The following is a 576,716-nucleotide window of genomic DNA, read 5'->3' as shown; positions in this document are numbered from 1 at the left end:
ACTGTGACCCAGCCCAGTGTGGGGGAGGTCTGCAATGCTTGAGACTCCCATCCCCAAAAGTCTCCCCCCATCCCACCCAGGAGTGAGAGGGGCAGGCTGTTTAGGACGTTCAACTAGAAATTTTTGCGCTTTCAAGACTGCTCTATGCCCTAGAGGACATGAAGACAGGAAGTAGGTTTGGAGCAGCTGAGAGAAGAGCCCAGGGAGTGCCCTCAACACCTGTGTACGTGATTCTAAAGGTCAATGAAGATGTGGGCAAAGCAGTAGCATCTCTGGCACGTGGGAGGTGCGTGGTCAATGGCCACTGTTCCTATGATATTAATGCTCCATTATAATCTGCATTATATCAGCAACACGGGGGCCTGCTGGCATAAGATGAGAGAAGATGGATGAGAAACACCTGGTCACTGAGGGTTTGAGCAGGGATGGACGTGATGAAAAAACTGTCAACAGCTTTAGCTCTAAGGTTCCCACCAATTTTCCCTGCCTCTTTGGGGGATGCAGTTTCTCCTTCTGACTCACTGGATCAAAAGACCAGAGGAGGAGAAGTTCTTGTTGTTCTGGTTGCTGTTCTTATGTTTTCTTGTTTTCATCCTTCCAGTTCACTCTCCCTCTATTTTCCTTTGCATTGTTTTTCTCCAGCAAACTTCCTCTCGTCTTCTCTTTTCCCTTTCTTCTCTCCCCACCAGGTCTCCACAGCATTGCTTAACTGGAACGTGTCACCACTATGGCCTCAGCAATGCCCCTGGCAATGATGTGGGAGGAGGTCACCTGCCCTATTTGCCTGGATCCCTTCGTGGATCCTGTGAGCATCGACTGTGGCCACAGCTTCTGCCAGGAATGCATCTCTGAGGTTGGGAGAGACGGGCGCAGCGTCTGTCCTGTGTGTCGGCAACGCTTTCTGCTCAGGAACCTCCGGCCCAACCGACAGGTAGCCAACATGATGGAAAACCTTAGAAAAATCAGCCAGGATGCCAAGAACATATCGGGGGTGCAGTGTGCAGTGCATGGAGAGAAACTTCACCTGTTCTGTGAGGACGATGGGAAGATCCTTTGCTGGGTGTGCACCCAATCTCGTAAACACCGTGACCACTGCATGGTCCCTATCGAGGAGGCTGCTCAGGAGTACCAGGTGAGGCCTTAACACAGAGACACCAACAGGAGGAAAGAAGATGGGCCCTGACAAGTACTTTGTTCCACAGAGGTGGGGATGGGAAAGAGTCACCTCTGGAGTTGAGGGGATGGGGAAAGGAGGGGCATTCTTCCTTCCATGCCTAATGTAAGGGGATAATTGCAGGCTAAACACAACCTTCTCATTCCCTAGGAGCAGGGGCTGTACTATGGGACAGTGCTTCAAGGATCACCCCACACTACTACTCGGTCTGGTTTGGGACTAATCTGTTATCTTTCTCTGCAGGAGAAGCTCCAGGTGGCATTGGAAAAACTGAGAATAAAACAAGAGTTGGCTGAGCATTTGGAAGTGGAAGTTGCAAGGCAGAGAGCAGACTGGAAGGCAAGAGTCATGTCCTGAAGGCTGGGCAGGGCCCGGGGTCCTGGACTCACAGCCTTAACCGTAGCCATCTCTGTCTGAGGAATGAGACATACCAACTGCCCTCTAGGTCTCCAGATAGAGGGGATAAAAAGAATGGAGGCTCAAAGGAGAGCTTCCCATAAAGGCAGAAAGATCAAGAATCATGGAAGAAGGTTCTGAGAGGGTTGAGCTGTATCCTAAAGCTCCCCACTCCTCTGAGCCCAGTCTCAGGGACTGACAGCATCATTACCTTGTTGTCTGGGACAGAAGTACCGAAGGAGAGAAGCCCAACTGCTAGGTCTTTCAGGAAATAACAAGTGCTGTGAGGAATAGACTTCAGGGAACCATCAAGGCCTGAGGCAGAAAAACTCATCTGACTAGTTGGTTGTTTGCGTCCAGGCCGCTGGTCCAAAATAATAATGGAAAATCAAAGTTCATTCCACACTGGTGATTTGTTAGTAGAGGTGGGACATGTCCGGCATTAGAGAGAAGTGGAATGGACAGTGTATTCCACAAGAGGAAGATTTGAGATTGAGGAAGGATGAGTCAGGTTGTGATGGCAAAAGGGATGATCCTGTGTCACTGGGTAGTTTTCCAGCTCCTGGCAGGAAAGGGAGAGCAAAGAATGTCCCAAAGCCACCCTTTCCCAGGACTTAGGGATGGTAGATAATATTGTGAACCTGACTTTGTGAGGTTATTGGGAGTAAGAACAGGTGTTCCTCTCTTGGTAACTCACTGAGACATGAAGACAAAGCAACACATTCGAGTGGTCACTGGGTTTTGGAAGAGAGGTTGAAAAAAGTCTCTGATGCAACAGGTTTGTGCAGCTATGGTTGTAGGCCAGCTACAATGTGCTCCCTACCAATCCCATTCCCCTCTCAGTCCCAGAAGCCTCACCCACCTACCTCCCCAGCAAAAGTGAGTGAGAGTGTGTGTGTGCGTGTGTGTGTGCGCGTGCATTTATTCCCAGACAGCATGGGCAGACTGGTGAGTCTATAGGGGCTAGAGATAGGTACTGATACCCCCATTTCCAAAGCCTGGGAGATTTTAATAAAAACCACCTCTCTCTTTCCCTTGACACCAAAGAGGAAGGTTGAGACACAAAAATCTACAATTCATGCGGAGTTTGCAAAGCAAAAAAACTTCCTGGCTAAAGAGGAAAAGAGGCAGCTGCAAGAGCTTGAGAAGGATGAGACAGAACAGCTGAGACGTCTGGGGGAGAAAGAGGCTGAGCTGGCCCAGCAGAGCCAGGCCCTGCAGGAGCTGATCTCACAGCTGGAGCGGAGGAGCCGTGGCTCAGCGCTGGAGCTGCTGCAGGTGAGAGGACGGAGGCCCCCTCAGATGCAAGGAGAACCAAAAAATGCCAGAGCTGTCTGGAGCTACCGTTAGAACAAACAGAAACTTGGTCCCTGGGGTATTCTTTTTTTTTTTTTTTTTTATTTCATCTTATTATGGGGGTATAAAAGTTCAGGTTACATACGTTGCCCATGTACCGCCTATCCCGCCGAGTCAGAACTCCAAGCGCGCCCATTCCCCAGACAGTGCACATTGCACTCATCATGTAGGTATACACCCATCCCCTCCTCCCACCCCCCCTCCCTGAGTCAGCACCTTCAAGCGTGACCATTCCCCAGACGGTGCGCAACGCACTCATCATGTAGGCATACACCCATCCCCTCCCCCTACCCTCCACCTCAGTCTGATATCCAATTGGCATCATTCCCAAATGTGCATGTAGGTGATGATCAGGGAAACCAATTTTCTGGTGAGTACATGTGATGCTTGTTTTTCCATTCTTGGGATACTTCACTTAATAGAATGGGTTCCAACTCTCTCCAGGAGAACCAAAGAGATGTCGTATCACTGTTATTTCTTATAGCTGAGTAATACTCCATGGTATACATACTCCATAATTTACTAATCCATTCATGAATTGATGGGCATTTGGGTTGTTTCCACATCTTTGCGATTGTGAATTGTGCTGCTATAAACATTCGGGTACAGGGTCTTTGTTATAGAATGACTTTTGTTCCTTTGGGTAGATGCCCAATAATGGGATTGCTGGATCGAATGGTAGGTCTATTTGAATCTGTTTAAGGTATCTCCATAATGCTTTCCACAGGGGTTGCACTAGTTTGCAGTCCCACCAGCAGTGTATGAGTATTCCTGTCTCTCCGCATCCACACCAACATGTGTTGTTTTGGGACTTTTTGATAAAGACCATTCTCATTGGGGTTAAGTGATATCTCATTGTGGTTTTGATTTGCATTTCTCTGATGATTAGGGATGTTGAGCATTTTTTCATATGTTTGTTAGCCATTCTTATATCTTCTTTTGAAACATTTCTATTCATGTCCTTTGCCCACTTTTTGATAGGGTTGTTTGATTTTTTCTTGCTGATTTTCCTGAGTTCTAAATAGATTCTTGTTATCAGTCCTTTATCTGATGTGTAGTATGCAAAAATTTTTTCCCATTCTGTAGGTGGTCTGTTTACTCTCGTGACTGTTTCTTTGGCTGTGCAGAAGCTTTTTAATTTAATCAGGTCCCATTCATTTATTTTTGTTGCTGCTGTGATTGCCTTAGGGGTCTTCTTCATAAATTCTTTGCCTAGGCCAATGTCTGTGAGAGTCTTTCCTACATTTTCTTCTAGAATTCTAATAGTTTCCCACCTAAGGTTTAAGTCTGTTATCCACCGTGATTTGATTTTTGTGAGAGGTGAAAGCTGTGGGTCCTGTTTCAGTCTTCTACATGTGGCTATCCAATTTTCCCAGCACCATTTATTGAATAGGGATTCTTGTCCCCAGAGTATATTCTTTCCTGCTTTGTCAAAAATTAGGTGTCTATATAAGGATGGTTTTATATTTGGATTTTCTGTTGTGTTCCAGTGGTCTGTGTCCCTGTACTTATGCCAGTACCAGGCTGTTTTAAGAACCACAGCCTTGTAGTATAGTTTGAAGTCTGGCAAATTAATAACTCTTATTTTGTTTTTATTGCTTAAAATTGCTTTTGCTATATGGGGTCTTCTCTGATTCCATACAAAGTGTATAATTATTTTCTCTACGTCTGTGAAGAATGATGCAGATGTAGAGAAAATAATTACACACTTTGTATGGATAGACAACCTAATGAATAGACTCAAAGAGCTGGAGAAAGAAGAACAGAATGACCCCAAACCCAGCAGAAGGTGAGAAGTTACTAAGATCAAATCAGAATTAAATGAAAAGGACAACAAAGAAACTATAAGGGAAATTAATAAAACAAAAAGTTGGTTCTTTGAAAAGATAAACAAAATAGACACACCTCTGGCTAGACTAGCTAAGAGCACAAAAGTAAAATCTCTAATAACCTCCATTAGGAACATGAAAGGAGAAATCACAACCGATGCCACAGAGATACAAGGTATCATTTGTGAATTCTACAAAAATCTTTATGCACACAAACTGGAGAATGCAGAGGAAATGGACAAATTTTTAGATACACATAGCCTTCCCAGGCTCAACCAGGAAGAAATAGAGTACCTGAACAGACCAATATCAAGAATTGAAATCGAAACAGCAATAAAAAACCTTCCCAAAAAGAAAAGCCCTGGTCCAGATGGGTTCACACCTGAATTTTACCATACATACAAAGAAGAACTGGTGCCCATCCTACATAAACTATTCTCCAATATTGAGAAGTATGGAATTCTCCCCAACACGTTCTACCAAGCCAATATAACATTGATACCAAAACCAGGAAAGAATGCAACAAAAATAGAGAACTACAGACCAATTTCTCTCATGAATATAGATGCAAAAATTCTCAATAAAATACTAGCAAATCGAATCCAAGTGCTTATCAAAAAAATAATCCACCTTGACCAAGTGGGCTTCATCCCAGAGATGCAGGGGTGGTTCAACATACGTAAATCTATAAATGTAATTCACCACATAAATAGAAGCAAAAACAAAAACCATATGATCCTCTCAATAGATGCAGAAAAAGCATTTGACAAAATTCAACACCCTTTTATGATAAGAACACTTAACAAAATAGGCATAGATGGAACCTACCTAAAAATGATACAAGCCATATATGACAAACCCACAGCCAACATCATTCTGAATGGGGAAAAATTGAAAGCACTCCCACTTAGAACTGGAACCAGACAGGGCTGTCCACTGTCCCCATTACTTTTCAACATAGTATTGGAAGTCCTTGTGAGAGCTATCAGGCAAGAGAGCAGAATCAAGGGAATCCAAATAGGGAAAGAAGAGATCAAACTCTCACTTTTTGCTGATGATATGATGTTATATCTGGAAAACCCCCAGGATTCAACCATGAGACTCCTGGAATTGATTAACGAATATAGCAAAGTCTCAGGCTACAAAATTAATATACACAAATCAGAGGCATTTATATATGCCAATAACAGTCAATCGGAAAACCAAATTAAAGACTCAATGCCCTTCAAAATAGCAACAAAGAAAATAAAATATCTAGGAATATACCTAACTAAAGAGGTAAAGGACCTCTATAAGGAAAACTATGAAACACTGAGAAAAGAAATAGCAGAACTTGCAAATAGGTGGAAAACTATACCATGCTCGTGGATCAGAAGAATCAACATTGTTAAAATGTCTATACTACCCAAAGTGATCTACAGATTCAATGCAATCCCTATTAAACTACCAACATCATTCTTCCCTGGGGTATTCTTAAACAAACTGGAATTCAGAACCATGAGTGGTTTGCATTCAAGCCATAGAAGGGTACAGATTTAGGAGGGAATATTCCATTGAGCAATTAGCAGAAATGGCCATCCCTGGTAAGTGTTGCTCTAACACATACCCGGTGTGGGACCTTGAGAACATTCCTTAATCTTTCTGAGCACCCAGTTTCTCACATGGTAAATTGATATTATAATGTTACATATCTCAAAGGATTTTATGAGGATTAAATGAGAAAATCCACTAAGGCTCTTAGATGAGTGGCCATGAAAAGATTTTTAAAGTAAATGTAACATAACTAAAAACACTGAACTGAAAATTAAGAGGCAGTAAGTAGCCAAGCCCCAGCCCTGCCATCAGGTTTCTCCATAACTCTAGGTTAAGTCATTTTCCTTTCCTGGACCTAATTTGTGCATTTGTGAAACAAGATGGGGGGGGTGGACTAAATAACAAGGATTGCCCAAACTTTAGTCATCAATGTATCATCTTTACACTTTCTGCTACTTATGTGAACTATCTATATGATTTTAACAGGTTATTTTTCTGTCAATTGTCTTACCCTTTTCCCTGAATGAATTTAGTTTAAAAGGAAATTTTTCCAAAGCAGTAGGAGCTGGGAAGTCATGTGTTTATATGTTACTGATGTTTCTTGTAGTTTATTTCATAACAATAATATTAACTGCAAATTCTTAAATAGCCCATATTACCTGCCAGGCATTCAGGTGGGTGCTGCTATTCTCTCTGTTTCGTAGATGAGAAGACCAAGATGCAGAGATGTTGAAACTTAGTGAGAGACTAAAGCTAAATAACTTGAGCAGGTTTACCCAAACAGTAAGATGTAAAGTGAAGATTAAAATAAATATATAACTGTTTTATACAAATCATCACTATATGTTCTACTTACAATCACCTCACTTCCATCAGTGATATGTTTGCCTGACTTTGGGAAACTATGAACTAGATAGTCTCAGAAGTCCCTTCTGCTCTAATATCCTACAGTTCTTCTTTTTCCCATACCTTTTCACTGTCTCTGTCAGATGTGGTCATGAAGCCATTTTCTTTCTGGTTTGTGCAAAAAAAGCTAATTGCATTGGGCTTTCTTCAGCCCAACCTTGAACCAGGCTTTCTAAAGCACTTTGGACTGGGCCCTAGAGCCTGCCAGCTCTCATGTGAGGGCCCCCAGCCCCTGCAACAGAATATTCTCAGATGATTGATCTCCTATACAGGAGGGGGCAACATTAACTATAGCACAGAACAGAGCTCTGACTAGCCAACCCTTCCTCCCCAAACAACTCAAGCCCTCAAGTGAGATAGAGCAGGTTCTGAGCATCCTTCTTGGCCATTCTCTCCCTGTGACTGTCTCTGGACTTCAGCCAGGCTGGACTCTTTGCCCTCTTCCGCCCTCCTCCCTCCCTTCCCCTGCCCCAAGAACCTGGTCTTTCTGACTCAGAGTCTTTAAACTGATGATCTTTCCCTAGCTACAGGTGACACCCATGCTGGGTTTCTGGTGATTCCACAAACATCCACATGTCCTTTCTGCTCCAAGCTGATCAAAATCATCTTTTGGGCCTTGGTCCAGAGGAAGGAGAAGGGTAGCATCCCAGGGACCACAGGGAGGTGTCACATCACCCACAGGGCCGAAGTCTCAGTGGTGAACCAGAAACTCCAGAACTTACTCTCTGTCTCTTTTCTCCTCAGGAGGTGAAAGCTGTCCTGGAAAGGTAAGGAGAAGTTTTCTTTGTTAGAAGAGGGGATGGCAGGAAGCATATATCCCTATGAAAAAGGTTATCAAGTTATAAATACCTGCACTGATGTTTTCTTGATCCACCTCCCTATTTTCCAAGATTTGATCCTCTATAAAACAGTTTCTGGCCTCAGAAGGCTAACACATGGACATCTCAGTTGGTGAATTGCCCAAAGTAATTGGATTATAATATCTCCACACAGTAAAGCCCTGCCAAACAGAGAAATTCTGGGAAGTTCTAGGTCTACAGATTGCTGGGATTTCCTCTTTAAATGGAATATAACCAGTTACAAACCTCTCAGAAAGGACCATGATAAGACCCACAGCATGGGCGAGATGCTTTGAGTTTCCCTACAAAAGTAATTCAGCCTGTATTGGATGCTTTGCCTGTAAAATGAAATAGGAGGTGTGATGCATGGTGACCTCGGGCTTGGAGAAGAGATAGACTGTCCACATGCTACAGAGCCTCATATGACCCTGTGTGGGAACTAAATCATACATTTTGGCCTCTCACTTCCTCCCCCCAGAGACCTGAACACAAGAGGTGTTTGTGAACTTGAGTTGAATTATATTATCAAAGGTTATAGCTTTAGGGATTGAGTTAGGAGATACGAGTGGAAGAAAGGAGTCTCATACTCTCTTTTCCCCAGGAGTGAGTCCTGGAACCTGAAGGAGCTGGACATTGTCTCCCCAAACCTGAGTAGTGTGTGCTTTGTGCCGGGGCTGAAGGAGACGCTGAGGATGTGTGGAGGTGAGGCGAGCTCCAGGAGCTGCGGGGCTGGAGCTACAGGGGATGCCGAGGGTGCAGAGTGGGTCTCGGGGGTTAGGGAGAGTAAGAATGGATGGCAGCTCAGAGGCAGGCCGGAGCAGGTGGGGCAGAGACAGAGGTAGGGGAGATGGTTTTCTCAAAAGCCGGACTGGCAAAGGGTCACTTCCTCACATGTTGAGGTTCAGGATCACTCCCTCATCCTCACTCTGGAGTTTACACAAATCCCCCACCACAGGCACAGGTTCCTGATTTCCCCCACACAGGACCTGACGGTGGTCCTCTCTCTGCAGTGCACGTCACTCTGGATCCAGACACAGCCAACCCCTGGCTCATCCTGTCAGCGGATCGGAGACAAGTGAGGCTTGGAATCTCTCGGCAGCAGGTGCCTGAGAATGAAGAGAGATTTGATAATTATCCCATGGTCCTGGGTGCTCAGCGCTTCAACTCTGGAAAACTTTACTGGGAGGTAGATGTAACAGGAAAGGAGGCCTGGGACCTGGGGGTTTGTAGGGACTCGGTACAGAGGAAGGGTTTTTTTTCACCCAGCTCCAGTAATGGCTTCTGGACAATTTGGTTGTGGAGTAAACAAAAATATGAGGCTAGCACCTGCCCCCAGACTTCCCTCCACCTTCAGGTGCCTCCACGCCAAGTTGGGATTTTCCTAGACTATGAGGCTGGCACTGTCTCCTTTTACAACATTACTGACCACGGCTCCCTCATCTACGTCTTCTCTGAATGTGACTTCGCTGGACCTCTGCGGCCCTTCTTCAGTCCTGGTTTCAATGACACAGGAGGAAACACAGCCCCCCTGACCCTTTGTCTGCTGAAGACGAGACAGTAGAGACCCCGCTGACTGTTGATGGTGCTCTCTGGGCTCTGCCACCCTCCCTGTTGGCACCGCTTCCCAGCCACAGACCCTGCCTCTTTTCTCATGAACTCTGTGCCACCTCTGTCTCCACAGAGGCATCAGGATCCCAGCCAGCAGGCTTTAGCGGCAAGGTCTCTTCAACACCAATATTCCTGCGCTAGATGGCTTTATGATTCCCTCCAGGGAAGCAAACTCCTTATATTTGGCCCAAACTCATCTGGATCAACAAAAATGTGATTCTGCCTCCTTTATGTGACTTAAGTTTTGTTTTCGCCTCTCTGTCTCTAGGTTGTTGCCTTTGGTCAGATCTCTATTAAACATCTTGCATGGTTTGCAAAAGGGCTTTCAAAAAAAAAAAAATTGTACCTTAATCTATCCCATTCAATCCTTCTTCCTTAATCTTGAGATACTTGACAGCTCTGAATGTAATTAATAATGATGTGTCTATAACATTGCTCATGTTTTTACTGCCTGGAGTGCCCCCACCCCCCACGTTTGGAATATTTGGCTTGGACTGAAGACTCAGGGCAGGAGTGTCTGTGTAACTCCCCATAGCAGCCACTGTGGTGCTAGAAGACCATGTGAGGCTCTGATCGCTGCCTGAGGGGGTGCTGCCTCCTCACTATGAGAGAGCTCCTGGTTCTGAAAGACAAAGTTCTGGGGCCGGTAGAGCTCTCTGGATCTCTGACCCTTACAGACCTAAAACACCTTCTGACCATGTTCTTAGTGCTAGGGTGTGGAGAGCTAGTGCACGTGGGTTTTGAGAAAGATTTCTCCAAAGATTAGGATAGAAGAAGTTTCTTTACTTTTCCCTGGGTGGAAAAAAGGCCAACATAGAAGTAAAGGAATGTTGGCAGAGAGAGCCACGTACTTAGGCTTTTTATTTCGGGGCAGAAGGGGTTTTATGGCTATAGCCAAATTAATAGGGTGCTGCTGCATCCACTCCGTCCTTTCCTCCTGGCGGCAAGCTGATAAAAGAAACTGAAACTGCAGCAGGATGCCAAAGTCCAAGAGTTGACTCTCCTGCCCTTCCTTGGAGAAGGGATTATTGCAGGAGATGTGACTCTGCCCTCAGGATATGGCTGAGGCCTGAATCTCATACCCTGCTGCTCACTCAGGAACTCTAAAAACAGATCCTCAAAAGCAATTTTAAGAAAGATTTATATCTCTCTTCCATCTGTTCAGCTCTTTTCAGAAGTTGTGCAAAACAGAACTCCTGCAGGGTGCCTGTTAGTGAGAGAACTCATAGGATTGATCTTTAACTGTTTACTAGGAAATTGCAGGATTAGATATTTTCCTGTTAATTTTGGAAGGCCGCCCCTTTCACTTAATAGTTGAGCAGTGACAATCCAACTCCCTGGAGCTCCCTGCCCCTGGAGGGTCAAGGCTGGGGTGCCCCCTGCTCTCAGTGTTCTCCTTGACAACTGGCAAATTCCTATGCCCCTTGAAACACCTAATTTTAGTATCATTCCTCTCTGAAATGCTTGCTCTTGGGCAAATTTTTCTGACTTCTCGAGAAGAATAAATGCTGTATTCGCTAAGGGATCCCAGAGAAGAGGTGTGTATACAGTGGATGTGACCACATCCCCATTATAAGGAAGGGACTTGGAGCCTGGAGAAATGTGTGTCTGTCAGCATGTGTTCCAAGGTAGCAGTTAAAGCCATGAGTACTAGGAAGAAAGGGCCCAATTTGTCCTCCACAAGCTTCCACTGCAGAGGACGAAGTATCCTGTCAGCCAAGGTGAGGAGAGAACATGGGAGAAAGCGTGATAGTGAAGGTGGTTTCATCTCCTTCCTGTCTGGGTGACCAGGTGAACCTCCTCTTGCCCTTGGTGCCATGGCTCCTACTTGAATGATTGGTGGTGGAAAGAAGAGTTGTAAATAGATATAAAAAAGCAGCCAAACAAAAAAACCATCTAAGTCCCAGGGCTCAGCCATTAATGAGCCCTCTCAGACATCTGCAGCTCAGACTGTGCCTCAGGGCCAGGGGCCTCCAGATGGAGGACAGAGAAGAGGGGCAGGGACAGACACTGACAGCTTCTGCAGACAGAGACCCAGGAGAGTGGTGTGGTCTCTGGGGTCAGAAGTAAAGGGTGGGACATGGACTCCCTCTGGAGTGTCCCCATAAGTGGGTTGTGGCAACTTCCTTCCCTTCCTTCTGCCTTGTCAAACCCTAAGTACCCCTCACTGTTTCCACCTCCTCCTCAGTTCTCTTAGATGGAAGAAACCATTCTTCCTGTTCTCACCCCTTCCCTTTCCTTCCAGATTCAGACCCCTCAGCCCTGGATGGTTCTGCCTCATTCCACCCACACCCACCCCCTCCTCCTCTGAAGAGATCTCCAGCCAGTGCATCGTTTGAGCTCCTCCCCAACACACACACACGGTTCTCACCCACCTGGTTCTTGGCCTCACCTTTGACCTGGACCTCTGATGGCTGCCACAGAGTAAAGGCCAGAGCCTGGAAACCTGTGGGGCTGGTCTCCCTGGGTCTCCTGCAGGACTTGCCCCAGCCGGCTGAAGGATTGCAGGTGGGGAAGGTTAAGTTATGGAAGGAGCTGGAGGGAATTAGTGTCTGCCCTGGGGAACGTGAGTCACTGTAGCATGAGGCTCTGGGTGCTTTGTTGATGAAATTCCCTCCCTACTACAGTTCCTAAAACCCAGGGTTTGGGGCTGAAGCTCTCCCCACCCACACCCTGATTATAATGGGGTTGATGAAAGAGCATTTCAGATACCACAGGCCTGTCTTAGTGTGAAGCACACTTGCCCAGAGATATAGAATGTGGCCACATCCTCTCTCAGCCTCCTGATTCTGCCTTGGGAACTGTTTCGACAGAAGTATTGAGCCCACAGCCTTCTCCAGGCTGCTCTGTCTGTAGGGACAGCCCAACAACAAGGAGCAGCAGCTGCGGGTAGAGCCATTCGGCCCTAGGGAGACAAAAGAAGGGATCCCAAGTCCTGTGGTAATGTCTGAGGAGGGTGTGGCTGCTGGAGCTTGGCCATCACATGCTCTGTCCCTAACACAGTGCCAGGGACAAAGCAAGTTCTCAGGAAATAGTTGCTGTAATGCATCCTGGGAGTCCAGCTGAAAATTACACTCGGGTTGAAGATAAGAGAGTATCTTACCTGAGATTGCATAAGACTAAAATATTTACCCTTCCAGGTTGAGGGACTAATATAGTAGGCTGGTCAAAAAGGCATTTCTCACTGTTTACAAAATGTGCTGGTCCTCCCCTCCCTTGCTACTTTTGAACTCTAGAAACCCTCAAGTTTCTTTGGAAATTCAAGAGAAAGTAGGAGCTCTGAGAGGGAGCCCCAGTGGTGCTGTACTGGTTTTCTTGATGATCTAGCATATGTTTGGTTTTTTTATATTTTTTATTGACATAAATGTGCATTCAAAAAGTACACATACTGTGCAAATCAATGATTTTTTGTAACAAAATAAATATACCCCTGTAATAGAATCCATATCCAGGACGTTACCCGCACCCCAGCAGATCCAACTAAGCTCCCTCCAAGTCACAGCCCACAAGGGCAATCACCATCCTCACATACACAGCATGGATGTATTTCATCTTTTGAATCATATATGAATGTAATTATACAGTACCCATTCTTTCATGCCTAGCTTCAGTTTAGCTTCATAATGTTCATAACATTACATGTGTAAGATTCATCCTTATTTCTTGTAATTGTGATCCATTCATTACCATTGCTGTTTCATATTTCATTGTTTGGATATACCACAATTTATTGTTATTGATATTTAGGTAATTTCCAGTATGAGGCTATTAAAATATAATTGTTTCATGAATATATATATAAATAATATCAAATGTAGAGGTGGCTGTTATACTACCTCAAAGATCATGGTGAACATTATCAGAGCTTCTGTGAACTCTTACAAAATGTGTTCCCAGTGAAGCAACATTACCTGACAGTCTGGATCACACATACGTTCTGTATGCAATGAATATGAATATTCTTATATGTCTGTTGGTGAATATATATGTATGTGTATGTGTTCTACATGTGTATTTTGGAGGATAGGTCTCTAGGAGTATAATTGTTTTAGTCTATTATACCTTTGAACAAGTTTTCATTGGAGATGGAACATAAAAGAAATGACTACATTTCAATCTACTCTGTGGAAGATCCCGCTGGTTGCTTGACCCTTATATCTTCTTATTCTCACTCAACATCCCCCATACCTGCTGTGTCATATTTATTTAATACCAACTTTTTTCTAGCATCCCTAAAGGTAAGAGAAAGGTCATCCTCTTATTCTTTCCAAAAAGAACATAATGATATGGAACTAGAAGCAGAGGATAGGGAATCTAGAGAAGTTTTCAACTACCTTAATTTTGTGGGATTTATTTTTAATATATAAGATATTTATACCAATTATTCTGGTATTCAGTTCTTTTTTGGAAACTCATATGAAGTCAGCAGATGATTAGTAAAAATGTATGGAGTGAATTGGGGAGACACCTTGGTAGTGTGCACAAGGTAGTCAAAAAGTTCTTAAATAAAGAAGTTTTGCTTGAAATGAGTTAAAGACTTAAATGTAAGACCTGAAACCATACTACAAATCCTAGAAAGCATGGGAGAAAAGCTCCTTGGCATTGGTCTCAGCATTAACTTTTTGGATATGACACCAAAAGCATAAGCAACAAAAGCAAAAATAAGTGGGATTTTTAGCAAACTGAAAATCTTCTGCATGGCAAAAGAAACATCAACATCAAAAGAAACAATCAACAGAATGAAAAGGCAACCTAAAGAATGGAAGAAAATATTTGCAAACTATGTATCTGATAAAAGGCTAATATTGAAAATGTGTAAGAAACCCATACAACTCAGTATCAAGAGAGCATATAAGCCAATTTAAAAATGGGAAAAGGATCTACATAGACATTTTTCTAAAGAAGACATAGAAATGGCCAACAGGTAGATGAAAAGGTGCTCAACATCACTCATCATCAGGAAAACATGAATCAAAATCATGATGAAATATCACCTTACACCTATCAGAATAGCTAGTATCAAAAAGATGAAACATAAGATGAAACTGAAGCATTGGAGAAGAGGAAACCCTTGTACACTGTTAGTGGGAATGTAAACTGATAAAGCCATTATGGAAAACAGGATGGAGGTTCCTCAATAAACCAAAAATAGAACTACCATATGATCTAGCAATCTCACTTTTCAGTATATACATCCAAAATGAGGATCTCGAAGAGATAACTGCACTCCCATGTTTTTTGCAGTATTATTCACAATAATCAAGACATGGAAACAATCTGTTTGTCAATGGACGGATGGTTAACATATTTTGGAATATTATTCAGACATAAAAAAGAAAGAAATCCTGCCATTTGCAACAACATGGATGACCCTTGTGGGCATTATGCTAAGTGAAATAAATCAAACAAAGTACAAATAACTCTGTTCCCTTTCTAACAGTAAAGAAAAATAAAAATAGTCACCTCCTTCTGAACTAATCAGAAAAAAACTAAGTCTTGAATCATTCAACTTTAACATATTTGCTTTTTCCACTTTTCCCCCACTGTAAAGTAGAAAAAGAATATATTCTAACAAACATGGTATTCTAAATTTAGTTTGCACTTAACTGTGGGAAGAAGGGTTAGAAAAGAACTAATGTGCCCTTACATTATTGAGTCATGCAAGAGGCACTTTATACGTATTTAATCCTTCCAACAATAAAATCAAAAGGCATTAATTACCTGAAGTTTAAGAAAAGGACCACTGATTTCTAGATTTGAAAATAAATATCTTAATTGTAAAATTTCATGTTTTAAAAATTCTATTTTCATAAGTTTTGTAACTTTTTAAAAGAGGAAATGAGTGTTCAATTTTTCCTGTTAAATTATAACACTAGTATTAGGAATATCAATCTAAATAGAAAGTGGTCTTTTGACGTTTCAGCTTAGCTAGTCTATAAGCCCCCAGTTAGTCAATCAAATCCCAGAGATGCAGGAGTGGGTCAACATATGTAAATCTATAAATGTAATTCACCACATAAATAGAAGCAAAAATAAAAACCATATGATCCTCTCAATAGATGCAGAAAAAGCATTTGACAAAATTCAACACCCTTTTATGATAAGAACACTTAACAAAATAGGCATAGATGGAACCTACCTAAAAGTGATACAAGCCATATATGACAAGCCCACAGCCAACATCATACTAAATGGGGAAAAATTGAAAGCATTCCCACTTAGAACTGGAACCAGACAAGGCTGCCCACTGTCCCCATTAACTTTTCAACATAGTATTGGAAGTCCTTGCGAGAGCTATCAGGCAAGAGAGCAGAATCAAGGGAATCCAAATAGGGAAAGAAGAGATCAAACTCTCACTCTTTGCTGATGATGTGATGTTATATCTGGAAAACCCCATGGATTCAACCAAGAGACTCCTGGAATTGATTAATGAATACAGTAAAGTCTCAGGCTACAAAATCAATACACACAAATCAGAGGCATTCATATATGCCAATAACAGTCAATTGGAGAACCAAATTAAAGACTCAATATGCTTCAAAATAGCAACAAAGAAAATAAAATATCTAGGAATATATTTAACTAAAGAGGTAAAGGAACTCTATAGGGAGAACTATGAAACACTGAGGAAGGAAATAGCAGAACATGTAAATAGGTGGAAAACCATACCATGCTCGTGGATCAGAGGAATCAACATTGTTAAAATGTCTATACTACCCAAAGTGATCTACAGATTCAATACAATCCCTATTAAATTACCAACATCATTTTTCACAGATATACAAAAAATAATTATACACTTTGTATGGAATCAGAGAAGACCCTGTATAGCAAAAGCAATTTTAAGCAATAAAAACAAAATCAGAGTTATTAATTTGCCAGACTTCAAACTATACTACAAGGCTGTGATTCTTAAAACTGCCTGGTATTGGCACAAATGCAGGGACACAGACCACTGGAACACAACAGAAAATCCAAATATAAAACCATCCTTATATATACATCTAATCTTTGACAAAGGAGACAAAAACATACTCTGGGGACAAGAATCCCTATTCAATAAATGGTGCTGGGAAAATTGGATAGCCACATGTAGAAGACTGAAACAGGACCCACAGCTTTCACCTCTCACAAAAATCAAATCTCGGTGGATAACAGACTTAAACCTTAGGTGGGAAACTATTAGAATTCTAGAAGAAAATGTAGGAAAGACTCTTACAGACATTGGCCTAGGCAAAGAATTTATGAACAAGACCCCAAAGGCAACCACAGCAACAACAAAAATAAATGAATGGGACCTGATTAAATTAAAAAGCTTCTGCACAGCCAAAGAAACAGTCACGAGAGTAAACAGACCACCTACAGAATGGGAAAAAATTTTCACATACTACACATCAGATAAAGGACTGATAACAAGAATCTATTTAGAAATCAGGAAAATCAGCAAGAAAAAATCAAACAACCCTATCAAAAAGTGGGCAAATGACATGAATAGAAATGTTTCAAAAGAAGATATAAGAATGGCTAACAAACATTTGAAAAAATGCTCAACATCCCTAATCATCAGAGAAATGCAAATCAAAACCACAATGAGATATCACTTAACTCCTGTGAGAATGGCCTTTATCAAAAAGTCCCAAAACAACACATGTTGGTGTGGATGCGGAGAGACAGGAACACTCATACACTGCTGGTGGGACTGCAAACTAGTGCAACCCCTGTGGAAAGCATTATGGAGATACCTTAAACAGATTCAAATAGACCTACCATTCGATCCAGCAATCCCATTATTGGGCATCTACCCAAAGGAACAAAAGTCATTCTATAACAAAGACACCTGTACCCGAATGTTTATAGCAGCACAATTCACAATAGCAAAGATGTGGAAACAACCCAAATGCCCATCAATTCATGAATCGATTAGTAAATTATGGAGTATGTATACCATGGAGTATTACTCAGCTATAAGAAATAACAGTGATACGACATCTCTTTGGTTCTCCTGGAGAGAGTTGGAACCCATTCTATTAAGTGAAGTATCCCAAGAACGGAAAAACAAGCATCACATGTACTCACCAGAAAATTGGTTTCCCTGATCATCACCTAAATGCACATTTGGGAATGATACCAATTGGATATCAGACTGAGGTGGGGAGTAGGGGGAGGGGATGGGTGTATGCCTGCATGATGAGTGCGTTGCGCACCGTCTGGGGAATGGTCACGCTTGAAGGTGCTGACTCGGGGAGAGGGGTTGGGAGGAGGGGATGGGTGTATACCTACATGATGAGTGCAATGTGCACTGTCTGGGGAATGGGCACGCTTGGAGTTCTGACTCGGCGGGATAGGCGGTACATGGGCAACGTATGTAACCTGAACTTTTGTACCCCCATAATAAGCTGAAATTAAAAAAATAAATAAATAAATAAATAAAAGCAAATCTAGATTTTGTTGTGAAGGTATTTTGTAGATGTGATTAAAATGCATAATCATTTGACTTAAAGGAGATTATCCAGTGTCATCTTGCTGGGCCTAATTCAATCAGGTGAAAGACTTTAAGAGAAGAACTGAAGTTTCCCTGAAGAATCTGATATTCCACCTTGAATAGCAACTTAGCTGATGCCTGAGAGCACTAGCCTGCCTTTCTTAACTGCCTGCCCGATGGATATAGGACTTGTCTTGATGGCCCCCACGTTTATGTAAGCTAATTCTTTGCAATGAATCTCTTAATATATATCTACTGCTGTTTCTGTTTCTCTGGTTGAACCTTGACTGAGATGAAGGCCAGGACTGAGCTAACAGCATCCCCTGGTGACAACATACTTGCTTTAGTTAAAGTTTTTAAGGTTAGAAGAATGAAGCTCTGCGCCTGAATCACAGTATATCGTGAGAGATCCCTAGCTTTTCAGGAACTCTGATTTCTTATCCAAAATAGAATCTTGGATTGCCCTCAGCACATCTGCTAAATATTTCATGAAAAATTTCGATACTCTACAAAGATGTCAGTGACTTTGAAAAGAGTTTATTGATCAAAAAGTTGTTTCTAAGGATCAGTACTGCTCTACTTTAACACTAGGCAGAAGGGAAGTCCTATGAAGAAAAGATAAAAAGAACAGAAGAGACCCAGCTCATAAATCCTCAGGCAAGATGACAACATTGCAGAGCTAAATCAAGACAAATTGGCAATATCAACCAATGCTGTGGTTGAGAAAGTAGAGTAGGCATATGGAGGAGAATTCATGCTTATGCAAATGGGGATGTATTGGGAAATGGCTGGCTTGTGTATGTCAGGTTCACAGAGAAATACAAAAAAAATCATTTCTGTTTCTATGTGTTTCTGCTTTGAAATTAACCGTGTAAATGATGATTTGCTCCCTTAGTTGATATACTGGTGGGAGGAGACTATCATAATGATATAAACTTAAATAATCTCATTTCTCAAAATCTAAATACCTTGGCATATCAAGTTACATTGATACTTGGAGACACACATTACACAGATGACACACTCCCCTTGGCCTTCACCAAAAGAAATCAAGTCGTAGAGATTTCATAGCATCTCAACTCTTACCTCCACAAGGTAACAAGTCTGTAGCAAGTGATCCAGGTGCACTCTTGCTTGTCACATAAAAATTCTCTTGAGAAATAAGGGAAGACTCTACCAGCACTAATTCCAATTCTGTTTAATATTTAATATTGTCCTTTAAAATTCAAAGCCTGTTGAATTTTTTTTATCTCCTTTGATTCTACAGCTTTCTTTTGAATTAGGAGAGGCAGAAATTATTATACCAAATTTTTAAACATGGTAAGATGGCAAGGAAAGAAAAATTAAAAATGTATCCACTATTTACTCTGTATCATGTATATTCAAGGTCCTGTTTATACTTCATTTCTATCACAGCCCTATTATAAAGGTATAATCAAGACATAAGAAATGTAAAGATTATGGCATCCTGCCATATCTAATTCAAAATAAAATGTATTTTGAATGATATCAAATGTAGGTATATTATTACATTAAGATAGATTCTGTCAGATGTTTTTATTGTAATGCCCTAGGTAAGTTTACTGTAGATAAAGTTTTCTCATTGTTTAATTCAGTTACCATGGTTTTGATATTTCTCTTTTTATGATACTTATTCTCTGAGAGAATAAGTAACTTATCCAAGGTCAAACACATTGTCAGTAAAGCTAAGGATTCACACCTAATTCTGATCCAAAAGCTCATACTCTTTCCTAAATATTACCCTTCTCAAGGTCATATGCCAATCTGACTTTCAAAGTCATAAACAAGTCACTTTGTTCACAGTCAGTGAAACTCTTAATTCATAAGTCTCTACAAAGTAGGCAAAAAAAAAAAAAAGTGAAGCCCTATATTGGTAAACATACCACTTGATCAGTCAAACTCAGCATTGTTTCCATGATGAAGACAAAGTACTGAGCACACGTTCTCGAATCTGTCTGGTCTTGATACCATAAATGATAGGGTTCAGCATGGGAGGAGCCAACATGCAGACATTAGCCAACAGAATGTGTGTATGGAAAGGCACATGGTGCCCAAACCGCTGGGTAATTATGGTAAAAATGCCAGGCAAGTAGAACATGGAAATGACCCCAAGGTGGGAGCCACATGTGCCCAGAGTCTTTTGCCGAGCTCCTTGGGAGGGGAGGTGGAAGACTGCATAGAGGATGAGGCTGTAGGAAACTAAGATGAATAAGGCATCTAGCACTACAGTAGAGAGAAGGACAGACAAGCCATACCAGACATTGACACGAATATCAGCACAAGCAAACTTGGCCACAGCCATGTGCTCACAGTAGGTGTGTGGCAGCAGATTGCTATGGCAGAAAGGCAGTCGCTTCACCAGAAACACATCTGGGAGTATCACACAGAAGCTTCTCAGGACCACAGCCAAGCCAACCCTTATGATTACCGAACGATTGAGCACTATGGTATAGTGCAGTGGGTCACAGATGGCCACATAGCGGTCAAATGCCATTGCCAACAGAATTCCTGATTCAGCGATGAAGGTAGCATGGATAAAGAAGATTTGGGTGACACAGCCATCAAGGGAGATCATCCCAGCATGGAACCAGAATATGGCTAGGGCCTTGGGCACAGTGGTAGTGGACAAGATGAGGTCAGCCACAGCCAGCATGCAGAGGAAGAGGTACATGGGTTCATGGAGGCTGCGTTCGGTGATGATGATGAAGATGAGGAGGCTATTCCCAAGGAGAGCGATAAGGTAGGAAATAAAGAAGGGGAGAGAGATCCATGTGTGCTGGTCTTCCAAGCCAGGGATGCCCAGCAGAATGAAGAATGAGTGGCTGGTAACAGTGTAGTTGGGAGTCGCCATGCCCAGGGCAGGTCACCTGTGTGTTGGTGTGCAGGATTTGGCAGTCATCTCTTCTCTCTTCCTAAAAAGATGAATGGAGTTGGAGTAGGGTGGGAGGGAACAGATCATTTTTCATTGGTTGGAGCAGTGAAAAGGGTCCTAGTCAGGAAGTTAGGAGATGTGGGCTAACTTTGCCATTCTATTCACTAGCTATGTGGTCTCAATAAAATTATTCCCCTGCTCTGGGTCTCTCTTTATCACCTTAAAACCAAAGTTGGGGAAAGAATTGATTACATCTTGTGTAACAGTGGCCCTCCAGCTCTAGAATCCCATAGATCTTAGTCTCAAGTTGTTATAGTTAAGAGCTATGAATAACAAATACTTCAGTTTCCAGTTTGAACACCAGAATGTGACAAGCATCTCAAAAAGAAAATGGTAACTGAGTTGCCTATCAATTAAATAAACCTCTCTGAGTACCTACTGTGTTCCAGCATGGCTTCTTGAGGACCTATGTAGGGGGAAGACGAACAATCAAGCAAAATATCCCTGTCTATAATGTGGACACTGTAAAGGAAAAGCTAAACACAGGGAGCTGTGGGGACGTGGAGAACTCCCTAGAAGTTCAGAAAAGGCTTTCAAAAGGTGCCACCTTGTTGAAGAATAAGTAAGATCTTGCCAAGGAAAGGAATGTGATGAGGGAAGAATTTGAATGAAGTCATGGAGATCTGAAAGAACATGGAGTTTGAAGGAAATTGGAATGATTCAAGGTTAACAGCAAAGAGGACATGGTAGAGATAATAAAAATTATAAAAAAAAATAATGCAGAGGAGTGAGGTAGGGGCCAAGTCACTAAGAGATTTGAGACTTTAGATTTATGTCGAAGTGGTAAGAGCCAGTGAAGGCTTTGTAGTGACAGAATGGCGTGGTAAGGTCTGCATTTTAGGCAGCTCACTGACTTACAGGATTGTGTAAGATGGATGGGGAAGGGAGGAGGCTGCAGAATGAGACAGAGGTCCGTTAGGAAGGGCGCTGTGTTGAGTCACCATGGCCTGAGGTAACTGTAGGCATTTCCCCATTTTACTGATAGGGGAGCACAGAAAGCCTAGAGAATGAATTTAAGCAGCACCCCCACCCAAGGTCACCTAGCTTGCAAATGGTGGAGCTGGAATTTGGCTTCCCAGACTGGCTTCAGTCACTTCACGTCTCCCCTACTCCACCTTGCTTCTGTTCATCAGGCGATTGTGATTTCCTGACTGCTGATTCAAGGAGAAAAACAAAGTCATCCATTGTTAATTCCCTTAAACTCCCACACCCTCACTCTGCCACCTACAAATGTATTTATATTCACGTTGTCTTTTCCCTCTTCCTCCTGTTTAAGGCTAAGCCTTCCATCCATGCACTGGACCCCAACACTTTCTTTTCTTTAAGTACCTCTCCCCATTGATGTGTCACTCTCCAGTAATTTCAACCTCTCCCTCTCTGTTGGCTCCTTCTCCTTACTGTATAAATATGTTCGAGTGTCTCATCTCCCCTTCACCTGGGTTTCCCAAAAGAAGGGATGTGCTCTCTCTTCATCAGTTCTCTCACCTCCTTCTTGATCTTCATGTATTGCCAAGTTGCTTGTAACCCCAGCATGCCACTAACGATTCCTTCTCAAAAATGATCTATCACATCATGATTGCCAAATCTAATGTCACTTTTTGCTTCTTATTCATAATCTCCAATTTCCATTATTAATACTTCTTAGTTTTATAATAGCAACTAAAATGTTAAATATCCACTGAGTGTTAGATATAGTTATTATTTCTAATCCTCACACCAAACCTATGTAATTGAAATTATCACTAGTTTATGCACTAAAAAACTGACACTCAGGCCCGGCGCGGTGGCTCACGCCTGTAATCCTAGCACTCTGGGAGGCCGAAGTGGGCGGATCGTTTGAGCTCAGGAGTTCGAGACCAGCCTGAGCAAGAGCAAGACCCCATCTCTACTAAAAATAGAGAGAAATTATATGGACAGCTAAAAAATATATATATAGAAAAAATTAGCCGGGCATGGTGGTGCATGCCTGTAGTCCCAACTACTTGGGAGGCTGAGACAGGAGGATCTCTTGAGCTCAGGAGTTTGAGGTTGCTGTGAGCTAGGCTGATGCCACGGCACTCACTCTAGCCTGGGCAACAAAGTGAGACTCTGTCTCAAAAAAAAAAAAAAAGTAAAAAAAAAAAAAAAAACTGACACTCAAATAATTTGTCCAAAGACAAACAACTTGTTAGTAGCTCGCCTACTTGAATCAAGACTTTCTAGGGCCAAAGCTCCCCTTAGTTTTAAAAACTTCCATTTTGTTATGTTGACTACCTAAACTACCTTTCTTGGGTTTCCACCCTGCTCCCTTCCAATTCTCCTATTTATGCCACAACTTCTAAAACATGTAAGACAATTTAATACAGGAAAAATGATATGGGCTCTAGAGTCAGACCTACCTTTGTTCAATACTAGCTCTGCCAGCTACAAATACACAGACACACACACACACACACACACACACGCACACTTCCATTCAGACACATATTTTCACACACACTCATTTATACAGCCATCATCACACATATTTACTTATGCAAATACTGATGAAAACTTATACGCTGACACATTTTCACAGTTCACGCAAATAGCTCTTCACTATGACACTTCACACACACATACTTTTAAACTTTCCCAAGCACGTGTAGCCCCACAAATTCACACAGTCATTAATTACTCAAACTCACTGTAACATAGATAATTTATGACTTATATAAGTCATCTTATTATGACTCCCTCTTACCCCTGCCTCCAGCGTCATTGTCCTCTTACCAATGCCAGAAGAGGGGACTCTCACAGAAATGCAATTCACAGGGCAACACACCTGCTTCACCAGTTCCAGTCTTGAACTGCCTAACCCTGAGTGAGAGATATAAAATATAAGTGCTGATTGAGATTTAATTCCAGTGATCATCAAACTGCAGCCTGTGGGCCAAATCCTGCCTACCACCTGCTTTTGTAAATAAAGTTTTATTGGGACACAGCCATTCCCATTTGTTTACTTATCGTCTATGGCTGCTTTTATGGAACAGAATTGAATAGACCATATTTGAAGCCTAAAATATTTACTCTGGCCCTCTACTGAAAATGTTTCCCAACTCCTGTTTTAATCCTCACACCAAACCTCGAATAATCTTGCCATGTAACTTACTGTTTACAAGGGCCCCAGAAGGGAAGGCAATTTTCCCAACGTAGCAGAGGAAATGAGTTAAGAAAGTCTACAAACAAGTCCTCTTGCCTCTCATTTCACTAATATGTCCACAATGCCACAATGCTTCTGCAGAAACACTTTGGTCTGTCTTCCCTGACTCTGCTCTCAGGGAATAAAGAATTCCAAATAAAACCTCTATAGAGTGGCAAAATCATGAAGGCAATCCATCATTGTTTCTTATCAATAAATTCAATGTTTCTCCCACCTCCTTTATCCCCATGCTCAGTCATACCCCACAGTTCTTACCCCTGGGCAGAAGGGCTTCTGTGGGCCCACAGAAGCACCAGCCTACACCTCTCCTCACCCTAAAGTGTCTGTCACAGTCATCAGGAACTGCCAGCTGGAGCCATGCCCCTGCCTTGATCTCAGGTGTCCCCACACCACAGACTGTGTGCAGTGGCCAGGGGAGCAAGCTGAGGGAGGATTTGAAGGACAAATTATTCTTCCTGTGAGTGTCTTCAGGGACCAGGGACTTATCTCTCCTAGGATCCCCTCTATTGTCAGTGACATAACTGTAAAGCTCTTAACTCTTTCCCTGCATGGATGCTGGAAGTCCACAATGAGAAGCATGCTTGAGAGGCTCCCTGAGCTTGGGAGAGAGAACTTAGTGGGAGAGCAGATGCAGAGGGGAGAGGTCAGGGCAGAGGGTGGGAATGTGAGTGGAGACCTTCAGCAAGGCCCCAAACCTTGTTCCATATATCCTCTTCAATCCAGACTTCCAAAAGACACAGAAGCACCTTACGAGCTAGAATCCTATAGTTTCTCTCCAGCATTCTTTTATTCATTTTCCACCCACTCAACAAATATGAGTTAAGTGCTAAGTATATTGACAGCACCATAATAAAATGTTGAACAAAATCAGGTCCATTTAAACTGTATTTATATTATTTTGTCTATAGAACTAATGCTTTGATTATATCATCCAGTTATTATCGTGGAACATTTTTGTTGAAACCTACAAGCTTTTTTCTCCCCTATTTTTGGATATTTATATTTTTGAGATCATACTGTACATTTGGCATGCTCTTTTATTTAATTTCATAATATACAAATTTTCCATGGTAATAAATGTTCTGTAAAACACATAGCTCCTTTATTTTTTCCCATTTCAAGAAATTGTGTTTTAAAAAAAAAAACAAATTTTGTTGTGTATATTTAAGGCATACAACATGTTTTGGGGCACATATATAGATAGTAAAATTGTTACTATAGTGGTATATCCACCATCTCACATAGTTACCCATTTTTTTGTTTGTTTTTGTGGCAAGAGCTGCTAAAATATACTCATTTAGCAGGAATCCAAAAGACAGCATAATTTTATTACTACATAGCTCCATTAATACAGCTGCATTTGTGTAGCACAACAACACACACATAGTACTTTATGAATATTTCTTGAAAAAAATGAGGACTAAATATTTCACATTAGTGATATACCACCATATGTACTGTTCCCCTATTGTTGAACATTTATATAACTTCCATTTTTCTCTATTAAAAATGTGCTGTGATGAAAATTTTTATATATAAACTTTTATGGGTATTCTGGGTTATTTTATTTAAATATTGAAAAAAAGAAAATTATTATGGCAATGTTTCAATTTCCATGTAGTATATTTTATTATTAATGGAAATTTTTATATTTTAATAATTATTTGTAAATTTTTTTTGCAAAGAAGTCAATTTTTTTCAATTGGAAACTTATTCTATACCAGGCACTTCATAATACAGTAGTGAAAACAGGTGACTGTGAGATTTACAGCACAAAGTGAAAAAAAGACAATAAAGAAAAAATGAAAAGCAAAGTATTAAGTATTTTTGTCCATTACTATTTTGGTGCTATTTATTTAGAACTTGTGGAAGTCCTTGATATTTTAATGATACCAACCCAGTGGCAGGGGGGCACATTTTTACTGCAAAACATATCCCAGGCTTTGTTCCAGACTAATGCCCATTGACTTTCTTGTAGAAACTACTGCTGCTTTGAAACTCATATTACCTGCCCTCTCCACTCCACCATGCAATTTGTATGTCTTCTTGACTCCCTCACAAACAAATGTATGCAAGGCTTTGGTACTGGTCTCACAGACACTTCGATGTCCATGTAGAAAACTAATTCTTCACCCTGAGCTCTTTTATTTGTCCAGCTTTACTGGTTTATAATTGACAAACAAAAATTATACATATTTAAGGTATACAATGTTTTGATATGTATATACATTGTGGAAATAATCACCATAATCAAGCTAACTAGAATATCTATCACTTGCATAATTACCTTGTTTTGTAATAAGAACATTTAAGATCTAAAGCAAATTCAAGCATACAATACAGTACTGTTAACTATAATCCCATTGCTGTATAGTAGATCCCCAGAACTCTTTCATCTTGCATAACTGAAACTTTGTACATTTTGACCAACATCTGTCTCCCCACTTCCCTCTCCCCCGGGGGCCCTGGCAACCACAATTCTACTTTCTGCTTCTATGAGTTTGACTACTTTAGATTCCACATATAAATATTTGTCCCACTGTATTTTTCTTTCTGTGTCTGGCCTATTTCACTGAGCATAATATCCTTTAGGTTCATCCATATTGTCACTAACTACAGGACTTGTTTCTTATTTAAGACTGTGTAATATTCCATTATGTGGGTATGCACACACACTCCCCACATTTTCTTTATCCATTTGTCTTTACCCTGTGCTCTTGATTCCATTTCCTCTTTAGTTCCAATTGCATTTCCCTTCTTGATTTTAGAAAACAAGATGGCAGACCAGAGACACCACCAACCAGAGTGTCTCTGTAAGAAGGAGAAGTTTTAGATGAAAGAGAAAAAACAAAACAGACAAACATAGATTAGATGAGGGTCTGAAGGAAGCATGCCTGCACCTACAGGAAACTCCGTAGGAGGTTGTGGAGCAGAACTGGAAGGAGAAAGGCATCAGTGGGGATTAAGCCCAGAGAGGCTTGGAGACCAGCGAGAAGGGTGGGTGGAGCAGTTAACATTCCCCTCCCTCACATCTCAGACTGCTGGGGGCTCCTGAGCTGCTGGAGAGACCATCTGCCCACACGAGCCCAGAGACTGCTGCCACCAGTGAGCAGAGAGCTTCTTGAGGACAGGGCACCAGGCTCCCAGCTGCCCCCCGACCCCCAGAGAACCCCCTACCTCATAGACCCAAGCCAGAAGGCAGGTGCCATATTGTTTCTCTACCCACCAGGTGTCTTTGTCCTCCCTGGGGGGCCTCAACCCCTCAGGTTCTGTCTTGCTCATCCCCACACTGACATTTCCCAACTCTGGCCCAGATGCAGGAGCCACAGGGGTCCATTGGGTCTTGGGTGATCTATGTGACTTCAAAGCCCAGTCATTCTGGGTGGACCACCTCCTAGGGGAAGAGTTGACAGCCAGAGAGTGGACTTTCCTCTACCTAGACTCTTATTCTTCCCTTCTCCTCCCCCACCCACAGCTGCTGAGAGAAATAATTGAGCCACCACACGGAGGCTTCCACAGGGAATGGGCTCAGAGCTTGCCTTTTGGGGTCTTGTAGAAGACTGAGGGGTGTTTAGTCTGTGAGCTCCCTGCCCACTGGCCCTCCCTGGTGCTGCTTGCCCAGCAACTTTAGCAGAGTGGGGCAAACCCCAAGGTGGAGGGACATTGAATCAATTTGGGCACACCCTGGGTGACTTGGGACCAGCATCATTCTCCCTGGTATGGTCAGGGATTGATCTGCAGGGCCCAGGGAACAACCTGCAGGCCAGATCCCACACCCCCACATCTCAATCGCGTAGCCTGGGGTCACAGAGGGGATATTTGTGAATTACTCTCTCGAGGTGTGGGAGCCTGCAGGGGCAGATGTGGGGAGAGTGCACTGTGGGTCCTAGCTGCAGCATGCTTGCAGTATCCACCACCCACAGGAGGGCAAAGCTCCCAGCCCAGGCAGGGATCCTGGGCAGGAAACCTCCCGGCCCACATCACAGTCCTGGGGGAGCTCAGCTGGCTTGGGGCCCTGCCTGCTAGCAGAGGCCTGGGAGAAAACATGGAATAGGGGAGGGTGGAAAAGAGTGAGGCCTGCTACAGACTGCCAGACTTCAGGTCTCAGACAACCCCGCCTCCACAGGAATACTTTCTGGTTGAGTGGGGCAACTTCAGCCCCTCCCTGGCAGATTTTCCAAGAGGCAGGGAACAGATACTTGACCCCTGCTAAGAGCTTGAGGGCAGGCTTACTCAACCCAGCCATGCCCAGCCTCACTCCCCCACCCGCCCCTGCTGAGGTGGAGAATAAGTACACACCTGGAAGTCCCAGGGCCACCCACTACCTGGGGCATTAGAGTGTTTCTCCTGAGGAACTAGAGATGGTGACTGGACCCAAAATCAACACAGCAGCTTGTGCCTTCTGGCACGCACCACCTACTAACAGGGAGGTCAATCTGCACGCCTTTTTACTGCATTTACTGACTCATCACACCGGGTGTGGTCGATTCCCACCCACAAGCACCACCTACTGGCTCAGAGATTAAACTGGGCATGTCAACATCTAAACAAAAGAAAATCCAAAAGTAAGAAATAACAGCTGCTCCAGATGAAAAGGAATCAGCAAAAGAATTCTGGAAGTGTGAAGAATCAAAGTGAAAGGACACCCCAAAAAGGGAACACCAGCTCTCTAGCAAAGGATACCAACCAAAATCAGAATATTGAAACGACAGATGAAAAAATTTAAACATGGTGAAATGCAAGATAAAATGGAAAACCAATGCAAAGAAACCACAAAAACAATGCAGGAAATGAATGAAAAAATCACTGAAGAAACTGAAATATTAAAGAAAAATCACATTGGCACCAGATTCTGACTAGAATCTGACTACTGTAAACATTTGAGGCATTTAAAGGGGTTTATTCATGCCTCCTATCATGATCCTTTCTACCTCCCATACCATAGTCATCATTATTGTGGAATTACATTGTGCTTCAGTGTGCTGGATTGTGGGAATGCACAAACAAAAGAAAGACCATTCTCAGACTCCAGAAAGAACATGATGAATCGGGGAATGACCTGTGGGATGGGTCAGTCAGGCACATTCCTGACATCCTGGCCGACTGTGAGAGTATCCTGAGTTTGGGACAGTTAGCTCAGCAGCACAAATCAGGGGGACAGAGGAGACTTCTCCAGGGGGCTGAAGGTGCCTGGATCAAGGCTACCGAAACCTTCCTGAGGCCTTTGAGAACATGATTAAAGTGACCTTTGAGTTACAGAAGCAGTCATTCTAGTTCATGCAACTTCACTCAGCGAATAGCCCCCAACTGGCAAGCTCTTCAGTCTGTGTTCTCTTTCTCCCCAAAGAAAAACCCTCTTTCCTACTCCCAAAGTATCCAATGTCCATCAACATCTGCAAACTGGTCCTCTCCAGGTTTTCTTTTAAGTTCTTTGCTTTGTCTTGATCTCCTTTTCCTGCTATTACTTCGTCAGTATAGTGGTGCACACATCTAGCTATCACCCTCTGAGGGCATTTTCATATTTACTTTTATTTCTTCTACATCCTTCAGGAGGGTGGCTTTCCTCAGGGAATTATATATTCTCATTCTGGTGGTGTAGTCACAGACTGACTCAGTGATAGTTACTGTCCACTGCAGGCACATCCTCACAAGCCTCTGCTGGGCTCTGTCCACATGACTTTATTCTCAATACAGTTTCAGTCATTTCTTAAGGGTAGTATAAAAACAGAAGTGGATTTTCCTGGAAAATTAAATTTTCTGAAAATTAAAATTAAAGTTGCAGAGAATAAAACCTGTCAGGCAAGAGAATAGATGATCATTTGTACTTAGTACTACATGCTAGACGCTGAGCCAGGCACTGAATAAATGCAAAGATGCAGACAATAGTTCAGTGCTTCTCCATCCATTAGATCTCTGAACTTCTCACTACCTATGTTCTGCACCAAGCTCATCTCCCGCAAATAGATATCAGGTTCAAAAACCAACAGAAGAGAGTGTGAGAGAGGGGAGAACTCACTGTTTAGACCTAAGGGTAAAAAAATAATCCTTTTATGGAGTATTTATACTTCTTTGAACGAATAATGAGTTCTCTGGCATTAAATTGTCTGCATTTCTTCCAGAATCTGAAGCAGTTTAACTTTTGATTCTGTCGTCTCCACCAGTCCTTAGTGTTTAGGCGCACTTGCCCTCTTTCCATGTTAGCACCAGACTCTTTGCTGTGTAGCCACCAGCCCCCAGTTGACAAGCTCCTTAGACAACAGAGCCATTTCTCACCTAGCTGGCGCGGACACTGTGTGCACAGTGTGTTAAGTCTTTACCAGAATTTTACCTTTATAGACTAAAGAAACATTGATAAAGAACCAAATATCAAGAATGTTGGAGTTTCAACTGCAAAGAATTATAAAACTTCTATAGAATTATTCATGCCATCTCCTTTGTGGTAAAGGGGATTGGGCATGGCTACCTGCTCAGGGGCTGCCTTCATTGGACTTGCCCCTCAAAGCTCACCCTCAACTCCAGTCAGAAGAGCTCATCCATATCATTAGTTCAGAAAGGTCTCTTTCCTTTGACCCATTTTACAGATTTTAATTTATGTGTGCTTAATTTAGAAAAGACTCAATTCTTTTTTTTTTTCTTTTTTTTTGAGACAGAGTCTCACTCTGTTGCCCAGGCTAGAGTGAGTGCCGTGGCGTCAGCCTAGCTCACAGCAACCTCAAACTCCTGAGCTCAAGCGATCCTCCTGTCTCAGCCTCCCGAGTAGCTGGGACTACAGGCATGCACCACCATGCCCGGCTAATTTTTTCTATATATATTTTTAGCTGTCCATATAATTTCTTTTCTATTTTTAGTAGAGATGGGGTCTCGCTCTTGCTCAGGCTGGTCTCGAACTCCTGAGCTCAAACGATCCGCCCACCTCAGCCTCCCAGAGTGCTAGGATTACAGGCATGAGCCACTGCGCCCGGCCTAAGACTCAATTCTTAGGTGTCCTTTAGAGAGAGTAAAAAGATTGTTAAGCCTCAAATTCCTGTTCTAGAGTATAATAGCATTCTGAACTAACATCTACTGCCTTTGTTGTTCCATAAATAACATTTTTATATCAATGACTTACATTGAGAAGGCAATTGAATCGGTTGCTTTCTTGATCCTATTTCACTTTGACAGTAATGCATCAATATATCAATTCCTCCTACTAGGGAAAAAAACTTAACTGTTTAGATGGATTCCGATATTTACCATCTTTTCACTTGTTATATATCCTCCACTCAGCTGCAAACTTAATGTGTCCAAAAGACTTTCCATTTCCTAATATTTCATCTGAAAACACAGAACTTTTTTAGATGTAACATCCTTCCATTCATGTTGTAAACACAATCGCTGGATCCAAATTTCTTGTGATGACATTAAGTAAATATCGAACACAGTTTTTTATCCTAATGCCACACTGCTCTTAGATATTATAGTAATTTTTATTTCTTGCTTGCTAATTAAATGTACTGTCTTCTGCAATCTTTCTCAAGACACTCATCACAAAGCTCTCAATACTTATGGCTGCCATGTCTGTGTCCTCACTTTCTTCTGTGGGCCAGGGATCTTCACAACCACTACTCAGCCGTTTAGATGTAACATCTCACCTCATATCCATGTCCTGCTTGCCAGTGTCTATGTTCTGGCCCCACCTATGCTTAATCCCATTATTTATGGGATCAAGACCAAACAGATACGTGACAAAATGGTTCATGTGTTCTTTATAAAACAGAAATGACTTTAATGATGGAAAGTAACACTCTACATTTCTTTCAAAAATCTATCTATGCTTGCCATGAGCTTTACCATCAGCATTTGAGCAGAAGCAACTCACAAATCAGTTAAATGACTCCATGTATTGGTGTCTCTAAAGGAATTGCATCAGGAAGGCTTTGGTGCATGTTTCTTCCAAAACCTTTAATCAGTCATTAAATATTGGTGTGTTTAAGGGCTTAGTTTCTTATCCGCAAAGATAAGAATTAGGACAGTTCACCCCTCTAAGTCTCTCTTACCTCTCTATAACCCCAGACTGGAGAATTGAACGGGATGAACCTCTGACAGGTGGCCATACTTGTTAATTATTGAACTATTCATTTTTAGTTTGTTTGATACTTTAAATGACTTTACTTGTTCTATTCCTTTCATCAAGCTTAGGATATTTCTCCAGCCATTCTCCCCTATCTACTCTGTATCTTCAACTTTGATCTTTACCAGATCATTTCCATTGTTTATATCATTATTTCTCCAATATAAAAACATAGCAAAACAAAAACAAATTTAAGAATAACCCTTCAATCCACATTAACCTATAGCTACCACTTCATTTCTCTTCTTCATCTTGGACAAAAGCACCAAAAACTATTTGTCCACTTACGGACAAGAGATTCAAGAATCTCTCTCTTGACCCCAATCCACTTTGGCTTTTCCTCATCCCTCTTTCACTTCTCAAGGTCATAATTGATCTACAAACTCAATAATCAAATCCATCCTCACCTTATTCAATGTAATATCAGCATTTTGATACATTCAACCATCCACTCTCCTTTGAAAATCTTTCCTCATCACACCCTCCTTGTGTTCCCACAATCTTCATGACTGCTCCTGAGACTCTTGTGATAAGTTTCCCTCATCTCGACTTCTTAACACTGGAATTCCCAGGGCTTGGTACTTGAACCCCTACTCTTCACTACCTTTAATTACTCTTCAAGCTCATCCATTACAAAAGCTTTAGATGCATTGATATGTTGATAGAACTTCTAAATGTATATACTCATTCTCTGATTCATTCTTCAGATTTATGCTTCTAATTTTCTGCTTAACATAACTACTTTTATGTCTAATAGGCAATTCAAATGTAATACATCCAAAATGTAACTTCTTTTACTACCAAACCTCTTCCTCTAGCAGCCTTCCTTTTAGCATTTGAAGACAATTTTCTTCTTCCAATCATTCAGGCCCATCCTCAGGACTTACCTTTCTCTCACAAACTGCAACACTCACTGTCTTCCGACCAGGGTCCCTCATTCTACCTTTATACCACAACATGCATATTTTATACTATTATTTTATTTTATAGTAGTTGTATTGAGATATAATTCACCCTTTTAAAGATTACAATGCAGTGGTTTTTATTATATTCACAAATTTGCAACCATCAGCCCCATCTAATTCAAATTCATCACCCAAAAATCATACTGCTATTTTGGAGTGATACTATCAAAATACAAATCAGAAATTCTCAATTTTCTGGTCACAGTACCTCAGTGGCCCTCCAGTGTAAGGGCATAGCTCTTCCAAGAATGTAAAGGTTCTACTTGGTCTTGCCTCTGGCTTCAGATCATAATTGTTTCTTTTTTCCTCATTCTGCTTTAACTGTTTTTGCCTGGTTATTACTCTAGTACTCCAGGGAGTCTTCTTCTCAGGCTCTTTGCACGTGCTATTTCCTTAGCTTAGATCCTTCTTTGCCAAGATTTCTGCATGACTTGGTCGCTTGCCTCCTTTGGGTTCTTTCTCAATTAAAACTTTCTCAATGATGCCTTCTGCAGCCCTCCTAAAGTTACTTGTCCTGTGTCACCTCATTCTTATACTCTAAGCTGTTTCCATTCATTATTTTTCTCTATAACATGTAATGTTGATGATGATTATGGCAACAGCAAACCATTACACAGAGCTGACTGGATGTCAGCATTGCTTATTTATTTTATTTCACATACTCTTTCAAGTAATATAATCTTGATACAGGAAAGGAATTTTTGTGTGGTTTCTTCACTGCTTTATCTGCAGTACCTACAACGGTTATTGTCACATATTAGGACTTCATTAAATATTAAATATTGTTGAATGAATAAATGAATGAAGGAGAGGATGAATTAATGTCATACGGGAGTAATTGCTGGTAGAAATTCTCAAGGATCTGAATATCCTGAGGCTGGTGATTCCAAAGTCAAGAAAAGACTGTCTGTGTTGGGAATGATACTGTGGGAATTGGGAGTCTCTTCCTGTTTGCTATCTGGAAAACGTATCTCAAGAAGCTTTCACCTCTCACAAAAATCAAATCACGGTGGATAACAGACTTAAACCTTAGGCATGATACAATCAGAATTCTAGAAGAAAATGTAGGAAAGACTCTTACAGACATTGGCCTAGGCAAAGAATTTATGAAGAAGACCCCTAAGGCCATCACAGCAGCAACAAAAATAAATGAATGGGACATGATTAAATTAAAAAGCTTCTGCACAGCCAAAGAAACAGTCCAGAGAATAAACAGACCACCTACAGAATAGGAAAAAATTTTTGCATACTACACATCAGATAAAGGACTGATAACAAGAATCTATTAGAACTCAGGAAAATCAGCAAGAAAAAATCAAGCAACCCTATCAAAAAGTGGGCAAATGACATGAATAGAAACTTCTCGAAAGAAGATATAAGAATGGCTAACAAACATATGAAAAAATGCTCAACATCCCTAATCATCAGAGAAATGCAAATCAAAACCACAATGAGATATCACTTAACCCCAGTGAGAATGGCCTTTATCAAAAAAACCCAAAACAACACATGTTGGTGTGGGTGTGGAGAGACAGGAACACTAGTACACTGCTGGTGGGACTGCAAACTAGTGCAACCCCTGTGGAAAGCATTATGGAGGTATCTTAAACAGATTCAAGTAGACCTGCCATTTGACCCAGCAATCCCATTACTGGGCATATACCCAAAGGAAAAAAGGTCATTCTGTAACAAAGACACATGTACCCGAATGTTTATAGCAGCACAATTCACAATAGCAAAGATGTGGAAACAACTCAAATGCCCATCAATACATGATTGGATTAGTAAGCTGTGGTATATGTATACCATGGAATATTACTCAGCTATAAGGAATAATGAAGATACGACATCTCTATGGTTCTCCTGGAGAGAGTTGGAACCCATTATATTAAGTGAAGTATCCCAAGAATGGAAAAACAAGCATCACATGTACTCACCAGAAAATTGGTTTCCCTGAACATCACCTAAATACACATCTCGGAACGACACCAATCGGATATCAGACTGAGGTGGGGGGTGGGGGAGGGGATGGGGGTATGCCTACACAATGAGTGCATTGCACACCGTTTGGGGAATGGTAACACTTGAAGGTGCTGACTCGGGAAGAGGGGGTGGGGGGGGAGGGACATATACCTACATGATGGGTGCAACGCACACTACCTGGGGAACGGACACGCCTGGAGCTCTGACTTGGGGGGAAAGGCGGTACATGGGCAACGTATGTAACCTGCAATTCTGTATCCCCCATAACAATAAGATGAAATAAAAAAAAAAAAAAAAAAAGAATTCCCACCTCCACATGCCAAACAAGCCTACAAGGCATGTAGCTAGACGCTCGCTCCGTTTGCATAACACCTTGTTTTTCACCTTTCATAAGATCTGTTCCTCAAACAGAGCACATTATTTAGCCACCCTACACCTCCCTTTGGCCTCCATGATCCTCCACACCTCTGGCCTTGCTGATGCATCTTCCAAAAGTAACTCCTTTTCCTTGGTTCATTGCTCAGCCTTCAAGGTCATGTTTATTCTTCCTTCCCTTCTAGAGCCTGTTACACAACACCCAAGAAAATTTACATTACCATATACACATTGACTAAATTTTTTTTTTTTTTTTTTTTTTTTTTGTTGAGACAGAGTCTCACTTTGTTGCCCAGGCTAGAGTGAGTGCCGTGGCGTCAGCTTAGCTCACAGCAACCTCAGACTCCTGGGCTTAAGCGATCCTACTGCCTCAGCCTCCCGAGTAGCTGGGACTACAGGCATGCGCCACTATGCCCGGCTAATTTTTTCTATATAGATTTTTAGTTGTCCGTATAATGTCTTTCTATTTTTAGTAGAGACGGGGTCTCGCTCAGGCTGGTCTCGAACTCCTGACCTTGAGCAATCCACCCGCCTCGGCCTCCCAGAGTGCTAGGATTACAGGCGTGAGCCACCGCGCCCGGCCCACATTGACTAAATTTTTATTTGAAAACAGCATTTACATGTTGGTGCATAAAAAATAACATGGATTGATGGATAGATGCAGATAATGATACTTATACAATGGTTTGACTTAAAATTTTTTACTTTATGATGGTGCAAAAGCAATGTGCATTTAGTAGAAACTATACTACAAGTACCCATATAACCATTCTGTTTTTCACATCAGTATATTATTCAATAAATTACATGAGGTATTCAGGCTTTATTATAAAATAGACATTGTATTAGATTATTTTGTCCAACTGTAGACTAATGTAAGGGTTCTAAGAATGTTTAAAGTAGGCTAGACTAAGCTATGATATTTGATAGATTATGTCTATTAAATGCATTTTTTACTTTAAATATCTTTGACTTACAATGGGTTTATTGGGATATAACCCCATGTAAGTAAAGGAGAATTTATATGATAAAGCAATTTAATGGACGAATCTAGGTGGTTGGCATACAGTTATAGAATTCTTTCATGTTTTCTTGATATGTAAACATTTTTATAATAAAATAATATGAAATGCATTTGTTTACTTGGATAAATCATGGTCACCCTTTTAGACTAGCCAATACAGACTAATGGAAATGAAATGATTATAAAAGTTACCAATTTCTTGAGGTTCTGAGATTTTAATTGTTAATAAATTTTAATGTATATTGTTATATATCGTGCATGTGTATGAGCATTTGTGTGTATTTATGTGTGTGCACGTGTTTATTGTTTCTCTGCTAGTACTTACTATAGCTACTAGCACTACTAACATAATAGTTACCACAAGAAAATAATTTTTTACTTTAAAGAGCAAAAATATGAAATGCTCATTGTAAACTATTTGAAAAATATTTAAATGCATAAAGAAGTTCCTTTTATGACTCTTATGTTTATAGTATAATTTTGTTTGTCTCTTTCTTGAACTTTTTATGTATTTGAAATCAAACAGTATGCAAAGTCTATTATGTTTGCACAGATTTCCAACAAGTATTTTATTATATTTGAAACATATTTTAACTAATGTTCACTAGCTGCAAATTATAACAATTTAAATATTTTCCATGATGTAACTAATTATTTCATATTTAACATTTTATAGACTGAGGAGAAAAAGGCCTTCTGGGGTCTGAATAAAAATCTCTGAAGGATTTTTCTCCAAGCATAAAAGTATATAAGACAAAGACTGATTTGACTAAAACTGAAACTGTGCTCAACTCAGCCCAAGTCCTATTTGGAGAAAAGTGATTATCTGCTCTCCTTAACTGGATAACATAAAACAGGGAAAATATTTCTGATAAGATAATATCATCTGCAGCCTCTGGAGATTTCTTATTAGAATATAAAGCATAGGCCGGGCGCGGTGGCTCACGCCTGTAATCCTAGCACTCTGGGAGGCCGAGGTGGGCGGATCGTTTGAGCTCAGGAGTTCGAGACCAGCCTGAGCAAGAGCGAGACCCCATCTCCACTAAAAATAGAAAGAAATTATATAGACAGCTAAATATGTATATAGAAAAAATTAGCCGGGCATGGTGGCGCATGCCTGTAGTCCCAGCTACTCGGGAGGCTGAGACAGGAGGATCCCTTGAGCTCAGGAGTTTGAGGTTGCTGTGAGCTAGGCTGACGCCAAGGCACTCACTCTAGCCTGGGCAACAAAGTGAGACTCTGTCTCAAAAAAAAAAAAAAAAAAAGAATATAAAGCATAAAATAAAAACCTACACATAAAAAGGAAAATATTTATGACCAGTGATCAATACAAAAACTGAAAAGTAGAATGGCAGATGACCCAGTAATCAGAGTTATTAAGTGAGGATTATAGAATTTTAACGAACATTTTCTCGAAAAGTACAAAATATGCTGAAGGTACTTGCAAGTATGAAAAACTTATCCAGAGAGTTAGGATCTGAAAAATTTAGAACTAAATATTATGGGTGTTATAGAACGAAAAGGCATAATTATGTGATAATACATGTTCAATGGATGAGTTACACACAAGACGTTGAAGAGCAGAAGAGGATTAGTGAACTGGAAAATAGGTTGATACACATAACAAATGAAAGTGAGAAAGAAGGAAACATAATGCCAAAAATAATAAATTATCATAAGAATTATAATACACACACCCAAACTATCTAATACCAGGAGAGGAGAGAGAAAATGGAGTAAAAATTATATTCAAGGAGATAATAGCTGAAATATTTCCAAAACTAACAAAACTCACATATTCAAGAAGCTTAGAAAATCCCAGACAGGATACATTCAAAGCAAGCCATACATAGACACAAGATAATAAACCTCCTGAAAATAAACAAAAGACAAAAGAAAATCTGAAAAGAGCCACAGATAAAGGCATGATAAATTTAAAGGAGCAACAATGAAACTTTCACGTGAATTCTCAAAAGATTGGAAAAAGATAGCAATAGAAGGGAATTTTTAAAGTTCTGAAAAAATCCTTGCCAACAAAAACATTCTATACTTGCAAAATTATCTTTTTAAAAATTAAGACAAAATTAAAATATTTTCAGATAAGCAAAACCTGAGATAATTCATCTTTTGCATTCTTATACTAACAGAAATAGTAGTGAATGGTGTTTGACAATACTTTATTTTTTTAAAGTTTTTATTTATTCTTTTTTGTGTAAATCATGTTCACTGAATAAATGTTAGATAATTAACATTGAAATTATTACAAAAATACCCTTATCTTATGATTAATATATTAATATATTCAATATTAATATAATTTTGCTAAAGATTGGTGCATACATCTGTGGGAAAATATATTTTAATGCATCATTTTTAACTTTCTGAACTGGTTTGTACTTCTCTCTCGTACAAATACATTGAGAGCATCATTCTATTACCAAAGACATAGACCCATATTATTATTTCTCAGTGCTCGATTATATTCCAAATTTTATGTATGTATGTGTTGTCATTAATTTAGCTAGTGTTACTCTTTAGAAATTGTTTCTGATATTCACCATAATTTTGTTTAATAGTTGCTTAACATATTATTATGTGTGTACTGTGTTTTAGCCAGCATTGGACTATTGTTAAATATTTATTTCTAAACAATTAACAATATGAATAAAAATGCCATGAACATAAGAAATATCACCAGCAAATTGGTTTCCCTGATCATCACCTAAGTGCACATTTGGGAATAACACCAATTGGGTTTCAGACTGAGGTGGGGGGTGGGGGGAGGGGATGGGTGTATACCTACATGATGAATGCATTGCGCACTGTCTGGGGAATGGACATGCTTGAATGTTCTGACTCGGAGGGATGGGCAGGACATGGACAATACACATAACCTGAACTTTTGTACCCCCATGATAAGCTGAAATAAAAAAAAAAAAGAAATAATAAACTTCTATGCTTTATGTTCCAAGAGACAGAAGTAAAATATACATACACATACACATATCAATTTATACTAAAATTATAAAATACAGGTGACTTTTATAATCACTTCTGTGAAAGGCAAAAATTTGAATATTTAGGGTACATTTGGAACAATGTCAGAAGAAATGTCTGTGAGAAGAATAAAACAACTGCAAGTATTCAAAGTTAAAACACATCAGAAAATAATATTTCAGCAATTATACAGAAGGAACTAATGTCTCCAGCTCGTATGCAATATCCAGTCTAAGGTTAGAGTGGTATAAGTGACTTCAAGAAGTAAACTAATCTAGTTCTCAACTTTGTGAATGAGAAAACTAAGCACCCAAAAACACTCATATCTAATGACTGATTAGAGTTTTTGGATGAAACATGAACCAAAACTGCCCTAATGCAATTGCTCTAGAGACACCAATAGATGAAGTCATTTGACTAGTTTCTCAGGTATACTTTCCGATATCCCGATGACAAAGCTCACCTCTCATGCATGGAGAAAATTATGAAGAAAAGTACGTTAGTTTACATCATCACATTCATTTCTGCTTTGTAAAGAACACATGAATCACCTGGTCCCGGATCTGTTTGGTCTTGATCCCATAAATGATGGGATTCAGCATAGGTGGAGCCAAAATGTAGACATTGGCCAGCAGGACATGGATATAAGGTAAGATGTGATGTCCAAATCGCTGTGTGAGGACTGAGAAGATGCCAGGCCCATAAAAAAGGATGATGACACAGACATGAGAACCACATGTATTGAGAGCTTTGCGGCGAGCATCTTGGGAAGGGATGCGGAACACAGCACAAAGAATCAGCACATAAGAAGTAAAAATTAGCAAAACGTCCAAGACCAAGGTTGACATTAGCACAAAAACACCATACCAGATGTTTACTCGGATGTCATCACAGGAAACATGGGCCAAGACAATGTCCTTACAGGCAGTGTTTGGGAGGATGTTACTTTTGCAGAAAGTCAATCTTTTCAGAAGAAATATTATGGGGAAAATTGTACTATAACTTCTCAGAAATACAATCACACCAATTTTTCCAACAAGGGTACGTGTAAGAATAGTGGTGTACCTCAGCGGGTAGCATATGGCAATGTAGCGGTCAAACGCCATCACCAGCAAGATCCCTGATTCATAGATGAAAGTAGAAGAGAGGAAGAAGACCTGAGTGATGCAGCGATCCAGGGAGATCTCCCCAGCTTGGAACCAGAACAGGGCCAAGGCCTGAGGGACTATGCACGTGGAGAGGACAAGGTCTGTTGTTGCCAGCATGCAGAGGAACAGGTACATGGGCTCATGGAGGCTGCGCTTTGTGAGGATAATGAAGATGAGCAGACTGTTCCCAAGCAGGGCAGTGACATAGGAAATGAAGAAGGGGATGGAAATCCACATGTGCTGGTCCTCTAGGCCGGGGATGCCCAGCAAACGGAAGACTGTGTGGCTAACACCAGTGTGGTTTGCGGTAGTCATGCCTGGGGAAAACTTTCAGGACCTCACCTCCTATTCAGAGATAGCAGAAAATTCAGATTACACTCAAATATTTCCTCTGATGTCACATAGTGCTTTTGGCACCTACCTGATCCCATTCCATTATGAGGATGCCAGGAGCTATATTATAGAAAGACGAACAAGTCATGGCTTATTCTACTAATGAAATCTTAATCACAAAAACAAGACACACATAATGAAAGAAAATAAAATGATTAAGTTAATATCTTAATTGTACAAAATAAAACTCATACAATAACATAGGAGGAGAAGTAACGCACTCTGTATTTGTGAAGTGTTTAACAATGAGTACACATCTGAAGTTACCCCTGAAGATAGTATAATATCAATAGTGGAAGAAGCGGCAAAAAACATTTTTCTTACGAGAATCAGAGAATAGATCTAAGGAGCTCAGGGATTAAGATCTGGTCCATAGGTGAACTTGTATGTACTAGAGTCGATGACTGTCTAATCCAAGATCACTCTAAGAAACCTCTCAAATGCCCCAAGAAGGTTTTCACAGCCTTGATCCAGATGACTTCAGCATCCTGGAAAAGTCATTGCAAACTTCCTGTTTTGTGCTATTTAAAGAATCACCCCACTCAAAGCACTTCGCACTTGCCTGCATGACACATCTCCTCATTAGTTACTCTGTTCCTTGCTTTCACAAAAAGTATATCAGAGTGCTGATCTGATGGCTGAGACCATATCTGATTACCTGTCAATGATACCCCAATTGATTGTGAACTTTCTGTAGTTTGAGTAGTGTCTTTCTGTGTGTGAATTTCCAGAACCTAGCACACTGAATCACAGTGTAAGTCCTCCAAATATTTAACAACACAACCCAGTGACAAATATTGGATGGGTGCAATGAAGAATCAGTGCAAGGAAGTTATGAATAAGCCCCTGTAAATTCCATAATTTTGTTTAATAGTTGCTTAACATATTATTATGTGTGTACTGTGTTTTAGCCAGCTCTGGACTATTGTTAAATATTTATTTCCAAACAATTAACAGTATGAACAAAAATGCCATGAACATAAGAAATAATAAACTGCTATACTTTATGTTCCAAGAGACAGAAGTCATAGTAGTCAGGGTCCAGGGCCAATGTGGAACCTCATCTGTAAGAACTCAGGATCCGTCAGCACAAAGAGCTAAAGATGCCCTCAAGCCCAGCACCTCCCCATTCTCCCCTCCATGACAGCCCTTTCCATTCTCCTAGGATAGTTGATAATTGTGACTCTGGTCCAGTACTATGCTGGTAAACTGGCTCACCAAAAAAATAAATATAAATAAAATAAAACAAAGCCTGATGTAATGTTTGCAAACTTCCAAGATAGATATACTCCCACCAGGGCCCATTTCCAGCAACCAACATGACGTCACTGAATATGAATCTGAAATATGCACAATTGACTCTCATGAACCTGTATTAATGGCTTCAACACACAACTGCTCTATTCTCTCCAACTGGGTCTATTTCACTCCAAAAAAAGATTTAATATTTTCAGCCACTTATTATATTTTAGGGCCCATAACATCTAGTGGAGAGCAGGTCTTCCCTCCCTGAAATTTCATCCCACAGCAATAAAAATTCATTCACCTGCTTCAAATGGAGTTCTCGTGGGCTAAAACGGGATTAGTCATCATAGGACTCTCAGAGTGATGTGGGCCAGAGAACTGAGATTTTTGTGCATTTGTCTGAGGCCCTTGGAGACAGCCAGTACCCCAGGGAGTGCAGACTTAGAGCTGTCTTTTTAGCAACTCCCTTCCTGACATATACTTTTGGGTCATATCATTATGGCTGTCCGCTGCCCACACCACCCTTTCCTCCACAATACTATCTCAGGATTAGATGAACACGTACACTTTTATCAATTAATAAACTGATAGCATTTCTGCACAAATATTCTTGTTTCCATTTAATGAGAATTAGCAAATATTAATTGCATTCCAGTCAGCATAAGTAATTGAAAATTAATATATAAATTATTTTAAAACACCGAATCTTAGTTGATAAAGCTGCAGCAAGATTTCAGAGAATTGACTCCAATTTTGAAAGAAGTTTTAATGAAGTAAAGTGCTATCAAACAGTATCACATGCTACAGAGAAATCTTTTGTGAAACGAGGAGTCAATTGATGCAGCAAACCTCATTGTTATCTTATTTTAAGGTAATTGCCACAGCCATCCCAACCTTCATCAACCACCACTCTGATCAGACAGCAGCCATCAACATTGAGGCAAGACCCTCCACCAGCAAAAAGATTATGACTCAGTGAAGTTAGCATTTTTTAGCAATAAAGTGTTTTTTATTAAGGTATGCACATTTTTTAGACATAATGCTGTTGAACACTTAGTAGATTACAGTATACTGTAAACATAATTTTCAAATGCACTGGGAAACCAAAAAATTCTTGTGATCCTCTTTATTGTGATATTCACTTTACTGCAATTGTTTAGAAACGAACCTGTACTATTTCTGAGGTATGTCTGTATATACATAAGTGTGTATAGTACAAGTTTGACTTTTGAAGCTATGTTAACTATTTACAATTCAAAAAATAAAAATAAATACACAAGGATAAGCAAAAGCCTAAGTCTTTATAAGTGAAAACATTAACAACATATCAAATAGATAAAATAACATGCAGGGGAGGAAAAAAAGCAAAGTAACTTTGAACACAGTACCTAAACACTATACTCTTTATCAAAAGACAAAAGAGAACTTCAAACAAATGTTGAGGATTATTTTGTAGTTTAAGATGGGTATTGAGATGAATATAGCAATTCTGAAACTAATTGGTATATATTATACCGCTAAGAAATGAGTAAATGTATTGACATCAGAGCCAAAAAGGTACAAGTGTATAGACAGAAGACAGATAAAAGATACAGATGTGAAATGTTGGAAGACAAAGAAGAAATCTGTGATGTTGGATTGGAATTAAAGCTATCAGCATAATGATTCAGGAGGAAAAAACTCTGTTCTCCCCTGACTCTAATAAATAAAAGAGCCTAGAAGGAATGACACAGAAATAGCAATAAAAACACATAGTGCTCAAACTTATTTTCTAAATATATTCATCATTAAAAGAATCAATGGGATCTTGAAGAAATAGTCTATTCCAAGGCTGAGGTAGCAATTGCAAGATGATTCCGGAAAGTCTTGTGCTAAAATGTAAGAAAGTGCTCAAAAAAAAAAATAGGGAGATGGCAAAGGTTATAAGATCCAGTTTGATGCAACTCTCACTAGTCAAATCTGGGAGAGTTTAACATCAAAATGAAAAATGGTAGCACTGGATTACATAAATTTTTGAATTAAAAATAATCCATGACTATTTGCTAACACTAAACAAACAAGCAGTAAACAAAAATCCTCTTATTTGCAGTAGAATGCCAACTAATAAGTGCAAAGGAAAACATTGAATTAGAAAACTACTATTTTGGTTATTAGCCCTTTATTGGATATACAGCATGCTAATATTTTCTCCCATTCTGTAGTGTCTATTTGCTCTGTTGATTGTTTTCTTGGCTGTGCAGAAGCTTTTTAATTTAATCAAATCCCATTTATTTATTTATTTATTTTTCTTGTTGCTCTGATTACCCCTGGGGCCTTCTTCATAAATTTTTTGCCTAGGCCAATATCGAGAAGAGTTTTTCCAGCATTTTCTTCTAGAATTCTTATGCTTTCATGTCTTAGGTTTCAGTCTCTTACCCATCTTGAATTAATTTTTGTGAGTGGTGAGAGATATGGATCCTGTTTCAATCTTCTACAGGTGGCTATGTAATTTTCCTAGCACCGCTTATTGAATAGCGATTCTTTTTCCCTAGTGTATATTGCTGTCTGCTTTGTCAAAGAGCAGATGGCAATATGGGGATAGTTTTATCTGGGTTCTCTGTTCTGTTCCATTGATCTGTGTCTCTATTTTTGTGCCAGTACCATGCGGTTTTTCTTACTGTAGCCTTGCATGTTATACATCCGATAAAGGGCTAATAACCAGAATCTACAAAGAGCTAAAGCAAATCAGTAAGAAAAAAATCAAACAACCCCATTAAAAAGTGGGCAAAAGACATAAACAGAAACTTTTCAAAAGAAGGTAGACTGATGGCCAATAAACATATGAAAAATGTTCAACATCACTAATCATCAGAGAAATGCAAATCAAAACTACAATGAGATATCACCTAACCCCAGTGAGAATGGCTTTTATCAAAAAGTCCCAAAACAATAGATACTGATGTGGATGAGGAGAGAAAGGAACACTTATACATTGTTGGTGGGACTGCAAACTAGTGCAGCCTCTTTGGAAAATAGTGTGGCGTTTCCTCAAAAAACTAAAAGTAGATCTACACAGCTAATGGAGACAGGGTCCACTGTATGGGGGAAGGACACGCTTGTGGCCCTGGCTTGAGTGAGGCAAATGCATTTGATGTAACCAAAATGTTTATACCCCCATAATATCCTGACTATAAAAATAAAAATCAATAAATAAAAGTAGATCTATCATTGGATCCTGCAGTCTCAATACTTTGTATTTACCCAGAGGAAAATAAATCATTTTATCAAAAAAGACACTTGCACTTGAATGTTTATTGAAGCATAATTCACAATTGCAAAGATGTGGAATTAACCCAAGTGCCCATCAATTCGTGAGTGGACCAATAAAATGTGGTATATGTATACCATGGAGCACTAATCAGCCACAAAAAAAACGAATTAATACCTTTTGCAACAATCAGGATCAAACAGGAGACCAGTCTCCTAAGTGAAGGATTGCAAGAATGGGAAAACAAACACCACATGTACTCACTATTAAATTGGAACTAACCGATCAGCATTCATGTGCACAGATGGAAGCAAAACTCAACAGAAATCATGTAGGAGGGAAAGGGGACGAGGGGGTGAGTGAAATCATACCTAGCAGGTACAATGTACACTATCTGGATGATGCACACACTTATAACTTAGACTCAAGCAGTACAAAAGCAATCCATGTAACCAAAACATTTGTACCTCTGTAATATTCTGAAATTTTTACAAAAGTGAATTTCTAGCATGTGAAAAATATAACAATTAAAAAAAAGAACATGGTAAATGGAATTTTAAACATGATAGTTATAGGCAAAGAAAGAATTAATGAATTGGAAGTTCAGTCTTCATTGTGGTCTATTCCCATAATGAATGTACAAACAAAATCATCAACACAGCTATCACCACAAAATATGAATAAGGAATGTAGTGTATTATTCACACCATTGCAATTTTTGTGAATTTGAGCAAACTACTTAAGTGCTAAACATTTGGTGGTCTTCATCTAAAAAAAAATATTATGTTACTTTAAAGTTTTTAACTGTCAAAATTATACAATACTAGATGATAAGACTACATTATTACATACTACTCCAGTGTAATACCACATTAGTACATAAGGCTACATAAATAATGAAATAAGCAAGTATGTCTAAAGAAATTAGGAATGGACCAGAGGGAAAAAGAATTTCTAGGACAGTAAATTTTGTATGCCTTTCTTATCAAGATGCAAACATATTCTTTACAAAGACAGTGAGTAATAATCATGGCCTGTGGCTTATAAAATAATTTTATGTTTCATATATTACCTTGCATATTCAAAATTTATTCAATTTTTAAAAATAAATAAATGTTAGTTTCTTAGGTCACAATTTTAGATGTCAATTAAATAGCAAGCTGTGTTTTCCATAAAAAAAAGCATAATATATAAGGGAAACGTTCTCCATTAACAGTAAATAGTTGTGCGCACAATAAAAATATAGCACTGGGAGAGCTGTTGGGCCTTCCTAAAGAACTTTTTTATCCTCTCCCTCTGTTCTTTTGATAATTCTACTACCAAAAATAAAATAAATTCTTTTAGTTTTTTAAAAAAAGGAAAATGCTATTTTGCAACCATCAAAATAAAAATTTTCTTTACTATAACCTGATTTATGTAAGTACATTAGAGACATTAAAATATTTAAGTTTTAGGCCGGGCGCGGTGGCTCACGCCTGTAATCCTAGCACTCTGGGAGGCCGAGGTGGGAGGATCGTTTGAGCTCAGGAGTTCGAGACCAGCCTGAGCAAGAGCGAGACCCCATCTCTACTAAAAATAGAAAGAAATTATATGGACAGCTAAAAATATATATAGAAAAAATTAGCCGGGCATGGTGGCACATGCCTGTAGTCCCAGCTACTCGGGAGGCTGAGACAGGAGGATCCCTTGAGCTCAGGAGTTTGAGGTTGCTGTGAGCTAGGCTGACGCCACGGCACTCACTCTAGCCTGGGCAACAGAGTGAGACTCTGTCTCAAAAAAAAAAAAAAAAAAATATTTAAGTTTTAAAGAGGATATTAAAATTTTATGACACTGGCAATGAAAATTCATTATTTCAGTGTCCAGAATATGAAATGACATGACAAATATGGTATAAATTTCATCTTAAATTTGTCTATATTACGAAGATAACCTTGGTGGAATAAGTGTCTCAAAAATAATCTGCATATTGGATAGTTTATTTGTGATGATTTAAAATAGGATTAATATTTACAAATTCTCATTAAAATGGGACCAATAATATTTGCTGTAGTAACACTAACATTTCATTTATTGCAGATAATATGTGTACACATTTAATCCAGGGATGGAATCATGGAGGGGAAGGTGGTATGGGCATGCTAAAAACTATTAATATAATCACTTGTGTGTATGGGAAGGAGGCGGTGTTTTTGAAAATACCACTCTAAATCTGAGTTCTCTGGGGTAGTAGCTTCCCCTGGGATTTTGAGACAAATGCACAAAAATCTCTGCTCCCTCCAAAGCTCAGAGTCCTCCTGTGACACATCCCATTCTAGGCTATGAAAACGGCACTTAAAGCAGGTGAGTAAGTTATGTATTGGTGTGGGATAAACTTTTACGTGAGGGATGGAGAGTATCCCATTCAGACTATAGTGTTATGGGGACTAAGGTAAGTGTTTGAGAACATTAGGACTTTAGTCTGGAGTTAAATAGACAGAGTAAAGAAAACCAGAGTTACAAAGACGGGTGATGCCAGTAGAATGGAAAACTGTGTGGGAGGGGAGAACAAGGCACCAGGGAAGCCTTTCTAGCCCTAGTGTCCCAAGGACCCCTGTGCCCCTCCAGCAAGGTTTGCTTAGGCCCCAGGTCCTGATTACTGTAAATATTCTGCTGCTTCTTTACTCTCATCCAGTATCTTTGCGTGCTAGATTCTCAAAATGAACAGAAGTTTCAGAATTCAACAAGCTCACAATAAATGAAACAGGAATTCTAATGATGAAACTGCTTGCAAAAGCAGAGGACAGGAGCGACTTTTGGGGAGATGGGCCTGCCGGTCACATTCCTGACGTGGTGAATGTGTGGGAGATGGTAAGTGTGCCCTGAATAGGACCAGCTCATGGAAACGACTTCTCTGGGATGCTGAAGGTACCTGGATCTCACCATCCTTTTTTTCCAGCTTCCGAGGCATCCATAAGTTTCTTCAGGATGACCCTAAGTTAGACAAGAGGCCATGACAATTCAGGCAACTTCTCCCATAAACCCACCCCTGAACTCTCAGCTCCCTGGCTTACCCTATCTGCTTCCCGAAAGAAAATTCCCCCTTGTCATCCATAAGGAATTCATCATCCGTTGACATCTGGAAGCTTGTCCTCTTCCAGCTCCTCCTTTTATTTACTTAAGAATTATTTTTGCTTTATCTGCATCTCCTTTCCTGCCATTTCTTTTGAGGAATATGGCGTGTATAGTTGACCTTCAGCCCCCTCTGGCATTTTCACACCTGTTTTAATTTCTTCCACCTCCTCCAGGAGAAGGGCTTTCCTCAGGGGAGCATCTATTCTCATAGTGTTTGCGAGGCCACAGAATGACCTTGTGGCAGTGTCCACAGCAGGACTTATCCACACTCTTGAGCAACTAGTCCCCATCCCAAAACCTATGTCTCAGCACAAGCCTCTCCTGGCTCTCCTGCCATGTAATGTTATTGTAAATACAATTTCTGCCATTACTCAAAGGGACAGACAGAGGTGAATGAATTTCCTATTTCAACAATTAAGGTTCAGAAAAAGGCAAAAAAGCAGAATTGAACCTGTAGGGGAAGGAACTAATGATTTCGTGTACTTGCTACACACTAGGGCCTGCGTCCGGCACTGACTGACTAAACAGACTGGTAGATGCTTACCTGTGCTTCTTCATCCCTCGGATCCCTGAACTTCTTATTACCTCTAAATCTCTCATTACCTGGTCCTACACCAAGTTCATCTCCTGAGAATGGAGATGGAAATATCAAGCCTAACACCAAGCCTCAGAGAGTGTGGGAACCAGCAGGACCTAGAGTAGAATTTCTCGACCTTGACACTACAGACATTGGGGGCCAGACAATTGTTTGTTGTGGGGCTGTCCTGTGCATTGCAGGATGTTTAGCAGCATCCCTGCCACTAGATGCCAGGAGCAACCACTCCCCACTTGTGACAACCACAGTGTCTCCAGGCATTGCCAAATGTCCTTTGGGGAGCAAACCACCCGCGTCTGAAAGCCACTAACCTAGAGTTTGGCCTCGAGAGTGAAAGAGCATTTATTTCATATGTAATGTATGTTACTTGTGTTTCCATAGGAATAATGAGCCCTCTGGCCTCTTAATCACCTGGCTTTCTTCTAGATTATCTAAATCTGACTCAACTTGACTTACTTTTCTCCATCACTTATTTGTTTGGGGTCCATTTGCCCTTTTTTTTTTTTTTTTTTTTGTAAGCACCTGAGCCTCTCTCTTTGTGTAGCACTTTGGAAAGGACAGCCTTTTCTCAGTCTTTTCAGCCTTCAGCTTGAAGGTGCACAAGCTTTTACAGCTTTACCAGAAGGTGTTTACTACTGGTGGCTAAAGCGACATATACAAGGGAACAAACTAGCAAACACTACTGGAATTTTGATTATAAATTATTTCAAAACCCTTGTAGTATTAAATATGCTCTACGCACGGAGGATAGGACACAGCAGACTGCTCAGGGGCTCTCCACACTCCCTCTTGCCCCCAACCACAAGCCTTGTCAATTTTCCTCAGATCAGCATGGTTTCCTGCCCCTTGACTCCTTTCACAGGTCAGAAAAGGATATATTCTACAGTTAGAGAAACTTCAAATCCGAGCTCTACTCCTTACCAACTGTGCCAAGTTCAATGACGCTTCTTATTCTGAAAAATTGGAGATGATAAAATAATATCTATACTTCCCAGTATCGTTACAAGTAACAAACAAGGTACTATGAGTAATGTTTTTACATCAGTGCCTGACATAATATAGGTAATTTTAAAAGTTTTTTGTTAATTCCATTTTATTATAAAAAACATTATGTCAATACATCATTTTCTTCTAGTAAGGAAATAGCTATACTTTCCTTCTAGATTATTTCTCCCTTCTAATCCATTCTCCAATTGCATCCAGATAAATACACCTAATGCTCTCCAATTTAAAAACCCATAGTAGACTCCACATGTCCTCACCATCAAATTGGCACTAACTGATCAACACTATGGTGCTCACATGGTAGTAATATTCTCCAGGGATGAGGGGGGTGTGGGGTAACACTCATAACTAATGGACACGGTGAGCATTGCAGAGGGGAAGGGCATGCCTCTTGCTTGGGTGAGGCAAAGACATAAAATGTAACCAAAACGTCTGTACCCTCATAATATCTTGAAATTTAAAAAATATATATATAAAAACCCATGGTGGCTGACCATCTCCTCTCAGGATAGTGTCCCAAACCCATTAATTTATAATCAGAGCTACTATACTTTTGTTTCTATCTTTCTACCACTGCATAATAATGTGTGATCACACCAACCACACAGGACTACAAACCGTTTTAAATGTATTAAATATTTGTATGACAACAATCTTTCCTTAAATTCTCAAGTGACGTCATCCCATTCTCCCCCTAAGTCACCTCCACCCAATGACATCCTACAGCCAAATAGACCAAATCACTTTTTCCATTGTATTCCCATAGCAGTTTTATGAGCCATTCATATGTTCACTTAGCATATTATTTTGGTTAGCAGTGCAAATGTCTATCTTGTCTGGAAGATTATTACCTCATTAATGAAACAGATGGTATCTTATTCATCTGTTCATCCTATATAGTTTCTAGCACGCCAACTATGGAACAGAATCAGGCAGGTGCCATAACCCTGTGGTGACATCAAAAAAAACATCGTTGAGTGCAACGTGAAACTTCAACTCTTTCTATAAATAAGAAGTGAGATCCCAGGTCATCTGCTTCAGATATGGTTACCGTAAACCACACTGGTATTAGCCACACAGTCTTCCGTTTGCTGGGCATCCCTGGCCTAGAGGACCAGCACATGTGGATTTCCATCCCCTTCTTCATTTCCTATGTCACTGCCCTGCTTGGGAACAGCCTGCTCATCTTCATTATCCTCACAAAGCGCAGCCTCCACAAACCCATGTACCTCTTCCTCTGCATGCTGGCCGGAGCAGACATTGTCCTCTCCACGTGCACAGTACCACAGGCCTTGGCCATCTTCTGGTTCCATGCTGGGGAGATCTCCCTGGATCGCTGCATCACTCAGCTCTTCTTCATCCATTCCACCTTCATCTCTGAGTCAGGGATCTTGTTGGTGATGGCCTTTGACCGCTACATTGCCATATGCTACCCGCTGAGGTACACCACTATTCTTACAAACTCCTTGATTGGAAAAATTGGAGTGACTATCTTTCTGAGAAGTTATGGTACAATATTCCCCATAATATTTCTTCTGAAAAGATTGACTTTTTGCAGAAGTAACATTCTTCCACATACTAGTTGTGAGCACATTGGTTTGGCCCATGTTTCCTGTGATGACATCCGAGTAAACATCTGGTATGGTTTTTTTGTCTTAATGTCTACAGTGACTTTAGATGTCATGCTAATTTTTATTTCCTATATGCTTATTCTCCATGCTGTTTTCCATATCCCATCCCAAGAGGCTCGCCACAAAGCTCTCAATACTTGTGGCTCCCATGTCTGTGTCATCATCCTCTTTTATGGGCCTGGGATCTTCTCAGTCCTCACTCAGCGGTTTGGACACCACATCTCACCCCACATCCATGTCCTACTGGCCAATGTCTGCATTCTGGCTCCTCCTATGCTGAATCCCATCATTTATGGGGTCAAGACCAAACAGATCCGGGACCAGGTGACTCATGTCTTGTTTCCAAAAGTGGCATGACTTTAGGAATGAAAACCATTTCATTTAGGAATGCAAACCAATCTACTGTTTTCTCAACATTTCTAGCCATATATGACGTGAACTTCAGCAGTCCTAGGAGGTGAGGGACAGTGAGACTAGACAAATAGCTCAATGAGTCTATGTTTCTGGAGTAAGTCCACTAGCGATGTTTTGGCATCTGCTTTTCAAGGTCTCTGATCAACGATAAGAGATCAATCTCTTTGTGACTCAATGGGTTTTCTTATTCAGAGTCTTAGAAATAAACCAGTTCACCTTTTAATTCACTATTAGTCTATAGCCCTCAATAGGGATTTTGAAAGAGCAAACTATGGATAATTGCTGGAATATTCTTTCCTAGTTTGTTTCATGCCTTGATGTGGGGAACTAGTTTCCATTCCTTATCTACCTTAGGCATTGTTCTGTGTATTCTTCCCTCTGACCTCTCTATCACAAATTTATTTTTTATAGGCTCATTTCTATCTGTGTACATTTTATTATTCCTCTTATTGGAAGAAAGGAAGAAAGAGAGGGAGGGATAAAGGAGGGGAAAGCCTCTGGCACACACATTTGTCTGTCTCTCTCTGTCACTGTGAAACATCTTGAAAGAGTTGTATATACATTCAAGATTCATATCTTTCTCCCTATTTTTCTTTTTTTTTCCTCTCTCTGTTTTTCTTTATCTCACTCCAGTGAGACTTTATTCCTACATCATTGACACTGCACATCACAGATATCTATTCAATCTACGCTTACATGACACATCAGTAGCATTGGACACAGTCAAGCGTTTTCTCATTCTTGAAACTCCTCACTCATCCCATCTTAGATTAGTAGAAATAAAATCTGTACAAAAATCATCTACTTTTTAAACATAGAGATATTTGCTAACATCATTTCATGGATCGCTATATATTGTTTACTATTTATGTGTGTGTAGGTAAATATATTTTGTAAACTGGATTATATTCCACTCATTCTTCCAGAATGTACATTTCTCACTTATCAAAGTAATGTGGATTTATTCCCATGCCCCAAATATAGACCTTTGCAGGCATTTTTAATGGCTCTCTATTATACTCAGTGCAAAACTGTGCCATACATAATTTAGCCAAGTATACTGTTTTGAAAAAATAGTTCTTACTATTTATGTATTTATGTATTTAGTGTTAATTTGCCAATTAAGATCTATTGCTTCCCTGGTGTCTATTACATCATCTCAAAGAGTAGGCATTAAATCAATATGTTTAAAATGCACTCCTTTGTAAACTGTAAAACTGTGAAATTATCACATTAAAGTAATCGGAGATAATGATATGCAGAAATGAGATATATATATATTATTTTATTAGTATTATTTACTTTCTTTTTTCTTTGTTCTCTTATAGTCTACATATATAAAACCATTATTTTCACATAGATTTATAAGTATTTATTATAGTTCAACATAAATTTTGCTGACTATAAATTATGCCAATTTATGAAAGAACCATAATTTACCTACCCATTTCATTATTATTAACATGTAGTACATTTCAAACTTTCTGGTTGTCCAAGAAAGCAGTATTTGTTAAAACATTTCCTCATTTTGTCTGTCCATTTATTTTAGATATACATGAGTTCTTTTTTTTTTTTTTTTGTGGGTACTTTATTACATTTTGTCCTTATTGGTTTATAAGATGAGAGGAAAATGTAAAAACAAAAGTGCAAATACTATCCAGATACAAAACTAGATAGGAAGCACAATTCTTGTAAACTTAATATAACTAGTACAAAGTTGGAAATCACTAGGTTCACTGGAAACAGTGAATCTTTAGGCTCACTTAGAAGCTAGTTGGACTAAAGCCACATGCCTGGATCTTCAACTGCGAAGCCAAATAAGAAAATTAAAGAACATGCATAAAATTCTGGCACTGAAAAATGAAAGATAATGTCTACGAAGTGCAATGAAATTAGAGATTTTATATATTTTAACTGTTCAATAAAACAGTGGCAGCCGTAGTGGTTGTAGTAGTACCTATCATTAATATATGCCAAGTTCTTTTTTTTTTTTTTTTTTTAAAAACAATAGTTTCATATTTTTTCCCCACCCCCCCTTTCCCGAGTCAGCACCTTCAAGTGTTACCACTCCCCAAACGGTGCGCAATGCACTCATTGTGTAGGCATACCCCCATCCCCTCCCCCACCCCCCACCTCAGTCTGATGTCCAATTGGTGTCGTTCCCAGATTTGTATTTAGGTGATGATCAGGGAAACCAATTTTCTGGTGAGTACATGTGATGCTTGTTTTTCCATTCTTGGGATACTTCACTTAATATAATGGGTTCCAATTCTCTCCAGGAGAACCATAGAGATGTCGTATCTTCATCATTCCTTATAGCTGAGTAATATTCCATGGTATACATATACCACAGTTTACTAATCCAATCATGTATTGATGGGCATTTGGGTTGTTTCCACATCTTTGCTATTGTGAATTGTGCTGCTATAAACATTCGGGTACATGTGCCTTTGTTACAGAATGACCTTTTTTCCTTTGGGTATATGCCCAGTAATGGGATTGCTGGGTCAAATGGCAGGTCTACTTGAATCTGTTTAAGATACCTCCATAATGCTTTCCACAGGGGTTGCACTAGTTTGCAGTCCCACCAGCAGTGTATTAGTGTTCCTGTCTCTCCACACCCACGCCAACATGTGTTGTTTTGGGTTTTTTTGATAAAGGCCATTCTCACTGGGGTTAAGTGATATCTCATTGTGGTTTTGATTTGCATTTCCCTGATGATTAGAGATGTTGAACACTTTTTCATATGTTTGTTAACCATTTTTATATCTTCTTTTGAAAAATTTCTATTCATGTCCTTTGCCCACTTTTTGATAGGGTTGCTTGATTTTTTCTTGCTGATTTTCCTGAGTTCTAAATAGATTCTTGTTATCAGTCCTTTATCTGATGTGTAGTATGCAAAAATTTTTTTCCATTCTGTAGGTGGTCTGTTTATTCTCTGGACTGTTTCTTTGGCTGTGCAGAAGCTTTTTAATTTAATCATGTCCCATTCATTTATTTTTGTTGCTGCTGTGATTGCCTTGGGGGTCTTCTTCATAAATTCTTTGCCTAGGCCAATGTCTGTAAGCGTCTTTCCTACATTTTCTTCTAGAATTCTGATTGTATCACGCCTAAGGTTTAAGTCTGTTATCCACCGTGATTTGATTTTTGTGAGAGGTGAAAGCTGTGGGTCCTGTTTCAGTCTTCTACAAGTGGCTAACCAATTCTCCCAGCACCATTTGTTGAATAGGGATTCTTGTCCCCAGGGTATATTCTTTCCCGCTTTGTCAAAAATTAGGTGACTATATGAGGATGGTTCTATATTTGGATTTTCTGTTGTGTTCCACTGGTCTGTGTCCCTGCACTTGTGCCAATACCAGGCTGTTTTAAGAACCACGGCCTTGTAGTATTGTTTGAGGTCTGGCAAATTAATACCTCCCATTTTGTTTTTGTTGCTTAAAATTGCTTTTGCTATACGGGGTCTTCTTTGATTCCATACAAAGTGTATAATTATTTTCTCTATGTCTGTAAAGAATGATGTTGGTAATTTAATAGGGATTGCATTGAATCTGTAGATCACTTTGGGTAGTATAGACATTTTAACAATGTTGATTCTTCCGATCCACGAGCATGGTATATTTTTCCATCTATTTGCAAGTTCTGCTATTTCTTTTCTCAGTGTTTCATAGTTTTCCTTATAGAGGTCCTTTACCTCTTTAGTTAGATATATACCTAGATATTTTATTTTCTTTGTTGCTATTTTGAAGGGTATTGTGTCTTTAATTTGGTTTTCCGATTGACTGTTATTGGCATATATAAATGCCTCTGATTTGTGTATATTAATTTTGTAGCCTGAGACTTTGCTGTATTCGTTAATCAATTCCAGGAGTCTCTTGGTTGAATCCTGGGGGTTTTCCAGATATAACATCATATCATCAGCAAAAAGTGAGAGTTTGATCTCTTCCTTCCCTATTTGGACTCCCTTGATTCTGCTCTCTTGCCTGATAGCTCTCGCAAGGACTTCCAATACTATGTTGAAAAGTAATGGAGACAATGGGCAGCCCTGTCTGGTTCCAGTTCTAAGTGGGAGTGCTTTCAGTTTTTCCCCATTCAGTATGATGTTGGCTGTGGGTTTGTCATATATGGCTTGTATCATTTTTAGGTAGGTTCCATCAATGCCTATTTTGTTAAGCGTTTTTATCATAAAAGGGTGTTGAATTTTGTCAAATGCTTTTTCTGCATCTAATGAGAGTATCATATGGTTTTTGTTTTTGCTTCTATTTATGTGGTGAATTACATTTATAGATTTACGTATGTTGAACCACCCCTGCATCTCTGGGATGAAGCCCACTTCGTCGGGGTGGATTACTTTTTTGATAAGTACTTGGATTCGATTTGCTAGTATTTTATTGAAAATTTTTGCATCTATATTCATGAGGGAAATTGGTCTGTAGTTCTCTATTTTTGTTGTGTCCTTTCCAAGTTTTGGTATTAATGTTATATTGGCTTGGTAGAACGTGTTGGGGAGAACTCCATCCTTCTCAATATTGGAGAATAGTTTATGTAGGATGGGCACCAGTTCTTCTTTGTATGTATGGTAAAATTCAGGTGTGAACCCATCTGGACCAGGGCTTTTCTTTTTGGGAAGGTTTTTTATTGCTGTTTCGATTTCAGTTCTTGATATTGGTCTGTTCAGGTACTCTATTTCTTCCTGGTTGAGCCTGGGAAGGCTATGTGTATCTAAAAATTTGTCCATTTCCTCCACGTTCTCCAGTTTGTGTGCATAAAGATTTTTGTAGAATTCATAGATGATATCTTGTATCTCTGTAGCATCAGTTGTGATTTCTCCTTTCATGTTCCTAATGGAGGTTATTAGAGATTTTACTTTTGTGCTCTTGGTTAGTCTAGCCAGAGGTGTGTCTATTTTGTTTATCTTTTCAAAGAACCAACTTTTTGTTTTATTAATTTCCCTTATAGTTTCTTTGTTGTCCTTTTCATTTAGTTCTGATTTGATCTTAGTAATTTCTCGCCTTCTGCTGGGTTTGGGATCATTCTGTTCTTCTTTCTCCAGTTCTTTGAGTCTATTCGTTAGGTTGTCTATTTGCATGTTTTCTGTCTTTTTGATATAGGCATTTATGGATATGAATTTTCCTCTCAGGACTGCTTTAGCTGCATCCCATAGATTTTGATAAGTTGTATCTCCATTGTCATTTAATTCAAAGAAATTTTTGATTTCCATCTTGATTTCTTCTTTTATAGAATAATTATTCAGGAGAAGGTTATTTAGCTTCCATGACTTTGAGTAAGAGTGAGGGTTTCTGTTTGTGATCATTGTTACTTTTATTCCGCTGTGATCTGAGAAGATGCATGGTATAATTTCTATTTTTTTGAATTTTTGAAGACATGATTTATGTCCTAGGACATGGTCAATCTTAGAGAATGTCCCGTGAGCTGATGAGAAGAATGTATATTCTGTGGACTTTGGGTAGAATGTCCTATAGATGTCAGCCATGCCCATTTGTTCTAGCATTCTATTTAGGTCCATTATGTCTTTGTTTATTTTCTGTTTAGAGGATCTGTCCTGTACTGTCAGTGGGGTGTTAAAGTCTCCAGCTATTACAGTATTGTTATCTATCATTTGGTTGAGATCTAGTAGGGTTTGCTTTATGAATCTAGGTGCACCTAGGTTGGGTGCATATATATTGAGTATAGTTATGGCTTCTTGATGAATTGTGCCTTTAATCAGTATGTAGTAGCCATCTTTGTCTTTTATTATTTTTGTTGGTTTGAAAGCTAAGTTATTGGAAATTAAGATTGCCACACCAGCTTTCTTTTGGTTACCATTTGCTTGAAATATCGATTTCCATCCTTTTATTTTCAGTCTAAATGCATCTTTGCAGGTTAGGTGAGTTTCTTGAAGACAGCAGATACTTGGATTGTATTTTTTTATCCATTGGGCCAGTCTATGTCTCTTGAGCGGGGAGTTCAAGCCATTCACATTTATTGAGAAAACTGATAAGTGAGACAGTTTTTTGTTCAGCTTGTTGGGTAGAACTTCATTGTGATGTTTTCTCTCCTGGGCCATTGTGGTATCTGGAATTTGATCTTTAGCTCTTGAGTAGTTTTACATTTGTGGATCTTTCTTGTGCTGATCCGTGTGTAATTCTCTTCCTCGCTTTCGCTCGCTGCTCACCACGCTGCTCTTGATGTGGTTGTCATACTCTTGGAAGAGCTGGTGATAGGCCACCTGCAACTGGGCCAGCTTCCGCTTCTCCTCCGAGGCGGCCTGGCGCTCCATGCGCAGCGCGGCCTCCATACTCTGGTTCTGCATGCGCAGCTGGTCCACCTGCACGCTGTGCTGCTGCAGCGCCTCGCGCTCGCTCTCCAGCTGCCTGGCCTGCTCGCTGGCTGCCCGGGCCCTGCCCTCCAAAGCCTGCTGTTCCTTAGTGGCAGCCTCCAGGCAACTCTGGCTCTCTTGGAGCTCCCCGAGCAAGGATGTCACCTGGGCTTTCACGGAAGCCTTGTCCTCAGCCATCTGCTGCTGGCATCTCTTCAGGTGCTCCACCTCCTGCAGGGCCTGCTCCCTCTGCCTCCTCAGGTCGAGCTTCTCCAGGCTGAGTCTCTCCACCAGTTTCTTGGCCTCCTGGAATTTGTGCATGAGGAACTCCTTCTCCTTCCTCTGGCTGACTTGGAAATGCAGCAGCTCCTCACAGCGCTCTTGCAGCATCTGGTTGCTCTGCCGGATGGCATCTCGGAGCTCTTGATTCTCCTCCAGACAGCGCTGGAGGGTTTCAGAACTGCCCTGCTCTGAAGGCAGATGCAGCATGGCTGGCTTCCCCAGAGAAGACTCTTCACACAGCACGTCCTGGTCCCCTGCCGGGCCACCACTGGGCTGTACCATCTCACACAGCTGATTCTTCCAGAGGTGCCTGCTCATCCAACAAGTCACGGTCTGTCAGCAGAGTCGGTCAGACGTGAGGAGGGTGGGAGCGGCGGGCTGCTAGCGCTCCTAGGGCCCCAGCGCTCTAAGAAAGTCCCAGTTCTGCGGTCGCCCTTTCTCCCCCGTCGAAATCCCCGCTACCGGCTTCCCTATTTTAGATATACATGAGTTCTTACATGTTGTTTAGCCAAATTACCAGTCTTTGCCATTGTTTCCTTTGTGTTCCTCAGGAGTTTGTCAAAATCAACAAAGATTATATTATTTTAATTTTTGTTTCTAATTAATTTAGCATTTGAATATTTATGGTCAATATTTCAAAAATATCCATGGATATAAAAATACAAAATAACAAATCAGCATTTTAATGGCTAATAAACACAACCACTAAACAAAATTGTTCACAAATACAAAATATTTTGTATTTCAGCATATTTTCACTTATTATGGATTGTGTATTTTATGTTTTACTTTTTTACATAATGTTATAGAACAAGTGTTTTCCTTTCACATAAAAAATACTACATAATTATTAAGTTTAATAAGTATGTAATATACTATTATGTGGGTATATTGTATTTTAGTCAACTAGTAGATTTTTCTTCAATATTTACTGCCAAGTTATTGACAGAATAAATAAAATTGCCATGAATATAAGCATTAATAAACTTTTGCTGTACTTTATGTACTTGTGGTATACTATAAGAAAGGTTCTTGAAAAATTGTATCCTATATATGTGTGACTAAGTCCTGGCCAAGTTGAATATGTACTTTTACAAGAAGAAAGGTTTTTTTTGTTGTTTTTGTTTGTTTAATTTTTATTTATTTCTATAACTGACAAAAAATTGCATATATGATTCGTGTAAAACATGATGTTTTAAAATATATATACATTATGGAATGACTAAATCAAGCTAATTAACATTTGCATTACCTCACATCCTTAACATGATTTGTGGTAAGAGCACTATTTTTAAGAGTTCGATACTTTGTTATTAACTATAGTCACCATGATGTACAATAAATAGATCTCTTGAACTTATTCCTCCTGTCTAAATAAAATTTTGTATCTTGACCAACATCGTCGAAACCCACCAGGGTTTTTTCAACATTTTCTTCCAGAATTCTTAAGGTTTCCCACCTTAGGTTTAAATCTGTTATCCATCGTGAGTTGAATTTTGTGAGAGGTGAGAGGTAGGAATCTAGTTTCCCAAAACTTAGAAACAACCAAGATGTCCTTCAGTAGGTGAATGCATAAGTAAATTGTGTTTTAAAAACCGCCTAAATAAATGAGATTCAGGTTGGAAAGAATGATGTAAACACATGACACGATTGTGTATGTAAAAAATCTTTAAGACTCAACACAACACAAGATTAATAAATGGATTTGGCAAGGTCATGAGATATAGACTTAAAATACAAAAATAAATTATATTTTATATACTAGCAGCAAATGATCTAAAATAAAATTGTAAACAATTTCATTGTAGCACCAAAACAAAACAGAAAATATCTAAAATTTAGTACAGCTTAATATCTGGGTGTGGTCAGAGAAAGAGACATGCCCCAGCAAGTAGGGTGGTTAGTTGAACACAATGCAGCTCTGGGTCTCATGGAGTGCTAGCAAATGTTCACGAGAACTCTTCAGTTCCAAGAGAGACCATCCTTCTCTGTAGCCCTCAACTGAGATCACTTGGTGGGTCAAGTTAAAAATCCAACAGCGTACTCTAAAAGAGCTTTACAAAAGACAGTTCACTAGCCATAGCTCACAGTGCTCCAACATAACCAGAGATGGTCAGAAGCCCCACTAGATAAATTACACCCAATAACTATTATTAACACTAAACAAGTCCCTGGCACTGCTAAATACCCTGTGACATACACAAAGAAATTTCTTAAACATAAAACTCATTCTCAGCCGGGCGCATTGGCTCACACCTGTAATCCTAGCACTCTGGAAGGCCGAGGTGGGAGGATCACTTGAAGTCAGGAGTTCGAGACCAGCCTGAGCAAGAGTGAGACCCCGTCTCTACTAAAAATAGAAAGAAATTATATGGACAGCTAAAAATATATATAGAAAAAATTAGCTGGGCCTGGTGGCACATGCCTGTAGTCCCAGCTACTCGGGAGGCTGAGGCAGAAGGATCGCTTGAGCCCAGGAGTTTGAGGTTGCTGTGAGCTAGGCTGACGCCACGGCACTCTAACCCGGGCAACAGAGCGAGACTCTGTCTCAAACAAAAAAAAAAACCTGATTCTCCTTTACACATATATACATATGTATATATCTGCTTATTTGGACTAATTTAATAAAAATATGAAAATAACATATAAAGAAAGAGATAAGTTTATGAACAAGATAAGTTTATCTTATGTATTGAATAAGATAAATGAAAATCAAATGTAGATTGTTTGGTAGCCAAAGGAAAGCGGATGCGGCATGTTTTTCATAGTTGATCTTGACTCACACAAATAGGGCAAATAGATTTTTAAGAAGAAATTCAAGTATTCTCTTGTAAAAATTTAAAATATTACTATAACAAATCCCAAAATTTGAATGACTTCATGAAATGTTATAAATTTAATTCAAGTTTATCTAGATGTAATACTTTTGTTTTACTATGTTTTTGATAATTTTCAAATTGTGCTGATTGAAAATGGGATTAATATTTACCAAATCCTGCAAAATGAAAACAGGAATAATTGGTATGGTAATGTTAACAATTTATTTATTAGAAATAAGTACATGAGCATGCCTAATGAAAGGAAGATGTTTAGAGGAAAGGGTGGATGAGGCAGGCTTTGAAAGCCATAACAATTTGACAAACACCTATGGAATAGAGGAGGTGTTATTGAAAAAACAGCTCTACATCTGGGCTCCCTGAGGTAATAGCTGCCCTGAAGGCTTTCAGGCACATACATAAATCTCAGTTCCCTGGCACCCATCACTCTGACAGCCTTATAGTCACTCATCCCATTCTAGCCCATGAGAACTCCATTTACAGCAGGTGAGTGATTTTTTTAATTGCTGTGAGTGAAATTTCAGACAGAAAGCCCTATCTAGATTAGCTGTTCAGGGAACTAAAGTAGGTGGTCAGAAATACTAGGGCCAGTGTCTGGAGTTGAGTAGACAGAGTTGGAGAGTCGGCAGCAGTTGTGAGGGGGAGACACTAGTACTGGTTCACTTGTGCACATTCCTTTCTAATTCCACATTCAGTGATGTCATGTAAGTACCTTAACAATGACCATGATTGGAGTATATACACTGCCAAAATCGGCAATTATTACTATCAGGACTTGGATTGATGGACTGATCTTTGTGTGTGCATTTGGGCTGGGTTGCCAGCACAACACTGAACCACAGTCACAAATATGGGCTAGCCCAGTAGAATGCAAAACGCTGTCTGGAAAGGAAGAACGAGGAGACCCTGGGTATGAGGATGCTTTTTAGCTCTTAGTGTTCCAAGGAGCTCTAAGCCCCTCCAGAAAAAGTTATACCTGGCCCCAGAGCCTGACTACTGTAAATATCCAAGGCCTTAAAGGGGCTTATTCATGGCTACCCTGCCCTGATCCTTCACACCCACCCAATATTTGTCATTTGGTTCTTTTGTTGAACACTTTGAGAAGTTACACTGTACCTTAGTGTGATGGGGTCTGGAAAAATACAAGGAAAAAAGACATCTCTCAGACCTGAGAAGGTTTAAAATCACTTGGGAGAACATTGCCAGGTAACTAACATCCTCCAATTCTTGAGTTAGGTGTTCTGATAATTGGAGTTCTTGTGAAGTCAGAGGGAAGAAATGACTTATGGGGAGAAGGTTCTCACAGGCATGTTGCTGACCTACTGGACAGAAACACCCTGAATAAGGATAACTATGTCAGGAACACAAAGCAGGGAGATGGAACTTAATTCTCTAGGATACTGAAGGTACCTGGGTTGAGACTGGGAAAGCATTCATGAAGCTTTTGAGACGTTGTCTTAGGTTAAATTGAGTAGACAACCAACTACTCAAGTACCAGCAACTCCACCCATAGACCAGATCCCAATCACTGAGCTCCTTAACCTCTCTTCTCTGCCTTCCAGAAGAAAAATCCTCTTTAGTCCCAAAGTATCCAATGGCCGTCCTTATTTGTAAGCAGGTCCTCTTCAGCCTCAGCTTTTCAGTTATCTAAGATTTACGTTGCTTCATTTTGATCTTCTTTTCTGGCTATTATATTCTCAACATAGTTGTGCACACACTTGGTCCGGGAGGGCAGGGAACAAATCACTGTGTGTCCTTATTAGGTGCCAGATCCCCAGTCAGGCACCGAGTAACTACAGAGATGCCGAAAGTTGTTTACATGTCTACGTCTTCATTTCCTGCATCCCTGAACTTCTACACCAAGCTCATCTCATGAGAATAGAAATAGAGATGTCAAGTTCAACACACACTCAGAGAAGCCATGGGATAGGGTAAGCCCTGGAGTTTGGCCTTGATAGTGTAAAATTATGTCTCTTACAAATTATGGTACCGACTGCTTTAGAGGAATAAGGAGCCCTCTGGCCACTAAATCACCTGTGTTCTTTCTAGAATCTAAAGAAGTTTAACTTTTTTTGTGTCTTCTCCACCAATCCCGAGAATTTGGGTCGACTTGCCCTCTTTCGGTGTTAGCACCCAGCACCATCTGTTCTGTGGTATGATGGAAACCAGAACTGGCCTGAGGATATGGCACACAAGTGTTTTAGGTCTTTACTAGAATTTTATCCCTGTTGCCTAAAGAGATATTGACAGGGAACACATCAAATATTGGTGGGGTTTCAAACATAAATAATTTCACAGTCCATATTGTATTACCCCTATTCCCCATTCTGTAGTAAAAATATAGGACATAGCCCCTAATTCATAGTGGCTGAACATTTCTTCACAGTTTAAGTCCAGGATCCTTTATTTGTATTCTGAGCAAATCTTTGGCTGCCATCTTTTCTCCAATTGCCCAAATTTACAAAGCCACAACCACAAAGAACTGAGAGGTTCCAAACACTCTTGGGATTTGCATATCAAACATTTCTTCTTAAACTCCCACATGACTTGGTTCCATCCTCTACTTGGTGTCCTTCCAATTGTTGACATTCTAAAATATATTTAAAGGTAAGTTCAAAAATAAACTTATTCTTAAAACCAACACGAATACAAAGTGAATTACTCCTTCCATTGTGTTTCTGTGTTTTCTTTTGCACCACTTACATGCAGGCTTAATCATCTAATGTTCTTTAATTGTGTAAAGGTCTATCTTATTTATGAGATAAAGGCTTCATTCAAAAAAACAAAGGATATGTGATGTGTCTTTACATGCATCATAGCTCCTGGCACTCTCAGGATGGAATGGGATCAGGTAGGGGCCAAAAGCAATAGGTGACATCAAAGGAAATATTTGAATGTAATCTGAATTTTCTTCTGTCTCTGTGAATAGGAGGTGAGGTCCTGAAAGTTTTCCCCAGGCATGACTACCGCAAACCACACTGGTGTTAGCCACACAGTCTTCCGTTTGCTGGGCATCCCTGGCCTAGAGGACCAACACATGTGGATTTCCATCCCCTTCTTCATTTCCTATGTCACTGCCCTGCTTGGGAACAGCCTGCTCATCTTCATTATCCTCACAAAGCGCAGCCTCCATGAGCCCATGTACCTGTTCCTCTGCATGCTGGCAACAACAGACCTTGTCCTCTCCACGTGCATAGTCCCTCAGGCCTTGGCCCTGTTCTGGTTCCAAGCTGGGGAGATCTCCCTGGATCGCTGCATCACTCAAGTCTTCTTCCTCTCTTCCACTTTCATGTCTGAGTCAGGGATCTTGCTGGTGATGGCGTTTGACCGCTACATTGCCATCTGCTACCCACTGAGGTACACCACTATTCTTACACGTACACTGATTGGAAGAATTGGCCTTTTCATCTTTCTGAGAAGTTATATTACAGTTTTTCCTGTAATATTTCTTCTGAAAAGATTGACTTTCTGCAAAAGTAATAAACTCCCAAACACTGCCTGTAAACATATTGTCCTGGCCAAAATTTCCTGTGATGACATCCGAGTGAACATCTGGTATGGGTTTTTTGTGCTAATGTCAACCTTGGTCTTGGATGTTTTGCTAATTTTTATTTCCTACGTGCTGATTCTCCATGCTGTCTTCCACATGCCTTCGCAAGAGGCTCGCCACAAAGCTCTCAATACTTGTGGCTCCCATGTCTGTGTCATCGTCCTCTTTTATGGGCCTGGGATCTTCTCAGTTCTCACTCAGCGGTTTGGACGCCACATCGCACTCTATGTCCACGTGCTGCTGGCCAATGTCTATGTTCTCATTCCACCTATGTTAAATCCTATTATTTATGGAATTAAGACTAAACAGATCCAGGACCAGGTGGTTCACATGTTGTTTCCGAAGCAGAAGTGACTATAACAATGGCAACTAGTATTGTATTTTTCTTAGGAATTCCCTCCACACTTGAGTTGAACTTTTGTATTAGGACGTGGAAGGAAGGGTACAGTGGAGATACTAGTGACAGGACTGCTATGTCTTGGTGTCTTAGAGCAATTGTATCAGAAATGTTTTGGTGAATGTTTCTTCCAAAGCCTTTAAGAAAAAATCATTAGATATCAATGTCATTGGGGGCTTAGCTAGCTCTCTGCTTCATAGAATTCAGGACTATAGTAGTTGACCTCTGTACCCCTAGCACAGAGGTTCAAATGCAATAAACTGGAATCAGCGATCTTTCATGGGTAATCACTAAATCTTTTTTTATTAGTGCATTCTATGCTGTGAATGGATGTACTTATTTTATTCCTCTTGTTAGGACATTTCTCTAGCCATTCACTCTCATGTCATATCTATCTTCAAATTTTTGCTTTTTAGACAAATTATAACAGCATTCATCTATATCTTATGACTTAAAATATGTTCACCATTAATATAATTTTAGCATAAATTAATGAATGGATATGTACATGTATTTTACTTCTCTCTTTATTACACATAAAACATAGCAAAGATTATTAATGCTTATGTTCATGACATTTTAATTATGTTGTCAATTATTTAGATGGAAACATTCAACATGAGATCAAATATAGTACACTTACATAAATGCATACTAAGCAAGTATTAAATAAAAATACATTGATACATAAGACATGATTCTAAAGAGCATATGTGGTTAAATTAATCATGGCATATCTATAACCTGCAATATAAAAGAACAGTGATAACAATATGGGCCTTTGTCTTTGGGAATGGAATTATACTATCAGTATAATTATAACCATATCATAACTATTTTGATTTCTTCCACCTCCTTCAGAAGATGGAAGAAATCAAAAGTGAAAGAAGTTCCAGATCAGTCAGTTAAATATGATGTAATTTTTAAAAAAAATGTATTTATCTAAACATCACTTCAATGTATACTAAAATCCTATGAATGGTGAATATACTTGAATTATAAGATATAGGTGATTTCCATAATAATTTTACTCTGAATTGTCTAATATTTAGACAGTGAACATATTTACTCAAAGAAGAATAAGTGAAAGGTTTTTTAAAGAAGTATGAACACACATCAACAATTAATATTTCCTTTAGCATAAGAATGCAAAAGGTGAATTATTTCAGGTTTTGCCTACTGAAAATATTTTTATTTTGTATTCATTTTTTAAAAGATAGTTTTATAAGTATAGAATTTTAAGTTGGCAGGGATTTTTCAGCACTTCAAAATTTTCCATCTAGTGCTTTTTTGCTTCTATCTTTTGTATTAACAATTGATGTGAAAGGTTTATTGTTGCTCCTCTGAATGTAATCTGCTTCTCCTGTCTGGATCCTTTTAAGATTATCTTTTGATGTTTTATTTTTTCAGGACATGTATTATCATGTATCTCGGTATGGTTTGCTTTGCATACATCATAATATTTTTCTGACCTTCTTAATTATGAGTTCATAACTTTTATCAGCTTGGGAAATTTTTGCATCTTATCTGAATTGAGACCATACACAAAATAAAGGGGCCAATTTTCCTTAGCATTTTTAAGTGAAGATTATATTCCTGGCCCCAAAATTCTCTCTGCCCAAATTTCTATGTATTACTATTTAACAAATAAGACTTAGCTCAAATGCCCTCTTGTCAGTGAGAACTTCTCTGACAATCCATCCTTAATTATTTATACATGAATCGGTAATTAAAGATTTTCAAACCAAAATTTATAAAGGCGCTTCATCAAAGACCAATTGGGGCAGCTCAGCCACTTGTTCTCAGCTCAGGCAGTTGGGTTCTAGAACAAGATTCAAGACCTGATGTTGACCCCTTTATGCATACCTCTGATTTGCTTTGAGCCTGTGCAAACTCTTATTCATTTACGTTTTTTCTAAAACCAACCAGACCCCTAAGTCCTCTAACAACTCTATCTTTTCATCTGTTTGGTAAGACAGCCCACTATTCTTCTAGTGTGCAGTTTCCTTCATTAAAATGAGTAAAAGAAAACCTGAATTTGTTAGGCTACGGCTCATTGCTAGGGGCCTTAAACTGATTGGGCTAGGACTGAGTCATTGTTCTCCTATCAACCACCTCAGGCTCCTACCTTTATTGAATTATTTTTGACAGCTAAGCATTCCCATGGACACTCCGGTCATGAAATTCCAGCTATAGGAGGAAAAACCATCATTGTTGGTGAAATAAAATTTATAATTTTTTGCTAAAGATTCACGATTTAAATTTTAATTTAATTCACACTATCATTCTAATTTACCAAAATTTTTATTTGTTTTTTTCAGTATACTTAAAAATATAAACAATGTACTTTCTTATCACTTTGCACATATTCAACCTGGCCACGGACAAGTTAAATATAAATTAACATTTCAAAATCTCTCATATGTGAAAAAAGTAACAGAACACAAACAAAAGTTTAGGGATAATTATGTTTATAAAAACTTGGTTGATACTGACAACTATTTGAAAAACATTCAAGAAGAATCTACTGGTGAACTAAAATACAAGATGTTTATATTTCGGAATATGTTGTTCACCTGAAAAGAAATCATGTAATATCAAATGAAAATGTATCTGTGAATTATTTTGCATACCAAAGAAAATTCTTGTCATATAACATTAAATAAAAATGCAAGACATGAAAATCATTATATAATATATTAATATGTGAAAATATGCTTAAATAACAAAATATATTCTAAATATTAATGACTGTTTCATAGGTGTGGTTACTGGGAGTTACAAGCTTCTTCATAAAGTATTTTTTTAAACAGATATGGTTGAAAAATTAGAAATAAAATTTTAACTTCAAAACAAATGGAATAAAAAATAGTAAGCAATGGGCTTATCTTAAAATGAAAAAAATTGATATGAAAATCAAAAAGGGAACAATCAAAGAAAAAGACTAGTAATTTGACCACATGGAAATCAGGAGGCATGAAGGTGCACAGCTTCCTAAGAGTTTCTACCAGGAACTATTATCCTATGATTCATTCATTTATCCTCTCATTTATTCATTCATTCATTCATTCCACAAATATTTAATGAGTTCCGAAAATATGTCAGAAACTATTGTAGCTACTGTAGATAAAGCAGTCCACATATCACCCAAAGTGCTTTCCTTCATCAAACTTGAAGAAATAGAGAAATAAAGAAAGTACATAAGGAAAGCTGACATATAGTCAACTCGATATAATGGTTTCCTATTACCAACAGCAGTAGTGTTATATGTTGTAGACAAAAATTATGTATGTATGTACGTGTGTACGTATGTAAGCTGGTGGTAAGACGTCACAGGGATTACAATCTTAAATAGGATGGTGTGATGGTTAATTTTGTGTTTCAACATGGTTAGACTGGTGTTTGCTCAAATTAGTTGAGGTATTTATTTTTTTTTTTTTTTTTTTTTTTTTTTTGAGACAGAGTCTCACTCTGTTGCCCAGGCTAGAGTGAGTGCCGTGGCGTCAGCCTAGCTCACAGCAACCTCAAACTCCTGAGCTCAAGCGATCCTCCTGTCTCAGCCTCCCAAGTAGCTGGGATTACAGGCATGAGCCACCATGCCCGGCTAATTTTTTCTATATATATTTTTAGCTGTCTATATAATTTCTTTCTATTTTTAGTAGAGATGGGGTCTCGCTCTTGCTCAGGCTGGTCTCGAACTCCTGAGCTCAAACGATCCGCCCACCTCGGCCTCCCAGAGTGCTAGGATTACAGGCGTGAGCCACCACGCCCGGCCTTAGTTGAGGTATTTAAGTGCAAAGACTGAGGTCCTCAAGGAGTAAGGAATTGTACCATAGCAATTCTTGAGTTTCCAGGCTTCAGACTCAAGACTGTAACATCAACTATTTCTTGAGTTTCTAGCCTGGTAGTTTCCAACCTCCACAATCACATGAACCAGTCCCTTAAAATAAAACTCTCTCTCCCTCGGTGTGTGTCTATGTATCCCTTTCTCTCTCCATGTATATGTACTATATGTATATGCATAATACAGATGGTTAGAGATAGTATTCTTGAGAATATTTTAATTGAACAAGTACCTTAAGGAGGCAAGAGACCTAGTCATGCAGCTATCTTGGCAAGGAAGGATCTAAGCAGAGGAAATAGCACAGTCAAAGAACCTGAGGAGAATGACTGGAATGTTTGAGGAATAACCAAGAGGTAAAGATAGTAAAAGCAGAATGAGGAAAGAAGCAACATTAAGAATATGAAGCCACATGCAAAATTAAGTGGGGCCTTTAAATCCCTGGAAGGACTATCTGGCCCTTGCTCTACAGTGCCACTAGGGCTCAATGACCAGAACATTGAGAAGCTTCTTTTTCTATTTTGATTTCTATTCTATCACCCTAAAATAACAGGACGATGGGAGGGAGTGATGAAACTGATCTTGATCTGGAATTAGATAGTAGTGATGTTTGTACAATGTTGTGATGTACTAAAAAACACTGAATTGTACACTTTAAAAGTGTGAATTTTATTGTATGTGAGGTATATCTCAATACAGCTATTAAAATAAAATAAAATAATAGAATAAAAATATGCATTGTGTGTGAAAAGTGTAAAGGCATAAGCAGGGAGCCCAGTAAGAAGATATTGAGTGACAGCGTGTATGAGAGAGACAAGAACTGAGGGTGGGCCTGAAGAATTTAAAGAATAAAATTTTCTTTAAATTATAAGAGGAAGGGTACGAGGTTTGCTGGTAAGAAAAAAGTTTTGTTTCAGACATATTACATTTGAGATGCCTATCAGACATACAAGTAGATATGTTAAGCACAAATTAGAAATATACCTCTGTGGAACAAATTATAGATTGGAAATATAAATTTAGAAGGACTCAGCATATTGATGCATTGACGCCCATGAGAATGGATGAGATTAGGGACCAAATGTAGATAGAGAAGAGTAGGAGTTCAAGCACCAAGCACTAGAAATTCAAGTTAAGAAAAGAGATGAGGAAGACACACCAAAGGAGACTAAGAAGACATCAGGAAGGTCATTAGAACACAGGGAGAGTGGATTAAGGAAATATTTTCAAGGAAGAAATATAAAAATGCTGCCATTACATTGAATAAGGTGAGGATAAATTTGATTATTACTTTAGCAATGTGAAAATCATTACTCAATTAAAATATATAACTTTTTTCCAAAAAAATGACAAGAAAGCTACTTCAGAAAATGCCATTTAAAGTCATCCCAATCTGATCTTGTTTATGTACCTCAAGAAAGCTCATAGAGCTTATATACCTCAAAAAGGAAAAAAAGAAAGAGAGCTTTCTTCTCAGCTTCTATATTTCATATGCAAATTGGAATAAGCACAGATAATTTCAAAAGAAAAAGGATCATTGTGACCCTGTCACGTGAAGTCTCAATGACATGGCGGAGGTGAAAGTGAAAGTGGAGTAAGGCCAAGAGAAAAGTGAGGGCCGAGACTCAAGCTCGCAAGAGGACAAACCATTCAAGGTGATTCCTCTAAGATGGAGAAGAGAAATGAAGTAGTAGCTGAAGGTGAATGTGAATTCAAGGGTCATTATTAAATTTTTATTTTATACTGTTACACTTTTACACTGGAGAAATAACAATGGGAATGAACTGTAAAGAGTAAAAATTTGGCTGGGCGTGGTGGCTCATGCCTGTAATCCTAGCATGTTGGGAGGCTGAGTGGGGAGGATTGCTTGAGGCCAGGAGTTTAAGACCAGCCTGAGCAACATAGCAAAACCCCATCTCTACAAAAATAAAAATTAAACAATTGGCTAGGCATGGTGGCACGCATCTATGCTCCTAGCTGCTTGGGAGGCTGAGGCAGGAATATCACCTGAGCCCAGGAGTTTGAGGTTACAGTGATCATACCACTGCATTCCAACATGGATAACACATCAGGACCTTGTCTCTAAAAAAAAAAAAAAAAAAAAAAAAACAGAAATGTGAAGACACAGAGCACATACAACACAAAGTTCTAAGCTCTAAGCTTGTTGAGACCAAAGCTGTCCAACTATAAAAAAAAAAAAAAGTTGAATGTGAATTCAAGGGTCACTATTTCAGCAACTGCCAGGAAAACCACTGACATAGATTTATCATGCACAATTCTCCAGGGTTATACAGGTAAGAAAGACTTAGAAAGGTGATTGGATCTACTTCTCAATTATGTGGGTGAGAAAGTGAATTAAGTCCCCAAGGACACTGATCTTAAAGTTTTGGAAGAAATATGTACCAAAATCTAACTGATGCAATTGCTCTAGGATATCACCACCTGGAGTCATTTAATTAATAACTCACCTGCTGCCATATAGTGATGCTGAAGTTCTCCTCACACATGAAGAAAATTGCTAAGGAAAAAGAATGTCAGCTTCTAACATCAAAATTACTTCTGCTTTGTAAACAACACATGAATCACTTGCTCCCAGATCTGTTTGGTCTTGACCCCACAAATGATGGGATTCAGCATAGGAGGAGCCAGAATGCAGACACTGGCCAGCAGGACATGGATATGGGGTGAGATGTGGTGTCCAAATCACTGAGCAAGGCTGGTAAAGATCCCAGGCCCATAAAAGAGGAGGATGACACAAACATGGGAACCACATGTGTTGAGAGTTTTATGGTGAGCATCTTGGGAAGGGATGCGGAAGACAGCACGAAGAATCAACACATAAGAAATAAAAATCAGCACAATATCTAAGACCACTGTTGACATAAGGGGAAAAAAAAAAATACCAGATATTTACACTGGTATCATCACAGGAAATTTTGGCCAAGACAATGTGCTTACAATCTGTGTTCTGGAGAATATTGCCTTTGCAGAATGTCAGTCTTTTCAGCAAAAATATTAGAGGAAAAATTGTACCATAACTTCTGAGAAAGATGGTTACACCAATTTTCCCAATCAGGGAATTTGTAAGAATAGTGGGGTACCTCAGCGGGTAGCATATGGCAATGTAGCGGTCAAACGCCATCACCAACAAGATCCCTGACTTAGAGACGAAGACGGAATGGATGAAGAAGAGCTGGGTGATGCAGCAATCCAGGGAGATCTCCCCAGCACGGAACCAGAAGATGGCCAGGGCCTGTGGTACTGTGCATGTGGAGAGGACAAACTCTGCTCCGGCCAGCATGCAGAGGAAGAGGTACATGGGCTCATGCAGGCTGCACTTTGTGAGGATAATGAAGATGAGCAGGCTGTTCCCAAGCAGGGCAGTGACATAGGAAATGAAGAAGGGGATGGAAATCCACATGTGCTGGTCCTCTAGGCCAGGGATGCCCAGCAAACGGAAGACTGTGTGGCTAACACCAGTGTGGTTTGCGGTAGTCATGCCTGGAACTTCACTTCCTCTCCACAGAGAAGAAAATTCAGGTTACATTCAGGTTACACTTTCATGTTACCAGGGGATTTGGGCACCTACATGATTCTATTCCATTCTAAGTGTGCTAAGAACTATGATATATAAAGATGAAGAAGATACGGTTTGTTTTCTGAATGAGATCTTAATCTTCTAAATAAGATAGATATTTATATAACTAACAAGTATAAAATCATGAAGTTAACACATTAGTGATACAAGGATATTTTAATCTGGAAACACAACAGAAGGAGTAATTCTCACTGTTCATATTTGCAATGAACTTAAGAATGACTGCATATCTGAATAAGGTAGGCAAAGAAAAACAAATACTGCATGATCTCACTTATGTATGGAATTTTAAAAAGTCAAACTCATAGAAACAGGGAGCAGAATGGTGGTTACAGAGGCTGGAGGGGGAGGGAGGAATGAGGAGAAGTTTATTAAGGAGTACTAAGTTTCAGTCTGACAGGAGGAATGATATCCTCAGAACTATTGCACAACACGGTGACTATAGTTACTAATAATGTAATAATGTTTCAATATTGCTAAGAAAGTAGATTTTAAATGTTTTCATCATTTAAAAAAAGTATATGAGGTTATGGATATGTTAATTAGCTGGATTTAATCATTCCATATGTATAAATTTATTAAAACATCACATTATACCCCATAAATACATATAATTATCACTTGCCAAGTAAAAATAAAATTTTTAAAAGAGCCAATTCAAAAAAATAAAAGTAACAGCCATTTGTCAAGTTTTGGAGTTTTTATCAAAGAATATCCACAATTAAAGGTATTAAATACTCCTCCCTTTTCCAGCTACGACAGCAACAGCAAAAAAGAATGGGTTCATATCTGAACTTAGCCTTGAAAATAGAGTCGATGTACCATATAGTGAATAGAATAAAGTGGTTTGGGAATTTAAAGAGAACTGTTTGGCACAAAAATGCAAAGTATATTTAAAGCAGCTTTCAGCTTTGTGAGGTTGTGGTGTTGCAAATTTGCAGCAATTGGAAGAAAAGAGGACAACAAAATAGATTGGCTCCAAATACACTAGAGTCTAGACTTCATCCTGTGGGGGAGAGGCGGGGAATGGTCAGCCAAGATGAGTTTTGAGATTGGAAAGCATTTTGGATACGTTTATCTTGCAGCTAAGTGGAGAATAGAAAGGATGGGAAAAGATGGTAAAGACTAGAATTCAATGAGAGAGTGAAGTGTTTACCTTACTAAAAAAAATGATGTATTGATGGGTTATTCTCACATGAAATAAGAACAAGAAAGCAACCTTTTTACATTACCTACTCAATGTTAGACATGGATGTAAAAATGTTACTTGTGTCACCTCATCAATCACTTCTGCCAGCACAGACCAAGAGGTACTGTGGTCATCAACTTTCCAAAATAGGAATTTAAAGATCAAGAATATTACTACCACTCAAAGAAAAGAGCTGGAACTTGAAGCTTTTCTAAATTTACTAGACATAATTTTCTCATTTTGAAATGGGTCAATAAAAGATATCTCGCTCAACTAATGAAATTGAGAAGCCTTCCTGACAGGGGTTGAGGGTGAGGTCAGGGGAAGGGTGAGAGTAGGGGAACAAAGGAAGCCGCTTAACAGATAGCTATGTTTTACCTCCTTTACCACAAAATAAAGAACAGGGATAATACTACAAAGGTCTTAGGACTATTTATGATTAAAATTCCATCAGCTTTGGTATTTGTTTACTTGATGTTTCTAAAAGGAACAAGGGTTTATTCTGATAAAGCTATAAAACACTTGTGCATCCTATATCTAAGCCACCTGAAGGCTCAGAACTTTAATAATGGCTCAAGGTACTACAGAATGAGGAGCCAGGTGTTAACAAGAAAAGACAGCAAATGAGCACAAGCTACATGAAGTGGTAGAGAAGAGAGAAAATGAAGAGTTAAACTGTTTCAGGTTCTAGAAGAAATGCAGTGGATTTTGTGGACAGGTAAGAGAAATAAACTCACAGCACATAAGTGCCCTTTAAAGAGAAAACTCCCAGCGCAACTGCCCCCTTTGTTCCATTTGATTAAACACCTGGGGCTCATTTCATGAAATACCTGTTTTCTTTAAGCCTAACTCATTATCTCTAAGAGTTCATTTTCACAGCCTTTAAGAGCCCTATGTGAACAGTAGGGGTATGAACCCTCACTCCAGCTCTTGCCAGACCACATATCCAGGACCATAATAAGCCAGCCTCACAGAGAAGAACAAAATAAATAAAAAGCAGACACATCAGCTTTACAGCTGTTTTTGCTATAGCTGACAACATCACTTTTTTTTCTTTCTCTTTTCCCCCAAACCCTTTACCCTGTCTGTGCTGGTATTGTTCCTTTCTTTGTTTCACGCCATGCCCTTCCCACCTTTGGGGAGTAAAACAAACTTTCTTTGTTTAAAACTATTCTAATCTTTAAAAGAAAATAAACTTTTACTTCTTTCTATCTGAATCTTTGTGTGAGGAATCTTTCTCCTCCCACCCTAACATGTATTTTTCCTTTCTTGTCATACATCTTTACGAGTTTGGTACTAGAGTAATGCTGAAATAATACAATGAGTTAGAAAGTATTCCCTCTGCTTTTGTTTTCTAGAAGAGATTGTGCAGTATTGGTATGATTTCCTCCTTAAATGTTTGTTAGAATTCACCTGTGAACTCATCTGAGCCTAGTGCTTTCTTTTTTAGAAGGATACTAATTACTTATTAAATTTCTCTAATTGATGTAGGCCTATTAAGATTACTATTTCTCCTTAGGTGAATTTTGGTAGTTTGTATCCTTAAGGAATTTATCCTTCTATCTGTATTATATTTGTGGGCATATACATGTTTTCCCTATTATTTGTTATTATTTTAATGTCCATAGGATTAGTATTGATGCCCTTTCTTTCACTTCTGATATTGGAAATTTGTGTCTTCTTTTTTTCCTTATTTGTCTAGCTTAAGTTTTATCAATTTACTGATCTGTTCAAAGAAGCAGCCTTTGGTTTTGATGATATTCTCTATTGTTTTCCTGCTTTTAATTGCATTGATTTCTGCTGTTTTATTATTTCTTTTCTTCTACTTGATTTAGACATTGATTACTTTTCTTTGTCTGGTTTCCTAATGTGGAAGCTGGGGCTTTGTTTACGGATCCTTCTTCTTTTCTAATATGTGCACTTAATGTTGTAAAATTTCCTCTATCGCTTTTGCTACATCATACAAATTTTGAAAAGTTATATTCATTTTCATGCAATTCAAAATATTTTTAAATATTTCTTGAGACTTCTTTAATCCATGTGTGTTATTTAATTTCCAAGTATTTGGATATTTTCTAGCTATTTTTCTGTTATTGATTTCTAGTTTAATTTCATCATGGTCTGAGAACACACATAATAGGGTTTCTAAATTTTTTTAATTTGTTAAGCTGTGTTTTATGTCCTAGAATGTGGTCTACTTTGGTGAATTTTCCATGTGAGCTTGAAAAAAAAATCTTAATGTAGCTGTGATCAGAAAGAGTATCCCATTAATGTCAGTTAAATCAAGTTGAATCATAATGTTCTCAGGTCAACAGTATCCTTCCAGATTTTTCCTGCTTGATCCATCAATTACTAAAAGAGGGGTGATAATGTCTCCAATCATAATAGTGAATTTATCTCTTTCTCCTTGCAATTCTATGCAATTTTGTCTTATATATTTTGACTCTTTGTTTTTAGGGGTATACATATCTCAATCATTAAGTCTTCTTGGAGAATTGACCACTTTACCACTATATACTGCACTTCTTTATCCTTCATAATTTTCCTTGTCCTGAAGCCTGCTTTCTCAGAAATTCACAAAGATACTTCAGTTGCTTTTTTTCAGCTGCTTTTTGATTAGTGTAAGCACGGTTTATCTTTCTCCATCCCTTTATTATTTTTTAACCTATCTGAATTTTTGTTTAAAATAGGTTTCTTTTAGACAATATACACTCAGAGTTTTTTTCTGGGGGGGGAGGTTTAAGAAAAAACACATGAGATCTACCCCTCAACAAAATTTTAAGTGTACTATACAATTTTGTTAACTACAGATGCTCCTTGATTTATGATGGGGTCACATCCCAATAAAAACATGTAAATATCATAAGTCAAAAATGTACTGAATATCCTGATAAACCCATCATAAAGTCAAAAAATCATAAGTCGAACCACTGTAAGTCATGGACCATCTGTATAAGCACAACATTGTACAGCAGATTGCTAGAAATTTTTCATTTTGCATGACTGAAACTCTGTACCCATTGAACAGAAACTCCCTATTTCCCCCTCCCCCAGCTCCCTAGCAACCATCATTCTACTGTTGTCTTCTATGAGTTTCACCACATTAAATACTTCATATAAATGAAATCATGCAGTATTAGTCCTCCTGTGACTGGCTTATTTCATTTAGTAGTGTCCTCAAGGTTTGTTCATGTTGCAGTATATGATAGGATTTCCTTCTTTTTATGGCTAAATAATATTGCATTGTATGAATATGCCACATTTTTATCCATTCATCTGCCATGGACATTTGTTATTTCCCTTTCTTGGATATTATGAATAATGCTTCAATGAACATGGGGCTGCAAATATCTCTTCAGGATCTTTATTTCAATTCTTTTGAAAAAATACCCAGAAGAAGCATAGCTGGAGCTCTATTATTAATTTTTTGAGAAACTTTCATACTGTTTTCCATAACAGCTGCACCATTTTACATTCCCACCAACAGTGCATGAGGGTTCCAATTATGCCACATCTTCACCAAAATTTGTGATTTTCTGGTTGTGGGGTTTTTTTTAATATAAATAATGGCCATCCTAACAGCTGTGAGTCTATAGCTCACTGAGGCTTTGATCTGCATTTCCCTGATGATTAGGAATGTTGAGAATCTTTCTATATACTAGTTGACTATTTGTATGTCTTCTTTGGAGAAATGTCTATTTCAGTTCCATTGTCCACTTTTTCATTAGGTTATTTGTGGTTGTTTTGTTTTTATTAATGAATTATGTTTCTTATATATTTTGCATTAACCCCTTTTAAGATATATGGCTTGCAAATATTTTCTTCCATTTTATAAGTTGCCTCTTCACTCTGTTAATTGTTTCTTCACTGTGCAGAAGTTTTTTAGTTTGATATAGTCCCACTTTCTATTATTGCTTTTGTTGCCTGTGTTTTTGGTGTCATATTTAAGAAATCATTTCTAAGACCAATGTCACCACTTTCTATTATTGCTTTTGTTGCCTGTGTTTTTGGTGTCATATTTAAGAAATCATTTCTAAGACCAATGTCATCAAGCTTTTCCCCGATGTTCTCTTCTAAGACTTGGTTGGATTATTTCTACATCCGCTATGACAATTGCTGTCTTTAAATACTGTATATTTTGATCATTTGTATTTACAATGATTATTTATATATTTATATTGGTATCTCTCATTTGTTAACTATGTCATATTCACTGTATGTCATTTTTCCTCTTATTTTTCTAGCTTTTCTGGTTTAAACTGAGCATTGTATATTATTTCATTTTACTCCCTCTCTCAGCATATCAACTATACTTCTTTTTTTAAAAAAATTTTAGTGGTTCCCCTAGAGTTTGCAATATACATTTTAACTAATCTAAATTCACCTTTAAATAACACTGTAATACTTCATGTGAACTCCAGGTAATTCATAACAAAGTGTTCCCAATATCTCTCACCCAACCCTTATGACATTGCTGTCATTCATTTCACATATCCATGTGCTATCATCACCCAATACATTGTCCCTGTTATTATTCTAAACACTTATCTTTTATATCAAGAATAAAAAATTCAAGATTTTGTTTTACCTATATTTTATTCCTCCTCTGATGCTCTTTGCTTTTGTGTGTGTGTGTGTGTGTGTGTGTGTATCTGAGTTCCTGAATTATAACATTTTTTCCTCCCTTTAGAATGTCTTTTAATAATTTTTCAGGGTAAATCTACTTACAATGAATTCCCTCAGTTTATACTGGTTGTATTTATTGAGAAAGTCATTATTTCTCCTTCATTTTTTGAAGTATAATTTTGCCAGATGTATAATTCCACATTGGTGGGTTTCTTTTTTTCAATACTTTAAATATTTCACTACACTTTGTTCTTGCATGGTTTCTGATGATTAGCACACTGATATTCTTACCTTTGGAGGAGGAGGAAGAATAAGAGGAAGAAGGAAGAGGGGGATGAGGAAGAAGAAGATGGAGGAGGAGGAGGAGACAACAAATACAGAAAAACAAGCAAAATAAAGGAATGACTTAATAAATAAGTCAGTCACCCAATTAAGAAATAAAAATTTGTCAGACACACCTGAAGCAAGGTTCATTTGCCCAGTCCCAATCACAATATCCTTCTTCCTGGCATAACTTTTATTGTTAACATTTATATTCAAATCTTCCTGCAATTTGCATCCAAATGCTGTTAATTTTTATCTTCAATAACCATGTAAACACCCTTTGTCTTAACTGAAAGTCTGGCTATTTCCTCAAGAAAACACTATTTCCAATACAGCAAATCTACATTTTTATTTCCCACTCTGCACAGGAGATAGCAAGATATTGGGGATCACTATTACAACTTCCAATTGTAACTTCCCCTCCCTCTACTCCCCCCCCCCAAAAAAAGACAACACCACTACTGGTGTTCATACCACCTAGAAGCTCTTCTCTCACCACACCTGCCCAACACATAATCATGCCCCACAGTCCATGGTAATAATTTTAGCTCTCGCTTCAGGCTTCCTCACACAGAACTACTGCCACAATTCTTAGCAATTCCAGCATCTGCACAGATTACCCACCCAACACCCTCTGCTCTCTCCTCATCACATGCACTCATCTCAGCTCTAACATCTCCCCCCTACCAGTCCACTACTTTGCCTTTTCAGACACTTCCCTACCCCAAGCCAGAGACCTCTCCTGCATGAACTACTGTACCAGGTGAGGGTCCTTCTCTTCCAACCTTGCTTTGTCCTACTTACCCTCCAAGGAGCAAGAGTATTCTCTTAAAATGGTGAAAGGTGCTGATACCAAGATGTAGTCACTCTTCTCAGACCCAGACCAAGTGAAGCTGGGAGACCATGAAGGAGGGGAGCTCATGCTTGTATGTCTGAGACAAGAACTGTCACAAGTACTTTCCAAAACCCAGAAGAGATTCCTACATGTCCTACTCGCCTTACACAACCAGCATGTCTTACATGCTTCCCTTGTTCTGCACATATGAACATATTTCTTGTTAAAGTATACCCCAGCAGATGAAATAGACTCTCTGTGGCTAAAATGAGAAAAACCAAAAAAAAAAAAAAAAAGAACAGAATCTCATTGCTGACAGGATGAGGGAATTGGTCATGTACCCCAAGTGTTATCAATTGCCATAAACTTTCTTTCCTGTAATTAAGCAGAAACCACCTCCTGCAAAAGAATTGCCAAAGCAACTACACCTGGAAAATTTCCCAACAGACCCTGATAGATAAGCCAGACACCAGCCAACAACCCCGATCCCCCAGCCAACAACCCCCATACCCCCTTGCAGTCCTGCCACAACTCTGATTAGACAGAGGACTGATCTGATATACATTCTTTCTTGATAAATGGCCACAGACCTTAGGCCAGTTTCAGCCAGCTTGTGGAGACCGCACAAATTGTCTTTGTGCCCTATAGCTCACCTATTGGCATAAAGAACCAACCCAATTCCAACTCATTTTAATGCTAAACGCCCCCCCCCAAAAGTGAACATAAGATGTATGTGGCGATATATTTACCCAGTGCATAAATTCCCGCTGCTCCGCCTTATGCAGAGCCTGCACTTTCAGATTTCCCTCAAAGCTACATTTCCTGTTCATAGGGTTGTTTCTCCCTCTGAAAATAAAATCTTCTTTCCTTAATCCATGGATCTCCTGGTCTTTTGCTAACATTCTAACAGGGCATTATCTTCAAGACTGCAGCATTCCAGGTAAGGTGCTCTCACAAGAACACTTGCCCAGCAACAGCCGTCTCTGCCCAGTGAGCCACATCAACTCCTGCAACGAGTTTCTGTGACCAACAAACTTTCTTTCAAAGGAGTTTACCTGGCCTCCTCCCTTTTGCCTTGAAAAGTTTCCCTTTTCCTCAACCTTTCTGGATATACCTGTGACTTGTCATAGCATGTACTTCCCACATTGCCATTCTTTATTCCCAAATGAACGCATTCCCTTTTGAAAGCCAATTTCTGTTGTTATTTTAAGTTGACGGAATAAATCTACTTCCACAAGTATCATGTATATTAATTCATCTATGACCAACTACTTCTGATCTATTTTTCTCCTATTAGAAAACATTGTTTAGAGCCACTACCAAGGATGTTTCCTCTTGAAAACATCATTAGGCTTATGACCTGATTTTCTCAATATTCAAACAAACATTTTAAGTTTTCATGAAATTTCGTTATGAAAAAAAAGTTTTTTCTCAGTGTAATTCATAAGCTTTAAACAAAAGTGTGTGGCATAGTGGTATGAATCTATCCCAAAAACATAAATAAGAATATCCCTTTTATTTAAATTATATTTTTAAAATTTCATTTTATTTCACTTGGTGAGCTATTTGAACAGAAAATTTCAAGTCTTACAATAATATGCACTACATTATCCACCTTGAGTTTTATCTACTAAAGTCAGCGTGAGTTAAAAAGGTATAATCTACATGTAAAAACATTACTATGTTAAATTTGCAAATATAATGCCCTCATTAAAGAAATAAATATTTCAATTAATATACCACTCAAACAGAGAAGGATGTTTGTTTAAAAGGTGATTATCTGTACAACATTATTTACTTGCCGCATAGTCTTAAGCAAATTTTGTCCAGTAATTCCATTAAAAGCTTTGGTTTCCTCTTCTGTAAAATGCAGTCAGAGAAGTAACTTCTTTGCAAAGGGATGTAAGCATTATTACTTCTTCTATACAAAGCATCTAGAACAATGTTCAGAACGTTTGGAGTGCTTTTATGACTGGTAGTAGTCCTCACCATTTCCCATTAAATAGTGCTACTCCTCATAGTCTTTTCCATGGTGGTATATCTAAAAATAATACAAACAGTACTTAGTGTAAAGGTCTCTGAAGATGCTTCTCACAGCAAATATGGAGGAGTCCAAAGCTCCACGCCTACATCCTTATGGAGGAAGAAGCCAGAACCAGCCAAGATCTTCAGTAGAAGCAGACGGTGTGAAGAAAAGTCTTTCCCGTTTTCTCCTCCGCTTGCCGGAGCAGCCCAGCCATTTTGTCCATGTCGGCCGCCTCCTGGAGGCGCTGGCACAGCTCACAGATGAGGAACGCTCCGAGGGTGGCACCTTCCGGGTCGTCTGCCATGTCCACGTTGATCACATGCACGGGCTGGGAGGTCTCCTGTTTTCTGGAAGACAGTTGTTTTACCACCCTGTCATAGACATGCTCCTCACAGGTGAAGATGACATCAAAGGACTCGGTGCACTCCTGAAATCTTTCGGGACCGGGCTTGATCCTCTCATTTCTTCCCAAGATGTGTAAGATGCCATTCTGGGTGTAGCATTCCCTGTCTTTCCTTAGGAGGTCGTCGTGCATCTGTCGATATGTTGTGGCAAAATCATAAACCGCGGGAAGATCGGGTCTCCGTCCTGGGAGCCTCACACGAGATCCAGCCCCAAAGGAACGGACGCTGATCCCTTTCCTCGCGAGGAGGCTGTGGGCTTCCATGCTCCTGTTGACGTTGCTCATGCACACCACGGCGACCCTGAGCTCGGATAAGGGCATCGTGGCGGGCGCTGGGCACTTCAGGGAGACCTGGGGGCCGCAGTGGCTGCAGGGACCCTAAAGCCTGGAGATACCTTCTACGTGCAGCTCTTCCAAATAAGCAAAGAGTCAAACGGCGGGAAAGAGGTTTATATTAAGTCATCTTAACAAGGTGGGTGGGGACTTCACACCTTCTTGATTGATTCAATTATGATAATGAGCCGCAATCTCAGAGCCTAATCTAATCATGAGAACAATCAAGGTGATTGGATCACCTAAAACACTAATTCCCAACAGGCCTGTCTCCACCCAGTGAGGAGCACCTTGACATCTGGAGGTTGCCTGGTTGGTTCTTTGCTGACTTTGTGCTCCATTAAATTGCTGCTGCTTACTGTTGATTTGCATTAATTTGTTTCCCATTTCAGAATGTTTCACCAGGGAGGATTATGGAAATTCTAGTAAAAGATATTAGGTCAAATTTCCCCCAACAGAGTGTCTCAATAAAAAATAGAAGTACCCCTAGGAAATGAGTTGTATTATTCCATTTCCTAAAATACTAGATTTGTTTAAATTGCATGTGTGGTATTTTTCCATGTTTTGTAGGAAGAACCCATGTTATCTAAAGTGTACACTTTCAGTTAATTAATTCAGTAAGTGTTTTTAAGATGATCGAGTATGTTTGTTGGTGAGATACAAGCATAAACTCTAATAAATCCTGTATTTGTGTGACTTTAAGTAGCTAAATTAAAATAGCCCTGCTCTCAGGATTACAATATTAGTAGAGGGAGAAAGACAGACATCAAGTAATCACACATGAATGAGTTATTGAGACTCTGGGGAGCTTTTAGGAGGAGACATCGTTTTAGACCAAAAGTGGGAACGTGCTTTCCTCCAGGCGTGAGCATTAGCCTGTGATTTGGAGGGGCTGTGGGAATTTACAGCGTGAGCGTCTAGGCAGAGGACTGGGACCTGAGGAGAAGACATTGACGGCATACAGCTCAGCTGTGCAAAGGCCCTTCAGGTGGACTCAGAATGGTACATTTTTGAAAGGGAGTGAAAAGGAGGCTGCAAACATTGGAGCCCAAATTGCTGTTTTGACAAGGGTTAGAATCCTGTTCTTTAGCCAAACACACCACCACCAAATAACAGTTTTTAAAGATCGGGTTTGCATTTTGAAAGCATTACTTTCTCTGCTCTTTCTCTTCAGAGTGGAGTGAATTTAGGAAGACCAGTCAGAAAATGTTTATATAATCAAGAGGTGACATCATGATAGATTGGACATGGGAAGTAAGAGAGGGGAAATAAAAATAAAAGTAATTCCAAATAAGGCTATTAACATCCTTCTAATGTCAGGGTTTTGTGGGGGGTTTTTTTGTTGTTGTTTGTTTTCTTTATGGACTACAAAGTGTTTCCTCTGTGAAGCAGGTTCACTGTGCACTGGTATCCATCCCAGAGGAGAATTCCAAACACTGGGCCTGCTGCAGCTTGGGTGGGCCAATTTCTATCACTTGCAAGAGTTCCATGAGACAGACACTGGCACACAGGAAGTTACATGAAGCAGGTTTATTGCCTACACATAGGCAGCAAGGGACAGCAGAAGCCTGGGGCTCGTGGCAAGCCAGACACCAAGGCTCAGGAAAGCTCCACAGTGTAGATGGAGTCTCATCTGCACCTGCCCCACTTGCATCCCAGCTGAGGGACACCCAAAAAGCAACCTGCCCTGGGTTTTATACCCCAGGGACAGTGTGACACCCTATGCTAAAGTGTTGTAGGACATCCTGTTCTAGGAGAGATGGGAACAGAGTTCGGGCCGTTCCTGCCATTTACTCCCTATCTTATATGTTGTATGTCTAGCACATTCTACATTTCTTCTTGAAAACTACAAATGAGAAAAAGGAGAGAACTTGGTCAGTCCAAGGCCACCCAGAGAACTTTCCTACCACCACCACCCCTTTATTTAAGTGTTTCTCTGAAACCTTTTCGCAGTTTAAAAAACACACAAAGAAGAAACCAATGACACAGATGAATGGCTTAATGAATCATTATAAGATAAACACCACCCAGGTAAACCAATAAAAATGTGTGAACTACATCTATGGTGATGTCCATGTGTCCTGTCCGGGTCACAACCCCAATCTTCCTGGCATAACTAGCATTAACAGTTAACATTTATATTCAATTGTTTTTTGTTATCTTGCGTTAAAATGCAAGATAACATTTTTCCTGTTTTTCTCCTGTCAAATAGATTTCTTGTTTGTTTGCATTTATTTTATATATTTTATGCCATGAATGACATTGCTCATTATGAATTCTGTCATACTCATTTATATATAGGAATCCAGTGATTTTTTTTATATATCCTTTATCCACTCTAACAAACTTCAAATTAATCCAATCATTTCCATTTTATTCCCATAAATTTGATCATTATACAATCCATCATCTGCAAATACAGAAACTTTTGTCCATTTCCTTGACAAAATCTGCTGAAATTATATAAATGTGGTAAATTACATTGATTAGATTTTGAATGTCAAATCATTCTTTCATTCCTTGTCATGATACATAATCCTTTCACATAATTAAATTTGATTTGCTCGTGTTTTGTTAGATTTTAACATTGATTCATGAGATGTTGGCATATGCATTTTCTTTCTTGTTATGTCTTTGTCTAGTTTTTGATATCAAGAGTATGCTAACCTCACAAAATAAATTGGGAAGACTTACCTCTTCTGTTCTCTATGAGAGTTTGTGAAAGATTTGTATATTAGTTTCCTATTACTACTATAACAAATTATCACAAATTTTGTGGTTTAAAACAATACTAATTTACTACCTTAAAGTTCTAAAGGTCAGAAGTACAAGATAGGTCTTACAGGCTAAAATAAAGTGGTGAGCAGAACTGTGCTTCTTCTGGACGCTCTAGGAGAGAATCTGTTCCTTGACCCGCCTGACCCTTGTGATTATAGTACATTGGGCTCACCTGGATAACCCAGGCTCATCTCCCCATTTCAAGGTTCTTAACTTAATCTCATCTGCAAAGTCCCTTTTCTCAGGTGAGGTAACATATTAACAGGTTCTGGGGATTAGGACATGGATAACTTTGGGTGTTTATTATTTTGTCTACCACAGTTGATTTTATTTCTTCATGAAGGATTTGGAAAGATTTGTGGAAGACATCTGGCCTGGTGCTTTCTTTGTGCAATGGTTTTTAATTACAGATTCAATTTCTTTAATGGATATAGGATTGTTCACACTTTCTATTTCTTCTTGAATCAGTTGTGGTAAAGCTGTGTTTTCAATCAATTAGTCTGTTCATCTAAATTTTCAAATTACTCATGTAAATTTGTTCTCAATGCCTAGTTATTATGTTTTTAAGACGGGCAGGATATGCAGTGATAACCCTTTCCATTTCTGTTATTGGTAATTTATGTGTTTTACTAATTTTTTATCAGTAGAAATTTATCTGTTTTACTATTTTTTTATCAGCATTGTTAGTGGTTTGTAACTTTTATTAATCTTTATGATGAACAAACACTGGCTTTGTTCCTTTTCTCTATTTTGCATCTGATTTCAGTTTCATGGATTTACACCCCTACCTTTATTATTTCCTTTCTTTATTTTATTTGGATTCGATTTGCTTTTCTTTTTCCAGCTTCTTGAAATAGAAGTTTAGATAGTTGCTTTTCAACTATTCTCCGTTTCTAAAGTATGTTTCTTGAGCTATAGATTTTTCTCTAAGCACTGCTTTTGCTACATGCAGCAGGTTTTGATGTTATATTTACACTGTAAGGCAGTTCACAATTTCTTCTAATTTCTACTGTGATTTCTTATGTTAAAAGAAAAACTTAAGACAAATTAAACTCAACAAGATTTAATTGAGCAAAGAACAATTTGCTAATAGAACAGCCCTCAGAACCAAAATGGGCTCAGAGTTACTCAGGGCTGACACATGGTGAGATCATTTATGAACTAAAAAAGAAAATGACGTACGGAAAACAGAAGTGAGGTACAGAAACAGCTGGATTAGTTACATTTCAGTATTTGACTTAATTTGAACATAGTTTGAACAGTTGGCCGCCTATGATTAGCTGAAACTCTGTGGTCGGTATAAGAGTAGGTTACAGTCTGTTTAAACATCCAGTGAAGTTACAATTCACTATGTCCAGAAAAACCTTTAGGCTGAACTTAAAATATATAAGGAGGCCGTTTTAACTTAATTTAACACTTATTTAATTTAGGGATTATTTAGACGTCTATGACTTAATTTTCAAACATTTGGAGATTTTTAAAAGATACCTTTCCCCTATTGAGTACTAGTTGATTCTACTCAGTCAAGAAACATAACACGTAAGATTTCAATATATGTCAATTAGGTCAGGTTCCTTACTCCTGTTGTTCAGATCTTCTATCACCTGACTACTGTATTTTACCTTGTTATATCAGTTATGAAGAAAGGTTCATTAAAGTTTCCAAGTTACATTTGCGAATCTGTATATTTCTTCTTTAGTTTTATCAATGTTTGCTGTATATATTTTGAAGCTATCATTTAGTGCACAGAAACTTAGGATTGTTTTCTCTTTGGTTGCATGACTCGTTTATTGTCATGAAATGTTCTTTGTTATCTTTAATAATAGTTTTGTTTTAAAGTCTACATTGTCTGATATCACCAAATTTAAACCAGCTTTTTATAAAATTAGTGTTTGCATGAAACATCTTTTTCCATTGTTTTCCTTTTTACTTTTCTGGATCCTGATATTTAAAGTGTGTCTTTTGGAAACAGCCTGTATTTGGTTTTTTCTTATAATTTTTCCCTTTTGACCTTTGAATTTTATTGAAAAGGTTATTTGCATTTATTGTAATTACTCATCATGGTTATTGATATTGCTGGGCTTCAGTCTACCATCATGTTGTTTTTATTTTCTATTTCTTTCATCTCTACTATGTTTCTTTATTTCTTCTTTCTTGATTTACTTTAGATTCATCAAATATTTTTTGTTCAATTTCTCTCCTCTATTAGTTTTTGAATTATATATTCATGTATTCTTTAATAACTATCCTAGAGATCATATTTTACATCCCTGATTTATTATAATATACTATCAATCAGTAATCTCATGACTTCCTGAACAAGGAAAGAACTTTACAACTGTTTAATTCTATTTATTCCTCTACTGACTTTTGTGCTATTGTTGTCACATATTTTACCTCCACAAAGCTTAATAAATCTTACAGGACATTAATATATTGTTTTAAAGAATTAATTTTGGGTGGTTTTTTATTGTCTTTTTTTTATTTCAGCATATAATGGGGGTACAAAAGTTTAGGTTACATATATTGCCCTTGCTTCCCCTTCCCCCCCCCCAAATCAAAGCTTCAAGCGTGTCCATCCCCTAGACGGTGTGCATCACACTTATTATGTATGTATACAGCCATCCCCTCCCCAGCCCCCACATCTGCCCGACACCCAATTAATGTTATTCCTAAATGTGCTCTTAGGTGATGATCAGTGAAACCAATTTGATGGTGAGTACATGTGGTGTTTATTTTTCCATTCTTGTGATACTTCACTTAGTGGAATGGGTTCCAGCTCTCTCCAGGAAAATACAAGAGATGCTATATGACCATTATTTCTTATAGCTGAGTAGTACTCCATGGTATACATATACCACATTTTATTTATCCACTCATGTATTGATGGGCACTTGGGTTGTTTCCACATCTTTGCAATTGTGAATTGTGCTGCTATAAACATTCGGGTGCAGATATCTTTGTTATAGAATGTCTTTTGTTCTTTTGGGTAGATGCCAATAATGGGATTGCTGGATCAAATGGTAGGCCTACTTGTATCTGTTGAAGGTATCTCCATATTGCTTTCCACAGAGGTTGCACTAGTTTGCAGTCCCACCAGCAGTGTATGAGTGTTCCTGTCTCTCTGTGTCCACGCCAACATTTATTGTTTTGGGAGTTTTTGATAAAGGCCATTCTCACTGGAATTAAGTGATATCTCATTGTGGTTTTGATTTGCATTTCTCTGATGATTAGAGATGTTGAGCATTTTTTCATATGTTTGTTGGCCATTCTTCTGTCTTCTTTTGAAAAGTTTCTATTCATGTCCTTTGCCCCCACATATTTACCTTTTCCAATACTCTTTACTCATTTCTGAAGTTCCGTACTTCAATCTGGGGTTATTTTACCTCAGACTGAAGAACTTCGTTTAGTATTTCCAGTAGTGTAGGTTGTTTGATGATTGCTTCTCTAATCTGAAAACCACCATTTTTCACTCACATTTGAAGGTTATTTTCAATAGGTATGAAATTCTAAGTTGGCAGGGGGTATTAGACATGTCATTCCATTGTCATCTTTTTTCCAGCATTTAGCTTGAAAAACCAACTGCCACAATTACTGAGACAGAACTGGCAGGTATTGCATTGGACATTGCTTTGGGCATTGCTGCAGCATTACCTAACCAAGTCAGGAAGTCTCAAAATGAAGTTTCAAATTACTCTGATCAAAACAGGATTGAAGCAGTGCAAGTTCCAATGGGTTAGAACCAAAATGGTGAAAAACCACCCCTTCCATGAATACTCCTCCCCTTGTTTGGCCTTTAATTAAGCTGTTGCTTAAATAGAAAAGCAATAAAACCCGGGGGCCAGTTCTCCTCTCCTCTGTGGAGTAGACTTTCTATTGTTTCTGAATAAATCTCACTTTCACTTTATACTGTCAGCTCACTCCTAAATTCTTTCTTGCATAAAGCCAAGGACCAACTTGGACCTCAAGAGGCTCCCAGCATTGGGAGTTGCTTTCCTGTGTCATTACTGTTGCTCCTTCAAAAGTAATATGTCTTTTATCTCCTGTTGCTTTTAAGATTTTCTCTTATCTTTGGTGTTTGAAAGTTTTCCTATACATGCCCTTGTATGATTTTCAATTTATTAACTAGTTAATGAATTTGCTAGCTTCTTAAATCTGTAGGCTCCTGGTTTCCACAAATTTTAGAAAAATATCACGCCATTTTTTTCTTTAAGATAACAAGAGAAATTTCTATTCATGTCGTTTGCCCACTTTTTGATAGGGTTGTTTGAGTTTGCCTTACTGATTTTCCTGAGTCCTAAATAGATTCTTGTTATCAGTCCTTTATATGATGTGTAGTATGCAAAAATTTTTTCCCATTCTGTAGGTTGTCTGTTTATTCCCATGACTGTTTCTTTGGCTGTGCAGAAGCACCGTCTGGGGAATGGTCACGCTTGAATGTTCTGACTCGGGGGGATCGGGGGGACATGGGTAATATGTATAACCTGAACTTTTGTACCCCCATAATAAGCTGAAATTAAAAAAAAAAGATAGCAAGAGAGATAATTTATTTTATACATGTTACACTTGGCCACAACCAGAATTTTGCAGGTCTAGCACAAAAAACCAACAGACAATGTGTTGGTATGAGCTAAGTGGGTCTTTTGCAAGGAGATGGCCCTGGTGATCAGACAGGGATGAAAGTTCTAAATTCATTGAGAGATATGTTCTAGACAGTAACATGCAGTCCAACAACTCATAACAGCATTCTCGGCCTTAGACATCCCACATTTCTGCTCCTGTGGCTTCCATGAACTTCCATGAACAAAGTAATATTTTACTTGGACCTCTGCATTATATTTCTTCTTTTGCTCTTCACCCTGCATATTTGCTTCTCCCTTCAAGTGCCTCTCCTAGAGCAAGGGTTTCTAAGAAGATGGTGCTAAGGCTGAGAGTGCCATTATCTGTTCAATATAGCCTCTTTTCCATATTTCTGGCTTCTCTTTCTGGGGTCTAAAAATATGTTTTAAACTATTTTAAGCATATTTCTTATGCTCTGTTCTATTTTCATGTTCTATAGTTTTTCTTTCTGTGCTGCAATTAGCATATGTTCTACTTATATATATTTGTGTTCTCTAACCTCTTCTTTCTAATGAGTTATTAATTTGAGGTTTTTCAGATATTGCATTTTTCAATATTAGAATGTCTGTTTAAAAATTTTAAATATGTTCTAATTCTCTTGAATAGAGAGAATAGTCTATCTTCTTATCCATTTTGTTTATTTTTTTCTCTGTTTCCTTTAACATATTAATCACAGTTATTTTAAAGTCCTTGTTTGCTAACTGCAATATATGGATTATTTGAGGATCTTCTTCAATTATTAGTTTTCCTCTCAATTATTGATCATATTTTCCTGCCACTTTCCATATCTAGTACTTTCTGATAATATGTCAGACAAATTTATAAAAGGACTGTGGAGAGTACAGTTGATACCTTTCAACAGGGAGCACTTCCTTTCCTCTCTTATGTGGATAAGATGGGGAAATGATTTGCTTGAATAAATCATGGTCACCCTTTTAAGACTAGCCAATACAGACTAATAGAAAAAGATGCTTGTAAAAGTCATCAACTTCTTAATGTTCTGAGATTTTCACTGTTAATAAATTTTAATGTATATTGTTATATATCATGCATATGTATGAGCATTTGTGTCTGCTTATGTTTGCACATGTGTTTATTGTTTCCCTGCTAGTATCTACTGTATCTGCTAACACTACTAACATAATAGTTATTACAAAAAAATAATTTTTCACTTTAAAAAGCAAAAGTATGAAATGATCGTTATAAACTATTTGAAAAATATTTAAATGCATAAAGAAGTTCCATTTATGACTCTTGTATTTATGCTATAATTCTGTGTATCCCTTTCTTGAACTTTTTACATATTTGAAATCAAACTGTATACAAAATCATATATCCTATTATCTTTGCACAGATTTCTAACAAGTATATAATTATATTTGAGACATTTTAACTAATGTTTACTAACTGCAAATTATAACACTTTAAGTTTTTTCCATAATATAACTAATTACTTCATATTTAATGTATTTCACATTTTACAAACTGAGGAGAAAAAGGCCTTCCACGGTCTAAATAAAAATCTGTGAAGGATTTTTCTCTAGGCATAAGAGCGTATAAGACAAAGACTGATTTGGTTAAAACTGAAACTGGCCTCACGTCAGCCCAAGTCCTGTTTGGAAAAAAGTGATTATCTGCTCCTTTTATCTGGACATAAAAGAGAGATAATATTTGTGATAAAATAACATTATTTACAGCCTCTGTATGTTTCTTATTAGAATATAAAGCATAAAATAAAAATCTACTTGACTTAAAAAGGAAAATCTTTATGGCCAGTGATCAAAACAAAAACTGAAAGAAAAGGAGAGTGGCAAATGACACCGTAATCAGAGTTATCAAACAAGGATTATAGAATTTTAAAAGTAAAAACTTAAAAGTACAAAAATATGCTGAAGGTCCTTGAAAGTATGAAGAATTTATCTGGACAATTAGGATCTGGAAAAAAATTTGAAACTGAATATTATAGATATTATAGAACCAAAAGACATGATAAAAACCCTCAACAAACAAGGAATAGAAGGAACATATCTCAAAATTATAGGAGCCATATATGACAACCCCACAGCCAACATCATACTGAATAGGGAAAAGTTGAAAGCATTCCCACTAAGAACTGGAATAAGACAAGAGGCCCCACTGTCACCACTTCTATTCAACATAGTGCTGGGATTCCTAGCCAGAGCAATCAGGCAAGAGAAAGAAATAAAGAGTATCCAAATCAGGAAAGAGGAGGCCAAACTATTACTTTTTGCTGACAATATGATCTTATATCTAGAAAAGCCCAAAGACTCCACCAAGAGACTTCTGGAATTGACAAATAAATTCAGCAAAGTCTCAGGTTACAAAATCAATGTACAGTAGCATTTCTATACACCAGTAACAGTCAGGAGGAGAGTCAATCAAAGACTCCATACTATTCACAATAACTACAAAGAAAATGTGGCTGGGCGCGGTGGCTCACACCTGTAATCCTTGCACTCTGGGAGGCTGAGGCGGGAGGATTGCTCGAGGTCAGGAGTTCGAGACCAGCCTAAGCAAGAGTGAGACCCCCATCTCTACTAAAATATAGAAAGAAATGATTTGGACAGCTAAAAATATATATAGAAAAAATTAGCTTGGCATGGTGGCACATGCCTGTAGTCCCAGCTACCTGGAAGGCTGAGGCAGGAGGATTGCTTGAGCCCAGGAGTTTAAGGTTATTGTGAGCTGGGCTGATGCCACGGCACTCTAGCCCGGGCAACAGAGCGAGACTCTGTCTCAAAAAAAAAAAAGAAAGAAAGAAAATACCTAGGAATATGTTTAACCAAGGAGGTAAAAGATCTATACAAAAAGAACTGCAAAACACTGAGGAAAGAAATCACAGGCAACACAAACAAATGGAAAAACATATCATGCTCATGGACTGGTAGAATCAACATTGTTAAAATGCCCATAGTACCCAAACTAATTTACAGATTAAATGCAATCCCCATCAAAATACCAATGTCATATTTCACAGGTCTAGAAAACTAATTCTATGCTTCATTTGGAATCAGAAAAGAGCCCCAATAGCCAAAGCAATCCTAAGCAAAAAGAACGAAGCTGGAGGCATCACATTCCCAAACTTCAAACTATACTGCAAGGCTATAGTACCCAAAACAGCACGGTATTGGTACAAAAAACAGAGAAATAAATCAATGGAAAAGAATAGAGAACCCAGATATAAAACCATCTACCTACAGCCAATTGATCTTTGACAAAGCAGGCAACATACACTGGGGAAAAGAAGCCCTATTCAATAAATGGTGCTGGGAAAATTGGAGAGGCACATGCAGAAAAATGAAACAGGACCCCTATCTCTCACCACTCACAAAAATTAATTCAAGATGGATAAAGACTTAAATAAATGGCATAAAACCATAAGAATTCTAGAAGAAAATGTAAGGAAAACTCTTCTAGATATTGGCTTAGGCAAATAATTTATGACTAGGAACCCAATGGCAATTATAGCAACAACAAAAATAAATAAATGGAATTTGATTAAATTAAAAAGCTTATGCACAGCTAAAGAAATAATCAGCAGATCAAATAGACAATCTACAGAATGGAGGAAAATATTCCCAAGCTATACATCTGATAAAGGACTAATAACCAAAATCTACAAAGAACTCAAGTAAATAAGCACGAAAAAAACAAACAAACCCATTAAAAAGTGGCAAAAGACCTGAGAAGAAGCTTTCCAAAAGAAGATAGTCAAATGGCCAATAAACATATGAAAAAATGCTCAACATCACTAATCATCAGGGAAATGAAAAATAAAACCACAATGAGGTATCACCTTACCACAGTTAGAATGCCTTTTATTAAAAAGTCCAAAAACAACAGATGCTTCATGGATGCAGAAAGAAAAACTTTTACACTGTTGGTGGGACTGAAAATTAGTACAACCTCTATGGCAAACCATATGGAGATTCCTCATAAATCTAAAAGTAGACCTACCATTTGATCCAGCAATCCCACTACTGGGTATTTACCCAAAGGAAAAGAAGGCTTTTCATCAAAAAGACACCTGAACTAGAATGTTTATTGCAGCACAATTCACAATTGCAAAGATGTGGAATCAAGCCAAGTGCCCATCAATTCATGAGTGGATTAACAAAATGTGGTATATGTATACCACAGAATACTACTCAGTCATAAAAAAAGGATGAATTCATGCCTTTTGCAACAATTTGGATGGAACTGGAGGCCATTGTACTAAATGAAGTATCTCAAGAATGGAAAAATAAACACTACTATTAAATTGGAACTAAATGATGAGCACACATGTACACAGAGGGAAGTAAAACTAAGTGGAAATCAACCAGGAGGAGAGGGGGGAAGACGGAATGGCTGAAAACCTTCCTAACAGATACAGTCAACACTATCTGGGTGATGAGCACACTATATAGTCCTGACTCAATCATTACAAAAGAGACCCATGGAAGCAAAACATTTGTACCCCTGTATATTTTGATATTAAAAAATTAATGTAGACATAGTCCTTCTATACTTCACAAAAATTAACTTAAAATAGATCATAGACCTAAAAATAAAATGCAAAACTATAAAACTCCTAGAAGATAACTGGAGAAAATCCAGATGACCTTGGCTGTGATGATGACTTTTTCAGTAAACACCAAAGGCATAATTCATAAAAGAAATTATTGATAAACTGGACTTAACTAAAATTAAAAACTTCTGCTCTACAAAATTAACTATCAAGAGAATGAAAAGACAAACCACAAACCAGAAAAAAAATATTTGCAAAGACATATCTGATAAATAATTCTTATCCAAAATATACAAAGAACTCTTAAAACTCAACAATAAGAAAATGAATAACCCAATTTAAAAATGGACAAAGGTCTGAACAGATAACTCATAAGAGAAGATACACAGGTGTCAAATAAGCATATGAACATATGCTCAACATATGTGATTGAAGAATTGCAAATTAAAATGAGATACTACTACATACCTATTAGAATGGTAACAATCATTGACAACACTAAATGCTGGGAAGAATGTGGTGCAACAGGAACTCTCATTCATTGTGGTAGGAATGCAATATAGTACAGCCACTTAGGAAGACAGCTTGGCAGTTTCTTGAAAAACTAAAAATAAACCTACCATTTGATCCAGCAATCCTACTACTGGGTATATACCCAAAAGAAAAGAAGTCTTTTTATCAAAAAGACACCTGAACTCCAATGTTTAGTGCAGCAAACTTATAAAGATGAGGAATCAACCCAGGCAAAACTAAATATTCTCTCTTACCTTATAATCCAGCGATTGTGCTCCTTGGTATTTACCCAAATGAGCTAAAAATGAATGGCCACACAAAAACCTGCACACAGATATTTATAGCAGTTTTATTCATAATTACCGAAACTTAGAAACAACCAGGATGTCCTTCAGTAGGTGAATGCATAAGTAAACTGTTTTTAAAAAGCCACCTAAATAAACAATATTCAGGTTGGAAAGGAAAATGTAAACAGATGATATAGTTGTGTATGTAAAAAATCTTAAGACAGGATTAATAAATGGATTTAGCTAGGTCATGGGATACAAGTTTAAAATACAAAAATAAATTATATTTTCTATACTAACAGCAAATAATTCAAAATAAAATTGTAAACAATTTCATTGTAGCACCAAAACAAAACAGAAAATATCTAAAAAGAGTACAGAATGTTTTTCATAGCTGATCTTGACTCACACAAGTAGGACAAATAGAATTTTAAGAAGACATTCGGCCAGGCGCGGTGGCTCACGCCTGTAATCCTAGCACTCTGGGAGGCCGAGGCGGGTGGATTGCTCGAGGTCAGGAGTTCGAGACCAGCCTGAGCAAGAGCGAGACCCCCGTCTCTACTAAAAATAGAAAGAAATTATATGGACAACTAAAAATCTATATGGAAAAAATTAGCCGGGCATGGTGGCGCATGCCTGTAGTCCCAGCTACTCGGGAGGCTGAGGCAGGAGGATCGTTTAAGCCGAGGAGTCTGAGGTTGCTGTGAGCTAAGCTGACGCCACGGCACTCACTCTAGCCTGGGCAACAGAGTGAGACTCTGTCTCAACAAAAAAATAAATAAATAAATAAATAAATAAATAAATTTTTTTTTTTTTTTTGAGACAGAGTCTCACTCTGTTGCCCGGGCTAGAGTGAGTGCCGTGGCGTCAGCCTAGCTCACAGCAACCTCAGACTCCTGGGCTCAAGCGATCCTCCTGCCTCAGCCTCCCGAGTAGCTGGGACTACAGGCATGCACCACCATGCCCGGCTAATTTTTTGTATATATATATTTTAGTTGTCCATATAATTTCTTTCTATTTTTAGTAGAGACGGGGTCTCACTCTTGCTCAGGCTGGTCTCGAACTCCTGACCTCGAGCAATCCACCCGCCTCGGCCTCCCAGAGTGCTAGGATTACAGGCGTGAGCCACCTCGCCCGGCCGAGCTTCATCTTCTGAACGAGAATGCCAAATTAGTCTCTCTTCATAAAAAGCAATTCCAATTTGAGGACACTTCATATTTGCCAGCACCAAGTCTGCCTGATCTGAATCTTTCTGTGTCACAAGAAACATTAACTCTCCACTGCTGTCTGTGGCACCAAGTATTCTTTCAGGATCGAGACCTCCAGCAAAGCCTCTTGGTTTGTCAGCAGCATCTCTTCTCTTCTTTGATTTGCTATCATCAGATTCACTGTCAGATAAAGGTTTTCTTTTTGTGCCAGGTTTTTCTTTGCCAGCTTTTTGAGAATTAAGAAATGCTTCAGGCCGGGCGCGGTGGCTCACGCCTGTAATCCTAGCACTCTGGGAGGCCGAGGTGGGCGGATCGTTTGAGCTCAGGAGTTCGAGACCAGCCTGAGCAAGAGCGAGACCCCATCTCCACTAAAAATAGAAAGAAATTATATGGACAGCTAAAAATATATATAGAAAAAATTAGCCGGGCATGGTGGTGCATGCCTGTAGTCCCAGCTACTCGGGAGGCTGAGACAGGAGGATCCCTTGAGCCCAGGAGTTTGAGGTTGCTGTGAGCTAGGCTGACGCCACGGCACTCACTCTAGCCCGGGCAACAGAGTGAGACTCTGTCTCAAAAAAAAAAAAGAAAGAAAGAAATGCTTCAATTAACTCTGCACAATCTAAATTTTCTTCAGGTTCCCAAGTATTTTCAGCATATGTAAATCCCTTCCACTTCAGGAAATACTCCACTTTCCCATTTACTACACATCAATCCAGTACTTTTTCCACCACAAATTCTTCAGGCTCCGCCTCTTCAACCTTTTTACTCTTCCTATTCTGTTTCTTTCCCATTTTTTTGCCATGTAGTTTTATTGGAGGCCACTTTTTATTGCAGACTTGAAGAGCTATGATTCACCGCCTCTCAGCTGCTCTGGATCATGGGTCTATGGCAACTCTCTAAACATTCTTTCTTGATAAATGGCCACAGACCTTAAGCCAGTTTCAGCCAGTTTGTAGAGACTGCACAAATTGTCTTTATGCCCTATAGCTCACCTTTTGACATAAACAGTCAAACCAATTACACCTCATTTTAAAGCTAACCCCACCCCCCCGCAAAGTGAACATAAGATGTATTTTGCAGATATGTCTACCCAGTATATAAGCTCCTCCCTGCCTTACGCAGAGCATGCACATTCAGATTTCCCTAAAAGCTGCATTTCTCCATCATAGGATTTTTTTTCTCCCTCTGAAAATGAAGTCTTCTACTTTCTTTTCTCCATGGATCTCATGGTCTTTTGCTAACATTCTAACAGGGCATTGTCTTCAAGACTGCAGCATTCCAAGTAAGGTGCTCTCACAAGAACACTTCCCTAGCAACAGCTGTCTCCGCCCACTGGGCTACATCAACTCCTGCAACGAGTTTCTGTGACCAACAAACTTTATTTCAAAGGAGTTTACCTGGCCTCCTCCCTTTTGCCTTGAAAAGTTTCCCCTTTCCTCAACTTATCTGTATGCACCTATGACTTCTCATAGCAAGTAATTCTCAGGTGCCATCCTTTAAACCCAAATAAACTCATTGCCTTTTGAAAGCCAATCTCTCTGTTGTTATCTTAAGTTGACAAAATAAATCTGCTTCCATAGATATCATGTAAATTAATTCAACTATGACCAACTACCTCTAATCTATTTTTCTACTATTAGTAAACATGGCTTGGAGCCACTACAAAGGACATTCCCTCTTGGAAACATCATTAGGCTTATGACCTGATTTTCTCAATGTTGAAACAAATAAACACTTTAGTTTTCAGGAAATTACAACAAAATGATCTGCTTTCTCACTGTTATTCATAAGGCTTAAACAAAAGTAGGTGTCATAGTGATATGAAACTATGCCACAAACATAATTTAGAGTGTAAAATTCATTTACATTCTATTTTTAAAATTCCATTTTACTTTACTTGGAGATTATTTGAACAGATAATTTCAACTTTTATAATAGCATTCAGCCCATTATCTCCCTTGCAATTTATCAGAGTGAGCATTAATAAAAAAGTTATAACCTACACATAAAAAGATTACTATGTTCAAATAGGCAATATAATTCCCTAAGAAAAGAAATAAATATTTCAGGTACTATACCACCCAAACAGCAGAAAAGAATATGTGTTTAAAAGGTTATTGTCTGTACAATGTTATTGACTTCCCAGCTATCCTTAAGTAAATTTGGCCGACTAATTTGACCAAAAGCTTTGCTTTCCTACTTTGTAAAATAGAGACACAGTAGAAACTTCAATACAAACGGATTATTACTTCTTTCATGCAAAGCACCTAGAAAAATGTCCAGCATATTTTCAGTAATTTTATGATTATCAATCCTTCTCATCATTTCAAAATAAATAGTACTATTCCTACTAACCTCTTCCACTGGAAAAAAAGACATAATACAACAATACTTAGTGAAAAGCTCTTTCAAAATGCTTCCGACTGCAAATATGGAAGAGTCACAAATTCCACACGTATGTCCTTAGGGAGGAGGAAGCCAGAACCAGCCAAGATTTTCAATAGAAGCAGATGGTGTGAAGAAAACTCATTCCCGTGTTCTCAGCGTCAGTGAGAATGGGTGTGTGTGACCACCCCCTGCTGTGGAATGGCGTCCTACCCGGGCTTGATTCCCGCCTTGAGCTCTGAGCTGCTGGGATACGCTCAGAGTCAGCTTAGCTCACAGCAACCTCAAACTCCTGCGCTCAAGCGATCCTCCTGCCTCAGCCTCCCGAGTAGCTGGGACTACCGGCATGCGCCACCATGCCTGGCTAATTTTTTCTATATATATTTTTAGCTGTCCATATAATTTCTTTCTATTTTTAGTAGAGACGGGGTCTCGCTCTTGCTCAGGCTGGTCTTGAACTCCTGAGCTCAAACGATCCGCCCACCTCGGCCTCCCAGAGTGCTAGGATTACAGGCGTGAGCCACCCCGCCCAGCTGTTATCATTGGATTTTGAACTGGGTGGCAGTGGGAGGCGCTCTATACAATTTTTGCTTTGCGCGCATTTATTCCTTGATTTAAGGCACCACCAAAATGGCTGCTGTGGCCCACTGATCCACCGGAAGTTGCACAAATAATGATCTTGTTTTTATTAACCTCTCTGAAAACTAGGTATAGCACAGATTTATTTCAAAGTGTAATGTTCACAAGTGTTTTGGGTCTTTACAGACGAGTCTAGAGAGGTTTCCGTGGCCAGAAATACGTCATAGGAACTTAACTCTTGCTCACATCACTTGGCCTGTGCTAAAACAGGTTTTGTTACACATCGTTTCACTTACGGGCACACTTTCCAGGGACCTATCCACCACATTAAGTGGGGACTTAGTGCATCTCTAAACCAGTGAACACCTGAAAGCTCCTCAAAGTGTGTACTCAGACTAGCGGCACTAGCATCACTTGGGAACTTGTAGAAAATGCAAATTTGGGTCCCAAACCACTGAATCAGAAACTCTAGTGGAAGCGCCCAGAGATCTGTTGTTTCAGAGGAGCCATCCAAATAATTCTGTTGCACACCGAGGCTTTGAAACAAGGGCCCTGGCAGAGCACAGTGGCTCACGCCCATAATCCTGCCACCCTGGGGGCATGAGGTGGGAGGACTGCTTGAGGCAAGGAGTTAGAGGCCAGCCTGGGCAACATGGCAAGGCCCTCCTTCTACAAAAATAAAAAATTCCGACATTAGTTGGGCATGGTGCTGGGTGTCTGTCGTCTGAGCTACTTGGGTGGCTGAGGCAGGAGGATCACTCCAGCCAAAGAGGCCGAGGTTGCAGTGAGCTGTGGTGGCGCCACTGCCCTCTAGCCCTGGCAACAGAAAGAGATGCTGTCTCAAAACATAGAAGGAAAGGAAAGAAAAGAAAAGAAAACAAGAGAAAGGACAAGAAGAGGAAAGAAAAGAGTGCCTTTCTTCGTGTGATCAACAAGGTTTAACCTTTAATAAAAAAGCATACGGCTCAGTGGTTTAAAATCCATCCCCCGCCCCCAAAAAGAAAGAACAAAACTTTCATTTAAATGATATTTTTTATTTTATTTCATTTCATTGATGTGCTGGTACTTGAAACATAATTCCAAGATGTTTGCCATGATATGCAGTCTGTTCTCCACCTCCGCTTTCATCAAACAAAATCAGCCTCTAAAGAAAGAAAACTATATATATACATATACATAAAAACCTACAAGTGACAAAACATTTAACAAGGTCCAAAGGGCAAGGAGAACTCTGTCCTTAAAGGAAACACAACATTTACATTCATTTATCAATTACCCCGAGTCAAGAGAAATTTCTCTAAAACTATTGCCAACTCCATGTTATCACTTGCTGGATATTCTTATAAAATTCACTCATCGCTCACGACCTTAGCAGCAGCTATGGTTTATGGTTTGCCCTTCCCGGAAAGGCAGGCACGGTGGTAACTTCCCCACCAACGGATAGGTGCATTAAATTACTTCTTCAGACCGGTTTCCCTACGATAATCCCAGGCACTTTCTGAGTGCCCCTAGGACTCTTAGTGGTCCTCCTCATCTTGTCCTGTAAAACACTCTTCTTGGTCATGTCCCCTATTCCTCTGAGGTGCCCCAAAATCACACAAAGGGCCCTTAGGGGAAAGGTCTTTAAAGGTGCTTCTCACAGCAAATATGGAGGAGTCCAAAGCACCACGCCTACGTCCTTAACGGAGGAAGAAGCCAGAACCAGCCAAGATCTTCAGTAGAAGCAGACGGTGTGAAGAAAAGTCTTTCCCGTTTTCTCCTCCGCTTGCCGGAGCAGCCCAGCCATTTTGTCCTCCATGTCGGCGGCCTCCTGGAGGCGCTGGCACAGCTCACAGATGAGGAACGCTCCGAGGGTGGCACCTTCCTGGTTGTCTTTCACGTCCACGTTGATCACATGCACGGGCTGCAAGGTCTCCTCTCCTCTGGAAAACAGGTATTCCACCACCCTGTCATAGACACGCTCCTCACAAGTGAAGATGACATCAAAGGACTCGGTGCACTCCTGAAATCTTTCGGGACCGGGCTTGATCCTCTCATTTCTTCCCAAGATGTGTAAGATGCCATTCTGGGTGTAGCATTCCCTGTCTTTCCTTAGGAGGTCGTCGTGCATCTGTCGATATGTTGTGGCAAAATCATAAACCGCGGGAAGATCGGGTCTCCGTCCTGGGAGCCTCACACGAGATCCAGCCCCAAAGGAACGGACGCTGAACCCTTTCCTCGCGAGGAGGCTGTGGGCTTCCATGCTCCTGTTGATGTTGCTCATGCACACCACGGCGACCCTGAGCTCGGATAAGGGCATCGTGGCGGGCGCTGGGCACTTCAGGGAGACTTGGGGGCCGCAGTGGCTGCAGGGACCCTAAAGCCTGGACTTGCCCTCCTACGTGCAGCTCTTCCCACCGAGTGAATGGTGAAGAGCAGGAAACAGGCTGGTGATATTGAGTCCCCTTCGTGCAGTGGGCGGAGACTTCAGGACTTCCTCTCTCATTGGATTATGATAAGGGACTCTCACCCGCAGCCTAAACTCATCAGAAGACCAGTCAAAGTGATTACATCAACCAAGCCTCCAGTCCTCTGGGCAAGGGCGGTACCACCCTGTCGGGGTTGATTCCAAATCTGGAGTTTGCTCTGTGGAGCAAACTGGCATTTGCATAGTGAATGGGTACTGCTGTTCCTAGTGGCCAAGACAATTATGCTACCTTTAGGCATGTCATATGGCTCACCGATGACCTTGGGACATTAACATCACTGACAAATCTTCTGAAAGCTCCCAAGCCTTTGCCCAATTTAATTATCAATTACAAGCATTTTGCTTATTTTAATATCTCTAATTTTCTATACTAAAATTAAACTGTGCAAGTCATAGGAAGATTGTAACTAGTCCTAGGTGGGGGAGGGTGTACCTTGGCCATCCAGCAGCTCTTCCCTGGCTACATTATCCCTGGGCTACTGATACAAACCGCTGCCTGCATAACTGAGCATCAGCAGTCTCCACACATACAGAACAGCCCTCTATATATGCTTCTCTGCCACCATAGTCCCTTGGGCCAGCTGGGAATCTGTAGCTGAGCCTGAGCCCAGTGCTCTGCCCCTTTAGTTCCAGGGCCACCTCCAGGCCTGCAACACCACCTCTGAGTTTCCAGAGTTATGTCTTGGCCCCAGAGCCCAGCACTGAGTCTCCACCACTGCCACTGAGTTGGTGGAACCTCCCCACATTCCAACACTTCACCCAGGATCCCCAGCCCTGAGCACCCATTACTCCTGGACCTGGTTCATGCAAATGCCAAAACCCTGGTCATCCATGACCACTACCTAAATAGACTTACCCAGGTGCCACTATCACCCTCACTCAGTAACCCAGCCTGAGCAATCCTCTACAATGACAGCTGCCATAGATAGTGTCTCATTTAGTCCCCAACTCAAACTTCCAGCAGCAAGCTGGCGAATTACACTCCACCCAACACAAAGATCATCCAGCACTGGGTGTAACTGTAGCAATCACAGGGTAACAGGTTAACATGAAACACCTGTTCTATAGGCTCTCAGTGCACCCGTCCCTCCCCTGATGGGTCAAAATTCCAGAGTGGGACATAAAAGCTTCATCTAGCATCCTCCACTTCCCCTAACTAAACAGAAGTGTTCCCAGCAAAGGAGTACAGGTGGCCTGCAATCCTATTATCCCACAGCTGAGACAAGAGGAGCCATATGAAAAGAATCCAGAAGAACTCTGGCGACATGAAAAAACAAAACAGTTCAACACCCACAAGGGATCACAATGTAGCTACAGGAGTGGACTCCATCCACAAGAAAATTGCTGAAATGACAGAAATAGAATTCAGAATATGGATGGGAAATAAGATGTGTAGAATAGAAAATAAAGTTGAAAGGCAACAAAAAGAAGCCAAAAAAATACTTCAGAAAATCAATGAAGAAGTTGCTGAAGTGCTAGACAACATAAAAAAGGATATAATAGAACTTGAAGAAACGAAAGAATCATTCAAGGAATTTCTAAACACAGCAGAAAGCTTCAGCAACAGACTAAACCAAGAAGAAGAAAGAACCTCAGACTTGAAGATGAGGCTCTGAAGATAACCCAGGAATTTAAAGAGGCAGAGAAGAGAATAAAAAGTCTGAGCAATCACTAAGAGAGATATGGGACAATGCAAAGTGAACTAACATTTGAATTATAGATACCCCTGAGGGAGAATAAGAAAGAGCTAAAAGCATGGAAAACCTGTTGGGGGAATTATTCAAGAAAATATCTCTGGTATCACCAGTGATTCAGACATACAGATACAAGAGAGTAATGAAGACTAGGAAGATTCATAGCAAATAGGATATTTCCAAGACACATAGTAATCAACATGGCCAAAATCAAACTCAAGGAGAAAATTCTACAAGCAACAAGATGAAAGCAACAAATAACCTACAAAGGAAAACCAATCAGACTCACTGCAGACTTCTCAGCAGAATCCTTACAAGCCAGAAGAGATTGAGGACCTATCTTCAATCTTCTTAAAAAGAACAACTTCTAGCCTTGAATTTTGTATTCTGCAAAACTAAGGTTCACAACTGATGGAGAAATTAAGTCTTTTCTAGACAATCAAACACTGAGGGAATTTGCCACGACTAGATCTGCCCTGCAGGAAATACTCAGAACTGCATTATACACAAATCAGCACAACATATCCCCACCGGTGTAAAATCACACCAAAAAACACAAAAACTCACAACTTTTATAAAACAATAGCACAAGAGAGAAAACAAAGCAATAAGGTACTACCAGACATAATGAACAGATCAACATCCTTCATCTCAATTCTATCACTCAATGTGAATGGCCTAAGTGCTTTTCTGAAAAGACGTAGGCTGGGTAAATGGAGAAAAAACATAACCCAATTATCTTTTCTCTCCAAAAAACACATCTAAGCCACAAGGACACACAGAGACTCAATGTGAAAGGATGGAAGAAAACATTTGACACAAATGAAAATTAGAGGACAGCATGTGTAGCCATTCTCATATCAGATAAAATTGACTTTAAACCAACAAAGGTAAAGAAAGAGGGTCATCATATAATGGTAAAGGGAGTAAATCAACAAGAAGACATAACAGTCCTAAATATATATGCGCCTACCACAGGAACTCCCAAAAACATAAAGCAAATTTTACTAGATCTAAGCAAATAAATAAATAGCACCACTGTAATTTCCAGGGACTTCAACACTCCAATGTAAGAGCTGGATAAATCATCAAAGCAGAAAATAAATAAACAATGGGCTTAAATCAGACCCTAAATCAAATAGACCTAACAGGCATTTACAGAACATTCTACCCAAAAACTACTGAATATAAATTCTTCACAGCAGCACATTGGACATTCTCCAAGATTGATCATATCTTAGGCCACAAAACAGGTCTCAACAAATTCAAAAAATCAAAATCATACCATGTATCTTCTCAGACCACAGTGGAATAAAACTAGAAATCAATTACAAGAGAAACATTCAAACCTACACAAAGTCATGGAAATTAAACAACCTGCTCCTGAATGATTATTGGGTGAAAAATAAAATTAAAATGGAAATCAAAAGATTCTTTTTTTTTATTTCAGCTTATTATGGGGGTACAAAAGTTCAGGTTACATACGTTGCCCATGTACCGCCCATCCCCCCGAGTCAGAGCTTCAAGTGCGTCCATTCCCCAGACAGTGCGCATTGCACTCATCATGTAGTTATACCCCCATCCCCTCCCCCCACCCCTATCTCCCCGAGTCAGCACATTCAAGCGTGACCATTCTTTGAATTGAACAAACAAAAGGGACAAAAGCTATCAAAATCTAGGAGACTCAGCAAAAGCACTCCTCAGGGGAAAATTCAGAACCGTAAATGACTACATCAAAAAGACAGAAAGATCACAAATTAACAACTAATATCACATCTCAAGAGGAAGTAGAAAAGGAAGAGCAAACCAAACCTAAAGCCAGCAGAAGAAAACAAATAACAAAGGTCAGAGCAGAACTAAACAAAATGGAAAATAAAAAAACAAATACAAAGGAACAACAAAACAAAAGGTTGGCTATTCCAAAAAATAAACAAAATTGACAAACCTCTTGAAAGATTAACCAAGAATAGAAGAGATAGGACCCAGATAATTTTAGTCAGAAATGAAAAAAGAGACTTTAAAACCAATACTACAGAAATACAAACATCATCCATAAATACTACAAAAATCTCTGTGCACATAAACAAGAGAATACAGAGGAAATAGACAAATTCCTAGAAACACACAACCTCCAAAGACTCAATCAGGAAGAAATAGAACTTGTGAACACACCGATAATAAGCAGTAAGATCAAAGCAGTAATAAAAAATTTTCCAACAACAAAAAAAAAAGCCCTGGACCACATAGATTCACAGCTGAATTCCACCAGACCTACAAAGAAGAGCTGGTACCCATATTTCAGAAATTATCCCATAATATTGAGAAGGAGGGAATTCTCCCCAACTAATTCTATGAAACCAGTATCACCTTGATACCAAATCCAGGAAAGGACACAAGAAAAAAAGAAAAGTACAGACCGATATCCTTTATGAATATAGATGCAAAAATCCTCAATAAAATACTAGTAAGGGGGGGGAGAAAAAAATACTAGTAAGCCAAATTCAAAAGCACCTCAAAAAAAAAAATCCATCGTGACCAAGTGGGCTTCATCCCATCGATGCAAGGATGGTTCAACATACAAAAATCAATACGATTCACCACACAAACAGAAGCAAAAACAAAGACCATAGGATCATCTCTATAAATGCAGAAAAAGCATTTGATAAAATCCAGCATCCTTTTCTGATAAAAATCCTCAACAAACTAGGCCTAGAAGGAACATGTCTCAAAATTATAAAAGCCATATATGACAAACCCACGGTCAACATCATGCTCAATGTGGAAAAGTTGAAAACATTCCCCCAAAACTGGAAAAAGACAAGGGTGCTGTTACCCTACTATTCAACATAGTGGTGGAAGTCCTTGCCAGGTCAATCAGGTAAGAGAAAGAAATAAAGGGTGTCCTTATCAGGAAAGAGGAGGTTAAACTATCAGTTTTCACTGAAAATAAGATCCTATATCTAGAAAATCCCAAAGACTCCACCAAGAGACTTCTGGAATTGATAAGTTCAGCAAAGTCTCAGGTTAAAATGAGACTAAATCAGTAGCATAATGTAAATCAATGTAAATAAATCAGTAGCATATCTATATACCAATAACAGTCAAGATGAGAGTCAAATCGAAGACTCAATACCATTCACAATAGCTACCAAAAAAAATGCCTAGGAATATACTTTACCAAGGAGGTGAAAGATCTCTACAGGGAGAACTATGAAACACTAAGGAAACAAATCACAAAGGACACAAACAAATGGAAAAACATGTCATGTTCATGGATCGATCAGTAGAGTCAACATTGTTAACCATACTACCCAAAGTGATTTACAGATTTAGTCCAATCCCCAACAAAATCTCAGCATCATATTTCACAGATCTAGAAAAAATAATTCTACACTTCATTTAGAACCAGAAAAGAGCCCAAATAGCCAAAGCAATCTTACACAAAAAGAACAAATCTGGAAGCATAACATTACCAGACTTCAAACTATACTACAAGGCTATAGCAACCAAAACACCTTGACATTGGTACAAAATTAGAGACAGAACAGAATAGAGAACCCAGATATAAAATCATCTACCTACAACCAATTGATCTTTGACAAAGCAGGCAACAATGCACACTGGGGAAAAGAAGCCCTATTCAATAAATAGTGCTGGGAAAATTGGATAGCCACATGCATAAGAATGAAACATGACCCCTATCTCTCACCACTCACAGAAATTAATTCAAGATGGATAAAAGACTTAAATGTAAGGCATGAAACTATAAGGATTCTGCAAGAAAATGTAGGAAAACTCTTCTAGATATCTGCCTAGGCAAAGAATTTATGACTAAGATCCCAATGGCAATACAGCAACAACAAAAATAAATAAATGGAATTTGATTAAACTAAGAAGCTTCTGCACAGCTAAGGAAATAATCAACAGAGCAAATAGATGACCTACAGAATGGGAGAAAATATTCACAAGCTATAGATCTGATGAAGGGCTAATATCCATAATCTACAAAGAACTCAAGCAAATAAGCAAGAAAAAAACCGAACAACCCCATTAAAAAGTGGGCAAAAGACATGAACAGAAGTTTTTCAAAAGAAGATAGACAAATGGCCAATAAACATATGAAAAATGCTAAACATCACTAATCATCAGGGAAATACAAAATAAAACCACAATGAGGTATCACCTTACTCCTGTTAGAATGGCTTTTACTAAAAAGTTCAAAAACAATAGATGCTGTCATTGATGCAGAGAGAAAGAAACACTTATACACTGTTGGTGGTACTGCAAATTAGTACAACCTCTATGGAAAACTGTATGGAGATTCCTCAAAGAACTAAAAGTGGACCTAACATTTGATCCAGCAATCCCACTAATGGGTATCTACCCCAAAGAAAAGAAATCATTTTATCAAAAAGACACCTGCACTTGAATGTTTATTGCAGCACAATTCACAATTGCAAAGATGTGAAATCAACCTAAGCACCCATCAGTTCATGAGTAAATTTAAAAAATGTGGTATATGTATACCATGGAGTACTACTCAGCCTTAAAAAAGGATAAATTTATGCCTTTTACAACAATTTAAATAAAACTGGAGATCATTCTCCTAAGTGAAGTATCTCAAGATTTCCAAAACAAATGCCACATGTACTCGCTATTAAATTGAAACTAACCAATGAGCACATATGTGCACAGAGGGAAGTAAAACTCAGTGGAAATCAAGCAGGGAGCATGGGGGAGTAGGGGAGGGGTGAAAACCTACCTGAGGGGTACATTGAACACTATTTGGGTGATGGACACACTTATTGCCATGACTCAAGCATTATAAAAGCGATCCATGTAACTGAAAACATTTGTACCACCTTAATATTTTGATATTAATAAAATAAATTAATATCACCAAAAATAAAAAATGAAATAAAATAAATGTAAAAAAAAAGAAGAAAAAAAGAGCTGTCCAAATAATCCTGATGCACACCAAAGTTTTAAAAGAACTTCCCTAGAGACTTCTGAAACGTAACTGTACATTAGAAACACCTGAAGAGTTTTTAAAAGCTCTGCTTTAGTAATAATGAAGGAACAGGATTTTCTTAAATGAAAAATCATTTTAGACGAAATATCAGATGTAAATGAAAAGCTAGTCACACCTTAAATATATTGTGAAATTTATTATTAGAGCCCATGACGGAGACCTAAAAAACTCTATCAAATGGAGATAAGGAAAATCTCAGAGACCAGTCTGTAATCATTACCCAAGAGGAAGATTATGTCCCAAAAGAACTGAGAAACACTGAGTTAAGCCAACCCTTGAAGACTAGCACACAAAATGGTTCCATATAATCTCAACAGCAGTACAGGGATAATACTGGAAGGATCAGTATAAAATAGTAAATGTATTACATAAGAAAATTTCTATCTGAAACACTTATCAGAGGTAGTGTTTCAGGTATCGCCTATGTCCTCAGGGAGGATGTCAAGGAAGTTTATTATGTTTCACCTCCAAGTGAAGGCACAGTCAAAGCAACACAAACAAAGAGATCCAGGGAGACAATACCTGCATGATTGGATTAGATATTGATCTGATGGGAGAATACCAACTCCAGGAGGTAAAGATAGACGCAATTTATTTGAACATTAATTGCTTTTCAGAGAACCAGAACTTCTTGATTCATATGCTTAAGATTAGGGAAACACACACAAGACAAAACCTAGAGAAGTATATTAGAAAAACAAATGCCTGACCCTGAAATATAGAAAATAGAAATACAGAAAAAGGGAAGGAAGCATTCAATTACAGGAAAAAGTGCTATCTTTATAACTAAAAGAAAGCAATCAGTTTAGGAATTAGGTTAAGATTTTTTAAATTCAGCTGACTTGCCTAAAAATAGGAGGGGAGCGATGAAGGGAAATGCAACAGTTGAGGTACATGCTAATACTACAAAATAGGATGGGACAGAGAAAAATGTTTCTGCTCTTATTGAGATATCATAAGTTATTCAGCATCTGAAAAAAAATTAAATTTGATGAAAAGAAAGATTATGGTGGAAAAGAACATGGTGAACGTACGAGGCCTCCTCAGCCCCTCAAGACACAGGTTTCAATAGTAATCCCACTTCAGGAATATGATAAGAGTGATTTTCTGGTTCAGTGATTGTCGATTCAATCACCTTCCTACTAAACTTTTAAAAGATGCTAATGCCTGCACTTCATCCCAGGTCAAAGGAATCAGAATCTCTGGGTATGGAATATATTATCACCCTGATTTTATTTGCTTATTCCAGTTATTCCTCCACCCACTCTCACATTTCAAATTTTATTTAACGCTAGAATTTAATCCATACACATTTGGTGTAATGACTTTTACTGCACATTCCTTGCATCTTGTTTCTGCCCTTGGTTTTCTTTATTTTTGGAATTTTTATCAAGGTGTTATACATTCCACTTTGTCCTTAATTTGAAACTTCTACTTTGATTATCCATTCCACTTAAATGTTACCTGTACTTTCCCTGCCTTGCTAATCAGACCACATTTCCCACTATTATTTTAAAAGAAGAGTTTTAGAATGCTCCTAATTCTCTTTTTTACTGACTCCTATTCCTAACTGCCAGGTTTTGCTAGGATATTTTGTTAATTTTAGTTCAATAGTCTTATTCATAAATTTATGTCGTAGTTCTTTTGATTTCTGAATCCTTATTTATAACTTAGAATGGACTTTACCTGAAGTCTAACCTTCTTTTTCTGTTAGACTTCATAAGAAATTATTGAAATATGTAGTCCAAGCTTCAGTACCTGCCTGTTTTTCTTCACATCCCCTACCCCGCACCCTCCACGCCACCCTCCCCCATATTTTTGTTCTGGTTCAAGTGATAATATTTGGAAAGTCTCTCTAAGTACTTTTCCCTGCAGGGAACATGGACAGAAACTCTGAATTGCTGTCTATCTTTCTTTCACCCTGACAGACAAGCCGCATCTCAGCTGAGTACAGGATTGTCGGGCCGTAGTCCCTTCTCTCTGTAGTCAATTGCCATTTTTCAGGTTAAGAAGGCCCCAGTGTGTGGCTTTACCTTTAATTAGTGGAAAGGGGTAGCCCCACCCACAGGGACCTGACCCGTGACTCAGTTTCCGGTTCCGGTTCTCACCACTTGGATTTTCCCCAGTGCTGCCGCTGGCTGTGGAGTCCGGAGCCCGCGGGGTGTAGTTTTTTCTTTAATCAGACGCGGTCTGCCAGCACTGATTAAAGAGGCCATGCCCCCACGACAGAGCTTCTGGTGCTCACCTTCTCCCCCTCCGCTAAGGCAGAGGCAGGGCAAGACCTATGCCACCGGTCCCCTTCTCACACTTTGCCTCGGAGGTGTCCGCGGAGTCGCGGGGCGTTCCTGGCTAGACCCGTCCCTCGTGGAGGAAGGTCCCCAGGAGAGCGAGAGGCTGGACCCCTACCTGCCCGAGGCCCCACCCTGTCCCGTCGGCTGCGTCTCTTCCTTAGCCGACCCTAGGAGAGGACAAAGTTGAAGAGCGGCAGGTGAGGCTGGCGGAGCCCACGGGGAGAAGCGGGAGGACGCGCGGGGCTGTGGGGCAAGGGAGAGAAAGTTGAGAACTAGAAGAGGTCTCCTGAAGACCACGAGCCGAGGGGTCACCTGGGTTAGATGCCACTGAGATGCCTTGCGGAGTAACAGGAAAACCCAAAAGAGGGTATTGGATTTGGCCATTAGTAGTTAGGAGTAGGTAGGGGCCAGGCTCGGTGGCTCATGCTGTAATCCTAGCACTATGGGAGGCTGAGGAGGGAGGATCGCTTGAATTCAGGAGTTCGACACCAGCCTAAGCAAGAAGCGCGAGACCCATCCCCCTCACCCCCGTCTCTACTAAAAATAGAAAAAATTAGCCAGGTGCAGTAGCGAGTGCCTGTAGTCCCAGCTACTGGGGAGGCTGAGGCAGGAGGATCACTTGAGCCCAGGAGTGTGAGGTTACAGTGAGCTATGATGACACCACAGCACTCTACCCGGGGCGACAGAGGGAGAATCTGTCTCAAAAAAAAAAAATTACATGTATAGTTTTTAGGTACAAGTAATGTACAATAAAATGTGCAGATTGTAAGTGTGTAGTTAGTTACATGGGTTTTGTTTGACTTTTATATACAGCCTCATTTCCACTAACCAAAACAAGAGATAGGACATTTCCATAACCCCAGAAAACTCCCTCATGCTCATTTCCAAACAGATTCTCAACCCCACACAGCTGCTTTCTGAATCACTACAGACTCATCTGTTACTAAATTTCTTACAAAAGTAATCATATAGTAAGTATTCTTTTATGTTTGCTTTCTTTCACTTAACGTTATGTTTTTGAAATTCACTCATCCGTCAGTAGTTCATTTTATTACTCAGTAGTAGTCTATTGTATGAATACACCGCAATTTGTTCACTCACCTGATGGACATTTGAGTTGTTTCCAGTTTTGGGCTATTATGAATAACACTGCTTTAAACATTCTTGTGCAAGTCTTTCTGTGAACATATGTTTTAATTACTCTTGGGTAAATACCTATGAATGAAATTTCTGGGTTATAGGTTAACCTAAAAATTGCCAAATCTTTTTTTCCAAAGTGGTTTTACCATTTCACATTTCCAACATCAGTGTCTCCATTCCTCCACATCCTCAGCAACATTCATTCTTTTTCACCTTTTTTATTTTAGCCATTTAGTGTTCCAAGAGGTTGAGAATCTTTTCCTGTGTTTATTGACCATTTGTATATATTGTTTTGTGAAGTGTATTAGTCTTATTTATAATAATTTATAATAAAATGTTTGTTAATTTCCTATTTTGGAGGTTGTAATTCTTATTTCTCATTTTATGTATTCTGTTCTTCTCCCTTTAAAAAAATCATTTTGTTATTGTTTTTCTATTTTGTTAATGTGTTTCAAACAATCTGGTATGTTATTGCCTGGCAGACTTGTCTCCTAATAGAACTGCAAACCCTTTTAGGGCAAATGGTAGACTTCTCGTTTATCTGCCTTTCTATATCAGCTAGAACATAGTAAACGCTGAGTAAATGTTTCTTGTGTCAGTATTGGCAGAGGATGATTTCCTGTTATAGCTCACTGCTTACTCTAGCCCAGCAAGGGGATTGTACTAAGTGGGCCCATGCCATTTCTGGGCTTTTACAGTGTCAGGGGCTTGGTTCTATCATAACAAATACAACTTTGAGGTTATTTCTTCCACAGTATATTATAACATCTTCCACATTATATTAGACTCAATGATAAGAACTGTGCATATTCATCTTGGCTCATTTGTTGCCATATACAGCACCTGGACATTTTAGGAACTCAGTTCTTAATTTTTGAACCACTTGTACAGCACTGTATGTAGAGAGGGGAAGCCAAAAGCCATAGTTTAATTATCTGAGAAATGTATAATATAAGAAATTTTGGAAGAATCCATCAGAGATGTCATTTTCCATAGTTAGCATGAATTGGAAGAAGAAGCCTAGAGGCAAAGACCAGTTAAAAGTCTGGTGTGGTGTTCCAGGTGACAGGATGAAACCTAAACCAGCACCCTCGGGCTTTAGGACATTTGTAGATGAGCAGAAACTACATTAAACTTCCACATCTGACCATAATGGAGAGTTTTTATCATACTAATCCTCCTATCAGTAGTAAACATAGAAACTGGATAAAATACATAAAGCAACCACGGTATCAAAAAACAATCCAGGTAGGACTTGAAGGGAAAATTGCTGGAGACAATGTACCTTAGTGCACCAAGGCAAGCCTCACATTTGCTTCTGCTTTTTTCCTCAGAGCATTTGCTAAGTCCTGACATGGGGAACAAAGACCAAGCTTAAAAGTAGCTGGAGCTTGTGGTATTCCCAGTAGTCTGGGAAGAAAGAAGTTGGAGTTCAAGGATGTCATGGAGTCTGAGACTTGAGATAGAATAGGCAACCTTAGAAAAATTAGCCCAAAATTCAGTGTGCATTGTGCTATTTTCCCTTGAGGTGTTTGCCAGTTCCTAAGCTGTGCATGTTCAGGGCAGGATTCCCAGCATCTAAATTGAAAGCAGCAGTTACGAGGCTAAACAGTTATGCAAAGACTTTAGTAGTCTCATGGTGCTAGGGAGTTAGAGGTTGGAGGTCAGGGCCTGGGAAGGTATACTCTCCCTGGGCTTTGAGACACTAGAAAGGCTGTGCTCTAGGAGTAAGGGAAACCCAGAAGAACATCAGCACTAGCAAACATTAAATTCTCCTCCTAAAACCTCTGTGGAAAGCAATATGGAGATACCTTAAAGAGATGCAGGTAGATCTACCATTGACCCAGCAATCCCATTACTGGGCATCTACCAAAAAGAACAAAAGACATTCTATAAAAAAGACATCTGCACTCCAATGTTTATAGCAGCACAATTCACAATGGCAAAGATGTGGAAACAACCCAAGTGCCCATCAATACATGAGTGGATTAATAAAATGTGGTATATGTATAACATGGAGTACTATTCAGCCTTAAGAAACAATGGTGATATAGTACCTCTTGTATTTTCCTGGATAGAGCTGGAACCCATTCTACTAAGTGAAATATCCCAAGAATGGAAAAATAGGCACCTCATGTACTCACCATCAAATTGGTTTCACTAATCAATACCTAAGTGCACATATAGGAATAACATTTATCAGGTGTCAGGCAGATGGGAGGGGGGAGGAGGGATGGGTATATACACACAGAATGAGTGCGATGCTCACGGTCTGGGGAATGGACACGCTTGAAGCTCTGACTCGGGGAGTAGGGAGGCAAGGGCAATATACGTAACCTAAACATTTGTACCCCCATAATATGCTGTAATTAAAAAAAAATTCTCCTCTTAAGTGGATCAAGATCTGCCAGTACTCTAATCTGCCTGAATCGTTTTTGGAGAAAGAACACTTTTAGAGGCCAGAGCCTCTAAATTTTTCATATACAATCATCATTATCCATTCAAACCCAATGAGATATTACCAAGCATGGAAGAAACAGTACCAAATGAGGAAAAAAACATAATAGAACTACAGGTGATCTAAGTATTGGAACTATCCAGGATTTTCAAGTGAAATAATTATCCAGGTCCTACTGGAAAATAGTGTCTTCAAGATGAAAAAGAAGTCCACATCCACAATCTCCAGGAGGTTGCCACCACAGGCTCAGTAAGAAGATACACGGACATTTCTGCTCAGCACAATTTTTGGTACTAGCTTTGTGTTGGTCCAAACTTTAATGTCATGAACTAAGCTACCAGCTGTGAGCTGGGAACATTCATGTGTATCTCAGACGTGAAGCCTCTATTAAACAGACCTCTGTGACCCTTTCCCTGTGGCCTTCATCCAAATATTTGTCCTCTAGAGCTTGCCATTCGAAAGAGAAAGAAAATTTTACCCCATAGAAAGGTGGACCAAGGAAGAAAAAGAACATTTGTTCTCAGTATGTATTTGCTTACCCTCTTTCCATAAAGCTTACCTCTAGAACCAGAAGCCAATTGCTCTGCATCCTTGGACAGCCTCACTTGAATTCTTTTTTCTCTGCAAAAAGAGTGTTAAGAGGGATTCTTTGAACTTGAACTAGAAGTTAGAGTATACCATAACCTTAGTGATGGAAAGGAGAAAACGTTTCAGAAACATTTAGGAAGTTATCTTGTTAAAACTTCGTGACTAATTGGATGAAAGAAATGCCAGGATGTCTCCCAGGTTTTTAAATAGGGTGACTGCACATCAAGTGTCACAACTAACCAAAATAGATAATTGAGGCAAAGTAGGAAGTTTTGCTTTTGCCAAGTTCAACTTGAGCCGTAAAAAAAAAAAAAAAAAAAAGGTATCCTGATGCTATTTAGAAATTCCTCCATCCTGAAACTTGGGGAAGAAGACTTGGATGGAACTTTAGATTTCAGTTGCCTTAGCATATATAGGTACAAGTTGAAACCATGAGAGCAGATAAAATGACCCAAAGAAAAAAGCTTGTATCTCATCATGTGTTTATATCCCATCTCATTTCAAAAACAGATCTGAGTCAGCAGGAGAGCATGTAGAATGCAAGTAAAAAATTAGAGGATAGTTGCCTAGCAGACTCTAAATAGGGTAATGAAGAGGGACTCTTCCCAGAATCAACAGGAGAACTCAAATATTTATTTCACTGAAGCAAAGAATCAAAAAATTTCAAGCAGCCCAGAGACTGATCAAAAAACTTGAATTCAGTAGGGAGTTCCAGAATGGGAAGAATTAGGTTTTAATTTGGCTGTGAAAAGCCCTCATAGAATTCTGCATGAACAATGTCTTTCTAGTGCTCAGGTATAAGCCAGATAGCACGGGGCTATAGAACAAGTAGGGGGACTATCTCAACAGAAAGTAGGCTAGTGAGGGGGGAGGATAGATGAGGTTTAGACTTGAATCAGGGCCTAATGTGTGGGAGGTTGTATTGTTTGTTTTGAAAATAGGTATTTAACTGTGTTTGTTGTCTTGAGATTTAGACAATGATATAGGAGATAAAGATATTTAATGTAGCAAAATCCTACATGGAATGAAAAATGATTTGGAGGACAGCAGGGGATGATCTTGAATCACAGGAACACTGTCCCATAGCCTTGAGTAAAATAGTAATTACTATGGTTTACTGAGCTAGCACTCTTAGCTGGTAAGCATAAGACTTTAGGTATTTTATCCCCTTTAACCTTCAGAGCAACACCATGAGATAGGTAGAATTACTCACTGAGGCACTGAAAAAGGAAGACAACTCCTAAGGTCATTACCACTTGGAACCCTTAGCCAGTAGGTCTCGCTGCTTTTGTGGAGAATGTAAGTGTTGAGTTGGAATGTGGGATATTTGGAGGCTGAGGGGAGCATACCTGGGGCCTGATGAGAGAATAATTTCAGAAGGGAAGAGTGAGCAATGTGAATGGTGAAGATGACACTAAGTGAGAAGCAGCCATGGGGTGGGAGGAAGGACAGAATTATCAATGCTGATCAGTGTTGAGGAGGGACACATTCTTGGTGAAGAGAGGAAGCAGTGAGATGGAGACAACACAAGTCACCTGTTGATTAATGGTTCATCCATTCAACATTTTTTGAGCACCTTACTGTGTACTCCATACTATTCTCAGTGTTGGACGCAAGTAGTAAGACACACTCTGATCCCTCAAGCTGCTCACAGTCTAATCAACACAGTGTGGTAAATACTAGCATGGGGACATCTGGGAATGTTAGAACGTACAAGGAGGAACCATCCTAATCTCTGGGAATCAGAAAAGACTTTCTGGAGGAGATAATGTCTAACCTGGGGTCTAAGGTATGAGTAGGGGTTCATAAAGGAAGGGGAAAGATTCAGAGATATGGAAGAACAGCTTGTGGAAATTCAGACAGGAAGAGAGAGAAGGACCTCTTAGGTTGTTCCAGGAGGGTGAAACATGGAAGGGAGGTGATGGCAATGAGGCTGGGTGGGTCACCTGAGGTGAAGTTATCAGAGCCTGGTAAATTTTGCTGAGAAGTTGGGATTTTATCCTGAGATGTTGAAGGATTTTAAGAAGTAAAGTGAAATGAGTAGAGGTGCATTTCAGAAAGTGTACTCTAGCCACAATATAAAGCATTCCTTGCCGGGGCACCAGTCTGGAGGCTGCTCTGGTAACCCAAGTGGGGTAGGGAAAATGGCAGAGGGTGTGGAGAGAAGGAGGCCACAGAGCTGATTCTGGGAGCCCCCCTCTGACCAGAGAAAGGGTGACTTCTCTACTAAAGCATTCTGCTTTTGCCCCCGTTCCCTCTAGACTCCAGCACCTAGGACCAGCCTCAGAAAGGCATGGCCAAAGCATTTGCATGAACTGCTGCTGTAGAACCTGGAGGAGCTGGCAGGCAAAGAGAAGAAATCCAGGTTTCTCCTGAAGGACCCTGACAGGCCCCGAGGACACCGGGGAAGCAAGTGAGGAGAAAGGCCCGCGTGTCTGGTAAGCGTGGTGAGAATTTGAGGTTGAGGCAGCCGCCCTCTTCTGTTCCTCCTTTTCTTCCTGCTGCCTTTAGTACTATTCTCACTTTTAGGTTCTCTCTTTCCTTCCACCTCCTCCTCACCCACACCTTCGCTTCCCCTCCGGTTTCTCCACCGTGCTTTTTCCTCTCCTGTTTCTGAGCAGCCTGTGTGTCCTTGATAACCTCCCACTCCATCCTTTCCATCTTCCTAGCTCAAAGGTGGAATCTCCTCTTCTCACTCTGGGAGATAACGTAGCTCCTGACTGAACAGAAACCTGGTGTATTTTCACATGCTCATGACATTGCCTGGGAAGAAAGTAAAAGTCAGTTGACCCCAAACAACTCACCACGACCACCTCAAGACCAAACTTTGGGGGCCACGCTCTGGGTCAGTGAGTGAAGCTGAGGGGGGCCAAGAAGATGTGCGAGCAATCTGGGGAGAGTCCGTAGTAGAGTTCTGAGGAGGGCTGGGAAGCACTTTAACCCCCTCGGCCAGAGCAGTGCACTGCACAGACGGCTGAGGGAAAGGTCTCCAGCATCGCTTTCCTGGGGAGCAAGGGGCACACCTCACACCCACCTCAGTTCCCTGCCCACTGTTTCCTGGGTCAGATTTTAGTCTGTTGTGCAGCTTCATTAATAAGAGGGAAATGTTCCTTTGGCTGGCAGAGGCCCACTCCTTTCCAGGTGATATGAATCCAGGTGGGACTGAAGTGGTTTCCTTTATGGCCACTGACTGTGTGTGAGCCCCACAGTTAGGTGGGAGGAGGCAGGACAGGATAGAGTCACCCAAGGATACCACTCTGAGCTTTCTGGAGGGTCAGGACACAGACACCTGTGCCCTGCCATTTAGGAAATTCTGGGTTATTGACAGGAAATGCGATAGGGTACATGAGGAAATAGCTCTTGAAATTAAGTGATAGTTTCAAATATGCCACTCGCCTCTAGAGAATTCTCTCAGAGCCATATCTCAGATATGACAGGACTTCCTGTCATCAGATAGTGAACAGTACTCTACTTTAAAAGCCAGTATTTCTGGCTGGGCGTGGTGGCTCACATTTGTAATCCTAGCACTTTGGGAGGACAGGTAGGAGGATCACTTGAGGTCAGGAGTTCGAGACCAGCCTGAGCAAGAGTGAGACACCCCCCATCTCTGCTAAAAATAGAAAAATTAGCCAGGCATGGTGGTACACACCTGTAATCCCAGCTATTCGGGGGGCTGAGGCAGGAGAATCACTTGAGCCCAGGAGTTTGAGGTTGCTGTGAGCTAGGCTGATGCCAGGGTACTCTAGCCCAGGTGACAGAGCAAGGCTCGGTCTCAAAAAAAAAAAAAAAATCCAGTATTTCTAGTGTCATGGTCCTTCATGTGTTTTTCTTCGTTTATCCCCAAGCCTCAGGGAGGTCTTGTTAGCACATACCAGCACTGTGATAGCTGATGGATGGGGCACTAACAGCTAGGGGAAGTGGAGACCAGTCACTCCATAGGTCTTCCTGATGTCTGCAGTGCTTGCAGGGAACACCCACCTACAGGGCAGGTACGACTTAAATGCACTCCAGCTCTGACCGCAGTTTAACTCCTCACCATCTCTGATTTTTCATTTTTGGGCTAACTGGGAATGTTTCAGTTTTTATTAAAATGGTTTTTCCTTATTGTCAGGTTTGGGTGTTTTTTTTTTTTTTTTTTCAATATTATGAACAACTTTTTTATTATTACTACTTTTTTTTTCCGTGTTTAAGCGTATCCTAGAAAAAAATTTTGTTGCCCTCAAAGTTATCTGATGTCTTTCTGTAATTACCTTTGAGAAGGCCCATCATCTCCAAACACGTTTTCATCTGAAATCAGTAGACATTCAATCTTATATTTCTGTGACCGAACACAAGTTTATTTCATCCAAACTACTTCAAAACTCCAAGTGACAACATATACCTAGCATACTTTAGGACATCAGTGAGGTCCTTTAAAAAGCGAACTCTTTTTAAGCTATAGTTGTTCATGTACATTCTTGGAGGTTCTTACAGATAGTTTTGCAGTACAGTTGTTTGCCCTTTTTAAAGTCAACTGTTGAATCGGTAACAACACATACTAAGAAACCTTGTTATTCCTTATATTTTTAAGTTCAATTTGCAAAACTGTTCATTCTATTTATAAAACTAAAAAGCATTAGCAATCACTTTTTAAGGAGCCATTACAACCTAGTTAATAAAATCTTCATAAAAATTTTAGACTATGTTTGTAAATTTCCTTAAGTACGCGTAAATCACTTTTCACCTTAAAAATGTCTTACTGAGTTCCTAACTAGCTTTTATAATCTAATAAAATAAATTTAGAATTATGATAAATGTGAGGTTCTTTTACAACTTATTGTTAACTTACTAAAATATACATTTCAATTTAAAATTATAGTAATTATTCATGAACACATTTAAAAGTTGAAATCTGTTAAGCACTATATGTGGTAGGTACTCTAATATACCAAATTCTCTGAAGTATTACAAGATCATAAAGTAACAAATATGTAAGATTTTTCCTGTGCTTGACCCGAAAATATAAGTATGGTGGCTTTCATTTACATAATCATCTCTCCACTAAGCTTTAAATCTTGCTAGAGATTTTTTTGAAAGCGGGAGAAACACCCACTATGAAGCAGTTTTCTTATTCCAGCAAGCTGGAGTGTCTGTCCTCATACACTGAGAGTCCTCATCCACCAGAGAGAGCCCTGGCCCGGATACAGCATCAGGTCCTTCTCTGTGACCAACCTGAGGTTTTATTTGCAAAATTCTTGCAAGGAAGAAACTATGAATTTAAAAAAAACAAAACTTTTCTCACTAAAAACATAATATACAGCACTTATAGGCTAGCTGGATTGAGTTTAACAAGATCAAAGAAATGATCAAAACAAAAAAATGTATAAGACTGATAAGCAAGTTCTGTTTTCTAGGACAGTTTATATTCTCTAACATCCATTATAAATAAATGTAGTTTACTACTACAAACATACAGACAGGGTTTGAATCCTGAGATGAAGGGTTACACTTCACAACAGATACGATTTCTTTTAATTTAGTGAAATATTTCAGAAAAACTTCTTGTAGAAAAATTAATCTGGAAATAAATTTTATGATGACAAAGAAGAGCATATGCATATATCCAATATAAATAGGACCTTTGTCCCACCTCAGTAATGTTGTAGTTATTGTTATGATTTTTTAATTAATCTATAGCTTCCTTACTGTCACAACAAAGGATGATGTTAGCCCAGAGTATTGCATTTTAAAACTTTATATTTACTACTTCTCCTTTTTAGGTTTTTCATGATGATTTTTTTTTTTTTTTTGTATCCTTTGTTTTCAACTAAATTTTTAACCAAGAATATAGTGAAGTGTTTGGGGCTTGTAAGTTTTGCAGCATCCAGTTGGTACCTTGATGGGGGAAACTTGAGAGGAATGAAAATGGGGGGTGGTGTGTGCTGCTCTCCCTCTGCAGCCCCTCTCGTGAGGGTGAGCCTCCCAGACACTGGGAAAGGCCCCACGTGCAGTGGGGGCCTATGCTTTGAGAAGGCACTGACTGTCACAGTTGCGGCCTTGGGACAGGAGAGGCTGTCAGTAGAGTTCTACCTTAACAGCCTATTCTGTCCTGTTGCTCCCCTCCTTCAAAGTGTTCTCATAAATGTACCTTTGAGGATGATGCTTTACTGCCCCCACCCTTCTGAGGCTAGAGGACTGCTTGGAGACAGGTCATTCCACGGGTCATTGTGGGGGCTGCAGAGGTTATAGGGAGGGATACAGGGGAAGGTGCAGGTGAGCGACTGTTTCTGCTCCCCTTAGCTGGAGATGGCCTGAGCTAGTCTCCCACTGTCCTTCGTGTTCTCTTCACAGCCTACAAAAGCCCATTCATCTCTAAATCTGAATGATCCCCAGTTTAGAGAAGGCGCTACAATGTGGAAAGAGCCCTGAACTGAAATTTTTACTATCTGGATGACCTTACAAAAGAATAGGGGGTCCTTGGACCACATGAGATGGACACAGTTTCTAAGAAGAGATGTTTATTGAGCTTTTAAATGTAATAGGAACAATGCCTTACATAGTCCTCATTTAATTCTCCCAATATTAGTTCTGTTAGCCCCATTTTATAGAACTAGAGACTGAAGCTTAGCAGGTGAGGTAAATTACCCCCCATCACATTGGCAGAGCCAGGATTCCATCCCCAGTCTGTCCGTGCTGGAAACTCATGCTCTTATCTCTGTTTGTCTTGCTACCTCTCGAGTACTCCATTCTCTCCAGCAGAAAAAGGTTCAGCATCCCCAGGGATAGGTTACCTCTTGGGGAGAGAGATGTAATATTTTATTATAACTCAAACATCTTCTACTTCGGAAAGGTGTTTGAGGCAACAGCCAAAAAAAAAAAAAAAATAGGATATATAAGACAAAAAAGCAAACTATAAATCTGGTACTACATATAGGAAGGCAGGAATAGAAGAAATAATTTTTCTATAATAGAAAAGTCATCTGCTGTGATTATGCATAATATTGAACTCTGAGCTACCAGGCGTCCATGACAACAGTAGGAATACAAAATAAATCTAAAGGTTTTGCTCCGTAGGGGAAAGAGCTTTACCAGATAATTCATTCTAACAGAAATTTGCCACATGGATCTGTATGTGAAGCTGGAAAACCCTGCACTGCTGCTCCCATGGTGCACCTGAGCTTGAGGAGCTTGGCACACCCGCAGAGCGCTCAAGAGCCCCTCCTTGGACGCCTTGTGGACAATTTGCTTATGTTACCCCTTGCATATGTTTATTTGATTTCCACCAGTACCTGTTCTAATCTCTTTATAAATGTTGATTCATTCATTCAACAAAAATTAATTCAGCCCATACTATGGTCCAAACACTGTTCTAGGCATTTGGGATGCATTGTGAAAATGTTTCAGGTTATGCATTTTTGGCAGAAATGCTACAAATGTGACATTGTGTCTTCCTCGGTGTATCATGTCAAGAGACACATGATGTTGATTTGTCCCATTGCTAGAGATAATCCTTTGGTTACTTGGATAAAGTGGTGTCTGTCAGGTTTTTTCTGCCACTGCAAAGTTAATATTTTTGCTTGGTAAACTGTGGGAAATACTTTGAGATAATATAAATATTCTATTTCTCATAAGACTTTTACCAACTAGTTTTAGCATTCTTGGTTGATTACTGCTGGAACTATTAATGTAATGGTTGTAAAATGGTGATTTTCTGCTTCTGTTATTTCTTCTACTTTTATTAGTTGGTATTCTAAGGTAGAGAGGAGTTTTCTTCCCTCCTTCTTTCCTTCCCCATCTATCCATCCACCCACCCACCCACCCATCCATTCAATCATTTGGACTCACAGATATTTATTTTATTTAGTGGGTTATACTCCATTACTAGCATCAGTGATTTCAGTGATTAAATTATTCCAGATTAGGCATTTCTGCCAAAAATGTGTAACCTGAATCCAATCATGAGGAAACATAAAACGAACCCAAATAAAGTCATTCTACAAAATAATTGGCCTGTGCTCTTCAAAAAAATAAAAGCAGAAGAAAGACCAGGGAAGATCAGCTTAAAGAAGATTGGACACATGACAGTTAAATGCAACATGTGATGCTGGCCTAGATGTTGGACAAAAAAATATTTGTTTTTCCTTCTTTGACTATAAAGACATTATCAAGGTACTTGGTGAAATTTGAATAAGGTGTGTAGATTAGATTACAATATTGTATTATCTTAGTTACCTACTTTTGAGAATCGTGTGATGATTATGTAAGAGAGCGTGTTTGTTTTTTGTTTTTTAGGAAATACACAGGGATGTATTTAGGCAAAACAGCATCATGTCTGCATCTTATTCTCAAACAGTTCAGAAAAAAGTTACGTTGGGGAAGAGAAAGAATTACAAGGCTTATGTAGTAAAATGTTAATATATATAATATATATGGAATCTGAAAGAGGGATATATGGAAATACTGTCTACTAATTTGTACAAATTTTCTATAATTCTGACATTATAAATAAAATAGAGTTTGAAGAAGAATAGCATGTAAGGCAGGAGGAAAGTAAAATGAAGTTAAGATGACCCAAGTTCCTTAAGTGGTCCAAGAAGGAGTAAAGATAAATATTCCACTCAGCTAAGTCAAAGAAAAATATGGGAAACTGTAGGATAACCACCAAAGGAATGGAGTAAGAGAGTATATGTTCCGAAGAATAGAGAAAAGAACTAGCCCGAGGAGCTCTTGAAATCTGGGCAGGAGGACAGCTTGGGTGCCAGCTTGAGGATGGCTGGCAGCTGCAGCCACAGTCTAGTTTGTGGGGGGACACACGCCAGTTGTCTCCAGCCCGTCCCTCACCCACTACTCCTTGTCCTCAGGACTGACCCAGGAGTTCGTCCCTTTCAATCAGCCAAGAAAGACTGGCTCTGATGTAGTCCTGCCCAAGGGCCCAGAACAAAGCAGAGGAGGGAGGCCTCCCAACACAGTGGGCAGTGCTGTTCCATGTCCCCCACGCTGTGCCTGGCCCCGCAGCGATCAGGGAGGACCTAGCCCAGGGCCTTCAAATCAGGCAGCAGAGGGGCTCGTGTGGGGGAAGCCTCCTCACACTCAGGAGGAAGAACTGAGTAGATTGTTGGCAGGGGTGGGAGGGGTCCTGGCTAATCAAATGTGACATTTAAAAAAACTGCCCTCCCCCATCTCACTTTCCCACTATTGGTAGTGGCACTTCTGCAGACAGCTGCCCATGGAGCTGTGTGGAGGGAGTACGAGGGGAGAGGTGCCTGCCTTCTCTGCCCCCAGGCTGGCGGTGGTGGGAGGCAGCCCCAGATTCAGACTGGGGATGTCAGTATTGAAAGGAAAAAGAAGATCATAATCCTAGGAACAAAAACAACAAGCAGAAAGGCTTTATAACAAGAAAGTTCTGGTCAATCTGAAGGACTCTCAACTCCAGGCCAGCAGGCCATGCCCATTGTCCTCTCTAAGCTCACAGCAAAGCCGCCCTGCCCCTGCTGATGGGAACCACTGCCCGTGTCTTCCTGGATGCTGGGTGTGGCGTGAAGAGATGGGACCAGAGTTCCTCCAGATGTTTGCATGAGCAGCAAATCACCTACACACACACCCCTAGGAGCCCTCTGAATCATGGGCCTGGGATGGGCATTTTTATTCCTTTGTTTAGGTACAGCAGTAAGGGCGGAAAAGCAGAGAGTTTTGATTACGCTCCACTGCAGCCACAACAGGGCCTGGCACACAGCTGGCTTCAGAGGAAGCAGCGCCCTCTACCAGGTTTGGACCTCACCTTCCTGGACAGCCCTTAGACGCAGAAACAGCCAAGACTCCTTTGCGTTCTATCCCCAATTCAGGTCCCAAACCTCCCTGTCATCTCATCAACCTGCCAGGCAAGGGTTGAAAATCTGACCTTTTTTGCTGGAAGATTTAGGCTGTCAGTATCAACAGAAATACTGTGGCATGACCAGAGTGAACGCAACTGCCCCGTGGCTCCCGCTGTCGTGAGGCAGGCCTGCCCCAAAGCTACACACATACAGAGAGGGACACCAGGGGCACGGGAACGTCTGTAGCTGAAGGCCAACCCACAGTGGCTTCGGGGCAGCAGTGCAGCAGCATGAGGGCAGCTCTGGCAGAGCGACTCTGAGCCGCGGCAAAGGCAGACTCAGGCCTCCTCGCCATGACAGAAAGAGGCAGCCAGGCGTCAGGAAGGCGGTCTTGAGAGCACCCCAGTGGGGGTTCTGCCCAAGGGTCTCGCTTGGACTCACCTTCCCCATGGAGAGGAAGTCTTCCAGCAAAGAGCTGCTTCCCGACAATCCCGTCTTCTCCCTGAGCTGTCACCCTCACCACACTCAGTTCCCAGTCACCTTCATGAGCCTTCTCTGGACACGGCGTCTTTCCCTCAGCCTGGACACCAGCACCTGCCAGGGCCACACCTGTCCGCCTCTCGGCAGCTAACCCCAGGCCACAGGATGCTGTTCCCCTTCCGGATTGGGAACATCAGTTGACCCAGAAGAAATTCCTCCCAGGTCCCTTGCTTAAGGGAACACAAGCGAGCCTGAGGCAGGAGCAAAGAGAAAGGAGGAAGAGAACCATCCCCCAGAAGTCCTCCCCAGACTCCCAGACTCCACAGAGGGCTCCACTGGCCCCAGTCCCATCCTAGGGAGGTCCAGTGGCAGGGGAAGGCCAAAGCCCAAGGACACGCTGGCCGCAGCCCTGACACCAGGCAGACCCACTGACGGGAACGGGCAGGCCAAGCTCAGGGAGCCGAGGTGACTCCCAAGTTGTCACCAAGTCTGGTTGAAATGGCCTGGGCTGCAAACTGCTAAGCCACCAAGAAGGAACAACTGGTTCACCGGCTCCTATAAACTTCAATTTGCCTCCATTTTCGGAAAACAGCTTTTCTCCAATTTTAACACCCAGGGTATCATGCAGACCTCACAGATCAGCTGATTCCAGCCCCATCCCCTGCACCCACATTTCTGCCTAGGGGGCTCCCCTTCATCATGAAGCTCCTATGCCCACTCTAAGCCAAGAATGTCTCCATGTGGCCTGGTTATGCTGGGGAACCAACCTCCCCTTCTCACTGTCCCTACAGATTAACCCCAAAACCCCAAAGCTGTTTTTCTTCCAGGAGAATTCCCCTGTTGGTTTCAGATCAGGCCACCAGGGGGCCACAGGAAAATCCAGATTCTCCTTACCCTGTCTGACACCCTCCCAGGAAGAAGAGGCCTGAGGCCACCTCCTACTGAGTTCCCACATACCCGCCCCACCTGGACCCTGAGGACGCCGCTCCCACAAAGGCCTCTCATGCCCAGAGGCAAAGGCAGAGGAAAGGCAGAGCAAATGCAGGAAATCTGCCCACGCAGGGCCCCACAAGGCCCAGCAGTCTCAAGGGCACCGCTTGCTCTTCCAGGGGCCGCTGAGCAACTGCCGAGAGCAAATGTGAACGTGCCTGACGCTCTGGAACGCGCCCTGCACACCCCAGGGGAATTTAAGGGGAAAATCCAGGGACATGACAGGGTGCCAGAGCAAGGGAGGCTCCCAGGGATTCAGCCACCCAGGAGGAATCAGGGCATGGCGATGGAAGCAGGCCTGCCTGGCGGACACCCCACGTGCAGCCTGCTCTGCCAGGGAGGGCTCAGTGCCAGGAACAGGCCACAGGGAGGAAGTGAGCTTTGGCAGCAGCTGGCCAAGGGAAGCAGGGACCTCAGCCTGCCAAGTACCCACAAGGGTGGAGGCAGAAATGGCTTCCGGCCTTTGGCAGGTGCTGGCTCCCAGCTGGACTCAGCTCCCAGGAGTGAAGAAACCGGTGGTGGCTGCACGCCACACTCACCGCCCATCTGTGGGAGGAGGCGCCAGTCTCCTCCGGGAGCCCCCTGTGGGCTGGATTTGTTGCTCATGGCCCTCTGCACCACAGCTGAGGGAGACAGTAGCCTGCCAAGTTTGCCCCTCTGGCCTCCCGCTATCGAGGGTGACTGTCAACATATGTAACAACTGATACAGTCCACGGTGGAGGCAGGAGCTCCCACAGCTGCCACGTGGGAGCTGCTCTGGGGAAGCGGCATCCGGCAGCTACAGCCTCAGGGTACCAGAGTTGTATGTGGGGACCCCCAAGTTGTCTTCCCACCAGGGACCGGGTGTACACCCTGGTCAAGAGGACACATAGAGATGGAGTCAGAGCCCAGGGACTCTGGCAGGCTGACTACATGGGCCAGTGAGCACAGGGCCCTGACCCCCGATGGCGCCCACCCAGAGGTACTGGGGCCAGTGTGGCTGGGGGCATTCAGAGAGCCTGAGGCCTTAGCCATTTCCCAGTGGTACCCCCTGATGCAATATTTAGTAACTGGTCCTGCCGTACCTGGCACACAGCCTAAATGTCAAGCCTGCCCTTCCCCACCTCAAGCTCTTCCTGACATGCCACCACCTGTCTCCCACATGAGGGGCTCCCAGGACAAAGGACTGTAGTGTGCGCCATCCAACCTCCCCATGACCCGCTTCCCACACATTAACCACACTCCAGCCTTGGCTGTGACCACATGGCTCTCCCTTGTGTTTCTGCCTTGCGTTTCACTTTCATGGCCACGAGTTCACATGAGCCTCACAACAAGAGTTGAGTTGGGTACCAAACAAGTATTCCCTTTTGGCAGGGGTACCATAGGCAACCCACCCACAGCCCAGCTCCCACCACCATGAAGCCTTGAAAGAACCCAAGAGTCATTGGGTCACCGTCCCGCCCAACATATGCTGTCTGTTCTGTCCCACCCCCAGGTATATTACTCAGTCCTTCTTAGCCAAGGCCTTTCTCCTGCCGGCCGAGCCGTGAGGCATACCACGCAGTCTGCACCAAGACTGCCTTCTCCTTCCTGCCTCACTTAGGCCTGGTTGTGGAAGGAGGGGACTCAAGAGTTGAAAGGTCCCTTAAGGCTTATTCTCCCCAAGATACTGCTAAGGATAGAGAACTGAATTGTCCAAGGCCACGGGGAATTAGAGACTGATCAAAGAAGCAGAGTTCACATCTGACACCTGTCTAGTTCATTTCCTCTAACAGCACAGAAGAGACCCAGTTCTGCAGACCAGGGAGACCCTCCTCCCCTGAGCAGGAAGAAAGCCTCTGTCTCAGCTCCTGCCAAGGAGTGGGCCCTTAGCAAGCATTAGACCAGCTTAAGGCCTTGGGAAACAATACAGGCAAAGAGAGCATCACCATTGGCAGTCCTGAGGATGGGTCTACCTGGAGGGTCTTTGTTTTGTTGGAGGGAGGTGTCAGAGGACAGTACCACCGAGGCTGACTCCTAGCCTACAGACAACAACGTGGCTCCAGTGCCACCTCCGTACCTTCAGGAACAGAGCAGCCATGATTGCCACCCAATGTGGCCAAGTTTATTCCATTGCAATGTGTCAGAAGTTACAATGATGGTTGCAATTTTAGAGGGCAGACCAAATGCAGAATGGGACAAAGGACAAATGAAATTGTCACCCCCTCCCCCTACAAAAATCTCTACCTGGGAGCCACAAAAGTGCTGCCAGCCATTCTAACACACTGCATTCCCTAACCCCACAATGGCTATCAAGCTTCCGTGCCAGGCCTTTCCTAAGAACACACCCTTTCATAGTTATCATCCTAGTACCAGACTCAGAAGAGGCCCTCAAAGCAGCCAACCTTGGCTTTAAATGACAATACGGATACTTTTCTAAAAAGCAAAAAGGAATTCAAGCTTCATTGTAATCCAAGCAACCCGTACCTTGAGGTTGGCCTGCACATTTGAAATGGAAATAGAAAACACTTTATAAAATTTAGCATTTGGAAGGGCCAGAGAGGTCATTTGAAAGAGGGGTCACAAATTTCATTTTTAGCCAAGACTTGACTTCTTGCCCCTTTCTGCACAGCAAGGAAGTTTTCCCCACACCACTCCAGTCTAGTGCGACCCCGACTAAGAACACTCAGGGGTGGAGGGAAGGGGTTACTACCGTCAGGAATCCATCTGTTATGTACTAAATGTTTCTGTGCCCCCCAAATTCCTATGCTGAAGCCCTAACCCCCAAAGTCATATTAGGAAGGGGGGCCTTTGGGAGGTTTGGATTAGGTCATGCGGGTGGGACCCTCATGATGGGATTAACGGGGTGTGCATGGGCCGGGCACGGTGGCTCACGCCTGTAATCCTAGCACTCTGGGAGGCCGAGGCGGGTGGATTGTTTAAGCTCAGGAGTTCGAGACCAGCCTGAGCAAGCGAGATCCCGTCTCTACTAAAAAAATATAAAAAAATTATATGGACAACTAAAAATATATATAGAAAAAATTAGCCAGGCATGGTGGCGCATGCCTGTAGTCCCAGCTACTTGGGAGGCTGAGGCAGGAGGATCACTTGAACCCAGGAGTTTGAGGTTGCTGTGAGCTGGGCTGACACCACAGCACTCACTCTAGCCTGGGCAACAGAGTGAGACTCTGTCTCAAAAAAAAAAGTGGGGGGGGGGGGTGCACGCACTCTCTCTTGCTTTCTCTCTCGCTCTCTCGCTCTCTGTCTTGTGAGCAGAACTATGAGAACTGAACTTCAGTCTGTGGCTTCAGCTGCCCAGTCTATGGAGTTTTGTTATAGCAGCCAGAGCTGACTACACAGTACCATCCTCAGACAGACACCGTCACTTGCCACCCGGCAGCGCAGGCAGCAGGCACCACAGTCCATATGGGAGCAAGGTATAAAGGGGTGAGGACTCAGTATTTAGGAAAGATTAGCTACTTCCAGACGGGTAGCATTGTAGCTTTCTGGACCAAGGGGACAGTGATACAATGAAAAGCTATGACCAGCAGCAGTAGATCCACGCCTGGGCAACTGAGCCCAAAGGCGCATCACAAACACAGCCCTGGTCTCTTAAGCAGTGAGCACCTGCTCCTACAGGCCAGGCTGGCCCAGAAGCCGAGAGGCTCCGTTTCTCAGGAAAGTGCGGCTATCGAGAGAGTTAATGCACATCCTGAGACCCCCGGCTGCTTTCACTGATGTGGCTAACAAGTGCAGACTTTAGGATGGTGCTTAGACACCCCAGGTTTGTTTGGTTTTGGTTTTGGTTTTGGTAAGGGGAGAAAAATTAGCTGGGTTTAAGAAGGCTAGAACAGGAATTGGTCATTAAGAAAAACAGGCTGTTGCCAGATAGTAAAGTTGAAAAATAAAAATGAAGCATCCAAAACTCTGAACACCCATGATCTCCTACAGCTCTGCCAGCCTGGAAGCACCGCGTCAAGCTTTCGGCGTTGCTATGAAAATAGCCGAGTGAGCAAGAATCAGGCCAGCGCTTCCGCTCGAAGGGCAGCCCCCCGTCCCACGGTCCCCCCATGCTGGCTCCCTGCCCGCTAACTGGGCAGGCCAACACGCGCCCGCCTCGATGGCGCCGCCCGCGACCCCCTCAGGGCCGGGCGAAGGGCGGCGCTGGGTCCGCGCTCGCTGCGTTCCTGCCGTCGGCCCCGCGCAACTCATTCCACGGACTCGGGCGCCCCCGCGCGGCCGCGGGGCCTGCGTCGGGCGCCCGGGTCGGCGACATCCCTGGCGCGCCTGGCGCAGGCTGTCCCCGCGGCTGCCCGCCTCCCCCGGGCCTCGCCAGCGCGGGCGGATCGGCTGTGCGCCAGGTCGCCGGGCTCCCCGGGGCCGTGCGGCGGCGGCGGCCGGCGGCGGAGCTAACGAGCCCCGCGGGAGCGCGGCGGCGGGAGGCCTGGCCGCGGCGACCCGGCGCGCGGGCTCCCAGCGCCGCAGAGGGCGGTTGCCCTGCTCGCCTCCCCGCCGCGCGCCAGCCGGGGCCCCGCGAGCTGGACGCAGACGCCTCCCCGCGCGGCCCTGCGGGCAGAGGGGACACTGGCCTCCTCGGGCTCAGATGAAAGGGGGGATATGGAAGTCCTTGTGCACTGAAAGTGCTGTAGAGCTCTGAGGGCAGGTTTTATTATTGCTATTGTTGTCATCATCATCATCATTATTTTTAGGAATTCTGCCCTTGGCTTTCTGGGGCTCTGGCGGTGAATAATAATAATAATAACTGACATTTACTGAGCATTTCCTACGTGCCAGGCACTATTCCAAGTGCTTCCTGTGTATTAACTAGTTTATTCCTTAAAAGCACCCAGATATTATCCCCACTGAAAAGAAAAGACATAAGATCTGAGAATTAAATGAGTAATAAATGTGAAACCCTTAGAAGAAAAGTACTATATGTGTTTGCTATTGCTCTTATTCCCATTTTACTGAGGAGGAAACTGAGGCACAGAGCGATTAAGTGACTTGCTCTAGTTGGCACTGATAAATAAGTGGGTTGGAACCCTAGCAGCCAGGGCAGGATCTATGCTGGTAACCACTGTGGTATCAGCTCAATGCCATAGGCACAAGGTGGGGGGGACCCCGAGTCTGGGCCCCCAGCAGCAAAGCCAGAATCTCCGTGAGAGTCTCTCTCCTCTGCCTAGAACCCCTGTCTGTCCATCATTCCTACCACCACAAACACCCTCATCGGAGAAGGAAGGGGACAAGATTTGGGGTTAGACAGCCCTGGGTTGGACCCTGGCCCCACAATTTCTGGCTGGGTGATCTTAGTCAAGTAACTTAACTGTCAGTTTGTCTTCAGTAAAAATAGAACATTGCCTCCCTCACAGGTCTGTGAGGATGGGCTGACATAGCACACACAGATCTGTTAGCACAGGGCCCAGCCCATCTTAAGCGCTCAGTAAACCATGGCCCAGTGCCCACCCACACTTCCACCTCCTCTGGGAAGCCTTCCCTGGCTGTGCCTCCCTCACTCTCAGGTGGGGTCAAGGCCCCTCTGCTGTGTCCCCTGGCTTATCCCCATCTCAGCCTGCTACACCCTTGGTCTTGAAATTATGACTTAATGTATCGGTCTCCCCCCCATTCACTGGTGTACCCCCAGGTCCTAGCACCACCAAGCTCAGCCCATAATAGGAGCTCAACAAATGTTTGCTGATGGAATGACTGAATCATAATAATCAGAAAGATAGCTAGTATGAATTACTGAGAGCCTGCACTAAGCCCAGTTCCAAACATTTTACGTGGATTCTAACTCATTTAATACAACAATCATATGAGTACTAGTGTTTTCCCATTTCAGGAAACTGAGGCACAGAGATGTGCCCAGTCAACAGTGGGGACAGGGTGTGCACCCGGTCAGTCTGGCTTTGGAGTCTGCGGGCTCAGCCATAAGAATTGAGTGGACATATGGACGCCTGCCAGCCTCCCCTCACAGGGCCGTGCAGAAGGCCAAAGACACTAAAGCGCCACACACGCACAAAGGCCATTGTAACTGAGCCCCAGAGAAGGCAGGAGTTCCAGCTCAGGCCCTGCTTCTCCCCGGGAAGAACTCATCTATGCAGTAAGGGTTGAACTTGATAATATCGGGGCTCTTACACTCTCGGGGTGCCTGTGAGCAGGCCTAGGGAACAGAGCAGGAGAGAGGGAAAAGGAAGCTGGGCCAGGAGAGACCTAGAAATAGCGTGGGCGCTTGGCCCAGCCCGGAGCAGAGAAGGGAGGGCCACCCTGCTGCCTCTGAGCACTCAGGTCGGAGGTGGCTCTAATTCAGCGAGGACTGCGGGTCAGAGTCAAGGTCCTGACCAAGTTAATATAATACAATAATTAAGGACAATATGAATGTTCAAGGACAATAATGATTGTTCAAAAGTAACCAGCACTTTACAGTTTGTGTTATTTCATCTGAGCCTCACACCAAGCTTGTGGCGTGAATCCCTGAGAACCGGAGCCTAGAGAGGCCTGGGGCTCGGTCCCAGGTCACACAGTGGGTCAGCGTCTAGATCCCGTGTGACCCACTGTTGATTGACTGATCAGTTTACACTGCAGCAAGTCATACTCTAGAAATTGCTCTGGCTCTTTAAGGAGAGAGCAGGCAGGACCCAGGTGGCATCCCTGGGCAACCAGCAAGCGAGAAAAATCACCATTTCCACTCATTAAAAGTTTGGCCAGGCAAAATGGGCACCTGGGGCGGGCAGATCTCCTTGGGGCTCAGGCCGCAGCTGGACCCGGCGTCCGGCCCAGGCTGCTGTAATTGGGCCCCAGGTGTCCTGCTGAGCCCGCGTCCCCCCAGGAGCCTCGCAGGCCACCAAGGTCCAGCTCATTATGGCCTAATTGGAGGCAATCACTCAGCCGGCCTCAGGGACACAGAGCGATGAGCTCAGAGTGAGAAAAGTTTGAGCAGCCACAACTTTCTCCCCTGCGGCCCACAACTTTCTCCGCAGTGGCCCAAACTTTTCCCAGCCCTGAGGGGCACAGAGGTTTCTCCAGGTTGCCCGAGCCCAGGTGCACCATGGATCCGCTGCTGTCACCGCTGGGGCTGGCACAGCCCTCAGTTGCAGCCTGGCGGTGTGAGGCGATGCTGGGCTACCCAGAGCCTCAAGGGTGCCCCCTACCTGGCAGGGCCCGCCCCGGCTCTATCCTCCACTCCCCACCCCATCCTGCGACACTTTTGGGGGCCTGGACATGCCCAGGGCCAAACACTACATCCCTGCAGGGGCAAAGGTGTCTGGTTGTCAACATGACAATGGGCCCAAGCACTCACCTGAGCCCATTTCCTCCTCATGCAGCCTCAGGAGGGAGGGAGGGTGATGTAAAGATGGTGACAGGGACAAACAGCTGCTAAAGGTCTTATGTGTAGCAGCCCATGTACTCACCTGAGAAGCCCTGTGAGGTGGTAACTATTACCCCTATTTCACAGACAAATAAACTGAGACCAAGACATTGTGCTTGCCCACCTCATGCAAGAGAATACTAGCTAGAAATACTAGCTTTGAAGTGAGACACATTTGAGCTCAAATCCCAGCTCTGCCACTTAACTAGCGGCATGAACTTATGCAAGTTATTTATTTCATTCTTCTTAGTCTTTGTTTCTTCACCTGTAAATTGGGGCTGTTAATCATATCTGCTTCATAAGATTGTGTATATAGAATGCCTACCATAAGCCTCGCCCAGAGGAAACATTCATTAAATGACTGTAGTTAATACTGTTTAATGTCTTGATGGAATAAACAAAGCACGGAATTTGGAGCCAGCAACTCTAAAAATATTTTTGCTCCCTGAATCCGTGGCAGGTTCTGTGCCAGGCCCTGGAATTTCAAGTCAGTTAGATGCTCTTCCTGCCCCACGGTGGGAGGATGAGACAAGGAAATAGACGCAGCAGCGTGGCTGATGCTGGGGGCAGGGGCGTCTGTCTGAGACGTCACTTACTCCCCCGGAACTCAGCGTCACGTCTATAGAATGGCGTTGCAGTGCGGGCCTCGCAGGGTGATCGTGAGAACTGGGTGTGGTGATGTAGGTAAACGTGGCCCGCGACTTTGGAGCCTCAGAGCGGAAGCTCTCACTGCTACACAGGAGAGGAAGCTGAGCCTCAGAAACCTGGAGTCAGAGCCCAGCTGGTGGGAAGCCAGGCCCAGGGAGAATCCCACGCTTGAGCACCTCAGCAGGAGCGGGCAGACTTCCCCCTGCCCTGCCCCGTCACTGTTTCACCCTGCAGGGTCGCTGACGCTCGCTGGGGCTCGACACCCCAGCCACGTGCGCTCCTCCCGGGGAGCTCAGGACAGCAGGTTAGCAGGAGATACTCAAATTCCCAGAAAGGGAATCACAGGCCAGGGGACAACCAGAGGGAGGGGGTGCTGGCAGACCCCCTCCGTGCCTCTCCCTGTTCAGAGGTACAACCTGTGAGCTCCAGGGACCCTCTCTCTGCTGCTTCCTTCACCCCCAAATAAGCCCACCACCTAAACGGAAACAGAGAGCTTGCTGGGGAAACACAACTTCAAGACATATCCCGCGGCTCCCTTCCAGTCAATCTCTCCTCTCCTGATTCTCAGCTGTTCTGCCCCTCCCTCCTCACAGACCCTTAGGAAAGGTCTGAGCTCAGTAGTCCCAGATCAGCATGACCGGTGTTCACGATGGGGCTGGGGCTGGGGCTGGGGCAGGGTGGCTCTGGCCTCCATTCCCAGGCAGGCCTCGACCCCAGGTGGTAGCAGAAGGGAGCTGGGCCCGGGACCTCCTTAGGGCCTCTGAATCACTGGTGGCCTCTTGGTGACCATTGACTTTCCCAGCAGGTCCCTGGCAAGACCACACTTGCAGGAGGAGTCGGAGACTCGGGGGAAGGAGGAGGCTGAGGATCTGGATGGGGAAGGTCTGGGGAAGTGACCCAGGTTGGTCCAAGGGCCCCTAAGGAATACTGGAGGGAGCCCAGTGGAGCCACACACACCCCTCAAGTTACACGTGGGAACCAGCAGCGGTGGGGTCTAGAGTCAGATTCAAGTCCCAGCTCTGCTACTTCCTGGCTGTGTGGCCATGGGAAACGCCTTTACCTGTTTCCTCCTCCATAAGAGAGGATCATAATAGAACCAACCACACAGAGTTGGTGCAGGGATTAGAAATCAAGTTTTTGCTAATATTTATAAAGTCCATACTGTATGTTAGTAACTGTGCTAAATAAGTTATAGACATTACTTCAGTGAATCCTCAGAACACCCCTGTGAGGCTTTGCTTGTTCGTAGCTGTATACCCACCACACCCAGCCTAGTAGGTGCTCAAACACACGCACTGAATGAATGAATGATTGAATGAAGATGTGGTTAGTGCCATTATTATGCCCATTTTTCAGAAGAGCACTCTCAGGTTCAGAGAGAGGAACTTGCCAGGACCGCACAGAGACAAAACTAGATCCCAGATCCCCTAACACCTGGCCCTGACACCAGCGTGGCCCAACAGGCCGTCCTGTGGGGGGTACAGGGGGGCGTATCAGGGATTTCTGAAGAGAAGGCGCCTCAAACTAACTAGCCTTGCCAGGCACAGACTGCACCTGCCCCACACAGTCCCTCCAGCGCAGGCGTGAGCCCCGGCGGCCCGGACCCAGTGTGGTGCTTGGGTGCCACCTTGTGGCTTCTGTAAGAAGTGCAGGCTGCGCCTGGCCAGGCCTCCAGCTGCTGGGGAAGGACCGTCCCACAGCCAGGAGAGGCCAGAGGGCCCCAGATCCTTGGCAAGACCCCAGCCCATATATGGATGGGAAATTCCAAAAGCTTTGCTCAGAGGCCAAAGAGCCTCGAGAGCCAAATAATTTGTTTATGGGTTGGGGAGGAGCTAGGATTATACTACTGGGGTCGCTTCTGTGTCCAACAGGGGCCTGAGGCCTCTCGGCTTTCTGCGGTGCCCATCCCAGCTGGCCTCTCACCTGCTCTTCCCACACGACACACACACAGGCGCCATATCGTGCCTCTTGTCCATTTCCCACTGCCCACAGCCTGAGGCCTTTGGGTCTGCAGCCTAGTTTCTTAGGGCCAGGATGTTCGGCCTGAGGGCATCTGAATGACTAGTTCCCATCCCTTCTGTATGTATGTGAGGCCCATGCGGGTGGGCTCTGCCCTGAGTCACACAGCAAGGCTCTGGCCGGCGGGCCCAGCACCCAGGCCCCGAGACTGTCAGGACAGTAGATTCTCAGTAAGGCCCCTCTACCTCCTGAAAATGAAACCGAGTAAGTCCTGTAATTCAGCCACGCATTCATTCAGCCTGAAACCTGCCCACATGCACTCTGGAGAGAGGATCTCTTCCCATTTCCCATTCCCCATTCCCGCAGGGGGCTGGGGGCTGCCACCAGCCTGTGCCCAAGCCAAGCGTCTTACAGGAAAGTTTAAGGACCAGGCCCAGACTTGATGTCAAGCTCCAACCCTGCCACTTACTAGTGCTGAGCCTTGGCCAAGTCCAACCTCTCTGGGCCTCAGCTTCGCATCTGTAAAATGGGTTTGATGATTACTACCTTGCAAGGAGTTTTGAGGTCTAAATGAGATATGGCATGTAACACCCCAAATGCAGGACCTGGCCAGGGCAGGAGCCGGTTAAATGGGCTATTCCTTCCCTGTAGCCCCTGGCCAGCCGGGGGAGGGGCTCACTGCGAGAGACTGGAGGAGGCTGAAGCCCACCCATCACAAATAATAATAGGGGCCTCGTGCCCAGAACCTTTCAAAGTCAGACCCCAGGCTCAGGCAAATCAGGGCAGGCCCTTTGGAATAAGGCAGTTGGTGCCTCATCTTCCTCAGGGCCCTGAGGTTTCTCCCCTTTGGGCTCAAAGAATGGACCCACAGGCAAGTCCACTAAGGGGGAGGAGGAGGCGCCTGGCGCTGGGAAGCACACTGGCTGGAGTCCGGTGTCGGGGTCCGACCAAGCTCTGCTCCGCACCTCCCACTGAAAGACCTTCTAGACAGGCCCCTTCCTCTAACCCAGGCAGGGCTGAGTCCCTGAAGCTTGTCCAAAGGCTTCTGTCCCCTGCCTGTATGGGAAGAGGTTTGAGAGCTGCCCCACCAAAAAAGGGAAGCCCCCTCACCTGGGCAGGGGGCCCCCTTGCCCGCTGCCTCGTGGAATGTGTCTCAGGCAGTTTTGTGCTGCTATAACAGAATACCTAAGACTGGATAATTTATAAAGAAAAGAAATTTTCTGGGCATGGTGGCTCACATCTGTAATGCCAGCACTTGGGAGGCTGAGGCAAGAGGATCACTTGAGGCCAGGAGTTCAAGACCAGCCTGGGGGCCGGGCGCGGTGGCTCACACCTGTAATCCTAGCACACTGGGAGGCCGATGCGGGTGGATTGTTTGAGCTCAGTAGTTCGAGACCAGCCTGAGCAGGAACGAGACCCTGTCTCTACTAAAAACAGAAAGAAATTATGTGGCCAACTAAAAAATATATATAGAAAAAAAAATTAGCCAGGCATGGTGGCGCATGCCTGTAGTCCCAGCTACTTGGGAGGCTGAGGCAGTAGGATCGCTTGAGCCCAGGAGTTTGAGGTTGCTGTGAGCTAGGCTGACACCACGGCACTCTAGCCCCGGGCAACAGAATGAGACTCTGTCTCAAAAAAAAAAAAAAAAAAGACCAGCCTGGGCAACATAGCGAGACCCTGTCTCTACAAGAAATATGATAAATTGGCTGGATGTGGTGGCATGAACCTATAGTCCCAGCCACTTGGGAGGCTGAGGCAGGAGGACTGCTTGAGCCCAGGAACCTGCACTGAGCTGTGACTGTACCACTGCACTCCAGCAGGGTAACAGAGCAAGGGGGGGGGAGGGGGGGAGGGGCAGCCAAGTTGCCCTTGGGACGCCTGTGCCCACCTCATGCCGCCCCTCCCCAGTTGTCCCTGGCATGGAGTCCTGGTGAGGCCTCCCCTCTCTGCTCTGCAGCCACGACACCTTACCCTGTCACTGGGCACTGTCCCCGCAGGAGGGTCTCCCAGGCTAGGGGGAGGCTCATTCCTGCCTAGGAAAGCCCGGACTTGAGAAGAGGCACAGCTGGGCTCTCTCAGTGTGATGAAGACTCTGTACCACTCGGCTGCTCTCTCTTTCCCAAGGCAAGGCTTGACACTCACCGCCTCCAGGAAGCCTTTCTGGCTTAGCCCTGCCCACAGGCAGGGCTGAGCTGCCACCCATCAGAGCTGAGCCCCTGGAGTCAAGGACTATATGACCAGAGCAGATGGAGAGCAGCACCCTTGCTTCCCGCATCATGACTGTCACACACACACGCCCCTACTACAGCCCCCTGCCCCCAAGCCGGCCCAGGCCAAGGGCACCCTCCCTGCCCCGCCCTCTCTCACTCATCCACACAGGAAGCTGTAGTGCTGAATGGTGGCCCCCCCAAAGATAGGCCAGGTCCCAACCTCTGGAGCCTGGGAGTGTGACCTTCATTGGGAAATGGGTCCTTGCATGTGGAACTAAGGATCTTCAGGTGAGATCATCCTGGATTACCCAGATGAACCCTAAATCCAATGACACATGTCCTTTTCACAGAAAGAAAAGAAGGCCACACGAAGACGGTGGCAGAGATTGAAATGATGCGGCACAAGCTGGGGGATGCCTGGGGCTGGGAGAGGCGAGGAGCGGGTTCTCCCCTGGAGCCCTCAGAGGAGTGTGGCCCCGCACTACGTGATTTTGGACCTCCAGCCACCAGAGCGAGGGGAGGAAAAATTTCTGTTGTTCTAAGCAGTTTGTTATCGCAGGCCAAGGAACTAATACAGAGCCATGAGGAGAGCAGTCAAACAATTCTCAGGGGTCTGAGCTGGCTCGGTGTGAGCTGACGGAGTGGCGTGTCCAGTGAGAGCCGCCACAGTCCTGGGGCAGCAGGGGGCCAGTGGCAGGTCCAGCAGGTGGGGGCCGCCTTTGCCTACGGAAGGGTCAAGGGCAAAGTGGAGGGGTGCACGGAGCCCAGAGAGAACACGTGCCAGGGCCCAGGGAGTAGGGGACAGTGGAACCCACAGAGGGGTCACCTGAGGTGTGCTCTGCCCAGTGTGAGGAAGTCCCTCCTCTTGGCAAACCCTGCGCCTGGGCCCAGGAGTGACAGGATCTGGAGAGAGCCCAGTGCGTCTGAGGCCCTCCTGTCCCAGGCTGCCCACTGGGCCTCTCACTGCCACCTCGGCCAGCAAGGCTTGAAGTGCACCCAGCCAGCTGCCCTGGGAGGGCCTCCCGGGCTCCAAACCCCACACCTTGTTTGGCTTCTGTCCTCCCCACACCCCAGGCTTTGGGACCAACCTGACAGCCCCACACCCACCGCACTGCAGGCGCTGCCCCTCGTGTTGAGCTCAGCCTTGGCCACCACGGGCCCTCACCCTCCCTGCCTGTGGCTGCTTTCGAGCTGTCCAGGCCTGGCCCAAACTCCCCTCCTCCAGGGAGCCATGCCTGAACCCCATCTGTTTCTCCCCTGGGCCCAGGACAGAGACCAGACAGGGGGTGAGTGGACACAGTGAGATTTGGGTCAGATGACCCATCCGAGCATTGCCCCAGATCTGCTGCATGACCTTTGCCTAAAATCTCTAACCCTAGATGCCATGACTCTAAATGGGATGATAATATCCTCCCTTCAACAGGCCCTCCCACAGCCTCGTTCTCCTGCTTCCAGCTCCCCCCTTCTCCCATAAATGTCATAGAAGCACCACTGGTCCTTCAAAACTCCCCACATAATCGGTGCTCAATAAAAGTTGTACCTCCTTGGAACTCTTGGCTCCTGGTTACTGACATTTAGAACCTACCTGCTGGACTGACCAGGATCCTTCAGTCCAATCCCTGACCCTGTTTGGGCAGAGCCTCCTTGGAGGAGGCTGCACGCTGGGCTGTACAAGGTCTGAATTCCCCCATCTGTGTTGAGTCCCTAGCTCCAGAGCAGGGACCTTGGGCAGCATAGACCAGTAGGAAGGGATATAAAACAAGGCTTGAAAACTTACAATGCCATACTTTGTACTACGTGGAAAGACAGAACATTGTCAAGATGTCGATGCTCCACAGATTATTTCATAGGTTTAATGAAATACCGATTTTCTAAATTACAATGGAATCATTTTTTAAAATTGGCAAAATGACTCTAAAGATTGGAAAAATAAAACTTGAGAATAACAAAAAAAAGTTTTTTTAAACAAAAGTACTTGTGGAGGTAAGTTTTATTTGAAACCAAAATAAATTATGACACTATAGCGATTAAAACAGTGCATTGGCCGGGCGCAGTGGCTCACGCTTGTAATCCTAGCACTTGGGAGGCTGAGGCGGGCGGATCATTTGAGCTCAGAAGTTCAAGACCAGCTTGAGCAAGAGCAAGACCCTGTCTCTACTAAAAAAAAAAAAAAGAAAGAAAGAAAAGAAAAGAAATTAGCTGGACAACTAAAAAATATATATAAAAAATTAGCCGGGCATGGTGGCCCATGCCTGTAGTCCCAGCTACTCAGGTGGCTGAGACAGGAGGATTGCTTGAGCCCAGGAGTCTGAGGTTGCTGTGAGCTAGGCTGATGTCACGGCACTCACTCTAGCCTGGGCAACAGAGCAAGACTCTGTCTCAAACACAAACAAACAAACAAACAACAGTGCATTACTCTCTTACAACTCAATTAAAAATGGGCCCCAATTGATTTACAAATTCAATACAATTCCCATCAAAATAACAACATCATTTTTCACAAAATTAAAGAAAACAATCCTGAGTTTCATATGGAATCTAAAAAGAGCCTGAATAGCCAAAGCAATGCTAAGCAAATAGAGCAAATCTGGAGGCATCACATTACCCAGCTTCAAATTATACTACAAGTCTATAGTAACCAAAAAAGCATAGTACTGGAATTAAAGTATACACATATATCAATGGAACAGAATAAAGAACCTAGAAATAAAAGCATACACCTACAACCAACTGATTGTTGACAAAGAGAACAAAAACATACCCTGGGGAAAGGACACAGTACAGTATTCAATAAATGGTGCTGGGAAAATTGGAGAGCCACATGCAGAAGAGTAAAACTGGATTTCCATCTCTCACTATATATAAAAATTAACTCAAGATGAATTAAAGACTTAAATGTAAGGCCTGAAGCCATAAAAATTCTAGAAGAAAACATAGGAAAAACTCTTCTGGACATTGGTGTCGGCAAAGAATTTGTGACTAAGACCTTAAAAGCAAATAGAGCAACAACAAAAATAAATAAATGGGACTGAATTAAAATAAAAGGTTCTGCTCAGCAAAGGAAATAATCAACAGAGTAATTAGGCAATATACAGAGTGGGAGAAAATATTCACAAACTATACATCAAACAAAGGACTAATATCCAGAATCTACAAGGAATTCTTACAAATCATCAGGAAAAAACAAGTAACTCCATTAACAAGTGGGCAAAAGATATGAACAGATTTTTTGCAAAAGATGATATACAAATGGCCAATAACTATTATGAAAAATGCTCAACATCACTAATCATCAGGGAAATGAAAATTAAAACCACAATGAGATACCACCTTACTCCTGTCAGAATGGCTGTTATTAAAAAGTCAAAAAACAATAGATGCTGGTGCCGGTGCAGTGCAAAGGGAACACTTATACGCTGCTGGTAGGAATGTAAATTTCTATAGAAAATAGTATGGCGATCCTTAAAGAACTAAAAGTAGACCTACCATTCTATCCAGCAATCCCACTTCTGGGGGTCTACCCAAAGGACAAAAAGTCATTATATCGAGAAGACACCTGCACCTGAATGTTTATCAAGCAGAATTCACAATTCCAAATATGGAATCAACCTAAGTGCCTATCAACTGATGAGTGGGCAAAGAAAATATATAACATGGAATGTTAGCCATAAAAAAGAATGAAATGTCTTTTGCAGTAAGTTGGATGGAGTGGAGACCATTATCCTAAGTGAAGTATCTCAGAAATGGAAAAAAAAATGTTCTCTCTTACAAGTGGGAGCTAAATGATGGGTATATATGGCCATAAAGTGGTGTAATAGACATTGGAAACTAAGAACGGGGAGGCTGGCAGAGGGGTGAGGGATCAAAAGTTACCTATTGAGTACAATGTACACTATTCCGGTGACAGATACACTAAAAGCCCTGACTTCACCACCATACAATTAATCTATGTAACAAAAACCATCTGTACCCCTAAATCTATTGAAATAAATTTTACAAAAGAGAAAGAATAAAATTAAACATGACTTCAGAAAAAAATGACAGGGAGAAAACATGTTCATGTGAAGACATGAATTTGGCTTGGGGCATTTTAAGTTTGAGGTTTCTCTGGGGCATAGGGTTCCTCTGACGGCTATTGGATACGTGGTTCTGGAACGCAGGGGCAACGTCTGACCTATAGGTGGAGGTATGTTCGTCACAGGTGCCCAGGAAAAGGTGAAAACCATGAAGAGGGTGAGGTCACCCAGAAAAGTGTAGGGTAAGGGAGCAAAGGGTCAAGGAGGAATGCTAGAGGAAAAAACCCTCTTCTCCCCTAAACAAGACCCCTCATTACTGGTCGCCTCACATGCCCACCTCAAGGCCCCATTTCTGCTCATACTGTTCCTCCAGCCTACAGGGCCCTGAGGGGATGTGTTCCCATTCTGGCCGCCCCTGGGACCCTGCTGACTGGCTAAGTCAGAGCCTGGGAGGGAGCTCTAGGGAGTTCCCCAGGGAGGAATGGGATAGATTTAACAGCATTCCAGGAACTCAGGCCTAGACCGAACTGGTATTACTACTCTCAGTCTGTGTAAGTCCTGGTGAGTAACAAAGTTAGTGCTTGCTGGGCAGGAGGCTGCGGAGAGGCTCTCACCTGAGTAATGTAGGGGCAGAGGTGGGCACAGGGACTGAAGGCTCCCAAAATGCTTTCACCGCCTGTAAATTCTCCTTGTAATTATACACAGTAAGCTACCCCACACAGTAGCTTAACCTAGGAAAGTGCTTTTTGTGGCTTTATAGATGGGGAGAAGGAATTCTTGCTTCCTCCCTCTCTCCCTCCCCACATCCTATCATGTTAGGCTTGCATTGTAAATTTTTCTTCTAGATGGCTCTTGGATTCTCTGAGTCTTGGGTCTCTCTGTGTTCTTGGTTCTCTAATTCTATGATCCCAGTGGGGACCAGGGAAGAACAAAGACAACCAAATTTCCTGTTTCCTATTGTTGTGGTTGTCCACCACCAAGTATTTGTTGAGATCCAGGCAGTTCCTGCCTTCCTTTTGGCCCTCCATATTTGCCTAGACTAGGGACCCTTGGGTACAGGGTCCCCGCTTCATCACCCTCCTCTCTTGCCCCCACTGGGGCAGCTTCAGAAGGCCTGTGGGGAGGGTTGGCCACATGCAAGCCACAACTCTGAAGCCTGGAAGTCTGGGTGGGTCAGAATGGGGTCTTCAGTCAGCTCTTGGAGTGGAGGGAAAAGGCAAAAAGAGAAGGGCTCTGTAGATCTTGGGCAGGTGAGCAATATTAAGAAAGAACAACACATAACCTAAATTTTTGTACCCCCATAATATGCTGAAATAAGAAAGGGGAAAAAAAAAAGAAAGAAAGAACAAAGACATTGCTTATCTTCCATTTTATTTCTATCCTCATATCGTAAGAAAATAGCTTGAAACCAGAAAAGGCAGAATAAAGATGTCTGAAAGAACTAAAGCCCATGCCCTATCATGGCAAGAGACCATAAGAGAGCATCTGAGGATGCCAGTAAAATTCAAATCTCTTGCTTAGACAGAGTACTTAATGCTCACTGAACAAATCTGAGCATGTGTTTGGGATTTCCCTCCAGTACATCCATGAGAAATCTTTGAAAAACTATGAATATTGGGAAAATGGGAGGGAAAGAGGTCAACATCAATTACAGATTGTTAAACTTAAAAGTTGATCCTTGTCAAACATCTAAAATAGATTTTGTGTAAGCAGTGAAAAAAGAAAAAAGGTGATCTCTAAATATCTGCATATCAGTTCCATTCTTATACATTTGCTAAAACTGGGAGAACCTAATGTACTTGAACTGAGTAAACCATTTACCAGCCTTGGCTTTCCTCAATAAATCTTTCCCTCATCCCTCCCAACCTACACCAGGCATAGTCAGACTTCCATCCACCGTGCTTCTGAATCTCTTTGTACAAAACTATTCTATAGCTCCGCTTATACTTGTACCATTACATTGGAAGAGCAACACTCCAAAGGGGACACTGGGAAACAGCCTTTTCTCTGCCTATTCTCCATTCATATGTGATCTGTGTTGCTCGTTGGATGAAATTGCAAAAAGTTTCTATTATGACTTTGTTAATTCCTAAATAATCTTAAAGCGTCCTTAGTTCACTTTTAATTTCAAAAACAACTTAATATAAGTTATCCAAATAGCCACTCCCACCTAATAATAAAAGCCCTAAACTTTGAAATTAGATTTTGCCCCACCGCCGCCTCCCCCACCGTACCTCCTTCAGACTGGATATCCAGGCTGGGAAATGGAAGCTGGTCAGCTTTGCCCCTAAATTTTTCTCCTATGCTTTCTTTCCTCTCCCTGGTTTTCAACCTGTGGCTTTTCATCTCACCAGATCAGAAAAAAGGAGAACAGATTCAGAATAGAAATGGCCTCAATGGAGCTGGCACCGGTCCATCCCGGGTTTGCTGTAGGTTAAAACAGATAGTATTTCAGAATCCATTTCTTGAGCATACTGTTACACACTTTATTTTGGCCATTGCTTGTCATTACTAGCCTAGAATGCAGACTCACTCAGGGAACAAAAATGATACTCCTTGTACTCCATGCACCCAACATATGGCCTAGCACAAAGCAGGTGCTCAGCAAAGATGTGAAGGAAGGAATAATCTGTAGCTTTATAGAAACAAGGAAGCAAAATGGACAAATGAGACTATGGAATGATGTTATTTCTTGAAGCATCTCATTAAATGATTAAAAATAACTTTTTCTTCTCTCTCTAGGAACATCAGAGACTCATGGAGGTCAAAGCCCCCAGGGCATCCTGGTGAGGCTGGGGCTGGCCAGGGCTGGTACAGAAACCAGACCTCCTGCCCTGCCCTCTCCCCAGAGCTGTCCTGCGCCCCCAGGGAAGATGTCAGGGTGGAGCAACGGAAGCTCCAACGCCTCCTACACCAGCTTCCTCCTGGTGGGCTTCCCAGGGCTGCAGGAGTCCCGCGCCCTCCTGGTGCTGCCCTTCCTCGGCCTCTACCTGGTGATCGTCTCCGCCAATGCCCTGGTCATCCACACGGTGGTGGCCCAGCGCAGCCTGCACCAGCCCATGTACCTGCTCATAGCCCTGCTCCTGGCTGTCAACCTCTGTGCCGCCTCCACCGTGGTGCCCGCCATGCTCTTCAGCTTCTCCGCACACTTCAACCGCATCTCCCTGACTCGCTGCCTGGTCCAGATGTTCTGCATCTACTTCTTCATTGTCTTTGACTGCAACATTCTCCTGGTCATGGCCCTGGACCGCTATGTTGCCGTCTGCTACCCTCTCCGCTACCCAGAGATAGTGACCGGCCAGTTGCTGGCTGGCCTGGTGGGGGCGGCAGCTGCCAGGAGCACGGGCATTGTTGCCCCAGTGGTGCTTCTGGCCTCCCGGGTCCGCTTCTGCCGCTCAGATGTGATCCACCACTTTGCCTGTGAGCACATGGCCCTGATGAAGCTCTCCTGTGGGGACGTTTCCCTGAACAAGACCGTGGGGCTGACCGTCCGCATCTTCAACAGAGTCCTGGACATGCTCCTACTGGGAGCCTCCTACTCCCGTATCATCCATGCCGCCTTCAGGATTTCGTCGGGCGGGGCACGTTCCAAGGCCCTGAACACCTGCGGCTCCCACCTGCTGGTCATCTTCACTGTCTACTCATCGACAATGTCCTCGTCCATCGTCTACCGTGTGGCCCGCACTGCCTCCCAGGACGTGCACAACCTGCTCAGTGCCTTCTACCTGCTGCTGCCGTGTCTGGTCAACCCCATCGTCTATGGGGCCAGGACCAGGGAAATCAGGCAGCAGCTGACAAGTCTGTTCCCAAGAACACAGCTGCCGGCCCCCACTGAGAAGCCCCAGTCCCTGTCCCCACACAGGCAGCTTCCCGGCTGATTCTCTAGGACCCGTGTGTCCTGAAATCATTCTCACTATCCGGCGAGGGGAGGGTAATTCTGTGAGTCATCCTTGCTGTATTTTGGCTTGGCTATTTGCACTTATGTTTGAGACTCACATTCATTTTCTGGAAATAGCCACTCATCCAGAGTTACATAATAATCAGCTGTAAAACAAGCTTCTGTCTCTGGCTTCTAAGTTTTCTCCCTTTCCTTCTGCATATGAGTTTTGTTCATTCATTCACTTATTTATTCATCAGATGTTTATTATACATACATCCTACTAAGCCTATGATTGCAGATAAAGAAAAAAAAAAATCCCAGTCTCTTCCCTGAAGGAGGTTCCAATCTAGCAAGCTGTAAAGAGATGTAATGTTCGTTTACAGCTCTCTGTGCAAGATTCTGTGGCAACACAGAGGAGGGGACACTCACTAAAATGAGACCCACCTCACAGAGAAGGTGAATTGGAGCTGGATTTGAAGAATAATAAAGTGTTCTCTGGGGAGGAAGGAGAAGGAGAAAAGAAAACCCATTCCAGGCAAAGCGACTGGCACGGACAAAGGCGGAGAAGCATGGATAAACGCAGCAGACATGGGAGCTCACTGGTTGACCCACGTTTCCATAGACAGAGTAGCCGGTATGGAGGCAATGAGGCAGGAAGGGTAAGCAGACGCCAGATGACGAAAGGCATTATATGTCATGACAAGGAGTTTGAGTTTTTACTCTGGACAGTATATAACCATTTAAGAGTCCAAAGTAGGGACTTGGCAAGATCGTGTTTGTGTTCCGGGATGATCACTCTGCAGTCACAGTAGAGTGTGGATTAGAAAGAGACAGGCCTGTAGGCCAAGAGACCCAACAGGAAGCTGTTACACTGATCCAGATGAAAGACTACAGTGGCCTGAACCCGACTAGTGACCGCAGCGATGAAGGGAGGTAGATTGATGTAAAAGAAATCAGAAGGCTGAATTTGTATGTAAGGACCAAAGAGGCAGAAGGGAAGTGAGGAGAGAGTGGCTTCCCCAAAGGTAGGGGAGGGGACTGTGTGACGGAGGTTGGAGTGGTCAGCAATGCTAAATCCTCTGGGGGGTGAAGGAGGACCCAAGGGTCCTTTGATGCAGTAATACACAGGTTGCTGGTGACTGCTTTGAGAGGACAGGTCCTTTCTTTAGGCCCTGGAGATACAGTGACAAGCATGATATGGCCTTGCCTTCGTGGGATTTAAAGTTTAAAGGATCCATAGGCATTAGTCAACCAATTTCAATGCAGTGGAATGGTGGGGACTGGAAGAAAACCACCATGATTCTAAGTGGATCAGGATGGAGAGATGTTTGTAGGGGGAAATAGGGAGGAGCAGATGAAAGGGAAAGTAGAGGAGAGGATACTGGTAAACTTTGCTGAGTAGAAAGAATGTGGGGCTTGGAGAGGGAGAGACTTGAGTTTGATTCTTGGCTCAGCCACTTATACATGTGAGACCATGAGGCAACCTTGGAATTCTTCTAAATATTAGTTTTCTTGTCTGCAAAACAGATATAGTAATATTACCTGCCTAATAGGCAGAGGAGGGGCCAGTTAAGACGAAAGCCAAGGGATGTTCCATTAAGTGAGGTACCACATGGGAACTAGAAGAAAGCTGAATGTCGAGAGAAGGGACCCCCCCTTCTGATGTGCAGTTGACCCTTGAACAACAATGACCCCCCATGTAGTTGAAAATTCACATATAACTTGTGATTCCCCAAAAACTTAACTACTAATAGCCTACAGCTGACCAGAAGCCTTACTGATACTGTAAATAATTAACACTTATTTTGTATGTTACACGAATTATATATTGTATTCTTATACTAAAGTAAACTAGAGAAAAGAAAATGTTATTAATAAAATCATAGGGAAGATAAAACATATTTATTATTCATTAAGTGGAAGTGGAACATCATAAAGGTCTTCGTCTTTATTGTCTGCATGTTGAATAGGCTGAGGAAGAGGAGGGGTTGGTCTTGCTGTCTCACGGGTAGCAGAGGAGAAAGAAAATCCATGTATAAGTGGACCCATGCTGTTCAAACCCATGTTGTTCAAGGGTTAAAAGCAGAAAGAAAGGAGTGCAAAGGAATGCAGAGCTTCACAGTTGTGCTCTTTCTCCAGAGACCCTTAGCAACCGAGGAACAGTTTTCATCCGATTATTGGAAGGATACAGCAGAGCAACGGGAGTGCCGGGAGTGCTGGAGGGGGGTGACCGTGCTGCCCGACACCCAAGTGTGAGAAAGGCAGAGAAGACAGGCGGGCTCTGAACAATTAAAGAAATATTAGGCCGGGCGCGGTGGCTCACGCCTGTAATCCTAGCACTCTGGGAGGCCGAGGCGGGCATATCGTTTGACCTCAGGAGTTCGAGACCAGCCTGAGCAAAAGCGAGACCCCGTCTCTACTAAAAATAGAAAGAAATTATCTGGACAGCTAAAAATATATATAGAAAAAATGAGCCGGGCATGGTGGCGCATGCCTGTAGTCCCAGCTACTTGGGAGGCTGAGGCAGGAGGATTGCTTGAGCCCAGGAGTCTGAGGTTGCTGTGAGCTAGGCTGACGCCACGGCACTCTAGCCCCGGCAATAGAGTAAGACTCTGTCTCAGAAAAAATAAAATAAAATAAAATAATAAATACATGTACTATAAACCCTAAAGCAACCACTAAAATAATACAACAAAGGAACAGCTAATAAACCAACAAAGGAGATAAAATAGAATCATAAAAATAATCCAAAGGAGGCAGGAAAAGAGGGAAAAAGGAGCTTTTTCAGTCCTGCTCTTTCCAAATTTCAGAGGACAAATTGGCGGTGTCCCCTGGAGGAGCCAGCCCTCGCCTCTGTGGTCCCAGGTTTTCACAGTAGAGCGCACACCGCACTCACCTCCTGCCCTGGCTGCTGAGCCGCCCAGACTAGGGAAGTAAACACCTCACCAACCTTGGCGCGCAGGTACATGCGTGGGCACACATAACACGTGCATACACAGACTCTCTCTCTCTCACACACACACACATTGCCCCTAAATCAGGTCCCTGTCTTGATCCCTGGGCTCTCTCAGTGTCACCCAAGTGTCCTTTCCTGACTTTGGGTAACCCCTCAGCGTCCATGTAACCCCCACACGCAAGAGCCCTTCCAGCCGAGCCCCAGGTCATCCAGTGAGTGACGCCAGTTTATGCCTGTCTGTGCCCCTGTTTGAGCCTGACCGAAAACCTGATTTGCTCTCTCTGAGCCTCTAATGGCTCATCTGTAAAATGAAGGAAATCCCTTCGTAGAGGTGACTGCTCTGTGAGGATTACCAAGGGCCACAAAGATGAAAATGTAAGTACACTGTCACCTCCACCCAGCCCTCTCCCTGGGGCCCTCTCTAAGGGAAAGGCAAGTTCTTCTGAGCTTCTCTTTGTTTCTCCTGAGTCCCTAGAAATGACTCCCATCTGGGAATCTTCTCAGGCTCTTCCCGTGGAGCCGCAGGTCTAATTATCCGTCCTTCTCCCTCAGCCTCATAAATCAGTGCCTCGGAGCTGGGCACTGACCCCTGGCCTCACGTCTTCAGAGGGGAAACCAAAGCCACTGCAGGCTGCAACCCAGTCGGAGACCACTCCAGGCTGCCACGGTGAGGAGACAAGAGGTTTATGGGGGATTTGGAGGCAGGTAAACCTGATGTTGGAACTGAACTCCGCCTTTCACCATTGACAAACCCTAGTTCATATCCTAGCCCTATCGTTTCATACCTATAACATTTTAAGAACATTAGTTAACTTCTCTAAATCTGCGTGCCCCATTCTATAAACTGGGTTACAAAATAGCACATTCAGCCCTCTGTATCTGTGACTCCCGCACCTGTGGATTCAACCAACTGCAGATCAAAAATACTCAAAAAAGATAAAAAATAATATAAGGGCCAGGTGAGGTGGCTTATGTCTGTAATCCTAGCACTCTGGGAGGCTGAGGTGGGAAGATTGCTTGTGCTCAGGAGTTCAACACCAGCCTAAGTAAGAGCGAGGCCCCATCTCTACTAAAAATAAAAAAATTAGTCAGACGTCATGGTACCTGCCTGTAGTCCCAGCTACTCAGGAGGCTGAGGCAGGAGGATCACTTGAGCCCAGGAGTCTGACATTGCAGTGAGCCATTATGAGGCCACTGTACTCTACCCAGGGCAACAGAGTAAGACTCTGTCTGGAAAATAAATAAATAAATAAATAATACAAATTTTAAAAGTACGGTGTAACAACTACTCACAAAGCATTTACATTGTATTAGATATTATAAGTAATCTAAAGATGATTTAAAGTATACAGGAAGATGTATGTAGGTTTATGTAAAGTCTATGCCTTTTTATTGATACATAACAATTATACATATTTATGGGGTATATGGTGATATTTCAATATATAAAATGTATAGTGATCAGATATGGTAATTAGTATATCCATCATTTCAAACATTTATCATTTCTTTGTGCTGAGAACATCCAATATCCTTCTAGCTATTTGAAACTATATAATGTATTATTGTTAACTATATTCATCCTGCAATGCTATAGAACACCAGAATTTATTCCTCCTACCTGGTTGTAATTTTGTATCCTTTAACAAATTTCTCCCTATCCCTCCCTTCCTCCTACCCTTCTCAGCCTCTAGTATCTTCTATTTTACTTTTTACTTCTGTGAGATCAACTTTTCTTTAGCTTCTATATATGAAAGAGAACATGCAGTGTCTAACTTTCTGTTCCTGGCTTATTTCACTTATATTGTCCTCCAGTTCCATCCATGTTGCCATGAACAACAGGATTTCATTCTTTTTATGACTGACTAGTATTCCGTTGTGTATATATACCACATTTTATTTATCCATTCATCTGTTGCTAGATAATTGGGTTGATTCCATATATTGACTATTTTGAAAAGTGCTGCAATATACATGGGGGTGAAGATGCCTCATCGATATACTGATTTCCTTTCCTTTGGGTAAATGCCCAGTAATGGGATTCCTGGATTACGTGGTAGTTTTTTGTAGTTTTTTGAGAAACCTCCATACCATTCTCCATAGTGGCTGTACTAGTTTACATTCCCCTTTTCTCTGCATCCTCACTTGCATTTATTATTTTTTGGTTTTTTGATAATAACCATCCTATCTAGGGGGATATGATACCTCATTGTGGCTTTAATTTGTATTTCTCTGATGATTAGGGACGTTGAACATTTTTTCATACTTTTTTTTTTTGGCCATTTGTATGTCTTCTTTTGAGAAATGTCTGTTCAGAGATAATTTGCCTACTTTTTAATAATATTGTATGGGGTTTTTTTGCTTTTGAGATGTGTCAGTTCCTTCTATATTCTGAATATTAACCTCCTGGCAGATCAATAGTTTGCAAATATTTTTCCCATTCTGTAGGTTGTCTTTTCACTCTGCAGATTGTTTCCTTTACTCTGCAGAAGCTTTTTAGTTTGACATAATCCCATTTGTTTATTTTTGCTTTTGTTGCCTGTGCTTTTGAGGTCTTATTCATAAAATCTTTATCCAGATCAACGTCCTTAAAGCATATCCCCTATGTTTTCTTCTGGTAGTCTTATAGTTTCTTACATTTAGGTCTGTAATCCATCTTGAGTTGATTTTTGTATAGAGTGAGAGGTAGGGGCCTAGTTCCATTCTTCTGTATGTGGTTATCTAGTTTTCCCAGCACCATTTTCTATAAGGGACTTGACATCTGCAGATTTTGTTATTCATGGAGGGTCCCGGAAGCAATCCTCCACAATCCTGAGGAACAACTACATTTCTCTCTTAGGGTTGCTGTGAGTATTAAAGAGATACCACATGGAACACACTTAGAACCATGTCTGGCATGTAGTAAGTACTTAGTAAGTGCTAACTCAACATTGCTGCTAAGATTAAGAATACCTGAAGCCTGTCCAATGCTGCCTCACTTGTGGGGGATGAGGGATGTAGAGGGAAAAGTCCTAGAAGAGCTACAACTTGGTCATCCTGAAGTTGTTATAAGAACGTACTCTGGGCCAGGACTGGTCACTCACACCCGTAATCCCAGCACTTCCAAGGACCAAGGCAAGAGGGTCACTTGAGGCCAGGAGTTCAAGAACAGTCCAGGCAACATAGCAAGACCCCGTCCTTACAAAAAAAGTTTTACAAATTTAGCCAGACATGGTGATGCATGCCTTGTAGTCCTAGCTACTTGGGGAGGCTGAGGTGGGAGGATTGCTTGAGCCCAGGAGTTAGAGATAACAATGAGCTGTGGTCATATGCCACTGCACTCCAGCCTGGGCGACAGAGTAAGACCGTATCTCAAAAATTAGTATGTAAATAAATAAATAATTTAAAAAAAAAAAGTAAAAGAATAAAATAATGCACTCTAGAGTGATTTCCTGGGTTGAAATGCAACTCTGCCATTTACTAGCTGTGTGACCTTGAATTAGACTTACCCTCTCTGTGCCTCAGTTTCTTCATCAGTAAAATTACAATCTTTTTAAAAGTCAACACATTAAAACATTTAGAACACTGCCTGACAGACAATGTCCAGTAGATGACACCTATTTTTATGTATATCAGTATTAGTTCTTTTTATCATCACACCCACCACCACCACTACCAAATTGTACTCCCTAAAAATATAGGTAAGATGTGGTCCCATTAATCATGTATCTGTTAATATGTACTCCCTTAATTATACAAAAATCTGGCCAAAGCTTGAAATTACTGCTCCAAGAGTGCAACTAAATATTTAGCCTCCTCCCATCTTCTTCCTATTCCTCATTCACCTATTCCACAAGCAATGCCTAAACATCTCCTGCGTATCTATGGTGGCTCTGTGCTTGGAACTCCAGTGAGCACACTGGAAGTATGCTGCCCTCCTGGAACTTACATTCTGAAAGCAAGGTCATCATCCACGACACTGAGGACAAGACCAGGCAGGAGGGAGGCACCACAGCCACTCTACAGGGGCTTAGGAAGACTGCAGTCTCTGCAGCCTGTTGCTTGTGGTCGAGGAAGACCAGAAGTCTTCCTCAGCAACTTTCCTCTGTCCTTGCCACAGTGCGCTGGAAGCGCACAAGTGAGACCATCGTTCCTGGCTGGTTCCTATCTCCCCAGTAAGCTCCACCTGGTCCTTCCCAGGCTCCTTGGATCAAGGATTCTTCATATAATTTCTCTTCCTCCAAATCAAGGGTTTTCTTTAATCTTTCTTTTTTTTTATTTCTTCCATAGCTTTTATTTATTTATTCCTTTACATTTTAATCTAATTTTCTATGTCTTTTTTTAAATTTTTTATTTTTAATTATTATTGATACATAATAGTTGTACATATTTATGTGGTACATGTGATATTTTGATATAAGCATACAATGTGTAATGATCAAATCAGGGTAATCGGAGTATCCATTACCGCAAGCACTGATCAGTTTTGTAAGGAACATACCCATGCCACTCTTTTAGTTATTTTGAAATGTACTATAAATTTAGTTATTTTGAAATGTGTTATAAATTATTATTAACTATAGTTGCCCTTTTGTGCTACCAAACACTAGATCTTATTTCTTCTGTTATTTTTATACCCATCCCATTTTATTCTCCCCTCCCCACCATCATTCTACTCCTATCTCCATGAGTTCAAAAAAATCTTTCACTCCCACATATTAGTGAGAACGTGTAATATTTGTCTTTCTCTGCCTGGCTTATTTCACTTAACATGTGGCCTTCAGTTCCACCCATGTTGTTGCAAATGACAGTATTTCATTCTTTTTTATGGCTGAATAATATTTCATAGTGTATATGTACCACATTTTCTTTACCCATTCATCTGTTGATGGACACTTAGGTTGATTCTATATCTTGGCTATTGTGAATAGTGCTTCAATAAATGTGAGAGAGCAGATAGCTCTTCGATATATTAATTTCCTTTCTTTTGGATATATAACCAGCAGTGGGATTTCTGGATCATATGATAGTTCTATTTTTAGTTTTTCAGTTTTTTGAGGAATCTCCATAGTGGCCGTAATAGTTTACATTCCCACTAACAGTGTAAAAGAGTTCCACTTTCTCCACATCCTCTCCAGCATTTGTTATTTTTTGTCTTTTGGATAAAAGCCATTTTAACTGGGGTAAGATGGTATCTCAATATAGCTTTAATTTGCATTACTCTGATGATTAGTGATGTTGAGCATTTTTTTAAACCTGTTTAATTCTGAAAGTTCTAATAAGATGTGTTCAGGTGGGAAATGAAAAACTTCCTTATAAGGGTATAAAAGATTGAAAGCAGGAAGCGGCTTTGACAAAGCCAAGGAAGTTGCATCGCGCTTGCTCACTGAGGGACCTTTTTGAGGCTAGAGAAGTAACACATGACATATTTTTCACTCGAATTAAAATGTGACTTGGTTCACTGGTAAAAACGAAGAGGGAGATGGAAATGACTGAGAGTCAAAAAGAGAAGGTGGGTGGTCAAATGAAAGCCCCACTCTGGGTTCCCATTTTCAGATGGGATTCCAATTCTTCCCTTTCCACACCCACACCCTGGGCAGTGTTGTCATAGCAATCTTGCAAAACCTACAAGGAGCACTTCTCTTTTCTCGCTCCTGTGCCAGGCCAGTCTCTGCGCTCATCCCCTCGGTCCCCAAGCCCATGGGCAGAATGGGGTGCAGAGGAAAAAGCAAGCTGAGTCAGTCAGGCACAGCGACCACCTCCATGGCAACCTGGGTCCTGGGGAAGGTGACCGTCCCACTTCTCTTTGGGTTGCAGTGCCAACCGCAGTTGAGCATTTTTTAAAATATACCTGTTGGCCATTTGTAAGTCTTCTTTAGAGAAATAGCTATTCAGATATTTTGCCCATTTTGAAATTAGATTATTTCGGTTTTTGGTTTTTTTTTTTTCTATTGAGTTGTTTGAGCTCCTTACATATTCTAGTTACTAATCCCTTGTTAGATGGGTAGTTTGCAAATATTTTCTCCCATTTTGTGGGTTGTCTCTTTACTTTGTTGATTGTTTCCTTTGCTGTGCAGAAGCTTTTTAGCTTGATATGCTACCATTTGTCTATTTTTGCTTTTGTTGCCTGAGCTTTTGAGGTCTTGCTCAAGTAACCTTTGCCAAGACCAATGACATGGAGTATTTCCCCAATGTTTTCTTCTAGTAGTTTCATAGTTTCAGGTCTTAGATTTAAGTCTTTAATCCATTTTGATTTGATTTTTGTATATGATGAGAGATAGGTGTATAGCTTCAGTATTCTGCATGTGGATACCCAGTTTTCCCAGCACTATTTGTTGACAAAACTGTCTTTTCCCCAATGTATGTTCTTGGCACCTTTGTCAAAAATTAGTTGGCTGGGCATAGTGGCTCATGCCTCTAATCCTTTAGAAGGCTGAGGTGAGAGGATCACTTGAGGCCAGGAGTTCAAGACCAGCCTGAGCAAGAGCAAGACCCTGTCTCTACAAAAAAATAGAAAAATTAGCCAGGTGGGTAGCATGCTCCTGTATTCCTAGCTACTTGGGAGGATGAGGCAGGAGGACTGCTTTAGCCCAAGAGTTTCAGGTTGCAGTGAGCTATGATGATGCCAGTGTACTCTAGCCTGAGCAATAGAGCAAATCAAATGAGTTGACTGTAAATGCATGGATTTGTATCTGGGTTATATATTCTATTCCATTGCTTTATGTATCTGTTTTTATGCTAGTACCATGCTATTTTGGTTACTATAACTCTGTAGTATAATTTGAAGTCAGGTAATGGGAAGCCTCCAGCTTTGTTCTTTTCGCTCAGGATGGCTTTGGCTATTAAGGGTCTTTTGTAGTTCCATATAAAATTTAGAATTATTTTTTTCTCTTTCTGTGAAGAATGTTATTGGTGCTTTGATAGGGACTGTATTGAATCTGTGGATTCTTTGGGTAGTATAGACATTTTAATAATATTGATTCTTCCAATCTGTGAACATAGAATACCTTTCCATTTTTTTGTGTCCTCTTCAATTCTTTCATCAATATTTTATAGTTTTAATCATAGAGATTTTTAATTTCTTTGGTTTATTACTAGGTATTTTCTTTTGTTTATAGATATTGTAAATGAGGTTACTTTCTCAGTTTCTTTTTAAGTGTTCACTGTTGGCCTCTAGAAATGCTACTGAATTTCATGTTGTTTATATCCTGCAATTTTACTGAATTTGTTTATCAGTTCCAATAGTTTTTTAGTACAGTCTTTAGCTTTCTCTAAATATAAGATCACATTGTCTGCAAACAAAGACGATTTGACTTCTTCCTTTCCAATTTGGATGCTCTTAATTTCTTTCTCTTGTCTAATTGCTCTGGCTAGGACTTCTAGTACTATACTGAATAAAAGTGATGAAAGTAGGCATCCTAGTCTTTTTCCAGATTTTAGAGGAAAGGCTTTCAGTTTTTCCCCATTCAATATGGTACTAGCTATGGTTTGTCATATATGGCTTTTATTGTGTTGAGGTGAGTTCCTTCTATGCCCAGTTTTTTGTAAGTTTTTACCATGAAAAGATGTTGAATTTTATTGAATGTTTTTTTCAGCATCTGTTGAAATGATCATGTGGTTTTTGTCTTTCATTCTATTGATATGATGTAGCACACTTGTCCATTTGTGTATGTCAGACCATCCTTGCATCCCTGGGATGAATCTCACTTGGTCATGATAAATGATCTTTTTAATGTGTTGTTATATTGGGATTGCTAGTATTTTGTTGAGGATTTTTGCATCTATGATCATCAGAGATAATGGCCTGTAGTTTTTTATTGTTGTATCTTTGTCTGGTTTTGGTATCAGGGCAATACTAGCCTTGGAGAATGAGTTTGGAAGTATTTCCTCCTCCTTAATTTATTGAAATAGTTTGAGTAGGATTGGTATTAGTTCTTCTTTACATGCTTGGTCAAATTCAGCAGTGAATCCATCAAGTCCCAGGCTTTTCTTTAATGGGAGACTTTTTATTACTGCTTCTATCTTGTTACTTGTTATTCAGGTTTTGGATTTATTCATGGTTCAATCTTGGTAGGTTGTACGTGTCCAGGAATTTATCTATTTATTCTAGGTTTCCAAATTTATTGGTATATATTTGCTCATAATAGTTTCTAATGATCTTTTGAATTTCCATAGTATCAGTTATAATGTCTCCTTTTTCATCTCTGATTTTATTTATTCGGCTCTTCTCTCTTGTCTTTGGCTAAAGGTTTTGTTGGATTTTGTTTATATTTTCAAAAAACCAACTCTCCTTTCATTTTTATTTTTTTAGTCTCAATTTCACTTATTGTTTATCTTTGTTATTTCTTTTCTTCTAATCTTTAGTTTTGTTTTCTCTTGGCTTTTTTAGTTCTTTAAAATGCATCATTAGGATGTTTATTTGAAAATTTTCTACTTTTTTGAAGTAAGCATTCATTGCTATAAACAACCCTCTTAGACTACTTTTACTTAGGTTTTAGTATGCTATGTTTCCATTTTTATGTTTCAAGAAATTTAATTCTCTTTTTAATTTCTTCATAGGCCGGGCGTGGTGGCTCACGCCTGTAATCCTAGCACTCTGGGAGGCCGAGGCGGGTGGATCGCTCGAGGTCAGGAGTTCAAGACCAGCCTGAGCAAGAGCGAGACCCCGTCTCTACTAAAAAAAATAGAAATTATATGGACAACTAAAATATATATACACAAAAAAATTAGCCAGGCATGGTGGCGCATGCCTGTAGTCCCAGGTACTCGGGAGGCTGAGGCAGTAGGATCGCTTAAGCCCAGGAGTTTGAGGTTGCTGTGAGCTAGGCTGACGCCACGGCACTCACTCTAGCCCGGGCAACAGAGCGAGACTCTGTCTCAAAAAAAAAAAAAAAAAAAAAATTTCTTCATTGACCCAATAATTATTCAGAAGCATATTGTTTAATTTGCATGTGTTTGAATAGTTTCCAAAGTTCCTCTTGTTGTTGATTTCTAATTTTATTCCATTGTGGTCAAGAAAGATACTTGATATGATTTCAATTTTTTTAAATTTTTGAGACTTTTTTCTGGCCTAACATACGGTTTATCCTAGAAAATGCTTCATGTGCTTAGGAGAAGAATGTGTATTCTATATCTGTTGGATAAAATGTTCTGTAAATGTCTATGAGGTCTATTTGGTCTATATTGCAGATTAAGTCCAATGTTTCTTTGTTGATATTCTGTCCAGAATGATTTGCCCTATGCTGAAAGTGGCATGTTGAAGTCCCTGACTGTTATTGTATTGGGGGCTATTTCTCTCTTTAGCTCTAATAATATTTGCTTTATATATCTGGATGCTGCAGTGTTGAGTGCATATATATTTATAATTTTTATATCTTCTTGCTTAATTGATCCCTTTATCAGTATATAATGACCTTTTTCCTCTCTTTTTAGAGTTCTGTCTTAAAAATCTATTTTATCTGATATAAGTATAGCTACTTCTGCTCTATTTTGGTTTCCATTTGCATGAAATATCTTTTTCCATTCCTTTATTTTCAGTCTATATGTGTCTTTACAGGTGAAGTGAGTTTCTTGTAGGCAGCATATGGTTGGGTCTTATTTCTTTATCCATTCAGCTACTCTATGTATTTTGATTAGAGAATTTGATCCATTTATATTCCATGTTATTATTTATAGGTAAGAACTTTACTACTGCCATTTTGCTAATTATTTCTTGGTTGTCTTGTTGGTCCTCTTATCCTTTCTTACCTCCTTCCTGTCTTACTTTGTATAAAAGTGACTTTCTCTGGTAGTATGTTTTAATTTCTTGCTTTTTATTTTTTGTGTATCTATTATAGGTTTTTGTTTGCAAATAAGATCTTATAACCAATTATTTTAAACTGATGACAACTTGACTTTGACTACAAAGAAAAGGAAAACACCAAACAAACAAGCAAAGAGAAAACTAAAAAACTCTAACTCTATCCCCCATGCTTTTTGACTTTTTGTTGTCTCTATTTATATATTTTTATATTGTCTATCTCTTAAAAAGTTGTTGTAGTTATTATTTTTGATAAATGTCTTTTAGTCTTCCTACTAGAGATATGAGTAGTTTACACACTGCAATTACAGTGTTGGAGCATTCTGTATTTGTCTGTGTACTTACTATTACAGTGAGTTTTATACTTACCCTTTGTCTACCCCAATCTCTCTCTCTACATTGTCATTAAGGCCAATAACTCTTAGATTTGCCCTTTTGATCTATTTTCTAGATCTGGTAGGTGTGCTTCATTCTTTTTAACTCTTTATTACTTTTTCTTATCTGATTGTGTATTTTCATATTGTCTATCTTTAAACTCACTAATTCTTTCTTCTGCTTGATCAATTCTGCTGTTAAGAGACTCTAATGCATTTTCAGCTTGTCAACTGAATTTTTCAGCTCCAGAGTTTCTGCTTGACTTTTTTTATTATTCAATCTCTTTGTTAAATTTCTCTGATAGGATTCTGATCCTTTGGTATTACAATGGAATTCATTAAGCATCCTCAAGACAGATTATTTTAAATTCCCTTGTCTGAAAGGTTGCATATCTCTATCACTCCAGGATTGGTCACTGGTACCTTAAGTAGTCTGTTTGGTGAGGTCATGTTTCCCTGGATGTTCTTGGTGTTTGTGGACATTCATCAATGTCTGCACATTGAAGAGTTAGGTATTTATTCCAATCTTCACAGTCTGGGATTGTTTGTAGCCATTCTTCTTGAGAGGGCTTTCCATGAATTCAAGGGGGATTCAGTGTTGTGACCTAAGTCTGCAGCTATTTCAGTACAGAGGATGCCGTAAGCCCAGGAACTCTGTGACTCTTGCAGACTCTTAGATACACAGACTTGGTGGACTTGGGTAAGTTAAGGGAGAATTCCATAGGTTACTAGGGAAAGTCTCCCACTATCTTGCCTCTCTTTCCCCAATCAGGAGTCACCATCCATACTGGGCTGCCTGGAGTTGGGGGAGGGGTGATGTGGGCACTCTTATGGTCACCACAGCTGGCACTGCAGAGGGTTGCACCTGAAGCCATGAAAATCAGCACAGCACTGGGGCTTGCCTAAGGCCCATCGCCACTACTTCCTGACTGCCACTGATGTTTATTCAAGGTCCAAGATCACTGTAGTCAGCGGGTGGTGAATCCTGCTGGGACTGGGTCCATCCCATCAGGACAGCAGATTCTCTTTTGGACCAGGGTGGGTATAGAAATGCCATTCAGTAGAAAAGACCTGGAGTGAGGGGCTTTAGGAATCTGCTGGTGCCTATTATTTACTGTGGATGTAGTACCCAGATTGCAAGACATAGTTCTCTGAACTCTCCCTTTCCTTCCCCCAAACAGAAGAAATCGTTCCTGGATCTGCTTTTCTCAGAGTTGACACAGGCATTCCCCTTAGCCACCACAGCTGGTGTTTCACTGTGTCACACCCCAGGTCCGCTGCCTCCAAGACCAGTGCAGCACCAGGGCTTGCACTACAACTGCAGTCCTTGTGGGCTGACTGCCACTCAAATTTATTCCGGGCCTCAGCCACTTTAGTTAGCTGATGGTGAAGCAGGTTTTGACTTGGGTTCCTCCAGCTGGGGTGGGAATTCTCCTCTGGCCCAGGGCTGGTCTAAATGCTCCTTCTGTGGCACTGGCAGAATTCTGCCCTGGGTGTCTTCCTCTGTGACAGGGCAGCACTGAGTTCTAACGCAAAGTTCCACATTCGCTTTTCTCTCCCTTCCACAAGCACAGATTCTCTCTCCACGTTCCATTACCTAGGGTTGGCATCAGCAATGCCTCTTTCCTTGATGTTATGTTCAAACCAGATATTGTGACTGATCACCTGATTTTTTGTTCTTATGAAGGTGCTTTCTTACATGGATAGTTGTTCAATTTGGTGTTCCTACAGATGGATAATTGCTGGAGGGTTCTAATAGGCCATCTTGCTCCACCTCCTCTGACCTCTTCCCTCTTTCATCTTCCTTATTTCTCCTCTGGCCACCGCTCATTTTTCCCCCTCATATACCACACCTACTTTTCATCATAATCTTTTACTCAGCAATCAAATATCTAGAATAACAAGTATCTTTTAAGTTCACATTTCACACACATAAGGCCAAGAGCTCCTGAGGTCAAGGAATGTCTTGTTCATCTTTGTAGCTCCCACAACACCTGGCATAGTACCTGTCTATGCCCCAAAGGAATACATACATGAAGAGGTGGATTTTCATCACAAACTCCTCAGGTCCTAAAATAGAAATGGGCTTTTTTTTTTTCATTTTGTTCTAACGGCCTCTAATCTCCACTCCTGGTGCCAGCTCAGGGACAAAGCTAATGGGTGAGGATGGAAATACCAGCATCTTCAACATTTCCTACACCAACTTCTTCCTGGTGGGTTTCCCTGGATTGCAAGAGTGGAGGCCCCTCCTGGTCCTGCCTATTACCTTCCTCTATGTGAGCATCATCTGTGCCAATGCCCTGGTCATCCACACAGTAGTTGCCCAGCGAAACCTGCATCAGCCCATGTATGTGCTCATTGCTCTGCTCCTGGCTGTCAACATTTGTGCTGCCACAGCTGTGATGCCTAAAATGCTGGAGGGCTTTGTGCATTATGCTAACCCCATATCACTGCATGGCTGCCTGGCCCAGATGTTCTTTATCTACTTCACCATTCTTCTGGACTACAATCTCCTTCTGGCCATGGCCCTGGACCGTTATGTGGCCATTTGCCACCCACTCCGCTATACTGACCTGATGACCTCCCGCCTGCTGGGCCTGCTGGCCATTCTTGCCCTCACACGGAGCCTAGGAGTGGCAGTGCCCTTGGTGGTGCTAACCGCACAAGCTCAATTCTGCCGGACGGGAGTGATTCAACACTTCACCTGTGAGTACATTGCACTACTGAGCATAGCTTGTGGAGACCTGATTTTCAACAACCGCTTGGGGCTGGTTATGCGGTTGGTCACTGTGACCTTTGATCTAACCCTACTGGGGACCTCCTACACTCGCATCATTTATGCTGCCTTTCAGATCTCTTCTGGGGGAGCCCGAGCCAAGGCCTTGCATACATGTGGCTCCCACTTGCTGGTCATCCTCACCATCTACCTCTCTGGTCTTTCCACTTCCATTGTATTCCGAGTAGCCAGAACTGTGTCTCAGGATGTCCAGAATCTTCTCAGTGCCATATACTTGTTGCTCCCAGGAGCCTTGAATCCTATCATTTATGGGGTGAGGACTAAGGAGATCCGGCAACATGTAGAAAAGCTGCTCTGTGGAAAAGAATCAGCCCAGAATGTTAGGGAGAAACCAAAGAGGCTGCAGAACATGAGAGTGGAAAGGAAATTGCCAGGGTAAGAGAACTTAATCGACATGAGAAATTGGGGATGTGACTTCTGCGAACAAGAGATAGCAGGCAGTACTCAGGGACAGGCCAGAATTTCCTGAGCAGACTAGGCTCAACAGCAGGCCCATTGTTGGTCTATTATTGCTTATTGAATTCTTAGAATGTTCTGTTTTCACCCCAGTAATAAAATTGCTTTTACCTATTTATCCTTCTTAGTTTTTTCTGTCCTTTTTCCCTCAACCCTTGTGAAAGCCCCGTTAATGTCTGGATATATGGAGCTTCACTAGGAAGCAGGTCCTGCACAGGTGATCCCAGTCTGGTAGACACCCAGACCAGGTCTTCTCCTGGGTCCCAGCTTACTGGCCCAAAGACCAGACTAGGCCCTACCTTGGGGAGCCCAAACTGAGCAAAATACACAGGTCAGACCCTGAAGTCTCCATGCTGACTTCAGGCATAAAGACAGGGTCCTTCCCTGGAGCCCAAGTCTGACCCAAAGACTAGACTAGTACCTGATCTGGGACCCAGACCCAAATCAGGACCAAACCCATAGGTCAGGCCATTCTTCCCATGGCAGCCAGTGTGATCTATCTATCTAAAAGTTATCTCCTGCCTAAAAGACTTCCACAGCTCTCTATCATCTGTAGAAGGCAGTGTCCTTCAGGGATGTCCCATAAAGGGGCTGTGGCATATGCATACAGAATCATCTGTAAACCAAGCCTGAATTTTCTCTTCCTCTGTCAACTGATCACTGGGGGGCTGGGAGTGGTGGCTCATGCCTGTAATCCTAGCACTGTGGGAGGCTGAGGCGGGAGGATCACTTGAGCTCAGGAGTTTGAGGATGTAGTGAGCTATGATGACACCACTGCACTCTACCCAGGGTGACAGAGCAAGACTCTATCTCAAAAAGAAAAAAAGAAAAAAACAAAAAACCCCTGATCATTGGGACTCCCCATGAGGCCATGGATGCAAGCTGGGAGAGAGAAGACAATGTAGCTAGAGTGTGGACTATGGCTTTTGAGCCACTTCTTCATGTAACTAACTTACTTGTGCCTTCAGGGCATGTTTGAGCCTGATCTTATACAAACCACTTCCATTGATAATAGAGTACTGTTGTGCATGTTCAATTTCATGGTGGCATCAGACAACAGCCAGTTCATGGACAGCTCAAGTCACATGGTAATTTGGTGGCCCATGGTTAAGTGCTCAGGCTCTACTAAGGCCAAGTAGCAAGTCAAATCTATTTCTCAAAAGGAGAGTAGTTATCTGCAGAGGATGGCAGGGCTTTGCTCCAAAATCCTAAGGGCCTGTGCTCGAATTCACCTATAGGGGCCTGCCAAAGGCTCCAAAGAGCATCTCTAACTCCCACTGACACTCAAAGCACCATTGGATCTGATGGATCATGTGGCCCACGTAGCAGAGCAGCTTGCATAGCAGCCTGCACCCGTGGCACTGATTTCTCTTGTTCTGGGACCCACTCACAACCGGCAGCTTTTCAGGTCACATGGTAAATTAGTTGGAGCAGTACACCCAAATGTGCTACTCCAAATGAAACCTAAATTCAATGGGATAACTGGATACCAAAGTGGCAGGTGGTGACACTTAATTGCTAAAGATAAGGTGGGAATGGTTACAATAATGATTTTTTGCCTCCAAAATCCAAAAAGGCCTACTAGGTGTTGTCCCTATTTCATGGTTGTAGGAGTGGCCAGATGCAACAATTTATCCTTCACCTTAGAGTGGATATCTCAACAGGCCTCACATGGCTAGATGCTTAGAAATTTCAATGACATAGAAAGCCTCTAAATTTTACTAAGATTTATTTCCTACCCTCTGACATGCAAATGTCTTACCAATAAATCTAGAATAGTTGCTAATTGCTTGCTCACAAAGTCCAATCAGTATGTCATCAATGTATTGGACCAGTGTGATGTCTTGTAAAAGGGAAACTGATCAAAATCCTATGGACTAACGAATGGTTCCAACATAAAGAAAATACAAATATTCAAGGTGATGGATTTGAACTTTACAAACAATTTAAATGCATTAAATTATCACATGTACCCTGAAATGATATACATCTATTATGCATCAATAAAAGAATTTTTAAATCCTGTGAACTAAATTATGATGTAGGGCTGGAGAGGTGATAAACCCCTGAGGCAGGACAGTGAAGGTGTATTGCTGGCCTTGCCAGCTAAAAGCAAACTGCATCTGGTGATCTTTACTAAGGGGTATCAGAAAAAAGCATTTGCCAGATCAATAGCTGCATACCAGGTACCAGAGGATATGTTAATTTGCTCAAGTAATCAAACTGCATCTCATTAGACTCACCACATAGTTAAGCTTATGCTAATTCATTGTTATTCTCCAAGATCCATCTGTTTTCCGCACAGGCCAAATAGGTGAGTTGAATGGGGAAGGTATGGGAATCACCTTTCCTGCATACTTCAAGTCCTTGATGGTGGCATTAATTTCTGCCATCCTTCCAGGAATGCAATATTGATTTTGGTTTACCATTTTCCTAGGTAGAGGAAGATTTAGTAGTTTCCGGTTGGCCATTCCCACTATAATAGACCATATCCTTCAGGTCAGAGAACCAATGTGGGGATTCTGCCAGTTGCTGAGTATGTCTGTTTCAATTATGCATTCCCAAACTGTAGAAATCCCCACAGGATGGCTTTGGGGACCCACTCTTAGATAGACTGGAGCTAAAAGTCCATAGATCACCTGATCTCCATAAGATCCTACTCTGACTGGTAAACCTAAGTGATATTTTTGGTTTCTTGGAATTAGTGTCAGTTTAGAGCCTGGGCCCAGTAATCCCCCAAAGGTTCACTATTTCCTTTCCCCCAATGTAGTGACTCTAGTATAAACTGCCATAGGTCCTTTTGGGAAAGGCTGGAAGACTTATAAATATACATCTTTGGTAGTGTAGTAGGATCCTCCCTCAAGGTGAACCTAGTCTCCCCTTTGTTCAGGGCGTTCTGGGTCTATAAACTGGCTCAAATCTGGAAGTTGATTGAGGGGCCAAGATTCCATTTTTGTGATTCAAATTAGACTTTTGTTCACTTGAACTAAAACTCTTCTGCTCATACAGATCAAGTAAGAATTTAACAGACTTCCCACGTATTTCATATCTAGGAACTCCATGATCAACTATCCAACCACAGGTCTCTGTATTGCTTTGACTCTGCTGCCCACTATGGTAACCATTCCCACCTTGCCTTTGGCAATGAAGTGGTGCTACCTGCCACCACAGTATCCAATTATTCCCATTGAATTTAAGTTTCCCAATTCAGTGGCAGCAGTTCACATTGTAATTTCAGACCTACGGAAAAGAGCAATCATAGAAGTCTTCAAGGATGCTGGAGCTTCCCTCATAAATTTATTTTTCACAGTCATGGTGAAAAGTTTGTCTTCCAGAACCCCATCAGTGTGCATGAGAAGTCTTAAATGATAAATCCACTTTAACATTTTAATCTCTCTAAGCCTTTGGATCTCTTACTCTACTGTATATCAATGTAGGCCTGGCATTTCAATTTCATTTACTATAGGCCACCTTTTTGTCCATGTTTCAACCAACCAACCAATCAACCAACCAGTTAGAGCACTTTCTAATCCCCCAAGCTGCAACATTAAATCCAGAATCTGTTTTGTGGGCCCATATCAATAAATTGAGCTTGATCCAACTTTATGTTTCTTCCATCATTATCCCATACCTTTAATATCCATTTCTGCACATACTCCCAAAGGAGAAAAATTATGTAGTTCTTTTGGAGTGTAGCACACCTCCTCATGGATCATACTTTGTACCTTACCTTTAGGGGCCTGCTGAGACTTTAGTCTATTTATAGGTTTAGAAGCAAAGAGGGGTGGTGGGGGTGGCTCCTAATGACAATTAGCAGTGTCTTACAAGGCAATCACCTCAGAGAAAGCCATTAGTTTCCTCAGACAAAGTTGATCTCAGATTGGGTAGAATATCTGCTTATACTGGCAACAAAGACTCAACAGAATTTAGGATTCAATGTTTCCAGTTTCATCAGGATTTTCCCGTATATCCCCATTCCAATTTTCAGGATCACATTCATTCCCAATCAATGTCTTCACTTTACTCAAGTCAATTTTACTTAAAGTCTAAGATTTAAATGTTAATCTCATCTAAAAAAAAATACCTTCACAGCAATATCTAAACTGGTGCTTGACCAAATATCTGGGTACCATGCCCTAGTCAGCTGTCAAATAAAATTAACCAACACAGATCCCTAGGCTCAGAGCAAGCCTACCTAAGCATGCAGGGAGTGCCCCAGAACAGAGCAAAGACTGGGAGAGCTCCAGAAATTCAAAGAAATCTCTTGTCAAAACATTAACGTGCACCAAAGGAACAAAGACTTGAGCAATCACACATGACAAGGAATAGTATCTGTAAAAAAATAGCTTGGAAACATTTCAAATAGAATACTATAGCCTTCAGCAAAAAACAAACAAACAAACAAAAAACCCTCACAAAAACAAAAGAAAAGGAAATAAATAAATAAAAAAACCCAACAACAAGAAAACCCCAGTAAAGTCTGGAGAAGAATCTGATTTCCAGAGTTACCTCATTATAATAATCAAATACCCAATTTTCAACAACAAAAAAACCACAAAGCATACAAAGAAAGAGGAAAACTTGGCCCACTCAAAGGAATAAGATAAAGTGACAGAAACTATTCCTGAGGAAGCCAACATCTTGGACTTACCACACAAAGACAGTAAAGCAACTGTCTTAAATATATTCAGAGAGCTAAAGGAAAACATGGACAGATAAGTAAAGATAGTGAGGAAAATAATTACTAAAAAAAAATCAGAATATCAACAAAAGAATTAAAAAGGATCAAAATCTGGAGTTGAAAATAATAACTGAAATGAAAAGTTCACTAGAAGAGCTCAACAAATTTGAGAAGGAAAAGAGAATCAGCAAATGTGAAGATAGAAGAATTGAAATTATTGAGTTTGAGGTGCAGAAAGAAAAAAAAAAAATAAAGTGGACAAAGCCTAAGGGACCTGTGGGACACCATTAAGTGGACCAATAGATGCATTATGGGACTCCTATAAGAGACAGAAGAGGGCAGAAAGATTATCTGAAGAAACAATGGCCAAAAAATTTCCCCAATTTAATGAAAGCCATGAATCTCCACATCCAATAAGCCCAATAAGTGGGATAAACTCATAGACCCACACCAAGACACATAACAAAACTGTCAAGAGCCATTAGGATGGCTATTATCAAAAATATGAAAAATAACAAATTAGTGAGGATATGGGAAAACTGGAACCCATGTGTATTGCTAGAGGAAATGTATAATAAAATGGTTTAGCCTCTGTGGAAAAGTTTGATAGTTCCTCAAAAAGTTAAACACAGAATTACCATATTTTCCAGCAATTCCACTCCTATATATATATATATATATATATATATAGAATTGAAGGCAGGAATTCAATAGATACTTGTATACCAATGGTCATAGCAGCATTATTCACTATTGCTTAAAAGGAGGAAGCAACCCAATATCCAACAGATGAACAAATTAACAAAATGTCGTATATACATACAATGTAATATTAATTCAGCCTTAAAAAGGAATTAAATTTCGATACATGCTGCAACATGAATGAACTTTAAAAACATTATGTTAAGTAAGCCAGACACATAGGATAAATATTGCATTTCATTTATATGAGGTACCTTGACTAGGCATATTCAAAGAGACAGAAAGTAGAATAGATATTATCAGGGACTAAGGGGAGGGGGAATGAAGAGTCTCAGTTTTTATGGGTACAGAGTTTCTGTTTGGGATGATGAAAAAGTTCTGGCAAAGGACAGTGGTGATGGTAGTACAACACTGAATCTACTTAAGCCACTGAATTGTATGTTTAAAAATGGATAAAATGGTAAATTTTGTTACATATATTTTGTCACAGCAAAAAAAAAAAAAGGAAAAAGGCATAAAATATAAAATTACCTCCCTGAATTCTCAAAGAACAGAAAATATGTTTCTTCAAATTTGACCTTTATATGAAAATAAATGACAAAATTAATCTCACACAATCGCTTAGAAATGTTTATCTTTATTTCAGAATGACCTATAGGACCATATCTAGAATAAGGTCCTATGAGCACTTCTCATGAGTTGTCTCTCAGTTTTGCTTCTTGAGACCTATGAGTCAAAGCAGTAAAACTAAGTCTCCTTAACAAAAAACTGAGGTCATCAGAAAAGCGGGGCTAAAAGGGTGATGAAACTTTACTTAATCGCTCCTTATCTGCAAGATGACTTCTTCTGCATTCTTAAACTTCTACTTTCTAAACTTGGAATATAGAAACAGTACTTTAAATCTATTGTTCCTTTTGCTGCAATAAGGTCCAGCAAAGCCTTACACCTATTTATGCTCAAGAAGTAGTTTGGTTACTGAAGACATGCTGGCTTCTTCTAAGCCCCTCCTCAGGATCCACACATCAGACACTCATCTCTATTCTCCAAAGAGCACACCATGGCTGCTGTGTTCCTCTCTTTCTCTTCTTCCTCTTTTGATATCTTTTCCTTATCTTTCAGCTTCTCCTTATTTAGAGTGAACTGGATCGGATTAGCTGCTGGTCTTGTCCTTAAATAATACATCCCGGTCTTCAAACCCTACAAGAGAAGTAAATATAACTATTAGGAAAAACTTTTGTGAAAACAGTAGACATTCAAGACCAATGTTTTAAAGTACATTCCCATAAACCAGGTCAAACTCTTTTCTAAACTTGGAATTCCATCTCCACTAGAAGTACCATACCCTGTTCTTGTCACCCCCAAAACAGGCTTATCTCTTTGGAAATGTCAAATATTTTTATTCTCTTTTTTTAATGTGTATAACTTCCAAATTTGCCTAGGACAACATGTCTGTCTTAGTTTATAACTTTCTAGAGGGCTAGACTATGTCTCTGTATAATAACAGACTATGACCACTTCAAGGTAAGGATCATCATCTTCTATTCAGTATCCCCGATCCTGGGACACTAGATGTTCAATAAATGTTTGTTAAATTTAAAAAAAATTTATAATCCTATATAAATAGCTATCACATTGCCAAGGAATAAGAATACAATCTAGAATCACAGGACTTTACAGATTGCAATGACTAGCCAAATAATTTGGCTTTTACACTATAGATAAAGTGGGGAAACAATGGACATTTTGAATAGTGGGTTGACAGGTGCAAAGTTTTATTTTAGGGAATGATGATAGTGCACAAGATAGCCTGGAGCAGAGATATTAGAAGCAAAGAGGTCAGTTAAGAATAATGACAGTGGAATAGGAAGGAAGGTATTCAAGAAATAGCACAAAGGAACAAACAACATGACTTGTTGAGTAATTGCGTGGAGAATAACGGAAGGAAAGGATCACAGGTAACTCCAAGTTTTCAAACCTAAGAATGAAATAATCCTAATAGAAATAAGAAAATCCAAAGCAAAAGCTTGATCTGATATAAGAACCATGGGTTGGTTTTAACATATTAGATTTGAACTTAAAGAAAAACTTCTAGGTAGCAATTTTTAATAGGTAGATAGAACATGAAATTGTTCCAATTCCAAAATATCCCACACTGATAATAAAGTCCTCCTTGATTTTCTCTACCAACCTGCTTCCAGCCGTAGAAGTGCATACTAGTGAGTTTGCCATAGTTAGGCTCAGCAATATGGATGTTCAAAGACTGGCTTTGATCAATGAAAGCCCCTCTCTCGGCTGCCATCTTGAGAACAGTTTTCTGAGAGATTTCCCATACAGTTTTATAAAGTTGCTTCAGGTCATCAGGAATTTCTGGTATGCTCTAAAGAAGGGAAACCAAATGTTTATTCTACCCCATTTGAAGAAAGCAGTATGATTATAGAATAATGACACAAGGGTCTGACCTTGGTTCTACTTCCTGCTAGATCTGACCCTAACCATTCAGTATCGTATGTAATACTTGTCAAGTTTGCCAAGACTGCTCACCTCTGGCTTAGAAAGCCCCAAAAAACTCCATTTAACCAACCAAATATCAATCTGGTGGTAATCATTTAAGCATCCATTTTTAATTGGTTTATGGCTAAAACATTCATTGTTCTAGAGGCACTTAAAAAAGGAAGGAAAAGTCAGCACTAAGAAGCAATAAATGACCCTTGAGTTGCAGAAAACAAATAATCAGGGCTGTAACTCACAGGGGTATGATCAAGGGAAGCAATGAGATAAAACTCTTTAAATAAGCTAGGACTCCACAAACTCCATTTGGAGTACAAAGAAATCAGGTTTTCTTAGGTCTAGGGTTAACTTACATTAAAACACAAAGACTGGCTAATGCTACAGTTTCTGTCTCAAATATAGAGATGTTATAGAACTCTTTATCTATGTTGCCACGCAGATCAACATTTAGTCAGAGGCCTCTACCTACAAATAAATGCTTCTTGATCCTCAGTTGCAAATTTTATGGTTGAACACTATTTGTGACTTTGTCTTTTGGACTATCAACCCTCTCAACTATCAATCTCTACCATGCTTTTTAATTAAGTCTGATTCTCTAATTTCAGACTTCATATCAGTGATTCTCAAATTTTGATACACTTTGGAAGCATCAAAGAATCTTCCAAAAATACTGATGTCTGCTCCCACTCTCAGACATTTTCATTTAATTGGCAGAGGGTACAACCTAAACTTCAGGATTTTAAAAGCTCCCCAATTGATTCTAATGCAGAAAAGTTGGGTGCCACTACTTTATATTATTGCACAAACAACAAGAGGGAAAGGGCTATGTAAAGATGTGTATAATCCTAGCACAACAACACAGAAGTGTACAGAGCTACATAAGCAGAGTCTGTACGAACACAATGAAAAGCTATTCTCTCCACTGTATGGGATAAGTGAGGAGGCACCACAAAGTCCAACTCCTCAAGTACACACTTCATTTTCATTCTGTACCTGGACAGAGCCATTGCATGCAATAATCTGGTTTTTCATCTTTTCATCCCATAAGCCCCGTTCAGTAAGATCTTTCAGTAAGTGAGGATTTACAATCTGAATGAAAAAGCAGAAAAGATGTGAAGAAATAAGTAACAATGACAGGGCCTGCATAGGATCACAGGTCTAATGCTTAAAATAAATAAGATCACCAAAGAATTATTTAACATTAGATTGCTTGGTAAATTCTATTTTTTATGAAACTGAGATGCCCATCCCACCACATAAAAGCTGTATTTGTTTAAGGTCACGATAAATATTATTCAAGAAACACAAAATAGTGTAGTATATGTATATTAAATCATTACATTGTACACCTTGGATATATACACAATTTTTAATTGTCAATTATATCTAAACTGACTTAAAAAATTTTATTTCTCAGTAAACCTGAAATGATTATTTTAATGTAAAAAAAAAAGAGGAACATAAAATATAGCATTTGCAAAAGTGAAAACAACTAACATTGCCTAAGATGGGTAAATCTAAACGAATTGATTTTTTGTTTATGTAAGGATAAAATAAATACTTAAGTAAAAAAATTAGAAATGCATCTTCCCCAAACCTTACAGAAATTTATTTCAAGATATCTGGAAATTTACAAATAAAAGTATTCTAAATCAGTGGTTCTCTACCCTAGCTGCACATAAGAATTTTTTTTTCTCTAATCCTGTTTCAAAATGCAGATAAGAATTACCTTAAAAAAAAAAAGCCCACTGGTTCTGCCCATCAGAAATTCTGATTGGTAACCAAGTCTGAGAAGCATTCTTAAATGATACTTCTATACACATTTTGAGTATTCCAACTTAAGTATCTGAGGTTGTAGCATATATCACTATGATTATATAATGGTTAAACATCACTTGAACTCCAATATCAAGTTACTTTCATATTCAACCCCAATCATCCATTCTTTCAACATATATTTATTAAATGTCATTATGTGCTAAAATAACATAGAACAATCTTACACATGAAGATGACTCTCTCTCTTCATCAAAGCTTTGCCCCCAAACTGAGAAAAGGGGACATACTAAATAAGAGTGAGCATTTCTTCTCAACATCAAACTTTTGAAAGATCTCTCTATAGGTCTGGTTGTGAACTGCTCACCTGAAATTCTCCTGACAAGACTCTGCGAGTATAAATGTTGCTGGTGTAAGGTTCAATGGACTCATTATTGCCCAGGATCTGAGCAGTTGAAGCAGTAGGCATTGGGGCAATAAGTAAACTGTTTCTTACACCATACCTAAAGACAAAGAGATTATTAGCTGCTGATCCTAATGCAGATGCTGTAACATCATACCTGCATTTAACTCACATGCTGGCTTTTGAATTAATCTCCTGCAGGGATGTAACACCACACAGTATTAATGCTATAGCTCACTCCTCTCTTAAATGCCTGACTCCTGAACAGAATCAGGACAATTTTTACTGTTGGCAATCCTTATCATGCCATGACTTAAGCCACTTGTGCTGGGGCACTCAGAAATCAGAGCACGTGATATACTTACTATCTTGCCCAGGGAAGCATTCGAATTGCTGTTGAAGAGCTCCCCACCTGTATCTAACCTTCACTCTTTTCTAAGTGCCTATATGACCACTGTGCTACGCCCCTTCAAGAAACAATGACGGGAAAGTGGTCAGAATAGAACACATACCACTATAATGCTCCATAATCCTGTAAACAGAAAAATTATGCTCAAAGTATATTCCTGACTTAACCCTATTACATCTCCAATTTGTAAGTTCCTAGAAGAAGGTCAACATCTTTTGACTCTATCCAGTGCCAAAAAGAGTAATTAGAAGAGAAAATACTATCTGACACGCTGAGAAATCTTCTAGGTGCCCCTGGCTCATCCTTCAAAGCTCAGACTAAGAGATACCAACTCTAAAACATCTTTCCTTATCAGGCAGGCACAAATACAAGTGTCAAATACAAGTATTTGTTGTGCAAACATTTTCTATGACCCATACCTTTACATATACTTTTAACATTTGTGTTACATGTCTTAGTTCACTTAGTCTTAAGGTTTTAAAATACAAAGAGCATGTCTTTCCTGCATTCTATACCTATGGATTCACATTGTGCTCAGCATACATAGAGCCTCATTATCCTGAAGGAGTCTGTACACATGGGTTCTCAACCTTACTCTGTCACTTTCTAGTTATGAGGCATCAAGCAAGCCACCAACTATTAATATCTTCATATCTTTACTTCCTCATCTGTAAAACAGCAACATCATCTGTCTATAAACAGGAAAATGTTACGAAAAGTCATATACATATGATAGGCCAGGCACGGTGGCTCACGCCTGTGATCCTAGCACTCTGAGAGGCTGAGGCAGGAGGATTGCTTGAGCTCAGGAGTTCGAGCCCAGCCTGAGCAAGAGCAAGACCCTGTCTCTACTAAAAATAGAAAAAAAAATTAGCCACACAACTAAAAATAGAAACAAAAAATTAGCTGGGCATGGTGGCTCGTGCCTGTAGTCTTAGCTACTTGGGAGGCCGAGGCAGAAGTATCACTTGAGCACAGGAGTTTGAGGTTGCTGTGAGCTAGGCTGATGCCACAGCACTCTAGCCTAAGTGACAGAGTGAGACTGTCTCAAAAAAAAAAAAAAAAAAAATATACATATGATATGTCCAAACTATGGAACTATCTATAATCACTAAAAACATAAGGTAGATATACATGTACTAAAAGAGAAAGGTCTCCAAATTACTAAGTAAAAAGTCTCAGATTATGTCAAATTTGGTCACATTTATATGACAAAACTCTGTGTGTGTGCATGTGTGTGCATGTGTTTGTTGCGTGTGTGTGTGTGTGTGTGTGTGTGTGTATCTATATGCAAATGTACCGAAAAAGGTCTAGAAAAATACATGCCATTAACAAGGGTTATCCCTGGGAAAAGATATGTTAGTTTTTTTGGACAAGTTGTTGGACAAGTATGAAGAAGGACTTTTACTTTCTATTTTATTTCTGTATTTGAATTTCATTACTAATGAATGTGTTCATACCTTAATTTTGAAAAAAGTCATGTTTTTCCATCCTTGTGATACCTCACTTCGAAGGATGGCCTCAATCTCTCTCCAGGGTAATATAAGAGGTGCTAGCTTACCATTGTTTTTTGTAGTTGAGTAGTATTCCATGGTATACATAGCCCACATTATTAATCCACTCATGTATTGATGGGCACTTGGGTTGTTTCCACATCTTTGCAATTGTGAATCGTGCTGCTATAAACATTCGAGTGCAGATGTCTTTATTACAGAATGTCTTTTTTTCTTTTGGATAGATGCCTAGTAGTGGGATTGCTAGATCAAATGGTGTTTCTATTTTTAGCTCTTTGAGGTATCTCCAATTACTTTCCACAGTGTACTTGCCATCAAATTGGTACTAACTGATCAACATAAGGTATTCACATAGTAGTAATATTCATTAGGTCAGGTGGAGGGGCAGTAAACCCACAACTAATGGAAGCGGAGCACACTGTATGGGGGAAGGACACACTTGTCGCCCTGGCTTAGATGGGGCAAATGCATTACAGGTAACCAAAATGTTTGTAGTCCCATAATATCCTGAATTAAAAAAAAAAAGTCATGTATATAAAAAAATAGCTACACTGTAGTGTTGAGGAAAAAAAACCAAAATAACAAATATAAAATATAGTACAGGTCCATTTTTGTAAAAGTTGAATTTGTATGTAAATACATGCACACACACTCAGAAGAAAGACCGAAGGATACTGACATCAGATTTACGTATTAGGATAATTTTCATTTTCCTCCCTTTCCACATGTTCTTCTAAATTTTCTAACACGTATTATTTGAGTAAGAAAACAATTTTAAGGCAAGTAGCTATTTTTAAGAGCATTTTAATGCTACTGCTTTCTTCTCCAAATATTAAACATTTTGCATTTGCATTAAGCCAACAATGACAAACTTACCATGACAGAAAATGAAAACAAGTTGTTTTGTTATTCACTCAGCAAAACATTCTGCCCGCTCTCAAATCTCTTATGATTTAGTTTAAAAGTCCTATAAAGACTCAATTTTGAAATTTTTCTTTCATACAATTTAAAACATTACCCTCCAAAACCTCTTCCAAAATCCCTAACTTATTTCTATGACAAACAATTCAAACAAAAGCCATTTATATGCCAAATGTGGTTAAGTAATAAATAAGAGAATGAAAAACATTTCAAAAGTAAGCATATTTGGGAAATGAAGGCTTAATGGGAAAAAAAAAAAACCTACCCAATCTAGGTGTATTAAGTCCCTAAAAAAAGATCAACTAATAATTCCTACCATGTACTGAAATGCTTTCATTATACAAAGTAACTTGCAGGTTACTATACATATAGTATCTTACAAAGTATTTTTCCAAAAATAGGTCTATGAAATAGGCCATTTTAGCTCCACTTAAAAGATGATAAAAAAAAATTGAGTTTAAGAAGCTAAAATGACATACCTAACTTCTGAAGATCCAGGAGAACCCAAACCCTCCTGCCTTCAAAGCTACTTTACATCTCTTTCCACTTACTTTGCAATCTTCTCCTTGAGAAGTTTCCAGTCCCATAGGTCCGTGGGAGTAACATTCCACATATCATACTGAAGAATCTAAGGAATAAAGAACCCAAACTTATGATATGTCACTCTATGGCAATTTAAAACTACGACAAAAAACAAATGACTAACTGCCATGTCCCCACATCCCAACAAATGTTGTCTTCTAGTTGACCTCTGTAAAGAGCCACAAGGTCCAGAGATTTTCCTCAACAAATTTCCATATAGTTATATTGATCAAAGGCAGGCTAACTGGTTAACCTATATCATATCCACAAACCAGAAAATCCTAATATTCATGAAAGCATGTTGCTAAGAAACATGCTCTCTTTTTTTTAAAGTAAAAAACATTACTCTAACTTTATCTTTCTTCATTGCCTTGATCTGTTCCTTGATTTGTTTACTTAGCTAAAACATCTATTTTCAAACGATCACAAATTTGATTTCCTAAATATCAGCAGAAATGTCAGAACTAAAATTAACATTTTACGTGTAAAAGAATCATACTACTGATGATAAAGGCAGTGTGGAAGGCAGAATTCTAAGACAGCTTCCTACATTCCCAATCCCTGGTGCACGGGCATTTATAATCTCCACTTGAGTGTGGACAGGACCTAGGAATATGAAGGATGTCACTCCCACAATTATAGCAAAGGCAAAGGGTTTCTGCAGATGCAAATTAGTTGATTTTGAGTTGAAAAAAGGGAAACTTATGCTAGGTGGACCTGACTTATCAGATGAAAGCCCTCAAAAGAGAGAGCTGCACTGGGCCCTTTTTGAAATGAGATGCCTCTTCCACTGGCCTTAAAGAAGGAAGATGCCACGAGTTCTAAAGCAACATGGAAATAAATTCAGACAACAATCAGTAAACCTGGAAGAAGACTCGGTGCCTTAGATGAAACCACAGGCTCTACTAACACCTTGAACACAGCCTATGAGACTCAGAGAAGAAGGCCCCACTAAGGCAAGCCTGGACTCCTGACCTGTGGAAACTATGAGATAATGAATATATATTGTTTTAATCCACTAAATTTAGCAATAGAAAACTAACACAGGCAGCAATGACTAGTTCTAAATAAGAAATTAAAATTGAGTATCCTTTGTACTGCAGAGGACAAAGGTACTGAAGTTTCCTGTGGATGGTGTAACAAACTACCAAAAACTCAGTAGCTTACAATAATAAAATTTTATTCTCTCATAGTTCTACAGCCCAAAATAAACACGTTGGGAGGGCCACACTCCCGTCAAAGGCAGTAGACAAGATTCCATTCTTTGCCTCTTAGAGCTTCTAATGGCTGTCAGCATTCCTAGGCTTGTGGTTGTATCAGTCCAATCTCTGCTTCTGTGGTCATGTTGATTCCCCTTCTCTGTGTCTTTTGCAGGACAATCGCCATTAGATTTAAGGCCCACCTGGATAATCCAGGAAAATCTTATCTCAAGATTCTTAATTACATATGCCAAGACCCTTTTTTGAACCAAATAAGATAACATTTACAGGTTTAGGGATTAGGATGTGGATATATTCTTTGGTGGGGAAGCCACCATTCAGCCAACTATAGGTACTCACAGGTAAAAAGAAATTTAATCCACATACTTACTCCTTTGCTTACTGGAGAGCCCTCATAGGTTTCATATGGGCCACACTCCTTGGCCAGGTCGCAGCTGGCTTCCAGAGCTCCATAATAAATAGTTTCAAAGATTTGCTTATTCAATAATTGGGCCTCTGGACTCTCAAAAGGATATCTCATCAGGATAAAAGCATCTGCCAGACCTTGTACCCCAATCCCAATGGGGCGATGGCATTTATTTGATAAGCATGCCTTTGTGCAACAGATTTAGAGAAGAAAAGGAGAAAACATTACTAAATGGAAAAAGCAACATTCTGCACCAAATGACACACATTTACCCTCTTTATGTTAGTTTTCTCATACCATTCCAATGATAGCCATTTAAATGATGGCATGCAGACCATGACAAACTCCCTCCATCTTAGATTTCAATAATTACCAAAAAGCAGAGAAATATTTATTAATACCTCTGGGACAGGGTAGTAGTTTATATCAATAATTTTATTCAAGTTTCGGACAATGACTTTAGTGACTTCAGCCAACTTCTTAAAGTCATATGTGTGCTCTGATGTGACATACATATTCAGGGCCAGGGAAGCCAGGTTACAGACCGCAACCTGCAATGCAAAGGAAAAGGGTCAAGAATCACACAATTTTGATTTCTTCCCCAACGTCAATCACACTACCATGTAAGCTTCTAACAGTCTCAGATATTAAAATTTTTAAATTTTATCTTTAACTTTTATTTCTTCATCAATTCATTTCTAAATCTCACTAATCCTATTTCTTCAACACCTAATCACATATGTAAGTTGTAACATGCATCAGTGAAATAGGTTAAGTAGAGAACCCTGTGTTCCACGGTACATAGCTCTATTACCAGACATTTATCATGCTCTGCTATAACTAATTTTTGATGTATGTCTATCTCATTATTCAGGAGATGTGCACTGTCCAATACAGTAGCCACTGCCTACATGTACCTATTTAAAATTAAATAAAATTTAAAAATCAGTTTCTAAGTTGCACTAGTCATGTTTCAAGTGCTTAATAGCCACCAGAGATCCTGTTATAGCTCATAAGAGTGATGATTGGGTTTGCATGCTCATGTGTAAGATGTGCCTCCCTCAAACCTTGTTATGACGTCAGCATAACAGCATTACCCATTTGACATTACCCGTCTGACATGAAAAAAAAAAAAGAAAAATAGCCACCAGATACAGAACATTTCCATCACTGCAAAAAGTTCTTCCAAAACACACATCTACCTCACCTTCATTGATATTCTGACAAGCCCTTAGCAACAGAGGATCTATATTTGTGGATTTTGAAAAAGCTCTTAAGGCGGTTCCCCTGCTACATTACTCTAAGTAGTAAGCTTCTTCAGGTAGGGATCATATTTATCCTTCCACATCTGGCATACAGTAAGTACTTAATAATGTTGAATGAATACACCTTCTTTTCCATTTTGATTATGAGTATCCCAATCCAGTCTCAACTTCTCTCACTTGTACTACTGAATAGTTTCCTAACTGGATTCCCTTATGCTCTTCACATCTATTCCATTCTACACATGTTGCCAAATACCCATTTTAAAAATGTAGCTTGGATCACATTAGTCAGATAAATGCTAGGGAGAAAACTAAGGAGGAAAAGATTGAGAGTGCTGCGGGAAAGGATAGAGACAACTAAATAGAATTGTCAAGAAAGATCTCACTGAGAATGTGAAATATGAACGAAGAACTGAAGGGGTTACAAAGCAAGCCATGTGGCTATCTGGGTGGGGAGGGAAGCAGTTTAACATTCAAGGTAAAACAAAGAGCAAAAATCCTGAGGCAGGAACATGCTTAACATGTTTGAGAAATGGCAAGGAAATCAGTGAGGTTGTAGCATAGTGAACAAAGGGAAAAGTAAAAGCAAATGAAGTGGAGAGATCTAGTTGCTTAGGACATAGGGCATTGTAAGAACTCTAGATGGAAAGTACCGGCATATGCTATAATAGGGATAAGCCTTAAGAACACGCTAAGTGAAAGAAGCCTAACACAAAAGGCCACATGTTGTATGATTCCATTCATATGGAACATACACAAGTGCACAAATCCAGAGACAGAAAATAGATTAATGGTTGTCAAGGGCTAGGGGAAGAGAGGAATAGGGAGTGACTGCTAACGGGTACAGGGTTTCATCATCTAGAGCAGCAGTCCCCAGCCTTTTGGGTATCAGGGACCGGTTTCATGGAAGACAATTTTTCCATGGACTAGGGGCGGAGGGTATCGGGGGTGGGGGGATGGTTTCTGGATGATTCAAGTGCATTACATTTTTTGTGCACTTTATTTCTATTATTATTACGCTGTAATATATAATGAAATAATTATACAACACCATAATACAACCTCTCTGCTAATGATAATCTGTATTTGCAGCCACTCCCCAGCACTAGCATCACCACCTCAGCCCCTCTTCAGATCATCAGGCATTAGATTCTCATAAGGAGCATGCAACCTAGATCCCCTGCGTGCAGCTTACAGTAGGGTTTGCACTCCTGTGAGAATGCAGTGCCACAACTGATCTGACAGGAGGCGGAGCTCAGGCAGTGATGCAAGTGATGGGGAGCAGCTGTAAATACAGATGAAGCTTCCCTCATGATGAAGCCCTTCACTCACATCCTGCTGTGCGGCCCAGTTCCTAACAGGCCACAGACCGGTACCAGTCTGTGGCCTGGGGATTGGGGACCACAGATCTACAGTGATGAAAACGTACTAGAATTAGATAGTGGTCATGGCTGTACAGACTTGTTAATACACTAAAAATCACTAAATTGTATACTTTAAAAGGGTAAATATTATGGTATGTGAATTACATCTCACTTAAAAGAAAAGAACTCTGCATGGGTTGGCAAGCCAAAGAGTAGTTTTGTGCAGACAAATGACATGATCTGATTTTTGTTTTAAAATGGTCACTCTAGTCTTTATAATATAATCTATCTTGCATTAATAGTTACTTGAATATATGTCAATTTCTTCCCAAGAAAATTAGAAGTTTCCTGAGGGCAGTGACTAAGCCATATTTATTTACATTCCCAGGGCACACAGCACAGTGTTTCACACACAGCTGGTGCCCAATACATTTTGAATTAAACTGTAACTTTGGCAGTATGCTTAATTTACTTCCTGACTTTTCATTTGTTTGTTTGTTGTGTTTTTTTTTTTTAGGTCCTAGAATTGGCAATCTGTTCCTTCCTCCTTACTTCCATAGTTTACAACCAATAACCGTCCAACTACTGCAATAACTTCCTTATGCTAACTTCTAACCTCTTCTCAGACCAAGACACTCTATAACCAGAAGCAAGAACCATCCTTTTCAGCCTAGTATTTTGATGCTGTTTTCCTGTCAGAAACCTACAAGGGCTTCCTACCTCTGTGACATGTCAGCTTCTACCTCCTATCTCCCTTCCCCTAGCCATAGCCATCTCTCCATCTACCAGGCCTTAATCTATTTGCTCCATCAAAACAAATTTACTTGACACGATGCACAAAATCTAGCCCTATCTCTATGATACAGATTGTTCTTCCCAAATGGAAAGCTTTTCTCTCAACTTTTTAAAGTCAAATCCATGTCCCATTTCTAGCCTTGACTCTTCTGTGAAATCTCCTTACAGATTTGAGATTAGAATTTTGTCTGACCGTTCACTGAAAGGACTTTCTACATGCTTACATACTTTAAACTACATAAGCATCCTAACACGTGTTTGTGTTCGTCATTAACCACCATAACTGTACATTGCTATTTTTCTCAAGTAAATATTATTACAATTATGTGTGTATAAGAAAAAACTGACAGTCTTTTCTACGTGGCTTAGACTAAAAAATATTTATGGGCACACATCACACCTCTTCCTTTATATTCTATTTTAGTACTCATCTGCTAAGAACAAACTATGAAAATTTCCTTCACCTATCTCAAGTGAAATCAAGCAAGAGATTTGCAAATAATAGCTGCCTGATTTTTTTGTCAGTATTCTAGGCAGAAGTTTTTCTACCTACCTCATCTTTGCTGGTATATTCCACTATTTCTGTGCACAGGTTGCTGCATTTGATGGTTCCCAGGTTCTGCTGGTTGCTCTTCCGATTACAGGAATCTTTGTAGAGCATGTATGGAGTTCCTGTCTCTGTCTGAGACTCAATGATAGCATACCAAAGCTGCTGAGCTTTTACAACTTTGCGGACACGACCCTGTTTCTCATAACTGAAAGGCAAAATGAGGATTATTTTAATATTTAATCCTTAAGAAAATCTTTACTATAGACAACTTGAAGAAAGACATTAAAATATAAAGTTATGAAAACTTAAATTTTTACCATGTTTTGCTAAGAGAGAAAAAAGGAATATATTTATTTTACTCTGGGTAAAGTCAGAGGGGAAAATCAGGCAGGCTTAGATACCTTCAAATGATCCTAATCCCACCAAATCAATAATATCTTTTGTAATAAAAAGGAACAAAACTAAAGTAGTCAAATCTCTTAATACTGTGGTAATTTTAATGACCTATTGACATGTGTGTCCTAGTCACTCATGATTCCTACATATAATATATAGCATAACTTATTTTATCAAAAGTACTGTATGACAGAGCAAAATGATAACCCTGCTAGTCTTTAAATTAATTTTTATGAGAATTAAAAAACCCAAGCACTTATTTATATATCCCAAAATTTTAAGAAAGAAGAAAACAGAAACCAATTTTGAAGGTGCAGGAAGCAAACCTGACCAAAATTAAATTATTAATCACTTTGTCTCCTAGATGCTTCTAAATGATTCCTAAAAATGGGCTAATAACTTCAGTATTTTTGGTATTTGGATCCCCCAAATAAGAGAAACCAGGATTAAAACATTATTATTTTCATATTTTTCCCATACCTTTCATATAACTTCTCAAATTCCTCTCCCCAAACCTCATCCAGACCAGGACACTCATTAGGACACATTAAAGACCAGTCCTACAAAGGGAAGGACAGTACCACTCGTAAGAAACTTCAAGTATCAAATCCTAACAACTATGTGCCAAAAAACAGAAGAAAGAAACTTCAAATAATCAACCATAATTCGTTAGAAACATTGCAAAGATAAAGTGGCTTCCATAAGCTCTCTTGGAAATTTCCTGTAGAAATCATTTTAAGTTCAGATCCAAACAGCTAGTTCTTCCTGTTTGTACATGTCCTTTTAAGCATTTAAGTCAGATAGCATCTACTTCAGAGAACAGAAATGCAAGAAGACAGGCATGGCATCTCTTATTAACTGGTTCAGAATGCCTTCTGTGGCATCACACATAAATGGGCTCTTCCTAAGCATAACTTAACATGACTGAAGAAAACAAATCTCATTGAATCAAGTCACTACTACCAACAGGTATCTATCTCTCACCTGATTAGTCTCCACTCGTTTCATGAAGAGATCCGGAATCCAAAGAGCAAAGAAAAGATCCCTGGCACGCTGTTCTTCCTTTCCTGTGTTCTTCTTTAAATCAAGGAACTCAAAGATGTCTGAATGCCAAGGCTCCAGGTAGATAGCAAATGCCCCAGGACGCTAATGGTAAATAAATCATCATTCTTTTCAGAATCAGAATGAAACAAAGAAACTTCACGTTTTCTGAAGTACTTTTATAATATCTCCTTTGATCTTGACTATAATTAATGAATTAAATGAAATAATATAAATCAAAGTACTATAAAAATGTAAAGTAGTAATATTTTTCTTACATTCTACAAGTAAAAAAAGAGCAACTGATATATCAAAAAATGTGTAACAAGACAGATTAAGTAACTTGTCCCAAGCGACACAGTGAACTGCAGATGGAACATTCTCTTCAATGATAGCCCAGCTCACTTTACACCATATGACACATTATGTAAAGCCCAAAGAAAGTCACTTTAACTCTGACCTTATAGGCTGTACTTTAGTAAAGGTCAAAAAGGTGATCTGTCTTATCAAGGTCCCCAAAGACTACCAGAGAGAAATGCACAAACTAACAGGTGATTGGTATACCTATATAGTCATAAGAGGCAGGCAGACTACTCACAAATAATCCTCTTGATAATATTAGGTAAATAACCCAATTCTGTCAACTTTACTATTCTTTTTATTAATTAGGGAGGATTTTGTTGTTCTGTTTTGGGGTTGTTTTTTTTTTCTGCTTTGTTTTGTTTTTTCAAAAGAACAGCCTAGAGCACATATTACAACCCCATTTCAAGGTTAGGTATTAATGTGAGTCACAACTTGAGAAATTCTTTGCAAATAACCTATCATGTAAAAGACCTGCCTATATCAGTGGTTGCCTAGAGCCAGAGATAAAGTATGTGTGGGTGGGAGTGGCAGGAGTGACTAAATGCAAAGGTACATGAGGAAACATTGTGGGGTAATGAAAACGTTCTATGTCTTTATTGGTGTGGTGATTACACAAGTGTATACAATTGTCAAAACCCATCAAATTGTACACTTAAAGTATGTGCAAGGTGCACTTTAGAATAAGTAAATTATACCTCTCAAATTTATTTCAGAAGTATTTTTTTAAAGTATAGTAGTTAGAACCTATACAGAATTGAATAATCTTATAATAAGTACATATGGCTAAAGATTTTGAGTTCTAATTTCCAGTACTTTCAAGTAACAGAGCATACCTTGTTTCCACCTTGATCCACATATCGAGCTGTGTTGTTATATACTCTCAACATCGGTACAAGGCCATTGGAATTGCCATTAGTCTGAAAGAAAGACCGAGACAAAGGAGAGAGAGGGGGTTCAGCAAAAAAGAGAATAAAATGGCCCAACAGTGAACAAATTACTCTCTCCCGATCTTTTATCAAAAAGGTTGCCTTAATTCTAGTTTTACCTGCTTTCCATCTCTACTTCGGCTTTGAAAAAGTAATGCCCAACATAAAAATCAACAAAATGTTGTTGAGATGCTTCAGGACTACAAGAAGCTACTGGAGCAAAAGATCAATGCCGTCTTAAGGAGTTAAGGGAATAATTAAAAGAACTTACCAAGCAGTATGAAAAGTCTGAAAATGATCTGAAGGCCCTACAAAGTGTTGGGCAGACTGTGAATGAAGTGCTTAAGCAATTAATTGAAGAAAAACTCACTGTTAAAGCTACAAATGGACCAGGACATGTCGTGGGTTGTGGGAGATGGCTTGACAAAAGCAAGCTGAAGCCAGGAACAAGAGCTGCTTTGGATATGACTACAGTATCATGAGATATTTGCTAAGGGAGGTGGATCCACTGGTTTACAACATGTCTCATGAGGACCCCGGGAATGTGTCTTATTCTGAGATTGGAGAACTGTAAAAACAGATTGTGATAGAATTACCTCTTACAAACCCAGAATTATTCCAGCGTGTAGGGCTAATACCTCCAAAAGGCTATTTATCATATGGACCACCAGGTACGAGAAAAATACTCTTGGCACAAGCTGTTGCTAGCCAGCTGGACTATAATTTCTCAACAGTTGTATCTAGTTCTATTGTAGACAAATACATTGGTGAAAGTGCTCATTTGATCAGAGAAATGTTTAATTATGCCAGGGACCCTCAGCCATGCATCATTTTTTGGATAAAACAGACACTATTTTTAGCATTTCAGTCGGTTTTCTGAAGGTACTTCAGCTGACATTCAGAGAACTTTAATAGAGTTACTGAATGAAATGGATGGATTTGATACTCTGCATAGTTAAAATGACCATGGCTACAAACAGACTTGGATCTTGGTTTGCTGTGTCCAGGAAGATTAGATAGAAAAATACATATTGATTTGCCAAATGAACAAGCAAGATTAGACATATTGAAAATCCATGCAGGTCCTATTACAAAGCATGGTGAAATAGATTATGAAGCAACTGTGAAGCTTTCAGATGGCTTTAATGGAGCAGATCTGAGAAATGTTTGTACTGAAGCAGATATGTTTGCAATTCATGCTGATCATGATTTTGTAGTACAGGAAGACTTCATGAAAGCAGTCAGAGAAGTGGCTGATTCTAGGAAGCTAGAGTCTACATTGGACTACAATCCTGTGTAATTTACTGTAAGGTTTTTGATGGCTGCATGACAGACATTGGCTTAATATAAAAATGAAGGTAAAGACAAAATGTTGAATAAATTACAATTATGTGCTAAGTTACTTCATGGTACCTCTAATTTACTATGAGATACAACAATCACAAGCCAAAAGAACCCAAAATCAGGGTAACTAAATTTAAACTGTACACCTTCTAAAGGTCATTATATAAAGATGCACTTTGAAAAGAGTAAAAATACCACTACAATGTCTTTTTCCCAAAAGAATTGAAGGCAACTTATAATAAGATTCACATGCAATGGATATATCAGGACAATAAATAAAGTATATGGAGATTCTTAGCAATAAATGGATCCTAGAATGAGGATAATAAAATAGAGACCACTACAACTAGCAGATAACTCATCAAATTCTTTAAATAATCCTTTTAACCCCAAGGCAAGCCTCTAAACAGTCTAGAAAGAAAAGTGAGCACTGGTTCACTCTACTATTGTGTAAAAGTTCTGTATGTATCACAGCACCTCCAAAACACCACATAATGGAAGAGTTTCCTTCTGGAACTTTATTCTACAGGATTAGATATTTTCTCCCCATTACAGACGAGGAAATAAACTCAGAGATACAAATAACTTGCTCTAGGCCACTAGTAAATAGTGGAAGTAAGATTTAAATCCAGGTCTTACCCAAAACTATTATCTTGACTCCCAATGAACAGTGAACTATAATAGCAAAGGGCTGGCATTTACATCATAAAGTACCAATGTCTAAAGCTTTAATCCTGAATCTACCACACATTAAGTGACTTATCTCAGAAAGTAATTTAACTTTCTAAGCCTCAGTGTCCTACTTGCAAAATGAAGACAACAGTGCCCATACTAAGGAGGTTATTATAAGGAAAACAATTCCTAGCATGTGTCTGTAATGGTAGCTATTTCATAGTGTTGTAGTAAAGTTTAAATGAGTAATTCACAACATTTACAACAGGCTTAGGACATAGTAGGCAATCAATAAATGATAGCCATTATTATTGATAAAATAAATCAGAATTCTAAAATCTGAGCTAAAAAGGATTCTAGAGATTATGTAGTCAAATCTAAATCTCTAATAAGACAGATGACAATGACACCAGAAGTGAAATGACTCACTCCAAGTCACATAGCCAACCAGTAATTAACAGAAATCCAGGTCTCCCAAACACTAGCATAAGCCCTCTCAATCATAAGCCTGGTTGCTTTGAACTTAAATCCCCCTTTTAAACATCAAACGACAGAAACTTACCCCAGCAATGTAACTGCCAGTAGCCCGAATACAACTCACAGCAACACCAATTCCCCCAGCAGACTTAGAAATCAATGCACATTGCTTTAGAGTATCATAAATGCCTTCAATGCTGTCATCTTTCATACTCAGAAGGAAACAGCTATGAGGAGAAAAAGGGCTCAACTCAGAAAAGGAAATGAAGCGGAGTCACAAAAATGATTATATAATCCAAAGACAGTAAATTAGGCCAATAAAAGAACTGAAGTTTACAAAATTCTTAAGAGTTTTTAGAAGGAAAAATAAAAAACCTCTACTGGACATGACACAATAAAACGTATCAACATATATTATTTTAAAATCATCTCACTGCCTACCCTAGATATTAAGCCTAGTTCAGTCATAAGTCTAAAATATTAGTTTATAATCATTTTTACCCAACTACAACTGTGCCATTATTACATTTTCTTATACAAATTCATAAACATACATTACAGGCTTTTCAACTTGTTAGTAAGCCAAGAAAAATAAAACATTTATGAAAAAAGAAACATCCATCTCATGATCACCATTTCTTTGATATGTCTACCAAAATTATAGCTCATCCTGCTCTCCACCTCAGGAGCCTTACTTGACCAATAATTCCTTCGCTGCCTTGAATATTCAATCACTCAAATGGATTCTATCCACTCACTTTTTCTGTTAAATATTCAGACATTCAGAAAGATATAGAGAATATAACAAATATTTTGTACTTGCCAACTACCTCAAAAAAATTAGACACTACAAATATAGTATAATTTGTAATTGACTAATTTCAGTACCCTAGCATTTTCACACATTTCTACTTTAATATTTTTATATGTTCTACACTTTAATTTTTCTGGTTGTGTATTTATTTATCCTTTTGTAACTTGCTTTTAAATCAATATAGTATTACAGAAATTCCTTCCTACTAACACATGTAGACTTAATCTTCATTGCTGTAAGATATTTTATTGTATGAATATACCAATATATTTGCCCATGTGTCTATTGATGAACATTTAGATTATTTCCAATTTGTCTGCTATCCTAAACAATGCTGCTATGAAAATTCTTGAACACATCACTTTGCGCTCATATCTAAAGATTTCCATAGGGTATAAACCTATTGAAAGATATGCACATGTTCCATTTTATTAAAGTTTCCCCAAAGTGGATGGACAAAAATATACTCTATCTAGTAATGTATCAGATTTCCCTATGTTCCTTCCACATTCTTGCTAAAACTCAGTATTATCAGCCTTTTCATTTTTATCAATCTGATAGATATGAAATATAATTTTCATTTTATTAATTAGCAAAGTTTATTAACATCTCAGATGTTTATTAGCCAATCAAATTTCTTCTTCCATGCATTATTAACTTTTGTCCATGTTTCTAATTTGTTTTTTTTGTCTTTTTCTCATAATCCCTTAATAGTTAACATGTTGCAAATATCTTCTCTCAGCCTGAAACTTGTTTTTTCACTTCATTTTTAGTTCACGGAAGTTTTTAATTTTAATGTAGCCGATTTTTTGAATTTTTTACTTTATGGTGTTTTGCTTTTTATATGCTAAGAAATCCTTCACTGTTGATGGCATATATATAGTCTCCTATCAAGATGTAAATTGAAATATTAAGAGTCATAATGTCTGAAATTTACTCTCAAATGACTTAGCCCCCAATTTTTTTAATTTTAAAGATAAAAAAGTATACATATATTTTTGCATTTCATATATATGGTAAAATGTTAGTAAATTTTTATCTAGGAAACTATGGATGTATGAGTGTTATTGTCTTTTTCTTTAAATTTTTCTCTCTGTTTGGAATTTATGATAAAAAAGTTGGGAAGAAAATAAACAAATATCTACATATGCTATACATGCCCTTCTAAAAGATTTTGCTTTCATATTTAAATTTTTTCTTGAATTTATTTCTGTATGTGGCATGAAGCAAAGAAATCTAATTATCTTTTTTCCCATAAGGATAACCAATTTTTCTAGCATCATATGAATGAAATGCAATGTCACCTCAGTTATTCATCAAGTTCCCATATAAACTTGAGTCTGTTTCTGGGCTCTCTGTTATACTTCAGTAGTTTTTGTCTATTGCAGTGTAAATATCCACACTGCCTTGATTATCACAGCTTTATAGTAGTCTTGAAGTCTGGTAGGGCTTTTTCTTCAAAACTGTCTTGCTATTTGCATTCGTTTCCTGTGGCTGCCTTAACAAATAACCACTAACTTGGTGAGTTAAAACAGAAATTTGTTTGGTCACAGTTCTGGAGGTCAGAAGTTCAACATCAGTGTCATGGAGCCAAAATCAAGAGTGCACCCTCCAGAGGCTCTAGGGGAGAATCATTCCTTGTCTTGTCCAGCCTTTGGTGGCTGATGGCTTTCCTTCGTGGCCCTATCACTCCAATTTCTGACTCCATCTTCACACCACCTTCTCCTCTTTAGTATGTTTCATATCTCCCGCAGCCCCTCTCTTATAAGAATCCTTTTAATCGGGATTAAAGGGCCTACCCAGATAATTCAGGATAATCTCCCCATGTCAAGATCCTTCTTTTTTTTTTTTTATTTCAGCATATTATGGGGGTACAAAAGTTTAGGTTACGTATATTGCCCATGCCCCCCCCCCCACCATGAATCAGAGCTTCAAGCGTGCCCATTCCCCAGACAGTGCGTATCGCACTCATTATGTAGGTATACACCCATCTCCCCCCCATCTGCCTTACACCCAATTGGTGTTTTTCCCGAATGTGCACTTAGGTGATGATCAGGGAAACCAATTTGCTGGTGAGTACATGTGGTGCTTATTTTTCCATTCTTGGGATACTTCACTTAGTAGAATGGGTTCCAACTCTATCCAGGAGAACATAAGAGATTCTATATCACCATTATTTCTTATAGCTGAGTAATACTCCATGGTATACATATACCACATTTTACTAATCCACTCCTGTATTGATGGGCATTTGGGTTGTTTCCACATCTTTGCAATTGTGAATTGTGCTGCTATAAACATTCGGGTGCAGATGTCTTTTTATAGACTGTCTTTTGTTCTTTTGGGTAGATGCCCAATAATGGGATTGCTGGATCAAATGGTAGGTCTACTTGTATCTGTTTAAGGCATCTCCATATTGCTTTCCACAGGGGCTGTACTAGCTTGCAGATCCTTCTGAATCATACCTGCAAAGACCATTTTCCTTATAAGGTACCATTGACAGGTTCCAGAAATTTGGAGCTGATATCTTTGGGCAGTCGACTGGAATATTCTTAGTCTTTTGCTCTTTCACATAAATTTTAGATTCAGCATATTGAGATTTTGACTGGAATTACACTGAATCTATAGGTTAACTTGGGAAAAACTGACACCTTTATAATATTGAATCTACTTATGACCAAAATCACTCTCCATTTATTTTTTAATATCCTTCAATCATGTAGAATTTTCTCCTTGTAGGTCTTACACATCTTTTATTAGATTTATTCTTGGGTATCTTCTAGTATTATAATGATCCTTCAGTCAACAGCAGACTGCATACATAGTGGTGGTCATCCAGTAAGCTAAGGTTAATTTATTATTGAAGAAAGAAAAGGATTTTTTTAGAAATCTAGTGTAGCCTAAGTGTCCACTGTTTATAAAGTCTACACTAGTGTACAGTAATGTCCTAGGCATTCACATTCACTCCCCACTCACTGACTCAACCAGAGCAACTTCTAGTCCTGCAAGGTCCATTCAGGGCAAGTGACCAATACGGGTATAGCATCTTTTATCTTTTATACCGTATTTTACATGCACAGACACTTACCACTGTGTTATAACTGCCTACAGTATTCACTATAGTAACATGCTGTACAGGTTTGTGATCTAAGAGCAATAGGTTACACCATATAGTCTAGGTGTGGAGTAGGCTATACCATCTAGGTTTGTGTAAGTATACTCTATGATGTTCACATGAGGAAATCACCTTATGATGCATTTCTCAGAACATAACCACATGGTTAAGTGACACATGGCTATATATATATTTTTAAAAGGAATATTAAACTATTTATTGACCGCTATTCACCAGAATTTACAATAAGGCAAACAAGATACAGCTGGATAATAATCTGATTACTACAAAGTTGTTTTTCCTGGCTTCTGCTGAACCAGTAACCCAAATACTAAAAAGATTGAGCCTACGTGTAAGGAATGAGGTGGGGTAAGGAAAAAACACACAGGTTAATAGTTTAGATTACAAAAAGTTTGTTCACCCATTTATGGCAGCAGTCGGAAACTGCCAACATCTCTAACCATCTGATTAGATTTTCATGAGCCAAGCCTCAGATAGCCATTAACCATGACCTTTTAGTCAATACACCATAGAGATTTCAACTTTTTGTAAAGGAATGGCTCACTAGGGCAATCTTTAATGTCCACTTAACTATGTCTTGTTTCTTTACTGAGTTAGAACACAACAGGATTTGTCTAGTTTCCTCATCTGGGTGAGGAGGTTGTTGGTAGTGATAAAGCTTTTCCTTTTAGGAATTTTGCAAACACAATGTTGCATTTATATGACTATACATGTAGATATGGATTCTGATATGGCTGCTTTTAAATTATCTATTTAAATTGTCCAATTAATAAAGAATCAACTATTTAGTTTGAAATGTTACGGCTTCAGGAAAATTTTCAATTCTTAGGTTGCTCAGAATGATGGTATCGCAGACACATGGGCTTACCCGTGACTTTTGTTTTGGTGAATGTTTAAAAACAAAGAAAATCCTTTACATATGCATTTTACTTATACACACACAAAAACAAATCTGAAAAACTCAGAATGGTCCTTAGGCATGAGTTTAAACACAAGTTCTGATTGAATAATGGCTACGGAAATTTCCTCTAACATTTAGAAAAGCTGTTCTCTAGTGCAGAGGAAATAACATCATGATATCAAATGTTCTTTTCTGATAAAGGAAGCAACCACAGAAAGCTTTTATTTATTTGTTCAAAGTAACCAGTGCTATTGATGCAAACAACCCCTCCAACAACTCTCTCAATACTACTTTCAAAACAAACTATCAAACTTGATTTATTAGAATGTAGTTATTTCTTCACACTAGTAAATAAAAAACCAAGACCCAGAGCTTATACATATATATAAAAAGCAATGCAAACAATTATTGAGCTTCATCTTCTGAACGAGAATGCCAAGTTAGTCTCTCTTCATAAAAAGCAATTCCAATTTGAGGACACTTCATATTTGCCTTTTTTGCCAGCACCAAGTCTGCCTCATCTGAATCTTTCCGTGTCACAAGAAACATTAACTCTCCACTGCTGTCTGTGGCACCAAGTATTCTTTCAGGATCGAGACCTCCAGCAAAGCCTCTTGGTTTGTCAGCAGCATCTCTTCTCTTCTTTGATTTGCTATCATCAGATTCACTGTCAGATAAAGATTTTCTTTTTGTGCCATCTTTTTCTTTGCCAGCTTTTTGAGAATTAAGAGATGTTTCGATTAACTCTGGACAATCTAAATGTTCTTCAGGTTCCCAAGTATTGTCAGCATCTGTAAATCCCTTCCACTTCAGGAAATACTCCACTTTCCCATTTACTACATGTCACTTCAGTACTTTTTCCACCACAAATTCTTTAGGCTCTGCCTCTTCAACCTTTTTTACTCTTCCCATTCTGTTTCTTTCCCATTTTTTGCAATGTAGTCTTATTGGAGGCCACTTTTTATTGCAGACATGAAGAGCTATTATTCACTGCCTCTGAACTGCTCTGGGTTGCGGGTCTATGGCGTCTACACGTGGCTATATTTTAAAACTTAATTTTCTAACAGCTAAAGTATAGAAACTCAATTGATTAATGTATATTGAACTTATATCCAGATATTTTTCTACAAACTCTTTTTAATTCTATGTAAAAATCATTTCTGTGAATCATTATGGTTTGGTTCCCTCATTTCCAATCTTATCTTTTTTTTTTATCTTACAATGGTCACTCAGGCCTCTACTACCATGCTGACAAAAAGAGGTGCTACGTCTAAGTTTTTAGTAGATATCTTTTACCAGATAAGGAAGTTGTTTTCTATATCTATTTTGCTAAAGCTTTTTCTTATGAAAGAGGGTTAAATTGTACACAATATTAATGTAATGAATTCCATTTTGATGTTAGCATATCCTTGAATTCCTGGAATAAACCAACTTGCTAATTAATGATGGTTTTTTTCCTTTACATATTACAGACTCTGTCACAGTGTTCCCGTTCTCAGCAAATGGCACCACCATTAATCCTATGATTACATTCATTAATGTAGGAACCATCCTTGACCCATATTCAAAATATTACCAAATTCTGTTAATTTTACCTCCTAAATACCTCTTGAATCTGTCTACTTCTCTCAATCTCTACTTTCAACTCCTTAACCCAAACTACCACAATCTCTTGTATAAACCACTGTAAGAGTCTTCTAACTAGTTTTTGGCATTTACTTTTTTAAAAAAACAGCCTTATTGAGATATAATTCACAAATACAATTCCCCATTTAAAGTGTACTATTCAATGGCTTTTAGTATGCTCATAGTGTAACTATCGTCACAATCAATTTTAGAACATTTCATTATAACCATTTGCTCTCTCTCCAATTCATTCACACTGCAGCCAGAGATCTTTCCAGAATGCAAATCTCATTTAATCAGAGCAAGCAGTGATTAAATGTTTCTTAAATTATTTTTTATGTGATGAACAGCCCAATTTCTTGAGGTCAAGGTTTATTTCCCCACTCAAAATCATTTCAGGATATTAAAACAACTACAGATGACACATACCTAGAAAGTTGTGGGCGGTTGGTACCAGCATTGAAGAGAGTGGGAGAAGCATGAGTAAACCACCTCTCAGAAAGAAGGTTATATGTTTCAATTGCAGCATCAATGTCTTCTTCATGAATCCCTACAGATACCCTCATCAACATATGCTGTGGTCTTTCAGCCACTATAAATAAAGGAGGAATTTTCATGTGATGGAACATATCAGAAAAACTAGTCTGAGACACATAGTTGAATCAAAAAAAGGAACACCAAAAGAAAATTAGAAAAACTTCATTATCAATAAGCAGGACAATTATTCACAAACTAAGCCTAAAGTTCAAAATGTTATTTAGAGTCTAAATAGAAATATTCAGGCAGCCAGGAATGGTGGCACACACCTATATGCCCAGCTACTTGTGAAGCTGAGGCAGGAGGATCAGTTGAGCCCAGGAGTTTGAGACCAACCTGGGCAATATAGTGACAACCCCATCTCAAAAACTTAAAAAAGAAGAAAGAAAAGAAAGAAGAGAAGAGAAGAGAAGAGAAGAGAGAAGGAAAGAAAGATGGCAAGAAAGAAACAAATATTAAAGCTAATACCTCAAAGCTTTATATTCAATATAATGAATATAAAGTATAACACACAAACATGTTCATTTCTTACCTTTTCCATTGATCTTCAATAAATAGGACCGCTCTAGCGTCTAGTAAAAGACAAAAAAAAACCCAAAAAATTTTCAGAGCACAGTTTTTAAAGACACAGTATCACTCACAATAAGGCAATCTGTTTAAATCTTTTCAGTTTTTATAAAATTTTAAATGAAAACAAGAGCATATTACTCTATCTAGCTTTAGTTTGGAACATTCCTTGGCTGTTTTGTTTTGGCAAAGACTGCATGAAATTTTCTGAAAAAAGTCAGCTCTATACATATTGATAGCATAAGTTGTGGTATTCATTATCATCATTACCACAATGGCTAATACTCCTAAAGTGCCTTATCAGGCCAGGCACGGATCTGAACAATACATACACTCATTTAATCCTAAATAGAATTTGTTGTTAAAATTTTACATTATCCCCATTCTAGATGATGAAACTGAAGCACAAAGAGATTAAATAACTTGCTAATAAGAAATAAAGCAGAGATTTGAACCCAACATGTACATTCTCAGTCACTACACCATACTGTCTATCAGCACGAAAATACTTAGAAAAGTACATGGCACACAGCAAGCATTCAATAAATGTTGCATAAACAGTGGAATAATATGGAATAATTCTGGCAATTTACCTATATAACTCCTCAATCCAGAAGTAACATTTTGGAAAATTCAAAATTGCAAATGGATAAGCTATCTTTGCCTTAATTCAAATCACGACCACCACCTCAACTCCATTAATTCCCAAGTCCATCCCAACTCCAAACAATGTACTGCCTTTATAACCATTACCCCAAAACACAAACAAAATCCTGTATTTCCTGATTTAAGTAGGAATTCCCACTTATATGAAACCCATTATTTACCTTAAAGCCAAAGTAATTATAAGAGAAATCTCGGTCATAGATAATTGCAGAATTCAGGCGCTGATGGGAGTGAAAAAGAACCCATAATTAAAATAATTAGACTTATTTTCACAAAATCTGATATCTTTCAGCCCTGACTCCAGAACTAAAACTGACATAGGATGCAAAAGAGATAACACTAAAGTATTAATTACTATAGAAATCCATATAACATTGAAAAAAAAATCAGTATATAAACAAAGTATCCTAATTAGGTTTTAAATTTGCATACTTAAAGACTAGAAGACAATACATAAATATAAGTTGTGTGATTAAATGTGATTTTCCAAGCTTTTCCTATTATGTTTATAGTGCATCTTTTAAAAGAGAAAGAACACGAGCATAAATTGGACTATATTATCATCATTGAACATGTTTTCAGGCTGTTAATCAAAAAGTACTAGTACCACATATTTACTAATACATATTTTTATTTTAAAAATTAGCCAACTTTAAACTGCACATAACAATATATATGATAAATAATGACAGAACGTAGGATTGTATTAATTCTAAAACTCTTCAAAAATCTATGGTTCTTTACCAGGCTTTAAACAAACTACTATTGTGATAGTAAGATGATTTCTTTTTTTTAAGAGACAGGGTCTCACTGTCACCCAGGCTGGAGTACAGTGGTCTGATCATAGCTCACTGCAGCCTCAAATTCCTGGACTCAAGAGATGCTCCTGACTCAGTCTCCTGAGTAGCTGGGACTACAGAAGCATACCACCATGCCTAGCCAATTTTATGTTTTGTAGAGATGGGGTCTCACTATGTGGCCCAGGCTGGTCTTGAACTCTTTGCCTCGAGTGATTCTCCTGCCTTGGCCTCCCAAAGCACTGGGATTACAGGTGTGAACCACTGCACCCAGCTGTCACAGTAAGATTTTATAGCACAACTGGTCATTGTTACAGAGTTTTTATAGACTATAAAGCCATTTAGAGGAAAACAAAAGCAATTAGATCCAAATAATCATTTGGGATAGGGAAAAAAATGGAGCCAGTTTTTCAAAATTCTAAGTGTTTCCACATAATGATCCATGTCCAAGGACTTGAAAAATCTATGTGAAAATCTGTTTTTCCTTTCTCTTAAATTTTTAAGGGCATTTTTGTTGCCAAAGGTAGCATGGTAGGTATAGGCCTTCCATGAATAATGGAGAACTGAAACACTTGACTATCAATATTTATTTTTAGACATAGGCTTTGCTTTGTTTTATTTTTGTCTTTAACTTGTAGTTAAGATTATACAGGCCGGGCGCGGTGGCTCATGCCTGTAATCCTAGCACTCTGGAAGGCTGAGGCGGGAGGATAGCTTGAGGTCAGGAGTTCAAGACCAGCCTGAGCAAGAGCAAGATCCCTTCTCTACTAAAAATAGAAAGAAATTAGCTGGACAACTAAAAATATATAGAAAAAATTAGCTGGGCATGGTGGTGCATGCCTGTAGTCCCAGCTACTCAGGAGGCTGAGGCAGGATTGCTTAAACCCAGGAGTTTGAGGTTGCTGTGAGGTAGGTTGACACCACGGCACTCTAATCCAGGCAACAAAGCAAGACTCTGTCTCCAAAAAAGAAAAAAGATTATACAAATAAATAACACACAAACAACTCAGTTTTCTCTCAATCTCTTTATTTTTTTCTTAGTCTCTTTAATATCAGATACATATTTAGAGAGACAGTCAATTAAGCATCCTATTATCTAAATTTACAACTGGTTTCTAACCTGTCCAGATATCTATGGTGAATAAATCCTATGCGTAAAAGGGCTAGCTGGACCTATACATCTTTTCCCCTGTCCTCTGGGATCTAGTAAAGAAAGGGGTTCAAACACAATTGGATAATTTTCAAGATACTAAGCAAGATCTTTCAAAATTTTACCTGAGTAACCTTTTTTGGGAGTCAGTTTGGCAATGTCTAGCAAAATCTTGAATTCACATACACCTTGGCTCAGCAATTCTACTTAACAGATTTAGCTTACAGATATATTCAACTATAGGCAAAACACCTACCATACAAGAATATTCACCTCAGTGAAAGATGGAAAAAATATTCATCACTAGAGGAATACTTACATATACATAACAATGACAATATATCTATAAAGTAGAATGTTATGCAACTGTTAGAATATGGTAAATTCATAAATGATTATACAGATCAATCTCTAAAATATACTTGTAAGTAAAAAAAAGTATTAATGAGAACAATATGCAAAGTATGTTACCACTGAAAAGAAAAATATATATGTGCACACACACGTGTACACATGTATGTACAAAATAGCTCTGAAAAAATACATTTAAAAATGATAGGGCCAGGAGCAGTGGTTCACACCTGTAATCCCAACACTTTGGGAGGCCAAGGTGGGAGGATCACTTGAGGTCAGGAGTTTGAGACTAGCCTCAGCAAGAGCAAGACCCTGGCCCTACAAAAAAACAGAAAAATTCGCCAGGTGTGGTAGCATGCACCTGTAGTCCCAGCTACTCTGGAGGCTGCGGCAAGAGGATCGCTTAACCCCAGGAGTTCAAGGCGGCAGTGAGCTATGATCACACCACTGCACTCTAGCCTGGGCAACAGAGTGAGACCCCATCTCTAAAATTAAACTAAACTAAAATAATGATAAAACAAAGTTGTTTCTAGAGAGTAAAGTCAAGATTCAGAGCAGGAAAAAGAATTAGTCTTTACCTATCTCTTTTGTAGTCTTTAAATTTTCTAAAATGTGCGTTATTTAAAAAAACAAAACTAATAAAAAATTTCTAGAAATTTTATAACTAAAAAAATGTTATACATACATCTTTATTGGCCAAAACAATATCCAGTGTTGACTTGGCCACCATGGGAGAGTGTCTGCCATTATGTGGATTTATGTAGTTATAGAGGTCTTCCATTACATCTAAAAAACACAACAGAAAATAAAAATGTCAAGACCACTTAACAGCTAATTCAATCCTCAGATAATAGTTTAAAACAGAGGTTCTCAACCTTTTTTTTTCATCCCAACAAACCTCAGTGCCTAGCATAGAAAGTATTGAATAAACATGTACATGTTGAATAAATACATAATAATGCCTCATTTAAGGAAGCAATCCTCCAGAGTTAAAATGAGTGTAAGCTCTTGTAGTTTAAAAAGATTCCCAAGTGATTCTCATACCTGCCCCCATTGAGAATTATTGGTTGAAAATAAGGAAATGCAGAAATTATAATCTTTTCTCACCAATAGTTATTCTAACAAAACAGAAATACAACTTAAAACTCAGAATCTGGCCGGGCGTGGTGGCTCACACCTGTAATCCTAGCACTTTGGGAGGCCAAGGCGAGTGTATCACTTGAGCTCACGAGTTCGAGACAAGCCTGAGCAAGAGCGAGACCCCGTCTCTACTAAAAAGAAAAATAGAAAGAAATTATATGGACAACTAAAAATATATATAGAAAATATTAGCTGGGCATGGTGGTGCATGCCTGTAGTACCAGCTACTCGGGAGGCTGAGGCAGGAGGATTGCTTGAGCCCAGGAGTTTGAGGTTGCTGTGAGCTAGGCTGACGCCACGGCACTCTACCCTGGGCAACAGAGGGAGACTCTGCCTCAAAAAAAAAGAAAAGAAAAAGAAAAAACTCAGAATCTATCATCCCAAGCAGTTCACTTCTATCAACAATCATTAAGTAAGTACTCTCACTCTACTCTTCTTCAAGATGTCATAGCAGTATTTGGCCCTCTGTATTTACATATAAAAAGTGCACAAATACAAATGCTGGTATTTTCATTGGGATTGAGTTGAATCTATCGATTAATTTCAGGAGGACTAACATCTTCACAGTAAATCTACTGAAGAGGGAGGATATAATGTTTGAGGCCTTACATAATAGATATGAAATTGAGAGCCAAAAGATTCCTAATCTCAGTCTACCACTGGCTTCTTATATACCGAACAAATTATTTAACCTTCCTTTGCCCACATTCCCTGAGCTGTGGAATGGGAGTGATAGAATGAGGTGTTCGCTAATGGTGATAAAAGAGCAACCAGTAAAATTTTGTTTAACCCAGAACTTGTCAATACATATTATTCATTTTTCCAATCATATCATCACCAACTGCCTAAAACAGGCTTTAAAAAAAAAAAGAGGGAACAAAAGACACAATCAACAAAGATCCATTAACCCCTTCACGCAGCAGGTCAGCAGCATGGAGAAATAGGAAGTTCTGGTCCCCTCTTTGCCACTAATTTACACATTTTGCTTTTTTAAACAAGATGTAACTTTTCTTCTGACATTCAAGGTTTCCTTCTAGTACCCTTATTAATTTTCTGAGAATATTAAATTCTTTCTAACTTTTTCATCACATACGTACCACTGAACACTTTCTTTGTTTCTTTGTGCAAGTTAGAGACGGCAATTCTTGCTGCCAAGATGGCATAGTCAGGGTGCTTAGTAGTCAAGGTTGCAGCTGTTTCAGCAGCCAAAGTATCCAGTTCTACCGTGGTGACCCCACTATATAAGCCTTGGATTACTTTCATGGTGATCTGAGCCTATAAAAACAAAACCAAGAATTATTTGAGCTTTCCCAAGAAACAATACCTTCTTTAAAAGAACAATTAAGAAAAAAAATCAAACTTATATCATAATAAAACAGACAACTTCCTTTTCTGAAAAATTATTTTTTAGAATGGTAGGCTGTGGGAAACTTAGTAATGAGAATTACTAATTCATAAAATTGTCAGAAAATGCATACTACATATACAATGAAGAGACGTCCCTTTATATAAGAAAAGTCTAAGCACAGCCTTTTAAAAGATTAACAGTCTCAAACAGAAATAAGTGAAAACAGACCAATGATTCTTTAAGTATTTCCCCATCTTTCATTCAAATTCTCATCCTTTGAGCCCAGGAGTTCTAGGCTGCAGTGAGCTATGATTGTACCACTGCACTCCAGCCTGGGCGACAGAGTGAGATTCTGTCCCTTCAAAAAAAAAAAAAAAAAATTCCTCCTATGTGATCAGAGCTCCGGGTCCAAACTTACTCTTCTTCCCCCAATTCCACCTAAGGATAAGTATAGGAAAGCAAACGAATCAAACTTTAATCGTTCCAATTAAAGGAGATGAAGGTATGAATTAGGGTTGAGGCAGAGTCATCTAATAATTTAATGACTACTCTTTCTTTAGCACTTCACAAATTACTAAATGTTTCAACTTTCATAATCTCTGACATTTCACAATTACCTTGTGAGATGATTATTACTATCACTACTTTACATGAGGAACGTGAGGCTCAGGTTACTGGGACTTGCCCAAGGTTATATCACTATCTTAGCCTTCCGGCCCCAAATCCCATTAAACTTCACTGCATTTCAGTTTTCAAGACCCTATAAGAGGTTCCACTTTTTAAAGCACATAATGCACAAGTTATTACCATACATTTTTTTAACAGCAGAAAGTGGCTAACCATACATTTTTAAGAAAAACAAATTTTAAGTTGTATGTATAGTATGTATGTTTACCGAATCTTTAAAAAACAGCTTAATCCAACAGACAATGAATGCATTTCCCAGCTGAACAAAGCATACCCCCCTCAAAAATGACATGTATGTGTGTATGTATAATTACTGTAATAGTTTGCAATCTATTCTAATAACAACATAGCTAAGCCCAAGTTGCTCACTTTCTCCCCCGATCCAGCAGATAAGGTAAGTATGAGTAGTGAAGTCTAAATAGTTTCTGGTGCTACATGGGAAGTAATCAGAACTCAGTCTAAAATAACAACTGTGTGCTAACTGTGCCAGGTCTAATAGCACACAGACTTTTTCAACAGAATCTACCCTAAGAAGCTTAAGTATGCTACAACATTCCTGCACTCTGAAATGTAGTATTGCATGAGGCAATAGAATATGTAGGAGTTAAGAGACCTAGGTTCTTCTTCCTACATGCCCACTAACTTAAGTCACTCCTCTTCTCTCTTTGGACCTTCCTTATCTATAAAACAAAGAAGATGAAATAGGATGAGCTCTCAGGTTCATCCCTGAGATGAGATGAGCACTATAACATTCTACTGTTCTAATTATTGTCTAAGTCCTAAATGTAAAAGAGAATTTATAATAAGCATATTTTAAAGATGTATAAAATCATTTTCTCTTGACCAAACTTACTTTGGTCAATTAAACATTTACCAAGTATCTAAGGAGAAATGTGTCAAGCACTGAGGATATCACAAGATACAGCCCATCCTCAATTCTACGGGAGGACAGAGGCCTATAATTAATTTCCATACTATGTGGTTAAAGCTATGAGGTGAACACAGGTGCTATAGTAGTACAGATAAAATACCTAAATAAGTCTGCAGCAATACATACAGGTGCATTTGAAAAAAGAATTCTTAGAGGTTCTCATTTTAGGAAGATCGTTTTAGAAGACATCCAGAAGATAGATTTGACATGGGCAAGATTAGAGGAAGGCCAGGACGCTTCAGAGACCATAGAATGCAATCCAGATAAGGAATGATGAGGGTCTAGAGCACGGTTGGGGAATCTGTGGCCTTCTAGGTCCTTAAGTGCAGCCTTTTGACTGAACCCAAATTTTACAGAACAAATCCTTTTATTTTTACTAATACATTTTTGTTCATCTTTTATATTTTATTTTTAAAGTGAATGTATTTAAAATACCAAAGAATAAAATAAGTTTCAACAAAATAATCCTCCCAGATGGACAAGCACAATTAGAACATTAGTAGCCATAAGGGGTAAACTGACGGCTGGTACGCTCATGATTTAGTTCTAACTTCCTCCGCCTCACTGGCACCAGAGGCTGGTTGGTCAGAGTTTATGGGGGTCAAGTACACCAGTCCGTTATCAGCTTTTGACAATGGTGCACTGTGTTTCTGTTTGAAGTAGAATTTGTGAATAGTTGTACATCTTGACAATTATTTTTTAATTCTGTCTGCTTAACAGCCCATCATGTCAAAGAAGACCAAGAGAACACTGAAGGAAGAAAACAGATTTTTTAATGAGGATTGGGAATTGCAATATTATCTTGTTTCTACTAAAGATAAGATGATTTGCTTGCTTTGTTATACTGCAATATTAACAGTAAAGAAATTCAGTGCTCGGCAGCATTATAACACTCATAAGGACCACAAGTATTTTAAATTAGAATGAGAGTCATGAAAGATTTCATTGCAGAAATTAAAAGATAAAAAGCAAAAGCAAAGACAATTCTTTCAAGCAGCAGACCGGGAAATAATGCCACTGAAACAATTTGTAAAGTAGCTTATATACTCAGGAAAAAAGAAAAGCCATTCAGTATTGTAGAAAATGTGAAAGAATGCATCGTCAAAGTTATAGGATATTTAGACCCCAATAACATTTCAAAGTACAAACAAGTCCCCCTTTCAAGGAGAACCATAACTGATCAGCAGCATGAATTAGCCTTGAACTTAACAGAACAACTTCATGCAATACTGCAAAAAGAAAATATATATTATTCAATCGCTTTGGATAAATCAACTGATACTATTGCCTTGGCTGAGGTTTTATACTTTATTCAGGTCATAACAAAAGATTTTTTTTGCTATGAAGAGTTACTGGCTTTGGGCACTCTTGTGAATAGAACATGAGAACTAGGTATCTTCAACAGCTTTCAAGATAAATGTCATTAAGTTGGACTTTGGTAAATTTGGTAAATTTAGTGAATGTATATACAGACAGTGCACCTTCCATGACAGAAAAAATGCAGGGTTTTTTGCACATAAAAAAAAAATTGACAGCTCCAGATGCTCTTATTTCTTTTCATTATATCTTGCATCAGCAAAATCTGTGCTAAAGCTACTATTTTAAGTGACACTTTGCAGCAAGTTATTAGTATTGTTAACAATATTCCTTGCATATGGTCAGTTTCATAACACGCTACAGGTGAACTATGAGGTATTCAATGTAGATTTGCCTGTATCACTCTAAAGTGTGTTGGCTATCACAGGGACAGGTGTTAGCTAAAACTTTATGAAAACAGATGGTTAAATTTTATGAAGAATAGAATCAGCAATGTGAATTATTGGATGAGCAGGATGATATATGACAATCATTTGAAGAATATGCAACTATTATAGACCTATTAATTGGAGAATACAATGAAACGTTCGCTGACTTTGAGAATTACGACATCACAATCAAATTAGCATTTCAGCCTCACCTAGTCGATATCACTAAGGCACCTAACAAACTACAGATGGACTTGATTGAGTTCTTAGTATATGACATTTTAAAGTCATTGTTTGATGCTAAGATCCAATTGAAATATGGAAAAATACATAGAATACCCACACCTTTGCAAAAAAAAAAAAAAAAAAAACAAATAGATAAAAAAAAAAAAAAAAAAAAAAAAAGAATACCCACACCTTCAGCAACAGGCCTGAAAAATGCTTTCTTACTTTTCAATCGCGGATTCCTGTGGATCTACATTCTCCTACCTAACCCAAATCAAGATGCCCTTAAGGTCACAAATGACTGAAACTGTGGAACTCCATGCTGTGACCAAATATTCAAATGCTTTCCAACAAAAAGCAGACATAACAAAGTCATTAAAAGGTTAGCTGACTTTAAAATTAACAGTTTTCATCTTTTGAAATTATTAAGTACATAGTAATTAGATTTCTACAAAATTATGTACATTTTAAAGTATAGCTAATTGAAGTTTATTGAATGTGGCCTTATTTGATTACAGCTAAACTAATGCAGCCTTTCAACATGAAAAGTTTCCCCACCCCTGGTCTAGAGTAAAGGAGTTACAAAAGAATAAGGAGAAAAGCAGAGCAACCTGCTTATGAATAGTTTGTTCTCCTTAATTTAAATATTGTCCCCATGAAATCTAGTTTATGGTACTTAAACGTATTCTTTTTAAAAAGATAACAGAAAGAAAATTTCAAACCAGTCCCTACCTAAATGATCACAATTCCAAAACAAGTTTTACTATATAGGCCTTTCCACTTACGAATAATTTACTCAAGTAAATCTTGGATGTTAAGTTCTCATATCAAATTTTACACTTTGCTCACATTCTTTCTTTCCTTTTCTTTTTTTAAGCACCAGGATCTTGCTTTGTCACCCAGACTGTAGTACAGTGGCACAACCATAGCTCACTGTAACCTCAAACTCCTGGCCTCAAGCAATCCTCCCACCTCACCCTCCCACAGCTCTGGGATTACAGGCATGAGCCACCACACCCAGTCTCGCTCACACTCATAGTTCTCTGAAAAGTGAAAACTCAAGGACAGAACAAAATTAAGAAAAAAAGTTTTAAGTAATGAGTTCACATTTTATAATATATCCAAGGGTACAGCCAGGATACCAAATCAAAGCATATCAGGTGAGTGAAGAGCCAGAGATAAGAAACAAGCAGAAAGAAATATATGAAGCAAGGAACTCAAGATATAAACCATGTTTACTTACAGGATCAACAAAGTCCATATTGAGTCCATAACAAAGCTTTTGGATTCGAGATGTAATTTTGTCGAACATGACTCGCTCTTGGCGGCCATCTGAAGAATCAAACCATATTGTTAGGGACATACGAGTCGTGTTAACAAATATTAAGATGGCAATGTCAAAGAATCAAATGTCATCAACAGGTAAACTTTTTAACTTGACCAACATGAAATGCTACTTCACAGATACAAGATTCAGACCCCCAACAGATTCATGAAGAGATTATTTTTGTATTCTCTGATGTCATCTTCAAAAATATGGATTCTTTACTGAAAGTCTTCACTTCCCTTATATTATAATCAGATAGATTCCTGCAATAACTTCCCAAATAATGTTTTCGCCATCTCATATGGCAGCCAAAATTATCCTTTAATATTTAAATCACAACCATATCATTACCTCCCTCAAAATTCCTAAGAGTGGCTTTCCTTCAGCATAAAAGTCAAAATCATTAAAATAGTCCACAGAATCCTACACAACCTGCCCTGTGCACCCACCTCCACAACTTCATCTCCAACTTTCTTATCCTTCTTACTCTACTTTGGCAACCCTGGCCTCCTGGCTACCGATACCTCCTTCAGGTCTTTGTTCAATGATACCTTCTCAGTGAGACTTTCTCTGGTGACACTGTTTTAAACTGCAATGCCCCAAATACAGCCCTGCTCTTCTTATCTCCCTTCCCTTTCTATGCTTCATTTTTCTCCATAGCACTTATCACCATCTGACATACTATATATTTTACTTAATATTTTTCATGATTTTAGACTTAGGTCATACGTATTCCCCTTTGTCCTTCCACACAAAAAAATCCCACTATTCTTAGTTTAACCTCAAATAGTAGCTCATCCAACCTTTATTTATTCTTCCCAGGAATAGTAGATATAACCAATCACTAAATAGCCTTAACCTTTGGCAAGCCACAAAATATTATCAGTCATTTCACAGATCTTCATTTGTTCTACTTACCTTATCAGTTTATCACAATAAAATGAAATAAGTTAAAAAGTGCTTTTGTTAAAACAACTTTGGTATAACAATTGTATAAAACTAAAACTGAACTTATTGGGAAAAACATTGATCACAGTATGTGATACATAACAGGCACTCAATAAATGTAAGTGTCTCATACTAATTTAGTTTTTGTCTACTCTGTGCACCTACAATCCTTTGTAACTATGGGTTGAGCATTCCTAATCCGAAAATCCAAAATGCTCCAAAATCTGAAATTTTGTTACTATTGTAACACTCAAAGGAAATGCTCACTAGAGCATTTCGGATTTTGGATTTTCTGACTAGAGATGCTCAACCAGTAAGTATAATGCAAATACTCCAAAATCTGAAACATTTCTGATCCCAAGCATTTTGGATAAGGGATATTCAACCTGTACATAGTAACTAATAAGCAACATGTTAAACATCTGTTTACATTCGGCCCTCTCATTCACACCTGTATTTTCAAATTTAGTGCCTGGCAAAGGGTAAGTTCTCAAATGTCTGATAAAGAATGAATGAATGATAAGACATCGGTATTAACCCATCATCTCTAAAACAAGTTGCTTTTTCTTCTACACTAATATATTAGCACTAAGATAGCCCTTCTCTTTCTGATCACTACTGTGATCTCCTTTTCTGACCAGTCTCACATTTGCAGTGTTTAACTCCAGAACACAGTTAATTAACTGGCCCACATCGTGGCTGAGCCCTCAGTGCTCTACCAATTGGCTAACTAAGCAGACAGGTAACCACAAAGCAACATCAGCAAACAGAGAATTTTACAGCTGCCTGAAGTTCTTAAGTTAATCAGGAAACTGACAAAAAGTACACCAGTATTTATTTTAACTCACACTTGAGAATGGGAGGCAGACTAAAGGTCTAAAGATCCAATGACACACTGTTCCCTATCCCGTCATTCTACTTGGTCAATTTTTCAATCCAGATATTGATTTTATCACATCATTAATCCCTACTTCTCACTGCCTACATTAATCTCTTCTCTCAAGCAAGGCCCTCCTTAATTTGGCCCCACCTGTCCTCTTCCATTGTTCCCTGTGAAATATCATTAAGTTATACTAGGGCCTCCCATTCCCACATCTGCATCATTGCTTACACCTTACTCTACCTAAAAGTTCCTCTTCCACCTTTTTATACATCTAACTACTACTCATCCTCCAACTCTCAACATCTCCATGAAACCTGCCCAACCATTGTAACTCACATTGACCTCTTCTTCCTCTGAAATCCTCTAATGTCTGATTTCCTCATGGTTATAAACTGTCTTGAATTCTTCTCTCTTCAGAAAACATTGCTAATCCTATAAGACCAAGGATGTGTCTTTTCTACAAACTACAAGCTTTATATTCCCTCTACCTGGAATGTTCAGGCCACAGATCTTCACATAGCTGGCTATTAGTACGATTTAGGGCTCAGCTCAAATGTCAGCTTCTCAGAGAGGCCTTCCCTGACTACTTAATCCAAGATTATTTTCTCACTTAACTTTATCACATTATCCTCTTTTGCTTTCATCAGCTCACTAACCACTACGCAAAATTAACTGATTCTTACATGTTTACTTCTTTCTTTCTTTTTTTTTTTTTTTTGACAGAGTCTCTCTCTGTTGGCCAGGCTAGAGTGCCGTGGCATCAGCCTAGCTCACAGCAACCTCAAACGCCTGGGCTCAAGCGATCCTCCTGCCTCAGCCTCCTGAGTAGCTGGGACTACAGGCATGCACCACCATGCCCGGCTAATTTTTCTATATATATTTTTAGCTGTCCATATAATTTCTTTCTATTTTTAGTAGAGACGGCGTCTCGCTGTTGCTCAGGCTGGTCTCGAACTCCTGAGCTAAAACAATCCGCCTGCCTCGGCCTCCCTCCCTCCGTGAGCCACCCCGCCCCTGCGGCCGATTTTCCTTATTTCTTACATACACTTACCACTCCCACCCACATCAGGATGTAAACTCCATGAGAAAAGGGATTTAGCTTGTTTTTGTTCACTGCTGAATCTGACACCTAAAACTGTTCCTAGCACAAAGAGGTGCTAAATAAATGCTTTTTGAATAACTGAATGGGTTACTGTGGCCTGTACTTTACCTATCAAAGTATTTATCACATTTTATTATATTACTTTTTTATTTGTCTATCTTTCTCAATTGACTGTAAGATCTTTGAAAGCAGGAACCATGTCTGCCTACTCATCACTGTAATCCCAATATCCAGCACAGTATCCACGCAGAGTTGTAAAATAATATAGTGAGCTATGAATGGAAAAAGGAAGGAAGGAAGGAAAGAAGGAAGGCAGGCAGGCACGCAGGAAGGGGGGGAGGGAGGAAGGGAGAGGGGGGAGGGAAGGGAAGAGAAGAGAAGGAAAGGAGGCATAGGGAAAGAATCTGGAATAGAAGATTACCAGAGTGCAAATGGATGCCTTAGAAGATATTATTTTGTAAACTTTTGTATCATTTTATGTATATACATGTACAGGTATGTAAAATTATTTTTTACTATGGGTTACAATCCAAAGTTTTGAAAACACTATACTAAATTCCAAAGCAGTTCACAACTCAGCTACTTCATTTTTATTTTAACTGTTATCTCCTTGAAGAATGATACTCCATTCAGAAAAATAGCTCACTGACAACAGATGTGAAAAACTCTTCTACAGTCCCTTTCTGTTATCTAACAATCTTCATATGGGTTATTCCTAAATCCCTAACAACTTCAAGTTGTTTGAAGATGGAGCTGCCTTACCCTTACAGTATTTAGCACAATATTAGCACATTCTGTAAGTACTGCCAGTTTCCTTCCTGAATAATTACATAAAAACTACAGGAGTTAGTCTTCTCCTACTTCACTGGTATGCCAAAAATAAGAGGGAGCCAAAAAAAAAAAAAAAAAAAATCCTATGCACATTAAAAAACAGAAGTAAAGATATAAATTTAAGTACACACGGTATATTAACAAAGCTTGCTGAATGTTACAATGGCAGAATCTGGAGCATGAACCATCTGGATCAAATTATGCTCTCTGAAAGAATGAGAAACAAAATAAGCCCTGCCTTTTAGAGCTAGCTATAGATAGCACTTTTTAAACTACAGTATTTCAAAGTAGACCCAAAGGTTAAAAATTCAACATAGAGGTGTTACCCACTCCAGTAGGTCCACAAGTTTTCAATTCATCTTTGAAACTGACTTATCATAAGACTATCTTCAAACATCTCTCCCATATCTCTTTCTAAAGGTTTAAAAACTAGATGCTCATCTCGCACTCATAGGAATGGATCAATGAAAGTACACCATGTATTTTGGGTTTTGGTCTCATTGGCCAAAATGGAGAGTTAGGAAAATTCAGAGAACGATGGTCCTTAAGGTACTCAAAACAAGAAGGGCCTCCCCTGACCACTTCATCTCTTGGCTGTAGTTAAACCAAGAGATGGCTGTCCAGATGGCTGGACAAAACCAAATCAAGTACCTGCTTACCCAGAGCACTCATCATATCCTACATTTTCACATTAATTATTCTCATTCCTTCTTTGAGAACCCATTCATGGCAGGTCCTGTGCTAAGTGTGAGCAGGAAAGTCCCCATCTTTGAAATGTTGACAGCCAGTGGACAAAGCAGAAACATCCAATCAACCGGTATAATTTTGAAATAATTCTATTGCTTTAACAGAGGCAAGGAGATCAACTCAAACCTTGTTCATACCTGTCTCATATGGCTCTCTGTTATACATATGTGTTGTTCTTGTTCTTCCAACCTGATTAAACCTATTCCCAAGGCAGGGACTGTCTCCTCTTATAACCTTACATAGCCAAGCAAAGGGCTGGGCACAAAGGAGGTATTCAGCAAGTCTAATGGGAAATAATTGTTGCGAAAGAATACAAGTCCCTGGTCCTTCCCGGTCCCCATCTTGTCAGATGTCTCGGTCACCCTTCTTTGATTATTTCTTCCCAGAAGGGGGAAGGACAGTTAGTCCCTGTCCCAAACTCTCCTCTGTGAATACTCCTGGGGCATATGGAAAAGGAGTATTACATATTACAAAGGACAAACTCCACGGTGTTGTCTGTCTGGGATCTGGTTTTTTTCACCCCATACCCCTATTCTCACCCCAAAAGAGATCAGTAAACTGACAGGTGCCCTTGTAAGGTACCGAGTCCGTTTCTTCTTTCCTAGCTGCCCCCTGTGCCGATCACTGGTCACCGGTTACGATTGTGACCGGTCACCAATCCCACGGTTTTGAAATAAAAAACTGTGTTGTCAGCTACGGGTTCGAACCCTGGTCTCACTGTCAGCTAACTGGGTGACTTTGGGTCGGTCATCCAAACCTCTCTGAGCTTCAGTTTCTTCATCTGTACAGTGGAGCTAATAATTCCTATCTCGGAGGCTTGCAGTGAGGAATAAAACAGTGCCTGGAAGGTGCTGGGCGCACGCAGTGACTGCTTGATACAGAGTAGGTGTTACTCTTTTGAAAGGCGGCAGGATGACAAAGCCGAGAGACGGAGGCAGAAGGCCAAGCTAACTGACAGGGCGGGAGGCCGTGGCGGGAAGGGCAGGAACGGCGGGAAGCCGCGGAGGCCGGCGGCTGGGCGGTAACTCCCACGGCTGCAGCCGCTGCAGCCCGCGTCCCCTCACTCCGCTCCTCATCCCCTTCCTCACTCCCTTCCTCCCCCACCTCGCCGCCCCCTCCCAGGCCCCTCACCTCGCTTGATCACATGCATCGCGGCTAGCGGCTGAGGCACTGAGCGATTCGAGACCGGGCTGCAGCTCTGAGGGCCGGCGGGATCGAGAAGGTGGCGGAGCGTGAAGATCTAGGCTCCAGGGGCTGCTCAGGTGCGGAGACTGGAGTTGGGGCCAGACAGCACTCTCCTCACCGGGGCACAGGCGCCGACAATCCAAATCCCCTTCCCGCGCCCGCCACCCGTGACGCACAGAGTAGCGTTCTGACGTTACTCGACGCTGCCCACCCACGCCCGGGAAGAGGTTAGGCAGAATTAGCAGAAAGTCAGCTTCGCCTTCTAGCGGCCATGTTGAGTTTGGGCAAGGCCCAGGAAACTGCGCCTCTACCACAGCCACATTGGGCATGTGTGGACATGCCCAGCGAGCAAGCGGTTCACCTGCCGCCATGTTGCATGTGGGCAAAGCCGAATCCGGGAGCCTCGGACCCTGACGTAGCACGCAAAGCCCGCTAGGTCAGGCCCCGCCCCTCTCGCCTGCGCGTCCCCGCCAAAGTCTAGACGGTTCACTAATTTTTGAAATAAGACCTAACCATCCACAACACTTTTTTTTTTTTTCTTCCATTGTAATAACCCTGAAACTGCTGTCCGATATGGGCTCTAGCCTAGGCTCCAAAGCCGGGGGCAACTAGGATCCTCAGGGCTCTTAGGTCGGCACTGAGAAGCCTTATACTCAGTTAAACTGAGTTGGAAGAAAGCCATGCTAGGCCAGTGGCGTTTGGATTTTATCCTGAATGAAATCGGAGCCCTGAGAGAGTTTTAAGCCGGGCAGAGCCAGGACCCATTTGTTTTTTGGGTTCTCCAGTGGATGGTGGCAGAGGCAGTTTCAACAATAAGGTAGTTGTCATCTTGTGGAGGTAGGATGGGCTTGGTGACTAAATGTGGAGAGTAGGAGTAGATGAGAGCCCTAACGTACAAGGCTAGTGTAGAAGCTTCTGATTTCGGCTACACAAATTCATCTTTATGAAATTTCATCTATGGCATTCTCTCCCTTAAAACCTTTCAAAACCTTTCATTGGTTTCTCCCTGCTCTCCAGAAGCTGCCCAGGCTTCCTGTGAAGTATAATAATTTTAAAAGTCATGGAAGGTCATAGGTGAAGCTATGGGATAGATAGGGTCAAGATGGCCCAGAGATACGGTTGCCTGATTTAGCAAATAAAATGTGTCCTAGATATTGCATGAGATTATACTAAAAAATTGTTTCTCTGAAATTAAAACTTAACTGGGCATCCTGTGTTTTATCTGGTAACCCTACCCATAGAGCTTTTGGGTATGTGCATTCAAATTTCATTTTCCCTGGGCGGAGGAAGAATAGTCTCTTCTCACCCCCTGTCATGCCACAGAGAGCACAGAGAACACAATGAGAGTCAAAGCTAGCAGAGGTTAAAATCTCCTACATGCTTTATTGGACTTCAAAGAGTCTTATGAAATAACAAAGAAAACCCATGTGAGGGTGTCCAGGGGGTACAAGGCAGTCTGCAAACTAGCACCCTCCTAAGACCAGCCCCAGGTGCACCCACCCCAGGCCCAAAATGGGATCCCAGGATAAAGGCATGGCAGGGGGTGGGGCAGAGGGAAAATACCTTTATAGCCATAGCAAAAACAGGTAAGGGAGAGAGTTGTCTAGAGGGTAGGAAGGGTGAGGGGAAGTGGTCACACAGCCACCTTCACCTACACCATCTTCCTTAGCCACCCCTTCCTCAAACTGGGTGTGTCTTTTTTTGAGCCTCTGGCCCAGGCTATAAAGCAACTTGAAAATGGGGTCTGACAAGGGGAGTATGCAGTGTAGGCACTTGGGAAATTCAGGAGATTTCTTTTCTTACTTTTAGCCTGTTTTGTCTTTTGGTTCAGAAATATGACAACAGCCTTGGCCAAAAGCTCCAGGGCTCCATGAGAGCCCTGTATCTTGGCTATGGCTCCCCTGACCAGGGGAACCAATTGTCCTGAGCCCTAGGAGTACTGATGCTTGGGGAGCTTTGGGGCAGCACCTCTTAGAGACAAACCCTCCTGCAGTGTGGGGGAGCAGCGGTAATAGGGAGGCAGGGGTGGGTGGGAGAAGAGAGAAAAGGTGATTGCTTTATAACCCACAGCTCTGGCATCCACTCATGCTCCAACTGAGAGAGGTCTCCTGATCTATCCCCAAGCCTGGCCTCTGTTCAAAACTCTCGTGGATTGTTCTCTGGAAATTGGCTTCACTTCCCCATGGACCCCTGGAGGCCTGAGTGAGCTCTAAGATGAGGTTCCCTCTGGCCCATAATATCTCCAAAGAACAAACTCCGAAGAGTTGGCGCTAGGTCCTACACACACCTGGAGCGAACAGAACCATTGTGGGTATGGGGGAATAGATCTGAGACAGAGGTTTCAGAAGTTATTCCTCCTATCTTCCCTGCAACTGCTAGGGGAAGTTGGGGAGTGGTGGGAGGGAGGAGCCTGAAAGCAAGAGACAGACAGAAACAAGAAACCAAACCTCAAAACTGGGACAGCAGAGACAGAAGCTGGACCCCAGATGTGGAGCTGGGAGCTGAGGGGACAGCAACTAAGACATGCACTGAAGTGGAGAGGGAGTGACAGCAGCAGCCCATGGTTGGGAGGGAGGCAGGGCAGGCAGGCCATGGTGGTAAGTTAATAAATAATGATGAAGGACCCAAGGATGAGGGAAGTAGGTATGTACAGTGCCCAGGCCCCTGAGCCAGCCCCTCCCTTGCCCTACTCTAGGGGCTAGATATCTTGATGGAAGGAAGGGAAGGGGAGGCAAACGACCCAGAGAAGGACAAGCTGTCCCATCACTGCCACCCCCATCCTGCCTACTTCTTAAGAGGTTTCTTAAAGATTTTGAGGGGAAACTTCTTCCGGCCTGGGCTGGAGTCTGTCTCCTCGCCAATAGAACCATTATCCTCCTCAGCCACAGCCTTCTTGCCAGCCAGGTGGGGAATGCGTGTGTTTCGGCTGGCTTGCAGGGCTCGGCTGTCCCCAGCTGGAGATGGTGTGTCTGGGTCTGGAGAACTGGGGCTGTGAGAACGGGAAGAATCCAGAAGTGGAGAGCCACCAGGTGGGGCTGGGGGGCTCAGCTCCATCAGGCTATGGGCTTTGTCCAGCCCATGGTTCAGCGCCAATACTGCTTTCTTGGCCAGGGCAGGGCTGTCAGGTAGTTTCTCCACCAGAGACCCTGGGTGGACCCCCTCAATCAGCCGGTGGCTGCCATCGGAAGTCATGGCATTAAGAGCCTCATCTGCAGCACGGCCCATCTGAGGAGGTTTGGGGGTCATCCGCTGGCGATCACTCATGTGGAGGGAGGACTCCGAATCGGAATGGGTCAAATCCCTGTAAGACATAGGGCAGAGAGGAAGAAAGGGACATATACAGGATAGGGATATGGGAAAAGTTGAAGAGGACAGAGGGTCAACATGAGATGACAGGGACAGGATAGGAAAATGGGGATACACAGCATGGCATGAGAGAAATAGGATGAACAGGCAAGTGGGAAGAAGAGAGGAATAAGGAATAGAAGGAAGTTGAGTAGGTCATAAGTACAAGATAAAAGAGGAGGCAGGAATAGGAATTGGGGATAGATTGGAGAAGAGACAGGGAGAGGAGAGTAGAATTGTGGAAAAAGAAAAGCAAAAGGAAAAGCCGGTAGAAATAAGAAAGACCAAGGGGATAAAGAAGAAAGAAGGGGGAAAGTGATGGGGAGAGAAGAGACAGACAACAAGAAACAAAAACAATTGTCATCATACCAATCATATGTCTGGCAAAGGGCTTTCCAATGCCTGGGCCCCACCACTGCTAAATGCTCAGGCTCTGAATTGGTGCAACCACAGGCTTAAATTCCACAGGCATCTTCCTCAGTAAAATCTATGCTTTCCCATAGCTGGCTAGATTTCTTAGCACTCAACCCTAAGCTAACACAGAACCTACATACTGCTCTGAGTCACCATTTTCCATGCCTTCCTCCCCCACTTACTCCTGTCACACCCTGGGATACATCCAGTCTGGGCCAGGTCCCAAGGGAACAGGGCACATGCAGTCAGTGGACCTGCCCCAGGCTGGGGAGGTGAAGTTACAACAGCCTTGCAAACAATCCCTCACCCACCCAAAAGGCCAGGATGCTGCCTCTTCTAACCCTCTCACAGGATTCAAAGGAGGTCACAGACAAGTATTGCAGAGTTCAAACCATAGTCTGTGGTGACAGCAGGAAGGCTGGAGTCTCTGTCAGAGCTCTGCTGACAGGGAGGCAAAGAAAGACAGCATACTGGCCTTGAAGGAGCACTGGTTCAGAAGAGCTCTGGATTCTTCTGTGTGATCTTGGACAAGTCATCTAACCTTGCTGGTCCTTAATTTTGGCCCAATGAAGATAACACCAATTCAGTGATCTTACAAGACTGGAGGATCAAATATGTTGGCAAAGCACTTGGAAATGTAGAAAGTATTGGGGAAATGAAGATGATGAGGCCAGCCAAGCTGGAAGGCCCATTTGGGAGCCAGTCACAAGAGGCTTCTTTGCAAGGCTGAGTTATGGAGACATGCCACCACACACTGAACATGCACACACACAGGCTAGTCCAGAAACCTGACACCCTTTAAGGAGCTGGCTATCCCTATGTAGACCAAGAACCAATTCCGGATGATACTCCTGCCTCTACAAACAAAAAGGTAGACATGGGGGTCCCCTGCTAGTCCTGAACCCTCCCTCTGCTTTCTCAGAGGCCTGAGAACCCACAGCAATGGCAGAGGAAAGGGCTAAGGGAAATATTTAAATGTCAATCAGGAAGCCAAAGGGGAAGTGCCATGAGTGGGAATGGAAAGCACTACAGGACCTGGAAAAAAGCCTGAGGTTCAGAAATTAGAAAGGGCACCAGGCTGCTGAAAGAGGCAAAAGCTCATAGCTACTGTAGGTTCAGTTCTCATTAGCAAACAACTAAGCAGCCACCCTATGGGCCAGTACCTTCCTGGACTCAGGGGACAGCAGAGAACAAGTCTATCTCTAGCTTCCATTCTATAAATACTGTTTCAGCCATATACTCTAGTGTGTATAGATATTCAGTCTCATATGTGATTTTATATATCTGACACTGTCCTTACTTCTATCTAAACGTGTCCTGGTTTCTCTAAGCCCCAAGATGATCCTCTCCATGTTCTACCTTCTCCACACATGTATAAACTACTGAGAAAGGTGCCAAGGAAGTTCTGGGGTGCAACCACACTGAGAAAAGGGGCCCTCTCAGCTGATGAGATGAGGATCTAGGAGCCTACCTTTCTAACACCAAGGAAGAGAAGTCAAGAGGTTGGGTCCTCCTAGCCTCACTTCTCCTGGCCCAAGATGCATCTGGTCTTGATTACCATCCTTCTATGCCTCCCTCATCAACTAAAAGCTGAGACTGTCAAAGAAAGATAATTACCTGAGAGCAAACCAGGGGAGATGTAGGAGGGAAAAGGTCCTCAGAGGCAGGCTCACCTTCCCTTCCCAAATCATTGAGCCCAATCAGGTCATGGGTCCCTCCCCAAAGGCTGGGCTGCCTTAGACTCCCACCAAGCTACTGACCTTACTAGAGAGCCTGTTTGCCTTTAGAGACGATCCTCTGGTGCATGGTGCAAAAGAAAATTAAGTAGTGAACAGGCTAGGTGGATGCAGGTACCTCCCACCCTTCCTTCCCACAGCCCTCAGCTTAGGCCTTGGAACAGGAGATTCACAGCATCCCCTATTTTCCCAACCCAATTCAGTCCTTTCCATCTGTATTGGAAGGGGCAATCTCCCTTCCTAAGTTTTTGGATGAAAATGAGAATGAGAGTGAAGATGAGCAGCTCTGCTGATTAATCCTAGTAAGGGCAGTCCCTTTGTAGAAGAGAAAGGAAAAGCCCTCAAGGATAAATATCCAGAGGCTTAAGGAGCAGAGCTAGAAAAATGGGTATCCAAAGTGAGGTAGGACCAAAAGGAAGCAACAGAGTAAGCAGGCTGCAGCCAAGACCAGGACTGGGCCGTGGCCACCACTTCAGAGATGAGAAGTACTTCCAGAAGGGAAGGACTATCTGAGGGTCCCCTAAGCTTGTTCCAGGCAAGGTCACAGCTACTACCTCTGACCCTAGCCTATCGTCTTGGGTATTAGACCCTACAGCTGCCAGATCAGGCTGCAGGAGAACGCCTTTCACCATTTCTTTTCCAGTACACTTATAGAGACCTTATGGAAGGACAAAAATATCCAACAGAGTATCCTGGAATGGAAAGCCAAGTTCTAGTTTGTGCTCTGCTTCTAATTAGCTGTGGGACCTGGAGGAAATTACTTAACCTTTCAGAACTTTAACTTCCTACTCTGAAAATGAGTACTTTAATACCTGACCCATCTATAAAGTTTTCTTGTCCAAAACTCCCAAACCTGTGTCCCCTCTTCTGTTCCCTAATTCCTTGAAGGATACTATATCCATTCAGTCACTCAAGCTAGAAACCTGTGTGTCATACTAGATTCCTCCCTTTCCTTCACCCTCACAGCCACTTACCAAATTAATCATCTCCTTTTATCGCAAGACCTCATTACCTCCTCTATGGTGGTCCACAGCAATGACTTCCAAATTCCTATGGTCTTCCCCTTCCTTCATACAGACCACTAAAATATTATTTCTAAAATGCAAATCAGACCAATTCACTTTCTTTTAAAAACGCTTTTGCAGTTCTCCATCTCCTAAAGGATAAAGGCAAAACCCTTCACCTTTCAGAGCCCTTCATCATTTTAGCCACATCTGCTTCTCCTTCCTACCAACACATATCCAATGTTCTAAACACAAATATATCATATTCTTTTGAACTTCCATGCTTCTGCCCATAATGTTTCCTCTGCCTAGAATACCCTTTCTCCTTTCCCTGCACACAGGATGTTAGCACAAGTATCATCTCTTTTGTGAAGCATTCCACCCAGGTACACTTTGTTAGTCACTCCTTCCACAACACCCCCATAGCACTTTACAAATTGTTCCATGATTATTTATGTATCTTCCAGACTAGACTGTAGTTCTTGATGGCTGAAATTATATCTTATCATCTGTGAATCCACATACCCAGCAGTCTGGCATAGAGTAGACATCAATAAATGTTTGCTGAAGGAGTAAGGAAGTGGGGGCCCCACTGAGATAACTAATGTGGAAAAGCATAGTTTAGGCAAAAGTGCTATAGGATTATGAGGGAAGAGGGTTGTTACTCATTTTTAGAGTCAGAAAACCCCAAACATAGAAGGGAGGAAAGGTATGGGGACATAGGCTGACCTTAAAAAGGAATCCCAAAGCTGGGAAAGGACAAGATGAGAAGATTTCCCCAACACACACACACCCCAAGCAGCAGCCAGCAGACAGAGACCAAGGTAAAAGCAACAGAAAAGGAAGGAAGGGGAGGAAGAAAGATAAGAGAGAGACAGATGATACCCCAAGCTCTCTGAATGCCCAGGCATCACAGCGGTGCTGTCAGAAGGGGGTGGGTCAGTGTAGGGTTCCATCTGGAGGAAATAGGAAGTGCTGTGGTGGTAATAAACAGGGTGGACATGGGTGGTGGTGGTGGTGATGGTGGTGGGGGTGGTGGTGGTGGTGGTAGTGGTGATGGTGGTGGTGGAAGAGGAGCAGGAAGAAGAAGCAGAGGCAGATGAAGGGCTGGTCCCGTAGCCTTCAGAACTGAAAGACTGTCCAGATGAAAGGCTGCGCATTCGCCGCAGAGATACCCGGCTTGTCAAGAAGTGGCCAGCCTCTCCCTCTACCAACCTCTGAGATCCCAGGCCATGCTGTGGCTCCGTAAGGCGCTGTCGGACACTGCTCTGCAGGCTGGGGGCTGCAAGGAGAATGAAGAAAATGTGAGAAAGGCCATCCCACTTTGGCTAGCAGGCAAGCAGATGCCAATGGAAAATGCCTGCTGGAGACCATTCTGGGCCCTGATGCCCAGTCTGGAGAATGGGGCACCTCCTCCCAGAAACCTCCCACCAAGGGTCCTGAAAGGAAGGGAAATTGAGGATGAGATGCCTGGGTCAATTTTAGTGGCAATTCCAATGGAAGGAGACCTAAGGCCAATGTTGCTATAAAGGGAGGTGGCAAGGCAGTTAGTGGGTGGACACAGGCAGGGCAGGGTAGGACAGGGGCTGGGGAAAAGGTCCGGGAGAGCACTAAGAAACAGCCTTTTTGTAGAGCCAAGTTAAAGAACTAATTCACAACTCAGACAAGGACTTATACACAAATATGTTCATTATTAATGACTATATGAAAAGTAAACAGTTTTTTTATTAATAATTGAATAAACTAAACATAAAGGTAGAACAATGAGAAAATGATAATATATCCAATTTCTGGATATATTTCAAAGCTATTAGAAATGATGCTTATAAAAAGACTTTAAGAACATAAAAAAAAAATGCCTATGAAATGCTCAGGGTGGGCTGGCTGTGGTGGCTCATGCCTATAATCCTAGCACTCTGGGAGCCGAGGTCGGAGGATTGCTTGAGCTCAGGAGTTCGAGACCAGCCTGAGCAAGAGTCCCCATCTCTACTAAAAATAGAAAAATTAGCCGGGCATCATGGCATGCACCTGTAGTCCCAGTTACTCTGAAGGCTAATGCAAGAGGATTGCCTAAGCCCAAGAGTTTGAGGTTGCAGTGAGCTACGATGATGCCACTGCAGTCTACCCAGGGCAACAACAGACCAAGACTCTGTCAAGAAAGAAAGAAAAAGAAAGAGAGAAAAGAAAAGAAAAGAAAAGGAAGGAGAGAAAGAGAGAGAAAGAGAAAGAGATAAAGAAAAAGAGAGAAAGAGACGGAAGGAAAGGAAGAAAAGGGAAGGAAAGGGAAGGAAAGGAAGGAAGGAAAGGAAGCAAAAAAGGAAGGGAAGGCTTGAAAGGAAGGAAGGAAGGAAGAAAGAGAGAGAGAGAAAAGAAAGAAAGAAAGAAGGAAGAAAAGAAAAGAAGAAAAGAGAAGAGAAGTGCTCAGGGTAGAATACAAAATTATTAATATATGTAATAGCCTTGAGCTTTGCAATACAAAACACTAAAGTCTGAAACAAGGACTTTTTGCTTCTAGCTGTGACCCTGAACAACTTATTTCTGCATTTTAATTCCTAATTTATAAAATCCTACAGGGTTGTTCTGAGACTTCAGGATAATGTCTTTAATGTACCTGACACAGGTCATGGCACTCAACAAATGGTAGTAGTTATCATTATCTTAACTACACACAAAAAAATTTCATAGACAAAAGACTGAAAAAGAAGGTACTCAAATATGGTGGAACTAACCTTCTTTAATGCTAATATTTACTCTTGTTTACTTTCCAAATTTCCTCTAATAAGCATGTAAATAACAAAAAATCAGCTCTTGAGTCACTGGTGCAAATCAGGCTCTTGGAAGTTGATGGCCACCATGTCCAGTCAATGGGTACATGGGCACCAGGTAACTTAGGGATGTGCTAGTGCATCCTCCTTGGGCTAACTCCCAGCTCCAACTAAAAGGGAATGCAGACCTTTGTTCTTTCTCCTCTACCCTAATAGATGGGCTGCCCTGCTTTCTCCCTAAAGATGGGAGAAAGGAGTAGATTACAAGGGTGGCAGCAGCTTTGGAGAGGCCCCCAGGGAGAAAGCACAGTTCCACAGTGATGGAGAGTTGGGGAGGCAGGGCTTCTACAGCTGGTGGTGTTGAAGGCATGAAAGGGAAGCTGAAGAGGAAAAAAAAGCCTGGAATAGGGAGGGGAAGAGGGAGAAAGAAGGGGGAAACTGGTAGAAAAAGGGAGAAACATGAAAAAGAGAAAAGAGAGGGGTGATCCTTCCTTCCCTCTTTCCCCCCTAGCCTAGCTGGAAGAAGGGCCATCAGGACATCTGTGTAGCTGGGCTGAAGGGAGAAGCCTAAGCCTTCCACCACCATGGGTGTTCTGTCTCCAGCCCTGTGCTGAGCAGGCTGATTCTTCTCACCCCCGAACCCCTCCCCTATAGTTAGTAGAGACAGTGCTCAGGGGATAGAAGGAGCAGGCAGGGGCGTGAGGCAGGCAGGAGAAGGTGCCCGCAGGGTAGGAGTGCTGGTTTAGTCCCAAAAGTCAGAAAAACAAAAGCCCCAAAGGGGCTCCTCAAACCAGGGTATTTCCAGAGGGACTGATCATCCGAGCCGGCGGATGTTGAGCAGAGAGAGCGGTCACTGAACCTACGCCCCATCAGCCAGGCAGCATCTAGGGTCAACAGCCAGGCCAAAAGGAGAAGAGAATCTGATTTACGGAGAAGCCTGCCCATCAACAATATGATACAGACAGGGCTGGGGGCAGAGGGTGGGTAGCTCAGAGCTAATGAAGGCCCCCCACAGTCTGGAGAACACAGGAGCCTTTAGATCAGTAAGTCAGGATCAAGCTCTGCCTGTCAGTGATCCTAACCTTGTTAGGCCTTTAACTAAAGTTCTAACAAGGAATCAGGTCAGGGGGGCAAAGAAGCTTAGCTAGGGGCAAAGTACTACTGATAAAATTTACAAATGAACTCTGTCTAGAGTGGGAATCCAGCTTTATTAAAGAATCTAGCCATCTGAAAATGAGCCTCTAACACAGCCCCAGCCTTCTTGCCATCTCCCCTGTACTGGTGGGGTATGGGCCCAGGACAACAGCTTTACCATAAGGCCTATTTACCTAAGATAGCCTCTGATGCAAAGAAAAATTTAACTGTGGGCCAGTAAGGGAAAAGCCCCTTCATTCACTGAAAAATTCCCACAGAGTATTGTCTCTTTCAGCTCTGCTCTACTCAACTCTTATCACTTGCAGGGGAGAGAAGGGAGAAGGAAGACCCAAGACAGAGGGTGGGGAGGTCCAAGAGTTCAGGAGGGAAGCCAGACATGCTTGTGCAGGAGGTCCCTCCTGGGCAAGAATGCCTTTCCAGCTTGGAGGATTTAGGACTGTATCTGTTTACGGGAACTATTGCTTCATGGGGTCTCACATAAAAATACAAGAAGAAACATCATTCCATTCATCTACTTTAGCGATTAAGAATAAGGAACACAAAATGAAAGTAAGTAGGTTCAATAAATAGTCAAAATTAATGCCATTTTTACATTGTGAATCACTAAAGGAGATTATTTTTTATAAAGGTAGATGGGAGGGAAAGGGAGAATAAGGAGAAAAACAAAGAGTGAAGGGAAACACATTTAACACAATAGACCCAGACGGGCACACAGAGCATATGACAAGGCAAAACCACCAAAGGACAACTATAAAGAAATATCCTGATACAAATTGTGCTTTATTGACCAAGGTCACAAGTTAAACTATCTTCAGATATCTGCCACATCTCCTGTTTAAGCACAACAAAGGCCACAGACTTCTCAACCCGTGCATCAAAGGTTCCTTCCCTCATCCCCACCAAAGAGGTCACCTACACTGCATGGACAAGGGAGACACAATCTCCTCATCCATGTCATCCACGTCGTCAGTCATGATGAAGTGGGTGGGGTTGGGGCGCGTACTGCCCATCCAGCTGGGGTCTATGTTGAGGGCAGCCACCAGTGAGTGGATGCCAGGATTATTGACAATCTGGAACCCACAGAGGATCTCGATCTGTTGCCAGCGGTGCAGGCGCTCCCGCAGTGCTGCTGTCACCTCACTCAGTGCTTGCCTGAAGACAGAAGAAAGAGAATTGCAGGCATGGACTGGGTGTGAGCCCCAAAAGGAATGAGGCCTCTTCTCAGAGGAACAAGTTGGGGGGGATATGTGTGAATAAAAAACACAATAAACTCATAAACTTAAGAGCAGGGTAGGAACTGGATCAAGGCTGGGGCAGGAGACCAGAGCTGTCCTTCCACCAGTGAGGAAATGGAATTGGAGCTGGAGGCCCTGTATAGCCTCAAATTCTGAGGATGGCCTGGACGTTGCCAGAGTGGATAACTGGCACTACTTACTTAGCCGTTAGGATTTTGTGATCTACATCATCCAGAGAAGAGCTGTGGGCCACGTGAAAGGTACCAAAGAGTGTGTTTCTCTTCTTTTTTATCTTCTCAGCCTGCAAAGATGAAACCCCCAGCTTAAAGAGAGCAAGGATTAGAGGTTGGAAGAAATTAGAAAGGCCTTCCTGTGGCTGGGTCCCCCTCCTAGCACAACTTAGGCTGCACAAGGAAAAGGAAGAAGAGGGAAAGGAAAAAGGCAAGCAAGGGAAGAAAAAAAAGAGAAAGGGGAGAAAATAGCAGAAATGAGGGAAGAAGCAAAGGGGCCGCTGATAGCACCCTAGCCCTAGCAGGACCTCTGTCTCCATGGCATCCTGGGCCGGCCAAGCTTTCCCTCTACCTGCCTCCACTTGCTTCATCTTTCCCAGAAGACAGGTGGGAGTACCCCCACACCCTCATTCCCTCCTCCAGAAGCTTGATGGCATTATCAGGAGCTGCATGTTTGGAAAAGAAACAGAACCCACCACCAGGATATATCTTCACCCAGTGGGAAGGACAGGGAGAGAAGAGGAAGAAGGGAAGATAAAAGGGAGGAGGGTAAAAAGGAGAGAAGAGGGCAGGAGGAGGGCAGATCTCACCCCCTCCTTGGCCACCAGCAGCTGCTTCTCAGCATTTTGCTTCTTGATGTTGTAGTACTGCACCTCCACCTCATGTGTCAGCTGCAGCCACTTCTGAAGGGCCTCTGGAGCGTACCATGAGCTGTGTGATTCCAGCTCCTTCTCTGCTTTCCTCAAGGCCTCCCGAACCTGCACAGCCAAGAGGATGTGAGTCCATTTACAGCTACTGAGACCCTCTCCAACACTTCTGTATGAGGCCGCAGAATTCAGAGTTCTTATCTGCTTTACAACTCTCCCAGAAGGGAGAAAGAGTAAGGATTATTATCTGTATTTTATATACTAGGAAGCAAGCTCAGAGAAGGAAATTAACCTACTCAAGGTCACACAGTCAACAGTGTCAATCAGAATTCAAACGGAGACTTTTTTTCCTCCCAGACTAAGACATTCTTCTTCATCACATCAGCTGACTCTCCTGGTAATGCAGCCAGTCTCAGCAATCTTCCTGATCTCTCCAGGAACGGGTCAGCTAGTGAATCATTCTTTTACTGAGCACCTGGGTCTGTGCTTAGACGTCAAGACATCACAATGTGGCAAAAAAAAAAAAAAAATTTGGAATTTGGAAATCTGGTTCTGGTTCCTGGTCTGTCACTCAACTGGCTATGTGACCCTGTGCTTCCTAAGGCAGATCTTAATTCAGTGTGAGACAGGGCTTTCTCCTATGCAAATCCAAACTATCAGTGAAGGCGTGATATCTCGGGAGAAAGTGACTTCCCTGTCATGAGAGGTATGTGAAGAGCTCCATCAGAGAGACCTGAAAAATTACTCCTGCTCCAGACGGGCATTGCCCTGAACGCTCTCCAAAGTCTTCTCTAGCCCAGACTGTGTCTATGATTCTCACTGTAAGCTGGGCAGGTAGGCTTTGAAAAGTACTCTCTACAAGGTAGGAAAACAATGAGTACGCCACACCTAACGTGGGCATTGCCAACAGAGGCCAAGACATGAAAGGATCAGTGTAAAAGCAGAAATCTCACTGACCTCTCTGTAAGGAGTAAACAATGAAGTAGACAGTCACAAAGCACTAACATGTAGAAGACCTGAAAGTATATACAGACATCATATGTACTCGATTCCTTGCTATCCCACTGAGGATACCAGCATAAGTGATCCTCCACTCCTCCACCTGGACACTGACCTTCGGCTGGTCAGAATCCCAGAGAACAAGGATTGAGAACGGTCTCATTATCTCCCACTTCAGCTAATGAGGCAAGTATCCCATAGCAAGCCTGAGGTCCTTTCTACAGCCTTAGGTCGATTAGAAAGGCCTTAGCTAAGGACAGAACACCTTTACTCCCTTGAGAGTGCCAATCTTCACTCGGTTTATGTTCCTTGAAAAAGAAACTAAAAAATGGCCCACTCCTGGTTTTATAGATTTTAAATGAAGAACAGATACCTCAGAGACTCATATACCACGTCTGAAAACTTATAATCAAGTTCTACATTAAAAGCATTTAAAGGAACAGGATACAGTAAGAAGGGAAGAATGGATGAAGAAGAGAAAAAAGAGAGTAAATAGAGGGAAATGTGGCAGTCGGGGAGGCACACAAAGGGGCTGGCCTACCAGGCTCAAAAACTGTTTATTTAATGAGAGAAATAATTACAAAATAGGGAATGAGGGAGATCTTGGGAGACAGGGAGACAGACACAGACACATCTTCCCACACACAAGGAATAAATGCCTGTAGGAGAGGAAGACAACAGATGGGCAAGTCAGAGTTCACTAGTCTTATTCTCTTATTCTATTGCTGTGGGTCTCAACGTTGTGACTGACATATTGTAATCATATGAGAAACTTATGGCAAGAATCCCATAAAAGTGAAAAAAAATAAAAATTAAAAAAAAATACTGATATTGGACTCTAACCCAGAAATTCTGACTTTAATGATTTCAGGTGTTGGCCTGAGCATTAAAAGTTTTTAAAGGCTGAGCATGGTGGCTCCTGCCTGTAATCCTAGCACTCTGAGGGACGAAGTCAGGAGGATCGCTTGCGGCCAGATTCAAGACCAGCCTGGGCAACATAGCAAGACCCCAGCTGCACAAAATAAAAAAAAAAAGGTTTTTAGGCCAGGCGCGTGGCTCATATCTGTAATCCTAGCACTTTGGGAGGCTGCAGCAGGAGGACTACTTTAGGCCAGGAGTTCGAGACTAGCCTAACCAAGAGTGAGACCGTGTCTCTACAAAAAATAGAAAAATTCACTGGGTGTAGGGGCACACACCTGGAGTCCCAGCTACTCAGGAGGCTGAGGCAGGAGGATCGCTTGAGCCCAGAAGTTTGAGGTTGCAGTAAGCAATGATGATGCTACTGCACTCTAGCCCAGGCAACAGAGCAAGACCCTGTCTCAAAAAAAAGTTTCTAAAAGCTCTCCAAGTCATTCTAATATGCAGCCAAAGATAATAAACAATGACCTCTATGTTTTAAAGTGTAATCACCTGACTTCTACTTCTCAGTAGGATGCAGTAGGTCAGGGCAGAAGAACAATTCTGATCCAACACAGTATCTGGAAAAAGCTGCACAAAGTATGAAAATTATGTTTTCAAAGATATCAGAGAGCTGTAGAAGCAATTAGGACTAGGTCTGCAGTTCCCTAAGTGTGATCCAAGGACCCCCCAGACCTTTCAGAGAATCCATGAGATCAAGATTATTTTCATAATAATACTAAAACATCATTTACCTTTTTTACTTCCTTCCTCTTACAACTGAACTGTGGAGTTCTCCAGAGGCTACATGATGTGTGAAATCACAACATATTGAAATAGACACTAATATAAGAATCTAGCAATCTATTAAGACACATTTAAAAGATTTGCAAAATTGTAAAAAGTCATTCTTTTCATTAAATTGTTTTTATTTTGGAAACTTTAGTCACTTTGCATAAAATATGTTATTTGTATTAACATACAAGGGGTTTAATATAGTTATTTTAAGTGAATTAATATTTTTAAATGTTCTCAGTTTTAATTTCAAATAGGATAAATATCAATAATATTGCTCCCATAAAAATATTCTTTGAGGCTAGACACGGTGGCTCATGCCTATGATCCCAGCAGTTTAGAAGGCTTAGGAGGAAGGATCACTTAAGGCCAAAAGTTAAAGACCAACCTGGACAGCATAGTGAGATTCCATCTCTACAAAAAATTTTTTTAAAAAATACCAGGCAAGGTGGTACACACCTGTAGCTCTAGCTACTCATAAGGTTGAGGCAGGAGGACCCTTGAACCCACGAGGTCAAGGTTACAGTGGGCTATGATCGCACCACTGCACTCCAGCCTAGGCAACAGGACGAAGCCCTCTTTAAAAAAAAAAAAAAAAAGTGTTCTTTTGAGGTCCTAAATTTTTTAGACTAAACAGGTCCTGAGACCGAAAAGTTTGAAAACCACTGGACTAGACAGACTGAAAATCCACAGAAGGAAAAGCCTTTCTAAGGTAAGTTGACATTTGCTAGTCATTTTCTTCCCTGGAGGCACTGATGATTCTACATGAGAGCTGAAAATCAGGCTTGGCCTGTGCAGCAGGATTGCACCTGGGCACAGAGAAAACAGCCTAGGCTATGGCAGGACTGAATCTCTCAGAATCTTTCAGAGAGAAAGAAATCCACCAGCTCTCAGTTAAAATGGCGAGGAGGGACATACCAGAGAAACTGTGACAAGTGAGGGCTAGACCAAATCTTACTAAAACTGCAACCCAGCTCTGATACAGCTCAATCTGATTGGCTTGAGGTGATTGGCACCTCACCCTACGTACCTCACACAAGAAAGGGGGAACCCCATATCTGATGGAAGATAAAATTATCTGGAACCTCTATTATTTTATATACAGTGTCCAGCATTAAATAAATTAGTACACATAATAGGCAGGAAAATGTAACTAATAATCAAGAGGAAAAAAAATAAGCAGTCCCATAAATGATCTAAATGTAAGTGTTACCACATAGGGACTTTAAAATAATTATGATTGATATGTTAAAGAAAATAGAAGACAGATGCAACAGATAAAAAGATGGAAATTTGGGATAGGGGGGACCAGAATCTATAAAAGAGTAAAATGGGCGTTCTAGAATTGAGATATGTAAATGCTAAAAAGAATGTATTCTGCAGTTTTTAGTAAATGCTCTATATATGTCGATGAGGTCAAATTTATTAATGTTTTTTAAATTTTTTACATCCTTATGTTTTTGGCTGATTATTAAGAAATGTGGGCCGGGCGCGGTGGCTCACGCCTGTAATCCTAGCACTCTGGGAGGCCGAGGTGGGTGGATCGTTTGAGCTCAGGAGTTCGAGACCAGCCTGAGCAAGAGCGAGACCCCATCTCTACTAAAAATAGAAAGAAATTATATGGACAGCTAAAAATATATATAGAAAAAAATAGCCGGACATGGTGGTGCATGCCTGTAGTCCCAGCTACTCGGGAGGCTGAGGCAGTAGGATCACTTGAGCTCAGGAGTTTGAGGTTGCTGTGAGCTAGGCTGACGCCACGGCACTCACTCTAGCCTGGGCAACAGAGTGAGACTCTGTCTCAAAAAAAAAAAAAAAAAAAAGAAATGTGTATTAAAATCTAACTTTGATTACAAATTTGTCTATTATCCTTTTAGTATATTGAACTTTTGCTTTATATATTTTTTAAGTATATAATTAGGTATATCCAAATTAAAGGCTATTATAGATTACCACTGAATTCAACCATTTATCATTATCAAATATCCATTTTTGGGTCTAGTAATACTTTTTGACCTAAAGTGTACTTTGTCTGATATTAATATATAGCTAATCCTGCTTTATTTTGCTGTTTGTATTATGCATCTTTTCTCATCCTTTTACTTTTAACCTGTTTTGTGTCCTTATATTTAAAATGTGTCTCTTTTAAACAGGGCATATAAATTGGGTTTTGTTTTTATCCAGTCTGACAAACTTTGCCTTTGAACTGAATTATTTAATCTTTTTACACAAACCAAGTTTCAATAAGTTTCAGAGGACTGAAACCATATAGCATATGTTCTCTGATCATAGTGAAATTAAACTAGAAATGAACAAGAGAAAGATAACTAGAAAAGTCCTCAAGTGTTCGAAAATACAAGCCACATATTTCTAGATAACCGTAAGCCAAAAAAGAAAACACAACAGAAATTAGAAAATCTTTTGAACTGAATGACAATGAAAATATGAAATATTAAAACTTACTACATGTACATAAAGCAGGGCTGAGATAGAAATTTATAACTCTAAATGCAGATATTGGAGAAGATTAAAGATTTAAAGTCAATGATCTAACCTTCTGCCTCAAAAAGCTAGAAAAATAATGGCTGGGCGCAGTGGCTCATGCCTGTACTAGCACTCTGGGAGGCCGAGGCGGGAGGATCGCTTGAGGTCAGGAGTTCAAGACCAGCCTGAGCAAGAGCAAGACCCTGTCTCTACTAAAAATAGAAAGAAATTAGCCGAACAACTAAAAATATATATAGAAAAAATTAGCCAGGCATGGTGGTGCATACTTGTAGTCCCAGCTACTTGGGAAGCTGAGGCAAAAGGATTGCTTGAGCCTAGGAGTTTGAAGTTGCTGTGAACTAGGCTGACGCCACAGCACTCTAGCCCAGGCGACAGAGAGAGACTCTGTCTCAAAAAAAAAAAAAAAAAGCTAGAAAAATTTTAAAAACAGAGCTGGCTCGGTGGCTCACACCTATGGTCCTAGCCCTCTGGGAGGCAGAGGCAGGAGGATCACTTGAGGTCAGGAGTTCGAGACTAGCCTGAACAAGAGCGAGATCCTATCTTTAGAAAAAATACAAAAAATTTACCAGGTGTGGTGGTGTGCATCTGTAGTCCTAGCTACTCAGGAGGCTGAGGCACGAGGATCACTTGAGCCCAGGAATTTGAGGTTGCAGTGAGCAATGATGACACCACTGCACTTTAGCTGGGGCGACAGAGCGAGACTCTGTCTCAATAAAAAAAAGAAAAAAAAAGTACAAATCTTCTACACTAAAAACTACCAAACATTGCTGAAATTTTAAACAGTCTAAATAGGTGACAGGATAAAATATGCTTATGAATTAGAAGAATTAGTTGGTTAAAATGTCAGTGTTTCCCACATTGATCTATAGATTCAATGCAAACACAAGAAAAATTCCAGGTTTTTTTTGGAAGGAAGGAGTCTCTGATTGACAAGTTAATATGGAAATGCAAAGATTTTCAAATAGGCAAGGCCATCTTGCAGAAGAAAAAAGCTGGAGAACTTGACGACACTACCAGATAATAAGACTTATAATAAGACAATGCTAGGCCGGGCACGGTGGCTCACACCTGTAATCCTAGCACTCTGGGAGGCCGAGGCGGGTGGATCATTTGAGCTCAGGAGTTCAAAACCAGCCTGAGCAAGAGCGAAACCCCGTCTCTACTAAAAAAATAGAAAGAAATTATCTGGACAACTAAAAATATATAGAAAAAATTAGCCGGGCATGGTGGCACATGCCTGTAGTCCCAGCTACTCGGGAGGCTGAGGCAGTAGGATTGCTTGAGCCCAGGAGTTTGAGGTTGCTGTGAGCTAGGCTGATGCCACAGCACTTTTGCCTGAGCAACAGAGTGAGACTCTGTATCAAAAAAAGACAATGCTGTGCAAAGATAGACAAATAGAACATAGAACAAGAATGATCACCTTACATGGGAAAATAAGATCCTTGACCACATACCTCATATTACAGAAAAAAAATTAATTTTAAGTAAACCATATCCCTAAATGTGAAAAGTCAAGCAATAAAGGTTCCAGAAGAAAATTTAGGAAAATATCTTGGGGGTGGGGATATTAAACAGAAAACAAAATCATTAAAATCAAGAACTTCTGTTTATCAAAAAATAATATTAAGAGAGTAAAAAAGCAGGCCACAGGCTGAGAGAAAATATTTGCAATATATATGAATATATATTGACAAAAGACTCACATACAGAGAACATGTAAAGAACTCTTACAAATCAACAAGAAAAAAACATACAACCCAATTTTTAAAATGAGAAAGGATTCCCCATCAAATGGCCAATAAATTTATGAAAAGGTATTCAATAATACTGGGGAAATGAAAATTAAAATCATGAGATACTACTACATACCTACCAGAATGTCCAAAATTAAAATGCCTAAAAATGCCAAGGTCATAGATCAACTAGAATTCTAATACATTACTAGTGGCACTATAGATTGGTATAAACACTTTGGAAAACTAGCAATTTCTAATAAAACTAAATATATAAATGCTCTATTATATATAAGACAGAAATGAGTACTTGTTTATACGCAAGAAGGTTCATAGCAGTGGTATTCACAAAAGCCAGAAAAACTGCAAACAACCCAAATGTCTATCAAGAGAAGAAAGGATAAAGAAATTATAGTGCACTCATACAATGGATTATTACTCAGCAACGGAAATAAACCAACTATCACTACATACAACACAGACGAACTCTCACAGACATAATGTTGAGTGAAAAGAAACAAAACACAAAAGAGTACATATTATATAATTCCATTTATATGAAGTTCAAAATCAGGCAAAACTAATCTGGTTTAGAGGTTGTGACAGTAGTTAATTTTTGGATGAAATACTCACAGGGGTGTGAGGAGCAACAGTGAGCTTTCTGGGTTACTGAAAAAGTTCTGGATCATGATCTGGGTGGTGGTTACACAGGTACATGCACATGTAAAACCATGCCAGCTGTATACTTAGGATTTGTATATTTTATGTAAATACCTCAATAAAAAAGGAACGAAATAACTTATCATCTGTTATCCACTGTTCTTTAAAATCACAGTGACCCTTTTTTTGCAACTTTTCCTCTATTCTTGTTAGTAAGAGTCTAGTGACTCTGGAAGATAGTCTTTGAGCCATATTTCAAAGTCCTCACACATGAAACTTTCCAGCCAGACCCTGGGCCCCTGCCCTTTACCCACCCCTCAAGGTGACCAGGAATTTGTAGACTCTCCTACCTGCTCCAACTCTTCCTCAGCATATTTTTGGCGGCTCCGCTCATTCTCAGTACCCTCCCGCAGCTCCTTCAGCCGCTGGGCTTCCTGCTTGGCAAGTTTGATCTCATCGCGCAGCTTCTTCTCCAGATGGACCTTCTCCACCTCCACCGTGCGGTGCTCCTCCTGGGCCTTGTGCAGCCTGGGGGGCGATGCAGGGAGCTGGAGGAGGCCAGGCAAGGGGTGCCAGCCAACATGCCATGAATCATGGCATCAAAGATGAAAATGAGTGCTCCACCTCTCAGCATATATTCTCTCTACTCTGCTGACTGTCTGGCTCTGTGCTAGTTCAGGGCCAATAGAAACCACAGTCATTACCTAATTCTTACATTGGCCATCATTTTGCTGCCAGTAATCAAGCTGTGAGGCCAGGTTCTCAGGCATCTAAATCTCTCTTCTAAAGTTACTAAAATCATAACAACTACTAGTTTACAAGGTATTTCACATTTGTCCTCCTAGCAGATAATGATATATTAGTATCATTATCAGCCTGAGACATGTGGATATGAAGGCTTAGAGAGAGGAAGTAACTTGCATAAAGAACTGAAACTAGAATTCCAATCTGTGTGACTTCAAATCCCATAATTATTCTCCTTTTATTAGGGTATCTGGAAGGTGCAATAAATTTAGAATACCCTGCAAGCTAGACAAAGATCCAGGAAAACCCAATGGCTGAGATGTGACTGGGGTGGAGGTAGGGGGAGACTGAAGGAAGATGAGAAAGGGACTATTGGAACTCCCAAGTACTTATTCTTAGAAGCACAGAAAAATGAAATTCATGCCACAGGGGCTGAGTAAGGCTCAGGAGAGTCCCCTGTTGTCCCCATGCCGAGTTCCTTTCCTAAGTATCTTCCCTAGTGGAAAGGATCTCAAGGGCATCAATAATAATGAAAATCTACTCTCACACCTACCCACACATTCCCTCTGTTCACTGACAAATCCATCCATCTAAACAAGTCTCCTTCCCTCCTCCCTTCTTTCCTCCATATATCTATGTTAATCCATCCATTCATTTATTCATCCATGCATTCACCAAGTTCTATCAAATGCCTACTAAATGCAAAGCCCTGTGCTAACCCCTAAATATATAAAGATAAATCAGAAAGCTGTCCCTGCCACTGAGGAGCTAGCTCATGACCTAGTCCAAGATAAATAAATAGGTAACTGTATACAATGTAATGAGTTCTATAATAAAGAGATATATAGGGTTTGGGTGAGCCCAAAGGATGGAATAATTAACTCTGCCTAAAAGAGAGTCAGGGAAGGAAAGATTTACACTAGACCCGGAAGAAAGAGTTAAGAGTTTGCTAATCCCTTTGGAAGTCTGAAAGCATTTAGCTATTACTGTCAGGTCTTCCTCCCTTAGCAGAAATCACCAAGTTACCAGGAGACCAGGATAGGAGGGGGAAAGGATGATGATGAAGAGGTGAGATATATGGCTTAGATAATGATGTGTAGAAAAGAAAGGATATCTGAAGGATGCATTCAAGAAAAAAAGAAAGAAAAAAGGAAAGGATAAACTACAGAACAAGAAGGACCAAAAGAGAAGACCACTTACCACGGAGTTAATTAAGTAGATGAAACAGAAAAGGCAGAAACAGAAATCAAACTCTAAAAAACTCCAATTTCAGAGTTCTCAGTAGGTGAGGCCTCAAAAGACATGGTGGGACAAGCAAGGAAGTAAGAGAAAAAATGTTAGGCTGCAAGCTTTCTGCAGACAAATTGCAGTCTTCTGCCTGCTTTGCCCCTGGAGAAAAAGAGAGTTGAACCTCCTTAAGGTGAACACCAGATGGTGCTGCATGTATAGCTAAAAACAAATCAGAAGTGCCATTTCCTGCCCCCACCTCGTTTGGTTGCTGAGTCTCCTCCTTTACTGTACTTGTCCATGGCCCAACTGCATGAAATTACACCATTAGGGATTCAATTCTTCACTGAAATATTGTCCTCTCTGAAAGCGTCCTCTTCAGAAAAGCCAACACTATGATATGTCTGTCCCTTCCCTATAATAGGGAGCTCTTTTAAAGTAGAACCAAACCTGACTCTCTTGTCATGGTTCCAATAAGGTCTAGTAGGGATGGAAATCAATAACTACCCCTGGGTGCAGAAATGAGCAAATAAATGTACAATCAAGCGCTGCCCCCCTCCAAGGCAACAACAATTAGCGTTACAATTAGGCAGCCTAGTTGCAAGTCTTGGCTCTAAGTAGTTGTGTGACTATGAGCAAGAGTTCAGCCTGTTTCATCACAGTAAAATGGGAATCAAAATTCCTGCCTGCTTCAAAGAATTATCCTGAAACTCAGTGAAATCCTAACTGGAATGTATAAACATGTAGCATTATATTTATTCACACAAAATATCAAGAACTCTATAAATGAAGCCTTATGGTGGTTTGCAGTGCAGGCCTGTTAAAGTGAGGGACAAGGGGCACGTGGGCTCTGGACACTGTCAGAGGTGAATATGTATATGCATGTATGCAAACCTGTTCGGGGTGGGGTGCTAGTCTTTGTCTCCCTACAGTGGTCATTTAGCTTTGGAGGCCGTGGGGGACAGGGAGGGCTAGGAGCTTAGTTTTATCCCCAAACTTGGAATGTCTCCTGCCTAGATTCTTTTGCCTTTGGAATGGAAACAGTACATGTTTTTCAGATAAATGAAGTATGGGGACTGCTGGGACAGCAGCACTTAGCCCCTAATTGGCAAAGGGCCCAAGAACAAGGGCTCAGCAGTGTAGCCAGAAATCAGCTTAGACACCAGATTCGACTTTGCCCCTGGAAGCCCAGCCCATGGAAAGGAATCTGATAAGGCTGCTGCCTCAGTAAAGGCACCACCCTGGAGGTATCAAAATTCTCAGCTTACTACTTACTGCTATGTGACCCTCAGCAAAGCACTTACCCTCTCTGAGCCTTCATTTCCTTAACTCTAAAATTGGAATAATATAGGGATAACAATAGTACCTACCTCAAAGCGTTGTGGTGATTAAAAGCAATAATGCATTTAAGTACTTAACAATACCTGGCTCATAAGAAATCATTTCCCCACTCCTCCAAACAAAATAGTACCTAGCATTAAAAAAATAACAGAAGAGACCAGTCTTGATTTCTCTTTACACGGATTCCGGCAAAAACCTCCCAACTAGAGTCCCCAGGTTGCCAGAATCATTTTCTAAAAGACAATCTTAAATAGGCTTCCTCCTTTCTCAAAAACAAAACAAAACAACCGAAAAATCTACTTTGACTCTATTGCTTTCTGCATCCTACTAAACTTCTCCACTTGCATCTTAAGGTCCCAGGGATCTGGCCCCACCCTATACACTCAACCTTAATGCCCAGGACCTCCCTACCTGTCTTTTAAGGCGCCTCCTCCTCAGAGTTCCACATTCACTCATCTCCTGCCTCTTTGCTGGCATAGAGTCTGCATAAAGTGTGTGCTCACTGCTCCTTCTTATGTGTGAGTTTTGTTGCCCCAGGAGCAGAGAATTCCCTACAACTGCCAGCACAGACCTGGTCCCTAGATGTCAGGAAGTACAGAGACTGACTGACTGACTGACTGGCACTCTCTTTTCACAGATAAATCTTCTGCCATAGTTTTTAAGTCATGTTTTATTTCAACAGAATCCCAGACTATCAGAGTTAGAAATGTTCTCCTAAGAGAGCTGAGTGTTCTCCTAATTCAGCCCCTTCATATTACCAATGAGGAAACATTGGTAATTCACTGGAAAGGATTTACCCAAAGTCATACAACCATTCAGTACTTACAAAATTTAAACTCCATACAAGAAAGAACTATGGGCTGTAAGAAGAAATGCTTATGAGGTTTCTTTGGAGAACAGTATATGTTAACTTATATGCTAAGAGAAGCAGTCCAGAGGCAAGTTGTAGGGTAAAATGACCCCTAACAAGCCCGGGGAAGTTCAAGATCCATAGCACATTTCTCCCTCTGAAGTTCAGAGGGAGTAAAGATAGAAACAAGCTTCTCCACAGGAGAAATAACTGTTCAGGACAATCGGAATAGCAGGAACCTAGGCTCCCAAAGCAGTTTTGGAAGGACGACACATCCTGGGCAGCTATGTCAGCAGGGTCTTAGGGGCCAGGTGGTCCACACCCAGGTGGAAACAGGAGGCTCCCAAGAGCAGGTGGGATCTTACCTTTCCTGAAGGTCATGCAGACTCTGCTCAGCTCGGTGTAATCCCTCCAAGTCCTTCATCATTTTCTTCATGTGCTCCTTGGAGTAACGGTTCTGGATATAGGCAAACCAGCAGCCGCCCACACCAATAACGATAGACACCACCAGCATGAAGTCCTTGAGGTGATTATGGCGGGTCACTGCCAGAAAGGGGAGGGCATGGTGAGTCAGGGTGCCGACTGCACACTTAGTCTTGCAGACTCCACTCCTGGAGCCCGATATTGTCCCCGGTATACCAGATCTGGGCTCTGTGCCACAGTACAGAGACTTGAAAGGGACATCATAAGGAAGAAAGGACTGCTACTGCAGCCTCTGTCTGGGTTGTGTTGTGGGCTCAGAGGAACCCCAGATGTGGGAGTCAGGGAAAGAGGAAAAAATAGGAGTTACACCAGTGCTAATGACCCTCTGTGCACAACAGGTTGCCCTCAGGGAAGGGAGGGGTGAGACTGGCAGGATCCTTGGGCTTAGTAAGGACATGGGACTGATGGAAATCCAAAAGGACCCAAGTAGAGCCACCAAGTTAAAAGAAGTTCTAGGTACCAGGAAAAGACACATGTAGCTAGAAACTCTATGAAGTTGAGGCCCAGTTCGACAAAAAGGGTCACAGTCATAGCTCCTCATTGAAAGGCTGAACAGCAGGACATGGAGATGGTATGAGATCAAAGACAGAGTAGCACATCCTATTTCCACCCTGGGGAGGGGAGTTACTTGGTACAGAGTGGTAGCCATGTCCTTTACATGTTTACTCTAGGCTCTAAGAGAGAAAGTTGAGGGCCCTCTAGTGGCCATCCCCTAGCCTCCAGGCAGGCCTACACTTCTAGCCATATTCCAGTCCTCCTACTCCTGTCCTTCTAGTCCCAAGAGGAGGTATTTCCATAGGACAGTAAGTTGCCTTTCCTTCTGGAACACATCTGCCTTCTCCATAGTCTCTACCAGAGCCTGGGTTACTCTTTGTCTCCTCTGTTTGTTAAGGACTTTTAATCTTGGTTTCCTAGGGTTTCTCGACTCCAACATCCTCTTTACATTCTTACCAAAAGTCAAAGGTACCCTTGTTCAAATAAGATTCCATGCAAAGAGCACCTTCCCCCTTATTATTTCCAACACTCAAAGTACTTAAGAGGTATGTGTGGATCGGGCCTAGCTATTTAATTTGGTCCCTTATTCTACCTTGTCCACATTCTATTATTTTGCCCAACTTCATATTCTCATCCAAGTCCTGAATAAAAATACTGAATAGCCAGAGCCAAGAGTAAGATCTCACAGTCACCCCCTCCCTCTATGGTAATACTGTTCCACCTCTCAGTACCCACTGGATTTCTTCAACCAGTTTTGACTCTGCTTAAATGTACAAGCATCCACCCATCCATGCCTCTGCCTTGTCAAATGCATAGAGCTAAAGTCCAGTTATTCTGTCTTGCCACATCCATGAGCTACCAAGCTTGGTGATAAGAAAATGAGTCTAATGATTTGGCTGATTTACTCTTTGTAGTTCCTAGTGATCATTACTTGCCTGTATGCCAGTGCCCAGCACAGCTTCGAACAGCATACAGAAGGCATTCAATAAATCTTTGGGGGACTGATTCTTTACTGATAAACCTCAAGTGTGATAATATCGCCCTCCCCTTAATCCATATAAGAAAGGGAGAGAAATAGAGAAAATACAAAATGTATCAGGAATTTCAGGCATCTGTACTCAAATTTATACTCTCTAATCCTCACTACTCTATAAGGTAGGGTATTAGTATTCCCATTCTATAGACCAGGAAAACTGAGGCTCTGTAAGGGATACTAACTTGCTAGAATTCATAAAACATGACAGGGCTGGATTCAAAGCCTGACTACATTGTCTTTCTGCTATACCATACTTTCTTACTACAGCTTTCACATGCATGTAGCAAGTATTGTTTCCACCTTGTTACAGACAAACATCTCTCACCATAGTGATGTCTATATTGCCCTGACCTAGCTTGAGTGTGACTCTAAGAGTTCCAAGGCCTGAGTTTCCCCCCAAACAGTATCCTGGAAGCTGACAGTAGCATTGTCATCAGGATAGTGAAGACCCAAAGACCAAATGGCCAAGCCTAAGGTTAAATATAGCCTCGTGTACAGAAATTCTTGTGCCATCAAAAGCAGCATCCAACACTAAAGTGTTAGGAGGCCTAGGATCTATGCTTGCCTCTACCCCAATTTGTTATGAAATTCACTTCTCCTATCTAGACCTCAGCTTCCTTAGCTGTAAAATGCACTGTCACAGAATTATTAAAGAGATCAAATGTGTGGGTGTAAATGACAGGGCTTTGAGGCATCATAGAAATATTGAGATGGACATGTCCAGGAGGTAATTAAAAATGTAGATGGGCCAGGTGCAGTGGCTCATACCTGTAATTCTAGCACTTTGGGAGGCTGAGGGGGGAAGATTGCTTGAGGCTAGGTATTCAAGAGCAGCCTGAGCAAGAGCAAGACCCTGTCTCTACAAAAAATAGAAAAATTAGCCGGGCATGGTGGTTCCAGCTATTAGGGAAGCTAGGGCAGGAGGATCACTTTAGCCCAGGAGCTGGAGGTTGCAGTGAGCTATGATGACGCCACTGCACCATATCCCAGGTGACAGAGCAAGACCCTGTCTCAAAAGAAAAGTGGAAGTGGAGTCTGAAGAAAAGGAAGGAGCTAGAGCAGTAGATATAAGAATTGTCAGGTCCCTTCAGCAGAGCCCTGGGCTGTACCGCATACCCCTGAGTGAATCTATGAAGCATTATGTAGAAAAAGAGGAGAAAATAGGCAAATCAAGGGTCTAGTCTATGCCTTACTAACAATGCACTTCTTCTCATCATAATCCCATTCCTGTTCTTTAATTCCTACCATCTTCTCAGTCTATTATCATCCGTGGAGATCCTTCCATTCTTTCTCCTCTGAACTAGGATTTCTTTTTTTTTTTTTTTTTTCTTTTTTTTTTTTTTGGAGACAGAGTCTCGCTCTGTTGCCTGGGCTGGAGTGCTGTGGCATCAGCCTAGCTCACAGCAACCTCAAACTCCTGGGCTTAAGCAATCCTTCTGCCTCAGCCTCCCGAGTAGCTGGGACTACAGGCATGCACCACCATGCCTGGCTAATTTTTTCTATATATATTTTAGCTGTCCAGATAATTTCTTTCTATTTTTAGTAGAGACGGGGTCTCGCTCTTGCTCAGGCTGGTCTCGAACCCCTGAACTCAAACAATCCACCCGCCTCGGCTTCCCAAGTGCTAGGATTACAGGCGTGAGCCACCACGCCCAGCCTGAACGAGGATTTCTTGATCAACCCATCCTTTAGATAGGTGAATATGGGTTATCTCTTTATATCTCAGGGACTGCCTTGTGTGTTTTCCAATTCTCACATCAGTCATCTTCTGGTAGTCTGTGAGCTCCTCATGGCCAGGGCTTAAGACTTATTCATATCTCCGTAGCTCTATACTTAACATAGGGTAGCAAAGGTTCTGACCAGAGCAGGTACTCAGCAAAGGTAGAAAGGAATGAAGGGAGGTTTTAGATGGAAAGGGGAGGGGGAGATATAATACAAAGTGCATGTAGAGGGCAAATAACAGCTCCTAGGAACAAGAAGAGTATTCCACAGCCTCTACACAAACTCAGCTCTCAGAATATATCTCACACCCAGTAAACACAGCCAAGGCAGAGTGACCACTAATGTTTCAGGAGAACGGATGTGGCTAGCTAGGTGAACAGAGCTAACCCAGGGTAGCTGGCTGGGACGTAGGGAACCAAAGAATGGCAGAATTCCCAGCCTGAATGCTGCAAATAGATTTTAGCAAAATGAGGTCAACTGTTAAACACCATCAGGCCTGAGATAGGGGAAGTAGGTGTAAACAAATGAGATACTGACATGTTAACAGGGTCAGGCATAATGCTGAAAATTTTCAGGGTACCAGTTAGCATTGAGAAAGTAAGCCTCCAATCATTATCACCTTCTGGAATCCCCTCTCCCAATGTATTCTCTCCACCTTCTCTACTGCCCACAATACTCTGGCAGATATAGAGATTCATTCCTCACTGCCAAAATACGTGCTAGGAATTTCTTTTGTCATTTACACAGCCTTCTGTGCTGGGGTGTCTGTTTAACCTGTCAGAACTACTCCTGGGCCTTCTTCCCTTCTAGTTATAGTCCAACAAATGTTTTAGCTGCCTCAACTCTCCACAGACACTCCATAGGCAGCAATTCTCCCCCAAACCAAGCTGGGCCAGATTCCTCTCCCAAATCCCCTCACTCCTGTAGCCTGGAGAGGCCCAGCCTCCTTCTGTATAACTTCTAGCATATATCTCCTGGTACCCTCTCCTTGCTAGGTCTTAAGCTATGTGCTGATGACAGATGAACAAAGCCGTCCCTGTCATCAAGGAGTTCCCAGTTTAAAGGCTAAAAGACAGGGAAACAAATTGTTATAAAGAAAGCCGGTACTAAGGGCTGTGAGTTCCTAGGGGAGAATGAGAGGAAAAAGTTGAGCATGCCCAAGAAAAGCCTAGAAGATCATCCTGGAGAAGGCTTGAAGAGTGAGTCTGAGCATGATAGAAAGAAAAGAGAGGGTAAGGATATAGCTACAGAGACCAGAATAAGCTTTGCCAAAGAGGCAGCCACGCCTGCGCACTGGGGACTTTCCCCTATTATCTGAGCCATTGAAGGGGGGAGATAAGACATATTTTCTTTTCCTCTCTACAACTTCTCCCAACCCCAACAATTACTCTGCAGGCCCCTCTCTGCACCCTTTTCAATATTCCTGTTAAAAGCACAAAGGGTATCCTACCCTCTAGCCCATAAATCGGGGCATAGAGAACCTTAGGAATGTGCCCAAGGTCACAAAGCCACTAAGTGACAGAGCCAATCGGCTTGATTTCAAACCTGGAACTCTTTTTTTTTTTTTTTCCTTTTGAGACAGAGTCTCACTCTGTCACCCAGTGGCTTCATCACAGCTCACTGCAACCTTGAACTCCTGGGCTCAAGCGATCCTCCTACCTAAGCCTCCTGTAGCTGGGACTACAGGCGTGAGCCACCAGGCTTGGTTAATTTTTCTATTATTTGTAAAGATGAGGTCTCACTTTTGCTCAGGCTGGTCTTGGCCCCCTGGCCTCAAGTGATCCTCCTGCCTCAGCCTCCCAGAGTGCTTAAGTTTATAGGTATGAGCCACCGCACCTAGTCGGAAAACTGGAACTCTTTATATCTTGTTTCCTCTAACAGAAGTAGAAGGTGGGATAATACAATAGAAGAGAACGCACTGAAATATAAATTAAAGTCCTGGGTTTGAGTCATAGCTCTGCCACTTTAAAGCTGAATGGCCTCTAGAAACTCACCTTATCTCTTAGCATCAATTTTTTTTTTTTTTTTTTTTTTTTTTTAGAAACTGGATCTCACCATATTGCCCAGGCTAGACTCAAACTCCTAGGCTCAAGCAATCCTCCCACCTCAGCCTTCCAAGTAGCTGAGACTACAGGCACGCAACACTGTGCCCACCTAATTTTTCTAAGAAATTATCTGCAGTGAAGACAAAGTCCCCTCAATGAATGATCTGGTCTCATAGGGAAACATCAGCTTAGCCCTCAAAGTAGACATTGCCTTCATGGAGGCTTTGCTTCTCAAAGCACATCTAATACCTGACAACTGGTGCTGTTTGGAGAACCCTAAATGAGCCTGCAAGCCTAGAGCCAACTCTGCAGGGTGAAAAAGGCTGTAAAGGGCCCTGTGCTACTCTGTGGCCACATGGAGAGGACTGAGCATGCCTTCTACTGTCAGAAAATGGATCTTGAGGTGGCCTTGTGCTGAGCCATGAGCCAGTCTGATCCCTCCCCCTCCCTTCCCTAGATCTGAGGCTGCTGTGGACAGATGGTGCTTGTTCCCTCAGCAGACCCTCTTGGCTAGTGCATGATAAACCTTTGATTTGAGATTTTTCAAGCTTCAGACAAATGGATTTTTGTTATGGCTGGGTAAGGTGGCCATGGCTGGTAGCTGTAGCAAGCCTAGGTTCCCTGGGGTGATTGTCTGCTATACAACTTATAATATCTGCCCACTTAAACCTTAAACAGGGATTTCAGTCCATGTTCAGAGGGGAAAATAAAGCCTAGCAGGGCATAGATCAGGGGACTATTTGTAGGCACCCAGCAGGCGTGTACCCCTTCCCTTGCAGAAGTCTCCCTGCAAAGAGCTTCCTTGCATTTGCCTCAGACTCTAGCTGGCAAGCTTCAAAATTTTCCTTTAACAAGTATCAGCAGAAAAATATGAAGACAATATTTGCATCAGGACAGCTGCTGGTTGCCAAAATCTTAGCTTCCAGGAGTATACCTAGCTTTATCAGAACCCTTGAATTACGGTCAATAAGAACCTTTAATGACCAAGCCTATTTTACAGATGAGGAAATCTAAGTCTAGGCAGAACTGAATTGCCAAAGGTCATTTAATAAAGCACAGGCCAAACAGAATTCTTATAAGTATAGGATGCAGACACCAGGAAGAAAAAGACCTCCTGTCTTTTACATAGAACCCTTACCAACCAAGGGGTTTCTCCCAAAACTCCTGCAATGTCACAGTTGAAAGGAACCATAAGGATCCTTTAGCCCAAGTGTCTCATGATACAAATCAGAAAACATACCCTGAGAAAAGTGACCTACCCAAGGTCACAACTGAGTGGCAATTTTGAAAAGAACCAAGGTCTCCTGTCAGTTCAGGGTTCCTTCCTAAACTTTTAAGTTGTCTGAGTGAAAGTCCAGGAGTTACAAAAAATCAAGCTGTACAGGCATACCTCAGAGACATTGTGGGTTCTGTTCCCGACCACTGCAATAAAGTGAATATCACAATAAAGCAGTCACACAAATTTTTTGGTTTCCCAGTGCACATAAAGTTATGTTTACACTATACTGTAGTCTATTAAGTGTGCGATAGCCTTAGGTCTAAAAATACAATGTGCATACCTTAATTTAAAATTAGCTTTATTGCTAAAAAATTCTGACAGAGACACAAAGTGAGCACATGCTGTTAGAAAAATGATGTTGACAGACTTGCTAAATGTAAATTTGCCACAAAGCATTCAATTTGTAAAAAATGCAATTATCTGCAAAGTGCAATAAAGTGAAATGCAATAAAACAAAGTATGCCTGTATATGTTTATTCCTATTGTTGTTAAGATACAATTCATAGACCCTAAAATTCTAAAAGTCTCTCTTTTAAAAGTACAATTCAATGCTTTTAGTATATTCACAAGGTTGTGCAACCATCAGCACAATAAATGTTAGAACATTGTCATACCCCAAAAAGAAATCCATATCCATTAGCAGTCACTTCCTATTTCCTACTCCCCCAGCTCTGGAAACCACTAATCTAATATCTGTCTCTATGGATTTGCCTATTCTGGATATTTCATATAAGTGAGATCACAAAATCATACAATATGTGGCCTATTGTGACTGGTTTCTTTCATTTAGCGTGTTTCCAGGGTTCATCCGTATCGTAGTACGTATCAGTACTTCATTCCTTTTCATGGATTGATGATTAATATTCCATCGCATGCATATAACCACATTTATTTTTCTATGCATCAACTAATAAACATTTGGGTTGTTTCCACTTTTTGGCATTATTCGAATTTCTATACATCCTCACCAACACTTGTTATTGTCTGTCTTTTTTATTATAACCTAGTAGGTAAGAAGGGATACCTCATTATGGTTTTGATTTGTATTTCCCTAATGGTGAATGATGTTGAACATCATGTATTTAGCCATGGATAAATATATATAGAAATCCTTTGGCCATTTTTAAATTGGGTTGTCTTTTTATTGTTGAGTTTTAATAATTCTTTTTTTTTTTTTTTTTTTGAGACAGAGTATCACTCTGTTGCCCCAGCTAGAGTGTAGTAGCATGACCATATAGCTCACTGCAACCTCAAACTCCTGGGCTCAGGCGATCCTCCTGCCTCAGCCTTCAGAGTAGCTGGGACTACAGGCCCACACTACCATGCCTTGCTAATTTTTTCTATTTTTAGCAGAGATGGGAGGTCTTGTTCTTGCTCAGGCTTGTCTTGAACTCCATACCTCAAGCGATCCTCCCACCTCGGCCTCCCAGAGTACTAGGATTACAGGCATAAGCCACTGTGCCCAGCCTAGGAATTTTTTATATATTCTGGATAGTAAAGTCTTGTCAGAAAAATGTTTGCAAATACTTTTTCCATTCTATGGTTTGTCTCTTCACTTTCTTGATATGTACAAAAATTTTTATTTTGATGAAGTCCAATTTATCTATTCTTTGTTTTGTTGCTTGTGCTTTTTAAAAAAATAATCTGAGTTAAAATTCACATAATATAAAATTAACCATTTTAAGGTGAACAATTCAGTGGCATATAGCATATTGACAATCTGATACAACTACCACCTCTATCTAGTTCCAAAACATTTCTATCACTCTATAGTAAAATTTCCTATCCATTAATCAGTTTCTTCCCATTCCCACCCTCCTCCCACCAACCCCTGCCAACCATCATCAGTCTGCATTCTGTCTCTATAAATTTATCTATTCTAAATATTTCATATAAATGGAATCATACAGAATGTGACCTTTTGTGTCTGGCTTCTTTCACTTATCATGTTTTCTAGGCTCAGCCACATTGTAGCATGTATCAGAACTTGATTCCATTTTATAACTGAATAAAATTCCATCATATATATACACCACAATTTACTTTTCTACTCATCCATTAATAGATATTTGGGCCATTCTACCTTTTGGCTCTTGTGACTTGTGCTGTCATGAACATGCATGTATGTGTACTTGTTTGAGTATCTGTTTTCAATTCTTTGGATGTATACTTAGGTGTAGAATTGCTGGGTTATATGGTAATTCTGTATTTAATTTTTGAGGAACTACCAGACTGTTTTCCACAGTAGCTGAACCATTTTACATTCTCATTAGCAATGTACAAAGGTTCTAATTTCTCCATACCCTCACCAACACTTCTTATTTTTCATTTTTAAAAAAACTATTATATTACAGCTATTCTAGCTAGTATGAGATATATTCTTAGCTTTAGTACCTCTGTTCTGCCTATCTTAGAAACACAGTTTTCCTGCTGACTTCTGAATTCCCTTAGGTTAGATCACACATAGCACATAGGCTATATGAAATGGGTCCAGGAAAAAAATATCCCTGTCCTGGTATCAGTCTAACTTGCTCCACCAGGGGCCCCTTTTGTTGGCTCTGATCTCCTGGACCCCATACCATGGATCCAGGATTCTAGTTCCCAAGCTAGCTGATTTTTCCAGATAAAATCCTTGCCTGCTTTAGCCTGCAGTTTCTAATGTACCCTTTCAGATAGGGTAAACCCTATTTTGATACAGAACACATTACAGCCTGATAATATATCTTAGAAGAATAAGGAAGACATTCGGGCTGTTGAAGGCCTCCCCTTCCTGGGTGCTGACAGACGAGAAAGAATCTTTGTGAAAGTGGCCTAGTACCTGGCACTAAGCCACTTGTAGACGACCTGCTTCTGGATTGGGGATTCATACGCAGCAAAGAAGCTCCCTCGCTGCGATCTATTGAAAGGCAGCCCTGAAGACAAGGGGCTTTGTAAAAAGCCCCTTTCTTCATAAAAAGAAAGAAAGGAAAGATTTTAAAAAAAAGGAAAAAGAAAAAGAAGGAAAAAAACAACAACAAAAGTAGCCTAGCCTTTATTGCTGGGTATAATTCTTTTCTTCTGGTATAAGTGTTCTTGCTAGTGTATACAAAGAAGTGTGTAAGCTGTTAATATGGAGAGTTTAATAAGGTTACTTCCTATCTCTCAAGACTCAGCTCAAGGCCGGGTGTGGTGGCTCATGCCTGTAATCCTAGCACTCTGGGAGGCTCAGGCAGGTGTGGGAGGCTGAGGCTCCGGAGTTCAAGACCAGCCTGAGCAAGAGTGAGACCCCGTCTCTACTAAAAATAGAAAGAAATTATATGGACAGCTAAAAATATATATAGAAAAAATTAGCCTGGCATGGTGGCACATGCCTGTAGTCCCAGCTACTCAGGAGGCTAAGGCAGGAGGATCACTTGAGCCCAGGAGTTTGAGGTTGCTGTGAGCTAGGCTGACACCACGGCACTCTAGCCAGGGCAAAAGAGCGAGATTCTGTCTCAAAAAAAAAAAAAAAAAAAAAGACCCAGTTCAAGAATTACCTTCTCCATAGAGCCTCCTGGACTCCAGTAGAAAATTCCTCTCTATTTTGTGGCTCCAGCTGAACTCTGGAAAGACTTACGTAATAGCTATAACACTCACTATATTTGTTGACCATTTACTGTATTTGTTGACATGCTTATCTCCATTTAGATAGAAGTCCTTGAGAGCAGGGACCCTGCCATTTATACTGCAATACAGAAGGTTCTCAATGTTAGTGAATGAATGAAACGCCATTGCTCAATACAGAGAGTGGTCCTCACATAAAAAGGAGAGCCATTCAATGCATCATTTATTCAAAATTTATCGATGAATGGTGAACAAAATGTGTCATAAAACTGACCCTCACCACCCCCCAAAAAAGGCAATAAAGGAGATGAGAACACTCTTTTCCCAGTTTGCTCTGTTTTACAATTTCAAAAGGTATAGACCTACCTGTATTGAGTCATCAGCCTGGACACTTGCCAAGCCACATTCATGGACAGGGAAATGTCATACTGCCTCTGACCTTGCCTGCCAGGTGCTTCTCTGGACTAGTTCCTGGCTCAATAACATTCTGTTGCTGGCACCTTAAACTGATGTCAGCAGTTCCCAAAGAGTGGGAAGTGGACTCTAAGAGCCTGGTTTGGTCAACGGTAATTTTCTAAGAAATCTCACTACTTTTTCTTTCCCTTTGGTTCACTTAGTATAAGAAAAGGATGGTAGGGTTGGCCACCATGCAGATCTGCAGGGACTGAACCACCTAACACTCTCAACTAGCCTCTGGCCAAAGAGACCAACCACTCTTTCTAGGGCCTGAGTGCGTCCCTGTTGCTTCAGTGAAAGTCCACTTAGTCTTGCTTGGTCATCCACTTCACACACTCTGCATGTCTACAGTCAGAGCGGGGAACAGCTAAATGGCATTCAGCCCCTTGTGGGTTACTTGCTATCCCTGAGCATATTTTTCATATTTTAACCTTTGTATTCTCGCTCAGATTATTTACTCTGCCTAAAATGTCCTCTTCTGCCACCTCCATGGCATAAAGCTCTACCCATTTTTAAAGGCAGAGGTCACATGCTACCTTGTCTATAGGATACCTTCTCTATCCTTCCTTTGGGCCTCAGAAGCACTGTTTATCTCTCTAGAACACTCATTTTATCCCTTTAGGGTAGAATATGATTCATCCAAGCCTTCTTCTAGGACCTGGCACAAAGTAGATATTTCCTTAAAGTATTTAAAGAATGGATGTTGGTATCTGGCTGGACTAAAATACAAGACTGTTTCATATCAATACCAGTGGAAATACACCGGGAATGGTGGCTCATACCAGTAATCCCAGCACTTTGGGAGTCTGAAGCGGGAGGACTGCTTGAGCCCAGGAGTTTGAGACCAGCATGGGCAACACAGCAAGACCCCATCTCTACAAAAAATAGAAAAATTAGCTGGGCATGGTGGCAAATGTGACGCCACTACAATCTAGCCGGGGCAATAGAATGAGACCCTGTCTCAAAAACAAAAAACAGTAGAAATAGTGGAGGTGCTTCCTTGCACATGTGCCTAGGAGACCCACAACCTAAGCCCAACCACTACAACAGCTTTGGGTTCCATGGCTCAGCAGTGGCCCTTCTCTATACAGGACTCACAGAGAGGAGGTCCGAAGAGTACTGTGTCCAGGGCCTTCAGCTGCAGCTTTTGCCGATGGCTCCGGTCTGTCATCTTCAGCACGGTTCCTGTCATGGTGGTGTTGGTTACAGCTAGCCTGTTGAGGCAAAGAGTAGCGAGTCAGTTCCCTGCCAGCAAAGCCAGGAAGGATCCCGGTAGGATTACCCACCTCCTCCAGGAACACTTCTAGCTCCTGGTGATCGCTCCCCCTCTGCACTCTAGAACACAGAGGCTGCACCAATGGGATCTCAACAGGGAGTATGGAGAGACATATAACATTTGCCAAGAATATGCTCACCCTCTCTCCCCATATCCACCATCTCCTAAGTACCCTATCCTCTAAGGGTTACGCACATGTGACCATTCCCACACCCAAATGTAAATTTTCTGTTGTGCTTCTCCTCCCAGGGTTTATCCTCTATGTATCTGTCTGTATCTCCCACTACTTGTAAATGCATTCTCCTGTCCAACCTAGGTCAAAATGTCATGCCACATGACCCAGTAAGAATCTGGGGACTTATGAATTACCCTAACTCTAAACTCATTGTTAGTATATATAAACCTGCTGATGACAAAAATTGAATTAGTCTTGTTAGCTTTTATTTGAGTCACTGGAATACAATTTACCCCCAATAAGATTATTGTAATTTTTTATGACCTTCAACCATACTGTCAGTGATAACTTTAATAACAGAGAGCCTGTAAACAAGAAAATGACCTAGGAAAAACTGGACTTTGTTTCTCTTCTGCTGGAACACAGTGGGTATAGGAGGAGAAGGGTAAAAGATACAAAAGGTTGAAAACCACTGATCTGGGTCCCACAAGTGAGCAACCTCTGTAAGGTTGGTGCTCTTTTCTGATACATAGCTCTATTTCCCCAGCTAGAAAAGAAGCTTCTGACAACATCGTGTGTGATTTATACTTCCGTCTGAGCGTGCAGGAGCAGCTACTTCCTTCTCTGGGCTTGGAAAGCAATCAAGCCCACCTACAAGAGAGGCAGCAAGGCACTGTGATGCACGCTTGGGGGATGTCAGCAGACCTGGCTTCTCATCCCAGGTCAACCAGTGACTCATGTGTCTGATCATAAGCTGCTTGGTCCCTTCCCTAGGACCTCACTTTCCTTCTGTATAAACTTAAGTAGAATCAGATGCTGCCTACAAGCATGGGAGTTCTTAAGGCTCCTCTTTCAAGCACTTCCACCAGGTGTGCTGGACTTTGTCTGACTGATCAAAATGAACATTGTCATCTTTTCTACAGTCTATTTCTCAAAGACACCTATGAACTGGAATGCTATCTACTTTTCAGCAATGAGAGAAATGAGAAAGGAGCTAACATTTACTAAGTAACTACTGTGTATCTGGTGCTGTTCTGACACTTTACGTACAATACCTCATTTAGTCCTCACAAGAACTCAGTTCTATTACCAGCTCCACTTTATAGATAAGAAAACTGAGACTTAGAGTTGAGTAACTTGCCCAAAGTCACACACAAGTAAGTGTCAAAGCCAGGGAATAAACTCACATCTGCTAGATTCTTCCCATTATTCTATGCTGGCTAGTGATGGGCCTAGAACTACCACAACTTCCACCCCAAGCTTTCTGCTGTCACTAGGTGCCACAGTTTGGTGTCCTCTACTCCTCTGCCCAGCCTGACTGGACCTGGTCTTGGTTCTAATTCTAGCCACAGGAGGGATACGTGAACCCATAACCTGAGAACTGACTTCTTAACCTGTGCTTTGCAGTTTTCATCCAAGCCACAGCCATTTCCCATGAGGGAAAGGTCCAAGGATTCATTAGGCAATACTGCTGTTTCCATGGGTAGCAAGAAAGAACCCTATATCCTAGATCTTAATGGTCAATTATCTATCCAATTGTCTATCTCTTCCATTAGCACATTGACTGCCACACTACGAAAAAAAAATTTTTCCCAGGGGCCACAGTGTTTTATTACAAAAACAGAATGAAAACTTCGAAAACAAAACAATCCTTTCTAATTTAATGAAAATTTTGTTACTTTTTATTGTTTTATGTATATGAGTTGTATGCAACTTGAAAAATATTTCATAAGGGTAAAGGCAAAGAGACGTGTGAGTTATATATGCTTCACAAGGCCCCGGGCTTAAAACTAGCATGAGTTAAATACAGTTCACATGGCCGTTAATGTGTTAAACATGGAATACTTCAAAGCTCAGGAGTCGTGTCCAGTGTATCTCTTTGTCCTCAGGGCCCAACAGAGAGCATAGCACATGGTAGGTACTTGGTGAAGTTTTGTGAAATAGAACTAAACTGAATATTGCAAGGAAGCCTATCTTCAACCACATGTCATAAGACAAAGATGCAGTGAAAAAAGCAGGGCACTTAGAACAAGGCAGACCAAGGTTCAAATCCCAGCTCTGCCACTTACCAGTTTGGATAAATTATAACATAGTTGAGAGTCAGTTTGCTCACCCAAAAGTTGGGATACAAATTCCTTCCTCCCAGAATTGTGAGAACCAACTGAAATAATAGGTACAGAAACACTCTATAAAGGGAGGTACAAACATTATTACTGTCTCCAGAGTAGGGAGAAGCTGTGAAGAAGAGGCTGCAGGCAACAGAGGAGGGAACAGCCAGCTCAGCTAGGCCTGGACAGCAGTGCCTGGTAGCTCTGTGGCTGGAGACTGCAATGTGTGGGCATTCCAACAGCTTCACCTTCCCCTTTCCCCTTTGCTGAGGCTCATAACCAGATGCACCTACATAATAAGATGACAGATTATACATAATCAGCACTTACCAGACAGTAAGCCCTTTGAGGGAAAGGGCAGGTTGTTGTCATCTTTATCCCCAGCACCCAGCACAAGTGCTTGGCACAGAGCAGGTACCCAGTAAATATTTGTTGAATGAATAAGTAAATGGTTTAATGACTGAATGACATATGGCACTAGTCTGACATAACAAGAAGTCCAAGCAGTACTCCATTCCCTCCCCACCCCCAGCCCAAGCCCTAGCATATGGTGCCTGTAAAGGAGGCAAAGAGTTATGATACCACAGCTGGTGGAGTCAACCCAGAGACAAGGCTGGCCCATTGGCAGTCAGCAGCCCTCTGTACCGTTTTCATTAGAGATAAACTGTATATGGATAACGCAGGGGGCGCTAAAAGAACTCTGAGGCTCCTGAGTGATAGGAGAGGCAAATGCTAGGAGACAACAAAAGAAAGGAGAAACACCACAGGCTTTGAAGTCTACCATGTCTAGATTCAAATCACACTTTTGCCTCTAAATAACCATGTTTGTGACCTTGGAAAAGTTACTTAACCAGTTTCATCATCTATATACAATAATACCCATCTTATAGGACTGATGTAAGAATTAAATGAGATACTGTAGCTAGTGTTGAGTAGAGTGCCTGACATGTACTAAGCACTCAATAAATGGCAGCCATTAGTGCTATTCCCAGGATTGACAGGCCTATAACAGAACGGATGCAAAGTGCCCATCATGCTTTATAGCAAGCGTACAATAGATGTGAGAAGAGGAGAGATCTATAGACTCCGCCCTGAAAAGGGTGGAACCTACTTAACTGGCCAAAGCAACCTGAAGGCAGGCCCACCCCAGCCCATTCCCTACACCCCCAAGTGAGAAAAACCCAGTCCCCTCCTGACCTTGGCATGGCATGGCCACTGAGCTGCAGCTTCCGGAAGGTCTCCTCATACTGAGGCAGCTCCACATATGTGATCAGCCACTGCACCACCTCATCCACGGTCCAGTTGTATACTGCGGAAAGACACAAGCAAAGCCATGACTCCAGAATGTCAAGCACTGCTTGCATTTATCGTCATGGTCATACTGACCTTAACATTCACCACATTTGTGTGTTAAACATCTCGCTCTCCCATAGAATCCTAAGTATGAAAGGAATACACACTGTATGAGTCTATTTATATGAAACTCTAGAAAAGACAAATCAATAGTGACAGAAAGCAGATGAATGGTTGGCTGAAGCCAAGAGAGGGGCTGGGGACTGACTGGAAAGGAGCACAAAGCAATGTTTTAAGATGATGGAAATATTCTATATCTTGAATGTGGTGGTCATTACACAAGGGATAACATCTGTCAAAATTCATCAAACTGCGTACTTAAAATAGGTGTATCTTCCTGTATATAAATTATACATCAATAAAGTTGATTTTAGAATATTTTTAAACTATAAATGTGACCAGGGTTGAAAATCAACCATCTATCCATCTATCCATCCAACTATCTAATTAAGCATCCATAAGGGGCCCACTTAGTACCATACTTGCAGAAACTCAGTCCCAATCCAGTGAAAGAGATCAAAAAATAAAATAACATCAGTGAAGCATGGACTCTGATAAAGAAATATACATAGAGCACAGACAAGAGAGGGAATAGCTGCCTAGGGGCTCAGGAATAACCTCAGAGAAGAAGATAAACTGCAACATGAAGGATTGGTAGAAGCTCATCTGAAATATTTCATGGGTGTGAGTGAGGAAGGCACTTGATACAGAATGAAGGAAGGTGCAAAGAAAAGATGTGAAATTTGATGTGTCTAGAATATGGAATTCTTGGAAGGTAGTTGCAAAAGAAAGTTGAAGCCGTGTCACGAAGGGTCTTGACTGCCCCGCTAAGACTGTTACTAGTACTGTCCTGGGATAAGCCTGCCTCAGGTTGTTCTGGTCAGCTGGTGAGACCCAGCCCTTTTCAGGGCAGAATCGATAAACCTCTCCTCTTCTCACATCTACTGTGTGCTTGGTATAGAGCACATTGGGCACTCTGCATCCATTCTCTTATTTAATGTTGCTACTCAGAGCTGCACTGTCCAAGCAGTAGTAGCCAGTAGCCTCAAGTGGCTATTTATATTTATATGTATTAAAATTAAATTAAATATTCAGTTCTTCAATGGCACTAGCCACACTTTAAGTGTCCAACCGCTAGATGTGGCTAGTGGCTACCATGTTGGGCAACACAAATTATAGAACATTTCCATCACTGTACGAAGATCTATTGGACAGCACTGGTCAAGATACCTTATTATAAAAATGTTGATCTTACATTTATATTTTGAAGATAACCTAATAGTAAAAAACAAAAGTACATTCTGAGGCCGGGCGCAGTGGCTCACACCTGTAATCCTAGCACTCTGGGAGGCCGAGGAGGGTGGATCGCTCGAGGTCAGGAGTTCGAGACCAGCCTGAACAAGAGTGAGACCCCGTCTCTACTAAAAATAGAAAGAAATTATCTGGCCAACTAAAATATATATATACAAAAAATTAGCCGGGCATGGTGGTGTATGCCTGTAGTCCCAGCTACTCGGGAGGCTGAGGCAGTAGGATCGCTTAAGCCCGGGAGTTTGAGGTTGCTATGAGCTAGGCTGACGCCCATGGGACTCACTGTAGCCTGGGCAACAAAGTGAGACTCTGTCTCAAAAAAAAAAAAAAAGTACATTCTGGATCATCTTGACATGTAAGAGTATAGTTTCTCAACTTCAGTGGTCATGTAGCATTTGTGTTTATAACTGTGTTAATGTAAAATAGTTACAATAGAAGATATAGACTCTTAGTTATAACAGAAGAAGTTGACTCTTGAACAACAGGGTTTGAACTGTGCAGGTCCACTGACACCTGGATTTTTTGCAACAAAAGTTACACTGAGTGTGCCAACCTCTTCTGCCTCCCCTTCCACCTCCTCTACCCCTCCCACCTCTGTCAACCCTGAGACAGCAAGACCAACTCCTTCTCTTCCTCCTCCTCCTCGGCCTATTCAATGTGAAGATGATGAGGATGAAGAATTTTATCATGATCCACTTCCTCTTAATGAACAGCAAAATATATTTTCTCTTCCTTATGATCTTCTTAATAACATTTTCTTTTCTCTAGCTTATTTTATTTCAAGAATACAATATACAATGCATATAACATACAAAATATATATTAATCAACTTATTGGTAATACTTCTGGTCAATAATAGGCTATTAGCAGTTAAGTTTTGGGGGAATCGAGTTATACGTAGATTTTCGACTGTATGGAGGGTGAGCATCCCTAACCTCCGTGTTGCTCAAGGGTCAACTATACTTGTTTGGAATTTTAGGACATAATGTGCTTCATAACAATAATATGTCTTGAATTTAGATATTTTAATTCAAAAGAACCCAGAGATCAAAACTGCTATTTTTACACAAAGCATGTAAATTCATAATATATCTCAAATTTAGATATTTTAATCCAAAGGAACCCAGAGATCAAAACTGCTATTTTTACACAAAATATATAAAGACATAATATATCTCAAATTTAGATACTTTAAAAGAACCCAGAGATCAAAACAGCTATTTTTATATAAAATATACAATATTTTTTTGAAATATATAATTTCATACTTGCAATTCAAATTTTCAAGACAAATACTACCCACTAAAAACTGTAAACCACTGAAATATTACCCACTAAAAGATATAAACCAATTGGTGCATCCCCAGAGAATCTAACATAATATCGCATGATCACCTATTATGATCTACCTGATAGCACTATAATAGACATGGGTCATTTTTGCCACCAAGCATCCACTTCCCCTTTTGATAACAATACTCAGAATTTGTATTCGTGGAACTACCGCTCCCTTGTTTTCAGCTAATATGCTTCAGGTAAAGTTAAATCAACCTCTAGAAGTAAAGAGCTAAGTCAATCAGTATATTCCATCCTCCTCCCCATAGTGCTTAGTTCAGGGATGAGCACATAACTCAAGATGAGGCTGAAGAAACTGAATTTTTGTTTGACCCCCTAAGAGATATGCTTGCTCTTCTACTACACTGGTGTCTGGGATAAAATGACCCTGAACTATAATAGTAATACTACTGATACTAATAACAGAAGCCATTACTTACATAGCACTTACTATATGACAGTACTGTTCCAAACACTTCATATGTATTAACTCACTAATCTTCACCACCACAATGTGAAGATATATCCCATTTTACCCCCATTTTAAAGATGAAGAAACTAAGACCCAGAAAGATTATATAACTTTTCCAAAGTTACCCAGCTAGGAATTGATAAAGCCAAGATTTGGTCTCAGGCAGTCTGGCTCCATAGCCCCTGTACTAAGCACATATATGTATCTCCTCCCTGATGCTGGAAGCCTCTCATGTAGAGGCAAAGATGAGTTAAGATCCAAATGACATCATTTAAGCCCTGAGTAAGATCATGCCTGTACACAGCCCTATTCATATATAGTTCAGTTTTATGCAACAAGTAAATTTTCCCTTATTGCTTATATCAGATTGAGAGGATTTTCTGTCATAACGGGAACCAGCTCTAACTGAAACAATTACTGAGTGATCATTCGCAACACGGCAAATCCTATGATCACCATAGGATAGGATATAGCTACTCATTCCTCAATATTATAATGTTGTGATTTTTTAAAAGAATCATCATAAAAATTAGCCTTTTAAAATAATTTTGATATTTATATGGTATTTAAACACACAGAAAGCAAGTTTATCTCTATAATTTTTTAAAAGTCAATTATAAAGTAATAGAAACAGACTTAATATACAAGGAAGATGTTCAAGCCAAGTGAAGGTCAAATGAGATCATGATGTATTATACAAATCAAAGTTTCATAGTAGCTTAAATAGAGAAAAATGGTGGGAGGAATGAGTCATCAGATGGCACTCAGTAATACAGACATGCTGAACTTAAACGAGCCACGGAGCAACTAAATGTTGGCAAAAAAGTATCATTTTATTAGATCTGAAGTTTATTTTTACATAAAGTATAAATATGTTTTTTGTTTTTATTTGTATGCAAATTTTATACAGAGACCCAAACCTCATTTTATGTTTGTACCTATTTAAATAACATTATAATAAAAATAATTTAAGTCATCACCGCTTGTCCAAGATAAATTATTTCCCTTAAAAGGAATTTGTACATTCCTCAAGTTTGAAAACCACTGCTTTGAGAAGCAAAAAGCCAAAAAAGTTTTGAAGCAAAATGATATTAATATGATGAGGTTCATCACCCTCCTCTCTTAAGATCCACATCTTTACCAAAAATTGACTTTCATCAGAATGCTATCTAATTTCCCTTTAAAAGTCAGGAAACATTGAAGGCATGGAACAGCTCCTGTTCCTTTTTGATCATCCACTGTTTCTAAAATAAAAGCTTCGTATATAGTGGCATCATTAAGAATTACTACCCTCAATGAGGAATTCCAGAAATGTTCTGATTGTGGGCTTTCAAACAACAACATCAAACTTCCTTAAAAAAATATACATACAGTTCATGTGGATGGGCAATTTCTGAAATGCTTGTCAAAAAAACAGGCATTGCTCTGGTAGGCACAACTCACATCTCGGGTTGTTTCTATCACTCTCATATAAGCTAGAGGAATTGAAAAATTGGGACCTGTCTCTTCATTCCCCTACTTCCCCCACAGTGGAGCCCAGCATACGATGCAAAGCAGACAATCAGGAATGAAACAAAGTTAAAGGCAAAAATGCTTCAATCTCTTGATGTCCTCAACAAGATGTTCAAGCTTAGGAGGAAAGCTCTGAAGCTGAGTGGCTTTGGAGGTAAGTTAGGCTGTTTGCAGATGCACCAGAAGTAAGAAGGGGAAGGTGGCAGGCAGAAGAAATCAGGCAGGTATGGTATGCTCAGAGACTGCATCCTAAAAGACAAGATACCAGAGGCTTAGGTGAAGGGCGCTTAGTCACTGCTTGATGAAATTTCTATAGTAATTCCCAGACTAGAATATGTTGGATGGAAAAGAGAAATTAATTTCCAAGAGATACCTTTGGGAAAAGAAAGATGACAGAGCTGGGGTTAAAGAAGTGTTGAGGAAAGCAGAACGCACTAGCTATTATTCTTGAAAATGAATATATATTCTCACACATTACAGAAGTGATAATTTACTATGGTCTGGAGTGTGCAGGTAATGAAGGCATGGGAGAGTGACACACAGATATGAGGCAGACAGACAAGTGCTAGCCTGTAAAGTACAGAAAACAACACACTCCTGCCACTGCTGCCAAGGGAGCTTAGCCTCATCCAGCACAAAGGGGCCTTTCTGCTTGGCATGTAGAATGGAAAAAAGGTCACTTTTTTATTGCTAGAAGGGCCTGAGGCCAATAGTGCTTCAAGGGCCTTTTGTCTACTGGGAGGATGCCTTGATACAAGCCTGGGCAACGACTCTTGGCAGGCAGAATCTCGTCTCTCAGTACCCTGTACCACAGTGGAGACAGGCAGGAGTCACTCTAGACCAGGGTTTCTCAGCCTCTGCACCAATGACATTGTAGATGAGATAATTCTTTTTCGTAGGCTGTCCCATGCATCATAAGATGTTTAACAACATCTGTAATATCTGCCAGTCATGACAATCAAAAATGTCTCCAGATACTGCTGAATGTCCCATGGGAGGCAAAACTGCACCAGCTGAGAACCTTTGGTCTAATCACTACATTAAGTGAGGCAGAGGGTCTCTATGGGGGCCAATGCACTCCAGTGAGGATGGACTCTGGACTAATCAGCCCCTATACAGCTAAGCTGTAAAGGAAAAGGATAAAGGCTTGGGCATTTCAGACCAAAACTCAAGACAGTTTTTATTTATTTGTATCCCTATATATCATTCCATTACCTAAATAGATGCTCTATCTAGGTAGGTCTTGGCAGTATGGTGTCCACCCAGAGTTGCTGTAGTCTGGACAAAATAAGCCAGGATGAGCTGTATCCTGTATAACATCTGTATCTCATATAGCAACCCTGGGTTCCAACATGAATATCTCACTCAACAGTCCAGTTGAGATATCAGGGTCCCTTGTCCCTAAGGTTTAAGTACCTAAAAGTTAAAAAGTCTTATTCTGCTTTCTCATTCCAAAAGAGAAAATGGAGCCAGGCATAGTGTCTGTAGTCCCAGTTACTCGGGAGGGTGAGGCAGGAGGATCACTTGAGCCCAGGAGTTTGAGGTTGCTGTGAGCTAGGCTGACGTCACTGCACTCTAGCCTGGGCAAAAGAGTGAGAGTCTGTCTCAAAAAAACAAAAAAAACAAAAAAAAGAGAGAGAGATGCATAGGTGACTAACAGTGTAGTCTCCAATCTAGTTAGTGATATAATCTATCTGTAAAAAAGCTTTGAGTACACACTGCCAATATATGTATATCTGTTTATAAATTAGACCCATGTACTAATATCAGGTATATTGTACACATACATAAAAATCAAAGAATGTGACAAAATAAGTATAATATAAATAAAATCTCTAGTAGCTTCTTAACATGAATAAATGATAGCAATCACCTGTTATACATTCCATCAATATTTACATCATGTTTTCTCACTAACAGTATCACTCATCTTCACAGACTTCTTATAGAGGTAAAAGAGGAAGGTATAAAAAAATTAAAAAGCACTTATGAATATCAGCAGAGAATCCCAGAAATTGATGTTGAATTAGCTTCTCAGGAAGTTAGGATATATCCTGGCCACTACACTATGCTTCATAGATAGGAAGGGGCCTTTTCCATTTGAGAAAGATTTTTATGTAAAATGAATAATACCTCCTCGTTTTATTCTGAGGTAACCACAAAAAATAAAGTTATTAAAGATTGCCAAATCCCTGATATTTTAGAACACTAGATTTTTATCATAGAATGTATTAGAAAAAGCACTGCATTTGAAGCTGAAAGACTTTCATTTCTATCCTATCTGCCATGGACCAGTTTGGGTAAATCACTTAACCATTAAGAATCTCAATTTCCGCTTCTGTAAAATATTAATTCTGCCATTCGACAAGCACTCATTTTGTACTATTCCATGCTAGGCATGGGAACAGAGCAGTGATCAAGAAAAAGATCCCTACTTTCATGTAGCTTACAATCTAGCAATATCTCCTAGAGTTGTTGAATTAAATGAGTTCCTGTTTTTGAAAATGCCTAAAATTTAATACAAACTCAGTAGTAATTGTTTCTTCATACATTCATTCAAAAAGGGGTAGATGTTAAAGACTGGTCAGAATCTAGGCAGACAGAGATGCAGGGACACCAGAGGAAAGGAACATGAGCAAAGACACAGAACTATAAAGTGTGGAGCATACTCAGAAAACACTGACTCTAGTTTGTATGGTGTCCAAGGGTTACGTACAGGGACAAGAAGAATGAGGTATTGCTGAGGCCAGATGATAAAGATCCTAAAAGCAGGTGTTCTCAAAGTCCAAAATCATTTATTCATTAGGGGGGAAAAACATATATTGAGCACCTACTATTTGCCAGGCACCATTCTAGGAGCTATAGGTACAACAGTACACAAAATAGTCACAGATCCATGGTGCTTATATTCTGGTGAAAAGAGACAAAGTAAAACATTATAAATAAATAATTATATGTCAGATGGTGATAAGTACAATGAGGAAAAATTAAGCAATAAGAGGGTAAGAGAATTAAAAAAAAATAGTGCTATACTCTATTAGATCAGATCAGGGAAGCCGCTCCTCTATGATGAGGTGATATTTGAGCAAAAAATGAAATCAAATGAAGGTGTAAGCCATGTGGATATTTAGGGGAAGGGCATAACAGGCAGAAGGAACAATAAGTATCCCTAGCACTTGAGCTATAGTGATACCTCCAAGGATGTGCCAGGGAAGATACTGCGCCTTGGCCGATCCTTTCTCTTGCCAGGGAAAGAAATAAGCAACAGGAAATGGACTCCTTGAATCAGTATCTCTTTCCCATAATGGACCTGTGGTGCCTTCAGATGAAGCCCTCATCTACTTTTGTGGTTTCAAACACACATCCCAAGAGAGCTATGTCTGGCAGGAGTTGCCAGTACCTTCTTTGCCCCTCCACACAGCTGTTAGGCAGTTAGTTGGTCCCTTGGTCAGCCTTCAGTCAGCTATTTGGTCAGCTAGTCAGATATAGCACAATGGTTAAGAATGTGGGCTTCAGAACCAGGAGCCTTGGTTTGAATTTGGGATCTGCCATTTACTAGGTGTAGGACCATGGGCAAGTTACTTAACCTTTCTGTGCCTCATTTATGTCACCTATAAAATGGTCAAAATTGGAGTTCTCACATCATAAAAGTGCAGTAAAGCTATGGGAAGACTCTAGCATACAATAAGTGCTAAAAAATATTACCTATTATTACTACCATTCATCTATTCATTCATTCATTAAGTTTTATTGGCTTCTACTCTAGCAGGTACAGGGTGAGCTACCAGCAAAGATGAATATATACGATCTCTATCCTTAAGGGCTCTCTTCCAGAGAGGGAGATATATGAGGAAGTAAATGAGTATAATCCCGAGTGATAAGTACTAGGTCAGAGGGATATATATATAAAGTGATGTGGGAACACAGAGAAAGGAGTGACTGACTGACAGAGTGAGTCAGAAAAGGCATCACAAAGCCTAGCTTCTTATTTAGCTACTCTGGATAAGAGCGCTCCAAGGAAGCTATAACACCCTCTAAAAGTGGCCCTTACTAAAGATAGTGTGTGGCCTGCAACCATGGTCTATACCTGAGCAGTTTTCTTCCGGATCCCACTAGCAGCTTCTCATCTGGGCCTAGAATAAGGCAGAAGTCCTAGTTTTCTAATATGATGGCAATATCAAGCCCTGAACCATCACTGCAAAAATAATTTGGCCTAACCAGATCTCCCAGGGCCCAACAGGACATGCTACTAAAAGATCATCTATCAAGCAACTATAAGACCAGCCAAGAACCAGGTTAGAAAAAGAATGGCAGCATGGCTGCAGAGTAGTATGAGAGCCTAGGAGCTTTGAAATGTTGAGTGGGCCATAGGCATGGTGGCTCACGCTTGTAATCCTAACACTCTGGGAGGCCAAGGTGTGAGGATAGCTTGAGCTCAGGAGTTTAAGACCAGCCTGAGCAAGAACGAGACCCCTTCTCTACTAAAAAAAAAAAAAAAAAAAAAATTGAAAAAATTAGCTGGGCGTGGGGGTGCACACCTGTAATTCCAGCTACTCAGGAGGCTGAGGCAAAAGGATTGCCTTGAGCCCAGAAGTTTGAGGTTGCAGTAAGCTATGATGTTGCCACTGCACTCCACTTAAGGCGACAGAGTTAGACTCTGTCACAAAAAAAAAATAATGTTGAGTGGGCCAAACAACTTGTATAAGATCACACATGGTACAGCCAAAGACAAACTTTTGTCTCCTGCATCCCCACTCTGGGATAGGCCCTGTGCTAAGTGTTAGGAATGATATAAAATGCTATCCTCAAGCAGTCTGATAGGAAAACAGGCAAGGGAATAGATCATTGCAATTAGTGTGCTAAGTGCTATGATGAGATAAGCATAAGAGGCTGTGGGAATGTGGAAGAAGACACCTAATTTAGCCTGTGGTTTTCAGGGAAGAATTAAAGAAGGGGATACTTAAATTCAGTCTTAATTGTGCAGTAGGATTTAAACAGATCAACAAAGGAGGAAGGACAGACAGAGGAAACAGCATATATGAAAGCATCAAGGAATGGAAAAGAATAACATATCCTAGGAACTGCTGATACATCAGTGCATTTACAGAAATGTGGTGAGGAATGGTAGAAAACAAGAAAATAAGTAGATCAGAGAAATAAACACGGGCCTGGTATGCTAAACTCATCTAGCACAATACCTGGTATATAGAAGGTACTCAGTAAATTTTTTTTTTAACACAAGAATGTTTACATAAATTGTAGGAGAAAAACCGTACCCTTTGGAGTCAATACTACAGAAGTGGATAAGTAATGACAGAGAACTACAGTATTAAAATATAAATAAACTTTCAGGATATAAAAAAATCATCAGATTTTGATTTCTATTAATATATACATAGTGATCTTTTTTCCTAAGTAAGGTAATTCATTTTCAGATTATAGGGACACTTGATTTCAATGCATCTGACAAACACCTCATAGATAAACACAATCACTGACATTTTCTATAATAATTTCTTTCATTAACAACTACTAAGCTTTCAGTACCAAATTTTGTTGAGTCTCAAATGAGACAGCAGTTGTGATCTAAGTTTATCCCTATTTCTACACAAACTCTAGTATTACCTGACTAATAGGAAAGCTAATATTTATTCTTTCAAAATAACAGATTATTACTATATATAATTATATGGGAATTTATTTTATTTTATCTTATTTTTTTATAGAGACAGAGTCTTACTGTCACCTAGGCTGGAAGGCAGTGGCAATCATAGCTCACTACAGCCTTGAACTTCTGGACTCAAGCAATCCTCCCTCCTCAGCCTCCTGAGTAGCTGAGACTACAGGTATGTGCCACACACCCAGCTAATTTTTTGCATTTTTTTAGAGATCAGATCTCACTATGTTGCCCAGGCTGGTCTCCAACTCCTGGCCTCCAACGATCCTCCCACCTTGGTCTCCCAAGTTGCTGAGATTACAGGCATGAGCCACCACACCACCTATAGGAATTTATTTATAACCGTTTTAGGAGTATATTTATTTCTCCAGGTTCCATTTAAGAATATTTCTTCAACCCAGAAATTTGGTGTCAAAGCATGTTTGTTTCATATATCAAAAAAAAAAAAAAAAAAACATGGAAAAACACTGAAAAATATAAGGAGAGAACTGGTTAGACCTGGAACAACTGAAAGACAGACTGCAGTAGAGCTAGGCTAGGCCAAGAAGTCCATTATGAATCACAATAGTCCAAGCAAAAGATGATTAAGCTGACACTTTTGCTTCAGGCCAAGATGAAGTACCAAAGATGGAATTTATCTTTGCTCCTGAAATAAACACACCCCTCCCAAAAAAATATAACATACATGAAACAATGGTTTTTAGGACATCAGCCTACAAAGAACAGTGATCCTTGAGATGAGAACAAATGAGGCAAGTCATACAATTGCCCCAACTTGTGGCCTTCAGGGAATTTCCAGGCCATGGTGTGGAAACTAAGGTTGAGAGAGGGAAATGGAAATACATTATTGTAAGGTTCTTATATGTGACAAGGTATGGTACCTCTTGAAAGTAGACTGTGATAAGTTAAAGATGCATATTTTATCTCCTAAAGCAACCATTAACAAAACAAAGTTATAGCTAATAAGCCAACAAAGAAGATAATATTAAATCATAAAAAATAGTCAATCAAAAAAAAGATGGAAAAATGGAACAAAGAACAGTTGGGACAAACAGAAAACAAACAGCAAGATAATGGACTCAAACCTAATCATACTAATAATCCCATTAAATGTAAATAGTCTAATCAATGCAATTAACAGAGATTGTCAGATTGCAAAAAAAATAAGACCCAACTATATGCTGCCTATAAAAAATTCATTTTAAATACAAAAATACAAATAGATTAAAAGTAAAGAGATGGAAAAAGATATACCAAACTAACAATAGTCAAAAGAAAGCTATATTTTTATCAAAGTAGATTTCAGAGCAAAGAATATTACCAAGAATAAAGAAAGTCATTTAATAATGATGAAAAGATCAGTTAATCAAGAATATATAATAATCCTAAATCTTTACACATCTAATAACAGAGCTTCAAAATATATGAAGCAAAAACTGCAAGGAGAAATGAGCAAATACACAGCTATAGTTGGAAGCGTAAATAATCCTCTCTAATAATTGATGGAACAAGGAGGTAGAAAGATCAACAAAGATATAGTAGACTTGAACTCCATCAACCAACATGACCTGATTGACTTTTTTTGAGACAGAGTCTCACTCTGTTGACCTAGGTAGAGTGCAGTGGTGTCATCATAGCTCACTGCAACCTCCAACTCCTGGGCCCAGTCAATTTTCCTGCCTCAGCCTCCCAAGCAGCCGGGACTACAGGCCCACACCACAATGCCTGGCTAAGTTTCGTATTTTTAGTAGAGACAGGGTCTCACTCTTGCTCAGTCTGGTCTCAAACTCCTGAGCTCAAGCAATCTTCCTGCCTCGGCCTTCCAGACTGTTAGGACTACAGGCGTGAGCCACCACACCCGGGGGGTGAGGGCAGTCTTATTGGGGACTCCGCCCCCAACTTGTAAAGTCTGCACTAACTCTGGGTACTGAGTGACAGACTTACATGACATTCTTTCACTTACTCTCTCTCTTTGCTTCATTTTCCTCATCTGTAAATGGAGATAACGAGGGTCTCTATACTTCGTAAGGTTTTAGTGAGAAATAAATGAGTTAATATATGTAAAGCTCTTAAAACAGTGCTTAGCACATATTAAACACTATATGTTTTGTTTTGTTTTGTTTTCTTTTTAGCTAGCTTACTCTATAGATAAACACTATATAAACGTTAGTGAAAGTAGTTTTTGAGTTGTTGTTGATGCTGTTTTTATTACTAAAGTCCAGAGCTGGCTAATATAGAGATTAGAAGTCTTTCCTATAAGATCTAAACAACACAGAGAAAACACTGGCTCCCCACATGAGTCAGAAAATGTTAACAACACTAATCACACAGATGATACTGACATTAGCCAGCTAATGTTCTGAATACAAATGACCACTGCTAGTATCTACATCATCTAGCTAAACTCAGACTAGCCAGTATGAGCTAGTGCCAGAATAGTACATGCTTCTTGTAGCTCTGGAAATCATCACTCCGGGAGATTACGGGCCTTTCTCTGAAAAATGAAGCAAAATACTGGGAGGGAATAGGATTCCTTAAATCTGTCAGACCACCAGGTATTCAAATCCTAAAATGGTCATATATGTATCATCTATCGTATCTTAGCCGTGAACTGCATCACTGTGCACTGAAATGTTTTTCTTTGCTAATGGATAATGGGGACTCCTTCTCCTCCTCAAAAAAAAAAAAAAAAAACCCTCACTCCATTGTCTTCCATTTTCCTGTAATTTAGAATACACTGGAAGTATTCCAAATAGTTGCTGAAACCAGAAATAAAGTTCTTACCAGAAAGTTGCCTGGTGCTGTTTTCTAGCATTATGATTTAGTCCCTCTGTTTCTGTCCTCTCACTTTCCCATCCCAGATACCTCTATGTGAGCTTTCAAAAAAGGCCAGAATGCTCTCCCTGCCATCTTTCATTCTAAGGTCCTACTTTTAAAACCTACTCTTAAAAACCAGGCATCTTGCCCTCATGCTATTAGAGAAAAAGAAGAAAACCAAAACTAAATGGTACTAATGAAAGATTTTTCCTGGCAGTGCTGGTATAATTCCAAAGTTCATGTTACTGTTTGATCTTCATCAGTAGACAGTCCAATTTGCTCAGGAGTTAGTAAAGCCCCTAGAAGGAACTGAGCTTCTAAAGATTTCCAGGAAGCTCTCCTCCTATAACTGCCTAACGCTTCTTCTACATTGATAAAATATAGAGTTAACAAGAAGCATCAGCCTGTCCATCCCAGAACCAGGATTAGAATCCAGGTTTTCCTGCTTCAAATCTAATGTTCTCCCTCTACATTATAAATGATCCCTTTCAGATCTAAAATTCTATGATTTTAGGTAAAAATTTAAATAAAACTAGAAACTGCCTAATTCCTACCAAAATTAGTCTTCTCTACCACCAGACCAGTGCTTCCAACCAAGATGGCATAGAAAAGCACTGACCTAGGGAGCAGAAGGCTCAGGCCTAAGTCCTGTCTCTACTAAATGCTTGACAGTGAACGAGTAACTTAATAAATCTAGGCCTAAGTTTCTTCATCTGAAAACCAGGAGCCCTGGTGGTCACTTATGTTTAACCCCTCTTAGCATCCAGAACCTATCCTCAGAGACCCTGGGAAGAGACTGTTTCCAATCTTGTTGGTATCCAAGGAAGCTCTAGCCACAGATATAGATGGAGAAGAAGCTAAAGCCCTGTTTTTCCCTTCCCTATTAAGTCTCACACAATTAGACATGCTCTTTCATTTGGAACTCTGAAGCAAATGCTCCAGAAAAAAAAATGGTAATCACGGTTTAGCAGTTTTACACAGATCTAAAGTTTTCATTAAGTTCAACATGGACCAGTGGAGTAATGTGACTGCTGAGGCACCAGTATCTAATCAGACTGCATTAACAGAGGCACAGCATTCAGAACCAACAAGTTGACAACCCTGCTCCACTCCGTGACGACAAAGCCACACTTGGAAGTCTGTGGCCAACTCTAGGATCTAAGAAAGATATTAATATTAACAAAAGTGTTCATAGGCAGGAAATCAAGATGAGAAGGAGGCTGAAAAGTAGATCTGCTTTGAAGAACTAGGGCTATTTAACCTGGAAAAGAGAAGACTCAGGAAAGAATCTATCTACATTCCCACGCAATCTTTGAATCGTCTAGGACTCAGCAGAGCTGTGACTAAATGGAAATCTAGAGAAGAAACGGGCTGCTGAGAGAACAGCAAGCTCCCTATCTCTGGAGATAAAGCAGCAGAAGCTGGGAGATTCCTATGAGGGTATGGGAGGTGGGGGTGAGGGGGTGAGGGGGTGAGGAGAGGGGTGCAGATAGGACAGAATTCAAAAAGCATTCTAATGAAGAGTAACTCCAACTCTGGAGAGCCTTCCCTCATGCCCAGCACAGTGACTATATTTCGTCTTATTTAGTGACTGTATGTAGAACCATTTCAATAATTTGCCCTTTACTAAGCATTTTATATTCATGTCCTTTTAAGGCCAAGTTGCTGCCCATCTTCTCTCTTTTCCAAACCTTATAGGAACTAGGATTGACAACCAGGCTGAATATTACCTTCTGAGGACTTCCATGCCTTCCACAGGTCCTCCACGCTGATGAGCTTGTCCTCACCATGGAAGGTGCTGTGTTTCACTGTTGGGTCATGGTAATTGAGGTCTTCCCTCAGGAACTGCAAGGGAAAAGCACACAAGTCACAAGAGACAACTCACTAGGAGCCCACCCACCAAGATCTCCACATAGGTCACCTGCCTCTAGCTATCCATAGCACATTCCACCTACCCAAGGCACAAGTGTATCACATCACTCATGTATCCTTCTATGCGCATATGTCTTAGTTGCCACTGGACTACATTTTCCTTTTTGTTATATATGTTACTTAAAAAAAATACATTAAAAATTCCTTCCTCATATTTTTTAATTATGGAAAGATAATAAGTGACAGTTAACTGGAATTCCATAAGCTAGAAGAGGAAAGAAAAAAAGGGAGGAAGAATTAACAATTTTTGAGTGCTTATTTATATACTAAGCAATATCCTAAGAACTTCCACAATATTTTCTCACCTATTCTTCATAACCAATGAATTATCACATCTATTTTACAAATGAGAACAGTGATACTTTTTTTTTTTTTTTTTTTTTTTTGAGACAGAGTATCACTCTGTTGCCCAGGCTAGAGAGCCGTGGCATCGGCCTAGCTCACAGCAACCTCAAACTCCTAGGCTCAAGCAATCCTTCTGCCTCAGCTTCCCGAGTAGCTGGGACTACAGGCATGCACCACAGGCCCGGCTAATTTTTTTCTATATATTTTTAGCTGTGGCTAATTTCTTTCTATTTTTAGTAGAGACAGGGTCTCGCTCTTGCTCAGGCTGGTCTCGAACTCCTGACCTCGAGCGATCTTCCCGCCTCGGCCTCCCAGAGTGCTAGGATTACAGGCATGAGCCACCGCGCCTGGCCTAAATGAGAACAGTGATACTCTTAAAGCATGCAATATGCCCCAAATCATGTTAGGTTTAGAAAGGTTAACTTGCTATGATGGTTTTAAAACATGTCCACAAATTCTTTGACAATCCTCCCATTCAAGGTGGATTTCTCTCCCCCTAAATATAGGCTGACATTAGCGACTCATCTTCTAACAAACAGAATGCAGCAACAGTGATGTTGCATGACTCCCAAGGCTAAGTTAGAAAAGGCAATATGAATTCCACCTAGCTGTTCCTCTTTTGGGACACATGCCTGAGGGGCCCTAAGCCAACATGTAAGAAGCCTGGCTGCCCTGATGCCACCATGCTGGAGAGATCATGTAGAAAGACTATACAGAGATAGAGAGAGATGTCTGAACAGCCCCAGCTGTTTGGGTCTTCCAGCCCAGGAGTCAGACATGTGAGTGACTGAGACTCCAGGTGATTTCAGTCCCCAGCTTTATAATCAGTTCACCTGCCACCAAGTGGATACAGATGAGCTATGCCTACTGAGCCATGCCAACACTGCAGATACAGGAACAAAATAAATGTTGTTGCTGTGTTAAGTCACTAAATTTTGGGAAGGTTTTTTATACAGATAACTGAAACACTTGTTCAGGGTTACAGCTGGTAAGTGATAGAGTTAGTATTCCAACCCAAGATGCCAGACTTTAAAGTCCAAATTTTTCCCCTGCACTGCATATAGCGTCTCTTAATTATCTGGAATTTTTTCCATAATACACTTATAAAAGAAAAAAGAAAAACAAAGGAATCAAAGCTTTTGAAAATTTAACTAGTGATTAACTTTATAGATACCAATGCAATTTGATCCTTAACATCATTAATATGTACTAGACTAAACATTGATTCCTGACTGGGGCCAATGTCTGTGTGGAGTTTGCACTCTCTCTCCATGTCTTCATGGGTTTTCTCTGCCTCCAGTTTCCTCCAATATCCCAAAGATGTGCATGTTAGGAGAACTGTCATGTCTACATGGTCCCAGTCTGAGTGAGCGTGGTGTGTGTGTGAGTGCACCCTGCAATGGAATGGCATCCTGTCCAAGGCTGCTTCCCATTTTGTGCCCTGAGCTGCTGGGATAGGCTCTGGCCACCTACAACCCTGAACTAGAATAAGCAGGTACAAAATTTTCTTACTTGTTTTTATTAAGCTTTCTTAAATGCATGTATAGCTTAAATGAAATAAAATGTACTTATTTCAACGTTTAATATTTGAAGTGTTTGGGTCTTTATTTTGAAGTTTGGTGATTTTTTTTTTTTACCAGAAATATGCTATAGGGAATTTAAACCTTGTTTATATCAATGAGCCTATGGTAAAACTGGTTTCATTATGTGTCATTTCGTTTAATGACTGGGATACATTTTTGAGAAATTTGTCATTGTGTGAACATCATAGAATGTACTTACACAAACCTAGATAGTACAGCCTACTACACACCTAGGCTATGTGGTATAGCCTATTGCTCTTCGGCTACAAACTTGTACAGCACGTTACTGTACTGAATACCCTAGGTAACTGTAACACATCATTAAGTATTTGTGTATCTAAACATAGAAAAGATACAGTAAAAATATGGTATAATCTTAATGGACCATGTCACACATGCAGCTCATTGTTGACTGAATGTCATTATGTGTATATGAAATATATTTGTATATGTATAATACATGCTATACATATGTATATGCATATATGTGTTATAATTTGGGACATCTTGGAGGTGGGGGAGTTGGTGCTAAAAGAGCTAATAAAGGCCTCAAGCCCTTACCTCTTGGCACTGTTCCTGGATTCACATATCTACATAGCAACAATCCTCCAGAGCTGAGCAGGAGCTGCCCCCTTCTGAAGAGGCACATCCTCTCTAGTTTCCCACAGCTCCCATCCCATACACATTTATGCATATGCATTTGTACAGCCCACATTACTCAGTTATGATGCCCTCTGGCTCCTCAGATGCATAGTTTGTGATTGCTGGTATACACTAAAGCACTCTGTAAGTTTTTAAAGCACAACTCAAATGTTAGTGGTGGTTATTACTGGAAGGAGGGAGAGATAAGGACAGGAAAGTAAGAGAAAAAGATAATTAAAGGTGGCCTCTTCTGTGCTCCCACAGTGCCTGTGCATACCTTCTTCGGTCTTGTTATATGTCTACCTCTCCTGCCAGACCATAGACCCCCTGACAGAAGTTCCCAGTTACCCAGCCATAAGCATAGCATACAAGAATATTTTACTGAGCTAGAACTCTGATAGCCAATATACTTTGAGGTAGGCATTACCACATCTTGCTCTGAACACTGTCCCATATCCAGCTATTGGCTAAAGTCTGATTTAACAAAGTTTAAAAGCAACAAAAGCAAAAACAGAACAAAAACAGGCAGCTTTTGGCTCCCACAACAGGGATTTATTATTTCAGACTTAGAACAAGAAGCTCCTCTCTCAGGAAGGTCTAAGGAGCCTCCCTAAAAGTCTTGCCTTACCATGGGGAATGCAGCTTTGGTTAGAACTGTAGCTCAATAACTCTCCAAAGAGCCAAGGCACCAGCTGTCACTAGGTATATTTAGCTCTATGAGCTCAGAAAAGTGATCTCCCAGGAGGTGACACAAAGCATGCAAACCCATCCCAAGTGTTAAGCAATAGTGAAGCAGTGTGGGTGGGAGCACAGAAGAGGGGAGACATCTCTGCAGAATTCCCATAAAATAGGCCCAGCCAGCTCACTCCATCAGGGTGAACAGAATTCACTAACATAAAGCCGGAAGAGAAGCAGCAAGTATTTGGGTGCAGTGATCTAGGCAGCTCTCCTGGCTTCTTCTTTAGATCCAATTATTCCTCCATCCCCTTTCCAACCTTGTTTCCATTACTTACCTTCCATGTTTCCCAAACCAAATTGTGCCACCTCCATTCCCACTTCCCTTGCCCGACCTCAGTATTTAGAACCCACAAGTCACATGCTCCAGATCTGAGAAGCTTCTCAACTCTTATTCACCTCCTGAACACATAGCAAGGACCCAAATTTTAGCTACAATAGCTCTAAATGTCATTTATACAGAGTTCTGGCACATGGATGTTTCAGGGGTGAAGTAACTGTCTCCACTGAGATCAGAAGCTGTTGTTAAAGGGCAGGGATAGGACAGTCATTTCTCACTCACCCTTGTACAATTAGTCTCTCCTGCTGCTAGTCCATCAACCATATTAAACACTAGAATGTCCTTTGTAACGTACAAATCTAACTATATCAACTCACTGACTTAAAATCTCATGGCTCCCCATTACCCACAGGACAAAGCCCTAGCCTCTTGGCACGGCATTCAAGGGCTTTTATAACATATCCCATAAACTAACTTCCCAGGGACCTTCCTAACCACTCTCCCCCACTACCAGACACCTTACACATCAGACCATGGGTCAGAAAACTATGGCCATATGCCAAATTCAGCTTGTTGCTTATTTTTGAAAATAAAGTTTTATTGAAACACAGCCAGGCTCATTCATTGATGTATTTATTTTATATGGCTGCTTTCATGCTACAAAGGCAGAGTTTAAGTAGTTGTAACAGACTCTGGCTAGCAAAGCCTAAAATATTTACTACCTATCCCTTTATAGGAAAAGTTGCCTGCTCTATACACATCAAGCCACTTCAGGCTCTTTGACCAAACCATGCTCTTTTATACCCCAAGCCTTTGTACAAGGTGCTCCATCTAAATAAAATGCTTTCTCCCACTCTTTGTTTTGAACTCCTGGCCTCAAGCAATCCTCCACCTCAGTCTTCCAAAGTGCTAGGATTACAACGTGAGCTACCATGCCTCCACTCTTTGTCTATTAAAGAAAAAGGCACTGCCTCTGTGATGTTGTCCAGACCTCCCAGATGACTTAATTGCACTATGCTATTTGTTCCCTTAGTTCTCAGGGTATACATCTATGACAATACTTATCCCATGATACTAGAATTACTATTTAATTGACTCCCTCTTACTCTTCCAAAGCGACTCAAAAATGGAGACTATGTTTTATTTATCATTTATCTCTTCGCCCAGCATCTTGAAAATTCCCTGGAACACCTAAATGAATAATTAATTTAGCTCCATAAGCCTACTTCCAAGCCTAGGGCCTGGCACAAAGCAGGGTGTGTGGTTACTAAGTAACTGAATGAATATCTCTCACTTGAGTTTGTCCTACAACACTCAGCAGAGTGCTTAGCTTACGATAGCTAGTCAATGCATATTATGTCTACTTAGAAGAAAGAAAAAGGTCCTTGAATTGTCAACTAATCTAAAACAAAGATATTCATCTAGGGGCCAAAGAGTTATTATACTAGCTTGAATTCAGTGTAGCATGATGGTTTAGAGCTTGATTCTAGAACCAGGCTGCCTGGGTTTGAACTCTGGCAGCACTGAATTCCTTTCAGTGATCATGCACATCATTTCTGAAACGAAGATAGATAATAGTAGCACAAAATCTCATAATACCCTCATGTTGAGGCCAGTATAAATGGGTTAATTCACATAAACACCTGAGAATAGTGCCTAGCACAAAATAAACTCTCCTCTATGTGTATAACAACATATTTTAAGAATACAAAGACACTAAAAATGTACAATCCTGGGGCCCACTATTACAGTGATACTGATCCCTCATATGTAAGGGATATCCAAAGAAGAGGTAGAAAATGGCTATTTTCTAAGTGCTTGCTATATAAAGTCCATGTGTCAGGAGATCCGCAATGGAGATAATTAAGACAAGGCACTGTAGTCTACTAACCCCTAAGGTCCTTTCTGTTTTACTCTATCATTCTTACTTTGAAAATTTTAACTTTATTTAAAATCAAAACTCCACAACTTTATGCAAGATCTTTTCTAGACTGGCCTTCCTCAGTGCATCAGTTGCCACTTCCTCCCATTCCCAATGATAATGAATTACTTGAAACTCTCTGAAAGTACTGGCCTTTTCACCAGTCCAAAGTCTTTGTGCATGCTATCCGTCCACCTAAAACACTCTTCTTCTTCTCTTTATCACTCCAAAGTCATCTGTTCAGACTCAGATTATATGTCAGTGACTGTACATGAGAAATCTAATTTGGGTACTCTTCTGCAATTCTATCCAAGTATTCATTCGCCTTACATGTTATGGTATCCTCCTCTGTTTTATGGCTGTCTCTACCACTAGGGGAATGTCTTCCAAGATAGCAACTTCACCTTTCCTTTTACTCCTTTATTCCCAGCACCTAGCAGATATATGGGTATAGAGAATCCTTCTGAAGTCAATTATAAACCTTAGTTCTTATCATGGGACCATCCTTGATGCCTCACTACAACATTGGGCAAATGACACAGCTCAAATTCCAGAGGCAGCATCAAAGGTTTCAGCTTGACCAGAACAGCACAAATGGGGAAACTCTAACATCTCCAGTCTTGCAAATGATCAGGACCAAAGTATCCAAAGCAGCCAAGGAGTACTATCTGGGGAAACTTTGTCTTATGAAAGGGAAACAGAAATAGAAGACTAATTAGGAAAGATTTCCCCAGAGAGAAGGGATTATCTTCTTAATTGGAGTCAATACTGTCACATTTACATAACATGAATCTATAGAAATGGACAGATTTCACTAGGAGAAATGACACAAAAATTGATGGGTTAGAAGGGACCTCTAGTTTGATGGCAAGAGAAGCTCCATGGATCTACTCTCCAGTGAAACTGGTAAAAATGATTTTTCAAAAGCAAACATTTAAAATGGTCTTTAGGTCTTTCATTTCTACAGCCAGTGAAGAAACATACACTCAAGAAAATCTATTACAACTTGGTAAGATGTGAGTTGATTTTTTTCAGAGAAAAAAAAAAAAACAACTTGGTAGGAAAAGTGAGAGTCTGCAGTATTTAAACTAAGACCTGCTCTCTGCCACCCCTCTCCCAACTCAGTGACATAGAAACTCCACTCCAGACTGGTGCAGCTAAGAACACAGGGCCTCTCTCTCCCCTAAGCTCCCATGTGGAGAGTTAGCTGCCTGGGAGGGGCAGGACATCAGCATTTCTGATCTTGCCCCACCCACCGCCCCACTCCCTGTTCCTGAGGCTGAGTTCTAGGTGAGTACAGCCAAGAGGTGGGCCTCTCTTCTTCTGCTCAGACTCCACTCATAGGACAGAAGCTTTACCTTGGATGCAGTGCCACTGAGAATACCAGGGCCTCAACTGCCATAGCCCTGGCTCATAAGATAGCGATTGTACTCTGGGAGAAGCCAAGAAGATCTGAGGCTACTGCCACCCCTCCATCAAGTGCTCAGCTCCTAAAGTGGGGTGTCAGAGAGATGCATGTCATTTTTCCCACCCCCAGCTCCAATACAATGGCTCAAAAATTTTGCTTGGGGAAAGAAGCAAGCTGTAAAACAGAGAGTTTCTAATCTCTTCCCAAGGGAAATGACTTCATTTGCAACAGAATGTGGAGAAGTCCAAGACTAAGGGTGGGCCAGGCAGTGGCTCACGCCTGTAATTCTAGCACTCTGGGAAGCCTAGGCGGGAGGATTGCTCGAGGTCAGGAGTTCAAGACCAGCCTGAGCAAGAGCAAGACCCCCGTCTCTACTAAAAATAGAAAGAAATTAGCCGGACAGCTAAAAATATATAGAAAAATTAGCCAGGCATGGTGGTGCATGCCTCTAGTCCCAGCTACTTGGGAGGCTGAGGCAGGATTGCTTAAACCTAGGAGTTTGAGGTTGCTGTGAGCTTGACGCCACGGCACTCTAGCCTGGGCAACAGAGCAAAACTCTGTCTCAAAAAAAAAAAAAAAAAAAAAAAGACCAAGGGTGCTCTCAAAAACAGTGGAAGGCTGGGTGCAGTGGCTCATGCCTGTAATCCCAGCAATTTGGAAGGCCAAAGTGGGAGAACTGCTTGAGCCCAGGAGTTTGAGACCAGCCTGAGCAATACAGTGAGACTTTGTCTCTACAAAAACAAAAACAGTAGAAGTTGTGGTGAAGGGCACTTGGGAAAAGACTGGTAGATTCATTGGAGATAAATGCTAAACTGTACAATGGAGAGTATGCTGGAGAGAGCTGAGGAATAAGACAGATGGGAGGAACTCTCTCTGGGTAGGAACAAATCTCAAACACTGACCTCAGGAACTATCCCTTCAAAGGAGCCCTAATCTTACTGGATCAGTCTCGGAAGCAATTTATGTCTCAGGGCATTGCTGAAAACAATAGAACAATCATATGGCAATTAATGGACCTTAAAAACTGTCTGTGGCCAAGGAAAGAGACAATCAAATACAGTCCTGCCCAAACTACTATCATCCAAAGTGCCTATGGGCATAGCCAAGGCTGAACCCACTGAGGAGAAACATCAGAGGTTTCACATTGGAGTAAAGGGACAATCATTAAAATAATCTAGCCAGTCATTAAATAAATAAACAAGCAAATAATAACAAGCCCCAGAGGGGTTGGACAAGTACTCACAGTTGCTACAATATATTATCAAAAATGTTCAGTTTCCAAAAAAGAAAAAAAAAAAAAACAGAAACAGAAAAGTATAACTCATACATCAGAAAAAAAGCAGGTAACATAAACTCTCTGTTAGAGTCTTTTCCTGTCAGATTTAATAAGACTACAGAGCAGCCATTATAAATATGTTCAAAGATTAAAGGAAACCGGCCAGGCGCAGTGGCTCACGCCTGTAATCCTAGCACTCTGGGAGGCCAAGGCGGGTGGATCGTTGAGCTCAGGAGTTCAAGACCAGCCTGAGCAAGAGCAAGACCCCGTCTCTACTAAAAATAGAAAGAAATTAGCTGGACAACTAAAAATATATAGAAAAAATTAGCCGGGCATGGTGGTGCATCCCTGTAATCCCAGCTACTCGGGAGGCTGAGGCAGGAGGATCACTTGAGCCCAGGAGTTTGAGGTTGCTGTGAGCTAGGTTGACGCCATGGCACTCTAGACCAGACAACAGAGTGAGACTCTTTCTCAAAAAAAAAAGATTAAAGGAAATCATGATTAAAGAAGTAAAGGACATCACCTAAATACACATCTGGGAACGACACCAATCGGATATCAGACTGAGGTGGGGGGTGGGGGAGGGGATGGGTGTATGCCTACACAATGAGTGCACTGCACACCGTTTGGGGAATGGTCACGCTTGAAGGTGCTGACTCGGGAAGGGGGGGTGGGGAAGGGAGGGATATATACCTACATGATGGGTGTAACACGCACTATCTGGGGAACAGACACGCCTGGAGCTCTGACTTGGGGGGAAAGGCGGTACATGGGCAACGTGTGTAACCTGCAATTCTGTATCCCCCATAACAATAAGATGAAATAAAAAAAAAAAGATCACAAAGAAAAAAAAAAAAAGGAATGTACGATAGCAATGTTGCATCAAACAAAGAATATCAATAAAGAGACAGAAATTATTTTTAAAAAGAACCAAATGAATGTTCTGGAGTTGAAAAGTATAATAACTGAAATGAAAAATTTTGGAGAGGGGCTCAACAGTAGATCTGAACTAGTAGAAGAAAGAATTAGCAAACTTGAAGAGAGATTGATAGAGATTACACAATCCTAAAAACAGAAAGAAAAAGGAATGAAGAAAAGTTAACAGAGCCTAAGAGAAATGTGGAACATCATTATGCACACCAATATATGCATAATGTGAGTAGCAGAAGGAGAGGATGAAGACAAAGGAAAAGGAAAAATATTCAAAGAAATAATGGCTAAAAACCAAACATCAATCTACCCATCAAAAAGTTTAATAAACTCCAAATAGGATAAATGCAAAGACATCCACAAACAGACACATTAAGTAAAACACTGAAAGGCAAAGGCCAAGAGAAAACTTTGAAAGTAGCAAGAGAAAAATAACTCATCACATACAAGGGAACCCCAGTTAGATTAATAGCTAACTTATTAATTATCAAAAATAATGGATACCAAGAGACAATAGGATGCCTTCAAAGTGCTGGGGGGCTGGGCAGGGGTGGGTGGGTGGGTGGGTGTGTGTGTGTGTGTAGCTGTCAACCAAGAATTGTATATCCAACAAAACTATCTTGGAAAAATCAAAGTAAAATAAAGATACTTCTAGATAAACAAACACTAAGAAAATTCATTGCTAGCTGACATGCCTTACTAAAAATACTAAAGGAAGTTTATAAGGCTAGCAAGTGACCCCAGATAGTAATTTGAATATATTTTAAAAATCCACTCCTGGCCGGGCGCGGTGGCTCACGCCTGTAATCCTAGCTCTCTGGGAGGCCGAGGTGGGCGGATTGTTTGAGCTCAGGAGTTCGAGACCAGCCTGAGCAAGAGCGAGACCCCATCTCTACTAAAAATAGAAAGAAATTATATGGACAGCTAAAAAAAATATATATAGAAAAAATTAGCCGGGCATGGTGGTGCATGCCTGTAGTCCCAGCTACTCGGGAGGCTGAGACAGGAGGATCGCTTGAGCCCAGGAGTTTGAGGTTGCTGTGAGCTGGGCTGACGCCACGGCACTCACTCTAGCCTGGGCAACAGAGTGAGACTCTGTCTCAAAAAAAAAAAAAAAAAATCGACTCCTTTTTAAATAGATTCATTTGTTCATTCACTCAACAATATTTACTGAGTACCAACACTGACCCAGGCACTCTTCTAGGTGGCAGGAATGTAGTAGTGAACAAAACAGATTCCTTCCCCTTATGAACCTTATATTCTAGGCAATAAACCATAAATGATTAAATGATAGAATCCAGACAGTGATAAGTTCTTAAAAATTAAAAAGAATTTTTTAATTTTAAAAAAAGTGATGCATACTGCCGATCTGGATGCCAGGAATAGGGTAGAGGTATAGATGCACATTTCATCATTAAAAAGGGTAGTCTGGGAAGGGTCTCATTGATAAGGTGAAGTATAAGAAACAAAAGTACATTGTATGGGAATATATTGGGAATATGAGGGAGTTAGCAAAGTGCTTATCTAAAGGAAGAATATTCCAGGCAGGGGCAAGAGCTAGAACCAAGGCCCTAAGACAGGAGCACAAAGAAGTATTTAAGTAACAGCAATGAGTGTGGCTAGAGTGAGTGGCCAAGGGGGATATAAGTAGGAGAGGAGATCAGAATCTAAGTAGGGGCCAGATTACAGAGGGCCTTGCTGACCTTTGTGGTGACTCTGGCTTTCACACTGAATGAAAAGTGGAGCTATTACAGGGTTTTGAGCAGAGGGGTGAAATGAGGTGGTTTACGTTTTTGTTTTTGTTTTTTAAATTCTCTGTCTGCTATGTTGAGAATAGACTGTAGACATGGTTATCTGTTAGAAGGCTACTGAGCCTTTGTACCTGCAGTGGAGTGGTAGTAAAAAATTATTATATTTTGGGTATATTTTGAAGGTAGAACCCACAGAATTTACCAATAGATGTGGAGTATAAAAGGAATTATGGACTATTTAGAACGTTTTTGGCCCAGACAATTGAAACAATAGAGTTGCCTTCAACTGAGATGAGGAAGACTATGTGTAGAGCAGATTTTGGATGAAGTAATATAGTTAGGTATGTGTTAAGCTTCAGATGCCTTTAAAATTCTTGGAAGAAAACACAGGAGTAAGTCATCATGACTTTGGACTTGGCAATGGATTCCTAGATATGACATCAAAAGCATGAGCAGCAACAACAACAGCAAAAAAGTAAAATAAAATATACTTCATCAAAATTGAAAATGAGTGCTTCAAAGGGCATTATCAAGAGAGTAAAAATACAACCCACAGAATGGGAGAAAATAATTGCAAATGATCTATTTGATAAGTACATGTATCTAGAAAATATAAACAACTTTAACAACTCAAGACCAAAAATACAAATAATCCAATTTAAAAATGAACAAAGGTTCTGAAAAAAACAAGTCTCCAAAGATGATATACAAATGCCCATTAAGCACATGAAAAGATGTTTGACATCATTAGTTATCAGAGAAATGCAAATCAAAACCATAATGAGATATTACTTCATACCTACTAGGATGACTGTAATCAAAAAGTCAGATAATAACAAGTGTTGATGAGTGGGGAGAGAACAGATCCCTCATATGCTGCAGGCAGGAATGTAAAAATGGTTCAGCCACTTTGGAAAACAGTCTGGCAGTTCCTCAAACAGGTAAACACAGAGTTAACATATGACCCAGCAATTCCATTCATAGGTATATGCCCAAGAGAAATGAAAATATATGTCAGAACAAAAACAGAAAATACATGTTCATACAAAAACTTGTACATATCTATTGCAGTGTTATTCATAATAGCCAAAACGTGAAACAAACCAAATGTCCATCAACTGATGAATGGCTAAACAAAATGGGATGCCCATACAATAAACTATTATTCGGCCATAAAAAGGAATAAAGTACAGATATATGTACATGAACATATACATGAAGTACTGACACAACATGATATACCTTGAAATCATGCTAAGTGTAAACAGCTGGTTACAAAGGACCACGTATATGATTCCAAGTATGTGAAATGTCCAGAATAGGCAAATCTATAGAGACAGAAAGTAGATTAGTGATTGCTTAGGGCTGGGGGAAATGGGGAGACAGGAAGACAACAGCTAGTGTGTATAAAGTTTCTTTTTGAGGCGATAAAAATGTTCTAAAATTGACTGTGGTGATGGTTACACTAAAGCCTACTGAAATGTACACTAAAAGTGGGTGAATTGTATAGTTAGTATGTGAATTAAATCTCAATAAAGCTTCTAAAAAAAACTGATAGGTTAGAACAGGGGCCAGATAAACTTTTTCTGTAAAGGGCCAGACAGTAAATATTTTAGGCTTGTTGGTCCATATGGTCTCTGTCACAACTACTCAACTCTACTGTTCTTGTGCAAAAGCTGCAATAGATAATACGTAAATCAATGAGAGTGGCTGTGTGCCAATAAAATTTTATTTATGGACACTGAAATTTGAACTTCATATAAATTTCATATGTCACAAAATTCTTTGCTAGATTTCCCCCCAGCTATTTAAAAATGTAAAAACTGTTCTTAGTTTGCAGGCTGTATGAAAAACAGGAAGTGAGCCATAGTTTGCTAACCCCTGTACTAGATACACCTTAACCTCCCTCCAGTCTGGCTTCAGGTTCTAGGGAAATCTCTCTCCCTTACCAATTCCATGAACAAGAAGCATCTTTGACTGCCCTCTCAGTTTTCATCCATACTACCATCCCTCTGCTTGGCTTTCCAAGACCCTGGAAGAATCAAAAACCCAGCCAAACACTCCACAGCAGGAAAACCACCAGGACTCCATTAACAAAATACAACACCCACTTCAATCAACTTGGTAAAAAGAGTTGAGATCTCATTACATGTTCCTTATAAATGCCACTCACCTTTGGGCAGGAGGTAGGTAAGGGAAGAGGCTCAGAGACAGAGAATATAAGAGAGTAAGACAAACACATTCCTTCCCCAACTCCTGCCTCTTGCCTTTATTCATAAATTTCCCCTTTCCTGGAATGTTCCTCTTACTTTCTTCATGTGGGAAAACTCCTGCTCATCTTTAAAAATCAAGTTCCAGTTTCACCTCCTCTGCAAAACCTGCTCCTGACATACCTTCAGTCAGAATTAGGGCCAGCTCTGTTTACTTCTAAGCTCATCATCTTTGGGACAAAATCCAAGTTCCTCAGCATGGCATGCAAATGTGGCTAACGCCTGCCTTTCCAACCTCACTCCCAACCTTTCCCTCCCTGCCCCACTATTACATTCCATGCTCAAGTTAAAAGAACCACTGAATCACAGATCAGATTCCCAAGGACATCATACTTGTTCCTCCACCTGGTATATCCTTCTCACCCCGTCCCCATGTTAACTCCTATTCATATCCCAAAATTCCTCTCAGGCAACTTTTCTGGGTGGTCTTCCCTGACATCATCAGATGGGTTAACTCCCCTCTTCTGTACTTCTAGACCATGCAGCGCTCATCTCTTGTCACAGCACCTATCAGGATTAAACATGTATGTTTTTCTGCATCAATAATATGTGACACCTTTGTAGGTAGGAAATTTATCTTCCTTATTAGTCTTTTCATATCCGGCATCCAGCACAGAACAGACACTAAATATCTTTGGAGAAAGAAGAGAGAAAGAAGGGCTGAGGGGAGAACACAAGGAATAAAAGGAAAGTCACTGACCCTCAAGTGAATCAGACATTGCATAGGAAACTAGTTCTTCCTAATGCCACGAAGTACACGGAACGTGACGCACATGCAGATACAGACATGCGCAGAAAGACTTGAAGAAATACACATATAGTCAAACAAACACAAACCCCAGTTAGGTCTGAAGGCAAGCAGTGCCTTGGGAGCCAGTTGCTTATTCCTCATTAGACAGGAAGAGTCATAAGTTTAATACCTGAATCAGGGCTTTTTTCTCTCTGCTAGTTTGACCATTCCTCACTGCTAGATGATACCTGTGTTCTGCCTATCACTTTGTAAGGCCCAGATCCTGCCTGGACTAACAGCACCTTTGGGCTTCTGATTACATTTCTGGCTCTGTTTTTACTTCTAGCTCCTGTGCACTATACTGTAGGCCTAATCCTTTGCCCCGCAACCTTTTCCTTGATCCTTAACCTGGTATTTATGGGCTTTCTCTCAGCCCCTACTTCCTTGGCTCAATGTTTCTCCCTTCCCTCCATTTCTTGTCATACACATAGACACATCTAAATACAGAAAAACACATACCCACACAAGCACAAAATAATGTATATACATATACAAAGAAACATAAACACAAAGGCACATATAGACATATACACATATATAGATACATACACAGAGAAGCCTTACAAGTATAACTAATCCCTGTCATCAACAGGATTGCCATCCAGAATAGACAAAGTAGAATCAACAACAAAGAGGGAAAGAAGGAAAACAACAGCCTGCTTAGTGAGAAAGAATTTCCCTGTCTGTCAAAGCAAGCCACCGTCTGGGTTTTCCTGAAAATATGAGGGGTACCATCTGGGGGAGCTGCTGCCTCATCCTGTATCTGGCTGAGGCACTGGGACAGATTGCAAACTATGCCTACTCCCTCTGATGTGTAGCTCAGCTTGTCTGGCAACTGGTACCCTTGCCTGAGTGCCAGCTGATAATATGTCTTCCGCTACACCAGTACATATTAGATCACTGTGTTGTGATTTCTCTGGAAACTCACACAGACCCTGTGCATACCACCATTAGAGCCCTTAAAATGTGCTATTATTATTATTACCTGTTTATATATTGGCCTCTCTCACCAGCCTGAAGTCTCGTCAATGGCAAAGAGTACCTTATTTTCATCTGTACACGAGGAAAATGAGTCTCCAAACCACTTGGCCTTATACCTAGTACATTGCAAAGCTTGAATCTGAACCCAGGTCAGACTCCAAAGCTCATACTTTGACTTTTATTTCATCTTATTTTTTCTTTTTTTTTTTTAAGACAGTCAAATTTAGCAGTGGGAGATTGTGTGCCAACTTTAGTGATACTAATGTTAATAGGTTCTCATAACCCACTACCATCGCACTAGCCTGCTTAGACTTTTAAAAAGTTAATGTCAGGCCGAGCATGGAGGCTCATGCCTGTAATCTCAGCACTTTAGGAAACCAAGGCAAGAAGACTGTTTGAGACCAGGAGTTCAAGACCAGCCTGAACAATATAGAAAGATCCCATCTCTACCAAAAAATTAGAATATTAGCTAGGTGTAGTGGTGCACACCTGTAGTCATAGCCACTTGAGAGGCTGAGGCAGTAGGATTGCTTAAGCCTAAGAATTCAAGATTATACTGAGCTATGATTGCATCACTGTACTCCAGCCTAGGTGACAGAGTGAGACCCTGTCTCTTAAAAAAAAAAGTTAATGCCCAAATAATTTAAGAAATTCATTTATTAATTAACTTAGGTCCATGGTATGTGAATTAAAAGGAATTACCACCAGGGTTGTCCCAGTTTCTTTGACATCTTAGCTTCCCCAGACGCGGTATTAACTATAAAAAGAAAAAGAAAGGGAAGAAAGAACACCAGGAGAGAGGGAAGGAAGAAAGGAGGAATTCTCCCAAAGAGAATGTCCCAGTACTCTTCAGTCTGGTATCCTCAAAAGCTATCTATACCTGCCCAGAAACAGAGGCAAACTTGCTGTCAGTTAGTTAAAAGGGATGTGCTTCCAGGAACTATGGTACTTCAGACTTGGAAGCACCACTGCATCTCTATCAAAATTGGGAGTAAGGGAAATAAAGACAGAAATCAACATGGCTTTCAAAGTGTTCTCTAAAGAGCCCTAGGGATTCTTGAGTTGGGCTACAGAAAGGCAAGTGGGAGGTGACACCCAACTCCAACCAATGCAGTGACATTTTTATTTTAACATCTTTACTGATAACATCTTTACACATATCAATTATTGTGTAAAACTCAGTGGTTTTTAGTATATTCACAGAAGTATGCAACCATCAGTACAATCTAAATTTAGAACATTGCCATCAGCCTGATGGAGATAAGAGTTGCAATAACCCCCAAAATGGTTCACTATGAGTTAACTCAGTCTATTTTATTACCGGTTATATGGAAAAAATTAGTATGGTCTCATGGTTTCTTGTACGGATTACGTGAGAGAGCGTATATAAGAGTATCCAGCACAGGCCTAGTACACTGTAGCAATGGTAGTAGCAGAAGTAGTAGTAATAATGCTACTACAAACTAGACCACAGGCTGAGCACTTTATACACATGACTTAATTTCATCTTTGCCGTAATCCTTCAAGGTAGAAATTACTGTCCCCATTTGACAGAGAGGAAATGAAAGCTCACAGAGTTTAAGAAATTTTCAAATTTATACAACTAATAGTTGGCAAAAGTACACCATCATCTTTCTTGCTCCAAAAGTACACACTTTTGCTCGACTACACAACTTTTCAGTATTCTCAGTGTCTTCTTTTTTTTCTTTTCTTCACTTATGCCCCTCTGGCATGTGTTTTTCTGTATGTCTTTCCTATTATTTGCACTAATGATCTTACCTCCATCCAGATTCTGCACATGACTCATAGCATGGGGTAGAAGGTTAGAGAAGAGCCCTACGGAGTAGATCAGACATACAGGTCATACACTAAAATGTCTGAAGCCCAGACCCTAGCAACTCCAGAAAAACAACTCAACACTGACACAGCTTCTATCCTAGCAGGTAACTCACAGGTGCAAAGCACCCTGTTCACCATACCATTGACCAGCAACTTTTGCTCTGCTCAAGGGAAACAATTTAAAGAGCACAAGATGATAAGATAGAATCTTTGCTTTCAAATTCAAAATTCAAAAAAATCTCAGTTCAGCACTTTCATGAGTAAGACCTTACACCAAACACAATGGGAGAAACAGTGATGAATAAAACCTGGTTCCTGCCCCCAGAGGCATTCACAACCTACCTAGTAGGACAGATAAGGATAGACCCAATTACAATACAGAACAGAGCAACATGCCAAATGTTCATGCCAAGTACTCTTGAAAGTGAGAGAGGAAGAATTAATTCCCACAGTAAGAGAACAAACAAGATTTCTTGGAGGAAACAACATTTAATCTAGGCCAGTATAACAGCTCTCAACTGGGGACAATTTTGTCCCCCAAGGCCACTGACAAGTATAACTGGAAAAATTCTTGGTTGTCGAACCGGAGGGGGCTGGAGGGAGGTTCACTGCTAGCACCCTGTGTGTAGATGTGAGGGATGCTACTAAACATCCTACAATGCACAGGACAGCCCCCCACAGCAAAGAATTATCTGTCCCAAAATATCAACAAAGCCGAGGTTGAGAAACCCTGATCTAGGCGTTGGTGGACGACTGAAATTTTTACAGGCAAATGGGAGGCAGAGAGATGCCAAGTTAAGAATTTATGTCGTATCCCACAGTGGTGGGATACGAAAAGCATGTTTGGGATGGCTATAGAATAGACTAAGGGAATGTAGTGTAATATGAACTAATAGGATGAGCTAAAACCAGATTGTGGGAGCATTGAGAGGCAGATCAGAGTTTAGCTTAATTAAGTAAGCAAAGGCAAGCCACTCATTTATAGTTTTATCATCTCTAAAATGGAGTTAATAACACCTAGCTCATGGAGTGGTTGAGGATTAAATCGTGTATGTAATCAGCTGGCACAGGGCTTGGCACAGGGCTTGGCACATGGCAGAGATGCTCCCTTTCCACCACATTCCCTTCACAAGGTAGGAATAATCTAATGAGTTGTGCTTTAGTAATACCAGTATTAGTGCAGAAAGACAAATTTATAGACAAAACAATACAATCAAAGTCACCAAGGCATAAAGCAAGACAATTTCTAATTAAGCGCTATTAATAAATTGACAGATACAGACTATGTGCTATGGGAGTTAGTGCCAAGATGGAGATCAATGGGGGTGGGAAAGTCAGGGATGGATCATAAAAAGCGAGTCTGGCACATTCCAGAGGCCAATTAAGATTGAATCAGATCAGCCAGGGGTGAGGGGAGGGGTATGAAGGGTTAATTTCAGGTAAGGAGAAATATCTGAGCAAAGAAGGGGGACTGGAAATAAACATAGAATGTTTATGAAACAAAGAGAACTGGAGCCAGACCAAAGTGGTAGGACGTATGCCTAGAAAATTAAGAAAGGCTAAGGCCAGATTTGAAGAGATGGAGTGCTAGGCACAGGAAATTAGACGAAATAGCAAAAGGAAATCATGCAGGAGACACAGAACCCAAATGTAGCTTAAGAAGATCACTGGCAGCCTGTACAACATGGGCTATCAGGGAGAGATCAGAGGCAGGAGAATACTTAGGGGTTGTCTACAGTTATCTCAATATAAGGAAATGAGCCCTAAAGCCTAAGGGAGAATACAATTATTATTAATTATAGTAATAACTTTTGTGTATAACCCAGCTACTTACCTTCAACCAAATTAGCCCATGCTAGCCACAGCACTGGGCTTCCTCTTCTTTCCCTATATACTACTTCTTATCAAGTCCATGTTTCCCCCGCCCCAGGCCCTTTGGCTCCCCTCAGAGTTTAGCTGCCTTAGCCCTGATTCCAAGTGGTACCAGTTTCCTAAATTATCCCTGCCTCCTAGGACCTAGTATGTCTCTGAGTGGGATAATGAAAAACAAAGAAAACAGGTCTGCTTGTACCCTGCTAAAGTTCAAGCAAGTCTCATGACAATTGTGAACTAAAATAAAATCTTAAACCCTCTAGCTGACTAGACTTTCTCTTGGCCAAGGGGACCCCAGAAATACCCTGAAGCAGAGTTGCTGGCCAAGGGAAGGGAGGTCAGACATGCCTCCCCATACCCCCTCCCTTCTTGTAGATGTCCTTTGTAACTCATTAACAGGCCTAAGGCTATACAAGATAAAGCTCAGACTACACCTGCTGACCATCAATTTACTCAATAGATCACTTGAGTTTCCGGTAAATGTCCAGTGGCTTGTCTCTGATTAACAGACAACCTTAAGTTAAAACATTCCAAGCCTTTAGACAAAGTTCCATTTCTTTAACCAATTATAAATCAAAGAATCTTTAAACCCACCTATAACCCGTAAGCCACCGCCCCCCCGCCCCAAAACATGCTTTGAGATATCTCACCTTTTAGGGTCAAACCAATGTAAGCCTTCCACATCTCCATGTACTAACTTAGGGTCTTACATGTAGTTCCTGTCTCCATGAATGTACAAAACCAAACTATAACCCTGCACCACAGGCACATTTTCTCAGGACCTCTTGAGGCCATGTGCTCCAGACCAGTTACATACATTCAGCTCAGAAAAAACCTCTTTAAATTATTTTACAAAGTTTGGGTCCTTTTCCATTAACACAGTACTATAATATAGCTTTGTTATTAAAAATACTCTAGCCTTCCAAATGGGTTTGGAAAAACAATTAAGTCCTCACCCAGACCTTTTTAAAGCCAGATCTTTTTTAAAATACACAGGCATAGTTGGAGGCTAGATGAGCTGCCAGAAATGTTCTAGTCCCTAGAAATGTATAATCCTGCTCTATCATGCCCCCTTCCCTTAATAGCAAAGACAGAACTACCTCCTGCAGTGTACTGGCCAGCCACACTGCTGGTGCCGACTCCCATAGCTGAATACTGTAGAGCCATGGATGATGAGAGAGCTGATTTGGAATTTTGCTATACCGGCCAGCCCTCACTACCTATACCCTCATGCTTAGGGGGGAAAAAAACCATGGATTTAGCACCTATCATGTGCCAGGCATTGTGCTTGGGACTTTATACACATTAAATTCTCACAACATCCCTCCTCAAATAGCTGGAAAAAATCGAGGCTCATTGAAGTAAAGTTATTTGCCTGAGGTCACAAGCCAGTAAGTGGCAAAGCAAGTTTTGTATCAAAATCTATGTTCTTTCTGATGATAACAATAAAAATAATAATAATAACCATAAAAGGTAACTTTTATTGAGCTTCTCTTATGTGCCAGGCATTGTACTAAGTGCTTTATATGCATTATTCATTTAATCTTCACAACAACTTTATGAGGTACCTACTGTTATTATTACTCCAATTTCTAATGAAGAAACTGAGACAGAAAGAGATTATGTAACTTTCCACAGCTGGTAAAAGGCAGAGTCAGGTCTGTATGATTCCAGAGCATAAGCTCTTAACCTTATGCTATACTCCTATGCAAGACACCACAGACACTAACTGAATCCTAGGTAGATACTGCAGCTTCCTGGGTTCATACTGCTACCTACCTATCCCCAGCCCCCAAAATGTGTGATCACACCCTTGCTCAGGACTCTCATCTCAGCCTGATATGGTGATGCTATAGCGATATTGGTCAGTTGTTCGATACAGTGATTAAGCATATATTCTGTAACAGGCTCTGCTGGGCATTGGGGAAAACAGAGACAAACCAGGTAAAATCAGTCCTTTCCCTAAAGGGGCTCAAAATTTGGTGGGAGAAACAAATCAATCAGACAAACATTAAAATACAACTGTCAAATGCTTCCTGATTTCCTGGAAATAGAGGAAAGAGAAAGGGGAAAGTAACTAGCATTCGGCATTCAAGCTCTGAACTTGAATTATGTTTCAGGTACTATGTTGGGAGTTTTTTTTTTTAAATTAACATATGATGAAATTAACTTTTTTGGTATATAATTCTATGAGTTTTAATACATATTTAACCACCCTGGCAATCTAGACACAGGACAGTTCTATTATACAGAAAAATTCCCTCATGCTGTCCCTTTGCAGTCAAACCCTTCCCACACCCCAACCCCTGGTAACCACTGACCCAGTCTCCACCGCTATAGTTTTGCCTTTCTCAGAATGTCACATAAATGGTATCATATGGTACATAATTTTTTGAGACTGGTTTCTTTCACTCAGCATAATGCTTTGGAGATTCACCTATGCTATGTGTATCAATAGTTCATGCCTTTTTATTGCTGACTAGTTTTCCAGTTTGTTTATTCATTCACACATTGAAGGATATTTGGGTTATGTCTGGTTTTTGGCAATTATGAATAAAGCTACAATAAATATTCATATACAGGTTTTAGAGTGAATATAAATTTTCATTTACGTATAGGGATAAATACCTAGAAGTAGAATTGCTGGGACATATAGTAAGCTATGTTTAACTTTATAAGAAACTACCAAACGTTTTCAGACTGCTGTATCATCGCACATTTCCATCAGCAAAAGTTCTAGTGGCTCTTCCTCTTGCTCAGCACTTTATATTGTCCGTTTTTTAATTTTAGCCATTCTACTAGGTATGTAGTAGTACCTCGTTGTGATTTTAATTTGCATTTCCCTAACAGTTAATAATAGTGAACATCTTTTCATATGCTTATTTGCCATCTATATATCTACTTTGGTGAAGTCTCTGTTCAAAACTTTTCCCATTTTTATCAAGTTGCTTGTTTTCTACTGTTGAATGTTAACAGTTCTTTATTTGTGCTGAGAACTTTTTACAGTACTTTTCTCACTTAATTCTGACTACAACCCCGCAAGAGTAGGAATCATTAACCACCATTTTACCCTGAGAAAAACCAAAGGAGAAGTCACTAAACTACTATAACCTGATCACAGTTCTGCCTAATTTAAAACTTTTCTTATCCCTTAATCACCTGTGACATATAGAGCACTAGAATGTAAGCTCCGCAAAAGCAGGGATCTTATCTGTTTTGTTCACCGTGGAATCTCTAGCCCTCGAATGGTGCCTAGCACGTAAGTATTCAGTAAGAATTTGTTTAATGGCCGAATGAATGCCCTGAGTTTCCATGTAGGCTCCAAAAAAGAAAATAACACTGCTCTCAAAATGTCTAGTCCAGTCAGGGGACAGTGGTTTCAGGTAGGCCTTTGTCTGTGCACCTCTGATAGTTAGGACGACCTGACAAAACCATCCACCACATCAAATCCTCTGCCCATGGGCAATATCCCCACCAGAGGTTTGAATAGAACACAGGTCCTGAAGTTTCATACTGCCAGCCTAGTAGAACTCCCTTCCAGTTTTGCAAGCAGGGCACCATCACCAATTGTGCCATCTTGCTCATCAGAAGGGTCCACAATACATAGCCTCTGCCATCCGTAATAAAAGCAAGCAAAGATGGCACCTGAGCAACCAGACAAGTTGCTCCACACATAAATGATTATATATTTTTCTATAAAATGCCTACTGAGTCTCAGTTTACCATAAGTCTAATTTAATAGCTCACAGCAGATTAGATACAGCAATGAGAAATGAGAATGAATCCAAGAAGAGACAGGAAAACTATAAGAAGCAACCACAATGCACATAGGAATCTAAGTACTGGGTAATAGTGCAAGAGGCCCTGAAGACATGCTTTGATTCATACAAAGAAAGTTAACACTTGTCATAATAACCTGTAAGAAGACTTACTTCAAAAATGGCAAAAATTTTAAAAGATCTAGCACTGAAGTTCAGTTCAGTTATGTGAAAAAGTTACCAATATGAGGCTAAATAAAAGGCCTAAATTGAGCTCCCCCCCTCCCCTTCAGACTTCTACTAAGGTTCTTGAATAATCAGCAATGTTTTTAGACGGGTCATAAAAGTATCAAGTCCTTGATGGCCAATACAACCAGGATTTCATCCCTGGTACCTCACTAGCCATTACCCAATATTCTAAGCCCTGAGCTATCGATCCAACTTTCTAGCTAGATCCTGAACTCCAAAGCTGTCTCATGTACGTTTACACTGACTTAAGCACATACATTTTGCTACTTTCTCTCTCGAGGACAGTAGTGTGTGATTAATCATGAACACCCAGATTATCAGTCCTCTCTAACCACCAGAGGCCCGGGAATGCAGGGAGAGCAGTGGAAACCAAGGCAAGGCCAAAGCTATGCTGAAAAAGAACAGCTCACCACTGGCGCAAAGAAGAGTAGGGTGACAGCTTTTGTGTTATTTTGGAACAGTTTGTGCTGATGAGCTTTTTGTTGTGGTAACATTGCTCTAAAAAGAACATTTTATTCCTCCCCTCATTAACAAAGCAATTCAGGAGAATGTGAAAAAAAAGAGGAGGAGCTGATAACAAAGATATCCAGGAATTTATAGATCTGGGATTATATCATTCTTCTCCATCCATTCCCCAGTTTTGTGCCCAAGCCTTAGGACAGTTATCAGGACACCTATAGGCCTGATTCACCACCAGGAATGTGGCTCTATTCTCAGAACAGACAAATAAAATTTTGGTCCTTTGAAAGCCAGTGACACTTCTAGCTGTAACCAAAATTTCAGATACTTTCATCATGGTTGTTGTCCTTGCTTGAGAACCTATAATTGCCTGGTTCAACAAGTACACGCATATCTCAGCCTTGTTACCTGGGCCCCACTTTCCTTTCCAACATTTTGTTCTGTGGTTTTCTACCACAGTCCCTCTGTTGAACAAAACCAACCCACCATGCTTCTTACTACCTCTACAGCTTTGCTCATGCTGGTTCTCCACTACTCAGACAGCCCTACCCCTTCCAAACTATTCAATTCTACTTTTCCTCTAGGAAGTCTATCTTTCTCCTCCTTTAAATTCCTTGACCATTATCTGGTTCATCCTAACAGAAGAATCCCCTCTGCTGAGCAATCACTGGAGTTCTGTACTCTACTTGCACATCTTCAGTGATACAGAGTTCAATTATCTGCCAAGGAATCCTATTCTATGACAAGATAGCTGTGACTGTTAGGCAATTCTTTATTCTAGAAGAATATGCCTATTTTTTACTTTTCCCACATTGGCCGTGGTTCTGCCCTTAGAATAAAGGAAACAACACAGCAGTACTTAAGAGCATGGGCTTTGAAATCAGATCTGAGCTCATATCCAGCGTGTCCTTGAACAAAATGCTTAACCTTTCCAAGACTCCAGTCCCTGGTAATAATACCAACTTTACAAGGCTGTTAAAGTCTTTTAAAGCAACTATGCAAAGAGCTTAACACTGTGTCTGACATACAGTAAGAGTTCAATAAATGACAGCTAGTGTTGTGCTTTTCATTGTTACTATCATAGTTTTTTAAGTCGATTTCTCCACTTCTTATGTATTTGAAGATGGAAATTATATAACCTGAGTCTCCTCTTCTCCAGGCTAACGTTTCTTCACTAGACTGTAAGTTCCATGAGGACAGACTGTATCTGTCTTACTTACTGTCCCATTTCCATACCTAACACAGTGCACGGCACATATAATTGACACTTAATAAATATTATTGCCCAGTGTTCAATGCTCTTCATTTCATAGTTTCCATACTCTTCATTATTCACGTCACGCCTTTCTGTATAGGTCCTCACTGTTCCAAATCTTTCTGACAATGTGAGATCCGAAATTGAACTCACAACTCAAGGTTGGCTAACTAGCAGAGAGGAGAGACTAGGCTTATCTCCTCCTTCATGATGTAACTGAATCACTATTGAAGATTTGGCATAACTTGACAACTTCATCAAACTGCTGGTTCATGCTGAGCTTGAAATCAAGAAGCTTTTAAAGCTTTTCACACATGATAGCCTCGTACTCTGGGCTCTGTTGAGTTGCAGCTATAGTAGTAATGGCAAAAGATGAAACAGTAACAGAGCTTTTTTCCATTTAGAGACTACCCTAGCTCTTACCATCAGGACCACTCAACTGGCTCCCAAAAACTACAGCCTGGAATTCAGAATGATCTTTCTAGGAAGATCTTTTTCTTCCTCCCAATTAGAGTATAAACTCCCAGAGGGCAGGATCTTACTGTCTTGTCTTCCCTCTCATATGCCAAGACGGGGCTGAGTACAGATTGATGCCCTCCATCTACAGCAGGATTACAATAAAGATCCAGGGAAACCACAGAGTACCACCTCAGGGATTCCCTCTCCCTCCCAAACAACACAGCTCACTCAGCATTATGCTACTAGCTGGTAGGCAAGTGGGAGCCAGCCCAGGCCCAGACACAGGCATAAAGCCTGCACTCTGACAGGCTGGCTCCAAGAGGCTGCTCTGCTGACAGCCACCTCCCCTAAGGGGAATGAATTCCTAGAGAATAAGCCAGTAGACAATTTTTTTTTTTTTTTTTTTTTTTATTTATTTATTTGAGACACAGTCTCACTCCGTCACCCTGGCTAGAGTGTAGTGTGTCATCATAGCTCACTGCAACCTCAAACTCCTAAGCTCAAGCAATCCTCCTGCCTCAGCCTCCCAAGTAGCTGGGACTACAGGCACCCTCCACTGTGCCTGGCTTCTTTTTCTATTTTTAGTAGAGATGGGGTCTCACTCTTGCTCAGGTTGGTCTTAAAGTTCTGAGCTCAAGTGATCCTCCCACCTCGGCCTCTCAGAGTGCTAGGATTACAGGTGTGAGCCACTGCGCCAGCCTCCAGCAGAGAATATTTCTCCCCAGTTAACCATGTGTCTAGGCAGCTTACAGGGACTACCACACAGGAAGAGAGGAGAATCACGGCAGAATGAGAGAGCTCACCTCATCACTTTCTTCCACATCCACATCACCATTGGCATCATCATCCATCAGCTTGTGGATGTTGCGGACTGCCTCAAAGCTGAGCTTCTCATCCTCACTGTGACACAGGGGCTTGTCAATCCGGCAAAACTCTGTATAAGAAAAGCAAGAGACATTACTTAGAGCTGCCAACCAGCCTCTATCACCTACCTGTCACAGCCCTTAGATTCTAGCATCTGATTCCTCACATAGGCACTGAACCAGCTATACATACTGTGAGGGAAATGTTTCATCTGGCCTTAAACTGTCTCCCCAAGAATATGCTGAGCTGTCCCATACAGAGACAATGCTTCATCATCCTAATAGTTCCCTGGCAGGGAAGTCTAGCATAGGACTAGGAATGCACTGGGATCTAGACAAGAACATAAATAGGCAACTCACAAATGAGAGAAAATACAAATAGCTAATAAACAGAGGAAAAAACTTTAGATTCACTAGTAATCAAAGAAATACATACTCAAATGAGTTATTTTTTTTTTTAATTTTATTTATTTATTTTCTTTTTTTTTGAGACAGAGTCTCACTCTGTTGCCCGGGCTAGAGTGCCATGGCGGTAGCCTAGCTCACAGCAACCTCAAACTCCTGGGCTCAAGCAATCCTTCTGCCTCAGCCTCCCGAGTAGCTGGGACTACAGGTACACATCACCATGCTTGGCTAATTTTTTCTATATATATTTTTAGTTGTCCAGCTAATTTCTTTCGATTTTTTTTAGTAGAGACAGGGTCTCGCTATTGCTCAGGCTGGTCTCGAACTCCTGAACTCAAACAATCCTCCCACCTTGGCCTCCCAGAGTGCTAGGATGACAGGCATGAGCCACCACACCCAGCCATGAGTTGTCATTTTTAATCAGACAAATAAACAAATGTAAATTAATACAATCTTTCTGGAAACAAGACAGCAGTCAATTAGACCCAGTGCCAGAATAATGTATGGTTTTCTTTTTTGTTCATTTTGCCACTACTGGTATATATAAGGTCAGCCAAGGCTGTCTGGGGAAACTTCTCACATCTTATGTCTTGCCATAGACAGTTATAGCCAGTAAATATCTATTAGATATCTAAAGGTCCTGAGCTCATCTGATACAACACCTTACGAGGTCTGGGGTACAGTTTTCCTCTGCCCACCATCACTACTTCATAGATGAAGTACACAGCACTGAGATTAGCATAATCAACATAACTTTTTCCTACCCTTACCCCTGTTTTGGTACTACTCAAAAGCATATATAAGGCTGGGCACAGCAGCTCATGCCTATAATCCCAGCACTTTGGCAGGCTGAGGTGGGAGGATCACTTCAGGCCAGACGTTTGAGACCAGCCTGGGCAACATAGCGAGACTCTATCTCTACCACAAAAAAAAAAAAAAAAAAAAAAAAAAAAAAATTAAAATTAAAAAAGGAGGCCAGGTACAGTGGCTCACACCTATAATCCTAGCACTCTGGGAGGTCGAGGTGGGAGGATCGCCTGAGGACAGGAGTTCCAGACTAGCCTGAGCAAGAGCAAGACCCCATCTCTATAAAAAATTGAAAAATTAGCCCAGCATGGTGGTTCATGCCTATAGTCCCAGCTACTTTGGAGACTGAGGCAGAAGGATTGTTTGAGCCCAGGAGTTTGAGGTTGCAGTGAGCTATGATGACGTTACTGTACTCTAGCCTGAGTGACAGAGTGAGATTCTCTCCCTCCCAAAAAAATAAAACAAAATAAAATTAAATTAAATTAAAAAAGCATATATAAGAGATTTTTTTATCAACATATGATACACCCATTTAAACAACATTTATTGAGTGCTCTTCATATGTCAGCCCCTATAATCAGCACAGGGCATAAAAATACGAATCATACTTCATCTTTGCTCTCAAGAGCTCAGTTACAAAAGTGAGAGAGGCAATTAAAACACTATGTGCTAAGTGCCCTGATAGAAAGAAGCAAGATTATAGGTCAGCAAATTTTTTATGTAGAGGGCCAGATTAAACAATTTAGGATTTGGGGGCCATATAGTCTCTGTTGTATTCCTTAACTCTGCCATTATACCACAAAAACCTTCATAGACAAAACATGCTTGACTGTATTCTAATAAAATTTCATTTACAAAAACAAGTCGTGAGCTGGATTTGGGCCATAATTTGCTGAGCCCTGTTCTAGAAAATAATAGGTGGCACACCTAAATCACGTTGGATCGATAGCTTTCTGACCCAATAGAAAGAAATCCAATCTTCTCAGCCTGTATCTGCACACAGGCTTATCCTAAATAAAGCATAACTTCCAGTAGACTTTTTAAAATAATGGAAATAGTTTACCAAGCTCTAGGGACTGGGGGCCTCTAGGCTGCTTGGCCTGAGGTCAGCTAGCACCTTTCCCAAAAGTTTACAGCAGATCCAAGAAGTTTGGGTTTCAAACACCAGGCTCTGGTTTGTAACCTGATCAGACTGACAGGTGACCTTTGCAGCTGGCATCATCTAGCATAGAGAGGATTAAAGGGATTTAGAGATGAGGGAATACAAAAGCTTGATTCCCATACGGCCATAGAATCCTATTCAGAGAAACCATGTCAGCCAAAATTCACAAATAACTCCTTCAAGCAAGCATTTCCTAAGCTGTATCCCTGTCCTTCCTGAGACCTTTTCTACCTTCTCCTAAACATTCCAGTTTGGCAAAGTTTCCCACAGCCATCTGGAAATACCTTAGAAGGTCCACCCATTTAGCAACACATTCTTACTACAATTAAAGAGCCCTGAACTTAGAGTCAGAACACATATGTCAAAAATCCCATCTTCACAAACCATATGATTATTGGACAAGCTGTTTAACTTCTCCGAGCCTCCAATTTCTCATCTGCAAAATGAGGATGATAATCTGTTGTATAGGGTTTTTGTGAGAATTAAGTAAAATCACATTTGTTAAAACACCTAGCATAGGGTCTAGCATAAAGCTGACAGTCAATACATTTGTAGCATCCTTCTTTCCTCCCAGAGCAGCAAGTGACAGTTCCCATCTTCTGCTAACTCAGCTACTTTCCCTGTCAGTCTATGAAGAATCAGACATAGGAGGTACAATCCAATCAAACTAACTGGTCATATGTTCTAGGTGAGTGGGCAAGTGGTTCTTTGCAAGACTCTGACAATAGCCTGTACCCACACAACATTTATAAGCTATCACTGGTAACATTTATCATACTTTGTTGCAATTGTCTGTTTAATATGTCTTCCCCACCAGACAGTGATCTCCATAAGGGTTTGAGACCATGTCCCCAGCAACAAGCAAAGAGCCAGGTTCTTGATAAGATGTTCAATAAATGTTTTTTTAAATAAAGATGTAAATATTAACTGCACAACTATGTGTAAGATTTCTCTAGAGAAAAAAGAGAAGAATTCTAGGCTGAGAACAGCATAGGTCTCAGGACCCCTTTATACATTTAAAAATTTTAAATCCCAAAGAAATATTTGATATTTACTGTATTAGAAATTAAAACACAATTCTTATATTTAGCTATTAATTCATTTTGGAACAATAAGTCCCATATATTAATATAAACAATACGTTTTATGAAAAATAATTTTCTGAAAAAAATCATGAGACGAATGAGATTGTTTTATATTTTTGCAAATCTTTTTCATGTCTGGCTCAATAGAAGACAGCTATAATCTTACAGTTATTTCCACATTGAATTTGTTGTGATGTGTTGTTTTGATTGAAGATCAAAACAGATATGTAGTTGGAAAAGGCAGGCATATTTTAATACCCTTTTGATAACTGTGGATATTCTTCTTTGATACTACACCCAAACTCAACAAGTGGTAGGTTTCTTAAAGGTTAGTTGCAGTGTGAAATCTGAAACTACATGAACTTTTTGTACTCTGTAACATTAAAATCCATTGGTCTACCTTGCACTTTGAATAGATCTTTCATATGTGCATGATTTCATAACATGATGCACTGGTCATTTGGAGACTATTGGTTCACTGAGTTATGCAGAGCTTCCAAATGTTGACACATTTCATTTATACAATATCAAAATAATCATAATTATTAATATCACCACCACTTTCATTAGAAAAGCTTTTAATCCAGGGATGCTGTCAATTTCACAGTGAAAGATACAAGTTTTCTAAAATCTAATGTTCATTTAAAAGCTGGAATTTTATCATTGGCAATAAATCCTACCAGTTGTTTTCATTACAGTAGAAGACTCATTTTATTCATCCTCAAGAAAATGTCTGCCAAATACCAAATAACCACAGTTTGTCTGTCAGTTGTTCTTTCACGTAAAAATAGTGCTCCCTGAAAAAAGGAGGTAGTTCAGCTTACAGCTAAATTACACAACTGCTTTTCCTTGAGATAGTCATCAAACATCTATATATAACAGAAGTGCTTTATGCACACTTACTACTTTTTTTGTTTTTGTTTTTGTTTTTGAGGCAGAGTCCCACTCTGTCACCCTGGCTATAGTGCCATGGCATCAGCCTAGCTCACAGCAACCTCAAACTCCTGGGCTTAAGCAATCCTCTTGCCTCAGCCTCCTGAGTAGCTGGGACTGCAGGCATGCACCACCATGCCCGGCTAATTTTTTCTATATATTTTCAGTTGTCCAGCTAATTTCTTTCTATTTTTTAGTAGAGATGGGGTCTCGTTCTTGCTCAGGCTGGTCTTGAACTCCTGAGCTCAAACGATCCTCCCGCCTCGGCCTCCCAGAGTGCCAGGATTACAGGCGTGAGCCACCGCGCCCGGCCATACCGCACTTACTATTTCATCACACAGAATACTTAAAAGGCATGTACTACATGTTACAATTCAATAAATTTAATGATTTTTACTTTTTTGTTGAAAACTTTTTAATTGAGAGTGCATGGAGGTGAGGAATACAATGATTGCTAGTAGTTTGGTGCCACTGCTTAGATTTCTGTTAAGGTGTTAGCAGTCTTACCTACCACTGTTTTTGCAACATCAATGTAAAGATATACAAAGTAAAAAAAAAAAAGTAAATAATATCTTAGTATTATTATGAAAATGGATTTGACCTCTGGACCCCCTGAAAAGATCATAGTGTACCCACAACGGTCTGCAGACTACACTTTGATAACTATTGGCAGACAAAACCACAAAGTCTTTTCCATCATGTCCAAATCTCCTTACCTTTTCCTAAGCAGAGCTAGTCGTTCACTGTTCTCTGTTGTATGCTCCAAAGCACTTTGTACATAGCTGCGTTATATTAATTTTCATGTTCTCAGTTGTTCACATTCTACATCCAGAAAAGGGCAAGAACGAAGTTTGACTCACTCTATCCCCCAGGGTCCATTATGGCACCACCACTAACATCTACCCTATCAAGTATGAAATCAGTAAATGCTGCCTGAATGAATAAATGCATGCATGCATGCATGAATTAATACCAAACCATATCTCCCCCAAAAGGCAAGGGGATTCTTGAGTACAACCCACCCTTTCCCACCACCAATATCCACCATCCACCTAATTGATACCCCTTCTCTCCCAGCCACTTTCAGTTCCTCATCAATAAACAGTAATTTATTCCCCAGAGAACACAGATACCTGTAGGTATGTAAAGCAGAGCCACTGTAGTTGAGCCTGGTAATGGATTGTCTGATGTAAGACACAAGCCCAGAGGGAAAAAAGTAAGAGAAACAGCAGTCAAGGAAGAAGGTACAGATAAGGGGTAGAGAAGGGCACTGGTGTCTGACTGTTCCTCAGCACTTGCTGGAACCTGAGAGGAATCTGGAAATCGCCTAGTTTTACCAGCAGGGGCCTCATTGGTAAGAATAATTTCTCCCACTTCACCCTCCACTCCCCAGCCATAAATGGCAAATTCTGCGGCCACACTTGATGGGATTAGAATCCACCCTCACCCTCAGACAGAGATCAAAAGACTAAGACTTGAGAGCACTAGCCCTGGGAAGACTTTCAGATTCTGCCAAGGACCATGAGGTTCCAAAGATAAAACAGCATGGGACATAGAATGGGGACAAGGGGGACAGGAATGGAGGATGGACAGAAATGTAAAGGCTAAAAAAGGGAACTGGTTTGGGACCTAGAATTAGCAGGAAAGGTCCCCAGTGAAACAACATCTCAGCTGAGGCACACAGCAGGCCAGCCAAAGAGGAGAGAGGAGTCAGAGCCCTAGGCTGGGTAAACCCCAACCTATCTGAGAGATGTTGCTATACCTATCAGAACATCATGTCCTCATATCCAAGAAGGCGGGGGGGGGGGGGGGGACGCGGGGGGGGGTTCCTTTCAGGAGGGGACAGGAGTTCAGAAGAGATTTTCTTCTGGACAAAGCTGGCAACTGGTTTCAGCTGCCCAAAAAGCACCAACACAAATGACTGCAGATTCTAAGCTCTGACTTCTGATCAAGCTCACTTCTCTCCCTGGGATCACTCATCAAAAAATAATCCATAGTATCAACTGTATATAAAGCTTCATGTTGAGCAACATGATGAGATATATCTCGGAGTTCCACCAGCATTTCTGACTTGTACCTCTTGTGGCCTCACCTCAGTCAGCTTACAATTGCAATTATTTCAGGATATCTGAGGGCACAGCTTATGACTTTTTCATTTTTCATAGCATTTAATAACACCTGGCACATGGTATATTCATTCTTTGATTTGCTTATAATCTATCTCCCTCCATGAAAAGTAAGATCCACAAGAGCAGGTATTTTTTTATTTACTACAGTGTCCTGAGGGACTAGCACAGTGCCTGGCACATAGTAGATAGTCAATAGAGAATTTACTGAGTGAATGAATACATCTTTAGTTTTCCCTGATGTGGAAGGCAGGTTTCTCCTCTCTGCCTGACTTTTTTTTTTATTTATTTATGTATGTGTGTATGTAACACAGAGTCTTGCTCTATTGCCTGGGCTAGATTGCCATAGCATCAGCCTAGCTCACAGCAACCTCAAACTCCTGGACTCAAGCAATCCTGCTGCCTCAGCCTCCCGAGTAGCTGGGACTACAGGCGTGCACCACCACGCTTGCCCAATTTTTTCTATTTTTAGTTGTCCGGCTGATTTCTTTCTATTTTTTTAGTAGAGACGGAGTCTTACTCTTGCTAAGGCTGGTCTCAAACTCCTGACCTCAAATGATCCTCCTGTCTCAGCCTCCCAGAATACTAGGATTACAGGCGTGAGCCAATACACCCAGCCTCTGCCTGACTTTTAAATGTTGGACTTTTATTCGGGAGGCTAATTGGGAAGATAGCTTGAGGCCAAGAGTTTGAGACCAGTCTCAGCAATATAACAAGACCCCCGTTTCTAAAAATAAATAAACAAATAAGAAAAATTAGCCAGGCATGGTGGTGTGCACCTATAGTCCCAGCTACTGGGGAGGCTGAGGCAGGAGGTTTGCTTAAGCCCAGGAGTTCAAAGCTGCAGTGAGCTATGATGTGCCACTGCAACACTCCAGCCTGGGTAACAGAACAAGACTCTATTTAAAAGAAAAAGTTACTAATTATTACCAACTCCCAAAATTATGTTTCTAGTTCAAATTTCACTTATGACCCACAGAAACCCACAGAATCCATCTACCCACTAGACATTGTCACGTGATATCTCTCAGGAACCTGAACTAGTAATTTCCCATTCTAAACTCATTCTCTTTCCCCAAAACTTCCTACTCTTCCAGTTGCTTATGTCAGAAACCTTGACATCTCAGTCACCACATTTAATCAATCACCAAGTTCAATATTTCTTGACTATTCCAAATCTTGTTTGCCACACAGCATGTCACTCCCAGAGGAGATATTCTAAATACTTGGTGACCAATCATTAGGAATGCTAGCTGTAGGTAGTGCTAGTCATACCAGCTGAATATCCATCCTAGTTACTCCCTGCTCATAACTTTTCAAAAGCTCCTCATTATTCTTAAAATAAAGTTCAAATTTCTTAATGTGACCTGCAAGGCCCAGAGATCTGACACCTGCTATCTTTCTAATCTCATTTCTAGCAACTCCTTCTACTTTCTGTAATCCTTCTTTTTAACGTTCAGATCTTAACCCAAAGGAATCTATGATCCTTCTTTATACACCAAGTTTCTTTCCTCCTTGGCCTTTCGACATAGAGCAGTAGTTCTCAACTCTGGCTGCATGTCAGACTCACCTACAGAGCTCTTAAATTGCTGATGCCCAGGCCCTGGCCCAGGCCAATTAAATCAGTCTCTCTCTGGGTGGGGCCTAGGCTTGGGTTGGGGTTTTTTGTTATTTTTTTCTTTAATGGAGACATAACATACATATAGTAAAGTGCATAAATATAGATCAATTAATGTATACATATACATGTATATATATCTACATCTGTGTGTGTATGTATGTATATATCTCCATGTAACTACTGCTGCAATCAAGATATAGAACATTTCCAATGCTCCAGGAAGACCCCCTCCCTCTTGCCTCTTTTCAATCAATACTACCACAAGTAACTACACCCCAGTGTAACCACTATTTTTTTTTAAGAGATGGGGTCTCACTCTGTCACCCAGGCTGGAGTGCAATGGCACACTCAGCTCACTGCAGCCTTGAACTCCTGGGCTCAAGAGATACTGCTACCTCAGCCTCCTGGGATATGAGCTCATGCTTATAACTACCATTCTGACTTCTATCACCATAGTCAAGTTTTATCTGTTTTTGAGCTTCATAAAAAAGGGGCATGGGTACTTTTTTTTTTTTTTTTTTTTTTTTTTTGAGACAGAGTCTCACTCTGTTGCCCAGGCTAGAGTTAGTGCCATGGCGTCAGCCTAGCTCACAGCAACCTCAAACTCCTGAGCTCAAGGGATCCTCCTGTCTCAGCCTCCCAAGTAGCTGGGACTACAGGCATGCACCACCATGCCCGGCTAATTTTTTTCTATATATATTTTTAGCTGTCCATATAATTTCTTTCTATTTTTTTTTAGTAGAGGTGGGGTCTCGCTCTTGCTCAGGCTGGTCTCGAACTCCTGAGCTCAAACGATCCGCCCACTTCGGCCTCCCAGAGTGCTAGGATTACAGGCGTGAGCCACCGCGCCCGGCCTTGGGTACTTTTTTAAGGTATAGTTACACACAATAAAATGCTCCCATTTTAAATGTACAGTTCAATGTGTTTGACAAACATATGCAGCTGTGTAACCTCCACTCTAATTAAGATGCAGAACATTTCCATCACCCCAAAGTAATCCTACTTGGCCCTTTACAGCGAACCCTCATTCTTCCTCCTCACATAACCAATGATCTGATTTCTATCACTACAAATTAGTTTTGCCTATTCTAGAAGTTCAAATTAAATGGAATCATCAGTATGTACTCCTTTGCACCTGGCTTCTTTTACGCAACATGATTTGAGACTCAACCATGTTATCACATGAATTAGTAGTTTGTTCCGTTTTGTTGCTGAATTGTAATCTACTTAATGTATATACTATAATTTGTTTATCCATTCACTAGTCTTTGGCTGTTACAAATAAAGCTACTATGAACATTCATGGTACAAATCTTTGTGTGAACATGTTTTCATTTTTCTCAAGTAAATGTGCAGGAGTGGAACTGCTGGCTTATATAATAAAAGTATGTTTAACTTTTTAAGTAACTGCCAAACTATTTTCCAAAGTAGCTGTATTACTTTATACTCCCACCAGTAACGTAGGAGATGTCCAGTTGCTCCATATACTGTTATACTTGGTGATGTTAATATGCAGCCCAAGTTGAGAACCATCTAGAATTCTTACTATATGGAAGGCTCTTCATTCTTAACCTGCAAACTCTGATTCCTGCTGCTGTCTCAGCTTAAATATTATTTCTTCAAAGAACCTTCCCTAACCCACTCTCCCTCCCAAACTGGCTTAGGCCTACATCATACATTCTCCAAAGCAACCTATATCTTTCATTTACGATATTTTTCACAGTTGTAACTATTTATATGACAATTTGTTTAATGTCTGTCTTCTCCACAAAACTTATAAGCTCCATAGTGGCAGGAACCATGGCTATCTTGTTCATGGCTGAATCCTAGCTTCTAGCACCTAGCACCTAAGCACAGTCCCTAGCACAACAGTTCAACTTCAATAAACATTTGTCAAATGAACAAATGAATGTCCAGAAAAATTGGTTGAATGAACAAATTCAAACAGATGAATAAACACAGTCCTTTGCTCACAAAAAGTACTAGGAGAATAAGCACAGTGTATGAATTACAAAGACACAAACTGAAATATGGCAAGGGAGGAGAGACCAGAGCAACAAGAAATACCACAGTCGTGAACAACAGGTGACGACAGTTCAGGTAGACGACAGTTCCTACTGTCGTCTACCTGAACAACAGGTAGACGACAGTAGGAACAGAAGGGAGGGCAACCCAAGCAAAGAAAGTTCAAGGTCAAGAAATACAGCATCTCATACAACTTGGCTTATTAAAAGACCAGAAAGTCAAAGCATTCTTTTTGCCAATCCTGTAAAAGCTCATGGCACAGAATGAGAGTAATAGATGCTGGGATCATTCATTATACTCAGAATCCAAATGGCAGAGGTGGATGGGCTTTGGAGGGCATCAAGGGCCAGCACTCATTTTACAGCAGAGAAGAAAACTGAGGCCATAAAGGCTGGGTGTGGTGGTGCACACCTGTAATCCTAGCACTCTGGGAGGCTGAGGCAGGAGGATTGCTTGAGCTCAGGAGTTTGAGACCAGCCTGAGCAAGAGTGAGATCCCGTCTACTAAAAATAGAAAAAGAGGCCAGGCGTGGTGGCTCACACCTGTAATCCTAGCACTCTGGGAGGCTGAGGCGGGAGAATTGCTCGAGGTCAGGAGTTTGAGACCAGCCTGAGCAAGAGCGAGACCCCGTCTCTACTAAAAGTAGAAAGAAATGATCTGAACAGCTAAAATATATATATACAGAAAAAAATTAGCCAGGCATGGTGGCGCATGCCTGTAGTCCCAGCTACTGGGGAGGCTGAGGCAGGAGGATTGCCTGAGCCTAGGAGTTTGAGGTTGCTGTAAGCTAGGCTGATGCCACAGCACTCTAGCCTGGGCAACAGGGTGAGACTCTGTCTCAAAAAAAACCAAAAAACCAAAAAAACAAACTGAGGCCATAAAATGGGATGTTTTGTCCTCAGTGGACTGGCAAAGTAGTGGCAGAACCAGATTAGAAGCTACTGTAACTTCCTATGCCACATCCTGTGGCAAGGCTATGGTTGGGAGATCTGGATAAGCCTATGCAATGGGGCTCCCTAGCACTCTTACTCTCCAAGGCCAACAAAGCAAGGGCTGGGGTGTAAGGGTGAGGGAGGTAGGGGTTCCATCATGTTCTTTTTGTCTATTAAGGGCAATCACAAGAAGCCCTAACTGGGTTGTGCCATTCACCAAACAGGGTAAAACAGAACTTCCTGGCTTTGCTTTAAAATTCTTTAGTGTCCAGCCCTCTGATAAAAACTAGCCAAAGATTTCTTTCTCATTAGGACTTAGAAACAAAGCTTAAAAATTGCTAGAGAAGGAATGTTGAGTCCCTGGTACACTGTGCTGAGAGGAAGAAAAAGAGCAAAAGAATAAGCTTTTGTTAAAGCACAAGACCTAATCACCTGCTAGAAAAGAGAAATCTTTAGCCATCTCTCCGCAGGGGGGCACTCAGCCACTCCTGCTTGTGTCCTATTTCTACCTTCTTCCTCCTCTCAGTATTTTCATCAAACTTTGATCTCACAAGAGGCCTCCTTCCAGAAGAAAATGGCTAATCCCTAAAGCTAGTCACCACCAAGCAGGCCTTGACCTCAATAACACAGGCTTCTGGTACAGGAGCCTTCTAACTGTTCTGACTCCCTTTGCCTACTTCTTGGTCTCCCACAGAGCTTCAGACTCCTGCTAGACAACCTATTTGCCTGCTCTTTTATTTATATGATCTTCATGACTGAATTAAAAGCATCGGCCCCCCAGGGCAGTGTTTACATGCTGAAACACCCATTTCAACACTCACTTAACACTTTCAAGAAGCTTTTTGCTAAGACTGAACTAGCCCAAGTAGCCAAAGGCACTAGGAAATTAGAGAGGTAAGACACTTCTCTGGCCTCCAGGATTCCCTTTTCCTCCAACCCCCAATTACTGAAATATATATTGAATTGCAGAGGTGGCAGATGTGGGTCTTTGAATTCCAACTTTCCTATATACTTACTATCCTGAGGATTAATTTTCTTACCTGAAAAATCAATATAGTCTTTTAAAAAAACAGTAAAGCCCTATACAAATATTAGTCATTCATTTGTCAGTTCTGTATTCTTTGCTTTACTTGGAAGTCTTATCTTCCCAACTACAACAAGAGGAGCCTTTGATTTTTCTGGTGCTCCCCTGTGTCTAGCCCAGTACCTGATACAGACTTTGAAGATTTGCTTTCCCAGCTTTGGGGTCCCACATGCCACAGGTCTTTACATTCTAAAGTAGCCTCTGCCAAGAAGCAAGACAGCTCCAGAAGAATTAAATCAACACACACTTGTTTAAAATCTACCCCAAATTCTCTGACCTGGCGCCTGACCCAAACATTCTTGCACCCTAGCCAGCACTCATCAGGGTCTGAGATGGCCGGAAAATAATTACAGACAACTCAAAACGGCTTTCTGCTGGGAAAAGTTTTCTAAAAGTATCAGGGTGAGCATCTAAGGACTTGCCCAGATAGGGTCTTTGCACACTGTCCAGGGGAGATGTCCAACCCATCAGTGGGCCCTCTAAGATTATATTAATATTGTAGCCTTCTGGTTTCAGAAGTGAGGCTGGCTCCTAACAATCAATCCCAATCACAGCAGCTCTAAGAGCACAATGATAAATGCCTTCAAGATATAAACACTGAGGAAACAGGCACACCACTGCATCGGGTAAAAACAATGTGGATTCCAGTTTCCATAGCAACAAGAGGACAACCTCAAACCTCCCAGGCCTGTTACTGGCTAGCTTACCAGAAAACACATTTCTGGGCTCCAAAAGAGACCTGAATTAGGAGAGAGCTTATTATCATCTTTCTGCCCCATGTAAGCCTCTACTCAAACACAAAAGAAAGATAACTGGCCCCTTTTGTTCTTTTCTTGGAAGAAGATAACCAAGAAATCTACTAAACAACTTTGCAGGCAGGATGATCATCCTAAGAACTAGGTTGTTACTCTTTCTTTCTACAGTCCTTCCTCATGGGACACCTTTCTCAGCTATGGTAGCAGAGCGTCTCCCCTGACTGAGAACTATCCAGAATCAAGGTGCCTGAGCCTCCCCAGCCCTGCTCCCTCATCTGCGCAAGCCTGATCTGATTTCTGAGGGCAAGGCCTCCAGGGAAATGTACATCCTAGTCCCCAGAGAACTTAGTTCAGGCCTCGAAATCCCTTGCCTGGGTTACTACAACAGTTTCCTCACTGAGCTCCCTGTTTCTGTTCTACTTTCACTCAAACTCATCCCCTACACCAAGCAATCAGTACAATTTTTCTAAAATTCAGATCTGACAAGATAACTCTCCTGAATAGAATCCTTTGCAAAACCTGTACAAAAATGTTCATGGAAGCTTTATTTGTAATAGCCAAAAACTGGAATCAGCCCATATGTTCTTCAACAGGTGAATTAAACTCTGGTACTTATATACAATGGAACACTACTCGGCAATAAAAAGGAACAAACACAACAACTTGCATGAATTTCCAGGGAATTATGTTGAGCAAAAAATGGCCAATTTCATTATAACTCCATTTATATAACATTTTTGAGAGGATAAAATTTTAGAAATGGAGGGCAGAGAAGCTGGAATGAGAAAAGGGGTGAGAGGGAGCTGGGGGTGGTTATGAAAGAACAGGAATGATCTTTGTGGTGTTGGAACAGAACTTAATACATACAAGTGAGTACAAGTAAAACTGGGGAAATTTGAACAAACTGATGGATCATATCAATGTCAGTGTCCTGGTCATGATATTATACCACATTTTTCAAAATGTTACTGTGGAGGAAACTGCAAGGTTTCCCAGTGATCTCTCCATATCATTTCTTAAAACCGAATGTAAATCTACAATTACCTCAATAAAAATTTTAATTAAAAAAAATCCTTCACAGGGATCCCAAACTCCTATACAGTGATTCTTAACTTTTTTTCAGTGAGAAATTCCAAAGAGCTCCGTATAGCAATAGTTGTACTTTTAGTATCTACCGAATGAAAAATTCTTGAGGAAATAATATGGATTCCTGAGACACCCCTCAAGGACTCCTTTCAGGGCTTCAAATTCCCAAGGTTGGGAAACCTTGGCCTATATAATGAATATAATGTAGCAAAGCATACTTGGTCTCTACAGAGTTTTCTAGCCTTATCCTCTGCCACTCACAAGCTCATATATACCCTATACTTCCCCCGCACTAAATTACTTTCAGTTCCATAAATATGTAAGGCTCATTTTGTAGCATTATACATGATGTTCTCTCTGCCTGCAATATCCTTGCCCCATTCTACAAGTGACTGATTCCTACTCAAGTTTCAAGATTCTTCTGTAGGAGCTTTCTCTACACTGATCCCCATGGTTTGATTAGGAGCCCTCATCTGTGCTCTTACAGCTCTTATCACAATTTGGACCAATTACTTAAATTCTCTATGCCTACATTTCTATCTGTAAATTAGGAGAAAATATTAATAGCATCTACCTCACAGTGTTGTGAAAATTAAATGAGTTAATACATATAAAGCATTTCAACTAAGAGCATGGCACATAATAAGCATTCAATTATTTACCATGTTATTTTTGTCATAATTATCTATAACCATTACACTGGAAGATTCAAGCAGGAACTGGTTTTTGTATCCATCTCTGGTCTGGTATATAATGAATGCATGGTAAATATTTGGAAAAAGAATTAAAGGGTCTAAGGTTGGGGTAAGGAGGTAGAATCTAAGTCAATAGTAGAACTGGGATTTAGAGAATTGAGAATTACTGCTTAGAGCAGGAGGTAAGCACAGGTTAGAGCTAGGAATAAGACAGACTTCTCTGGAAGACATGCATAAAAAGACAGATTGAGAACTTGGATGAATAAGTATAACTGAGAACTGCTAAATTACACATATCTTCTAAACTGGCTCATGTGGAGCTCCTTTGATTTGTCATTATAACTTGTTAATATGGAGCTTGAAAAGTTGCTTAACCTTTTGGAGGCATTGTTTTTTCATCTGTAAAATGTGGCATAATAATGCAATTTTCTTAGTATTTAGTATTATGCAAGCAAACTACATAGCCCATTGATTCAAGTAAAACTAGGTTGTTCTTAACAAATGTTAGGTTAGGTTCTCCCCTTCCTTTAAAAGCTTTTTTCTCTTAAAAAAAGGGGCTGGGCGTGGTGGCTCACACCTGTAATCCTAGGACTTTGGGAGGCCACCAAGGCGGGAGGATCACTTGAGCCCAGGCATTTGAGGCTGTAGTGACCTATGATCACACCACTGCAATCCAGGCCGGTGACATAGTAAGACCCTGTGTTGAAAGAAAGGAAGAAAAGAAAGAAAAGGAGAGAGAGAGGAGAGGGAGAGGAGAGGGAGAGGGAGAGGAGGAGGGAGAAGGGAGGGGGAGAGGTCTGTAATCCTAGCACTCTGGGAGGCCGAGGCGGGAGGATTGCTTGAGGTCAGGAGATCGAGACCAGCCTGAGCACGAGCGAGACCCCCATCCCTACTAAAAATAGAAAGAAATTATCTGGCCAACTAAAAATATATAGAGAAAAAATTAGCCGGGAATGGTGGCACATGCCTGTAGTCCCAGCTACTCGGGAGGCTGAGGCAGGAGGATCGCTTAAGCCCAGGAGTTTGAGGTTGCTGTGAGCTGGGCTGACGCCATGGCACTCTAGCCTGGGCAACAGAGCGAGACTCTGTCTCAAAAAAAAAAAAAAAAAAGAATGAAAATCTCTTGGATAATAAATACCCAGATGAAGAGAGTGGAAGATGGATGGGAAACTGACCAATACAAAACAAAGTGCCAGAGCTTGAGGAACGGTGGGCAGGTACCTAGAATTACTCTCCCTCTAGCTCCTAAGGTTTAAAACTTTCTGATCCTTCAAGGCCCAGGGAAAGCTTTATTGCCATTAGGAAACCTTCTTTAACCACTCCAGGCCCTTTGAGTCTCCCACTCTGACGTCACTGCACTGAGCCTAGGCTGGCCCAGGCACCATCTCATAAGGGTTCTTCTAACCGTAATGGAATTCTGACTCCATTTGGTCTGTTAGCTACTCTGGAGTAGGACTTGTAAGTCTTTTTGCTTTCTCCACAAGAATAAAATTAAGTACATTGCAACTGTCTAAGGGAGAATGAATATGTCAGGAAATATGTTGAGCACTTTTACATATGTGGTCTCTTTTACAACTTTGTGAAGCCGGTACTTATATTATCCCCTATATAAGATGAGGAAACTGAAGCCCAGATATGATAAGTGACTTGCCCAAGGTCATATAGATGGTGAAAGCAGGGCTGGAACTGGGATACTGTCTGTCTCCAGAGTCTTGATGAATAAGCGCATATTCGTGTCTACTTGGTTACCAACCACATAGCTAACCGGCTGGGGCATTTGGTGACGCCAGCTCCCTATCTCACCTACTGTCTGCTGCCAGTCTGGGCCTGAGTAAGCTGTTTGGCTTCCTTTCTTCTTATTATTTTGTCCCACACAGGAAATGTAAAGTGAGCTCCCCTGGGTCCCTTGTAAGAGGGAGTATGTGGAAGAAACAGGCAAAAGAGAGGACCCCTCAGGGGGAATGAAAGGGAGGCAAATATTCATATCCTTCAACATAGAGCCAGAAAAACTCACTAAACTCTCTGGCTTGAGAGATGAAGAAGTTGAACCAGAGAAGGGAGGTCACTTGCCTAAGGTCATATAACTGAGTAGAGACCGAAACTTCGTCTCCTGACTGGTGCTTCGGTTTTGTTGGTCAAATTGGTGCTTATTTTGATCTACCCTGCACTAGGCTAGCAAGAAAGAACTAGAATATGATCTGTCAGGCCTGTCACTAAGTGCAAAACCCAAAGGTTGTAAACACAGGAAATGGGCTGGGATGAGGTTCAGAGGGAGCAGCAACCTTTGCCAAGTTAGAAGTGTTCAAGGGTTTCCTGTCTGCAGCTGTTAACTGTCACAGAAATGCTCCAGAAAGCAATATAAGGCAAAAAAAAAAAAAAAAAAAAAAACCCAAAACCCTAAATACTAAGAATGCAGAGAAAATATTCAGGCCTAAATGTGACTTTATAAATTATTCAGGCTAACCTACTTTTACAGATCAGGAAACTAAGACCCCCAAAAAAGAGAAGTGATTTGTCCAAACTTGCATACACAATGTAAGGACTCTCAGAAACCACTTACTTGGTTCAAATCCTTCATTTTAATGATGAGAAGCCTGAGACACAGAGAGGGAAAGAGCCACGCCCAAGGCCACACAGTTAGGCAGTGCCAGCAGTGGAACTCAAGTCTTCTACCTCACAGGCCAGTGTGCTTCCCACTGGTTAGAGTGAACCAGATAAAGTGATTTACCTGGAATAATGTAGACGCTGTCTTGGCCCTGGAAAAAGTACAGCAGGTCAGGAAACTGAATACAAGCAGCATATGCTAATGGCTAACACAGAATGACAAGGACCAAACAGAGGCAGCCTAAAGGAGCCAAAATAAAAATGCTTTTGGTTGCTTAGGACACTGGGAAAACTAAGAGGCTGGAAAATATTCTGGCTATTTTAAGAACTTAGAATTCAAGGAAGAACAAGAAGGGCAGGCAGATAGAAAAGGCCAGAAATGAAGGCCGGGCGCGGTGGCTCACGCCTGTAATCCTAGCACTCTGGGAGGCCGAGGTGGGTGGATCGCTCAAGGTCAGGAGTTCGAGACCAGCCTGAGCAAGAGCGAGACCCCGTCTCTACTAAAAATAGAAAGAAATTATATGGACAACTAAAATATATATATACAAAAAATTAGCCGGGCATGGTGGCACATGCCTGTAGTCCCAGCTACTCGGGAGGCTGAGGCAGTAGGATCGCTTAAGCCCAGGAGTTTGAGGTTGCTGTGAGCTAGACTGACGCCACGGCACTCACTCTAGCCCGGGCAACAGAGTGAGACTCTGTCTCAAAAAAAAAAATAAATAAAAAAGAAAAGGCCAGAAATGCTAAGGATAATCCCAAGGTATGCTTCCTTTTTCTGTTCTAGGCCAAATATCCAGAAAACTAACCTCAGAAGCATCTCTGGGTTCAGCAGCCTACTATGGGAGTACTGTAGTAACCCCACATGTCACACAGCTGGCAGGTACGGCGGAGAATGACATTTACATACTGCCTGGTATTTCATATATATTTAATTCTCACACCAGCCCCACAAGACAAAGCTTATGATTCCTATTTAATAGATATGAAAACTAGGGTTTAGAGAAGATAAGTCTCTTGCTCATGGTCACAAAATTAATGCTATATATGGCAGATCCAGTATTTAAATGTATATTCTTATTGAAGAAATTCTTATCAAGTACCTACTGTTCCAACCCTACGCTGGGACTAGAGATACAATGATAAAATAGACATGGTCCCTGACCTAAAGGAGCTCCAATCAAGGAAGAGATAGTTAAGTAATAATAATTATGATAATACATAACATTTTTGAATGCTTACTGAATATCAGGCACTATACTGAGCTCTTGACATATACTACATTGTTTAATTCTCACAATAACCCAGTGAGGAAGTTACTACTCTTCTCCTCATTTTACAGATAAGAAATTAAGGCACAGACAGACAAGTATTAATAATTTACTCAAGAGCACTCAGCCAGTAAGTTTTAAAAGTAAGGATTCAAACCCAGGCAGCTTGACTCCAGAGCCTACATTCGTAATAGCTAGCTCCAAATAGACAACGCTAAGAGAGGCTGGTGAGTGCTCTGATAGAGGAAAGTCAGAGAGGCCTTGCTGGGTCAACCAAATTATATAATGAAGAGTGACTATGTAAAAGCTGGAAAGAACAGAAAGGTCAGAGGAAACTGAGCCTCCACGACTGGGCTACAACAGATGATTCCTCCAGAGATAGGAAGATCCTTGTGAGAAAAGACAGGATGGTGACCAGAGTCACTACATTCCTCCTGTTCTGATCAGGGTACTATCACCTCTGTTGTGCAGAGTTTTCTCATCCAATGTCTCACCGATCCTCTCTATAGTCCAGGGAGTCAGACAAGACAGAGATTCCTGATTCCACTTGGAAAATGAAGAAAATGAGACCCACGGAGCAGCAGTGGTTTGTCCTAGGTAGCCTAGTAAGTTGGTGGCAGAACAAAGTCTCTTGACTTCTGCTCTTTCTAAGACAGCTCCAACTCTAGGTCACAAAAAGAAAAATCCAAAACACGGTATTGAGAAAGAGTTAAAAACTCTACATTTCTCTGACTGTTCTCTTTTCATCTTACTATCACTCCCATCCCCACTCCCCTCTCCACTCCCACCATATAGGCACAGAGAGCTGTGGCTGCTATACTCCCTCCCTTGGTGCCACTAGAGGTCAGTGATTCAATCAGCAAGTTAATCAGGCACAAAGCCTTGGCTGCCATTAGAAGCCGTGTCCTCAGGGAAACATGTGTCTCCATTAGCTCAGCCACAGCATACAGACCTTTAAATGGCAATTAAAGAAATGAGAAGAATGCTGAAAAAAGGAAAGATCACAGGAAACACCTTGAGAGGGGAAAACATTTCATATTATCTTAAGTCTGCACAGAAGACATAGAATTTGGCCCCTGCCTGAGGTCCACCCACCAAATCAACTCAGTTGGGGTCTTAAGCTCATAATAAGAGAGAAAGTATTGAAAATTCATCATTAACCTATTCATTAATTCATTTGTTCATTCTTCATTGTTGATGCTTAGTCTGTACACAACCTATGTTAGGCACCAGTGCCATATGACTTTTAAAAAAATCTCTGACTCTTAATAGCTAGCTCCAAATAGACAATGCTAAGACAGGCTGGTGAGTGCTCTGATAGAGCAAAGTTTTAGTTTGTGCTTCATTGTAGATGAAGCTATCTTTTGACGAATTCATTTGCTTCTATGACCTATGAGAACCTTGTGTATATAAGTGACAATTTGTTTTAGTCAAGTCTTAATGATACAACTGCGTGAGATATGCAGAGGAGGAATGAAAGTTGTGTTTGTTCCTTGGTATATTTTTCCACCTATTCTAGAAGATTTTTATTTTTTAGGACTCTGAATTGGTCTGTGGGTCTTTATTCAGTAGTTCTCTTTTTTATTAAAGCCTAATAGCTTTATCAGGAACAACAACAACAAAAAAAATCTTAACAGCTTACTGTCTTTATCATCTAGTGGGGAAGACAGGTAATCAGGTGGCACTATATGGAGGTAAGAATGGGTATGGTGGGTGATCATTTTGATTCATTACCTTTAGCAGAGGTCTTCAAATGCAAATGTCAATCCCTTAGCCAGTGGGTCTGTTCTGTTTAATTATCAGAGTTCATCAATAAGGACATACACTGTTTTGTGAAAGTTTTGTTTATCTAAATAATAATAATTATGGCACCTTACATTTACATAGCATTATGTGTCAGGCACTATTCTAAGCACTCTATTTGCTATCTCATTCATTCTCACAATAGCCCTATGAGGTATCATTATTATCATCTCTATTTTTCAGATCAAGAAACTCAGACACAGGGAAGTAAACTAAGTGGCAGCATTTAGAGACAGGCAGTCTAGCTCTAGAGTCCAAGCTCTTAGCTATGATACCACACTGCAAGTACAAGAAGAGCTTTTATACATATATAAACACACATGTGCACATGGCTTAAAAACAATTGCCCATAAAAACACCTCTTTCAGATAAACTTCAAACTTCTGTCTCTCATTTCCACTGCTTCTTCCATGTACCCTCCACTCTCACCAGACTGATATACTCTGTGGTACCTGCCCCTTCAATCATGGCTTGCCATCCCTCTTCTTCTCCTCCCCTGAATGTTAACCAACTTTTCAGGTTTAGCCTCCTCAAAGGAAGATCCTTGAAGTGGGGGGAAGGGGACTTACCAATGGTTTAATGCCTACCATGTATCAGTTACTATGTTGGTGCTTTATGTATATCATCTCATTAATCCTCACAACCTGGTGAGGCTATTACTATTATCCCCATTTAGTTCAAAGAGTTACCTTAACTTGCTAATGGCCCACAGTTCTAAAGCACATGCTCTTTCCACTATATCTTCTCAGCTACTTATGACCTAGTCCCCACATTTAAATACTTATATATACACAATTTGATTTTGTAATTTATTAAAAACTGTCTCAAACTATTTTCCTATTTATATGTGTCTTGTCTCCCCAAGTGGACTCTAAGCCCCTTACCTCTCACCCCAAGGGCTTCCCTTACAGCACATAACACATGGTAGGCACACAGTGGCTGCAGAGTTTTGCCAAATCCAACTCATAGATCTGGGCTCAGCTAAAAGAGAGAACTGTTGTGTTCTGGGTAAAGCTGCTAAACAGCTGTGCCTTAATCATATGTAACTATTAACTAATTTCTTCTAGAGCTAAGGAAAACGCTCTCTTAACAGAGAAAATCACATAGCAAAGTCTATGAGTCACTCTTGCCAGCAAATGATATGAAGATCCCAGAAAACAAGTAACAAAAAAAGAATTACAGTGGGTGGAGTGTTTTTTCCCTTCCCACTCAGTAGGTAACACAATGGAGATGATAATCTCTAACATGCACACACAGCTTCAGCTACAGAATGAGGGAATCCCAAAGAGAAGGTCAACAAAAAACAGTCAACACAAAGGTGCTCGGAGAAAGCCCCCCAGGAGCTCAGAATAATAGGGGAGGACAAGTACTGGCGAAGGAAACATAGAATCTGGGCTCCAGTTCTGATTCATTCATTTATTCAACAAATATTTATTGAGAGCACTAAGGATACCAGTCAATCTAGTGTGTAATCTGGACAGGTAAGTTATTTAACTTCTCTGGACCTCAACTACTTCATCTCTAAAATGATCTTAATAAGCACTTTCTTGCCCATCACAAGGTATTGAGAGGGTCAAATGAGAAAGGACAGACCAACGTGTGGACAAAGAATAAAGCTATGTTTTTTTAAATTGTGGTAAAACTACATAACATAAAAGAGGCTGTATTTTATATCTGTACTTCTCTGGCCTAAGGGGAATATAGTGGTTGGGAAACATGCAGAAATGAGATCAGTGGTAACCTCAACTGTGTCATAGTCACCCACTTTCCTGACCCCATTGTTGGGCCTGTAAGATTTGCAGGAATTATAGCACAAAGTCAGTTCTAGAATTTTCAGGTTGGAAAGGCCTAGAAGAATCATAGAATCTCAGAAATAGAAGGGTCTTTAGAGGCCAACTTAACCTAATTCATACCTCTCTCATCTCTCTTCCAGCCTAAATCAGATGATCTTCATGGCACTGCCTAAGTGTATGTCCTCTGAGAGCTGCAGAGATCAAGCATCACCTTTATAAGCTAGATTATCTAGTTCAATAACTATGTTTATTGTCTTATTGCTATCCCTGAATTTTTAGAAAATTCTTATCTAAACATTCTATGTAGGGCTCAGTTATAACAGCAAAGTGCCTGTACCCGGCGTGGGACCAAATACAAAGGTATAGCACCACCTTGCTGAAGCTAGTATGCTAGTAGTGGAGATAATTAGCAGAGTCCCCTATGGAGAAAGGGGTTTCAAGATCCAGGTTCACATCTCATAATGCTAACTTGCTCATTCTGGATGGTGGTCTTATTAAGAAATTCAGCATTTCTTCACAATGGCCCTAGGCAGCTAATCTCTATATAAACAGTTGTAATGCCAAAGAACCCACCCAAAGAACCGGGTGTTTACTCCAATGATAGGCAGTTCTAGTAGCTTGAAAAATCTTCCTTGTAGAGTAGGGGACCCAATTAAATGAAAATTCAAACTACTTTAGTTAGAGAAACTGCCATTTTAAAGTTGTCAGCCCTCTCTGTCTTAGAAACATCAAGTTATCCTGGGACAGACCCTTGTTCTTAGAGGGGTCCTCTTTTAACCATAAAATATGAAGCAAATGGGCACACATTGCCCTTGGGGAAAAGGATACAACAGGATCTTTTGTGACTTGGCAAAGACTATCCCCAATATCCCTTGTTATGCAAAGCTGGGGTAAATGAAAATGAATATGTATAAGGTCCACAGCCTTCCTAACAAGAGACTAAAACTTTGCCCCCTTACTTTTGAAGTTCAGTGCTATTAGAATTTCTCTAACAGACCAAGATCCTAAGTAAATTTAAAGGTAGGAAGGGACACTAAGAGCCAACAGTAAGAGCTCATGCTGAGGTAAGAGAAAGTCTGAATGGATGTTCCAAGCTCAATACTGTAGCCAAAATGATCACAGGAGAGGTCTGGTTCTGGAACTAGAATGTGGTAGAAGCTAAAAACACTTCTAGACCTAGCCAACTGGAGATTGTGTGGATTCCCTCCTCCGATGGATGAACTTATACACATACAAACTTAACCATTCACCTTGAGAGTTCAAGCATAGTGAACTCTAGCCAAGTGTGACACTGAAGGAGTTCTCTCATCCTCCTTCAAAGGACCACTGTGACTTATGCAGAACCAGGCTCTCCTGACTATAGTAAATAAGGAAACCACATACTGTGAGAGATCCATTTGTAAAAACCATGCTGTGTAGCACCAACAGAAGCTAAAAAATGGGGCCCACTTAGTAGACCAATAAGATTCTCTAGTTCTCTATTTGGAACTAAGCCTGAACTCTTTGGACTGAGTAAGCCCTTAAGAGTTCTTGAATACTTTAGAAAGACAAAGAAGGAAGAGGAAAGGCCCCAAAGGAGACTACTAAATTTCCAGATAATTTCATACTTATTCAAGAGATAAATTTTAATACTGAAAAGAGACCTGACCTTATTTGTACTCTAAGCTGATGAGGTATGTCACAGTTACTGTGCTTCTTCCAAAATACACTACAGTGTCCCACCCATCAGGTTCTAATCATGAGTTCTAAAGCCACAAAGAAAAACAAGTCGGTTTTCTCTTCCAAAGAACAGACTCTCAAGGATATAAAGACAATGATTACATCTTCTCTTTTTTTTTACTGAGTGGGTTATTTTTTTTTTTTTTTTTTTTTTTGGAGACAGAGTCTTACTTTGTTGCCCTGGCTAAAGTGAAATCAGTCTAGCTCAGAGCAACCTCAAACTCCAGGGCTCAAGTGATCATCCTGCCTTAGCCTCCTGAGTAGCTGGGACTACAGGCACTTGCCACCATGCCCAGCTAATTTTTTGTTTCTAATTTTAGTTGTCCAGCTAATTTCTTCTGTTTTTAGTAGAAACAGGGTCTCATTCTTGCTCAGGCTGGTCTCAAACTCCTAACCTCAAGCAATCCTCCCACCTCAGCCTCCCAGAGTGCTAGGATTACAGGCATGAGCCACCGCACCCAGCCTACATTTTCTCTTCAGGGCATCCAAACCTGGCTCTTCAACCCCTCCTCAAAGGATTAAATTTCAAGGCTGCTCTCCATCTTGGTTGCAGCCTTCTACATTTGTTCTTGTCTGTTCATATTACTCCTATAATACCAAGCCTAGAACTGGCTGCAACTACTACTGAGATCACTCTCAGAACATACTAAACTATCATCTCTTCTCATTCACTATATTTCTTGTTTTCATTTTTTTCTTTTGAGCCACTGCCTGGGCTAGAGTGCAGTAGCATCGTCATAGCTCACTGCAACCTCAAACTCCTCAGTTCAAGTGGTCCTCTCGCCTTAGCCTCCCAAGTAGCTGGGACTATAGGCGTGCAACATCACTCATTCTCTATATTTCTATATCTCAGTTACGTAAGCCTAGGAGCCAATCCCTTTTTCAGATACTACATCATACTGGTAACCACGTTATGAGGCTCCCTAGTCCACTCTACTCTTTGCAGGCCTGGAAAGGCAAAGGCTGGGTAAAAGGCAAGTAGTTCTGCCTGCTTTTGGTCCTAGGATACTGAGATATCTGTCTCATCCCTCCCCACTGCCTATCTCTGGGCCTCTTGCTCCTCAAGACACTCCTTTAGTGCTTAGACTTTAAGCCTATGTCATCTTAGTCCTTAATGCATTTGTCCAGCAGGGCAACAGGGGCCCTGCTTGACTATAAATGAAGATGAAAGATAGTATAGCACGGCAGTTAAGAATATGGGCTTTGGAGTCATAGCCTGTTCAAATCCTCAATCTATCACCTACTGGCCATGGGACCTTGGAGAAGTCACTTAACTTCTCTGTACCTCAGTTTTCCCATTTGTAGAATGAGGATAATAATAGTACCTATTGATGAAAATGTTCTATATCTTGATTGTAGGGGAGAGGTTACACAGGTATATTCATTTGTCAAAACTCAAACTGAGCACTTAAAATGAGGAAATTTTATTATATGTAAATTTTAATCTGAATAAAGTCAATTTGGAAAGTTAAAAAAAGTATAGGGAACAGGATGGGGTGGGAAAAAAATGAAAAAAAAAGTCATAGTAACTATTCATGGAGCATTGTGAGGATTAAAAGAATTGTAAAATACCTAAAATAGTTCCAGAAAACACAGTAAGCACTCAACAAATGTTACCTATTTGTAATGGAGTTTTAATGCTATACACTATTTCTATGTCTTGAGATTGCTGCTAGGGAGTAAGGGAGAGGTCTAAAAACCAAAAGGCATCCTCAGGCCGGGCGCGGTGGCTCACGCCTGTAATCCTAGCACTCTGGGAGGCCGAGGTGGGTGGATCGCTCGAGGTCAGGAGTTCGAGACCAGCCTGAGCAAGAGCGAGACCCCGTCTCTACTAAAAATAGAAAGAAATTATATGGACAATTAAAAATCTATATAGAAAAAATTAGCTGGGCATAGTGGCACATGCCTGTAGTCCCAGCTACTCCAGGAGGCTGAGGCAGTAGGATCGCTTAAGCCTAGGAGTTTGAGGTTGCTGTGAGCTAGGCTGACGCCACGGCACTCACTCTAGCCTGGGCAACAGTGAGACACTGTCTCAACAAAAAAAAAAAAAAAAAAAGGCATCCTCAGCTAGCCCAGGTATGGTATTTTCTCAGAAGTTTCATTACAGATCTGGTTTCTCCAGATAAAACACCAGTGTTACAATCCATACCTCTTCCATGCTCCAGCCAAGGTTGCATTTAACACTAGGAAAGCCAAACCACAGGAATCATCATCAAAACCAATGACGTCCAGTGAAACTGGGAGGGATATGCTTTCATTAGTCTTCTGGCTTAGACTGTGAGGTCTTCCTGGGCCAACTTTGTTTTTTATTCAGTCCTTCACTAAGTCTTCCTGGAGTGTCTCCTGTGCCCAGATGTACAGCAACTAGGGGGTGACAGAGGAAACCAGGTTTCCTGGTTACATCACCCTCACCAACTTCATAATCTATAGGAATTACAAACAGAAAAAAAGAAACTGATATCAGAGACAGCAAGGTATAGTGAAGAGAGCACCTTGCAGAGAGTTGAAGACCAGTGTCTAGCCTCAGCCAACACTAGTCACATGACCTTGAGCTAGTGTCATGCCCCCTGTGGACCTCAGTTCCCCTATCTATAAAATGAAGGGATAGGATAAACAATCCCATAGTCTGTGGCCTGACAATGGTAGAAAGACAGTGTTAGACGAATTGTTTCAGGCTCTCAGACCTATGAAAAATCTCAGGGCAAGCTAAGTGAGCCAATTTAAAAGAAGAATTGGTTCTGTCTTAGATCCAGAATGCAATAAAGGGGCTGTCTCATTGCTGCAGCTCCAACATGATGGCAGTAATAATCTCGAGGAGATCCCTTTCAGCTACTGTTTCACGGAACAGCTTCATTTACATTTTCTCACCTTGCACTGTCCCAAGGGCCAAACCTGCAAACCAAGGAGTAAGGATGCCAAGAGTGGCTCATTTCTGGTATCTCCTCCCTACTTATTCCCTGGGTCAGGCCCAGGGGCTTAGAAGAGCACTGTGAGGTAAAGGACAAAGTAAGGCAAAGCAGGCAAAGATAACATCTGTGCTCTGTTCTCTCAGGAAGTCAGTTACAAACTGCAACGCATGTTTGAAGTGCTAGGGAGACTGGGAGATATAAGATACAGTGAATTATAGAATAGAATCTTTTTTAGTTTATGGAGGTAAACAAGATAGTTGCACACAAACTTCTGCTTCTGGTTTGGGCATCAATACACTGATGTACTGATAAACTATGATGAATTGTTTAAGTCAACAATTATTAAGACAATAGTCTCCCTCAGATGCTTGCTAAAGAGAGAAAACTAATTCAGCCCCTTGCTTTTTAAAAATATTTTATTTTATTTTATTTATTTATTTATTTATTTAGAAACAGGGTCTCACTGTGTAACCCAGGCTAGAGTGAAGTGGTGTGATCACAAGTCACTATAACCTTGAATTCTGGGCTCAAGTGATCTTCCCACCTCAGCCTCCAAAGTAGCTGGGACTACAGGTGCACACACTACCACACCTGGCTAATTTTTAAAATTTTTTGAAAAGACAGGGTCTCGCTATGTTGCCCAGGCTGGTCTTGAACTCATAGCCTCAAGCGATCCTCCTACCTTGGCCTCCCAAAGTGCTGGGATCACAGGCATGAGCCACCGTGCCCAGCCAGCCTCCTGCTCTTAAGAGGTTCAAGATGTGCAGAGTGAGGCAGACAGCTAAATGAATAATCACAATATAACAAAGGCCTGTACAAAGTGCTATGAAGGCACAAAAGTGGGTATGACTACCTACACAGAGAAGAGCTCAAAGGCAGTGTCACTGAAAAGGTAACACACAAACCGGGTCTTCAAGGATGAGTAAGTATACATGCGGTAGAGAAGATAGGAAGGATATTCCTGACACAGGGAAGAGAATGTACAAAGACTTGAGATATGAAAAAGCCTGTCATGCTTCAGAAACAGCAAGCAGTCTGGTAAAGTTGGAACACAAGATGGGTAAGTGTAGCAGCCTTGTCTTATTTAGGACCCTATTTCTCAAATAAGGCTGCAAAGTCTCCAGAAGAAGAAAGGAAGAGAAAAAAGAGCACTGAAATGCAGTGGAAGGCGCAAATACACATTCCACCTCCTCTCCCACCTTTCCTTGGACTCTGCCTTACACACACATCCCTCTCCCACCCAGTACACACCCATGACAACTCTGGGAAGGAAAAAACCCTCTCCACTCTAAGGTCAATAGCTCCAGAATCTCCAGTCGAAGAGGTGGGTCCTCTACTGAAAGAGAGAAAGGAATACCTTAGGTCCCTGGAAAAGGGACATTAAGTACTAATTTACAAAGATTCAACCAACCCTAGCAGCAATCTAGTGAGACATCCCCAGTTTCCATCCTCCTGAGAATGCTGTGGGAGCTGGCATATGAAAGGCAGCCCAACAAATCCAGAGCTAACTTACTCTTTAAAAATGACTCCAGTTGCAGTTATATTGTTGCCTCATACCAAACACAAAAATAAATTTTAGATTAAAAAAAAAAAAAGATTCTAGATTATCTCCCAAGCAGGACACATGCCTGAGTATTAGCCATGCTAAGAATCCTTAGGTTACTGACACAGTGAGGCCAGGCAGATAAGTCAAGGTAGGCAAGGCCAAAAAAGCCATGGAAACAAGATGACATGCAAGGCTTGAAGTCTGTAACTACATTGGGAAACAGCTGGGAGTGGGAGAGAAACAGGGACGTTAGAGTTAAACCTGCACTCTAACCCCAAACCACTACTTACTAGCTTACTTAGTTCACTGAACTTCAGTCTCCTCATCTGTAAATGAGAATAATAATAGCGTTTACTTCAGAGCATTACTGGGAGTATTAAATGAAGAATACAAATCTCCTAGCATGAGGCACACAGTCAGTGTTTAAATAACTTTACTTCTTTTCCCTTTCACCATGGCCACAATGGTGCACTGTTGCACAATTAGGGAAGGGTGGCCCCATTCACAACATAGCCTATGTGAACAGCACACCCTGGACTTATGAAATTCACAGTCCAAGACAGCCAGCCACTAAGACTTCTGCAGTATCGGAATTCAGAAACACAGAGCTAAAATACCACCTCAGGTGTATTCAAGACAATAGATGGGTCTGAGGCCACAAATCAATCATAAAACAAATAATGAGACATCAAGGATACAGAGCTCTGAAAACTGAGGCAACTTTGTCGCAAAAAGCCAAAGGCCTCTTTTTTGTTGTTTTCTACTGGAGCAAAAGCCAAATTCTGGGCTTCTGTTAACCTCAAATCTGTACATGATCCTGCCATAGTCCATTCAGGCTGCTATAATGAAAATACCATAGACAGAATGGCTTAAACAACAAACTTATTCCTACACAGTTTTGGAGGCTGGGAAGTCCAAGGTCAAGGCATCAACAAATCCAGTATCTAGTGAGGGCCTGTTTCCTGGTTCATATACAACTACCTTCTTGCTATGTCCTGCATGGCAGAAGGGGCAGGGGAGCTCTCTTAAGTCTCTTTTCTAAGGGCACTAATCCTACTCGTGAAGGCTCTATCCTCATGACCTAATCATCTACCAAAGACCCTATCTCCTAATTACCATCACATTGGGGGTTAGGATTTTGACATCTGAATGTTGGAGGGATGCAAACATTTCATTTATAACATTCCACCCCCGGCCCCCAAATATCAAGTCCTTCTCGCATGCAAAAGACATTCATCACTTCCCAATATCCCCAAAAGTATAACTTGTTCTAGCATCAACTCTAAAATCCAAAGTCTCATCTAAATCTCGTCTAAATAGGATATAAGTGAGACTCAAAGTATGATTTATTCTGAGGCAAATTGCTCTCCAGCTGAGAACCTATGAAACAAAACAAGATATAGCTTCAAAATACAATGGTAGGACAGGCACAAGATATATATTTCTATTCCAAAAGGAAGAAATAGGAAAGAAGAAAGGGTAACGGGCCCCAAATAAGTCCAAACTACAAGGCAAATTCCATGAGGCCTTAAGGCTCAAAAATGATCCTCTTTGGCTCAATGTTCTATCCTCCAGGCCCACTCAGGTGCAGGTCCTGAGTTCCGGATCCACTACAGCAGTGGTCCTGCCCAGCAGTTTTGCTAAACAGGGGTTGGGCCCCCATGGCTCCAACCAGCCCTACTCCAAGAGCTTCAGGCTCCCTCCCCCTATAGCTGTAGATGGAGGCCATATAGCCTGTTGGAAGCAAGGTGAAAAGGAACCAGCCCTAATGATCTCTGAATTGCCTTTGGGGTCATTCTTCCCTCTCTTGAAAAATAGTGCCTGGCTTCTGTTAAGAAGGCTGATTAGGCTTGTGGCTAACACCCATGGTAATCTCCTTATCAAACAGTCACCTGGCTACACCCTTAGTGCTCTCTTCCATACACACATTCTCATTTTTTTGCAATACGGATAGGCTAAGAATTTTCCAAATCTTTAAGTTCTAGTTCCTTTTTGCCTAACAATTCCATCATTAAGTCATTTCTCTCCTCCTGTATTTTACTATAAGCAGTCAGGAGATGCCAAGCTGTACCTTCAACAACTTTGCTTAGAAATTGCTAAATATTTAATTTCATCACTCACAAGTTCTACCTTTCACAAAACACTACAACACAAATACAATTCAGCCAAATTCTTTGGCATTTTATAATTAAGATCCCCTTTCCTCTAACTTCCATGACATGTTCCTCATTTTCATCTGAGACCTCATGAGAATGGTCTTTACCATTCATATTTCTACCAACATTCCATTCAGGATTGCTCAGATGTTCTCTAGTAAGATTGAAGCTTTCTCTGTAGCTCTCCCTCTTTTCTTTCTGAACCCTCACCAGAATCACTTCTAAAGGTCTGTTCGTGGCAATGTAGGCTTTTTCTAGCATGCACCTCTAAACTCTTCCAGGCTCTGCTCATTATCCAGTTCCAAAGCTGTTGCCACATTTTTAGGTATTTGTTTTGGCAGCTCTCCCACTTCTCAGTACAAATTTCTGTCTCAGTTCATTTGGACTGCTATAACAACAATACCCTAGACTGGGTGGCTTATACAACAAATACATATGTTTCAGAGTTCTAGAGGCTAGAAAGTCCAAGACCAAGGCATCAGCAGATTCAGTTTCTGGTGAGAACATGCTTTCTGGTTCATAGAAAACCACCTTCTCGCTGTGTCCTGGCATGACAGAAGGGGCAAGGGAACTCTCTGGGGTCTCTTTTCTAAGGGCACTAATCCCATTCATGAGGACTCTGTCCTCACGACCTCATCACCTACCAAAGGCCCCATCTCATAATACCATCACATTAGGGGTTAGATTTCAATATATTAATTTTAGGGGAACACAAACATTCAGCCTATAGCAGAGCTCCATCAATCAAGGATCTGGTGAGTGTAAAGCCAAGGATAACAGCAAATGCTGTGAATTTCCAGCTGAGGTCTGTGTCCTCTCTGCCTGACAGGTGGGCCAAACACTCAAGGGCAGGCAGTTTTTCTAAAGGTGCTAAGTCCTGTCACATGTGACCCAAGAGACCGAGCCCAAGGTCTGGGATGACCTTAGTATCTTGCATACCAAGGAGTGACATCACTACTCCTAAGTTTATCCAGGGCAGGTAGGGACCATGTCTTATTGTTTTTATATTTTCAAAACTAGTACACTGTATACTATAACCTATCAGCTGTGAAAGGTTGCCGCATAAATGAACCAACATGGACATGGTTGTATCCTTATCACCTGGCCTTTAGGCCTTTGCATATACTCTTCCTGCTACCTACAATTACCTTTCTTAACTCCATTTGCTTAGCTAATTCTTCTCAATTTTTAGGTCTCAACTTAAATGTCACCTCCTCAGGTAACATCAGGTCTTTCCTGACACTTTAAACAATATTAAGTTCTTCTGCTACATGTACCCTCTCCTCATATCCCTTATTTCCGCTTCATAACATTCATCAGACTTCATCATGATTATTTCTCTCATTTTTGCCTTCCCTACTATACTGTAAGCTCTAGAAGAGCAAGAACCATATCTGTCTTGTTCATTACACTGATTCCCAGGGCCTAGCATACAATACCTGGCACAGAGATAGTGCCCAATATGTTAAAAGAATGACTGAATACATGAATGAATGAATGACAGAGCTCCAGCCCAAAATGATTCTCAAGTAGCTGAGGATTCAAAACTGCCTGCTTAGCCCTAAGCTGGCAAGAGTTACTTTTTGACTAGAACCTTAACAGAGCCTATAAATACCCATGCATGGAAGATGACAGCAGATTTGGTGAACAATAGAACAAAGAACAATCTGTATGATAGGGAATAAGAAGCAATAAAGTGGTGTTATGAAGCAGGAACACTACTTCTGAATGCTTTTATGCCATGCTAAGCAACATGGTTTATTAACCTGCAGGATAGCCACTACCTGACTTAGGTTCACTAAGGTCACATGGACCTATGTATGATAGGTACCATCCTGCTATACCCATCCACTGAGCTCCTTCTATTGCCCACAGAACAATAGACCTTATTCCCCTCCCTTCAGGTTTATGCCCATTTTCCTGAGTTATATGGGATAATTCAGTAACACAAGTGTCCCCAAAGATAGCCTATCTAAATTATCTTAGCCCAATTTTACCAGAAAGTTGTAAACAAAGAAGCTGTCAATTTTGAAGGGCAAAATCAGAAGGCCTGGATTCAAGTTTGGCTAGCTATATAACATTAGGTTACTTTGTCAATCTTTCTGAGTTTTAGTAATCTACTCTGTAAAATGAGAATAGTAGCCATCTCACAAAGTTGTGGAGAGGACTGCGGTAACATATGCAAAGTGCCTAGCACCAGCACAGTACCTTACATATAATGAGGGTCCAATATATGTTTATTTTTTAAAAAATCCTACCCAGGGCATAAGGGAATTATTAATATTTCCTCCTAAATGCTAAGCATTTTCACTTGACCTGATGCAGTACAGAGAACCATTAGGCCAGAGGCTACTAATAAAGAGCTGGGCCTGCACTGCCTCCTAAAAGGAGATGGGCAGATTGCCTTGTTTCCATTCTCTGTCCAGCTGTCTGAGCACCAAAGAAATTACCAGCAAGCAAAATACTGGGAGTAGGGAGGTAGGGGAAGAGCTGAGGCTCTCCCTGAACTTCAGATCTATTAATAGCCTGGTCACATGTCCAGAGAGGCACAGGACTGTTGTCTGTAAACCTGGTAACCAAGGCCCAGGACAAGCAATTTAAGATGGGGGTATGTTTCAGATCAAAAATTGCAGATTGGGGTCCACATTGAATAATGAAATGTGGGGGCAGAAGCAACCAGAAGTAAAGTGTCGACTCTTCCCAAGATGCAGGGAAAGAAACAGCAGAATAAACCCTTCATCCTCCCCAACCCTGCTAGCTTTACGTTACAGTAAGCCTCAGATGGGGCTTAGCCTTTTTAGGGATTTTAGTTTGCCTTTGGAAATACCTTCAGAGACCCCCTCCACTCATGATTGACTATGTCACCTTGGATAAGTCACTGCTTTCTAGGCTTATTTCTACATCTGAAACTCAAGAAGGCTAGACCAGATGATCCTACATCTTGATGAGCTTGCTCACAGATTTTTACCTCAAAATCCCAGCCCTGATTTATGAGAAAGCCAAAGTTTAAAACATTGTGTTCTAGAGATGGGGACAGGGATCTCAAGTGTACTACCCTCTGCTACCAACCTCAGCCACTCCACCAGGAAGAGAGGCAAGGAACATAATGAACTGGAAACAAGTCACCCCAATTTCTCAAATCCCAAGCATCTTCAACCTCAGAATGCCATTATCCCATAACCCCCAGCAAGGGGCTCAGTAAATGCAAGCAAAGGACTTCATCGGATCAGAATGTGGGATGCTAATTGCCAGTTCCCATACAGTTCCTTAAAGGACAGACCTGAAGCATAGGGTCTACCTGCTTTAAAATAAAAAAGAAAGGAAAAAAGGGAGAAAGGGGCCTATATTTCCTGTCTTTCCCAGTCTTAGCACCACCATCAGGGGAAAAGCAAAACAAGACATCTGTAAGAAACTTATCAAGAATCATAAAGTTATTAGGTGGCAGATATGAGATTTAAATACAGTTCTATATTTGTGTGTATGTACATGAAATTGTCTTTGGGTATATGGTCTTTTCTTTACTAAAAAGCCCCGTAAGAAAGACTAAAGAAGTGTTGGCTTCTAGAATGCCAGGAAAGCTGTTAGACTGCCCTATGACACCAGAAAGGGATTCAGGTTCTTGTCAGCACTTTGGAGCTCTGTGAGATGCCCCCCTCCTACACACACATACACACACACACACACACACACACAATCACACATCCCAGAGCTAAACTAAAAAAAATCCAGAGTACAGATAAACCAAATGAGTTTGAAAAAAAGAATAGTTCCCAAGCCAGTAAAATTTGACTATTATACAGGATTACACCTGTCTTAATATGTCCAAAGAAAAAATGAGTCTTTCATTAGGGAGGCTGTTTAGCCATGAAAGCTGAGAAAAAGCAGAGTCATTAATACTTATTGGCAGTACCCATCATTCATTCATTCCAGAAAAATTTACTGAGCACCTACTATATGCCCCACACAATTCTAAGCCCTGGGAAAACAGTGATCCTAACATCTCAAGGGGAGAGGGAGCCAACAAAGTTCAAACATTCCAGTTCTGTCCCATGATCTTTCTATCCATATTGTGAAACAAATGAATCAGGCTATTGTAGCTGCTCTATCAGCAGGCTTCTTAGTTGCAACAACTTGGTTTGTAAGTTCAGCAACCAAAACTGATTCTGGCTAGTTTGAGCAGAAAAAAAGAACTTAACAAAAGAGTAACTCAGACTCACCTGGAGAAGTGATGGATGCCAAGAACAACATCTAAAACCAGGTAGCAGAACTAGTCTGATCAGGATACCTCTGCTTCCACTCCCAACCTCTACTATCCCTAGCCACTTTAATATCACTGCCACTGCTGCCTCAGGAACTTGATTTTGCTATAGGCACCACCACTACTGCACCCTGCTTCTTTGCATCACAAATCATTCAGAGATAAAGTCCACGGGGAGCAGAGCAGACCTAAAGAAGCTCGGGCAAACTGCAAAAGAGACTAAAAGTAAATATCTGGCATTTTAGGTGAAGAAATTCTTAAACAGAAGAAAGGGCAATAAATATTCATTTTAGCCACTTTGGTATTATATACAAAACATTGGATTCATCTAACTAATGCTCCTAATTTAGACTCTATGTTCACCATAACCTTTATGATTAGGATGTTCGTGTTTCATGGTACCATCCAAAGGTAGAAAATGTACTGGTCATACTAACACAGGTAGTCTAGTATATGTGACAGTTCTATCTCTTGAAGTAAAATTTAAAAATTGGTATTGTGGCTTTATCACATAAGCCTCAGGAACTTGGTTAATATGAGTCTGCTCAAAGAGCTAACTGTTCTCAGTGAACTGACAAAATCTGAACTGTCAAAAAGTTAACTGATAGTAAACATTCACTGAGCATTTAATATGTACCAGATACCAGTCTAAGCACTTAATATGGATTAACTAATTTTTCATAACAACCTTATGGATACCATTTTCCCCAGTTAGCATAAAAAGAAACTGAGACACAGAGTGATTAAGTAAACTTGCCTAGGAATACACAGCTAATAATGAAAAATGCCCAGAATCTGAACCCAAGCAGTGTGACTCCATATTTAAACTTCCATCAACTATTCAAAGTAAATCCCCACCTACTGAGGGCCTCTTAGGTGGCAGCCTTCCTCACTGGAGTGTTTCTGGTGGTTAACAGATTGGCAGAAAGACACAGTCCTATATCCTTCATTCTAAGGTTAAATTCCTGATTTAATTAGCCACAAATACAAAATCCTATCAGAATAGAGACGGCTGTCTACACAGGACAAAAACAGATAAAGCATCTAAGTGAGGCTTTGTTTGGCCCCAGATTCTCTACTTGCAGCTACAGACAGTACTATCCTTTTGCTAGGCTTAGAATTCCATTCTTATGACACTATAACCTTTTATTTTTATTCAAGGATTACATCTGCATTCAGAATTTAGCAAGAATTTAAATAAATAATATATATTAAGACAGTAGTCTCCAAAATGGGATGCACAAAACTTTCCAATGAAGTACTAGAAAAAAAGTTAAAACTCTTATTTATTTTGTAATTTTTTTTAATATTAAAAGATAAGAATTAGGCTTTAGCAATATTAACTATACAGACTAACAATGGTGTCCTGCCTGGGTCTGTATGTCTATATGTCATATATTTCCATACCACTTACCACATATGAGTTATCCTGATAATAGAATGGGAACTCCACAGTGTACAAGGGAGAACATCAGTGTCTGCAGTCATTCATTTGCTTTCATGATACTATAACATACTGTAGTTAACACACATCTGATTAAATAAACTTATGAATTGTAGTTTCTATAGTATCACCGGATAGATAAATGATTTTAAAGGATGCTCACAAACAAGCAAATATTAAAAAAACTCCAATGGATTGAAGATAATATTAAAATTACAAACAAAAATAAGTAATAAGTGACAGAGCTGACCCTTCTATTCCTAGTACAAGCTCTCTGTGAGCTATATTGCAGGGTAAAAACAATCTAATTGGTTCAAACAAGAAGTTAGCCAAAAAAATTCAAAATTATCAAAAGATACTTAGTGTACTATATGGATTTACATTTATTATCAACAATAAACTGCATCCTTACTAAGTCTTCATATATTCTATCAGGAGTCAGCAAATAATTTCTGTAAAGGGCCAGATAGTTAATGTTTTAAACTTGCAGGCCATACAGTCTCTATTATAACTAATTAACTCTGCCATTGTAGTGCAAAAGGAACCATGGACAATATGTAAACAAATGAATGTGGCCTGTTCCAGTAAAACTTCATTCACAGAAGCAGGTATCATTTGTTCACCCTTGTATTGAATAACAATGAAATAAAACTATCATGCTTTAGAACACATCTAAAACTTATATCTGTAGATAAACCTTTATAATTTTTCTTTGATGTTTAAAGTCTGGAGATACTCAATCTAGTACTAAGAAGTCTCTTTATAGATTCCCTGCTTAATAGTGAAAAACAAAAGGCACATATCATTGGTGAAACACTTATTCCTTCTTGCTGCTGTAATAAAGCAGATTAAATAGCACATGAAAAGCAGTATTTTTTTTTTTCAAATGACAACTTTTTTTTTATTTCAGAATATTATGGGGGTACAAAAGTTTAGGTTATGTATATTGCCCATAGTTCCCCTATCCCCCCGAGTCAGAGGTTCAAGCATGTCCATTCCCCAGACAGTGCGCATGGCACTCATCATGTAGGTATACACCCATCCCCTCCCCCCCAACATCGGCCTGACACCCAATTGGTGTTATTCCCAAATGTGCACTTAGGTGATCAAATGACAACTTTTATAGATTTTTTTCTCCATGGGCTCCTTCCCAATAACATTTAAACAGATTCCATCTTTAAGGAAAACAACAACAACAACAACAAAACGCTCCCTTGACTCATCATCTGCCTACGGTTACCGTCCTAGTTGCTATTGTATCCTCCCCATAAATAGAGAAGCATCATCTGCACCTTCCCACCTTTAACCCTCTCGTCAACCTAACATAATCTGGCTGTTCATAACCTTTCCCGAAAAGCAGTATTTTTAAAACTGCATTCATTTGTCAGCAAATGCTATTGGAAAATACATATAAAATATTACTTAAGATTAGAAAAAACATATATTACAAATTATGTAACATTAGAGATTTTCTATAAAGTAAGATATAAGTTTTCTTTCATGTGCCACTTAAGGGTATTTGCTACAGTCTGTTAAATACTAAAATGCAAAAGAAATAGCCTCTTAAGGGCCGCTAAAGGGAAAACGTACAAGAGAAGAAACACTCTCTATGGTAAAAGAATTCTTTAGTTAAAATGAGGTTTATTTTTTAAATAATAAATAAAGTTTTATGGGAAAACTACTTAAGTGTAACCACTGATAAAGTACCTGCTTTAACTGGAATTTAAAAAAGATTCTGTCTTTGCAGAAGAGAGTATTTAAAAAAAAAAAGTGAGGTAAGATTAAAGAAATAACACTACAAATCAACTTCTTTCCTGAATCATTCATAAGCAAGCTATTGCAGCAAAGAAATTAAAGCTGGAGGTGATGAATGCTGCAAGATTTTATTGAAATTCTTTATGTTATAAAAATAAGACCTTTAAAATATATAATGCCAGGCTGGGCGCGGTGGCTCACGCCTGTAATCCTAGCACTCTGGGAGGCCGAGGCGGGCGGATCGTTTGAGCTCAGGAGTTCGAGACCAGCCTGAGCAAGAGCGAGACCCCATCTCTACTAAAAATAGAAAGAAATTATATGGACAGCTAAAAATATATATAGAAAAAATTAGCCAGGCATGGTGGCGCATGCCTGTAGTCCCAGCTACTTGGGAGGCTGAGACAGGAGGATCCCTTGAGCTCAGGAGTTTGAGGTTGCTGTGAGCTAGGCTGACGCCACGGCACTCACTCTAGCCTGGGCAACAGAGTGAGACTCTGTCTCAAAAAAAAAAATATATATATATATATATAATGCCAATTACTATATTATCAAAAATACACTAAATATCTAAGAAGAAAAAACTAATGAAAGACATATAAGACTACTATAAGAAAGCTTATGAATTATTACAGAAAAAAATAATTTTAAAGATCTAAATAAACAGAAGGACATACCATGTTCATGAATTGGAAGACTATATATAGTTTGTTGGTTCTCCCAAATTAATCTATAGATTCAATGCATACCCAGTCAAAATCCCAAAAGGGCTCTTTTATTAGCAGAAATTGACAAACTGATTCTAAAATTCATATAGAAATACAAAAGCCAAGAATTGTCAAGGCAATCCTGAAAAACAACAAGCTAATGGATTTACACTACCAAATATCAAGACCAATTATAATAAAAATTAACACAGTGTGGTATTGGTACAGGATACAAAAATGACTGATAGAATAGAATAGAAAGTATGGAAACAGACCCACACATAATGATCTGCCTTATGAGAAAGGTGATATTACAGTACAGTAGGGGGAGAATGATCATTTTCAATAAATGTTGTTAGATGAGCAGGCTATCCTCAGAAGGGAAAAAATGTACCTTGACTTATTAAACACCATACACACAAAAAAATCAATTTCAGATAGATTACAGATCTAATGTGAAAGGTGAAACAATAAAGCTTTTAAATAAAAAATTAGAAGAACGTCTTCATGATCTTGGAGTAGGCAAAGATTTCTTGAACGAGACACAAAAAGGGCTAAACTTAAGGAAAAAGTTAATGAACTCAGAAAAGAAATTCGTAATACACATAACAAGACAAAGGACTTAAATCCAGAACTCCTACAAATCGGTAAGAAAAAGATAAACAATTGAATGGAAAGTTGGGCAAAAAACTGAATATTTCACAAAATAATAAATCCAGACATTAAATGTATACATACACATATGTATATGTGTATATGTGCATATATAATATATAAACATATGTAATGTGTGTGTGTGTGTGTATATATATATATATATATGAAAAGATGCTCTACTACATTAGTCACTGGGGAAACTCGAATTAAAACCACAAGGTGGTAACACCACACACTCACCAGAATGGCTAAAATGAAAAAGACAGAGAAATACTAGGTGTTGAAAAGGATGTCAAACAACTAGAATTCTCATGCACACCATGTAGGAATGTATATTAGTATCTACCACTGCATAACGAATTACCTCCAAAACTTAATTGCTTTAAACAAGAAACATTTATCTCATACAGTTTCTGAGGGTCAGGAATCAGAGAGTGGCTTAACTGAGTGGTTGTGGTTTCAGGTCTCTCATAAGGTTTTAAAAAGGGCTCTAGCCATCTGAGCTTGACAGGGGCTGGAGAATTTGCTTTGATGGTGGCTCACTCACATTCCTAGCAAGGTTGTGCTGATTGCTGTCAGGAAGTCTCAGTTATTCTCCACATAGGCTTTTCCATAGGCTGCCTGACTGTCCTCACAACATATCGATGGGCTTCACCCAGAGTGAGTGATGAGAGAGAGAGAGAGAGAGAGAGCGTGCACACGCGCATGCAAGGAGGAAACTGTGGGACTTTTTATGACCTGGTCTCTGAAGTTTTACACCATCATTTTCGCTTTATTCTATTTGTTAGAATCAAGTTACTTAGTCCCGCTAAAGGGAAGGGGAATTAGGCTCCATTTCTTGATGGGAGGAGTGTCAAAGAATTTGTGGACCTATTTTAAAACTAAATATATCCACTTTGGTGAAGAATGTAACAGGATCCACTGCAGAGCACATGTACCTTACCAAGGCCTCCAGTGTGCTGGCCTCCTCTTTCTCATGCTGTCTAATTAGCACAATGTTGTCAATGTAAAAGATCAGTAATGTCCTATGTATGGGACGGCCAGATGGTCCAAGTATCTTCTGACTATATTACGACAAACAGTAGAAAAGTAGAAGTGTTTACATAGCCTTGTGCAAAACCACAAAGGTATATTGATACCATTTTACTAAGTGAAAGAAACCAGACATGATTCCACTTATATGAAACATCCAGCATAGGCAAATCCATAAAGACAGAAAGTAGATTAATGGTTGCCAGGTTGGATGGGGGGCAATGACTGCTTAATGAGTGTGAGGTTTCTTTTTGTGGTGATAAAAATGTTCTGGAATTAGATAATGGTGATGGTTGCACAAAATTGTTAAAAACCACCAAACTATACACTTTAAAATAGTTTAATGCTATGTGAATTTTATCTCTAAAAAAAAAATCGAACTGGCTGGTGTGTTAAGGCAGCTGTCACCCTCACTCAATTTACTATACAGAATCCAGCTCATAGCTTTATACACTCTAGCATATAGAACCCTTGCCAAATGCTTAGGATACAAATACATTTCATCACTCGTATTAACCAATAATTTGTAAAGCAACTTCTTCCTGTTCTCTGTGAGTTCCTATTTATATTTGAAATACTCATGACTTCTTTAAAAAGACAGTTTAGTGTGAGGGCTAAAAAAGGTCCTTTGCATCTTCAACTCCAGGCAATAACTGGCTCTGCTACCTATCTTCCTCTCCCTGACTGGAAGGAAAATACAATCTCTATAACAAAAGGTCAGAAAGATAGCAAGGAAGAATTTAGGCACTATCCCACCTCAAGCACGTATTTATTGGATAAACTGTCTAGCAGTTTCCAAATGCTCTGTAGAAGCCTTTCCTCCCACACCCGCCCAGGTTCCTCAACCATACTTCTTCAAGTAGAGCAGCTCTACTTTTGTTGAGTTTTAAATATTGGAAACATACTCTTTTTTTCAATAAAAATGGCTCAATTACGTAGTGGACAGCTATGAATTTTGTTGATTTAAACTATTTCCCCACCTCCCAAACCTTTATTCCTATAAATGCACCTTGATCTTCTTCCCTTAGGGCAGTGGTCCCCAACCTTTTTGGCACCAGGGACCGGTTTCATGGAAGATAATTTTTCCATGGACCAGGGGTGGGGAATTGGGATGATTCAAGTGCATTACATTTATTGTGCACTTTATTTCTATTATTATTACATTGTATTACATTCGCTCACTTGCCTGCCGCTCACCTCCAGCTGTCTACCCTGGTTCCTAACAGGCCATGGCTCAGTACTGTGGCCCAGTACCAGTCCATGGCCCAAGGCTTGGGGACTGCAGCCTTAGGGAACCACCCCTTTCCTGCTCTCAGTCTACATGGTTCCAGGGAAGCTAACTCTGGTCCCTGGGTTCCATAAGTAGAATGTAACTATTGGCCAATGAAACCCCAGCATTTTCCTGACCACAGTGATTACTTTAGGGTGGGCACATGACCCAAGCCAAAATCATACCTAGGACTGCCAGCACCACTGAGTAAGAAGCATTATCTTTCAATAGCATTAGAACTACCACTATTATGTCTTTCAGTTAGCTGATAGAATTCTTATCCAAATCTGATATCTTTCTTTGCCATTACATGGGAGGAGCCTGCCTAATAATGACACCAAAACAAAGAAATGAAGAGCCAAGGGGGACAGAGTAGTTCCTAATGACATCCTCTAACTCCCTGTATCTAGCTGTGTCTAAGCTACTTCTAGGCTTTTTAGTTATTTCAGTCAATAAAGTCCCTCTCCCGCTTAAGTCTGTCTGAGTTGTATTTCTGTCACCTGCCAAAGAGTCACAACAAATGCAAGATTATTCAGAAAAAAATCTGAAAATCACCCATGTAGTCAATAAACCTCAAATCTTTTCTGTGAATCACAGTCATAAGAAGAACCACTTAAAAAGTTCCCAGAAAACTTAGTCTTCTCCTTGATTCTCCATTATATTCCTAAATATGCATAGCATTTTATAGTTTCCAAATAATTTTCCAAATGATAACCTCAGCTAATCTTCAAAAACAAAACAACCCTGTGAAGTCAGCATTCACGTTTTATAACTGAAGACATTCAAGCTCAGAGAGAAGTTACTAGCCTTAAGTCATCCAACTTGAAATCAAGGCTTTTGTCTCCAAATTATATATAGGTCATTAAATATGAAATGTCCGATTTTGAATCAAAAGTGCAGTTTATTATATCTCAAAGACACAGTACAATTAATCAAAATATGTGCCTAAACTATCAACACAGTTTTGTCACCGTAATGGTAGCTTATTTATGCCAGCAGCAAAGAAGCATGCAAAACGAGAGGCAAAAATCACGAAAGGCATTTTCGATAGCTTATTGAGAATTGAATATTTTTCCTTGCAAGAAGTGGTCCAAGCCTGGAAGAAGTGGTAGTCAGTTAGTGCAAGGAAGGTCTGGGGAATATGGTGGATGACAGAGTTTCCAAGGCTCCAGCTGCTGTAGTTTGAGCAGTGTTGTTTGTGTGACATGTGGTCAAGTGTTGTCTTGGAAGAGAGTTGACCTGTCTCTATTGACCAATCTCAGCTGCTTAATCACAAGTGTCCTCATTGTTTTTGTCCAACTGGTTTCGGTAGACATCTGCTGTAATCCATTGACCGGGTTTTATGAAGCTGTAGTGGATAATACCAGCACTGGACCACCAAACAGACACCATTAGCTTTTTTTGGTGAATATTCAGTTTTGGACTGTGTTTCAGCACTTCATCTTTATCCAAGCATTGTGCCAAACGCTTGTGATTGTCAAAAAGAATCCATTTTTCATCACATGTAACAATATGCAGTAGAAATGGTTTGCCTTTATGTCATAACAGCAAAGAAAGGCAAGCTTCAAGACAATTTCTCTTCTGACACTCGTTTAATTCATGCAGTACCCATCTATCCAGCTTCTTTACCTTGCCCATTTGTTTCAAATGGTCCAATATGGTTGCAATAGTAATGTCAAATGTTGTTGCTAATTCACATGTAGGTGGAGATGGATTCGCTTCCACTATAGCTTTCAGCTCATCATTATCCACCTTGGTCTCAAGTTGCCCACGTGGCTCATTTTCAATATTAAAATCACCAGCACGAAAACTTCTCAAACCGTTGACATACTGTGTGTACCTTAGCCACATCCTTCCTAAACACTTCGTTAATATTTTGAGCTGTCTGTGCTACATGGTTCTACTACAAAACTCATACACGAAAATAACACAAATTTTTGACGTATCCATGGTTTCACAATTGCTCTAAAAAAATTAAAAGATAATCACAAGCCAAAATGCACATTTGAAAGACTGAGGATGTACCTTCACAATAAAGATAAAACAAGAAGTGTCAAAGTGAAATGTCAGAGATATCAACTGTCAAACTTAGTACTTAAGGAAATCGGACATTTCATACCGATTTTTTTTTTTTCCCCACTACTCATTACTGCTTTGCACAGTTCTCAGCAAGCCATACACAGGGCTGAAAACCTGGCTGGGCTCAGTACAGACTTGCTACCTGACTACATCGTTCCCCTGACCCTGGCAGCTTTGCCTTGTTTCAATCAGGCCTTGCTTGGCCTGCTCACTTTCCTCACAGGTTGAGATACAGACAAGCTCATGGCACAGCATCCCACTACATGTATGTGACTGTGTGTCACTTAACTGACTGGCAGCCCTGAAAGGCAGCAGCCTTCCTCTCAAAGTAGCCCCTAAACATATCATGTGATATGAACATAAGTGGATAGGATCTGAGAAAGAAGAAATGTCTTCTAAGGTGCACATATTAGGTAAGAAGCTGCACTTCAACCAACAGCTGCTAAAACATCGCCAAACTACCCTTTCATATCTATTGGGATGTGAACACCTAAAAACCATTACTGACTGGGAAAATCCCAACAGCATCCACTTAAGGGTTTAAAAACACATGAGACTCACAATACATACAAAAATTTACTCAAAATTGATCAATGACCTAAATATAAGCACTAAAACCATAAAACTCTTATGGTTAAAAAGAAAAACACAGGGGTAAACGCATAAAACATAGAGGTAAATCTTCATATCCTTGGCTTTGATAATAGATTCCTAGATATAACACCAAAAGCAAGAGCAACAAAAGAAAAACAATAGATAAGCTAGACTCCATAAAAATGTAAAAAAAAAATTTAAAACTATTGTGCAACAAAGGACCTTATCAAGAAAGTAAAAAATCAATACATAGGATGGGAGAGAATATTTACAAATCATATATCCAAGAAGATATTCCAGAATCCAGAATACATAAAGAATTTTAATAACTCAACAACAAAAAGACAAATTACCTAAATGTAAATGGACAAACGACTTGAATGGACATTTCTCCAAAGAAGATATACAAATGGCCAATAAGCACATGAAAAGATGATCAACATCACTAGTCATTAGGGAGAGACAAATCAAACCACAATGAGATACCACTTCACACCTACTAGGATGGCTTTAATAAAAAACAAAACCAAAAAAATGAAAAATAGAAAGCGTTAGCATAGACGTAAAGAAGCTGTAACCCCTTACACATTGCTGATGGGACTGTAAAATGGTAATAGAGTGGCTATGGAAAAGTTTGGTGGTTCCCCAAAAACTTAAACATAGCATTACCATATGATCCTACAATTTCACTCCTAGATATAAATCAAAAGAACTGAGAACAGGTACTCAAACAAATACATGAACAAGCATGTCCATAGCACAGCAGCACTATTCACAATAGCCAAAAGGTAGAAACAGCCCAAGAATCTATCAATAGATGAATGGATAAACAAAGTGTGGTATGTACATATATACATATTTCAGCCATAAAAACGAATGAAAGGCCAGGTGTGGTGACTCACATCTGTAATTCCAACACTTTGGGAAGCTGAGACAGGATTGCTTGAGGCCAGGTGTTCAAGACTACCATGGGTGACATAATGAGACCCCATCTATACAAAAAAATTTAAAAATTAGCCAGACGAGGTGGCTCACACCTGTAGCCCTAGCTACTCCAGAGGCTGAGGGAGGACGATCACTTGACCCCAGAAGTTCAAGGTCACAAGGAGCTATGATCACACCATAGCACTCCAGCCTGGGCGACAGAGCAAGACTCTATCTCTTTAAAAAAAAAAAAAGGAATGAAGTTTACTGATGGATACTACAACACGGACGAACCTTGAAAACATTATTCTAAGTGAAATAAGCCAAACACAAAAGGACAATATTGTTATGATTCCACTTAAATGAAATATCTAGAATAGGCAAATTCATGAGGACAGAAAGTAGATTAGAGATTAACAAGGGCTGCAGGAATGGAGAAAAGGGAGTTATTGCTTTATAATTACTGAGTTTCTGTTTGGGGTGATGAAAAGTTTTGGAAATAGTGATGATGGCTGCACAAGACTGTGAACGTAATTATGGCTATTGAATTATATAGTTAGAAATAATTAAAATGGTAAATTTTATGTTATATATGTTTTACCACCAAAAAAAAACTTTAAAAAGAAAGGAATGAAGTACTGACACATGTTACAATGTAGATGAAGCTCCAAAATATTATGCTAACTTAAAAAGCTAGACAAAAAGGTCACACATAGTATTCTTTCATTTATATGAAATATCCACGCCAGGCACAGTGGCTCATGCCTATAATCCCAGCACTTTGGGAGGCTGAGGCCAGAGGATCACTTGAGCCCAGGAGTTCAGGGCTGCAGTGAGCTATGATTATGCCACTGCACTCCTGCTTGAGCAACAAAGACCCTGTCTCAAAAAAAAAAAAAAAAATATAAATATAAATACACACACACACACACACACAGTTTAAAAAAGAAAGAAAGAAATATCCAGAAGCGGTAAATCCTATTAGTGGCTGCCAGGCGAAGTGGGAAATGGGGAGAAACTTCTTAATGGGTAAGGGTTTTCCTTTGGAATGATGGAAATGTTTTGAAACTTGATACAGGTAGTGGTTGTACAACCTTGTGAATATATTACATGCCACTGAATTGTTCTATCGAAAATGATTAATTTTATGTGAATTTCACCTCAATAAAATTTTTTTAAGTATGTAAGAGAATTCAGGAATCATCTAGGCATCAGGAATTAGGGCTTAGAAGCAAGGCAAGGCAAGAAGTGGTCAGGAACTCAGTGAATAGTTTGAGAGATACCCAGGAACAGCAGCAAGAAGCAACTTCATATTGCAGCAACCTGGTGCCTCACTGTACTGGTTAGGGTACAGGTAAAGCTGCTGTAACCAAGAGACCTCAAATATAGTAGATAAACCAAAAAGGAGTTTATTTCTCTCTCATATAATAGTTTAACTGTGAGCAGTCTCGACTGAGAGTGGAACTTTGCCATCCTCACTCAACATGAGGCTTCCAGCTCTGGGATCAAAACAGGTGTTGTAGCTCTCACCATCTCCCAGCCAGCAGGAAGGAGAAAAGTGTGAGAGAAGCACTACATACTCTTTCTAAGGACATGACCTAGAAGTGGTACATACACCACTTCCACTTAGATTCCTCTGGTTAGAACTTAGACATGTGACCACACTTAGTTGAAAAGGAAGCTGGGTAGCTATGCACTCTGCTAAAAATCAGGTAGGTGTCCTATCCTTAAAGAAAGCCTGAGAAAGTTGATATGGGCAAAGACAACTAATACTCTTTCGTATTCACCTCAGATATTTTTTATCTTTTGTACTATTAACCAAAGAACTTATTCCCAAGTCCAGCTACCCTGAGGTTTGCAGTTTTTGTTCAGTGGAGCCTGCTGGCTAGCTTGGGAAAAAAGAAAAGAAAAATATGACAGTTATGGAAAGATGCCCTCTGTTAGTCTCACTACACTGAACAATACCAACAGAGCCTATTTATTTGCCTTTTGTGACTATTTATGGTAGGAATAAAAGTTGCTCTAAAAAAAAAGTGAGAGCTGTCTTTGCAATACTAGCCAAGGAGTACAGAAAAAAACAAAGCAGAATTTCTGTCTTTAAAAAACTTCCAATCTTGTGTGGCAATCACACACAAAGCAATGATCACAATGCAGCAAGATAATTAACAGAATGACATATAAAGTGTAGTAGGAGAATAACAGTGGGATAGACTGCCTGCTTACAGGCATAGCGGCCAGAGAATGCTCAAAAAAGTGGTGATACTGGAGCTGAGCATTGAAAGATGAGGAGTTTACCAGATAGAAAATGGTAGGAAGACATTCCAAGCAAAATGGAGAAAGCATGAATAAAAGATATTTGTTGAAAAGACAATATACAGAACCCAGATCATGGAATGCCATGAACACCAGACTGAGAATCTTGGATTTTATAATCTGTGAGGAATGAGAAAGCAACACAGACTTCTGAGCAGGGGTGGGCCATGGTTAGACCAACTTGTTAGAAAGATGACTCCAGCAGCCAACTGGAAAGATGAACAAGCAGAGGACATGCCTTGGACTCTCATCCTTGCTGCTATGCCTAGTGCTACCCTTAACTCCCCAATGCCACCACCAATAACCCAGGCCCTGGCAAACGGAAGGCAGTAAAACAATCCCAGGCCAAGCCTTACGAAGACTCAGGCAGGACAAGGTTCTTAGATTTGTTTGGTTTTGATTTTAATCTGTTTTTATTGAGGTGAAATTCGTATGACATAAAGTTAACCATTTTAAAGCAATTCAGTGGCATTTTAGCACATTCACAGTGCTGTGCATCCACCAAGATTCTCAGTTTTTGACAAGGTTTAGGAAAGCTTCTGTTCATTTCACTGAGGTCAGGCTTCATCCAGTCTTCAGGCATCTCTACTCAGACTGGTATGCCAGATACTTTTGGCTTTCAGCAAACATGTGCCTAGGGTCCCTAGACTGCCATACTCTTTTCTAACTTTTCCTGAGCTCCACTCCCCTAGGAACACAGGTCATTATGACCAGGAGCAAATTTGACCATGTCTATCCCTTACTTAAAACTTTTCAATGGTTCTGCATTGTCAAAAGAATAAAGTCTCAAATCCTTAACGAGACAGACAAGGCTCTCTATAATTTGGCATCCCTAGCCTCATCTCCCAAACATGTTGCCCTAAAATTCTTTCCTCTCATTTTCCTTCCCTTCCTACTCATGGCTGCTCGAACATGCTATTTTTTTCCTCTTACCATAAAAATGATATTGTCACCTCATACACTTTTCCCACAGGCTTATCTTACCCTGGGGAAAGTTCTCATCATATTTTCATTATTCCCTAGAAACAGCTCTAATCTCAGTTTCATTTCACCCTGGGGAGCACTCTGGGTGCTCACTATTCACTATTCTCCATGCTTCACTATTCTCTGGACATGTCATTGAACATATAATGCCACCAGATGATTTTTTCCACCTCCTACTATTCTACTTCTGTCATGTTACTGAGAACAGCCTTACCCTGAATATATCTGCTTCTGCTCCCTCTGTTTGGGTCTCTTATAAACGCTAAGCCCAGGACTTCCCCAGGCCTCTCACCACAAAATTACTGGTACCTGGGACTTAGGAAGGAGATACACTATTCCCAGTTGGCTGGAAGGTTGGATCCTGATCAGGATCTTATTCTCCCTCACCTTCTTTCTGATAGAACCCATGAAATGACATACATCTATTAAGATGGCATTTGAAGCCAGCCTCATTTTATCCTAGAGATATCACTGACCCCAGTTTCATCTTACTTTGGGAATAGCTCTGGCCTTGGCCTCCCCAGTCATCATACCATAGAGAAAGTCATACACCGGTATAACCTGGGAATGATTTGCACTCAAGACTTGGCTAATATTAAACTCTGGAAAGAAAAGCAACATGAAGCACTTGTCCCAAAGTAACCCTAATACTATCTCAAGCTAGGGAAAGAAGGTCTCTCTCTGGTGGGGAGAGAAAATTTTCCAAATCATCATAAAACTCCCCTGTGAATACAAGCCAGATGTGTTTCAAATGGTACACAGGAAGATTTCAAAGAACTTTTTCCAGGTGTGTTTTAGGTTTCCACACGCAGCAGAGTCACAAATATCCAAGTGAATGAATGAGCAATGTCTGTCTTCTGGTTTCTAGGTTGTGGTTTACATACTCCATTCAGCAGCAAAGCAATAATATTTAGACACCATCCTTCTATAACATCTTATTTGAGCTTGGCAATGTATTAAGCTGAACAGACCTAGGCTTTAAACTTTCTGGCCATTTGCAAAATAGGAGTAATAGTGGTAACCTTCAGGATTGTTGTGGAGAAAAGTAAACAAACATATATAAAGCACTGAGAAATATACATAGCCCAAAGTAGGTTTTTCATTCATTCAACAAATATTTACTAAGTATATGCTATGTGCTAGTGAGTATTCTAGGCACTGAGGATTTAGCAATGGACAAAAATCCCTGCTCTTATGGAACTTACAGGGGGTCGCGGGCAAGATGGAAGGCCTGACAAATAAATATGTCAGATAAACGCTGTGGTGATAAATGCTGTGGAAAAAAATTGAGAAAGAGGTTGTGGTGTGCTGCGGGGGAGAGGTTGCTATTTTTAAATAGAATGATTGGAGAAGGCCTCACTGAGTTGACATTTGACCGAAAGATCTGAAGGAAATAAGGCAATGAGCCAAGCAGAAAGTTAGGGAAGGAAGGAAGAACAAATGTTAAGGCCCTGAGGTAAGAGTATTCAGCTCTAGTTCAAAGACTAGTGAGAAAGCCAATGGGGCAGGATGAGCAGGTGGAGAGAAGGTAAGACAAGGAAATGGGAGCCAAGTCACACATGACCTTGTAAGACCACTCTAAGGACTTTAGCTTTTTCTCTGGGAGATTTGTAAAGCCACTGAATGATTTTGGAAAGAAGAGCTAAATGATTTGGAATTATGTTTTGAAATGATCACTCTGGCTGCCTGATTAGAACAAACTGCATACAGGCAAGAGCAAAAGTAGGGCACCAGTTAAGAGGCTATTATCTGGCCAGGGAAGAGGCGATGGTAGCTCAGATCAGGGTGGCAGGAATATAAGTAAGGCTAAGTGTCTGAATTTTGGATATGTGTTAAAGGTAGAACCAAGAGAATTTACCTAAGTGTGAACTTGTTAAGTTTCAAATGCCTATTAGATATCCAAAATGTCAATTAAGAGGTTAGATATACAAGTCTAAAATTCAGGGGGGAAAATCTGAGCTAGAAACACAAATTTGAGTTGTCAATAAATAGATGATAATTAACACTATGAAACAGGCCTTTAAAGTGCCATGAGACACTCAATAAATGAAGTCTCCAGTGAATCATAACTGCTATTATGGCCCTTTTTTTCCTTAAGGTGTTAGATATTCTCACCAACTCTTAAACTTCAGTGTCCAATATTTAAACCCATTCCCACCCCTCAAGAAAATGGGACTTTCTGTTATTGCATCCTTCCTCACTCTCTTCCTTCCTTTCAAATTTTCAATTCAAATATCAGATAAATGAAGGCACTGTGATAAAGCTACCAATTTTAGAGTTAGACAGACTTGGGCTTGAATCCTCTCTCTTAGCCGTTTACTAGTTCTGTGACCTTTTAGCCTCATTTTCTTACCCGTAAGATGGGACTAATAGTACCTATCTTGTAGGATTGTTATCTTACGGATGATAAGGCATACGCTTCACTCATTTGTTCAACAAATACTTACTGAGCACCCATTACACACCCAGTGCTGTGTTCAGCACTAGGGCTACAGCAGTGAACAGGCACAGGTACTGTCTTCAAGGAGCTTACAGCCTAAAGGACCATTGTATTTCCAAAGCACCCAGACAAAATTTTAAAATTAAAAAAATCATCTAAATAAAAAAATAAATAAATTATATAAAGAATCTCTCATCGCACCAACAAATAGTAGGGGCTAAATAAGTGACACTATTATTTTATAATTAAAATATCATAAGCCCTCATAGAACAATACATTTTAGAATTGGAAAGATCTTAGAAACCAAAAGGTCCAATTCCCTCATTTAACAGATGAGCAGATTAACGGCTCCATAATAAACTTTTCAGAATACCTATTCAGTCAGGCCATGTGCCAAGAGCTCAAGATACAGGGATGAGTAAAACACAGTCCCTACGTTATGTCAAGTAAATAAGCAAAGGGAAGTGACTTGCCTGAGGTAATCTAGTTGATCACTTAGATTGGAAATCCTGTCTTCTCATTCTCAATGTTTTGCTCTTTCCACCGAACCAAAATTATTCAATGCAAATAAAAATACTTATCAAGAAGAAACCTGCCACATGCCCTGTGCCAAAGAGAGTGCTATTCTACAGCTCAGCATTTCCTCACAAGTAGACAAAAAGAATAAGCCCCTCTGGGCTTCGAGGTTGATCCTCTTTTTCTCTGTAAACAGTCCACAATAGACAGCAGCTGGGACCTCAGAGCCCCTGGTAAGATGTTACAGAAAGATGGAGAAAATTAAAGTGAAAGGCTGTGATCACCAAAGCCACTGGCTAAACAGAAAAAAGGCAGAGCAAGATCAGACCAAGACCTTCCTCCCTTATCCCAGAGATTAAGTCATGTTCCCTCCAGGCTAACACCAATTCTTGGCCATCCATCCCGTCCCCCTTCAAAGTCCCAGTTCAGAGTCTCATCATTGAGCTCCTAATGGAAAAGATAGCACTGGGAAGTAGAAAGGATACACGCTGGAGTTCTGCAGACCTGGCTAAAACTTTGGCTCCACCACTAACTAGCCATATGTTTCTTAACTCATCTGGTTCTGCATCTGGAAAATGATGACAGTACTTACTTCTGGGAGTTGTGGTGAGCATCAGAGATGTGTCTAATGTGTCCAGATGAATCTAGAAAAATTCCTGGCATGCAGAGGCTACTCAATAAACAGCGCTATGATTTCTTATTAATGACAAGGCTTCCCTTGTGTACCTCACACTTTAGTGACTGCAGGCTTCAGCAGAGCAGCACATCTTAAGACTCCTACAATAATATGGAGTATTCAGAGAGATGTGGTACCTTCACTGGCAACATTTCTCAACCTCCTCTCCCCTCAACCCATACCAGCTAAGGTCTGCACTCCAATCCCCAACTCCAGGCCCCCAAAATCTTTGAACCTGCCTCCCTGCCTCCTCTTCAAAATATCACCCTCTTTCCTTCCTTCCTTTGCCATTATATTTCTCAAAAGTGAAGTCTTATGTTGCCTTCAAATGCTCGCCTCATACTCAGTCCCTAAGCCACAGCAATCTAGCTTCTGTCCCCACCCATCCACTGAAAGTGCTGTCACCAAGGTCACCAATGACTCAGTAGCTTCTCAGGGCTCACCCTACTTGTTCTCTGCTGCAGTAGACACTTGCTTTCTTTCAGAAACTCCTCTCATTCCTGGCCTCCCAGACAGTACTTACTTTCTCCTACCTCTCTAATTGTTCCTCCTCAGGTTCCCTCCCTAACTTTTCTGCCTACAGATATCATCAGAGTTCCTCTGGGCTCTATCCTCAACCCCCTTCCTTTCCCCATTGTATAAATTTTACTCAGGTGATCCATCTACTTCCATGGTTTCCACTATCATTTAGATGCCATCATTTCCATATCTATATTCCAACCTCTCTCAGAAGCTCCAAAGCTCATATCTTCCTGCCCAATACCAGATATTTTCTTCTGGATGTCACCCATAATCATCTCAAAACCAACATTAACTTCCCCAAACCAGCTCTCTCTCTTGTATTCCACGTGTTAATAGCACCACAGTAATGCCCAGCTGCCCAATACCTCTTTCACCCTTCGGTCACAAAATTTAAATCAACCCCAAGACCACTGCCCTGTTCCAGCCTCCTCATCTGCTACTGCAAATCTTCCAGCTGGCTTCCCTGCCTCTGGTTTTATTAATACTTGATCCATCCTAAGCACAGACCTGAAAGAGATCTTTCTAAAAAACCACTCTGATCAAGTTGCTCCCCATCTTAAATATCTACAGTAAAGCTCAACTCCAATAGGATTTAAGCTCTTTACCATGAAATACAAGGTTATTCAGGATCTGGCCCTTCCCACACATCCAGCTACACCTGGTGCCACTCCATCTAAGCAGCCCAACACTCCAGTTCAAAGAACTACTCATCATTCCCTGAAAATCTCATACACTTCCACACCCACATTGCCCAAAATATGTTTCAGGGCCATCTCTGCCTGGCACTTTTGGTCATCCCTAGAGAACAGCATCTTTGGTACCTTCCTTGACTCTCTCTTGTTAAGCATTTAGATCCACTCTTCCTTCCTCCCTCCCTTCCTTCCTTCTTTCCTTCCCTCCTTCCTCTCTCAGTACATTTTCTATGTTCCTCTATTGTAGCACTTGTGACACTATACTGAGTATACTTGCTTATGTGCGTCCCAGTAACCTGTGAGTTGTTCACAGACAGAGACTGTGTCTTTCACATCTCTTCACCCCAGCCCACTTGTCCAACCTCTCAAGATGAAAAACCAGACTATCACTCCTTACAGGACATACTCCCTCTGTATCAGGAGAGGAAACTCTAAATGGCAACAGGAAGTCTCAGTAGGTTCAACTTCCCCTCTTGCAAATGCTTCCAGATGCTGCTTGGACATTGACCCCACAAGAGCTATTTCTGACCTGATTCCTGGGGCCTCTCGGCCTAGAACAGCCTGTTCAATAGAGAGACGAGAGTTTCCTTAAGATTAAAATTCTTTGGAAAATAATTTCTAAAATGATCTGAGATTATAGGTAGGACTGGCAACTACCAGATCCATCTCAGGAAGTAATTTGTAAAATAATTCCAAGACCTTTATACACCTTTAAAAGCAACTGGGATGATTATTACAACTGCCTGTGGCTGGTCTTCTTGCCTTCAATTCACCCCTTGGGAAATTGCCCTGCACTACACTACTTACAAGAAGTTGCTTCACTAGGCAGACATCTATAATGGCTCATCGCTGCCTAAAACTGTATAGCATGGTGATTAAGAGCAAGGACTCTGAAAACATTGCCTGGGCCTGAATCCCAACTCCACCACTTATCAACCATGTGAGTTTGGGCAAGTTAAAGTTCTCTGGGTCTCAGTTTTCTTATCTGTAAAACAGGAAAATAATAGCAGCTACCCTCATAGGGTTGATATAAGGATTAAATAAACTAATACTAAATAAGCTACTAATAAGGATTAAATAAGCTTAGCATTAAAAATGCTAAGAATAGTGTCTGGCACATGGTAAGAACCAGTAAATTACATGTAAACATATTCAAGTTCCAAGTCCCTCTGTCATTCATAGCTTGAAATGTGAACTGTTGTCTTGTCCCATTTCACATTGCACAATCTAGCAGCTCCCAATCCTTTTAACTTTTGACTTCATCATTGAGGTCCTTTACCTCTACCCACAACACTAATATCATCTGCCCAGATCCTCCCTTGGTCCTTAGTTCCAAATTCTCCCTCCAGCAATGCTACTTTCAGATGCACAGGAATTAACTCCTTCAGCAGTGTCCCATAGGTGGTGCCATGCCTAAAAGCACTACAGGATACCACCTTCTACCAAGCATTCTATTCTCTATGCTCACTTCCACCTGCACTCAGGTCATTTTCACAATCCAAATGCCTCCCTGAGCTTCTGCAGTATATAAACTTTAAACAGTTTTACGGACTAGTTAAGTCACATCATCTCCAGGAAGCCTACTAGACTACAATGTCTGCCTTCATACAAATGTCTGCCTACATACAAATGTCTGCCTTCCCTTAACTACTAAAGTCTTAAACTGTAACTTATATTTCAACACTCATATCATCTAGATTAAGTTTCATGAGGCAGTGTCTGCTTTTCCATCACTATATCCCCATTACCCTAGAACAATGACTATCGTAGTAAATGTTTAATAAATATTCATTGAATGCAATCAATCTAATTCAACCTCCTCATCTTTAAATGATAAAACCAAGGTTCAGAGAGTAGAAGTTTCTCACTCAAAGGCATATAACTGGTAAACAGCAGAGTGAGGACTGGAATCCAAAACTCCATGAGACCGAAATAGTGAATGCAATCCCCATCACCATCTGCTTCTGGGACAGCTGCAATTACCAAGGGAGCAGACAGACAGACAGATAGTTTCTTGATTGAATTGAGTGTTATTTCCTCAAGGTAGGGCATTTGCTCCTCCTCCAGAAGCAGAAGGCTTAGGCTGACTACAGATGCTCAATTAGCTAAATCTCCTACCACCAAGTCTGGAACATAATCAGGGACTGGTGGTTTAACTAAAATGTCCAGCCTTCTATATTAATATGAAGATAATTATATTATCAATCTCATAGGGCTGTTGTGAAGATTAAAATTAGATAATCTATGTTGAACATTTAGTAAGTTACCTAACATACAATAATCTCTCATTAAGTGTCTCATTTTCTTTTTGAAAATAAGGGGAGGTACTTTGCCAGACAAAGCCAGAGGTACCCTGCCAGACAAAGGACAGCTTGCCATATTACTTCTCCAAGCCATACTAACAGAAAAGCAAAGGGCCACATTGTGTTTGCTTACCTAATTGTATTCCATGGAACATTGGTATCTTATGAAATGTCAATAGGTATTTTCTGAGGACAAAAAAAGATTCCATGACCAGAAAAATGTAGGAAACCCTGCATACTTTTCCTTAGCATATTAAAGGCTCCTTGCTTTTCCTAACTTGAACTCAAAGTTCTTTTATTGAGTAATACTTTTTGTTACTTCACGTGATACTGATGTTCTAAACAGAACTTATTTTAAAATGATGCACTATACAAATATATAAAGATATTGTTATTCCACAGTTACCCAGAATAAACAAGACCCTAATGTAGTAGAGAATAACTGGACTACTAAAATTACATTACTTTCCCCATCACAATAAACTTGGAGAAGGGGAGGGGAATAGATCAGTTTAACATGAGGCCAGCTTCCAGCCTATGCAATGAAGAGGTAGCAGAGGAAAGAGGGGCCTTTACTAGACATAGCATTTCCAGGGGCTGACCAGAGATGACTTTAGGGAACCCAAGCCAGACTGGATTGCCACCACATACAGTCACTTGACAGCTGTCCTCCTGGAAACAATCATCTTAGTAGTTTTCACTTGGACAGAATCTTACGCCTGAAAGGAATACTTTGAAATTACTTGAGACACCCCCCTCCCCCACTTTATTGACAATACCAGGCCCTAAAAGAGCCTAGCTTCATTTGTCCCCACTTGAGCTGGATATGGGAGAAACACAGGTTAAACAATGATAATTATGGTTAACACTTAATGAGAGCTTAATATGTGTCAAGCAATCTGCTAAATGTTCAATATAGATTATTTCATCTTAATCTTCACAACAGCCATTTGATTTTATGAGGTTGATTATATGTTTACTTCCATGTTATAGGTGAGGAAGTAGGCTCAGAGAGGTTAAGTAACTTGCCCAAAGTATTATATTTTAATAGCTAACCTATAGCATTATAGTGATGGGACCCAGGCAGGCTGACCCTAGGGCCTGTGCTCTTTATCACTAGACTACACGAGGTACCACTCTTTCTGGGAAGCCTTACCTGACAACTTCCCCTACCACCAATGATCAGAGGGCTCCCTAAGCCCCCACTGCCCCATCCCTCTATCTATCCCTATGCCCCCATGCCCTCTATCATAGCAGTGAGCATCACCAAATTATGAGTTCCACAAGGGCAGAAATTACTAAATCTTATGCTTCCTTGTATCCCCTGTGCCTAGTGTTGCATCTGGAACTCAATCAAAATGTTTTAGAATCAACTAGCAAGGACTATAGTATAATGATAGAAAGACACAGGCTTTGAAGTCAAATAGACTTAGATCTGAATCCAGGCTCTGCCACTTCTTATATCTGTGATCTTAAGTCAATTAACCACTCTGAGACTCAGCTTCCCCATCATCAAAATAGAGCTTAAAATATTTTACTACATAATGTTGGGAGAAAACTAAGCTAAGCACCTTATAATACAGTGCCTGGTACACAGAAGTAACTCAATTTTATTTACCATTCTTCTCCTTTTCCTTTGTCCTACAGATACTGGTAGAAAGACCATTAATCTGGGACTCCAGAGTCTAATTAGCAATAATCTTAAGCACTTCTCCTTTCTGAGCTTAACTCACAGGACTGTTGGTTCAAAACAAATTAAATAAAATGTGCTTGAGTGACTAAAAAGTACTATACAGATGGAAGGAATTTTTGTCAATCTGGCTTTTAAAATCAGCCCTGAACCACATTGCAAAGAAGTGTCTTGAAGCTCAAGGAAGACGACTGATCTCCCAGAGATCTAAAAGCTATAAAGAGAAAGAGTATTTGCACTGTCACCAGCAGAAGGAGCCAATCCCACCAAGGAGCTGAGGTAAGACACTGCCAAGTAGCTTTGCTCCAGGAGGCCCTAGCTAATTAAGGCCTTGCTCCCCTGCCCTGTCTGCCTGTGACCTCTGTTAAGGCTAGAGAACACCAAGTGCTCCACAGCAGCTCCTCTTAGCCAGAGTGACATAAGGTGTTGCTGGCCAAGGATCAGCCAAAGCTATTGCTAAGAGGTTCCTGCCCTTGGCCTTCTGTAGAACAGAGCCCAAAACAAGAAGCCCGTTGCAGCTTATCCTGAGGTTATCCTAGGAATCAGCCCTAAACACAGCTAACAGGATCGTGGGCCTGGGACATGTCAGATGTGATGCAACTGAAGCCTGACTAGCCAGGCCTTTTGGATAGAACAAGGGAGCCCCCTTAGGCTGTAGGGTTAAGAAAAAGGGACTGGTCCTCTCATGCTTAGCTGAAAGTGTCTAGTCTTAGATGCTTCCAAGGCCACTTTTCAGGTTCTTCAAGCTGCATAGGCCCCGGGGACTTAATCACTTCCTTTGCTCATTAAAGCAGAGCTACTCCATCCCTTGGGGCTCCCTTTCCCAAGACTGACTCTAGGGTAAGACAGTCCATCCCTCTCCCCCTTCAAAAGTTTAAACATATGGGCCCTTTTTGTTGTAAGAGCCTAACTGTTGGGTTGGGAAAGAATGTAAGCCAAAAACAACAAATAAGAGGAAGTAAGAAAGGGTTTAAAACGTCTTACAAGTTACAGTCACTGTCCCCACTTCACAGTTCCTGGTTCTTATCACAATTGGTGCTTTCAGAGAATTGCTACAATCCAATAGTTTTCAAAACTTATTTTTAAATAATGGAACCCTCTTTTTCAAATATAGTTCAAATTAAATCTAATTAGGAGCCTCAATATCTAATTAGGTCTCTAATAAAGTAATGGATCTAGGTAGTAAGTTATCTAAGGCTCCTAAAATCATTAGGCAAATAGTTGATGGGAAATATTTTAATGAATAGATCAAGTGGAGAACACCTGAGCCCACTCACTAATCGTTACAAAAAGAGAGAAAATCAGATATAGTTGGATATTTTTCCAAAAAAAAGGAGAAAGATTGAACTTGAATCTGATCAAGCCTCGGAATTCAACTATCAATTTACTAAAAATACAGGGGACATAGAAATGTTTTAAATAACACCATAGGGAGACAATAAGCAAAATCTAGAAATTGAGAAACTCTTCAGGACAAATGATCCAGTTTCTTCAACACAAAATTGCAAGGAAAACAAAAAAAACGGAGGAAGCTATGAATTAGAAGAGACTCGAGATTTAGATCAACTAACAGGTAGACCTTATTTTGGATACTGATATAAACAAACCAACTTTTCAAAAAAAATTCAGTCATTAAGGGAAATTTAAACACTACCTAGTTGGAGTCCACTTGCTCTAGGCTCCTTGGGTGTGGCTCTGGGTATAAATAAATAAAATAAATAAATAAATAAATAAACACTGTCTAGTTGATGATAATAAGGGTTTATTATTTTTTAGGCATGAAAATGATATTTTGGTTATATTTTCAAATACAGTTCTTTCAGAGATATATACTGAAGTATTTACAAATGAAATGATACATCTGGAATTTGCTTCAAAAATAATCCAAGGCGGGTGGGAGAGTAAAGATAAAACAAGATTGATGAGATTGGCCACAAGTGCACCATTGTAGATGGTGAGTAATGGATATAAGAAGGTTCATTATGCATATCATATAATGAACATATATTATGTAGTATAAGATTATGTAATATGTACATTATATAATATATAAGGTATAATACATATTATACTTCTCTAGTTTAAAATTTTCCATAAGAAAAAAGTTTTCTTAAAAACTTTTTTTATTTAGTTAAAAAACTAAGGCCTGGTGTGGTGGCTCACACCTATAATCATAGCACTTTGGGAGCCTGAGGCAGGAGGATTGCTTGAGGCCAGGAGTTAGAAAACAGCCTGAGCAACATAGCGAGACCCCCATCTCTATAAAAATTTAAAAATTAGCCAGGCCCAGTGGTGTGCACCTATAGTCCTAGCTACCTGGGAGGCTGAGGCAAGAAGATAAACTTGAGCCCAGGAGTTTGAGGTTGAAGTGAGCTATGATGATGCCACTGCACTTTAGCCCATGTAAAAGAGCAAGACCTTTTTTCAAAAGGAAAAACATGAGCTAAGTGTGAAGGTAGAGATGCTATGGTTGAGACATGTGAGAGGAGCCTAGAGCTTTCTATATGACTTATCTCTCCCACGGTGATTCCTTAAGCACCTCTGGGAAGCCCTAGGACACCTGAAAACAGTTTGAAAACCACTGCTGCATTAGAAAAAACACAGTTACTAAGAGAACCTGGCTTCACATCTTGGCTCTGCTGCCTTGATAGCATGATACCTTAAAGAAACCCTCCAAGCTTCATCTTACACTGTGCAAATAGGGCTACCTCCCACATTAGCAATGAAGATCAAATAAAGTAAGAGACTGAAAGTATTTTATATTCTAAAAAGTATATATGATCATTGTTAGGGCCACTTAGGAGACAATTTGCCTTTTATTCCTGACAGTAACGTTAGTCAACCCTCACCCTACCCGCACCCTTCACGCCGATCCCTTCCAATCTTCAGCAAATACACATAAATATTCTGTGAAGAAATGAGAGGCAGGAATTAAGATTCACTCAGTGGGCAATCCCCGTATGCCTGGCCAGCTCTAGTGTATGTGTGTGGTAGTTATGGGGTTAGGGAAGAAGGTTGGGAAAATACCACAGAGATTACTTGAAAATTTACCCTCACCCTAAGATCTAGGTCTCTAAACTAACAGTGCCAAGTGATTAAGAAAAAAAATTAAGAAGTAAAAGGCACTTGTGATGAAGGCCAACCATTAGGGAGAAAAAAATCATAGTGTCAGTGACAGTTTAACTGCCTTATTCCTAAGTCAGAAATAGTGGGACCTATCCTTTTTGTAAACAGATTATCCTTCACAGCCCTTCATGTTTTGAATGATTTTGTCTATAAGCAAAATGCATTTATTGAGAAATAATTCAACCTTTTCAGTTGTGTTTGTAATCACTACTTTTTCTTTTCAAAATGTTGATCCAGATTTTAACCAACCATATACAATTATCAAAGCTTCATATTAATATTGTTATGAGTTAATATTGCTAATGAGCAAGAAAGTGAAAGCAAACATGTAGATATTCAAGCACTGGGCCCTGCTACCAGTTGCTTATTTTGGCTCTGTATTTGTGTCCAAGGTCACTCACTCACCGGACAGGTTTATATCCCATAATGCCTTCAACTGCCAGTCAAAAAACCAATCAGCATGAGCAAACTGGTGTTCACACAAAACTGGCATAACTGAAACCAAAATCAAAGATACTTTTATTGTAGGTAAATGTACAATTTCCATTTGGCTTGTTAAAATATCAAAAGCAACTTAAATACATTTATTCATTCAAAAACAAATGTTTACTAAGCATCCTCATCCATCCATGCTAGCTAGGCACTGGGGACAAAACAAGTAAGATACAATATCCCTTTACTGCTTTTGTGGATGCCTAAGGTTCTAGAAACCACAGGCCAACAAAATTAGGAGAGTGATTGAGGGGTGATATTTTTATTCCCTATGAACACCAACAACTTGCCAAAAGGCAGCTGCTCCAAGAAGTACCTCTCAAAAGCACAGCCCTACCCTGGAGATACTAGCTGCCCCACTGCTAGACAATCACGAAAAAGTTTCTCAGATCAAGGTCTTTGTCTACAATTCAACAAACATTTGCTGAATTTCTATTTTGTCCTTGGACACTGTGCTAGACAAGGGATCAGCCTGTGGCCCTGAGGCCAAATCCAATACAACACCCTGTTTTTGTAAATAAAGTTTCAATGGAACACAACCACACATGTTCATTTAAATATTGTCCATGGCTGCTTTCCTGCTACAACTTGCCATTGTGAACCATCAAGCCTAAAATATTTACTATCTGGACCTTCACAGAAAATGCTTGCTAACCTCAATGCTAGATTCTGCAGATGTAGAAATGTATCTGTATATTGATCTGAATGGTAGTCATATAGGTATACACATTGGTAAAAATTCATCAAGCATTTGATTCATTTTATTGTATATATGCCATAACTCAGTATTTTTTTTAAAAAAAGAAATAAAGAGTAATCAGTCCCTGCCCTCTAGCAATTCCAAATCTTGCAGGAGGGCATAAAAGTAAACAATTACACTACAATGATGATAAGAATCATAACGAAGGGCTAAGCTAATAAGGTAATGGCACAGAAGAGAAAATGAACAATCTAGGTAGGCATGCAAGTCCAAATCTTCATAGAGAAGATAACTGAAGTATATCTTGAAAAAGTAATAGGTACATACCAGGAGAGCAGTGGTAGGAAAAGAGACATGGAGGTGAAAGGAGGATAGCATATGCAAAGACTCAGGAAAAAAATGACATAACTTTAGGAAATGACAAGTATTTCACAGAAACACTTAAGTAAGATGCTTGTGAAGCAATGTCTAAAGTTGAGACTGGAGCAATACAAAGAGGTCAGATCATGGAGGGACTCATATGAAGAACAACCATGTAATTTATGTTCTAAACAGGGTCACCTCTGAGAGTAAAAGAGGGCCAGAAAAATAGATGTAAACAAAAACTATTCCAGGCAAAGATGATCACCCTACTTGTATGCCACATTAAAGAACTTGGACTTTGGCTGGGCGCAGTGGCTAACGCCTGTAATCCTAGCACTCTGGGAGGCCGAGAGGCGGGCGCGGATTGTTTGAGCTCAGGAGTTTGAGACCAGCCTGAGCAAGAGCGAGACCCCGTCTCTACTAAAAATAGAAAGAAATCATATGGACAGCTAAAAATATACATAGAAAAATGAGCCGGGCATGGTGGCACATGCCTGTAGTCCTAGCTACTCGGGAGGCTGAGGCAGAAGGATTGCTTGAGCCCAGGAGTTTGAGGTTGCTGTGAGCTAGGCTGACGCCACAGCACTCTAGCCCCGGCAAGAGAGCGAGACTCTGTCTCAAAAAAAAAAAAAAAAAGAAATAACACTAATAATGGCTAATATTATTGAGCACTAATTCTGTGCCAGGCACTATTCTAAGGGCATTAAACATTAATAATAACTGATTCAAGAAAAGCTGAATAACTTGTCCAAGACCACAAAGCTATTAGAAAGTGGAGCCAGGACTTGGGATCTAGCGCTATGTACTTAACTTCATGCTATACTACCTTTTTTTATTGAATAAATAAAAATACTAATTGAATTAGTATCCCTGGTATCTAAACAGTGCCTGGCACTCAGCAGGCATTCCAAAAATAAATGATTCAGGTACTAAGGAAGAGATAGCCAGTAACCACATCTCTCTCCTTCCAAAGAAAACAGCCTGGCCCACCAAAATATAAATATATATCCAGACCATGGGGGAAGCAACATAGTGCAGTAGTTAAAAACATATGCTTTGGAATTAAAACATGAAATTCTAATTAGGTTTGAGTCCTACTTCCACCAAGTACTAGATATATGACTTTAGATTCTTCATCTATAAAATGAGAATAACAATATCTATGTCATTGGCTGTTGTGAGAATTAAATAAACCTGTAATTGACACATAAGTACTCGGTACACATTTGTTTTTCTATCATAATAATTAACATTATTAAGTATCTGATCAGGGGTGAACTTAGCTGTAGCTCAGAGTTCCTGTGACTTCCAGGTAGGTCCCATGGAATCCCAAGTCCTACCAAAGTTGATTATTTTACAAGTTTAGAGCTCAAGTTGATATTGTACATAAACACAATATTTCATGGAACTTTAGAATTCTGGCCCAATGCCTAAAGAGGTGAAAGTCCTAAGGGTGAGGTCCAATCCCACTGCTCAAACAACGCCTTCCCGAAGCAAAATCAGGAAACCACTACCTCTAGTTGACCTAGGGGATGATGAAAGAAACTGTACTAGAAAATACATTTAAATACAATATCCTCTTGAGCTTAAAACTTCAGCCAAATCCTCACTACCAGACTGGGAAGATTGATTCAGTCCAAGAGGCTGGTAGGGTATGTAGCTCTAACAAAGGTGACAGAAAAAGTTCTAAAGACTTCTGAAGTGCCATAAAATACCCTCAGCAATCTCTGTGACAAACTTAAAGCCTCTTGGATGTCCATCCCTACATTAGTACCAGAAAGAGATGATCACAGAAGGGATGATCCCATAGATCTGGGAAAACCAAATGGACCCGCAGAGATCACCACCTGGACTGGCCCCCTGCTCTCAGATTGCAAAATACTTATCATTAGCTTCATTTTATAGATAATGCAACTGAGGTCCAGAGAGAGTAAGTGACATGGTCCAGGTCAGACATCTAACAGGCAGCAAGAAAAAAAGAATATCTAATCTCTCAAAGAGTAGCAATTTTGATGAAAAGGTAATAATCATGACACTCAACACATATGGTCAGGTGGTAAGGGAGATTCCAATGAGGAGCTACAGCTATGGAAAGGAAGAATAGGAGTTGAAGCCTCAAAGTAAAAGTCCCTGCTCAATATACCCCTCACAAAGTAAAAGGACCCCCTCCTTGCTTTTACAGCTCCTTTAACACTTACTATCCTGTAACGCCTGTTCACCTCCCCAATCAATGATAGTTCTTCAAAGTTATGCACCTTCTATTCTCCTTATCTATATTATCAGTACCCAGCCTAGATAACTGCACCTCCTGTTGACTTTGAAAAGACAGAGACTAGCCCTACTCACCTCCACAATATTAAAAACAAGGTCATATACCCCATTAGGTGTCTGTTAGCCAAGAGGCTAGAATCTCAAAAAAGAGTCTAGATAGGCTGGGCACAGTGGCTCACACCTGTAATCCTAGCATTTTGGGAGTCTGAGGTGGGAGGATTACTTGAGATCAGGAGTTCAAGACCAACCTGAACAACATAGCAAGATCTCATCTCTACAAAAAAAAAAAAAAAAAATTTAATTAGCCAGGCATGGTAGCACACACCTGTAGTCCCAGCTACCTGGGATGCTGAGGCAGGAAGATCACTTGAGCCCAGGAGTTCAAAGCTGCAGTGAGCTATGATTGTACCACTGCTTCCAGCCTGGGTAAAGCAAGACCTTGTCTAAAAACAACAACAACAACAAAAAAAAAAACACTATATGGCAATGGGCAATGTTCCAGACTCTGCAGCATCTCTACTAAGGACCTGAGTTGTACTATTAAACTGAACACACTCTCATTTTCTAATACTGCTCATTGAGAAGGAAGGGAAGTGCTCCTTTGTTTTAGCACTTCTTGTATGGAAAAGCTGATCTCCTGGAAAATTCTGGGCACATATCCTGGCAAATAGGATCTAGCAAAAGCCTGAATCCCACAAAAGCATCTTAATCATTCCACCTTGCTGGGCTCCAGGGCTGAAAATAGCCCCAAATGAAAAACAAGCAATGTTGACTACTTAACCAGTTTCACAGTAAAGGCAGTCCTTAAACTGGCTGAAGAGAACAAAACCCTCACTCCTTAACTCAAGCAGGGTTGGAAGCCTCACCTGTTTCTGGCTTTGTAGCAACTGGCATAGCTCTAGCACATCTCAGGTTTCATCTTTCCAAAAGATCAATGGAACAAGTGCAGCACAATAAAGGGTCTTCTGCAGTCAGTCCAGCACTGCTTGGAAGAGTGGTGGGGAAAGAGATTTCTGGACACAGAACCTCTATTCCTCCATCAAATTTGAAAGTGAAATGAAAGTCTCCAAAGCAGCCCACACCCCAAAGAACCATTCTGTACCTCTGCTTCCTCTTCTGGCAATGACCTTAACAGGTTCCTCCATCCAGGTCCCATCTCAATGCTTATTTAAGGGCAAGCTTACCTAATCCAAAGTCAGAGTCCGTCAGTCTGTAGTCTCACATACCAAGTCCATCTCTATTACTTACCTTGACCCACGCCATTATAGAGTCCATTTTCTCCAGGTCTATGTCCCCCAATTTATTAAGCACTTCTAGATGCAGGGCCAAGGTTTCATAATGCCCATGTTTCCAGTCTTGCCCTGTGTAGGGCCAGGCTCAGAACAGATGCTTAACGGCCAGTTTGCTGGAGAACAAAAGTGAACAGGTACAGAAATAGGACAGGAAGTATAAAGACAAGAATGTATCCTGCCTTACTCTTCCTGAAGGTCTTCACCCAGTGCATGCTGCCCTCTGGCCCTGGACTCAGGCTGGGTTTCCCAAGCCTCTTCTTATTACCAAGCTCATAGTCATCTCTCCCTCCTCTGTGCACAATCCTATCTAAACTAGACCCTGGATCCTTATCATCCTAGATATTTGTTTCACCTCCTAGGTCTGTTTGGGAATTCCTTGGGTATATGGCCCAAGTCTCTCTTCTTATAGCACAAAACACAATACTAGCCACAAAGAAGTCCACCAAAGGTGTTCATAGAGTGAAAAAAATCATTTTCTCTCAAGCTTTTAATTGGTCATCAGTGAAAAGAATGTCTGTCACTGGCATCTCTCACCTGATTGTTCCCACAAGCTTAGGTTGTCTCTCTTTCTCCATCTCCTCAGCTGGTTCCCAGGGAATGCTCCATAAAGAATTCAGGCCAAATGGTTCAGCCCTATATTTGGCCTACAATAGCGGGATATTCCAGATGTCATCAGCACAGAGACAACAGTTCATTCCTCACATCCCACATCCCTCAAACTGTGAGGAATGACTCATCCATGCCAATCCTTAGCCACCAAAACTGGACAATGCTGCATCCTCCACCCACCCACTGGTGGCCCCATGTCTAAGATCATGTTCTGAAGGCTCACATCCAAAACTGGATGGGCCCGTAAGTCTCACCTTTGCGCGCTGAAATCCTGGAGGAAAACTTTCAATCAGAAAAGAAAATAAATTACAATTTTCTACAACTGTCTTAAAACCAATAATTCTCAGCAAACTCAAATTATCTTTGTTTTTATTGAGATATAATTCACAAACAATATAATTACTCCTTTTAGATTATGTAATTCAGCAGTTTTTAGTATAATCACAAGGTTGTACAACTATCACCACAATCTAATTCATCACCCCAAAAACAAATCCCATATCCATTAGCAGCAACTTCCCATTACCCCTTCCCCCCAGATCTTGGCAATAATTAATCTACTTTCTTTCTGTCTCTATAGATTTGCCTATTTTGGACACTTCATATAAATGGGATCATATAATATGTGGCCTTTTCACTTAGCATGTTTTCAAGGTTCATCCATGTATCAGTACTTCATTCCATTTTATAGCTAAATAATGTTCCACTATATGAATATATCACATTTTTTATTTATCAGTTGATGGACATTTGGGTTGTTTCCACTTCTTGAATATTATGAACAATGCTATTACAAACATTCATCTACAAGTTTTTGTTGTGAACATGTTTTTAACTCTCACAGGTATATAGCTAGAAGCAAAATAGCTAGGTCCTATGGTAACTCTATGTTTACGTTTTGAAGCCAAATTACTTTTAAAATTACTTTTAAGACCTTTCATGATCAGCGCTACTCTCCAACACAGCTGCAGAAGCCCAGTGGCTAGCGGCTACTATTAATATATTGGACATCACAGATATAGAACAGTCCCATCATCACAGAAGTTCTACTGGACAGCACTAGTCTAGAAGTATAAGGTTATTAGAATGATTATAGCTAACATTTAATGAATATTTACAATAAGCCAGTCACTCATCAAGACCTTTTAGGGATTATCTTTTTCAATCATGATAATCCTATATGAGCACTATTCCCATTTTATAGGTGGGAAAATTGAGGCTTTTAGAAGTTTAATAAATTCCCTAAGGTCACAGCTAGTAAGTAGAGCCAACATTTAAACCCAAAAAAATCTGACTCCAAAGTCTGCTTTCTTTCTTTTTTTTTGTTCACTTTATTCAAATTCATATATTTCTTTTCTCTGTGAAACTGAATAGAACTGAGGAGGAATCAAAGAAAGCCTCATATATTAAATTCTTAAATAGATATTTTGAATTCAAAGTAAGGGTCAATAGGAGAGGCACAGGTTATGGGCCTTGTCCCAGCAAACAAAGCCACCCAAGCAGTCCTGCAAATTAAGGAGGATGGCAGATCCCATTTCTTAAAAAAAAATTCTTGAGGGGAAAAATATAAAACACCTAAATTTCAAAAGCTAGACTACTTCCATACTCTTTGATCTCTACCCTAGAGTGTCCACGGATAGTTTCAAGGTATGTTTTCAATGATTCAACTTTTGCAAACATATGCAAATATGTTCTTCATTAGCAGTCCTCTTTTGGCAATTAATTGCAAGCAATATGCTTCGATTAGCGGTCCAATTTCCATTCGAATGCGGTTTCTTCTCTTCCTGGCAACAAAGCCATTTGCAGAGATCTGGAAATCATGAGCTTCCTAAGGGGGAGGAGGTGCTGTTTCGGTTCACCTGAAAATATCCTTTCAGATTGGCGGGTGTTTTATAGTCCCCATTCAAGACCCGGTGTGTGTTGTTGATGACGATGGGGTCTGGGTTACCATAGTTGGGTGGGTTTGCATAGGGGTCATAGCCGAGCCGAGCCAGCATGGGGGCGAGCTGGGCCATGTCCCGCACTACGTCCCCAGGGATGTGACCAGTCCATTTGGAGAGCGCTTCCAGGTTCACAGGCTTGATGACCTGGTCCGTGGACCGCTCAATCTTGGATAGGGAGACGCCACCTGGCTTGCCAATGAGGTCCTCGTGGTGCAGAACAGCGTCACTCCAGGCGATGCCAAGGAAGTCGAGAATGAGCTTGAGGGAGCGGTGTGGGTGCAGCACCAGCTGTTCGTAGTACACAGGCAGGCACTTGTCCTTGCCCACCTCCATGCACTGGGCGTACATCACCTCGATTGCCTTATTCCACTTGATGAGGCAGTCGCGATAGCTACTGAGGTCAAAGCCAGCGATGGTGACCTTGCGCGTGATCATGGAGTGCACCGAGGCCCGGCCGTCCCTCACCATCAGCAGGAACTTGGAGTTGGGGAATAGGCGCGACAGGTAAACCGAGGACTTGAGCATAAAGGGGTCCTTGTTACAGAGCACGCGCGCCGGCTCGCCGTGCTTGGCGATTACCTCCAGGATGAAGGCCTGCATGGCTGCATCCAGCACCTCCTCCGTCACGCCCACCTCGTCCAGCCGCAGCTTCTCATCTCCAGACTTGGACCAGGCCTGGCGTATGGCCAGTACGCGCGGAATGATGCGCGTCTCCTCGCCGCAGCGCACCTCAGGGTGGGCGTCCAGCATGGCGCGCATCAGCGTGGTGCCACTGCGGGGCACGCCGCCCACAAAGATGAGCGGCATGGCCTTGCCATAGCGGTACTCCGCGTGGTCCGCCCCCACGATCACCAGCTCCTCCTGCTCCGGCCGCACAACCGGCCGGGGACTGCGCAGGCCCGCCAGCACCGCCCGGCACTCCAGCACCTGGTGCCCCAAGTGCACCGCCAGCACCAGGGCCAAGGCACAGCCGGCGGCCAGCAGCGCTCTGCGCATGGACAGCCGCATGCCGGGTCGGGGGTGGGGCAGACCCGGCCTGGGGACCCGACTCCGCGACTTCAGCGACAGGCCAGCGGGCGGCCTGCCGGGCTCACATCTCCCCGGGACACTCTAATCTCAGGCCTGCGGCCCTTGTACCTGCTCACCAAAGCTGTCTGCCAGCAGAGCCTGTACCGGAGCGTAGCGAGCTGCCCGCACGCGCAGTGACTCCCGGCTCGCCAGCCGCCCCGGCAGGGGGAGGGGCCAAAGTCTGCTTTCTTAACCACTATGCTACACATAGATGATTCTAATAAAGGCAAAATGTGTTAATAACCATAAATTAGGTCCAGATAAATAGTTAAGGGACTTCAAAAGAGTAGAGTCACAACTGGATGTAAGAAAAAAAGAAAAGATTTCATTAAAGTAGCATGAAAAAAAACTAATCTCAATCTATTCATTCTGTATTCAGGGCCCACTCAAATACTCTCTCCTTCAGAATGTCTTCCTGCATGACTCCAGTGTACACTAATTTCACCTTTCTCTTTCTTTAACACATCCTTTTGTATTTAGCTGCTAACTAGTTAAGAAATTACCTGATTTGTGGGAACGACACCATGAGGTGGGGGGTGGGGGAGGGGATGGGGGTATGCCTACACAATGAGTGCATTGCGCACCGTTTGGGGAATGGTAACACTTGAAGGTGCTGACTGGGGAAGGGGGGGGAAGGGAGGAATATATACCTACATGATGGGTGCAACGCGCACTACCTGGGGAACAGACACGCCTGGAGCTCTGACTTGGGGGGAAAGGCGGTACATGGGCAACGTATGTAACCTGCAATTCTGTATCCCCCATAACAATAAGATGAAATAAAAAAATAAAAATAAAAATAAAGAAAAAAAAAAAGAAATTACCTGATTTGTAAATTCTCCAAAGACAAGAATAGAGACCACATTTTAGGCCGGGCATGGTGGCTCAGGCCTGTAATCCTAGCACTCTGAGAGGCTGAGGCGGGCAGATTGTTTGAGCACAGGAGTTCGAGAGCAGCCTGAGCAAGAGCGACACCCCGTCTCTACTAAAAAAAATAGAAAGAAATTATATGGACAGCTAAAAATATATATAGAAAAATTAGCCGGGCATGGTGGTGCATGCCTGTAGTCCCAGCTACTTGGGAGGCTGAGGCAGAAGGATTGCTTGAGCCCAGAAGTCTGAGGTTGCTGTGAGCTAGGCTGATGCCATGGCACTCTACCCCAGGCAACAGAGCAAGACTCTCTCTCAAAAAAACAACAAAAAAAAAAAAAGTAAAGAAAAGAAAAGTTTCCCCCAAAATTATGTTTTTAAAAAAGATTAAAATCTTGTATCCAGAATGTATTAAAAAACTCCTACAACTCAACAACAAAAAAAACAATAAAAAAATGGACAAAGAACTTGAATAGACATTTCTCCAAAGATACACAAATGGCCAAGAAGCACATGAAACGATGATCAACATTAGTCATCAGGGAAATGCGTATCAAAACCACAATGACACCAGCCACAGTGGCACACGCCTATAATCCCAGCTACTCGGGAAGCTAAGATGGAAGGATCGCTTGAGCCCAGGAGTTTGACACAGGTCTAGGCAACATAATGAGACCCCATCTTAAACAAACACAAAACAAACCAAAAAACCCAAAAAACCACAATGAGGCATCATTTCACACCCATGAGGCTGACTATAATCAAAAAAATGGAAAATAAATGTTGGTGAAAATGTGGATAAAGCAGAACCCTGGCACATGCTGGTGAGAGTATAAAATGGTTCAGCCACTCTGAAAAACAGTTTGACAGTTCCTCAAAAACTAAAAATAGAATTACCATATAACCCAAAAATTCCACTCACAGGTATAAAGGAGTGGAATACCCACAAGAATTGAAAACAGGGAGTCAAAAGGTACATGAACACACACATTCTTAGCAGCATTATTCATAACAGCCAAAATGTGGAAACAGCCCAAATGTCCACCAATGGATAAACAAACAATGGTATATATTTACATTGAAATATTACCCAGCTATAAAAAGGAATGAAGTACTGATACACACTACGACATGGATGAACCACCAAAACAGTATGCTAAATGAGAAAAACCAAACACAGAAGGTCACATATTGTATGATTCCATTTATATGAAATACCCAGAATAGGTAAATCCATACAGATAGAATGCGGAATGCCGGGGGAAAGGGAGTGGGGAATGAGGGGCAACTGTTTAACGGGCATGAGTTTCCTCTGGGGTGATGTAAATGGTTTTGAACTAGATAGAGGTGGTGGTTGCACAACACTATGAAAGTACTAAATGTCACTGAATTGTGTACTTTAAAATGGTTAATTTTATGTTATATGACTTTTACCTCAATTTAAAAAAAAAAAAAGGCCTGTGACGTCATACTCTAAAAGGCAAAACTCAAAAGTCACTAACTTTTCTCATCCAGCTGCCCCTTTCAGCCCCTCCAGAAAGCCTGCTCTCCCATCCCACAGCCATCCAAACCTGCCATTTTATCAATGAGTTATGTCCCTTGGTCAGTCATTTCCTGTGTGTCAGGCAGTCTGAAGTCCTCAGTGAGAAAGCAAGCTCCCTTTTAAATAGGATCCATGTAGTCCCTTCATCTCACCCTGTTTCCCTTACAGCACAGACCAGCTCATGGGTGGAGAGTAGGGGAAAGGGGTTGACTGACCTTTCTTGAAGCAGCAGTTTGGAATGGTGCTAGCAGAGAGCTAGAGGCCAGGTGGCCAGGGAGGCCAAAGATACAACTATTGCACAATGGTCTGAGTCTGATTTAATTTTCTTTGGGGGAGTGATGGGGGCTTAGGAAGAATAAAGAAGTATTTAACAAACACCGTTGGAGTAATATCTAGTTTCAGAAATACCTAAAATCTCTCAATAATAACTGGGATCTTGACTTTCCAGAAGCAACAATTCTAATGCCAAAGTTCTTCAGAAAAACAGCAGGGATTTTATTCCCAAAGTTTGACACTGAAACCATCCCCCAGCTGTCCACAAGCTGTTTTCATTGCCCTCAGGAGGCACTGGAAACCTGGAGACTAGAGACTTTGGGTACAGCTTTCAAGCTTAGCCCCTATCAGCTAATAGGCTCCAAGGTAGTCATCATAGATGCTTGGAAGTCAAGACACAAGAAGTAACCCATAAAGGTCAGTGGGCTTCTTATGCCCTTCAGGCACCCTATTAATATACAAGTAATATTCGCAATAAAAAATCATGAACAAATACTTCTTTTTTTAAGGCCATTATGTGGCCCTTAAATACATTCTCACAATGGCCCTAAGGCTTGGAGAGATTAATGATTTACCTACGGTCATGAGGCCAATAAACCATAGCAAAACCAGATTTCAAAATCTGGTCTGACTGCTTCGGAAGCTCATGCCATTGACACAACATGCAACTGCCAGCACCATACGTTTTGCCCTATTTCCTAGATCTCTGTGAGAGTGTGCTCTGACCATTCAAAATAATCCAATGCTTCTTAATTCGACATTAGTCCCAGCAGCCACAGGGACAGAACCTCTTGCAAGCAATAGCAACTCAGAACACTGACGCCACTGAAAGGTACCTGAGAAATGGTTACTTTGCCATTCCCTGGGTCACCAACCAAAGTTCCTGGAAACCTAAAAGGTAGATGTTCTGCCTTGAGTGACCCTTAAAGACAGGAGGGGAAATGGCAGGGAGAAACACAAATGTGGAAGGGACTGCAGACCAAACACCAAACCAAAAATCAACAGACCTGAGATATAGTCTCAGTTCTGCCCCTAACTAGATATATAACCTTGGGAAGTCATCTGCCCTCTTTGCATTTGTTTTCTCTACTATAATATAGAGATAACAATCCCCTCCTCTCATACGTCACAGAGCTGCTGCAGGCATGGTGAGCAAAAAGACAGGTCTTGAATAGGAGAGTGCTTTGTAAAGTGCAGAGCACAAACCAATCTGAGGAGTCATTACGACATGACTACCATCAGCTAGCTGTGGAGAAGATTAATGTCCATGCAACCAACAGAAAGTGAAACAGTAGATATTTAAGATACCAAACTATAGGGTACAGACTAAGAAGATGATACTCTGGAAAGGGAAGTCTCTGGGATTAGTCAGAGCAAGTACAGAAAAAAGAATGGACAGGATTGGAGGGTGATGGAGAGCAGTAGCGAGAGCAAACATATGTAGCCAGGGAAAAGAGGTGTGAAGAAGAGCAGGAGAACAACAGTGCTGGATGAGAAGCTGTGTGTTGGGAGGTTAGGGAGGCCACGATGGGTAGGTAGGGAAAGGCTAAACTATGGAGGGAAGATAAGCAGCTGAGGAGCTGAGGCAGGATGCAGTTGGCAAAAGGGAGCCATTGCAGGTAACATGAGTTATGGGCGAGAACAGAACTAGATTTCACAGCAAGCATTTATTGAATACTAACAATGTGGCAAGCACTGTCCTAGGGAATGGGGATACTGAGACAGGTAAGACATCAGCCCTGCTTTCATGACTCTGTATGAAATTCCAACTCTTAAGGCCGGGCGCGGTGGCTCACGCCTGTAATCCTAGCACTCTGGGAGGCCGAGGCGGGTGGATCGCTCGAGGTCAGGAGTTCGAGACCAGCCTGAGCAAGAGTGAGACCCCGTCTCTACTAAAAATAGAAAGAAATTATATGGACAACTAAAATATATATATACAAAAAATTAGCCGGGCATGGTGGTGCATGCCTGTAGTCCCAGCTACTCGAGAGGCTGAGGCAGGAGGATCGCTTGAGCCCAGGAGTTTGAGGTTGCTGTGAGCTAGGCTGAAGCCACGGCACTCACTCTAGCCCGGGCAACAGAGTGAGACTCTGTCTCAAAAAAAAAAAAAAAAAGAAAGAAATTCCAACTCTTCCATTTACAGACTGATGTGGACATCAAGGGAACACATTTGTAATCAGACAGACCTGCTTTCAAACCCCTGCATTGACACAGCTAGATGAGTGACCTTCCACAAGTAACCAAAGCTCTCTAATTCCTAGTTTCCTCATTTGCAATGCAGAAGTAATAATAATCTTTCACAGGATTAAAAAAAAGAAACTTGGTATGTGCCTTCTAGGCACACAATAAATGATAACTATTATTATTATCATTCACTAGCTTTGTGACCTTGGGAAAGTTGCTTAACCTCTCTGGGCTTCAGTTTCATCACAAGTCCAATGATGAATTGTGAAATGAAGTCACTTGGCAAAAAATGGGTAAAGAACATGTTCCTGGATGGAAGTGGTCAAGCATTAGGTAAGTTAAAATTGGTTTGTTTGTTGTGAAGGTTGTTGTGAATATTACTGAGATATGGTCTCAGTTCTGCCCCTAACTAGATATACACCCTTGGGAAGTCATCTGCCCTCTTTGATTTGTTTTCTCTACTATAATATAGAAGGTTGTAAAGATTAAAGAAATCTTTAATCACAAGGTTGTTGTGAAGATGAAAGGAAATAATTGGTATAAAGCACCTAGCATAGAGTTACAGCTCAGCAAAGTTCCCTTTTCTTCCCTTAGTCTCTTCTTTCCTTAACCCTCCTCCTTTCCCCTCTCCCCAGCCCATATTTGAGATCCCCTGTGGCAACACTCAGCTCTCAAAGGAAGGCACTGAGGACATAGCCAGGACACTCGCTGACTCCACTCCTAGAGAGCACCAGGCCGACTTTACCCCCAGACCAACTCTAACTTACTCACTGCTTGATCACTCCCATCCAGGAACATGTTCTTTACCTACTTCTTGCCAAGTGACTTCAATTCACAAACAAGACGCCCTTTCCACCTCATGGCCAAACAATTCCTCTCTGCTTACTCATTCTCCCGAAAAACTAAACCAGAAGAGAAAGCTCCAAAGTCTAAAATGCTGATCAGAGAGAGAAGAGTGGTATGCCCATTGCTTTAAAACAACAAGATAAAAGGGAGAGGTCCTGGGCACCCTTGCTGAGGGGCAGACTAATCCCACCAGCCCTTGTGCATATATGACAAGGGTAGGCAAACCTGCTGCAACTTCCAACAGTTCCAGGAATGCCTGAGAACATGGCCCTCAGCCTGCTAGAGTTACTCAGGCATGAGGGAAAAATTAGGTTTTCACTAGTAAAGGTCAACTCATAAATACCTGATTAACCCAAGCAAACACATTCTGCTCTACCTCCTATGAGAATTTACAACTGATCCGGAACAGGAGTCAAGCTGAGTACATGTTTTCAAAGCTATAACTAACAATTATTGAGGTATTTGAGGGTCGGAGGTAGGGGAGTAATGGCTGGCTACAAAAGCCCAATCCAAATCAGCTAAGTCCAAACTTTCCAGTGGAAGCTGCTTCTGGAACAACTTCCGTACAAACCTGCAGAGCAAATGTGACCTTGCCTAGAAAGAGAGGAGCCAGCCCGCCCACCAAGACCATGGGAAATGCAGAGAAGTAAAGCATGCCAATTCCAAGATTCCTGCTTAATCCCAGGGGGTTCCTTTTGTGAGGAAATAACATTAATAATTCTAATCTTATACATTAGGAAGACACTGTCCGATCAAACCTGTGAAGCCATTATCTAGGCTCCCCCAAGCAGCTCTTACTGCTTCTTCCTCTGTGCTTCCTTATACTTTGCAAAACAGAAAAGGAAAATGAAAGAACTATCTTCCACTGAACACTTACTATGGGCCTTGCACAAAGGCTTTTAAATGTTTTTTTTAATCTTCCTAAAACTCTGTGTGATAGCTAATCCTAGTCCCATTTTATAAATGAAGAAACTGAGCAACGTGCTCAGGAAAGGGGCTGGTAAAGGGCAAATATGCACCACGTCTGTCCAATTCCAAAGCTTAACCTTTCTTTCAACAAATATTTATTGAGAGGCTACTACATACCAGGTGCTACTCTTGGGTGAATATATAGCAATGCATGAAACATATATAGCAATGTATGTCTTCATGGAGTTTTCATTCTAAACCAAGTTGCCTCCATATTTTAGCACATTGCACATTTAGTAGGATCACATCGGTATTTCTTTCTCCTATACCAGGCAGGACTCAATAAATATGTATTGAAAAAATGAATGCAGTTCTTTCCCTTACCTCACAGGAATTCTCGGCTGCTGCCCAAACAGCATTTAGCTGTTTATCCATTAATTCTTCATCCTTCTTCCTAAGTCAAGCCATATCTTAAACCAAAAGCTTCCTTGCAGTGCTAGCAAATTGGCTCCAGTCACCCAGTAAGTATGACAAAAACAGTACTTCAGAATTTACAAAACACTTTCATGTACATTATCTTATTTAACCTTCATAAAATTAAACAAGGTCGGTATTATTCCCATTTAAAACATCGGAAAACAGACCTTAGTTACCTACCTAAGGACATGACTGAGTAGAGGAACTGAGCTACAGCACAGTTCTCCCTGGTCCCAGAATGCATTCTTCTCCCCCTAAGAATATTTCATAATCTATTCTCTATTGCAGAGAAACCAGAAAGGGTGTTGTGTCATTATCTTTCTGTTTGATTAAGCTATTTCAGATTTCCCATTGTATCAAAACAAAACAAAAAACACTGTTTCACTCTATTGTGAAATTTATTTTTATTAACATTGTATCACTTTTTGCTTTACAGGTGTTTTAACTATATTTTGTTATGTTCCAACTTCCACTTATTCCCAAAGAAACAAACTTTTGATGTTAAACACTAAGCATATACAACATGCATAGAAAAAAAGTCTATCTCTTCCAGCGGCCAGGAAAAGAAAAAAAAATAAAAAAGATTAAAAAAATTAAAAAAAGAAGTCTAAAATACTTTTATAATTTTTCAAGTCCATGAGAAAGATAATTCAACTTATAAAAATGCGTTTACACATGCTTGCCTTCTCCCGGAAAGACTTTATCCTGTGAAGTGACACATACCACTAGGCAGAGCTTGCAGAAAGTATAAGCCCCAAATGCAGGGTTAATAACTCAGAATGTTTTTTGCAAAAAAACACAAACAAACAAACAAAAAACAAAAAAACTCAAGCACCACAGTCAACAGGCATATTCCAGCAACCAAGGCCAGGCTGACGGCACTGTCACATTATTCCACTCCAGGAGGCATTAAGCCTAACTCTATAGGTTGCAAAGAGACTAGAAAAAGGACACAAACTCTAAAGCCAGATGTCAAAGAAAATGGCCTAAGGAAAGAGATGTCTGCTCCTGAGGAACCAAAAGGCATCTTGCCTAGAAGGCCCACTGCCTCTGGTATAACACAGCAATTTGGGCATATCAAAAAGACACAGGCCTGCCTTCATTCAGGGAACTAGCCAAGGCCTTGCCCCAAACTCTTACCCTTGCCAGTCTGTCATGACACCTAAAATTCCAACATTCTATTCTTTAACAAATACACCCTGAGTGCCACATCTTGCAGGAGTGGGAGTAGTCAGATAAGGGACATAGATCCATGCCTCACTGACTTGAATATCAGACAGATTAGAGAGAGGGGCAGAGTGCTCTGAAAATGCAGAACAAGAAGTAATTCTAGCTAAAAGAATTGAAGATTTTCTGGAGGTGGGAAATTAGCTAGGCTTAGAAGGATAAGAGGACATGAAATTATGTGTACAACCTTAGGAAAGTAATCACAGGCCTGAGAGAGACCTGGCTTTGAATTCTGATTCAGTTGTTTATAGCCTATAATGACAATCAGGCATTATTTTCCTTCTCTTATTCTATTTCCTCATCAGTAAAATGGGCATTATGAAGCATACCTGAAAAGAAAGATGTGAACTAGGTGCAGTGGCTCACACCTATGATCCCAGCACGTTGGGAGGCTGAGATGGGTGAATCACATGAGGCCAGGAGTTCAAGACCAGCATGGGCAATATAGCAAGACCTGGTCTCTACAAAAAAGTTTTTAAAAATTAGCCAGGCATGGTGACACACACCCATAGTCCCAGCTACTCAGAAGGCTGAAGTGGGAGGATCCCTTAAGCCCAGGAGTTCAAGGTTACAGTGAACTATGATTGTGCCACTGCACTCCAGCCTGTGCAACAAAGTGAGACACTGTCTCTAAAAATTAAAAAAAAAAAGATAGCTGTGTAAAACACTAGCCCTGACCTGGCACATGGTGGGACTTAATAAATATCCTTTCCTTATCCCTTTTTCTGGTTAGATCAGGAACACACACCAGGGAAAGATACCCCACAGGGGTGGGGAACCTGCAGCCTCAAGGCCACACGTGGCCCTCCAGATCCCCGAGTGTGGCCCCTTGACCAAATCCAAACTTCATGGATCAAATCCCAAAAATTTGGACTCAGTCAAAAGGCCACACTCAAGGATCCAGAAGGCCACATGTGGCCCCAAGGTTGAAGATTCCCCATCCCTGCCAGGAATTGCCAGCTAACAGAGCAAGGCCACTGGGGGGACTACCAAAACAGAGAATCAACCTGAAATGGCACCTTAAGAAGAGTAGCAGGGCCCGGCACGGTGGCTCACGCCTGTAATCCTAGCACTCTGGGAGGCCGAGGCGGGTGGATCATTTGAGCTCAGGAGTTCGAGACCAGCCTGAGCAAGAAAAAGACCCCGTCTCTACTAAAAATAGAAAGAAATTATATGGACAACTAAAAATCTATACAGAAAAAATTAGCCGGGCATGGTGGCGCATGCCTGTAGTCCCAGCTACTCGGGAGGCTGAGGCAGGAGGATCGCTTGAGCCCAGGAGTCTGAGGTTGCTGTGAGCAAGGCTGATGCCACGGCACTCACTCTAGCCTGGGCAACAGAGTGAGACTCTGTCTCAAAAAAAAAAAAAAAGAAGAGTAGCAAATCCAAGCCACATGCAGGTGTCCAGCTAAATTTCTCCCCACCACAAGATGTTTGGCAGCCCTTTCTGGACAAATATCATATCGATACAAATTTAGTAGATGAGGAAATGGAAACCCACTCCTTAGCTCCCCACAAAAGACAGCCCTGTGCTAACTTCTGGTACTCCAGGAGGCTAGAGCAGGACCTAGTACAAGGAAAGTATTGAGTCCAGCTGCCAGCACATTTTAATTAGTCCAACCTTAAAAGTCTATAATCACAAGAGATTAAAAGGAGCCCCCAGGGAAAGCGTCTGCCCTTCACACAGTTCAGCCAATTAGATATGCTCAAGTGCCCTAATTTTCATCACTGAATTCTTTGGGGAATCAGGCCTCACCAAGCTCTGACTTTTTGTCTGAGAGTACAGGCATATACTCAGCTCCGGAAGAGAAGTTGGGTGTTGGCAGTATCGAGTATGCCCTGAGGCCCTGACACCCTTCCTGCATAGGTAAACCGAGCTAACAGAACTGCCCTCTTGCCAGGCTCCATTCCTCACCTCAGAATGTAACCCCATTCTCCCAGGGGCTAACCTAATCCATACTAAAAAGCTAGCAAAAGCAAGTTTTGATCCTCAGTTCTGGGGTAACATTAACACAGTAATACTTGCATTTTAATGGAGGGTTCTCCCCTCTCTGTACCCTGTTCAAAACCTGCAAGGACTACCTGCAGAATAAAGTCTAAACTCGTTACCTGATATTTGAGGCCCTCTATGATCTTTCCTTAATTTCCTTTCCTTTTGGCCTTATTTTATAATATTCTCCTACACAGATTCCACTCTCCAGCCAATCTGGACTAATGTTTCCCAAAGACTCTTCTCTTTTTCCCGCTTTATACCTCTACTCATGACATTTCCTATGGCTGGAATGCTTCCCTCAACCTCCCTTACATTTCTGCCTTAAGTACCTGAAGACCCACTAAGCTGCTACCTTCTCCCCAAAGCTTCTCTGATCTCCCCAGGCAGAGGTGATCGCATCTTCCAACATGACTATCAGTCAATCATAAGCCACTGAACCTACATTGCCTTGCACAATAAACTATAAGATGGGAGACCTGTAGAGAGTATTAAATAATATCATGTATGTGAAAGTACCTAGTCCAGTCTTAATACAGAATAGGTGCTCAATAAATACGAGCTCTTATTACTATATAAAATGTAGATGTACATCCTAACTCTCTAATTATACTGAGTCCTACTAGGCAGGGATTGTCATATAATATAACAAATAGGTTAAATATTGACTGAAAAGATAAATAACACTACATAGATACAGCTCCTATCCCAAGGCTTATATCCACAACACCTCAACCAGAGAACTAATTTTGGAAGATACAAACTAAATATACACCAGTCTGTAGCTAGGCACCTCACCAATGTGATACCACCTATTCAGAATTCATAAGTGAAATACAGCCTCTCTTTCCCTCTCCTACCCCCCAAATCCTAATCCTAGTTTCTTCCAGGCCACTTAGGTAATAAAATAAACTAATGCCACTCCTAGTTCTATAAAGTATAAAATTTTTAATCAAAAGGCATATCTCTACCTAAATTCAGACAGCTGTGTCCTTCCCGCCCCACAAGTTATTAAATAAATATAAATACAGTTTTACAGCTGGGCATGGTGGCCTACATCTGTAGTTCCAGGTACATGGGAGGCTTAGGCAGGAGGATAGTTTGAGCCCAGGAGTGCAAGATCAGCCTGGGCAATATAGCAAGACCTCATCTCAAAAAACACATTTTTTTAATAAAAAAATAGAAACAGTTTTTGTCTTGAGATCAGATAAAGCTAAATTCAAATCCTGGCTCAGCCACTTTGGGAATATTTCCTTAAATTCTCAGAGTTATGGTTTCCTTACCTGTAAAATGAGAACAATATCAACCTTTAAAAATTGTGCAGATATAATGCACCCACATAGGTGTTCAATAAATAGTAGCTGTCATCATCATTCTTATCATTGAAGTTATCTGACTTATCTTAATTAAATATTTATCTCTTCAGAGATATGCAGTGTGAGTTCCAGTGACCTTTGCCCTTGTCAGCGGAAAGTTGCTTGAAATAAGACCTCTGCACATTTGACCACCCAGCAACATACACAAACACAGGCTGCTGTCTAACCTGTGTATGTATTATAGCCGAAAAGCACCCATCTCTCCTGGCTACTATATTTTTAGGAGCTGGCTCTGGGAACTTGGCAAACATAGACACATTTGTTTGAATATACACTGTAGTGATGAGAGTTCTGAGAGCTTCCTGAGAGGCCCAACATAACCCAGAGAGGCCAAACAGGAGCAGAGCTACTGAATCACACTGAGAAAGTTAGAGGCCATGAGATTTGGAATTCAGCCCAACTGCCTGCCTGCCTGCCAGTGAGATTTCTGGTCATTACCTACACCAGAGATCAACACAGGGCAGCCAGGAGCTCTGTAAATATGGCTAACAGAGGAAACAGTCAGGTTTGTCCTAGCTGGGCCACTGCTGACAGCACAATTGACTCTCTTATTCTTTTGCCTCCTCCATCAAGTCTCCCAGGAGGCCCCTCCCCAATGCCTTAAAGTGACGTCTGCTCAGGCTAGAGTTCTCTGAGGCCCAGGAGTTCTCAGCACCAGACATAACATTTTAAAAGCCAACCAGTGATCTTCACAGGACTATTCTACCTCCCTGCCGCCCAACAAGCCCAGCAGTAGGAATCATGAAAGAAGGTTCCCTCCTCCATCCCACAAGCCAATCTAAGAAAAGCAGTTAAAGTTCATTCTGTTCATTCAACTGCCTCAAGTTTGTCCTGAGGGAAACCCACATGGGCCATGGAATCAATGAAGGGAGCAGCAGGACTCAAGGAAGCATGAGAACAGGTCTCATGTTCTCTTCAAGCACAGCCCTACTCTACTACTATAGCCACCTGCTCATGGTAACCATTGCTGTGGCAAAAACAACTAAAACTGCCAGCCAGGCCGAGCACAGTGGCTCACACTTGTAATCCTAGCACTCTGGGAGGCCGAGGCAGAAGGATCACTTGAGCTCAGCAGTTCGAGACCAGCCTGAGCAAGAGTGAGACCCCATATCTACTAAAAATAGAAAAAATTAGCCAGGCAACTAAAAAATAGAAACAAAAAATTATCCAAGTATGATAGTGAGCGCCCATAATCTCAGCTATTTGGGAGGCTGAGGCAAGAGGATTGCTTGAGCCCAGGAGGTTGAGGTTGCTGTGAGTTAGGCACTCTAGCCTGGGCAAAAGAATGAGACTCAGTCTCAAAAAAAAAAAAAAAAAAACTGCCAGCCAGAATCAATAGCCAAATCACCCTTCAGTGTGATTGATAACTGTCTCTCAGCATAGCTTCAGTAGGTGCTCAATATATAGGCATGGGGTACTAGGTCAGGCAGAAAAATAATGCCCACAGAACTCCTCAGAAAGCCCATCATGTGAACTCTACCCCTAATCCCAGGGCACACTTGTCTAAGCTTTTCATAGGAACTGATGTAAACCATTTGGCACTCTCCCCTCTTACCTATTCAATCCAAGGATCAATTCATTATTATTCATTCTTTTATTCAACAAATCTCTATTGGACACATACCCTCTGACCAGCACTGTGATAGATACTAAAGATACTGAGGATAAGTACTATGGTCAATAAACGAAACATAGCTCTTGCCCTCAAAAGAGAGGAAAATGTGCAAAAAAAAAAAGAAAGAAAAAGAAAAAAGCAAAGAAAGAAAGAAAAAGGTTTTAAAATCTATACAACCCTGTCATATACCTTAACTCTCCTCTAACTCCATTTTTCAAGTAAGGAAACTGTAGTTTGAGTCATACTGTCAGCAACAACTCAAGCCATTCCCAGTGCTCTTGAAACTACATCAAGCTGCCTCTTACCATAAGAGGCTCAGCAGGGTTTGGAGTACACAGAGAGTATTGTAGATAGTAAGTACTGCCAGAGTTTGATCCAAAATGAGAGGTATCTCATGGCCAGTATTAGTGTCAGGGAGGACTGAGGAGATTAGATAGGAACAAAGGAAGACAAGGGAGGACATTTTGGGAGGAAAGTTAAATGACATAAGTAACAGCAAAACAGAAACAGTACAAATAAAGGTGTGTTCTGCAGATGAATACAAAGAAAAAAGCCTGGCTGGGCCAAGAATGCAGACAGCAAAACAGAGGGAGATGAAGTGAGCAAGGTGGTCTGGGGCTAGAACCCTGGGTCAGAAAGGCAACCACCACCCATAGAGAAATTTTAGAACCTGCACCTTCTCTAGTGCAAGCTCCCCAGCAGAAAACAAAGATATAAGTGCTGTTGGTTCACTTCAGGTCTTTCCTTGCATGGCCTCTCACACAAGATAAATCTGTTCCACTCTGATAAACATGACAGGGCCACAGCCATCCCTATTCAAGCCTTCCCTGCCCTAGCAAGTTGTGCCAACACAGTCAAAGCTTTACCAAATTCTCAGTGCCCAGAAAGCTTCCCCTTGGCACTTTCCACGTGGCCACAAGTAACCCCACAAGGCTTCAGAAACATTTACCCTGCCTGTGGGGTGCCCTAACTCCATAGTGCAACCAGCTGAGCCAATCAATCATGAGACATAAAGCATAAGGCTCTGACCCACCTCCTTCAAAAGCCTACTCCGTACACCCCAACAAACAGATCTCTTGTTGCTCTGAACTGATATTGCCAAAAGAGTAGTACAGGGTGCAGATATTTGTTACCATATGCAACAGATATTACTGGGCTTCTTTGTACCTTGTATAAAAGCACTCTAGGCCAGGCGCGGTGGTTCATGCCTGTAATCCTAGCACTTTGGAAGGCCGAGGCGGGAGGATTGCTTGAGGTCAGGAGTTCAAAACCAGCCTGAGCAAGAGCGAGACCCTGTCTCTACTAAAAATAGAAAGAAATTATCTGGACAACTAAAAATATATAGAAAAAATTAGCCGGGCATGGTGGTGCATGCCTATAGTCCCACCCAGCTACTCGGGAGGCTGAGGCAGAAGGATGCCTGAGCCCAGGAGTTTGAGGTTGCTGTGAGCTAGGCTGATGCCACGGCACTTTAGCCAGAGCAAAAGAGTGAGACTCTGTCTAAAAAAAAAAAAAAAAAAAAAAAAAAAACGCACTCTAGCTGGGGAGGTCCCTGGAACCAGCACTTGACATTGACTCTGTATAACCCCAATTCCACCCAGCTCAATTTCTATAAACATAATACAATATTGTGAACTGCTTTCTAGTTCTCCTCTGTGTAGGTCCCAGGGCTCCTAACAACCCAAACTAGACACGTTAGGGTAGAGAGATTACAACAGAGTGGGAACAACATATAAATGAGAATCAGAGAAAATTAGATTCTAGCCCTGGCTTAGCAAAACCTTGGGTAAGTTTGTTCTTCTCATATGTAAAATAAGAAATTTGGGAGACATGGTCCCTAAAACCCCTTCTAGCTATGACATATTAGGATTTTAAGTCCCTAACATACTAGGATTTTAAGTCCTAGTATTAATACCAATGGTCTAAAAAGTCAGAGTAAGTTTTTCAACTGTCAATGTGTGAGTCCCAATTCAATGCCACTTATAAATCTACTTCTCAGAAGCCAAGTAGGAGTAGTAGAAAAGGCTCCAAGGTCAGTGGCTGTACAATAAACTCTTAATAAAAGCTACCAATCAAGGAGCTGGGAGGCAGGACTAGAGCCTAAGATTAAAAAAACTAGTTTAGCATTGGGCCTATGGAGAGCCCAGGAGTCAGGGGAGAAGTAAAGAAGGATGGGCTATATCAAAGCAATGAAGTCATGTATGAATCAGGCGGCACAATACCAAAGTGAGTAAAAAAGACTCTATAAACTGGGCTGGTTGATAAGGCCTGTAATCCCAGCACTTTGGGAGGCTGACAACAGGAGAATCCCTCAAGGCCAGGAGTTTAAAACTGGCCTGGGCAACAAAGTGAAACCCTGTCTCTACAAAAATCAAAGAAAAAAAATTAGCCAGGCATGGTGGCATGTGCCTATGGTTTCAGCTACTCAGGAGACTGAGGCAGGAGGACTACTTAAGCCCAGGAAGTCAAGGTTACAATGAGCTATGATCAGGCCATTGCACTCCAGCCTGAGCAACAGAGTGAGACCAATGTCTCCTAAAAAAATAAAATAAAATAAAGACTCCACCACTCCACAAGACCCAAGGAGGTAAGCAAAGGAAAGAAAAGCTATTAAATAAAAGGCCACGGTACCTACAAGCCATTGTTCCCAAGAGCATGGCCCTAGGGCCAGATGGCCTCTAGTGACCCCTGCCCTGCTGAGATTCATGTCCTTGTGTAATCCCCTCACCCTGAGTATGGGCTAGACTTATGGACTTGCTTCTAACATATAATATGGAAGAAGTGACAGTATATCAATTCTAAGATTAGATGTTAAAAACACTGAGGTGTCCACCTTGAGCACTCTCTCTTCCTTCCCCTCAGACCACTTGTTCTGGGGGAAGCCAACAGTCATGTCTCTACCCACAATTAAGTCTCTAGCCCCAGCCAATAGCTTTACAGCCACCTCTGAGAGCCCTTGAACCAGATGCACCCCAGCTAAACTACACCCAGATTCCTGACCCACAGAAGCTATGAGATAACAAATGCTTATGATTTTAAACCTATAAGTTTTGGCATAATTTGTTATGTACCAATAAATAACCAATACTGGTGGGGACCAGGCTTATCTGCTCAGCCATTTCAAGACTGCAGGTGGGGCTAGGGAAAGCTGACACTCAGTAAAAAGGAGTACAGCAGCCAGAAATAAGGTCAAATACTTGTGGCCAGATTTTATTAACTGTTTCCCATGGCCTGGAGTAATCTTAAAATAAAAGCCTGGTTTGGGCCCGGCACGGTGGCTCACGCCTGTAATCCTAGCACTCTGGGAGGCTGAGGTGGGTGGATTGTTTGAGCTCAGGAGTTGAGACCAGCCTGAGCAAGTGTGAGACCCTGTCTCTACTAAAAATAGAAAGAAATTATATGGAAAGCTAAAATATATATATAGGAAAATTAGCCGGGCATGGTGGTGCATGCCTGTAGTCCCAGCTACTTGGGAGGCTGAGGCAGGAGGATTGCTTGAGCCCAGGAGTTTGAGGTTGCTGTGAGCTGGGCTGATGCCATGGTACTCTAGCCCAGGCAAGAATCTCACTCTGTCTCAAAAAAAAAAAAAATGTCTTCTATGTATGCTTCAATAAATCAAATAAAAATTAAAAAAATAAAAATAAAAAAAAAGCCTGATTTGGCCACACCCAGAGTTTATACATGTTGGCTGGTAACACTCGAAGAAAGACAATGGAATTACTTACAGTAGTCCCCCCTTACCCTTCGGGGGATATGTTCCAAGATCCCCCCAGTGGGTGTCTGAAACCTCGGATAGCACTGAATCCTATATGTGTTATGTTTCTTCCTACATATATATACCTATGATAAAGCTTAATATATAAATTAGGCAAAGTAGGAGATTAACAACAGTAACTAATGATAAAACAGAACCATTATAATAATATGTCAGCATCACTCTTGCACTTTGAGGCATTATTAAGTAAAATAAGGGTTACTTGGACACAAACACTGTTACTGCAACAGTCAATCTGATCACCAAGATGGCTACTAAGTGACTAAAAAGTGGGTAGTATATGCTATACAGATATTCCGGAACAAGGGGTGATTCACGTCCTAGGCAGGACAGAGCGGGATGGCATGAGATTTCATCATGCTACTCAGAACGGTGCGTAATTTAAAACTTATGAATTGGTTATTTCTGGAATTTTCCATTTAATATTTTCAGACCTCAGTTGACCACAGGTAACTGAAACCACAAATAAGAAGAGACTACTTTATAGCAGGTTCAGAGATGCATCTACCTTTAAAGAGGTGCTACCATAACAGATAATCAGATTCTGACCAAGGCTTTTCAAGTCCACAAAAGTAAAGGTTGAAAAGACTCAAATAACCCCAGTCGTACAGTATTTTACATTTTATAAAGTCCTTTCATATAACTTACCTTATTTTATCCTCACCAAAAACCTATTCATTAAGGTTATTCCCTTTCTACACAGGGAAAAACCTAAGGCTGAGAGAGAACAGGAGATTTACCCTCCACTAGATCCCTAGCTAGTAAGGAAAGGAGCTAGAATGCTGAAGCTCCCCTAAATCCAGATATTTATGTCTCCTGACTGTGGCCAACACAGACCCTTCTGTAAACCAAAGCCAATCATCTCACTTTACGTCTAGGCTTCTATCCATCCTCATCCCCTCATTTCCCAACTTTCTCCTCACAACTACAGATAGGTCCTTTGTGGCATTAGATGGTTTCCCAGCTCCTCGTAACTGCATTTTCCTGGTGATAACTGCAATGATAAGTCTGGCCTCTTTAAAATCCTAGACAAACTTCTTCCAAGTGCAGTAAGGCTGGCTGGACTCAAATTGAGCTGGATGATTTGTTTTTAAATAAACACAGTTGGGTTTTATTTACCTAGCATCAGTAATAAATGACAAATTCTAAAGAGTAAACTTTCTAAATAAGTAAAGCTTATTTCTTCAACTTTACCTAACCCCTTCCAAGGAAAAAAATTTTTCAACTTCCAATCAGGTGCCTAGTAAACTACAGTAGAATCAGAACCAGATAATAAATCCCCTTAGATTCAGTTCTGCAAACTTTACAGTATATAAAGTATATTATTACAGGTATACAGCTGAGGGGAAAAAAAGTATATTACATGCCAAACCTTGTGCTAGGAGCTCAAATAAAAAGTTGAACATCTACCATCCTACCCCTTTAGAAGCTTATGTTACAGTAAGGAAGGCAGACTCATAAACAGACAACTCCAACAGCATTGGAGTTGTTAGACTCCATGGTTGTTAGACTCTACTACCCTCCAGAGCAGCACAGCTTTGTGATGGGTCATTAGACTGTTCAAACTCCTTTGTTAATACAGCTATGGCCAGACCACTGAGGCCATAGGCTCTGAGTGCCAAATCAGTGAGGTATCCATCCCTCTTTGGGACCAACCAGCAGGTAATATGTTCTGAGAAAAACAGCATGGGCTTAGTACACAGATCCCCAAAATTATAGTTCTGATCCTGGCACTTTTTAGCTGTATGACCTAGAACACAAATTTCTCACCTACAAATTTTTTCTCTCTCTTTTTTTTTTTTTTTTGAGACAGGGTCTCACTCTGTCACCCAGACTCGAGTGCAGTGGTGTCATCATAGCTCACTGCAACCAACAACTCCTGGGTTCAAGCAATCCTCCTGCCTCAGCCTCCTCAGTAGCTGGGACTACCAGCGCACACCACCGTGCCTGGCTAATTTTTCTATTTTTTGTAGAGATGGGGACTTTGGGGATCTCAAATGCCTGGCCTCAAACAATCTTCCCACCTCAGCCTCCCAGAGTCAGAATTACAGGTGTAAGCCACTGTGCCCAGCCCCTTCCTCTTTAAAATGGGCAAAAGTGAAGATAAAATAAGAGAATGAAAAGAGATAAAAAGATGTGAACTTGGATGAAACTTAATACAAAGTTCCCAGAGTGAGCAACACTTCCAAGGGTTGAAGGAAAGGCCCAGAATTTGTACCAAGACATATGAGATAGTTTGAAAAAAAGAAAGAAAATAGGATGCATTCAAACAGGCCTTAAGTCCAGCTTTTCCAACAAACTTTAACAGAGGTTAGGCTGGGCACAATAAAAACAGAGATAAAGAAAGTACAACCCCTCCTCCCTTCTTCCACAAAGATCTTACACACTGGTGAGGGAGCAAACATATATACAATGTGCAACGTGTTACATTAGAAGTTTATACAAAGTGTACTGGGGTAATAAAGAAAGCTCTGTATTGTTATTTTTTATTTCTTAACTGTGTTGTGCCCACATGGAAATTCAATGTATTATTCCTTGTACTTCGTTGTATATCTTCATATTTCACGATTTTTTTTAACCAACAGTAACAACAGCAACCAAAAAAAACTGTTGGAGGCCCAGTTTGGTATTGTGTTCTCCCCCTAAAAGTCTGACAACAACTAGAGCTGCTAGGTTTCCTGGAGAATCATTTCCCACAAAGGGAAATGTACCACAGCATGCCCATGAAGCCACTTAGCAATGTATCTCAAAAGCCACCTAGCAGGAAACCAAAGCGGCCCCTTGGGGCTGAAACCCAAGTCCTTTGGAGTCCTATGAAACCACTCCCCTCAACAAGACCTCATTCCTTCCTTGCCAAAGAGCAAGAGATCTTAACATGAAGGCCCCCACATCCCTAAGGGGCCCATAGATAGAATTCAGGGGGCCTGCGAATTTGGATAGGAAAGAAGCTACATCTTTATTTTCAATATTATCTTACTGAAGTTAGCATTTCCTTCAATTATATATATAGGCAACCAACCACAATATTATTAGCAATACCTGTGATATTTGTCATCAAGAGAAATCATAGTATTTTCATATCATATTACATCGTTATAGATATCTTAAAATATTATTTACACTCATCATTACTTCAAAATTATGGTAATTACTGCACCACTGCTAGATCGCACATGACTGCAATTTTTCTATCTACAGGTGCTCATGTGAGATAGCTGGCCAACAGTGAAGCAACTCTGCCTAGTTATCATCTAGCCAGCAGTGAGACCCCATGTGCTCATCCTGGTGACCCTAACATCCACAATGCCCCCTTACCTCCAACCTCCCTCAAATCAAACTACTCTCTTCTGTCCTCTTCCACCTCACCCAACCCCTCCTTTACAGGAAGCACTGCACCTCAGCCTAACTGAGCCCACACAGATATTTTTTAATCCGTAGCCTACACTGTTTATACTGCCTGATTTTGGACTTCATTAAGCCTGTGCAATACACTATATTTAATACTCCATAAATACATATGACCCTACCAGACTTAGACTTCTTCAGTAGCCCTAAGTTCCTTCCACAGTGCAAAGCAAGCAGTACACATTCATTATTTTGACTTGTAAACTGAATAACTGGTTAAGTCTCTGTCCTTGACTCAAATGTCCGAGTCTAGTTCTACCAAAAATCCACTGTGAAACTTCTATTTAATGCCTCTCTGGACATCAGCTTCCTCATATGTAAAAATAGGTGGGTGAACTAACTGAAATTTCTGTCTCTTAACTTTTGAACTGGGCAGCCACTTTTCATCCCCGCCAAGATCTGAGAAAAATTATGGGAACTACATAAAGCCTCCCCCAGCTCTCCCAGGCAGAGTTAATCACTTCTGGGCTTCCCACAGCTTTTTGTATGTATATACAATACCTCCATTACAGCATTTATCACAAAGTTTTGAGAGAATGTATGGCTTAGTGGCTAAGGCAGAGGTAGGGAGAAAATCAGATTACCTGGGTTCAAACTCTGGCTTTCCTTACTATTTGTGTAACCTTGGGCAAGTTATTTAACTTCTCTATGATTTAATTTGCTCACCTATAAAGTGAGGATAATTATACCTATCACACAGGATGGTTTTAAGAATTAAATGGAAAAAAAGTTCAGAATAGTGCCCACCACATAGTAAGTACTAAAAAAAGTTAGTTGCTATTATTGTTGATGTTATTATATTAATCTGTCCAACCAGACATTAGGTTCCAGCTTTAAGTAGATCTCTGTTCCCCTCTCATTCTCCAAGACAGCACCCTGTGTATGTTTTCTTCCATGCCGCTTACCATAAGATAATATATTTATTGATGTTTATTTTCTGTCTCCCCAACAAGACTGTAACTTCTATGAGGGAAAGAGCATGTCTCGTTTGTTCATCCTTATATCTCCATAGGAAACATAGTACCTGGCCCAGAGCAGGCACTCAAATACTTGTGGAATAAATAGTGCATGAGCTGGCACTGTTCGATATTTGCTGAATCAATTAACCTAGCTAAGAGTGATTGTCAGAGCTGAAGCCTGGGAGCAGATGATGTCCTGGCTACCTCAGGATTAATGTGTCCCTCTCCCCAGCCCCCAGTACTAGCTTCAGCAAAGCCCCACCCACCTGCTCTTGGCCCCAGCCCAGTTCCTGGAGCCACCCTTAGCTAAAATTAGCATAGCTACCAAGATGGCCAGGCCATTTATAGCCTTGGAGGCAGCAGCAACTAGATGCGGGGGTGGGGGCAGGCAGGGTCTGGCCTGTCACTCCATCAGGGGTTGATTGAGAAGCCAGCCTATAGTCTGCACACCACCTAAATGCCTATACCCCAAGGCCCTGTTCTAACTATATTGAACCAAATCACAGTTCCTGATTAGAGGCCTTCAATACCTTCAACACTGGCAGTCACAACTCCAGACTCTACCTGAGGTTCCTCACACACATTGTACAGAAAAAAATTGAGTTTCTGGAGGTAAGGCACATAGCACCTAAGGGAAATTGCAAGCATCTGTTTCAGACCAGCTTCAGAAATGCAGTCCCCAGAGTAGCATAGCCAGGCACAGATCTTTACTAAGGAAGTGACTTAGCACGGCTGGGTGTACAGGTATTAAAGAGCCAGACAGTGACAGGAATGGCCTTTCCACTGACCAATGAGAGAACCTTGTAGCAGAGCACCTGCCTTCACTGCAGGGTCAGGCTCTTAATAGTGTTTACTGTATGTCTGGTAAAGCCATAAGCATTGTAACTAAATCCTTCTTAGAATCAAACATTTTAATTGACTAAAAAGACACAAATGGGTATATACATCCAAAAGAGAAAAAATCAAATTCTCTGGGCCCCTGCAAAAGACTCTCCAGAGTAGAAAAAGGCAGCCCTTTCTTGCGCTCAACCACAGAGTCACCGGGGCCTGCCCAATTGCCAGAAGGAAAGCAATATTCTCTGGCCCTGCCTAACACTCCTTTAACAGGGCAGGACCTGAGAAGATGGAAGAAGTCCAGGACTTAAGCATCAGAAGACGTGCCTATAAGATGGAGCACAGGACCCGGATTCTTCACCCATAAAAAACAGGTATAATACTACCTGTTCTGCATTCTAATAGGGCTATTGTGAGACTCTGTTGGAAAAATAGCTATATAATTGTAAAATATAAACTGTAGAGAATACACAAATTGGGTATGTTGAATCTGATTTAAGAGCAAGTAAAACTCCTCCTGTGTTCTGGGAACAGAGGGGCTGGAAAGGCTGCAAGGGTTCCTGGTTACAGCCAGGAACTTTTACAGAACTGTCTATGAGCTACCTCTTTGCAAAAATAAGTCCCTGTCTGAGTCAAAGTGTCAGACAGACCCAAGGGGACAACCTACCAGAACAATAGTGCTGGGATCCCCAGGATCCCACATACCATCCATAGCTATTCACAGCACCTACGGTCTCTCTCTCTCTCTCTCTCTCTGAGCCTTTCTTCCTTGGAATTCACTATTATTGTGACAACAGAAACCAATTTCTGAACTGAGAGCAAGAAAAAACTATTAATAAAATAGAAACTTAAGTGGTATAATCAGAAAAGCCAAGCCTCTGAAATGTGTTGTTTGGAGGGCTGTCTCCATAAGCTCAAGTCTCAGAGTGGGGGAGATTATTAAAAAACAAAGGCTCAAGTCATGAGGTGGTCCCGAGGGATGTTGAAATGCCTCTTTCCTTAGGTGCAGAAAACTAAAAACAATAAGCTAGCTAATGCCTAAAACTTCGTCCCTTAAGATTAAGTCTAAAATACAGAACACCTCCCCCAAACAAAAAGTATTCATTTTATGTCAGGCACTCATATTTTTGAGTAAAAAAAGTACATATTATCAATTATAAACAAGAATGTCACTGGGACAGCAGAGATGCTCCTTAGGTCTACTTCACAGTTCAACCTACATCTACCCACTAGTCTTTCCCTTCATAGCCCAATAAGAACCAAGCTTTGAGCTGAGTTTCAGTGGCCAAGGACACTCCCTATGGAGACACTGGATTAATATGCAAGAAGGACTTATCTTTATTTATTCCTTTTTTTTTTTTTTTTCTAAGAGACAGGGTCTCCCTCTATCACCTAGGCTGGAGTATCTGGAATGGTGCAATCATAGCTCACTGTAACCTCAAACTCTTGGTCAAGGGATCCTCCTGCCTCAGCCTCCCAACTCAGCTAGGATTACAGGCCCATGCCACCATGCTCAACTAATTTTTTTACTTTTTGTAGAGACTGGGTCTCACTATGTTGCCCAGGTTGGTCTCAAACTCCTGGCCTCAAGTGATCCTCCCAACTTGGCCCCACAGAGAGCTGGGATTACAGGTGTGAGCCACCACACCCAGCAAGGATCTATCTTTAAATCAACAGCCGAGGTACCATGCTTATATACACAGGTCAACCTCTGGACTCCTTTGGAAACCAGCCCCCTTCGGAATATCTAGAACTGAAAAGGCAGTTGCTCAAAAAAGGGTCTACCACCAAAGCCAACCGCTGGATCCATTCATGAAACTTCCCAGCCGCCATGTCTTATATTTCCTTTTCCTACTTGAATCAAGTATCTACTAAGCCATTGCCTCACTTGAGCTTGCCCATCCTCAGAAACAACTCGTTTATAAACGCTCCCCACTCTGCAGGCCGTAGTTTTGGCAGACCACAGTGACAGGGTGAGAGAAATGGGAAAATAGAACTGATCTTCTTCTAAGCCTTATGTAAAACTGGATTTTAAGTGTTCCTTTCTACTGCAAGAGTACACCAGGGCTCCTGCTGCCTAATAAGGCTCCACAAGTACATAAGAAAAACCAAGACAGATCAAAAGTAACATGGAATTGCCACCCTCATCAGTGAGAAGAAACAGAGTAAGTCAACAAGTGGTCCCAGGAATTATATCATGTCTATGTCAGGAAAAGGCCATTTAACACCCTGGTGATAAACAGAATTCCATCTAAGGAATTGCTTTGATATTTCAAATGGGCACAGCCAAAAGACAGCAGATTACCTAAGGGAAGGGAGGGACTAGGGTTCCCACGGTTGTTGGAATAGAAAGGCACACCTGAACACCAGGCTATCAGGCAACAGAGCTGGCCCAGCCCTGACTTTCCCCTTCTAACTCAAGCAGCCCGCAGCCCCAAGCTCCCCTGTGTTGCTAAGTGCTGAACTGTCTAAGAGCAATGGACTTATCATCTGGCCAGGCCATTCTTCCAAACAAATAGTCCTGAGATGGGGTATTTCCTTGCTCATCAGAAAAGTCAAGGTCCCCCAAAGGCGGGTTATCACTGTGCACAAAAAACATCCTAAGGAGGGATAAGAAAAGTTGTTCAGGAGACACAAAGACATTAACCAAGACTCCTCAATAGAAAGAACTTCTTGGACTACTGGGAACAGGCAGCTCCATGTGTCAATCTTCCATCAACCTCACATGTACAAACCTAGATTTCAACTTGTCCACTTACAGCCACTCAGTTGAGTCAAAAGCCCCCAACCCAGTCCAGCCTGCAGGAAGGCCTTACCTGCTGCAGTGGACTCCTCAGAGTTGGCCCCGGAGCTGGCTCCTGTCGTCTTCTCGCTGTGACTATGGCTGAGGCTCTGGCCCTGATGCAGGAGGAGCCCCCAGAGGAGCCATAGGGCAAGACGGGCGCACACATCCATAACTCTAGGTCTCAGTCAACATGCGCCTAATGTGGACACCTTGGGGTCCCAGAGGCAAAGCCAGGAGGAGCCCGGGAATGCAGTGGATGGTCCCCAGGCAATATGCCCTCGCGGGGCCGCAGCTGTCCAGCCACCCGTGGGCCTGCCTCCACCGACAGCCAAAGGTCAAGTGCTCCAAGTTTGGGCGCGGGAGGAGGGCCGGCGCCTCCGGTCCAATAGTGGGTCCACTGGGGCTGTGGCGGCCTGAGCTCGGGCTGCTTCCGGAGAGTTTGGGCAGGGTGGCTGCCCAGCCGCTGTCAGCTCTGCAGCCTACTACACCCCTGCGGGAGGGGGCGGGCGGGATCTCCCGCGGGCACAGAGGTGGGGGAGGAAGAGAAGAGGAGAGAGGCGAGGAGGGGGGCACCTGACCTGACCCTGCCGAGAAGCAGCGAGCAGAAGCTCGGGAAGGGCGTGCGACCTGCAGGCCCCCGCGGGCGCGGGCGTCTCCGGGATCCTAGCTAGGCCTCCTAGGCCGAGGTCAGCGCCCCCGCCCAGTCCCGTGCCCAGGCGGCCGGCGGTGCCCAGGTCCAGCAGGCAGACGCGCACCGGCCAGGCCCGGGACAGCAGCTCCCCAGGCTGGCGGGCGGCGCGGGGTTGGCCCGGGGCGGGCGGGGGCGTGCTCTCCAGCGGGCCCGCCCCGCGCCGCCCGGCCCCCAGCGAAGCCCGGCCCGCCCCAGTGCCCGGGTTTATCCCGGAATAACCAGTGGGAAACGGCTGCCCCGGAGCCCCGAGCCCCGGTGGGCTCTTCCGGCCCCACGACCCGCGCAGGTCTTCGCCAGGACACCTGTCCCGCGCCAAGGACCAAGTTCCGGCCTCCCCTTCCCCCACGAGAGTCTCCCGCGCTAACCGCCCGCCGCCGGGCGGGCCCCTGACACGCAGTTGCTCAGGTAACTCAGGCCTGCGGCGGCAACAGCTGCCCTGCCCAGATCTCCAGGCCGCGGTACTGCTCCACTCGCCTCAGCTTTACAGCCGGGCTGGACAGACGGCCCCGACACAACGATAGCCTCTCGGGAGCCGCCTGAGGCAACAGCACCTCTGACCGCTTTGGGCAGGGGGCGAGCTCCCAGCCCCCAACTCCCGGCCGGCTTCCCAGGCTCCGCCCTCCAGCCGCTCCTTACAACCAATCGGCTTCCGCCTCTCTGCGGCTTAGGAACCCGCGCGCTTCGTCTCTCGTGCGCAGCGGCCCCTGGTGGGAAAATCTGGGTACTGCGGCAGGGCTGCGCTCCTGGGAGGGCCTGCTCCTTTGCAGACGGTTGGGAGTGAAGCTAGGACCCGCCCCGGAGGAGGCTCATTAGGGCCTGCGAGAGTTTTCAGAGGAAATGATACCAGAGAGCAAAATGAAATGTCCAGACCACTCTAAGCAAAATTCCCCTACACATCCCTTGAGTCTGGGCTAACAGGCGCCATCTGTCTTCCTGACACCCAACTCCCCGGCACCTCCAAGCTAAGTGGGATGCCCTCCTTTAGCTCTCACAACTGGTTTTCCTACCTGCCCCGCAAGCCCCCTCCCCCTTGAGGTTTTTCCACAGGGTCTGTGGCCGGTTCCTCCCTGCATCTCACTCTCCTAGCTCCCAAGTGTCTCTTGGAGAAGGTGTTGGCGACTTGAAAACGAGTGCCCCAATGAAGAGAGAGCCACGCCTGAGCCTCCTTCAACAAAGCCTGCACTTCCTGTTCTCTTCTCAAGCATGCTGTCAGCAAATCTTTACTGAAACCTCCTCTGTGCCCTACCCTGTCCTTGGCACCAGAGGCAGGGGAAGGGATTAGGTCCAGTCCCTCCTCTGACAGTGTAAGCCAGCTACCTGTTCTGAGCAAGCCCTTTGAAGACCGGGAACACGGATTTGTCCAACAGCTGCCTGGCTTAGGGGTTAGGCTGTTGATATAAAAATACATGTCTAACGTCATCTACTACACTCTCCTCACTCTGTTAAGCTCTCTTCACATTAGCCTTCTTTAGGTTCCTAAACACACCACACTCAGCCACCTCACAGCCTTTGGATCTGCTGTTGCTTCTGCCTGAAACACTTCCCAGCCCCCAGCTCCTCATAGAGCTGGCCTCTCATTCTTCCACATACAGTTCAATGTCTCCTCCTTAGAAACCCCTACTCTGACTACCCCTTCAAAATCAGTCTGTGGCCAGAATTTGGACCATACACATGCTAGTGTTGTGAGTAGTTAGTGATTGTGAGTTTTCAGAGGTCAGAGGCTGTGCCTTAGTTGTCTCTGTGACACTAGGATCCAGCCATAGACCCCGCACATTGTAAGTGCTCAGTATAAGCTGGTTTACATTAGTTAATTCATTTGATCACTCAAATATTTATTGTACTGAGTAACAACTACATGCTGGAAAATTGGGCCAGAACAGAAGTTGAGCCCCTGACCTAGGTTCTACTAGACCTCAGTACCAGGGGTCTTAAACTCAAATGACAAAGTGGGCAGGTAGGTAGTACAATTGAGAAAAGTAGGTGAGATAATAGGGAGTGGTGGGTCCTATGGAAAGCAGGCAGAAAGGTGGGCCCAGTATTACCAGATTGTCATTAACAGAAGATAGAGGCTGGGCGGGAGGATTGCTTGAGCTCAGAAGTTTGAGACCAGCCTGAGCAAGAGTGAGACTCCATCTCTACTTTTTTATTTTATTTATTTATTTATTTATTTTTATTTTTATTTTATTTTATTTTGAGACAGAGTCTCACTCTGTTGCCCAGGCTAGAGTGCCATGGCATCAGCCTAGCTCACTGCAACCTCAAACTCCTAGGCTCAAGCAATCCTCCTGCCTCAGCCTCCCGAGTAGCTGGGACTACAGGCATGTGCCCCCATGCCCGGCTAATTTTTTCTATATATTTTTAGTTGTCCAGATAATTTCTTTCTATTTTTTTGGTAGAGACGAGGTCTCGCTCTTGCTCAGGTTGGTCTTGAACTCCTGAGATCAAACGATCGGCCTGCCTCGGCCTCCCAGAGTGCTAGGATTACAGGCGTGAGCCAACGCACCTGGCCCATCTCTACTTTTTTATTTTTTATTTTTATTTATTTATTTTTTGTTGTTCACAGCATCAGAACATAAACTTCTTTAAAAAAACTACAAAAGAGAAAAAATTAAGAAAAGATGGAAAATTGGACTTTCACATGACATAGCCCTTTTTTAAAGATTAGCAATTAATTTTAAAAGTATGGGGGGGCAAGGGCAATATACGTAACCTAAACTTTTGTACCCCCATAATATGCTGAAATAAAAAAAAAAAACCTACTGCACTCAGTCGTATAAAATCATAGCACATACAATTATGTACAGTACCTAATATTTCATAATGATAATAAACAACAATGTTACTCAAAAAAAATTTTTTTAAGTATAAAACTCTGTATAGGCCATATAAAACACATCTGCAGCCCAGATTAATCACTCAGATTGCCAGTTTGTCATTTCTGCCTAAGCCAACTCTCCTGCCTCTACACTCATTTGGCTAAAAAAACATGCAAGAAGAAGAGCAAAATAAAGGATGCTTAACACAACTTCCTTCAAACTTGACCACATCATTTCTTTTAGCCACCATATGATTCTTCGGGGGTATGGGTACTTATTTATTTGGTACAAAGAGCCTGGGTCTTGGAGGCAGGAAGCCAGGCTCTATTACCAGTTTTAAGACCTTGAACTTCTCAGAGCCTGTCGCATTTTCTGTGAGGCTAAAATGGTATCTAGGTATGGTACAGTCCCATGCCATATGATCCACCAAGTCCCTGCATATATACCCAAAAAATGAAAACAGGATCTCTAAGGAATATTTGTATACCCATGTTCATAGCAACATTACTCACAATACCGAAAAGGTAGAAGCAACCCAAGTGTTTATGGATGAATGTATAAACAAAATATGGTATATACATACAATGAAATATTATACAGCCTTAAAAAATTCTGACACATGCTACCATATGGATAAACCTTGAGGATAAGATGCTAAGTGAAATAAGCCAATCACAAAAGGACAAATACTGTGATTTCATTTATATGATGTACCTGGAATAGTCAAATTAATAAAGACAGAAAACAAAGTGGTGGTTGCCAGAGTCTGGGGAGAAGGGAGGATAAGGACTTGTTTAATGGGTATAGTTTCAGTTTTGGAAGGTGAAAAGAGTTCTGGAGATTGGTTGCACAACAATGTGAATGTCCTTAACATGATTAAACTGTATACCTAAAAGACAATTAAGACGGTAAATGGTAAAATTTATATAATATATATTTTACTAAAATTAAAAATAAGTGGAGTCTGGGAGCCAAAGCCAAGGTCTAGGCAATAGGAGGAGCATTCTGGTCTCCTGTGTGCCTCCAAGATCATGACATGACATTGGAAAAATCAGTTCCCCTCTGGATCTCAGTCTCTCCAGCTATAGAATGGGCAGCTACTAGATTACTGATCCAGTTAGCTTTAATATTCTGCAAAATAGGAAAATCCTGAAACCTCATGGATCTTTCTGGATCAGAAACTATGACCCGGGCCAGGCATGGTGGCTCATGCCCGTAATCCCAGCACTTTGAGAGGCTAAGGCAAGAGGACCACTTGGGGCCAGGAGTTTGATACCAGCCTGAGCAACATAGAGAGACCCTGTCTCTATAAAAAAAAAAAAATGTTTAATTAGCTGAGTGAGTTGGCACATGCCTATAGTCCTATAGTCCTAACTGCTCAAGAGGCTGAGGCAGGAAGATCACTTGAGCCCAGAAGTTTAAGATTATAGTGAGCTGTTTTGACTATGCTCACTGCATACTCCAGCCTCCCCGGCAACAAAGCAAGACCTTGTCTCAAAAAAAAGAAATAAAGCTGTGACCCTCGCCTCAGTAGTCCCTCTGGTGTGTCCTTGTGTGAGTAATGGCCCCTGCAAGAACTCCTCACCACGTTGTGAGCCTCAAAGGAAACAGAGGGTTTTTTTCTTTTCCTCATTTCTGTCTTTTTTATACCTATACACCAAGCCTTTACCATGTGTTACGTATATCTCCCTCACAATGCGCATAGGGCCTTGCTTAGATATTCTGAAGATGTAGGTCAAATCAAATTGGATTAACTAATTCTTATGCCTCTATTCCACTATTTGCAAGAGCTTTCACATGTATTATCTCATCTCTTCCTCACAGCAGCTCTGCTAGAGAAGACACAGACTATACAGTATTCCCCCCTTATCTGTGGTTTCACTTTCCACTGTTTCAGTTACCCAAGGTCAACTGCAATCTGAAAGTAGGTGAGTATAGTACAATAAGATATTTTAAGAGAGAGAGAGAGAGAGAGACACCACATTTACATAACTTTTATTACAGTATTATATTATTATAATTGTTTCATTTTATTATTGTAGTTGTTAATCCTTTACTGTGCCTAATTTATAAATTAAATTTTATCATAGGTACATGTATGTATTGGAAAAAATAGTATATACAGGATTTGGTACTATCTGCGGTTTCAGGTATCCACTGGGGATCTTGGAACATATCCCCCAAGGGTAAGAGGAAACTACTGTACTCATTTTGTAGACAAAGAAACTGAGGCTGGGGAGATGAAGTGGCAAGGTAAGAACCAAGCTTGCTTTTTTTCCTTTGGGGTTCTTCCCCATTCTTCGAGTCTCAGTGCAAGTGAAATAAAAGCATCCATGCCTTGATCAATGATGACAGAATATCATGAACCAAGGGTTATGATTTAGAAAAGAAAAGACCCAACTCAAAAATCACCCCTTTATTTGGCACCTTCCCTGACTTGCCCTGTCTCTCCAGTCTTCTGCTATATCTTAGCGTACTTACATAACTGGATTAGGATAATTTAATAAGTATCTATCTTCCTCCATTAACCTCTGAACTCATCAAGGGCTGCATTTCATTCATCTTTATGTTTTCACAGGCTAGGTTGCCCAGTACATAGCTGGTACTCAATAAACGTTTTGCTAAGTGAATGAACGATGTGTGTTCTGTCCTTTCTCTGCACCATAGCGTTTCTGGTGACCAAGCTCTGGTTACTTTCATTTGGAAAATGAGAGAAATTTTGTTGGAAGTGTAATCAAGAGTCCTAAATCTGCTCAGAAATGTTCAGGAATCCCTGAGTTTGGGCTGCCTTATTAGTGGCGCTCCCTGGTGTCCAAAAATGGAAAGCATAGCTATCACTGAGAAGTTGACCAACGTCTGGCTGGATAGGGGATGAGGAGAGAGATCTTGGCTTTTTTTTTAGACAGAGTCTCGCTCTGTTGCCCAGGCTAGAGTGAGTGCCGTGGCGTCAGCCTAGCTCACAGCAACCTCAAACTCCTGGGCTCAAGCAATCCTTCTGAGTCAGCCTCCAGAGTAGCTGGGACTACAGGCATGCGCCACCATGCCCGGCTAATTTTTTCTATATATATTTTTAGTTGTCCAGCTAATTTCTTTCCATTTTTTTCAGTAAAGATGGGATCTCGCTCTTGCTCAGGCTGGTCTCAAACTCCTGGGCTCAAACGATCCGCCCATCAGCCTCCCAGAGTGCCAGGATTACAGGTGTGAGCCACCGTACCCGGCCAAGATCTTGGCTTTTAGCAACAACTCTTTTTAGGCTAGTTTCACACAGAGAATCATCTCCTCATCCAGAATCAGTTCTAGAATCTTGTTTGCGATGTTCATTCATTCATTTAACATCTACTGAGCATCTATTCATCTTTGAGGGTAGAAACTAAGCTCTAGTTCCTACCCTCAAAGAGCTCAGTTTTTAGAGAAAAAATGTACATGAAGAGGTAATGTTGATTGATACTTGTTGATAATGTCTTAGGGGGGATTTGTACAGGGGCAAGTGAGAGAGCACAGAGGAGACACAAGTAACTGCCTCAAGCAGTTAGGGAGGCTGTGTAGAGGCACAGAGATTGCGGGTGCGTGGGTGGGTGGGTAGGAAGTTTCTGGAATCAGACTGCCTAGATTCACATCCAAGCTCTGTCTGCTGTGTGACCCTGGGCAAGTTACTCAACCTTTCTGGCCTCAGTTTCTTCATCTGAAAAAAGGAGATTCTGTAAGGCTTAGATGAATTAAGTGTAAAGCAATTAGAATAGTGCCTAGCATTGAGTAATATGCTCAATAAATGTTGCCTCTTACTATTCTGCAAGGAATTTCAGAGCCATTAAAGAATTACACCAAAATCAGTCATCTGTAATTTACAGTGTTCATTCTGGTGACAGTGTTGAGAATAGATTGGAGGAAGAAGAAGCTGGAGACAAGTGAGATAATCAGACAGACCTGTCCGAAAACCGAGCTCACCTTCATATTAGCTGTGTGACCTTGGGCAAAACTTGAGGAGTAATTATGAAGTTTAATTTGGGCAATAACTATGGGAATAGGAAAGGGTCCATATTTGAGAAATATCTGGTGATTAATTAGATGACCAGGTGAGGAAACAAGACAGATCAAGTTTAAATAATAGCTGTGGGTGGGCGGGCTGGCTCAAGCCTGTAATCCTAGCACTCCGGGAGGCCAAAGTAGGAGGATTGCTCAAGGTCAGGAGTTCGAGACCATCCTGAGCAAGAGCAAGACCCCAACTCCACAAGAAATAGAAAACTTAGCTGGGCGTGGTGGCATGCCTCTGTAACGATGACACTACTGCACTCTACCCAGGGTGACAGAGCAAAACTCTGTCTCAAAAAAATAAAATGAGAATGACAAATACTGAGTGCTTTGTGGGATTGTGAGGATTAAATGAGATGATGCATGTGGAGCAGGTAGGAAATTGCCCAAGGATACAACAAATAAACATTAATTTCTCCATACCCCCATGATGTTTTCAGGTTTTTCTCCTGATTAATTCTCCCATCTTTCTCAAGGTCAAAATGCTAAAGCTGACTCAGTTCCCCTGTAATAGAGGGGTGGAGATTCGAGGGGAGGAGAAAGGTCCTGAACTAATCTCACCTACCTATGCCCTGGTGGCTTCCAAATGGGTCTTCCCAGACTAGCCCTCACTGAACTCCAGCTCCTGTAGCTCACCAGTGGTCCACAAGGGTCTTCAGCCCAGCCCCAGTCCCAGTCCCTTTGGGCTAATCTTAAATATGAATTCTCCTTGGTCTCTATTGTGGCTCAAGGGACTCAGCCTTCTTGGGGCTCCTCTTGATCCTTTGGTCTTCCCTCTCTCAGCCTGCCTGAGAAGTAGAACAGGCTCCTCTTTGTTACTCCTCTTCATTGCTATCCCCAAATATAAGCCCAATGTCCTATTTTGTGGGCTTTGATGGGCCAGACAGGTGACAACAGAAAGAACTAACAAGGAGTGACAAATTAAACAAAGTTCTAGAGTCATGCCCTCTGATCCATGTTCTTGACTCCTTCGATGAAACTAAGTGGATGAGGGGAGTAGGAACGATGGCTGTGCCCTATCCTCCAAGACAGTCCCTTCTCCCAAGCAGACAGAACAGTAGTTGTCCTGTTTGCCTCCAGGACATCTTTGCATCTTTGAGATTCTCCAAACTGAGTGGTACCCATGTCATCTGGCATAATCCCCTCTGGGAAATTCCTCCATTTTCAGTCCTGGTGTTCTAAGAGTGACTCAACTATAGATACTTCAATGATTTGGTATTCCCTGTCCTCTCCCTTCTTCCTCCTCTAATTCTCATCTTTACCATCTACTTGCTGTGGGATCCTGGACAAGTTACTGAATAATAATTTAACAAAACAATTTAGATATATATGATACTTAGATATGTTTTACATGGGCTTTACACTTACTAACTCAATGAATATAACAATGCTATGGGACATGTAGTATTACCTCCACTTTACAGATAAGAACACTTACAGATAGGAAAATTGAGTTTGTCAGTCTTAATTTCCTCCTGTGTAAGATGGATCTAAATTATGTCACATCATAAGATTGCTGTGGATATTAATAATATGAGATAACATATAAGCTCCATGAGGGCAAGAAGTTTGCTTATTTTATTCAGTGCTATATTCCCAGTGCCTAGAACAGTGGCTGGTATGTAAGTATTAATACTTTGCTCAGTAAGTATTTGTTGAATGAATGATTGAATGTACCATGTTTAGCATAACACCTGGCACATAATAGTACCTTCTAAAATCACAGCTATTGGCCAGGCATGGTGGCTCACGACTGTAATCCTAGCACCGTGGGAGGCTGAGGCAGGCAGATCACTTGAGCTCAGGAGTTGAGACCAGTATGAGCAAAAACATGATCCCGTCTCTACTAAAAAAATAAATAAAATAAAATCACAGGTATTATTTATTTATTTGTTTGTTTATTTTGAGACAGTTTCGCTCTGTCACCCTGGCTAGAAGGCAGTGGCACCATTATAGTTCACTGCAACCACAAACTCTTGGGCTTAAGGGATCCTCCTGCCTCAGCCTCCTAAGCAGCTGGCACTACAGGGCGCACACCACGCCTGGCTAATTTTTCTATTTTTAGTAGAGACGGGGTCTTACTCTTGCTCAGGCTGGTCTCGAACTCCTGAGCTCAAGTGATCCTCCTGCCTCGGGCTTCCAGAGTGCTAGGATTACAGGTGTGAGCCACCGTGCCTGGCCTGTCATTCTCATTTTGGAATGAAACTAAGACTGAGAAGTTGGCTCTGTTATATGTTCTTATAGCACTGTACTTTTGTATGATCACCTGTTTAAGGTCTGTCTCCCTTGCTAGTTACATCAGGGCAGGGACTTGTCTATGTTTTTTCCATTTCATCATTGACATGTAACACTATGCCTGGTACCAAAATTTTAAATAAATGTGCATTGAAGGAATGAATGGGAGAGGTCATGTGATTTGTCAAAGGTCATACTGTCAGTGTTACTACCAGAATTTGAATCCTGGTCTGTCTGGCTCTAGAACCTGTCTGTGATCTCTATTCTACACTTCTACCCCACCAAGTGCTTTCATATGTTGTCTTACTTTTTTTTTTTTTTTTTTGGAAACAAGGTCTTCTTGTTCTTTGCTCTGTCGCCCGGGCTAGAGTGCCATGGGCCATGGCGTCATCATAGTTCACTGCAACCTCAAACTCCTGGGCTCAAGTGATCTTCCCAAATAGCTGGGAGTACAGGCACATGCCACCATGCCCAGCTAATTTTTCTATTTTTTTGTAGAGATGGGGTCTCACTTTTGCTCAGGTTGGTCTTGAACTCCTAGCCTCAAGTGATCCTCCCACCTTGGCCTCCCAAAGTGCTAGGATTATAGGCGTGAGCCACCATGGCTGGCCTTGTCTTACTTTTAAATGTCCAGGTTAAGTGTCCTTGTCTCTCAGCTGCTTGTGAGTATACATGCACACCACCTGCCAAGAACTCACCTATTCAGGGAAAGCGAGTGAGAGAGTAAGAAAAAGAAACAGTCCTCTTGTGCCCTCTTCCTGCCCTCTTCAGGTCAGCATCCCTCCTCCTTCAAGAAGGAGGCAGTTCTACCTGCCCACCTCTGTCTCCCTTTCCTCTGGTCTTATCGGCCCTTTGTATATCTATGCCACAAAAGTGGCTCCAAGTTACCTGGACTCTGGTGGTTCTACACGTCAGTACTTTACTAAAGCAATTTAACTCCACTGATGTTTACTGAAGGCAAACATATGCTTAGGCCTGCCTGCATCAGGCCTAGTGTGTGGACACACAGATGAATCAGACACAACCTCAAGGGAATTATAGTCAGTGGAGGAGACAGACATTAGACACAGACACAATTTACTGGAGCACAAAGCACGATGACCTAAATGGTATTAAAGAACTATGAGCAATATGCTATATACATAAACTTTAATTGCTTAATTGTTATTCTTAAGAGTATATCATAGAAGGTCAGAGCTCAAAGGTATCATCTAGTTCATCCCCTTGTTTTCCAGTGGAAGAGTCTGAGACCCAGAGAAGGGTGGGGCCTAGCCTAAAATCTTAATAATGTGTCTGGCTGAGCCAATACTAAACTTCTAGGTCTTTTGAACCCCAGCTCTGGGCTCTTTCCTCCTCTGGTAGCTTCATATGCAAAGTCCCATATCCCACTAAATCTCAAGATCTTCAAAGCCAAGTCATATTCTCCCTCCTAAACCAGGGCTAGGCAAGCGCAAGACATTCAGAGGCTCAGGAAATGCATGATCTCAGGCTGCCAATCCACTTTGTTTTTTATTTTTTTTCAGAGACAAGTCTCGCTCTGTCACCCAGGCTGGAGTACAGTGGCCCAGTCATAGCTCACTGCGGCCTTGAACTCCTGGGCTCAAGTGATCTTCGTGCCTCACCTTTGGGGTAGCTGGGACTACAGGTGCATGCCACCATGCCCAACTCCAGGCTGCCAATCCAGTCTTTTGATCTGCTACACTTAATGTGCACCCTACTTTTACTACTATATGCCTAAATAGATTTTCAAATATTTTTTGCAGAAAACTTTTTATTTAATGAGCTTTTTATCCAGAACACCAATATATAAATCAGATGAATGCAAATCTTCCCTAGTTGAAGGGAAGGGAGTCTAGAGACATATATGTTCCTGCTCTCAAGTCCTGGGAACTCTAGGAACGCAGCTCAAAAATCATTGTTCTGGAGCTGGGTGTGGTAGTACACACCTATAGTCCCAGCTACTTGGGAGGCCAACCTAGGCAACATAGCCAGGTCCTGTCTCAAAGAAAAAAAAAAAAAAAAGAAAACTGTTCTGGGACATAATTTTCAATGGCTTCATAGAAGCTGTTTTAGTGTGTAATCTTTCTCTGAACACTTTAATTTATAGTACTCAAAATCCTTTCTTCATTCACTAAACACCAAGCACCAGTCACGTGCTGCCAATGGGGTATGGAGAAAAATGAGATTTTTCCTCTTTTCCGTCTTGCTCTACCCTTCTCTATAGAAGGGAGTTTGTCTCAAGAGGTATTGGGACCAAAAAGGAAGAAAGAGACTAAAACTCTACCTGGGAGGTCATGGGAGGCTTCTGGTGAAGGATCTTGAAGAATGAATTCATGCACTCAGAATCATTCACCAGCATGAATCTGATACAGTCTCCAGCTTCACCAGTGATACAGTAGCCACTAGCCCACATTGCTATTGACTACTTGCAATGTGTCTAGCCAAATTGAGACATACTGTAAGTGTAAAATACACACCAGATTTGAAAGACTTAGTACCAAAAAAGAATGTAAAATATCCAGTTAATTTTTATAACCAATGATTTTTGTATTGATGACATGTTGAATGATAATATTCGGGCTATGTTAGGCTAAGTAAAATATATTACTAAAATTTTGTCTCTTTTTACTTTTTAAAAAATGTCATTACTAGACAATTTAAAATTACATGTGTGATTCATGTTAAATTTGTATTGAACAGGGCTGGGAGAAACTACGGAGTCCATGGCAGAAGTGGGGTTGTGTTGCTGTTGTTGTTGTCAAAGGAGGAAGAGGAGGGATGATGGCAATCAGACAGAGTAGTCCTTCCTTTAGGGCCAGATTGTGAAAGACGGTCCATTCCCCCTGGCAGTCAATATAGGAAAGAAGTCACGCAGAGGGAATAGAATGTGCAAAGACCCAAAGATGGGGGCAGGCATGCTGTGTCTAAGAAACCCATTCTTATAGTATATATATATACATATATATATATATATATTTTAAGGACTTGTTGAATGTTTATTTTGAGACACCCATTGACAGCAGGCCTTTTACATTCATTCTCTTATCTTCACAACTACCCTATGAAAGAGAAATTATTCTATTTTACCAAAGACAGATTTTAGGCTCATGAGGAAAGGGTAAGCTATTTATTCCCGGAATCGGTCTTCCTCTTTATTTCGAAAGCCTCTGGAAGACAAGGCCCCTGTTTTAAACGCTATTTTTCTCCACTGCACCTAGCACGGAGCTCTGCACGTGGTAGGCGCTCTGAAAGTTTGTGCTGAAGGAAGGATGTGGATTCTTAAGTCAAAGCTCCGCGCGCAAGGCCTGGGAGCAGAAGCACCAGAGGGCGCCCACGAGTCCACCCACCCGCCGGTCCCCAGGGCCCAAGCCGGACCTCAGGCCTGGGTGCGGCCCTTCAGCCCCAGCAGCTGCGCGCCGGGGCAAGAAGACAGGACAAGGGGAGCCCCATGTCCTGCGTCCACCACGCCCCCTCCCCAAAGCCCTGCCGCGCAGAGGCCCTGGGTGCAGAACGACAGCACGACATCCTGTTTTTGGGGCCCGTGGCCCCGCCTTTGCTGATCTTGTCTTTCCCCGGGGTGCTGACGCCAGCTCCCCTTCCCCCAGTCTCCCCACCCTCCCCAGGGGTCTGGGGCCTTCCCACTGCTGAATCACCACCACCGCGCACTCCCCCGGGGCTCGGGGCAGGGGTGGGGACTGCCCCAGCCTTGGCCACCGCTCGAGCCCTGGGGTTGGCTGAAGGCACCAGGCCTAGGGGCGCCTTTCTCAGCATCTTCCCGCGGAGGTTGGTGGGGGCGAGATACGCGGGAAGAGGACAAATGCCTAGCGCCTAGGGTAGGGCCTCTGCTGGGGTTGGGTGGGGTGGCAAGGAGGAGGCCGGAGACCTAACTTTGGGAGGCCTGACTTAAGAGCCTAGGGGCCAGAGGGCTTGGGGTGGGGGAAGAGGGGGGCCTTTGACTGGCCCGGGGACGAGGCTGGGGGGGTGGCCCATGGACTTCCTGGTCGGGCCCCGCCCCGGCCGGCCCCACTCCCGCGCCCCGCCTCGGCCGGCCCGCCCCCCAGCCCCCCCACTTCCTCCGGCCTCCGGCTCTCACTTCCTTCTCGAGCCCGGAGCCGCTGCCGCCGCCCCCAGCTCCCCCGCTTCGGGGAGGGCGCCAGGTGAGGCCCGGCCGGGGCTGGCGGGCAGGGGTCCGGGGAGGGGAGCCGGGCGGCCCGGGACTGGGCGCAGGCCGAGGAAGTTCGCTTGCCGAGGCCGCGGGCGGGAGGTCCTCGACTCAGTCCAAGTTGGGCGGGTGCGGCCGGGCGGGGCGGGGACGGGGCCACTGCGCGCCGGCGGAGGCTCGCTGAGAGTGGGTTCCCAGCGGCTGTACCGGCTCTCCCGAGCTGCAAGGGACCCCTGAGACCGGAGGGTCCCCGGCTCCGAGAGAACAGCCTCTGAAGTGGAAAAGCTCAGAGCTGGGTGCTGAGACTCAGAGGTGGGGTGTCCTCAGAAGTTGTGGGGTGCGTTCAAAAGTGTGTGAGGGGAGAGGGGCCTCTGGGCTGGAGAAGGCACTCCGTCTGCTCTGGGCAGTTGTGACATTTGTGAGGCTGAGAGGGGGGCGGTGTCTGGAGCCCTTGAAGCCCGAGACTGCAAGGAAAAGGGTTCTCTCCTTGCAAGATCTCTGCCAGTCCAGACCTCCACTCTCAGGCTGCAGCCCAAGAGTCCCCTGCACTCAGGAGGACCGAGGCGGGGCCGGAGGGGAGCCCTACCCCAGTCTTTCTCTCTGTATGTCTGTTTTTCTGAGGCCCAATCTCACCATCCCTGGAGCTAAGCAACAGGTACTTAGTAAGCAAACATCTGCTGGTATTAGTGACCAGAGCCTGGCCTTGGTTTGGGGGGAGTAAACTGAGGAAGGAAAAGGCCTGGTCTTGCCCTGTGATTGGCAGTGGGAGGACTCTCATTCGGAGGTACTGATGGTCCCAAACAAGTTTTTTGTGGCTTTTGGGAGGCAGCAGGGATTCTGGCCTTTGAGGGAAGATCGGTAACCATTTCCTAATCTTCCTCTTTATTCTTAGTCCCTGAATTCTACACATTCTCCTGTTGTCTTCCTCCACCCCTTCTTTAGTCTCTACCCACAAACCTGCCATCACTCTCTCCTCTCATCCCCTCCGGTCTCTTTTCCCCCAAACACACAGTCATACCTAGCTCCTGCCCTTTTCTCACCTGTGGGCTCCTGTGTTCATCTTGGTACCCTGTAGCCTCTCCCCTCCCTTTCCAGCTTCTGGCTGCTGTACTCATACTCACCCTCTTGCTTCCTCCATCACTCCTCTCTGATCCCTTCCCTCTCACCCACTTATCTCCAGCTTTGGGGTCAGGATCTGCTGTAGAAGACTTGATGAGTTGGAGAGTCTTTTCAAGCATCCCTAGCTTGAAGAGGCAGGCTGCAGCCTCTCAGTTATAGAGAAGATTAAGGGCTGGAAAACCTCTGTGTGTGTGTATGCATGTACAAATGTCTGTGTGTCTACATCTTTATCTCTTGGAGACAAAATAACTGCCCTCAGCCTTGAGAGGGCCCAGAGCAGGGGAAGCCAGCAGAATGACGGGAACCTGCAGTGGGTGAGGTTGTGGTTAGGTAGGAGGAAGCAGTCTGTAGCAGTCAGGGTAGCGTGACACAGGAATAAGACTAGTGAGAGAGGCCGTGGGAAATCAAAATCACCCCAACCCTTGGGTGCTTGATCAAGAGGCCAGGCCTGAAAGCTGGGGGACAGCCTGAAGGTCCTTACTCGAACACCTACTGGTTCCAACATCGCCTGGCAGAGAGAATGGGACCAGCTGGGTATGATGGAAGGAAAGGGAGGGGGGCAAAGGCAGGATTGTAGAGGGAAGACTGCAACTGGTCTAACTTTAGACTTAATTTTGAATCAGGAAAAGAAGAGTGTGAGGCAAAGGTGTCTGCCTCCTCTTCCGTGCTGTCTTCCAGGGCCTAAACACATATCCTGGTCTGCCTCACAGCCTTAGTGACCAAAAAGCTCTCTGGAGTTCTGCTGAACCCTTCAGGCATCCTTAGTATTCCCCTCTCATGTGGGACTCTACTCCCTCTCTCAGGAATTTCTCCCAGGTGTAACCTCAGTCCATCCTGGCTCTGTAAGATCTTGTTATTTCCATTCTTGAGCTCCTTCCTCAAGCCTTTGGGATGCATGCTGAGGGATCTTCTCTCTGCCTCCAGTGTTGTGTATTCATTTCTCTCTACTAGAAAAAAAAAAGCGGAGGGGAGCAAGTGCTACATTTTGGGGATTTCCCAAGCACAGCTAAATTTAAGGGCTATTCCTATTCAGCCCTCTGCCTGTCTCGCACTTGTCCCTTTCCCATAAATTGTTCCTTCTTCCAGTCGTGCCCTTACACTTAACTGTCTCTCCTACTCTCATTTCTGGGAGGTACAGAAGTTTGGCTCCAGGAGGAAACCCCAGGGACCTGCATAAAATCCCAGCTCAGGGAAGGATGTGCATACAAGGCACTTACCCAGCATCACAACTCAATAAAACCCCAGGAGTCCTGATTCCCAACCTGGCAAACCAGTATTTATTTTAGTATTCTGCATAACTCAGCAACCCACAGGGCTCTGAAGGTAAAGACAGGATAGATGAGACAAGGGTTCTCCCAGGTAAGAACTGCCTCCCTTGGAAGTTTGAGCTAACTACAAGAAAGTCATTGCTGGGAAAATATGACCTGAGTGGGAGGAATATAAATGGGAAAATATCATCGTGTGTGTGGGTGGCTACAACCTAGGAGGCTGCTGTTGAGGTCTTGGCTAAAGAAGTATGGTCAAGGTTGTGACATGAAGAGAAGTAGCTAATGTGAGATTGTCACAGATCCTGGTTGGGAATCTGGAATATGGAGAGCTGTTTCTGGCAAGATGGAGAGCAGATGAGGTATCTGGTGTGAGCTTTTAGGGGGTCACGAACAGGAAGATATGAGAGGTTGTGGCTATGGTGAGACAGCTGGAAAGATACTAGGTTGAGGATAGCTGGGAAACTGAGAAGAAGAATGGGGCCCAGGCTCAGACTGAAGACCCCTCCCTCCATATACAGTGTAGACCCATGAGTGGTAAGGTTTGTAGAGGTCCGTGAGAAGAGCTAAGGGGGAAAACCAAAGACAAAGCCTGGGCCACCTCCCCAGATTAGACTGGTTTTCCTGTCCAGCGTCCAGCTTCCTCTTTTGTCCTCATCTCATGGGGGAGGGCATCTCTCCAGGAGCTAGGGGCCAAAGGAGGAGCTTCTCAGCTGGGGCAGGGCAAAGGTGGCTGGCTGTTGTAAAGTCAGTGCTAAACCATAAATGCCCCAGGATGGGCTAGGCATGAGAGCCTGGGAACTTAGAAGCAAAAAGGGCTCAGACCTGGGTCAACTTGACCACTTTGGCCCATTTCCTGAAGGGATAAACCATGGTAGGATCATCCTGAATGAAGTCAGAGAGATTAGCAGGCCCATTCCCAGGCCAGAGTAACAATCCCCACCTTCTCTCCTTTGTGAAACTAACATCAAGCCGGAAGTTAGGAGACCCAGGGCCTTGTCCTGGATTTGCCACCAACTCTCTGTATAACCGTGGTCAATTTAGCTCTCTTGGCTCCGTTTCAGCATTAAGGAGTTGCATATCAATACCTCCATGGGCACATTCACTTGAGCATGATAGCTCTGACTCTCCCTTCCCTCCCCCCCAAGAAACTCCTCATGGTAGTGCCCCCAACTCTGGGCCCTCTTGTCTCACCAGCCTTGATGTGACAGGCCTGAGTAGTCTCTGCGTATGTATCCAGAGGCAGAACTGTGGCCCTTTCCTGGGAACCAAGGATTTTTACAGGTTGAGAGATAAGAGGGCAGAGGGGATTTTGCCAGGGGACAGCAAGATGGGGGAGTACCCTGTCTCTTCTGCTCCAGCTCTGCCCCACTGACAGTGGAAAATAGATGCCGGAGTTTCCTCCCTGATGTTATTTTCCCTTGTGGAAACCCCCTCAGGCTTTGGGTGGGGCTGAAGGGACTGGGCAGCCCTGGGTCTCTCTGTGGGTATTTTCAGGTGGGGGAGGCAGGATTGGTAGGGTAGCATTTCTGTACAGCCTCGTGTGAAATTAGCAAAGGCAAAGGAAGTGCCATTTCACAGGCCTTTCATGGGGCCCGGGGACTGTTGAGCTGCTGCTAGGCGGGGAAGAGGAAGCCAGTGTGTGAGCCTTCCTCTGTGCTGCTTGGTGGGGGAGGGGCAGCTTCCTTGGCTCCCCCAGCCAGAGCTGTCCCGGCCCTGGGACTCACCCTTTGTGGAACACCCTAGGTGTTGGGACAGTGAGAGAAGCTAGGAAGGAATTGGGACTTGGTGAAAGGATCCCAACCCCACCCTCCCCCCCCCAGCCTTCCAAGCTACAACGGTCTTGTTTCCTCCTCCTCTCCAGCCCCTAGTGGGTGGCGTCAGCTCTCTCCTTCTCTTACCCTACCTGCTGCAGTGCAGGATCCTTTGCAGACGCTGAAGAATGGAGAATGGCAAGAGGTGGAGAGTCATTCAGCATGGATTTTTTTTTTAAGGCTGGAAACTAGGCTCTCTTGGGTTCTACCCTGCTGATGGGGAGAAGGGGAAGAAAGAGAAACTCAGCCCTTGGCCTGGTCCCAGCCCCACACTGACCTCATGTCTCCCCCAGCTTCCTCCTCCCAGCCCAGCTGCAGCCAGCTGCAGCCCCTTTGAGCTTCTTCATACCACCTCTCCTCTGTTTCTCCCTTCAAAACAAATAAGCAAAGTTGCAGAGCTTCTGAAGCCTTTCCAACAGTGCCCCTGCCCCAGCCTCATCTTTGACCAAGAGTCTTCAGATATTCCCAATCCTTAGCCCACCAGGACCGCTTTACCTGCCTATCTTCTTCATCACTTCAGAGCTAGCTCTGCCTGCCCTGCCCCTCACCCTTCCAATTGAGGACAAGGCACTGTGTGGCTTGTGTGTTTGTTACCCCAATTTTGTGCTCCTCAGGATGAGGAAGAAATTGATTATCTTTGTCTTGCATCTCCTGGTCATAGAGGTTCTTCCTTGTTCCCAGCATCAAAGTCTATGGATTGATGGGGGAGGAGGTGTGTGTCAGTCTGCAGCTTTTGCTCAGCCCTGGAAAGCTCAGCTGAGCTTCTGGAAATAAACAGAAGGACAGACTTCCCTCCCTGTGAGGCATCCAGTTAGTTCGGCCTAATGAACAGCACAGACAGACAGTGCTGGGGAAGGTAAGGCAGGAGGGGAGTTGCTGTGGTGTCCTGGAGAAGCTGGGGAACAGAACTGGGCCTTGAAAGACAGAAAGGATCTGAACTGGGTGAGCCACATTGCAAGAAGAGGAACTACCATGTGCAAAGACATGAAGGACAGATTGAGTTCATTCAGTTATTTACTGACAGTCACAGTGTCCTATGCTCAGCCTAGGGAGAAGTCAGCCAGGACCTTGCCCTCTAGACACTCCCAGTGTAATGACAGGAGATAAGATTCAGGTCAGCCTCCACAGGTGGTGAGAATGTTCCTATGAGAGAGACAGGGACCAAACTTTGGATGGGATAAGTCACTTGTGACTTGGATGATTTATAAAAACTTTCCTGGAGGAGGTGGCACTGGTGATTGGCTTTTTGAGTATCGCTACTTGATGTGTTTTAGGGAAGAGAATGTGGAGGCCACTTTATAGAGGATCAGGGTGGTATGGCCAGAGCTAAGGATTGGAATACTCAGAGATGGACTGCAGTTAGAGTGAGGTTCAGGGAGGGCTGCAGAAAGGGAGCCCCATGTTAGGGAGGCAGGCTAGAAGGCTGTAGTAAGTTCTCATTGTTTCCACACTCACCCATTGCTTAGAGTCCATTTCTCCCCTCCCCCACTCCCAGTTGGGACACTTCCCCTCCTGTAACGGCCACAGAGATCAGGCAATCAGGCTGCTTCCTTCCCTCCCCACTCCTGGGCCTGCCTGGGCCACATCCCAAGGCCAGAAAACGCTGGGTGTAAGCCTGGGCTCTAGGGACACACTCAGACAGGGTGAGCCCCCATGAGCTGTGCCTCCCATGGACTGTACTCCCTCCTGGAGCCAAGTCAAGCTGGTATTGGGAAGAGAGATTTTTGCCTATCCCAGTCATAGCTTTGGCTCTCATTGCTGTCCAATAAGATTCTGTATTTCAGAATACATACAACATATAGAATTGGCTGTGTATGTGTTGTGGGCAGGGGAGGGGTCTATCCAGAGCTCAGTATGAGGGCAGGTGTACGCAGATCAGAAGGCAGTGGTTGTACACTCCTGTGTGCCCAGTGCTATACTCAAAGCTTTTCTGTCATTGAGTCAAGAGAAGCCCAGGCTCTAGTATTGGAGGGGCACCCACAGCTGGGAAATTTATGTATGCATGACTATTAGAAAAGGAGAATCACACGGAGCCAAAGCAGGGTTAAATTTCCATAGCAGGCCATGCTATGGATATCCAAAGAATTCAGTAGCCTCATGGGACTGTGAGACTTAAACTAGGCCTTGAGGAGTCAGGAAGATTTGAGAAGGGAGAGGGAATGACAGCAGAGGGAAAATCAAGAGTAAAAGTTCAGAAGCAAGAATGATCCTGGCTTATTTGCATAGGACACTGAAGACCCCTCTGGAGCAGGGAGCTGGGAACTCACATGCATTTAATCTTTACCCATTGCTGCTGCAGTTGAAAGATAAGGAAATTGAAGCTGAGAGAGGCAAGTCATCATAAGGCCAGGGTCACACAGCTGATACAGGAAGAACCACGATTTAAAATCAAGTCTACGTGAATCTAAAACCTCTATCAGATTATGGAGTTTTTTGTTTTGTTTTGTTTTGTTTGAGACAGGGTCTCATTCTGTTGCTCAGGTTAGAGTACAGTGGCGTCAGCATAGCTCACTGTAACCTCAAACTCCTGGGCTCAAGTGATCCTCCTGCCTCAGCCTCCCAAGTAGCTGGGACTACAGATGTGCGATAACACACCTGGCTAATTTTTTGCTCAGGCTGCTCTCAAACTCCTAGGCTCAGGTGTTTCTCCTGCCTGAGCCTCCCAGAGTGCCAGGATTACAGGTGTGAGCCACCATGCCTGGCAAGATTAAGAAGAATTTTGAATGCCAAGATGAAGGACCAGGCGTGATCTTAATTAAATTAGGGGGAAAAAGCCAGAATAAGTCATTGCAATTTGGCCAAAAACATACATATCTGCAAACATTTATTTATACACTAATTTTTTTTTTCTTTTTTTGAGATGGGGGTACCACGGTGTTGCTCAGGCTGAAGTGAAGTGGCTATTCACAGGCACAATCATAGCACACTACAGCCTCAAACTCCTGGGCTTAAGTGATCCTTCTGCCTCAGCCTCTTGGGTAGCTGGGACTACAGGTGTACACCACTATGCCTGGCTAACTGATTCTTCTTGAAAAAGCCACCTAGTGAACAAGTCATAGTCAAACCCCAACCCCAAACTCTCCTGATTTGGCCTCCTGTAGCACTGACATCGCTTCTTCCTTTTTGGCACAGGTTAGACCCTACCTTTTAGCATATGCACTCCTGGGAACTTACTCCACACAGTTCAAGACAAAGGATTTCAGATAAAAGAGTTGTCTTGGGAAAAAGGATAAGGGTCTGATCTAGACCTGAATAGGGAGAGTTAGGCTGATGCCACCACACAGACACATGCATACTTAGTGCTTCCTGCTTCTTAGGATGGAGGACCTTGCTCCTGTCACCTCCTGTGTGCACAGCACTTCACTTTACAAAGCATATTCATTCCCATACTCAAGATCCTGAGGCTGGGAGGGCTAGTGTTATTACTTTTGTTATACACATGAAGAAACTGAGCCTCCAGGAAGGGAAGTGACTTACCTGATCGAGGTCACACAGTTAGCTGGTAAGGGGTAACTTGGAGGCTATGTGATAGACTGAGGAAAGCACAGGACTTTGGGTCCCAAAACTGGGTTTGCGTCCTGGCTCGTATACTAACTAGCTGTATGATGTTGGGTTACTTTAACTGCTGAGTTTGTTTTCTCATCTATAAAATAGGAATAGTACTAATAGGTTGTTATAAGGATCAAGTGATATAATACCATGCAATCTATCAAGGTTGTACCAGATGAGGGCCTTTTATCAAGGGTCAAGGAAGGTTAGCAAACCGATGAACTCAGGACGTCAGATTCAGGTATACAGTGCTCTTGGCCCTATACTACACTGCCTCTGCCCTGCTTGTTTCTGGACACTACCTTACTCAAAATCCTTTTCCGGTGTCAGTCCCTGTTCCCTTGCCAGCCCGGAAGCTACCCTCTCCCTCCCCTCTCCTTTGAGGGCCGATTTACTGATTGCTGGTTGATAACCACCTCCCTAGAGAGCTGTACTTCCAGTCTCTTGGGCCTTGTGACTGCGGCCAGAGTTCCCTCTTTGCCTTCCTGCCTGGGCCAGCCCAGTGCTGGGCTTGTGGGGGAGAGTTCTCAGTCATACTGCCACACCCACTCCCCTGCTCTGGGTGGAACTGAAGATTACAGGCCTAGGAGTTCTGCTTCGAAATGCCAGTGCTTCCCAGATAATCCAGTGGACACAAGTAATGGCACCTGCCCCCAAGGCTCTTTAAGTCTTATTTCATCCATCTAGTGCCCTTTCTTGTCACAGGTTTTTTTTTTTCTCCATTTCCTGGATAGGAAAACTGAGGCCCAAAGAGGATAAATGCCTCATGCTTGGTTGCAGTGAGTCAGCAGAGATGGGGCTAGAACCCTCTCGACTCCCAGTCTGAGGGTTCCAGTTGACTCTCCACTGGCCTAGAGGGCCCTTATTTCCTTCCCTGACCCACTCTCAAGACGGTCTCTCTCTGAATGTCCTGAGGTTGAACACACACACTTATTCATGTAAATAAGATGGAAATATTTTTAATGTGAACCAGACTGTCAACCTCTTAGGGTGAAATCATTTCCCTCCCAGTGATCCCAGGGGAAGTTGTGGCCTGGGAGGGAGATGGGACCAAGCCCTGGGTCCTTCACAGCTCCCACACCACCAAAGTTCCCTTTCTGCTTCCCAGTGGGGGGATTCTTCCCCACCCCCATCTTTGACCTTTTTTTTAATTTTTGAGATGAAGTCTCGCTCTGTCTCCCCGGCTAGAGTGCAGTAGCATCATCATAGCTCACTGCAACCTCCAACTCCTGGGCTCAAGTGATCCTCCTGCCTCAGCCTCCTGAGTAGCTGGGACTACAGAAGCACGCCACCACACCTAATTTTTCTATTTTTTGTAGAGATGGGGGTCTCACTCTTGCTTAAGCTGGTCTCAAACTCCTGGCCTCAAACAATCCCACTTTGGCCTCCCAGAGTGCTAGGGTTACAGGTGTGCCAATCTTTGATTTCTGAGGCTCTTGAACCAATTATGAGCCAGAACCAATGAGGTCAGGCTGGGCGGAAGGGGTTCCCAGACCAGGGTGCAGCCTTGCAGTATGGAAAGTGAAATGGAAAAAGTGGGCCAGTGGTGACAGTACTTGGGTGGAGGCAGGGATACTGAGGGATTTAATTGTGTCTAAAAGAGGGCTGCCCTCTCCCAGGGAGCAGGACATGGTTGTGGGAGAGAGTCAGAGAAAGGAAGTCACATCCTGGCCAGCAAGAGTCCTCTATGGCCAAGAGGAAGTAGCCCATGAGAGGAGGACCCTTGCCACAGCAGTATAAATAATCACAGGGTTTCCGGAAGCTCTATCCTATTCTGGAACTCAGAAAAGCAGTTCCTTACCCCAAGGCCCTTGACCTGCAGAGGAGACCACAGTGGTGGCTGGAGCTGGGACTCTTTCTCTCATATTCACCCAACTAATAAATACAGTAGCCCATTCATTGGGCACCTCCTATGTGCCATGCCTCATGCCAAACACCTTCTACACATTAACTCATTTCCTACTCTGAGCAATTCTAATGCAATAGATAAGATTATCCCCATTTTACAGATGAGAAAATTGAGGCTCAGGGAACTCATACATTGTCAAGATCGTACATAGTTGGTAGAGCTAAGATTAGAACCCTGACAGTCTGACTCCAGCATCTGTGTTCTTAGTGATGGTGTTTTAATGGCACTGTGTTCTCTACCCAGGAGCCTGGAAGCCCCTGAAATTTTTCAGAGGCACATGCCATGGTCTCAGGAAAGGGACAGAAGATTGAGGGAAAAATCAACTTTTTGTCTTGCTCTTCTGTTCATCCCTTCTGTCTGGGCTTAAAAAATCTGCCCCGCCCCACCAAGGGCCTTGAGAGAAGATGCCAACGTCTGGGAGCCTCAGCCTCTACCTCATTCATCATAACATACTCAGATTCTAGTCCAAATCCTGGCCCCAGCTCAATCTCCAGTATTCTCCTGCACTGAGTTGCCAATCTGAGTGTATGTGGCCAGATAGGGCTTTCCATGCTTACAAGAATGATGGGGTGAGCTCTTCACTTTTTCCCTATCTCCAGAGCACCCTGTATTGGGATAGGGCAGCTGTCTAAAGAATTGTACTCCTTACTCAGTGAGTTTCTTACTGTGCCTTTTTGCACTCATTAGCCAAGATGTCAGGTTTGGAGAAGTTGAAACATCAGTGTACTGGACAGGGTGGGCCCTTAGTTAGGAGAGGCTCTACCCATAGCTGTATCCCAGAGTAACCTGGGAAAGCTGCCCTATGCCAGAACCCCCCCTTCAGTCTCCTGGTAGGAGGGGGCCATATTTAGTAGAGGATATGGGAGATCACTAAACTTGTGTACCTTCCTTCTGTGTCTATGTTGCCTGGAGAAAAATAAAAATAGCTAATACTTACTAACCTAGGTACTGTTTTAAATGCTTTACATGTATTATATAATCCTCACAATAACCAAATGAGGTAGGTATTATTTTATCTCCCCAATTTTACAGACAAGAACACTGAAGCATAGAGAGGTTAAGTAATTTGTCCAGGGTCACACAGCTAGACAATAGCAAAACCAAGAGCTGACCTTAGTTATTCTGGCACCAGAGCTTATGTACTTGCCACCATGTTATACTGCATCTTTACAGCATCTTTGCTTGGTCTCAGGGCCTCTCATTGTGTATCTGTCTCTTTGAAGTCTGTCTTGATGGGATTTTTGGGATGGTGTCAGCTTAAGGGAACAGAAGCCAATTTCCCTTTGTGTGCCTCCATTCTTTCTTACCAATGGGTAGTGTAGTGGCCTCCCTAACCAAGAGTGTCCCTTCCATCTGTCCACAGGTCACTGCATCCAGAGGGGCCCAGAAGAAGGAGGAGGCACTGCCTCCACTACAGCAGCTGCACCCACGATGCAGAGCATCAAGTGTGTGGTGGTGGGCGATGGGGCTGTGGGCAAGACGTGCCTGCTCATCTGCTACACAACCAATGCCTTCCCCAAGGAGTACATCCCCACGGTGTTCGACAATTACAGTGCACAGAGTGCAGTTGATGGGCGCACAGTGAACCTGAACCTGTGGGACACTGCGGGCCAGGAGGAGTATGACCGCCTTCGCACACTCTCATACCCTCAGACCAACGTCTTTGTCATCTGTTTCTCCATTGCCAGTCCGCCCTCCTACGAGAATGTGCGGCATAAGTGGCATCCAGAGGTGTGCCACCACTGCCCTGATGTGCCCATCCTCCTGGTGGGCACCAAGAAGGACCTGAGAGCCCAGCCTGACACCCTACGGCGCCTCAAGGAGCAGGGCCAGGCGCCCATCACACCGCAGCAGGGCCAGGCACTGGCCAAGCAGATCCACGCTGTGCGCTACCTCGAGTGCTCAGCCCTGCAGCAGGACGGCGTCAAGGAAGTGTTCGCTGAGGCTGTCCGGGCTGTGCTCAACCCCACGCCGGTCAAGCGTGGGCGGTCCTGCGTCCTCTTGTGACCCTGGCACTCAGCTCGGAGGCTGCCCCTGCCCTCCCCCCTACCAGTTGTGCCTTGGCGCCTTGTCTGCCCTCAGCTGTGCCTTAAGGACTAATTCTGGCACCCCTTTCCAGGGGGCTCCCTGAATGCCTTTTTCTCCTTAGGGAGGCCTGCAGAGAAAGGGGCTTTGGGCCCTACCCTACTCTGCTTGGGAACATCAGGTATTCTCATGAGTACACCCAAGCCAAAGTTGGACCCTTCCCAAGAGTCCAACCCAGTGCCCCGCCCCACCCCATTTTCTGCTACTGACCAGTTCATCCAGCTTTCTGCACAGTTGTTGCTGCCTACTGTGGTGCCTCCTCTCAGGTTAGGGGCTCTCAGCCATCTCTAACCTCTGCCCTCTCTGCTCATGGAATTGTGCTCCCAAGAGGCTCTCTTCCTTCCCCAAGGAAGGAGCTACAGAATCCTGAGAAGACGAATGTGCCCTAACCTGCTCCTATGTGCCCAGGCCGTATGCATCCGCTGACTGACTCAGCCCCCATGCTCCTGGGGGCCTTTCCTACCCCCATCAGCATCAATAAAACCTCCTGTCTCCAGTGGCCCCGGCTCCTCCCTGTGTGCTGGGCATTAGGGGGTGGGCATGGGCTAGGGCTTCCTAGAGACTGGGAGCCTTTTGTTTCTTCTAATAGGGGACAGGAGACAATAGACTTTATTGTGGTCCCCCAACCACCCCCCAATTTCCCTAACAAAGCTCTGGCTCCCTTGGAGGGGCCAGTCTTGCCCTGGGGCCCAGTTGCAGATGCTGTACTGGACTAGGACACAAAGCTTGAGGAAAGACTTCATCTAGGGCTCAGGAAGGGAGTGGTTGAGAATCATCAGTTTGAAGGCAGGTACTCTCAGCCATGCATCTGAGAGCTGTACCCTGACACCCCCAAGGGGACAAGTCTTTATTGACAAGAGTAGTGGCTAGAACCCAGACCTCTGCCTCAACTGAAGACTCACAGGTATCCCAGTTTCCAGGCTTGGAGTCCTTATAAGGACAGCTCAGTCACTCATGTTTATCACAATGAAGGCTTTGGTCAGCCTTAGAAGACTCCAGGACTCAGGAGGGGTTGAGGGGCTGCCACTTAGAATCATACCCTGCCATGGACTTATTCCCTCCATGCTGGAGCCCATTCCTCACTCAGTTCCTATCAAACAAGAAGAGCCCCAAGACCAGTAAGTCTCGCCCAGACTGTTGGCAAAAAAAAAAAAAAAAAAAAAAATTTATTTTCCTTTAAAATAAAATGTACAGCCAAAAGAGCTCAGGATCTGGGGTAGTAGGGAAGATGGAGGAATACCAGGGAGCCCATTTGGGGTTAGGGATCTGTGCCTCTGTCCCTTCCACCTCATCCTTTTGCAGAGGAGGGAGGGTCTGTATACCAGAAGTTTCAGAAGGGAAGTAAATGCTGTGCTGGTACTTTTCTGGAATAGCTCATCCTTCAGGTACAGAACACCACCTCCGTCGGATGATGTCAAAACCACACACTGGCAGAGCCTTTGGAAATCATACAGCACCCCCACCCCCACATACACACGGACACACTGAGGCTCAGGGAAGTGTGCACACCCTGGGGCATACACTAAATCAAAGAGGTGAAGTCAGGACCAGAACACCGGGGCAACCTCATCAGGGGACTGTGGCCATAGGCCTGCGTGTGCACAGTAGATCATTAGAATCATTAGTCAAGTGAATGACCCCGTGGAGAGAAATGGCTGCAGTATTCAGGTAGCAGCCACTGCTCAGTGGTTCCTGACCTCAGCGAAAGGTGGCTGTGTAAGAGCCAAGAACTAGATAGTGGTCATGAACCTCACAGCTTTTTTTAGCACCAAATGGTGGAGCTCTCTTGCCAGCTCGGCTTCTTGATGCCTCTCAGGAAAGGGTGATGTTGCTTGAGAGCCCCTGTGCTCATATGAGGGGGGAAAAGGAACAGCCAGCAGCACTGGGGTCAGCCTTGGCCTGTGCCCTTCCTGCTTCTCCCTCCCCCATCTTCAGTAGGGCCCAGAGAGGACATGGGGTGGGGAAGGCCAGAGTGGTTTCTTATTTCTTGTTTCTGGGCAGTAGGCTGCCTCCTCCCAAGCAGAACAGAAGGGTTTAGAACCGCTTGTCCTCAGGCTGAGAGGTTATGAGCAGCTCCTTGTTCCCGAAGTCCCACCAGGCCGTCAGGTGGAACGCCATGTTGGTAAGGACAACTGTGTACTCCAGGATGGCAAAGATGGTGTATACTGTTGTGAGGACACAAGGAACAGGACATGGTGAAGCTCCGGTTACCCCTCCTCAGGGGCCACTTGATAAATCACCACACCACTAGTCCACCACAGGGAAAACAATGGCAACTGCCCCATATCCACTATGACCACCTATGGATCCTGTCCTGGCCTCACCTCCAGCCTCACAATACATGTTGTGCCGAAAGTAGACAGCCAGCGCCGAGAAGAAGGAGATGAAGTTGATGATGAAGAGCCGCTGTTTCCAGCTGTAGGATTTTCGATCCTAGGAGGACAGGCTGTCTCATCACTCTGCAGCTTGTTGGCTATGTAAAAGCCTCCCCTTTTAGCCCCAGCTCCTAAGGGCTAGGCCTTACCTCCCTTCATCCCCCCTAGTGGTCATGGAAGGGGACACAGGCAGGGGCAGCAGGAATGAAGAAGTTCACATCCCTGCATCTGGGGGAGTGATGAGGCCAAGGAGCAGTGGTATCCCTGCCATTCCCACTTCAGGAGGATGGAGTAGGAAAGTTACCTGGAGCCACCCACCAGCCCTACATCTCCAGAAACTGTAGGGAAAAGAAAGGCCTGCATGTGGGTGGGGCACTGGAACTATTACAAACCACAATCCCTGACACTGTTCCTAATCCACTGCAGCCCGGGTGCTGCCCCTCTCTGCTCCCATTTGGAGCCTCCATCTCTTCTATTCTCCCACACGAGGACCCAAACACAGTCCCAGACTCTGACCAATCAGTCTCTCTCCACTTGTCCCCGAGGCCCAGCCCCAACCCCAGCACCCCTCTGCCAGGGTTCCCATTAGAACTCCAGTTCCCACCTCACCACTACCCTCCTCCTGAGGACAGATGTCTCTGATTTTCTTTTGGGCCGCCTGGAGCCCTACTAGGGGTAGACCGTACCTCCTGACTTACTGTGTGCTTCTTCGTCAGCCGCCAGAGAATGCAGGTGAGGAGCATGTGCCCGAGGGAAGAGGCAATGAACACAATGAAAGCATTTTCGTGGACGGCTGGAGGGAAAGGAGGATTGGGAGTGCGCATCCCACGCAGGGAGTGCCCACACCCCTACGCAGGACGCAGGACGTCTGGGAAGGGGCGGGGCATATCCCCTCCCTGAGCCCTTCCCCACTCCTCCCTCCTCCGAGCACCCACTGAAGTCCTCTGAGGAAGAGACATAGGTGAGCACTAGCAGCGCGAGGTTCTCCACAACGTTGAGGCCGAAGTTGAGGCGACAAAGTGGGCGGTAGCAGGGACATGGTGAGGCACAGCTGAGGTAGTGGTTCCAGTAGGCGAAGGCCACCAAGAAGCGAGGCGCCGAGTGCAGGCCAATGCAGAAACGCCACACATAGCGCTGGGGCACCTCCCCGCCGATGGCCGAGCTCACCGAGGGCAGGTAATTGGGTACCTGGAGAGTTGTGACCTGTCTGGGCGTCTGCCTCCGCCGGCCCCGCCCACCTGGAGAGCCTTCTCTCCATCTGTCAAAATCACCCCTGCCTTCAGAAGGCTCTGCTCCAGCCCCTCCCCCTCCAGTAAGTCCTTTAGGTTCCCCCACAGCTCCCCCAGACCTCCCCCCAGGTCCGGTCCCAGTCCCATTGTGCTGGGTTCTCATTCCCCAGCCAGCCTGGGATTTGTGCAGGGGCATGGTGGGACCTTCTCCCTCTCCCCCCCCCCACTAAACCTGCACGTATTTGGGCAGCGTATAGACGGGTTCACATGCTCCCTATGCCCATAGCTCAAAGCTGTGCCTTGCATAAGACCCTGTATGAGGTCCAGGAGTCCAGGAGTCCAGGACCCTAGATTCAGTCCTGAGGACAGGGATGAGTCACAGACCATCTGAGCTTCCTTGGAACAGTGCTGGATTCACTGCCCAGCTAAGATGTTCCTCTGACTGCTCCCAGCTCCATTCATTCCTCTGGGCAGGTGTGCCAAAGCGGTAGGGGGTGCTGTGAGATCCTGGGGGAGCTGGGCCAGAAGGGTACCCCTACCCTGATCATGTTTAAGAAAGTGGTTGCTCCTAATCTGGTGTCATCTAAGAAAATGACCCTCTTCTTTTATATCTCCTCCACCCATCTTTCTCAATGCCTGGAATTCCTCATTCCTTAAGGTAGCAGTTACCACCCTTTTTGGCACCAGGGGCCACTTTCATGGAAGACAATTTTTCCAGGGATGTGGGGGGGGGTGCCCTGGGTGGGGACAGTGAGGCAGAGCTCAGGTGCTGATGCGCAGCCCAGTTCCTAACAGTTCACTGACTGTACCAGGCCCTGGCCTGGGGGTTGGAGACCATAGCCTTAAGGAATTAAAGCCTCACTCCTTAAGGTGCAGGAAGAAAGAACAGATGACACTTACAGAGCTGCAAGGACCGGTGTGTTGCTTGTATGAGAGGTGAGAGGATGGGGAATGAATGAACAGTAGTTTAGAAGGAGCCAGGAAAGCCAGGGACAGGAGGAGGATCTTTTAGAGGCTAGGGCCTAGAACAATGCTTCACAAGCTTTAATAGTGCTTACAACTCACTGGGGGGTTGTGAAAATGCAGGTCTGGAAAGTGAGAATCTGCATTTTTAAAAGATTCCAAGACTGTAGAAGGTACCAGTCCATTGCCTACACTTTCCATGGATATTTTTAGACCCTTTAACAAGGTCAAGACGCTGCCAGAGCCCAGTGTCCTAGCAAGGGAATGACCTGCTCTAACTATGGAGGGACCAGTCTTCAGAGACAGAGTTCTGAAAGATCCCTTCGTTTCTTCCAGTGAAAATGCTGAATGGGTCTCCAGACTGCTGGAAAGGTGAGCAATGCTGGAGGCAGCTCACAGGCTGGGGCAGGACCAGCCAGGGGCTTCACAGCCTCCACAAAAAAGGAGATGGATTCTCCTCAGCACTATCAGGGAGACTAAGTACCCAGCTCTCAGAGAAAAGATGCTGCGCTCAAGGCCATAGCTTGAAACCAGACTCAGATATTCACTCTGAGTAATCAGTGAAGAAGCTCCAGGGAGGCTTTGGAGCTGCATGAAGTTGGGTCTGCATTCCAGCTCTGCCTTTATTAGCTGCGTGACCTTCAGCAAGTCACTTTACCTTTCTGAGCTCCAACTTCCTCACTGGTAAAATGGGTATAAAACACTACCTACCTTGCAGGGTGATTATGAATTCTAAATATAATGTAGTAAAGCATCTGTGGTGTCTAGCACGCAGTGGGTACAGTAAGTGATGGCTTTCAAAAGGCAAACTTCCCTGAAAAGCCTGCAAAGAGGCTGTGAGCTACATGGCCATTGAGCATGGGAAGGCTGCTTATAGGTGAAAAGTAGGAAGCTTATCTTCACCGGACTCTTCCAAGACCAAGTCTCCTTACTTGATTTTTCTGCCTCTCTGTTCTCTTGAGTTAGGTTAGTAAGAGTGTTGCCTCCACATCCTGAAGTATTCATTCTGAAAACTCCTCCCCAATCTCAGCTACTTTAAGGGGAACAGGACCAGCATCTAAAGCTTAACTGGGAGTGCCCAAAGTATTCAAAAGCCCTGAAGTCTGACCGATGTTGCCAACAGGTATTAGGTAGAGATGATACAGAGTTTGGCAGAAGCCTCAGGAGGAAAAGAGATAGGCTGTTGGACCTGTCTTCACAAGCTCCTCTCAGATTAGGGGTGAAGGCAGGATTCTAAGAGCGGGGACTGTTTCTGCCATCATGTGTACACACAAACGCAGACACACACACATACACATATACACACACACATATACACATATACACACACACACATATATACATACATACACACACACACATATATACATACATACACACACACACACACACACACACACACAAAATCAGGTACATATACCCCTACCCTCAGCCCCATCCCAAGCACACACGTTCCCCACTCACCAACTGTGCCAGCAGCAAGCAACATCAGGAACTATCAGAGACCAGGCACACAGCTCACCCCAAACTTTCCCATGAGCCCAGAGCTAAAAGGACTGAGGGATGGGTAGGTAACCCCTTTCTGATAGGGCAGTAGGTCAGAAACTCACATGGTATAAAGGGAGGGTTCCAAAAAATCCCCTACCATAGCACCTCATATTTCATCATTAGGTAAATCATTTGGCCTCAGGTAAATTTCCCCCAAATTATAGATAACTTCTCTACCTACCTTACTGCCCCCCACCCCGTGCCAACTGGACAAAAACTCCAACTCCTGTCAATCCTACTTGCTACTCCTCTCTAGACTCCATTCCCTCGTCTCTATCCTCACAGTCCCCATCTTAACTCTGGTTTCCCTCGCAGCATGAGCTATTGCACTAGCCTCCTCACTGGTCTCCCTACTCTTGCCCCTGGCCTTAAATCTGTTCTCCATTCAGGAGCCAGAATGATCTTCTAAAGCACAAATCTGATCACGTCCCTTTCCTGCTTAAAATCTTTCCAAAGCTCCCTACTGCCCTCTGGATAAAATCCAAAGTCATCAGCCTGGCATTCACAAAGATCTTTCTTCACCCTCAGAGCAATAATGCCCCCTCCTCCAGAAAGAAAGTCTTCTCTAATGTCCAAGCTGGTTAAGTACCTCCTCTGAACCCTACAGTCCCTGTACTCCCTTTTGTCAAAATAGGAATCCCAACTCACTGTGTTGTGACTGTCTATATCTAAGGACTGACTCTTGCAGGAATGAGATGCTAAGGGCAAGTCCATATTCAATTCCATGCCCCTGACACAGAACTTCTACCCCCGGGCCTTCAGGACTGATCTGGAGGCAAGAAGTCCATCCATGTTTCTGGCAGGCAGAACCCTGAGTGGACACAGGTTGTGGAGCCTGGGGCTGCCAGTGGGAAAAACAAAGCTTGAGGATCCCAGATCAGGGCTGAGGGTCCTCTACAGTCAGTTCCCTAGTCTGGGCTAAAGCCACCTGCTATATCTCCTGTCTCCTGGCCTCATCTTACCTCCTCAGTCCTGGCTTCCTTTCCAAACTGGCCTTTCTTCAGGCTCCTTTTCCCTTTCATGATCTCTCTTGCCCATTCCCAACCCTTTCCTTTCCCCCATCTCCCCCTTCCCCTGCTCCTTGCACTTTTTATAATCCTCTTCCAACTCCTGGAAGACTATGATTCTACTCTCTCTGCATCTCTCCCCCTATATTCTCCCTAACTCTGACTTGCCCCTCCCTCCCCTTTTGTCCCTTTCCCCTCTCTCTCACCTTCCACCTTCTCTGCACTCTCTGATCCACCCTTACCGCCATCTCCTGACTTGGCCCTGACCCAGGGGCTGGGAATCCTGGCACTCACCCCACAGTCAGTGGCCACGGTGTACTCAAAGTGGAACACCAGGGACCAGATGATGCAGAAGAAGAAGCCGAACACAGGGAAAGTGATGACCCACCAGACCATGGCCGTGAAGCGGAGCCGGAACACAGTCCCATCGGGGTCCAAAGGCTGGGAGGCCGCAGAGAACATCCTGTAGGGAGTGGTCCAAGCAGGGCAAGGGACACAACTTGGGGCCTGGTAGGATACCTGGACCTGGGAAAGTGGGGCCTTTTCCAGAGCTGGCTCCTTAGAGTATAAGAAAGGGCCAGAACAGAAAGGGTAGAAAGGGCATAAGGGAAGTAGGAAGACAGTGCAGAGAAGGAGAAGCAGCAAAGGCAGGCAGGGTCAGGTCTTAGGAATCCCCTTGGTATACTGATATTCTAGGTCCACCTCCTGAAGAGCCTGGAGAATAGAGGTTCCAGTGGCCTGGACACGGGAGCTCTGATGGCCCATCTCAGTCTCACAACCCTGACTGCCACTCGGGAGAAGAGTCAGTGGTGGAAATGTTATTATTCCCATTCCACAGAAGGGGAAACTGAGGCCCAGAACTCAAACACCAGGATGAAAGCATCTTGCCACCTAACAACTTAAAGCTCTAAGTCAAGGTTTCCTTTACCTAGACAAAGGATCCTTGGCTTAGACTGGCTGAAGCCCTCCCACTGACCCTGTCTGATCACATTCCTGCTCCTCACCCAAGTTCAACTAGGAACAGTAGGAGTACCCTGGAACCTATTTCAGTGAGGCCACAGGCTGCCAGCCATCCCACCCCCAGGTTCTGAATGATCTAAGCCTCAGGCCAATAGTAGCCTGATCCCAAAATATCAGGGTCCCTGTGGAGGCCCAGACACCCATTTCCTTCCCCTCTGAGGGGACCCAATGTCACCCAATCCAAGGTTTGGGGGAATCTGAGGGTCATGGGAACCTTCTCCACAACTTGAGCCTGCTGTCCTGGGCCAGACCCAGGAAGCCTCAGGCCAGACCTAGATCCAACCAGGGCAGAGCTGAGCTTCTTCTACTCCCTTCTCCCCCCTAGCAGCGAACTCCCTCCCAACCCATACTGCCCCAACCACCCTTAAACTGGGCTCCCTTCTGTGGCAAGCAGGGGGCAGACAGAGATGGCTTAGTATTAAAAGGCATAGGACCAAATCTCCCCTTGGGACTCGTATTCCCCTCCATTAATGGGACCCCAGTCCACTAGTCTAGCTCAGCATCAGGGATGGGTTGGGGGCTCGCTAAGAAACACTCACACTGGGTGCTGCAGAATCCGGGACTTGGGTTCAGTGAGGGCTCTTGCTGGACTGAGACTGTTCTAAGACTAGAGGATCCCACACCTAGCTCCTCAGGGCCTGCCCTCCCGCCCACAGTGCCCAGTTCTCCACGCCTGCCCAAGCACATAGCCTTCCCTGGATCAACAAGGCCACGTCATAAATCCTGGAACACTCTGCAAAGTTAAGAAGCGATAGTGGCTAAAGTCAGCCCACAGCAGCTTCCTTGCCAGGGATGGGGGTGGGAGCCTTTCTCAGGGTTGTGTCCAGGGATATAGTTAGGTTTCTAGGAATGAAGAAAAAGCAGAATAGGATCTGGCCCTTTTTTGTTAAAGCAGGACTGAGTATGTTTGTTGGGCCTCCATGGAGAACTGGCTAATACTATGATAATAGAATCAGGATCCAAAAGAGATCTGATAGTCCTGAATATGAGGTATCAGTGTTTAGCCTGTACCCATGCAGAAACAGCTAATGGCAGCTCAGGCTGCATCAACAGAAGTCTCCCAGTCAGTAATAGAAATGAACAGTCCCATTTTTGCCTGTACTGCCCAGGCCACCTGGAGTCCTATGCCCAGATCAAGGCCCAACTGGGCCAAGTCCAAGGGCATATTCACGGTATGCAGGAGCCTGGAGATCATGTCCTGGGAGGGTTGCCTGAAGGAACTGGAGCTATGCTACCTAAGAAGACAGATTCAGGGACCTCATTACCGCTTTCTGGTCTCTGCAGGGCTGATATGAAGCCAGGAGGAAAGAGTAGCTCTATGGCTACCAAAGCAGTGCCAGGGCCAGGGCAGAGATTCACCAGAAAGAAAGTATATGCTCACTATAAGAAAGAACTTGCTAATTGTTAGTTATTAAGGTTCCTTAGAATAGGCTATCTAGGGAGAAAGGAAGCTCTTCATCACTGGGGATGTGCAAGCAGAGACAAAGTCATAAATATAGATATATTGAACTAGGTTGCTTCTTTTATTCCCGGGGTTGGCCATTCCTGGAATACTCTGGATGGGAATTCAAATTCTACCCAGGTGGATCCAACAGGATAGTTCCTAGGAGTGGGGACAAAATACCCCCAGGGTCACTAGGCCTATTATTGTTCCAGAGGAACCAGGTACCCCTCCAGCAACTACCTATGCCTTAGTTCCCTAAGTGGTATGCCAAGAATGGATAATAGGTATACAAGGCATGCTGAGGTTATTGGTCCCATTAGCCCTCTGGGCCAGCCACAAGGGACAGAGCAAACAGCCTAGTCCCATTAACTCCACTTGCCAAACAAATAAGTTTTGTTTGGACTATGAATGCCTTATACCATGCCTTCCTTTTCCCAGGGCACTGACTTAGGCTAAGGAATCCTATTCATTTATTCAAGAAATACTGTCTAACTCAGATGTAGCGTCTACCCTCAAGGATATCCTGGTCTGGTGGGGAAGGCAGACACAAATGCGATAACAGAACTGTATGAGAGACAACACAGGGACTGTCGGCATTCACAGGAGGCGTGATTAAGTTTGCCCCAAGGAGACTAGGGAAAGCTTGTCAGAGGAGGAGACACCTGGGCAGGGTTTTGTAAGATGAACAGGAGTTGGCCAGGGTAACAGGAAGATCTAATGCCTTATCTGAAGTTAAGCACTATGTCAGGAAAGGGTGAAACTCCCCCTTAGATAACTTGGTCACCCCCTTTTCTCCCAGTCCTGTTCCTTCTGACAGTTCTCAGCTGTAGGTCTCATCAGACTGGGTACCCACATCTCAAGGCCCACGTCTACCCACTGACGAATCAGGAAGAAGGGAAATTTCAAGTCATATGAACAAAAGAAGTGGGTCCCCACCCCTTACTCTGAGCCAGACCCCACTGCTAGTCCTACCCCTTTCTCTGCAGCAGATGCTCTTTATAGGAAGCAGGGATCCAGCTGGCTAGGGCCCTTCAGAGCTCTCTCCAAGGCCAGCCCAAGAGCCCATGTCCAGGCCCCGCCTCTGCCACACCTAGAGCCCCTAGGCTAACTTCATCTCCTGCCTGCCCTCCAATCTGAAAATCTCTTCTTCCCCCTCTTCCTTCTGCTCCTCACCCTTCACATTGCCCAAACCACCATCCCATACTTCCTAGAGCTCTATACTAGCCCTGAGAAGGAGGAGCAGGACAGATTATTAACTCTATTTTAGACACAGAGAAACCAAGGCTCAGTCTCTGTGTCTCAAGGTAATACAGAGTCAGTGGATGTCAACACAAGTCTAGCCCATTTACTCCCATATCCTACAGAGAAAGAATTCTCACATCTTTCTTCCTGGCCCAGCACCCCCTATCTCTGTCCAGAAGGTACACGGTCATCTACGGAACCTCAAAGGGTATGGGACCTATACACATATACACACACATCATCAGGTCTCCATATAGACAGGCACAGAGATAGTCTTGCTCACGCACATACCCCACTCAAAGCCATCATATACAGTCATGTCCCTCACAATCACATACACACATATATACAAAATCACATTACCATAGAGACAGGTATAAGCCCACCCTGCCACACCTAGCCCAATCCTGTTCTCTCTCTACCCCCCAGAAAGCCCTGGGGCTCCAGAATCTGCTCCTTTATGAAGTCAGGATTGTGTTGTGGGCTCTGGAGCTGCTCACTTCATTGACTCCATCCCCTGGAACCTTCATGGAAGGTGGAGGGAAACTAATTCTTGAGGCATCAATTTGTAGGCAATCCCCCAGCAGCCCTGTATGTTTGATGGACCCCACTGGAGAGCTGGCTAATCCTGTTGAAACAGATTCAGGAGCCAAAGAAGATCCAGATGGACCTGAATATGAGGTATCAGTGCCCCCCAAGCCCTACCCCACAGTGTGTGGCCGTTGTCTCCTTGAAGTGGAAGAGCAGGGACCAGAGGATGCAGAAGAGGAAGGCGACAAATGGACAGCCGACCGTGACCAGGGCCACCAGGGTGAAGCGGAGCCGGACCAGGGTCCCATCCCGGTCCAGCGGCAGTGGGACCTGGTACATCTTGTCAGACCTAGGGATGGAGTGGCATGCTGTCAGGGCCTTAGGCAATATGGCTAGGACTCAGTGGTGAAGTCAGCCCTTGTGCTCAGTCCTAAACTTAGCTGTGCTATGCGGTAGGCAGTCTGAGAAAGAAGTCACCTAAACTTGGATAGCTCCTGCCCTAGGTGAGGAAGACTGACTCAGAATCCCAAGACCACCTCAATTTCAGAGAGAAGACAGTGAGCCAAATTTGTGCTAGGATGAAGCTTGAATAGATTGGGAGACCTTCTCCTCACCCCTCTACCTGGCCTGACAGGCCTTAAGACTACAGGACCTGGCTTAACTAGTCTCTCTTTGTTTTAAGAACCAATCCTAAAACCTACCGGTGGACCATCTCCTCCCCCAAGCCTTTGAGCCTCAGGCCCAGCCTCCAAGCTTCCAGGCCTCGCATCAGCTCTCACTGCTTCCCCACTGGCCTCGGGCCCTCCTGCACCTTCCGTCCCTTGCCAGGTTCTGTGTGCTCTGTGTGCCTGCACCGCAGTCACAGAGCAGGGACTCCATGGAAGCAAACAGAACTTTGACCCCCTGCTTGTCCCTGCCTGCTGCCTCACGTGCTCTGAGGGTGAAAGGCTTTGCAGAATCAGGCCTGGCGCTAGCCTGGGCTTGCTGTTTGCTGGAGAGACCTGCTTGGTCAGCTTCTGGAGGCTTCCAAGTGCCCAGGGGCCTATCCACCACCTTCCTGTGAATAGGTAAGGGCTCCTGAACACTGTGATTTCTCCTCCAGACAAGGGTCACTAAGGACGGGAACTGTAATAGCTAAGTAGCTATTACACCAACCTGACAGGGAAGTTAAAGCAGGAATCTGCTCAGGGTCACATAGCAACTAGATGGAATAGCCAGCAGTAGAAAGATGTGGGGCCCACGAAGACTTACAGTCTGCAACTCTGGCCTTTCTTGACCCCTTCCTCTTTGTGTCAGAGCTCTGGGCAGAAAGGTCAGGTTAGGACTGGAGTGAGGGAGGGAGAAGGGGTACCTGTCCATAGGAAGAAGAAAAGGAAAAACCAAATCCTACATAGGTGAGCCAGTTAGCCCTGTTCCCACTGAAAAGATAGAGAAACCAAGATGCAGAGAGAGAGAAAGGCCCTTCCTCAAAGCTACATCCTGAGTCCAAGGGAAAGCCATCCCTGGAATTTAGGCTTCTTGTTTCCCAGCTAGGCCTGACTCCAGGTAAAGAAGCTGCTCTGCTGGGCTCAAAGGCCTAGTTAAATCAAGTCCCAACTCTTCAGGGCCCCACCCTCATGACTCTCCTTTCCAGTCCCACCCTCATTCCAGAACAAGCCAAGTGGATACACCTTTGCATTCTTATCCGTCTTTCCCCACCTGCCTTTGCAAGCCCAGTCAGGCAGCCTGCCCCAACTGCTCAAGTTCCTTTCTCCCTTTTGGGGCAGGGACATCAGGGATAACCCTGGGGAGTTGGAAGTGGCTATGGTGAGCCTCCCAGATCAAACACATTCCCTGGGTTATCTTTAAACGAACTATAAGTCCCTTAGGGCCCTAGATGGGGAGCACCTTCCCCACTCAGCTCAAACCCAGACTCTTCAGTTGCAGTAGCACTAGTCCCCCTGAAGTCTGATGCCCCAGATCCTTCAGGACCCACTGGGATCCCCAAATTGAAGATCAGATCTTTAGGGAATGAATAGGCACTACCCAAAGCTGGGGGTGATGAGGAAGTTCAAGGGACAGTTTCTTCTACTTCTTAGAGGTATGCCTGATCTCCCTTTTAGCTGTGTGACCTTGGGCAAGCCACCTAACCACTCTGAGCTTGTTTCCACAGTTATGGAACATGGGAATCATGTGGCTTAGATTATTTCTAAGGCCCCTCCCACTTGATCATTCCACTCTTCTACACCTTAGGGCCAGCAGCTCACTACCTAAAGGGCAGTTGTTCAGCTCCCAGACAATTCTAACTTTCTCACTGGTACCACTGAGCTTAAAACTGCTTTCCTAGGAGTATTCCTATCTCATCTCCAAAGTCCCTAGAGATCTGCTCAGCCTCCAGTCCAAATCCACATTTACTGGGTGCCTGTAGAGTGCTAGGCACCCTGCTAAACACCTGATATACATTGTCTCTCTCTCTCTTTTTTTTTAGAGACAGGGTCTTGCTCTGTTGCCCAAAGTGCAGTAGTGTAATCATTGCTCACTGCAGCCTCAAACTCCTGGGCTCAAGCGAACCTCCTGCCTCAGCCACCAGAGTAGCTAGAACTATAGGCACGCAACACCAAGCTTGGCTTTTTTTTTTAAATTCTTTTGTACAGATAGGGTCTCGCTATGTTGCCCAGACTGGTCTTGAACGCCTGGGCTCAAGCCATCCTTCCGCCTCAGCCTCCCAAAGTGCTGGAATTACAGGGATGAGCCACCGCACCCCGCAGACATACACTGTCTCTTAATCCTCGCTATAATTCTATGAGCTAGGCACTATAGCCTATATGTATCCATTTTACAGATGAGAAAACTGAAGCTCAGGAAGGTTAAAAATACTTACTCAAGGTCACAGGCTAATAACTGGTAGAGCTGGGATTCAAAACTTGTCTATGGGGTTCTACCCCCCACCCTCTCCATCCACCGCACCTAGAAGGAATCTTGACCAGGAGGCCCTGCCCAGTAAAGAAAGGAGAGCTCAACCCCTGCACGCCCAGCACCATGTTGGGGAGGCGAGGGGGGCGGTCAGCTCGGCAAGTCCAGACAGCAGCAGTTCCTGGGATACGCGGTATTTGCGATAGGAGAGCAGGCACCAAGACCCCCAGAGCTTGGGGCCCGGCCCTGCGGAAGCTGGACCGCGTGGTCGCGCTCCCCCGAGTGGGGTTGCCCGGCGGTCCGGCACACCCACCCCTATACTCACCCAGGCGGTCGTGGCCAGGACGCCGCGCCAGCGCAGGCTGGAAGCCGTGGAACCTGGGGGCAGCCCAGGCCTGGGCCGGGGGCTAGCTCCGGGGGGGCGGGTCGGAGCGGGAACGGCAGGGGCGGGCCCGGCGCGCTCGGGGCGGAACTTAGGGAGGAAACAGCGCCCGGATTCTCTGCTGGCTCCTCCCTGCTTCTGGGGACCCCGACCGCCGGCTCTCCCCCTTACTCTGGCGTCTCCTCAAGCCATGCCTCTCGAGCCCTGGACTGCCTCACCAATTTCAGCTGCGTGAAGACAGCCGGAAGAGCCCTGGACATCTGGATTTGAATGTTAGATGAGTCACCTTGTCACCTTACCTCTCAGCTGCGTTCCATCACCTGTTGAAAGAACATAAAATTAATTCAACAGGGCCCTGATTTCTCTCATTCCCTGACCCCAGTCTCTCCTACCCACTACCCCCATTCTCACCGATTATCCAGCCTCGCTCTTCTGAAACATTAAGCCAGATTCGTCTCAGCCTCGGCGCCCATCCCCCAAATTTTGCTCCCCAGAACCGGTTGGGGACATTTCAGCAAAGAGCAGAGCACCTTTGCAGGTAGTGAGATCCTGTGAGGCCCAACCCAGAAACTCCGGCCCAGTGCTGTTCCCGCCTTTGATCAGGAGAGGGCGCTATGTCCTGTCATAGCACAGGGAGACAATCTCCTATCCCCAGCCTTGGGTCTCCCCACAAGGACAGGATTAACACCCAGAAACCAGCTGCTAGGTTTTTATTCCCACCCTGACCCTGACTGACCCATAAAAGAACTTGAGAGGGAACCGGCTCCCTTTTATATACCTTTTTCTTTCTTTCTTTTTTTTTTTTTTTTTGGTGCCGTGACGGGATACCATGGGCTCCCTTTGCAAAAACCATCCTACCCCAACAGGGAAAGGTTAGGGGACCAGTAATGCCTCCTGCAGGTACATTGGGAGGTTGCCAGAGCACCTGCAGGGGGTGGAGGACCTCTGAACTAGACACGGTTACCATAACATCTTTCCTATTTAAATCTTCACAGTAATTCCACATTCTGAGCACCTACTATGTTCCAGGCACTCCACTTTTTATGTGTAATCTCACTTAATTCTGACAAAAATTCTATGAGGTAAATACTATTAATATCCCCATTTTACCAATGGAAAAGAGAGAAGCTAAGTTACCTAAGTCACAATGTCAGAACCAGGATTCAAGTCTGGCACCTGAGGTCATTCCCTTAATCCCACAAGATAGCTATAATTGCCACTTTGCAGAATGGGAAAAAGGGGCTTACGTTTGTTGATTAATTTGCCAGAGCTCTTCATGCATCCACTCTTGTTCATTCACTCAGCCTAGGCCCTCTTTGTGACAGGCCCCAGGCTGAGCAATGGTGGGGGATACAGAGAAATCTCAGATTCACTTGGTGGTGAAGGGGGGCGGGAGTCCAACGCTGGAGAGAAGGTGTCTTATTCTAAAAGCTACTTTTCTTGACTTTGAATTCTCCCTCATCCTGTTCTTTAAGGTCCCAGGGTGAATGGACAGTAAAACTTTACTAAAAGAACCACCTCCCTCCAATTTTGGCAACTAGAGTCAGACTTTCTGACTTGGGGCTTCGTGTCATCCTCTTGTCTAGCTCCAACCCAGGGGTGTCTGCTCCTGGCCCTTGCTCCCTATCTTGATTCCTTGTCTGTTCCCTTGGCCCTAAGTACCATTCCTTCTTCCTTCCTCTAGACCACCTTCAATGCTGGAAGCTCAAGGTGTTCTGATCTAATTCTTTAGATTAATTTTCTAAACCTCCAGTTATTTGGGCAATATATAGCTCTGAGCCTCTGTTTTCTCATCTATAAAATACTTTTTGGAATATCCACATCAGAGGGTTGTCGTGAGAATTAAAGGTAATATAGCAGGCATGTGGAAGGTACACAATATGTGATAGTTATTATGACTAGACACGTAAGCTACAGTCTGAATTTGTCCTGAGCTTTTTCCGAACTGACCTTGATTGTCACTGACCCTCTCAAAATCTGTTTATTTCACTGTAAGTTTGAAAGACTCACCTACCTTGATCTATGTGAGGAAAAGCAGAAGAAAATAAATGAGTTCTTACTATTAATATGTGCCAAGGACTTTTATGTACACACTCTTATTTGATCCTCTTGATAATCTGGTGAGATACCTTTGATGAAATCCATTTTACAGATAAAGAAGTTGAACATGCATCTAAGCATCTAGTCTTGCCCTCATTCAGTGGGCACTAAGTGTTTGCTGAACTGGCATTTGTCCATTGTCCAAGTAGCTACTGCTGCTGTTGAGGCCTTCCAGTGTCTCCTGTCCTCCTGGTAGATTTGCCTGGTATCTGGACATATCCTAGAGAGGCTTGTGCCTGAAACAGTACCACCATTTTCCAGCTTTACCCACAATCACTGCTCCACTCCCTCTGTCTACACACTCATATCAGATACCCCCCAGAGACTGAGTGTTTGTTCACAGGGATGTTCTGGCCCCCAGTAGCATGGAGCAGTACAGAAGTGGGAGGCAGAAGAAGGGAAGAGAATGTGGGATGCGGTTTTCAAGGAAAGCTTCTCTATAGAAGATCTCCTTCACTGGTCTCCTTGCCATCCTGTCTCTCCCTCATCCTCCCCATTACAGCAACATGGCTCTTCTGAGACATATTGGTTCTTCTTTTAAACTTCTTGACCATGTCCCTCCCTTGCTGCAAAGAAATTATTTAGCAATTCCCCACAGATTTTAGGATCAAGAGCAAATTCCTGGCCGGGCGCGGTGGCTCACGCCTGTAATCCTAGCACTCTGGGAGGCCGAGGCGGGTGGATCGCTCGAGGTCAGGAGTTCGAGACCAGCCTGAGCAAGAGTGAGACCCCGTCTCTACTAAAAATAGAAAGAAATTATATGGACAACCAAAATATATATATACAAAAAATTAGCCGGGCATGGTGGCACATGTCTGTAGTCCCAGCCACTCGGGAGGCTGAGGCAGTAGGATCGCTTAAGCCCAGGAGTTTGAGGTTGCTGTGAGCTAGGCTGACGCCACGGCACTCACTCTAGCCCGGGCAACAGAGTGAGACTCTGTCTCAAAAAAAAAAAAAAAAAAAAAGAGCAAATTCCTTAGTGTTGTATTCAAAATTCTTCATAATCTGGCAGTCCTCTCCACTCCAGAACCACAAATTTTACATTCTAGTTTCACTCCCTGCTTCTATAAAGCTTAACTCAACTTCTTCCTTATCTTCCCCCCTCAAGATCCCATGATCTGTCCACCTCCCCACTCCATAGGCAGCATTAGATGGCCTTCTACCACACCTTTATTAGGATTCTGACCATGTAGCAAAATAATTTGTTGCCCATTTCCTCCACCTTCTTGGGAGCTCATTTAGGGATGGAACCCTGATGTGTTTCATTCATTTCTTAATACTTTCAGCTTAGCCCAGGGACAGGCATATGGTAGGAGCTCCAAAAATATTTGCTGGATTGATTTAATTGAACTAGATTTTTCAAAGATGGGCAGTATTTAGATAGATCAAGCAGAGATTTAGGAACTGTAAGAAAAGCCTTTGAAGAACAACTGCCTAGGGGTAGAGGACAGAGTGAGTATGGCTGGGGAAGGTAAAGAGGCAAGGACATAGACAGTGCTAAAGACATCCAGCTTCAGGCCAAATTCTGCCCCTGACTCCTGGGAAACCTCAGGAAAATCAGTGTTCTTCCTGGGTTGAGGAGTTGTTCTTCTCAGAGATCTTTTTCATGACCAAGACATCCTTCTTGGATGGCTTTAAACTACCCACCCCAGGCTCACTCATCTTGCATTAGCCCCACTGTGACTCAAACGGTAATTAAATCTTCCTTGTTCTAGAAAACTTCTTTTGGCTCCCCTTTCACTTCTAGGATGAAGTCCCAGTAGCACTCCTAGATATACTGAACTCTTTGTTGGCCCTACACCTTCTCTTCCCTTTCTCTGTTTATCTAGCCTGGAATGTGCTCTCTTCTCCTTTCCACCTCAGGAAACTCTACCCTTCCAATAAAGGTATTGACTAGGTTGGGCACTATGACTTATGCCTGTAATCCTAGCACTTTGGGAGGCCAAGGCAGGAGGATTGCTTTAGGTCAGGATTTCAAGACCAGCCTGGGCAACATAGTGAGACTCCATCTGTATAAAAAATTTAAAAATTAGCTGGGCATGGTGGCACCCACATATAATCTCAGCTATTTGGGAGGCTGAGGATGGATCGCTTGAGCCCAGGAGTTCAAGGTTGCAGTAAGCTATGATCATACCTTAGTGTTCCAGCTGGGTGACCGAGCAAAGAGGCTATCTCTTTTTCTCTGTCTCTCTCTCACACACACACACAAAAGTATTGACTAGCATGACACTTTGGTAAGTTAAGAACGCATGTGGTAATTTCTAGGGAGATCACTAAAATAATAATAGAAAAAGATAGTTTAACTTCTGAACTGGTATAGTAGGAAAAATGGAATAATCCAAAAGAATGCAAGAAAGGAGAGATATAAATGGCCAATAAGCAGTGAAAAGATGCTCAACACCATTAGTCTTTAGGGAAATGCATATCAAAACTGCAATGAGATACCACCTTGTACTTGTAGGATGGCAATAATGGGGAAAAAAAAAGGAAAATAACAAGTGTTGGCTAGGATGTGGGAGAGGAGAAACTGGAACCCTCATATATTGCTGGTAGGAATGTAAAATGGTGCAGCCACTATGGAAAACAGTTTAGAAGTTTCTAAAAAGTTAAACACCAAGTTATCATGACCCCACAGTTATACTCCTAGGTATTTACCCAAAAGAACTGAAAATAGGTACTCAAACAGGTATATGTATATGTATGTTCATGGCAGCACTATTCACAATAGCCAAAAGATGGAAACACCCCAAATGTTCACCAACCAATGAATGAATAAATAAAATGTAGTATATCCATACAATGGTATATTATTTCTCCATAGAAAGGAATGAAGTACTGATATATGCTACAACCCAGAGGAACCCTGAAAACATGCTGAGTGAGAGAAGCCAGACACAAAAGGCCACACATTTTATGATTCCTTTTATATAAAATGTAAGAGTACATAAATCCATTGAGACAGAATGCAGATTGGTGGTTATCAGGGGCTGGAGGAAGAGGCGAACAGGGAGGTACTGCTTAATGGATAAGGGGTTTTACTTTGGAGTGATAGAAACCTTTGGAACTGGCTAGACGTAGTAGTTGTACAACACTGTGAATGGGCTAAATGCCACTGAATTGTTCACTTTTAAAATGTGTAATTTTGGCCGGGCACAGTGGCTCACGCCTGTAATCCTAGCATTCTTGGAGGCCGAGGTAGGAGGATGGCTCAAGGTCAGGAGTTTGAGACCAACCTGAGCAAGAGTGAGACCCCGTCTCTACTAAAAATAGAAAGAAATTATCTGGACAACTACAAATATACATATAGAAAAAATTAGCCGGGCATGGTGGCACATGCCTATAGTCCCAGCTACTCGGGAGGCTGAGGCAGGAGGATCATTTGAGTCCAGTTTGAGGTTGCTGTGAGCTAGGCTGACACCACAGCACTCTAGCCCGGACAACAGTGCCAGACTCTGTCTAAAAAAAAAAAAATTAAGTATAAAATGTGTAATTTTATGTTATGTGAATTTCACCTCAATTATTTTTTAAAAATTAAATTTAAAAAATTCAACACACAAAATCAGAAATAAAGCATTTGACAGGAAGGACAAAAAACTTAAAAATATAGAGTTACCATATAATCCAGTAATTTCACTCCAATTTTCAATTCTCTTAGGTATAAACCCAAGAGAATTGAAAACATGTCCACAAAACTCACATACAAATGTTCATAGTAGCATTATTCATAATAGCTAAAAAGTAGAAACAATCCAAATGTTCATCAGCTGATTAATGGATAAACAAAATGTTTATCCATACAATGGAATATTATTTAACCATAAAAGGAAGTACTGATACATGCTACACATTATGCTAAGTGAAAGAAGACAGACACAAAAGCCAAATATTGTATGATTCCATTTATATGAAATGTCCAGAACAGGCAAATCCATACAGAAAGGAGATTAGTGGTTGCCAGGGGCTGAGGGAAGCAGGGGATATAGAGTGACAGCTAATGGGTTTAGGGTTTCTTTTGGGGGTTAAAAAATGTTATGGAGTTGGATAGTGGTGCATGACCTTGTGACTATACTAAAAATCACTGAATTATATACTTCTGAAGGGTGAATTTTATGTTAGGTCAATTATATCTCAATTTTTAAAAAATCTGGCAAAGAGCTGGGCTTCCATAAATGGCAGCTACTATTAAGAAAATAAAAAATAAAATAAAAGAGGCCAGGCATAGTGGCTTATGCCTGTAATCCCAGAACTTTGCCGGGGCTGAGGTGGGTGGATTGTATGAGGCCAGGAGTTTGAGACCAACTTGAGCAACATAGCAAGACCCCATCTTCACAAAAAAAAAAAAAAAAAAAGAACAAAAAAAAACCAAACAAACAAACAAAAAAAAAACAACAAGGCAGGCGTGGTGGCCCAATACTGTAGTCCCAGTACTTGGAAGGCTGAGGCAGGAGGATCAGCTTGAGCCCAGGAGTCTGAGGTTACAGTGAGCCAGGATGATGCCACTGTTCCCTAGCCTAGGCAACAGAGCCAGACCTGGTCTCAAAAAAATTAAAAAAAAAAAAAAAAAAAAAAAAGAAAGAAAGAAAAAGAAACAGAAAAGTTTGGACAAAATAGAAAGTATAATATGTTAGACAAAATCCTGACAATATCAGGAAATTCATTAAATGTAATTGACTAAATGTTCTAGTTATAAGTCAAAGGTATTCATATAGGATTTCTAAAAATGCAATTACATGCTATATATAAAACTCACCCTTCCTTATCAAGTTATAGGAAAAGAGGAAGGGAATCAACATTTACTGAGTGCTTGCTATGGGCCAAACAGTGCCCAATCCTTGCAAATTCCATTTGACTTCACAACCACCTTACAAAATACAAAGTATTGTATCCATTTCATAGACAAGGAAACTGGGACACAAAATAGTTAAATAATTTGTGCAAGATATAAAAAGTAGCAGATCTAGGACTTGAACTTAGTTCTGTTTGACTCCAACTCTGCTGCTCTTTCCAATGCACCATATGGGAAATCTAGAACCATCACTCTGGAAAGAAGTCTCTTGCCCTTCCATTATTTTGCAGTCCTTACAGGTCTGTCTCCTCCCTGAGCACCAATCCTTCATAGCTGCATACAGTGAGTTCTCAAGTCACGGGTGCTCCCAGGACAGAGCTGGACTTTCCTTAGCTCTTTCTTGGCAAGAGCAAAGCGTTGAGCTGTGCACATCTCTGGGCCCCTAATGCCTAGGACAAAGCTTGGCTCAGCAAGCTTTTGTGAGTATGCACCAAACTCTTTGTCTTCAGAGCAGAAGAAGGAAGATGATGATAACTGAAAGATGGGTAGGAGTGGGTGGGCCAGGAACCTCTGGCTCCATAAAGATGTCCTTCACCAGTCAGGAGTCCTGGGAAATGATGACCTGTGGGCCACATACTTACCAGAGTACCTAACAAGATATCCTTAGAAATCACCAAGGTCACAGGAAATTCCTCCCTGGAGCATTCCTCATCCAATGTGTACTCTTCTGGTCTTTCTACAGCATGCACTATTTTGCTGCACACCTACCAGTACTTTGGACTGAATATATTCATTCGCTTACCCACTCAAGACATATTTCTTTCAGAACCATTTTTTAGCAAAAGAAAAGAAAAAGATGTATTTCTGAGCCCCCTTTCTGTGTCAGAATCCATGTCTTAGAATATTTAGAATGGGAACTCCTTGACATTTCTAAAGAATACATATCACTTATTGCTGGGCTTACTGTGTACTAGGTACTATGCTAAGTGCTTTACATGTATTATCTCATTTAATTCTCACAACAACCCTGTGTGGCAAATACAGTTGTTATACCCATTTTACATACAAGGAAATTGAGGTTCAGAGAGGCTAGGAAATTTGTCCAAGTTCATTTAGCTAATACATGATTGGGTTCAGATTTAAACCCGGGGTTTCTAACTCCAAAGTCTAACACTTCTGCTACTATTTTCCACTGAAGGAAATCATTCATTCATGTATGCATCAAAAATCTAAGGGCACCCACTATGTGCCTTGTGTTAGAGACACCAAAATAAATTAGAAGAGAGGCTTAAACATGGTTGGGTTTGAGGATTGAAGGGCGAGAAATCAAAGGTCCAGGAGGGCAGTAAGGAAGTTACTGTAACTAATCAGGGAGAGCTAATGACTTTCTCGAGTAGAGCAAAGGCAAGGGAGAGTGGTGAGAAAGGAGGGGTGTTTGGAGGAAGGTGACTGCAGTCAGATGTTTAAACTAGCTTTACAATTTGTCCATCCATATATTAATTTTTAGTGTGGAGGGAAGCTCATCAGTGGAGCCACAAGCTTGTAACTGGCCACCCATTGAAAAAATTTCAATGACCTCTAAATAATCCTCTCCCCTAATAAACTATTTGACCTTTTGAATTGTTTCCCAGAGATGGTGGATTTTCTGCAAGACAACTGAGATGAGATTCTAAAAGCCCCTGGGCAGACTTCCTGAAGGTAAGATTCACCATCCCCCACAACCTGTCCCAATGCGTGGAGCCCTTTTTTTTTTTTTTTGAGACAGAGTCTCACTCTGTCGCCCTGGGTAGAGTGCAGTGGCGTCATCGTAGCTCACTGTAACCTCAAATTCCTGGGCTGAAGCGATCCTCCTGCTTCACCCTCTTGAGTAGCTGGGACTATAGGCGCACATCACCACATCCGGCCAATTTTTCCATTTTTAGTAGAGACAGGTCTCGCTTTTGCTCAGGCTGGTATCCAACTCCTGAGCTCAAGGGATCCTCCAGCCTTGACCTCCCAGAGTGCTAGATTACAGGCGTGAGCCACCTCGCTCAGCTGCATGTAGTCCTTTGTGAGATACACCACGACCTGCCCCAAGGCACAGTGGCCCTTCTTTTAATAGTCCATGATCTCCCTCAGTAGGGGAGAGAGAGATTCCAGGCAGCTTCTCCCATTCTGGCAAGACGTTTGTGGGAATACTACTTGTCTCAATAACTGGATCTTTGTGCAACAAGCAACTGTACCTAGACTGAAACCCCCTTGCAGTTTTGACAAGCCCAGTGCTTCATACATTATTTTTCTTCCTCCTTTAAGCATCTACTGAGCACCTACAATGTGTGGTTTCTTCCATCTACTATCTTATTCCATCTTTGCAAATCATTCAGGTTTTTAACAAACAAATCAATTATCTCTAATCCCTCGCTACCACTGAAAAACCCAGAGGATTTAAGTTCATCTATGCTTTGGGTCAAACCCATTTCAATTTGTATTGACATCCCAAGAAGAGATGGTGGCGGAGGTGTAGTCTGTATGCACTTTGCTTTCCGAGTACAGTTCCTGCTGTTCTGTTTGAGACCCCCACCTCTCCCTCTTGTAATATCAGGCTTCTGCTCAGAGCTAGGCCGCGGGATGAAAGGAATATCAAGAAGATGAAAATGCAGCTCTGACCTCCAAGAGCCCAGGGCACAGAAAACCGAAAGGAAAATAATAGGATACAAAGTGACAAGGCTGTAACAGAGGCCTGCACAAGCATTAGCTCAACTGCCTGGGGAAGGTCGGCAAGCGCATTATAGGGAAGGCGAAAACATTTGAACCACTCCTTTAAGAATAAGTAGGGGTTCTCAACGTGCATCTGGGAAAGAAGTTCCAGAATCCTCATCTGTACTAGACTCTAAGAGGGGCCATTTCCTGAGGGCATCTCCAATGCTCATAATGTCTACCCTAGCAATTCAGAAAGGGAAAGAGTGTGCTGGGGCAAGCTTGAGTCATGAGAGAAGAGGGTCGGGATTTAAGGTTTCAGATTAGTCGCAGACAAGCTATGCGGACAGACGGACCCCCGATCCCCAGAGGGTGCTCAGCTCCGCACGTGGTCTAACCAAGAAGTGCGGGCAGAGCGACCAGGAAACCTTCCCATCACCGCCCGCGCGCTGGGGCAAGGAAAGGGTAGAAGAGTTACCATGCCATCCTGGGGGCTTCCCTCTGATTGGCCCGAGCTCCCACAGCCCGAGTCTCGCCGCACGCAGGAAGGGGGCGGAGTCTCGTTATAGCGTCACACTCTACTCCCACACCCCGCCGGGCGCTCCCCAGTCTAGCCACTCACCGGCCCACTTCCAGGGGCCTGTGTGACGTCACGAATAGCTCCCAGCCAACCACGGCGGCAAGGGGCGGGACTCCACGTCCCTCTTGCTGCTCCTCCCCTTTTCCTCCCCGTAACTCCTTTTGCCCCTCCTCTTCCCTCTTGCCCCTTTTTCCGGAGATCGCCTTCTCGTTCGGTTTCAAAAGACTCGTTGCCCAATGAATAACAGGGTGGGCCTAGAGTGGCGGCCTCGTCTGCCAATGCGCAGACAGCGAGGGCGGGGCGGCCAGAGCGAGCCTCTGACGGTGGGCGGCGTGTGACGCAGTCGGGCCCTCTCCGCGCTGCGCCCGAAGCTGCGGTCGGTAGCGGTGGCGGCGGCGACGGTTTCGTGGGGGCCGCGCGCTGCTCTGTGAGCGGCGGGTGGCGGACGGGCCTGGGCCCTCGCTCCTGACACTTCCTCTTCCCCACCGCACCGCGGTAAGTCGGGAGCCGGAGCGGCGTCGGCGGCCGCGAACCGGCAGGCTCCTCCTCCCCAAAGGGCGGGCGGATGCGCGGGGCATCCCAGGCCCTCTTAGCTCCGAAGTCTCGCGCCCTGGCGCGCACCTTCTGGCCTGAGGGAGGGGTGGAACCCACGACCCTGCGGCCCGAGGCTTGGCTCTTTTGGCTCTGGGAGGGAATCGACGTCGGTGGGGTCTAGGCCCAGGGTTTCCACTTGAAGCCCGCGCTGAGGGAGCGTCCATCTGTACTCATTCATTCGTTCAGCGGTGAATAGGAGCCCACGGTGGGCCTGCTTTTTCGGGGGCAGCTCCTTAAGACCCTGAATACGGTCTCCGCAGTTCCTTGACCGTCGTGCGGGATGGGCTTTATTTGCCAGGGTTTTTCCCTAAGGGAAATGGGCAGCCCCAGGGTTAGAGTGCGCGAGTCGGAAGTTTGTTAGCTTTTTAAGATAAAACCTGAGAATTTGGGTCGGTTCAGTGGAGTAAAAGGTTCTTTGCTTTTCTCTGACGTGTTCCATGTAAAGCCAGATGAAGAGAAAGATTGGGTTTCTGGATAACTGTTGCCATAAGGACCTAAAAATGAAGTCAGGTTTCATGGATGGAGAAACCAAGGCCCGGAGTAAGAGACAGGATTAGCCGGTGCCAGATAGCCTGACTCAAGTCTAGAAATTTTTCTATTACTCCACCCTCCCTGAATGTTTTAGTCTCCCATTATTAAGGATTCCCTTTGAGGCGTCGGTGGGGCGGGTACATTTGGTAGTTAGAGTAGATTTAGTCTTCAATAGCGTTTCTGATTTAGTTGCTACCAGCTCAGGGTAAGGTAGAACCTTCATTAGTGGTACCCTAACCTAAACGTCAAGAACTAAACTTTACTTAAAAGTCGATTAAAGAATGTCAGTGATGTTGTGTATTGAAACAAATCAATACAAATACAAGTCATTGGCTAGTTTCCCTTTCTAAATCTGAATTTTGACTTGTGTCTGCTACTGGGAGGAAAATCCAGTTAGTAACCTACAAAAGTACTGGAATGGAAAGCAGGAAACATCCACAATATTTTAGAAAGCTAGACAGCCGTCACTTTGTAGTTGCACCTTGGAACTCAGGGCTCCTCTCAGGTACAGAATTCAAGGTGAAGTTTTGTAGTAGATGAGGAAATTAAACTGAGATACAGAATTGAAAGTGAAGTTTTGTAGTAGATAAGGTGAGGAAATTAAACTCTGTTTTGGAGGAAAAAGCCAACTGGAAGAAAGAAAAGATAATCATTTCCCTGTGACAATCATAAATTTGGAAAGAAACATTAGAACTGGGTGACAGTATGTTTATTTGGTGGGAGAAGGTAGGATATTTAAAAAGCAAAATCAGAGGTTGGACAGGATGGAAGTACTGGGAAATAAAATTATTTTTTGACTTTACATTAAGATTTGATGAAACTGAATTAGTTGCCACATGAGATTGTCACTCTGCTCTTATTTAGATGACATAGCATACACTGAAAACTAGTAGTCCAGAAGAGACCTGTAGTCTAAATAGTAAAACGTGAACAGGGTATGTTTTCTGTGACATTTTCTCAGTTCAAGCATCCCGCTCTTCTGAGAAGCCTTTCTTGGCATTCTCTACCCTGCAAGCTTCCATAACACTTACTTGACACTTCTATTTATAGCACATATCATTTTGTATTTTAGCTATTGGTATTTTTATTAGACTGTGGTAAAATATTTTTGTCTTATCTTTGTAGTCAGATTGCTTGGCATGTAGTAGGCCCTCAGGTAAGTGTGTTTGTTTGAATGAATAAACAAATATGGAAGAGTAAAACCTAAAAATAGTCAATGAAGAGTCTGGGTATTGGTGAGCTCCCAAAATATGGGGCCCAAATAAGGGGACCCATGCTGTTTGTATGTTACATGGTACTTTGGTACCTGATTTTATTCATGTCTTTTAGCTCCCAGATAACTAAGAGCAAGTAGAATTTTCAGGAAACCAAATTCACAGCTTGGAAAAAATTGGTTATATTATTTTATTGTAATATTTATGTGGTGGCAATTAATCTAGGAAGTAAAGGATACTAATACTGATGTTTAATTTCCAATAAAGAGACCATATGTTAATTATGAAATTTGCTGAAAGGTTGGGGAATTAATAAATTTAGAGATTTAACAATAAGTATTAGAGGCAAGGTAGGTAAACATTTCCTGAGAATTTGGTGCATCCTTTGCAGTTGATCCTAAGTATTTGGCATAGTATGTTTCTAGAGCAAGATTTTTCAGCTTTGGCACTGTTGACACATTGTGCCAAATAATTCTTTATTGTGGGAGACTCTCTTGTGTGTTGTATGATGTTTAGCAGCATTCCTAGCCCCTACCCATTAGATATCCATAACACCTCCACCGCAGGTTGTAACAGTCAAGAATATCTCAAGAATATGTCAGAATTGCCCTGATTGAGACCATTGCTCTAGTGAAAACATTTCAAATGTTTTAGTAAAATCCTACTTTTTTCTTGCTTAGTGTTTGCTTGTAAAGTCAATTAATACATTGCATTTTGTTAAAATAAATTATCCATGGCCGGGTGCGGTGGCTCACACCTGTAATCCTAGCACTCCGGGAGGCCAAGGCGGGAGAATCGCTCAAGGTCAAGATTTCAAGACCAGCCTGAGCAAGAGCAAGACCTCATCTTTACCAAAAATACAAAAATTAGCCAGGTATGGTGGTGCGCACCTATAGTACCAGCTACTCTGGAGGCTAAGGCAGGAGGATCGCTTGAGCCCAGTAGTTTGAGGTTGCAGTGAACTGTGATGATACCACTCCACTCTACCCAGGGCAATAGAGTGAGCCTCTGTCTCAAACAAAAGAAAAAGAAAAAAAAAAAAAAAAGACATTGATTCAAAAAACAAACTCATGTTAACATAAATAATTTTATAAAACTACCTTTAAAATTTAGTGAGAAGTCTGGCTCAATAGAAGACCACTGTATGTACCGATCTTCTGTATTCAGAGGGGTGATATGGTTAAATCACTCAGCCTCCTACAGATATGCAGTTGGAAAAGGGAGGAGTATCTTAATATCCTTTTCAGATTGTAGTTATACTTCTTTGACACTACAACAGACCTTTTTTAAAGGTTTGTTACAATATGGAATCTGGAACCATGTCATTGAACTTTTGTACTGTGTTAAATTAAAATTCCTTGGTCTGTCATGCACTTTGGATCTTTACTCATGCATGATTTTATAACATCATGCATTAGTCATTTGGAAATTATTGGCTTACTGAGTTATGTAGATCTTCGAAATGCTGACTTTTTTTTTTTTTTTTTTTTAAGTAGAGATAGGGTCTTGCTCTGTCACTCAAGCTGGAACTCTTGGGCTCAGGCCATCCTCCTGTCTTAGCCTTCTGAGTATATGGGATTACTAATGTGAGCCACACTGTACCAGGGCCAGGATGATCTTAAACTCCTGGCGTTAGGCAATTCCCCAAAGTGTAGGGATTACAGGTGTGGTGGCAGACCTGGCCAACAAATGTAGTTAATATAATTGTTACTGTTTTGGTCCATCTCATCATATAAGTCTTTTTTATTTTATTTTATTTATTTATTTATTTTTTTCTTGCTGCTCATCATATAAGTCTTTGTAAGAATTGGGAAGTTGATGAGCTCATAGTGTCAAACACATTTGGAAAATACTAATTTTTGCATCAAATCTTAATAATAGTTTATTATTCATTCTTTGCACTAAAAATGGTGTTCTATGAAGAAAACACCTAATTCAGCTCTCAGAGAAATCACAAGTGTTAGAGGCCGGGCGTGGTGGCTCACGCTTGTAATCCTAGCATTCTGGGAGGCCGAAATGGGAGGATTTCTTGAGCTCAGGAGTTCAAGACCAGCCTGAGCAAGAGCGAGACCCCGTCTCTACTAAAAATAGAAAGCAACTATATAGACAGCTAAAAATATATATAGAAAAATTAGCCAGGCATGGTGGCGCATGCCTGTAGTCCCAGCTACTTTGGAGGCTGAGGCAGAAGGATTGCTTGAGCCCAGGAGTTTGAGGTTGCTGTGAGCTAGACTGATGCCATGGCACTCTAGCCTGGGCAACAGAGTGAGACTCTGTCTCAAAAAAAAAAAAAAAGACATCACAAGTGTTTTTCCTCAAGATAGCTCTTGTGTTTCAGTATGTAGAAGTGCTTTTGAGTATTTCCCATTTCATCCTAAAGAATAATCAGAGAGTATTAAAAATGTTCTTGACAGAAATGTTGAGAATTAATAAAATTAATAATTTTTATTGCTTTATCAGTGACACTTTTTTTTTTTTTTTTTTTTAAGAGACAGGGTCTTGCTCTGTCGCCCATGCTAGAGAGCAGGGGTGTGATCATATCTCACAGCAGCCTTGAACTCCTGAGCTCAAGCTATCTTACTGCCTCAGCCTCCCAAGTAGATAGGACTACAGGCATGTGCCACCACACCCAGCTAAATTAAAAAAAAAAAAAAAAAAAATTGTTTTTTTTTAGAGACCAGAGTCTCATTATGCCCAGGCTGGTCTCAAACTCTTGTCCTCAAGCAATTCTCCTGCCTCAGCCCCAAGGGTCGCTGGGATTTTAGGCCTGAGCTATAATGCCTGACTTGGGATTTGTTTGTTCCTGTTGTTTGCAGTGGTGCTTTATGGTTGTGATAAGTGGTCAGCATCATGACACTTATGTATTGAGAAAATAAATTATTATATATAGAGGTCTAGCTAGGCGTTGATTAATCAAGGTTTAGAGTGAGGGGAAATTATTACACTTTTCTAATTGAATGTATTGTAAAATACCCATTGAAAAACTAAACAAAAAGCTACTGTTTTTTTTGGGGGGGGGGCGGGGGGGACCCATACAAAGTGCCAAAAAAGCTACTCTTGAGGGGCTCCAGTGAGGCAACTTTGTTCTCCTTCCTAATAAATTTTTAGTGTAGGCTGTGTAATGCCTATTGTTCAAATGTAGAAATTGAGGTCTAAGAGATTAAATGTCATGAATTACTACAACTACACAGTAGCAAGTGGCAGTTTTTTTTTCTCTTTTTTAAACTTTTGAATAAATTTTAGATTTATAGAGAGTTGCAAAGATGCTAAGAGGCAGAGTTTTAAACACAGATTTCGTTCACTCCAAAGCTAATATACTCTTTTCACTATAAAATGATGAGTGTAGTGTTAAGGGGAAGAAAAAAATGCTGCTCAGAACTGTGAGGAAAGAGCTATATTAGATACTGTTATTAGAGTATTTAAAATTAATTTACACCCAATGAGCAAAGTCAAGACATTTTTTACCAGAGCAGCAAACAGCTCAAACACTCAAGTGACAGGTATAACAACAAATATATTGCATAACAGCTGGGAGTTTACGTAATTGGAGTTGGAAAGGAGGGGAAGGGAAGTGTTTATACTGGTAAGAGTCTACAGGGTCTAATCTGGGACAGTTTTGTGAAGCACGTGAGGTTTAAGCAACAATTTTTAGACAGGAATAAATGTTCTAACCAAGGGAATGGTTTGATCAAGGGATCTATCATAGGAAGGATACTGTAAAACAGTTAGAAGGTAGCAGATAGTTTTGTTCGAGTGTGATATTAGATAATTAAGACCAGGCTGATCTCTTCCTGGAATTCTACCCAGCCCTCCTTTCTCACCAGGGCAAAAATTAACAAATCATTAATGTGGATGATAATCCCTGTCTTTCCTACTACTTTTGTGAAGATTAGATGAGAGAATGTATGAAAAAGAGCTTTGTAAAGTTGAAAGTACTATACTAGTCCATTCATCTAACAAATATTTATTGTTTTTGCTGTTTTGCTGACTTTGGTACAAAGCAACTCAGTGAAATGGAAAGGAAAAATTATTTCCCATTTGTGTAACTTTCTAGAATTAGAGAGCAGTGAGCTGGAAATGTCTTTGAAAGCTTGCTTAGCCATTCAGATAGCACTCAAAGTTGGCACTTGCTTGGTTTTTACCACATTTCAGGGTTTGTCCACCATGTTTCTGGGTGGAAAACCAAATTTTATCATTGTATCCAGAGTTCACAAAGTTTACAAAAGTTGAATATATAAACCAGTACATCAGTTTGTAGAGCCTCAGTTGGGTCAGGGGAATATGTATACATGCCTATCCATTGCAGTACTAGATGTGTGTTATAAGACTACCTCTCATGTATCTGAGAGTCTGAATTATTAAATAGAAGATTGTTTTGAGCATGGAAAGCAGAATAAAATAAAGGGTAAAATTAAAGGTCTGTTTTTGTATAACACTATTTTATTTTTACTTATTTTTTTTCAAAATATGTCTTATACCAAAAAAAAAAAAAAAGTTGTAATGAGTATAAGTCCACAAAGGAAAAAAGGTTAAAGGTAAAGCTTTGTAGGAGATTTCATCTAGGCCGTGAGGGTGCCTCATAAATTGTCCTTACTCCATTAAAGTTATGTTTCTGGTGACTGGATGTTCCATATTTATCAGAGAAATGTCTTTCCCTGATAGTGCTGGATAAATACTGTCAAATTTTTGGTTTTTGGTTCCCCTTTTGTAGTAAATGCAAAGTCATTTCCTTTTAATTGTCAGTGTTCTTTCACTAGGAGGCTCTAGGCTCTGCACTCTAGGAGCACAGCTTCTAGCGTCAATAATAGCTTTGTGTGTTGGGCAAGTTGGTTCTTGTGCCTCAATTTCACCATTTGTAAAATAGAGATAAAAATACCTACTTCACTGGATTTTTAGGAGGTTCTTTTCTTTTCTTTCCTTTTTTTTTTTTTTTTTTTTTGAGACAGAGTATTGCTCCGTTTGCCCAGGCTAGAAGGCTAGAGCGCCATGGTGTCAGCCTAGATCACAGTAACCTCAAACCTCTGGGCTCAAGCGATGCTCCTGCTTCAGCCTCCTAAGTAGCTGGGACTACAGGTGCACACCACTAGGCCTGGCTAATTTTTTTCTATCTTTTAGTAGAGATAGGGGTCTCGCTTTTGCTCAGGGTGGTCTTGAATTCCTGAGCTCAAGCGATCCTCCCGCCTTGGCCTCCCAGAGTGCTAGGATTACAAGCATGAGCCACTCTCTGAGTTTTTAATGTGTGGGTCCTTTCTCTGATTATGTCAGCAGCCATAAAGTCAAAACCTAGTGGGACCAGGCTGTTGATGGAAATGAGTGATATTCAGTGGGTAATATGGTACTTTGGAAAGTGCGTGTTCTCACCAAAGGGAGGGAAAGAGTTGCTACTAAGCTCCAGCCTGTTACTGCCATGAAGTGACTACAGTCATAGTTTGCTTAATTATCGGATTTTTCATGAGAAGTCAAAAATCTGTTTTTTGCTATATTCCTATTTTAAGTGTTATACCAACTAGTTTAAAATATACATACGTATACATAAACATTTGTCCGTGCACACATAATTATGTGTGTACATGTAGAATATACCATATGTATACAGTGGGACAAGCAAAAAGTGCCTGCTGGTTGCATCCAGCCATTTTGTGATCTCTTCCTTTTTGCAACTTCTGAATTAAATGATAAATTCCACCAAGAATCATCTCTTTCGTGGCTTCCTTTTGTTGTGAGAATTAATCTAGCATAATTTTATTTTTAAGTTAGAATTTACTTCTAAAGTAATTTGATCATTCAGTCTGTTTTTAAAAAACACATTAGGCTGGGTGCGGTGTCTCACACCTGTAATCCTAGCACTCTGGGAGGCCGAGGATGGAAGATCGCTCAAGGTCAGGAGTTCGAGACCAGCCTGAGCAAGAGTGAGACCCTGTCTCTACTAAAAGTAGAAAAAAATTAGCCAGACAACTAAAAATATATAGGAAAAATTAGCTGGGCATGGTGGCGCATGCCTGTAGCCCCAGCTACTCGGGAGGCTGAGGCAGAAGGATTGCTTGAGCCCAGGAGTTTGAGGTTGCTGTGAGCTAGGCTGAAGCCACAGCACTCTAGCCTGGGCAACAGAGTGACACTCTGTCTCAAAAAAAAACAAAAAACACATTAGTGGTGATTGTCATTAAATTTTTCAGACCTTTTGTTAGGTTCTGGGATAGTAAATGATATTGCCTCTACCCCAGAGAAGTTCATTGTGTAGAGGGAGGGGCAGGGGGAGGGTTGGGGGAATTCAGAGGTTGAGTCCCGTGGTAAACAGACTCTGAATTGGAAATAGTCCTGCATAAGTCTTTTTTAGGAAATGTCTTGGGATCACTACCTGTAGGAGAGAAGAGAAGGACATTGTAACGGTCTGAGGGAGAAATTGAGTTGTGATATTGTCTTAATGAAGATGTCAGCCAATCCCATAGGAGTAGGAAGCTGGAATCACCCTTTGGAGTTATCCTGAATTGGGCCAAAGGGACCTGGTCTTTGGCCAAAGATATTGGTGGGCTGTCCTAGAAAGGGGTGAGACAACTCTTTTAAATAGTAGGAATTCTGAAGAGAACTGACAGCTAAGGGCTGTCTTCTGGTAGTACTTTCAGTAGCTGGTACAACAAATCTTCAGCCCTAAAGGAAGATCTGTGTAGTTGATGTTTCACAATGTCCAGTATAGGGATTCAGGGTCAATATAGATACATGCAAAGAAATTGTGATATACTATGGAAGCCCAGAGGAGTGACTAATTGCTAGAGGGAATTAGAGAAGGTTTATAGAAGAGACGCTATTTCAGCTAGGTTTTGAAGAATGAATTAGGAGGCTGTTTGGTCATTTTTCATTGAGTCAATGACATTTACAGAGAATAAGGAAAATGAATGATTTGTTTGAAGACCAATGGGTTAAATATATTAGCTATTTGATTTCTAGCAATTATAATAAAAATCATAAGGTGTTTTCTATAATATTGATTTGCTTCGTGGTAATAATTTTTAAGAAAACACTCATGCCAGTATAAAGTTTAGAGACTAAGCCAAGTTCATCCTTACCAGAACTAAGAAGATGGCTAAGTTTGAGTGAGAAGCTTTTTTCCATGAATGTAAATTGGGTTTGCTCCTTGCATTGTCCCTTGTTCTTGGGTCTGGAATAGATAAAATTCCTTAATATTACACTTTTTTTTTTTTGAGACAGAGTCTCACTTTGTTGCCCAGGCTAGAGTGCCATGGTGTCAGCCTGGCTCGCAGCAACCTCAAACTCCTGGGCTCCAGCAATCCTGCTGCCTCAGCCTCCCAGGCAGCTGGGCCTATAGGCATGTGCCACCATGCCCAGCTAATTTTTTTTATATATATATAATTTTTTAGTTGTCTAGCTAATTTCTTTCTATTTTTTTTTTTTTTTTAGTAGAGAAGGGGTCTTGCTCTTGCTCAGGCTGGTCTCAGAACTCCTGAGCTCAAAACGATCCACTGGCCTCAGCCTCCCAGAGAGCTAGGATTATAGGCGTGAGCCACCACGCCTGCCACCCCCCCCTTTTTTTTTTGAGACAGAGTCTCATTTTGTTGCCAGGGCTAGAGTGCCGTGGTGTCAGCCCAGCTCACAGCAACCTGAAACTCCTGGGCTCAACCTATCCTACTGCCTCAGCCTCCCAAGCAGCTGGAACTATAGGCATGCGCCACCATGCCTGGCTAATTTATATATATATATATATATATTGCTTTAGTTGTCCAGCTAATTTCTTTCTATTTTTTCTAGTAGAGACGGGGTCTCGCTCTTGCTCAGGCTGGTCTCGACCTCCTGAGCTCAAACTATCCGCCTGCCTCAGCTTCCCAGAGTGCTGGGATTACAGGCGTGGGCCACCGTGCCTGACCATTCCACATGTTTTTGCTTGTTGCTTATTATCTTCTTAGGATTGAAGGTGTCCATGGGAAGTTAGAATATAGGTTTAACTTTGACCTTGGGAAACTTGCAAAATAGCTTATGCTGTTTTCCCATCTGTAAAACACAAGTGGTGATACATACATAATACCAGCCTTTTAGGATTGTTGAAATAAATAATATGTAACAGAGCTTATAAACAGTGAAGTGTTTTCCAGGATATTTATTACTATTTTAAATCCCTTTGTGAAATATATGTGTGATGCTAGTTTCTGTGTTAGGATAAGATGATTAAAAATAAAATAATTTAACTGTTAGGAGCTATGGAACCTAATGTCTGTAGAATCTAGTGCCCCTGAGACCCAAATTAACACTAAAGTCTTCTATAACAACAGGTTTCACAGAGCAAAACTATGCTACTTGGTTTTTGAATTCTGACATGTCTGCTGTATAGAAGATGTCAGATTTACATGAACAGATTGCTATTCATGTGGGTGAATAAGAAAATACATGGCAAATTTAGCATGATAGCTGGATTATGACTGAAAGTTTTTGCCTTACTGATGATGGGTCAAAAATCCTAGTCAATGAATAGAGAAAAGTGGTTCTGGTAGGGACTATGACCCAAGACAGTATGAGAGATTACAGTAAAAATGAATTGACTGGTTGAGACATCTAACCCCTAGCACAATTGTCAATTGCGAATAAACTGTTGAAATACCAATGTAGGCAGATCCACAGAAGTCTAAACTTACGCTAAGCACTTCCAAGAATATTTCCCCTGGAAGGAGAGTCACCAGTTAATATGGTAAAGGCCTTGTCTGTCACTTGGTGACACCTGATAAATGGGAAAGCAGAAAACTTATAGCAAATCTTGTTACTGAAAGATAAATAATGATTACATAAAATATAGCTTTTAATTCTAAGGGCTTTAGAGTCATTTGAGCCTTTTCAAAAGCAAATGTCTGCATCCCAATCCTAGCATTTTGGTTCAGTGTTTCTAGAATAAGACCTGGGGGTTTGTATTTTGAAATCTTGCCAGTTAATTGCAATGTGACCCTCCAGAACCACTGCTTTCAGTGAGCTTTGTTTAATCAAAGGAGTTATTCAATTCCTGGATGTTAGGATAAAGAACTAAGTAATGAATTTTTTTTTTTCCTAGGGAATTTTAGGGGAGGGAATGTTGATTTCTATAAAGCATCATGTATGTAAGGGACAGCCTCATCTTTCCCACTGCTGCACAAGATGTTCGAGTGTTAAAGCAACCAGAAGTGCTAATGGGACACTAGAACATTGTGAGGAGCACTTCAAAATGTAATTTAATTATATTATATGAACAAGGCATGATTTTACTAGAAGAAAAAACCATTTATGTAGTAGAAAAATCATCACACCTGTCATAAATTCCTAAACATGATTGGCTATTTTCAGAATTTTTACATTAAAAGTAGTTTACTCATTATTTTTTTGTCTGATAACAGGCATTTTAAGTTTAAGGAAAATTTGTGAAGGGGGAAAGCTGCTGTTACATTTGAGTAAACTATACTGTTGATTTGTATTTATGCAAATTGAGGGGAGGGAAAACCAAACTTCCCTTTGTAGTTGTTAGAACAGTTTGTGAGTCCAGTTCATTAAATGACAAGGTGCATAGTTTGGATACTGAGATGAAATCATTTACCTGAAGTGAGGGGTTTTCATCAAAGGTTTTCTGGAATATTCTCAGATAAAGTAGAAGACAGATAAGTAGGGGACCATAAAGAATAGTCTTAGGAAGTAATCTCAAAGAGAATGTCAGGGCATCAGAATCTTTGGGATTTGGAGATGGAAGGAGGGGTATACATAATTTGCATTTACTGAGTATTTTATCTCCCAAAACTAGGGGAAAAAACATTTTACAATGCAAACTATAGAAAAATAAAGCCTGACAATAATTTTAGCGTTTCAGGTGGTTGAGAGAGCAGAATATGATTATCATTTTTGATGGGTATGATGCACAACCTCCCAGGTGGTTCATATCAGAATCTGGCCTAGTAGACCTGAAATCTTTACTAAAAGAGAGCTTAGGTTTCTTGGGGTTAAAAAAGGTTGAAAATATTGTTTTAAAGGGATGGTTGTTGATGGGATCTGAAGTTTAACTTCATATTATGGTGCTGTTTGGCTCAGGAACAGTGTAAATTAAAGGTCATTTTACAAGGTTTATTTAATCATACAGAATTTTAGAATATCGAATGGGAGAATGTGCGATAGTTTGAATAAGCCTAAATTTGTAAAATGGTAGATTTTCTGAAATAGTTACATTGCATTCTGTAGTCTTTAAAAAGAGTGATAATTTTTTCTTCTTTTCAGCTTTCTGAAACAAAGACTCATTTTCAAGATGTTTAATAAATCATTTGGAACACCCTTTGGGGGTGGTACAGGAGGCTTTGGCACAACTTCAACATTTGGGCAAAGTAAGTTTTTTAAAAGAACAAAAGAGGGGAAACATCTTAATTAACCTGTTCTTATTGAGATCAAATACACTCTGATAGCTTTAGATAGGAATTTTATTCCTACTTAAGTCCTTATAACAAAGACTCTTGAAAAAATGACCAGGATAAGATCTTGTTAAAATTTTTTTTTTTTTTTTTTTGGTGGTTAAATTTTTTTAAGAAAATAGAAATAAGTTCTGAGTTTTCATGGCTTTCTGATCATCAATAGAAGATACTTAAAATATTTGTATTATTTGTTTCTTTTAACAGAAAGTTACTGATTTTTAGACCAGAAAATAATTCTTTTAATGTTGAAATCCAAAATGCAATTATTGAATAATTGCCCTGGGATTTGCCCTTTGAACAAGATGTGATATTCAGGAATAGAAATGTTAAAATGTCAAGGTTCCTAATCCCTACCTGCCCTCCTGAGATGTCTGTCTCCTCCCGCCTGGTATTATACATGATATTAGTTGCTTATAGCAACCATTATTGACTTTTAACCTTTTTGTTAAAAAATTTTTTTTTTTTTGAGACAGGGTCTCACTCTGTCACCCTGGGTAGAGTGCAGTGGCGTCATCCTAGTTCAGTGCATCCTAGCACCTATTTCCCATCATTGAACTGTGGAATTATAATCTCTGGGGTTGGAACCTGAACATAAGCATTTTGAAAAAGCTTCCTAGGTCATTCTGATATTCTCCCTTAATGAAAGACCATTCATCTCAGTGACTGTGGAGTATAACAATGTCTGGAGATAATTTTAGTACTTTAATCTTGGTGATTTTACTTTTATTTGTAGCTCATAGTCACTTGTTACCCTGGCACTCTTTTTTTGTTTTTTAAACTCCTCAACATCTATAACTTTTATTGAAAGTTCACACCTTTGACTTCAAGTTTTCATACTTCCCTTGGGGACAAAGAATAAAATATTTGTGGCTTGATTTTTACTCTGTTAAGTAATACACTGATGGAATCTATTTTTATCTTATTTTTATTTTTTAGAGACAAGGTCTCACTCTGTTTCCCAGGCTGAAGTGCAGTGGCGAGATCATAGCTCACTGCAACCTTGAGCTGCTGGGCTCAAGTGGTCTTCCTGCCTCACTCTCCCGAGTAGCTGGGACTACAGCCACATGCCACCACACCTGGCTGATTTTTTAAATTTTTTGTAGAGATAGGGTCTCCCTATGCTGCCCAGGCTGATCTCAAACTCCTGGCCTCAAGTGATCCTTCTGCCTTGGCTTCCCAGAGTGCTGGGATTACAGGGCTAAGCCACTGCGCCTGGCTTCGAATGGAGTTTTGAACAGAACTTTTCAAATTAGACTAGTGGTTCTATTCAAATGCAAAATATTAAGACATATTAAAACCCTTTTCATTCGGTCACCTGATTCAGATTTTATTCTAAATTCAAATTTACCCTGGATTATGCTTTTTCAGATACTGGCTTTGGCACTACTAGTGGAGGGGCATTTGGAACATCTGCATTTGGTTCTAGCAATAATACTGGAGGCCTGTTTGGAAATACACAGACTAAACCAGGTAAGGGCTTTATTTGGAATACTGCTGGTTTATTTGTAGCTGGCAGGGACTTTACTAAGTGGCTCTGATTTATTTAACTTTTTTTCTCCCACTGTCTATTTCCTCAGGAGGATTATTTGGTACCAATTCATTTAGTCAGCCAGCTACCTCCACAAGCACTGGCTTTGGCTTTGGTACATCAACAGGAACATCAAATAGCTTGTTTGGAACCGCAAGCACAGGGACCAGTCTTTTCTCATCCCAAAATAATGCCTTTGCACAGAATAAACCAACTGGCTTTGGGAGTAAGTAGGACATCACTGGACTTCTGCATCTAATAATTTGGTTTGCTTATTGAGTGTTTTGTCTTTTCTTTTATTGCTTATATTCACCCACATCCTTTTCCTACCAATGACAAAAACATGGGAAGAGGAAAATTTCAAAATGTATTGAAAAGTTTAATTAGGCTAGAAAGGAGGAGGATATGTACATCTGATATGTACATCTTTCTAAGGGTAGAAATCTGAGAAGCACTAGTATTTAAAAGATACGTAGAGGAAGAGTTGCCTGATATAGAATGGCCAGAGGTAGGATGAAAAGCCAGGTCAGTAGTGGGTTTTTTTTGTTTGTATGTTCTGTGGTTTTGTGTTTTTTTTTTTGTTTTTTTTTTTTTGAGGCAGACTCTTGCTCTAGCACCTGGGCTAGAGTGCAGTGGCATCATCATAGCTCACTGCAACCTTAAACTCTTGGGGTCAAATGATCCTCCTACTTCTGCCTCCCACACACCTGGGACTACAGGCACATGCCACCATTAGCCCAGCTAATTGTTTGATTTTTTTTTTTTGTAGAGATGGGAATCTCACTATGTTGCTTAGTCTAGTCTCGAACTCTAGGCCTCAAAGCAATCCTCTCGTCTCAGCCTCCCAGAGTACTAAGATTACCGGCGTGAGCTACTGCACTTAGCCCCAGAGTAGTGTTTTTGGTGTTAAGACAGGAGAATTTCAAGGAAGAATGTGTTATAGTCAATAGTATTGTGCTGCAGAAGAACCTTCTTGGCTTCTGTTTTACATTTGGTATGAAGAGTCTAGGGCAGGAATGACAAATACTGGACATGACATGGTTACTCCTCCATTACTTGTCCAAGGCAGATGTTTTAAATTGATGGCTTCTTTCTCCTTAAGTCCAGATGTGACCTGGGGCTTCTTCTCTACACAGTAGTGTACTTTTGAGGCAACCACTACTAGTTGATCAGTAGTGCCTTATGGGGTGATGCCATTTCTGGCACAAGAGTATGGCAGAATGAGTACTTAGCCAACTATCACTATTTTCTAGAGAGAGAGAGTTGTTTGTGGGATGTTGAAATATTTAACTATGACAATATAAAATGTAATCTAAAGTGCTAATTCAACAGAGATATGCCTGCTTATTTTAACTTACATATTAGGACATTTTTAAAAAGAAGTAATAGCAGTTTGCCAGTGAGAAATCACAATTCTTTTAACTTGGTAATTAGGATGTCACTTAATATTAAATATTGGCAGATAAATTTTTATTGCTTACTGATGTTTGTATCATGATACATAATCTATATAACTTTGGAAGTAGCATCTCATATTTTGAGAAATAGTATTCCTTAGTAACAGTTAAATTCACTTGTACGTAATGTGTAAAAACTCAGCTTTTTGGAAAAGTAAGGAAATCAGAAAATCTGCTATTTATTAGTTTCTATAAAATGACTGACAATGCCTACTAATTTTTTTAAGTGATTTTTTTTGGGTGAAATTTTATATTAAGCTATGTTTGATTTCTCTAATAGGACTACTTGTATATTCTAAACTTTTTTGTTATGTGCGGATAAATTAATAATTTATGTAAATAAAACATACTGTGACCCTTGTTAAAGTTTCTTGTAGCAAGGTGTTTTCAGAAAGACAAGTTCATTCAGCATCTACTCTTACTAAGAAAAGGAGGAATGAGATGAAATTTATGATGAAACAAAGTAATATTTCTTTTTAACTTGCCTCTTTAGTACACCCAAGAAGGGCTTCATGGATGCTTAGCTGACTAACACATTCAGAATTTATTTCACTGGAAAGTTGTGAGCCTGGAAGTTTGTGTGTGTGTGTGTGTATAAAATATCTGTTATGTGTGTCTGTATAAAATAATATTTGGTAAGGATATTTTAAATGATAAAATGCTTGAGATGTGAAAATATTATTGCTGTAGTGGCACAGCCAATTCCAAGATATCTTATAGATTCTTAAATTTTTTAAATTGCCATCTCATTTTTCTAATTTTTAGATTTTGGAACTAGTACTAGCAGTGGAGGACTCTTTGGAACTACAAATACCACTTCTAATCCTTTTGGCAGCACATCTGGCTCCCTCTTTGGGCCAAGTAGTTTTACAGCTGCTCCTACTGGGACTACTATTAAATTTAACGTATGTATTTTCTTCCAGTCTTTGTGTAGTATGTTTCTTTCCCATTTGTGTATTTCTTTGCAGGATAAATTGTGAAATTGCCTCTTTCCAGCCTAGTTCAACTCTTCCTGAAAGATATGTTAAAAACAAAATCGGTAAATAGTTGTGTAGTAAACAGGAGAAGTTGTGAAACAAATCTAGATTATGAGATATATATGAATTATGGTCACCCCAATCAAATGTGACTATAATAAGCTAGTATAAGGTAGAATTTGAATTTACTGTGTTAATGTGGCTTCTGAATGGTCAACTATTCTTTATAGAAATAAAGAGTAAGGGACAATCTATAGAAAAATTATTGGCCTCTTTAAGGAGGAGATATGTGGAATAACTCATCCATATTGTGTAGCAGTTGAAAAATAAAACTTTCGTTGATGAAATGGCACAATGGGGCAATAGAATGTTGTGCTTTGTTTTTTTTTATTCAGGGTTAGGTAGAGGGTTTGAGTAGAGGATTTTGTTTACAAAAATATGTGGAATACCACCTAATATATGGAATACCACCTATTGTAAATGGTTGAGGGATGCTTAGGGTAGGAATGGAGGTACAATTAGCCTAATGGAAATCTCTTGCGGAAATAAAGCTTCCTGTTAAAACTTACTCTGGAAAATGAAGAATTTCTTAGGTAAGGTGGTTAATTTATAATACTTAATTTAGAGTCCTGAATTTAAAGTTAAATATAAACGATAGTGAAAAATACTGTGTGTTGCCCCTTGGAAAGTACATTAGTTGAGAAAAATGACAATTGAAGTAGGAATTTTTCGTTACTTATTGTGCCTTTTTCCTCATAAGGCTGCAGGGAATAAAACAGGCTTTTGTATTTCTTAAATGCAGCAACAGTTATAAAGTAGACACTTCAGGGCAGAATAGGAAGTAGTATTAATACTTAGATACAGAGGTTTCAACATGTATGTTGGGTAAATTGGGTAAGCTTTCCTTATGCATGTAATATTACATGTATTTTAGCATATATAATTGGATGATTGGGTTATGGCATTAATCCCTGGATCTGTGATTACTTTGTTACTAAGATTGATTTATTCAGATAACCTTGATGTAGGGAGAGATCAGAAATGTATTTAATCAAGCACCCACCTTAAACCATCACATTATAGAAGACCTAGGAAACTAGTTTTAGTTAGAGTTCAGTGGTTGAGGAATTGTGTTTGTGAGAGTAGGAATATAAAGCTTGGATTTAACAGATTTGCCTTTATCCTTTGCAGCCTCCAACTGGTACAGATACTATGGTCAAAGCTGGAGTTAGCACTAACATCAGTACCAAACACCAATGTATTACTGCTATGAAAGAATATGAAAGCAAGTCACTAGAGGTCAGTAAAAAACAATGTAGAATATCAGCCTAACTTTTTGATTCTTTTGGAAAACAGCTTTTTAAAATGATTTTGATTATTTTTAGAATCAAGTGATTCATCTTAGGTTTATGTAAAAAATTAACATTGACCAAATTGTTATTGAAAATTATGTATTGTTGGCTGGGCGCGGTAGCTCACACCTGTAATCCTAGCACTCTGGGAGGCCGAGACGGGCGGATCGTTTGAACGCAGGAGTTCGAGACCAGCCTGAGCAAGAGCAAGACCCCGGCTCTACTAAAAAAATAGAAAGAAATTAGCTGCACAACTAAAAATATATAGAAAAATTAGCCGGGCATGGTGTTGCATGCCTGTAGTCCCAGCTACTCAGGAGGCTGAGGCAGTAGTATCAGTTGAGCCCAGGAGTTTCAGGTTGCTGTGAGCTAGGCTGACGCCACGGCACTCTAGCCGGGGCAACAGAGTAAGACTCAGTCTCAAAAAAAAAAAAAAGTATTGTTTTTAGATGTCAATTTTTTTTTAGGCAGGGATAATAATTCAGCTCCTCTAATGGTCTGTTCTCCTTGAATGTTGCTCGTACTACACTGGGCAATGTGTGTGTGTGCGTGCGAGCGTGCCCACACGAATATGTTTTGAATAAACTTATGAAAAGTGTACAGCTTAATAAGTTGTTAGTGAGTGAAAGGACCCAAATCACGTAACAACATTACCAGCATCCCAGATATCCCCCTTGTGTCCTGCCTTCCCCCAAGTTACAGTCTTCCCCTTTCAAAGGTAACCACTATCTTTACTGCCCAGCTTTTGCCAATTTTTCAGCTTGGTATAGACTGAATCTTATGTACTCTTTTATGTCTATCTTTCAACATAGAAATATGCATCCACATTTGTTCATGGATTACAGTTTGTTCATTCTTATTACTCTCTAATAGATTATTGTACATTTTGACTGTCCTTCTTGATTGTAGTGGTTGCTTCTTCCTACATCCCAGACTGTACTTGCTTTATTGGAGTGTGCAGAAACACCCTGACTTGAGATAATATTGTTAAACTTTATTACTTCTTTCCCTAAATTTTCTGAACCCCATGGAATCTTTCATCTTTTAATCAACAAATTTTTACATTTAGATGGTGGTAGAGAAGATTACTATGTAGCATTTTATTAAAAGAAAGTATTTATTGTTTGTAAAAGAAAATTAAAATTAAGATATGGTCAACTCTTTGGCCTGTAGTTTTATGATAATTATGGTATGGGTTTTATGTGATAAATATCCATTAGAAATGTTTTTCTGTAATGATATGAAGTTAATGCCATTCTGTAGTTTTCTTTTTTTAGTCTTGGTTCCTAAGTGAACATAGAACTTGAATACTAAGTTCAAGTATTTAGTCTTCTAAATAATTATTTTTGGCTGCATATTAAGATTGAAAATGTGTTTTTCCTCCATTCAGGAACTTCGTTTAGAAGATTATCAGGCTAACCGGAAAGGCCCTCAGAACCAAGTGGGATCAGGTACCACGGCTGGCTTGTTTGGGTCTTCTCCAGCCACTTCCAGTGCGACAGGACTCTTCAGCTCCTCTACCACTAATTCAGGCTTTGCATATGGTCAGAACAAAACTGCCTTTGGAACTAGTAAGCACTTGATATTATATTGGATCATGTTGAGGAGAGACAGACAACTAAAAGTAAAACATAACTGTAAAACATATGATAAATGCTGTGAAGAAAAATAAGTCAGGGATACTGGAGGAATAGAGAGTGCCTGGTATGTATGTGGGAGTGGGGAGAAATACAGTGTAAAATGAAGATGATTAAAGAGGGCTTCACTTGAGAAGGTGGTATTTGAGCAGTGACCTTTCCAAAGAAGGTGAAAGGAACAAGTTGTACGGATTTCTAGGGGAGGAGCATTCCAAGTTAGTGGAAACTCTAAGTCTGAAAACCCTGAGTTTTTAATTTTTTTTTTATAGAGATGGGGTCTCACTTTTGCTCAGGCTAGTCTCAAACTCCTGAGCTCAAGTGAACCTCCTGCCTCAGCCTCCTAGAGTGCTGGGATTATAGCCGTGAGCCACCACACCTGTCCTGAAAACCCTGAGTTTTAACCAAAGAGGAGAGAGCAAGGGAAAGAACTGGGGGACATGGGGACCATATTTTAAAGCACTTTGTGGGCCAGTATTAAGACTTGAATTTTTATTAGATTTGGGAAGCCCTAAGAATTGTTTTGAAAGAGAAGTCATGTGGTTATGAGTGAAGGATCTTTCTGAAGGCTGCTGTATTGAAAGTAGAGTGTAAAGGGGCCAGAGGGGAAACAGAAACAGAAAGCTATTGCTCCATCCATGTGAGAGGTGATGGTGGCTTGGACAAGGATGGGGGGAAAAAAGGTCAGATTCTGGACCTAGTTTGATTATTGAACTGGTGTGATTTGCGTTCAAATTGTTCAATTGTTCAAATTGTTCAATTGTTCAAATTGATTTAATGTAGATTGTGCAAGAGGAGTTCAGAATGATGACTAAATTACTTTGTGAAAATGCTTTTGCAAAAGTAATGTACACATATGATACAAAGTTTCCAAAATGCAAAAAAAAGTTGTATACTTTCCTTATATCCTTCCCATAGCCACCAGTTTATCTTCTAGAGACAAACAAGTTAGTTTTTTCATAGCCTTATAGAAAGATGCACATACACAGACATATAAACACATATTTATCTAAGTGACATTTAATGTTCTTTTCAGTCTTGCTATTCTGTGATTTAGTATAGCACATATTTATTATTGAGTACTGTGTATCACACCCTGTGCCGGATATATTGATATAAAGAAAAAGCCTCAAAAATAATTTAGACTAACAAGGTTAAAATATACACATGCAGACTTTGAGTGTGTTATCTTGTGAATAGAAGAACGCTATAGCCTCTGAAAGGAAGATCAGGCCAAGCGTGGTGGCTGATGCCTGTAATCCTAGGACTCTGGGAGGCTGAGGCAGGACTATCGCTTGAGCTCAGGAGTTTGAGACCAGCCTGAGCAAGAGCGAGACCCTGTCTCTAATAAAAATAGAAAAATTATCCTGGTGTGGTGGTGCATGCCTCTAATCCCAGCTACTCGGGAGGCTGAGGCAGGAGAATCACTTGATTCTCCAGGAGTTGGAGGTTGCTGTGAACTAGGCTGACACCATAGCACTTTAGCCCAGGTGACAGAGTGATACTCCATTTCAAAAAACAAAAGCAAAGGAAGATTATTTAACCTAGCCAGGCTTCTGTGAATCATGATGTTATTGTAGAAATTAAAGTTTTAACCAAATCTGGAGTTAGGTGAAGGATGGAAAATGAAATGGTTATTGAGTAGTGAATGAATCTAGGGTAATTTAAATATGTAGATAATATAAGACTGTTGAAGTAATTGAATAATGTGAGGTTTTGGTTTTTTGTTTTTAGATTTTTTTTTTCATTTTTTTTTTTTTTTTCTTTTTTGAAAGGTACAACTGGATTTGGAACCAATCCAGGTGGTCTCTTTGGACAACAGAATCAGCAGACTACCAGCCTCTTCAGCAAACCATTTGGCCAGGCCACAACCACCCAGAACACTGGCTTTTCCTTTGGTAATACCAACACCCTAGGACAGCCAAGTACGAACACCATGGTAAGGAAACAGGCCAATAGTTAATTCCGGTTTGTTGTTTTTGTGGTTTTTTTTTTGTTTTTTTTTTTTGTTTTTTTTTGGAAACAGTTTCGCTCTGTTGCCTGGTGCCATGGCATCAGCCTAGCTTATAGCAACGTCAAACTCTTGGGCTCAAGCAATCCTCGTCCTTCAGCCTCCTGAGGAGCTAGGACTGCAGGCCCATGCCACCGTGCCTGGCTAATTTCTTCTGTTTTTAGTAGAGACAGGGTCTCACTCAGGCTAGTCTTGAACTCCTGACCTTAAGTGATCTTCCCACCTTGGCCTCCCAAAGTGCTAGGATTATAGGCGTGAGCCACTGCACCTGGCCTCTAGGTTTTATTTGTAGAGTTAAGTAGTGATGCTTCTAATCATGTCAAACTGGCAAGTTCAGCCTCTGCTGCAGTTCTTAAGACTTCAGGGTGGCCAGGTTTGGTGGGTCACGCCGGTATGTAATTCCAGCACTTTGGGAGGCCAAGGTGAGAGGCATGGTTGAGGCCAGGAGTTTTAGACCAGGCAACATAGTAAGACCCCAAGTCTACAAAAAATAAGAAAAATTAGCCAGGTGTGGTGGTGTAGTCCCAGCTCGTCAGGAGGGCGAGGTAAGAGTATTGCTTGAGCCCAGGAATTTAAGACTTCCATGAATTATGATTGCACCACTGTACTGTAGCCTGGGCAGCAGAGTGAGATCATGTCTATAACAAAAATTTTCTAAAAGAAAAAGAACGTGATAAATTATTTTCAACATGGGTATCAAAAAAATTCACTGGGGAAAGAATAGTCTTTTCAGCATGTGGTACTGGAACAACTGATTATTTATAATACAACAAAAGAAAGGGCTTTTGCTTCACACCATTGAGTTAACTCCAAAATGGATTTAACTCAAAATGGATCAGATACCTAAATGCAACAACTAAAATTGTAAAACTCTTAGAATAAAACAAATTAGGCAGTAGTTTCTTAGGTATAACATCAAAAGCAAAAAGCAGTAAAAGAAAAAATAGATAACTTGGGCTTCATCAAAATTAAAGCTTTTAGCCAGGCACAGTGGTGCTACTTGGGAGGCTGAGGCAGGAGGATTGCTTGAAGCCAGGAGTTCAAGGCTGTAGTGCAATATGATCATGTTTATGAATAGCTACTGTACTCCACCCTGGGCAACATAATGAGCTTCCATCTCTTAAAAGAAATTAAAAACTTTTTTTTCATTAAAGAGATACGATCAATAAAGTGAAAAATAAAAAACCTGCAGGCCAGGCGCAGTGGCTCATGCCTGTAATCCTAGCACTTTGGGAGGCCGAAATGGGAGGATTTCTTGAGCTCAGAAGTTTGAGACCAGCCTGAGCAAGAGTCTCTGTCTCGGCCGGGCGCGGTGGCTCACGCCTGTAATCCTAGCACTCTGGGAGGCCGAGGCGGGTGGATTGCTCAAGGTCAGGAGTTCGAGACCAGCCTGAGCGAGACCCCGTCTCTACTAAAAAATAGAAAGACATTATATGGACAACTAAAAATCTATATAGAAAAAATTAGCCGGGCATAGTGGCGCATGCCTGTAGTCCCAGCTACTCGGGAGGCTGAGGCAGTAGGATCGCTTAAGCCGAGGAGTCTGAGGTTGCTGTGAGCTAAGCTGACGCCACGGCACTCACTCTAGCCTGGGCAACAGAGTGAGACTCTGTCTCAACAAAAAAAAAAAAAAAAAAAAAAAGAGTCTCTGTCTCCACTGAAAATAGAAAAATTAGCCAGGCTTTGTGGTGTATAGTAGTCCCAGCTATTTTGGAGGTTGAGGCAGGAGGATTGCTTGAGGCCAGGAGTTGGAGGTTGCATTGAGTTATGATGACACCATTGCACTCTACCCAGGATGACAGAGCAAGACTATGTCTCAAACTTAACAACAAAAGAGAAAACTTGCAAATATAGGAGAAAACAATAGCTTATCATGCATGTGATATAGGACTTCTATCTACAGCATATAAAGAACTCTTATGATTCAATTATAAGAAGACAATAACCCATTAAAAAGAGGACACGGATTTGAATAGACATTTCTCCAAAGAAAATATACAAATGGCATGAAAGGATGGTCAACCAACATCATTAGTCATCAGGGAAATAGAAATAAAAATCACAATGAAATACCACTTCACACCCACTTGGAAGGATATAATGAGAAAGATAGATAGTGATAAGTATTGATGAGGACCTGGAGAAGTTGGAACTCTCATACATTGCTGGTAGGAATGTAAAATGGTGCAGCCACGTTTGAAAACAGGTTGGTGGTTCCTGAAAGTGTTAAGCATAGAGTTATAATATGATCCATCAATTGCACATAATTGGCATTTACTCAAGAGAGACGAAAACACAAACTTGTATACAAATGATCATAATAGCGTTATTCGTAATAGCGTTATTCGTAATGGCTAAAAAGTGGAAACAGCCCAGTGTCTGTTAACAATGAATAGATAACCAATTGTGTTATATCCATACAATGGAATGTTATGCAGCCATAAAATAGAGTGAAGAACTGATGTATGCTACAACATGGATGAACCTTGAAAACATGCTGAGTGAAAAAAGCCAATCATAAAAGAGCACATTTTTTATGATTGTATTCATATAAAATGTTCAGAATAGACAAATCTATAGAAACAAAAAGTAGATTAGTGTTTGCATAGGGACCAGGAGTGATTGTTAATGAGTCCACGATTTCTTTGTGGGGTGACAAAAATGTTCTAAATTTAGGTAGTGGGGATGGTTGCCCAACTTAAAAAAAAAAACCACTGAATAGTCCACTATAAATGAATGAATTTTATAATGTGTGAATTATGTCTCAATAAAATTGTTTAAAAAACAGTATAGCTAATTCTCATTCAGTTCAGCAATAGTCCATTAGCACAATGTTTTTCTTTTATTTACTAATGCATAAATAAAATACATTATTAAATATTGAATGATAAAGACTTTCCTCATTGGAAATGAATGTAGTTTCTCATTTATAGTTAAAGCTTTTTAACATTAATTACACATCTACTTCTATTCATATTGATTTGGTTATTTTCAGTTGATTATCAGTTATTTGATTCAAAGTCCACTTCCCTGCTGAGTATTGATTGATTCTGTGAAAATGAAGCACCCAGTTACACCATTTTGCTTTCATTTTGTAATGCTGACATCTGTTAGAGCACAGGAGTTAATGTCATGTTTTATTAGATGCACATGACCTTGGAGGTCATCATCCTGGGAACAACAGGGGCTTACATACAGGTTTGAATTCTGTTCCTGCCCCTTAGGAGTTGTGGCATCTTGGGCAAGTTTTTAAATTTTCCAAGGTTTATATTTTGGAAAATGGGAATACTTCCTACTTTTCAGGATTGTTGTAAGGAAAGGAAATGCTCTATGTAAAGTATGTAGCATAGTATCTGTCATATAAGCTTTAAAAAATGGTAACTATTTTTTATTAATCTGAGACTCTTTAGGAAAACTGACCATTATGGGATATCTTTTAATCTGTATTAACTTTTGCAGGGTTTATTTGGAGTAACCCAAGCTTCGCAGCCCGGAGGTCTTTTTGGGACAGCTACAAACACCAGCACTGGGACTGCATTTGGAACAGGAACAGGTCTCTTTGGGCAGACCAATACTGGATTTGGTGCTGTTGGTTCGGTAGGTTTTTACAGTTGATTTTATTTAATTTGAAGACATGTATAAATTTGTTAAAGAAATTTCTAAGAAAGGTATGACCATATTCCAAGTTGATACAGAGAGCAACTAAAAGCTATTTGAGGCAAAATGAAATTTCTAGTTCACTTCAGTAGGTTTATTTTCAATTAGTAAATTCTCTTCTTTTTAAAATTTCTTTGCCTCAGTGCTTGTATGCATTTGTTTAGTTTAGATTGTTGAGTCTAAATTGAGACTCAACCTTGTTTAAATCAGGTCATTTTTAACTCCTAGTTCTAGCCTCTGCTTTGGATGATAAATGGGTATGACATTTGGGAATTAAACATTTTTGGTGTTGATCTGCTTCCTGAAATTGGTGGGGTTCTTATTATAAGAAGTATTAAATTTTCTATTGTGGGCAGTTAACATATGGTCCTATTTTTATGGAGATTGAAATCTTTTTTCTTAACTTTGGGAAATAGTTGAGGTGGGAAATTGAGAAAATTACATAATGCTTCAGAAAATTCTTATACTTTTTTAATAACAGATTTATTAATGTGTAATCCACATTCCATACAATTCATTTCATTAAAATGTACAATTCAGTGGTTTTCAGTATATTCAGAAAATATGCAACTATCACTATATTCAATATTAGAACATATTCATCATGCCAAAAGTAAACCCCATACTCATTGGCAATCGCTTCTCATTTCCCTCCCAGTCACCTTAGGTCTACTTTCCATCTCTACAGATTTGACTATTCTGGATATTTCATATAAATGAAATCATAATATGTGGTCTTTTGGGACTGGTGTTTTTCACTTAGCATAATATTTTCAAGGTTCACCCATGTTGTAGCATGTTTAAATTTTTTATTGTAACTATTTCTACTGGCAAATTAAATGTATGATACCTTTCTTTTAATAGGTAAAAAGATACTTAATGGCCTTGATATTTTTTTCTTTGCCTCATTAAAATTCTGTGTTTGCTGAGGGGTTACTACTAACTTTTCAGGGTAGGAGCATTCTGTGTTTATAAAGTTATCCTTGCTCAAATTATTTTCTGATAACCTTTATTCACCTTTCTTCTACTTTTTTATAAAAGTTGTGACATCTTTTTTCCATCCCATACCCAATTCATTATACCTGAGGTAACCTTTATTTACTATTCAGTGTGTATGTTTATATTATTTAAAATTTTCCTATATTCTGTTCTTTTTAGACCCTGTTTGGCAATAACAAGCTCACTACATTTGGAAGCAGTACAACCAGTGCACCTTCATTTGGTACAACCAGTGGCGGGCTCTTTGGTAACAAACCAACCCTGACTTTAGGAACCAATACAAACACTTCCAATTTTGGTACATATAAAAAGCAGGTTTGGCTCTCTTAAAGTTACACTGGCTATACCACACATTATTCTCCTGATTCATATGATTGGAAATATTTTAAATTCTCAGGTAAGCCGTGGCTTGATATGAGGTACCAGAGGAAAAGGATTTAGTCATGGATGGACATAGTCATGATGGACATGGCTTAAGATATTTAGTAGACATGTAAATTGCCTTTCATTTTCTTTGGATTACCTCATGGATAGCTGAGAAACCATAAAGGAAACACACTTAGTTGAGGTACCCTACATTCTATTAGGCCAAGTTTCAAACATGGAAGTGCTGTACAGAAGAGATTTGGTAATTCTTATTGAATGTTGAAACCTTTTTTATTTGGGGGATTATTTAATAGTTTTCTGGCATTTTCAAAAATTTTATTTTTGAGCACACATTCATTGTAAAAAATTTGGAAACTATAGCATAGATTAAACAATTACAAAAAAAAACCCTAAACTACTCTTCAGAATTATGCTGGAAAAATTTAAACCAGTTTAATGGAAAACATGGTATTATTTTCAACATCTTTTATAAATACCTATTTAAACTTTGAAACATTCAGCATTATTTTTGTTAAATCATAAATGGAAAGTTTATTTTATTGCGAAAGAAAATAGTGGTTCTAATATTTGTTGAGGATTTTGTGTGTCTTATACATCACTGGGCACTGATTGATTCTTTTTGGGAGATGAGTGCAAAGATGGTTATTTGGCCAGAGGTCAGCAGTTAAGACAATTCTTGAATGATCTTGTACTGGAGAAAGAAACTATATTAAGCATCCATTGGAAAGTTGAGATGTTTGTACAAAACTATGAACTACATGAAGAAGGTAGGTCAGTCATTGATGGGCACCAATTCTTAAATTTATGTATTCTGTTGGATTTATTATAACCACTTTTAGTCATGTTGCTCACTCACTCCTTGTAATGATTACAGCTCTACCTATAATTCTTTTTTTTTTTTAATTATTTTATATCATCTTATTGTTGTGGGGGATACAGAATTGCAAGTTACATACGTTGCCCATGTACCACCTTTCCCCCCAAGTCAGAGCTCCAGGCATGTCTGTTCCCCAGGTAGTGTGCGTTGCACTCATCATGTAGGTATATATCCCTCCCTTCCCCACCTCCCTGTAATTCTTTTTGGTTATACTCTATTTGAAAGAACAGCTTTGAGGTAGTGGACTTGATTAGCATGGGTAAGATATCTGATTTGTGTACTTGTTTCTTATCTATAAAATTAAGATGGAAAAGATACTCATGGGTTAAATAAGTGTTTCTCAACCTTTTTTAAATCATTATCACTCACCCTTCCCCGAAGACCCTTCATAAACCATTGTAATCATCCTATCTCCCCCTGAGATTTTCATGTCACACATATAGTTTGTTTATGTTCTGTGGTCCTTTGGAGGACCATTAACCATTGTAATCTATGGTTTGTTTTTTTTTTGTCTCTGAAGAACCAGTTTTTGTTCCCTTTGTTTGGTGGGGGGGGGGAGGTTGTTTTTTTTTTTTTTTTTTTTTGAGGCAGTCTCACTCTGTTGCCCGGGCTAGAGTGCCGTGGCGTCAGCTTAGCTCACAGCAACCTCAAACTCCTGGGCTAAAGTGATCCTTCTGCCTCAGCCTCCCAAGTAGCTGGGACTACAGGCATGTCATACCCGGTTAATTTTTTCTATATATTTTTAGTTGTTCAGCTAATTTCTTTCTATTTTTAGTAGAGACGGGATCTCCCTCTTGCTCAGGCTGGTCTCAAACTCCTGAGCTCAAACGATCCACCCACCTCTGCCTCCCAGAGTGCTAGGATCACAGGCGTGAGCCACCACGCCCGGCCTTTGTTCCCTTTGAAAATACATGTGTTTAATAAAAGATTTTTTTGTAGCACGCTTAATATTTAGAATTAAATGTTATTTCTATATGACAGGATGTTTGTATAAGGTATATTTGATTAAATAGGCTATACTTTTAATGTATTTGATGTTATTTCATGGTTGCAGATTTCTGACATGTTCTGAGGTTTTTTTTTTTTGTTATATGAATATATTTCTACTCACGTTCATTGATCTGAAAATGAAAGGTCTCATCTTTATCTGACTTGCCTCACTAGCTTGCGTGCTGAATTTGAATTGTCTTTAATTTTAATTTGTAAAATTGTTTTGAAATGACAGTTGATAAACTTGTCAATGAGAATCGGAGGAAATGTGTGGTATAAACAGTGTAAGTTGGGACTTATATATATATTTCCCTACTGTGGGTTTGAGGTAGTTCCACCAGTATCTTGTTTTCTGCTGTAAGATCCGTTCTGGTTAAATTTTCATTCAAAAGGGAAAAGAATATCTCCAAATACACTTTATTTTTTTCATCAAAGAAAGTTGATTGTGCTTGAGTAGGCAGCACTCCATTTCATGACATTGCTATTAATTAGCACAATTCAAGAAAAGATTTAATGAATGTATGAATCAAATGTGTTGAAATTAAGTCAGATAACTTGCTTGGATTTTAAAATGACCTGTAGTATGCTTGTTTTTAAAATATTTATATTCTTGACCTTTCTCATTGAGATAATAATCCAAATACTAGCATGAACAAAGTATAATATTCTTAGTTATAGATACTGTCTTCTGTTTCAAAATACACTGTTTTCTTTTAGACTTATTCTCCTCCATGGTACTTTTTCAAATGACTTCAGATGTTTAACAAACAAAGTTTTCTGGCCAGTGATTCGTTTTGTTCCGCCTCTATTATGAAAGATTAATAATACGTTCATTAGTTGTGTTGTGGATATTTAGCTGCAAAAGGAATAATGAAGCTTTGTGGATATATCTGAACAAAAGAAAAAGAATAGCAGCAATGCAATATAGGTATCTTTGGTACCTGTGGATTTTAACAGGAATTATAGAATTTTCTCTAAATGCAGATCATAGTGAAGGAGGATGGTTTGCTCAACTCTCCATTATTTCTGATAATGGAAGAAATTGTTCAAATCAAGTTATTCATAGATTATCTTCTCTCTTTAATATCAGCTGTCTGAGTTCTTGAGTGCTCCTATGAGCTGACTATGACATTAAAGCTCCTCATGTGTGATCAGTCATACGTTACTATCCATGGCCAGGTCCATCTGTTCAAACCATAAATTGCTATAGAGATTTTTCTAGATAATTTTTCATAACAAGAACATTTAGGTTCAGGTAAAGTGTCTTTATTCGTTGATGGTCTTATTTTTTAGTGAAAGTTTGAGGGAATGAGTTTTTCCTTCTGTAAGGTTACATGAAACATACATTATGCACTTTGGGCCTTACAAAGGCAATGTTCCCAAAGCTCAAGCACATTCACTTTGCTTTAACATTCAATATTATCCTATATTGAATAGGTAAATTCAAGGTAGAAACGTATTTAAATAAATGTGAAGATGTATTTGCAGTTATCAAAATTAAATTTTTTTTTTTTTGCGACCCCCCCCAAAATTAAATTTTTAAAAAAGTTAAATTAGCCTATAATTTATGATACCTAAATATTAAGTGGGAGGATGCAAAGTTTAGGATTAGACTGTTTTGTGTTAAAACTCCCTTATAGATGAAATTGGGACTGATACTAAGAGTACAATTCACTCATCTTTTGTCTTCCTAGGTTTTGGCACAAATACCAGTGGGAATAGTATTTTTGGAAGTAAACCAGCACCTGGGACTCTGGGACCTGGGCTTGGTGCAGGATTTGGAACAGGTAAGGAACTGCTATCACGATCTCTAGAAAGTGACAAAACTTTGCTTTCTAATTGCTGGAACTTAGAAGCTCTATTTGATCATGGGCCTGGAATTAAGAGGCCTAGATTTGCATTTTTACTGTTGGATTCATAAAACATTCCCAGTGGTTATGCTTTACCAGGTTTAAAACATTGGCACATTTATCTTAGAAGTTATATGCTCCCTTTTCTACAAAATATTCTGTGATAGTCCTGGTCTTTCTGTGATTTTCAGTATTTAATGTGAGAATTTGTTAATATGAAGGCATCATTAACTTTTAGTTCCCCTGTGTTACTTTTCTAACAGAGATTTGAGACCTTGAACTATTTATGAAGTAAGCTCCAATAATGAGGCAGAACAATAAGAGCACATGCTGATATGCATACCTTTCAATTAAATTAGTTCCATTGTCATATAGACCTGGGACCAATAATTATTTTTCCAGTGCTTTTGAGGATATTTATTGACCCCATCCCGCTCCCTTTGGGGGACAGGAAGGGTCTCACTCTGTTGCCCAGGTTAGAGTGCAGTGGCCCAATCATAGCTCATTGTAACTTTGAACTCCTGGTCTCAAGCGATCCTCCTCCCTCAACCTCCTGAGAAGCTGGGACTACAGGCACAGGCCACCACACTTGGCTAATTTTTTAATTTTTTGTAGAGCTAAGGTCTCACTATGTTGCTCATGCTGGCCTGTAACTCCCACCATGCTAGGATTATGGGTGTGATCCACTGTGTCTGGCCAAGGATATTAACCCTTCTGCCTGCCTCGCTGTTTTAAACAATTGGAGGGTGGTGACGATAATAAAATGGATAAGCAGTTAGACAAGTTAGACAAGATAGTTTAAGGATACAGTTTTGCCTACTTTCCTAATTCATCTGTCCATGGATGTGGTCATTTATTTGCAAACCATTTATTTCCGTGTTCTCTGCTTCCACTGTCCATTTACCCATTGTTTCTGTCATCTGAGCATTCATCCATTATCTCCATAATAGAACCTCATTTTGTATTCCAAACTTTTTATTTTATTTTATTTTTATTTATGTATTTTTGAGACAGAGTTTCACTCTGTTGCCTGGGCTAGAGTGCCGTGGCATCAGCCTAGCTCACAGCAACCTCAAAGTCCTGGGCTCAAGTAATCTTTCTGCCTCAGCCTCCCGAGTAGCTGGTACTACAGGCATGTACCACCATGCCCAGCTAATTTTTTCTATATATTTTTAGTTGTCCAGCTAATTTCTTTCTATTTTTAGCAGAGATGGGGTCTCCCTCTTACTCAGGCTGGTCTTGAACTCCTGAGCTCAAATGATCCTCCCATCTTGGCCTCCCAGAGTGCTAGGATTACAGGTGTGAGCCACTGCACCTGGCCTATTTTATTTTTAAAATAAAAGATACAAGTGCTGGTAAAGTTTCAACAATTTAGAAATATCGTGAAGAATTCAGTCTTGGCCAGGCTCAATGGCTCATGCCTGTAATCCCAACACTTCTGGAGGCCAAGGCGGGAGGATCACTTGAGACCAGGAGCTCAAGATTAGCCTGGGCAACATAGTGAGACCCCATCTCTACAAAAAATTAAAAAATTACTCAGGCATGGTGGTGCGTGCTTGTAGTCCCAGCAACTTGGGAGGTTGAGGCAGGAGGATCACTTGAGCCCCAAGAGTTCGAGTTTAGCCTATGCAACATAGTGAGACCCTGTCTCTTTAAAAAAAAAAAAAAAAAAAAAGTTCATTCTTTCAGGATGAAAGCATCAGAAGGAACAGTTGTTGACAGTTTGGCATGTATCATGTTAGACCTTTTCTATGCATTTTTCAAACATGTTTACACATACACATTTGTATTTATGTGTCTTTTTATATTTAGGGCGTAGGATTATGTTTTAAAATGGAAGTCATAACTTATGTGAATGATTTTTAAACCAAAGGCTGAGATGCATTAGTTGGTTGTAATATTAATGTAATGGACTGGAAACAGCATTTTAAGAAAGTGAACTATAATTAGAAATCATTGTGCATAGTAGAATTAATATCCTTTTATGAAAGTTTGTTACAGTTATGTGTGTTACCTGTTTTGGGTCTCTGTTTTTCTTATCATGTGCTACAGTCAAAATTTGAAAGCAGCTGCCTTACATGGTATTCTGTGACTTGTATTTTCACTTCACACGATATTAGCATATTTTTTCTTTTAATGATCTAGCTCATTAAAAAAATAACTGTTGAGTATTCCATTGTGTGTTAATACACATGTGCATGATTTACACTCACCATACATGCACTATAATTTAACTTTTCCCCTATTGATGGACATTTGAATTATTTGATATTATTAGCAAAGCCCTCAATGAAGATCTTTGTTACATAATTTTATACTTATTAGTGTTATTAAGTTCAAATTGGAATTGTTGTGTCAGGAGATACACATATTTTGAATTTTGGTTGATCTTGCTAATTTGCCTTCCAAAAAAATGAACAGTTTGTATTGTTGCTTACATTGAATAAAAGTGTCCGTTTTAGGTTGGAGGTGGTGGCTCACACCTGTAATCCTAGCACTCTGGGGGAGGCCGAGGCGGGAGGATTGCTTGAACTTGAGCTAAAGAGTTCAAGACCAGCCTGAGCAAGAGTGAGACTTGTCTTTACTAAAAATAGAAAAATTAGCGAGGCATGGTGGCACACAGCGGTAGTCCTAGCTACTCGGGAGGCTGAGACAGGAGGATTGCTTGAGCCTAGGAGCTGGAGGCTGCAGTGAGCTAGGATGATGCCATTGCATACTACCAAGGGTGACAGTGAGACTCCGTCTCACACACATGAAAAAAAATCTCTCCATATTGTTGAGCTTTTTCATCTTTGCTTAAGTGATTGTGTAAATAAGGTATATTCCAATTTGCGATACACTGATTACTGGTAAGGGTGAATATCTTTCTGTATGTTTTGGCCATTTGAATCTTTCAGTGCTCTATTCATAATATTGGATCATTGTTTCTTTCTTAATTTATTTTTAAGGGTGCTTTATATATTGTAGATATTAACTCTTTTGGTTGTATGGTAGAGTTTCATTTGAGCTTTTTAATATATCTAAATTCTACCACATAAATTTTAAAAGAAATAAAAACTAAAAAATTTTTTTGTACAGTGGGATCCCTGAACATAAGTAGCATATATAATCTGACATCAAATAATATTCTCTTCCAACTCTGGGAGGAAAAATAGCTTTGGTATGGGCAAATTCGGGAAGGCTTTTTGAAGTGTATTTTGGACTCTAGACAGTTTACAAACAGAAACCTATGACCAGGGTAAGGTGCTGCTCTAATGTTTGCTACAGCTATTTCCACCAAGCCTTTTTGTTAATCGTTTAATTTTGTTTATGGATGGTGTCTGTCTTCATGTACAAGTTTTATTTTTAAAAGAGTTATTCTTTTCTCTTCAGCTTCTGGCTCTTACATGTTTTAATTAGCAATATCTTTTCCTATAGTCCAAGATTATAAAATGCTCTATGACCTTTTCTGATGCTATTGTTTCCTATTCCACAATAATATAATATCCCAACCTTTTAATTTATTTTAATACATTCAGTTTTTCTTAAATAGTTTTCCCTCATAGTGTATCTCATTTTTGTTGCTGTTACTTATTCCTCATTCATGCTTTGTCCATATGAACTAAAAGAGAAATACAATCAATGAAGAATGTTATACCCCCAGCCTTAGCAGGGAAACAAAAATTGTGAGAGTCACCAGGCACACACTGTTGGATTTCCTTATCTTGTCTGCTAAAGCCGGATTTTTTTCTTTGAGAGGACCATGTCCTGAGACTTGCGTATAAACACTTACATTCATGGACTCTGCATTTCATAGTATCACAAGTAGACTAGGACCATAGCTTTGGACTATATTTTGTGGGGGAATTAGCTAAGTGGTTATTCCTCTGCAGTTTCTTGTTTTGAGTGATTCAGATTCAAACTCATGCCTCCACAGAAGTAAATTATCCTGTAATGTGGGCTTTTGGGTACTTCGTGAGTAGTTGATACACAAATTAAATGTAAAAATACATAAGGTATTTTTGTACGCTTAGATTTAAGCAACCAATCTTAGTAGAAGAGGTTTTATATTGTCCTTTGGCATGTGATTTCCTCCACTCCCATGTTGTCAGACTGAAGAACATTCATTAAATCATGGGCATATCAATTTCTTGTTTCACAGTGATGTTATTAACTATCATTAACTCTTGATTACACACCATTTTCTTGGTGGTTACTTAGTAATAATATTGAGAAATTTTACATCATAAGGTTTTCCATGAAGTAATAAGTTGAAGGATTAGTGGTAAGGTTGATTGTTGTATTAGGAGATACACAGGAAAGTCTTCTCTCCAAAGCTATATATAACCATAGATAAAATTGAATTCTAATGTTAGATTTCAAAAGGAATATAACTATTTTCACTTTTTTCATGAGCATCCTTGGAGTTTCTAAGGCTACTAATACCATTTCACCCCCCCCATAGCTTCCTTATGACTCCCACAACTAATCATAATTATGCCACATTTTCCTATCTTGACAGATTATCCTCCCGTTACCATATCACATGTAACATCACACTGAGAATGTCTCTCAAATGGTGGACTATTAGTAAGTCCTTTCAGTAAGCATAAAAAATCATTTGTGCATAAAATAAGACAGATCTGGGTGAAATAGATATCTTTCCACTGATAAATTACAATAGTTTGTAGTCAGGTAATTTTATAACAGTTCCTTTCCAAATCACCTGAATCTCAAAATGCCTTTTTTTTTCTTCTTCGTTTGTGGATGCTTACAGTACAGTGGTTTTTACACTGTTTCTTGGGTCTTCATCCTGGGCTGCTGCAAAGATGAGGGAAATCCATGCCCATTCAGAGCAGAGCTTTTCAAACATTTTATATACTTGAGTTTTAATCTAAGTTTTTGTTTTGGGGGTACAAAGGTATTAGGCTACTGAGAAAAAAAATCCTAAAATTTGTGCTGTAAAATATTTCCTTTAAGGGAGTAATGTAATTTTATTATTTCTTGGAGCTTGCACTAATTACTAATGATTTGGGACTTTAAAAGAAGTCTTACTCCTGTCCCAGAGCTGAGCTTTTTTAAGGTAAAATAATCTCATTGCTGCATTGTTATATCTTATTTTTTTTTTTTTGTTTGAGACAGAGTCTCGCTTTGTTGCCCGGGCTAGAGTGCCGTGGCATGAGCCTAGCTCACAGCAACCTCAAACTCCTAGGCTTAAGCGATCCTACTGCCTCAGCCTCCCGAGTAGCTGGGACTACAGGCATGAGCCACCATGCCCGGCTAATTTTTTTTTTTCAATATATATTTTAGTTGGCCAGCTAATTTCTTTCTATTTTTAGTAGAGACAGGGTCTCGCTCTTGCTGGTCTCGAACTCCTGACCTCGAGCGATCCACCCGCCTCGGCCTCCCAGAGTGCTAGGATTACAGGCGTGAGCCACCGCGCCCGGCCTGTTATCTTATTTTTAAATGATGTTGGGACAGTTACTAAATAATTTGTCCATTCAGTAGTCACCCTTACTGATTCATGTTGTATCGATTCTCTTGGTATAAACTTGTTCTTTTTTGATTGTAATCTCAAAGCACTTCCCATGCAATATTTTTTGCCTCTAAGTATTATACCTTTGAAGTGATTTTCCTTGTAAACCATATCTCTGTCAAGGTGCAGTTGATATGTTAAAAGACACTTCAGACCCTCTAAATTGCTAGTAACTTTTTTGGGGTGGGTTGGGGGATGGAATAGTTTGGTTTGTTTTTTTAATGCCAGTAACTTATTCACCATATTGTCCCTGTTTTATACCTTTAAAATTACTGCCTTAAGCAAGATTCAACATTACAAGTTTCTGCATGGGTTTCCTCCTAGTCATTAATCCATCCAATCTGGTTCCTGCTGAAACTTGAGTCTGTTTAGTAACTTCATCACAAGACATTTAGCTTTTTGTAAAACAAGTTTGTGTAGCTAAAGCAGTTTTCATGAGATGGTATGATTGAAAATGTTATGTTTTGCTATTCGAAGAAGATATATTGGATTTGGTTTTCTGTAGTTTAGCCTGTATTTCAGTCAAAAAGATGTCATTGTGATTGGGTGAATTGAGTATTTTGATTTGCAAATAATGAAATTTAAGAATTATTATTTAACTTTTAATTCTTTGAAAAGCTGTTTTACTATAGAGTGGCAGGTAGTTAAGAGTTCTGTTTGCATTGTCAGATGCACCTAGGTTTGAACCCCATTTTTTTTTTTTTCTTCTTTTTTTTTTTTTGAGACAGAGTCTCACTCTGTTGCCCAGGCTAGAGTGAGTGCCGTGGCGTCAGCCTAGCTCACAGCAACCTCAAACTCCTGAGCTCAAGCGATCCTCCTATCTCAGCCTCCCTAGTAGCTGGGACTACAGGCGTGCACCACCATGCCCAGCTAATTTTTTCTATATATATATTTTTAGCTGTCCATATAATTTCCTTTCTATTTTTTTAGTAGAGATGGGGTCTCACTCTTGCTCAGGCTGGTCTCGAACTCCTGAGCTCAAACGATCCGCCCACCTCGGCCTCCCAGAGTGCTAGGATTACAGGCGTGAGCCACCGCGCCCGGCCTGAACCCCATTTTTACCATTTATAACATTTGTGACATTGACCTAATTACTAAGCTGTCAGTTTTCTCATCTATAAAATGGGAATATTAGCCCCTACCTCAGGCATATTAGCTAATATTTGATGAGTGTTTAGGATGTACCAGATTTCTTCAGAATGCTTTATTTGTTTATTCATTTTAATTCTAAGATAAATGTCTAAGCTATGTATTGTTATCTCATGAAGCATAGAGATTAAGTATTTTGCCCATGATACATATAATGTACTGAGCCCAGTGCCTGGGATATAGTTAGCATTTACCATATTAGCCCTTTTGTTGAAATGAGTGGTCACTGTGAAGTTTCCAAATGTATTATATTTTTAAGTAACTCACCTCTGGCACAACATTCAAAGGATCTTCTGTGGCACTTTTCTCTTTCCTCTTGTCTCCATAGCTCTTGGTGCTGGACAGGCATCTTTGTTTGGAAACAGCCAACCTAAGATCGGAGGGCCTCTTGGTACAGGAGCCTTTGGGGCCCCTGGATTTAATACTACGACAGCCACTTTGGGCTTTGGAGCCCCCCAGGCCCCAGTAGGTAAGTGTCAGTCACTCTTTAGAAGGCTTTACTTAGTTTATTCCTTGCTAACTCTTAACTTGCTGACCTAATTTTCCACCCTACCCCATTCTGTCCCTACCAGGGCATTACATACATGTACATCATTAAATAATTCTGTAGTACAGAAGGGCTTAGTTCCTGGCCCTCACTGCTTTTCCCACTCCTACACCTGCTCCCTCAAAGAAACCACTTTTGTTACTGTTTTTAATTCATCTGATAAGTAATTAAATTCATATTGTTAAATAATATGCTTATGTTGCTGTGTTTTGGTTTATTAAATCTAAGTAAATTTAACTTATAGTAGATAAGAATTAAGCTTACTTATCACGTTTACCATCTTTATTCATTTCTCCCAATATGACTGTTTGCTAAATTTACTGTATTCCGTAAATTTAGTTTATCTATTGAAGTGTTTTTTGTACTTCATTCATTTGAATACAGGTTCCTAATGTTGGCTATATTTGCCTACCAACCACATTTGTTATTATTTATTTCAAGCCTAAGAAAATTAACTTTTTAATTGAAATATCTTAAAGAAAACTGTTACACTGGAAATAAAAAAACTGGTATCACCTGGCATAGAGTGTGAGATAGGTAAATGGATGGATAGATAGAAGAAAAAAGTTAGTTTCTATACCACCAAATTTATCATCTATATTATCATGATATGTGCCAGATTTTGAGAAACCTTTGCAAAGTTAAGCTGTACACTTACATTTTCTTATTCTGTCAACTGGGTCATAGTATTTCTTGGTAGTATAATGCCCTTCCCTATCCTGCTATTTCCCTCATGTCTTCTTTTCCCATATTTATATTTCTATATTGATAAAGTTGATAAAATTTTCTGTCCTGTAACTATTACTATCTTCGTTGGATAAGGAATAACGTGAAAGTTCCAAATGAACACAGCATTTTATTGCAACTTACGAACACAGTGCCACCCAGCTTTTTTGCTCTGGAATTTCTGATTCTTTTTTCCCTTGCATTACCAGCCCCTATTGCCTTCCTTTTTTTGAGACAGACTCTTGCTCTGTCCTCCTGGGATCAACCTAGCTCACAGCAACGTCAAACTCCTGGGCTCAAGTGATGCTCCTGCCTCAGCCTCCCAAACAGCTGGGACTACAGGCATGCACCACCACACCTGGCTAATTTTTTCTATTTTTAGTAGAAACAGGGTCTCACTCTTGCTCAGTCAGACTTGTCTCAAACTCCTGACCTCAAGTGATCCTCCCGCCTTGGCCTCCCAGAGTGCTAGGATTACAGGTGTGAGCCATCTCGCCCAGCCTGCCTTCCTTAACTGTTTCAAATTCTTGAGAATGGTATCACAATTTTTTGTTTACCCCAGATACCTGATTCTCTGATCCCGCTGTCTCCTGCAACACTATGAACTCTGATTATTCTCTAGATCTTCAACATTGCCCCAAGATATTCCCTTCAAGAATACTCAGCACTGCTGTGTCCTAGATACAAGTTTTTCCTCTTGTTTCCTGAATTTTCTGGAATGTATCTTGAAGTGAATTATATATGAGAGGTAAACTTTGAAAAGTATTCAGACCTTTGAATACTTGCAGGTCTGAAAATATCTATATTAATCCCTTACAATTTAATGTTATGGAATTGTGGTATGAAAATTTACCCTCAGAACTTTGACTATGTACCTTCTTGCATTAACCATTATTGATGGTCTGATGCCTCCTTTATGAGTCTTGTGACTTGTTCACCTGAACCTCACACAAATTTAGGATTGTTCCTTTGTCCTTAAATTTCACAGCATTTTGCTTAGACTCTCTATTTTAATGCTTGTGTCTTTCATTGTGTTTCTAGTTTCTAGGAGATTTTTTTGTTGTGTTCTAAATCTTCTTTCTGGATATTTGTGTTTAATTTATTAAACAAATTCTTCTTTCCATGTGTTTATTTGGTTTCATTGGAGGCGTATTTTCTGATAATTTGGCCTGTTTGTTGAGTATCAGGGATTAGGAGGATGGCAGTTTGCAGTTTTGTATATAGACTTTGCATTGGCCCCACACCCCCTTAAAAAGAAAAAAAAAAAAAGACTTTGCATTAATTCTTCCCTCCTATTTTCAGTCCCACTTCATCAGACCTGGTATTTTTAAGTCCTTAACTTTTGTGGGATTCTCCAGGGCAGAAATGCTCCATCTGACTATACCATTGACCTGAACAATGTGGGGATTGGGGTACTGACCCCTGCATTGTCAGAAATCTGCATGTAACTTTGACTCCTCCAGAAAAGCTTACTGTTGACCCAAAGTTTACTGATAACATTAATAGTCGGTGAATACATATTTTGTGTGTTATGTGTGGTATATACTGTATTCTTACAATAAAGTAAGCTAGAGAAAAGAGTTATTAAGAAAATCAGGCTAGGCATGGTAGCTCATACCTGTAATCCCAGCACTTTGGTAGGCCAAGGCAGAAGGGTCACTTGAGGCCAAGAGTTCAAGACCAGCTTGGGCAACATAGTGATACCCTGTCTGTACAAAAAATCTTAAAAATTAGCCGGGTGTGGTGGTACACGCCTGTAGTCCGAGCTACTGAGGAGGCTGAGGCAGGAGGATCATTTAAGCCCAGGAGTTGAAGGTTGCAGTGAGCTATGATCATGCCATTGTACTGTCGCTTGGGTGATAGAGTGCGAGGAAGGAAGGAAACAAGCAAGCATGAAGAGGAGTACAAGGGTTGTGTGTTGCTTTCTTGGATGGCAGATGTAGAAGAAAATCTGTGTATGAGTTGACCCACTGAAGTTTAAACCTGTGTTGTTCAAGGGTTAATTGTAATCTGCTTTAAGTGTACTCTGAGCTGCAATTTCCTTTTCCTGCTTTAACACTCCTCTGTCTACTTCTTTCCCCTAGAATTTGTTATATTTTCTCATTTCTTCATTTTTCTACCTCCCCATTCTTGGTCATTGTGGGTTTATATACATACATTTTATTTTTTTTAGCCATAGATTTTTAATGAGGTCTTTGGAGAGCGGAGGCAAATTGGAATTTGAATTGATCTCTGTATGAATTTTACACACAGCTTTATCACTAAAGATGATATTTTAATTTCTTTTGCTTATTTTTCATTGCTTTTAATAGGAGGAGATGGCATAAATATCGTAACTTGCCATTTTTACTTGGATAGCTTCTTTTTCCAAAGCCAATTAAATGTTTCTGACACAAGAATTTAGTATTAAAATTATATACATTAATGTACATTGAAAAGTAGTTGAATTTGCTTTTAGAGTGTACATCTTTGCATCAGAATCTTAGAAATTACTAAGTTAGAAGGTACTTAAGAGTTTATATAAGTCCAGCCTTATTGTGGTCTTAAAAATACATGTCTTAAAAACCTCAGATAGAGTAACTTCCTTACAGGGCAGTTCAGTCCATTGTTCTGTTCAGATAGTTTAGAAACCAAATTCTGTCGCCATAGAATTTCTACCCAGTGGTTCTGCTTTTACCTAAAGCTAAGCACAACGGTCTGCTATAATTTGTTTGTGGTAACCCATTGTTTATGTTCCAGATAAAGTATTATCAGCATCTTCTGTTTCATCGGAAGGCTTGATTTTTTTTTTTTTTTTTTTGAGACAGTGTCTCACTCTGTTGCGCACACTAGAGTGCTACATCAGCCTAGCTCACAGAAACCTCAAACTCCTGGGCTCAAGCAATCCTCCTGCTTCAGCCTCCTGAGTAGCTGGGATTACAGGCACGCGCCACCATGCCTGGCTAAATTTTTCTATATATTTTTAGTTGTCCAGCTAATTTCTTTCTATTTTTAGTAGAGACGGGGTCTCACTCTTGCTCAGGCTGGTCTCGAACTCCTGAGCTCAAACGATCCACCCGCCTCAGCCTCCCAGAGTGCTAGGATTACATACGTGAGCCACCTCGCCCGGCCACAATTCAGAGTTTTTAAAATGAGTAAATTGGCTGTCAGGTAACAAAATGACCAGTGAAGATTAGATTTTTCTAAAATTTTTCTTGCATCAGTCGCCATATGCTATTAATATGTAATAGTGTGTATCAAAAAAAACACACTTTTCTATATTTTTTGCTTGCCTATAGTCTTACATTGGGTTTAGGAACTTTCTGAATACAAATGATTGACTGTATGCTCTGTAAATTGATAACTCTTAGGTTTCAGATCCTGAATAAATTTGTACCGTTTTCTTAAATATCAACATAACATTGTTTCAGCATATAATGAATACATGAATTTTAAGAAAGCTTTGTTTGACTAAGGTGAATCCACATGTTTTTCATTAATTTAGCTATAACTGCCTATTCTGTTTTTGTTGTTATTACTGCTTTTGTGTCCCTGGTCTCCCATTGTGAGAGTTTTCACAGGGTTTTGATTATGGCACTTTTTAAATGTGGATTATCTTATTTTGGCTTTAGCCTTATTTCTCAGTGTTTATAAGGAAAAAAAAGCAGTATTTGAATCTCTAAAATGACTTTAGTGTGATTTGATTTTTATTGCTATTTCGAAAAGGTTTATTTTATCTTGCAAAGAGGTTTCTTCATTAGTCAAGGTATACTGCAAGTGGTTTTGTTGTTTTCTTACTTTTTACAATTGTAGGTCATGAATATAGTCTTCATCATTACTTGTGTCTGTTCCCTAAATTCTCTGAAGTTGGTAACAAATGTTCTTATACTTTGAGAGAAAATTAGACTAACTAGGTGATCTTTTATTCCTTTTAACTTATGCTTAATTAAAATATGAATATTGGCCGGGCGCGGTGGCTCACGCCTGTAATCCTAGCACTCTGGGAGGCCGAGGTGGGCGGATCGTTTGAGCTCAGGAGTTCGAGACCAGCCTGAGCAAGAGCGAGACCCCATCTCTACTAAAAATAGAAAGAAATTATATGGACAGCTAAAAATATATATAGAAAAAATTAGCCGGGCATGGTGGCGCATGCCTGTAGTCCCAGCTACTCGGGAGGCTGAGACAGGAGGATCACTTGAGCTCAGGAGTTTGAGGTTGCTGTGAGCTAGGCTGACGCCACGGCACTCACTCTAGCCTGGGCAACAGAGTGAGACTCTGTCTCAAAAAAAAAAAAAATAAATAAAATAAAATAAAATATGAATATTAAATGTAAATAATCAACATGATGTCATAACAACTTTTCATTGTTTTTGTGCTGCTATCTTCCTTTATATCCTTGGTTATTCTGGAATTTTCACTCATTAAATCAAAGATACTTCTATATTTCTACAGTGAAACTAATTGTCATTATAAATTTTAGTAACTATATGACCCACCATGTTGATGTGTTGCAAATTTTACAAGTTTTAACTTAATGCTGGGTACAGGTTGTTTCCAAATCTTGACTATTACAGGATAATGTGCAGTGAGTATTTAGGAATATTTCTTTATTTTGTTTCTAGTTTAATAAAGTCCTTGAGTTAAATTTCCATGATTAAACTTATTGGGTCAAAAAATATAAAAACACTACTTGCTCTGTGTACTGGTGTATTGTTTTCCTTAGACAGATTAAACCAATCTGTAATGTTTCTAGAGGTCAGAGACTATAACTTTTCTTTTTTACAGTTGTACCAGTGATAGTGAGGTAGATATAAAATATGTCTTCAAGTTTAACTTTTTCATTTGTTTGATTAGTAGTGACAGTATCACCTTTTAAGTGAATTTACATGTGTGTTGTAAATCTTATTAAATGCCTCTTCATATCTTTGACCCGTTAGCTTATTTGATTCTTCATTTTCTTCATTGTTAGCTCCACTGTCCCACCCCACCCTCTAATGATGCTATTCAGTGAGTCTAAACATTTTAAAGACCACTTCTCTAAAAACTGTGTGTAGTTCTCTGCTAGAAATACATTGGATCCTTAGACTGAGGTTTTTTTTTTTTCCTTTTCTTTTGAAAGCTCTGACAGATCCAAATGCTTCTGCTGCCCAGCAGGCTGTTCTGCAACAACACATCAATAGTCTAACATACTCACCTTTTGGAGATTCACCTCTCTTCCGGAATCCAATGTCAGACCCTAAGAAGAAAGAAGAGGTAAATTTAAGAATGCTTCTGTAAAATATCTTCTGAGAGAAAAAGAAACTATACATGCAGGTTGTAACTTCTTGCCTGTATAGATTAAGGGATTAAGCAAAGCTAGGTCTAATTAATTTTTTTAGGACATTATTTCAGTAGGCTGGGGTAAATTATTTTTGTTCTATCTGGAAGACAGCGTGGCAAATAGTGAAATGAGAACTAGACTGAAGGTCAGGGCAGGCTGAGGGTTTTCAACAGCCCAGAAATAGGGCTGATACCATGGTTCTCATTTTATAGTTAAGCAAACTAAGACTCAGAGAGGCTGACTTTCTTCAAATCATAATATTCTTTTTTTTTTTTTTTTTTCTTTTTTTTTTTTTTTTTGGGACAGAGTCTCACTCTGTTGCCCGGGCTAGAGTGCTGTGGCGTCAGCCTAGCTCACAGCAACTTCAAACTCCTGGGCTAAAGAAATCCTCCTGCCTCAGCGTCCCAAGTAGCTGGGATTACAGGCATGCGCCACCATGCCTGGCTAATTTTTTCTATATATTTTTAGTTGTCCAGCTAATTTCTTTCTATTTTTAGTAGAGACGAGGTCTCACTCTTGCTCAGGCTGGTCTTGAACTCCTGAGCTCAAACGATCCATCTGCCTCGGTCTCCCAGAGAAATCATAATGTTCTTAAGTGGTAAAGTCAAAATTGTACTTCCTAATTTCTACATAGCTTGTCTTAATCTCTTACAACTCTAGTGGCAAAGAAATGATCTTTTGTTCGCTGTGGTATGGTGTTAAAAATATGCTCTTTGGTCTGTTTGATCCTTATTTCACTACTTAAAATCACAGTCTGTGAAACATTTGGAAAGTCACTTTGCCTCTCTGAATCTGTTTCTTCAGCCATAAAATGTGAATAGTAACATTGCAGTTTTGAGGATTAAATGAGATAATCTATACCTGACCCATATTCGGTCATTCAGTATACAGAAATTATTATTCAATCATTTATCCCTCAGCTGTTTTTCTTGGTTTTTTTTTTTGTTGTTGTTGTTGTTGTTGTTGTTTTGTTTTTTCAGACAGAGTCTCACTCCGTTGCCCAGGCTGGAGTGCAGTGGTGCAGTCATAGGTCAAGAAATCTTCCTGCCTCCATCTCCTGAGTAGCTGGACTATAGGCAGGCACCACTATGCCCAGCTAATTTTTTTTTATTTTTTGTGGAGTTGGAGTTTCATTATATTGCCTAGGCTGATCCTGAACTCCTGGACTCAAGCGATTCTTCCACCTGGGCCTCCCAAAGTGCTGGGATTATAGGCATGAGCCACAGAGCCCAGCCTGTTTGTTTGTTTGTTTGTTTTTCCTGAAGACTTTATTTAAAAGAAAAAAAAAAAAAACAACAGATGAGGTCTTGCTGTGTTGCCCTGGTTGGGTTGAATTCCTGGGCTCAAGCCATCTTCCCACCTCAGCCTCTTGAGTAACTGGGACAACAGGTGCAGTGGCCCAGTAGCTGATTCTTAAGTTAATCTTGTGAGCCATATATAAGAAGCAAAATATGAATATGAAAGTACTTTATAAAGTGCCGTGTAAATATAAGTTGTGATCAGAGGAAAAGTACACGTTATTCATGCAGCCTAATTTTAGGTGCCTAAACACGTGCTAGGCACTGTGTTTAGTTCTGAGGATACAAAATGAAAATAAACAAGAACTTACTCTCTAAGAGCTTCCTATCCAGTGAGGAAGATCAGACCTGTAAGCATTTAAATTACTCAAGGTCAATATAATATATGCAATAATAGAGAGAAGTGCCCATCAACTGATGAATGGATAAACAAAATGATGTATGTCTATGTGATGGAATATCATTCAGCCATAAAAAGGAATGAAGTACCAATACATGCTACACCTGGATGAACTTTGAAAACATGCTAAGTAAAGGAAGCCAGCCACGTGATTCCATTTATATAACATGCCCAGAATAGGCAAATCCATGGAAAAAGAAGGCAGATTCATGGTTGCAAACGGATGAGGGAAGGACTTGGGGAGGTATAGGGTTTCTTTTTTGAAGTGATGGAAGTGTTCTGAAGTTAGATAGTGATAGGTTGTACAACCTTGTAAATATACAAAAAAACCACTGAATTATATATGTTAAAATGGTGAATTCTATGTTATGTGAGTTTTATCTTAAAATATAACAGGGAAGTGCATAGATGCTTGGGTGAATTTGTTATTGCTTTATTTTCAGAGGAGGTAACATTTAATTTTTTTGGATGTATATGTAGAAATTGGCAAGTCTAGGTCAAGCATACCAAGAAAGGGCATAGAATTGTGAAAAAATCACAAAAATCTGGGAAGAACAATGATTCATTGTTACTGAAGTGTGAGCAGTCTGTGCACTGAGAAAAGGAGAATATATTGTGACAGGCTAGATATGCTGGACATTGTCATTTGAAGTGATTATATAATTTTATATATACTATTCAGAAACAAAATATGGAACATGCTGAAGATGCTTTAGAAACATAGTAGAGGTGCCATCTATACCAACCTGAAATCTTAATTTAGTTGTGTCTCCACTTGTAGTTTCCTTAAGAATCAGGAAAAGTAACTTTATTTTTATTCCCAGTACATAGTGTTTGTCTCATGGTAATTGTTAATGTTTATTGAAAGATGGATAAATATAAATTAATATGTCTTTTCTTCAGAGGCATTTGGATTGCATAGAAATTAAATGTTAATTCATCACTGAGTCTATTTTTCTTAAAACATGAGATTTTTTACTTAATTGAAAAGTAATGTCTATGTCTTAGGATTTTTGTGGTATCATTTTTTTCTTAACATTTTTTATTAACATTCTTTTCATTGTTTTGCAAAGCAAAACTATTGCAAGCTACATTCTCTTTCATAGACTGAAGATAATGGGCAAAGTATATTAATATCCTGTGTTAGTACATTTTAATTTACAGAACACTTTTCAAATTCAGTATCTCAATTGCATTTAAACGATGTCAAAGAAATCTGTTGAAATGGGGGCTAGAAAGATGAGTAAAAATCAATTATAGGCCGGGCGTGGTGGCTCACGCCTGTAATCCTAGCACTCTGGGAGGCCGAGGTGGGCGGATCGTTTGAGTTCAGGAGTTCGAGACCAGCCTGAGCAAGAGCGAGACCCCATCTCTACAAAAAATAGAAAGAAATGATCTGGACAGCTAAAATTATATATATAGAAAAAAATTAGCCGGGCATGGTGGTGCATGCCTGTAGTCCCAGCTACTCGGGAGGCTGAGGCAGAAGGATTGCTTGAGCCCGGGAGTTTGAGGTTGCTGTGAGCTAGGCTGACGCCACGGCACTCTAGCCCAGGGAACACAGCGAGACTCTGTCTCAGAAAAAAAAAAAAAAAAAAAAAAACAATTATAGAGAAATACATTGCTGAGCATCCCAAATCTGAAATCCAGAATCCTCCAAAATCCAAAATCTTGAGCTCAAAGGAAGTGCCCATTTGAGGCATTTTGGATTTTTGCATTTGGAATGCTAACTGGTGAGTATAATTGCATATATTTCAAAGTCTGAAAGTCCAAAATCTGAAACACATCTGTTCCCAAGCATTTTTGGATAAAGGATACTCATCCTGTACAAAGTTGGGCGTTAACATCTTTGTTTTATGGGAGCTGAGAGTTCAAGAATTATCTAGAGGGTGAATAGCAGAAATGAGGTTTGAATTCTGGTGTTCTGATTTTTAAGGCCAATGCCATACATTTCAGTTAAACTAGAACTGTCCTTGATGCTTTGCTTTTGTTTTTCAGAGATTGAAACCAACAAATCCAGCAGCCCAGAAGGCTCTTACTACACCTACCCATTATAAACTGACACCCCGCCCTGCCACTAGAGTCCGACCAAAGGCATTACAAACAACAGGCACAGCCAAGTCACATCTCTTTGATGGGCTGGATGACGATGAACCATCCCTAGCCAATGGAGCGTTCATGCCCAAGTGAGTTGATTTTTGTAAACATAAATACAAAATATTAATAAACATGTATATAATTATTTATTTAAATGTATTACAAATGTAATGCACTTTGGTTTCTTTTTTTTTAATTTGAAAAGTAGGGAACATCACAGAGAAGAATAAAAAGGACCTAGGTAATCACTTCAGGGGTAACCTTAGTTAACATAAATATTTTGTATAAATAAATAATAAGTATATTTTGATGAATATACTTCTAGTTTACATATGCATGTGTTTTTATTTAGAGAAATTAGTCCCTTTTTTAACAAATCAAAATGGTTAAACAGATTAAGAACATTTCTTTTACATTACCACATAAAAATTACACATAGAACCAATAATAAAATAATTACACAGAAAAAATACAAGGAAGTATGTGGAAGAATTGTTGGTAAACATAGAAAATTATACTTAAGTGAGGCTTTAGAGCAGATATGCCATGGAATGTTGATATATGCATTTCAAAAAAAACCCTGAAGAAAATCATATACCAAACTGTTAACATCATTTAACATCAGGAGAGGAAATATCAGGGTATTTCATTTCTGGATTGTTTATATTTCTAGGTACATAGCTAGACAGACAGACACAGACATATGCACAACCACAGGCTTTTTTAAACAACGTATGCTTTTCTAATTAGAAAAAAGGTTTGGGGTTTTTTTTAAGCTTTGGAGAACAAATGGGAATTCATCGTTCTCAGTTCTTTTTGAGTGTTAATAAGTTGAAAACATTACAGCTCCTTTCTTTCCTTAAAAATATGGCATACTGCTTCTTCACAAAAGAGGGAAGGTCCAGTTTTACGTATTTCTTAGAATATCAGTAAATGATTTTGAAGGCAGAGACTATGTATTCTTCATGTCTGTCCTAGTATTTTGCACACTGTTTTGCACAGAGTATGTGAAGGGGGCTTGGATGTACCAGTTCAACCATCAGGTCAGTAGCTCTCAGGGCAATTTCACAGTGTTCTTAGGATGCGCAAGCACGCTATACAAATAGAAAGGATTAGGGTGGGGATATGCATTTTGCTAGTTGATACCACATGACCTCCTTGGTTTCACTTCTGTGGTGTTGCTGTCAACAGTCCTAAAGTATCAGAAGCATTTTACATAGTTGATCCCTTCCCTCCTCCTTGATTCACTTTCTTAATTGGCTTCTAGGACTCTGTACTTTCCGAGTTTTCTTCCTGCCTCACTGATTGCTTCTTGTCAGTTGTCTTTGCTAGTTCTTCTTCTTCCCAAGCTCTTTAAATTGAAATGCCCTGGACTCAATTCCTTTCTTTTATTTCTTTTCTTTTTTTTCTTTTGTTTTGAGACAGGGTCTCACTCTATTGCCTGGGCTAGAGAACAGTGGCATCATCATAGCTCACTACAACCTCAAACTCCTGAGCGCAAGCGATCCTCCCACCTGGGTCTCCCAGAGTGCTAGGATTACAGGTGTGAGACACCATGCCCAACCTTGTCCTTTCTTTTATTAGCACTCTCCACCTTCTTACCTCCTTTTTTCCCTTTTTATCCCAGCACTTTTCATCTTCTAATATATAATTTATATCTTTTTATTTTTGTTTTCTCCCTCTAGAAGACAAGCTCTATATAGGTAGGGAGTTTTATTTTTTTCTGACATTTAAAATACCCAGAACAGTTCCTGTGACATAGTAAGTGATACATAAATGTTGAACATATGAACGGATCTTAGGAGGCATAAATGGAGCTAAATAGTAATAGAGAATCTCCCAGCTATACTCCTATAACCAGTTATGGGAGGAAGGGGCTTAAAAATAATGATTATGTATGAAGCTCAAGAAATAAGAGTGTATAGGAATTACAAAAGTCTTTCAACTTTCTGCTGCAGCTTTTCAGTATTGAGTTGTTAACATCTAGAATTTAGTATTAACTGTACGTAGCTATCTAAAGGAAGTGGCACATGCCTCTATTCTCTTCCTGAATTTAAGCCTTGGATCACCACTTTATGGCTCATCAAATCGATGCCATATTATGTCACAGATAGTAAAGGATTCCTGAGGGATTTAGTCGATATGGCCAGCACTAGAACAGTACTCTGTTCATTCTGAAAGGTGAATTTGGTAGATTGTCAAGTATATGAGAACCTTGCTGGTGCCAAGTCTTTTTCCATTTGTCTTTCATCTGGTCAGGGGACATATCCTACAGAGCAAGCCAGTAATATTATTATTTTTTTTTTTTTTTTTTTTTTCTGAGCAGAGTCTCACTCTGTTGCCCAGGCTAGAGTGAGTGCCGTGGCATCAGCCTAGCTCACAGCAACCTCAAACTCCTGAGCTCAAGCGATCCTCCTGTCTCAGCCTCCCAAGTAGCTGGGGACTACAGGGCATGCACCACCATGCCCGGCTAATTTTTTTTTTCTATATGTATTTTTAGCTGTCCATATAATTTCTTTCTATTTTTAGTAGAGATGGGGTCTCGCTCTTGCTCAGGCTGGTCTCGAACTCCTGAGCTCAAACGATCCGCCCACCTCGGCCTCCCAGAGTGCTAGGATTACAGGCGTGAGCCACCGCGCCCGGCCAGTAATATTCTTTATTCTAAATCATAAAATTTGGAAATATTCTTTAATATCTCTATTCATTCCTTCAACAATGTTTGTCAAACATTTGTTGAGAGACTTCTAAGCGCAAAGTGTGATGGACATTCAGAATACCACTGTGAAAAAGATTTGTCCCTCTGGATTGAGTTCACAATCTATGGGAAAACAGTACTCATAAGTATGACAAGAGACAAAGAGAAGTAGAACTTGCCACTAGAGGAGAGACTAATAGAATAATCAAGGAAAGCTCAGAAGATGTGTTGTTTAAACTGAAACCTCATAAACAAGTAGCAATTAGCAAGGTGAAGATGGATAGGACAACTTGTCAAACAGAGAGGATATTTTGATATGTTTCTGGTTTGCATATATATTTTTAAATAGATATGATTTTATTTCCCAGTGTTCTTTTTCAAACATCACTTAATTGAATGGTAATCTATCATGTATTTATCAAGTTAGGTTTTGTTGGACTTCCCTATTCTTTGGCTTCTTGTGTCTGCTTTTTGTACCTGTCTCACTTAGTATTTCTGATCCCACTCATTTTCAGTTTTGCTTGACACTATTTTTATGTTTCATGTTTAGTGCCTTGTTTTCTAGTTGTAGGTATGTTCTTCATGTGAAATATTTAATCCCTCCTCTACCCTCCCCTTGTTTTAGTCCCTTCCAGTTATTTTTTCTGTAATGTTCAAATTGTCCCACCATTGGCCAGCAAGAAGCCCTTTTAGGTTGGCGGCCAAAACATTTCCACAGGCCTTAGTAGTGTTTGGTAACTTCCTTGCTTGTAGGATTCAATCTGTAAAATTTGGTCCAGGATTTTTGCTCTCTGTGTTCATGAGTTAGATTGGTCTGATGTTCCTTTCCTAGAAAGTCCCTACCCAGTTTAGGTATAAGGGTTATATAGACCTCATAAACAAATTGGAGAGTGTTTCCTGTTTCTATTTTCTGGGGAAGGTTTTGTGTAAGATGGTAATTTTTTTTTCATCAAATGTTTGGTATTGATTAAGGATATTCGGGTCTGAAGTAGTATTACTAAGAAGGCATTTTTTTAAAAAAACGAATGATTCAATTTAAGAGTTATAGAATTATTCAGCTTTTCTATTTTTTATATTTTGAGTCATTTTTGGCAAGTTCTATTTTTATAGTGTTTGTTCAACTAATTAAAGGTTTTAGATACATTGATGGAAAGTTGCTTAAAAATATCTTCATCTTGGCCGGGCGCGGTGGCTCACGCCTGTAATCCTAGCACTCTGGGAGGCCGAGGTGGGCGGATCGTTTGAGCTCAGGAGTTCGAGACCAGCCTGAGCAAGAGCGAGACCCCATCTCTACTAAAAATAGAAAGAAATTATATGGACAGCTAAAATATATATATAGAAAAAATTAGCCGGGCATGGTGGTGCATGCCTGTGGTCCCAGCTGCTCGGGAGGCTGAGACAGGAGGATCGCTTGAGCTCAGGAGTTTGAGGTTGCTGTGAGCTAAGGCTGACGCCACGGCGCTCACTCTAGCCTGGGCAACAGAGTGAGACTCTGTCTCAAAAAAAAAAAAAAATATCTTCATCTTTTTTATGTTAGTAGAATCTGTAAGGATGTCTCCTTTTTCATTCCTGACGTTGGATTTTTATTGTACCATCTCTTCTTCTCTATCAGATTGGTCAGATATCTACCAGTTTTATTGGTAATGTCAAAGAATTGATTAGTGACATTGATGTTCTCTATTCTATGATTGTTTCCTATTTCATTAATGTTTTAGTTTATATATTTTACTTTCATTAATATTTAATTTTATCTTTACTAGTTTCTTCTGCCCCCTTTGGGTATTAATTTTCTTTCCTTTTTCTAAATGGGAGTTTAGTTCTTTGGTTTCAGCTTTCCTTCTTTCAAACGTATGTACTTAGAGATATAAGTCTCCATTTTAGTTTACCTCTATTTTTTAAGTTATCTTTTCATTAATTTCTAGATTTAATGCAAAAATGGTTGATTTCAAGCCTTTGAAATTTGAGACTTGCTTTAATGGCCCAACATAATGTTAGCGTGTAGATGTTCTTTGTGTACTTGAAAAGAATATGTACTCTGTAGTGGCTGGATATGGTGCTCTTAAATTAGGTTAAGTCTGCTAATCATTTAGGACTTCTGTATACATACTGATTTTGTTTGAGTATTTTAGCTTCTTTTTTTCTTTAACTTACAGTATCACAGAAAAAACATCTGCAGGCTTCCTATCCATTTTAATATTTAACAGCCTTTATACATGTCTTCCTGAATCAACTTGTGATTGACCTAAGTTATTTTTTGCTTTTTAATTTTTATTGTGGTAGAACATACATAACATAAAATTTACCATTTTTAAACCATTTTTAAGTATACAATTCAGTGAGCTCCTGAGCTCAAGCCATCCTCCCACCTCGACCTCCCAGAGTGCTAGGATTACAGGCATGAGCCACTGCTCCCGGCCAGTGAGTTTTTAAGTGGAGGTTTATTAAGATCTCTTCTACATGGTTCTTCTGCTTGAAGCTTGTGTACCGTAAGAGGTTCTTGCCTTAAGTAATCCTACTGTACAGAATCCTGAACTTTTAGGTATTTGTGATCATTTGCATCATTAGATATCTGAGTTTATTTTTATTTATTTTTTATTTCAGCATATTACAGGGGTACAAATGTTTAGGGTACATATATGTTGCCTTTGCCCCGCCGGAGTCAGAGCTTTAAGTGTGTCCATCCCCAAGACAGTGCACACCGCACCCATTAGGTGTGAATATATCCATCTCCACCCCTCTTCCGAATATCTGAGTTTTTTACTCCCTTACTTTCTTGTCATCTTTAAAAAAAAATCTTTCTCAGCTAGGTGAGGAGGCTTACACCTATAATCCTAGCACTCTGGGTGGCCAAGGTGGGTGGATCATTTGAGCTCTGGAGTTTGAGACCACCCTGAACGAGAGCAAGACCACATCTCTACTAAAAATAAAAAAAATTAGCCGGGTGTGGTGGTTGTGTGCCTGTAGTCCCAGCTAGTTGGGAGGCTGAGGCAGGAGGATCACTTGAACCCAGGAGTTTGAGGTTGCTATCAGCTGTGATGATGCTACTGCACTCTAGCCAGGGCGACAGAGTGAGACTCTTGTCTCCAAAAAAAATTTAAAAGTAAAAATTAGTAAAATCTTTCTCATTTAGTCAACAACTAAATGACCTGTTTTATTCAAGATAGCATGCTGAATTCTATGGAAGAAGCAATCATATTAATAAATCCTGCCTGCCAAAAAAAAGAGAAAGTATTTATTTAAACTAAGATGGGAAGAGAGAGAAAGCAGTTACAGAGAAAGACTTACATAGAAATAATTCAAATACAAACATAGTGTGGAGTGAACTAAGCCCCTGGATAAAGTGCCCAAGGGGTTCAGAGGAGAAGGATTTTCAAGGGGATTTCTTGTTTTTTGTTTGTTTGTTTTGTTTTTTAAGTTAAGAGACAGAGTCTCATCTTTTGCCCAGGTTGGTCTCAAAACTCCTAGCCTCAAGCAGTCCTCCTGCCTCAGCCTCCCAAAGTGGTGAGATTACAAATGTGAGCCATCACACCCAGCCCAGATTTCCCGCTTTGATTTGAATGTGTTTAGCTTTATTCTTTCAAACAGCAGAGTGTAATATTTTTCAGGCCTTATGTCCTGGTTATAAACTTCTAGGAAGAATTTATAAATGAAACTTCTTAAGTCATTTTTAGGTACACAAAAGTTGAGCAGAAGTGTACTTCTGGACTTCAGTTTTTAAGATATGTCTGTGACATAACTGTATGCCTGAGTTATTTTTTTCTTTTGGTCTTTATAGAAAGAGCATTAAGAAGTTGGTTTTGAAGAACCTTAATAATAGCAATCTCTTTTCTCCTGTTAATCGTGATTCAGAAGATCTAGCCTCACCATCTGAATATCCAGAAAATGGAGAGAGGTAAACTGAATTCTATTTTTAGTTGCTCTTAGTAGAGAGCCCTACTATTTTGAAGAGATTCTGAGGTTAGAATTTTATGAAAATTTATAAAGTTTGATGAATGTTACATAGAAATATTGCAGCTTATGAGCACTTAGAAATCAAATCACATTTTCCTTATTGAGTTCTTTTGACCTTAAAATTATTGGAGTTCTGACTCAGTTCTGCAGAACTATTTTGGTATCCATGTATAATATATTGTTTTGGACGTGGCTAGCATGCATTTGACACCCTTTAAAATGAGGGATATTTTGTCTGTGATGATTATTAAAGTAATAAATACTCATTGTAATAAACAAAAAAAGTCAGTATAGATTATATAAAGGATGATGCAAAAGTGTATATACTAATTGTTAATATTTTGGTATACATTTTTTAACATTAGGAATTTATTTATAATCATACTCGTATAGATACACTGATACACTGTAAAAATTATGCATGAATGATATATTTTGTAACATGATTATTTTCTTTTATTATAAATGCCTTTCCATATCTTTATGAATATACCTGCCTCTTTCATGTATTTTTTTTTTGTCTGAAAATATATTTATTTTCACTTAACTTTTGAGTATATTTTTACTTGGTATAAAATTCTAGGTTGGCATATTTTTCTTTCATCTCTTTAAGGATGTTAAATCATTGTCTTCTGGCTTCCATAGTTTCTATTGAAAATCATGTGTTTATTTTTGAGACATGATCTTGCACTATTGACCAGGCTAAAACGCAGTGATGTCATCATAGCTCTCTGCAACGTCAAACTCCTGGGCTGACATGATCCCCGTGCCTCAGCCTCCCAAGTAGCTGAGACTCCAGGCACATCCCACAATGCCCTGCTAATGAAAAAAATTTTTTTTTTAGAGATGAAGTCTTGCTCTATTGTCCAGAGCAAGACTCCTGGCCTCAAGCAACCCTCTCACCCCAGCAACCCAAAGTGCTAGGAGTATAGGCGAGAACCACTGTGCCCAGCCTGCCTCTTTTTTAGCGATGATTGCATAGTCATTGTGAATGTAAGATGACTCAACCAGTGCTCTGTTCGTGGGCATCCAGATTATTTGGTATTGTTCTATTCAAAATGATGCATCAGTAACAAATCCTTGTATATACATATTGACACTCCTGTATTTTTCTGTTTCGAAAAAATTCTGGTTTGATTTTTTTCATTAACAAAGCATTCTCTAATACCTTGGAGATTGCAGTTTTAAAAATCTAAAATTTTTTACTTTTTTTTTTTTTTTTTTTTTTTTTTTTTTTTGAGACAGAGTCTCACCCTGTTGCCCAGGCTAGAGTGAGTGCCGTGACGTCAGCCTAGCTCACAGCAACCTCAAACTCCTGAGCTCAAGCGATCCTCCTGTCTCAGCCTCCCGAGTAGCTGGGACTACAGGCATGCGCCACCATGCCCGGCTAATTTTTTCTATATATATTTTTAGCTGTCCATATAATTTCTTTCTATTTTTAGTAGAGGTGGGGTCTCGCTCTTGCTCAGGCTGGTCTCGAACTCCTGAGCTCAAACGATCCGCCCACCTCAGCCTCCCAGAGTGCTAGGATTACAGGCGTGAGCCACCGCGCCCGGCCAATTTTTTACATTTTTAAATCTTATTATTAACCACCAAGCATATCAATAATCCCACATAGTAGAACATACTTTTTTTAAAAAAACCAAAGTTGAGATGCTCAGTTCTATTCCTTTGTGAAAGTAGCAGTTAAAGGTGCGGAAGCTAGAGTTACACCTTTGTGTTAAAATCTTGACTTTAGTACTTAAATGATGTTTTGATGTTGGGCAAGTTATTTTATTTTATTTGGGAGATAGAGTCTTACTCTGTTGCCTGGGCTAGAGTGCCATGGTGTCAGCCTAGCTCACAGCAACCTCAGACTCCTGGGCTCAAGCAATCCTACTGCCTCAGCCTCCCGAGTAGCTGGGACTACAGGCATGTGCCACCATGCCCGGCTAATTTTTTCTATATAGTTTTAGGTGTTCAGCTAATTTCTTTCTATTTTTAGTAGAGACAGGGTCTCACTCTTGCTCAGGCTGGTCTCGAACTCCTGAACTCAAACGATCCTCCCACCTCAGCCTCCCAGAGTGCTAGGATTATAGGCATGAGCCACCTTGGCCGGCCTTGGGCGAGTTATTTTTCTATGCCTCAGTTTCCTTTTCTATAAAATAGAGACAATAATTATAACCTATTTCACAAGATTACTGTAAGTATTAAGTCAATTTTTAATACATGGAACTATCCAGAACAGTGCCAGACACTTAGTAAAAGATCAGTAAGGGTTAACTTTTATCATTGTTATTACTACTAAAAAGGGCTAAGATATTTGTGGGTTTTTTTTTTTTCTTCCTTTTCAGATTTAGTTTCCTGAGCAAACCTGTTGATGAGAATCATCATCAGGATGGAGATGATGATTCTCTTGTGTCACGTTTTTATACTAATCCTATTGCCAAACCCATTCCTCAAACTCCGGAAAGTGCGGGAAATAAACACAACAGCAGCAACAGTGTGGATGATACCATTGTTGCATTAAACATGCGTGCTGCTTTGCGAAATGGGCTGGAAGGAAGCAGTGAAGAAACCTCTTTCCATGATGAGTCACTGCAAGATGACCGAGAGGAAATAGAAAATAATTCTTACCATATGCATCCAGCAGGTCAGATTCAGATTGATACATGGTTAATCTCTTGAGATGTCACTTGTTTGTCACAGATTTTCAACATATTGGAAATCAGCTATGTGAACTTCTAAATGTTTTTATTGTATTTTGTAGAGGTTAATATTTAAACACTTTTTAGTTATGTTTTAAACTATTCACATAGTTTTTTAATCTTTGAAGTAGGTAAAATGGATAAAAGCCTTTAATTATCCTGGTGTAGTTTAAAGAGCCCAAATTTTATAGCCAAAGAGATTATCATGATAACTTTTCCTAGCTTTTTAAACTCAGATAAATTGCTTACTAGTTTGTTAATTAAAATGAGAGTAATAATTATTTCCTGCTTTATAAGGTTATTGGGATTTGAGTTACATTACGTATATGAACCACAATGCCTGACATTTATAGCCCTTCAAAATGGTGGCTGTTGCTGTGGTTATCACCTCAGTTTTGTGCTTCCCCCCCACCTCCCACAACAAAAACTAATCCATTAAGTAATATAAATTACAAAACTGGAGTGTCTCGATCTTTTGCTTTTTTTCTGTGTTGACATAACATCTCATTTGAGTTTTGGTAAATGTCATTACTTTTTTTTTTTTTTTTTTTTACCAAGGTAAAATTTATATGCAATGAAGTTCATAGATCTTAGGTGTTCATTTTGATTAATTTTGACACATATATATTATATTCAGGTATCCAACCCTCCAATCAAGATAAGGAACATTTCTTTCACCCTGGAAAGTCCCTTTTTGTCCCCATTTCCAGAAGTTAACCACACTCCTGGTTTCTGCCACATAGATTACTTTAGCCTGTTCTTAAACTTCATATAAATAGAATTATACTATATATACTGTTTGTGATTCAATATAATTTTTATGAGATTTTATCCATGTTGTATATATTAACAGTTGGTTCTTTTTATTGCTATGTAGTATTCCATTATGGAAATATGCCACATTTTGTTTATCCATTCTCCTTATTAATGAACATTTGGATTGCTTTTTTTGTTTTGATTTATTTTGTTTTTGTTTGATTTTTTTTTTTTTTTTAGAGAGAGGGTCTTGCTCTGTCACCCAGGCTGGAGCACGGTGGCCCAATCATAGCTCACTGCAGCCTCAAACTTCTGGGCTTAAATGATCCTCCCACCTCAGCCTCCTGAGTAGCTGGGATTACAAGCACGCACCAACACACCTGGCTAATTTTTTAAGTTTTTTGTAGAGACAAAGTCTCTCTATGTTGCTTATGCTGGTGTTGAACTCCTGGCCTTAAGCAATCCTCCCCCGTCTGCCACCCAAATTGCCAGGATTACAGGTGTGAGCCAGTGTGCCCGGCCCATTTGGGTGGTTTTACAGTCCTTCTTGAAGTCTTTGTAAAATTATTCTATATCTAGTTATCTAATTGCCTTCATATGTATCTTCTGCCCACTTGATACCCTAAAGAAACTTTGTACTTTCACATTAAAAATTGCAAGTAACGTATCTATATTTGTGTGTATGTGTACATGTGTATCTACATGAACTTATTATGGTACTACATCTTTTTTTCAAATACTCAGTCAATAAGTTTTATATTGTTTGTGTTTTCTCACTGACCTTGTTTGCTTCCACTCAGTTTATAGCTCCCTTGCCAGGGGAACTCAAATGGCCCTCTAAACCTGGCCAGTGAAAAAGCAAGTATAAAAGTGGGCATTGTAGGAACTTGGAGTTTGATATGTTGTCAGTTAAATACTTTTCTCTCAGAGAGCAAGTCAACCTGATAATTTAATTACAAATGAGAGAAGGAGTGATTAGAATAAGCATACCAATGTGTTCCACTATATTTGTTGAGTTCTTTTTTTGTTTTTTGTTTTTTTGTCTTGTCACTTTTTGTCTTTACTTTTGGATGAATGTATGCTGAGACCCTTTTCCACTTTAGTATTTCTTTTCCTTTGGCCATCAGATATCACTTAGGTATCCCCAAAATCTACATATTTGATGCTTTTCTTAGTAACACTAAGTGCAGGGCTGTAAGTTTCCATTTTTATATGGGACTTTTCTCGTGCAAATTTTTCTTTTTTATTTTAGCTCTCTATTTGGGAATATAAACTTGAGAGATGCAAGAAGTTTATGAGAGGCTATAAAATAAAATATTGGGTTTAGGTTTATCTCCACTTCTACCACTAAATAACATTGCAAACCAAGGCAAGTTATTTCCACCTTGGGTTTTGGTATACTTGTGTATAATAAAATAAAAGGAAAAGTGAATTAAGTAAGTCTTTCCCAGAGTACTTTATGGAATGCCTTTTATAGCACAGGATGTTAATGGGTGTCTTTTTAAAAATGTGTTCCGTGGTTAATTCTGGAAAACACTAAGTTAAGAAAAGTTTAATAGACTTCATTATATTGCAAGCTTTTAGAGTCTATGATATGCTATAATATGTATGTTCCTCAAACTTATTTGACTATGAAGCTTTTAGAGAAAAAGCAAAACACATAGTTACTCCTGGAAATAGTGTTTGTTAGAAAACCAGTTTGGGGCCAGGCGTGGTGGCTCACACCTGTAATCCTAGCACTCTGGGAGGCTGAGGTGGGAGGATTGCTTGAGCTCAGGAGTTCAAGACAAGCCTGAGTAATTGTGAGACCCTGTCTCTACTAAAAATAGAAAAAAATCAGCTGGGTGTGGTGTTGTGCACCTGTAGTCCCAGCTGCTCAGGAGCCTTAGGCAAAAGGATAAGATAGCTTGAGCCCAGAAGTTTGAGGCTGCTGTGAGCTAGGCTGACACTATGGCACTCTAGCCCAGACAACAGAGCGAGACTCTGTCTCAAAAAAAAAAAAAAAACCCCAAAGAATACCAGTTTATAAATATTATTTATTATTATATATTTTCTCATTTTATATAATAACTTAGTTACTGATTATTTCAGGTAATTTTTTAAATACTAATTTCATAGAAAATTTTTAAGAAAAGAGTGAAATATGATATATTACTGAGAATTTCTCTACCACAGGATAATTTGTTCTCTTTTCTACTATGATGCATTGTATAGTTTCTATTTTTATTAGTAAAATTAATAAATAATAGTTATTAATTAGTAGTTTCTAATTTTTTTGGTCACAGGCATTGTTCTCACTAAGGTTGGTTACTACACAATTCCATCTATGGATGACCTTGCTAAAATTACCAATGAAAAAGGAGAGTGCATTGTCTCTGACTTCACTATTGGTCGTAAAGGTAAGTGTGAGTTTAGGAGAAAGTCTATAAAGCAGATATTTGTACCTTGTTTTTGTAATGAAGGGAAGCTCTTGATAGCTGAGTTGTTTTTGCCTACGTTTGGGCCCACCCTAGCCTGAACAGTGGATACTTTGGCAAGTAACAAAGCAAGACTCATATAACGTTCTTTGGGCTTAGGTACACCTATTTGGTGTTGATAAATATTTGGGTCATTGCAATTTCCCACAATTAAAGAAAATACTAGAAATACCAAGAAATACTAAGTGAGAAAATTGAATAATTTACAAGAGAAGTGTAATACATAGGTTCAATTTCATATTAAGTTATTACAGATACTTTTCTTGGAGCAAAAATCTCGTCTTGCTCTATTGTATTAGAAAAGGCCTCAGACATTTTAACTCATGGAAGGCTAGGTTCTAAGGGTTGTATGTATAGCATCATTATAGATATTTGACTTCATACAGAATGAATTTTTAACCATTTGCTCTCATTTTCAGGTTATGGTTCAATCTACTTTGAAGGAGATGTGAATTTGACTAATCTAAATTTGGATGATATTGTGCATATCCGAAGGAAAGAAGTGATTGTCTACTTAGATGATAACCAAAAACCACCTGTTGGTGAAGGACTAAATAGGTATGAATTTATGTACATGTATTTCCACAACTTGCTTTTCTGACTTATTGTAGAGTATAATTATTGATTCTCTACTTTCTCTTAAAGGTATAAATCATAAAGAAATGCTTCACTATGACTTTGGAACTCACTTTTTTCTCCCAATATTATTAGGTTCAACTGCTTGTTCCAAAAACTCTTTTTTTTTTTTTTTTTTTGAGACAGAGTCTCACTCTGTTGCCCAGGCTAGAGTGAGTGCCGTGGTGTCAGCCTAGCTCACAGCAACCTCAAACTCCTGAGCTCAAGCGATCCTCCTGTCTCAGCCTCCCGAGTAGCTGGGACTACAGGCATGTGCCACCATGCCCGGCTAATTTTTTCTATATATATTTTTAGCTGTCCATATAATTTCTTTCTATTTTTAGTAGAGATGGGGTCTCGCTCTTGCTCAGGCTGGTCTCGAACTCCTGAGCTCAAACGATCCGCCCACCTCGGCCTCCCAGAGTGCTAGGATTACAGGCGTGAGCCACCGCGCCCAGCCTCCAAAAACTCTTTTTAATAGTATTTTGAGTGTTTCCTGTTTCTGTTGTAGCCATACTTAATTCTCTCATTATTTTAGTGTGAGATTCTAGCTTTTAATATGTCTTCAGGCAGGTGAAAGGGCCGTAGTTAAAATTGTTTATCTTTATAACCTACCAAGCCTGAATCATGAAGAAATGGAAAGTCTGAGTAGACCTAGTAACCAGATTGAGTTAGCAATCAAATACCTTCCAACAAAAAAAAGCCTAGGACCAGATAGCTTCACTGGTGAATTCTCTCAAACATTTAAAGGAGAATTAACACTAGTCTTCTTCAAACTCTTCCAAAAAATTGCAGAGAGGGGAACACTTCAAAATTCTCTTTTTGAGGCAAGCATTACCCTGATTCTAAAGCCAGTCAAAGACACTATGAGTAAAAAAAACTACAGACCAATGTACTTAATGAATATGTTAATGTGAAAATCATCACTAAAACCCTAGCAAACAGAATTTCATAGCACATTGAAAGGATTGCACATCATGATCAAATGAGATTTATTCTGGAATGCAAGGATTGTTCAACATATGAAAATCAATCCATGTAATACACTACTTTAACAGGATAAAGAAAAAATGTTATAATAACACGTGATCATCATAATTGATGCATAAAAAGCATTTGGCAAAATTCCATGCCCCTTTTTAATTAGAAACATTCAACACACTAGGGATAGAAGGAAACTGTCTCAACATAATAAAGGCCAAATCTGAAAAAACCCACAGTTAACATGTTGAAACACTGAAAGCTTTTACTTTAAGACAACAGAAGGATGCCTGCTTTTGCCACTTCTCTTAAACATGCCAATGCAAGTTATAGTCAGAGCAGTTAGAAAAGAACAAGAAATAAAAGGCATACAATTTTGAAAAGAAGAAGTAAAATTTTCTTTATTCTTAGATGACATGATTGTGTATGTAGAAAACAGTAAAGATTCCACAAAGAACTTGTTAATACTTACAAACAAATTCAGGAGAGTTACAGGATACAACATCAACATATAAAAATCAGGGGCATTTCTATACACTATGAACAATCTGAAAAGAAAATTAAGAAAACAATTCCTATTTACAGTAGCATCAAAAATAATAAAATACATAGGAATAAAGTTAACCAAGGAGGTGAATAACTTGTATACTGCAAACTGTGAAATATTGCTGAAACAAATTAAAGAGGACACAGATAAATAAACAAATCATGTTTATGTGTTTGAAAACTTAATGTTTTTAAAATGTCAATACTACCCAAAGTGATGTACAAATTTAATGCAATCCCTATCAAAATCCTAGTGGCATGTTTTGTAGCCTTAGAAAAATCTATCCTAAAATTCATATAGAAGCCAGGGACCCTGAAAAGCCAAACAATGTTGAAAAAGAACAATTTGGAGGTCTCATACTTCCCAATTTCAAAACTTATTAGGAAGCTACAATAAACAGAAATGTGATGCTGGCATGACGACATAAATGCCAATGGAATAGAATATAGAGCACAGAAATAAAACCTCACATACATGGTCAAATCATTTTCAACAAGAGAGTAAAGATCAGTCAGTGGGGAGATGACAGTCACTTCAACATGGTGGTGGGGAAACTGGATATCCACATGCAGGAGAATTAAGTTAAACCCTTACTTTATACCATTACACTTTACTATACAAAAATTAATTCAAAATGGATCAAATACTTAACTGTAAGATCTAAAACCATAAAACTTTTAGAAGAACACATGAGGAAAAGTTTCATAACATTAGATTTGGCAGTGATTTCTTGGATAGGACACCAAAAAATATAACCAACAAAAGGAAAAATAGACAAGTGGTGCTACATCAAACTGAAAACCTTCTGCACAGCAAAAGACAAAATGAGTGAAAAGGTAACCTACAAAGGGAGAGAAAATACTTGCTAATCATATATCTGATAAGGGGTTAATAACCAGAATATAAAGAATTTCTACAATGTAACAACAAAAATAGTAACAAAAATTAAAAATTGGCAAAGGATTTCAGTAGACGATTCTCCAAAGATGATATACAAATGGCCAATAAGCACATGAATAGATGCCCAGCATCGTAATCATTAGCGAAATGCAAATCAAAACCACAATGAAATACCACACCTATTAGGATAGTTACTATTTTAAAAAAAATGAAATTAACACATGTTGGCAAGGATATGAAGGAATTCAAACATTTGTGTACTATTGGTGGGAACGTATAGTGATATAGCTGCTATGGAAAACAGTATGGGGTTCTTGAAAAAATTAAAAGTAGAATTACTGTATGATCCAGCAGTTCTACTTCTGGGTATATAGCCAAAAGAATTGAAAATAGAATCTCGAGAAATATTTGCACACCCGTGTTGCTTGCAGCACCATTCACAATAGCCAGTAGGTACAAGCAACCCAACTATACGTTGGTGAGTGAATGGATAAACAAAATGTGGTATATACATACAACGGAATATTTTCAGCCTTAGAAAGGAAGGAAATTCTGACAGATGCATGGATGAACCTTGAGGAGATTATGCTAAGTGAAATAAGCCAGTCACAAAAAGACAAATACTATATGATTCCACTTATGAGGTATCTGCATAAGTCACAAAATAGAAACAAAGTAGAGTGGTGGGCTGAGGGAAGGGGAAAATGGGGAGTAGTTGTTTAATGGGAATAGAATTTCAGTTTTGTAAGATGAAAAAGTTCTGCTGATTGGTTATATAACAATATGGATATCCTTAACAGTACAAAAATGTACAGTAGAAATGGGTAAGATAATAAATTCCATATTATACCTTTTTCTCACAATGAAAAATAGTTGTGAAAAAAACACCTATTATGTGCTAGTCACTGTACTAGATGTGAGGCATGCAAAATGAATAGGACACACCACTTGAACACTGTTATTGATATTAGAGTGGTACACTACCACAATTGCAGTCATCTTCATACTCATTATTTAATGATCCATACTGTGATGTTTCTGATACTTCGTTCTGTAAACATTTGTTCTTATTAAATGGTAGTAGCTGTTTTTATTACTATTGGAAGCATGGTATCACTATAAGACCTACACTAAGATTTGGATCTTACCACAAGCCTGTGACCTAAACAGCTTAGTCAAGGATTCCTAGCTTAAGAGTTATTAAAATTAGATTGGAAATAATTGATATACTGCGGTAATTTGAAATAAATGCAGTCTGACTCTAGAATCAGATCAAGTTCAGCTATATGTGGATGACTCCTTGCTCTTAAGCTTATATAACATGGGAGGCAAGACTCAAGTTTATGAGACAGGTGCACAATAATTCCAAGGTAACATAGCTACCTTTATTTGCTATTTATATTATATATGTGTTAGTTGGCTTTCTGGTATTAAAATATGATGCATTTACACTTTACTTGGTTATACTTTACAGGAAGGCTGAAGTTACATTGGATGGAGTTTGGCCAACAGATAAAACATCTCGTTGTTTAATAAAGAGCCCAGATCGCCTTGCTGATATCAACTATGAAGGGAGATTGGAAGCAGTTTCAAGGAAACAGGGAGCTCAGTTTAAAGAGTACCGGCCTGAAACTGGTTCTTGGGTATTTAAGGTATAGTCACTTAACTCATTTCTGAGTTTTCTAAACTGTAGTTGGAGTCATAAAATGTTTGTGTTGGAAGAGATCCAAATTCTCTTTGTTTTTATAAATTAGAAAACGGATGTAGGGATGCATCATGATTTGCTCCAAATTACATACCTAGTTAAAACTCAGCAGCGATGAACTGTTATAAACTCTGTGGACACATGAGTCAAGTCCTCTATCCCTTCCTATGAGCATTTAGATACATCTCTAAGATGTGTTTTTTTTCTAATGTGTGTCATCATTAGAGACTTCAGTAATTCATTAGGCAGAATTCTTTGTCTCTTTGTTATCTCTCCCTTTTTTCTTTCTTTTTTCTTAGGGTAATGCTGCAATATTGCAAGGACAGATATTGTGGAAACTTCCGAAAAGAACAATGTTAAAATTTATTTTATTGGGCTTTTCTCTTCCTTAGGTCTCCCATTTTTCTAAGTATGGTCTTCAGGATTCTGATGAAGAGGAGGAGGAGCATTCATCCAAAACTAGTACAAAGAAGTTGAAGACTACCCCTTTGCCTCCTGCAGGCCAGGCTGCCCCTTTCCAGATGGCTCCTAATGGCAAACCTGCACCTCCACCCCAGGTAGAGAAAGGACAGTGAATTTGAATGGAATCCGTGATACACGAGTTGAAACCAAGTCATGCAACTAAAACAAAGCTGTTTTATGACTGCTGGAACTTTGAAGAGTACAAATGTATTGCCAGTCTCTTGAGACAAGTACAAGGGGAGGGTGTGAGGTGGTGCAGGCATCTGTCTTTTACTTAAGAGATTTAAAGAATTCTCTTGCTGTTTTGGATCATTCCTCTTGAGATTGTCATTCTTAAACACCGGCCTCTCTCTCATTTGGACTTGATGAATTCTCTGCTCAGTGATCGACATTTGCTTATGTGGGTTGATGAAAAGTAAATCCTACTTTTATTGACTACCTGATGTGCAGTTTAATTTTTTTCTTTACCTCCATGGTTTTAAAAAAGTTAAACTAACTTTCTGCAAAGGTTTTTAACTCCATTTTCTTAAGTTGTTTGCTAATGCTTCAGGCAGGTTCTTGATATTTTATTTTATCAATACATAATTTTTATGAAAATAGATAGTTTTGGAATGTAAATGAATTATTTGACTTCGGGAGAGTAGGGACAGCGCTGTTGGTTGCAATTACTTGTATCATTGATACAGGATTTCTTTGTAAAGCATCCTCTACCTCTCAGCTGCTAAAAGCTGGACCTCAGAATTTTCCATGCTACAGTTCTTATGGCTGCTGAAATGTGTGGTTTTTATTTATTAAATAATCTCTTTAGAGGCATTTTCTGGAGAATGCGTGTATGTATGTTCATGTTTGCACATACCAAGTGAGGGAGGGTGGAGGGTATGATAAATGTGGGAAATTGGAACTATGTTGAGTTTTATGTTTATAATCTTTGTGGTATTTAGAATGCCCCTAAGAAATCTCCACTGCACTAATTAAATGCTGTAAATAGACTTGGTTTTCCAGTTATCCATGTTCATTTCATCTGAATCATGTCTTTTATTTTTCTTTCCTAAGTGTTTTTTGATCTTACATTATATATTTCTTAGGAAAAGAGTCAGATGGCCTTATTTTCTAATTAAAAGTAATATGTAAGGATCCTAAAGAAACCTCTTTTCCAGTTTGTCCAGCTGGAAAAGAAGAGCTTCCGCTGTGGACAGGAAAATTTATGTAGTCTTGATAATCAGTAGTTACTGGGTTCTTTAATTGCCAGAATACAAATACTAGAAAATAACTATAAGTTCCTATAATGACACTTGTGAAGGCAAAACCTCTCTGAAAAACTAAGCACCAAAAAAATTTCAGAACAATAAGTTTCTAGCAAAAAGAGAGGTGGTGAAGAATCAAAAAGGGCAAATAGAATATAGTTTTGATTGAGGAAGTGAATGGTCTTTGACCTTTCAGATGGGGAGAGGAGAAATGAAGGATATGATTAGAGGTTTCAGATGTCCAGACTTTATGTTTTGTTTACTTCATTTATTTATGAAGACCTTGAGCTTGATGTGTTAGAGCAGTTAGATGGGACCCTAGAGAACTCTCCATTCATATTGCTAGTGACTTAGGTAAGGTAGATGGGAAATGATTTTACTTGGCATGGGGAAAATCCTTGAGCCATCTGAGTGAATTAAGAGCAGACAGCACAATGTTCTCATCCCTGCATCAACATGACTATCCACGCACTGTTACCTGGCCCCTTGGAGGGATTGATTTCACATCACAACCTCAGGCTCTTTAACTTTTTCTGAAAGAGATAGGGATGTGTCTTTAGGTATTTAGCAAGATTTGCTGTTTTGTTTAATAGTCACATTTATTCTTCTGCCTTTTATATAATCTCCATAGTCCTCTGTTTCCATTTGGTTCTTAAGCTTTACTTTTGCTCCTAAAAAAGCAAATCAATCTAAACTGGAAAACAAAGGTAACTAAATTTTCATGTGATCTTCTCTCCTATGTCTTTTAGGTTAGAGAAAATGTTGGCAGATATAACTTATTCACACAGAAGAATTAAGGTAGCTGCACAAATATTTTGTCCTATAGTTTGAACATTAGCTTCAAAATCCTGGTCTCAGATCCAATTTCCAACTGGCTACATCAATACCCTGGTGAGCTTGACTTCAATTCCATAGATCTAGCATGGGACTGAGGCATATTTATATTTTATGCTTCTCCCAGGTGATTGAGATGTGCAACCAGGTGTCAAAACTGTTTGTTGAAAGACCTGAGGTCTTTGGCACTCAGATACAGGTAGCTTTTTACCTCAGCCTTACAACTAAAGTGTGTAACTTGTATTCAGTACCATGGAGGCAGGCTAGTTCGCTTGGTCAGAAACTTAACATTGTTCACTCAGTGAATTCACTATTCAAATAAGTTAAAAACCTTTTTTTCTTTTCTTTTTCTTTTCTTTTTCTTTTTCTTTTTCTTTTTTTTTTTTTTTTTGCCAACAAGTCAAAAGAACCTTTATTATTTTTATAATAGCCCCTATGCTTTCTTGCCAGATGCCTTTGGAGCAGGTGCTTTCTGGGCTGGAGCTTTTTGACCCTTCTGAGCTTTCAGAGGAGGCCTTTTGACCTGTGGCTTTCTGGGCTGGAGCCTTCTTGCCTGCAGCAGTCATCTTTTTTGCTGGAATGTTAGCGGCAGCTGCTGCCACTCCAGCAGCTCCCTTAGCAGGTGATTTCTTAGGAGAAGCTTTCAGGGGAGCTGCCTTTTGAGGCATCTTAACATCATTGTTGATTATTCTATTCCTCATTTTCTTTGCCTTCATGACTTTAAAATGATCAAAATCTGTCATCTTAGCTTTCCTTTCTCTGGTTCCAATCTTCTTGGCCCATCTTGTGGCTGCCCATTTTGTATTTATATCTGTCTTCTGCCAGGCTTCTCAGGCATACTTCTTGCAGGCACTGTTTGGGAACTTGAGGATGAAGTCAGTGAGCTGCATGCATTTTAAAAGGCATAGCCTATCTTCTTACCTGAGTGCAAGGTCCTTCAACCAGAGCCCTGTTCTGATCAATAACATCTGCAATCACGACCAGCTTTCCAGCATGAAGCCCAAAGGAGACGTAGGTCACTTGGCCAACCTCCACGAAGCGCCTCAACACCACACGCTGCGCAAAACCCTGTGGGCACTGTTGCACGCCTCAGCTCCCCCGCCAGGGCGGAGGTCCAATGGCATGGTGACCAGACCTGGAGCCCGCAACAGCAAGACTCCTAAAAGCTTTTTTAAAGAAAAAAAGTAATTAGAATTTAGAAGAAAATTCTATTTCATTTTGCATATACTTTGATTTGAAATGGCAGCTATCTAAATTGATTCAATGAATCAATATTTTAATGTATTTTAATATAATTTATATTACATATATAATTTTATAGCCACAAGCTTATTTGTTTCAGATATTATTGAAGGAAAGATTTTCTTAATGTATTAGCATGAAAAATATTTTGCAAATTAATATAAAAATAAAATATAAAGTTATTAATGTTAAGACCTTTGCCTCTTTGAAAGGTCGGACCAAAACAAAACAAAACCTATGCCTCTTGCAATAATATCCCTGAGTATGTGTGTAGAAAATATATGCTCTTACCTTGGTGGGCCTTTTAAACCCTAACAGAATTTCTCTTGAAGAGAACATGATATTGTTGACAGGGCTGATGTGTTTTCGTTTTTTTTTTTTTTTTGAGACAGAGTCTCACTCTCTTGCCTGGGCTAGAGTGCTGTGGCATCAGCCTAGCTCACAGCAACCTCAAACTCCTGGGCTCAAGCGATCCTCCTGCCTCAGCCTCCCAAGTAGCTGGGACTACAAGCATGTACCACCATGCCCGGCTAGTTTTTTTTTTTCTGTATATATTTTTAGCTGTCCAGATAATTGCTTTCTATTTTTAGTAGAGACAGGGTCTTGCTCTTGCTCAGGCTGGTCTTGAACTCCTGAGCTCAAGCAATCCTCCCCGCCTCGGCCTCCCAGAGTGCTAGGATTACAGGCGTGAGCCACCGCGCCCGGCCCCGACAGGGCTGATTTTTAAGGAAAATATAAAACACTTTGCTGGGTGCAATCCTAGCACTTTGGGAAACTGAGGTGGGAAGATTGCTTGAGGCCAGGAGTTCCAGACCAGCTTGTGCAAGAGTGAGACCCTGTCTCTACAAAAAATAGAAAATTAGCTGGATGTAGTGGCACACACCTGTAGTCCCAGCTACTTGGGAAATCAAAGCAAGAGGATCGTTTGAGCTTAGGAGTTTGAGGTTGCAGTGAGCTATGATGAAGCCACTGTGCTCTAGCTGGGGCAGCACAGGAAGACCCTGTCTGGAAAAAAAAAAGAAAAAAAATACATATATAAAGATTTTTTACACTTAGAAAATAAGTTCTTTTGGAGTTGTACAACAGTAGTAGTTATATTGGATCTAACTGTTTGGCTGAGGACAGTGTGAATTATTTTAAACATCTGTTTGACCTTGGACTGGTCATTTATTCTGTTGAATAAGAGTATCTTGATATATCTCACTTTTCCTACAGAATTAAGAGATGCTGTATGTTTAAGGTATTGGTTCAAATGAGCCTTGTTCAAATGAGAAAGATTATTTTGAGTGGGAGAGTGGAGGTTTCTCAAGTCACTGAAGGTTTCATTGGTGAGACCTCAGGCTCCATATATTTAGAGAGTCATTTTATAGATACTATCTGTGTAATTAGGATTTGTAATATGCTGTATTGTTATTTAGAAATAAATTAGATATCCTATCTTTAAGAGATTACATTGTATAGGAAAGAAAGAGTTAAGATAATATACCAGGCTGGGCACGGTGGCTCACGCCTGTAATCCTAGCACTCTGGGAGGCCGAGGCGGGCGGATCGTTTGAGCTCAGGAGTTCGAGACCAGCCTGAGCAAGAGCAAGACCCCGTCTCTACTAAAAATAGAAAGAAATTATAGGGACAACTAAAAATATATATAGAAAAAATTAGCCAGGCATGGTGGCACATACCTGTAGTCCCAGCTACTCGGGAGGCTGAGGCAGGAGGATTGCTTGAGCCCAGGAGTTTGAGGTTGCTGTGAGCTAGGCTGATGCCACGGCACTGTAGCCCAGGCAATAAAGGGAGACTCTGTCTCAAAAAAAAAAAAAAAAGATGATATCCCAGTTTCTTCCAGCACATGCCTTTCTTTTCCATGCATCTCTCAGTACGCTTTTTTCCCATCTCCTCAATTGCTGCTATGCCATCACATTGTTTTTTATTTTAGTCCAGTTTTCTTTCCAGGACTGGCTTTAAAGACGCTCCTGATCTGCCAAGACTACTCTGAAAATAAGTACATCTTTTTGGGAAGTTTATTGTAATTACTTAGATATACTTTAACAAAATTTACATACAAGGGGTTCTAAGAGCTTATTATAGTTTCATAGTAATTCCCTCCCACCTTGTCCACCTATTAGATGTTATCTTGTCTGCGTGTGAGAGTGGAGTAAATAAAACCTTGATCTTTAGCATTCTTCCTAAAGATAAGCTGAGTCCCTTTGGTCTCTAATCTAGATATTTGATGGAATCATCCTATTTTGCATAAAAGTATTCAAGGTGAGCATCTTTTGCTATTGGTAGTATTCTTTTATTGAGTAGTATGGTGAGTTGGAACCTTCCTTCTCCCTTCTTCCTTTTTTCCCACCCATCCTTACTCCTTGTCTTTTCATAGTTATTAATTGCTTTCTCTACTGTGTGCCAGGTACTGCATTAGGCAGTAGAAATAATTAAGTGTTCAGTAAATATTGATCTTAATGATGTGCTTGGTGTTAGATACAGAGAACAGCCGTAAAACCTATTTTTAAGCCTTGACAATTTGGTAAGCGAACCATATATGTGTATGGAGAAATTATAATAAATTGTGCTACATGGTATAAAATAGATATAAACAGGACATTGTGGGAGCCAAAAACAAAAACAGTAGGGTATATCCTAACCAATAAGTTGGCAGAGGATGAGGAGTATCAGAAATTTAAAGTCGAATTGTTTGGTTAAACCTAACATAATAGGGAACTTATGAAGGAAAACTTTGCCACAGTTCTTATAATTACTAGGTAATTAAGTATGAAATGTCCCATTTCCTTAAGTGCTAAATTTGACAGTAGCTATCTCAGACATTTCATTTGGACATTTTTTTTTTTTATTGTGAAGGTACATTCTCAGTCTTTCAAATGCACATTTTGGCTTGTGATTATCTTTCACATTTTTTTAGAACAATTTTTGATGAGTAAAAAATTTGTGTTATTTTCAAATATGAGTTCTGTTGTGGAACCAATGTAGTACAGATAGTTCAAAATACCAGCAAAGTGCTTGGGAAGGATGTGGCTAATGAATGCATGGTACATCGATGGTTTGAAAAGTTCTACTCTGGTGATTTTATTCTTGAAAATGAGCCACATGGCCAACCTGTGACCAAGGCGGATAACGATGAGCTGAAAGCTGTAGTGGAAGCAAATCCATCTCAACCTACGCATGAATTTAGCAGCAAGGTTTGATGTTACTGTTCCAACAATATTGGACCATTTGAAACAAATGGGCAAGGCAAAGAAGCTGGATAGATGAGTACTCTATGTATGAAATGAGCATCAGAAGAGAAATCATCTTGAAGCTTGCCTTTCTTTGCTGTCACGACTTAAAGGCAAACCATTTCTACTCCATATTGTTACGTGTAATGAAAAATGGGTTATTTTGGGCAATCACAAGCGTTCGGCACGATGGTTGGATAAAGATGAAGTGCCGAAACATGGTCCAGGACTGAATATTCATTCATCAGAAAAAGCTAATAGTGTGTGTTTGGTGGTCCAGGGCTGATATTATCCACTACAGCTTTAAGAAATATGTTCAGTTGATTAGTGGCTGTCTACTGCTACCAGTTGGACAAAATGATGAGGATGCTTGTGATTAAGCAGCCAAGATTGGTCAATAGAGACACAAGATCACAGTTTGCAAGATCACATGTTGCGAAAAACAATGCTGCTCAAACTACAGAAGCTGGACTTGGAAACTCTTTGTCATCCATCATATTCACCAGACCTTGCACCACCTGACTACCACTTCTTCCAGGCTTCGGACCGCTTCTTGCAAGGAAAAATGTTCAGTTCTCAACAAGGTGTGGAAAACGCCTTTTGGGATTTCATCACTACTTGCTCTCCATTCTTCTTCACTGCTGGCATAAACATGCTACTATTAAGATGTGAAAACTGTGTTGATAGTTTAGGTCCATACTTTGATTAATTGTACTGCTTCTTGTTTGAGATATAATAGTAAACCAGTGGTCCTGAACCTTTTTGGCACCAGGGACCAGTTTCATGGAAGACAATTTTATCACAGACCCAGGAGTGGGGAATGGTTTTGGGATGATTCAAGCACATTACATTTATTATGCAGTCTCTGCTGATGATAATTTGTACTTAAAGCCACTTCCCAGCACTAGCATCACCACCTCAGTTCTGCCTCAGATAATCAGGCTTTAGATTCTCGGAAGGAGTGTGCAACCTAGATCCCTCTCGTGTGCAGTTTACACTAGGGTTTGCGTTCTTATGAGAATCTAATCAGCCACTACTGATATGACATGAGGTGGAGCTTATGCCATGATGCGAATGATGGGGAGCAGCTGTAAATACAGATTAAGCTTCACTCACTTGTTCACGGCAGCTCACTTCCTGCTGTGCGGCCCACCCGGTTCCTAACAGTACATGGACTGGTACCAATCTGCAGCCTGGGGGTTGGAGACTGCAGTAATAAACTACACTTTTGATTCTAAATCGGACAGTTCATATTTAAGGGCCTAATAAAATGAGAGTATCATCACAGGCCTTTTTTCTCACTCAGGATTTTAAAGCATAGAAGTAGTCAAATCTGCCTGTAGCCTAACCATTTGTTAAGAAATAGTATCATATTTGCCTTTTGACCATTATCTAGCCTCTAGTTTTGTTAGAGCAGTTCTTGGGAATTGCTCACATCATGAGTGGCAATTTCCCCCACCTCAATTTTTCTGTAGTTGTACATGGGAGCACTCATTCTTCAAGCAAAGATACTTGTTAAAAGAATGAAGGGGGGTAGTAATAGCTAATATCAAATTCAAGGTGAAAATGAGAAAGTTACACTAATAGTGGCTGTGTTGTCCAAAGAGATCATGAAAACTATTTTTTTTTTTTTAACCACCTGATGTAAAATAGCATCTATTTGAGGTTTAGCATGAAATAGGCCTTTCACCCTTGTGAAAGGTTAAGCCTGAAACCATGGAAGGATAGTAATATGCAAATGAAATTATGGTTAGAAAAATAGTTGATAGAACTTTTTGGCTTGATAATGTTTCATAAATTAGCTCAGGCATTTGTTAATATTTTACTAGGTCATATGTGACTTCAAGACATATGTATTGGATTTGTACTGAACCAGTTATTTTACTCAGCTTTATGAGTATTTACCCTTTCAAACCATAAAGTATTAGTCATTGTTATAGCTTTAAAACTGCTTAATAAATGTGAATATAACTCTTGACACTTTTAAATATAAAGGCATTATTTCTAGATAAAAATTGTTCCCAGGCCGGGCGCGGTGGCTCACGCCTGTAATCCTAGCACTCTGGGAGGCCGAGGCGGGTGGATCGCTCAAGGTCAGGAGTTCGAGACCAGCCTGAGCAATGAGCGAGACCTCGTCTCTACTAAAAATAGAAAGAAATTATCTGGCCAACTAAAATATATATAGAAAAAAAAAAAATTAGCCGGGCATGGTGGCGCATGCCTGTAGTCCCAGCTACTCGGGAGGCTGAGGCAGTAGGATTGCTTAAGCCCAGGCGTTTGAGGTTGCTGTGAGCTAGGCTGACGCCACGGCACTCACTCTAGCCTGGGCAACAAAGCGACACTCTGTCTCAAAAAAAAAAAAAAAAAAAAAAAAAATTGTTCCCAGTAGCACTCTGGGAGGCCGAGGCAGGAGGATTGCTCGAGATCAGGAGTTTGAGACCAGCCTGAGCAAAAGCGAGACCCTGTCTCTACTAAAGAAATAGAAAGAAATTAGCTGAGCATGGTGGCGCATAGCTGTAGTCCCAGCTACTCGGGAGGCTGAGGCAGGAGGATTGCTTGAGCCCAGGAGTTTGAGGTTGCTGTGAGCTAGGCTAACGCCATGGCAGTCTAGCCCGGGCAACAGAGCGAGACTCTGTCTTGAAAAAAAAAAAAAAAAATTGTTCATAGTATTATTTGTTTTTACTTTTAGGAAATTAGAGTAGACATTCCTCTTATCTTACCTGATACTGCACAAGTAGAGCCCAGCTAACCTTAGGGTTCAGTCATCCAAAAGATAAATTCCAGACTCAAAATTATATTAACTAGAAAGTTATTTGTAATTGTTTAAGAAAATGCAAAGTTACTGGAGACGTTTGATATTTGTACCTCTTTTTCCAGTGACTTCTGGCTACATGATAGCATGATGGCAGGGTGACCTTTGCTAGCTAAATCCTGTAAGGCATAGTTTTTGTGTCTGAAAACCACTATTTGTTTCAGTATGGGTGCTCGGTTAGGTCCCAGATACCATATTATATTACAAAAGGAATGATTCCATGAATCTTTTTTTTTTTTTTTCTTTTTGAGACGGAGTCTCACTCTATTACCCGGGCTAGAGTGCCATGGCATCACCCTAGCTCACAGCAACCTCAAACTCCTGGGCTCAAGCAATCCTTCTGCCTTAGCCTCCCAAGTAGCTGGGACTACAGGCATGCGCCACCATGCCCGGCTAATTTTTTCTATATATATATTTTTAGCTGTCCATATAATTTCTTTCTATTTTTAGTAGAGATGGGGTCTCGCCCTTGCTCAGGCTGGTCTCGAACTCCTGAGCTCAAACAATCCACCTGCCTCGGCCTCCCAGAGTGCTAGGATTACAGGCGTGAGCCACCACGCCCCACTCCATGAATCTTCATTTGGGTCCCAACTATGAGGTTATTTTGGGGCAATTGATCTTAAACCCCTCTTGCACAAATCTGCTATCTCACCTAACAATAAGCTGGACAGAATCTAATATTTCTCTATCATATTGAGAATAAACTGATCTAGAAGCTCTCTGTCTATTTGGTATAATTTAATGCTGCTTTCCTGATCTTTTTGATGTCTACAGAGTCAGAGCCCAGAGGTGGAGCAGTTAGGAAGGGTTGTGGAACTGGACAGTGACATGGTAGATATCACCCAGGAGCCAGTTTTGGATTCCATGTTAGAAGAGAGCGTGCCTGAGGATCAGGAACCTGTGTCTGCCTCGACACATATTGCGTCTTCACTGGGAATTAATCCACATGTCTTACAGGTGAAGTTCTAACCCACCTTAATTATGACAGAATGCCAAATTAATATTTTATCTCCCCTGCATAACATCAGGTCTCTTCCCTGATTATTCACTTAAGACCATTGAGAGTGCTCACTGTAATAGAAAAGGGGGGAAAAAACCACAGAGGAATAGGTCCAATAATTGAGCCTAATTTTCCCATTCAGGGAGGGAAAGATATGTTGAGAATCGGAAGAGAGGGCTTCTAGTTTTAACTGCATTAGAATCAGAAGACCTAATCCCAGTTTATAACTTTATTACTTTATGACTTTAGGCATGTCATTTAATATCTGTGAGTACTGATTTTTCTCTGAAAGATATGTGTCTACTTCACAGGTTAGTTTTGAAGCTCTGTAAAGTGCTCCACAATTTAAAAATTAAAAAACCTGGAGGACACAGGTTTTGTTAAGCTTTGTCTTTAATTCCCCCTGCCAATGCCTTTGGTTTTGCGTTTAGCCTTTGTCTTATGTTTGACTTTAAAATTACTCATTTAGCAAACGTAATTGACTGCTGTGTGCTATGATTTGGCGATACTCTTTAGATACAAAGAAGAGGTGTATGATGATTTTTGCCCTTCAGGCATGTAGAGTGTAATAGAGTCAGTCATATAAATGTTATACTAGCTCTAGATACAGCCTTGAGGAGGAGTGATATTTTTGATTGTTGTAAACTGCATTTTTCTTTTATGGCCTTTCTGTTCTGGGGAGCACATTCATTCTATAGATACTGCCTTTTTAGATCATGAAAGCATCATTGCTTGTTGATGAAGAAGATGTAGATATGGTACTGGATCAACGCTTGAATCACCTTCCTTCCAAAGCAGATACTTCTCAAGAAGTCTGTTCTCCCAGACTCCCCATTTCAGCATCGCACTCAACAAAATCTCGTTCACTAGGTACTGTATAAAATGTGCTGTTTTACAAGAAATCTAGAGTCATCAAGTTCTGCTTTTCACATATCTTCTAATCTGAGTGGACTTCTGTAGCAGATATCCCCCTAACAGCTGTGCCTATAACAAGGATGCTAAGAGAAATTGTACTCTTATAAACATCTGTTGGGAGTATCCAGTTTTTAAGAACCATAATTAGCTCTATTGGTGCAGATGCAGAAGTTGTATAGAGAAAAAAGCATTTGTACTTTGTTTAGGGTCATGTTTTTGTTTGCTTATGAATGTGAATTAGATAGTAAGCTCTGATTTCCTAATTTTTATATTACATTTCTTAGAGAATTCAGCAAGCTATCCTGCACTGTACTCTTTGTGCAGTCCTAACACTATCTTACTGTCTTGTAGGGACAAATGTTGCTTCTCAGAATATACAAAACGCATTAGAATTCTACTTTTTCTTAAAAATTTTTTAAATTCCTGGGCAGGTGATTACATATTTTATTGTAAAGCTGTCCTTTTTCTAGTGGGATTGGAGATAGAGTACTAATAACAGGAAAGAATTTAAGCAGATGTAATTAATTTCAAAATATTTTGAAAACCAGAGAAACTACCAGAAAGACATTTGTTTATGTTGCATTAAAAAGTAAATTTTTAAAAATTACCATTTTGTTTTGGTTTGGTGGTGTTTTTTTGGAAATAGTCTCACTCTGTTGCCCAGGCTAGAGCTAGAGTGCTATCATGTCAGCCTAGCTCATAGCAACCTCAAACTCCTGGGCTCAAGTGATCCTCCTGCCTCAGCCTCCCAAGTAGCTGGGACTACAGGTGAGCAGCACCACACCTGGCTAATTTTTTCTATTTTTAGTAGAAATAGGGTCTCACTCTTGCTCAGGCTGGTCCCAAACTCCTGACCTCAAGTGATCCTCCGAGCCAGCCTCCCAGAGTGCTAGGATTACAGGCGTGAGCCACCACACCCAGCCTACCATTTTGTTTTTGTAAGCTGAACATTCTTAATAACTTTTCCCATAATGGGCACTACATGAACATCTCATACTTCAATAACTGTAACTCCATGTCTTAGACAGGAACCACATAAAATTGAAAAATAGGCACTAGTAAGAACTGTCCTTCCGAAAGGCAAGTGTACAATCATAAGATACCTCAGTGTGTTTTTGTTTCCTTAAGTCTATCACTGAATATTAGAGGACAGAAATTTTAGTTTTAGTCTCCCCCACCCCCCTTAAATTTTTAAGTTCATGGTCTTATTTTTATATGAACTAAGAAGGGGTTACATTTGGGATTCTGGATGATAGCGTATGCATTGATGCCAGACTTACCTGGGCTTTTCTCCCAGTCCTGCCACTTAGTACCTTTGTGGATTTGGACAAGTCACTCATCTCAGCCCAGTTTTCTCACTTACAAAATGGGAATGATAATGATGTTTATCATTTAAAGTTATTGAAGAGTGAAATGAAATAATGTATACAAATGGCTTATATGGAGTCTACTGCAGATAAGTGCTAGATAATTTTTTAAAATAATATTTAATAGTAATAGTAATGTTTGTTGTTGATATTATTACTGTGTTGATATCATCATTATTAGAATGTCCATCTTGATTTCCTGGTTGAAAGTGATTTCTGCAAAAATCTGATTTATGGTCATCCATATCTGATTTGATTAGGTTGGTAATATCTTGCATGATTTCAGCCTTATTGATTTTTGTTATTATTTTTCAAGAAACAATAGCCTGTATTTTGTAATAGTCTTTTTTCCCCCTTATTTCAGTTGGTGGGTTACTACAATCAAAATTTACAAGTGGAACTTTCCTTTCACCAAGTGCCTCTGTGCAAGAATGTCGCACTCCCAGAACATCATCTGTAGTGAATATACCGTCCACATCCTTTTGGTCTGTCCCTCCACCCCTGACTGCTGTGTTTACAGTGCCCAGCCCAGCCCCTGAGGTTCAGTTGAAAACAGTGGGTACACGCAGGCAACCAGGCCTAGTCCCTCTTGAAAAGTCTGTCACCTATGGCAAGGGGAAACTCTTGATGGACATGGCCCTATTTATGGGACGTTCATTTCGTGTTGGTTGGGGCCCCAACTGGACTCTTGCTAATAGTGGAGAACAGCTGAATGGCTCACATGAACTGGAAGATCATCAGATTGCTGATTCTATGGAATATGGATTCCTGCCCAATTCAGTAGCTGTTAAATCGTGAGTTACATTTCTTGATACTTTTTGAGAAAGGTAACATGATGGGTAAGGGAAAAAACTATTCATTATTGGGAGATCCAAAGGTTTGTGATCTTTCTAGATATAGTCTTTCCAGATAGATATTCTAGATTCTTTTTAGATAGATAGATAGATAGATATTTTTTTATGTATAATAAATAGATATATGCCTTACAGATTATATATAAATATTAGGTTACTAACTATGGAATGGTCAATTTCCTTAAGTACTAAGTTTGACAGTTGATACCTCTGACCTTTCACATTCACACTTCCTTTTTTTTTTTTTTTTTTTTTGTGACAGTATATCCTCATTCTTTCAAATACACGTTTTGGCTTGTGATTATCTTTCATGTTTTTTTTAGAGCAATTTTTGGGAAACCATGAATAAGTCAAAAATTCGTGTTATTTTCAAATACAAATTCCGTTGTGGAAAAAATGCAGCGCAGACAGCTCGAAGTATCCCAACCAAATGTTTGGGAAGGATGTACCTAATGAACACACAGTACAGTGATGGTTTGAGAAGTTCCATTCTGGTGATTTTAATCTTGAAAATGAGCCACGTGGGTGACCTGAAACCAAGGTGGATAATGATGAGCTGAAAGCTGTAGTGGAAGCGAATCCATCTCAACCTATGCATGAATTAGCAGTAGGGTTTGACCTTACTATTCCAACAATATTGGACTATTAAAAACAAATGGGCAAGGTAAAGAAGCTGGATAGATGAGTACTGCATGAATGAAATGAGCATCAGAAGAGAAATCATCTTGAAGCTTGCCTTTCAAGCTTCACGACGTACAGGCGAACCATTTCTACTCCATATTGTTACGTGTAATGAAAAATGGGTTATTTTGGGCAATCACAAGCGTTTGGCACAATGGTTGGATAAAGATGAAGTGCCGAAACACAGTCGCAAACTGAATATTCATTCATCAGAAAAAGCTAATAGTGTGTTTTTGGTGGTCCAGCGCTGGTGTTATCCACTACAGCTTCATGAAGTGTGTTCAGTTGATTACAGTGCATGTGTACTGCAACCAGCTGGATGAAGTGATGAAAATACTTGTGATTAAGCAGCCAAGATTGGCCAATAGAGACAGACCAATCCTCTTGCAAGATCACATGTTGCAAAAAACTGCTCAAACTACAGAAATTGGACTTGGAAGCTCTTTGTCATCCACTGTATTCACTAGACCTTGCACCAACTGACTACCACTTCTTCCAGGCTTTGAACCACTTCTTGCAAGGAAAAACGTTCAATTCTCAACAAGTTGAGGAAAACTCCTTTTGTGATTTCATCGCCACTTGCTCTCCAGGCTTCTTTGCTGCTGGCATAAACAAGCTACTATTAAGAGGTCAAAACTGGGTCGATAGTTTAGGCCCATGTTTGATTAATTGTACTGTTGCTTGTTTGAGACATAATCTACACTTTTGATTCAAAATCAGACATATTTAATGACCTAATATTTCTTTTAGTTATCGGTCAGTATGTACAAAGTGTCCTATGCAAAACATGAAACATTTTCTTATTTACTTTTTATAACAAATTGTGCCATCTCTACTATAGATTAAATGAAGATGATCACCTGTTACCCTTTGTTTTTAAAGTTAACTTTGAAAAAATAAAAAACAGCATCTCTCGAATCTCACAATTAGGAATATTGATTTTAAACTTAGTGGTTAAGTATGATCTTATTTATGATATTTTGGAAGTTGTTAATATCAAGATTAAAAATTATATCAAGGCCAGATTGACTATGTGTTTATCTTAATTTAGAGTCAGTTCTTTAGTATCTACAAACTTAGCCTCATTACTATTGATACCTAAGTATAATTTGAGAAACAAGTATCACACAGTAACTTTTGGACCTTGGATTTTTTTCTTTCTTTCTTTCTTTTCTTTTCTTTCTTTTTTTTGGTTTCTCATTCAGTTGTTGGAGGTTGAATGTTGAACTGGACCTTAGATTTTATAATATGCTATTCAGATACATGCTGAAGCCAGTTCCAAATCTAACTGTACCGATTCCCATGCTTGTTATTACCTGGCCTGAGAAGCCTTTGGGTTCTGAATGTGTAGGTCAGATAATTTATTTACTCAGTATATAGCAGAGATGTTCAGTATAGTTTGACATTAGGAAGCAAAATTTTTTAAAAATCACAGTGTTTTGCATACTGTTTGAAATCATAAAAAAAAAACAAAGATTTGGTTGAAGGGAAATCCTAGCTTCTGTGTTGTTCCTTGTTTGCTCTTGTAGCCTAACTGAGTCACCATTCAAAGTTCATTTGGAAAAACTCAGTTTGAGACAAAGGAAGCTGGATGAAGACCTGCAATTATACCAGATACCTCTGGAGCTCAAGTTAAAACATAGCACTGTTCATGTAGATGAACTGTGTCCTCTCATTGTCCCCAATCCGGGAGTTGCTGTCATTCATGACTATGCAAATTGGATCAAGGAAGCATCAGGAGATTTATTGGAAGCACAGAGTGAGTATACACACACTAAGCGTCTTTTTATGTCTCAGGAATGAAAGTAATAGCATGTGTTCATAGGAGGACAGATTTTCTTACATCAATCCAATAGGTAGATGACTGAGCTTGATCTTTTCTGTAGGTATTTGAATAGGCAGAATCCCAACAAAAAGAAATTGTGACTGTGTTCTTATCATCATGTTTTCCCTTTAATATACAAATTCTTCCCCAAACTGTAGACAGTCAACTCCCTTAGATTTATGAAATTGCATTCCTTTCCTAACCCTAGAACATAGGGAGAGAGAGATTCATTTCTTCTTTTTCTAAATTCTCCCCATTCTTCCATGTCCAGCTCAAGCCCTGCTGGTATTCCCAACAACTGTGTTATAATTTCCCTTCCTGACTTCTCCCTCTATTACTTCTCTCCATCTATTTTGACCATATTTTTTTGAATCAGTACTTAGTGTTTTTCTAAATTGTGAAATTAATATTTCAAACAGTAGAAAAATCATCTAATTACACATTTAGCAAAAATCATCTTTATTGAAAAACAGAGACTTTGTCCAATACCACACATGTTGGGACTTACTTATGTTCAGTCCTTGTGTTTGTTTTGTTGTCCCATCTTTTCAAATGTGTAAGTTATTTTCCCAACGCATACTGGTAAGTGGCTTAAAGTGATAAGCAATGCTTTCTTTTTGTTTTATTTCTTAAGGGACAATATAGCAAAGTGCTTAAGAGAATGGAGTTGGATTTTGAATACTTGTATTCAAATTCTGGGTCTGCTACATAACTCTTTGTGCTTTGAGTAGTGTCAGCTAAACTCAGTAAATGGTAGGCCGTGCCTGTATCAGGAGAGAATACTCCTTTACAAGTTTTTAGAGCACTTTACATTTCCTAAAGCGTTTCGTAGATAAAATGTTATCAAATTAAAGGATCTTCTCTCTCTCATCTGAGATGGTATTAGCCATAATTAGGCTACGGGAACCTGTTTAAAGGAGCATGGAGTTGTATCTGTTTTGTAAGCACCACAGAAACCTGGGAGGAGCAAGCAGTTATACCATATACCTCTAGAACTTGTAAGACAAAGCTGAGTGAGGTGGAGACAGATTCAGATTAATCAACTTGAGTGGCAGCTTGGGGTGTTTATTAATTTATATTTTTTTAACATCACAATTAGAGTGATGCCCTCTCTGAAGTTGTTATAAGAATATGTGTCTTAGCATTGTTTTTCTGTCCCTGCCTTAGTTGTGAAACACTGGAGCCTTACATGGACATTATGTGAAGCCCTGTGGGGCCATCTGAAGGAGCTTGACAGCCAGCTGGATGAGCCCAGTGAATACATTCAAATTCTGGAGCGACGAAGAGCTTTCTCTCGCTGGCTATCCCATACTGCTGCACCTCAGATTGAAGAGGAAGTCTCCTTAACCAAAAAAGATAACCCTGTAGAGGCTGTCTTCAGCTACCTCACGGGCAAGAGGATCAGTGAGGCCTGCTCTTTGGCCCAGCAGTCAGGTAGGGAATATGGTTTTTTTCTGTGCCCCTGCCAGCTTCCTACTCACTGTCTTCTACCTAATTGTGAATTTGCCTTTGTCTTCTAACCTGTGAATGTTAATTGTGGCCTTCCCTCCCAGGAAGATTGCTGGTGCCTCCAGAATAAGGTCCGGGTATTCCAGTTATCTTTTTAGAACCTTAAACATTAAATTTACTTAATTAAAATTATTTCAATTTTATGTTATGTATGCATTTGTAATAAAACTAGAAAATGGAGAGATAAGCAAGAAGCAATAAATCAAAACCACCTAAATCCTATGACTACTAGTCACTACAAACATTTCAGTGTGCAATTTGTACTTGACTCTTTCCTTTGTAATACATAAACTATATATAAATATATTCACGCAGTACAACATGCATATAAACTTTTCAAAGATGGTATATCCTGGTATGTACTGTGTTCTGTTATTTTCATCTAACACATTAAAAATGTCCTATAATATAGCTATAGTTATCAAATGCTTCTCAGCATTCTTTTGTGTATAAATGTACCATATTAGCAAATTCTTTCTTTGACATTAAGACTGTTTTTTTCTTTCTTTTTTTTTCTATAAGTGATACTCTGAACATCTATAAACATAAGCCTTTTGTATCAGTTCACTTATTTCATTCAAATAAACATGTAGAAGTTTAATTTCTGGCTTGAGGTATTTACTTGGCTTTTTTGTTTTTTTAAAGGACTTCTCATACATATATTTGAACTTTTTTTAGTTTCCCTTTCACTAATGAGGCATTCAGCATTTAATGACTATTTAGACACTAATCTTGATAAGAATACAGGATGACATAGTTCAACATACTCTAATATACTTAGATCCTTGATCAGACCTTGTTTGTTGGAACCTAATTTATCCAAAGCCAACTCATTGGATCCATCAACTGGATTTATTTTGGAGGGCTTGGCCAATTTTGAGATTATAAGGAAAAGTCACAAGAAAAGCTAGAATCAGTAACCCACTTTTTTTTTTTGAGACAGAGTCTTGCTCTGTTGCCCGGGCTAGAGTGCCATGGCATCAGCCTAGCTCACAGCAACCTCAAACTCCTGGGCTCAAGCCATCCTCCTGCCTCAGCCTCCCAAGTAGGTGGGACTACAGGCATGCACCACCATGCCCGGCTGATTTTTCCTATATATTTTTAGTTGTCCAGATAATTTCTATCTATTTTTTTAGTAGAGACAGGGTCTCGCTCTTGATCAGGCTGGTCTCGAACTCCTGAGCTCAAATGATCCGCCTGCCTCGGCCTCCCAGAGTGCTAGGATTACAGGCGTAAGCCACTGCGCCCGGCCCAGTAACCTACTTAAATGGCCAGTTGCATTTTACTATCACTACACATTTAGCTCAGTGCCATTCATGGTCCTTGTACATTTGTACAGTGAGGATTTGTCTTCAGGATTGATCTTCTATAAAATTATAATGATTGTGAATCATTAAAAGGATAGTGTTATGCTCACCACAACACCTACATGTAGTGGGAGAGGATCTTCTAGAGTGCTAGAAGTTGAATGTAGAAAACATGAACAATACTATCAACTAACTTTACCTGACATATATCTAGCAAGAAGAAAGACTTCAAATCAATAACCTAAGCTTCCACTTCAAGAAACTAGAGAAAGAAGAGCAAACTAAACCCAGAGGTAGCAGAATGGAGGAAATAATGAAGATTAGAGCAGAATCAATGAAAAGAAAAACATACGAATAATATAGTAAATCAGTAAAGGCATTAAGTTCCTTGAAAAGATCTTCACTCAGAAAAGCCCAGACCCAGATGTCTTCACTGTGGAATGTTATATAATTAAACTAGAAATAATACCAATCCTCCACAAACTCCCAGAAAGTAGACATGGGAGCACTTTCTAGCTCATCCTACGATGCCATTATTACCCTGATTTAGAGCGTATCTAACAAAAAATCTATAGGTGACATCATACTTAATGATAAAAGACTGAACAGCTTCCCCCTAAGATTGGAAACCACCATTTTTATATAACATTGTAATGGATGTTGTAGTCAGTTCAAGCAAGAAAAACAAAACTCATACAGATTAAAAAGGAAGGCATAGAATTGTCTTTATTCACAGATGGCATGATTCTGTATGTGGACAGAATCCACAAAAAAAGTACTTGGACTAATTAACTCAGCAAGGTCTCAGGATTCAAGGTCAATATAAAAATTCAATTGTGTCTGTTTGTATTAGCACAAATTATCCAAAAATGAAATTAAGAAAAACAATTCCATTCACAGCAGTATCAGAAAAAATAAAGCACTTGGAATAAATGTAACAGAAGTGTAAAACTTACATACTGAAAACTATAATACCTTGCTGGGGAAATAAAGATCTAAATAAGTAAAGAGACATTCCAGGTTCATGGAATATGTCTCAATCTCAATACTGTTTGGCATTTTGGGCTGATAATTCTTTGTTGTGGGGGTTGTCCTGGGCATTGTAAGATATTTAGCAACATCCCTGCTTTGTGCCCTCTTGTTTTGATATCCAAAGATGTTTGCAGAAATTCATTGCCAAATTTCACTTGAAGGGCAAACCACCCTGGTTGAGAGACAATGATTCACTGAAAACCTCAGTATTGTTAAGATGTCTTTTCTTTCTCAAATTAATCTATGCATTCGGTGCAATACCTACTAAAATCTTCATCAGGTATTTTTGCAGAAATTGAAAAACGATCTTTATTTGGAAACATAAAGAACCTTATTTGAACATGTTCAGTTGGAGTACTCAACATTTTCTTATTTTGAAACTTAATAAAGTCACAGTAATCAAGACAATAAGGATGGATAAGTATCAGTGGAACAGAAATGAGAATCCAAACATAAAACTGTTTCACTTATAGACAATTGATATTTTTTTTTTATTTACAAAGTTGCCAGGACAATTTAAATGTGGAAAGGATAGTTTTTTCAACAAATAATGCAGGGATATTTAATATTCACGTACAAAAAAGATGAATTTAGATTCTTACCTCATATCATACTCAAAAATTTACTTGAGAAAGCACTATAGAATTCTGCCATTTTTCTCTTCAATGAGAACATCCATGTGGAAAATCAAGGATTGACAGAAGCTGATTGGTTGACTAATCAATCATTGCTTGATGATTGTAGCCAAGAGAGATGGTCTTAAATGATTGCATCAAGCTATGATATACCAATATCCTCTTTGAACTTGACCATCTCTAGTGACCAAGATATTTATATTTTTGAGCAATAAACATTGTTTTTTTGGGTTCTATAGACAAGCAGAAATATTCTTTTTCCTTTTTTCCTTTATTATTAATCACCTAGGATACTAACAGATCATAGCCAAGTGGGCTGCAACACTATGAATTATAGTTGAGTCATGCTTGGTTACCTACATGCATTTAGGGTGACAACCTGGTCTAGCAACAGATTCCAGATGTGTTCCCAATGCATGGTTTCTTTCTTCCAGGCCACATTAGTCTGTGAAGGAAACCCGTTGAGGTGAGAGTTGTAGCTTCTGGTAGGACCTTATATACTCATGTAAGCACTGACCCAGAAACAGAAGCAAAAGTTACTATTGACTTTTAGGAGGTTTTAAGAGAGATTTTTGGACCTGTAGAAGTGAAAGACTCACCCATTCTCTTTATGCTGTGAACATGTATGTTCTTTCTTTAGATTTTAATTTCTCATTTGTCATTGTCATCATATAGTGCATTGTAGTTGGGCATGTTTTCAATTATGACATCTGTTTTCACTACAAACTTTTGTTTTTATTTGTTTTTGAGACAGGTTCTTGGCTTTGTCGCCTAGGCTAGAGTTCAGTAGTGTGAACGTGGCTCACTGCAACCTCAGATTCCTGGGTTCAAGCAATCTTCCCGCTTTAGCCTCCCCAGTAGCTGGGACTACAGGTGCATGCCACCACACCTGGCTAATTTTTTAATGTTTTGTAGACACAGGGTCTAGCTGTGTTGCCTAGGCTGTTCTCAAACTTTTAACCTCAAGCTGTCCTCCCACCTTGGCCTCCCAAAGTGCTAGGATTACAGGCATGAGCTAGCACACCTGGCCTCACTGCTAACTTTTGAATCAGATGGTGTTCTCCTTCGTTTTATACCTGAAGTGTCTTGCTTAGGGTCACAGAAGTAATAATAGGTGTGTTGATCTCTATATACTGTATATCTGTATGTAATTTAGGTTAAACTATTTTGCAGGTTTTCTATCCAAGGAAAAAATGGTACGTTTTTGATCATTCTTTTGGCACTACTGTAGAAAGCAGTCACAGGTGTTAAGTCCTCCCTCCTGAAGAAGAGTAATCCCCCAAGTGTCTGACCAAGTCCATAAATCTTTAGTAACCACCAGAGAACTTCTGTTTCTCTTACAGGTGATCATCGTCTTGCCCTTCTTTTATCTCAGTTTGTGGGTAGCCAGTCAGTCCGGGAGTTGCTCACCATGCAGCTGGTGGATTGGCATCAGCTCCAGGCTGACTGCTTCATCCAGGATGAGAGACTGCGCATCTTTGCCCTGTTGGCTGGAAAACCGGTATCTTCTTCTTTTACCGTAATCTGACCTCAGTTTTCTCATAAATGCAAGGTTGTTTGAAGTTGAAGAAAAGGGCTATCTGTATAGATTGCACACAATTACACATACCTGGGCAAATCATTTTTAATTTTTAGTGGAAATATTTTCAACTTTTCATGGTTGACATGCACACTTATAGAAAAATTTAGTTATATAGAAATCAAAACTTTAAAATTCACCATATCTCATATCTTAGTGGTAAACAATGTAAATAATTTATCTGTCTTTCCAGACATATTTTAAGTCTACATCAGCATATATGTGTTCATATTTACTTGTTTGTATATACAAGTAAAATCAATTATACATAGCAGTTCTGCCACTTTTTTTTTAGCCTACTCTATATGAACATTTTTCCACGTCATGAAGCACCATTCTTTTAAATAGCCACTTATATTCCATTTTATGGATGATGGACCATAATTATTTTAAGCCAGTCTTAGCTCTTTGATTACCTTCTTATAGTCAATTTTCAGAAATACCTGGTCATGATTTATGCTCAACTTAAACTTTTATAAGTTCTCAACTAGGGATAGTGAGAAGACCTCTCTGTTTTCACTGGTGCTCATCTCTTTTCAGAGCATTGATAATTTGTTTAAATCCACCCTCTCGCCTGCCAACAAGAGACTATGTATATTATATCTGGGTCATTAACAATGGCATCCAGATAATTTAAAATATTACTTGACTAAATTAATAACTTGCTAACATATCCAATAATAAGGTTAAATATTGCCATAGTGATGATTTTGTCTCCTGCAGGTGTGGCAGCTCTCAGAGCAGAAGCAAATCAATGTGTGTTCCCAGTTGGATTGGAAACGTTCGCTGGCTGTCCATCTTTGGTATTTGCTTCCACCAACAGCCGCCATTTCTAGGGCACTCAGCATGTATGAAGAAGCATTTCAGGTATATATGGCCACTAGAGCAATCAGGAATATTGGTGGGTGTTTCTGTTTTTGTTAGAGAAGTCCTATAGAGAAAAAAAAAAAAACCATCATTCACATTTCATAATACTTCTTACTAACTGCCTATTTTGAAAGTACTATAAAATTGAAATGGACCTAGGAGATCTGATGGGAAAGTTTATCCTTATTCCTGCTTCTAGGCACGGCTACTTCTCCAAGTGTCTGCTCTTACTTTATTTAATATAATGAGTTTCCATAGTTGAGTTTCCCACTTCTGTTTTCCTGCCTCTAAATCAAAGGATTTTTCTTCATTTCTAATGCTGTCTTGCTCCTTTGAGAATTCTCCGATAAACACCCTGACCTCTGGTTTGGTTTAACCCCAAACTTAGCAGTTCTGAAATTTGCCTCTAAATAGCATATTTCATATTCTTCATCATTGTTGAGGTTAAAATACTGTTATTGTTTTTAATGCCATCATTTCTTGAGTTCTCTTCTTATTGTCCATATATTTGTCTTTGATATTGTTTGTCAGAATTATTTGTCAGGAGAAAGAGAATACTAAAGAAACTGAATATATTAATATATTAAGAATTGTGGGCCAGGCGTGGTGGCTCACGCCTGTAATCTTAGCACTCTGGGAGGCTGAGGCGGGAGGATTGCTTGAGCTCAGGAGTTCGAGACCAGCCTGAGCAAGAGCGAGACCCTGTCTCTACTAAAAATAGAAATTAGCCAAACAATTAAAAATAGAAAAAATTAGCCAGGCGTGGTGGCATGTGTCTGTAGTCCCAGATACCCAGGAGGGCTGAGGCAGTAGGATCGCTTGAGTCCGGGAGTTTGAGGTTGCTGTGAGCTGGGCTGATGCCACTGTACTCTAGCCCAGGCAAGAGAGTGAGACTCTGTCTCAAAAAAAAAAAAAAAAGAATTGTGGCAGGCCAGGCGCGGTGGCTCATGCCTGTAATCCTAGCACTCTGGGAGGCCGAGGTGGGCAGATTGTTTGAGCTCAGGAATTCGAGACCAGCCTGAGCAAGAGTGAGACCCCGTTTCTACTAAAAATAGAAAGAAATTATCTGGACAGCCAAAAATATATATAGAAAAAAATTAACCGGGCATGGTGGCAAATGCCTGTAGTCCCAGCTTCTTGGGAGGCTGAGGCAGGAGGATTGCTTAAAACCCAGGAGTTTGAGATTACTGTGAGTGAGGCTGACACCACGGTACTCTAGCCCAGGCAATAGAGCAAGACTCTGTCTCAAAAAAAAAAAGAATTGTGGCAAGTAAAAGTATGGGGGTTTAGTGAGAGCTGCTTGAAATCTTTACCAGTCTAAGATAAGTGAAATGTTTCAGGGATGAAAAAAATTTTAAAGTCCTTAATTCATTTGGGTTGTCAATTCATTCTTATTACAAGTATCTAAATAATTGAGACATGATAGCGTCCAGTAAAATAGACCATTAGCTGATGTATTGTTTTGTGAAATTCTTCCCTTCAGAATACCTCTGAGGGTGACAGATATGCCTGCTCCCCACTTCCTTCATACCTAGAGGGCTCTGGCTATGTGGTAGAAGAGGAACAAGACTCACGGAGACCACTTCGAGATGTCTGCTTTCACCTTCTAAAACTCTACGGTGACAGGTAAACCAGAGCCAGGCATTATAGTCACTTAAGTGCTCCATTAGCCCCTAGGGAGTCCTTTGCTTGGTTCTGTCCCTTTCTTATGCCCTCAAATTGCCGTAAGTCTGTATAAATTACCAAATATAATTTAGAGTAGTTAAATGGAAACCACATTGGAATTAGCAGTCTAAAAATTATTTTAATCAACTTTAATGAGATACAGTTTACATATAATAAAGTATGCAGTTTGATGAGTTTTTATCATAATTATCGCATTGTAACTACAATCACAACCAAGGTACTATTTATTTCGATTACATCTGAAAAATTCCATTGTGCCCCTTGGTAGTCAGTCTTCACCCTAGACAACTATTGAGTGGTTTTTTTGTTACTGTAAATTAGTTTTGCTGTTCTAGAATTTTCTATAATTGAGATTATACTGTATGTTCTCTTTTGTGCCTGGCTTTTTTCACTCAGCATAATGATTTTGAGATTTATCCTTATTAGTGTACATATATAAAATTTGGGTGAGGAGTTTGCATATGAATATATCTATTCATTTATTGATGGCAGTTAGGTTTTCTTATTTTTAGCTATTATGAATAAAGCTGGTATGAACATTTATATCCAAAAGTGGATATATCATTTTATGTTCCCATCAATAATACATAAGATCTCTAGTTGCTCCATGTCCTTTTTAAAAGTTGGTATTGTCAGATTTTTTTTTTTTTTTTTTTTTTTTTTTGAGACAGTATCTTTCTCTGTTGCCCAGGCTGGAGTGTAGTGGTGTGATCATAGCTCACTACAATCTTGAACTCCTGGGCTTCGGGTTATCCTCCTGCCTCAGCCTCCTGAGTAGTGAGACTAAGGGTGCATCACCATGGCCGGCTAATTTCTTGTAGAGATTGAGTCTTCTGTGTTGCCCAGGCCGGTCTCGAACTCTTGGCCTCAAGCTATCCTCCTGTCTCAGCCTCCTAAAGTGCTGGGATTACAGGCATGAGTCATTGTGCCCCAGTCTGTTTTCAGATTTTTATTTTTATTTATTTATTTATTTCGAGACAGTCTCGCTCTGTTGCCTGGGCTAGAGTGCTGTGGCGTCAGCCTAGCTCACAGCAACCTCAAACTCCTGGGCTCAAGCGATCCTCCTGCCTCAGCCTCCAGAGTAGCTGGGACTACAGGCATATGCCACCACACCTGGCTGATTTTTTCTATTTTTAGTAGAGATGGGGTCTCACTCTTGCTGAGGCTGGTCTCAAACTCCTGATCTCAAGCGATCCTCCTGCCTCGTTCTCCTAGGATTACAGGCGTGAGCCACTGCCCCTGGCCAGATTTTTAAATTTTACCATTTTATTGGGCTTGTAGTAGTAGTGTCTGTGTGTGTGTGTGTTTCCATTAAGGAATGCAGAGTGGTTTATTTATTTATATTTATCCAATATATTATTCCCATGCTATTATTACGTCTGCTCAATTAATTAAAACTATTTGTATTTCAGAGATGTATTTTTACATTATGTTGGACATACTTACAGGTGGTTTTCTCCCTCCAGTCACACTAACATCTCACATCTCTTTTCAATTCTTCAAGATGCTTTCTTTTAAATATAGAGTATTTAACTATATTAATTATATAGAATAATGTAGTTTTATTGCAATAAAATATATATAACTAAAATTTACCATCTTAAGCATACAATTCAGTGTCATTGAGTACATCACATTGTTGTGCAAGCATCACCACCATCAATCTCCAGAACTTTCTCATCTCCCCATATTGAAACTTCTCATTGTGTTTTATTTCCCTAATGACTAATGAAGTTGAGTACTTTTTCATGTGCTTATTTACCATCTATATATCTTCTTTGCTAAAATGTCTATTCAAATCTTTTGCCCCTTTTTTTAATAGGGCTGACTTAATGTGTTATGTAATTCTTTATATATTCTGGGTATATTTATTATATATGATTATTATAAATTATATATTTTATAATATAAATTTTCATGTTCTCCCAGCATAAGAGCTGTTTTTTTCATATTTTTAATGAAGCTCATGAAAAATTTTACATTTTCATATGGACGAATTTATAAAAATTTTTATACTGCATAATTTGTCTAATAGATACAGGGCTGTTGAGGTTTTCTATTTATTAACAAGTCAGTTTTGATCATTTATTTTAAGAAATTTGTTTCACCAAAGTCACCAGATTTATTAACATGAAGTTATTCATAATATTTCTTTATCTTTTTTAAATATCAGTAGAATCTGTAACAGTGTCTCTTTACTTCTTATTATTGGTAATTTGTGTCATTCTTTCTTCTCTTAGTCTACCTAGAGTTTAGCAATTCTATGAACCCATTCAAAGAACCAGCTTTTGGTTTCATTGGTTAATCTCTGTTGTTTATCCGGCTCAAAATGGATTATATACCTAAATTTCAAACCTAAATATAAACTTTATAGAAGAAAATAAACCAGAAAATTTTTGTGACTATGGATTAGGCAAAGATTTCTTAGACAGCAAACACAGAATTCATGAAAGAAAAAAATTGGTAAAGAACTGTAAAAATTCAGGCCGGGCGCGGTGGCTCACGCCTGTAATCCTAGCACTCTGGGAGGCCGAGGCGGGTGGATAGCTCGAGGTCAGGAGTTCGAGACCAGCCTGAGCAAGAGCGAGACCCCGTCTCTACTAAAAATAGAAAGAAATTATCAGGCCAACTAAAATATATATAGAAAATATTAGCCGGGCATGGTGGCGCATGCCTGTAGTCTCAGCTACCCGGGAGGCTGAGGCAGTAGGATCGCTTAAGCCCAGGAGTTTGAGGTTGCTGTGAGCTAGGCTGACGCCACGGCACTCACTCTAGCCCGGGCAACAGAGCGAGACTCTGTCTCAAAAAAAAAAAAAAAAAAACTGTAAAAATTCAATAATAAGAAAGACAATTCCATTTAAAATTGGATAAAATATTTAAACAGATTCCTCATCAAAGAAGACCCAGATATCAAATGAGCACGTGAAGAGATATTCAGCATCAGTAAACAACAGAAATGCAAATTAAGATCATCTTGTTATACTATTGCCCACCTGTTAGAATGGCTAAAAATTAAAAAGACCTTCTGTACCAAGTGTTATCATGGATGTGGAGCAACTGGAATTCTTAATACTGCTAGTGAAAAAAAAAAAGTAAAATGGCACAGCCGCTTTGAAAGACAGTTTGGCAACTTCTTTAAAAGGTATAAACTTATACCTACCATAAGATCCAGCCATTCCTCTCCTAGGTATGTAATTACCCAAGAGGAATGTATGTTTTCCCTATATGAATATTTATAGCAGCTTTATTTATAATGGCCCAAATCTGGAAACAACCCAAATTTCCATCAACGGGTGAATGGACAACAAATTGTAGTCCACTATACAGTGGAATACTATTCAGCAACAAAGAGGAGTGAACTGTTGATGCATACAACAGCATGGTGAATTGCAAAATAACTCTATGCTTAGTTTTGAAGGAAGCCAAACCCTAAAAGAATGCCCCTATAAAAAATACTTACTCTATACTTTCTATTTATATAAAGTTATGGAATTGATGACAGAAAGCAGATGAATTGCCTGGGAAGGGATGGAGGGGCAGAAGGCAAGAATTGCATAGGGGCATAAGAAAAGTTCTGGAGAGGATGGATATGTTTATTTTCTCAATCATGGTGGTGGTTTTACAGATGTCTACATATGTTAAAACTTATCAAAATTATGTACTCTAGATATGTGCAGTTTATTACATTTCAGTTTTTATGTCTACAAAAGAAAGAAAAGGCTATCTCAAAGTGCCAGAAATAGAGAAACCAAAGCCAGAATGAGATAATAAATATAGCCGTGTTCTCATGAAAAGTAGAGTTGCTATGACTTGGATAAAATTCACACTCTATCCCTTAAAAAATGGTCCAGAACTGTACTGTATTCTGATAGAATAGATGTTATTCACATGGCTATTTTAATTTAAATTAAATACAATTTACTCACTCTAACCATATTTCAAGTGTTTACTATCCACTTGTGGCTAGTGGCTATCAAATTGGTCAAGGCAGATTAGAGAAATTTTCCATCATCTCATAATGTTCTGTGCAATACCACTGGTATAGAAAAACTTGACTCATTACTCAGGAAGGTGTTAGGAAGTTGTAAAATGTCTGAGATCTTAGGTGAAAAGGAAAAGTTACTGGTCTGTAATTTGAGCCTTGGATCTTTAAAACATACAGGTGTAGTATTATAGTTGCAGGGTGGGATTATAGTTGCAGATGTGGGGTCTTAATTTGTGCTAGTCTTATATCTGGTAATTGCAAGCTAACCAGTTTACCATATAAACTGGTTCAGGGCCATTGAAATCCTTGGGCCCCCAGCAGAAGACAAAGCAAAAATCTCTGCAAGGATACTTTCAAAACCTACGGCACCTGTATTTCTGTATAAAGAATTATACCGGCTGGACACGGTGGCTCACGCCTGTAATCCTAGCAATCTGGGAGGCCGAGGCGGGAGGATTGTTTGAGCTCAGGAGTTCGAGACCAGCCTGAGCAAGAGCGAGACCTCGTCTCTACTAAAAATAGAAAGAAATTAGCCAAACAACTAAAAATAGAAAAAATTAGCGGGGCATGGTTGCATGTGCCTGTAGTCCCAGCTATGCGGGAGGCTAAGGCAGGAGGATGGCTTGAGCCCAGGAGTTTGAGGTTGCTGTGAGCTGGGCTGATGCCATGGCACCCTAGCCTGGGCAACAGAGTGAGACTCTGTCTCAGAAAAGAAAAAAGAAAAGAACAGAAAAGAAAGAGAAAAAGAAAAGAAAGAATTATACCTACTGATGACAAAATCAAAGATAAAAATTACAAGCCAAAGAAGGAAATAATCATCACGAAGATCAGTTAGCTGTTCAGACAAATAGAAGAATTAGCACCCAACAACTTCAGATAATAGAACGATCTGAAAGATACTAAGGTAGCTGTGTTACCTTTTCTTTACATGCTGAAGAAAAGTAATATACTACAATGAGAGAATGGAAGGGGGAGAATTTTGAAGACTCCCTGTATCAAGATGGTAAAACATATATGCCAAACCAATACCAGCAAACCTGTTAGATCACACAGCCTCAGAAGAGATGGTGCCATGTTTCTTTGTATTATCTGAAGTCTCAGAGAGAAAGAAGGCCTATAATGCTTTTGACCTTGGGTTCTTTTATTGTCTTCTGAGACATAACCAGAACAGTTGACCTATCAGTGCAGGATGTCTGCTGGCTGGATATGATAACTATCAACACATTCTTCTCTGCAGACATTACGATCTCAACCAGCTGTTGGAGCCTCGTAGCATAACGGCAGATCCATTGGACTATCGCCTAAGCTGGCACTTATGGGAAGTACTGCGGGCTCTTAACTATACCCATCTCTCAGAGCAGTGTGAAGGTGTGCTGCAGGCCAGTTATGCCGGCCAACTGGAAAGTGAGGGGCTCTGGGAGTGGGCCATCTTCGTCCTCCTGCACATTGATAACTCAAGGTAAGTGAGAAGTCATTGAACCCTCTGGGTGCATCTAGTACTCTAGGGCAATGCCAAAGGAATCATGGTCTCTTAGGGTTCAATTCAACAACTAATTATTTAGGATATGTGTTAATATCCAACCTCATGATAAACCTCAAGACAGTTAAGCCCTCAGCCCAGATTATCTCTATATTCATGTGAAGTAGTTAAAAATCAGAGTGACTGTGCTTAAGTGCCAAATTACAATATTTATCACAAGGCCTCTCAGTAGTCTGAGAAATGAAAAGAGAACTCTGTGAACAGCAATGATCAGAAAAAGTCTAGAGATAAGAGTCAAAGAACTTGTAAAATGAGAATAGGAAATAATGAAGTGGAAATGGAAGGATATGCCCGGGCGGGGGGATAGCATTAACTTAGGCACAGATTCAGTCAGTATGGCATGTTCAGGGATTATGCAGAAGTAGTGTTGGCTGAGCCGCCTTAGTGGATCCATGACACTGATGTAATGGATTGGCAGGGAGGTCCCTGCTTTTTCTCTGTCTACTGGCTATCTCTGGCCATCCCTTGCCACCCACCCACCCCTTAAGTTTGGTAGTACTCCATTTATCAACACAACCTTATGCTTTACTGCATGTGTTTCGGTTCTCTGTCCTGAAATAGAACTGGAGAAATGCCTTTTCACCATAGTTTCAACAAGATAAAGTCAGGAGTTTTTTATTAATCATATCAGTGTTTTTGTATTATGTTTATACTCCAAGTGTTTTATATGTATTAACTATTTTAGGCTCATAATGAATTTATGAGCTTGACCCTCTTATAATCTCTATTTTGCAGATGAGCAACCCAAGACATAGAGAAATTAAGTAACTTTTGCTCAAGGTCACACAGCTAGTAAATGGCAGAGTGAGGTTTCCAACTCACACATCCAGAGTCTATGCTCTTAATCACTATGCTGCACTGTCATGTTTTTTAGGCCGTGAAATTATAACATTAGTCTCTATTCAAAGGTGACTGTGGAATTAAAAGAATAAACATATAAAGCATCCAGCACAGCCTTCCTGTTAAACAATTTCTCTTTCCTCTTCCCCCGTAACAGGAACTGAAATGACCCCAGACTATTCCTTCAAGTTTATTTAAGCACACTCATGAGGGATTTCACATGCTAAAAGGCCAGCTGATAGGATGACTGATGTTTCGGAGTTGGCTGTGGGGAAGCAGATCCTATTTCCTGAAAAAGAATATAAAAAAGGAGGCAGCTGTGCTGAGATTGGGAGTCCTTGAAAAGCCTAGGAGTTCAGAAAAAGAGTCCAAGATGAGGTGAATAGTTCTGGTCCAAAACTAAATGACTAGTCCTTTGGCCTAGGCATAAAATGATTCTCCTCAAGGGGCCTTACTTTAGAGGTAGAGAGAGAGTGAATTAGGAAAGTCAATGGCTTGGTAAAAGAAAGAAAGACCTGAAAGAGACATTACCTTTCAAAACTATTTTGTTTGCTTGTACTGACCGTGTAGGAGAAAGGGAAAGGAGAAGGTTAGAAATGACTTAAGATGACTACTCTCTGGAGCAGAATTCTCCCTATCCCAGTCCTTGATCTTCTAGGTGTTGACAAGGAAATGTTACTAGATGGGCAATAAAGAAGATCCTACCTAGGGGAAGTCTTTTCTGGGGAGTGGGCAGCCTTCCATAGAGTAGTAAGTTTTCCAACTTTTTGACCATGAATATTGGATATGCTTAGAATTTCTTTTTCTTTTTTTATTTCTTTTTCTTTTCTTTTTTCTTTTTTTTTTTTTTTTTGGTGATGTTTGAAATGATCCACTAAGAATCAAGACCTGCTATTTGAGAGACTGCCCTAGGGGCCACTCTAATTTGTCCGGGGCAGCGTTCGTCTCCATGAGTGAGGATGGGACTTAACGTGGCTTATTTCTTCATACAGCGTACGTGAGAAGGCTGTTCGAGAGCTGCTTACCCGGCATTGCCAGCTATTGGAAACCCCTGAATCTTGGGCTAAGGAGACTTTCCTTACCCAGAAGCTTTGTGTGCCTGCTGAGTGGATTCATGAGGCCAAAGCAGTACGAGCACACATGGAATCTGACAAACACTTGGAGGCCCTCTATTTATTTAAAGCTGGGCACTGGAACCGCTGCCACAAACTCATCATCCGGCACTTAGCTTCTGGTGAGTGCTGGGACACACATCTCTTGGAATCACCCCAAATTCTTCCAACCTCTGAACCCCCATGATGGGTCAGGCCCAGAGATGATACTCAGTATAGGACATGGCAAACTTGAATCAAATCACCCTTTGGGAAAGCTGTCTGCAGAAGAGGCTTGGCCAGATTGAGGGACTAGAGGGGCAGGGAAGATGGCAATATTATTAACCATTTGCCAGATATATCCCTGATGTGCACTAATTTTATCAAGCTTTTTATTTATGGAAATGTTATCCAACAATGCGAAAAATACCTCCTTGGGGAACTGGAGCCAGAAATTCTTCAAATTTTCCTTTCATGAATTTCAGAATATAGGTATATCTTGTTTTATTGTGCTTCGCAGATACTTTTTTTAAAAATAAATTGAAGGTTTGTGGAACCCTACATAGAGCAAGTCAATCGGCGCCATTTTTCCAACACTATGTGCTCCTTTCATGTCTCTGTGTAACGTATCGGTGATTCTTGCAATATTTCCAACTTTTTCATTATTTTGTCTGTTGTATTAGTCTGATCAGTGATCTTTGTTGTTGCTGTTACAATTATATTGGGTCACCATGAACCATGTACATAAAAGATATGTGTGTTCTGACTGCTCCACCAACCGGCCATTACCCATATCTCTCCCTCTCATTGGGCCTTACTATTCCCTGAGATACAACATTATTAAAATTACGGCAAATTAATGATCCTACTGTGGCCTCTCAATGTTCAAGTGAAAAGAAGAGTCACACTTATCTCACTTTAAATCAAAAGCTAGAAATGATCAAGCTTAGTAAGGGAGGCATATCAAAAGCCAGTACAGTCCAAAAGGCCTCATGTACCAAACATTAGCCAAGTAAAGACCCTAACTCTCTTTGATTCAAAGAAGGCTGAGACAGTTGAGGAAGCTGCAGAGAAAAGTTTGAAGCTGACAGAGGTTGGCTCATGAGGTTTAAAGAAAGAAACCATCTACATAACATAAGAGTGCAAGATGAAGCAGCCAGTGGTGAAGGAGAAGCTGCAGCAAGTTGTCAGAAGGATCTAGCTACGATAATCAATGAAGGTGGATACACGAAGCACCAGATTTTCAAAGTCGATTAAACAGCTTTCTTTTGGAAGAAGATTCCATCTAGTATTTTTTCTTTTCTTTTTCTTTTTTTTTTTTTCTTTTTTTTTTTTGAGACAAGGTCTTACTCTGTTTCCCAGGCTAGAGTGCAGTTGCATCATCATAGCTCACTGCAACCTCAAACTCCTGGCCTCAAGCAATCCTCCTGCCTTGCCCTTTCAACATGCTAGGATTACAGGCATGAGCCACCGTGCCTGGCCTATCTAGGACTTTGATAGCTAAAGAAGAGAAGTCAATGCCTGGCTTCAAAAGACAAGCTGACTCTTATTAGGGGCTAATGCAGCTGGTGAGTTTAAGTTGAAGCCAGCGCTCACTTAGCATTCTGAAAATCCTAGGGCCCTTACGGATTATGCTCAATCTACTCTGCCTATGGTCTATAAGTGGAATAACAAAGCCTGGATGACAGCACATCTGTTTATAGCATGGTTTACTGAATATTTTAAGCCCCCCATTGAGACCTACTACTCAGGAAAAAAAGATTCAGCCAGGTACAGTTGGCTCATATCTGTAGTCCTAGCACTCTGGGAGGCTGAGGCAGGAGGATCGCTTGAGGTTGAGAGTTCAAGATCAGCCTGAGCAAGAATGAGACCCCATCTCTATAAAAAAAACAGAAAAATTAGCTGGGCAGGGGTGGCACGTGGCTGTAGTCCTAGCTACTAGGGAAGCTGAGACAGGAAAATCACTTGAGCCCAGGAGTTTGAAGTTACAGTGAGCTATGATGACACCACTGCACTCTAGCCAGGGCAACAGAGCAAGGCTCTGTCTCAAAAAAAAAAAAAAAGATTTCTTTCAGAATATTGTTCATTGACAATGAATGCACCTAGTCACCCAAGAGCTGTGATGGAGATGTACAAGAAGATTGATGTTTTTGTGCCTGCTAACATGGTATCCATTCTACAGCCTGTGGATCAAGGAGTAATTCAACTTTCAAGCCTTATTATTTATTTAAGAAATACATTTCATAAGGTTATCGCTGCCGTAGATAGTAATTCCTCTGATGGATCGGGACAAAGTAAATTGAAAGGTTTCTAGAAAGTATTCACCATTCTAGATGCCATTGAGAACATTTGTGATTTATGAGAGGAGGTTAAAATATCAAAATTAACAGTAGTTTAGAAGAAGTTGATTCCAACCCTCATGGATGACTTTGAGGGGTTAAGATTTTAGTGGAGGAAGTGAGTATAGATGCGGAGGAAATAGGAAGAGAATTAGAATTAGAAGTGGAGCATGAAGTTGTGAATGAGTTGCTGCAATCTCATGGTAAAACTTCAACCGATGAGTTGTTTCTTGAGAAACAACTTTGCGCATCCACAGAAGTTCTACTTCTGTTGAAGTTGCTGTGAACATTGTTGAAATGACAGCAAAGGATTCAGAATATTGCATAAACTTAGTTAATAAAGCAGTGGTTGGGTTTGAGAGGATTGACTCCAATTTTGAAAGAAGTTCTGCTGTGTGGTAAATGCTATCAAACAGCATGAGAAATCTGTCATGAAAGGAAGAGTCAACGGATATAGCATATTTCATTGTTGTCTTATTTTAAGAAATTGCCACAGCCACCCCAACCTTCAGCAGCTACTATTCTACCAGCAGCTATCAACATCAAGGCAAGACCTCCACCAGCAAAAATATTACAGTTCACTGAAGGCTCAGATGATCATTAGCATTTTTTAGCAAGAAAGTATTTTTTAATTAAGGTATGTACTTTTTAGGCATAATGCTATTGTACACTAATAGACTACAGTATAGTATAAACATAACTTTTGTATGCACTGAGAAGCCAGTGCATATAAACCACTGGGAAAATTTTGTATGATTTGCTTTATTGCAATATTTGCTCTATTTCCAAGGCCTGAAACTGAACCTGCAATATCTCTGAGGTATGCCTGTATCTACTTGTAATTCTAAAGTCTGGCCCAACGTTATTTTTCCTTCCTTCCTGTCTTAGATTTCTGCCATGTCCTCTGCCCATTTGGAAACCATGCACTTGTGCAGACATTGTGTTCAATATTTTGTTTCTTCAGATGCCATCATTAATGAGAACTATGACTACCTGAAGGGTTTCTTAGAAGACCTGGCACCTCCAGAGCACAGCAGCCTAATTCAGGACTGGGAAACATCTGGGCTTGTTTACCTGGACTATATTCGGGTCATTGAAATGCTCCACCATATACAACAGGTACCTGAGTTCCTTTAACTACTGCCTAGTTTTCCTTTTCTCGGGCCCTTAAATTTTCAGAGACCTCAAAAGGCCTTAGTATACACTTAAAAACTCATTGCCAGCGATAGCACTGTCAAAGCAGGTGGGACTTTTTTATTTTTTTATTTTTATTTTTTAATTTTTTTATTTCAGCATATTATGGGAGTACAAATGTTTAGGTTACATATATCGTCTTTGCTTCGCCTAAGTCAGAGCTTCAAGTTCTGATGAGGCTAATTTTATGTAGTTATTTTGACAACTGTATTAAAACTTTAAAACACTATTACCAACTAATATGTGCAATAGACATTCCGGAGGCTTATCTGTAGGCAGTCCCCATCCTCTTGTTCTGCCCTAGTTTGAGAAGCTCAGGGATGAGATATAGAGTAAAAGCAGAGATTTGGTGAGGAAAATAGTTTCACTAATTGTTTTGCATGTTTTAAAATTGCAAATACGGTTTTTATAAGTCTTCATTAAAATGCGTTGAGTCGGTCTTGATAGTTATAAGATAGGTCTCCATTGCTTGCTTACAGCACAAAAAACAAACTCATAAATACAGGATTTAAGTCCCTTTAGAGGCTTTTACCTTTTACTTCTGACTTAATTCCTACCACTCATATTCCACATCCCAGCCTTGCTAGCTTGCGCCACTCACACTTAGTTACCTGTGGTGTTTCCAGCAAACCATACTGTATTCCACTTTTTACTTAGCACATTTATTATATTCATCCTTTAAGATCTAGATTGCTGTTAACTCTACTTCTCCCTCCTTTTCCCCCCAGAGAGTTAATTTGTACTTTGTTTTTTACTACCAAAATGCTTGGTACATTTTTCTACTAGCATATTGCCTGTCAGACCATATTGTAGTTATTTATTCACATCTCCAGGTTGCCATTATTTTAAGGTTAAAGGCAATAGAGTATAGAGCCTAAGAGCTCAAGTTCTAGTCCAGGCACGGTAGCTGACACCTATAATTCCAGCACTTTGGGAGGTAAAGGCAGGAGGATTGCTTGAGGCCAGGAGTTCAAGACCAGTCTGGGCATCACAGTGAGACCCCACCTCTACAATTTTTTAAATAGGCTGGGTGTGGTGGTGCATACCTTTAGACCTAGCTCCTCAGGAGGCTGAGGTAGGAGGATCATTAGAGCCCAGGAGTTTGAGGCTGTAGTGAGCTATGATCACCGCTGACCTCAACCTCAGCAACAGAGCAAGACCCTGTCTCAACGAAATAAAAATAAAAAAATAAACCTATGTTCTGGAATTAAGAGTCTTAGGTTCAATTCAATGGCTCTCACATTCACTAGCTAATATAACCTTGAGCAAGTTAACTAACTTCTTTGATTAAAGAAAAGCAGGGAATGGGGTGGACAATGGCACAGATTAGAGTGCATATTCTGCCAGGGTGCACAAAAAGATTAAACATAATATACATAAATTGTTTAGCACAGTACCTTTCATATACTAAACATTTAATAATTGTTATCTGTTATTATCCTCATTAAAGTTCTAACTCCTAGCACAATACCTGGCACACAACAGGTATAATTCAATGTTTGCTGTATTTTTAGGATGAATTAAGAGTATCATCCCTAAATAATCTCCGAAGAAACCCTTTTCTAATTGAACATTGATTAATCCATTACACAACCCAGTTACTGAGACAGTTATTTCACTGTGCAAAGTACTGTAGTGGATGTAAAGGTAAACAGTACATACAGTAATAATTTGGTGAGGGAGATAATATATAAGTCAGTCCACAATTACTGTAGCATGATCAGCATAGAGATTAAGCAAAGAGTACTATCAATATAGTAGCAGCAATAAAAGGAGCACCTAACCCAGTCTGAATCTGGGAAAGTTTTTTAGAAATGACATCTGAGCTCTTACGGAACAAAAGTAGGGAAGAGTGCTCAAGCAGATGGAACAGCGTGAGTAGAGATCCAGAGGTCAGAGAGATTATATATAGTGCTTCGAGGAAACTTTTAATAGAGTCAGTGGTTTTGGAGTATGGAGTGGAAAGGAATGGAGCCATGTAGATGTGGTAAAGCCACAAATACCTCTCACCAGAATTACTACAGTAGCCACCTAATTGATCTCCCTGCTTCTACTCCTGTTCCTCTGCATTCGTTTCCATACATCAATCAGAGTGATCTTTTTTAGTATACAAATCATATTCTCTCACTCTTGTATAAAACCTTCTAATGACTTTTCATCTTTCTTAGAATAAAGTGTTCCTTATCCAGTCTTATAAAGCTCTGTATCAATAAGTCTTACTTTTTTTGTGCCATGGACCGCCTTAGCAGTCTGGTGAATAAGCCCATAGATGAATCTCTTCTAAGAATAATGTTTTTAAATGCATAGGATTACAAAGGAAACTAATTATATCAAAATACATTTATCAAAATATTAAAAATGTGTGGGCCAGGCACAGTGGCACACGACTGTAGTCCCAGCCACTCAGGAGGTTGAGGCAAGAGGATCACTTGAGCCCAGATGTTTGAGGCTGTTGTGCACTAGGATTATGCCTGCAGATAGTCACTACACTCCAGCCTGGGTGACATAACAAGACCCCATCTCTTAACAAAAAAAAGAAAATTACAGAATAGTTACATAGGCTTTAATAACATCTTTAATGACAAATCTCTAGCAGTGGATCTACTAACTACTATAAATGTTGAAGTACTGTATTTTAAGATCTATAATAACTATAATATGATATAAAAGCTGTGATTTTTGTTGATAACAAAGTCACAGTGTAGTTAATAGCTACATCATAATTAAATGAAATGCTAATTTTTAGTTAAAAGTTAGTAAAAAAATAAAGATACGATTTTTTTCTGGGTTTTTTTTTTTTTTTTTGAGACGGATTCTCACTCTGTTGCCCTGGCTAGAGTGCTGTGGCATCAGCCTAGCTCACAGCAACCTCAAACTCCTGGGCTTAAGCAATCCTTCTGCCTCAGCCTCCCAAGTAGCTGGGACTACAGGCATGCGCCACCATGCCTGGCTAATTTTTTCTATATATTTTTAGTTGTCCAGATAATTTGTTTCTGTTTTTTTAGTAGAGACAGAGTCTCACTGTTGCTCAGGCTGGTTTCGAACTCCCGATCCACCCACCTCAGCCTCCCAGGGTGCCAGGATTACAGGCGTGAGCCACCGCGCCCAGCCAAGATCTGATTTTTTTCCAAGTCTAAGTTCACAGATCCTATTAATTCTGTGAACACCATGTTAACATCTCGTGCTGTATAGAACTTCTCCAGTTTTATCTTATTCTATTCTCCTCCTTACCTTACATTTCACCATGTAAACTTCTTTGAGTTTCCACCTTAAGGGGTTTTAGCTGTTCTCCTTGCCTGAAAAGTTTGGCCCTGTCCTTGTTAATCAGTTCTCAAGTTAGATATGACTACCTTACGGAAGCCTCTCTTGGTTCCCAAGTCTGAAGTAGCCGTCCAGTTTCTCTCTACCACATCAGCCTGTTTAGATTGTCTGCATGGCTTGTGATTCTTCAGGATTTATTACTATCTGGTATTTCCTTATTTATTTTATATCAGTTTCATGAGTTTCATGAGAGCAAAAAACCTTGTCTTACCTTGTTCATCACCTTTTAAAGACAATGTACAGCTGGGCATGATGGCTCACACTACTCAGGAGCATGAGGTGGGAGGATCACTTGAGCCCAGGTGTTTAAGACCAGACTGGGTGATATTGTGAGATGCCATCTCCAAAAATAAATAAATAAAGTCTATTTAAAGACTGAATTCTGGTGAATGAAAAGGATAGTACTTGTATAACATTAAATGGTAGACTCTACAAAACCTCCCAAAAGTGGATTTAATGAGATACATTTCTTAGAAGGCTTGAGTGAGCCATTTTGAAAAAAGGAAATGATGAGAGACTTAATAAGGTGTTTGTTTCATTGTAAGAGTTTGAGAGAGGACATACCAAGAGTCATATTTGAGACAAATGGGGTAAGATGCTGCTGGAAAATATAAGTAATGGATAAAAACAGAGATTTGTTTTTTTGAAAAATCACTCTGGCTACAGAATGGTACCAAATTGGCTATAGAGAGGATGACACTGAAGGTAGTATGATCAAGCTCTTAAGATATTTCATGTGAGAAGTAGTGGTGACCTGAACCAGGGCAGTGGCCCTGGGGAAGGGAATGGAAGATTGAGGAATCATGAGCATATTGATAAAAATTGGAGTCACAGGAGTAGATCACAACACAGGGAGAACATACAGGGTGAGAAGAGGGCCTGCGGTGTTTTAAAGAGGGCTATGACCTTGGAGTCAGGAGACCTAAAGTAAATGCTAGTTTGGGCTCCATTTTTTACTACTTGTGTGCTCTTAAGTCACATCATCTCTCTAAATCCAGATTTATCTAGATTTTTGGTGCCACGTTAATGCTTGCTAGTTACGTGGTTCATGAATCATGATCTAAAGACTTGCCTAGTTCAAGGCTTCGTACACTGTTACCTTCCTGTTGTGAATTACTGCTGCTTGAGTGCCTTGTCCTCAACTACTAGGCTAGATGGTAGTTGCATGGCACTGCACCAGCTTCTTGGGTTTTCCCCTCTCTCACTTCACTGTTTCAGAGTTTTGTGTAATCTATGGGTAGGATTGGAGTGATGGGAACTCCTCTTGGGTTAATTAGTTTCTTTGCTTCTTTGTAGATGGATTGCTCAGGTTATGAGCTGGAGCAGTTACACACTAAAGTGACTTCACTGTGCAACCGGATAGAGCAGATCCAGTGTTACAATGCCAAGGATCGCCTAGCTCAGTCAGGTATACCTCCAGCTTCTCCCCACTTCCTGCCTGTTTGCTTCCTGTCTTTATGAATATTACACCCCACCCCCATCCTTGGTCCTCACTCCACTTTTTCTCTCTAGACATGGCCAAACGTGTAGCCAACCTGCTGCGTGTGGTACTAAGTCTGCAGCACGGTCCTGATACAACCTCCGATTCAACACCAGACCCTCAGCAAGTCCCTTTGCGCCTGTTGGCTCCCCACATTGGCCGGCTCCCCATGCCTGAGGACTACGCCTTGGAGGAACTGCGCAGCCTCACACAGTCCTATCTTCGAGAACTGACTGTTGGGAGCCAGTGAGCACCAGGCTCTTCGCACCACACTCACATGTCCGTTCACACTCACCACACAGAGGTCCTCTGCATTGTTTTGATTGGCACTGTTCGCCATTCTCTGGGTTGGGCTATGGAATCCACTCTCCCTTCCTCCAGTTGTTCAGGGCTTTTCTTAATACTGAACACAGCATAAGGGCTTCTAGAACCCGAAAAAGGAGACAAGTCTTCTTTTACCATCCTCAAGACCATTGGTTTTTTTTTTTTTCTCTTTTCAAAAAGGGTCAATAAAGCTCCTTTGGCAGAATCCCCAGAAAACCAGGGAATCCTTTTCCATTCCCAGCCATTCTGGATCTTGGGAACCCACTGTGCCAACCTGCTCTACCCTACTCCTACCAGCCCTTTTATACTATAGAGAAGTGAGACAGGTTATGGGACAAATGTGTTGGTCTAGGACTGTCCTTCCTTAGTAGGTGAACTATCCAAAGGAGGAATGGGAATCTGTCTTTTAAGTAGCTTGGTTAGTTAACACTGAGTTTTGGAGCCAAAGAGGGTTGGCCTGAGTTAGGAAACAACAAGGTCTTTCCAACACATTTAGGGTAGAAGTAAGTACCTGCCATGGAGCGATCCATCTTTGAGACTCGTTTTGTTCCTGCCTTGAATGTTCCATGAACACCATACCTTCCCTACTACCATGTGCAGCAGCCCTTGGTCACATATCACATGTCTCTGGGAAGCTCCCAGAATTTGGTTTCATCCCTGGTTTTCAGTCATCTTTCTGGGACTCTGGATTTGCCTAAAGAGTTTGGATAAAAAATGGCAGGTTGGGTATCCCTCCCTGTTCTTCCCATATTAGTCCCAAAGCATTTTCCACCCTCTATCTTCCCTCCCAGAAGGTAAAACCATCACTGAGGCAGGCAAACAGCTGGGCTTTAGGTGCAGGCAGAGGGCCTTTGGCTATACTGCTGCCAGCTATGGGGGAGCCCCAGGTAATGTCCTAAGACAGTTCGTGCTACAGCTGTCACAGGCAATATGGCCACCCCGGGGTCTTTATGCATGAAGATTATGTAAAGGTTTTTATTAAAAAATATATATATATAAATAAATGATCTAGATTATTTTCCTCTTTTTCTGAAGCTACTTTCTTAAAAAATAAATAAATAAATGTTTATAGCATTCCTGGTATTGGCTTTCCCTTTGTATTTTTGAGCCTTCTTGCCCCAAGGATCTTTTATGGTGGCATTGTTTGATTGTAGCGTGTTTTTAAATTTGCAGTCTAAATGAAGACAGGCCACATGGGTTAAAGAGAGAACAATTTGGTGCTAAACTGAGATACAGAGCAGCCCAAAGACTATATTTATAGGGACATATTTGGGGGCAAGGGAGTTGATTATTGATTGATACTGACTACTGTACATATATTTATGCACATAGATTCCCAGTTGAGGTCTGAAAGTGCCCAATAGAATATGATTACTGTGGAAAGTCTCCTTGCTCTACTATTCTGGTGCTTTTTGTTTTTAAACCTTGGCTGACACCTCACTTTTCTAAACTCAGATTCCTTTGCATAAACATGGTAATGATCCCTTTTGTTGCTGCTTCATAGAGAGCTGTTTTTGAGAGGTATCAAATGACCAACATGAGTACTATTCAGATCTTATTTTGATTTGTCAAACTGAAGATGTTAGCAAATTCCAATTAGAATTAAGCCAAAGACTTCTGGGACATCAGGGACTTCAGATATGAGAAAGCAGAGTGGTCCTGCCCCTGTGGCTGGTCCCTGAGGATAAGTGTTGCTCAGCTGGGAATCTCCCCTCCGTTACTGACTTTTGCTGTGTTATCCTGAGTGAGTCACAGCATTGTGGGACTTCTAGCAAAGAATTCCTGACCTTTCCTCACCAGAGGAGTTTTTCGGTAAGTGAGTGTGCTATAGAAATGGTTATCCTTTAACAGTGATAAGAATTGTGAATTTGTGCAGTATTTCCTCTTAGAGCAAGTATTATTTTCTTTATATTAAAAAAAGCTCTAAATCAAATGTTTATCATAGAAGCCATATGGCATCATAGGGAACAGACTTCCAGTTCAAGGTAAAAGTGATGAACAATCTCTTCTACATTCCAAAATCCCATGGAAATAAAAAGAAAACCATGCTTTAATTTCTCAGAAATATAAAGCAGAAACCAGTTTTCTCAAGACTCAACTGCTGTGTAAGACACAACCTTGTTACAACATCCAAAATAACTAATTTTCTCAGCAGCATGCTGGAGTAGATGTTTTTTTAGAGACAGGGTCTCATTCTATCACCTAGGTTGGAGTGCAATGACCTCAGACTCCTGGGCTCAAGTGATGCTCCTGCCTCAGCCTCCTGAGTAGCTAGGACTACAGGTGTGCACCATGACATCTGGTCAGTTTATTTTTATTTTTATTTTTGTGGAGATGGGGTCTTGCTGTGTTGCTCAGGCTGGTCTCAAATTCCTGGCCTCAAACTGATCCTCCCACCTGGGCTTCCCAAAGTGCTGAGATTACAGGTGTGAGCCACCACACCCACCCTTAAACCTTGTATTGTGTTTTCACCCCCACACAAGTAAAATAGTGTAATGAACCCATTCAACATCTGTCGAATTTTCCTGTCTGTCTTCATGTTTTCTCGCATTCTTACTCCTACCCACCCCACACTGGTATTCCTGAGGCAATCACTCATCAATACCCAAGCATTTCTAACAAGTGTGTTTTTATAAACAATTATACTGTTGTCATGCTTAAAAAAATTAACCATAATTCCTAAACTCAATTATTGCATTTCTACTAAGTCACCCTTACATATTTACTTATTTATTTATTTATTTTGGACATGCCACCACACCTGGTTAATTATTTTTTGTAGAGACAGGGTCTCTGCTATATTTATTGCCCAGGTTGATCTTGAACTCCTCAAGCAATCCTCCCACCTGGGCCTCCCAAAGTGCTGGGATTACAAGTGTGAGCCACTGCATCTGGTTAATCCATTTTATTTCTTAAATTGTATTATGCATACTTCTATTTTGTTTTTAAATGAGTCAGTATAGTTGTAGTATAGAAAGGGATGAACTCCTTACTGCAACTATCTATGTTCAAATCCTAGGTCCACTGTTGTTGATATGTGCTATGGAACCTTGGGTATTCAGCTAACTCTCACTCATGATAGGTTATGACTTTTTTGGTAACAGTTTATTGAGATATAATCCACATGTCATACAATTACCCATTTGATATATACAGTTATTTTGGCAATATTCACAGAGTTGTGCAACGACCATCACAATCGGTTTTAGAATATTTTCATAACCCCTCAAAACCCTGAAGCCTTTAGCCATTATCCCCCAATCTTCCCAGGCCTAAATTTTAATAACCACTAATTTACTTCTAGTCTCTATAGATTTTGCCAATTCTGGACATTTTGAATAAAGGGAATCACACAGTATGTGATCGTATGACTGGCTTCTTTCACTTAATATTTCAAGGTTCAATCACGTTGTAGCATGTATCAGTACTTTGTTCCTTTTTATAGTCAAGTAATAATCCATTTTACAACTTCTTTTTTTAAGAGCCAGGATCTTGCTATGTTGCCCAGGCCAGAGTGCAATTGCATTTCACAGGCATGATCATGAGAGCACTGCAACCTTGAACCCTTGGGCTCCAGTGATCCTCCTCTATCTGCCTCCCGAGTAGGTGGGACTTCAGGCACACACCACTTGCCCATTTTTTCATCAGTTGAATGACATTTGTATTGTTTCCATGTTTCTATTTTGTGGCTACTATAAACAATGCTGGTATGGACATTCTTGTACAAGTTTCTGTGTGGACATATTTTCATTTCTTCGTTGCACTTAGAAGTGAAATTGCTGGGACATATGGAAACTCAGTCTATGCAAAACTTTTCAAAAGTGGCTGCACCAATTTACATTCTCACTAGCAACGTATGAGGGTTCTGATTTCTCCAAATCTTCACCAGGACTTATTGTTTATCATTTTGGTTATAGCCATCCTAGTGGATGTGAAGCAGCATCTACTTGTGTTTTTAATTTGCATTTCTCTGATGCTATGGTCTGAATGTTTGTGCCCCCACCCCCAAATTCGTATGTTGAAACCTAATCACAAATGTGGTGGTGTGAGGTGGTAAGGCCTTTGAGAGATGATTCGGTCATAATGGTGGAGACCTCATGAATGAGATTGATTCCCTGATGAAAGAGGCTCCGGAAAGCTACCTTGCCCTTTCCACAATGTGAGGACACTGCGGGAAGGTGCCATCTGTGGAATCAGGAAACAGGCCCTCACCAGACACTGAATCTGCTGGTATCTTGATCTTGGATTTGCCAGCCTCCAAAACTGTAAGAAATAAATTTCTGTTGTTTATAAGCTACCCAGTGTATGATATTTTGTTATAATAGCCAAAATGGACTAAGACACTTGATGACTAACAACGTTGAGCATCTTTTTTTGTGCTCATTGGCCACTTGTATATCTTTTTTTGAGAAATGTGTATCTTGTCAATCTTTTTTGAGAAATTCTTTACCCATTTTTCAAAAGTTTGGTAGCACTTTCAAAATTTAGATATACTTCACATAATACAAAGTTCGCCATTTTAAAGTGTACACTGTAGTGGTTTTTAGTACATTCACTATTGTGCAACCAACACCACTAGTTCCAAAACATTTCCATTCCTCCCTAAGTTAACCCCATTTCTGTTGGCAGTTTTCCCAATTCTCCATCTCCATGTGCTGGGAACCAATAACCTACTTTCTCTCTCTATGGATTTGCCTATTTATGTATGTTTCACGTAAATGGAATACAAAATGGGGACTTTGTGTCTGGCTTCTTGGCATAAAGTTTCCCAGGTTCATCCATGTTGTAGCATGTTAAAGTACTTCATGACTTTTTATAACTAAGTAATATTCCATTTTATGGATATTCCATGTTTTGTTAATCCATTAATGCCATCTGTATATCTTCTTCCGTCTAATTTTGTAATTGGATTGTTTGTTTTCTTTAATATAGGAAGACCCCATCTCTACAAAAAATTTTAAAATTAGCTGGTGTGGGGGCACACACCTGTAGTCCCAGCTACTTGGGAGGGTAAGGCAAGAGGATCACTTAGGCCCAGGAGTTCAAGGCTGCAGCAAGCTATGATTGCGCCTCTGCACTCCAGCCTGGGCAACAGAGCAGCGAGACCCTGTCTCAAAAATAAATAAGTAAAAATTAAAATACTCATTTGCCAAACCCAAGGTCACGTAGATTTTCTCCTATGTCATCTTCTAAAAGTTTTGTAGTTTTGCATTTTACATTTAGTTCTATGATCTATTTTGAGTTAATTTTTGTGAAAGATGTGTAAAATTTATGTTGATTCAGTTTTTGGTTTTGTTCTGGATAGCCCGTTGTTCCAACATAATTTGTTGAAAAGACCATCCTTTCTCCATTGAATTGTCTTTCCTCCTTTGTCAAAGATCAATTGAAAAAAAAAAAAAAAGATCAATTGACTATATTTGTTGATCTATTTCAGGACTCTTTATTCTGTTCCATTGATCTATGTGTCCATTCTTTTACCAATACCACATTGTCTTGATTACTGTAGCTTTATAGTAAGTCTTGAAGTTGGGCAGTGTCAGTCCTCCAACTTTGCTCTTCTTCTTCAGTATTGTATTGGCTATTCTGGGTCTTTTGCTTTTTCTTTATTTTTATTTTTATTTATTTATTTTTTTTTTGAGACAGAGTCTCACTCTGTTGCCCAGGCTAGAGTGAGTGCCGTGGCGTCAGCCTAGCTCACAGCAACCTCAAACTCCTGAGCTCAAGCGATCCTCCTGTCTCAGCCTCCCGAGTAGCTGGGACTACAGGCATGCACCACCATGCCCGACTAATTTTTTTTTCTATATATATTTTTAGCTGTCCATATAATTTCTTTCTATTTTTAGTAGAGATGGGGTCTCGCTCTTGCTCAGGCTGGTCTCGAACTCCTGAGCTCAAACGATCTGCCCACCTCGGCCTCCCAGAGTGCTAGGATTACAGGCGTGAGCCACCGCGCCCAGCCTGCTTTTTCATATAAACTTTAGAATCTGTTGATATCCATAAAATCGCTTGTGTGATTTTGAAAGAGATTGCATTGAATCTACGTATCAAGTTGGAAAGAACTGACAATTTTGAGTCTTCTATTCATGAATATTGAATTTTCATTTACCTCTTTTTTTTTCATTTCATCAGAATTTTGTAGTTTTTCTCATAGATCTTGTACATATTTTGTGAGATTTATTCCTAAGTATTTTTTTGGTGCTAATTTCAATGGTAATGTGTTTTTAATTTCAAATTCTAATTGTTCATTGCTGGCACATAAGAAAGCAATTGACTTTTGTATATTAACTTTGTATTGTGTAACCTTGCTATAATCACTTATTAGTTTCAGTAGTTTTTTTTTTTGTGGATTCTTTGGGATCTTCTATATAAACGATCATATAATTTGCTAACAGTTTAATTTTTTCCTTCCCAATCTGTATATCTTTTATCTCCTTTTCTTGTCTTATTGAATGAACTAGGACTTCAATATAACGTTGAATAGGAGTGGTAAGAGGAGACATCCTTACCTTGTTCTGATCTTAGGGGGAAAGCTTCTACTTTCTCACCATTAAGTATGATGTTAGCCATAAGGGGTTTTTTTTTGTAGTAGTTCTTTAACAAGTGGAGGAAGTTCCCCCCTATTCCTAGATTGCTGAGAGTTTTTAGTAGGAGTGAGTGTTGGATTTTGTGAAACATTTCATTTTGAAATGCTTATGCAACATCCAGAGGGAGATATTGGGAAGGTGGTTGGATATAAGCATCTGGGGACCGGGCTGTAGAAAGAGAAGGGAATCGCTAGTGTATCCATGATACCTAAGGTCATGGCCATGGATATGATTGCCAGGGAAGTATGTGTAGCTGTCAGTCAGGCAACTGGCCAACTTGGACAAAAGTAATAAAAAATGTTGTGCACAATAAATACCTGTGAATCTAAATCTGTGTTCCTGAAGATATCCTGACTCACTGGGACCATAGTGTAAATACTGGTGACTGCCTGCTGCACCTTTAGGCACCATGCTGGACCCTTGCCCTGCATTATGGGATTATCTCATTTAATCCTTACAACTTGCAAGGTGAGTACTGTTAATCCCATTCTCCAGATGGAGAAAACTGAAACCCAGAGTTTCAATATCTTACCCAGGTCAGAGAGCTCCTAAGACAGAGTTGAAAGTAATTCTAAAGCAAATGCTTTCCCTACTACCCCATACTGCCCACGGTGCTTGGGCAGAACAAAAACTGAGGCTCAGATTGGACAGCTGTAGAGACTCTGAGGAAAGGATATGGGCTGCATCTCCTGCTCTGTGGGGCCACCTGGAGTGGCCCAAGGCTCAGCACCACTCCCACCAGGAGGGGACAGCTTGCCTGGTACATGGTGCCTAGCCTGACGTGTTCAGTCCCTCACTGGGAGGAGAGCTACTGATCTAAAGGGAGCCTCCAGACCTCAAGCAATGGCAGAGCTGGGAGGACAGTTGCCCATCCACACCCGGTCCCTCACACCCTTAAGCCCTAGTCTTCCACAGATCCTGACCCCAGCATACCTGTCTTTCCAACCCCCCAGGATGGGCCCCAGCTGAGCCTGGGTGCTGCTTTACAGTGTTTGAATAATTCAGGTCCCAGAGGCCTGAGGTGTCAGTTTCAGTTACTCTGTTGCCATGGGCACAGGTGTCCCAACCCTGCAATTAAGCTAATGAGAAGACCAAAGAGGGCCCCCCCCACTCCTGTGCCTTAGACCCCTCAGGGCTGATAAAATCCCTGTCCCTTGTTCTGCTGAGAGAGCAACAGGCACACCTAGATTCCAGGTGTGCAGGACTGGAGGGAGGAGAAAAGGTGGGATGAAATAGAAGTAGGAGAAAAGGAGAGAGATTGGAAAGAGGCAGACAGAGGAAGACCAGAGTCAGGAAGGCAGAGAGACCAAGAAATAGTTAGAGAGAGAAAGACAAAAGGAAATAGAGACAGTAAAAGGTAAGCGGGCAGGGGCCAGAAGAGGCAAGGACCAGCAGAGGAGAAACAACAGATGCCAAGGACCAAGTACTGAAATCCAAGGGCAGGTACAAATAGGAGGGTCAGATAACTGGAAGGGCTACAGGGCTCCCTGGAGGGTGGGTGGACCCACCAGAGATCTCAGTCTTACTTCTGACTTCTAGGTACTGGCCACACCATCTTGCCAGCTGGGCCTGATTTTGCCCTAGGTCTGGCCAGGAAGCCTCACACCCAGAGACTGGCCCCACCTCTTGCTGTGGCTGGGCCATGGGGCCCGGGAGCCACCACCTCAGCCTGAGCCTTCTGCTCCTGTTCCTACTCCCTCCAGGTATGATGTTCAGTAAACCAGCCCTGGCCTCTCCTGGCCTCACTGGTATTCCTGTCCTCCCCAGATCTCTCTCCGCATGGTCTGTATCTTTCTCCTCAGCACCTGCGCTGAGAACAAGCTCTCTATCCAGGGAGTATGGAGGAAGGGGTGCTAAAGAGGGGGAGAGGAGACATGCCTGGCTAGGGTGGGACGGTGAGTGGGGAGCTTCCAGAGATAGGGCTGGAAAAGTCAGAGGGGCCAGGTGATGGGCCTGAAGGCCAGGCCAGTGCTTTATCATGCAGCCAGTGGGGAGCCACTGCCTGGTCAGATGTGCATGTTTAAAAGCTTGATCTGTTGGAAGTGTGGAGCCGGGTAGAGGAAGGTGAGCCTGGGGACGGAAAGGGGGCAGAGGGGAGCCTGTTTCTCTTGTGGTCCAAGCTAGAGAGGATGGATTCAAGAGATGTTTAACAAAATTTGGGGGATTTGAATTATCTGACAAGATTTGGAGGTTGGCTTTTGCAGCAAGAGGAGGGAGGGGGAAAAGGGAAGGATAATTCCCAGGTTTCTGACTGAGGTCACTGGGGTGCTGTTTGCTGAGACAGGGAACACAGGCTAAGAGCAGGGGTATAAGAAGTGAGTTCCTATTTTGGACCTGCAGAGTTTAAGGTGTTTGTAAGAAATTCAGGAGCACATTGCAGTATATACGGGTCTGGAGCTCAGGAGAAAAATTTGAGCTGAAGTAAAACGAGAGAGCAGCCAAGGACAGGATTCTGGGGAACAATACTTAAGTCAGGGACTGAAGAAAATGTGTGTCAGGAAAGCCCAGGGAAGAGTGTGTTTTCAGAAGGGGGGAGTGTCCCATAGTATCAGAAGCTTTGAAAACCAACTGCAGTGCAGATGGAGAAGTAGAAAGAGGTTTGAGAGACTGGAGTGGGGCGTGGGGAGGCATGCCTGGATGAAAGTTTGGACTCCTGTGGGCTATTTGGGTCCCTCTAGCATCCGCGGCAGGGCAAGCAGAATCCAGGTCCCAGGAAGGAAAGGGAAGGGGAAGAAATTTGTCAGCCTTGCTCCAGAAGATAGTACCAATCCACTCTATGGCCTTTACCTCATCTGTCCCTGGAGGCAGCCCAGGGAGGAACTGGAGCCACAGCTAGAGTGACAGAGGGCAGACAGCGGAGACCCATTCAGAAGGCTGTGAGACAGTGGAGTAGGTGATAGGGCTCTAGCCTTGGGAGTGGAGGGTGTGAGCAGAGGTCCCCAGACTAGGGTCACAGATGGACAACCCTTCTTCCTGATCCCCCAGAGTGCTTGGGAGCTGAGGGCAGGCTGGCTTACAAGCTGTTCCGTGACCTCTTTGCCAACTACACAAGTGCCCTGAGACCTGTGGCAGACACAGACCAGACTCTGAATGTGACCCTGGAGGTGACGCTGTCCCAGATCATCGACATGGTGCGTTATGGTGGTGGTATAGCTGTGGAGTGTTTACCTGTAACAGCGTCAAGGAACAAAAGGAGGAGAGGGTGGGATTATCCTCCAAGCAATTCTTTTTCTGTAAATGTTTATTTTTTTAATGGGTGCAGTACCTTCCGCAGCCACCACCCTTTTTGTGCAAATGTTAATTATTAACAATGATAAAAGTTACTATTGGGTACTAACTCTTGGTGCCCACCACTTTGCACACTTGACTTTACTGAATCCCCACTAAGCAGGGATTATATAACTGCTGATGAAGCTGAGGCCCAGAGAAGAGAAGAAGTCACATAGCAAGGTCAGGCCTGGGTGGGAACTGGACTGTGTGGGCAAGTTGGGTTTGTGGATGCTGACCAGAGCGCTATAGGTGAGCGAGTGCAAATGAGAGGGTATGCAAATATATGTGTCCACATCTGTGCCCACTCCCTGCCCCCACTAGGATGAGCGGAACCAAGTACTGACCCTGTACCTGTGGATCCGGCAGGAGTGGACAGATGCCTACCTACGATGGGACCCTGATGTCTACGGTGGCCTGGATGCCATCCGTATCCCCAGCAGTCTTGTGTGGCGGCCAGACATCGTACTCTATAACAAGTACTGCCCTCCCTTCTACCCCTCACCAGAGTTGCCCCTATCCCTGGATATGCCTAATCCCCCCTCCTCACCACTGACCTGGTTGCTATGCTGCCCTAGAAGCTTTCCCCAGGACCCTTCTAAGATACCAGGAGCTCAAAGCCCCTGCAAGGCACTCCCACTTTAGGCTGCACCAGGCCAAACCAGCCTAATGTCTCTTGGGAACCCACTGTGTGGTCCAGGGCCGGTTCTGTGTCTCTCCAAGAGAGATGCCTGGGACACAAGTGCCGCTCTATGGCACACTCCACTCTTCCAGGCCAGCTCTGTGTCTCTCAGGGCTCCCCAAGCGCCTTTGTAAGGGTCTCTTTCCTCCAAGGCTTAGCCCGCAGGAGCATTTTATTTTTAATGTCTCTTTGACCAGTTCTGTATCTCCCAGCCAACACATGGTCTGCACACTTTCCCTGAGGCCCCTCCACGAGTTTTGCAGATGATCCCCAAGGGAAGACACTATGGGGCCCAGAGCTCCCTACAGGTTCTGCAAGGGAATTTTTACCCTGCCCTGGGCTAGATCTGTGTACCTTCTGGGCCCTTCAGGCGCCACCCCTTCTAGGCCTCCAAAGGTACAGGTTCCTCTCTGGGCACACTCCATCCTCAGTGCTGCCCCCAGCGGCTTTGTGGGCTTAGCGCGGATCTAGTCACAGAGTCCCTTCAGGGGGTCGGGTCTGGCCACCGCGGCTCCGGGACAGCTCCTCCGGCCACTGCAGCCTCAGTGAGCTCTACCCCGCCTGCCTGCAGGGCGGACGCGCAGCCGCCGGCCTCGGCCAGCACCAACGTGGTGGTGCGGCACGACGGCGCGGTGCGCTGGGACGCGCCGGCCATCACGCGCAGCTCGTGCCGCGTGGACGTGTCTGCCTTCCCGTTCGACGCGCAGCGCTGCGGCCTGACGTTCGGTTCGTGGACGCACGGCGGGCACCAGCTGGACGTGCGAGCGCGCGGCGCCGCCGCCAGCCTGGCGGACTTCGTGGAGAACGTGGAGTGGCGCGTGCTGGGCATGCCGGCGCGGCGGCGCGTGCTCACTTACGGCTGCTGCTCCGAGCCCTACCCCGACGTGACCTTCACGCTGCTGCTGCGCCGCCGCGCCGCCGCCTACGTGTGCAACCTGCTGCTGCCCTGCGTGCTCATCTCGCTGCTCGCGCCGCTCGCCTTCCACCTGCCCGCAGACTCCGGCGAGAAGGTGTCGCTCGGCGTCACCGTGCTGCTGGCGCTCACCGTGTTCCAGCTGCTGCTGGCCGAGAGCATGCCGCCTGCCGAGAGCGTGCCGCTAATCGGTGAGCCGGCCGGGCGTGGGGAGAGCCCGTGCCCTCCCCGGGTGATGCGCGTGGGTGTCCACCGGTGCAGGGGCGGGGAGCCGGGACAGGGCCGGAGTCAGCAGAGGGGCCCCCGCTTCAGTGCATGAGAGGCGGTACACTGGAGCATGGCCCCATTTTGAGATTGAGGGGAAAGAAGGCCCCTTCTGGGGATAGCATCTCTCGCTGCTAGGGCCGGGAAGGAGGTGGTCTTTTCTCAAGACCTTGATGGAGAAGCGTCGCTGTCCCCAGATCATAATAAGCAAAACATATTGAGTGCTCTCTGTGTGCCAGGCGCTCCCCCAAGCATTTGATATTTATTAACTCAAGTAAGCATCACCACGAACCTATGACATAGGTTCTCTTTTTATCCCAGTTGTACAGAGAGGATCAGCATCTTGCGTCAGACCGTGCCCATAACTATTTGGGAGTGTGACTTTCATGGGTTGTGTGTGAGTGCAACCTCCAGCGGCCAGGGCAACAATTAGGGAGCAGACAGCTTCTGACAACCCACTTGTAGGAATGAGGGATGGGGAGAACTTGGCCCTTACCTCCTTCCTGCTTTCTCCGTTGGGTTTGGAGGGTCCTGAGTGCCTCATGGTGGGTTTGTTCCCATTTGTGCAGAGGTGGCTGGGAAGCTCAGGACCCACAAGTTTTTGTTTTGGGCCCAATTGGCTCTCTCTCTTGCAGGGAAGTACTACATGGCCACTATGACTATGGTCACATTCTCCACGGCACTCACCATCCTTATCATGAACCTACATTACTGTGGTCCCAGTGCCCGCCCAGTGCCAGCTTGGGCTCGGGCCCTCCTGCTGGGACACCTGGCCCGGGGCCTGTGCGTGCGGGAAAGAGGGGAGTCCTGTGGGCAGCACAAGCCACCCAAGTCATCCCCTAGCCCCCAGCCTCCTGAGGGAGCAGCTGGCTCACAAGCAGCCCCTTGCCATGAGCCACACTGTCTGTGCCACCAGGAAGCCTTACTGCACCATGTAGCCACCATTGCCAACACCTTCCGCAGCCACCGGGCTGCCCAGCGCCGCCACGAGGACTGGAAGCGCCTGGCCCGTGTGATGGACCGTTTCTTCCTGGGCATCTTCTTCTTCATGGCCCTGATCATGAGCCTCCTGGTGCTGGTGCAGGCCCTGTGAGGGCTGGGGCTGGGTCCAGGGATCTGCTGCAGCCACAGCACCTCCAGACAGGGGTGGCCAAGGCTGGGTGGTTGTTGGTCCCCTGATAGGCCGGCCAGTCTCTCCCCAGTGCTCCTAAGAACGTGGGACACCCTCTCTTCAGGACCAGAGCTACTGATTTGACTATCCATGAGGGAGCACTCATTGTCTACATACCCTGACTAAGGGTATTACAGAGCCCGCCACTCCCCTAATTCCAGAGGAGCAACTCTAAGAAGGTCAAGATCAAAGTCCAGTTTTGGCAGGACAGATTTAAATGTCCATGCTGGGTGTTAGAGCTCTTAGCGGGGAGAGTGTGGATTATGATGTAAGAAACAGAACTGTCGAATTTCCTGTCTGCCTCCCTGGGTAGCTGCTGTTGTAGTCTTGCCTGTCTCTGCTTAGGGGCTCAGGAAAGGGGATTCTTGGTCTAGTTTCCAGAGCAGGATGCTGTACAGACATTTGGCCCCAAAGCCCCCGCTCATAATAAAGTAAATGTGTGCCTAGCAGTCATTTGGTGTACTGTTTTACCCTTGGGGTCCTTGGTGGTGAAAGTTGGGGACCCAGGTCAGTCGCTCTAGAGAGAGGAACCTCAGTCCTCATGGCTTAGAGCAGAAATTATATCTTTGCTGACACGAAAATGAGTGGGATTTGACTGAGACCCTGGCAGAGGGCTGAGAGCTTTCTCTTCCATCTCCCACTCTCTGTGCTGTGGAGTTAGGTACAGTCCACCCCATTCCCGTACACAGGCATTTGGAGCCTGACAGTGTCCAAGGTGGGGCAGTGCAGGGACCCACCGTTCTCAGGGATTTGTTCCTTTCTGACTGTCACAGATTTCCTGGCACCACCTCTGTGCCTCAGACACAGTCTCTGCCCTCAGGAATCTCACAGTCCCACATGGCAGATAGATGTAGACACGTGGTTTATGGCAGCATCTAGGGACCCATGGGAGCATAGAGGCAGGCCCCTAACCCAGCCCGAGGCGGGAGGGTGAGAAGGCTTCCTGGGGGAGTGAATAGGAACTTTCCAGGTGGACATGTGAGGCATTTAAGTAACACCAGCAAGTACCATGGCCAAGTGCTTTCTTCTCCCATCACCCCCCAAATGAGCTGAAGCCCCTTCTATCTCTGAGTTGCTGCCTGGCCTGGAGTCCCCCTACCTCTATTCCGCGGGTAGGGTTCAGTCTCAAAATTCTCTCCTGTTTCTCTACAGCATATCTGGCAGTTGCCAGAGAAGGTCCCAGAGTTCCATGCAGGAAGGATCTTGGCAACACTTAAAGCATACACGTGGCCAGCATCCTCAGGGTGGGCAGCAGCAGGCAGGGCTCTTTGGTGTCGGATGGGTCAGAGGAGGCCTGGACTCTCTGGAAAGGCCCTCACCCAAGGAACCAGAGCAGCAGCAGCGGCAGGGACCAGACTGCGGAGAGGGGGCCCTGACCCATGGCTGCAAGGAAAAGAGACGGAGACAGAGACAGAGAAAGAGAAGGAGAGAGATTGATTTGGGAGCAAAGTGAGGACATGAAGATACAAAATGGAGAGACTGGCAGAGTGAGCTGGAAAGACTGATACACAAACTGTGACAGTTGACAGAGATGGAGACCAAGAATTTAGGGAGGGGCTGCCCCATGGCAGTGGGTTATCAGAACTTACTAACGTTAGTGTCACTAAAGTTGGTATACAACACCTCCCCCCCCCAACACTGCTAAATTTTGATTGCCTTTAAAAAAATAAAGAATTTAGGGAGGAAGGTAGACAGAGTTGAGACCAATGCGAGTCATAGCTCCCCTTCCAGAGGTCGTTGGGTGTGACCCCTGCCTTCTATTGACTCAAATGAGGCATTGCAGGGTGGGGTGGAGCAGGGAGCAGAGATCCAAGCAGGATCTGGTCATGCTGAGCTTGGCTTCTCTGCCCCAACCCCAGAAGAGGGGCTGCCAGGGGAACTGGGCAGAAATCTAAACTTTTCCAGTGTCTGAAATTGCATCATCAGAACTCAAAGAAGATGCCTGAGGTTAGAGACCTGGCTTCTGGTCCTGGCTCTGGCACTAACTCACTTTGTCACCTTGGGCAAGTCATTTCCATCTCAGGGTCTCACTTTACTATTTAATGAGGTATGGATACTATACAATACTATCTAATGCAAAGGTGAAATGAGATGCTGTCTGGGGAGTGCTGGGCGCCATCCTGCCGTGTGGTTCAGAGTGTGCCATGGAGCCAGGCTGTCTGGCTCCACGCCTTACTGGCTGCATAGCACAGGGCTGCTTGCTTCTCCTCTTTGTGCCTTTGTGCCGTCATTTGTAGACCAGGGTGATGACGGTGTCTCCATCACTGGAGTGTGGTGAGGATTAGTGGCATGGTGGCATGAGTGTTACTATGCCAGGGAGAATGGTGGGAACAAAGTGGAGGCCGGGGACCCTTCCTGCCCACTGTCCCGAGGGCCCTGAGGAGAGAGGAGAGACCAAGGCTTGGTGAGGAGCTGCCGTTTCTTCCCTGGAAATGGCCGGTTCCTGCTGTGAGAAGTGGTGGCCCAGGTAGGCCTTGGCAGAGGAGGTACTTAAGGGAAGAGAAGAGTCACAGATGAGAGGGACCTGGAGATCATCTGATCCAATTTTCTTATGAGACATATAGGGAAACTGAGGCCCAGAGAAAAAAGGAGTTGGTCACAGAGAAGGTTAGTGCAGAGCTTGGACTAGAGCCCAGGCCTTCAGCACCCAAAGCCTGGAGTCGACCTTCACAGGCGGGTCCAAGGGAGTCCTGAGGGCAGCAACGGAGACAGTGGGCTCTGCCGCTGAAGGAGGAGGGCCCAGGGGAGGACCTTGTGGGGAGCAGCCTGAATCTTTTGGCCTGATCAGTGGCCTTCTCCTGCAAGGGAGGGGCAGACTCAGGCTGGAGAGCAGCTGTCTCTGCTCCCCTAACCACCACCCCTACCACATATACATCTCGGGGCGAGGTTAGCAACCCCGACAGGTGCCTGAGTAAGAGAGCTCCCCCACGCCCCACAGCAGTCCATGTGTCCAAGGCATGAACCAGGCATGGGCACAACCAGAAGCCAAGCTGGGATAAACAAGGGGTTGCCTTGCCCCTGGCTGCTATGAGATGGGCGTCACCAACCAGATGTCACCCAGGTCAGGGACAGAGAGTTGACTGTTTGATTAAGCAGGTTGTTTTCCTTATAAGAGGGAAATCCAGGTGAGGGGCCCAACCCCAGGACAGCTGGTTCATCCCTGAGCTGAGTCCCCCAGCTCCCTGCAGCCCTTACCTGAATTATCCAGATGGCAGGGCCCAGACTTACACTTCTTGTCTGTAGGAAAGAAACAGTAAAGAATTCTCAAGCCTCAGTTCTCCAGATGGGAAGGGACCTCAGAGTCCTGGTGGTCCAGCCCCGACTTGTTAGCAAAAACTGGTGCATTTTCCTCTAATTCTGTTCCCCGATGGTAGGACCTCCCTTGACTAGGTTTGACTTGACCGTGAGCAGGGCGCCGGCCATCAAAGCCAGGATCTGTTCTGGGGACTCCTGCTCCCTTGGCCTGTGACTTTGCCTCCTCTCCACACCCACCTCTTATTCTTCCATGCCTTGTCCCAGCCAAGGAGGGGCCGGTTTGTGTTCTTGGCGTCTCTTCCTCACCTTCCCTCCACTCACGCACACTCCTGATGCTGTCCACCGTGGGAACTGAAGCCGCACGAACACCTGCCTGACCACAGCCAGAGCTGGGCCTTAGGGGCGCAGCACCCAGCTGCTGTCTCACTACCCCGCCACCCCTGCTGCCCCTGGCCAGCACACACCACAGCACATAATTCCTATTCCATCTAATAAATGCACTCTTCTTGGAAACTGAGGTTGGGGCTCATGCTCATTTCTGGCAAAAACGGTTTAGGTGTCAATACTCTGGCTGGAAAACAGTTCCCTCCAGCTTCCAGCCAGGAGGAAAGTCTGACCAGGGCTGCCTGCCCCCTCAAATGGCCAAAAGGCCTTGCCTTGGTCGGGAAACCCTCTTCAGCCTGCCAGCAGGCAAGTGGCCAGCTTTGGCGTAGATACCTTCAGAAGGTCCTGTCTCCCCTCAGATGGAAGGGTGGGGGTTGGTGGACATGACTGGGTCCTCCTCACCAGCTGGGGGCATTTATGTGTGAATGCCTTGGGCACAGGGCGTGGGGGCTTGGGTTTGTCAGAGGCGTTCGTGGATGGGGAAGCCCACCTGCACAGGTGCTGACGCGTGTGCGCCCTCCTCACCTTTGATGTACTCGCAGTTGTATGTGCTGCGCTTGCCCAGGGCCCGGAGGTAGATGCGGGCGGGGCCCTGGGCCGGTCTGCTGGCGTTGATCACCTGGAAGGTCTCGAATGGGGGGATCAGCACCTCTTCCTCTCCAGGGAAGAAGGAGTACGCCTTGATAGGGGTCCCAAGGCAGGTCCAGATGCCAAAGAAGGTATCCTCACCAAAATTCTGGGCTGCAACATTCTGCAAGGACGCAGAGGCAAAGCCCCCCAGCCTTACAGTGGCCCCAGGCCCTGCTGGCCGGAAGCGCAGGCCATGCACCCCTCGGAACACCTGGCGGCAGCGGGGCAGACGCTGGCTGCTGCTCAGCAGCTGCAGGGCCTCGGTCAGCAGGAAATGGAGTGTCTTGAAGGAGAAGTGCCGCAGATAGTGGGTCCGCGACCGGCCCGCCTCACGCACTGCTGCGTTGAACTCCTTGTGCAGGGGGTTGTTGGCTGTGTAGGCCAGGAGGGCCACCCCATGCTCGTCACGGAAGCCCGGGGGTGGCGGGGGCAGACGTGTAGGGCTGAGGCTCCACTCTGGTCCCCAGGCCCGGCGCTCCTGCCATTGGCTGCTTGCCAGTGCCCAGCCATCTGCATACACTTTGTTGGCCTGGAACTCTGTGTGGTTGAGTTCTGGTAGAGCAGCTGTCATGGCTACGGCACAGCCAGCATACTGGTCATCAAAGGAGGCCAGGGCCATGTCCAGGGGCATTTCTTGAGAGAAGAGGTCTCGTCGTTGGATGGGGTGGTTCTGGGCCTGAGGGGGCAGGAGCAGCAAGGACTGAGAGGATGGGCCCTGGGAGAATGGGACCCCTGCCACCCAGCTCTCCCCTCCACTGAGGGGCGCTTGTACTGCTGAGAAAGGCACTAAGGGCCTCAGACAGACCTGCAGGGAGGAGGATTGGGAACAACTGGCTGCAAGTTCCCCAAGACCAGTGTCTGGAGCTATCCGCTAGGGCTGAGCGATCCCCAGGGGAAGTAGCAGGCATTCTTTCCTCCCTCTGGAGTTCAGAAGAAGCCAATAGCTCAGCTCCCTGCTAGGACAGGGGCAGTGGAAGATGACCATACCTGAAGTGCTTCCATAAGGCCAATGGCCACAAGTAGCAGAGACATGATGGGAGACATCTGCATGTTGGAGGTGACTTTGGGCCAGTTGCTGTCTCTTTTTGGGTCTCAGTTTCCTCATCTGGAAAATTGCAATGTTAATCTGTATAGTTTCATAAAAATTAATTGGCACTTAGTCTGCGCCATTCCCAGCAGAGTCACAAAACAGATATGGAGGCTCAGGAGAGAGAGAGAGAGAGAGAACCCTTCTTGCCAGAGGGAACATGGAAGACTTACTGGAGGAGGTGACACATGAATGGGGTCTTGCAGGATGAATAGGAGAAAAAAATGTCAGCAAGTGGAGTGTAGGAGAGTGGGAGACAGGGATTTGGGGTGGGAAAGGAGTTTGGGGCAGCAGGAATGGAGACAGCAGAGGTATGAGAGGTAGGAACTCTGCGGATGTAGAGAGGGAAAGACTGTCATCTGGTCTGGCAGAGCTTGCAGGACTGGGCCAGTCGTGAAGGGACTGCCACGGTGAAAGGCCTGGGCTCCACTTCACAGGAGAGGGGTGCCAGCACAGGGGCAGATCCAGGAGTGGTCAGCTGGTGCAGCCATAGTAGGACTCCGGGGACAGTCTTGGAGCAGGGCCTGGGGTCCAGAGGTGCCCCTCTCCCCCTGCAGTCCTGCTGTGGACTGCGACCTCTTCCAAGCCCTCGACTGCTTCTAGGGAGGGACAAATATAAACCCCTCTACTCGGGAGGCTGAGGCGAGAGGATCTCTGTCACAAAACAAAACACTCCCGGGGTGCTGGGGAAAGAGGGATTAGGGGAGAGTACAGGGGGCACCGGCTTCCTCAAGGGAAGCGGAGGGAACCACAAGCATCCTGTACCCTGTGGGTAGCCACACCGAGGGCCGAAGTGGCTCCAAGAAGGTGTCCAGGCATTGGGTCAGGGTCAGGATTGGAACAGTTTCTAAGTCAGTGCTACCGCTGCTACTGTTGCTTCCCCCCGCCCCCGTTTATTTTATTGCAACGTAATGTTTGTTTGTTGTGGGGGAGGAAAAGTGCATGAATCACAAAGTCCAAGTCCGCTGTCGCCTTTGTCTTCACATCCCCTCCCCACTCTCACCCACACCTGCCAGTGGGGGGCGCTGACCTGTGGCTGCCTTGTCCTTTGGGACCTTTCTCTAAGCATGTCCAAATAATATATTTAAATGTGCATTTACACACATAGTTTCAGGTATGCAGCCCGTTCTGGTTTTTACTGTCATTTTTTCAAAAAGAAAAAGGAAGCATGCTTACACATACGCAGTCTGTAACCCTTCTTCTCCAGGAACCGGTATGTCATGGACTTCCTTCTGTGTCAGCACATAGATACCGACCTCATTCATTATAATAGCAGCATGGTATATTTCATGATATAATTAAACTATAATTTAACCCTTTCAGAACAGATACACACTTAGGTTTTTTCCTAATTTTTAAATATTATATATAATACTACAATGAATATTCATATATATAAATTCTTTTCTAATTGTGTACATATTTCTATAGAAAGATTTTCAAGAAGTAAAATGAGATTTAAAGGATATGAATATTTTTTATTTTGACCGGCACTGCCAAACTGCCAATCTAAGAGGTACTAGTTTTCCCTCCCACCAGCAATGAATGCGAGGACCCTTTTCTTCACATCTTCGCTCATGCTGAATATTATTGGTCTCTTTTAAATTTTTATTTAACTGGTGGGCACAAATGATACCTACTTTTTAATTTACATCTCTGTTTCAGAACAGGATCCATCATAACTTTAAAATTTTAATTTTTTTAGATTTTTAAAATTTAACTTTCTAAAAGGCAGTACATTTTCATTATTCAAAATTTAAATGGCCCACAAGGCATACAGTGAAAGGCGTTTAGCAGTTCCCCAACCCCAACCTCATCTCCTCCGAGGCAACCAGTGCTCTCATTTTCTTACGCATCCTCCCAAATCTACACATATAACAGCAAATTCACAGGTATTTCTGTTTTCTTTCTTTTACAGAAATGATAATAGTCAGTGGTTCTTTATCTTTTGGAATCTGATGAAAGCTGAAACCTCGCTTCAGAAAATGAACATATGCACCGTCATGCAAATGTTGCATAAATTTCAGGGCGGTTGTGCCTCTGCCCCCAGCCTCATTTAGGTTAAGCATCCCTGCTCTGTCATCCCCTCTGGCTCTAGGGGGACCTCACTTTTGATAGTTCAGTGACTCTAAGACACTGGGACTCTATGTGTCTATAATTTTATCAGTCTTCAAATCAAAGATCCTATAATTGCCAATATACAACTTAAATTTAAGCTATGAGCGTCTCTGGGCACTGGCACTGGGGTTAGCAGTAGTTTTTGCCAAATTCAGTATGTCCAAAATTAGACTCATTATCTTCTTTCCTTCAAAACACGCTTATTCATTCATTCCACAGTTGTTGTTTAGCATCTGTAGTTTGTCAGTCGCTGAAGATAAAATTATGAACAACAACAACAACAAAATCCACATCCCTAGTTCTTTAAGCTCTTTTGAAGTGGAGATGGCCTTGGAGTGTGTAATTTGAAGCAGTGTGTGATGCATGTTACAGAAGGAACCAAAAGAGCCTAACTAAAACAGATTTGTAGCAGGAGTGGCATGTAAATGACAATCTAACCAGAGGAAGCAGACAGTATATAGAAATGAAAATGGCACCACAATGGGATGTAAAGCATGGGACACCCCGTACCCCTCCAGGATGGAATGCTAACTGGGCAGAATATGTGGCAGCGAAACACTGCTTGAACTCTTCTCTGTAATCTCTTGGAATCCACCAAAGAAGCCTGAGCTGCTATAACTAGATCCTTGTCCCTGTGGAGAATCCAGTGCGTGGGTTCAGGTGGGGCTTTCCCCACTCTGTGCATGCTGGGGGTGAGCACGTGACCCAAGCAAGGCCAATCAGAGCCTTCCCTGAGATGTGATATATGGATGCAGCGTGAGAGAGAGCGTACCTGACACCACTGATTCCTCAGTCCATATCCCCTGAGCCCACCTTTGAGTCCACATGCCGTGGATAGTTCTCATGCAGGCTGCCAGCTTCCCACTTCTAGTGCCTCACATGCTTCTGTGTCAGGCTTTCTCCATCGCTCTGGGAGCCTGCTTGTTGCCAGCACAGGGCAGCCCAAAAGTGCAGGGGATTTATTGTTCCCAAGGACAACCTTCAACCCATGAGGGATGGAATTCAGATTCTCTGTCCCACAGAGGGTCCCCAGTAGGACTAAGCCCCAGTTGACCATAGTGGTTACATGCTCATTAACACACTTTTTTTTTTTTTTTTTTTTTTGTTGAGACAGAGTCTCACTTTGTTGCCCAGGCTAGAGTGAGTGCCGTGGCATCAGCTTAGCTCACAGCAACCTCAGACTCCTGGGCTGAAGCGATCCTACTGCCTCAGCCTCCCGAGTAGCTGGGACTACAGGCATGCGCCACTATGCCCGGCTAATTTTTTCTATATAGATTTTTAGTTGTCCATATAATGTCTTTCTATTTTTAGTAGAGACGGGGTCTCGCTCAGGCTGGTCTCGAACTCCTGACCTTGAGCGATCCACCCGCCTCGGCCTCCCAGAGTGCTAGGATTACAGGCGTGAGCCACCGCGCCCGGCCTCATTAACACACTTTTTATTGGCTTTTTTCTTTTCTCTAACTCTGCCACTCCTTCACTTGTATTTCCTTGAACCTCTTTACAAGGAAGCTCACTGTGCCCAAGTCCTTGGAACCCAAACCAAGAGAGAGAGTCCTCTCTTTGGAAGCTGCTCCTGCAGCCTGGCCCCCAGAATGAACACATGAGGATCAGGCCTGAGCCCTGCTGAGCCAGACTGACAGCCAGAAACAGAGCTGCCCACCAAGTCCAGTTTACATTAGCTAACTGAAAGCCAACCCAAAGACCCAGGGACGTGGGGATACATGTTCGTATACAGCTAAGATTTTCTGGCACACAGCAAGAGCTCCCTGGGCCTACTGTGTCCTTCCTTGCCTTGTTTCTGTTCCCACATGCCCTGCAGTAAAAGACAGAGATCAGAGGCTTGGGGTAGGGAAGAGAACTGTGAAGTCAGATTGGGGACAGTGAATCATGTGGCCTAAGGGAAGGACAGTGAGGAGGGACCCAGAGTTATGAGGTAGAATTTACTAAACTTGGTGTCTGATGGGATAGAAAGAGGTGAGAGGGAAGAATCAAGAATGGTAGTCAGGTTCCCATCCTTTAAGATGGAAACACAGAAGAGAAGCGGAACAGAGGTTTTTTGTTTTTTTTTTTTAAAGTTGGAGCTCCTTTCTTATTTCCAGTCATCTTTCCCCATTAAATTACTCCAGGGTATTCCTCTCCCAACACAGCCCTGCACAGCTTTTCTACCTTTTTCTTTTTTCAGCTTCATTGAAATATAATTGGCATATAAGAAACTGCACATAATATACACAATTTGATGAGTTTGGAAATATGTATACATTCATGTTAGCATCACCGCAATCAAGGTAATAAACACATTCATCACCTCCAAAAGTTGCCCTGCATCCCTTGTTTTTATTTTGATCTTTTGTCTTCTTTCTTTCTTTTTTTTTTTGAGACAGAGTCTCACTCTGCCACACTGGCTAGAGTGCTGTGGCATCATCATAGCTCACTGCAGCCTCAAACTGCTGGGCTTAACCCATCCTCCTGCCTCCTCCTGTCCCGAGTAGCTGGGACTACAGGAACACTACTACACCTGGTTAAATTTTCTATTTTTTGTAGAGACAGGGTCTTGCTCTTGCTCAGGCTGCTCTCAAACTCCTGAGCTCAAGTGATCCTCCTTGTCTCGGCCTCCCAGAGTGCTAGAATTACAGTGTGAGCCACTGCACCCAGCCCTATCATTTTTAAATGTATTTTTCCAGAGCTGTTTTGTACATACATGTATGCACATGTATGTACATGCACATATATTTATTATTGTAGTCCCAGTACAACATAGGTGCTCAAAAAATATATTGAGTGAATGATCAGGTTTGGAGGGGAGGTAAAATGGTGAGTTCAGTTTGGAAAATGTGAACTCTCTGGGTACAGATGTCCAAGAGGTGGCAGAATGGACAAGAAGAGACATTTGTGAGCTATGGGTGTATTGAAGTCAGGGAAGGGATGAAGTCCCCAGGGAGAGAGGAAAGAGAGGGTTGAAAAGCTGGAGGGATGAAGCCAGAGCTCAGGCGGACGGACGGGGGCTCCTCGGTTCCTAGAGGCTGGTTGCTTCTGGCCCTTGGGCTCTGTGAGATACCCTGGTATGCTCATGATAAATTCCTCGTTAGGCTTAATCTAGCTCAGGATGATTTCTGTTAACGTGCCATTACAAGAGTCTCACGTGATACACCATCCTCATTATTCACCCAGTCACCCATGATGGTCACCTGGGTATCCATTCATTCAACCCTCCACACATTCACACATTTGCTAACTAACCCTGGGCGTGACAGGGGTCCCGGGATTCTCCTTCCCTTTCCCCATTCCCACAGCCCTTGCCCCGGCTCAGGTGTACACCTGCCTCCTAGCCGATCTCCCCACCCCCACTGTCACCCCTGCTAACCCATCTGCCAGGGAGCAGGGAGAACAGTGTTTCTATCTTGTTCCTTCCCTGTTTAAAAGCCCTCTGTGCCAAAATTGACTGGAAGAAATATCTCAAAATACAGAGTGAAAACTCAACAGATGGCAATTATGAAGGAAGAGATGAGAACACATCTAGGAAAAAAAGAAAATTACAAGAAAACCAAAACCAAAACAAAACATCCCTGCACACCCCCGGGACAGAGTCCAGTGTCCTTATTCTGGCCTTCCAGGCCCTCTGTGACCTGACCTTCTGTGAGCTCTTCAGCCTTGTGCCACCACCCCTGCCTGGCTTCTGCAGCACAGAACGAAGTTCCAGGCGGAGCTCTGTTGCTTCTCTCCCTGTGGCTCTGCACACCTTGCCCCTGGGATGCCCTTCTCCTGGGTACCCACTCTTTAGGGCTTAGCTCAGGGGTCGTCTCCTCCAGGAAGCCCTCTGAGTCCTCTGGGCTCCCACATCATCCTGTGCTGTCCTCTGCCACTTGCCTTGTCACACTGTGCTACCCTTTGGTGTGCCTGTCTCCTTTTCTGGCCCATGAGTTCCTTGAGGGCAGGGACCAAGTATGAGCCATTCTGTGTCCCCAGGGCTTGGCCCCAGGCCAGGCACAGGTGAGGCGCCCAGAGTGTTGAGCACAGCTAGCGATGTAGACCACTGCAGAGCAGGTGGGTTGGTGATTGTGGTGAGCAGTGTTGGGGGTGGGGGCAGAGTGGCGGGGTGTGCGTAGGGTGAGGAAGTGGAGACGCTGGCCAGTCCCCTTCCACAGCCCACAGGAGCTGCCCTTCGGTCCTTCCTCTTGTCCTGCTCAGGGCAATTCTCTTGTCAGTTTCCCCTCACCCAGGCTCTCAAACATTCCCTTCTGGGCATGGGACCTCAAATCTCCCCAGGAATCCCAGACTTCCCAATGGTCCCAAACCCTACGTATCCCCAAAACTCTCCATCAAAGTTTCCCTGAGACTTCTTCTCATGACTCCTAAAACTCCACCAATAATTCCCCCAATTTCACCTCAAAAAACTCTTTTCCTGCCTGGCATCTGGGAGGAGGGTGTTGTGCTCCTTACCTAGGCCTTGTCAAGGGTGGGGAGGCTGGTGTGGATCTCCGTGGTGGTCACCAGGGGAGTGGCAGGACAGGTTTCTCTTTCACACTGTCGAGCCCCACCCCGTGGGCCTCCCCGGCACAGCTGCTCAGAAATGTGACACCCCCCCGTCTATTTCTGGACATCTCTTCAAGGCTCAGAAACACTGGCCTCTGCCCAGTCCGACCTGGGCCAGTGCTCTTCCCATAACAAGTGGAATCCCCGAAGCCAGAGAAGGTGGGCTGAGGCATCACAGATCCAGGCTGGGGCAGCTGCCTCCTCGCTGGATCCGGTCCTGCCCACCCATCAGCTAGCGGGGAGGAAGAGAGGCTCTAGCGCCCCTGGCCTCAGGGAGCATCTCCTTACCTTCTATTCCTTTCATGTGAACATCGAGACTCGCCTAAGGAGGCTGAGTTCTGAGTCCCAGCTCCAGCCCCGACTTACCAAATTATCTTGGAGGACTGTCTGCCACACTCAGGACCCCTATCCAGTGACTGGGTTTGACTCCATCTCTTGTCAGGGTTGGTTTTAGAAGGGTGTTGTTTTGGTTCTTTGGCTCCTAGCTTAATACGAAGCAGGGCAGGTGCCACCCAGTGATGACAGACACTTAACACTTCCACACAAGCAGCTTTTATTGCAGGCTTTTTTAGCACAGAAATAGAAAGCGAAAGGACGCTTCCTGAGGGAAGCACCCCTGGGGTCTTACCACACCTCTGTTGCTGTGTGTGCACCTTGTAATATGCTAAAAGGTGGGTGGAAGAATACTCATTGCTTTCCTGGAGAGAGGATGGAGAGTTCTTAGAGCTAAGGGCCCTCCCCAACTTTATCCTTATAGGGTAACTTCCAGGGGTTGTGCACTGTCATGGCGCTGGGGGGTGTGATTTTTACTATGCTAATGTATGTTAATGGGGAAAAGGTCACCTTTGGACATGAACTTCTAGATTCTGCAAATGCTCTTGGCCAGGAAAAGTCCCTAACTGCAAGTTCTTGTCATTGCAGGTTAGGTTCTAAATGCTCCTTGGCCTCCTCATTTTTGCCCCCCTCTTTGTTTCCTGTGGCTAATGCTGCCAACCTGCACCTGTCTCAAACATTCCCTCCTGAGAGATAAGTGGGCCTGAATTCTGTCAGGGAAAAGGGACAGATGGTCAGGCTTCTGTAACTGCTTCCTGCTAAAAAGGGGTGTCATCTGTAGAGGCCTCCTCTTGTCTCTCTTCTGACCTGTCCCTAGACACTCCACTCCTGAGATCTGAAAGTGGAGGCTTGGAGGTCCAAAGCATTCATTGGGAGGGCCTCGGTATCCCCAGCAGGCAGAGGCTAGAACCCACGGATCATCATGGCCTTGTAACAGAACTGTTACAACCTAGAAGAGACAAATTTGACCAAGAGGTCAAACAGGCAAGGCCCAAAAATGAGCAATAGCAGTAAGGCTGCCAGAGGTCCTAGCAGTGTCAACCAAGAAAACCAAGACCGTACATTTGATTTAAAATTCCACCAGTTGAATCCCCAGAATGTCCTTGTTCCTGAGGGTTGTTAGCTTTCTTGAGAACATTTTTTAAATTAGTTTGTACTTTTCCAGATTGATTGACAAAGAAACAACAATCTTCACCTAAGAAGGCGCATGTGCCTCTTTGGTTGGCTGTAAGCAGGTCTATAGCTCTTCTGTTTTGTAATACAACCTCTGCTAAGGAAGTGATTTGTTCCTGAAGGTGTTAATTTGTACTGCCAGGTCTGTGACTAATTGAGAGCCTTTGAGCTGCAAAGATTGGATTCAGGAGACCCCTGGTTTCGGTCCCGATTCCTGTGATGCTCCCCAGTACTGCCAAGACCATCACTGCCCCACGTTTGGTTCTGTAATTGGAGGTGGATAGGGGAAGTGGGACTGAATCAGTGATAAGGGTCAAATTGGGAATCATATTTACTAAAGTGCGTGTTCCTGTCCAATTTGCTGGGAGACATGATAAGCATTTGAGCCACAGAGAGAGTAAGTCTAATTTTTCAGATTGAGACACATATCTATGGATATATTAAAATAAGATTTTCCAAGGTGGCTACTGCACTGGTTAGAGCATTCTATACCTTCATAAGTACAAGCTATAGTTATTCCAGCCAACAGGGATAGACAAGCAGTGTTAGGTGATATTCTGGATCTGTTAAGTGCCCAACTGAAGGAGGGAAATTTTTTTTACAAGCAAGCAAAGTGCCAAAGTTTATTAAAGCATGGTACATTCCAGAAGAAACGGGTCAACCCTCACAAGTGGAGGAGACCTGAAGGAGGAAATTGTAGAATTCTGTCCTATATTGTGGTGCTAATTACCATCATCTAGCTTCTTGTAGCCATTTCTGTTAATATTATGCGGTTGGAACCAAAAATTATACCACTTAAAGGGGCATGAACTTGGAGGTGGGGGACAGACACTGGTTCCTGAATAGCTTGTTGTAGTCCAGTCAGTGGTGATATTGTTGGACTTAGGAAGGGAAAGAGCATAAAAGGGGGCAGTGTTGACAGATTCCCATACCATGGCTTGGTGCAGTGGGTAGATAGACCAAAGGTGTGGTTGCAAGCTTGTGAATGGTTGTGAAAGTCTCCCGCAGAGAGCCCAGAGTGAGCAGAGCTGATCAGACATGGGGGACTTGTTGCACAAGTGTAACTGAAGAAAAGATGGCTCCTTGGAGGTTAAGGTTAGCTCTGTTACACAGAGAACTTAAGAGGATTTTATTGACCATGGGTCAGACCCTTGGGTTTATGGCCCACCCAGGGCGATTGGAATATGAGAGGATTACGCATGATCCTAGCTGATTCCACTCAGAAGGTGGGACTGGAATGGCAACAAGCCCCCCTTGTAGGGAGCTGCTAGCACATATCCAACAGTTGGAGTATTTTTCTTTGCCCTGTTTCGACAATGAGAGAGGCCATGAGAGGGCCACCTCCACTGTGGGTAAACAGGGGTGCAGTCTTAGGCCTGGGGCTGGAAATGTAGGGAGTAGGATTATTGTTAATAAGGGGAGAAACATAACTAAGGATAAAACCGTGGTGTAGGGTTATGAGTTCTTAAAAATTTGCAGACACGGAATTTTGCCCACGTTGCACAGTATGTCGAGTATAAGGCTCCCAACAAGGGCTAGTATAAGAGAAGCCAAGCAATATATGTAAGGATTTTTCAATATCGGTAGTGACATTCCCCGTAAGACCTGATTATTTCACCTTCTTAAAGAGGAGCTTTAGCCCTTCAGTTGGCTCATGCTCATGTGCGTCTGTCTTTTCAACATTTTCTTGGCCTTTGGGTCTTGGGCGTCCACCAGTTTGATCCTTGAGATGTGTACCCAGCTCTTGATCCCCTTCGGTTTGACCCCTGAGGGGTGGATAAGAGAACCTGCTGGGAGCCTGTCCACAGTGGCTTCTGACTGAGTCAGTGGACCCCTTTCTTTCCAGTTGTAGTAATACCCAGTTTCCACGTTGGATGGGGGAGGTAATTTTCCCCTCTTTGAGGGCCAGATATAACTTGTTGCCCACAGTCTAACATGGCTTGTTGTACCTTCCTAAATTTATAATATGTTTTAGAAGATAACTAGCTTCACTGCATTCTCTAATGACCTGTACTTGGAGAGGTCGGCCATATAACATTTCAAAAGGGCTAAGCTTTAATGCCTCCTTGGGAGAGACACGATTCTCATCAAGGCAACAGGAAGGTTTTGAACCCAGGTTGTTCGGGTTTTCTTCACATAGTCTGGCTAAAGTTCTTTTTAGAGATTGGTTGGTCCTTTCAACCTTACCTGATGCCTGAGGGCGCCAGGTGGTATGTAAATGGTAGTCTCTCCCCAAGGTTTTGATAGTCCTTGGGTTACTTCAGCTGTAAAAGCCAACCCATTATGACTTTGGAGGCCCAGGGGAAGACCAAGCAAGGTATGATTTCTCTCAATAACACTTTATATGCCTCTGTTGCCTTTTCTGTAAGGGTTGGGTAGGCCTCAACCCATCCTGAAAAAGTGTCCACCAAGACCAAAAGATATTTGTAACCCTTGCACTGATACATAACAGTAAATCTAGTACCTAAGGAGGCTGGGTTCTCAGTCCCAGCTCCAGACCTGACTTGCCAGGGTATCTTGGAGGACTGTCTGCCACACTCAGGACCCCTGTCCAATGACCGGATTTGACTCCATCTCTTGAGGCATTTTTTTGGATCCCAGGTGCTGGGATGGGAGAAGCAATTCCCCGAGGCTTTGGTGGAGAGAGGACAAGGCAGTGATCCCAGTAGATCGTGTGTCAGGGGCTGTCCCAGCAGGCCAAGCTGTCTCCAGACAGTGTCTTCTGTTCAAGCAACTGCAAACACTCATGTCCCTCCAGGCAGAGGGGCAGGCAGGATATGTAGACAAATGCTGTTTTCATAGTAACGGTGAATAGTAGAGTGACTCTTGATTTTCTAAACTAGGAGGGCTTTGGGGTGGCTAGTCTCATTAGAAGGGGCAAAAGAACTTGTCTTGAAGCTCTTTTCCTAACAAGCACTCTGCTTTGGGGGGGGGTTGCCATTCTTTCCACCTCCCTTCCCACCCTCCTCCCAGCCTGAACGTGCAGTTTGTCTTCCTGTTTGGTCTACAGGAAGGATTTTTGGAGAAAACAGGGTTCTAGGTGGAGGAAACTATTTGGCTGACAGTCTGAGGGGATGAGGGGACAGGGGTAAATAAAATGAGACAGAGTAGGAGGAGTCCTTTGGCTTAGTCTGATCTCCCACACCTACCCCAGCCCCAGCAGGCAGCATCTCCTAAATTCTGACCTTCAGGACTCCCAAGTCCTCTGGCCGCTGTGCACGGGAGCGACACTGCCCTCCCCCCTCGCCATGCTCAGGCTCAGCTCACTGCTTGCTCAGATGGCCTCTTCTCCCATTACTTCTTGTTGGGCATCCAAAACTCAGAGCCAAGTTATTTATAGACAAGCCCAGAGGAGGTGGAGGGAAAGGCTAGTGTTTATAAACATGGGGTCACCTGAGTCTGGGAGATCCAGACCACAGGTTCTGGGGGAAGGGGCAGGGCTGGGCCCTGAGGATCTGCCAGAGGGCTCTGCTCTCTGGTCCGACCCGCTTAAGGGGAAGCGGGAGTTAAGAGGAGCCAGGGTGCATGCGACCCAACAAGGGGGCCGTATGCAAATCAGAGAGTGCCCAAGGGACGACTTTTTCGTGGCCAGGACCTGGGGGGCCTCCCCGGCGTAGCGGTCGGGGGGCGGGGTCCGGTCGGGTCAGGGCCCACCGGAGGGAGAGGCTAAGTCTCACCAAGTTCCCTCCCTGACCCTGGCCTTGCTCAGAGCCAAAGGGGGTCCTTGAGAAAGAACTGGCAGCCCTTGGGAATGGGAGTCACGCCCCCCAGCCCCGTGTGTGCTGTTGGGAGGAGAGGTGTCGGGTTACCGCCGTGGGGGCTATAGTTAGCCGGGGACTTTGTCAGCTGGACTCCAAGGACCCGCAGCCGCCCGCCGGGACTGTCACCGCTTCTTCCCGCGTGGGGCCTCCGCAGCCTCCAGGTGGGTCCTCGATCCCCCCGCCCCTCTCAGGCGGAGCCAAATTACGGCCCCACCTTTATTGCCGCAAAAAGGTCCCGGACTGCGCTGAGCAGGGGCTTGCGGGAGTCTGGGAGCCGAGACTGTGCGCGGCGTAGGGGGCGCAGGGGGCGTGCAGGGGACAAATTCAAGGCCCCGCCCACCCATAGGTCTGCCCTTTGCCCACGCTCCGTCTGGGCCCCCGTCCTGGACCAGGGACCCCTCACGCCGCTGGAGAAAGGGTCCAGGTCTTTGTCTGAGCCCGTCGACGCCAGGACCCCGCCGACGCCAGGACTCCACCGCCGCTGGTCTCACCCCCATCTGCACCTGGCCCTCCTAAATCTCCCCCAGGGATGGTGCTGGCAGCTCTGCTGATCGCCCTCAGCTGCCTCGGCCTCCACACCCTCTGGCAGGTAAACTCCAGGAACCATGTCCTACCACGAAGGGGGCGGATGGGGACAGGCCCGAGCAGGTGAACTGGTGGCACTGACTTCTCACAACTCCCTCCCGGGGACTCTTCCCTAGGATTCCACTCCTCTTAATTCTCTTCCTCTCAGGAACCTCCATCCCTGCAGGGAGCCCCAAGTTCCCATTGCGTCTCCCAGAACCCCCACCTCCACCCGCCGCTCTCCCTTCCTTCTTATCACCCGTCACTAGGGACGCCTCCAACTTTCTCCTCACTGCTCATCTCCCATCACAGGCACAGCCTAGGCAACCCCCGCTGGGCCACCTGTGTGCTCTGGGCCTGGCAGCCCCTCCCAGACCAAGCTTGGCCTCCCCACCCTGGCCCCTAAGTTTGGGGATAAAGGCTTCCAAAGCAGGAGAGCACTCAGGAGTCTCAGAGCTGACAATGGTTTGGTGTGGTGGCTGAACACCTGCGGCTGCCTCCAGAAGGCTGAGAAGGACAGAGTCTGAGGAGAATGGGGTCGGGGGGTCAGGTGACTGGACATGGCTGTGCATTTGCATATCACCTGGATACTGAATCTTAGAGTCGGAAAACTGCTTGGAAGTCATCCAGCCCGACCTCCCACCATGCTCGGGAGCCTAATGATAAGTTGACTCCTTTTAGGTTGTATAGAAATGAAGCTCTTTATGTTATCCTTGTAATAACTGCAAGATTGGAGGTATCCTCAATTTATAGATGGAGAACCTGAAGGCTAGAAAAATTAAGAGACTTGCCCAAGATCCCATAGCCAGTGGGTGGTGAAATCAAGATTTGAACCCATGTCTGTCTGACTTTAGTGCCTGTGTTGTTTAAGCCTCTTCTTGGACCCTTGCCAAATTGCATATACCATATATTTGGGCATAGAAATGAGATTCTGTGTTTCTGAATTTGTCTGCCACCAAGATGCCCTCGGTCCGATGCTCTGAACTTACACTCTTTCCTGTGTGGCTCCTCTCTTCCTTCCTCCACAGGCCCAGGCTGTTCCCATCCTGCCCCTGGGCCTGGCTCCAGACACCTTTGACGATGCCTATGTGGGCTGTTCAGAGGAGATGGAGGAGAAGGCAGCCTCCCTGCTAAAGGAGGAGATGGCCCACCATGCCCTGCTGCGGGAATCCTGGGAGGCAGCCCAGGAGGCCTGGGAGCACAGGCGACGAGGGCTCACTCTGCCCTCCGGCTTCAAAGCCCAGCATGGAATAGCCATTATGGTCTACACCAACTCATCCAACACCTTGTACTGGGAGCTCAACCAGGCCGTGAGGACGGGTGGTGGCTCTCGGGAGCACTACATGAGGCACTTCCCCTTCAAGGCCCTACATTTCTACCTGACCCGGGCCCTGCAGCTGCTGCAGGGCAGTGGAGGCTGCAGCAGGGGACCTGGGGAGGTCGTGTTCCGAGGTGTGCGGAGCCTTCGCTTTGAACCCAACAGGCTGGGGGACTCTGTCCGCTTTGGCCAGTTTGCCTCCAGCTCCCTGGATGAGGCGGTAGCCCGCAGATTTGGTAATGCCACCCTCTTCTCTCTAAGGACTTGCTTTGGGGCCCCTATCCAGGCCCTGTCTGTCTTTCCTGAGGAGCGTGAGGTGCTGATTCCCCCCCATGAAGTCTTCTCGGTCATCAGGTTCTCCCAGGATGGAGCCCAGAACCTAGTGACTCTCTGGAGCTATAATCAGACCTGCAGCCACTTTAACTGCGCCTATTTGGGTGGTGAGCTATGCATGGGGGAAGCAGGCCTGGCTGGGTGGGTGAAATGAGCCAGATAGATGTCCCCACACAATCCCCGGACCTTCAGGTGACCCATTTGGTTAATGGGGAGTTGAGAGCTGGAAGTCAGCTGTAGTTATTGTCCTCTGTGACGCAGTTTCTGTCAGGTCCTGTGTTTTCTAGATCTGTGAATATTCTCAGATTCTATATTTTCTCAAAAGGGTCCACCTGCTATAGACTAAAAAGACCCGGTTAAGGCTAGAAAGCAGAGGAAAGAGACAGGAGGCCCCAGGCTCGATGGTGCTGATACGGTACCACCTGGAAATGGAATGGACAGGCAATCTGGAAAGATTTCCTGGGGGAGGGAGGAGCAAGGGAAGTCAGAAGCCTGCCTTTAGGTGAAGGGAAAGATGCACTGAGAGGGGGAATGTCCCTGCCAGGGCCCGGTGGGAAGGGAGATTTGGGGTGCGAGAGTGGGCCACACAGAGCCTCACCGTGCTGCCTGTTGCAGGGGAGAAGAGGCAGGGCTGTGTGTATGCGCCAGGTGAGTCGTCCTCCTGCCCGCCCCTCCCCCAGGTGCTTCTACTCCACCTGGCCCTGCTTTATCTTCTCTTCTTCTCTCTCCAGCAGGGGGGCAGCCAGAGTTACCCTCTGAGGGGGTCTTCTCTCTGCTGTCCTGGAAGACCCTGCTCTTGGCTCCTGTGGGGTTCCAGCTGTCAGGAGTTGGCCCCTGAAAGTCCAACACCTGCGACTATGAGTCCTGGGAACTGGTGACCCTCTTGTTAATATAAAGAAAGGGGGCTTCAAACAGCCTCAAGAAGCAAGAACATGGTTTTGGATCCAGCCCTAGCAGCCATCTCCCCAACCAGGATGTGGGAAGACCTGAGGCCACAGCAGGGTTGAGGGAGCCCCGCTCCATGGTGGGAACTTCCTGAGACAAGCAAGGGAAGTACTGTGATGGTTACTCGATTAAACGCTGTTGCAGTGTGGAGACGTGGAATTTTATGACTGGTTTGTTCTGTGACACTGGACCGTCTGCCCTGCTCTAGCCTTGCCAAGCCCAGAGACTGAGGGACTAAAAAGAGTAACTTCTTGATCACTCCTGGACATGGTCCCCTGTGCAGACCCATGTCACACACTGTAACCTGGAATTCCAGAAGCTTGAACAGCCAGAGGGTCCTCACAACAACCATGAAGGCAAGAAGGGGGATGGCTG

General features: G+C 41.5%; 18 protein-coding genes, 1 non-coding gene and 7 pseudogenes across 45 annotated transcripts in view; 11 read left to right on the top strand and 15 right to left on the bottom strand.

Moving 5' to 3' along the window:
- The window catches only part of LOC138384050 (E3 ubiquitin-protein ligase TRIM21-like), a 10,333-nt gene extending 355 nt beyond the window's left edge, over positions 1-9,978 (top strand). The window contains exons 2-7 of the mRNA XM_069469317.1: positions 690-1,132; positions 1,418-1,513; positions 2,618-2,848; positions 7,939-7,961; positions 8,635-8,735; positions 9,044-9,978. Coding sequence (XP_069325418.1) covers positions 728-1,132; positions 1,418-1,513; positions 2,618-2,848; positions 7,939-7,961; positions 8,635-8,735; positions 9,044-9,594 — 1,407 coding nt within the window. The 5' untranslated portion in view covers positions 690-727 and the 3' untranslated portion in view covers positions 9,595-9,978. The remainder of the gene's footprint in view (positions 1-689; positions 1,133-1,417; positions 1,514-2,617; positions 2,849-7,938; positions 7,962-8,634; positions 8,736-9,043) is intronic.
- A 10,066-nt stretch (positions 9,979-20,044) lies between these two features.
- LOC138384049 (olfactory receptor 52B4-like) lies at positions 20,045-20,995 on the bottom strand. Its single transcript, XM_069469316.1, has one exon. The coding sequence runs from the start codon at positions 20,993-20,995 to the stop codon at positions 20,045-20,047; it is 951 nt and encodes a 316-aa protein (XP_069325417.1).
- A 19,234-nt stretch (positions 20,996-40,229) lies between these two features.
- Positions 40,230-41,174, bottom strand: LOC138384048 (olfactory receptor 52B4-like). The gene has a single exon (XM_069469315.1). The coding sequence runs from the start codon at positions 41,172-41,174 to the stop codon at positions 40,230-40,232; it is 945 nt and encodes a 314-aa protein (XP_069325416.1).
- A 10,324-nt stretch (positions 41,175-51,498) lies between these two features.
- On the top strand, positions 51,499-52,443 carry LOC138384828 (olfactory receptor 52B4-like). Its single transcript, XM_069470491.1, has one exon. The coding sequence runs from the start codon at positions 51,499-51,501 to the stop codon at positions 52,441-52,443; it is 945 nt and encodes a 314-aa protein (XP_069326592.1).
- A 6,160-nt stretch (positions 52,444-58,603) lies between these two features.
- On the bottom strand, positions 58,604-59,500 carry LOC138384827 (NF-kappa-B essential modulator pseudogene; annotated as a pseudogene).
- Positions 59,501-64,894: 5,394 nt separating this feature from the next.
- LOC138384047 (olfactory receptor 52B4-like) lies at positions 64,895-65,839 on the top strand. Its single transcript, XM_069469314.1, has one exon. The coding sequence runs from the start codon at positions 64,895-64,897 to the stop codon at positions 65,837-65,839; it is 945 nt and encodes a 314-aa protein (XP_069325415.1).
- Positions 65,840-72,276: 6,437 nt separating this feature from the next.
- Positions 72,277-73,222, bottom strand: LOC138384046 (olfactory receptor 52B4-like; annotated as a pseudogene).
- Positions 73,223-82,463: 9,241 nt separating this feature from the next.
- Positions 82,464-83,045, bottom strand: LOC138384045 (RNA polymerase II subunit A C-terminal domain phosphatase SSU72 like protein 6-like). Its single transcript, XM_069469312.1, has one exon. The coding sequence runs from the start codon at positions 83,043-83,045 to the stop codon at positions 82,464-82,466; it is 582 nt and encodes a 193-aa protein (XP_069325413.1).
- A 1,406-nt stretch (positions 83,046-84,451) lies between these two features.
- Positions 84,452-97,810, bottom strand: LOC138384826 (chromobox protein homolog 3 pseudogene; annotated as a pseudogene).
- Positions 97,811-101,672: 3,862 nt separating this feature from the next.
- Positions 101,673-102,257, bottom strand: LOC138384044 (RNA polymerase II subunit A C-terminal domain phosphatase SSU72 like protein 6-like). The gene has a single exon (XM_069469311.1). The coding sequence runs from the start codon at positions 102,255-102,257 to the stop codon at positions 101,673-101,675; it is 585 nt and encodes a 194-aa protein (XP_069325412.1).
- Positions 102,258-145,919: 43,662 nt separating this feature from the next.
- LOC138384043 (olfactory receptor 52K1-like) lies at positions 145,920-146,924 on the top strand. The gene has a single exon (XM_069469310.1). The coding sequence runs from the start codon at positions 145,920-145,922 to the stop codon at positions 146,922-146,924; it is 1,005 nt and encodes a 334-aa protein (XP_069325411.1).
- A 15,266-nt stretch (positions 146,925-162,190) lies between these two features.
- On the top strand, positions 162,191-163,210 carry LOC138385055 (olfactory receptor 52Z1P-like). The gene has a single exon (XM_069470680.1). The coding sequence runs from the start codon at positions 162,191-162,193 to the stop codon at positions 163,208-163,210; it is 1,020 nt and encodes a 339-aa protein (XP_069326781.1).
- Positions 163,211-169,311: 6,101 nt separating this feature from the next.
- On the bottom strand, positions 169,312-211,520 carry RRM1 (ribonucleotide reductase catalytic subunit M1). Of its 2 annotated transcripts, XM_069469307.1 has the most exons (19): positions 211,196-211,520; positions 205,470-205,558; positions 200,388-200,565; positions 198,836-198,936; positions 196,011-196,070; positions 195,149-195,188; positions 194,509-194,671; positions 187,688-187,829; positions 185,017-185,100; positions 183,764-183,925; positions 183,260-183,339; positions 182,387-182,588; positions 178,811-178,960; positions 178,374-178,595; positions 176,753-176,829; positions 173,322-173,457; positions 172,172-172,267; positions 170,859-171,047; positions 169,312-169,867 (listed from the first exon to the last, which is right to left on the bottom strand). In XM_069469307.1, the coding sequence occupies exons 1-19, from the start codon at positions 211,212-211,214 to the stop codon at positions 169,679-169,681; spliced, it is 2,379 nt and encodes a 792-aa protein (XP_069325408.1). In that variant the 5' UTR covers positions 211,215-211,520; the 3' UTR covers positions 169,312-169,678. The 2 variants fall into 2 exon arrangements, with proteins under 2 accessions (XP_069325408.1, XP_069325410.1); XM_069469309.1 differs by lacking the exons at positions 196,011-196,070; positions 198,836-198,936 and having other exon boundaries at positions 195,149-195,190; positions 200,472-200,565.
- On the top strand, positions 179,407-179,516 carry LOC138385636 (small nucleolar RNA U13; annotated as a pseudogene).
- LOC138383614 (26S proteasome regulatory subunit 10B pseudogene) lies at positions 185,299-186,409 on the top strand (annotated as a pseudogene).
- LOC138384041 (chromobox protein homolog 3 pseudogene) lies at positions 192,850-193,437 on the bottom strand (annotated as a pseudogene).
- A 1,087-nt stretch (positions 211,521-212,607) lies between the features above and the next one.
- Positions 212,608-387,342, bottom strand: STIM1 (stromal interaction molecule 1). Of its 9 annotated transcripts, none has more exons than XM_069471093.1 (13): positions 386,596-387,342; positions 292,205-292,335; positions 266,397-266,511; positions 251,386-251,497; positions 247,728-247,843; positions 235,897-236,074; positions 231,720-231,897; positions 223,724-223,891; positions 223,104-223,204; positions 222,585-222,820; positions 221,305-221,397; positions 218,964-219,030; positions 212,611-214,550 (listed from the first exon to the last, which is right to left on the bottom strand). In XM_069471093.1, the coding sequence occupies exons 1-13, from the start codon at positions 386,732-386,734 to the stop codon at positions 214,034-214,036; spliced, it is 2,151 nt and encodes a 716-aa protein (XP_069327194.1). In that variant the 5' UTR covers positions 386,735-387,342; the 3' UTR covers positions 212,611-214,033. The 9 variants fall into 9 exon arrangements, with proteins under 9 accessions (XP_069327193.1, XP_069327194.1, XP_069327200.1 ...); XM_069471099.1 differs by lacking the exon at positions 221,305-221,397 and adding an exon at positions 216,769-216,805; XM_069471092.1 differs by lacking the exon at positions 221,305-221,397 and having other exon boundaries at positions 212,608-214,550; positions 218,634-219,030; positions 386,596-387,328.
- LOC138384040 (protein-tyrosine sulfotransferase 2) lies at positions 358,913-361,667 on the bottom strand. Its single transcript, XM_069469306.1, has one exon. It carries the CDS (start codon positions 361,434-361,436, stop codon positions 360,303-360,305), a length of 1,134 nt encoding a protein of 377 aa, XP_069325407.1. The 5' UTR covers positions 361,437-361,667; the 3' UTR covers positions 358,913-360,302.
- Positions 387,343-400,414: 13,072 nt separating the features above from the next.
- RHOG (ras homolog family member G) lies at positions 400,415-412,737 on the top strand. Its single transcript, XM_069469304.1, has 2 exons — positions 400,415-400,492; positions 411,517-412,737. The coding sequence occupies exon 2, from the start codon at positions 411,585-411,587 to the stop codon at positions 412,158-412,160; it is 576 nt and encodes a 191-aa protein (XP_069325405.1). The 5' UTR covers positions 400,415-400,492; positions 411,517-411,584; the 3' UTR covers positions 412,161-412,737.
- Positions 412,738-413,393: 656 nt separating this feature from the next.
- PGAP2 (post-GPI attachment to proteins 2) lies at positions 413,394-437,019 on the bottom strand. 10 transcript variants are annotated; one of them, XM_069471090.1, is made up of 8 exons: positions 436,912-436,989; positions 427,171-427,191; positions 423,772-423,946; positions 419,655-419,823; positions 415,549-415,801; positions 415,300-415,406; positions 414,563-414,671; positions 413,394-414,403 (listed from the first exon to the last, which is right to left on the bottom strand). In XM_069471090.1, the coding sequence occupies exons 3-8, from the start codon at positions 423,903-423,905 to the stop codon at positions 414,273-414,275; spliced, it is 903 nt and encodes a 300-aa protein (XP_069327191.1). In that variant the 5' UTR covers positions 423,906-423,946; positions 427,171-427,191; positions 436,912-436,989; the 3' UTR covers positions 413,394-414,272. The 10 variants fall into 10 exon arrangements, with proteins under 10 accessions (XP_069327191.1, XP_069327189.1, XP_069327190.1 ...); XM_069471088.1 differs by lacking the exon at positions 419,655-419,823 and having other exon boundaries at positions 427,171-427,193; positions 436,797-437,019; XM_069471089.1 differs by lacking the exons at positions 419,655-419,823; positions 436,912-436,989 and adding an exon at positions 427,402-427,511.
- Positions 437,020-437,352: 333 nt separating this feature from the next.
- NUP98 (nucleoporin 98 and 96 precursor) lies at positions 437,353-544,112 on the top strand. Of its 9 annotated transcripts, XM_069471074.1 has the most exons (34): positions 440,205-440,226; positions 449,583-449,686; positions 451,139-451,240; positions 451,348-451,524; positions 453,521-453,660; positions 454,924-455,031; positions 456,475-456,655; positions 458,494-458,657; positions 462,189-462,326; positions 463,545-463,632; positions 467,334-467,426; positions 474,482-474,622; positions 480,525-480,658; positions 484,422-484,609; positions 490,991-491,107; positions 493,500-493,798; positions 496,895-497,008; positions 497,506-497,644; positions 501,604-501,781; positions 502,227-502,391; positions 512,433-512,615; positions 513,372-513,528; positions 514,249-514,341; positions 515,305-515,734; positions 518,005-518,234; positions 519,468-519,734; positions 524,127-524,284; positions 525,086-525,229; positions 526,713-526,855; positions 532,138-532,359; positions 534,273-534,514; positions 537,675-537,829; positions 542,522-542,633; positions 542,738-544,000. In XM_069471074.1, the coding sequence occupies exons 2-34, from the start codon at positions 449,611-449,613 to the stop codon at positions 542,953-542,955; spliced, it is 5,496 nt and encodes a 1,831-aa protein (XP_069327175.1). In that variant the 5' UTR covers positions 440,205-440,226; positions 449,583-449,610; the 3' UTR covers positions 542,956-544,000. The 9 variants fall into 9 exon arrangements, 7 of the variants coding, with proteins under 7 accessions (XP_069327179.1, XP_069327178.1, XP_069327177.1 ...); XM_069471078.1 differs by lacking the exons at positions 440,205-440,226; positions 514,249-514,341 and adding an exon at positions 437,353-437,508 and having other exon boundaries at positions 456,475-456,628; positions 463,545-463,608; positions 542,738-544,103; XM_069471077.1 differs by lacking the exons at positions 440,205-440,226; positions 514,249-514,341 and adding an exon at positions 437,353-437,508 and having other exon boundaries at positions 463,545-463,608; positions 542,738-544,103.
- On the bottom strand, positions 504,808-510,341 carry LOC138383613 (large ribosomal subunit protein eL14-like; annotated as a pseudogene).
- A 7,073-nt stretch (positions 544,113-551,185) lies between the features above and the next one.
- CHRNA10 (cholinergic receptor nicotinic alpha 10 subunit) lies at positions 551,186-556,359 on the top strand. The gene is made up of 5 exons (XM_069469303.1): positions 551,186-551,316; positions 552,599-552,744; positions 553,205-553,359; positions 554,134-554,666; positions 555,375-556,359. The coding sequence occupies exons 1-5, from the start codon at positions 551,256-551,258 to the stop codon at positions 555,830-555,832; spliced, it is 1,353 nt and encodes a 450-aa protein (XP_069325404.1). The 5' UTR covers positions 551,186-551,255; the 3' UTR covers positions 555,833-556,359.
- A 661-nt stretch (positions 556,360-557,020) lies between these two features.
- Positions 557,021-567,873, bottom strand: ART1 (ADP-ribosyltransferase 1). Its single transcript, XM_069469302.1, has 5 exons — positions 567,822-567,873; positions 561,167-561,284; positions 560,075-560,855; positions 559,106-559,147; positions 557,021-557,293 (listed from the first exon to the last, which is right to left on the bottom strand). Exons 2-5 carry the CDS (start codon positions 561,227-561,229, stop codon positions 557,226-557,228), a joined length of 954 nt encoding a protein of 317 aa, XP_069325403.1. The 5' UTR covers positions 561,230-561,284; positions 567,822-567,873; the 3' UTR covers positions 557,021-557,225.
- Positions 558,853-558,981, bottom strand: LOC138385620 (small nucleolar RNA SNORA48). Its single transcript, XR_011233840.1, has one exon. It is a non-coding gene; the product is annotated as a small nucleolar RNA SNORA48 (small nucleolar RNA).
- A 5,837-nt stretch (positions 567,874-573,710) lies between the features above and the next one.
- Positions 573,711-576,506, top strand: ART5 (ADP-ribosyltransferase 5). Its single transcript, XM_069469301.1, has 4 exons — positions 573,711-573,770; positions 574,774-575,299; positions 576,012-576,044; positions 576,131-576,506. Exons 1-4 carry the CDS (start codon positions 573,711-573,713, stop codon positions 576,232-576,234), a joined length of 723 nt encoding a protein of 240 aa, XP_069325402.1. The 3' UTR covers positions 576,235-576,506.
- The last annotated feature ends 210 nt before the right edge of the window (positions 576,507-576,716 follow it).

Source organism: Eulemur rufifrons, chromosome 6 (assembly GCF_041146395.1).
Source record: "Eulemur rufifrons isolate Redbay chromosome 6, OSU_ERuf_1, whole genome shotgun sequence".
Lineage (NCBI taxonomy): Eukaryota > Metazoa > Chordata > Mammalia > Primates > Lemuridae > Eulemur > Eulemur rufifrons.
Note: the sequence above shows the minus strand (reverse complement) of the source record. Positions and strands in the feature narration are given on the sequence as shown.

Bases quoted from the DNA above. Each gene is read 5' to 3' on its own strand.
- LOC138385055 (XM_069470680.1), top strand. From the start codon at position 162,191: ATGGGTGAGGATGGAAATACCAGCATCTTCAACATTTCCTACACCAAC.
- ART1 (XM_069469302.1), bottom strand. From the start codon at position 561,229: ATGCAGATGTCTCCCATCATGTCTCTGCTACTTGTGGCCATTGGCCTT. The intron at 560,856-561,166 runs GTATGGTCATCT...CTGCCCCCTCAG, and splicing joins GCCTTATGGAAGCACTTCAG to GCCCAGAACCACCCCATCCA. The intron at 559,148-560,074 runs GTGAGGAGGGCG...TCTTTCCTACAG, and splicing joins CAACTGCGAGTACATCAAAG to ACAAGAAGTGTAAGTCTGGG.
- STIM1 (XM_069471092.1), bottom strand. From the start codon at position 386,734: ATGGATGTGTGCGCCCGTCTTGCCCTATGGCTCCTCTGGGGGCTCCTC. The intron at 247,844-251,385 runs GTCAGGAGGGGA...TTGCCTCAACAG, and splicing joins AGTGGCCATGCCATGCCAAG to GCTAGCTGTAACCAACACCA. The intron at 223,892-231,719 runs GTAGGAGAGTCT...TTGGCTGTGCAG, and splicing joins CTGAGGAAGAGTTGGAGCAG to GTTCGGGAGGCCTTGAGGAA.
- CHRNA10 (XM_069469303.1), top strand. From the start codon at position 551,256: ATGGGGCCCGGGAGCCACCACCTCAGCCTGAGCCTTCTGCTCCTGTTC. The intron at 551,317-552,598 runs GTATGATGTTCA...CTGATCCCCCAG, and splicing joins CCTGTTCCTACTCCCTCCAG to AGTGCTTGGGAGCTGAGGGC. The intron at 554,667-555,374 runs GTGAGCCGGCCG...TCTCTCTTGCAG, and splicing joins CGAGAGCGTGCCGCTAATCG to GGAAGTACTACATGGCCACT.
- PGAP2 (XM_069471082.1), bottom strand. From the start codon at position 424,366: ATGCGAGGCCTGGAAGCTTGGAGGCTGGGCCTGAGGCTCAAAGGCTTG. The intron at 423,947-424,298 runs GTAGGTTTTAGG...CTCCATCCCTAG, and splicing joins GGGGAGGAGATGGTCCACCG to GTCTGACAAGATGTACCAGG. The intron at 415,407-415,548 runs GTGGGTGCTCGG...CTTTCCCTCCAG, and splicing joins CTCTTCCTCAGAGGACTTCA to CCGTCCACGAAAATGCTTTC.
- ART5 (XM_069469301.1), top strand. From the start codon at position 573,711: ATGGTGCTGGCAGCTCTGCTGATCGCCCTCAGCTGCCTCGGCCTCCAC. The intron at 573,771-574,773 runs GTAAACTCCAGG...CTTCCTCCACAG, and splicing joins GCCTCCACACCCTCTGGCAG to GCCCAGGCTGTTCCCATCCT. The intron at 575,300-576,011 runs GTAATGCCACCC...TGCCTGTTGCAG, and splicing joins GGCGGTAGCCCGCAGATTTG to GGGAGAAGAGGCAGGGCTGT.
- LOC138384044 (XM_069469311.1), bottom strand. From the start codon at position 102,257: ATGCCCTTATCCGAGCTCAGGGTCGCCGTGGTGTGCATGAGCAACATC.
- RRM1 (XM_069469307.1), bottom strand. The intron at 185,101-187,687 runs GTAAGTTTCTGT...TCTTTCTTTCAG, and splicing joins CTGGCAGTTACATTGCTGGG to ACTAATGGCAATTCCAATGG. The intron at 173,458-176,752 runs GTAAGTGGAAAG...CTTTGTCTTTAG, and splicing joins CTCAAGGAGAAGATTGCAAA to GTATGGTGTAAGAAACAGTT.
- NUP98 (XM_069471074.1), top strand. From the start codon at position 449,611: ATGTTTAATAAATCATTTGGAACACCCTTTGGGGGTGGTACAGGAGGC. The intron at 458,658-462,188 runs GTAAGGAAACAG...TAACTTTTGCAG, and splicing joins AGCCAAGTACGAACACCATG to GGTTTATTTGGAGTAACCCA. The intron at 537,830-542,521 runs GTACCTGAGTTC...GCTTCTTTGTAG, and splicing joins TGCTCCACCATATACAACAG to ATGGATTGCTCAGGTTATGA.
- LOC138384040 (XM_069469306.1), bottom strand. From the start codon at position 361,436: ATGCGGCTGTCCATGCGCAGAGCGCTGCTGGCCGCCGGCTGTGCCTTG.
- LOC138384828 (XM_069470491.1), top strand. From the start codon at position 51,499: ATGGTTACCGTAAACCACACTGGTATTAGCCACACAGTCTTCCGTTTG.
- LOC138384047 (XM_069469314.1), top strand. From the start codon at position 64,895: ATGACTACCGCAAACCACACTGGTGTTAGCCACACAGTCTTCCGTTTG.
- LOC138384043 (XM_069469310.1), top strand. From the start codon at position 145,920: ATGTCAGGGTGGAGCAACGGAAGCTCCAACGCCTCCTACACCAGCTTC.
- LOC138384045 (XM_069469312.1), bottom strand. From the start codon at position 83,045: ATGCCCTTATCCGAGCTCAGGGTCGCCGTGGTGTGCATGAGCAACGTC.
- LOC138384048 (XM_069469315.1), bottom strand. From the start codon at position 41,174: ATGACTACCGCAAACCACACTGGTGTTAGCCACACAGTCTTCCGTTTG.
- RHOG (XM_069469304.1), top strand. From the start codon at position 411,585: ATGCAGAGCATCAAGTGTGTGGTGGTGGGCGATGGGGCTGTGGGCAAG.
- LOC138384049 (XM_069469316.1), bottom strand. From the start codon at position 20,995: ATGGCGACTCCCAACTACACTGTTACCAGCCACTCATTCTTCATTCTG.